The sequence below is a fragment of the Halichoerus grypus genome, chromosome X, assembly GCF_964656455.1.
Source record: "Halichoerus grypus chromosome X, mHalGry1.hap1.1, whole genome shotgun sequence".
Classification (NCBI taxonomy): Eukaryota; Metazoa; Chordata; class Mammalia; order Carnivora; family Phocidae; genus Halichoerus; species Halichoerus grypus.
The window spans coordinates 57,121,390-57,698,105 of record NC_135727.1 but is presented as its reverse complement, the minus strand read 5'-3'; the positions used below and the strand labels follow the sequence as shown (position 1 = coordinate 57,698,105).

Genomic DNA, 576,716 nt, shown 5'->3' with positions numbered 1-576,716 from the left:
TTCTTAAAGACAACTTTGCTGGGTAAATTATTCTTGGTTCATTGCCCTCCCACCTTTGGTCACTTTGAATATATCTTTTTTGGCCTGCAAGTTTTATGCTGAGAAATTTGCTGATAGACTTATTTTGACTCCCTTGTACATAATGTCTTTTTTCTCTCACTGCTTTCAAAATGTTCTCTTTGCCTTTCATTTTTGAGATTTATTATAAGTATATTGTTGAAGATTTCTTTGGGTTGAACCTGTTTAGGGATCTTTAAGCTTCTTGTACCTGGATGTCCATATCTTCCTCAGATTTGGAAAGTTTATTTAAGTAGGTTTTCTGCCCCTTTCTCTCATTCTTCTTTTGAGACTCATAATACCAGTGTTAGTTTTTAAAGATTTTATTTATTTATTCGAGGGGGAGAGCATGAGCAGGGGGAGGGGAAGAGGGAGAGAGGAAAGCAGACTCCCCACTGAGCAGGGAGCCTGATGTGGGGCTCAGTCCCAGGACTCTGAGATCATTACCTGAGCTGAAGGCAGTCGCTTAACCAACTGAGCCACCCAGGCACCCCAATGCTAATGTTATTTTACTTATCATGTCCCATAATTCAGGTAAGCTTTATTCATGCTTTTTCATTTTTATTTGTTCTTCTTTTCTGATTGGATAATATCTGTTGATATTATCTGTCTTCAAGCACACAAGATTCTATTTTCTGCTTGGTTAAGCTTGCTTTTGAAGCTCTTTAATTCATTTTTCATTTCATTCACTGTATTCTGCAACTCGAGAATATCTGTTTCATTTGTTTTTATGATTTGTATCTCTTTGTTGAACTTCTCATTTTGTTTATGCATTCTTTTCCTGAATTAAATTGTCCATCTTTTTTTATTTTTTAATCTTTATTTAGTTTTTATTGAAATATAATTAACATAAAATGTTATATTAGTTTAAGGTATACAACATATCAATTCAGTAATTTTATACCTTACTCAATGCTAACTATGATAAATGAAGTCACCATCTGTCACCATATGTTATTACAATATTATTGACTATATTCCTTATGTTGTACTTTTTATCTGTGACTAATTTATTTTATAACTGGAAGTTTGTGCCTCTTAATGCTCTTTATCTATTTCACCCATTTCCCCACCACTTCCCCTCTGGCAGCCACCAATTTATTCCATGAGATTAAGAGTCTTTTGTTTGTTTGTTTGTTTTTGGTTTTCAGATTCCATATATAAATGAAATCATATGGTATTTATCTTTCTCTGTCTGATGTATTTCACTTAGCATAGTACCCTCTAGGTCCATCCATGTTGTCATGAATGGCAAGCTCTTATTTTTTATGGTTGAGTAATATTCCATTGTATTTATATACCACATTTTATTTTTATGCAGTCATCTATTGATGGACACTTGGGTTGCTTCCATATCTTGGCTATTTTTAAAAAAATTTTTTTATTTATCTATTTAGGGAGAGAGAGTGTATGTGTGCACATGAGTGGGGGGAGGGGCAGAAGGAGAGGGAGAGAGAGAGGATCTCAAGCAGAGTCAGCACTGAGCACAGAACCTGACACAGGGCTCAATCCTACCACCCCAAGATCATGACCTAACCTGAAATAAAGAGTCAGATGCATAACCAACAGAGCCACCCAAGTGTTCCCATATCTTGGCTATTATAAATAATGCTGCAATAAACATTAAGGTGTATATATCTTTTCAAATTAGTGTTTTCATTTTCTTTGGATAAATGTCCAGTAAAGAAATTATTGGGTCATATGGTATTTCTACCTTTAATTTTTTCACAGCTACATGGAAAATAATAAAATTGGGCCACTTTCATACACCATACAATGCACAAGAATTAAAATGGATTAAAGTCCTAAATGTGTGACCTGAAACCATAAAACTCCTAGAAGAAAACATAGGCAGTAATCTATTTGAAATCAGCCTTAACATTTTTCTAGACATGTCTCCTCAGGCAGGGGAAACAAAAGAAAAAATAAGCTATTGGAGTTCACCAAAATATAAAGTTTTTTCACAGTGAAGGAAACCATCATCAAAGTGAAAAGGCAGCCTACAAATTGGGAGAAGATACTTACAAATGATATATCTGATAAAGGATTAATATCCAAAATATATAAAAAATGTATACATCTTAACACCAAAAAAAAAAGCACACAGATAACCTAATTAAAATGGGCAGAGGACCTGAATAGACATTTTTCCAAAAATGACATAGAAATGGCCAAAGACATATGAAAAGATGCTTAACATGATTAATCATCAGGGAAATGCAAATCAAAACCACAATGAGATATCACCTCACACCTGTCAGAATGGCTAGAATCTAAAAGACAAGAAACAACAAGTGTTGGCAAGGATGTGAAGAAGGAACCCTAGTGCACTGTTGGTAGGAATGTAAATTGGTGCAGCCATTGTGAAAAACTATGGATTTTCCTCTATCTGTGTTCTATTGCATCTCACTGAACTTCCTTAAAATAATTATTTTAAATTCTTTTTCATGTAACTCTCAGATTTCCATTTCTTTGGGGTCAGTTACTGAGAAATTATTGTGTCCCTTTGGTGGTGTCACATTTCCTTGCTTTTTCATGTTTCTAATGGCTTTGAATTGATGTCTGAACATTTGAATGAGCAGATACTTCTTTCAGCCCCTCAAACTGGTTTTGGTGGGCAAAGACCTCCACTTGAACATGGGTGCAGGACACTGGCTGTGTAATGCAGTCTCTGGTTCCTGGGAGGGCATGGTGCTGTAGTCTCTGTGAATCTCCATCAGCTGAGGTCAACTCAATGAAGACTGCAGAGATCCTGCTTGTGGCAATGGTGGCTAGGCTTACTGGGTCCTCAGAAGCAAAGGCTACTGGGGTCTTCCTGTTTTCCTTTTTAGCCTGTGGGAGGAAGTTCTAGCTGAGGAGATACCTCTTGGCACCAGATCTTGTGTGCTTGCATTCTAAGTGACTACAGACTTGCAGTTTGGGAATCAGATACACATGGAACTACCACAACCCCTTGGTCCTGGAGCACTTGTCCACTTGCTATAACAATGGTACCAGTGTCTGAGGTGCAAACATGTACAGATCTCCCATGGAACTGGTGCCTGGGTCTCTGGGTCTCACCAAAGTAACTCAGCCTGGGGGGTGGGGTGGTGAGAATGCAGCAGTGACAAAGACTATGTGATGACAAGGTGGAAGGGTGACTTGGGCTCAGGGTGCAATAGAAGTACACCCTGGGGATGGTGGGTCAAAGTCTGACTCTGACCCCAAGGGGCAGCCATAGAACAGCAGCAGCTTGGCCCTGGTGATGATAGGTCAAAGCTGGGACTTATAACCCTCGGGACAGGGCATAGAGTTGCAGTAGAGCAGTCTAGTGATGGTAGGTCAAAGCTATGATTTAGGACCCAGGGGGCAGTCACAGAACAATGGTAATTTGGCCCAATGATGACTCATTAAAGTTGCATGTTGACAGCACACTGGGGATGGGATGAAAAGCAATAGCTGTGTGGCTCCAGTAATAGCAGGTCATACCCCTGACTTAATACCTGGGGTTGGGATGCAATGCAGCAGCAGTACAGCCTTGTTACAGTGGATCAAAGCTACAATTTGGAACCCAGAGACAGAGTGCAGAGCTGTGGCAGCTCTAGTCCTGTAGATGGCAAGGCACTGTAGTGTCCTTATCCCAGAGAGCTGATCACAACAGCAGCTCAGGCTCCCAGAAGTAGGCTTCACCACAGCTACAGCTACAGCCCCAGGGAGAAGATAAAGCAACAGGGATTCCTGTCAACTCCATCATCTGTGTTCAGCATTGATGAAGACATTAAGAGTCCTCAGTTGTGAAGGCTTCAAACATCCATGATAATGAGGCTTGTTGGGGCTCTATTGCTTGCCTTTTCCCAATGGGGTGAAATTTTTCCAAGGGGATCCTCCCTGATGCCAAGTTTCTCTGGACTGGGGGCTGGGATGATACAAGTCAAGTGTTTCCTATACTTTTTTATGCTGTTATCTTCAGTTTTTAAGTTCCACAGTCTATCTGCTGCTTCCTCGTTGTAGTCCAGAGCTTCCTACAATTGTTTTTGTCATTCTGTAGTTTATTTTTTTGTAGTTTTTGTGGGAGAGACAAGCATTGGGACTTCCTAGCCCTCCATCTTGATGATGTCATCTCTCTATTTTTATATTTAAAATTTTGTGGGGCACCTGGGTGGCTCAGTCGTTAAGTGTCTGCCTTCAGCTCAGGTCATGATCCCGGGGTCCTGGGATTGAGCCCCGCATTGGGCGCCCTGATCAGCAGGGAGCCTGCTTCTCCTTCTCCCTCTGCTGCTCCCCCTGCTTGTGCTCTCTCGCTGTCTGTCAAATAAATAAAGAAAATCTTAAAAAAATAAATAAAATTTTGTTAGATTTTTATTATTATTATGTATCTTATTTTGTTCTTTCTCATTTTATTTTATTTACCAAGTCACTTAACCTCTCTAAGCCTCAATTCCCAACCTGGAAAATAGGAAACAATTGTACTTACCTCAAAAGTATTATTTTGAGGATAAGGCATGTAAGTTAATACTGTATCAGAGCATTTTAAATTTTCTTATTTATATTTGGCTATGTTTAGAGACCCTACTTACACTTTGCAAACTGGTATTTGTCCATGTTATACAATTCTTCAAATTTATTTGAATCAATTATTTTCTTTTCTTTGCTTCTCTAATTGTACAGCAGTGTCCTCTTTATATGTTTCCTCAGCTGGGAAATTGGGATGATTTAATTGGACTGTCTCACAGAGCACACTGAGATAGGCATTTGTTCCTACAGTTGTTGGAAATTAAGTCCAATGTTTCTTGGTCCCCATCTGGTGCTTACTGAACATGGTAAGAAAAGCATAGAGTAAGTGCTCAATTTCTAACCTAGAAAATAGGAACAATTGTACTTAACTCAAAAGCATTATTTTGAGAATTATATGAAATAAATCATGTAAAGTGCCTGGAACATGTTTAATCAATGTTAGTTATCATATTGAAAGACACCACTCCAACCTCAAAAGACCTGTCTTTTCCCAGAGATCAATGCCTCTCTTTTACTTCAAAACTCGAAACAAAACCATTCTTCTAGAGACTGGGACAAATCTCTCAAAGTAATTGTTGCATCAACCTATCCTGCTAAGTAAAACAAAAGTCCATTAAAAAAATCCCATATTTAAGGCAATGAGGGTAGGGAGAGTAGTCCATTTCTTTGACTAAGAAGGTAAAGTAGGTCTTCAGTGAATATTTTTTAAATGAACAACCAAATTTATTTTTTTAAGTGGGGAAAGGAGACAAGGGCTTGACAATGTGCATCTCTGTGGAAAAAGATATGCAAATCTTATAGAAAAACATTCATAAATTTTGTAGCAAAACCCAGAATCTGAGATGGGAAGTGGATTTGAATAGCTGAATTTCTTTCTTTAAAAATATGATTACTATTCTATTGTATGCATAATCCATGCTCATTATTGAAATACAGAAAATACAAATAAGCAAAAGAAATCCCCAATAGTTACTTAACCAAGAGATTACCTGTATCAGCAATTTGGTATATGTACTTCCAGATGTTTTGTGTGTGTGTGTGTGTGTGTGTGTGTGCATGCGTGTATATGCTGCACAAATAAATAGACATTTTTGAATAAAATGGGATTATATTATTCATGGTTCTCTGGGTTTTTTTTCCCACTTATATCTTAAATATCTTTCCATGATAAAAGTTCTAAGCATCTTTAAAGTTTATTTTTATAGAGTTGCTTTCCAATGCAATTTTTTTTCATGCAATGTTTCAGTCTTGGAGGAGTCCTTTCACCATGCCTGCTGGAAACTTCATTCTTGTGTCAGCTGCAATATCTGCAATCAACCAATTATGATACTAAACTAGGGGGCCACTGTAGAACTGATTTTGGTCAAATGAGAAATCTAAGTATTGAGGAAATATGAGCTTCCCAAGTGCAAGTGGTCTTTTTGCTGCCTTCAGCAGTTCTGAAATAATTTTCAAAAGTAAGCATAAAGAAATAGAATTTACTTCACCCCTTCAGAGGGAATGACTTAGTTAGGAAACTTCACTCTTATCAGTAATTATGTTGGAGGTGCTCATCATAATTTTCTGCTCTGTAATAAAACTTCACTTAGGAATAGCTGGAAGGATTTCTACTTCTGTGGAGATGGGGATGGGGAACAGGCAGAACATTTGAAATGGTAGAAGTGCTGAGTGACATCCCAAAGAGGACCTAGTCTCTTATGAAGCGCTCAATTACCTGTACTGACATTTTTGGGGGGTTCTGGGCATACCAGCTGTGATTTGCTGAGGCTTTGCTAGAGAAACATTTTCCAAATCCTGGCCTGTCATTCTTCATATGAAATACTACACATGTATTTTCATTCAAAAGAACTCTGGAGAAGACCTGAGGCTTCTGGAATCTGTTATTGACTTCCACAGTCTGTAAATTTGTGGTGCTTTCATGGTTGCTAAACTTCAAAGAATCTAAATGCATATGATTAATTCATATTATTTTTGGAGATGTTTCATGCTCTGCCAAATTAGGAAAAAGCACATTCCTACTTCTTCCCAGTGGTATGGAGCTGTGCTATTGAAAACAGAAAAAGTCTGGAAAATTTTTCAGTGGCAGACCTTAATTTTATGGTTTTTGGATGATTTTTAAATTTGGGGTTTCTAATTACCATGACAAAAAGAGACTATTATTTTTCTTCTGCTAGTTTCCCTAAAATCTACAAAATGTTCACACTGCCTTTTTGGGGTCTCTGTATCTTACTATTTTTACAGATAGTATTTATTTTGCTTTGTGAACACTAGAGTATTAGTGACTCTACAAAGGATTAGGTTTGATATTAATCCACTCATAACTTTTTTTATATTAATGTTTTATTGGAAAAAGTACATGAAAACCACCTATGTACACAACCCCAGGTGAACATAACACGCAAACTGCCGCACACCTTTTGTCTTATAAAAGCTTGACTTCTTTGGAATAATGGCTTGCCCATTCCAGCAACAGTGTCCCAGTTAACTTGGCTCCTTTTCTTCCAGGCTCAAAATAAAATCAAACTCCTCTGGAGTCAGGGGCTGAATTGAGAATCTCTGGCGAGTGAAGATAGCCATATTTTTTAAGGGGCCTCCAGTGGTTTTGTGAGTTTGGTAATGGGTTTTGAGCTCAGCCAGGGTAATGTAACGCTTCATCATCCGAACAAACTGTACATCCACCATGGACCATTTGGGGTTGTCTTCTTTGCTGGATGGGTCATAATGGGGATTGTTTTTCTCAAACTGTGTGGTCTGGTTAAGCCTCCTTCACAATCTTCACAAGTCCTGCGATGCCTGGCTCTTTGCAGTTGCTATGGTAGAAGAACGCTTCTTGCTCCAGCTGCATGGCTCGAAGGAAGTTCCGGGACTGGTAGTTGCGAACACCATCCCAGCATGCTGTCTGCTTGGGCTGTGCTTTAAGATCCTCAATGTTGAACTTCACATCTACACCTTTATCTAGTCGGCTTTCTGGCTCGGACTTCATCAGCCAGTAACTGCTTAGATTCTTCCCACAGTTTTTAGAGGCTGAAGTCTTCTCAGGGGTAGAATTACCCATTGTAGCTGATGCCCCTACTGGGTTCTTAGTCTTGGTACGTTTTCCTGCTGGCCGCTTATTGTCTGGCCCAGCCGGCCCAGCAGGCCCAGCAGCCCCGGCGAGCCTCTTCCGGGGTTTCAGCATGGTTTCCCTGCAGGGACTGCGCTAAAGTCTCCTCGGTTCTCTCCCTGATCCTTCTCTCATTCATTCACCATTCTCCCGAGCCACTGATTTCACGACTCCACAGACAGAACCCCACCCAGGCGCCGGACAATCCACTCATAACTTATTGAAAACTTTGTTTTATTTCAACTCTTAGACACCCCCACCTATCCTTTTTAGTACTGATAAGAGGAAGGGGAAAATAAACCATTATTTTCTGGATGATTATTAAACATTAGACACTATACTGGGCAATTTACATATGCTACCCAGATGTCAGCTGATATTACCCTGTGCTTTGAGATTTCCTTAATTTTGGCACAAGTCCTCTAGCACTCATTTTGAAGAAGTCCAGTGCTCCTCCTGTAATTTCCATGAATCTGCTGGGAATTATGGTCTCATAATCACAACTGTTTCTGAGTTCCTGCTTTCACTAATCTAACAGTTTTTCTCTTTTTTTTCTGTTTGACACCCAGCCACTCAGGGAACTCTGATTATTTCTTTTGACTTTCTCCCAAAGTTATCATATGAGCAATGTATAGCAAAGAAATCCTTTATTAGCAATTTGGAACAAAAGAGAGATTTTAGACTGGTGCAAAATGAACAACTTGGAACTGAATTTTAGACATGCCTCCTGCTCTTGCTGCCATAACAAATACCACAGCTTGGATAGCTTAAACAACAGAAACTTATTTTCTCATAGTTCTGGAGGCTGGAAGTCCAGGATCAAGGTATCAGCAGGGTTGGTCTCTCTCCTTGGCTTGCAGATGGCTACCTTCTTTTTGTGTCCTCACATGGCCTTCTCTCTGTGTTCACATGCTCCTGGTATCTCTTCCTTCTCTTATAAGGACAGTAGTCCTATTGTATTATGGGCCCAACCTTATGACCTAGTTTACCTTAATTACTTCATTAAAAACCCTATCTCCACATACAGTTACATTAGGAGTTAGAGCTTCAGCATATGAATTTGGGTAGACCACAATTCATTTTATAACATTTATAATACCTACTATCTTGTATCCCAAGACACATTAACAGAATCTGCAAAGGGGAGGTCTACACATGCTGGGGGCTCACCCTCCCGAAGCACCTACAGATCAGTAGATGTTCTGAGCTTTCAACCTTCTGTCTCTCTCTCTCTCTCAATCTCTCTCTCTAATCCAGAAATAGATGATGTAGTAGACTGAATAATAGACACCCAAAAGTACCAGGTCTTAATCCCTGGAACTTGTAAATGTTACCTTACTTAGAAAAATGCACTTTGCAGACTTGGTTCAGTTTATGATTTTGAGATGATGAAATTATCCTGGTGGGCCTTAAATGCAATTGCATGTATCCTTAAAGAGGGAGTCAGAATGAGAGTTGATACACATAGAGAAAAAAAGTGATATGAAGATGGAGCAGAGAGAGATTTGAATACTAGAGTGATATAACGACAAAGCAAAGAATACCAGCAACTATCAGAAAATTAAAGGGACAGGAAATTGAAAATAAAGACAAATTTTCTTATTGGTGGAAATTAATGCCACCACCAAATTCCTTCTCCCACCACATACACCTTTGAAGGCAAAAGAAGCTATATTTAGGGTGAGGTTTAAATATTTTTTTTTACCCTGATACACATACATTATCTCATTCATTTTTACAAAAATCATTTGAGGTAGGGATTATGATTCCAAACAGATTTGAATAGCTTAAGTAATTTGCCATAAGGCACACAACCAATAGGTGGTAGAACCAGGACTTAAATTTAGGGGAAGAAAAAATTAAATAAATAAATTTAGAGGAATAAAACTCAAGGTATTAAATCAATGTGCAAGGACATATGAAGGTAACACCATGAAGTAGAAACTGAAATAAGAAATTTCCTAAAGCTTAAAAAAAAACTGGCCTTTTATTTAGTGGTATGATGAGAAGATCGTAAGACATTGCTACTAATACAGAAGACATAGTAGTGAATCTTCCAAACTGAAAACTTGCACCAGGTATTTTTTTTAATGTAAGCTTTAAGAATCACTTAGAAATTAGGCTTTCATGGAAGCATGTTCAGAAATGAAAAAATTTAATTCCACAACAATGATAATGACACAGATTGGAACTCAAGCCACACATATTCTAGTGTATTGTAGGGTGGTGGGGTGTGTAATTAACGTAACTTTACAGTAATGCAAAGCAGCTTATATGATATATGATATAATATTATAATCCAAGTGACAGATTTCTCTATTCTCTTCCCATCTGTATTAGCTTCCTGTGACTGTTATAACAAATTATCACAAACATGATGACTTAAAACAATACACATTTATTCTCTTACAATTCTGAATATCTATAGTCCAAAATTAGTATCACTGGGCTGAAATCAAGGGGCCAGCAGGGCCTTGCTCCCTGAGGAAGCTCTAGAAGAGAATCAATTTCCTGTCCCCTTTAATTTTCTGATAGCAGCTGCTATTCTTTGTTTTGTGGCCATATCACTCTAATCTTCAAATCCATGTGATATATAGCTTTTATATCTCTCAGAATTTGTCTTTATATATCTTCTGTGTGTGTGGTAGGGAAAGGCATAGGGTTATAAGTATGTTTTCTCCTAATATATTTAATGTAGATCATTTCTGACCCCTTAAAATGAATCTCCCCCAAGCCCCATATGGCTTATATGACAAATTTGAATGTTTTAAACACACCTTATGTGAACTGTTAACTCTGACTTTATTATACTAAGAGATATTTGTCCTACACCTTGCTCTGTAATTGACTGTGAGGGATCAAATTGTCTTCCTCAAATCCCTCATTTTCCTCCAAGATTACAGAAAAAAACAAAGACAGTCCCATTTCACTTCATCATAAAATGTGAAATGAGGGGTGGGATTCTTAGAAGAGTCTAAGAAGAAGTTGAATTTCAACTGGATCTTGAATAATAACATTAATAAGTGGAGAAAGGGAAATAGTTTAGACAGAGGGAATAGTATGAGAAAAGACATGCATGTGAGACATTGCTGAGAAAACATAATTTTCCCTGTGTTTAGAAATAGAAGAGAGGGATGGATTGGAAGTGGAGTGTGGAAGGGAATGGAGGCTCTAGGAAAGGTGATCAATTTAGAGGTCAGTTTAGCCTTATTTCCTTTTTTGATAAGGTCACTTGACAGAATAGATGATAGGAATGCTATAGACTTTTTTTTTTTTAATCTGGATTTTGGCAAGGTATTTGATAAGGTCCTGGGAGAACTTGATCTGGGTAATAGCATTGTCCAGGAGGTTAATAACTAGGATATGTTTAATCAAAGATTGGTGATAAATGGATTGATGTTAAACATAGAACGAGGTCTCTTGTAATGACAAACTACTAAAAGGTATGTAGATCAGAGTCAGAGGTTATACAAAATTGGGAAGGAAGCTAAAATGCAGTATGAAAGAATTAGGATTCATAAAGCTCTTTACAGGGTAAAAGCTGAATGAGATTAATCAAAGCATGCTTTCCTTAATTCATTCCTGTTGTCAAATATTTATTCAGTACCTACTATGTATTAGGCACTAAGGTAAGTGGGTGGGGATACAAAGACAAACAAGACATAGTTCCTCAAGGAATTCACAGTCTCACTTGGAAAGACAGATAAATTAATTTTATCAATACAGTATGATAAATAATATGGTAGAGGTAATCTCAGAGTGCCATGGGAAGACAGAAAAGGTATTTAAATAAGAAAAGTATTCATGAGGATGTGATGTTTGGGTTGAATTTTAAAGAAGTTAAGCAGGATCTGAAGAAACAAGGATGATATTTTAGGTAGAGAAAAGCAAAGAACTTTGAAGCAGTAAGACATATTTCAGGAATCCTAAGTAGCAAGGTATGACTTATAGGTAATGGTAGTTATTAAAGAGTGATAGAGAAATAAAATTGGATAGACTGTAAGCTCATGGAAACTGAAATCAGGATGCAACTACTTTGGTGTTACCGGTAAATAACATGGAGTTCAGAATAAAATAGGCCCCCAGGAAATATTTTTTTGAAGGAACAAATGAATGAACAACATGAGTCATATCTTGAAGGGCCTTAGATGTTAAACTTGAGAATTTGACTTTATCTTATTGATGATTAGGAGGGGGCACTGAGGTCTTTTAAATAGAGTGATGTACTCACATTTGTGTTTTAGAAGGCCCACTCTGGAAGGAGCTGGATAAATGTATTATAGAGGAGACAGTCTAAAGGCAGGTGGACTAGTGTTATAATACAGATAATAAATTAGAGTGAACTAAATCATTAAAGAGATGACAGTGGGGTTGTACTGGTAGAACCAACAATATTTGGTAACTGATTACTTGTGCAGACTCAGTAAAGTGAGGAGTATGGATTGGGGAGGTTGAGAAAAGAAGTAAAATTTTGTAATGGGAGTAAAAACCGTTTAGGATGTGTAGAAAAGATGCCTTGACGTATTTGGGGTCCAGCTAAAGTTGAAGACCATGAATATCTGGTGGTATCAATCAGCATAACTGTGTGGTTTTTTTTCTACCAGGTCCAGCAGCTCAGGTATAGAAACAGTGTTTGAATAGTTTTGATTATTCTAAGATTTTAGTTTATGGGTGGGTGTCAATGGAAAGGACTGTAAGTAGAAAGGAATTATCTCATTTCTCTGCTCCCTTTTACAACAAAAATCCTTGAATAAATTTTCTATACTCACTATCTTCATTTCCTCTCCTTCATTTCTCTCTTAAAACCTCTCCAATAAGGCTTTGTCATACTTACCCATTAAAACTGCTCTTGTCAAAGTCACCATATTGTTAAACCCAAATCAATTTTCAGTCTTCATTTTACCTAAAAATTGGCAGCATTTGATATATTTGTCTGCTCTGTCCTCCTGGAAATGGTTTTTTCACTTGGCTTCCAGGTTTATACAATCTCCTGCTTTTCCTCTGATTTCTCCACCCAGTTATTTATGACCCTGGCCTCTAAATATTGCACAGTACCAGTTATTGGATGCCTTTTCATTCCCTTGAAGAGTGCATCCAGTTAGTTGCATGGTTTTACATATCATCTAAATCCTTATGATTCTCAAATTTATACCTGTAGTGTAGACCTCTTACTTGAACTCCGACTTAAAAATCCAGCTTACTACTAAACATTTCCACTTGGATATATTATAGGCATCTTAAACTTAACATGTCTTAAAACAGCCCCAGATCCCCCCAATACTTTACTTTTACCTTCCCTCAAATTCCTGCTGCTTTTAAGCAGTCTTTCTCATCTCAGCTAATGGCAATTCTATTCTTCCAATTGCAGAACAAAACCTCAGTATCATTTTTGACTACTTTCTCTCACTCTCCAATTTCAAATTTATCCTCATTCTCTCTCTCTCTCCCTCTCCCTCTCACAATCAGAGAGTATAATGACAGTTGCCAGGAGCTGGAGGTCTGGAAAGATGGGGAGATGTTGTTCAGAGTACAAACTTTTAGTTATAAAATGAATAAGTTCTGAGAATCCAATGTACAACATACTGACTATAGTTAATAATAATGTATTATAAACTTGAAATTTGCTAAGAGAGTAAATATTAAGTGTACCTACCACACACACCTAAAAAGGTAACCAAGAGAAGTGATAAATGTGTTAATTAACTTGATTGTGGTAATCATTTCACATTGTACACATATATTAAATCATCATATCACACACCTTAAAAAATCATGTTGTACTATTTAAATATATACAATTTTTCTTTGTCAAACATACCTCAATAAAGCTGGAAAAATGCTATTTATTTAAATTTATTTTAAGAATGTTATCTTTGAAAGAGTAAATATTTGTGACATTATCTTTCAAGTTTTCAAGTGACTTATATTGGGCATTTTTGAGTTAATATTACTTCTTTTTAATATTTTCTGTTATCAATCATCTGTATCAGGTAGAGATAATTTTTACATATAATTGAAATATATAATCTTTTTGTGATATACTGTATCATGATAATAAACAATGTATGTATTATTATATTGGATTTTATTTTACAGGTATCAGAGAAAAATGATTTACTGTTTATTATTATGAAAAATCATAATTAATAAGAAACATGCAAGTAAATGTTATGAAAAATACTTAGTATCTTATGATTTCCTTTTTTTTTTGCTAAATGCTTCACTTTATTTATTTATTTATTTTTTATTATGTTATGTTAATCACCATACATTACATCATTTGTTTTTGGTGTAGTGTTCCATGATTCATTGTTTGCGTATAACACCCAGTGCTCCATGCAGTATGTGCCCTCTTTAATACCCGTCACCAGGCTAACCCATCCTACTCACCCCCCTCCATCTAGAACCCGCAGTTTGTTTCTCAGAGTCCATAGTCTCTCATGGTTCGTCTCCCCCTCTGATTTCCCCCCCTTCATTCTTCCCTTCCTGCTATCATCTTCTTTTTTTTTTTTTAACATATAATGTATTATTTGTTTCAGAGGTACAGGTCTGTGATTCAACAGTCTTACACAATTCACAGCGCTCACCACAGCACATACACTCCCCAATGCCCATCACCCAGCCACCCCATCCCTCCCACCCCCTACCACTCCAGCCACACTCAGTTTATTTCCTGAGATTAAGAATTCCTCATATCAGTGAGGTCATATGATAGATGTCTTTCTCTGATTGATTTATTTTGCTCAGCATAATACCCTCCATTTCCATCCATGTCATTGCAAATGGCAAGATTTCATTCCTTTTGATGGATGCATAATATTCCATTGTATATATACATATCACATCTTCTTTATCCATTCATCTGTCAATGGACATCTTGGTTCTTTCCATAGGTTGGCTAATGTGGACATTGCTGCTATAAACATTGGGGTGCACGTACCCCTTCGGATTCCTACATTTCTATCTTTAGGGTAAATACCCAGTAATGCAATTGCTGGGTCATATGGTAGCTCTATTTTCAACTTCTTGAGGAACCTCCATACTGTTTTCCAGAGTGGCTGCACCAGCTTGCATTCCCACCAACAGTGTAGGAGGGTTCCCCTTTCTCTGCATCCCCACCAACATCTGTCGTTTCCTGACTTGTTAATTTTAGCCACTCTGACTGGTGTGAGGTGCTATCTCACTGAGGTTTTGATTTGGATTTCCCTGATGCCAAGCGATGTTGAGCACTTTTTCATGTGTCTGTTGGCCATTTGGATGTCTTGTTTGGAAAAATGTCTGTTCATGTTTCTGCCCATTTCTTGATTGGATTATATGTTCTTTGGGTGTTGAGTTTAATAAGTTCTTTATAGATTTTGGATACTAGCCCTTTATCTGATATGTCATTTGCAAATATCTTCTCCCATTCTGCGGTTGTCTTTTGGTTTTGTGGACTGTTTCTTTTGCTGTGCAAAAGCTTTTTATCTTGATGAAGTCCCAATAGTTCATTTTTGCCCTTGCTTCCCTTGCCTTTGGTGATGTTTCTAGGAAGAAGTTGCTGTGGCTGAGGTCGAAGAGGTTGCTGCCTGTGTTCTCCTTTAGGATTTTGATGGACTCCTCTCTCACATTTAGGTCTTTCAACCATTTTGAGTCTATATTTGTGTGTGTGGCATAGGGAAATGGTCCAGTTTCATTCTTCTGCATGTGGCTGTCCAATATTCCCAACACCATTTGTTGAAGAGATGATCTTTTTCCATTGGACATTCTTTCCTGCTTTGTCGAAGATTAGTTGACCATAAAGTTGAGGGTCCATTTCTGGGCTCTCTCTTCTGTTCCATTGATCTATGTGTCTGTTTTTGTGCCAGTACCATACTGTCTTGATGATGACAGATTTGTAATAGAGCTTGAAGTCTGGAATTGTGATGCCACCAGCTTAGTTTTTCTTTTTCAACATTCCTCTGGCTATTCGGCGTCTTTTCTGGTTCCATACAAATTTTAAGATTATTTGCTCCATTTCTTTGAAAAAAGTGGATGGTATTTTGATAGGGATTGCATTGAATGTGTAGATTGCTCTAGGTAGCATTGACATCTTCACAATATTTTTTCTTCCAATCCATGAGCATGGAACGTTTTTCCATTTCTTTGTGTCTTCCTCAATTTCTTTCATGAGTATTTTATAGTTTTCTGAGTACAGACTCTTTGCCTCTTTGGTTAGATTTATTCCTAGGTATGTTATGGTTTTGGGTGCAATTGTAAATGGGATCGACTCCTTAATTTCTCTTTCTTCTGTCTTGTTGTTGGTGTATAGGAATGCCAATGATTTCTGTGCATTGATTTTATATCCTGCCACTTTACTGAATTCCTGCATGAGTTCTAGCAGTTTTGTGGTGGAGTCTTTTGGGTTTTCCACATAAAGTATCCTATCATCTGCCAAGAGTGAGAGTTTGACTTCTTCTTTGCCGATTTGGATGCCTTTGATTTCTTTTTGTTGTCTGATTGCTGTGGCTAAGACTTCTAATACTATGTTGAATAGCAGTGGTGATAGTGGACATCCCTGCTGTGTTCCTGACCTTAGGGGGAAAGCTCTCAGTTTTTCCCCATTGAGAATGATATTCACTGTGGGTTTTTCATAGATGGCTTTTATGATATTGAGATATGTACCCTCTATCCCAATACTCTGAAGAGCTTTGATCAAGAAAGGATGCTGTACTTTGTCAAATGCTTTTTCTGCATCTATTTTTTTTTAAAGATTTTATTTATTTATTTCACAGAGAAAGACACAGTGAGAGAGGGAACACAAGCAAGGGGGAATGGGAGAGGGAGAAGCAGGCCTCCCGTGGAGCAGAGAGAGCCCGATATGGGACTCGATGCCAGGACCCTGGGACCATGACCTGAGCCGAAGGCAGTTGCTCAACAACTGAGCCACCCAGGCGCCCTTTTTCTGCATCTATTGAGAGGATCATATGGTTCTTGTTCTTTCTTTTATTAATGTATTGTGTCACATTGATTGATTTGCAGATGTTGAACCAACCTTACAGCCCAGGGATAAATCCCACCTGACTGTGGTGAATAATCCTTGTAATGTACTGTTGGATCTTATTGACTAGTATTTTGGTGAGAATTTTTGCATCCATGTTCATCAAGGATATTGGTCTGTAATTCTCCTTTTTGATGGGGTCTTTGGTTTGGGGATCAAGGTAATAGTGGCCTCATAAAACGAGTTTGGAAGTTTTCCTTCCATTTCTATTTCTTGGAACAGTTTCAGAAGAACAGGTATTAATTCTTCTTTAAATGTTTGGTAAATTCCCCTGGGAAGTCATCTGGCCCTGGGCTCTTGTTTTTTGGGAGATTTTTGATGACTGCTTCAATTTCCTTCATGGTTATAGGTCTGTTCAGGTTTTCTATTTCTTCCTGGTTCAGTTTTGGTAGTTTATACATCTCTAGAAATGCATCCATTTCTTCAGGATTATCTAATTTGCTGGCATATAGTTGCTCATAATATGTTTTTATAAGTGTTTGTATTTCTTTGGTGTTGGTTGTGATCCCTCCCCTTTCATTCATGATTTTATTTATTTGGGTCCTTTCTCTTTTCTTTTTGATAAGTCTGGCCAGGGGTTTATCAATCTTGTTAATTCTTTCAAAGAACAAGCTCCTAGTTTTGTTGATCTGTTCTACTGTTCTTTTGGTTTCTATTTCATTGATTTCTGCTCTGATCTCTATTATTTCTCTTCTCCTGCTGGGTTTAGGCTTTATTTGCTGTTCTTTCTCCAGCTCCTTTAGGTGTAGGCTTAAGTGGTGTATGTGAAGACCTTGTTTCTTGAGAAAGGCTTGTATTGCTATATACTTTCCTCTTAGGACTGCCTTTGCCGTACCCCAAAGATTTTGAACAGTTGTGTTTTCATTTTCATTGGTTTCCATGAATTTTTTAAATTCTTCTTTAATTTCCTGCTTGATCCATGCATTCTTTAGTAGGATGTGCTTTAGCCTCCATGTATTTGAGTTCTTTCTGACTTTCCTCTTGTGATTGAGTTCTAGTTTCAAAGCACTGTGGTCTGAAAATATGCAGGGAATGATCCCAATCTTTTGGTACCTGTTGAGACCTGATTTGTGACCTAGGATGTAATCTATTCTGGAGAATGTTCCATGGGCACTAGAGAAGAATGTGTATTCTGTTACTTTGGGATGGAATGTTCTGAATATATCTGTGAAGTCCATTTGGTCCAGTGTGTCATTTAAAGTCTTTATTTCCTTGTTGATCTTTTGCTTAGATGATCTGTCCATTTCAGTGAGGGGGTTGTTAAAGTCCGCCACTATTATTATATTGTTCTCGATGTGTTTCTTTGCTTTTGTTATTAATTGGCTTATATAACTGGCTGCTCCTATGTTAGGGACATAGATATTTACAATTGTTAGATCTTGTTGGATAGACCCTTTAAGTAGGATATAGTGTCCTTCCTCATTTCCTATTATAGTCTTTGGTTTAAAGTCTAATTTGTCTGATATAAGGATTGCCAGCCCAGCTTTCTTTTGGTGTCCATTAGCATGGTAAATCGTTTTCCACCCCCTCACTTTCAATCTGGGGGTGTCTTTGGGTCTAAAATGAGTCTCTTGCAGACAGAATATCAATGGGTCTTGTTTTTTTATCCAATCTGATAGCCTGTGTCTTTTGATTGGGGCATTTAGCCCATTTACAGTCAGGGTAACTATGGAAAGATATGAACTTAGTGCCATTGTATTGCCTGTAAGGTGACTGTCACTGTATATTGTCTTTGTTCCTTTCTGGTCTATGTTACTTTTAGGCTCTCTCTTTGCTTAGAGGACCCCTTTCAATATTTCTTGTAGGGCTGGTTCTGTGTTTGCAAATTCCTTTAGTTTTTGTTTGTCCTGGAAGGTTTTTCTCTCTCCTTCTATTTTCAATGAGAGCCTAGCTGGATATAGTATTCTTGGCTGCATATTTTTCTCATTTAGTGCTCTGAAGATATCATGCCAGTCCTTTTTGGCCTGCCAGGTCTCTGTGGATAGGTCTGTTGCCAATCTAATGTTTCTACCATTGTAGGTTACAAATCTCTTCTCACGAGCTGCTCTCAGGATTTTCCTTTTGTCTCTGACACTCGTAAGTTTGACTATTAGATGTCGGAGTGTTCATCTATTTTTATTGATTTTGAGGGGAGGTTCTCTGTGCCTCCTGGATTTTGATGCTTGTTTCCTTCCCCAAATTAGGTAAGTTCTCTGCTATAATTTGCGCCAATATGCCTTCTGCCCCTCTCTCTCTTTCTTCTTCTTCTGGGATCCCAGTTATTCTAATATGGCTTCATCTTATGGTATCATTTATCTCTCCAATTCTGCCCTCGTGATCCAGTAGTTTATCTCTCTTTTTCTCAGCTTCTCTATTTTCCATCATTTGGTCTTCTATATCACTAATTCTCTCTTCTGCCTCATTTATCCTAGCAGTTAGAGTCTCCATTTTTGATTGTACCTCATTAATAGCCTTTTTGATTTCGACTTGGTTAGATTTTAGTTCTTTTATTTCTCCAGAAAGTGTTTCTTTAATATCTTCCATGCTTTTTTCAAGTCCAGGTAGTATCTTTAAAATCATCATTCTGAACTCTAGTTCTGACATCTTACTAATGTCCATATTGATTAGGTCCCTGGCAGTCGGTACTGCCCCTTGTCTTTTTTTTGAGGTGGTTTTTTCTGTCTTGTCATTTTGTCCAGAGGAGAATAGATGAATGAGACAACAAAATGCTAACAGGGTAACAACGTCCCCAGAAAAATATACACTAAACAAATCAGAAGAGACCTGAAACTGGGGGAAAAGAAAGGGAGAAAAAGAAAAAAGAAAAAAAGGAAAAAAAAAGAAAATGATAAAAACAAACAAAAAAAGCAGAATATGATCAAATATGATCAGGCTCGTGCATAGATCAGTGCCACACACTAGATTTGGGGCATATTTTGGTCTGTTAGAAGAAAGTGCCTCCCAAAATTTTAAAGAAAGAAAAACTTATGTATGTACAAAACTAAGGGTTAATACAATGAAGGGATGGAATATGATTGTAAAGATGAAAATTATAAAAGATTTTATAAAAGGAATTGATAAGAAGTTGGTTGGAAAAAGAAAGAAGAGGATAAAAAAAAGGGAGAGAATGTGATCTGGCAGCAGACTAGAACAAAGCCACACACTAGAGATTTAGGGTATATTTTGGTCTGTTAGAAGAAACTGTATCCCAAAATTTTAAAGAGAGAACAACTTATATATATACACCAAAAATAAGGTTAACTACTATGAAGGGATAAAATATGACTCTAAAAATGAAAAATAAAAAAAGATTTTTTAAAAAAGGGATTAATAAGATGTTGGTTGGAAACGGGAAAAAGGAAAATTCAAAAAAAAAGAAAAAGAAATTAAAAAAAAATAACTTTGAAAGACTAAAGAATCATGGTAAAAAAGCCATGAATTCTATGTGCAGTATTCCCCTAGTGCTGGAGTTCTGCTGTTCTCATTGATCGGTAAACTTGGTCTTGGCTGGCTGTTCTTGCTGATCTTCTGGGGGAGGGACCTGTTGCCGTGGTTCCCAAATGTTTTTGCTCGAGGTGGAATTGCCCTGCCTTTGCTGGGTTTGGGCAAAATAATCTGCTCGGGTTTGCTCTCGGGAGCTTTTGTTCCCTGCAAGCTTTCGGTACAGCTTTGGAGGATGAGAGTGAAATGGCGGCTTCCCAATCTCTGCCCAGAGGAGCCGAGAACTCAGGGCCCCACTCCTCAGTGAGCCCGCAGAGAAAAGCAGTCAATCACTCCCGTCTCCCCAGTCTCCGGCCGCACTCCGTGCTTACTCAGCCAGTGACCGAGCATTTCTATCTCTGGCACACAACCCCATTTGGAGTCTCCAAACCCAGCAGATCCCTATGGTGCACACCCACACTGCTCCTCCCAGGGGAGGAAAGGGAATCTCCCCGGATCTGCGGCTTGTTGGGTCCCTGCTCAAAGAGCAGAGGCCAACTGTGCCGATGATCACAGTTTATGGCAACCCCAAGCTGAGATCCCACTTCTCCACTCAGTCTTTACAGCTGGTTTCCTGTCTCCAATACCTGGGAGCTCTGCCACACTCAGGCACCCCTGGTCTTTCTGTGACCACAAGGGTCTTGAGACCACACTGTCCCAGCGACAGTTCCACCCCCCGCTTAGCCACTGGAGCGACGTCCCTCAGCAGAGCCAACTTCTAAAAGTTCCGATTTTGTGCTCTGCTGCTCTATCACTTGCTAGTACTGGCTGATGGAGGCCCCTCCCCCCCGTCTGTCTTCCTGAATATCACCTCGGATTCACTTCTCCGCATGTCGTACCTTCCAGAAAGTGGTCGCTTTTCTGTTCAGAGTTGCTCCTATTCTTTTCTTCAATCTCCTGTTGAGTTTGTAGGTGTTCAGAATGGTTTGATCCCTATCTAGCTGAATTCCTGGGACCAGACGAAATTTAGGTCTCCTACTCCTCCACCATCTTGCTCCTCCCCCAGTATCTTATGATTTCAGAAATTTCTGAGAATTCACAGGAGTTTCAATTTATTGACCCTGGATTACAAAGACTAATATCTGTCAGGAATTTCGAACCACTACTCCCTCATTTCTTTTAATTCATCCTCAAATGTTACCTTACCACATTCCATATTAACCATCTCTGTTTGATTTTATCCATAGCACTTATTTCCTGATTTAATAGATTATCATTTTGTTGTTGTTGTTTCCTTTCTCTCACTAGGATGCAAGCTCTACAAGGCTGTGGATTTTTACTGCTATATCCAAAGTTCTTAGAAAAGAGCTTACCAAACAGTAGGCACCTTTAAAATGTTTGTTTAATGAATTAATAAATGACAGATTATGGGATTTAGACCGGATAGAGATGGAAGTGTCTCTGGAAGTGAGCTCATTAGTGGGGGCCCAAGTCCTGGGAAAGGAAGGTCAAGTGGAAGCTTAGATGAGGTATTAATAAAGGAATGAGATGACTGGAAGAATAAAAGATTGTGGTCAGAATATGAGGTACTAGAGTTTAAATTTTCAGAGATGAAGCAATATCAGGTTACAAGATTTAAGTTATAGTTATGGAAATGAGTGAATGAAGAGTGGTGATGAAAGTCTTTGGTGTTGAATTGACCAAGGCTAGGAGTAAGGCTAAAAAGCTGATTGGAATAATCCTACATAGGTATTGACTTGCCCTAGATGACACCAAGAAAAGGTATGGAGAGAAAATTGATGTCCTCAATGAATGTTGGGATTGGCCTAGAAATCTGAGGATGACAGTATCAAGAACTCCCATGTTCATTGCAGGGAATGTACACAAAATATTCACAAAAGCCAAGAGAGGGAAGCAAACTAAATGTCTATCAATGGATGAATGGATAATGAAATGTGGTAGAGAAGGGGAGCTAAGGGAAGGAGCCCAGAAAGGAGTGAGAAAGGAGCACACAGGGGTACACACAAGCAGAACACGTGCCCAAAGCCATTGACTAGGAAAATAAAAGGGCCTGATTTTCATGAGTATTTGCAACCAGTGGGGCTTGTAGACTGGAGTTTTAAAGGTCTGCAGGCTTGGCTGAGGTAGAGCCCTAGGGCACACCCTTACTCCTGCAGAGAAGGCAGGCAAATAACCTAGGGGCATATGGCATGGAGGCACAGATCTGAAGAACATCTGGAGCACACAGTGGGAAGATTGTTCACTCTTCTTGGAGTTCACAGAACCACCTCTCTTGGGACAAAGGGGCTGCTGAGTGCTATTCCCCTCACCTGCCCTTCAGCATAAGTTCAGAGCCACCTGGGAAGAGCAATTCACCTGACACTGGCTGTCTAGCTTACTTGCTTCAGGTCCCACATCCATGCACTCTGCAGTGGCTGTCCTTCTTGGTCAAACTTCTCTCAGTCCCAGCATGGTGAGACCTTCACCAGGAAGACCAGCCCAGGCCCCTGACCACACCATGTACCTAAAGCCTGGAATTTTAAAAGTGTGCAGGCTTGGCTGAGATAGAGCCTGGAGGGTATGGTGCTGCTCCTGAAGTGAAGGTGGGCAGGCAACTTGGAGGCAGACAGTGTGGAAATGGTGATCTGAAAAACACCTGGAACACCTGGAAAAGAATGTATATTTTGCTACTTTAGGATGCAATATTGTGAATATATCTGTTAAGTCCATATGGTCCAGTGTGTTATTCAAAGCCATTGTTTCCTTGTTGACTTTCTGCCTAGATGATCTGTCCATTGATGTAAATAGGGTGTTAAAGTCCCCTAGTATTATTGTATTATTATCAATGAGTTCCTTTATATTTGTGATTAATTGTTTTATGTATTTGGAGTTCCCATGTTGGGTGCATAAATATTTACAATTGTTAGATCTCTGGGGACAAAGGAGCTGACTGACACCACTTCTTTCCCCTGCACCTCAGCACAAGCACAGAGCCACCTACCTACAGAAAACAGAACAATGCCAAAACTGGCTGCTTAACCTACTTACATCAGATCCCACACCTCTGTGCTCTGCTGATTCTGCTCTTCCTGGTTAAGTTTGTCTCAGTCCCAGCATGCCAGGCCCCCTCCCAGAAGACCAGCAGAAACCACTGCCCACATCACATCACCTGACCAGAGAGCCTGCAAAACTTCAGTTCTTTTTTTTTAAAGATTTTATTTATTTATTTGAGAGAGAGAGAATGAGAGATAGAGAGCATGAGAGAGAAGAGGGTCAGAGGGAGAAGCAGACTCCCCACTGAGCAGGGACCCCGATGTGGGACTCGATCCCTGGACTTGAGGATCATGACCTGAGCTGAAGGCAGTTGCTTAACCAACTGAGCCACCCAGGTGTCCCCAAACCTTCAGTTCTAGATGAAGTAGTATCAGGTCTCATTTAACAAGCAGAATCACATCACACCTAGTTAAAACTTGCCACACGTTGGCCAAGGACCAAACATTGCCCACTGCAAGCACTGAGAACTTCTGCAGATGACTGACCTAAGAGATAAAGCAGCCAAAACACAGCAGCAGAGTGAAAACCAGCACACACCAGAGATACTCCCTGAAGTGCCAGGCCCTGGGCAATATGTGACCTCTTCTCCAAAAAGCCATTACTCTCAGGAGCAAGAACATAACAGGCTTTTCTAACATACAGAAGAAAACAGAGGTAGACAAAATGCCAAAGCAGAGGAATTCATCCTAAATGAAACAACAATGTAAAGTCACAGCCAGAGATCTAAGCAAAACAGATATAAGTAATGGCTGATGGAGAACTTAAAGAAACAATCATAAGGATACATGCTGGGCTTGAGAAAAGAATGGAAGACTTCAGGGAGTCCCTTACCACAGAAATAGGAGTTAAAAAACAATCAGTGAGAAATGAAAAATGCAATAATGAAGAGTTGAAACACAGCAATGAACACAAGAATGGAAGGAGCGGAGGAATGGATAAGTGATAGAGAAGATAAACTAGTGGAAAATAATGAAACTGAAAAAAGAGAGAAAGAAGAATTATGCAACATGAGAATAGACTTAGGTAACTCAGGCACTCCATCAAACATAATAATATTTGTATTATACAAGTCCCCAAAGAAGAAGAAGAGAGAGAAAAGGGGTAGAAAATTTATTTGAGGGAATAATAGCTGAAAATTTCCCTAAACTGGGGAAGGAAACAGACATTCAAGTCCAAGAAGCACAGAGAACTCCCATCAAAATCAACAAAAGCAGTACAACACCAAGACATACTGTAATCAAACTTGCAAAATATAGCAATAGAAATAAAATCCTAAGAGCAGTAAAACAAAAGAAGTCCCTAATGTACAAAGGAAGACCAGTAGGGTTGGCAGCAGATCTCTTCACAGACTGTTGGCAAACAAGAAGCGAGTGGCATATATTCAGTATGCTGAATGGGAAAAATCTGCAGCCAGGAATATTCTATCCAGCAAAGCTATTATTCAGAATAGGAGAGATAAAGAGTTTCACAGAAAAACAAAAACTAAAGCAACCCTGCAAGAAATATTAAAGGGGACTCTTTGAAGAGAAAGGAAAGATGAAAAGTGACAAAGACAAAAAAGGAACAGAAAAAATCTCCAGAAACAACAACAAAACAAGTAATAAAATGGCAATAAGTACATATCTATCAATAATTAATCTCAATATCAAGGGACTAAATGTTCCAATCAAAAGACATAGGGTGACAGAATAAGTAAAAAAAAAAAAAAAAAAGGCCCATATGTATGCTGCCTACAAGAGACTCATTTTAGACCTAAAGACACCTGCTACCTGAAAGTGAAGGGATGGAGAAATATTTATCACGTTAATGGACAGCAAAAGAAAGCTAAAGAAGCAATACTTATATCAGATGAACTGGATTTTAAACCAAAAACTGTAACAAGAAATGAAGAAAGGCACTATATCATAATAAAGGGGACTATCCAACAAGAAGATCTAACAATTGTAAATATTTATGCACCCAACATGGGAACTCCAAATACATAAAACAATCACAAATATAAAGGAACTCATAGATAATAATACAATAATAGTAGGGGACTTTAACACCCCATTTACATCAATGGACAGATCATCTAGGCAGAAAGTCAACAAGGAAACAATGGCTTTGAATAACACATTGGACCATATGGACTTAACAGATATATTCACAATATTGCATCTTAAAGTAGCAAAACATACATTCTTTTCAAGTGTACATAGGGCATTCTCCAGAATAGGTTACATACTAGGCACAAAACAGGCCTCAACAAAAGGATTGATATCATACCATACATCTTTTCAGACTACAGTGCTATGAAACTTGAATTCAACCACAAGAAAAAATTTGGAAAGTACACAAATACATGGCAGTTAAACAACATGCTACTAAGCAATGAATGGGCCAATGATAAAATTAAAAAAGAAATTTAAAAATACATGGAAACAAATGAAAATGTAAACACAATGATCCAAAACCTTTGGGATGCAGCAAAAGCAGTCCTGAGAGGGAAGTGTATAGCAATACAAGCCTACCTCAAGAAGCAAGAAAAATGTCAAATAAAAAACATAACTTTACACGGAAAAGAGTTAGAAAAATAACAACAAATGAAGCCTAAAGCTACCAGAAGGAAGGAAATAATAAAGATTAGAGCAGAAATAAATGATAGAGAAACAAACAAACAACAACAACAGAAACAGTAGAACAGATCAATGAAACCAGGAGCTGGTTCTTTGAAAAAATTGATAAACCCCAGCCAGATTTAGCAAAAGGAAAAGAGAAAGGACCCAAATACATAAAATCACGAATGAAAGAGGAGAAATTAAAGCCAACAGTACAGAAATACAAACAATTATAAGAGAATATTATGAAAAAACTATATGCCGAAAATTGGACAATCTGGAAGAAATGGGTAAATTCCTAGAAACATATAAATTACCAAAAGTGAAGCAGGAAGAAACAAAAAACTTGAACAGACCCAGAACAGCAAAGAAGCTGAATCAGTAATCAAAAATCTCCCAACAAACAAAAGTCCAGGGCCAGATGGCTTCTTAGGGGAATTCTACCAAACATTGAAGGAAGAGTTAATACCTATTCTTCTCAAACTATTCCAAAAAAAAAAAGGAAAGAAAACTTCCAAATTCATTCTATGAAGCCAGAATTACCCTTATTCCAAACCACACAAAGACTCTATTAAAAAAGAGTACTACAGGCCAATATCATAATGAACATGTATGCAAAAATTCTCAACAAAATACTAGCAAATTGAATCCAACAGTACATTAAAGGAATCATTCCCTATGATCAAGTAGAATTTATTCCTGGGCTGCAAGTGTGGTTCAATATTTGCAAATCAATCGATGTGGTACACCACATTAATAAAAGATAAGAACCATATGATTATTTCAATAGATGCAGAAAAGCATTTGACAAAGTACAACATTCGTTCATGATAAAAAAACTCTCAACAAAGTAGGCTTAGAGGGAACATACTTAAACACAATAAAGTTCATATATGAAAAACCTACAGCAAATATCCTCAATGAGGAAAAATTGAGAACTTTTCTTCTACAGTCAGGAACAAGACAGGGATGTCCACTCTCACCACTGTTATTTAACATAGTACTGGAAGTCCTAGGCACCGCAATCAGAAAACACAAAGAAATAAAAGTCATCCAAATTGGTAAGGAATAAGTCAGACTTTCACTATTTGCAGATGACATGATACACTATATAGAAAACCCAAAAGACTCCACCAAAAAATTTCTAGAACTGATACACAAATTCAGTCAAGTTGCAGGATACAAAATCAATGTACAGAAATCTGCATTTCTATACACCAATAATGAAGCAGCAGAAAGAGAAATCGATGAATCAATTCCAGTTACAACTGCACCAAAAACCATAAGATACTTGGGAATAAACATAACCAAAGTGGTAAAAGATCTATACTCTAAAAACTATAAAACACTAATGAAAGAAACTGAAAAGGACACAAAGAAATGGAAAAACATTCCATGCTCATGGATTGGAGGAACAAATCCTGTTAAAATATCTATATTACCCAAAGCAATCCACTCATTTGATGCAATCCCTATCAAAATACCAACAGCATTTTTCACAGAGCTAGAACAAACAATTCTAAAATTTCCACAGAACCACAAAAGACCCCAAAAAGCCAAAGCAATCTCTAAAAAGCAAAGCAAAGCTGGAAGCACCACAATTCCAGGCTTCAAATTATATTACAAATTTGTATTGATGAAGACACTAAGGTACTGGCACAGAAATAGACACATAGATCAATGGAACAGAGTAGAAAACCCAGAAATGAGCCCACAGCGATATGGTCAGTTAATCTTCAACAAAGCAGGAATGAATATCCAATGGAAAAAAGACAGTCTCTTTGACAAATGGTGTTGGCAAAACTGGACAGAAACATGCAAAGGAATGAAATTGGACCACTTTCTTACACCATGTACAAAAATAAATTCAAAATGGCCAAAAGACCTAAATGTGAGACAGAAAACTATTAAAATCCTGGAGGAGAACACAGATCATAACAACTTCTTACCAGATGTGTCTCCTGAGGCAAGAGAAACAAAAGCAAAAATAAACTACTGTAACTTCATGAAAATAAAAACTTCCGCACAGCAAAGGAAACAATCAATAAAACTAGAAGGCAACCTATGGAATGAGAGATGATATTTGCAAATGACATATCTGATAAAGGGTTAGTATCCAAAATATATAAAGAATTTATAAAACTCAGCACCCAAAAAAGCAAATAACCCAGTTTTAAAAATGGGAAGAAAATATGAATAGACATTTTTTCCAAGAAGGCATACAGATAGCCAACCGACACATGAAAAGATGCTCAACATCACTCATTATCAAGACAATACAAATCAAAACTACAATGAGATATCACCTCACATCTGTCAAAATAGCTAAAATTAACAACACAGGAAACAATTGGTGTTGTCAAAGATGTGGAGAAAGGGGAACCCTCTTGCACTTTTGGTGGGAATGCAAGGTGGTGCAGCCACTGTGGAAAATAGTATGGACATTCCTCAAAAAGTTAAAAATAGACTTATCCTAAGATCCAGCATTTATACTACTAGGTATTTATTTAAAGGATGCAAAAATACTCCTTCAAAGGGATACATGCACCCTGATGTTTTTAGCAGCATTATCAATAATAGCCAAATTATGGAAAGAGCCCAAATGTCCATCAACTGATGAATGTAAATATATATATATGGAAAATATATATAATGGAATATTACTCAGCCATCAAAAGGAATGATTCTTGCCATTTGCAAGGATGTGGATGGAGCTAGAGTGTATTATGCTAGGTGAAATAAGTCAGCGAAAGACACATACCATATGATTTCACTCATGCGGAGTTTAAGAAACAAAACAAAACATAGGGTGGAAAAAAGAGAACAAAACCAAGAAACAGACTCTTAACTATAGAGAATATACTGATGGTTACCAGAGGGGAGGTGGGTGTGAGGATAGAGTTAAATAGATGATGATTATTAAGGAGGGCACTTGTGATGAGGTAGTGATATACAGACAATTCTTGTCAATGCATTTTTTCTGTTATTAGAGACATTAGCTGTTTTTTCATCAGGAGATGATATGTAAGGAATATTTCTAATGTACCAGCTTGTTACACTGTATTTTGGCATAGGTCCATTGGTAATGAGTGGACATTATGTTTACTTGGATTTTAGAAACTTGAACAGTGCCCCGCAGAAGTAGAGTACAAATTGGAAATGGTGCTCAGATATTAAGTAGGTGGCAATGGTATTAACCAGTAGGATAGTGCTGGCTAATGTAGACCAGAAGTCACTGTAAGGAATGAAGTCTGTCATTTGGGTAAGTTTATCCATGAGCCTTAGAGGAGGGTTTTAGGGAAGGTATGCATGTGTGTGTGTAAAGGGGATGGATGATGAGGGGAGTGAGCAAAGTCAGAGATGAAATATAGACCCAGAATATGTCCTAAGAACACTGAAAGTCTGGGTGATGAAGAAGCCAACCTTCTGGTATATCAAATCAAGTTGTATACCTTATGATGGGGATTAAGGAGTATACTTGTGATGAGCACTAGGCATTTTATGGAAGTGTTGAATGACTATATTGTACATCTGAAACTAATATTACACTATATGTTAACTAGCTGGAATTTCAATAAAAACTTTTAAAAAATCAAGTTGTACACCTTAAATACATTTTCTTTTTTTAAAGATTTTATTTATTTATTTGACAGAGTGAGACACAGCGAGAGAGGGAACACAAGCGGGGGAGTGGGAGAGGGAGAAGCAGGCTCCCTGCTGAGCAGGGAGCCCCATACAGGGCTCGATCCCAGGACCCTGGGATCATGACCTGAGCAGAAGGCAGATGCTTAATGACTGAGCCACCCAGGCACCCCAATACATACATTTCTAATTGTCAATTATACCTCAGTAAAGCTGGGAGGGGGGAGAAGAAGCCAAGCTTCTGTTGCAAATGGTCTCTTATTGGAGGTGACTTGTTTGATGTAGGGTATTACAGGTTCATTTGCATCCCCCCAAAGGATATGTTGAAGTCCTAACCCTTAGTACCTCAGAATATGATCTTAATTCGAAAATAAAATTATTGCAGATGTAATTAGTTAAGATGGGGTCATACTGGAATATGGTTTACCTTTAATCCAATATAACTGACATCCTTGTAAGAAGAGAAGAAGACACAGTGAAAGACAGAGACATGGGGAGAATATCATGTGATGACAAAAGTAGAGATTGGAGTAATGCAGCTGCAAGCCAAGAAACACAAAGGATGATGCCACTGCCAAAATCTAGGAAGAGGCAAGAAAGGATTCTACCGAGAGTCTCAGAGGAAAGATGGTTCTGCTGACACATTAATTTTAGATGTCTAGCCTCTTGAAATGAGAAAATAAATTTTTATTGCTTTAAGCCATCAAGTTTGTGGTACTTAGTTATGGTAGACCTAGGAAGCTAATAAATTCCATCAAAAGTCCCTGTGAAATGAATTCAATTTTTTGAATGAGGTGCAGTGTCCAACAAGAGACCTGTGCATTAGTGGATGCACTCAGCTGCAAATCTGGCTTGGACACAGAAGCCCCTTAATATGAAGCACACATCTTCTCAGTGCTGGTCCCTGGTGGCTCTGGATCTCAGCTAGTTAGTCTTACATAGATTTATTGGTCTCCTGCTCTCTCCAGAGCTGTCAGAGGGAGCCAGAGAACTTCTCCTGAGTTGGTGATGTGTCAGTGGTGGTCCAATATGCAGAAGTGAGTGAGTGGTGAAAAGCAGCAGAGCTGATGGGTCATGAGGATGTAAGTGCGTTTGAAGACTTTCACACCCTTACTCCAGGGGTGCATCTTGCTTGGGTCATCATTGATATTTTGGACTCTGCTCATTCACTCAACCATCCCTCGACAGAATGACTAGGAGGAAAAATTCTCAACAAAGAAAAGAAACACATACAATGTCATCTGCCACAGAACTGATGGATATGGATATAAGCAAAATGTCAGAGATAGAATTCAGGATAGCAATCATGAAGTCAATAGCTAGGCTTGAAAAAAGCATTACTGACAATATAGAATCTCTAAGAACAGAAATGAGATCTAATCAGGCCAAAATAAAAAGTGCTATAAATGAAATGTGGTCTAAATTGGATACTCTAACAGTCAGGGTAAATGAGGCAGAAGAGAGAATTAGTGATCTGAAAGACAAGCTGATGGAAAAGAAGGAAGTGGAGGAAAACAGAGATAGGCTGCTAGTAGCACATGAAGAAAGGATTGCAGAGATTAATGATGCCATGAAATGTTTCAATGTCAGAATTATTAGGATGCCCGAGGAGGTGGAGAAAGAGAGAGGGCTAGAAGGTATATTTGAGCAAATCATAGCTGAGAACTTCCCTAATTTGGGGTAGGAAACAAGCATTCGTGTCCAAGAGGCAGACAGGACGCCTCCCAAAATCAATAAAAATAGATCAACACTCCAACATATAATAATGAAGCTTATAAATTATACAGCCAAGGAAACAATCCTGAGAATAGCCAAGGAGAGGAGGTTCTTTATATATGGAGGGAGGAAAATCAGAATAACATCAGACCTGTCCACAGAAACCTGGCAAGCCAGAAAGGGCTGGCAAGACATAGTCAGGGTACCAAATGAAAAGAACATGCAGCCAAGAATACTCAATCCAACAAGGCTGCCATTCAGAATGGATGGAGAGATAAAGAGCTTTCAGGACAGGCAGAAACTGAAAGAATATGTAACCACAAAGCCAGCCCTGAAATATTAAGGGGGATTCTGTAAATGAAGAGAGACCCCAGGAGTCACATAGACCAGAAAGAAACAAAATCTATAGAAACGGACTTTACAGGCAATACAATGACACTAAACTCATATCTTTCAATAGTTACTCTGAATATAAATGGGCTGAATGCTCCCATCAAAAGAAACAGGGTTTCAGATTGATTAAAAGGCAGGACCCATCCATATGCTGTCTAAAAGAGACTCATTTTAAACTTAAAGACACCTCCAGTATGAAAATGAAGGGATAGAAACCATCTACCATGCTAATGGACCTCAAAAGAAAGCTGGGGTAGCAATCCTCATATCAGACAAATTAGATTTTAAACCAAAGACTATAATAAGAGACATAAAGGGACACTATATTATACTTAAAGGGTCTATCCAACAAGAAGATCTAACAATTGTAAATATCTATGCCCTGAACATGGGAGCAGCCAATTATATAAACCAATTAATAATCAAAATAAAGAAACATATTGATAATAATACACTAATAGTAGGAGACATCAACACTCCACTCACAGCAATGGACAGATCATCTAAAAAGAAGATCAACAAAGAAACAAGAGCTTTGAGGGACACATTGGACCAGATGGACTTCATAGATATATACAGAACATTCCATCCTAAAACCACATAATACTCATTCTTCTCTAGAGCACATGGAACTTTCTCCAGAATAGACCACATACTGGGTCACAAATCAGGTCTCAACTGATACCAAAAGACTGAGATTATTCCCTGGCACATTATCAGACTACAATGCTTTGAAACTGGAACTCAATCACAAGAAAAAATTTGTAAGGAATTCAAACACTTGGAAGTTAAAGAGCATCCTGCTAAAGAATGATTGGGTCAACCAGGAAATTAAAGAATAACTTAAACAATTCATGGAAACTGATGAAAATGAAAACATCAGTCCAAAACCTATGGGATACTGCAAAGGCAGTTCTAAGGGGAAAATACATTGCCATCCAAGCCTCTCTCAAAAAAGTAGAAAAATTCCAAATGCACAAGCTAACCTTACATCTAAAGGACCAGGAGAAAGAACAGCAAATAAAGCCTAAACCAAGCAGGAGAAGAGAAATAATAAAGATTTGAGCAGATATCAATGACATAGAAACCAGAAAAACAGTAGAACAGACCAACAAAACTAGAAGCTGGTTCTTTGAAAGAATTAATAAGATTGACAAACCTCTGGACAGATTTATCCAAAAGAAAAGGGAAAGGACCCAAATCAATAAAATCATGAATGAAAGGGAAGAGATCACGACCAACACCAAGGAAATAGAAACAATTATTAGAAATTATTAGCAGCAACTATATGCCAAGCAATTAAGCAACCTGGAAGAAATGGATGCCTTCCTGGAAACTTATAAACTACCAAAACTGAAACAGGAAGAAATAGACAATCTGAATAGACCAATAACCAGTAACGAAATTTAAGCCGTAATCAAAACCCTCCCAAAAAACAAGAGTCCAGGGTCAGATGGCTTCCCAGGGGAATTCTACCAAACATTGAAAGAAGAAATCATACCTACTCTACTGAAGCTGTTTCAAAAAATAGAAACAGAAGGAAAACTTCCAAACTCGTTCTTTGATGTGAGCATTACCCTGATCCCAAAACTAGGCAAGGAGACCATCAAAAAAGAGAATTACAGACCAATATCCCTGATGAATATGGATGCCAAAATTCTCAACAAGATCCTAGCCAATAGGATCCAACAGTACATTAAAAGGATTATCCATCAGGACCAGGTGTGATTTATTCCTGGGCTGCAAGGGTGGTTCAACATTCACAAATCAATCAACGTGATAGAGCACATTAATAAAAGAAAAGACAAGAACCATATGATCCTCTCAATCGATGCAGAAAAAGCATTTGACAAAATACAGCATTCTTTGCTGATTAAAACTCTTAAAAGTGTAGGGATATGGGCGCCTGGGTGGCTCAGTTGTTAAGCAACTGCCTTCGGCTCAGGTCATGGTCCCAGGGTCCTGGGATCGAGTCCCATATCGGGCTCTCTGCTCCGCGGGAAGCCTGCTTCTCCCTCTCCCACTCCCCCTTGCTTGTGTTCCCTCTCTCACTGTGTCTCTCTCTGTCAAATAAATAAATAAAATCTTTAAAAAAAAAAAGTGTAGGGATAGAAGGAACATACTTTAATATCATTAAGGCCATCTATGAACCCACAGCTGAGGAAAAGCTGGGAGATTTTCCCTTAAGGTCAGGAACATGGCAGGATGTCCACTACCACCACTGCTGTTCAACATAGTACTAGAAGTCCTAGCCTCAGTAATCAGACACAAAAAGAAATAAAAGTCATTCAAATTGGCAAAGAAAAAGTCAAACTCTCACTCTTCACAGATGACATGATAATTTATGTGGAAAACCCAAAAGGTTCCACCCCCAAATTACTAGAAATTGCACAGAAATTCAGTAATGTGGCAGGATAAAAAATCAATGCACAGAAATCTGTTGCATTTATTTACAGTAACAGTGTAACTGAAGAAAGAGAAATTAAGGAATCTATTCCATTTACAGTAGCACCAAAAACTGTGAGATACTTAGGAATAAACCTAGCCAAAGAGGTAAAGGATCTATACTCTAGAAACTACAGAACACTTATGAGAGTAATTGAGGAGACACAAAGAGATGGAAAAATATTTCATGCCCATGTATTGGAAGAATAAATATTATTAAAATATGTATGCTGCCCAGAGCAATCCACACTTTCAATACTATCCCGATCAAAATACCACTGGCAGTTTTCACAGAGTGGAACAAACAATCCTAAACTTTCTTTGGAACCAGAAAAGACCCTGAATCACCAGGGGAATGTTGAAAACTAAAGCTGGGGGCATAATGATGCCTGACTTCAAGCTATATTACAAAGCTGTGATCATCAAGACAGAATGATACTGTCACAAAAACAGACACATAGACCATTGGAACAGAATAGAGACTCCAGAAATGGACCCTCAACTCTATGGTCAACTAATCTTCAACAAAGCAGGAAAAAAATATCCAGTGGAAAAAAGACAGTCTCTTCAGTAAATGGTACTGGGAAAACTGGACAGCCAAATGCAGAAAAATGAAACTGGACCATTCTCTTACACCATACACAAAGCTAAGTTCAAAATGGATGAAAAACCTCAATGTGAGACAGGAACCCATCAAAATCCTAGAGGACAACATAGGCAGTAACCTCTTCAACATTGGCCACAGCAACTTCTTTCAAGACACGTCTCCAAAGGCAAGGGAAACAAAAGCAAAAATGAACTGTTGGCACTTTTAAGATAAAAGCTTCTGCACAGCAAAGGAAACAGTCAACAAAACTAAGAGGCAACCCTCAGAACAGGAGAAGATATTTGCAAATGACACTACAGACAAAGGGCTGATATCCAAGATCTATAAAGAACTTCTCAAACTCAACACCCAAAAAACAAATAATCCAGTCAAAAAGTGGGCAGAAGACATGAACAGACACTTCTCCAAAGAAGACATACAAATGGCTAACAGACACATGAAAAAATGTTCAACATCACCAGCCATCAGGGAAATACAAATCAAATCCACAATGAGATACCACCTTACACCAGCTAGAATGGTAAAAATTAACAAGGCAAGAAACAACAAATGTTGGCGAGGATGTGGAGAAAGGGGAACCCTCTTACACTGTTGGTAGAGGTACCCTATGACCCAGCAATTGCACTCTTGGGTATTTATCCCAAAGATACAGATGTAGTGAAAAGAAGGGGCACGTGCACCCCAATGTTCATAGCAGCAATGTTCACAATAGCCAAACTGTGAAAGGAACCAAGATGCCCTTCAACAGATGAATGGTTAAGGAAGATGTAGTTCATATATGCAATGGAATATTACTCAACCACTAGAAAGGATGAATACCCATCATTTGCTTCAACATGGATGAACTGGAGAGGATTATGCTAAGTGAAATAAGTCAAGCAGAGAAAGACAATTATCATATGGTTTTACTCATATGTGGAACATAAGGAATAGCATGGAGGACCATAGGGGAAGGGAGGGAAACCTGAAGGGGAAGAAATCAGAGAGGGAGACAAACCATGAGAGACTCTGGCCTCTGGGAAACAAACTGAGGGTTACAGAACGGAGGGAGGTGGGGGGATGGGGTAGCTGGGTAATGGGTATTAAGGAGGGCGCGTGTTGTGATGAGTACTGGGTGTTTATGCAACTAATGAATGTTGAACACTACATCAAAAACTAATGATGTACTATATGTTGGCTAACAGAACATAATAATAATAAAAAAAGATTTATTGGTCTCCTGCCCATGTTATATAGTACAGTTGGATAGTTGTAAAGGTTTTAGGGCATGATCACTTTAAAAAACAGGGCATTATCCATTATTCCTAGCATTCTGGTATCTTTTTCCCTTCACATCCATGCTTCATTAAATGATAATTGTTTGTACTCACAACCTTGACTCCTCTAACCTCTGCGACTAGCTCATTATGGTCATCTCCCTCTCCAACACCCCATGTCAGTGTACTTTGAACCAGTCTTGTCCTGCTGACTCTCGGACCTCACAGCCCAATGTCCCAATTCCATTAGAACCCTGCTTTTTTAAGGAAATGATAAATAATCTCAAATTAAGGCTTTGGTTAATGATAAAGTTTTCATGTCCATGTTAGCAAGCATGTTTTATCAGCATCCAGTAGTGTTTCAACCCACAGGTTTCTTAGATCTGTGACCCCCATATTTTGCCTCCTACTTGGCTATTAACATATAAACTGACCTGTATTTAGGTAGTAGCACTGGGGCTTCTGATACTAGAATGCAACAAAAAAGGTACTAGCATCTAAAAAGAATCTGAACACTTGTATTTGACATAAGACATAATCACAGTCAAATTTCATACATACAGCCATTATTATCAATATCTTTTCTTTCAATAGCAGTTATGGACAAACCTACATGTGTCACTTCCCCCACCTCAGTAAGACTCTGCTGCAACACTACTTCCATAACTCAATAGCCAGACTGTGAAAGGAGCCAAGGTGCCCTTCAACAGATGAATGGTTAAGGAAGATGTAGTTCATATATACAATGGAATATTACTCAGCCATCAGAAAGGATGAATACCCACCATTTGCATCGACATAGAAGGAACTGGATATGATTTTTTTTTTTTTAAAGATTTTATTTATTTATTTGAGACAGAGAGAATGAGAGAGAGAGAGAGCACATGAGAGGGGGGAGGGTCAGAGGGAGAAGCAGGCTCCCTGCCGAGCAGGGAGCCCGATGTGGGACTCGATCCAGGGACTCCAGGATCATGACCTGAGCCGAAGGCAGTCGCTTAACCAACTGAGCCACCCAGGCGCCCAGGAACTGGATATGATTAATCACAATGTCATCCTTGACCTTTCATAAAATTACAGAATGTGAGATCCTGTAATGAACTTAAAGATGACCTAGTTCCACTCTTATTTTATAATTTGTAGAAACTGTGGCCCAGAAAGAGGACTTGGCTTGTACAGGACTATACAGCTATTAAGATAAGACCTAGAATTGCAGTCTCCTGACTCCTAGTCTTGACATTCTTCTACTTTGTCACACTGCTAAGAATCATCATCTGAAAACAAGTCCCAATAGTATGAATATTTAGTATCCTGTTTTCAATAAGAGTTTTTTCCCCCTAATGATCCTCAAAGGAAATTATATACCAGAGATTTTAGCTGCATCAGGTTTGATAATATGTAAAATTACATTTATCTTACTAGGCTTATAACCAGCTGAAATTGCTATAGAAAAAAAAAAAAAAAAGCTTAATCTTTATTGGCCATTTTCATTTGTAATGCCCGTGTTGATTTCACTGCCCAAGGATGAAATCATGAGGCACTCTAGAAAATCTGCATGTTTATTGCCCAGTGTTTGCTCAGAGTGTAATCTAAAAGAAGAGACATTGGGGAGATCAAAACCAACATGTAGACCCTGATATCTGATAACAAGCCACCAGCCAGCAAAATATTATTATATAAATTGAGAAGTTGTTCAAGACCAGATACATCCAGGAGATGGCAGTATAAGGCAGGTCTGGATTCAAAGGAAATTGAAAATTGGTAAAAGAAAAAAAGGTTAGTTTTCATTGCCTAAGAATAGTTTTAAGATGGGATCATGCCACCAAATAAAACCTGTGTACAAGGAAAATGCACTGATGTTACAAAGTCATGTAGGTCACCAGTGTGAGATCTACCAGGCAATGGCCACAGAGCATTTTAAAGGAAATACTGGGAATAAATACATCCCAAAACTTTGTTCTAAATACTCCTAAGACCTCAACACTGTGTGGGGTTAGCAGGAAGGTTACTTACATTTTCAAAGGATGGTTCTAATCATATTATGTGTAAAAAGGCTTGCACAGAGTTGAAATATTCACCTTTTATTGATTATCTGACATATATCAAGCACTGTGTGCTTGTTATTATTACAAATTATTTCATTTAATCTCCATCCTGGGAAGTTACTATAATTATCCAAATTTTACATATGAGGAAACGGGTTTGAGAGTTTAAGTAACTTGCCCAGTAGATAATATTTATGCATAAGACACAAAATCCCATATAATATTTTTTAAATATTTTTTTTACCTTTTCCCTTGGTACTTTTGTCCTTCATTCTTGATTACTTGAAAGTATGTTTACTTAAGAAAATGTAATAGAGACAGCATAAAGCTTTGCAGAATTGCAAAGAGAAAGATGTCCTTTTCATTCTCAGATGAAAGGAAAAACAATTCTGAGCTACCCAACTCACCAATTAACAATGCTGCTTTTTTTTCTGAGTTTCAATCCAATTGTGATTTACCTTTCTCTGACCTGGGCTCCTGGCCTTTCAATTTGATTGGGGGCCTCATCAGCAGATGTTCAAAAGCAAACACAAACTACATGTATAAATATACTGGATTTACTTTTTGTCCAACACACATAAATGGCTCTAAATGCAGTATTTCTAATGTTAATCTGTGCCAAACAATTTGCTCTATTGAAGTGAAGCCTGGGTTTCTCCTCATTTTGTGTACAGCCTGGCGAGCAGGATCACTGCATGCAATTGGTTCCACACATAGAAAGCATCACTTGTATCTCTTTCATTCAGTTTGCCTTTTTTCCCTGTTTCCAGCAAAAGAAAATTATGTCAGGCCTTACCAGAAGTCTTTTGGCTGCCTAGAAACCTCAGTGGATAGCATTTTGTATTGATAGTTATCACAGTATAGGGTCTGGCAATCTGCCTTTCAAGACCAAATGTTCAATTGTGTCTATATTTCTTTTTTTAAAAACTTTTTATTTTTATTTATTTATTTTTAATTTAAATTCAGTTTAATTAACATATAGTGGATTGGTTTCAGAAGTAGAATTTAGTGATTCATCCTGTTTGTATTTCTAAAGGTGGTTAGTCTCCAAAGAGCTGACTTAAACTCACCAACTTCTCCAAAGACTGGCATCTAAACCATGGCTCATCATTTAAAATGATAGTTATATTTGTCAAAGAGATCAAATTACTCATCCTCTGATCAGCATATTCTTTCCCAGTAGCTTATATAGGAAATCAAAACATAATAAGAGGCTTATTTATTGAGCACAGATATAGAACAAATACAGTGAGCTACATGATTTGACTGGTTAATGACATCAATACCTGTCTCTTCTACTTCCTAGCTATGGGACTTTGGGTAAATTACTTAACATCTCAGTACTTCAGTTCTCTCCTCTGTAAAATGGGGATAACAAATAATGCTTACTACCTTGTGGGATTACAGTTAGAATAAATAAATGCAAAGTGCTCAGAACAATGCCTGGCATATATTAAGTGCTCAAAAATGCTAACTATTGTTATTTTTATTATTTAATGTACCATTTACAAAACAGAAATACCTTGAATTCACTCCATTGGACCTCTCTGAACGATCATTTGTAGACTCTTGTGCATCTCTTTACCTTAACACTTCCCTGGTTTTAAATAGCATCTGTGTGTGGATGTTACCAAATCTATATCTCCATCATTGATAGCTCTTCTGAGTTTCATATTTATGTATTCAACAGCCAACTGGGCACCATCCCCTAAACTGGTGCTTCCCAAATTTTCTTATGGTATGATACACATAGAAAACAGAAATAATTATACAACACATTGGGGTTAATGCATGAGGTAGTGCACAACCTGAGGTGTGCAGCCTGACCACTGGGGACTCTAGCTGCTCTAGAAAAAGCCCAACCATGCTGAAGGCTGAAAGGATCAATGTTTCCATATCTTGTAACTTATGTGGGTCAGACAGAGCTTCAACCTAGAAGTCTCACCAGGCACCTCACACTCAATATGTCCAATATAAAGTGATTATCTTTTCCTTAAAACCAGATCACCCACATATCTACCCGGGTACCCTATCTACCCAGATATTCAAGGCAGAAACTGGAGTATTTTCTAGATTCTCCCTCTTCTTATCCTCCAATATTCATCATTAAATTTTGCCAATTTTACCTATAAAATCTTTCTGGTCTCTGTACCATCAGGTCCATTCACCATGACTCTAGTTTAACCCCTTATCTCCACCGTTGTAATAGCCTTCTAAGCTATTGTCTTACCCTGCTCTCCCATCCGTGGCCAAATCTATCCTTCACACAACTGCCATGGTAATCTAAAACACAGGTCTCACCTTGCCAGTCCTTTGCATAAAATCCTTCAATGGCTGCCCATATTTTAGAATTGTGGTTCCAAAACTTTTCCTCTGAAATATCATGCAAGAAAGAAAACCCTTTACGCAAACCCTAAAAGAGAGTAAGGGTGGAGGGTAATGACAAGGACCACAAGTTTGAAAATTCTTTGAAGTCTTGTGTTTTATCTTTAACTTGTTCACTGGCAATTTTGAACTTCAAATGATAATATGTTTATTTTAATATAGAAATAATGTTTTAAATTATATACCAAAAATAAAATGGATGCCTTATAAAAACACACCATATTTGTCCTGTGCCTTGGCACATGTGTTAACTTGTCTTGAAAACCCCCAGTGTAAGAAATTGCCAAAGGATAAGATCCAAGCTTCATAACCCAGCCTCTAAGGTCTTCATGATCTAGCCTCTGCTTATCTCTCCTTATCCCTCTTTTTGCTCCAGTGGAACTGACCCCAGTGAGCTTCTATGCCTATACCATACTATTTCTGAACTTTTTTACCTACCAAGAAACCTGCCATCTACTCCTATCATCACACTTTCCATTTAATTCCTGGACAGTGCTAACTCTTCCTTTGAGATCCAGTGCACATGTCTGATCTCTCAAATCCATCAAGATATCTCCCATGCTATGTCCCAGGCTAGTTTAGGTGCTGTGCCTCTGTACTCCCCTAGTGCTGTGGGCTTATATTAATCAAAACATTTAACCCACTGCATTGACATTCTTTTTTTTAACTTTACATTTTTTGATTCCTCACTAAAATATAAGCTCCTCAAGAAGAGATTCTGTATGTAAATCATCTCCTAGGTGCTCAGTAAAATTGTTTGTTTACTGGGCGCCTGGGTGGCTCAGTTGGTAAAGCGACTGCCTTCGGCTCAGGTCATGATCCTGGAGTCCCTGGATCGAGTCCCACATCGGGCTCCCTGCTCGGCAGGGAGTCTGCTTCTCCCTCTGACCCTCCCCCCTCTCATGTGTTCTCTCTCATTCTCTCTCTCTTAAATAAATAAATAAAATCTTTAAAAAAAATTGTTTCTTTACTTATTGAAGTATCATTGACATAAAATGTTATATTAGTTTCAGGTTTTTAAAAATGTAACTGAATACTTTTTTTTTATGTTATGTTAATCACCATACATTACATCATTAGTTTTTGGTGTAGTGTTCCATGATTCATTGTTTGCATATAACACCCAGTGCTCCATGCAGTACGTGCCCTCTTTAATACCCATCACCAGGCTAAGCCATCCCCCCACCCCCTCCCCTCTAGAACCCTCAGTTTGTTTCTCAGAGTCCATAGTCTCTCATGGTTTATCTCCCCCTCTGATTTCCCCCCCTTCATTTTTCCCTTCCTGCTATCTTCTTCTTCTTTTTTCTTTTTTAACATATAATGTATTATTTGTTTCAGGGGTACAAGTCTGTGATACTTCAGTCTTACACAATTCACAGCCCTCACCATAGCACATACCCTCCCCAATGCCTACCACCCAGCCACCCCATTCTTCCCACCCCCCACCACTCCAGCAACCCTCAGTTTGTTTCCTGAGGTTAAGAATTCCTCATATCAGTGAGGTCATATGATACATGTCTTTCCCTGATTGACTTATTTCGCTCAGCATAATAACCTCCAGTTTCATCCACATCATTGCAAATGGCAAGATTTCATTCCTTTTGATGGCTGCATAACATTCCATTGTATATATATACCACTTCTTCTTTATCCATTCATCTGTCGATGGACATCTTGGCTCTTTCCATGATTTGGCTATTGTGGACATTGCTGCTATAAACATACGTACCCCTTTGGAACCCTACATTTCTATCTTTGGGGTAAATACCCAGTAATGCAATTGCTGGGTCATATGGTAGCTCTATTTTCAACTTCTTGAGGAACCTCCATACTGTTTTCCAGAGTGGCTGCACCAGCTTGCATTCCCACCAACAGTGTAGGAGGGTTCCCCTTTCTCTGCATCCCCGCCAACATCTGTTGTTTCCTGACTTGTTAATTTTAGCCATTCTGACTGGTGTGAGGTGGTATCTCATTGAGGTTTTGATTTGAATTTCCCCGATGCCGAGCGATGTTGAACACTTTTTCATGTGTCTGTTGGCCACTTGGATATCTTCTTTGGAAAAATGTCTGTTCATGTCTTCTACCCATTTCTTGATTGAATCATTTGTTCTTTGGGTGTTGAGTTTAATAAGTTCTTTATAGATTTTGGATACTAACCCTTTATCTGATATGTCATTTGTAAATATCTTCTCTCATTCTGTCGGTTGTCTTTTGGTTTTGTTCACTGTTTCTTTTGTTGTGCAAAAGCTTTTTATCTTGATGAAGTCCCAATAGTTCATTTTTGCCCTTGCTTCCATTGTCCCAACAAGAAAGGTCTCAAATACACAACCTAACCCTACACCTAAAGGAGCTGGAGACAGAACAGCAAATAAAGTCTAAATCCAGCAGGAGAAGAGAAATAATAAAGATCAGAGCAGAAATCAATGAAATAGAAACCAAAAGAACAGTAGAGCAGATCAATGAAACTAGGAGCTGGTTCTTTGAAAGAATTAATAAGATTGATAAACCCCTAGCCAGACTTATCAAAAAGAAAAGAGAAAGGACCCAAATAAATAAAATCATGAATGAAAGAGGAGAGATCACAACCAACATCAAAGAAATGCAAACAGTTATAAGAACATATTATGAGCAACTATATGCCAACAAATTAGATAATCTGGAAGAAATGGATGCATTTCTTGAGATGTATAAACTACCAAAACTGAACCAGGAAGAAATAAAAAACCTGAACAGACCTATAACCATAAGGAAATTGAAGCAGTAATCAAAAATCTCCCAAGAAGGGACGCCTCAGTGGCTCAGATGGTTAAGCGTCTGCCTTCGGCTCAGGTCACGATCCCAGGGTCCTGGGATCAAGTCCCACATCGGGCCCCCTGCTAGGCAGGGAGCCTGCTTCTCCTTCTGCCGCTGCTTCTCTCTATCTCTCTCTCTGACTCTCATGAATAAAAAAAAAAAAAAAACTCCAAACAAACAATAGCCCAGGGCCAGATGGCTTCCCAGGGGAATTCTACCAAACATTTAAAGAAGAATTAATACCTATTCTTCTGAAACTGTTCCAAAAAATAGAAATGGAAGGAAAACTTCCAAACTCATTTTATGAGGCCACCATTACCTTGATCCCAAAACCAGACAAAGACCCCATCAAAAAAGAGAATTACAGACCAATATCCTTGATGAACATGGATGCAAAAATTCTCACCAAAATACTAGCCAATAGGATCCAACAGTACCTTAAAAGGATTATTCACCACGACCAGGTGGGATTTACCCTGGGCTGCAAGGTTGGTTCAACATCTGCAAATCAATCAATGTGACACAATACATTAATAAAAGAAAGAACAAGAACCATATGATCCTCTCAATAGATGCAGAAAAAGCATTTGACAAAGTACAGCATCCTTTCTTGATCAAAACTCTTCAGTTATAGGCATAGAGGGTACATACCTCAATATCATAAAAACCATCTATGAAAAACCCACAGTGAATATCATTCTCAATGGGGAAAAACTGAGAGCTTTCCCCCTAAGGTCAGGAACACGGCAGGAATGTCCACTATCACCACTGTTATTCAACATAGTACTAGAAGTCCTAGCCACAGCAATCAGACAACAAAAAGAAATAAAAGGCATCCAAATCGGCAAAGAAGAAGTCAAACTCTCACTCTTCGCAGATGATATGATACTGTATGTGGGAAACCCAAAACTCCACCCCAAAACTGCTAGAACTCATACAGGAATTCAGTCAAGTGGCAGGATATAAAATCAGTGCACAGAAATCAGTTGCATTTCTATGCATGGAGCACTGGGTGTTATGCACAAACAATGAATCATGGAAGACTACATCAAAAACTAATGATGTAATGTATGGTGGTTAACATAACAATAAAAAAATTTTAAAAAAGAAATCAGTTGCATTTCTATACATCAACAACAAGACGGAAGAAAGAGAAATTAAGGAGTCAATCCCATTTACAATTGCACCCAAAACCATAAGATACCTAGGAATAAATCTAACCAAAGAGGCAAAGAATCTGTACTCAGAAAACTATAGAATACTCATGAAAGAAATTGAGGAAAACACAAAGAAATGGAAAAACGTTCCATGCTCATGGATTGGAAGAACAAATATTATGAAAATGTCTATGCTACCTAGAGCAATCTACACATTTAATGCAATCCCTATCAAAATACCATCCACTTTTTTCAAAGAAATGGAACAAATAATCCTAAAATTTGTATGGAACGAGAAAAGACCCCAAAGAGCCAGAAGAATGTTGAAAAAGAAACGCAAGCCAGTGGCATCACAATTCCAGACTTCCAGCTCTATTACAAAGCTGTCGTCATCAAGACAGTATGGTACTGGCACAAAAACAGACACATAGATCAATGGAACAGAATAGAGAGCCCAGTAATGGACCCTCAACTCTATGATCAACTAATCTTCGACAAAGCAAGAATGTCCAATGGAAAAAAGACAGTCTCTTCAACAAATGGTGTTGGGAAAATTGGACAGCTACATGCAGAAGAATGAAACTGGACCATTTCCTTACACCACACACAAAAATAAACTCAAAGTTGTTGAAAGACCTAAATGTGAGACAGGAGTCCATCAAAATCCTAAAGGAAAACACAGGCAGCAACCTCTTCGACCTCAGCCACAGCAACTTCTTCCTAGAAAAATGTAACTGAATTCTGATAATTTTAGGCTTCCATTGTGGACCAATTCCCTCTTTGACTGATGAATTCCTTCCTTAGAATTGTGATATCATCATTACTTTATAACCAAGACTAACTTTAAAACTCAGTTGCATCTCTCTGATCCATTATGTATTTCATTCTGTACTTCTTGGAGAAAAACCCCTGAATTATTTGGAGACACTTGGTATAGCCCACAAATATCATCCCCTTTTTGTTATATTTTGATTTTTTTAAGTCAAAGCCACTTATTGATGATCTGGGTAGAAATGGAAAGAAATAGAAATATCACAAACAACTAAGAGAAATACTAAATAAATACATATCAGACAATGGCAGAGGAGAAAAGTAAAGCTAGAAATATAAGAAAATCAGATTAAAACTGGTTCTATCACTGAATGGGCTCACTGCTTATACACCACACATCATCTACTGGTGATCTATCTTATTTGAAAATCATTTCAGAAAGAAATGCTTCTATACACATGTCATACTGTATGAAGATTTATATACAAACAATAGATTATTTTATTTGGCCACCTATTATAGTGTTAAGACTGGATTCATCTAAGCTCAATATGTAAATAAAGAATGATGGGAATGATGTTTATACATCAGGAATTCTAGAGCTGTCGGTTTCTTTGTATTTTTATTTTTTTATTTTATTTTTTATTTATTTTTATTTATTTATTTGAGAGAGAGAGAGAGTGCACATGAGTGGGGGGAAGGGCAGAGGGAGAGAGAGAATCTCAAACAGACTCCACACTGAGCATAGAGCCTGGTGAGGAGCTCCATCAAAGATTGTGACTTGAGCCGAAATCAAGAGTAGGACCCTTAACTGACTGAGCCACCCAGGCACCTCTCTGTAATTTTAAATTTCTCTCTGATATATATCTGTTTTATTTCATCCTTTAAATGTTTGACATTTTTGTGCTATAGAATGGATTAAAACCATAGGATCTCCAGTCTTTTATATCTTTGAAACCTAATGTCACTCAAATGTAATTTATATGAAAGATACTTTGAAAATAAATCTCCATTGTGGTCTATAATGGACTATTAATCTGTTATTTTAGGCCATTTAAATCTAGAATTTTATCTAGAGAAGCAGGATTTTTTTTCCATTGGTAGTGGCATATTGCAGAATGCCATTACATTTATTTTCCTGCCCTTGTAGGTAATAGTTGGGAGAAATGTTCCCAGCTCAGCAGGGCTATTCAATTTTTGAGGTATGTTACAAGCTACATTCTCTTTTTTTTTTTTTTTTTTGAATAATATATTTTATGCTCAGAGAAACTCTGTTGTAATAAAAGTTTGCCTGTACATGAATTTCACATAGTTTGATGTATCTACATTGAGAATATAATATAGCTGAAGCTGTACAAGCCACATTTTCAAAGCTGACTGGGTAATAAGATTGCTGGCATATTTGTTGAATTGTAAGTACAAATCTGTTAACCATGTAATTAACATGTTCCTGAAACAATAAATTATCTCTGTGAGTTGAAAATGCAAACATTAGGTAAATCATAGGTATTTTTATTTGTGAAAGCATTTGGAGGGTATTTTGAGGGTTCCATTTTGCAAGAAATACCATACAATTGCAAGTGTTTTTATTGTTTAAAAACATAGTCCATACTTCTCTTATTTCATATGGACCTGTTCATGTTTTCAAATGAAACAGACTAACATAATGCCTTTCCAAATTTACTCAGAAAATTTATAACAAATATCCACAGACATTCTGCAGGAACTCCAGACCATCATTTTCTCCCCAGATACTCTGAATTTCCTGCACAGGAGGAGGGGTGGGGAAAGTGGGTGATCTATCACATACTCCACAAATTAGAACTTTTGACCACTCAGTGGCAGCTGCCATTAGCCTCTATATTAATTAAAAATATGTTCAAATGAAAGTTGCAAACTAACCAATTGGGGCTTAAGCAAATAAATGGCTATTTTTTCACATAAGAACAAGTCTATACACAACTAATGAATTGTTGAACACTACATCAAAAACTAATGATGAACTATATATTGGCTAACTGAACATAATAATAAAAAAAATTAAAAAAAAAACAAGTCTAGATTGGGGCACCTGGGTGGCTCAGTTGGTTAAGCGTCCAACTCCTGCTTTCAGCTTAGGTTGTGATCTCAGTGTCATGAGATTAAGCCCCACATTGGGCTCCATACTCAACGTGGAGTCTGCTTGAGATTCTCTCTCCCTCTCCCTTTGCCCCTTGCCCCTCATGTTCTCTCTCTTTCTAAAATAAATAAATAAATCTTAAAACAAAAAACAACAAACAAAACCAAAAAAATAAGTCCAGATAGAGGTCCTTGCTGGTGTTCCTTAGTTGTTCAACAATGCCATTTGAACCCAAGGAAGTTCTTTTTTTTTTTTCTGACCCACTATTCATACATGTAGACTTTCATCTTCATGCTTGTTGTCCTATTGTCATAAGATGGCTGCTGAAGCTCCAGATAGCATGTTAACATTCAAGACAGAAATAGGGAACAAAGGGCGCCTGGGTGGCTCAGTCATTAAGTGTCTGCCTTCGGCTCAGGTCATGATCCCAGGGTCCTGGGATCGAGTCCCACATCGGGCTCCCTGCTCAGCGGGAAGCCTGCTTCTCCCCTCCCACTCCCCCTGCTTGTGTTCCTGCTCTTGCTATCTCTCTCTCTGTCAAATAAATAAATAAAATCTTTAAAAAATAAAAAGAAATAGGGAACAAAAAAGAGTCAGTGACAGCAGACTTCTGCTTGATGTCTCACTGTTAGAACTGAGTCATATTGTCACTCCTATTTGTGACTGTGGGAAATTGACGTTTTTGTTTTCTAGTTTCTATAATGGAAAGTAGCAAGGGAAAAGGGGGTTAGAAGTGGATTAAGGATAGCTAATTAATAAGATGCCTCTCCTTCTTCAGCCTGATATGGTAATGTCCCTTGTCACCACCAATGACAGTGCTATTAGTCTAATGAAGTAGATTGGGGCCCACTAGTGCTTGCACTGAGAGTAGTCCCCTCAACCAGGGATTCAGGAGGAATCTAAGGTTACTGGTTCAGAGGGTATTTGGAGTGACAGTCAATATGGTATTCCAAGCCAGTGTCTTCCTCTGATTTTACTTCATTGCCTTTGGTTGACTAAATCTTATTTTTTTCAGGTTTTTATTTAAATTCTAGTTAGTTGACATATATAGCAAAATTGGTTTCAGGTGTAGAATTTAATCATTCATCACTAACATATAACACCCAGTCCTCATCACAAGTGCCCTCCTTAATACCTATCACCCATTTAGCCCATCCCCCACCCACTTCTCCCCATCACCCCTGTTTGTTCTCTATAGTTAAGAGTCTCTTATGGTTTGCTTCCCTCTCTCTCTCTCTCTCTCTTTTTTTCCTTTCCCCTATGTTCATCTGTTTTGTTTCTTAAATTCCACATATGAGTGAAGTCATATGGTATGACTTCTTTCTCTGACAGACTTATTTAGCATAGCATAGTACCCTCTAGCTCCACCCACATCATTGCAAATGGCAAGATTTCTTTCTTTTTGATGGCTGAGTAGTATTTCATATATATATCATATCTTCTTTATCCATTCATCATTTGGTGGACTTTTGGGATCTTTCCATGGTTTGGCTATTGTTGATAATGTTGCTATAAACATCAGGGTGCATGTGCCCCCTTGAATCAGTATTTTTGCATCCTTTGGGTAATATCTAATAGTGCAAATGCTGTGTCATAGGGTAGTTTTATTGTGAACTTTTTGAGGAACCTCCATACTGTTTTCCAGAGTGGCTGCACCAGTTCGCATTCCCACCAACAGTGTAAAAGTGTTCCCCTTTCTCTGTATCCTCAGGACTTAGTAAACCTTAAAGGTCTCTCCTCTTAGGATCAATTCTCATGTAAATACCATAAATAATCAGTTCTAAGACACACTGTTTGGCATATTTTCTCTGTGACAAATCTCTGAAATTAGGACTTACTTCCAACAAATTATATATCTCTGACATTATGATTTACTTACAATTGTGTCTTATAATTAATGGTGGCCAGGTAGCTATTGTGATGTTGTTGTACATGGGAAACCTGGTCATAGCTGTTCATGATATAAGCACTTCAGGTGAGTTATATGCATTGTTGGTATTACATGTGTTAATTGCCATTTAAAATGTCTTCAAAAATATCACACTGCAATTAAGCATCAGAACAAAATGTTATTGTATAAACAGAAAGGTATGAAATTGGAACAGTGGGGTGTAATTTGATGGTAGAGAAACAAATATAAATCATTGGAGGAGTAAATGCCAGCATTAAGACTTGAAGAATAAGTGTTAGTGGGTTGGAAGAAAACCTCAGAGACAACAATGGACCTCCTCACCTTGTTTTTGTTGTTTGTTGTTGTTGTTGTTGTTAGATGACTCTTCATCAATGCTCTTAATGATATAAAGAATGATTCTGTGTGAAAATACATGGACATCAATAATTTTGAGTCAAAATACGATTGAAAAAAAAGCTAGACTGTGAATGTGAAGTTTTAGGAATCCTCACTTATGTGTTTTGCTTGTATTTTCATTCCTATGTATTTATAAGAGTGATATATAATAAAAAGCTACCTAAATGGTTCTAAAAGAGTTCTTTAAAAAGTATAAAATGAAACTTCTAATGGATAACAAAAAGCGTTGTATCACAGATTAATTGGCAGCATTTTTTTCTTTCTTAGTGGCACCTAAAATAATGGTGTGCCTCACAGTCAGTGACATATTAAACTGATGAAGTATGGCTTTTACCTAAAAACAAAACAAAACAACAACAACAACAACAACAAAAACAAAATAGCTTTGCCATTATTCTAGACTTGCCAAATTATAGGAAGGTGAAAGCTTAGGAAATCATAAGCTGGAAACTGCTACATGATAGTAAAGAAGACTATTATTAACTAAATTTTTTTAAAAGGTAAAAAAAAATTAGGAGGAAAATGGACATAATTGATTCATTTCCATTAAGATGATTGTGAAATAATATTTCAGTATTGTAAATGGGAGGTGTTGACAGCACGAGAGTTTATTGGATAACCAAGTTCTCTCTGGTGATATTTCTCTGACCTGGTAAGTACTCATCCCTAACCACCCACACTGCATTCATTTCAACTCTTTTGGGGGTGACAAAACAATTCCTCTCAAACTTTTGGTTTGGCTGCTGAGGAAAATCTACAGACTGATGGCTTAAGTCACAGTCTCATCATTCCTCTGACACCAAATGGGTCTCAGATTATACTTGTCATGAGTCTTGAATTTAGCTAACCCAAAATACCTCTAAGCACTCATATTGACCGCTGATCCAGATGAAAATCTTCTGAAGGCATTTCTATTCTACCTATTCTCTTTTCTTGCTCTTCTCCTCTGACTCATCTTCTCACTGCCTCCCTCCATCCCTATACTTCTATAGTGCTCTGGAATCGTCTTTCATTATAATCAAATTTCCCTGTGTTCTCTTCCTCTTTTCAAAACTCCCTCTCTGCCTCCTGATCATTTTTTATTTTTTTTATTTAAATTCAATTAGTGGGCGCCTGGATGGCTCAGTCATTAAGCATCCTGGGATTGAGCCCCACATCGGGCTCCCTGCTCAGTGGGAAGCCTGCTTCTTCCTCTCCCTCTCTCCCTGCTTGTGTTCCCTCTCTTGCTGTGTCTTCCTCTGTCAAATAAATAAATAAAATCTTTAAAAAAATAAATTCAATTTAGTTATCATATAGTGTATTATTAGTTTCAGAGGTAGAATTTAGTGATTCATTAGTTACATGTAACACCCAGTGCTCATTACAACAGGAGCCCTCCTTAATGCCCATCACCCAGTTACCCCATCCCCCCATCCACTTCCCCTCCAGCAACCCTCAGTTTGTTTCCTATACCTGAGTCTCCTATGGTTTACCTTCCTCTCTGTTTTTATCTGCCTCCTGATCTTGACTGAAACTTGGCTATTCCCAGGGACATCACTCTCACTGCAACTCTCTTCTACTAATGCTGCTTATTCTCTTATAGTACACATGATCACATGGCTGCAGACTGTGTTAGCATTCTCCTTGTTGCCACTTCTGCATGACTTTTCTTCCACATTCTGCAAAAGCCTTTCTTTCAACTTTTATAGCTATAGTATCCTGCCTCACTTTGTTTCTGTTCCTTTATCAACACCCTGATCACTTTCTCACATTCAGTGGGGACTGGTACCTAGTTCACAGTCTTTCTCTCTGCTCTCATTATTGTGATCATCATGTACACATTGAAGGTAACTTATCCAATAATTTAACTAAGAGATTTTTTTACTGCACGACTCAAACCACCTGCACCTTCACTTAATTTTAATAACTCATTACCATGGCCACACCCTGAAATTTATTGCATAGAACTATGTTAATCTAATCCTAAATCCCACACTTTAACCACAGTGACCTTTTGAAATTCTGAACTGGAAAAGCTAGAGGTACTACTATATCAGCTACTGATCCCAAACATCCAAGGTTGTGATGGGTTTCATTAATTCATTCAGTAAATGGTTATTAATCACCTACTATGTTCTAGGCACTGTGCATGGCACTGTGGATACATCAATAAGCTAAATACACATTGTTTCCGATCTCATGGAATTACCATTCACTGGGAGAAACAATTACTTAAGAAAATAATTACATGAATGTAAAATTGGAAACAAATACATGTTATGTTGTAAAAAATACAAATACTATGAAACCATAAAATAGGAGACATATGATCCCTTCTGGGAAGGAGTGTCAGCAAAGACCCCCTAAGGTAGTGACCTTTAAGCTGAGATTTGAAAGGTAAGTAGTTTGTCTAGGGGAAGTAGCTAGAGGGAAGAGCATCCAAAGTAAAGAGAACAGCATGAACAAAAGTTGTGAGGCAAAAGAATCCATAGCATGGTTGAATAACTTAAAGACAGAATGGCTTCAGTGCCAAAAGCAAGATGAAAAGAGGAGCAGAAGAGTTTAGAAAGGAGGTGATATCAAGGCAATGTAGGGTCTTTGACACCATGATGCCGAGGACACTGAGGGGTGTAAGCAAGTGGGTGAAGTTAATATGTGTTTCAGAAAATTCTTTGGCTGTAGTTTGAAGGAAGCAAGAGTACATACAGAAGGATGGGAGTGACTGCTAGTTGCCTATCTGCCTATCCCATCATTTCTTCTTCCCTTTTGTCTTAGCAATAAAGCCATATTATTTTAGATGGGCACACCACCTCCCTGAAGAGAAGATATCTTGCAGGCTCCTTACATTTCTGAGTAGTTATGTAACTAAATTCCGGCCAATGAGACAAAGGAAAATGTATAGGTTTTCCAGGAAGCCTCCTTAAATGGGAGAAGATTGATACTTCTTGCCTTTTTCACTTTCTTGTTGTCTAAAATGCAGACATAGAATACATGCCATCTGGAGATGTGGAATGAAATCGCCCTGTTGGGAAGAATGGACTTGGTGCTGTTATTTGGAACCATTCATGCAGCATATTGTAGCATGTAGAAATGTACTATGGATGGCAAAGCAAAACGGTAAAAAGAAGAAAAAAAAAAAACCTGGGTCTTTGATGATCATGGGACAAACATACCAGCATCAGAGGGCTTACCTCTGTACTTTCATGAAATAAAAAATAAATAAATTTCATGTGAAGCCATTCCATAGTTCATTGTTATGAAGTATGATGGCCCCAAACTGCTCTCTGATAACCCATCAACTCAGAAAATATAATGGAAGAAAACATTCAACTTATAAAGCAACCAAAAAGATAAAATACCAAGAAGTAACTAAACAAGTAATGTGGATGAACCATATAAGAAAACATTACAACCCTATTAACACAGAAAATAAAATTTTACTAGTTGAAAAAAGGGGCACAGTGTTCATGGCTAACACTAAAGGTGGTAATCGTTTTGCAATATATAAGTGTATCAAATTAAAACATTATGCATCTTAAACTTACACAATGTCATGTGTCAAATATATCTCAAAAAGCTGGACAAAAGTAATAAATCCACCCCAAATTTACTCACCTAAATTAAACTCTAATATTAAGTATAATCCAAACTAAAATATCAACAAGATCATTTTTTATTTTTATTTTTTATTAAGTTTTTAATTTTAATCTCAACATAGTTAACATACAGCGTTATATTAGTTTCTGGTGTACAATACTGTGATTCAGCAATTCTATACATTACTCAGTGCCCATCATGATAAGTATACTCTTTCATTCCCATCACCTATTTCATTCATCTCCCCCACTTCCACTCCACTAACCGACATTTTGTTCTCTGTAGTGGAGATAGTTTCTTGATTTGTCTCTCTCTTTTCTTTGCTCATTTGTTTTGTTTCTTAAATTCCATATATGAGTGAAATCATATATTTGTTATTCTCTGACTTATTCCATTTAGCATTATACTCTATAGCTCAGTCCATATTGTTGCAAATGGCAAGATTTCATTATTTTTATGGCTGAGTAATATTTGGTTGTGTATATACACCACATCTTCTTTATCCATTCATCAGTTGATGGACATTTGGGCTGCTTCCATATCTTGACTATTGTACATAATACTGCAATAAGGGTGCATGTATCCTCTTGAATTAGTGTTTTTGTAGTTGTTTTTTTTTTTTTTTTGTAAATTCACAGTTTGATTCCTGCATCAAAGCGTCGTTTTATTTATATCTTTTTGAGGTACCTCCATACTGTTTTCCAGAGTGGCTGCACCAATTTACACTCGCACCAACATTGCAAGAAGGATCCTTTTTCTCCACATCCTTGCCAACACCTGTTTTACATGCTTTTGATTTTAGCCATTCTGAAGTGTGTGAGGTTATAGTTTTGATTTGCATTTTCCTGATGATGAGTGATGTTGAGCATCTTTTCATGTGTCTATTGGCCCTCTGTAAGTCTTCTTTGAAAAAATGTCTATTCATATCTTCTGCTCATTTTTGAATTGGATTTTTCATTTTTGGAGTGTTGAGTTTTATAACTTCTTTATATAATTTGTATCCTAACCCTTTATCAGATATGTCATTTGTAAATATCATCTCCCATTCCATAGGTTGTCTTTTAGTTTTGTTTATTGTCTCCTTTGCTTTGCAGAAGCTTTTTATTGATGTAGTCCCACCGTTTGAATTATGTTTTTAAATTCCTTACTTCAGGAGGCAGATCTAGAAAAATGTTGCTATAGCCAAAATCAGAGAAATTACTGTGTGTGCTCTCTTGTAGGATTTCTATGGTTTCAGGTCTCATGTTTAGATTTTTAACCCATTTTGAGTTTATTTTTGTGTGCGGTGAAAGAAAATGGTCCAGTTTCATTCTTTTGCATGTTGCTGTCTAGTATTTTCAACACCATTTTTTGAGGAGACTACTTCCCATTGGAGATTCATTCTTCCTTTGTCAAAGATTAATTGAACATATAACTGTAGGTTTATTTCTGGGTTCTCTATTCTGTTCTATTGATCTATGTGTCTATTTTTATGTCAGTTCTGGAATTGTAATACCTCTAATTTTGTTTTTCTTTTTCAAGATTCCTTTGGCTATTCAGGGTCTTTTGTGGTTCCATACAAATTTTAGGATACTTTCTTCTAGTTCTGTGAAAAATGCTGTTGGTATTTTGATAGAGATTGCATTGAATGTGCAAATTGCTTTGGATAGTAGAGACATTTTAACAATATTTTTCTTAATTTCCCCTTTGCTCCTTCACTATTAGTATATAAGAATGCAACAGACTTCTGGACTTGATCGAGAATGAATTTTTTAATGTTTTTTGGATTCAGTTTGCTAGTACTTTGTTGGTCATTTTTGCATCTGTTTTCATCAGAGATATTGGCCTGTAATTCTCTTTTTTTGTTGTGTTTATTTGATTTTGATATCAATGTAATACTGGCCTGATAGAATGAATTTGGAAGTTTTCCTTCCTCTTCTATTTTTTGGAATAGTTTGAGAAGAATAGAAATAACTCTTCTTTATTTTTAAGTAATCTCTGCACCCAAGGTGGGACTTGAATGCACAACCTGGAGATCAAGAGTCACGTGCTCTACCAACTGAGCCAGCCAGGCGTCTAATTCTTGTTTAAATATTTGCAGAATTCACCTGTGAATCCACTTTGTCCTGGACTTTTGTTTGTTGGGAGTTTTTTCACTTAGCATAATGTTCTCTAGCTCTGTCCACATCACTGCATATTGCAAGGTCTCATTTCTGTGGCTGCATAATATTCCATTGTATGTATATATGCCATTCATCAGTCTTTATCCATTCATCAGTCATTGGACATTTAGGCTCTTTCCATAATTTGGCTATTGTTGATAATGCTATAAACATCAGGGTGCATGTAATCCTTCAAATCAGTATTTTTGTATCCTTTGGGTAAATACCAAGTTTTTTGAATATGGATTCATTTTCTTTGCTGCTAATCAGTCTGTGGAAATTTCCTATTTCTTTATGCTTCAGTTTTGCTAGGTCACATGTTTCTAGGAATTTATCTATTTCTTCTAGGTTTTCTAATTTGTTGTCATATAGATTTTCATAATATCCTCTTACAATTATTTGTATTTTTGTGTTGTTGGTGGTTTTTTCCCCTCTTTCATTTATTAGTTTATTTGGGTCCTCTCTTTTTTGTTTCATGAAAGTCTGGCTAGAGGTTTATCAATTTTGTTGATCTTTTCAAAGAACAAGCTCCTGGTTTTACTGATCTGTTCTATTATTCTTTTTACTCTCTACAACATTTACATTTGCTCTAATCTTTATTATTCCTTCCTTCTGTTGTGTTTGGGTTTTGTTTGTTGTTCTTTTTCAAGCTCCTTTAGGTGAAAGGTTAGGTACATTATTTGAGATATTTCTTGCTTCTTGAAGTAGGCCTGTATTGCTATAAATTTCCCACTTAGAACTGTTTTTGCTACATCCCAAAGATTTTGGACCTTTGTGTTTTCATTTTCATTTGTTTCTATGTAATTTTTTATTCCTTCTTTGATCTCTAGGTGGACTTATTCATTATCTAGTAGCATGTTATTTAACTTCCATGTATTTGTGCTATTTCCAGATTTTTTCTTGTGGTTAATTTCTATTTTCATAGTGTTATGGTCAGAAAAGTGGCACAGTATGACTTCGATGTTTTTTAATTTCTTGAGGCTTGTTTTGTGGGCTAATATGTGATCTATTCTGAATAATATATCATGTGCACTTGAAAAAAATGGATATTTTGCTGTTTTAGAAGGCTGTGTTCCAAATATATTTGTTAAATCCATCTGGTCCAGTCTGTCATTCAAAGCCACTGTTTCTTTATTTTACAATTTTCCTTAATTTACAATTTTAGATCTTGTTGGATTGTCCCTCTTATTATTATATAGTACCCTTCCTCATCCCTTGTTACAGACTCTGTTTTAAAGTCTAGTTTGTCTAATATAAGTATTGCTACTTTGGCATACTTTTGAAGTTCGTTTGCATGATAAATGTTTCTCCATCCCCTCACTTTCAATCTGCAGGTGTCTTTAGGTCTAAAATGAGTCTCCTGTAGGCAGCATATACATAGGTTGGGGTTTTTTTTGTCCATTCTGACAACCTATGTCTTAATTAGAGCATTTAATCCATTTACATTCAGAGTAATTATTAATAGATATGTATTTATTGTCATTTTATTACCTGTTTTGTCATTGTTTCTGGAAGTTTTCTCTGATCCTGTCTTGTCTTTGTCTCTTTTGGTCTTTCCTTCCCATTAAAGAGTTCCCTTTAATATTTCTTTCAGGGCTGGTTTAGCAATCACAAACTCATTTAGTTTTTGTTTGTCTGGGAAACTCTTCATCTCTCCTATTCTGGATGATAGCCTTGCTGGATAAAATATTGTAGGCTGCAGATTTTCCCCATTCAGCACTTTGAATATATCATGCCACTCCCTTGTGGCTTGCCACATTTCTGTTTGGAAATCTGAAGCTGGCCTTATGGGTCTTCCCTTATAAATTAAGGACTTCTTTTCTCTTATTGCTTTTAAGGATTTTTTTTTTCTCCTTTATCACTTTATTTTGCATATTTACCACAATGTCTTGGTGTTGGCCTGCTTTTATTGATTTTGATGGGAGTTCCCTCTGCTTCTTGCATTTGGATATCTGTTTCCTTCCCCAGGTTAGGGGAATTTTTCAGCTATAATTTCCTCAAATAAACCTTCTGCCCCTTTTTTCTCTCCTCTTTTTCTGGGACTCCTATAATACAGATGTTATTACTTTTGATGGAGTCACTGAGTTCTGTAAGTCTATTCATGTGTTCCATAATTCTTCCTTCTCTCTTTTGTTCATCTTCATTATTTTCCATTATCTTGTCTTCTATATCACTATTTCTTTCCTATGCTTCTTTCAGCCTGCTGTTCATTGCATGAAGCCAGCACCCAATCCCAGTTATTGCATTCTTCATTTCTGACTGATTCTTTTTTAACCTTTTATCTCTTTTGTATCTCCCTGATGTCTCTCATTTTTTTCTCAAGCCCAGTGAGTATCTTTATAATTGTTGTTTTCTCTATCTGGCATGTTACTTATATCTGTTTCACTTAGATCTCTGGCTGTGGCCTTATTTTGTTGTTTCATTTGGGATGAATTCCTCTGTCTTGGCATTCTAAGTGTCTGCTTTCTTCTCTGTTAGAAAGGCCAGTTGTTTCCTGCTCCTGACAGTAATGGCATTATGAGGAAGCATTCATGTAATGCCCAGGCCCTGCTGCTTCAGGGAGCGTCTCTGGTGTGTGCTGCATGCACTCTGCTGTTGTGTTCTGGGTACTCTATCTTTCAGGCGAGTCATCTGTAGAAACTCTCTGTCCCTTCAATGAGAAGTGTCTGGTCCTTGGCCAGACTGTGGCCAGTTTTAACTAGGTGTGCTCTGCTAGTTAAATGAGACCTGATACTACTTCTACTAGAACTGAAACCCTGCAGAACTCTTTGGTTGGTAGATGTGCTGTGGGCAGGGGTTTCTTCTGGTCTTCTATGGAAGGGGCCCACCACATTAGGATTGAGGCAAGTATAACTGAGAAGGGCAGTCCCACCAGAGAACAGGGGTTTGGGACCTGGTGTAAGCAAGCCAGTCAGCCAGTGTCAGCACTGCAGTGCTTCCTACAGGTTGCTCTGTGTTTATGCTGAGGAACCAAGGAGGGAGATGGTGCTGGCCAGCTCTTTTGTCCCCAGATAGGCATCTCCATGAATGCTGACTCTCAAGGACATGTTCCAAGGAGAACGAATAATGTCTCCTCTGTGTGTCCCAGATGTTCTTCAAATTGCTGTCACCATCATCTTTCCCCTGCATTGTTTGCCTGCCTTCTCTCCAGGAACAGGACCATGCCCTCAGGGTTCTATCCCAGCTAAGCCTGCTGACCTTGAAAACCATCCTTATAGATTGGAAGAGAAAATACTGTTAAAATGTCTATACTACCAAAAGCAATGTATACATTTAATGCAATTCATATCAAAATACCAGCAACACTTTTCACAGAGCTAGAACAAACAATCCTAAAATTTGTATGGAACAACAAAAGACCCTGAATAGCCAAAGCAATCCTGAGAAAGAAAAGCAAAGTTGGAGGCATCACAATTCTGAACTTCAAGCTATATTACAAAGTTGTCATCATCAAGACAACATGGTACTGACACAAAAACAGACACATAGATCAATGGAATGGAATAGAAAACCCAGAAATGGACCCACAACTATATGCTCAAGTAACCTTTGACAAAGGAGGAAAGAATAGCCAATGGAAAAAAAGACAGCCTTTTCAACAAATGGTGTTGGGAAACCTGGACAGCAACATGCAGAAGAATGAAACCGGACCACTTTCTTACACCATAAACAAAAATAAATTCAAAATGGATTAAAAATTTAAATGTGAGACAGGAAACCATCAAAATCATAGAGGAGAACATAGACAGCAACCTCTTTGGCCTCATAGCAACTTCTTACTAGACATGTCACCAGAGTCACGAGAAATAAAAGCAAAAATTAACTACTGGGAATTTATCAAGATAAAAAGCTGCATAGCAAAGGAAACAACAACAAAGCTGAAAATTAGCCTATGGCATGGGAGAAGATATTTGTAAATGACATATCTGATAAAGGGTTAGTATCCAAAATCTATAAAGAACTTATCAAACTCAACACCCAAAAAATAAATAATCCAGTTAAGAAATGGGCAGAAGACATGAAAAAACATTTTTCCAAAAAAGACATCCAGCTCACTAACAGACACATGAAAAGATGCTCAACATCACTCATCATCAGGTAAACCCAAATCAAAACTACAATGAGATATTACCTCACACCAGTCAGAATAGCTAAAATTAACAATTCAGGAAACAACAGATGTTGCCGAGGATGCAGAGAAAGGGGAACCCTCTTACACTGTTGGTGGGAATGCAAACTGATGCAGCCACTCTGGAAAACAGTATGGAGTTTCCTCAAAAAGACAAAAATAAAACTACACTATAATCCAGCAATTGCAGTAGTAAGTATTTACCCAAAGGATACAAATTACAGATTTGATTGGGTACATTCACTCCAATGTTTATAGCAGCATTATCAACAAAAGCAAAACTATATAAAGATCCCAAGTGTTGACTGACTAATCAATGGATAAAGAAGAAGTGGTATATATATACAATGGAATATTACTCAGCCATCAAAAAAGGAAAACTTTCCATTTGCAATGACATGAGTGAACTAGAGTGTATTATGCTAAGTGAAATAAGTCAGTCAGAGAAAGACAAATACCATATGATTTCATTCATATGTGGAATTTAGGAAACAAAACAGATGAACATATGGGAAGAGAAAAAAGAGAGAGAGATGGAAGCAAAGCATATGAGACTCAAGGATGGATGACAAAATGAGTGTTGATGGAGTGAGGTAGGTGGGGGATTGGCTAAAATGGTGTTGGGTATTGAAGAGGGCACTTGTGATAATGAGCATTGTGTGTCATGTATAGGTGATCAATCACTAAATTCTACGCTTGTTACAATACTACACTATATGTTAACTAACTAGAATTTAAATAAAAATTTGGAAAAAAAGAAATTGTACTATTCCAGATTTTTTTGATAACCATTTGCATGATGGATAATTCTCCATCTCCTCACTTTGAATCTGTAGGTGTTGTTAGGTCTAAAATGAGTCTCTTGTAGGCAGCATATAGTCTGGTCTTATCTTTTTTATCCATTCTGACACCCTATGTCTTCTTTTTTAAGATTTATTTATTTATTATATAAAGAGAGAGAGCGGGGGAAGGGCAGAGGGAGATGAGAGAGAATCTCAAGCAGACTCCCCACTGAGTGCAGAGCTGGATGTGGGGCTCCCTCTCAGGACCCTGAGATCATGACCTGAGTTGAAATCAAAAGCTGGATGCTTAACCGTCTGAGACACCCAGGTGCCCCTGATGCCCTATGTCTTTTGTTTGGAGCATTATTCCATTTACATTCAGTGTAATTATTGATGGATATGTATTTTTGCCATTTTATTACTTGTTTTGTGGTTGTTTCTGGAGATATTCTCTGATCCTTTCTTGTCTTTCTCTCTTTCATGTTTTGCTGACTTTCTTTAGTGATATATTCGTATTTTTATCTCCTTATTCTTTGCCTGTTTATTAGAGGTTTTTGATGTATGGTTACCATTAGGTTTGTATATAACCTCTTCTGCATATAGTGGTCCATATTAAGTTGAGGGTTGCTGAAGTTTTAACCCATTCTTTACTCTTCTCCCCCTCCCACATTTTAGGTATGTGTTATTATATTTTGTATCATTTTATTTTGTTATTTTCTTGACTGATTTTTTTACTAAAATATTCATTTTTACTACTTTTGTGTTTCCTACCTTCATACTGTCAATTTTGTTCTGTCCTTTTCACTCAAGTTGTCCTCTTTAATATTTCTTGCAGGGCTGGTTTAGTGTTTATAAATTCCTTTAATTTTTCTTTAGGAAATCTTTATTTCTCCTTCTATTCTGAATGATAGCCTTGCTGGATAGGGTATTCTTGGGTGCAGATTTTTCCCATTTAGCCCTTTGAATATATCATGCCACTCCTTCTGGCTAGCAAAGTTTCAGTTGAAAAATCTGCCAGCTTTGTGGGTTTTTCATTGTAAATTACTGACTTCTTTTTTCTTGCTGCTTTTAAGGTTTTTTTTTTCTTTATCACCATATTTTTGGAATTTTAATTACAATATGTCTTGTGGATCTGTTTCTGTTGATTTTCATGGGAGTTCCCTGTGCCTCCTGGATCTGGATATCTGTTTCCTTCTCCAGATTAGGGAAATTTTCAGCTATTATTTCTTCAAATAAATTTTCTGCCTCCCTTTTTTCTCTCTTATTCTTCTAGGACTCCGATAATATGAATGTTATTATGTTTGATAAAGTCACTGCTTTCTCTATGTATATTCTCGTTTTATATAATTCTTTTTTTTTCTCTCTTTTGTTCAGCTTGATTGCTTTCCATTACTCTCTCATCTAAGTCACTAATTCATTCCTCTGCTTCTTCTAGCCTGCTGTTCATTGCCTCAAGCATGTTTCTCATTTCATATAATGAGCTCTTATCGCTGCTATGTTATTCTTCATCTCTGGGCTCATGGTCTCACTGTCTTTCACTCTTTTCTCAAGTCCAGTGAGTATCCTTATGATCATTACTTTAAATACTCTATCAGGCATGTTATTTATATCTGTTTCACTTAGATCTCTGGCTGTGGTCTTGTCCTGTTCTTTCATTTGTGATCAATTTCTCTGTCTCCTCATTTTGTCTGCCTCTCTGTGTCTATTCCTCTGTGTTAAGAAAGTCACCTATATCTTATGTTATTGAAAATAGTGACTTTATGAAGAGTATGTCCTGGACTGATCTACAGAGCTCTGTCTCCTGTTCACCAGAACCTGGCAATTCAGGAGTATTCCATATGAGTTGCTTATGCCCTGCTGTAGTGTGTGAGTCACATTTCCTTTCATTGCATTCGTCTGCACTGACACTCTGCCTTTTGTGATCTGTGCTGGTTCTCTGTGGTGTTAGTGAGATCCAGGCAGGCCAGCTCAGGAGAGAGAGTTCCCACAGGGAACTTGGGAGTGGGTCAGTGGTGTTAGCAAAATTTGCACTCTGCCAGTAGTACTATGCTGGATCCCCCAAAGTGCTGCTGCAGCTGGGGTTGCACACAGGGGTGGCTGGGGACAAGAGGCTGAGTGTGGCATAGGACAGTGGCTGAGAGCATGCAGTTGGGCACTGTGCTGTGGCTGGGTGGGGCAAACAGCAGCAGCTGTGCACCTGGTGAACAAACAAAATTCGCTCTGAACCTTGGACCAAGGCTATAAGTGACTGTGTGCCCTGCTTCCCACAGGTGGTTCTGTGTTTATGTTGGAACAGCTCCCTCATTTTCAAAGTCTCCCAACATGCTCTGAAATCAGTATGAACAGATCTGCCTCCCATTTGCCCCCACTGTTGTATAAACTGACATTTTTATGTTGCCATTCCATGCAGGCTGGAGTCTCTTTAAGGGCAGCAACTCACTATCTCCTGTCTTCTTTGGTGAAGTGTCCGTTCATGTCTTCTGCTCACTTCTTAACTGGTATTTTTGTTTTTTGGGTGTTGAGTTTGATAAGTTCTTTATAGATCTTGGATACTAGCCCTTTATTTGATATGTCATTTGCAAATATCTTCTCCCATTCTGTCGGTTGTCTTTTGATTTTGTTGACTGTTTCCTTTGCTGTGCAAAAGCTTTTTATATTGATGAAGTCCCAATAGTTCATTATTTGTTTTTCTTTCCCTTGCTTTTAGAGACATGTCTAGCAAGATTTGCTGCAGGCAAGGTCAAAGAAGTTGCTGCCTGTGTTCTCCTCTAGGATTTTGATGGATTCTTGTTTCACATTTAGGTATTACCTCCATTTGGAGTTTATCTTTGTGTATGGTGTAAGAAAATAGTCCAGTTTCATTCTTCTACATGTGGCTGTCCAATTTTCCCAACACCATTTGTAGAAAAGACTGTCTATTTCCATTGGATATTCTTTCCTGCTTTGTTGAAGATTAGTTGACTCTAGAATTGACAGTCTAGATGTGCTTGGGTGGCTCAGTCAGTTAAGCATCTGCCTTTGGCTCAGGTCATAATCTTGGGGTCTTAGGATCAAGCCCCACATTGGGCTCCCAGCTCAGCGGGGAGTGAGGGTCCATTGCTGGGTCCTCTATTCTATTCCATTTATCTAAGTGTCTGTTTTTGTGCCATTACCATAATGTCATGATGATTACAGCTTTGTAACATAGCTTGAAGTCTGGCATTGTGATGCCACAAGCTTTGATTTTCTTTTTCAACATTTCCCTGGTTATCCGGGGTCTTTTCTTGTTCCATACAAATTTTAGGATTATTTTTTCCAGCTCTGTGAAAAATATGATGCTATTTTGATAGAGATTGCACTGAATGTGTAGATTGTTCTGGGTAGCACAGACATTTTAACAATATTTAGTCTTCCAATCCATGAGCATGGAATGTTTTTCCATCTCTTTGTGTCTTCCTCATTTTATTTCATAATTGTTCTGTAGTTTTTAGAGTACAGATCCTTTACCTCTTTGATTATGTTTATTCCTAAGTATCTTATGGTTTGGGTGCAATTGTAAATGGTGCAAATGTAAATTCTTTAATTTCTCTTTCTTCTGTCTCATTGATAGTGTATAGAAATGCAACTGATTTCTGTGCATTGATTTTGTATCCAGCCATGTTGCTGAATTGCTGTATGAGTTCTAGTAATTTATGGGCAGAGTCTTTTGGGTTTTCCACATAAACTATCATATCATCTGTGAAGAGTGAGGGTTTGACTTCTTTGCCAATTTGAATGACTTTTATTTCTTTTTGTTATGTGATTGCTAAGGCTAGGGCTTGAGTACTATGTTGAACAACAGTGGTGAGAGTGGGCATCCCTGTCCTGTTCCTGACCTTAGGGAAAAGCTCTCACTGTTTTCCCATTGAGAATAATATTCACTGTGGGATTATCATAGATGGCTTTTATGATATTGAGATATGTTCCCTCTATCCCTACACTGTGGAGTGTTTTAATCAAGAAAGGATGCTGTATTTTGCCAATGATTTTTCTGCACCAACTGAGTGGATCATATGCTTCTTGTCATTTCTTTTATTAATTTGATGTATCTTATTATTGATTTGTGGATGTTGAAACACCTTTGTAGCCCAGGAATAAGTCCCACTTGGTCGTGGTGATTGATTCTTTTAATGTATTGTTGGATCCTATTGGCTAGTATCTTGATAAGAATTTTGGTATTCATGTTCATCAGGGATGTTGGTCTGTAATACTCCTTTTTGGTGGCATCTTTGTCTGGTTTGGGGATCAGGGTAATAATGGCCTCATAGAATGAATTTGGAAGTTTTCCTTCCATTTCTATTTTTTTGAAACAGTTTCACAAGAATAGGTATTATTTCTTCTTTAAATGTTTGGTAGAACTTCCCTGGGAACCCATCTGGCCCTGGACTCTTGTTTTTTGTAGATTTTTGATTACTTCTTCAATTTCCTTGCTGGTTTTAGGTCTGTTTGGTTTTTCTATTTCTTCCTGTTTCTGTTTTAGTAGTTTATAAATTTCTGGGAATGCATCGATTTCTTCCAGATTGCCTAAATTGTTGGCATGTAGTTGCTCATAATATGTTCTTAAAATTGTCTGTATTTCTTTGGTGTTGGTTGTGATCTCTCCTCTTTCATTCATGATTTTATTTATTTGGGTCTTTTCTCTTTTCTTTTTGATAAGTCTGGCTATGGGTTTATAGATCTTATTAATTCTTTCAAAGAACCAGCTTCTAGTTTCATTGATGTCTTCTACTGTTCTTTTGGTTTCTGTTTCATTGATTTCTGCTCTAATCTTTATTAGTTCTCTTCTCCTGCTTGGTTTAAGCTTATTTGCTGTTCTTTCTCCAGCTCCTTTAGGTGTAGGGTTAACTTGTGTCTCTGAGACTTTTCTAATTTCATAGGAAAGGCTTGTATTGCTATGTACTTCCCTCTTAGGACCACCTTTGCTACATCCCACAGGTTTTTTTGAACAGTTGTGTTTTCATTTTCATTTGTTTCCATGACATTTTTTTAATTCCTCTTTAATTTCCTAGTGGACCCATTCATTCTTTAGTTGGATGATCTTTAACCTCCAAGTATTTGAATTTCTTCCAAATTTCCTCTTGTGATTGAGGACAAGATTCCCTGAAAATATGCAGGGAATAATCCCAATCTTTTGGTACTGGTGGAGACCTGATTTCTGACCCAGCATGTGATCTCTTCTGGAGAATGTTCCATGTGCACTCGAGAAAGATGTGTGTTCTGTTCCTTTAGGATGGAATGCTCTGAATGTCTGTGAAGTCCATCTGGTCCAGTGTGTCATTCAAAGCCTTGTTTCCTTGTTGATCTCAGATGATCTCTCCCTTGCTATGAGTGGGTTGTTAAAGTCCACTACTATTATTGTATTATCAATGTGTTTATTCAATTTTGTTATTAATTAATTGATATAATTAGCTGCTCTCAAGGTAGGGGCATAAATACTTTTAATTGTTAGATCTTCTTATTGGATAAACACTTTAAGTATGATATAGTGTCCTCTTCATCTCTTACTACAGTCTTTGGTTTAAAATCTAATTTGTACGGATAGAGGAACATTCCTCAATTTCATAAAAACCATCTATGAAAAGCCCACAGTGAATATCGTTCTCAATGGGGAAAACCTGAGAGCCTTTCCCTTAAGATCAGGAACATGACAAGGATGCCCACTCTCACCACTATTGTTCAACATAGTACTAGAAGTCCTAGCAACAGCAATCAGACAACAAAAAGAAATAAATTGTATTCAAATTGGCAAAGAAGAAGTCGAACTCTCTCTCTTTGCAGGTGATATGATACTTTATGTGGAAAACCCAAAAGACTCCACCCCCAAATTACTAGAACTCATACAGCAATTCAGTAATGTGGCAGGATACAAAAGCAATGCACAGAAATCAGTTGCTTTCCTATACACTAACAATATAACTGTAGAAAGAGAAATTAGAGAATTGATTCCATTTACAATAGCACCAAAAACCATAAGATACCTTGGAATAAACCTAACCATAGAGCTAAAGGATCTGTACTCTAAAAACTATAAAACACTTATGAAAGAAATTGAAGAAGACACAAAAAGATGGAAAAATATTCCATGCTCATGGATCAGAAGAATAAATATTGTTAAAATGTCTATGCTGCCCAGAGCAATCTATACTTTCAATGCCATCCCAATCATAATTTGTCTGATATAAGGATTGTTACCCCAGCTTTCTTTTGATGTCCATTAGCATGATAGATGGTTCTCCACCCCCTCTCTTTCAGTCTGGAGGTGACTTTGGGTCTAAAATGAGTCTTTTGTAGACAGCATGTGGATGGGTCTTGCTTTTTTATCCAATCTGATACTCTGTGTCTTTTGATTAGAGCATTTAACCCATTTACATTCAGAGTAACTATTGAAAGATATTAATTTAGTGCCATTATATTACCTGTAAAATCACTCTTTCTGTGTATTGTCTCTGTTCCTTTCTGGTCTATGTTACTTTTGGGTTCTCTCTTCGCCTACAGGATCCCCTTTAATATTTCTTGCAGTGCTGTTTTAGTGATCACAAATTCTTTTAGTTTTTGTTCGTCCTGGAAGCTCTTTATCTCTCCTTCATTCTGAATGACAGTCTTGCTGGATAAAGTATTCTTGGCTGCATGATTTTCTCATTTGGTACCCTGAATATATCATGCCAGCCCTTTCTGACCTGCCAGGTCCCTGTGGATAGGTCTGCTGCCAGTCAAATGTTCCTGTTTTTGTAGGTCAAGGACCTTTTGTCTCGAGTTGCTTTCAGGATTTTCTCTTTATTTCTGAAATTTGCAGGATCCACTATTATATGTCAGAGTGTTGATCTATTTTTGTTGATTTTGATGGGGGTTCTCTGTGCTTCCTGGACTTGAATGCCTATTTCCTTCCCCAGATTAGGGAAGTTCTCAGCTATAATTTGCTCAAATATACCTTTTGCCCCTCTCTCTCTTTCTTCTTCCTCTGCAACCCCAATAATTCTAATATGGTTTTGCTTTTTGGTATTGCTGATCTCTCAAATCATCCTCTCATGGTCCAATAATTGCTTATCTCTCTTTTGCTCACTTCTTTATTCTCCATAGTTTTATCTTTTATATCACTTATTCTCTCTTCTGCATCATTTATCCTAGCAGTAAGAACTTCCATTGTTGATTGCATCTCAGCAATACCCTTTTTGATTTTAAACTGATTAGATCTTAGTTCTTTTATTTCTCAAGAAAGTGATTCTCTAGTGTCTTCTATGCTTTTTTTGAACCCAGCTAGTGTCTTTATAATTGTTTTTCTGAATCCTAGCTCTGACATTTCACCAATATCCATATTTATTAAGTCTCTGGCAGTGATTACTGTCTGTTGTCCTTTTTTCTGGGAATTTTTCTTTCTGGTTTTGTCCAGAGAAGAATAGATGAACAAGAGAACAAAAAGAAATAAAAAATAAAAATATCAACCATGACCCCAGCAAAATGTATACTAGGCAAATCAGAAGAGATCAAAAACCAAAAAAGAAAAAAAAGGGGGGGGAAGGGAGACTATAATGAAAGAGGTAGACAGAACAGGGTGATACACTTGGTCCTGGGTGTATTTTGGTCTGTTTGTTAGAAGACACTTGATCCCAAAAGTGTAAATAAAGAAAAACTTATATATATACAAAATAAAATTGAATACAGTGAAAGGAAGCCAAAAATAAAGAATATATTTATAAATGTAAATATAAAAATGAAAATTCAAAAAAGATTTTAAAAAAGAGTTGATAAAATAAGAAATTAGTCAAAAAGGAAAAAAGAAAAAGAAAATTTTAAACTAGAAGACTAAAGAATCATGAGAAAAAAAACAAATTCTGTATACTATTTTCCGGTAGTGCAGAAATTTTTCAGTTCTGTGTGATCAATAGACTTGGTATCAGCCCGATGTTACTGTTAGTCTTCTTGGGGAGGAGCCTGTTGCACGGATTCTCAGGTGTCTTTGCCTAGGTGGAGTTGCATCACCCCTTCCCAGGGGGCCAGGCTCAGTGTAAGCTGATTGGGGTTGCTCTATGTGGCTTTTGTTCCCTGAAGGCTTTTTGTGTTGCTTTAGAAGATGAAAAAAAAAAAAAAAATGGATGTGCCCCGATCTCCAGCCCTGGAGCCAACTGATCACAGCCTGCACTCTTCAGTGCACCCTCAGGGAAAAGCTGTCAAGCACCTTTGTGTGCACCAAACTCTGTAGACTCCTGCAGTGCACACCACACCAATCTTCCCAGGGGAGGGACGGGTGTCTCAACATGGTCAGCTGCTTCCTGGGTCCCTGCTCTGGGACTAGTTGCCTGATCCTGCATGAAACTGACCTGCTCTTCCCAGGGGAGGGAGGGGATCTCACAGAGGGGGTCTCACAGAGGTTTTGCTGCTTGCTGGGCCCCTGTTTGGAGAGCTGTGGCCTGTTCCTCCTGTGGTTTGCAGTTTATGGCAACACCTAGCTTAAAGCCCACTCCTGGGCTCACTGATTGCAGCAGGCTTTCCCACTCTGATGCTTGGGAACTCTGTTGCACTCAGTCACTCCTGTTCTTTCTGTGACCCTGAGGATCCTGAGACCACCCTGTCCCACCTAGAATTCTGCCCCAATTTGCCACCTGAGCATCCTTCAGGCAGGGACATCCCTCACAGGAGCAGACTTCTAAAAGTTCCAATTTTGCACTCCACTGCTATATGATTTTCCAGTAGCCAGCTTCCAAAGGCTCCCTCCCCTCATGGTTTATCTTCTGATATATCCCTTCAGATTCACTTCTTCACACCTCCTACCTTGCAAAAAGTGGTCGATTTTCTTTTTTTTTTTTAATATTTTATTTATTTATTTGACAGAGAGAGACACAGCGAGAGAGGGAAGACAAGCAGGGAGAGTGGGAGAGGGAGAAGCAGGCTTCCCGCTGAGCAGGGAGCCTGATGCAGGGCTTGATCCCAGGACCCTGGGATCATGACGCAAGCCGAAGGCAGATGCTTAACGACTGAGCCACCCAGGTGCCCCAGTCGATTTTCTATTTGTAGAATTACAACAATTCTTTTCTTAGATCTCATGTTGAATTCACAGGTGTTCAGAATGATTTGATAGATATCTAGCTCAATTCAAGGAACCAGATGATATGAGGGTCCCCTACTCTTCCACCATCTTCCCTCCTTCCCCACCACTATTGCTTTAAATATGCTTTCTGTCCCTTTCTCTGTCTTTCTTCTTATGGAAGTCCCATAATGCAAATATTGCTTCTTTTCAGTGTGCTCTGTAAGTCTCATAGGCTTTCTTCACTCTTTTTTCATTCTTTTTTCTTTTTGGTCTTCTGGTCAGGTAATGTCTAATGCCCTATTTTCCAGGTCACTGATTCTTATTTCTGCATGGTCCAAATATACTTTTGAACCTTTTTTTTTTTCTTCAATTCAGTTATTGTATGTTTTCAATTCTAGGATTTGTTTGTTTTTGATGGTTTCTATTGTATTGTTGAACTAATTTTGTTCATGCAGTTTTCCTAATTTCATTTAGTTGTCTATGTTCTTGTAGTTCCCTAAAATTCTTCAAGAGGATTCTGAATTCTTTGTGTCAGTTCATATATCTTCATTTCTTTAAGATCAGTTATTAAAGCTTTATTATTTTCCTTTGGTGCTGTTATATTTACTTGGTTCTTTATGACCCTTCACTCCATGTTGTAGTCTGTGCATTTGAGTAATTGAACTCCTCTTATGGACTTTACAGGCTTGCTTTGGCAGAGAGAGATTTTCATCAGTCAGCTCAACTTGGATTTCTTGGTATGTCTGCTGGTAATGTACTTGTGCACATGGGGCCTGCTATTAGGGTCTATTTTTGGGTGAGGTCACTGTTTAAACTCTGAGGTCAGGGATGGGGGCATGTGCCACTGGCTGAGAATAGTTAAATAAGATGCTGGCTGGGTTCCCAACCCAAGTGAGTCTGTAGGATTGTCTCCATGGTTGCCTGGATTTTCTGCTCAGGCTTACTGGATGGTCAGAACTGGATACTATATTCACTAGTAAATGGGACTATGAATTCCCTGCCAAGGGAAGCCAGGGCTTGTATGGCTTATTGTTTTGGGACCTGGATCTGGCAAGAGTGTGCACTGGACTCCCTGGTCAAGTGACCCCAACACTTGTGCTCAGCAGATGGGGAAAGACTTGGTCCACACTCTCTGATCAAGTGCTACTGTAAGAATACTGTTGGATGGGCTGTGTAGCTTCTCATGCTTAAGTTCCCTGGTTGAAGAGCCTGCAGGCTGCGTTCAGCAATAAGTGGGGCTATGAATTAGTTTCTTTGCTTGAGTGTAGTGGGAGAAACAGCTCTAAAGCTGGTAAATCTTTTTTTTTTTTTTTTTTGCCTTAATACAAGCTGACTCATTTCCCAAGTTTCCCAACCAGACAGGTCCACTGGCTTTCTATGCAAGCTCTCAGCTCTGCTTGCTCTTCTCTTGGCTTGATTGCCACTTGGCCACACAGTTTCCAAGTGTTCTTTCCAGCCCTTCTGGTCAGATGGGACTGGGAGCCACTGCCAGTGGGATTATGTCTCAACTCTCTTGTTTGGGCAGGAAAGAGAGGGGTCATTCTAGGTAACTCTCAATTAACCAAAAAGCATCTGTTGGGAGGGGCCAGGAGCTACCTTCAGCTCTGGTTATGAATTAATTCCCCTTCCCCTGCATAGCAGGGGAAACTTCCATGCCCAGTACTGGCTTTGCTCTGGAGGTGATAAGCTCTCTCTACCCACGTCTTGACCTCAGCATTGCTGGTTTACACATTTTTCATGTATTCTACCAGCCCCTTTGTTTAGATGTGTCTGAGAGACACTCTTTACAACAGGTGGGGCTGTGGATGAGCCCCTTGCCTGGGCTTGGGCAAACCAGGCTCTAGGGTCAGCAAAGCTCCTCATTTGAAGATCCAAATCAGGCAGATCTGCACCCTGCCAGGTTCCCTGATCACAGTGCACCACTGACAGGCACTGCAGGTATGAACTTTGTCTGCCAAGATCCATATGATGGTTGTTGCAAGCCCCTGTCCTGCTTCTCCATCACAGTCAGATTCCTAGTGGTTGAGCCTTGCAGATACTCTTGCAATCCCTGTGGGGCATGATCAGAGTAGGGACTCCCACAAAGCAACCTAAACTGCTGGGGAGCACCAGTTGTCCACCCCCCAGGTACTTTTTTTTTTTAATAAAAGAACCAGAGGTTCAGGGGAGACCTGTCTGCATGGTGTTGTGCTCACATGGAAGAAGGATATTGCAGTCAACATGTAGCTGTTTCTCTTACCCCCTAATGCAGTCTGTTTTGGTCTCAATGCTGCAGGGGGAGAGCTTTAGCCTCACTCCTGTGTTCTAGGATTCTCTCAATGGTTTATTGTTCTTGAATAGCTGTTAGTTCTTGTGGGGAGGGGGTAAAATCAGGAACAACCATTATCACCATCTTGGTGACATTACTCCCCTTAAATTAGTATGTCTTGTTCTGTGAAGTCATAAGGACTCCATTTATTTTTATTTTCATGTTCCATCATCTTTAGGATGCTCTCCTCATCCACATAGTACAAAATGACCCACCATACATCTGCATTCAATCTAGTACCTGCTTGAAAGGGATAAAGGAAGGGAAAGTCATACCTTTTCTCTTTAAAGACACAACTTGGAATTTGTGTGCATCACTTCTGTTCACATTTCGGTCAGAACAGTCATGTGGCCATACCTTGTTGCTTTATTCTAAGTACCCATGTATCAAGTTAAAATCATGGGTTCTACTACTGTAGAAAAGGGACAGTGGTTATTGGGGGAACACCAGCACCCTCTGCCACACTAATTTCAAGTTGTGGATGATGCTTACCATTCACTTTTACTTCTTAGGCACAGGGCTTTGGTGAAAAAGTTGCTAAACCATGATGATTATGTGATTTGACCTCAGCTAGGTTTTTGCTGCTGGTTACCAGTCCCTTTAAGTATCTTTAATAAGGGGCACCTGGGTGGCTCAGCCAGTTAAGCGGCTGCCTTCAGCTCAGGTCATGATCCCAGGGTCCTGGGATCAAGCCCCGCATCTGGCTCCCTGCTCGGCGGGAAGCATGCTTCTCCCTCTGCCTGCCACTTCCCCTGCTTGTGCTCTCTCTCTCTCTGTCAAATAAATAAATAAAATATTTAATAAAAAAAGAACGTATCTTTAATAACTCTTTATGGTCTTCTCCATTGTAATTGTTCCAAACTTTCTTAATTTTCTTCAAAATGTTCAACCCTAGCCTTATTCTTTTCTTGGCTCTTTATTTTTGAAAATAAATATTTCCAATATGAAATCTCTCTCAATATTCATTCTATCCATCTTAAAAATTATTTTGCATCCCTGATTTGTTTATTCTGTCTTTAATAAGGTGTACTTTCTTTGCCAGAGCTACAACTCTACTCATCCATCCCTACCTTCATCCCCTATACTTTATTCCAACAATGAGTTATTGATTCTGAAATTTGACCTTCAATCTTTGTTTTTTTTAAATTCTTTGCAATCATTCTCAGATTTCTCCCTATCCCAAAACATACTTCCTGGACCAACGAATTCTATCAAGTTACTATCATCCTCTATCCTTTACTTAATGTCAGTTTTTAAAAGCACTATTTTTTGCCTGCACATTTAGCCATTTTATTTATCTAAAAACTTCCTTTTCTCTTCACATAGAGAATTCTTTCTTTCTTATTTCTTTTATTTGAGTACAGTTGACACATAATGTTCCATTACTTTCAGGGGTACAATGTAGTGATTCAACAAGTTTACGCATTATGCTAAGTTCACCACAAGTGTAGCTACCATCTCTCCCCACACATTGCTATGACAATATCATCGACTATATTCCTTATGCTGTGACTTTTATTCCTGTGACTTATTCATTCCATAAGAAGTCTGTATCTCCCACTCTCCTTCACCCATTTTGTCCACCCCTCCACTCACCTTCCCTCTGGCAATCATCAGTTTGTTCTATTTATAGTTCTGATTCTGTGTTTTGTTTCTTTATTCATTTGTTTTTATTTTAGATTCCACATATGAGTGAGATAATATGGTATTTCTCTTTCTCAGTCTGAATTATTTCATTTAGCGTTATACCCTCTAGGTCCAACCATGTTGTCTCAAATGGCACAATTTCATCTTTTTTATGCCTGCATAATATTCCATTGCCTATATACTCCACATCTTTCTTATCCTCTTGTATATTGATGAATACAGGTTGTTTTCATATCTTGACAATGGCAAGTAATGTTGCAATAAACATAGGGGTGCATATTTCTTTTCAAAATGGTGTTTTTTTTTTCCTTTGGGTAAATACCCAATAGTGGAGTTATTGGATCATATGGTATTTCTATTTTTAATTTTTGCAGGAATATTGTATTGTTTTCCCCATTGCCTATACCAGTTTACATTCCCACCAACAGTGTACAAGTGTTCCTTTTTCTCCACACCCTCACGAACACTTGTTGTTTCTCCTGCTTTTGATTTTGATTTTAGCCATTTACAGGTATAAAGTGAACATCTCTTTCTGGTTTTGATTTGTTTTTCCCTGATGATGAGTGACATTGAGCATCTTTTCATGTGTCTGTTGGCCGTCACTATGTCTTCTTTGGAAAGACATCTATTCAGGTCTTCTGCCCATTTTTAATCACATTATTTGGGTTTTGTTGTTATTGTTGTTGAGTTGTGTCAGTTCTTTATATATTTTGGATATTAACCTCTTATGAGATACATCATTTGCAAATATCTTCTCCCATTCAGTAGGTTGCTTTTTTTGTTTTGTTGATGGTTTCCTTTGCTGTAAAAAGCTTTTAAGTTTGATGTAGTCCCAATAGTTTATTTTTGCTTTTATTTCCTTTGCCTTATCTACAAAAATATCAGAACCACAAATATCAGAGAAATTACTGCCTGCGTTCTCTTGTAACATTGTTATGGCTTCAGGTCTCACATTTAGGTCTTTAATCCATTCTGAGTTTATTTTTGTGTATGGTGTTAAAAAGTGGTGCAGTTTCATTCTTATACAGGTAGCTGTACAATTTTCCAGTACCATTTACAGAAGACTGCCTTTTCCCCATTGTATAGTCTTGCCTCCTTTGTCATAGGTTAATTGGCCATGTAATTGTCAGTTTATTTTTAGGTTCTCTATCTGTTCTATTGATCTATGTGTCTATTTTTGCACCAGTACCATACTGTTTTGACAATTACAGCTGTGTAGTAATAAATTTTGAAATTTGGAATTGTGATACCTCCAACATTGTTTTCATTTCTCAAGATTGTTTTGGCTCTTCAAGGTCTTTTGTGACTCTCTACAAATTTTAGTATTATTTGTTCTAGTTTTGTAAAATATTCTGCTGGTATTTTTTTTTAATTTTTTTATTGTTATGTTAATCCCCATACATTACATCATTAGTTTTAGATATAGTGTTCCATGATTCATTGTTTGTGCATAACACCCAGTGCTCCATGCAGAACGTGCCCTCCTCAATACCCATCACCAGGCTAACCCATCCTCCCACCCCCCTCCCCTCTAGAACCCTCAGTTTGTTTTTCAGAGTCCATCGTCTCTCATGGTTCTTCTCCCCCTCCGATTTCCCCCCCTTCATTCTTCCCGTCCTGCTACATTCTTCTTCTTCTTTTTTTCTTTCTTAACATATATTGCATTATTTGTTTCAGAGGTACAGATCTGAGATTCAACAGTATTGCACAATTCACAGCGCTTACCAGAACACATACCCTCCCCAGTGTCCATCACCCAGTCACCCCATCCCTCCCACCCCACCCCCTACTCCAGCAACCCTCAGTTTGTTTCCTGAGATTAAGAATTCCTCATATCAGTGAGGTCATATGATACATGTCTTTCTCTGTTTGACTTATTTCGCTCAGCATAATACCCTCCAGTTCCATCCACGTCGTTGCAAATGGCAAGATCTCATTCCTTTTGATGGCTGCATAATATTCCATTGTATATATATACCACCTCTTCTTTATCCATTCATCTGTTGATGGACATCTTGGCTCTTTCCACACTTTGGCTATTGTGGACATTGCTGCTATAAACATCGGGGTGCATGTACCCTTTCGGGTCCCTACTTTTGTATCTTTGGGGTAAATACCCAGGAGTGCAATTGCTGGATCATATGGTAGCTCTATTTTCAACTTTTTGAGGAACCTCCATACTGTTTTCCAGAGTGGCTGCACCAGCTTGCATTCCCACCAACAGTGTAGGAGGGTTCCCCTTTCTCCGCATCCCCGCCAACATCTGTCATTTCCTGACTTGTTAATTTTAGCCATTCTGACTGGTGTGAGGTGGTATCTCCTTGAGGTTTTGATTTGGATTTCCCTGATGCCGAGCAATATTGAACACTTTTTCATGTGTCTGTTGGCCATTTGGATGTCTTGTTTGGAAAAATGTCTGTTCATGTCTTCTGCCCATTTCTTGATTGGATTCTTTGTTCTTTGGGTGTTGAGTTTGATGAGTTCTTTATAGATTTTGGATACTAGCCCTTTATCTGATATGTCATTTGCAAATATCTTCTCCCATTCTGTCAGTTGTCTTTTGGTTTTGTTGACTGTTTCCTTTGCTTTGCAAAAGCTTTTTATCTTGATGAAGTCCCAATAGTTCATTTTTGCCCTTGCTTCCCTTGCCTTTGGCGATGTTTCTAGGAAGAAGTTGCTGCGGCTGAGGTCGAAGAGGTTGCTGCCTGTGTTCTCCTTTAGGATTTTGATGGACTCCTGTCTCACATTGAGGTCTTTCAACCATTTGGAGTCTATTTTTGTGTGTGGTGTAAGGAAATGGTCCAGTTTCATTCTTCTGCATGTGGCTGTCCAATTTTCCCAACACCATTTGTTGAAGAGACTGTCTTTTTGCCATTGGACATTCTTTCCTGCTTTGTCAAAGATTAGTTGACCATAGAGTTGAGGGTCCATTTCTGGGCTCTCTATTCTGTTCCATTGATCTATGTGTCTGTTTTTGTGCCAGTACCATACTGTCTTGATGATGACAGCTTTGTAGTAGAGCTGGAAGTCCGGAATTGTGATGCCGCCAGCTTTGCTTTTCTTTTTCAACATTCCTCTGGCTATGCGGGGTCTTTTCTGGTTCCATACAAATTTTAGGATTATTTGTTCCATTTCTTTGAAGAAAGTGGATGGTATTTTGATGGGGATTGCATTGAATGTGTAGATTGCTCTAGGTAGCATTGACATCTTCACAATATTTGTTCTTCCAATCCATGAGCATGGAACGTTTTTCCATTTCTTTCTGTCTTCCTCAATTTCTTTCATGAGTATTTTATAGTTTTCTGAGTACAGATCCTTTGCCTCTTTGGTTAGATTTATTCCTAGGTATCTTATGGTTTGGGGTGCAATTGTAAATGGTATCGACTCTTTAATTTCTCTTTCTTCTGACTTGTTGTTGGTGTATAGGAATGCCACTGACTTCTGTGCATTGATTTTATATCCTGCCACTTTACTGAATTCCTGTATGAGTTCTAGCAGTTTTGGGGTGGAGTCTTTTGGGTTTTCCACATAAAGTATCATATCATCTGCAAAGAGTGAGAGTTTGACTTCTTCTTTGCCAATTTGGATGCCTTTGATTTCTTTTTGTTGTCTGATTGCTGTGGCTAGGACTTCCAATACTATGTTGAATAGCAGTGGTGATAGTGGACATCCCTGCCGTGTTCCTGACCTTAAGGGGAAAGCTCTCAGTTTTTCCCCACTGAGAATGATATTCGCTGTAGGTTTTTCATAGATGGCTTTTATGATATTGAGGTATGTACCCTCTATCCCTATACTCTGAAGAGTTTTGATCAAGAAAGGATGCTGTACTTTGTCAAATGCGTTTTCTGCATCTATTGAGAGCATCATATGATTCTTGTTCTTTCTTTTGTTAATGTATTGTATCACGTTGATTGATTTGTGGATGTTGAACCAACCTTGCAGCCCAGGGATAAATCCGACTTGGTCGTGGTGAATAATCCTTTTAATGTACTGTTGGATCCTATTGGCTACTATTTTGGTGAGAATTTTTGCATCCATGTTCATCAGGGATATTGGTCTGTAATTCTCTTTTTTGATGGGGTCTTTGTCTGGTTTTGGGATCAAGGTAATGCTGGCCTCATAAAATGAGTTTGGAAGTTTTCCTTCCATTTCTATTTTTTGGAACAGTTTCAGAAGGATAGGTATTAATTCTTCTTGAAATGTTTGGTAGAATTCCCCTGGGAAGCCATCTGGCCCTGGGCTTTTGTGTTTTGGGAGATTTTTGATGACTGCTTCTATTTCCTTAGTGGTTATAGGTCTGTTCAGGTTTTCTATTTCTTCCTGGTTCAGTTTTGGTAGTTGATACATCTCTAGGAATGCATCCATTACTTCCAGGTTATCTAATTTGCTGGCATAAAGTTGCTCATAATATGTTCTTATAATTGTTTGTATTTCTTTGGTGTTGGTTGTGATTTCTCCTCTTTCATTCATGATTTTGTTGATTTGGGTCATTTCTCTTTTCTTTTTGATAAGTCTGGCCAGGGGCTTATCAATCTTGTTAATTCTTTCAAAGAATCAGCTCCTAGTTTCATTGATCTCTTCTACTGTTCTTTTGGTTTCTATTTCATTGATTTCTGCTCTGATCTTTATTATTTCTCTTCTCCTGCTGGGTTTAGGCTTTATTTGCTGTTCTTTCTCCAGCTCCTTTAGGTGTAGGCTTAGGTTGTGTACTTGAGACCTTTCTTGTTTCTTGAGAAAGGCTTGTATTGCTATATACTTTCCTCTTAGGACTGCCTTTGCTGTGTCCCAAAGATTTTGAATAGTTGTGTTTTCATTTTCATTGGTTTCCATGAATTTTTTTAATTCTTCTTTAATTTCCTGGTTGACCCATTCATTCTTCAGTAGGATGCTCTTTAGCCTCCATGTATTTGAGTTCTTTCCGACTTTCCTCTTGTGATTGAGTTCTAGTTTCAAAGCATTGTGGTCTGAAAATATGCAGGGGATGATCCCAATCTTCTGGTACCGGTTGAGACCTGATTTATGACCTAGGATGTGATCTATTCTGGAGAATGTTCCATGGGCACTAGAGAAAAATGTGTATTCCGTTGCTTTGGGATGGAATGTTCTGAATATGTCTGTGAAGTCCATCTGGTCCAGTGTGTCATTTAAAGTCTTTATTTCCTTGTTGATCTTTTGCTTAGATGATCTGTCCATTTCAGTGAGGGGGGTGTTAAAGTCCCCCACTATTATTGTATTGTTGTCAATGTGTTTCTTTGCTTTTGTTATTAATTGCCTTATATAATTGGCTGCTCCCATGTTAGGGGCATAGATATTTACAATTGTTAGATCTTCTTGTTGGATAGACCCTTTAAGCATGATATAGTGTCCTTCCTCATCTCTTATTACAGCCTTTGGTTTAAAATCTAATTTGTCTGATATAAGGATTGCCACCCCAGCTTTCTTTTGGTGTCCATTAGCATGGTAAATGGTTTTCCACCCCCTCACTTTCAATCTGGGGGTGTCTTTGGGTCTAAAATGAGTCTCTTGCAGACAGCATATCGATGGGTTTTGTTTTTTAATCCAATCTGATAGGCTGTGTCTTTTGATTGGGGCATTTAGCCCATTTACAGTCAGGGTAACTATGGAAAGATAGGAATTTAGTGCCATTGTATTGCCTGTAAAGTGACTGTTACTGTATATTGTTTGTGTTCCTTTCTGGTCTATGTTGCTTTTAGGCTCTCTCTTTGCTTAGAGGACCCCTTTCAATATTTCTTGTAGGGCTGGTTTCGTGTTTGCAAATTCCTTATTTTTTGTTTGTCCTGGAAGCTTTTTATCTCTCCTTCAATTTTCAATGACAGCCTAGCTGGATATAGTATTCTTGGCTGCATATTTTTCTCATTTAGTGCTCTGAGTATGTCCTGCCAGTCCTTTCTGGCCTGCCAGGTCTCTGTGGATAAGTCTGTTGCCAATCTAATGTTTCTACCATTGTAGGTTACATATCTCTTCTCCCGAGCTGCTTTCAGGATTTTCTCTTTGTCTCTGAGACTCGTAAGTTTTACTATTAGATGTCTGGGTGTTGACCTATTTTTATTGATTTTGAGAGGGGTTCTCTGTGTTTCCTGGATTTTGATGCCTGTTTCCCTCCCCAAATTAGGGAAGTTCTCTGCTATAATTTGCTCCATTATACCTTCTGCCCCTCTCTCTCTTTCTTCTTCTTCTGGGATCCCAATTATTCTAATGTTGTTTCGTCTTATGGTATCGTTTCTCTCTCGAATTCTGCCATCGTGATCCAGTAGTTGTTTATCTCTCTTTTTCTCAGCTTCTTTATTTTCCATCATTTGGTCTTCTATCTCACTGATTCTTTCTTCTGCCTCATTTATCCTAGCAGTTAGTGCCCCCATATTTGATTGCACCTCATTAATAACCTTTTTGATTTCTACTTGGTTAGATTTTAGTTCTTTTACTTCTCCAGAAAGCGTTTCTCTAATAACTTCCATGCTTTTCTCAAGCCCAGCTAGTATCTTTAAAGTGATGATTCTGAACTCTAGATCTGACATCGTACTAATGTCCGTATTGAGTAGGTCCCTGGCAGTCGGTACTACCTCTTGTTCTTTTTGTTGAGGTGATTTTTTCCTTCTTGTCATTTTGTGCAGAGGAGAATAGATGAATGAGAGAACAAAATGCTAGCAGGGTAACAACGTCCCCAGAAAATATACTCTAAACAAATCAGAAAAGACCTGAAGCAGTGGGAAAAGAAAGCGAAAGAGAGAAAAAAGAAAAAGAAAGAAAAAAAGAAAAAAGAAAAAGAAAAAGATAAAGATAAAAACAAACAAAAGCAGAACAAAACAAAACAAAACAAAAACAGGATGTGATCAAATATGATCAGGCTGGTTTATAGATCAGTGCCACACACTAGATTTTGGGTGTATTTTGGTCTGTTAAAAGAAAGTCCCTCCCAAAATTTTAAAGAAAGAAAAACTTATATATGTACAAAAATAAGGGTTGATATGATGAAGGGATGGGATATGACTGTAAAGATGGAAATTATAAAAAATTTTAAAAAAGGATTTGATAAGTTGTTTGAAAAAAGAAAGAAGAGGATTAAAAAAAAAAGAAAAGAAAAGAAAAGAAAGAAAAAAGGGAGAGAATATGATCAGGCAAGGGAGTAGAAAAAAACCATACACTAGAGATTTAGAGTATATTTTGATCTGTTAGAAGAAACTATCTCAAGATTTTAAAGAGAGAACAACTTATATATATATATGCCAAAAATACAGGTAACTACTATGAAGGGATAGAATATGACTTTAAAAATGAAAAATAAAAATGTTTTTTTTTTTTAAAAAAGGGATTGATAAGATGTTGGTTGAAAAAGGGAAAAAGAAAAATTCAAAAAAAAAGAAAAAAAGGAAAAAGAAAAAAAGACAGTTAAAAAAAATAACTTTGAAAGACTAAAGAATCATGGTAAAAAAGCCATGAATTCTATGTGCAGTATTCCCCTAGCGCTGGAGTTCTGCCATTCTCATTGATCGGTAAACCTGGTCTTGGCTGGCTGTTCTCGCTGATCTTCTTGGGGAGGGGCCTGTTGCCGTGGTTCCCAAATGTCTTTGCCGGAGGCAAAATTGCCCCGCCCTTGCCGGGTCCGGGCTAAGTAATCTGCTCGGGTTTGCTCTCGGAGCTTTTGTTCCCTGCAAGCTTTCCGTACAGCTTTGGAGGCGGAGAGTGAAAATGGCGGCCTCCCAGTCTCCGCCCCGGAGGAACCGAGAACTCGGGGTCCCACTCCTCAGCGAGCCCCCAGAGAAAAGCAGTCAGTCACTCCCGTCTCCCCGGTCTCCGGCCACACTCCGCGCTCACCTGGCCTGTGACCGCGCCTTTCTATCTGGCACCCGACCCCGGGTGGAGTCTCCAAACCCAGCAGATCCCCGCGGTGCGCTCCCACACCTCTCCTCCCGGGGGAAGAAGGTGAGTCTCCCCGGATCTGCCGCTTGTTGGGTCCCTGCTGGAGGAGCAGTGGCCCGACTGTGCCGCGGATCACGGTTTATAGCAACCCCGAGCTGAGAGCCCGCGCCTGGGCTCCGTCTCTGCAGCCGGCTTCCCCGCTCCGATACCTGGGAGCTCTGCCACACTCAGGCACCCCCGGTCTTTCTGTGACCCCAAGGGTCCTGAGACCACACTGTCCCGCGAGGGTTCCACCCCCCACTCCGCCACCAGAGTGACGTCCCTCAGCAGAGCCGACTTCTAAATGTTCCGATTTTGTGCTCCGTGGCTCTATCACTTGCCAGGAGCGGCCAACGGAGGCCCCTCCCCCGCCGTCTATCCTCCCGGATAACGCCTCGGATTCACTTTTCCGCATGCCCTACCTTCCAGAAAGTGGTCGCTTTTCTGTTCAGAGAGTTGTTGCTATTCTTTTCTTCGATCTCCTGTTGAGTTTGTAGGTGTTCAGAATGGTTTGATCCCTATCCAGCTGAATTCCTGAGAGGAGACGAAATCCAGGTCTCCTACTCCTCCGCCATCTTGCTCCACCCCCCTCTGCTGGTATTTTAATAAGGATTGCATTGAATCTGTAGATTGTTTTGGTTAACGTGGACATTTAAAAAAATATTAATTCTTCCAATCCGTGAGCATGGAATATCTTTCCATTTGTTTGTGTCATCTTCAGTCTATTTCATCAGTGTTTTATAGTTTTCATAGTACAGGTCTTTCACCCCTTTTCTTAGTTAAAACACATTTCTTGCAATTAACTTTCCTAAACACATCCTGTGTTTGTCATTTCCTTGCCCATTACGCCACATTCACTTGTGGAAATCTCACCCTTTCTTCTGATCTTCTCAAATGCTACCTTTCTTATCTCTGCAACTAAATAAAATTATTTCTCATCTAGGTCAAGATATAAAGATATAATGCATTCCTTTTACTAGAAAAACAAAAATCTGTACTTTGTATACACCATGATGTATTCTTCTATTGATGATTATTCAGATCACTTCCAATTTTTGACTATTAGAAGTCATGCTGCATATAACATCTTGATATATGCATCCTTATGTAGTAGTACTCTTTCTCTATACTAACAAGTCAGTAATTTTCAAGTTAATTGAGTTCCAATCATAATCCAAATGTGAATGTCCTTAGGACTGAACTAAATGAGTTTTAAAATTCATATGGAAGAGAAGGTATCTGGGTATAACCGCAGTTTCCTTATCTGTAAACTGAGTGTAATAAGGATAAATGATATTCTGACCTCATAAGGCTATCAGGAAAATTAAATATTGTACTAATGTGGTCACATTTACTGATCACTTGCTTTTTTACTATAATAAAATATATTAAATAGTCCCTTCCTTTTAAGGATTTTCAACAAACTCATTATATTTCTTACCTTATCATGGTTCTTTGCTTGCTTTCTCTTCATATCCTTCTCCATGCTGCTCTAAAGTATAGCTATTTTGGAAGAGTATTACTAGTAAGAAAATGGAACTTTATAGAAGATTATTACCTAAAAAGATGATAGAGCCCTGGAAGCAAGAAGAAATAAGATTAGTTTATTTGGAATTGAGAGAAAGAGATACAGAAAACATTCTATATATATTCAAAAATTGCTATTAAATTACATTAATTTGGGATAACAAGTTTAGTCAAGTGGCAAAGTGCCTAAATAATATATAATTTATTTAATTTTTAAAATTTGTTGGTATATAGTCAACTTTTTGTTGGTGTGATAATGTCCTGAATTTTTTTTATGTTTCTGAATTTATTCATGCCCTGAAGAATCTCACTTCACAATAATCTTTAAATGGTATGTTCAGCCCAGTTTGCATCGAAATGATGTATTTGTTCTTGCTAAAAAAAAGTGTCCAAATTAAAGATACAGTTGACACAGTTTTACAGAAATCATATATGGCATAAAATTAATCATTCTTGAATAAGTTTTGTGTCCAAAGTAATCAAATACATAAATTTTCTCATGCATGTCATGACAATTAAAATTTCTACTTGGAAATCAAAAGAAGGACGAATTTACTACAAATACCTACACTTTCATATATTTACAGTGGAGGCTAATTTGGGCATTTTTAACAGCTATCTTGTTAAGTTTGAGAGAGTTATCTCCTGATCTGTTAAAACTAATACCCATATATGAATATCAATTACAGTGATGGTTTCTAAGGAGATGGTCTTTCCAAAGCTGCCAAATAAAGAATGAAACTTTTTATGGATTTCAGTATGGATTTAAATAGAAATAGAGAGTGTGGTTTTTTCTGTGTGAGCTGTGAAATGAACACATGTTCCTGCCATTATCTAGCTACTTAAAATAGTGCCTGTCTTTTGAAAGGACACAGCACAGCAGTTAGACTAAATTGAATGAAAGTGAAGTCCTAAACCCAACTTTTTGACTGGTTCCTAGTATGCTACCCTGGGGAGACTGAGTGATATGGACTCCTAATGCTGAAAATAAATATGATTCATTCTGAGACACCAAACCCACTGGTATATTATTTGTGTGCTGCCAAGTGATTCACTGAGGGAGCTAAAAAATTGCACTTTTCAGGATTAATTTCATTTCCAGGGCTGGAGATGAGGGACCTAATTTTTCATGGTTAGCATAGGATTTTATTCTTTCCTGCTACAATGACATAGTAAAGAAAAAGTAAATTATTTCTGATCCTCCTGGGGTGTGCAAACATTGGAACTTATAAATCCTTGCTACCAAACACCATGAGGTTAACGGACATCCTCTAAAACCTGGCGATTCTCACACCAATGTCTTTTCAGTCCACATTGCTAGAATCCAAAATGATTCATAGCCTCCAAAACCACCCAAGACCATTTGAACCCTGAACAATTGGGATCTGGGAGACTAACTCTAAGAAAGCCCTTCAGGAACCAGTCAGAGATCCTGAAGAAATGCCAAATGTCTGCTCAGTTTTTTTTCTAAACACTTGAAACCCCAGTACTCTCATTTTATAATGAACTACATGATCTCTATCCCTTCCAGTGCCAATGAAACCATAGCTATATGACCTTACACTCATAATATCTATAATAACTAATAGTTACATAACACACTCATCATTTCTAACAAAAGGGGATATCAAAACACAAGGCCTCTTTGAGGCAATTATTAACCTTGCTGGGAGACTTTTCGCCTCAGAACATTCAGGCCGCTGCTAGAAATCTTCACCAAACTTAATGACAAACAGCCTAATTGTACAATTTTTAATCATAAAAGCATATATAGAAATATCACAAATTACTTAAATATTTTTATCGATTTTTTATTTACATTCTAGTAAGTAAACATATAGTGTAATATTGGTTTCAGGAGTGGAGTTTAGTGATTCTTCACTAAATATTTAATATATAGTATATATACTCATCACTAAATATATAATACATTATATATTATATTAATATATTAATATATCTTAATACATCATATGTTAATATAATATGTAATTCATCAGTAAATATGTAATAAATATAATTTTACATATTATATATAATGTCCAGTGCTCTTCACAAGTTTCCTCCTTAATACCCATCACCCATTAACTCATCTCCCTTCTATCAAACTTCTGTTTGTTCTCTATACTTAGAGTGTATTATGGTTTGCTTCCCTCTATTTTTTTCAATCCCTTATGTTCAGCTGTTTTGTTTCTTAAATTCTACATATGAGTGAAATCATATGGTATTTGTCTTTCTCTGACTGACTTATTTTGCTTAGCATAAGACACTCTAGTTCCATCCATGCTGTTGCAAATGGCAAGATTAAATTCTTTTTGATGGCTAATACTCCATTGTTTATATATACTACTTCTTCTTCATCCATTCATCAGTCCATGGACATTTGGGCTCTTTCCACAATTAGGTTACTATTGATAATGCTGCTATAAATCAGGGTGCATGTGCCTTTTTGAATCAGTATGTTTGTATCCTTTGGGTAAATACCTAGTAGTGCAAACTGGATCATAGGGTAGTTCTATTTTTAGCTTTTTGAGGAACTTACATACTGTTTCCCAGAGTGGTGGCACCAATTTACATTCCCACCAACAGTGTAAGAGGGTTTCCCTTTCTCTGAATCCTGGCCAATGCCTGTGATTTCCTGCATTGTTCATTTTAGCCATTCTGACTGGTATGAGTTGATATCTCATCCTGGTTCTGATTTGTATTCTCCTAATAATGAGTGATGTTGAGCATCTTTTCATGTGTCTGTTAGCCATCCATATGTCTTCTTTGAAAAAAATCTTTATTCATGTCTTCTGCCCATTTCTTAACTGAATTATTTGTTTCGGGGTGTTGCGTTTGATAAGTATTTTATAGATTTTGGATACTAACCCTGTATCAGATACATCACTGCAAATATCTTCTCCCATTCTGAAGGTTGCCTTTTAGCTTTATTGTTTCCTTCACTATACAGAAGCTTTTTATCTTGATGAAGTCCCAATAGTTTATTTTTGCTTTTGTTTCCCTTGCCCCCAGAGATGTGCCTAGTAAGAAGTTGCTACGGCTGATTTCAAAGAGGTTGCTGCCGTATGTGTTTTCTTCTACAATTTTGATGGTTTCCTGCCTCACATTTAGATTTTCCATTCATTTTGAATCTATTTCTGTGTATGGTGTAAGAATATGGTCCAGTACCATTATTTTTCATGTTGCTGTCCAGTTTTCCCAACATCATTTGTTGAAGAGATTGTCTTTTTTTATATCGGATATTCTTTCCTGCTTTGTCAGAGATTATTTGACCATATGGTTGTAGGTCCATTTTTGGGTTTTCTATTCTAGTCCATTGATCTTTTTGTCTGTTTTTGTGCCAATACCATACTGTCTTCATGACTACAGTTTTTCAGTATAGCTTGAAGTCCAGATATGTGATGCCTCCAGCTTTGCTTTTCTGTTTTAAGATTGTTTTGGCAGTTCGGGGTCTTTTTTGGTTCCATACAAATTTCAGGATTGTTTGTTAGAGTTCTGTCAAAAATGCTGGTGGTATTTTGATAGAGATTGCCTTATATGTGTGGATTGCTTTGGGTAGTAATGACATTTTAACAATATTTGTTCTTCCAATCCATGAGCATGGACTGTTTTTCCATTTATTTGTGTCATCACCAGTTTCTTTCATGGATTCTATAGTTTTAAGAGTACAGATATTTTACCTCTTTGGTTAGGTTTATTCCTAGGTATCTTTTGGTTTTGGGTGCAATTGTAAATGGGATTGATTCCTTGATTTCTTTTTCTGCTTCTTCATTATTGCTGTATAGAAATGCAAACATTTCTGTACATTGATTATACATCCTGCAACTTTGTTGAATTTGTGTATCAGTTCTAGCTATTTTCTGGTGGAGTCTTTCAGGTTTTCTACACAAAGTATCATGGTGTCTGTGAATAGTGAAAGTTTGACTTCTTCCTTGCCTATTTGGAAGCATTTTATTTCTTTTTGTTGTCTGATTATTGAGGCTAAGACTTCCAGTACTATGTTAAAAAACATTGGTGAGAGTGGACATCCTTGTCTTGTTCCTGACCTTAGAGGAAAATCTTTCACTGTTTCCCCATTGAGGATGATATTAGCTGTGGGTTTTTTGTATATGGCCTTTATGATGTTTAGGGATGTTTCCTCAATCCCTACTTTGTTGAGGATTTTTTTTATTAAGAATGGATGTTGTACTCTGTCAAATGATTTTTCTGCATCTACTGAAAGGATCATATGGTTCTTATCCTTTCTTTTATTAATGTGGTGTATCACATTGATTGATTTGTGAGTATTGAACCACTCTTTCAGGAATAAATCCTACTTGATCTTGAATAATTTTTTTAATGTACTGTTAGGTTTGATTTTCTAGTATCTTCTTGAGAATTTTTTGCATCCATGTTCATCAGGGAAATTGGCATCTAATTCTCTTTTTTAGGGGGTCTTTGTCTGGTTTTGGAATCAAGGTAATGCTGGCCTCGTAGAATTAGTTTGGACGTTTTCCTTCCATTTCTATTCTTTTGGAACAGTTTGAGAAGAATAAGTATTAACTCTTCTTCAAATGTTTGGTAGAATTCCCTTGGAAAACCAACTGGCCCTGAACTTTTGTTTGTTGGGAAATCTTTGATTACCAATTCAATTTCATAGCTGGTTATCAGTCTATTCAAATTTTCTATTCTTCTTTCAGTTTTGGTAGTTTATATGTTTCTAAGAATTTATCAGTTTCTTCCAGGTTGCCCAACTTGTTGGCATACAATTTGTCATAATATTCTCTTATAATTGTAATTATGTTGGTTGGTTTGTATTTCTGTGGTGTTGCATTTCTGTGGTGTATGTCTCCTCTTTCATTCATGATTTTATTTGTTTGGGCCCTTTCTCTTTTGTTTTTGATAAGTCTGGCTAGGGTGTTATCAATTTTATTAATTATTACAGAGAACCACCTCCTAGTTTCACTGATCTGTTCTTCTGGGTTTTTATTTCTTGTTTCTATATCATTTATTTCTGCTCTAATCTTTATTATTTCCCTTCTTCTGCTGGCTATAGGCTTTATTTACTCTTCCTTTTCTAGATCCCCTGAGTGTAAAGTTAGGTTGTATATCTGAGACTTTTCTTGCTTCTTGAGGTAGGCATGTATTGCTTCATACTTCCCTCTTATGAGCACTTTTTCTGCATCCCAAAGGTTTTGGACTGTCTTTTTTTTTTTTTTTTTTTCATTTTCATTTGCATCCATGTATTTTTTAAATTTATTCCTAATTTCCTGGTTCCTTAGTAGGATGTCCTTTAAATTCCAAGTATTTGTGGTCTTTCCACATTTTTTTTTGTGGCTGACTTCAAGGTTTGTAAGGTTGTGGTCTGAAAATATGCATGGTATGATCTCAATCTTTTTCTACTTGTTAAGGCCTGATTTGTGTCCAAAGCAGATATGGAAAGAAAACATCCAAACTAATTCTACAAGGCCAGTATTACCTTGATTCCAAAACCAGACAAAGACCCCCTAAAAAAGAGAATTAGAGGCCAATTTCCCTGATGAACATGGATGCAAAAAATTCTCAAGAAGATACTAGAAAATCAAACCCAACAGTACATAAAAACTGGTCTGGATAATGTGCCATGTGTACTAAAAAAATATATATATTCATCTGCTTTAGAATGAAATATTCTGAATATATCTGTTAAGTCCATCTGGTCCAGTTGTCATTCAAAGCCATTGTTTCCTTGTTGATTTTCTGCTTAGATGATCCATTGCTGTAAGTGGAGAGTTAAAGTCCCCTGATATTATTGTATTATTATCAATGACTTTATTTATGTTTGTTATTAATTGTTTTATATATTTGGGTGCTCCTGAGTTGGCAGCATGAATATTTACAATTGTTTGATCTTCTTGTTAGATAGACCCCTTTATTATTATATAGTGCCTTTCCTCACCTCTTGTTACAGTCTTTGGTTTAAAACTTAGTTTGTCTGATATAAGTATGGCTACTCTGGCTTTCTTTTGGTGTCCATTAGCATGGTTCTCCATCCCCTCATTTTCAATCAGCAGATGTCTTTAGGTCTAAAATGAGTCTCTTGTAGGAAGCATACACATGGGTCTTGTTTTTTTTGTTTGTTTGTTTGTTTTGTTTATCCATTCTGATACCCTATGTCTTTTCATTGGAGTATTTAGTCCATTTACACCCAGAGTGATTTTTGATAGATATGTATTTAGTGTCATTGTATTACCTGTAAAATCAGTATTTCTGGAGTTTTTCTCTGTTCCTTTCTAGTCTTTGTTGCTTTGGGTTTTTCTTTCCCACTCAAAGAGCCTTCTTTAATATTTTTTTGCAGGGCTGGTTTAGTGGTCATGACCTCCTTTAGTTTTTGTTTGTCTGGGAAACTCTTTACTTTTCCTTCTATTCTGAATGACAGCCTTGTTGGATAGAGTATTCTTGGCTGCATATTTTTCCCATTGCACATGTTGAATATATCATACCATTGTCTTTTGGCCTGTCACGTTTCTGTTGACAGATCTCCTGCTAACCTTTTTTGTGTTTTCTTGTAAGTTTAAGGATTTCTTTTCCATAGATGCTTCCAGGATTCTTTCCTTATCTCTGTATTTTGCAAATTATTCTGTGATGTATCTTGGTGTTGGCCTGCTTTTGTTGATTTTGATGGGAGTTCTCCATCCTTCTTGTATTTGTATGTCTGTTTCCTTCCCAAGATTAGGGATGTTTTCAGTTATAATTTGCTCAAATAATCCTTCTACCTTTTTATCCCTCTCTTCTTCTTCTGGGAGTCTTGTGATATGAATGTTACTGTGTTTAATGGAGTCACTGAGTTCACTAAGTCTACATTTGTGGTCCAATCTTTTTCTTTCCGCCTTCTTTTCAGTTTCATTATTTTCCATAACTTATCTTCTATATCACTTATTTGATCCTCTGTTTATTCCATCCTTGTGGTCACTACATCCAGTCCATTTGCATCTCAGTTATAGCATTTTTTTTTTTATTTTGGACTGACTAGTTCTAAGTCTTTTATCTCTGTGGTAAAGGACTCCCTGGTGTTTTCTATGCTTTTTTTCTCAAGCTCAGCTAGTATCCTTATGATTGTCATTTGAAAATCTGGTTCAGGCATATTACTTATATCTTTTTTAATTAGATTCCTGGCCATGACCTCTTCTTATTCTTTCTTTCAGGATGAATTTCTCCATCTTGGAATTTTGTCTATGCATCTTCCTTCTGCCTGTTAGAAAAGCCTGTTATATTTCCTGTTCCTGAGAGTAATGCCAGGATTAAGAAGAGGTTCTATACTGTCCAAGGCCTGCCACTTCATGACATGTTTCTGGTGTATGCTGTGTGCACTCTGCTGTTTTGTTTTGGCTGGTCTTTCCCTTAGGTCAGTCCTCTGCAGAGTTTCACATTAACTGCAGTGGGGATTGTTTGGAATTTGTCTTCTGTGTGGCAAGTTTTAACTAGGTGCATTTTGGTCCGCTTGTTAAAAGATGCTAGATCCTATTTCCCCTAGACCTGAAGCTTTGAAGCATTCTATGGTCAGTAGACTTGGTGCAAATGGGGGTTTGTACTGGTCTTCTGGGGGGGTGGGCCTGCTGTTGCTCTGACTCTCAGGCACACTTGTCCTACTTTAAAAGCACCTACAGAGCACAAGTGGGGTGGGGCTGGTGTAAGCAGCTCAAGCCTCCATTGTGAGCACTGCACTGCTCACTGAAGTCCATCAGTGCTGATGGGCAGGGGTAAAAATGCCATCAGCTGGCTTTCTTGGCCCCAGAGAGGGGAGTTTTTGCCTGCTGCTATTCAGGAAGCCCTCACATAAGAGGAAACAATCTGCCCTCCTTTTCCCCAAGAATCCCTCAGATTCCTGCTTTCATCCTGTCTGTGACCACTCACCAGGACAGTGCTCCTGTGTTTTATTTCAGGAACACTGTCTGGGTTAAAACTCCAAGTTTTAGGGACTGGGAACAGCACAGACCACACTGAACCTCTGGGAGAGGGTCTCACTGCACTGTGGCTAGTGCTGTTTGTCCCAGAAGGGCAGTCATATGAACACGCAGGAGCTTAGAGTTTTGGGTAAAGTGCAGCAAAAAGCCAGCATCCAGGGTAGCTGCTCTGAGCAGGCATCTCTGCTTGTTTGCTAATGAATGGGGCAGCTCAATGGCGCCTGCCTGCTCTTGGGTCCCTGGAGAGGCAGTGCCACCTCTCCCAAGTGTCAAAGAAGGGGAAATGTTTCTCGCAGTGTCACCCAGGGGATCCTCAGCCTGCACTGTTTGCTCCTGGGCCTCTGCCCTCCTTCTCCACAGGAGAACCTCTATGCCCACCAGGCTCCACCTGGTTATGGTGTGGACTTCTAAAACTTCAGACTTTGAGCTCCACTCCTTGTAAAACTTGCAACAATCAACCCCTCTTTTTTTTTCCCCATCAGTGGTTTTGGGGAAGTGTTTTTCTTGTACAATGCCCTGCACTCTGTTCTCTCTCTCTCTCTCTCTCTCTCTGTCCCTGATTAGAGCTCCCTTCCCTCTGCAGCACCAGTGATTCTTTTCTTCCCCAGATCACATCTCCACACATCCTACCTTCCATGATGAACTCTCTTTTCTCCCTCTAATTCTGAAGTTTGTTCTCTCAGTCCTCAGAAAGATTTCCTGGGTGTTCTGAATGATTTGATATTTATTTAGCTGTGTTCAAGGGACAAGGCAAGCATAGGGTCCTCCTACTACTCCACCATCTTAACTCCTCCCCATCATTCATCAATGTTTTATAGTTTTCAGAATACAGGTCTTTCACCTCTTTGGTTAAGTTTATTCCTAGTTATTTTATGGTTTTTCATGCAATTGTAAATGGGATTGATTCCTTAATTTATTTTTCTAATGCATCATTATTAGTGTTAGAAAAGCAACAGATTTCTGTACGTTGATTTTGTATCCTGCAACTTTACTGAATTCATGTATCAGTTCTAGCAAATTTTTGGTGGCGTCTCTCAGGTGTTCTATAGAGAGTATCATGTCATCTGTAAATGGTGAAAGTTTGACTTTTTTCTCGCTGATTTGGATTCCTTCTATTTCTTTTTGTTGTCTGATTATTGTAGCTAGAACTTCCAGTACTATGTTAAATAAGAGTAGTGACAGTGCACATCCCTGTCTTGCTCTTGGGGCTAGAGAAAAAGCTCTCAGTTTTTCCTCTTTGACGATATTAGCTGTCTTTTTTTTCTATATGCCCTTTATATCCCTGGTGGTCTAGTGGTTAGGATTCAGTGCTCTCTATATGCCCTTTTGATGTTGAGGTATATTCCCCTCAGACCTTAATTTGTTGGGGATTTTTATCGTAAATGGATGTTATACTTTGTCATATGCTTTTTCTTCATCTATTGGAAAGATCATATGGCTCTTATCCTTTCTGTTATTAATGTGGTGTATCATGTTGATTGATTTGCAAATATTGAGCCACCTTGGAGCCCAGGAATAAATCCCACTTGATTGTGCAGAATGATTCTTTTAACGTACTGTTGGTTTTGGTTTGCTAGAATCTCTTTGAGAATTTTTGCATCCATGTTTATAAGGGATATTGTCCTGTAGTTTTCTTTTTTAGTGGAGTCTTTATCTGATTTTTGGTATCAGGGTATTTCTGACCTCATAGAATGAGTTCAGAAGTTTTCTTTCCTTTTCTATTTTTTGGAATAGTTTGAGAATAGGTACTAACTCTTCTTTAAATGTTTGCTAGAAATCACCTCTGAAGCCATTTGGTCCTGGACTTTTGTTTGTTGGGAGATTTTTTATTACCAATTCAATTTCTTTACTGGTTATAAGTTTGTTAAAGTTTTCTATTTCTCCCTTTTTTGAGTTTTGCTGTTTATATGTTTCTAAGAATTTATTCATTTCTTCCAGGCTGTCCAATTGGTTGGCATATAATTTTTCATAATATTCTCTCATAATTGTGTTTCTGTGGTATTGGTTGTTATTTCTGCATTCTCATTTTTTTAAATTTTATTTACTTTGGTCCTCTCTCTTTTCTTTTTGATAAGTCTGACTGAGGATTTATCAACTTTATTAATTTATCAATGAACCAGCTCCTGGTTTTGTTGATCTGTTCTATTGTTTTTAAAGTTTCTGTATCATTTATTTCTGCTCTAATCTTTATTTCCTTCCTTCTGCTGGCTTTAGGCTTCATTTGTTGTTCTTTCCTATCTCCTTTTGGTGTAAGGTTAGGTTATTTGTTTGAGATTTTTCTTGCTTCTTAAGGTAGACCTGTAATGTTATATATTTCCCTCTTTGGGCCACTTTTGCTGCATCCCAAAGGTTTTAGATCACTGTGTTTTCATTTTCATTTGTTTCCATGTATTTTTTTTTTATTTCTTCTTTGAATTCCTGGTTGATCCATTCATTGCTTAGTAGCATGTTGCTTAACCTCAATCTATTTGTGTTCTTTCCAGATTTTTTTCTTGTGGTTGACATCTAGTTTCACAATGTTGTGGTCAGAAAAGGTGCATGGTATGACTTCAGTCTTTTTCTATTTTTTGAGGCCTGATTTGTGACCCAGTATGTGATCTACTCTGGAGAATGTACCATGTGCTCTCAAATAAAAATGTATATTCAGCTGCTTTAGGATGAAGTGTTCTGAATGTATCTGTTAAGTCTATCTAGTCCAGTGTGTCATTCAAAGCTATTGTTTCCTTGTTGATTTTCTGTTTAGATGATCAGTCCATTGAGGTAAGTGTGGTGTTAAAGTCCTCTACTATTATTGTATTGCTATCAATTAATTCCTTTATCTTTGCCATTAACTTCTCTATGTTTTGGGTGTTCACATGCTGGGTGCATAAATATTTACAATTGTTAGATCTCCTTATTGGATTGTCCCCTTTATTATTATATAATGCCCTTCTATGTCCCTTGTTACAGTCTTTGTTTTAAAGTTTAGCTTGTCCGATATATGTATTGCCACTCAGCTTTCTTTTGACGTTCATTTGCTTGATAAACATTTCTCTATCCCCTCACTTTCAATCCACAGTTTTCCTTACTTCCAAAATGTGTCTCTTGTAGACAGCATAAAGATGGGTCTTGTTTTTCTTTTCATAGATTTTATTTTTTTATTTATTTGAGTGTGTATGTTGGGGGAGGTGCAGAGGGAGAGGGAGAGACAGAATCTCAAGCAGACTCTGTGCTGAGTGTGGAGCCCAACACAGGGATTGATTCTATGACTCCGAGATCATGAACTGAGCCAAAATCAGGAGTTGGATGCATAACCAACCGAGCCACCCAGGTGCCCCAGGTCTTGTTTTTTTATCCATTATGATACCGTATATCTTTTTATTGATGTGTCTAGTGCATTTACATTCATAGTAATTATTGATAGATAGAAATTTATTGCCAAGTCATTACTTGTTTTGTTGTTCTTTCTGGAGATTTTCTCTGGTATTTTCTTGTCTTTGTAACTTTTAGTCTGCCCCTTCCACTCAAAGTGTACCCTTCAATATTTCTTGCAGGGCTGGATTAGTGGTCATGGAATCCTTTCATTTCTGTTTATCTGGGAAATTCTATTTCTCCTTCTATTCTGAACAATACCCTGTCTGAATAGAGTAACCTTGGATGCAAATTTTTCTCATTCAGCACATTGAATATATCATACCACTCACTTGTGGTTTGCCAAATTTCACTTGTGATGAGCACTGGGTGTTATATGTTGTACTGATCAATCACTAAATTCTACTCCTGAACCTAATATTACACTATATGTTAACTAACTGGAAATTAAATAAAAACTTAAAACTAAAAAGAATTAATTAATTAATTAATTAAATTTTTCTCTATTTAAAAAAAGAAAGAAAGAAAAATCTTCACCTAACCTTATGGGTTTTCCCTTGTAATTTAAAGACATCTTCCAAAGTGGCTGTACTAACTTGCATTCCCACCAACAGTGTAAGAAGGTTCCCCTTTCTCCACAACCTCTCCAACATTTGTTGTTTCTTGCCTTGTCAATTTTTGCCATTCTAACTGGTGTAAGGTGATATCTCAATGTGGTTTTGATTTGAATTTCCCTGATAGAAAACAGTCTGGAGGTTCCTCAAAAAATAAAAAATAGAGCTACCCTATGACCCAGCAATTGCACTGCTGGGTATTTACCCCAAAGACACAGATGTAGTGAAAAGAAGGGCCATATGCACCCCAATGTTCATAGCAGCAATGTCCACAATAGCCAAACTGTGGAAAGAGCTGAGATGCCCTTCAACAGATGAATGGATAAAGAAGATATGGTCCATATATACAATGAAATATTACTCAGCCATCAGAAAGAATGAATACCCACCATTTGCATTGACATGGGAGGGACTGGAGAAGATTATGCTAAGTGAAATAAGTAAAGCAGAGAAAGTCAATTATCATATCCTTTCACTTATTTGTGGGACATAAGGAGTAGCATGGAGGACATTAGGAGAAGGAAGGGAAAAATGAAGGGAGGGGGAGTTGGAAGGGGAGATGAACCATGAGAAACTATGGACTCCGAGAAACAAACTGAGGGTTTTAGAGGGGAGAAGGGTGGGGGAATGGGTGAGCCTGGTGATGGGTATTAAGGAGGGCATGTATTGCATGGAGCACTGGGTGTTATACACAAACAATGAATCATGGAACACTACATCAAAAACTAATGGTGTACTTATGGTGACTAACATAACATAATAAGAAAAAAAATTGAGGACATCTTTTGTGTTGCTGCATTTGAGATTTTTTCTTTATCACTCTATTTTGCAAATTTAATTTGGTATTGGTATTGGCCTGTTTTTTTTCATTTTGATGAGATTTCTTTAAGCCTCCTGCATCTGGAGTCTCTGTTTCTTTCCCCAAATCAAGGAAGTTTTGAGCTATTATTTCTTCAAATAAATTTTTGCCCCCTTTTCCCTCTTCTTCTTCTGGAACTCCTATAATATGGATGCTATTACATTTGATGGAGTCACTGAGTTTCCTGCATCTATTCCTGTGTTCTATAATTCTTTCTCTCTTTAGTTCAGCTTTATTAATTTCAATTACTTTGTCTTCTAGGTCACTAATTCATTCCTCTGTTTTTCCAGCCTGCTGTTTATTGCATCAAACCTCTTTCAAATCTCATTTATTGCAATCATTATCTCTGACTGCATCTTTTTAAACTCTTTTATCTCTGTGGTGAGAGTCTCACTGATGTCTTCTATTCTTTTCTCAAAGCCAGTGAAAATCTTTATGATTGTTACTTCAACTTCTCAATCAGGCATGTTACTTGTATCCATTTCACTTAGACCTCTGGCCATGGCTTTATCCCATTCTTTCACTTGGGATGAATTACTCTGTCATTGCATTTTCTCTATGTCCCTGCCTTCTTCTCTGTGTTAGAAAAGCCAGTTATGTCTCCTGCTCCTGAAGGTAATCGCCATCTGAAGAGGTCATATAATGCCCAGGGCTTTGTGATTCAGGAAGTGTCTCCAGTGTATGCTGCATGTGCTCTGCTATTGTGTTTTGGCTGCTTGGTCCTTCAGGCCCATTATCTCAGAGGTTCTACTTGCCTGCTGTGGGCAGTGTTTGGTCCCTGGCCTTAATGTGGTGATTTTCAAGTAGGTGTCCTCTGATCTGCTTGTGAAATGATATCTGTCACCACTGCCACCAGAACTGAGGCCCTGCAGAACTCTCTGGTTAGGAAATGTGCTATAGGCAAGGGTTTGTGCTGGTCTTCTGCAGGAGTAGCCCACTTTGCTGGGACTGCATCATTTATGACTGAGAAAGGTAGATCCACTGTAGCACAGGGTGGTGGGACTTGGTGTAACCTAGGAAGTGAGTGTTGGCACTGCACTGCTTCCAGCAGGTGGCTCTGTTTTTATGCCGAGAGGCAGGGGACTGAAAATGGTGTTGCCAGCTCCTTTGTTCCCAGAGAGGTGTCTCCACTAATGCTTGCCTCTGGGGTATGCACTCCAAAAGAACAAATAATCTCTCCACTGTTTTTTCCAGGCACTCTTCAGGTGGCTGTTTCCACACTGTCTGCCTCCGGGTTGTTTGCCTACCATCTCTCCAGGAGCAACACAGTGCCCTCCAGGCCTTATCCTAGCCAAGCCCACTGACCTTTAAAGCCCCAGGCTTTAAGCCCTATTGATTGGTTGCAAGAACTCTTGTTTTCCAATTCATAAGTTTTGGGTAGATGTTCTCCTTTTGTGCTCCCCTGTGTGCTCCCGTCTCTCTTTCTCTTCTCTGAGTCAATGCCTTCCTCCCCTCTGCAGCACCCATGATCCATTTCTCCCCTAAACCCTGTTTCTTCACTTCCTACCTCTTCAGTGTGGTCTCTTCTCTCCCTTTAGTTGTGGAGTTTGTTCTATCAGTTTTCAGGTCTCTTTCTGGGGTGTTTAGAATGATCTGATCATTATCTAGTTTTGTTTGTGTAGTGAGGCCAGTCTAGGGTCCTCCTGCTCCACTGCCATCTTCCTCTACTACCTCATAGGCTAATTCTAAAAAATATTTAACTAAGAGTTAATATCTATTCTTCTCAAACCATTCCAAAAGAAGGAAAAATTCCCAATTCATTCTATGAGGCTAGCATTACCCTGATACCAAAACCAGATAAAGACATCCCCAAAAAGAGAACTACTGGCCAATATCCATGATGAACATAGTTTCAAAAATACTCAAAAAAATACTAACAAACTGAATTCAACAATACATTAAAAAAATTATTTCCCACAATCAAGTGGGATTTATTCCTGGGTTGCAAGTGTGGTTCAATATTTACAAATCAATCAGTGTGATACATCACATCAATAAGAAAAAGGATAAGAACCATACGATCCCTTCAATAGATAAAGAAAAAGCATTTGCCAAAGTATATGTCCATAAAATGAACATCCATTAATTTTAATACCCTCAACAAAGTAGATTTAGGGGAACATACCTCAACATAATAAATGATATATGAAAAACCCACAGCTAATACCATCTTCAATGGGGGGAAAAGAGCCTTTTCCCTAAGGTCAGGAACATGACAGGCATGCCCATCTTACCACTTTTATTCAACATAGTTCTGGAATTCCTAGCCAAAGAAATCAGACAACAAAAAGAAATAAAATGCATCCAAATTGGTAAGGTAGAAGTAAAATTTTCACTATTTGTATATGACATGACATTACAGATAGAAAACCCAAAAGATTCCACCAAAAATCTGCTAAGATTGATAAACAAATTCATAAATTTGCAGGATACAAAATAATTGTATAGAAATCTACAGCATTTCTCTATACCAATAATGGTGCAGTAGAAAAAAAGAAATTAAGAAAACAATCCCATTTACAACTGCATCCCAAATAATAAGATACCTAGGAATATAGGTAACCAAAGATGTGAATACTTGTGTTCCAAAAACTATAAAACACTGATGAAAGATATTCAAGATTGTGCAAAGAAATGGGAAGACATTCCATGCTCATGGATTACAATAAAAAATATTGTTGAAATATTTATACTACCCAAAGCAATCTACACAATTAATGCAATCCCAATCAAAATACCAACATTTTTTTCAGAGCTGGAACTAACAATCCTAAAATTTGTATGGAACCATAAAAGACCTCAAATAGCCAAAGCAATGTTGAAAAAGAAGAACAGAACTGTAGGGACGCCTGAGTGGTTCAGTTAGTTAAGCATCTGCCTTCAGCCCAGGTCATGATCCCAGGGTCATGGGAGCCTGCTCTCCTCAGCAGGAAGCCTGCTTCTCCCTCTGCCTACTTCTCCTTCTGCTTGTGCTCTCTCTCTCTGACAAACAAATATATAAAATATTTTTAAAAAAGAACAAAACTGTAGATATCACAATTCCAGATTTTAAGTTATATTGCAAAGTGGTAGTAATTAAAACAGTATGGTATTGGCATAAAAATAGACACATAAATCAATAGAATAGAACAGGAAACCCAGAAAGAAGCCCACAATTATATGGTCAGTTCATCTTCAACAAAGCAGGAAAGAATATCCAATGGGAAAAAGACAGTCTCTTCAACAAATGGTGTTGAGAAAACTCGACAGTCATATGCAAAAGAATGAAGCTGGACCACTTTCTTTCACCATACACAAAAATAAACTCAAAATGGATTAAAGACATAAATGTGAGACATGAAGCCATAAAAATCCTTGAAGAGAACACAGGCAGTAATCTTTCTGATCAGCCATAGCAACATTTTTCTAGATGTCTCCTGAGGCAAGGGAAATAAAAGTAAAAATAAACTATTGGGACTATATCAAAATAAAAAGTTTCTGCACAGCAAAGGAAACAATCAACAAAATTAAAAGGAAACCTACAGAATAGGAGAAGACATTTGCAAATGAAATATCCAACTTATATCCAAAATATATAAAGACTTGATACAACTCAATATCCCAAAACCAAATAACCCAATTAAAAATAGGCAGAAGATGTGAAGGGATATTTCTCCAAGGAAGACCCACAGATGACCAACAGAAACATAAAAGGATGTTGAACATCACTGATCATCAGGGAAATGCAGATCAAAACTACAATTAGATATGTACCTCACACCTATCAGAATGGCTAAAATCAACAACACAAGAAACGACAGGTGTCGGTGAGGATGTGGAGAAAAAGGAACACTCTTGCACAGCTGGGAATGCAAACTGGTGTAGCCACTCCGGAAAACAGTACGGAGGTTTCTCAAAAGTTAAAGAAAGAACTACCCTATGATCCAGCAATTTCAATACTGGGTATTTACCTAAATAATACAAAAACACTAAATTAAAGGGATACATGCATCCTTATATTTATAGTAATATTATTACAATAGCCAAGATATGGAAGCAGCCCAAGTGTCCATGAACTGATGAATGGGTAAAGAAGATATGGTATATATATTCAATGGAATATTATCCAGCCATATAAAAGAATGAAATCTTGCCATTTGCAAAGACATGGATAGAGCTTGAGAGTGTAATGCAAAGTGAAATAAGTCAGTCAGTGAAAGCCAAATACCATATGATTTCACTCATATGGTATATATATTCAATGGAATATTATCCAGCCATATAAAAGAATGAAATCTTGCCATTTGCAAAAACATGGATAGAGCTTGAGAGTGTAATGCAAACTGAAATAAGTCAGTCAGTGAAAGACAAATACCATATGATTTCACTCATATGTGATACTTAAGGAACAAAAGAGATGAGCAAAGGGATAAAAAGTGAGAGAGAGAAACAAAAAAGAACTATAAAGAACAAATTGAGAAACAAAAAAGAACTATAAAGAACAAATTGATGGTTACCAGAAGGGAGTTGTGTAGGGGATGGGTGAAATAGGTGATGAGGATTATGGAGTATATTACTGGGTGATTAAAATAAAACTTAAAAAATCATTTCATATATACATCAATTATATATTATCCATGAAGAGCAAAACTAAAATTAAAGCTCCACCAAGATTACAGGTTTACCATCCCTACCTATTCTAATGTCACCTTTCCCTAATATAACTTGTAGAGTCTGCAAATTAGGCCTGGGCTTTGTGGGGAGGGGAGGTTGTCAAAATTTCCTGTACCTCCATAGTGACTTCATGGAATAATAAATTTTTTTTTTTAATTTTCATTTAAATTGGGGTAAAAATAGAACATAAAATTTACTATCCTAACCATTTTTAAGTGCATAATTCAGTAATGTTAAGTATATTCACATTGTTTTGAAACAAATCTCCATATTTTTTCTATCTCACAAAACTGAAAGTTTGTACCCATTAAAAAAGAACTCCCCATTTCCCACTCCCCACAGCCTCTGGAAAAAACCAGGGACTTTTGTTTACTTATTTCTGTGAATTTGACTACTTTAGATGTCTCACATAAGTGATATCATACAGTATTCGTCTTTTCATGACTGGATTATTGCACTTAGCATAACGTCTTCAAGGTTCATCCATATTGTACATATGACAAGATTTCTGATTTCTTAAAAGATTGAATGATATTCCATTGCATATATATAATATATTTTTCTTATATATTCATCTGCCAGTGGACTTTTGGGAGGCTTCCACCTCTTAGCTATAACACTGCAATGATCATGGATGTCCAAATACCTCTTTGAGATCCTGCTTTCAATTATTTTGGTTAAATACCCAAACATGTGATTGATGTATCATGTGGCAGTTTTACTTTTATTTTTATTACATATTTTATTAATTTTTAATTTTGTTGGATTATATGGCAGTTTTATTTTTTTTAAGATTTTATTTATTTATTTGAGAGAGAGAGAACAAACAGGAGGAAGGGCAGAGGGAAAGGGAGAAGCAGGATCCCCAATGAGCAGGGAGACTGATGCAGGGCTTGATCCCAGAACCCTGAGATTTTGACCTGAGCTAAAGGCAGATGCTTAAACAACTGAAGCACCCAGGTGTCCCTGCAGTTTTAATTTTAATTTATTTTTGAATAGCAGCTGCACCGTTTTACATTCCCATCAATAGTCCACAGAGTTTCCAATTTCTCTACGTCCTTGCCAACACTTGTTATTTTTTTATTTGTTTGTTTGGTTTTGTTAGTGACCATTCTAATGAGATGATATCTCATTGTGGTTTTAATTTGTATTTTCTATGATTAGTGATGTTGAACATTTTTTCATATGTTTATTGGACATATGAATATCTTTAGAAAAATGTGTATTTTAAATGGATTGTTTGTTGTTGAGTCACAGGTGTTCTGCATAGTACTAACTAGTACTATTCTAGATACTAACCATTTATCAGATATATGATTTACAAATATGTTCTTCCATTCCACAGTTTGCCTTTTCACTCTGTTATTTCCTTTAATAAGCACTTTTTAAGTTTGATGTAGTCCCATTTGTCTATTTTTTCTTTTGTTTCTCATGCTTTTGGTGTCACATATAAGAAATAACTCCCATATACATCACGAAGTATACCCCTATGTTTTCTTATAGGAGTTTTATATTTTTAGGTCTTGTGCTTAGTTTTTTAAACAATTTTGAGTTATATTTTTTGTGTATAATGCAAGATAAGTGTTCAACTTCATTCTTTTGCATGTGCATATCCAGTTTCCCAACACCATTTGTTGAAAATATTGTACTTTACCCATTGTATCTTGACACCCTTGTCAAAGACTATTTTTTTTATTAACATATACTGTATTATTTGTTTCAGGGGTACAAGTCTGTGATACTTCAGTCTTACACAATTCACAGCACTCACCATAGCACATACCCTCCCCAATGTCCATCACCCAGCCACCCCATCCCTCCCACCCCACACCATTCCAGCAAATTTTAGTTTGTTTCCTGAGATTAAGAGTCTCTTATGATTTGTCTCCCTCTCTGGTTTCATCTTGTTTCATTTTTCCTCCCTTCCCTTATGATCCTCTGCCATGTTTCTCAAATTCCTCATATCGGTGATTATCTTTCTCTGATTGACTTATTTTACTTAGCATAATACCCTCTAGCTCCATCCACGTTGTTGCAAATAGCAAGATTTCATTTTTTGATGGCTGCATAATATTCTATTGTGTATACATGCCGCATTTTCTTTATCCACTCATCTGTTGATAGACATCTAGATTCTTTCCATAGTTTGGCTATTGTGGACATTGCTGCTATAAATATTGGCGGGCACATGCCCCTTCAGATCACTACATCTGTATCTTTTGGGTAAATACCCAGTAGTGCAATTGCTGGGTCATAGGGTAGCTCTGTTTTCAACTTTTTGAGAAACTTCCATACTGTTTTCCAGAGTGGCTGCACCAGCTTGCACTCCCAAAAACAGTGTAGGAGGGTTCCCCTTTCTCTGCATCCCCACCAACATCTGTCATTTCCTGACTTGTTAATTTTAGCCATTCTGACTGGTTAATTTTAGCCATTCTGACATCATTGAGGTTTGATTTGTATTTCCCTGATGCCAAGTGATGTTGAGCCCATTTTCAGGTTTCTGTTGGCCATTTGGATGTTTTCTTTTTTTTTTTTTTTTAAGATTTTTTATTTATTTGACAGAGAGAGAGCTAGAGAGGGAAAACAAGCAGAGGGAGTGGGAGAGGGAGAAGCAGGCTCCCAGATGAGCAAGGAGCCCAATGTGGGGCTCAATCCCAGGACCCTGGGATCATGACCTGGGCTGAAGGGAGATGCTTAACGACTGAGCCACTCAGACACCCCCATTTGGATGTCTTCTTTGCAGAAAGGTCTGTTCATGTCTTCTGTCCATTTCTTGATTGGATTATTTGTTCTTTGGGTGTTGAGTTTGATAAGTTCTTTATAGATTTTGGATACTAGCCCTTTATCTGATATGTCATTTGCAAATATCTTCTCCCATTCTGTCAGTTGTCTTTTGGTTTTCTTGACTGTTTATCTTGATGAAGTCCCAATAGTTCATTTTTGCCCTTGCTTCCATTGCCTTTGACGATGATTCTAGGAAGAACTTGCCATGGCTGAGGTGGAAGAGATTGCTGCTTCTGTTCTCCTCAAGGATTTTGATGGATTCTTGTCTCACCTTTAGGTCTTTCATCCATTTTGAGTCTATTTTTGTGTGTGGTGTAAGGAAATGGTCCAGTTTCATTCTTCTGCATGTGGCTGTCCAATTTTCCCAACACCATTTGTTGAAGAGACTGTCTTTTTTCCATTGGACATTCTTTCCTGCTTTGTCGAAGATTAGTTGACCATAGAGTTGAGGATCCATTTCTGGGCTCTCTATTCTCTTCCACTGATCTATGTGTCTGTTTTTGTGCTAGTACCATACTGTCTTGATGATTACAACTTTATAATACAGCTCGAAGTCCAAAATTGTGTGTGATGCCACCAGCTTTTCTTTTCTTTTTCAACATTCCTCTGGCTATTCGTGGTCTTTCCTGGCTCCCTACAAATTTTAGGATTATTTGTTCCATTTCTTTGAAAAAAGTAGATGGTATTTTGATAGGGATTGCATTAAATGTGTAGATAGCTCTAGGTGGCATAGATGTTTTCACAATAATTGTTCTTCCAATCCATGAGCATGGAACATTTTTCCATTTCTTTCTGTCTTCCTCCATTTCTTTCCTGAGTATTCTATAGTTTTCTGAGTACAGATCCTTTGCCTCTTTTGTTAGATTTATTCCTAGGTATCTTATAGTTTTGGGTGCAATAGTAAATGGGATCGACTCCTTAATTTCTCTTTCTTCTGTCTTGGTGGTGTATAGAAATGCCACTGATTTCTGTGCATTGATTTTATATCCTGCCACTTTACTGAATTCCTGTATAAGTTCTAGCAGTTTTGGGGTGGAGTCTTTTTGGTTTTCTACATAAAGTATCACGTCATCTGTGAAGAAAGAGAATCCGACTTCTTTGCCAATTTGAATAACTTTTATTTCTTTTTGTTTTCTGATTGCTGAGGCTAGGATTTCTAGTACTATGTTGAATAACAGTGGTGATAGTGGACATCCCTACTGTGTTCCTGACCTTAGGGGAAAAGCTCTCAGTTTTTCCCCATGAAGAATGATATTCTCTGTGGGTTTTTCATAATTGGCTTTTATGGTATTGTGGTATGTACCCTCTATCCCTACATTCTGAATAGTTTTAATCAAGAAAGGATGCTGTACTTTGTCAAATGCTTTTTCTGTACCTATTGAGAGTATCATATGGTTTTTATGCTTTCTTTTATTAATGTATTGTATCACAGTGATTGATTTGTAGGTGTTGAACCAAACCTGAAACCCAGGAATAAATCCCACTTGGTCGTGCTGAATAATCCTTTTAATGTACTGTTGGATCCTATTGGCTAGTATTTTGGTGAGAATTTTTGCATCCATGTTCATCAGTGATATTGGTCTCTAATTCTACTTTTTGATGGGGTCTTGGTGTGGTTTTAAAATCAAGGTAATGCTGGCCTCATAAAATTAGTTTGGAAGTTTTCATTCCATTACTATTTTTTGGAACAGTTTCAGAAGAAAGGTATTAATTCTTCTTTAAATGTTTGGTAGAATTCCCCTGGGAAGCCATATGGCTTGGGCTCTTGTTTTTGGGAGATTTTTGATTACTGCTTCAATTTCCTTCCTGGTTATGGGTCTGTTCATATTTTCTATTTCTTCCTAGTTCTGTTTTGGTAGTTGATACATCTCTAGGAATGCATCCCTTTCTTCCAGATTATCTAATTTGCTGGCATATAGTTGCTCATCATATGTTCTTATAATTGTTTGTATTTCTTTGGTGTTGGTTGTGATCTCTCCTCTTTCATTCATGATTTTATTTGTTTGGGTCCCTCCTCTTTTCTTTTTGGTAAGTCTGGCCAGGGGTTTATCAATCTTATTAATTCTTTCTAAGAACCAGCTCCTAGTTTCATTGATCTGTTCTACTGTTCTTTTGGTTTCTATTTCATTGATTTCTGTTCTAATCTTTATTATTTCTCTTCTCCTGCTGAGCTTAGGCTTTATTTGCTCTTCTTTCTCCAGCTCCTTTAGTTGTAGGGTTTGGTTGTGTATTTGAGACCTTTCTTGTTTCTTGAGAAAAGCTTGTATTGCTATATCCTCTTAGGACTGTCTTTGCTGCATCCCAAAGATTTTGAACAGTTGTTTCATTTTCATTTGTTTCCATGAATTTTTGAAATTGTTCTTTAATTTCTTGGTTGACTCATTCATTCTTTAGTAGGATGTTCTTTAACCTCCATGTGTTTGAGTCCTTTCCAACTTTCCTCTTATGATTGAGTTCTAGTTTCAAAGCACTGTGGTCCAAAAATATGCAGGGAATGATCCCAATCTTTTGGTACCGGTTGAGACCTGATTTGTCACCCAGGATGTGATCTATTCTGGAGAATCTTCCACTAGAGAAGAATGGGTATTCTGTTACTTTGGGAAGGAATGTTCTGAATATATCTATGAGGTCCATCTGGTTCAGTTTGTCATTTAAAGCCTTTATTTCCTTGTTGATCATTTGCTTAGATGATCTGTCCATTTCAGTGAGGGGGGTGTTAAAGTCCCCTACTATTATTGTATTATTGTCAATGTGTTTTTTTTATTTTGTTATTAATTGGCTTATATAATTGGCTGCTCCCATGTTAGGGGCACAGATATTTAAAATTGTTAGATCTTCTTGTTGGATACTTTAAGTATGATATAGTGTCCTTCCTCATCTCTTATTATAGTCTTTGGTTTAAAATCTAATTTGTCTGACATAAGGATTGCCACCGAGGTTTCTTTTGATGTCCATTAGCATGGTAAATGGTTTTCCAACCCCTCATTTTAAATCTGGATGTGTCTTTGGGTCTCAAATGAGTCTATTGCAGACAGCATATTGGTAGGTCTTCCTTTTTTTTTTTTTTTTTTTTAATCCAATCTGATAGCCTGTGTCTTTTGATTGGGGCATTTAGACCATTTACATTCAGGGTAACTATTGCAAGATATGAATTCAGTGCCATTGTATTGCCTGTAAGGTGACTGTTACTGTATTTTGCCACTGTTCCTTTCTGGTCTATGTTACTTTGAGGCTCTTTCTTTGCTTAGAGGACCCCTTTCAATATTTCTTGTTGGGCTGGTTTGGTGTTCACAAATTCTTTTAGTTTTTGTTTGTCCTGGAAGTTTTTATCTCTCCTTTTATTTTCAGTGACAGCCTAGCTGGATATAGTATTCTTGGCTGCATATTTTTCTCGTTTGGTGCTCTGAATATATCATGCCCATCCTTTCTGGCCTGCCAGGTCTCAGTGGATGGGTCTGCTGCCAATCTAATATTTCTACCATTGTAGGTTACAGACCTCTTTTCCCTAGCTGCTTTCAGGATTTGGTCTTTCTCTCTGAGACTTGTAAATTTTACTATTAGATGTCAGAGTTTTGACCTATTTTTATTGATTTTGAGGAGGGTTCTCTGTGCCTCCTGGATTTTGATGCCTGTTTCCTTCCTCAAATTAGGGACGTTCTCTGCTATAATTTGCTCCAATATATCTTCTGTCACTGTCTCTCTTTCCTCTTCTTCTGGGATCCCAATTATTCTAATATGGTTTCATCTTATGGTACAACTTATCTCTTGAATTCTCCTCTTGTGATCCAGTAGTTGCTTATCTCTCTTTTTCTCAGCTTCTTTATTCTCCATAATTTGGTCTTCTCTATCACTAATTCTCTCTTCTGCCTCATTTATCCTAGCAGTTAGAGCCTCCAGTTTTTATTGCACTTCACTAATAGCCTTTTTGATTTCAACTTGGTTAGATTTTAATTCTTTTATTTTTCCAGAAAGGGGTTCTCTAGTATCTTCTAGGCTTTTTTCAATCCCAGTTTGATCTTTATAATCGTCATTCTGAACTCTAGTTCTGACATCTTACTAATGTCCATATTGATTGGTCCCTGGCAGTCCGTACTGCCTCTTGTGCTTTTTTTTTGAGGTGAGATTTTCTCTTTTGTCATTTTACCCATAGAATAGATTAATGGGAGAACAAAATGCTAAAAGGGTAACAATGACCCCAGAAAAATATACACTAAACAAATCAGAAGAGACCCAATACCACTGGGAAAAGAAAGGAAAAAAAAATGATTCTGATAAGGCTAGTGAATAGAACAGAACCACACACTAGATTTTGGGTGTATTTTGGTCTGTTAGCAGAAACAGCATCCCAAAATTTAAAAAAAAGAAAAACTTATATATATATACAAAAATAAGGGTAGGGGCTCCTGGGTGGCTCAGTCGTTAAGCATCTGCCTTCGGCTCAGGTCATGATCCTAGGGTCCTGGGATCGAGCCCCGCATTGGGCTCCCTGCTCAGCGGGAAGCCTGCTTCTCCCTCTCCCACTCCCCCTGCTTGTGTTCCCTCTCTCGCTGTGTCTCTCTCTGTCAAACAAATAAAATCTTAAAAAAAAAAAGTTTAAAGATAAGGGTAAATATGATGAAGAGATGGAATATGACTCTAAAGAATAAAATTTAAAAAGATTTTAAAATAGGAATTGGTAAGAAGTTGGTTGAAAAAAGAAAGAAGAAAAATTAAAAAAAATAAAGGAGAGAACATGATCAGGCAGGAGACTAGAACAAAGTCATACACTAGATTTATGGTATATTTTGGTCTGTTAGAAGAAACTGTATCAAAAAAAATTTTTTTTAATTTTTTTTATTATGTTATGTTAGTCACCATACAATACATCATTAAATTTGATGGATTTATTGTTTTGTTTAACTCGCAGTGCTCCATGCAGTATGTGCCCTCCTTAATACCTATAACTGGGCTAACCCATCCCCCCACACTCCTCCCCTCTAAAACCGTCAGTTTGTTTCTCCGACTCCATAGTCTCTCATGGTTCATCTCTCCCTCCGATTTCCCCCCCGTCATTTTTCCCTTCCTTCTCCTAATATCCTCCATGCTATTCCTTATGTTCCACAAATAAGTGAAACCATATGATAATTGACTTTCTCTGCTTGACTTATTTCACTTAGCATAATCTTCTCCAGTCCAACCCATGTCAGTGCAAATGGTGGGTATTCATTCTTCCTGATGGCTGAGTAATATTCCATTGTATATATGGACCACATCTTCTTTATCCATTCATCTGTTGAAGGGCATCTCAGCTCTTTCCAAATTTGGCTACTGTGGATATTGCTGCTATGAACACTGGGGTACATATGACCTTCTTCTCACTACATCTGTGTCATTGGGGTACATACCCAGTAGTGGAATTGCTGGGTCATAAGGTAGTTTTATTTTTAATTTTCTGAGGCACCTCCACACTGTTTTCCAAAGTGCCTGTACCAACTAGCATTCTCACCAACAGTGTAAGAGTGTTGCCTTTCTCCACAACCTCTCCAACATTTGTTGTTTCTTGCCTTGTCTATTTTTGCCATTCTAACTGGTGGAAGGTGGTATCTCAATGTGGTTTTGATTTGAATTTCCCTGATGGCTAATGATGATGAACATTATTTCATGTGTCTGTTAGCCATTTGTATGTCTTCTTCAGAGAAGTGCCCTTTCATATCTTCTGCCCATTTTTTGACTTGATTATTTGTTTTTTGGGTGTTGATTTTGAGAAGTTCTTTATAGATTTTGGGTACTAACCCTTTATCTGTAATGTCCTTTGCAAATATCTTCTCCCATTCTGTGGGTTGCCTCCTTGTTTGTTGACTGTTTCCTTTGTTGTGCAGAAGCTTTTTATCTGATGAAGTCACAAAGTTCATTTTTGCTTTTGTTTCACTAGCCTTTGGAGATGTATCTTGAAAGAAATTGCTGTGGCCGATGTCAAAGAGGTTACTGCCTATATTCTTCTCTAGGATTTTGATGGATTCCTGTCTCACATTGAGGTCTTTCATCCATTTTGAGTTTTTGTTTGTGTATGGTGTTAGAGAATGGTTGTGTTTCATTCTTCTGTATATAGCTGACCAATTTACCCAGCATCATTTATTGAAGAGACTGTCTTTTTCCCATTGCATATTTTTTTTCCTGCTTTGTTGAAGATTATTTGACCATAGTGTTGAGGGTCCATACTGGGCTCTCTATTCTGTTTCATTGGTTTATATGTCAGTTCTTGTGCCAATACCATGCTCTCTTGGTGATCACTGCTTTGTAATAAAGCTTGAAATCGGGCAACGTGATGCCCCCAGCTTTGTTTTTCTTTTTCAACATTTCCTTGGTGATTTGCGGTCTTTTCTGATTCCATACAAATTTTAAGATTGTTTGTTCCAGCACTTTGAAAAATGATATTGGAATTTTGATCGGGATGGCATTGAAAGTATAGATTGCTCTGGGTAACATAGACATTTTAACAATGTTTATTCTTCCTATCCATGAGCGTGGAATGTTTTTCTATCTTTTTGGGCCTTCTTCAATTTCTTTCATGAGTGTTCTGTACTTCCTAGAGTATAGATCCTTTACCTCTTTGGTTAGGTTTAGTCCAAGGTATATTATGGTTTTGGTGCTATTGTAAATGGAATCGTTTCTCTAATTTCTCTTTCTACAGTTGTGTTGTTAGTGTATAAGAAAGCAACTGATTTCTGTGCATTGATTTTTTTATCCTGCCACATTACTGAATTGCAGTATGAGTTCTAGTAATTTGGGGGTGGAGTCTTTTGGGTTTTCCACAGAAAGTGTCATGTCACCCATGAAAAGAGAGGGTTTGACTTCTTCTCTGCCAATTTGAATACCTTTTATTTCTTTTTGTTGTCTGAGTGCTGTTGCTAGGACTTCTAGTACTATGTTGAACAATAGTGGCGAAAGTGGGAATCCTTGATGTGTTCCTTATGGGAAAGGCTCTTAGCTTTTCCCCATTGAGGATGATATTAGCTGTGGGGTTTTCATAGATGGATTTCATGAGCTTGAGGAATGTTCCCTCTATCCCTATACTCTGAAGAATTTTCATCAGGAAAGGATGTTGTATTTTGTCAAATGCTTTTTCTGCATCAGTTGAGGGGACCATATGGTTCTTCTCCCTCCTTTTATTAACGTGTTCTGTCACATTCATTGATTTGCAAATGTTGACCCACCCTTGCATCCCAGGGATAAGTCCCACTTGGTCGTGGAGGATGATCCTTTTAATGTATTGTTGGTTCCTCTTAGCTAGGATTTTGTTGAGGATTTTGGAATCCATATTCATCAGCGATATCAGTCTGAAATCCTCCTTTTTAATGTGGCTTTGCCTGGTTTGGGGATTGAGGTAATGCTGGCCTCATAGAATGAGTCTAGAAGATTTCCTTCTTTTTCTATTTTTTGAAACAGCTTCAGGAGAATAGATATTATTTCTTCTTTGAATGTTGGTAGAATTCGCCAGGGAATCCATCAGGCCCTGGACTCTTGTTTTTTGGGAGGTTCTTGATCACTGTTTTAATCTTGATACTGCTTATTGGCCTATTCAGGTTGTCAATTTCTTCCTGTTTCAGTCTTGGCAGTTTATACGTTGCCAGGAAGGCATCCATTTCTTCCAGGTTGCTCAATTTACTGGCATATAGTTGCTGATAATGATTTCTCATAATTGTTCCCATTTCCTTGGTGTTAGTCATGATCTCTCCCCTTTCATAAATAATTAGGTTAATTAATATTAATTTAGGTCCTTTCTCTTCTGCTTCACTTACCCTAGCTTTTAGATTTTCTAGATTAGATTGGATCTCATTGATAGCAATTTTAAGTTCTGCCAATTCAGCTTTCATTTCTGCCCTTAGGGACTCTATGTTGCCATTAATTGATTTCTCCATTCTAGCGATTGTCTTCACAATTGCTCACCTGAATTCCATCTCTGACATCTTTTTTTTTTTTTAATTTTATTATGTTATGTTACTCACCATACAATATATCATTAGTTTTTGGTGTAGTGATCCATGATCCATTGTTTTTCGTATAACACCCAGTGCTCCATGCAGTACGTGCCCACCTTAATACCCATCACCGGGCTAACCAATCCCCTCTCCTCCCTCCCCTCTAAAACCCTGTTTGTTTCTCAGGTCCATAGTCTCTCATGGTTCATCTCTCCCTCCAATTCCCCCGCCCATTTTTCTTTCATTCTCCTAATGTCCTCCATGTTATTCCTTATGTTCCACAAATAAGTGAAACCATATGATAACTGACTTTCTCTGCTTGACTTATTTCACTTAGCATAATCTCCTCCAGTCCCATCCATGTTGATGTAAAGGTTGGGTATTCATCTTTTCTGATGGCTGAGTAATATTCCATTGTATATATGGACCACATCTTCTTTATCCATTCATCTGTTGAAGGGCATCTCGGCTCTTTCCACAGTTTGGCTATTGTGGACAGTGCTGCTAGGAACATTGGGGTGTATATGGCCCTTCTTTTCACTACATCTGTGTCTCTGGGGTAAATAACCAGGAGTGCAATTGCTGGGTCATAGGGGAGCTCTATTTTTAAATTTTTGAGGAACCTCCACACTGTTTTCCAAAGTGGCTGTACCAACTTGCATTCCCACCAACAGTGTAAGACGGTTCACCTTTCTCCACAACCTCTCCAACATTTGTTGTTTCTTTCCCTGTCCATTTTTGCCATTCTAACTGGTGTAAGGTGGTATCTCAGTGTGGTTTTGATTTGAATTTCCCTGATGGCTAATGGTGATGAACATTTTTTCATGTGTCTGTTAGCCATTTGTATGTCTTCTTCAGAGAAGTGTCTTTCATGTCTTCTACCCACTTTTTGACTTGATTATTTGTTTTTTGGGTGTTGAGTTTGAGAAGTTCTTTATAGATTTTGGATACCAGCCCTTTATCTGTAGTGTCATTTGCCAATATCTTCTCCCATTCTGTGGGTTGCCTCTTTGTTTTGTTGACTGTTTCCTTTGCTGTGTGGAAGTTTTTTATGTTGATGAAGTCCCAAAAGTTCATTTTTGCTTTTGTTTCACTAGCTTTTGGAGATGTATCTTGAAAGAAGTTGCTGTGGCCGATGTCAAAGAGGTTACTGCCTATGTTCTCCTCTAGGATTTTGATGGATTCCTGTCTCATATTGAGGTCTCTCATCCACTTTGAGTTTACCTTTGTGAATGGTGTTAGAGAATGGTCGAGTTTCATTCTTCTGCATGTGGCTGTCCAATTTTCCCAGCACCATTTGTTGAAGAGACTGTCTTTTTTCCATTGCATGTTTTTTCCTTCTTTGTCGAAGATTATTTGACCATAGAGTTGAGGGTCCATTTCTGGGTTCTCTATTCTATTTCATTGGTCTGTATGTCTGTTTTTGTGCCAGTACCATGCTGTCTTGGTGATCACTGATTTGTAATATAGCTTGAAATCAGGCAACGTGATGCCCCCAGCTTTGGTTTTCTTTTTCAACATCTCCCTGGCCATTCGGGGTCTTTTCTGATTCCATACAAATTTTAGGATTGTTTGTTCCAGCACTTTGAAAAATGTCATTGGAATTTTGATCGGGATGGCATTGAAGGTATAGATTGCTCTGGGTAGCATAGACGTTTTAACAATGTTTATTCTTCCGATCCATGAGCATGGATTATTTTTCCATCTTTCTGTGTCTTCTTCAATTTCTTTCATGAGTGTTTTGTAGTTCCTAGAGTATAGATCCTTTACCTCTTTGATTAGGTTTATTCCGAGGTATCTTACGGTTTTTGGTGCTATTGTAAATGGAATCGTTTCTTTAATTTCTCTTTCTACAGTTGCCTTGTTAGTGTGTAAGAAAGCAACTGATTTCTGTGCATTGATTTTGTATCCTGCCACATTACTGAATTGCTGGATGAGTTCTAGTAATTTGGGGTTGGAGTCTTTTGGGTTTTCCACATAAAGAATCCTGTCGTCTGCGAAAAGAGAGAGTTTGACTTCTTCTTTGCCAATCTGAATACCTTTCATTTCTTTTTGTTGTCTGATTGCTGTTGCTAGGACTTCTAGTACTATGTTGAACAACAGTGGTGAGAGTGGGCACCCTTGACGTGTTCCTGATCTTAAGGGAGGGACTCTCAGCTTTTCCCCATTGAGGATGATATTCACTGTGGGTTTTTAATAGATGGATTTTATGAGCCTGAGGAATGTTCCCTCTATCCCTATACTCTGGAGAGTTTTAATCAGGAAAGGATGTTGTATTTTGTCAAATGCTTTTTCTGCATCAATTGAGAGGACCATATGGTTCTTCTCCCTCCTCTTATTAATGTGTTCTATCACATTGATTGATTTGTGAATGTTGAACCACCCTTGCATCCTGGGGATAAATCCCACTTGGTCGTGGTGGACAATCCTTTTAATGTATTGTTGGATCCTATGAGCTAGGATTTTGTTGAGGATTTCGGAATCCATATTCATCAGGGATATTGGTCTGAAATTCTCCTTTTCGATGGGGTCTTTGCCTGGTTTGGGGATTAAGGTAATGCTGGCCTCATAGAATGAGTTGGGAAGTTTTCCTTCTGTTTCCATTTTTTGAAACAGCATCAGTAGAATAGGGTATTATAGGAATTATTTCTTCTTTGAATGTTTGGTAGAATTCGCCAGGAAATCCATTAGGCCCTGGACTCTTGTTTTTTGGGAGGTTTTTGATCACTGCTTCAATCTCGTTACTGGTTATTGGCCTATTCAGGTTGTCAATTTCTTCCTGTTTCAGTCTTGGCAGGTTATAAGTTTCCAGGAAGGCCTCCATTTCATCCAGATTGCTCAGTTTATTGGCATATAGTTGTTGATAATAATTTCTAATAATTGTTTCTCTTTCCTTGGTGTTAGTTGTGATCTCTCCCCTTTCATTCATAATTTTATTGATTTGAGTCCTTTCTCTTTTCTTTTGGATAAGTCTGGCCAGTGGTTTATCAATCTTATTAATTCTTTCAAAGAACCAACTTCTAGTTTCGTTGATCTGATCTACTGTGTTTCTGGTTTCTAATTCATTGTTTTCTGCTCTAATTTTAATTATTTCTCTTCTAATGCATGGCTTAGGTGTCATTTGTTGCTTTTTCTCTAGTTCTTTAAGGTGTAGAATTAGTTGGTGAATTTGGGATTTTTCTATTTTTTTGAGTGAGGCTTGGATGGCTATGTATTTCCCCCTTAGAACCGCCTTTGCAGTGTCCCATAGGTTTTGGACCAATGTGTTTTTGTTCTCATTGATTTCCATGAATTGTTTAAGTTCTTCTTTGATTTCTTGGTTGACCCAAACATTCTTGAACAGAGTGGTCTTTAGCTTCCAAGTGTTTGAATTTCTGCCAAATTTTTTCTTGTGATTGAGTTCCAGTTTTAGAGCATTGTGGTCTGAGAATATGCAGGGAATAATCTCAGTCTTTTGGTATCAGTTGAGACCTGATTTGTGACCCAGTATATGGTCTATTCTGTAGAAAGTTCCATGTGCGTTCGAGAAGAATGAGTATTCTGTTGTTTTAGGGGGGAATGTTCTGTAAATATCTATGAGGTCCATCTGGTCCAGTGTATCATTCAAAGCTCTTGTTTCCTTGTTGATTTTCTGCTTAGATGAACTGTCCATTGCTGAGAGTGGAGTATTGAGGTCTCCTACAATGAACGTATTGTTATCAATATGACTCTTTATTTTAGTTAACGGTTGGCTTATATAGATGGCTGCTCCCATGTTGGGGGCATAGATATTTACAATTGTTAGATCTTCTTGTTGGATAGACCCTTTAAGAATGATATAGTGTCCTTCTGTGTCTCTTATTACAGACTTCAGTTTAAAATCTAATATTTCTGATATAAGAATTGCTACCCCAGCTTTCTTTTGAGGTCCGCTGGCATGGAAGATAGATCTCCATCCCTTCACTTTCAGTGTGGATGTATCTTTAGGTTCAAAATGAGTCTCTTGTAGACAGCATATGGATGGGTCCTGTCTTTTTATCCAATCTGCAACCCTGTGCCATTTTATGGGAGCGTTTAGGCCATTCACGTTGAGAGTGATTATTGAAAGATATGAATTAATTGTCATCATGTTGCCTGTGAAGACGTTGTTTTTATAGATTGTCCCTGTAAATTTCTGTTGTAGATCAGTCTTGGGGTCTTTCTCCTTTTATAGAACCCCCCTTAATATTTCTTGCAGGGCCAGCTTAGTCGTCACATATTCTTTCAACTTCTGCCAGTCGTGGAAGCTCTGCACCTCTCCATCCATTCTAAATGACAGCCTTGCCAGATAAAGTATTCTTGGCTGCCTGTTCTTCTCATTTAGTACCCTGAATATGTCTTGCCAGGCCTTTCTGGCTTGCCAGGTCTCTGTGGATAGGTCTGACGTTATTCTGATGTTCCTCCCTCTGTACATAAGGAATCTCTTCCCCCTAACTGCCCTTAAATGGTTTCCTTGGTTCTAAGATTTGCAAGTTTTAGTATTACATGCCGGGGTGTTGGCCTGTTTTCCTTGATCTTAGGAGGGGTCTTCTCTGCCTCTAGGACTTGAATGTTTCTTTCATTCCCCAGATTAGGGAAGTTCTCAGCTACAATTTGCTTAAATACATCTTCTAGTCCTCTCTCTCTCTCCACTCCCTCCGGGATTCCAATTATTCTGACATTGGAACGCCTCATGGTGTCACTTATTTCTCTGATTCTATTTTCATGGATTCTGAGTTGTTTTTCCCTGGCCTCCTCTTTTCCCTTTTTATCTGTTATACTGTCTTCCAGATCGCTTATTCTCTCTTCTGTCTCAGTTACCCTAGCTGTTAGATTATCTAGATTGGATTGGATCTCATTGATAGCATTTTTAAGTTCTGCCAATTCACCTTTTATTTCTGCCCTTAGAGACTCTATGTTGCCATTAATTGATTTCTCCATTCTAGCCATTGTCTTCACAATTGCTAGCCTGAATTCCATCTCCGACATCTTGGTTATATCTGCATCCATTTGTAAATCTGCAGCATAAGTCATAATCTCTGAGTCTTTTCTATTTTGGGGGTTCCTCCTCCTAGTCATTCTGTTGATGGGTGGTTGAGGGCATGTATAGAGTCCAAATTATTGACCAGAACCCAAGCAAGATGCACCTGTTTTCTTGGGACCTTAGGGTTGCTGGCCTCTTGTTTTCCCAGCCTGTCTTCTGTGGGAGGGGCCTGCCGCGCTGTTACTCAGGCAACCCTGTTTGGGCGGAGTTGCTCTGCGCCCCTTTGGTGGGGGATGGGCTCAGTGGGAATCAGTTTTTGGGGCTTTTGTTCTCTGGTGGCTTTCCCTGGTGGCTTTCCACGTCTCTTCTGCGAGTCAGAGCAGAAGACACCATTTCCAACCCTCTGCCTCAGAGCAGAGGGATTGCAGTCTGTTCTCCAGTGAGCTCTCCAGGCCACACCATCTCCGTTTCTGTCCGTGCTGCTATATACTGTAGCGTCCTGGGTTGTGCGCCCCTCCGCAGCACTCCCAGTCCTGCCTCCAGGTCGGGGCACGTCTCTGCCCTTTGTGCTTCTAAAACCGCCAGCCCCTCCCAGTTCGCGCGCGTGCGACTCCGCCGCTGGGGTTTTCCACCCCGGGGGTTGCAGTTCACCGGCACGACCCCGGCGCACCAGGTTTCCGTCTTGGAGGCTGCAGTTCCCGTGCTCGACTGTCGCTCCAGGTTTCTGTCCGGGGGGGGCTGAGTTTCGCGTGCGCAGGACCCCGCCGGTCTGGTTTTCCACCCCGGGGGCTGCCCTAAAGTCCTTTCCCGACGCTACCGGTCTGCGAGTCTGTGCCCCGTCCGCAGCGCACGAGGCTGTCACTCACCGGCGTTGTAGGATCCCCACGTCCAGGCACCCTCCTGTTGCCATTTATCCTCCGATATCTGCCCGCAGAATCACGGCTCTCCACTTCATACCTCAAAACCAACTGCCTGCGATATTCTGTTTGTAGAGATCCAGATCTTCTTACATCTCAGGCTTGTTTCGTGGGTGCTCAGAGTGGTCTGGTAGATATCTAGCTCAATTCTGGGGACCAGTTGAAATAGGGTCCCCTACTCCTCCGCCATCTTTCCCCCCTCCCCATCTTTGACATCTTAGTTATATCTGAATCCATTTGTCAATCTGTGGCAGAAGTCATAGTCTCTGAGTCTTTCTTATTTTGGGGGTTCCTCCACCTAGTCATTCTTTCAAGGGGTGGCTGAGGGGATATATAGATTCCAAATTCTTGACCACAACCCAAGCAAGATGCACCTGTTTTCTAGGGAGCTTAAGGTTGCTGGCCTCTTGTTCTCCCAGCCTGTCTTCTGTGGGGAGGGGCCTGCTGCACTGTTAGTCAGGCAACCCTGTTTGGGCAGAGTTGCCCCGACCCCTGTTGGGAGGTAGGCTCAGTAAAAACCAGATTTTGGGGACTTTTGTTCTCTGGTGGCTTTCCCTGGCAGCTTTCTGCATCTCTTCTGAGAGTCAGAGCCAAAAACATCGTTTCCAACCCTCTGCCTCAGAGCAGAGAGATCGCAGTCTGTTCTTCAGTGAGCTCCCCAGGCCACACTATCTCTGTTTCTATCTGTGCTGCTATAAACTGTAGTGTCCTGGGTTGTGCGCCCTTCAGCAGTGCTCCCAGTCCTCACCTCCAGGTCGGGCACATCTTTGCCCTTTGTGCTTCTACAACCACCAGCCGCCCCCAGTTCACACGTGTGGCTCTGCTGCTCAAGGTTTCCGTCTGGGGGGCTGTCCTAAAGTCCTTTCTCCGCCACTACAGGTCTATGAGTCTGTGCCCCGTCCCCAGCCCGGGATGCTCTCACTCACCAGCGGTGTAGGATCCCGACGGCTGGCTCCTTCTGCCTTCCATTTATCCTCCGATATCTGCCTGTGAAATCACGGCTCCCCGCCTTGTACCTCGAAACCAACTGCCTGCGATATTCTCTTTGTAGAGATCCAGATCTATCTTCTTACATCTCAGGCTGATTTCATGGGTGTTAAAATGGTCTGGTAGATATCCAGCTCAATAACAGAGACCAGTTGGACTAGGGCCCCCTACTCTTCTGCAATCTTTCCCCCCCCTCCTGTTTCCCAAAATTTTAAAGAAAGAAAGAAAGAAAAAAAAAAAAAATATATATATATATATATATATATATATATATATATATAAAATAAGGTTAAATACAATGAAGGGATAAAATATGACTGTAAAAGTTAAAAATAAAAAGGATTTTTAAAAAAGGAATTGATAAAATAATATGTTGGTTGAAAAAGGAAAGAAGAAAAATTTAAAAAAAATAGGAAATGAAAAAATAAAGAAAATTTTAAAAATTCACTTTGAAAGGCTAAAGAATCATGGGAAAAAAGCCATGAATTTTATGTGCTATATTCCCCTAGCGCTGGGGTTTTGCAGGTCTCATTGATCAGTAAACTTGGTCTTGGTTGGCTGTTCTTGCTGATCTTCTGGGGGAGGGGCCTGTTGCTGTGATTCTCAAATGTCTTTGCCCAAGGTGGAATTGCACTGCCCTTACCAGGGGCCAGGCTGTGTTCTGCTCGGGTTTGCTCTCCGTAGCTTTTCTTCCCTGATAGCTTTCCATACAGCTTTAGAGGATGAAAATGAAAATGGCAGCCTCCCAATCTTTAGCCCCAGAGGAGTAAAGAACTCAGGGCCCCACTCCTCAGTGTGCCTTCAAAGAAAAACAGTCAATCACTCCTATCCCCCTGGTCTCCGGCTGACTCCGTGCTCACCCAGCTTATGAACAAGTGTTTCTATCTCTGGCACACAACCCCGTTTGGAGTTTCCAAACCCAGCAGATTCCTGCAGTGTACTCCCGTGCCAGTCCTCCCCAGGGAAGGAGGGGAGTCTCCCCAGATCTGCCACTTATTGGATCCCTGCCCAAAGAGTAGCAGCCTGACTGTGCCGCAGATCACGGTTTATGGCAACCCCAAGCTGAGAGCCCACTTCTCGGCTCCGTCTTTGCAGCTGGCTTCCCCGCTGTGATACCTGGGAGCTCTGCCACACTTGGTCATCCCGGTTTTTCTGTGACCCTGAGGGTCCTGAAATCATACTGTCCCAGGGAGGGTTCCACCCCCCGCTTAGCTACTGGAGCAACATCCCTCAGCAGAGCAGACTTTTAAAAGTTCTGATTTTGTGCTCCACTGCTCTATCACTTGCTGGTAGCTGGCTGACAGAGGCTCCCTTCCCCCAAGGTCTATCTTCCCGAACATTGCCTTGGATTCACTTCTCCACACGTTCTACCTTCCATAAATTGGTCGCTTTTCTGTTCATAGGATTGCTGCTATTCATTTTTTCGATCTCCTGTTGAGTTTGTAGGTGTTCAGAGTGGTTTGATAACTATCTAGTTGAATTCCTGGGACCGGACAAAATTTAGGTTTCCTACTCCTCTGCCATCTTGCTCCTCCCACCCAAAGACCATTTGATCATGTACATGAAAATTTATTTCTAAGCTCTTAGCTCTCTATTCTGTTTCACTGGTGTGTATGTCTGTCTCTGTGCCAATAGAACACTGTTTTGATTACTGTAGTTTTGTAGTATGTTTTGAAATCAAGAATTGTGAGTCCTCCAACTTCCTTCTTTTTTCAAATTGTTTGGCCATCTTGGATCCATTAAGATTCCATCTGTATTTTAGGAGTTTTTCTATATTTGCATAAAATGTTGTTAAGATTTTGGTAAGGATGGTATTAAATTTATAGATTTATTTGGGTAGTGTGATGGTTATTATTACTTTTCAGCTTGACTGGGCCTCAGGTGCTCAGATATTTGATTTTTACCCATTATTCTGGGTGCATCTGTGAAGTTGTTTGTGGATGATATTAACATTTGAATTGGTAGACTGAGTAGAGCAGATTGCCGTCCCTAATGTGGAAGCGCCTCACCCAATCAGTTGAAGACCTGAATAGAACAAGAAGCCTGAGTAAGAAAGAACTCCTCCTCCCTGAATCCCTTTGAGCTAAGGCTTTTTTTTTTTCCCTCTGCCTTCAGACTTGAACTAAAGTTTTGGTTCTTTTTGGGTCTAGATCCTGTTGGACTCAGGTTTCCAGCTTGTTGACTATAAATCTTGGGACTTGTCAGTCTCTACAATCACATAAGCCAATTTCTTATAATGATTCTCTTAAGTATCTACTATCTATTTATCTATCATCTATATCTATCTACATCTATACAGATAGGTAAATATAGAGATGAAAATGATAGATAGATACAGATATATATCTTATTGGTTCTGCTTTCCTGGAAAACCCTGACTAATATAGGTAGTATGGACATTTCAACAATATGAAGTCTTCCAATACATGAACACAAGATATCTTTCCATTTATTTACTTAATCTTATTTACTTTTTTATTTACTTTTTTTCTTATTTACTTTTTTCCAGCAATGTTTTTTAGTTTTTAGCACACAAGTGTTATGCCTCCTTGGTTAATTTTATTTCTAAATATTTTATTTTTTTTTATGCTGTTATAAATGGGATTTTTTTAAATGTCTTTTTTGAATGTTCGTTGTTAGTGAATAGAAATGCAACTGATTTTTATGTGTCAATTTTGTATACTGTAACTTTGCTGAATTCACTTATTATTTCAAACAGGGGTTTTTTGTGGAATCTTTAGGGTTATCTACAGATAAGTTTCTTTTGAACTTATATTACCTACTAATTCTGGGATAAGTGGAGCTGCTCTTGGTGCTCATACCATCCAACAACAAAGTAGAATTATTAAAGCCGATGAAGAAATGTCCAAATCCTTTATTAAAATCATTCAATAAATGAAAGAAAAATTAAAGTAGTCAACAATATTTACTAGGATATTTAAACAAATGTCGTGGTCTCCACTGAGTTATTTTCTTGGTTATCTCATTTAACCTGAGGTGATTTGACTAGAAATTGATTTCAAGTTTTATTCATATTAATTATAATATGATATTTAGTTATCAGGCTCTTATAATGCCTAATCAATTAAATCCAATTAAATAAAACTTGGAACATTTCAGTCATTGGTTAACAATCACAGATGAATTTTGACAAATCAGAAGACTGCAACTTAGATATTTGACCAATGACAGCTTTCAAGTCCCCATCCCTCCCTTTTCCATTTTGCCCCACATCTAGGCAGTCCGATAAGCCTGCCCACACTCTCTGTCCCTTAGCACTGGTGGAAATTTCAAACCTGGTCCCTCTGCAGTCTCACTCCCTAACCACAATAAAAACCCAAAGACACCTGTTTCACTCCTTGCTTTTGTTTCATTCCACATTGAACCTCAACCCGTCTTTGGAGAATCTTTTTGCTTTTACTATGTGAGTAATAACCATTTCATATTCATAGGTGGCTATGTGTCACTTGTCCTGCCATACAAAATTCCTGGACAGGGGATGCCCAGAATCCAGCAGTGGATGGTAGACACCAAAATATAACGACAAATTCAGACTTCCTGTGTGGTAATAAAGCCTCCTTAGAGTCCTCTGAAAGAGTAGATTTACATCTCTTCAGATTCTTCAGACATCCTTAGAGCAAAACATTCTCTCTCTAATATTGATCATGTCTCAAACTTAATTTTTTGTGCAAGTTTAATACACTAATTCTTTACTTATTGATGAAGATGGGGAATAGCTAAATGAATGGAGGAAACAGGATCTTATTCTGACACACCAAGAAGACCATCCTGTGAATCTCTTGTGAAATAGTTTTGCTGGTCTTTCTTCCCAGAGGCAATACCTTAATATCACCATGTAACATAGAGAGCATGATCTATATTTCTGTGGGGACTTTTTTGGGGGGGAATTTCATAATATTTTATCATCCTCTGAGTTTTGTGGGGTGTAAAGGGAGTGGGTATCAACTTAAGAGCATGGGGCACAGGAGTAGGTGAGTATGAAATTTATATTTGGGAGAGGCATTTATTCACAGATAAAGTGGTAATACCTGAGCCAATTTGATGACAATGGGGACTAAAAGCATGAGTTGAGTTCTTAAGACTCTATAAAGGAAGAATCCCCAGAATGTGTATCTGAGTTTGTGGTTTAAAGAAGAGTCAAAGATGACACTGAGATGTTGACGCTCATAAACCCAGGAGTAGTTCAGAAGAATAAGTACACTTTAGTAGGAAGATGAGTCCATTTTTGGACTTACTGAGTATGAGGTATCTGAGGAACATCCAAATGGAGACACTCAGCAGGTAGGTGGAAATGCTGTGGGGCCTGAAAACACAGTCTGTGGTTATGAAATGTTAGTTCACAAAATAGGTGTCCATAAATCCCACCATGTAAGACTTGCTTTCTTTTATGCCAATTCCTAAGGCAGATCTTAACTAAGATATGGTTGCTTAATTAATGCTCCAAGGAAGAAAATGATGAGGGTAAAGATTTGTTGTCCTGAACAAAAAGATTTATTATGGAAATTAACATAGAATATAGCTTTCATATGAAGCTGCACAGAGCCAGCTACTAGATTTCCATGATTATTCAGGACCTATGTAGTAGGTGCTATGTCACAGTCTGATATCCTAACTAATGCTGAGGTTATCCTTTAGATTTGGTTTGCACATGGTGTAACTTCTTAGATTTGAAGTTGCTCTAAGAGATATTGCTGTCTCTCATAGGTCAAAGGCAGATGCTGGTACCAGAAGAAATAACACTATCAAATGTTGCAGGATTTTTTTCTATGAATTTCATCTAGCATTGTTTTACACAAGAAGTCCTGAGCCAAAAAAAGGGAAATTAATAGTGAAAATATTCTCAGCTAGATGGCAATAGTCTTTTTTGATTGAATCAAGAACTCTACTATATAGCTAAATTTATCCCTTGAAATTTTCATTTTCTGTGAATGACACTGCACTCCTCCCCAAGATTAGAGAGGGCTGGCTGCAGCTAGAGCATACATCAGTGTGCATGCAACTTTCAAACATTCCCTTTTTCATTGCTTTCTGAATAGCCTGGCTGTTCTCTTCCAAGACAGAGAAAAATGATTCCCTAGAAATGGAACCTCCTCATCTCTATGTGGCAAAGAGCTCATATTCATCTTCTCAGCTTCTTATAGCTTCAGAAAAGATAGTTATTGTTAGCATGGACTATTCTTGGAACCAAAAATGCTATGGTTGGGGCATTTCATCAACCAAATCACAGTTGTTCTGCCTTCCCATAAGTGATGCACTGTCATCCTCACCTTCTATTAGATTGCCCCAGGAAAAAAGCGTTTGCTATAACTAAATGGTTTCATATAGAATCTTTACTTGTCTAGGGCTTTGGCTTGTAACAAGTCTTTCTCTTCCAGTATGGTGATGCACAGTACACCTGAAGCCCCAAGCAGTACCACAAAACATCCAGGTTATGTATGTATGTATGTATGTATGTATGTATGTAAGAGTTGCACACTAATTTTTTTTTAAACGTTGAAAATTACACTCTTCCTGCAATCACGTGGATGGAGGTAGAAAGTATAATGCTAAGTGAAATAAGTAAGTCAGAGAAAGACAAATACATGATTTCTCTCATATGTGGAATTTAAAAAAAACAAATGAGCAAAGAAAGAGAGGGAAGACAAGAAACAGACTCTTAACTATTGAGAACAAAAATGATGGTTACAAGAGGGAAGGGGATGGGTGGATGGGTTAAATAGGTGATGGGAATTAAGGAATGCACTTGTGATAAGCACTAACTGATGTATGGAACTGTTGAATCATTATATTGTACAACTGAAACTAGTATAACACTGTATGTTAATTATACTGGAATTGAAAAAAAAAAAAAAACTGATGAGTTCAGTCTCCTGCTCCTACAGAGTTGTTTTTGTTTTTTTTTTTTCAAGTGACACATAGTCCACTGTTCTATATTGTCTCCTTTAAATGATCAAGGGCATAAATTTGATACTTCTAATGAGTTTAATAAACCTCCTGTCTGGGACATTCTTCTTAATAGCTAGCCTAAATGTATCAAACAAAAAAAAATAAAAATAAAAAATAAAGACATAGTAAGTTTGAATAAGTGTAGCTATTTCTTTGTTAGTCATAGTAAATTTTATTTTTAAAAATTTATAATAGTAAGTCTTTCTAGCAGTGGTTAAGAGTTGTACATAGTCAAGCAGGTCTTGGTTAAAATTTCATTCTGCCACTTACCAGTTCTGAAACCTTGGACAAATCTTTAACTACACCTAAGCTTCATTTTGCTCAATTATAAGTAGGAACAACTGCCACAATAACAAAACATCACATCTTTTAAAGAGGTTCATTTTGAGAATTAAATGAGAAAATAAAATAAGTACCAGTACAGCACCTGGCATAAACACTAAATAAATGGTATTTTTGTGGCAGCGTAAAATTTTGTGATAACTAAAGTTTTCCTTTCCTGCATTTTTCTGCTTCTGTGAGACCCTCCACCTACTGAATTGCTGGCTTTCAAAAAATCTGTAGACATTTTTCACCCAAAGGAATGAGGACACAAAGGAGTCCCACCAAAATAGTCATTTGAGTGTCTAAATAATTTTTTAAAGATTTTATTTAGTTAGTTATTAGAGAGAGAGAGAGAGAGAGAGAGAGAGCACACGATAGATAGAGATAGAGAGCAGGAGCAGGGGAGGAGGGAGAAGCAAACTCCCTGCTGAGCAGATGTGGGGCCCGATCCCAGGACCCTGGGATCATGCCCTGAGCCAAAGGCAGATGCTTAACTGACAGAACCACACAGGTGCTCTTGAGTTTCTAAATAATTTTTTAAAAACTTAGCAGAGGGGCACCTGGCTGGCTCAGTAAGAAGAGTGTGCAACTCATGATCTCAGGGTCATGAGTTCGAGCCCCATGTTGGGTGAAGATATTACTTAAATAAATAAAATTTAAAAAAATAAAAACTCCTAGCAGAGATTATAGCTTTGAAAATCAAGGCACTTTTGAATTGCAAAAGCTAAGCTTTCTGATGAACAAGAGTTTCCTTATTTTGTTTGTTTTACTCTCAAAAGCTTGATTTTTCAATCAAGAGTCTGGCAGAAGACATGAACAGACACTTTTCCAAAAAGGACATACACATGGCTAACAGACACATGAAAAATGCTCAACATCACTAACCATCAGGGAAATACAAATCAAAACCACAATGAGATACCACCTTACACCAGTTATAACGGTAAAAATTAACAAAACAGGAAACAACAAATGTTGGAGAGGATGTGGAGAAAGGGGAACCCTCTTACACTGTTGGTGGGAATGCAAGTTGATACAGCCACTCTGGAAAACAGTATGGAGGTTCCTCAAGACATTAAGAATAGAGTTACTCTATGACCCAGTAATTGCACTACTAGGTATTTACCTCAAAGATACAGATGCAGTGAAAAGAAAGCACATGCACCCCAATGTTCATAGCAGCAATGTCCACAATAGCCAAACTGTGGAAGAAGCTGAGGTGTCCTTCAACAGATGAATGGATAAAGAAGATGTGGTCCATATACACAGTGGAATATTATTCAGCCATCAGAAAGGATGAATACCCACCATTTGCATTGACATGGATGGAACTGGAGGGGATTATGTTGAATTAAGTCAAACAGAGAAAGACAATTATCATATGGTTTTACTCATATGTGGAATATAAGGAATAGCACGGAGGACCATAGGGGAAGGGAGGGAAATCCTAAAGGGGAGAAATCAAAGAGGGAGATGAACCATGAGAGACTATGGACCCCGAGAAACAATCTGGGGGTTTGAGTGGGAAGGGAGGTGGGGGTAGGGGATAGCAGGGTGATGGGTATTGAGGAGTGCACGTGCTGTGATGAGCACTGGGTGTTATACTTAACTAATTAATCATTGAACACTGCATCAAGGACTAATTATGTACTATACAGTGGCTAACTGACCATAATAAAAAAAAAAAAGAGGCTAGGGACTTTTGAAGTCTAAAGGACTATTAAAGTTTATCCTAAAGTGTAAGTGTTTATACAATAATATATTGTAGTTTACACCCATGGTTCTGAGAGTGCCCTGGACCAGCAGTACCAACATCACTTCGGGGCTTGTTATAAGTATAAAACCTTGGGCCCCATTGCAGACCTACTGAATCAGAAATTCTGGAGTGCAAACAAGCACTGTGTTTTAAGAAGCCCTCCAAGTAATTCTGATTCATGCTCAAGTTTGAGAAGCTGGCATATAGTATTCGTATAGATTAGAGAAGCTTACATGATGAAGTTAGAAGTAGGTTTCCCACGTAAAATAAGCCAAAACCAATGGTCAAGGAACAAAAAGAGAATTGGGTTGCCATAACAAAATATCACGGACTGTGTGGCTTACCCAACAGAAAGTTATTTTCTCACAGTTCTAGAGGCTGGAAAGTCTAAGATAAGGTTCCAGCAGGGTTTGGTTTCTGGTGAGGACTCTTCCTGGATATTAGAAAGAATTCCCCAGCCAGGAGATCTATTGAAACCTTGTTCATTCATGCCCTTGATCATTTAAAGTGAACAATATAGAACACTGGATTATGTGTCACTTGAAAAAAAAAAAGAAAATCCATATGTGTAGGAAATTGAACTCATCATTTTTTTTTAAATTCCAGTATAATTAACATACAATGTTATATTAGTTCCAGGTGTACAATATGATTTATAGATTACTCAGTGCTCATCACAATAACTGTACTCTTAATCCCCTTCACCTGTTTCACCCATCTACCAACCCACCTCCCCTCTGGCAACCATTAGTTTGTTATCTATGTTAAGAGTCTGGTTTTTGTGTGCCTCTTTGTTCATTTGTTTTGTTTCTCAAATTCCACATATGAGTTAAATCATATATTTATCTTTCTCTAAATGACTTAGTTCAGTTAGTATTATACCCTGTAGATCCATCTATGTTGTTACAAATGGCAAAATATCATTCTCTTTCATGCCTGAGTAATGCATTATATACATATATACCACATCTTCATAATCCATTCATCTATCAATAAACAATTGGTTTGCTTCCACATCTTGGCTATTATAAATAATGCTATAATAAATATAGGGGTGCATATATGTTTTTGAATTAGAGTTTTTTTTTTCCTTCGGATAAATACCCAGTAGTAGAATTACTAGATCATATGGCAATTCCAATCTTAATTATTTTTTCAATTTTATTTTAATTCCAGTATAGTTAACATACAGTGCTATATCAGTTTCAGGTATACAATATAGTGATTCAACAATTCAATATATTACACAGTACTCATCAAGATAGGTGTACTCTTAATTTTTTTCACCTATTTCACCCCTTCTCCCCCCCCACCTCCCTTCTGGTTACCATCTGTTTGGTCTCTATAGTTAAGTCTATTTTTTGGTTTGTCTTTTTTTTCCTTTGTTCATTTATTTCTTAAATTCCACATATAAGTGAAATCATAAAGCATTTGTCTTTCTCTGACTTATTTAGCTTAGCATTATAGTCCATTCATGTTGCTGCAAATAGCAAGATTTCATTCTTTTTTATGCCTGAATAATATTTCATTATTCATTATATATATATATATATATACCATATATTCTTCATCCATTCATCTATCAAAGGACATTTGGGCTGCTTCCATAATTGGTTATTGTAAATAATGCTGCAATAAGCATAAGGGTACATATATCCTTTAAAATTTGTGTCCTTATATTCTATGGGTAAATACCCAGTAGTGCAATTACTGGATCATATATGGCAGTTCTATCTTTAATTGTTTGAGGATACTCCATACTGTGGCTGCACCACCTTGCATTCCCACCAGAAGTGCATGAGGGTTCATCTTTCTCCACATGCTCACTAACACTTGTTATTTCTTGTCTTTTTGATTTTAGACATTCTGACAGGTGAGAGGTGATATGTCAATGTGGGTTTGACTTGAATTTCCTTGATGATTAGAGATGTTGAGCATCTTTTCATGTGTGTTCTGGCCATCTGTATGTCTTTGGAAAAATGTCTATTCAGGTCCTCTGCCCATTTTTAATTGGATTTTTTAATTGGTGTTGAATTGTATAAGTTCTTTATATATTTTGGGTATTAACTCCTTGTCAGATATATCAATTGCAAATATCTTCTACCATTCAGTACACTGTCTTTTTGATTTGTTGATGATTTCCGTTTCTGGGAAAAGCTTTTTATTTTGGTGTGGTCCCAATAGTTTAATTTTGTTTTTGTTTCCATTGAGAAAGGAGACATATCTTAAAAAATGTTTTCATGGCTGATGTCAAGGAGATTACTTCTTATAATTTTTAAAGGAATTTTATGGATTCAGGTCTCACATTTAGGTCTTTAATCCATTTTGAGTTTATTTTTGTGTATAGTGTAAGAAAATGGTCCATTCTGGGTGCCTGGGTGGCTCAGTTGGTTAAGCGACTGCCTTCGGCTCAGGTCATGATCCTGGAGTCCTGGGATCGAGTCCCGTGTCGGGCTCCCTGCTCAGTGGGGAGCCTGCCTCTCCCTCTGACCCTCTCCCCTCTCATGCTGTTTCTCTCTCTCTCTCTCTCAAATAAATAAATAAATAAAATCTTTAAAAAAAAAAGTTAAAAAATAAAAAAATAAAATAAAACCCAAAACTTAAAAAAAAAAAAGAGAGAAAATGGTCCATTCTTTTGCATGAAGCTGTCCAGTTTTCCCAACACCATTTGTTGAAAAGATTGTCTTTCCCCATTGCATATTCTTGCTTCCTTTGTCATAGATTAATTGATCATAAAAGCATAGGTTTATTTCAGGTGTCCTTATTTTGCTTTATTGATGTATGTGTCTATTTTTGTGCCAGTACCATGCTGTTTGGATTATTATAGCTTTGCAGTTTATTTTGGAATCTGGGGCTGTGATACCTCCAGATTTGTTCTTCTTTCTCAAGATTGCTTTGGCTGTTCAGGGTCTTTTATGGTTACATACAAATTTTAGGTTATTTGCTCTAGTTCTGTCAAAAATGCTATTGGTGTTTTGATAGGGATTGTATTAAATCTATAGATTTCTTTGGGTAATATGGACATTTTAACAATATTGGCTTTCCCAATCCATGAGCATAGATAACTTTCTATTTGTGTCATCTTCAATTTCTTTCATCAGTGTTTTATATTTTTCAGAGTACAGGTCTTTCACCTCTTTGGTTAAATTTATTCTTAAGTATTTTACTCTTTTTGGTGCAATTGTAAATGGGATTGTTTTTGTAATTCATTTTATGCCACTTTATTATTAGTGTATAAAATGCAACAGATTTATATACATTAATTTTGTATCCTATGACTTTGCTGAATTCATTTATCATTTCTACTAGGTTTTTTGTGGAGTTATTAGGGGTTTCTATATATGGTAACATGTCATCTGCAAATAGTAACAGTTTTACTTCTTCCTTACCAATTTAGATGCCTTTTATTTTTTTCTTGCTTGATTGCTGTGGCTAAGTCTATCAATAGTAAGTGGAAACAAAGTAGTGAGAGTGGATATCCTTGTCTTGTTCCTGATCATAGAGGGAAAGCTGTCATTTTTCACCATTTAGTATGATGTTAGTTGTGGGTTTTTCATATATAGCCTTTATTATGTTGAGTTATTTCCTCTAAACCTACTTTGTTGGGAGTTTATATTATGAACGGATGTTGTATTTTGTAAAGTGCTATTTTGTGCATCTATTGAGATGATCATATGTTTTGTATACTTTCTCCTATTAATGTGATATATCAAGTGATTGATTTGCAAATATTTAACCACACTATATCTCTGGAACAAGTCCCATGTGATTGTTGTGAATTTTTTTTAATTTTTTATTTAAATTCAATTTAATTAACATATACTGTATTATTAGTTTCAGGGGTAGAATTCAGTGAATCATCAGTTGCATATGACACCCAGTGCTCATTACTTCAAATGCCCTCCCTAATACCCATCACCCAGTTATCCCATCCCCCCATGTGAATGACTTTTTAAATGTATTATTGGATTTGGCTTGTTAATATTTTGTTGAGGATTTTTGCATCTATGTTCATCAGAGATATTGGCCTGTAGTTTTCTTTCTTTCTTTCTTTTTTTTTTTTGGTCATGTCTTTATCTGTTTTTGGTGTCAGGGTGATATTGGCCTTGCAGAATGAATTTGGAAGCTTTCCTTTATCTTCTGCTTTTTGGAATAGTTTGAGAAGAATAAATATTGACTCTTCTTTATTCACTTGTGAAGCCAGATGGTCCTGGACTTTTGTTCACTGGGAGTTTTTTGATTACTGATTCAATTTCCTTGCTAGTAATCAGTCTGTTCAGATCTTCTATTTCTTCCTGGTTAACTTTTGGCAGGTTATGCATTCCTAGAAATGTATTCTTTTCCTTGAGGTTGCCCAGTTAGTTGGCATATAATTTTTCACAACATTTTCTTACCATCTTTTGTATTTCTGTGGTGTCAGTTGTTATCTTTCCTCTTTCATTTCTGATTTTATTTATTTTAGTCCTCACTCCTTTTTTTATCAGTCCAGTTAAAGGTTTATCAATTTTGTTGATATTTTCAAAGAACTAGCTCCTGGTTTTATTGATTTGTTCTATTGTTATTTTAGTCTATTTCATATATTTCTGTTCTTTTTTTAGAGAGAGGGAGGGGCAAAGGGAGAGAGAGAATCTTAAGCAGGCTCCATGCTGAGCATGGAGGTCTCAACTGAGGGCTCAATCTCAATCTCATGACCTTGAGGTCATGATCTGAGCCCAAACCAAAAGTCAGACACTTAACTAACTGCACCACCCAGGAACCTTTCATATATTTCTTTTCTAATCCTTATTTCCTTCTTTCCACTGACTTTCAGTTTTGTTTTCTCCTTTTTTTTTTCAAATTCCTTTAAGTTGTTTACTTGAGATTATTCTAGTGTTTTTTTTGTGTGTGTGTGTGTGTATGTATGTGTGTGTGTTTGAGGTAGGCCTGTATTGCTATAAACTCTTCTCGTAGAACAGCTTTTACTGCATCCCCCAAATTTTGGATCATTATGTTTTCATGTCCTTATGTCTCCATCTGTTTTTTTTAATTTCCTCTTTGATTTTTGGTTGACTTGTTTATTTTTTAGTAGCATGTTATTTAATTGCCATATATTTTTGTACTTTCCAGATTTTTTTCTTGTAATTGATTTCTAGTTTTATGCCATCATGGTCAGAAAAGATGCATGATTCAATTTCAATCTTTTTGAATTTTTTCAGACTTGTTTTGTGGCCTAATATGTGATTTATTCTGGAGAATGTTCCATGTGCACTTGAAAAGAATGTATATTCTGATGTTTGGGGATGGAATGTTCTGTATATATCTGTTAGGTCTATCTGATCTAATGTTTTGTTCAAAACCAGTGTTTCCTTGTTAACCTTCTGTCTGGATGATTTATCCATTGATGTAAGTGGGGTGTTAAAGTCCCCTACTATTATTGTATTACTATAAATTTCTTTCTTTATGTCTGTTAATAGTTGCTTTATGCGTTTGGGTACTCCCATGTTGGGCGCATAAATATTTACAATTATTGCAGCTACTTGTTGGATTGTTCCCTTTATCATTATATAATGTCCTTCTTTGTCTCTTGTTACATTCTTGGCTTTAAAGACTTTTTTGTCCAGTATAAGTATTACTACACCGGGTGTCTTTTCACTTCTATTTGCATGATACATATTTTCCCATCCCTTCACTTTCAATCCGCCTGTGTCTTTAGGTCTAAAATGAGCCTCTTGTTGGGAACATAAAATTAGTCTTTCATTTTTATCCAATCACCCTATGTATTTTGATTGGAGCATTTAGTTCTTTCAATGTAATTATTGATAGGTATGTATATACTGCTATTTATTGATAGGTATGTATATACGGCCATTTGCCAGTATGTATATACTGCCAAAACATGCTTGTTTTACCATTGTTTTTGCCATTCTTCTCTGTTCCTTTCCTCATTTGCTCTCTTCCCTTGTGGTTTGATGGCTTTCTTTTGTGATGTTTGGATTCCTTTCTCTTTATTTTTGCATATCTATTATAGTGTTTTGATTTGTGGTTTCCATTATGTTTATATATAACATCCTATGCATGTAGCAAATTATATTAACACCTACAGCAGTTGACGGTTTCTTAAGTTTGAACCCATTGTAAAAGCATTAAATTTTTACTTCACCCCCCACATTTTATGTGCATAATGTCATACTTTATATCCTTTTATTTTTGGAATACCTTGACTAATTTTTATAGGTATAATTAATTTTACTGCTTTTGTGTTTTAACCTCCATACTTGTTTTATAAGTGATTAATTTACTATTTTATTATGTTTATATTTACCTGTGAATTTTTCCCTTTCCTAATTGTCTTATTTCTGATTATAGCCTTCTCTTTCCATTCAAAGAATTGTCTTCAACTTTTATTTTTTCATGGCTAGTTTAGTTGTGATGAACTCCTTTAACTTTAGTTTGATAGGAAACTCTATCACCATCTATTCTAAATGTCAGCCTTGTTTGGTAGAGTGTTGTTGGTTGCAGGTTTTTTCCTTTCAGCCTTTTGAATATATCATGCCACTCCCTTTCCACCTGTATGTTGTTTTTTAAATATTTTTTTTAATTTTAATTGCAGTTAGTAAACATAGTGTTGTATTAGTTTCAGATATACAATATAGTAATTCAATACTTCCATACATCATCCTGTCCTCATATGACAAGCTGCACTGCTTCTGCTGAAAAAAAAATCAGCCGATAGCCTTATGGGGTTTCTCTTGTATGCAACTCTTTTCTCTTGCTGTTTTTAAAATTCTCTTTATTACAACTTTTTGCCATTTTCATTATGTATCTTGGTTTGGACCACCTTGGGTCAATTTTGTTGGAGACTCTCTCTGTGCCTCCTGGATGTTGGTTTCCTTTCCCAGATTAGAGAAGATTTCAGCTATTATTTCTTTAAAAACATTTTCTGCCCCTTCTCTCTCTGTTCTCTTTCTGAGATCCCTATAATTTGAATATTACTACACTTGAAAATGTCACTGAATTCCCTTAACCTGTTCTCATTTCTTTTTTTTTTTTTTTTTTTTTTTTCTTTTTCCCGTTCAAGCTTGGTTGATTGTCATTACTCTGTCTTCCAGCTCACTGGTCCATTCTTCTGCTTCCTCTAGTCCACTACTTATTCTCATGTATATAATTTTAGTTATTGAGTTCTTCATCTCTGATTGCTTCTTTTTTATATTTTCTCTTTGTTGAATGTCTCACTGAAATCCTCCACTCTTTCCTCAAGTCCAATAGGTATCTTTATGACTGCTACTTTGAATTCTTTATCAGACATATTACTTATCTCCATTTCGTTTGACTCTTTTGCTGTGATTTTGTTTCATTCTTTGATTTGAGACATATTCCTCTCTCTCTCTCCTCATTTTACCTAACTCTCTGTGTTGGTATCTATGTTAAAAAAGTGAGGTACATCTCCTTATCTTGAAAGTAGTGGCCTTATGAAGAAGAGGTCCTGTAATGAATGCCCTGTCACACAATGTCCCCTATTCACCAGAACCAGGTACTTCAGGGGTATCTCCTCTGTGTTGTGTATGCCCTACACATGTGGTTGAGCCATGTTTGCCTTCAGTCTAGTTAGCTGCAATAGTTCTCTTTGCCTGTTGTGTACAGGATTTGGTTCCTGGCCAAGTCTGGAGCAACCGGGTCAGATTAGATGCCTCTCCTCAGCCCATTTGTTGAGACTATGACAGCACTGAAATGCAGGACACTGTCTCTGCATTGTCCCTTGAGAGGCTTTCTTTGCAGGTTGGGCCTGCAGTCAGACCAGATTTTGGACCCCAGTCTGTCTGTTATGGTTGCAGTGAGCCAGACCTACAAGGCTCTTTTTTTGTGCCACTCCCTGTGAAATTTTTGTTGGTGGGTGGAGCCATCAGTCAGATCAGATGTCTGCCCCCAGCCCATTACCTGGGCTGCAATTGAACTGTGTGTGTGGTTTTCTTTGCCTCTCTCCAGAGCAAGAATCACTTTGGAATAGTGCTGGTCATTTTTGGGACTGCTTGCCGAATGAGATGTGTGAGATACTGCTTTGGAAGGACTCCTGCTGGGTGGGGGAGTGTGGATGGGGTAGTCCACAGAAGAATGTAGGAATGGGGTGCAGGGTTCTTGCAGGTGTCTGGGTATCTGGGCTGAGAGTGGAAGGGAAATGGCACCTACCAGCTCTTTTGTTCTTGGAGAAGTCTCCTAAAGATGCCAGCCCAGCTGGTGCAAGTTCTGAGGTTAGTAAATAAATCTCTTTCATGTACACCCCAGACGTTTTTCAAACTCCTGCTCTATGCTGTATCTTGCTGGGGTTGTTATGCTGGGTCTTTAAAGGCAGTGATTCAGTTTCTTGTTGTCTTCCAGTTCTCCCAGAGCCAAGCACATACTAATTTTTAAAGTTCCTGGTATTAAGCCCTGCTGATTTTACAAACTCCCAAAGTTAAGCCAATCTGGTTCTCAAAGCTAAACGTCCTGGGGACTCATCTTCCCACTGCAGGTCTCCTGTGTCTGGAGTGTCTTGGTGTGGGGTTTATTCCTCTCCATTGTTCATGGTCATGGTGTCCCTCCCATTTGTGGTTAGACTCACTAGTTATTTTGGTTCTGGACTGAGTCTCTGCCCTTCCTACCATTTTCAGTGTGTCCTCCTCTTTACATTTAACTGCAGAGTCTGGTCTGCTAGTCTTCAGGTCATCTTCTGAGTTAGTTGCACTAATGTGGCTTTTATCTAGGTGTATCTGTGGGTCAAGATGAACTTAGGATCTTTCTATTCTGCCATCTTCACAGGCTCCCTCTGAATTCATCGGGTTTTTAAGTTTTTAAATTTTTTAATAATATACCTTGAAATCTAGTCCTCATGTTTTTTAATCAAGTTACTCATTTATTTGGTCACTGCACAGGATTTTTTGAAAGGGGGAAAAGATGCTTACTTCAGTCTGACCCATCATTCATGGGCGATTCATACTCGTAAATGGGGTTATCTGAGCCCCACCCAGATGCCAATATTATGTAGCTGTGTATCTTTCTCATTCTCCTTGATGAACACGATGCATACAACATAGCCATCTTCCAGTGGGGATAGAAACAGTGTAAAAACGAGATATGCATGTGTAAATTAAATATTGATGAATGAAACTCTGAGAGCTGAGATAAAAGTGAAGCAGAACAGGTAAATCATTCTGATACTTGTGTTAGTGCTGAAATTATGTTCTTCACTTTCTATTTTTTTTCTGCTGACAGCAGTGCAGGTGACAAAAAATACTTTCAATTTTGCTGCTGACACAGTTCTGAAGCACAAGAAGCAGTTTCTATTTTCCTGCTGAGAAAGCAAACTGCCTTCCACAGAAAGAGGAAGATATAATGTTATTGGTCTATTTATGGTGTAATATCTAATTTATGCACAAACTAGAGTAAGGTGCTGTGGAAAACAACTGGATAGAAATGCAATTAGTAAAATGTGGGTACTGTGAATTTTATTCCATTCTTTTGTTGAATTTTCTATCCCTTTACATTGATTTTGATCTCTAAATTGAGTGTAAAGATGGGAGAAGAATATGCTTGAACTTCTTGTTACTAACCTTCATTAATATATATATATATATAGCTAATAACTATTGAGTTATTTACCACATACCAAGCACTGTGCTGTTTTCTGATTATTCTCATAACCATCCTATGAAACAGATACCAGTATTGTCTCCACTTTTACATATAAAGACACAGGCTCAGGGAAGTTTAGTGACTTACCTCAGGTCACACAGCCAGTACATTGTGAAACTAGAATTCAAGCAGGTAATCTTATTCCAGAACCTGTACATTTTTATAAGTATCACTTTTTCCAGCTTTATTGAAGTATAATTGAAAATGTTTAATTGTACCTATTTAATATGTACAGCTTGATGATTTGATATATGTATACATATATCAAATATATGTATTGATCAAGCCAATTAACATATCCATCACCTCACATAGTTACCATTTACTATTGTGTGTGTGTGTGATGAGAACTCTTAAGATCTACTCTCTTAGAAAATTTTAAATATACAAAATGGTATTGCTAACTATAGTCACAATGTTGTATGTTAGATCTCTAGAATTTATTTATCTTGAAGAAGTGAAATTTTGTACTTCTTGACCAACATCTCCCAATTTCCTCCACCCCTAGTCCCTGGAAACCACCATTCTATTCTCTGTTTCTATGATTTGGACTATTTTAGATTCCACATATAAGTGAGATCATACAATATTTCTCTTTTTGCATCTGGCTTATTTCACTAAACATACTGTCCCCTAGTTTCATCCATGTTGTCACAAATGGCAGAATTTCTTTCTTTTTTAAGGCTGAATAATATAATATTCCATTTTATATATATGTATATATTATGCATGTTATGATGGATGGATAAAGATTTTACATATATACTGCATATTATATATAACATGTATATTATATATATATATATAATACATATATACTGCATATTATATATATAATATGTATATATGTAAAGTCTTTATCTATCCATCCATTGATGAGCAATTATATTGTTTCCTTATCCTGGCTACTATGAATAATTTTGCAATGAATATAAGTGAACAGATATCTCTTTGAAAGAACACTGGTTTAGACAATCATCTTCCCATGAGAGAGCCTTTATGGAAGCCCAAGAATCCAGCAGAGGAGTTACAGAACATCATAGGTATAAAAGAATGTGATATAAGGTGCTTTGGAAAGGATAAGAAAAACAGTTTGACTTTACCTATATCACCCCTCCCCCAAGGCAACACAGAACACAGCTCAGTACCAAGAGAGTCATTCTCAACCTGTGACTTCTCCCACAGGAAAATATGACAACATGCAAGTGAAGTGAGGGCCTGGCTTCTCCAACTGTGTGGAATCCTGTCAAAGGGGTCCATTTCTCTTCTGCCATATCCAGAATACAAAGTTATGAGCTGCAAGAATACAGGATTTCTAGTAGTTGGGAGAACAGCAGCCAGGGCTCAGAATGGAACATATCAAAGGGACACCAACTTTAACTAACCATATAACAGACTCTATCAGAAAGCCCCCACAATACATCAAGGATGCTTTGCCTATGGATCCTGCCAACTAGCTCACGGGCACCCCCAGTGTTACATGTGCCTCACTCACACACTCACAAACCCATAGCCAGCTCTGCACATGGTTCCAACAGTAAAAGTGAGCTTTGGAAGACAGGCAATGAGTACACACAAAAATCCAGCCCAAATCTATGAGCAAAAGAGAAGCTGTTAGCACTTGATTTGGTTTTGCAGGATAGACAGAAAACACACAAGCTCAAGAATCCTCTTGCAAGAGGGAGCAAAAAGTATAGAGCAGGTATATCCATAGAAAAGGTCTGAGAAAGCCTCAGAATTCCTAGCAGGACTAATGGAAGGTATTTCTGTCCCAAAGTTAGTCAGTAAAGACTGGAGGAGGTGACCCTATATCAAATGCAAACACATAAAGGCAAGATTTCAAGGAACAAGAAAAATCAAGTAAACATGACACCACCAAAAGAACACAATAATTTTCTATTAACTGAACCCAAAGATACGAAGATGTGTGATTTACCCAATGAAAAATTCAGAACTGATGTTCTAAGGAAGTTTAATGAGCTATAAGAAACAAAGAAAGACAAATCAACAAATCAGAAAAACTATACACAAGCAAAATGAAGTTTAACATAGAGATAGAAATCATTAAAAAAAAAAAAAAAAAGCCAAACTGAAATTCTGGAGATGAGGAATACAATGAATGAAATGAAAAATGCAATAGAGACTTTCAGTAGTAGGATGGATCAGGTGGAAGAAAGAATATATGAAGCAGAAGACAGGACCTTTGAAATTATCTGGTCAGGGGAAAACAAAGAGAAGAGACTTTTAAAAAGTAAAGAAAGTCTATGTGAATTATAGGATCTCATTTAAAAAATCTACAAACATTGGAGTCCCAGAAAAAGAGAGGGTAAAAAAGGCAGAAAGCTTATTTAAAGAAATGTCTGAGAACTATCCGAATATGGGGATATTTGGGCATTCAAATTCATGAAGATAACAAGTCACACCAAAATTTCAAATGAAAGAGATTTTATCCAAGACACATAATAAAACTGTCTAAAATCAGATGAAAACTTTTACAAGCAGAAAGAGGAAAAAGATGAATCACAGCTTTCAGCAGATTTCTTAGCAGAAGTCTTGTGGGCCAGGAGAAAGTGGGATGATAGATTGAAAGTGCCAAAAAGAAAAAAGTGTCAACCAAGAATACTATATTGGGCAAAGGTGTCCATCAGAAATCAAGGCAAGATAAAGACTTACCCACACAAATAAAAACAGAGAATTCGGGGCACCTGGGTGGCTCAGTCATTACACATCTGCCTTCAGCTCAGGTCATGATTCTGGGGTCCTGGGATTGAGCTCCGCATCAGGCTCCCTGCTCGGTGGGAAGCCTGCTTCTCCCTCTCCCACTCCCCCTGCTTGTGTTATCTCTCTCGCTGTGTCTCTCGCTGCCAAATAAATAAATTAAAAAAAAAAAAAAAACCGGGAGAATTCATCACCACTAGACCTACTTTGCAAGGAATGTTGAAAGGAACTTTTCAAGTTGAAACAAAAGTTTACTAGTTAATAACATGAAGGCATGTTAAAATAACCACACTGGTGAAAGTAAGTAAAGTAAGTATACAGTCAAATTCAGAACACTTTAATATGGAATATAGTGGTGTGTTAAACACAACACTAATGCAATGATTAAAGAACAAAAATATTAAAAATAACTATAGCTACAATAATTTGTTAATGAGTACACAATATAAAAAGAGGCATATTGTGACATCAAAAACATAAAAGGAAAGGGGAGTAAAATGGTAAAGAGTTATATGTGATAGAAGTGAAATTGTAATCAGTGTAAAATCGTTACATCTAAAAGATGCTTTATATAAGCTGCTTGATAAAGAGCAAAAACCTGTGGTAGATACACATAAGATAAAGAGAAGGAAATTAAAGCATACTGCTATGAAAAATTATCATTCACAGAGGAAGCCAGAAAAAGAAGAAGGATAAGGGAACAAAAGAGCCAGATAATAATAAGATGGCATTAGTAACACCTTTCCAATCAATAATTACTTTAAATATAAATGGGTTGAAATCTCCAATAAAAAGACATAGAGTGCCTAGATGGATTTTTAAAAACAGGACCCAACTATTTGCTGCCTCCAAGAGACTCACTTCAACATTAAATACACATAAAAACTCAAATTGAAGGGATATAAAAAGGTATTCCAAGGTGCGTGGGTGGCTCAGTCATTAAGTGGCTGCCTTTGGCTCAGGTCATGGTCCCAGAGTCTTGGGATCGAGCCCTGCATCAGGCTCCCTGCTCAGCAAGGAGCCTGCTTCTCCCTCTCCCTCTGCCTGCTGCTTCCCTTACTTGCGCTCCCTCTTTCTGTGTCAAATAAATAAATGAAATCTTAAAAAATAAATAAAAATAAAAAGGTATTCCATTCAAGTGGAAACCAGAAGAGAACAGGATTAAATATATCAGACAAAATAGACTTTAAGCCAAAAATCACAATAAGAGACAAAGAAGGTCTTTATATAATAATAAAAGGGTAAATACTTCAAAAAATATAACAACTGTAAGTATATATACACCCAACATTAAAGAAGCTAAATATATTAATCAAATACTAAGAGATCTGAAGGGAGAAACAGACAGCAATACAAGAATAATAAGGGACTTCAAAACCCATTTTCAGCAATGGATAGATCATCCAAACAGAAAATTAATTAAGAAACACTGGACTTGAGCTATACCTTAGACTGAATGGACCTAACAAACACACACCGAAATTCCATCCAACAGTTGCATCATACACATTCATCTCAAAAGCATGGAATATTCGCCAGGATAGATATTACTTATTAAGTCACAAAAAAAAAAAAACTTAACAAATTGAAGAGAATTGAAATGATATCAAATATCTTTTCTGACCACAAAGATAGTAAACTAGAAATAAATAATAGGAGGAAAGCTGGAAAATTCACAAAAATGTGAAAAGTAAGCAACATACTTCCGAACAACCAATGGGCCAAAGAAGAAATTAAAAAGCAAACCAAAAATATCTTGAGTCAAACGAAAATGAAAACATAACATACCAAAACTTATGGAATGCAGCAAAAAGTTTTAAGAGAGGGATGTTAATAAATATGAATGCCTACACTTAAAAAAAGACATCCCTCTAATGAACAATTTAACTTTACACCTCACAGAATTAGAGGAAAGAAAACAAACTAAACCCAAAGTTAGCAGAAGGGGAGAAATAACTAAGATCAGAGCAGAAAAAAATAACCTAGAGACCAGGAAATCTATAGGACAGATCAGTGAAACCAAAAGCGGATTTTTTGAAAAGATAAATAAAATTGACAAATCTTTAGATAGACTAATTAGGGAAAAAGAGAAAAGAGTCAAGTAAATTAAATCAAAATGAAAAAGGAGACATTACAACTACTACTGAAGAAATACAAAATATCATAAGATTGCCATGATCTACCAATACACTAGCAATTTGGATAATTTAGTAGAAATGAGCAAATACCTCAAAACACACAACCTACCAAGACTGAAGAATGAATGTTGGAGAGGTTGTGGAGAAAGGGGAACCCTTTTACACTGTTGGTGGGAATGCAAGTTGGTACAGCCACTTTGGAAAACAGTGTGAAGGTTCCTCAAAAAGTTAAAAATAGAGCTACCGTAGGACCCAGCAATTGCACTATTGGGTATTTACTCCAAAGATAGAGATGTAGTGAAAAGAAGGGCCACATGCACCCCAATGTTCATAGCAGCAATGTCCCCAATAGCCAAACTGTGGAAAAGCCGAGATGCCTTTCAACAGATGAAGGGATAAAAAAGATGTGGTCCATATATACAATGGAATATTACTCAGCCATCAGAAAAGATGAATACCCAACTTTTGCATCAACACAGATAAACTGGAGGAGAGATTATGCTAAGTGAAATAAGTCAAGCAGAGAAAGTCAATTATCATATGGTTTCACTTATTTGTGGAACATAAGGAATAACATGCAGGACATTAGGAGAAGGAAGGGAAAAATGAAGGGGGGAAATCAGAGGGGGAGATGAACCATGAGAGACTATGGACTTTGAGAAACAAACTGAGGGTTTTAGAGTGGAGGAGGGAGGGGAAATGGGTTAGCCCAGTGATGGGTATTAAGGAGGGCACGTATTGCATGGAACACTGGGTGTTATACACAAACAATGAATCATGGAACCCTACATCAAAAACTAATGATGTACTGTATGGTGACTAACATAACATAAAAAAAAGACTGAAGAGTGAAGAAACAAAAAATCTAAATAGACCAATAATGAGTAAGACGATTTCATCATTTATCAAAACTCCCAACACAGAAAAGCCTAGAACAAGATGTTTTAATTGGTGGATTCTACCAAACATTTAAGAATTAATGCCAATCCTCTTCAAACTCTTCCAAAAAATTAAAGAGGAAGGAATACTCCCAAACTCATTAACAAAACCCTGATACTAAAACCAAATAAGAACACTACAAGAAAATAAAACTACAGGCCAATATCCCTAATAAATACAGATGCAAAATTTTTCAACATTAATACTTAAACTGAACTCAACAGTACAGTGAAATGATCATACACAATTGTCAAGTAGGATTTATTCCTAGGATGCAAGAATGGTTCAACACATGCGAATCAATAAATGTGATAAACCACATTAATAGAATGAAACATTAAAAAATATGATTATCTAAATAGACGCTGAAAAAGCATTTGACAAAATACAAGTCTTTCATGATAAAATTGTGTATTGAAGAAATCTACCTGAATATAATAAAGACCATATGATAAAGCCATAGCTAACATCATACTCAATACTCAAAAATTGAAAGATTTTCCTCTAAAATTAGGAACAAGATAAGTATGCCCATTCTCACCACTCCTATTCAACATAGTACTGGACTTTATAGCCAGAGTAATTAAGCAAGACAAGGAAATAAAAGGCATCCAAATCAGAAAAGGAAAAGGGGGTACCTGGGTGCCATAATCAGTTGAGCATCTGACTCTTTGTTTCAGCTCAGCTCATGATCTCAGTGCCTTGATCTCAGGGTCTGGGGTTGAGCCTCATGTTGGGCTGCATGCTTGGTGTGGAATCTGCTTTGGATTGTTTCTACCTCTCCCTCTACCCTTCCTTATCTCTCTCTCAAAAAAATAAAATAAAATAATAAATAAAATTTTAAAAAGGAAAAATTAAAATTGTCTGTTTCCAGATGATGTGATCATTCACATATATAAAAAATCCAAAAGCCCACATCAAAAAGTTGTTGGAACTAATTAATGAATTCAGTTACATTGCAGGATACAAAATTAACATGCAGAAATTAGCTGCGTATCTATATACTAATAATTAAATACCTGAAAAAGAGATATAGAAAACTATCTTATTCACAATAGTATCAAAAGCAATGAAATATGTAGTAATAAATTTAACCAAGTGAAAGATCTGTACAATAGAAACTATAGATTTTTATGAAAGAAAATTGAAAAAAACATAAATAAATGGAAATATCCAATGTTCATGGATTGGATGAATTAATATTGTTAAAATTTCCATATTACCCAAAGCCGTCTATAGATTCAAAGAAACTACAACAAAAGAAACAATCAACAAAAAGAAAAGGCAGCATATAGAATGGTAGAAAATACATGCAAGCCATCTATTATAAGGACCAATATCTAAAATATAAAAGGAACTCATATAACTTATTAACAAAAGAAATATTCTGATTTTCAAAAAAAAAAAATGGACAGAGGAACTGAGCAGGCATTTCTCCAAGGAAGACATACGAATCACCAAAAGGCACATGACAAGATGCTCAAAATTACTAATCATCAGGGAAATAGTTATAGAAACGTGAGCTATCACCTCATACATGTTAAATTGGCTGTTATAACAAGTCACAAAATAAGTTTTGGTAAGAATGTGGAGAAAAAAGAACCCACTGCCTTTTTGGTGGGAATGTAAATTAGTGCAGCCACTGTGAAAAACAGTATGAAGGTCCCTCTAAGAAAAAAAAATTGAACTACCATATCATCTAGCATTCCCACATCTCGATATATATATATATAGCCAAAGGAAATAAAATCAGGATTTTTAAGAGTTGCCTGCACTCGCATGTTTATTGCAACATAAACACATATTCACAATAGCCAAGATACAAACACCACCTAAGTGTCCATCTATGAATGAACAAAGAAGATTAATTATATATGTACAATGAAATATTATTCATGGATGAGAAAGAGGAAAATCTTGCCATTTGTGACAACAAGGATGGAACTTGAAGGCATTATGCTAATTGAAATCAGTAAGACAGAACAAAACCAAACACTGTATAATCTCACTCATAGAGGGAATCTTAAAAAACCCAATTCATAGAAATAGAGTAGAATGATGGTTGCCAGATTTTGTGGGATTGGGGAAATGGGAAGGTGTAGGTCAAAGGTTACAGACTTCCATCCAGAGTAGTAATACTTATATCAGACACACTAAACATTACAACAAAGACTGAAACAAGAATAAAGAAAGGCAAATATAAAAATAAATGGAACAATCCAACAAGAAGATGAAATAATTGTAAATATTTATGCACCCAACATGAGAGCACACAAATGTATATAAAACAATTAATAAGAAATATAAAGGAACAAATGTATAATAATACAGTAACAGTATTGGACTTTAACACCACTTACACCAATGAACAGATCATCCAAACAGATAGATTTAACAGATATATTCAGAACATTCCATCCTAAAACAGCAGAATACACATTCTTTTCAAGTGTACATGGAATATCCTCCTGATTAGATTACATATTAGGTCACAAAACAGAGCTCAACAAATACAAAAAGATTGAAATCATACCACGCATCCTTTCTGACAACAACACTATAAAACTAGAAGTGAACCACAAGAAAAAGTTTTAAAAGAACACAAATAAATGGAGGTTGAAAAACATGCTACTAAATAATAAATGGGTCAACCAAGAAATCAAAGAAGAAATAAAAAAATACATGCAAACGAATGAAAACACAATGGTCCAAAACACTTGAGATACAGCAAAAGCTGTTCTAAAAGGAAAGTGTATGGCAATACATGCCTACCTTAAGAAGCAAAAAAAAAAAAAAAAAAAAAAAACCTCAAATAAACAAGCTAAACCTACACCTAAAGGAGCTACAAAAAGAACAACAAACAAAATTCTAAACCAGCAGAAGGAAAAATAAAAAAAAAAGAGGGCAGAAAGGAAGGATACAGAAACTAAAAAAGAACAATAGAGCAAATCAGTGAAACAAGGAGTGGGTTCTTTGAAAAGATCCAAATAAACAATAAACTTGCAGCCAGGCTCATCAAAAAAAAGGGGGGGGGACAGACAGAACCCAAATAAATAAAATCACAAGTGAGAGAGAAGAAATAACAACTAACACCACAGAAATACAAAAAAATTATAGAGAATATTTTGAAAAAGTATACGCCCACAAATTAGATAACCTGGAAGAAATGGATAAATTCCTAGAGACACATTAACTACCAAAACTAAGACAGGAAGAAATCGAAAACTTGAATAGACAAATAATCAGCAAAGAAATTTAATCAGGAATTAAAAAACACCCAACAAATGAAACCCTGGGCCAGATGCATTCACAGGTGGATTCTACCAAACATTTAAAGAAGAAAAATGCAATTCATTCTATGAGGCCAGCATTACCCTGATACCAAAACCAAATAAAGTCTCTACTAAAAAAAAAAAAGAGAGAGAGAGAAATACACGCCAGGAGATGCCTGGGTGGATCAGTTGGTTAAGTGTCTGACTCTCGATTTCAGCTCAGGTCATGATCTCAGGGTCTGAGATTGAGCTCCACATTGGGCTCTGTGCTCAGCGGGGAGTCTGCTTGAGCATTTTTCTCTCTCCCACTGCTCCCTGCCCCCACAGTCTCTCTGTCTCTCAAATAAAAAAATAAAGACAGGAGAGAACTGCAGGCCAATACCCCTGATGAAATGGAAAAAAAATTCTCAATAAAATACTAGTAAATGGAATATATTTAAAAAATCATTCACCACGATCAAGTGAGGTTTATTCCTAACTTGCTAGGGCAGTTAAATATTTACAACTCAATCAATGTGATATACCACATTAAAAGAATCATATGATCATTTGAATAGATGCAGAAAAAGCATTTGACAAAGTACAACATCCATTCATAATAAAAAACCTTCAATAAAGTAGGTTTAGAGGGAACATACCTCAACATATTAAAGGCCATATAAATAACATACAGCTAATATCATCCTCAATGGGAAAAAATTGAGAGCTTTTCCTCTAGTTCAGGAATAAGACAGGAATGTCGACTCTCATCACTGTTATTTCACATAGTACTGGAAGACCTAGCCACAGCAATCACACAACACAAAGACATAAAAGGCATCCATATCATCAAGGAATAAGTAAAACTTGCACTATTTACAGATGACATGATACTCTATAAAGAAAATGCAAAAGACTACACCAAAAAATTGCTAGAACTGAAACACAAATTCAGTAATGTTGCAGGATACAGAATCAACAAAAAAATTTTTATTGCTGGGCGCCTGGGTGGCTCAGTCGTTAAGCGTCTGCCTTCGGCTCAGGTCATGATCCCAGGGTCCTGGGATCGAGTCCCACGTCGGGCTCCCTCCTCGGCGGGAAGCCTGCTCTCCCTCTCCCACTCCCGCTGCTTGTGTTCCTGCTCTCGCTATCTCTGTCTCTGTCAAATAAATAAAATCTTAAAAAAAAAAAAAAATTTTATTGCTGTTCTATACACCAGTGAAGCAGCAGAAAGAGCAATTAAGGAATCAGTCACATTTCTATTTGCACCAAAAACAATAAGATACCTAGGAATAAACCTAACCAAAGAGGTGAAAGACCTGTACTCTGAAAATTAAAACAAACAAACAAAGATGAAAGAAATTGAAGATGAAACACAAAAGAATGGAAAGACGTTCCATGCTCATGGATGAGAAGAATAAATATTGTTAAAATGTCTATACTACACATTGATCTACACATTTAATGCAATCCCTATCAAAATACCAATAGCACTTTTCACAGAGGTAGAACAAACAATCCTAAAATGTGTATGGAACCACAAAAGACCCTGAATACCCAAAGAAACCTTGAAAGAAAAAAGCAAAGCTGGAGGCATCACATTTCCAGACTTCAAGTAATATTACAAAGCCATAGTTATCAAAAAAGCATGGTGTTGGCACAGAAACAGACACATAGATCAATAGAACAGAATAGAAAACCCAGAAATAAACCCACAACTATATAATCAATTAATATTTGAGAAAGTAGGAAAAAAAAATATCCAATGGGAAAAAAGTCTCTTCAACAAATGTTGGGACAACTGGACAGCAACATGCAAAAGAATGATACTGAACCAGAAGGCCTGGGTGGCTCAATCGGTTAAGCATCTGCCTTCAGCTCAGGTCATGATCCCAGGGTCCTGGGATTAAGTCCTGCATCAGGCTACTTGCTCAGCAGGGAGCCTGCTTCTCCCTCTCCCTGCCGCTCCCCCTGCTTGTGCTCTCATTCTTTCTCTCTCTGACAAATAAATAAGTAAAATATTTTTTAAAAATGAATGATACTGGACCACTGGAAAATAAATTCAAAATGGATGAAAAGACCTAAATGTGAAATAGGAAACCATCAAAATCCAAGAAGCGAACACCGGCAGTAACCTCTCTGATATCAGCCACAGCAACTTCTTTCTAGATATATCTCCTAAAGAAAGGGAAACAAAGCAAAAATAAATTATTGGGACTTTATCAAAAAAAGCTGTCTGCAAAGTGAAGGAAACAATGCAGAAAATTAAAAGCAACCTTCACAATGGAAGATGTTTGCAAATAGCATATCTGATAAAGGGTTAGTATCCAAAATATATAAATAACATGTAAAACTAAACACTCAAAAAATGAATAATCCAATTTAAAAATGGGAAGAAGACATGAACAGACATTTTTCCAAAGAAGACATACAGATGGCCAACAGACACATCAGAAAGTGGCTCAACATCATTCATAATCAAGGAAAAACTAGTCAAAGCTACAATGAGATATCACCTCACACATGTCACAATGACTAAAATCAATATCACAAGAAACACAGGTGTTGTCGAGGGTGTGGAGAAAGGGGAACCTTCTTGCAATGTTGGTGGGAATGTAAATTGTTGCAGCCACTCTGGAAAAGAGTTTGAAGGTCCCTCAAATAGTTAAAAATAGAACTACCTACGATCCAGCAATTGCACTACAAGGTATTTACCCAAAGAATTAAAAAAAAAATGCTAATTCAAAGGAATACATGCACCCTGGTGTTTATTGCAGCATTATCTACAGTAGCCAAACTATGGAAACAGCCCAAGTGTCCATTGACTAATGAATGGATAAAGATTTGGGGTGTGTGTGTGTGTGTGTGTGTGTGTGTGTGTGTGTGTGTGTGTGTGTGTATAATGGAATATTAACCATAAAAAAGAATGAAATAGTGTTATTTGCAATGACATGGATGGAGCTAGAGAATATTATGCAAAGTGAAATAAGTCAGTCAGAGAAAAACAAATACCATATAATTTCACTCATATGTGGAATTTAGAAATAAAACAAACAACAGAGAAAAAGAGAGAGAGAGGTCAACCATGAAATACATTCTTAACTATAGAGAGCAAGATGATGGCTACCAGAGTGGAGACGATGGGTGGATGGGTTAAATAAGTGATGGGGATTAAGGAGTGCACTTGTGATGAGCACTGGGTATGAAAGGTTGGAATCACTATCATACATCTAAAACTAATATATTACACTGGATGTTAACAAACTGGAGTTTACATAAAAACTTAAAACAATAAAAGCATATGTGAATACTAAATAAAATATCATATGATCATCTGAATAGGTGCATAAAAAAATCTGAGAAAGGGCGCCTGGGTGGCTCAGTTGGTTAAGCGACTGCCTTCAGCTCAGGTCATGATCCTAGAGTCCCTGGATCGAGTCCCGCATCAGGCTCCCTGCTCGGCGGGGAGCCTGCTTCTCCCTCTGACCCTCCCCCCTCTCATGTGCTCTCTCTCTCTCATTCTCTCTGTCTCAAATAAATAAATAAAATCTTTAAAAAAAAAAAAAAAATCTGAGAAAGTACAATATCTATTCATGATAAAAACTAAACAAAATAGGCTTAAAGGGAATATACCTCAAGATAATAAAGGCCTTATGTGAAAACCTCACAACTAACATCATACTCAAAGGTGAACACCTAAGAGCATTTCCTCTAAGGTTAGGAAAAAGAGAAGGGAGTCCACTATCACCACTGTTATTCAACATAAAACTGGAAGTCCTAGTCACAGCAATCAGAAAATAAAAAGAAATAAGAGGCACTTATATTGGTAAAGAAGTTAAACTCTCACTAATTGTAGATGAAATGATACTCTACATAGAAAATCCTAAATACTCCAGCAAAAAGTTACTAGAATTAATAAATAAATATCATACTCAACTGGGGGAAAATTGAGAGCTTTTCCCCTAAGGTCAGGAACATGGCAGGGAAGTTCACTATCACCACTGCTATTCAACATAGTACTAGAAGTCCTAGCCTCAGCAATCAGACAACAAAAAAAAATAAAAGGCATCTGAATCAGCAAAGAAGAAGTCAAACTCTCATTCTTTGCAGATGATAGGATACTTTATGTGGAAAACCCAAAAGACTCCACCCCAAAACTGCTAGAACTCATACAGGAATTCCGTAAAGTGGCAGGATATAAAATCAATGCACAGAAATCTGTTGCATTTCTATATGTCAACAACAAGACAGAAGAAGGAGAAATTAAGGAGTTGATCTCATTTACAATTGCACCCAAAACTATAAGATACCTAGAAATAAATCTAACCAAAGAGGCAAAGAATCTGTACTCAGAAAACTATAAAATACTCATTAAAGAAATTGAGGAAGACACAAAGAAATGGAAAAACGTTCCATGTTCATGGATTGGAAGAACAAATATTGTGAAAATATCTATGGCACCTAGAGCAATCTACACATTTAATGCAATCCCTATCAAAATACCATCAACTTTTTTCACAGAAATGGAACAAATAATCCTAAAATTTGTATGGAACAACCAGAAAAGACCCCAAATAGCCAGAGGAATGTTGAAAAAGAAAAACAAAGCTGGTGACATCACACACAATTTTGGACTTCAAGCTCTATTATAAAGTTGTCATCATCAAGACAGTATGGTACTGGCACAAAAACAGACACATAGATCAGTGGAAGAGAATAGAGAGCCCAGAAATGGATCCTCAACTCTATGGTCAACTAATTTTCAACAAAGCAGGAAAGAATGTTCCATGGAAAAAAGACAGTCTCTTCAACAAATGGTGTTGGGAAAATTGGACAGCCACATGCAGAAGAATGAAACTGGACTGTTTCCTTACACCACACACCAAAAAAGACACAAAATGGATGAAAGACCTAAATGTGAGATAGGAATCCATCAAAATCCTAGAGGAGAACACACGCAGCAATCTCTTCGACCTCAGCCACAGCAACTTCATCCTAGAAACATCGCCAAAGGCAATGGAAGCAAGGGCAAAAATGAACTATTGGGACCTCATCAAGATTAAAAGCTTTTGCACAGCAAAAGAAACAGTCAACAAAACCAAAAGACAACTGACAGAATGGGAGAAGATATTTGCAAATGACATATCAGATAAAGGGCTAGTATCCAAAATCTATAATGAACTCATCAAACTCAGCACCCAAAGAACAAATAATCCAGTCAAGAAATGGGCAGAAGACATGAATAGACATACCTACAAAGAAGACATCCAAATGGCCAACAGATACATGAAAAAGTGTTTAACATCACTTGGCATCAGGGAAATCCAAATCAAAACCTCAATGAGATACCATCTCACACCAGTCAGAATGGCTAAAATTAACAAGTCAGGAAATGACAGATGTTGGCAAGGCTGCAGAGAAAGGAGAACCCTCCTACACTGTTGGTGGGAATGCAGCTGGTGCAGCCACTCTGGAAAACAGTATGGAGGTTCCTCAAAAAGTTGAAAATAGAGCTACTGTAGGACCCAGCAATTGCACTACTGGGTATTTACCCCAAAGATACAAATGTAGTGATCTGAAGGGGCAGGTGCACCCCAATGTTTATAGCAGCAATGTCCACAATAGCCAAACTATGGAAAGAGCCTAGATGTCCATCAACAGATGAATCGATAAAGAAGATGTGGTATATATATAAAATGGAATATTACGCAGCTCTCAAAAAATGAAATCTTGCCATTTGCAATGACGCGGATGGAACTAGAGGGTATTATGCTAAGTGAAATAATTCAATCAGAGAAATATAAGTATCATATGATCTCACTGATCTGGGGAATTTGAGAAACAAGACAGAGGATCATAGGGGAAGGGAGGGAAATAATGAAACAAGATGAAACCAAAGAGCTAGACAAACCATAAGAGACTCTTAATCTCAGGAAACAAACTGAGGGTTGCTAGAGTGAAGGGGGGTGGGAAGGATGGGTGGCTGGGTGGTGGACATTAGGGAGGTTATGTGCTATAGTGAGCGCTGTGAATTGTGTAAGACTGATGAATCGCATACCTATACCCCTGAAACAAATAATACATTATATGTTAATAAAAAAAAGAAAGAAAGAAAAATAAATAAATAAATATGATGTGAAAACTAAGATAGCATATAAATCAGGAGATGCCATTAGGAATATATAGTCTGATTCTTTCATGACTATATGTCAGTGTGCTAAATCTCAAGTCACTGCAAGTATAGACATGATAAGGCTGCTCTTATGAATCAAAAGTAGTAAGCAAATCAGCTAAAATACAAAAGCCACTTCTGGCAACATATTTTTGTTTTGTTTTGTTTATATTTATTTGGCTGACGTCATCTCTATAAAAACAGTTGAGAGGATTCCAAACAATGTAATTAATGGGGAAAGTTGAAACTTAACTAAGGAAGATGTAAAGTGTAAATGCAGAATATAATGAAATAAAGTTCTGTGATCTCCCCCCCCAAAAAAAAAGATTCAGTAAAATGATGGGATACAAAATGAATACTCAGAAATAGGTAGTATTTGTACGCTAAGAACAAATTCACAGAAAAAGAAACTTTAAGAAAACATGATTTACAATTGCATGAAGAAGAATAAAACCTTAATGAAAGAGGTGAAACACTTGTACTCTGAAAACTGTAAAACATCGATAAAGAATTTGAAGATGACATTATCAAGTGGAAAGATATTCCATGCTCTTGGATTGGCAGAAGTAATATTGTCAAAATGTCCATACTACCCAAAACAATCTACACGTTCAATGCAATCCTTATCAAAATAAAAACAGCTTTTTTTTCACAAAACTAGATTAAATAATACCAAAATTTGAATGCAACCTCAGAAGACCCCAAGTAGCTAACGCATTCCTGAGAAAGAAGAACAAAGCTGAAGTTACCACAATTCCAGATTTCAAGATATATTACAAAGCTATAATAATCAAAACAGTATGGTATGGTACATAAACAGATGCATAGATCAATGGAACAGAATAGAGGCCCCAGAAATAAATGCACAAGTATATGATCAATTAATCTATGACAAAGCAGGCAAGAATATACAATAGGGAAAAAAATAGTCTTTTAAATAAATGGTTCTGGAAGTACTAGACTGCTACATGTAAAAGAATGAAACTGGACTACATTAAGCACCATACACAAAGTACACTCAAAATAAATTAAAGACCTAACTATGAAACCTGTAACCATAAAAATCCTAGAAAAGAACACAGGCAGTAATTTTTCTGGCATGGGTCATGAAAGCATTTTTCTAGATCTGTCCTTAAGGCAAGGGAAACAAAAGGAAAAATAAACTATTGGGAACTTTTATCAAAATAAAAAGCTTCTGGTTTCGCTGGAAGATGGCAGAAGTGTAGGGAACCCTCACTTCATCTGGTCCCTTGAATTCAGCTAGATACCTATCAAATCATTCTGAACACCTGTGAATTCAACCTAAGATCTAAGAAAAGAATTGCTGCAATTTTACAAATAGAAAAACAACAACTTTTTGCAAGTAGGAGGTGTGGAGAAGTGAATCTGAGGGGATATATTGGAAAATAAACCACGGAGGGAGGGAACCTCTGTAAGCCAGCTACCAGAGAGTGATATAGCAGCAGAGTGCAAAATCGGAACTTTTAGAAGTCTGCTCCTGTGAGGGATGTCCCTGCTTGAAATATGCTAATGTGAAGCGGGGCAGAAGCATAGGTGGGAGTGTGGTCTCAGGATCCCTAAGGTCACAGAAAGAATGGGGGTGCCTGAGTGCAGCAGAGATCCCAAGCATTGGAGCGGGGAAGCTGGCTACAATTAGTGAGCCCTGGAGTGGCCTCTCAGCTAGGTGTTGCCATAAACTGTGAAATGCAGCATGATCCAGCAACCACTCGCAGAGCAGGGGCCCAACAAGCGGCAGAACCACAGTAACCCTCCTCCAACCCTGGGAATATTGCCAGGGGTGTGCACCACAAAAGTCTAAGGAGTTTGGCACACACAAATGTGATTGACTACTTTTCTCTAAGGATGCACTGAAGAGTGGTGGCTGCCATCAATCAGCTCCGGGGCTGGAGATCAAGGCACCACCATTTTTGTTTTATTTGTTCCATCCTCTCAAGCAGCACAGAAAGCCTTCAAGGAACAAAAGCCACATAGAGTAAACTGAAGCAGCTTACACTGAGCCTGGCCCCCTGGCAAGGGGCAATGTAACTCCACCCAGGCAAAGACACCTGAGAATAAGTACATCAGGACCCTCCTCCAGAAGGCCAGCAGGAACAACAGGCTAATACCAAATTTATGGATCACACAGAACTGAAAACCTCCTGCACTAGGGGAAAATAGCATATAGAATTTGAGGTTTTTTGATTATGAGTCTGTAATCTTTCAATTTAAAATTTTCTTTTTCTGGGGCCCCAGGGTGGCTCAGTCAGTTAAGTGTCTGCCTTTGACTCAGGTCATGATTCCAGGGTCCTGGAATCAAGCCCTGCATCAGGCTCCCTGCTCGGTGGGGAGCCTTCTTCTCCCTCTCCACGCTGCTTGTGCTTTTTCTCCCTCAAATAAATAAATAAAATCTTTAAAAATTTTACTTTTTCTTTTTTCCCTTTACAACTAGTTTTTTATTTTATCAACTCTTTGCTTTTAAGTATTTTTTAATTTCATTTTTACATTTACATTTTATAGATATAGTCTTCATTTTTGGATTCCTTTCACTTTATTCAATTTTATAGATAGGTGATAGATAGATAGATAGATGATAGATAGATAGATGTTTTTTCTTGTTACAATTTTGGGATTTAGTGTTGTCTAACAAACAGACCAAAATACACACAGGACCAAGTGGATCATCCTGTTTTGTTCACTTGTGAGATTATATTCTCTCTCTTTTCCTTTCTTTCTTTCTTTCTTTTTTTTTTTTTTTTTTTGGTTTCAGATCTCTTTGGATTTGTCTAGTGTGCATTTTGCTGGGATCATGGTTGATATTTTTTTATTTTGTTCTCATATTTATCTATTCTTCTCTGGACAAAATGACTGGTAGGAGAAATTCACAACAAAAGGAAGAACCAGAGGTAATACTCTCTGCCATAGATTAAATTGATATGGATATAAGTAAAATGTCAGACCTAGAATTCAGGATAATGATTATAAAGATACAAGCGAGGGTTAAAAAAAGCATAAGAGACATTAGAGAATCCCTTAGTGCAGAAATAAAAGAACAAATCTAATCAGGCCTAACTTAAAAATGCTTTAACTGAGATGCAGTCTAAAATGCACACTCTGTCAGCTAGGGTAAATGAAGCAGATGAGAGAGTCAGTGACATAGAAGACAAAATGATGGAAAGTAAAGAAGCTGAGGAAAAGAGAGAAAAACAGCTAATGGATCATGAGGGTAGGTTTTGAGAAATCAGTGATACTATAAAGTGAAACAATATCAGAATTATTGGGGTTCCAGAGGAATAAGAAAGAGGGGGACAGAAGGTATATTTGAACAAATTATAGCTGAGAACTTCCCTAATCTGGGGAAGGAAATAGGCATTCAAGTCCAGAAGGCAAAGAGAAGCACCATCAAAATCAATAAAAATAAACCAACACTGCAACATATAATAGTGAAGTTTGCAAATCTTACAGATAAAGAGCAAATCCTGAAAGTAGTTTGAGACAAGAGGTCCTTAACCTACAAGTGCATGAACATTAGACTGGCAGAAGACCTATCCACAGAGACCTGGCAGACCAGAATTGGCTGGCATGATATATTCAGGGTACCAAATGAGAAAAACAGGCAGCCAGGAATAGTTTATCCAGCAAGGCTGTCTTTTGGAATGGAAGGAGAGATAAAGAGCTTCTAGGACAAACAGACACTAAAGGAATTTGTGATCACTAAACCAACCCTGCAAGAAATATTAAAGGGGATGCTATAAGCAAAGAGAGACCCCAAATGTAACATAGACCAGAAAGGAAAAGAGACAATATACAAAAACAGTAACTTTATATGTAATACAATGAAACTAAATTCATATCTTTCAAACATTATTCTGAATGTAAATGGGCTAAATGCTCCAAATAAAAAGATATAGGGTATCAAAATGGATAAAAAAACACAACCCATCCATATGCAGTCCACAACTCATTTTAGACCCAAAGACAACTCCAGATTTAAAGTGACGGGGTGGAGAACCATCTATCACGCTAATGGATACCAAAAGAAAGCTGGTGTAGCAATCCTTACATCAGCCAAATTAGACAATAAACCAATGACTGTAATAAGGGATGTAGATGGACACTATATCATACCTAAAGTGCCTATCCAACAAGAAGACCTAACAGTTATAAATTTTATGCTCCTAACTTGAGAACAGCCAATTATATAAACCAATTAATAACAAAATTAAAGAAATACATATTTAATAATACAATAAGAGTTGGGACTTTAACACCCCACTCACAACAATGGACAAATCATCTAAACAGAAGATCAACAAGGGCTTTGAATGACACATGGGGCCAGATGGACTTCACAGATATATATAGAGCATTCCATCCTAAAGCAAAAGAATACACATTCTTCTCAAGTGAACATGGAATATTCTCAAGAGGAGATCACATACTGGGTCACGAATCAGGTCTCCACCAGTACCAAAAGACTGGGATTGTTCCCTGAATATTTTCAGGCCACAATTCTTTGAAACTTGAACTCAATCACAAGAGAGAATTTGGAAGGAACTCAAATACTTGGAGACTAACTAGCATCCTTCTCAAAAATGAATGGGTCAACCAGGAAATCAAAGAAGAGTTAAAAAAAATTCATGGAAACAAATGAAAATGAAAACACAACTGTTCAAAACCTTTGGGATACAGCAAAAGTGGTCCTAAGAGGGAAGTACAGAGCAATACAAGCCTTTCTCAAAAAATTAGAAAAGTCTCACATACACAAACTAACCTTACAACTAAAGGAGCTGAAGAAAGAACAGCAAATAGAGCCTAAACCAAACAGGAGATGAGAAATAATAAAGATTAGAACAGAAATCAAAGAATTAGAAACCAAGAGAACAGTAGAACAGATCAACGAAGCTGGAAGCTGGCTCTTTGAAAGAATTAATAAGATCGATAAATCCCTAGCCAGACTTATCTAAAAGAAAGAGAAAGGACCCAAATAAATAAAATCATGAATGAAAGAGGAGAGATCATGACCAACACCAATGAAATACAAACTATTTTAAGAACATATTGTGAACAACTATATGCCAAAAAATTGGGCAATCTGGAAGAAATAGATGCATTCCTAGAAACTTTTAAACTACCAAACTGAAACAGGAAGAAAAGGAAAACCTGAATAGACCCATAACCAGCAAGGACATTGAAGCAGTAATCAAAAATCTCCCAACAAACAAGAGGCCAGGGCCAGATGGCTTCCCAGGGGAATTCTACTAAATATTTAAAGAAGAATTAATACCTATTCTTCTGAAGCTGTTCCAAAAAAATAGAAATGGAAGGAAAACTTCCAAACTCCTTTTATGACACCAGCATTACCTTGATCTCAAAAACCAAACAAAGACCCTACCAAAATGGAGAATTACAGATGAATATCCCTGATGAACATGGATGCTAAAATTCTAAGATACTAACCAATAGGATCTAACAGTACATTAAAAGGATTATTCACTTAAACCAGGTGGGATTATTTCCTGGGCTGCAAGAAACATATGTAAATCAATCCATGTGGTACATCACATTAATAAAAGAAAGGAGAAGAACCATATGATCCTCTCAATTGGTGCAGAAAAAGCATTTGACAAAAAGAGCATCCTTTCTTGATTAAAACTCTCCACAGTGTAGGGATAGAGGGAACATACCTCAAAATCATAAAAGCCATCTATGAAAAGCCCACAGCAAATATCATTCTCAGTGGGGAAAAACTGAGAGCTTTTCCCATAAGGGCTGGAACACAACATGGATATCCATCCACTCTAACGATTGTTATTTAACAAAGTATTGGAAATCCTTCTCTCAACAATCACACAACAAAAAGAAATAAAAGGCATTCAAATTGGCAAAGGAGTCAAACTTTCACTATTCACAGACAATGATACTTTGTGTGGAAAACCCAAAAGATTCCACCCCTAAATTGCTAGAACCCATACAGCAATTCAGCAACATAGCAGGATACAAAATCATTGCACAGAAATTAGTTGCATTTCTATACACTAACACAATGAGACAGAAGAAAGAGAAATTAAGGAATCGATCCCATTTGAAATTGCACCAAAAACCATAAGATACCTAGAAAGAAACCTAACCAAAGAGGTAAAGGATCTGTATTCTAAAAACTACAGAACTCCTATGAAAAAATTTGAGGAAGACAGAAAGAAATGGAACATTCCATATTCATGAATTGTAAGAATAAATATTCTTTTTTTTTTTTTTTTAAAGATTTTATTTATTCATTTATTTGAGAGAGTGAGAGAGAGAGAGAGCACATGAGAGGGGGGAAGGTCAGAGGGAGAAGCAGACTCCCTGCCGAGCAGGGAGCCCGATGCGGGACTCGATCCAGGGACTCCAGGATCATGACCTGAGCCGAAGGCAGTCGCTTAACCAACTGAGCCACCCAGGCGCCCAAGAATAAATATTCTTAAGATGTCTATGCTACCCAGAGCAATCTACATATTTAATGCAACCCCATCACAATACCATTGACATTTTTCACAAAGCTAGAACAAATAATCCTAAAACGTATATGGAACCAAAAAAGACCCCCCTAATAGCCAGAGGAATGTTGAAAAAGAAAACCAAAGCTTGTGGCATCACAATGCCAGACTTCAAGCTATATACAAAGCTGTAATCATCAAAACAGTATGGTACTGGCACAGAAACAGACACATAGATCAGAATATAGAACCCAAAAAAGGACCCTCAGCTCTATGGTTAATAACCTTTGACAAAGCAGGAAAGAATAGCCAATGAAAAAAGGATAGGCTCTTCAACAAACGGTGCTGGGAAAAGTGGACAGTCACATGTAGAAGAATGAAACTGTATCATTTTCTTACACCATACACAAAGATAAATTCAAAATGGATGAAAGAGCTAAATGTGAGACAGGAATCCATCAAGATCCTAGAGGAGAACCCAGGCATCAACCTCGTTGACCTCACCTGCAGCAAGTTCTTGCTAAACACATCTCCAATGGCAAAGGAAACAAATGCAAAACTTAACCATTGGGACTTCATCAAGATAAAAAAGCTTCTGCCCAGCAAAGAAAACAGTCAACAAAACTAAAAGGTAACCTACAGAATTGGAGAAAATATTTTCAAATGACATATCAGATAAAGGACTAGTATCCAATATCTATAAGGAACATATCAAACTCAACACCCAAAAAACAAATAATCCAGTCAAGAAATGAACAGATATTTCTCCAAGGAAGACATACTAATGGCCAAGAGACACATGAAAAAAAGCTCCAGATCCCTTGGCATCAGGGAAATACAAATCAAAACCACAATGAGATACCACCTCACACCAGTCAGAATGGCTAAAATTAACAAGAGAGCAAACATCAAATGTTGGTGAGGATGTGGAGAAAGGGGAACCCTCTTAAATTGTTGGTGGGAATGCAAGCTGGTATAGCCACTCTGGAAAACAACATGGAGGTTCCTTAAGAAGTTCAAAATAGAGCTACCCTATGACCCAGCAATTGCACTACTGGGTATTTACCCCAAATATATAAATGTAGTGATCTGAAGGGGGAGATGCACCCCAATGTTTATAACAGTAATGTCCACAATAGCCAAACTATGGAAAGAGCTGATATGTCCATTAACAGATGAATGGATAAAGAAGATGTGAGATATATATATATATATATATATATATATATATATATATATATATTATATGTGTAAATAATGTAGTATTACTCAGCCATCAGAAAGGATGAATCCTTACCACTTACATCGACTTGGATAGAACTGGAGGGTATTATGCTGAGCAAAATAAGTCAATCAGAGAAAGACAATTATCATATGGTTTCACTCATATGTGGAATATAAGACGCAGTGCAGAGGATCATAGGGGAAGGGAGGGAAAACTGAATGGGAAGTAATCAGAGAGGGAGACAAATCATGAGAGACTCAACTATAGGAAAAAACTGAGGGTTGCTGGAGGGAAGGTGGGTGGGGGAATGGGGTAATTGGGTGATGGGAATTAAGGATGACACGTGATGTGATGAGCACTGGCTGTTAAATGCAACTGTTGAATTATTGAACTCTACATCTTAAACTAATGATGTACTATATGCAGGCTAATTGAATCTAAATTAAAAAAATAAAAATAAATAAATATATGCTTATGTACAATGAAGAAACCATCAACAAACAAAAAGACAACCTGCTGAATGGGAGAAGATATTTGCAAATGATATATCCAATAAGGGGTTAATATCCAAAATATATAAAGAACTTGTACAACTCGACATTAATAAAACTATCCCATTAAGAAATGGACAGAGGACCTGAATAGATATTTCTCCAAAGACATATAGATGGCTAAGTGACACATGAAAAATGCTTAACATCATTAATCATCAGTGAAGTGCCCATCAAAACCACAATGATGTGTCACCTCACACCTGTCAGATTGTCTAAAATCAAGAAGACAAAAAACAAGTGTTGGTGAGGATGTGGAGGAAAAGGAACATCCATGTCCTGTTAGTAGGAATGCAAACTGGTACACTCACTGTGGGAAACATTATGGAGTTTCCTGAATAAGTTAAAATAGAACTACTCTATGATCTAGTAATCGCATTATTGGGTATTTGAACCCAAAAAATGACCATGGGGATATATTCTTTGGAGAAATGTCTGTTCAAGTCTTCTGCCCAATTTTAATTGGATTATTTGTGTTTTCATTGTTGAGTTGTATAAGTTCGTTATACATTGTGGATACTGATTATTGGATAAGTCATTTGCAAATATCCTCTCCCATTCAGTAGATTGCCTTTGAGATACGTTGATTATTTCCTTTGTTGTGCAGGTTGGTTTTTTATTTATTTATTTGTTTAGTTAGTTAGTTAGTTAGTTAGTTAGATAGTTAGATAGTTTTAAGAAGTTTTTTTTTTATTTTGTTGTAGTCCCAATAGTGTATTTTTGCTTTTGTTTGCCTTACATCAGGAGACATAACTAGAAAGATGATACTATCGCTAATATCAGAGAGATAACTGCCTATGCTCTCTTCTAGGACATTTATGGTTTCAGGTCTGAAATTTAGGTCTTTAATCCATTTTAAATTTGTTTTTGAGTATAATTTAAGAAAGTGGTCCAGTTTCATTCTTCTGAATGCAGCTGTCCAGTTTTCCCAACATAATCTGTTGAAGACACTGTCTTTTTCCCATTGGATATTCTTTCTACTTTTGTCAATGATTAATTGACCATATAATTGTGGGTTTATTTATGAGTATTCTATTCTGTTCCATTGATCTATGTGTCTATTTTTGTGCCAGTACCATACTGGTTTTTCTTTCAAATTTTTATTTAAATTTTAGTTTTTTAACATATAGTGTAATATTGTTTTCAGCAGTAGAATTTATGGATTCATCACTTACGTATAACACCCACTTCTCAATACAACAAATACTCCTTAAAACCCATCACCCAGGCGTATCTAGGTGGCTCAGTCATTTAATTATCTGCCTTTGGCTCAGATCCCAGGGTCCTGGGATAAAGCCCCATATGGGGCTCCTTAGGCTCCCTGCTGAGAAGGGAGCCTGCTTCTTCCTCTCCCCCACCACCCTCCTTGTGCTGTCTCTTGCTTTCTCTCTCAAATAAATAAATAAAATCTTTTTTAAAAATCCCATCAGCCATTTACCCATCCACCACCCACCTCCTGTCCAGCAACCCTCATTTTGCTCTCTGTAGTTAAGAGTCTCTTATGGTCGGGACGCCTGGGTGGCTCAGTTGGTTGAGCGGCTGCCTTCGGCTCGGGTCATGATCCCAGGGTCCTGGGATTGAGTCCCACATCGGGCTCCTTGCTCGGCGGGGAGCCTGCTTCTCCCTCTGCCTGCCTCTCCCCCTGCTTGTGTTCTGTCTCTCTCTCTGACAAATAAATAAATAACATCTTAAAAAAAAAAAAAGAGTCTCTTACGGTGGGGCGCCTGGGTGGCTCAGTCAATTAAGTGTCTGCCTTTGGCTCAGGTCATGATCCCAGGGTCCTGGGATGCAGCACCACGTCGGGCTCCCTGCTCAGCGAGGAGACTGCCTCTCCCTCTGCCTGCTTCTCCCCTTGTTTGTGCTCTCTCTGTCTCAAATAAATAAAATCTTAAAAAATATATATTTTTTAAAAGGTCTCTTATGATTTGTTTCCCTCTCTTTTTTTCCCCTTTCCCTATGTTCATCTTGTTTTGTTTCTTATATTCCACATATGAGTGGTATTTGTCTTTGACCGACTTATTTCACTCAGGATAATACTCTCTAGCTCTATGCATGTCCTTGCAAATGCCAAGATTTCATTCTTTTTGATGGCTAATATTCCATTATATATCATATATTCCATTATATAATTAACATATTATCAATTAATAATAAATAATATACTAATTAATTTATATTATAATGTTGATATATAAGATTTTTTAAATACCATATATGTATATAAATATATGTATATATATCTTTAACCGTTCATTAGTTAGTGGACATTTGGGCTCTTTCCATAATTTGGCTATTGTTGATAATGCTACTATAAACAGTAGGGGGCATGTGCCCCCTTCAAATCTGTATTTTTATATCCTTTGGGTAAATACCAGTACTGCAATTACTCAGTCATAGGGTACTTCTATTTTTAACTATTTGAGGAAACTGAACTGTTTTCCAGAGTGGCTGCAACAGTTTGCATTCCCACCAACAGTGAAAGAAGATTCCCCTTTCTCCACACCCTCACCAACACCTGTGTTTCTTGTGTTGTTGATTTTAGTCATTCTGACACATGTGAGGTGAAATTTCATCATGGTTTTGATTTGTTTTTCCTGATGATGAGTGATATTGAGCAACTTTTCGTAAGTCTGTTAGCCATCTGGATGTCATTGGAAAAATGTCTATTCATATGTCCTGCCCATTTCTTAACTGCATTATTTGTGTTTTGGGTGTTGAGTTTGAAAAGTTCTTCATAGATTTTGGATATTAACCCTTTATCAGATATGCCATTTGCAAATATCTTCTCCAATTCAGTAGGTTGCTTTTTATTTTATTTATTTTTTTAAAAGATTTTTATTTATTTTTTGACAGAGAGAGAGAGACAGCGAGAGAGGGAACACAAGCAGGGGGAGTGGGAGAGGGAGAAGCAGGCTTCCCTGCTGAGCAAGGAACCCGATGTGGGGCTCGATCCCAGGACCCTGGGATCATTACCTGAGCTGAAGGCAGACGCTAAACGGCTGAGCCACCCAGGCGCCCCTAGTAGGTTGCCTTTTAGTTTGTTGATTGTTTCCTATTCTGAGGAAGGTTTTTAACTTGATGAAGTCCCAATAGTTCATTTTTGCTTTTGTTTCCCTTGCCTCCGGTGACATGTCTAATAAGAACTTGATACGGCTGAGGTCAAAAAGGATTCTTCCTGTGTTTTCCTCTAGGATTTTGATGGTTTCCTGTCTCACATTTAAGTATTTCATCCATTTTGAGTTTTTCTTTGTGTATGGTGGGAGAGAATGGTTCATTCTTGATGGTCCTCTGCATGTGGCTGTCCAATTTTCCCAACACCATTTGTTGAAGACATTGTCTTTTTTCCATTGGATATTCTTTCCTGCTTTGTTGAAGATTAGCTGACCATATAGTTGTGTGTGCATTTCTGGGTTTTTTATTCTGTTCCATTGATCGATGTATCTATTTTTCTGCCAGTACCATACTGCCTTGATGGCCACAGATTTGCAATATAGCTTGAAGTCTGGACATGTAATGCCTCAAGCTTTGCTTTTCTTTTTCAAAGTTCCTTTGGCTATTCAGGGTCTTTTGTGGTTCCTAGAAATTTTAGGCTTGTTTGTTCTTCCTCTGTGAAAAACGCTGGTGGTGTTTTGATAAGGATTGCATTAAATATGTTGATTGCTTTGGGTAGTATAGACATTTTAACAATATTTGGTCTTCCAATTCATGAGCATGGAATGTTTTTCCATTTCTTTGTGTCTTCTCCAATTTTTTCTTAAATGCTGTATACATTTCAGAGTACAGAATTTTTATCTCTTTGGTTAAGTTTATTCCTAGTTATGTTATGGTTTTTGTGCAATTGTAAGTGGGATCAATTCCTCAATTTCTCTTTCTACTTCTTCATTATTCGTGTATAGAAATGCAACAGATTTCTGTGTGTTGATTTTACCTCGTGTGACTTTGCTGAATTTGTGAATCAATTTTAGAATTTTTTGGTGGCATCTTTTGGGTTTTCTACATAAAGTATCATGTCATCTGTGAATAATGGACATTAGACTTCTTCCTTGCTGAATTGGATGCTTTTTATTTCTTTTTGTTGTCTGACTGCTGAGAGAAGGACTTCCAATACTTTGTTAAATTACAATGGTGAGAGTGGACATCCCTGTCTTGTTCCTGACTTAGAGGAAAAGCTCTCAGTTTTTCCCCATTGAGGATGATATTAGCTGTGGATCTTTTGTATATGGCCTTTATGAAGTTGAGGTATGTTCTATCTTAACTTTGCTGAGGGTTTTTTATCAAGAATGGATGCAGTGTTTTGTCAAATGCTTTTTTTGCATCTATTGAAAAGATTATATGGTTCTCATTCATTTATCAATGAGATGTATCATGTTGATTGATTTGTAAATACTGAACCACTCCTGCAGCCCAGGAAGTAATCCCACTTGATTGTGGTGAATAGTTCTTTAATGTACTGCTGCATTTGATTTCCTAGTATTTTGTTGAGAATTTTTGCATACATGATCATCAGGGATATTGGCCTGTAATTCTCCTTTTTAGTGGGGTCTTTGGTTTTATAATCAAGGTAATGCTGGCCTTGTGGACTGAGTTTGTAAGTTTTTCTTCCATTTCCTTTTTTTTTTTTGGAATATTTTGAGAAGAATTATTAACTTTTCTTCAAATGTCTGGTAGAATTCCCCTGGGATGCCATCTGGCCCTGGACTTCTGTTTGTTGGGAGATTTTTCTATTACTTATTCAATTTCTTTGCTGGCTATAGGACTCTTCAAATTTTCTACTTCTTTTTATTTCAGTTTTGGTAGTTTGTATGTTTCTAAGAATTTGTCCATTTTTTTCCAGATTGCCCGCTTTGTTGACATATAATTTTTCGTAATATTCTCTTACATATACTTTGTATTTCTGTGATGTTGGTTGTGATCTCTCCTCTTTTATTTATGATGTTATTTATTTGGATCCTCCTTCTTTTCTTTTTGATAAGTCTAGTTAGGGGTTTATCAATTTTATTAATTCTTTCAAAGAACCAGCTCTTACTTTCCTTGATCTATTCTTGTTTTCTGGGGTTTTTTTCTGTTTCAATATCATTTATTTCTGCTCTAATCTTTATTATTTCCCTTCTTCTACTGACTTTAAGCTTTATTTGGTGTTCCCTTTCTAGCTCCTTTAGGTGTAATACTAGGTTGTGTATTTGAGACTGTTCTTGCTTCTTGAGGTAGGCCAGTATTACAGTACTTCCCTCTTACTATCAGCTTTGCTGGATCCCAAAGGTTTTGGACTGTTATGTTTTCATTTTCATTTGCTTCCATGTATTTTTTTGTTTTTCCTCTTTTCTTAAGAGGGGGAGGCAGAGGGAGAGGGATAGAGAATCTCAAACAAGCTCCATGTGCATGAAGCCTGATGTGGGACTTGAACTCACAACCCTGAGATCATGATCTGCAATGAAATCAATAGTCATACCGTTTAAATGACTGAGCCACCCAGGTGCCCCTAGTTTTCCTCTTTAATTTCCTGGTTAATCCATTCATTCTTTAGTAGGATGTTCTTTAACCTCCATATATTTGTGGTTTTTCCAAATTTTTTCTTGTGGTTGACTTCAAGTTTCATAGCTTTGTGGTCTGAAAATATACATGGTATGATCTCAATTGTTTTCTATTTGTTGAGGCCTGATTTATGACCCAGTGTGTGATTTATTCTGGAGAGTGTTCCATGTGCACTCAAAAAGAATGTGTATTCTGCTGTTTCAGGCTGAAATGTTCTGAATATATCTATTAAGACCATCTGGTCCAGTGTGTCATTCAAAGTCATTGTTTCCTTATTGATTTTCTGATTAGATGATGTGTCCATTGCTGTAAGTGGGTTGTTAATGTCCCCTGCTATTACTGTATTATTATCAATGAGTTTCTCTATGTTTGCTATTAATTGATTTATATATTTGGGTGCTCTTGAGTTGGGGACATAAATATTTACAATCGTTCAATTTTCGTGATAGAGAGACCCTTAATTATGATATAGTGCCCTTCTTCATCTCTTGTTACAGTCTTTGGGTTAAAACCTAGTTTGTCTGATATAAGTATGGCTACTCTGGCTTTCCTTTGCTGTCTCCATCCCCTCATTTTCAGTCGGCTGTTAGTTCTAAAATTAGTCTCTTTTAGGCAGCATATGCATGGGTTTTGTTTTTTTTCATCCATTCTGATACCCTATATCTTTTGATTAGAGCATTTATCCCAATTATATTCAGAGTGATTATTGAGAGATATGAATTTAGTGGCATTGTGTTACTCGTAAAGTTGCTGTTTTTTGGTTATGTTGTCTGTTCCTTTCTAGTCTTTGTTGCTTTTGGTTTCTTCCCCACTTAAATACTATTTCTTAATATTTCTTGCAGGGCTGGTTTAGTGGTCATGATCTCCTTTAGTTTTTCTTTGTCTGGGAAACTATCTCTCCTTGTATTCTGAATGACAGCCTTGCTGGATAAAATATCTTGGCTGCATATTTTTCCCATTCAGCAAGTTGAATAGATCATGCCACTGTGTTCTGGCCTGCAAAATTTCTGTGCACATATTGACCTAACCTGATTCATCTTCCCTTGTAGGTTAGAGATTTCTTTTCCCTTGTTGCTTTCAGAATTTTTTCCTTTTCTATTTTATTTCATCATAGCACTTTTCACCACTTGATACTTTGTTGTTTATTTTTACATATGATACTTTGTTGTTTATTTTTACATATGTTTATTTCCAATGTAAGTTTCACAAGAGTAGGGACCTTGTCTATTTTTTAACACTTTTTCTCAACACATGAAACTATTTAGCACATATAATATACTTAGGTTTTTTTTTATTTTTGTTGATGAAAGGACTGACTGACTACCATGTAAATGTATGAATGAATACTTCACACACAAAAAAATAGTTTTTGCAGAGTAACCTTACTCCTACCAATTGCAGTTTTCCTGAGCTACATACTTTTGAGTGTACTTCCAAATTATGGAAAATATTCACTTAACATATAGTAGAAATCTTCTAGAAAAGATTCATATGTCTTATATTGGGTTGGCTTATATTAGAGTGTTTGGGGAAGAGACAACAAAAAGTACCTCTTCCCTTTCCCACAGGTTTCTAAATCTATTGAGGCATAAGTCAGAAGACAGGAATCTAAAATATTGCCTGCACCACTGATAAGCTGATCCCAAAGCATGTGACTATGTATCTATGGACAAGTTGGCTTCTTAATACTCACCCTAGAAAGAAAATTAGCAGTCTATTCACTAACAACAAGCATGAGGAAGACTTCCTCTAATAGAGGAAACTGTAAATTTTAGAGAATGAATTTGCAGGGCAGGACACATTGGTTCTCAAAGTGTACCTTCCTACCCCTTCACATGAGCAAAAGAATCATCAGCAACACTTGAGAATCTGTTACAAATGCTAATTCTCAGACCTCACCCCAAAATTAATCAATCAGAAACTCTGGGGCTGGGGTCCAGCAATCTGTTTCTTTTTTTTTTTTTTTTTAAAGATTTTATTTATTTATTTGACAGAGAGAGGCACAGCGAGAGAGGGAACACAAGCAGGGGGAGTGGGAGAGGGAGAAGCAGGCTCCCCGCGGAGCAGGGAGCCCGATGCGGGGCTCGATCCCAGGACCCGGGATCATGACCTGAGCCGAAGGCAGACGCTTAACGACTGAGCCACCCAGGCGCCACCCAGCAATCTGTTTCAACAATCCCTCCAGTGATTCTGATGCACACATAAGTTGAGAATCACTGGCCTAGGACTGAGGGGAAAGGAATGTTTCCTTTCTCTTAGAGCTAAGCTTACCTCATGGTCAATGCCAGGGCCAATACTAAGATGAAGCAATCATGGTGCCTGGTGCACAAAATTTTAAAAAGCAGTTATTCTCGTGGTGTTCAAATACTCCAATATTTTTGCTTGTTGAATGAGTAAACTATATTGTTTTATTTAGCAAAGTGATAGTTAATTTCAATTGAATTAATTGCAAATACATTGATAATATAGAACTTTTGATGTATTTTTTTTTTTAAGATTTTATTTATTTATTCATGAGAGAGAGAGAGAGGCAGAGGGAGAAGCAGGCTCCCAAGGAGCAGGGAACCCGATGCGGGACTCGATCCCAGGACCCTGAGATCACGACCTGAGCCGAAGGCAGACGCTTAACCATCTGAGCCACCCAGGCGCCCGAACTTTTGATGTATTTTAAATGTGGTTTTATTGAAATATGTTTAAATTGGCACAAAATTGGCAAAAATCAAACAACTAAGATTGTGATTGGCTTAATCTTTTATGTTAAAATCTTGTTTACAGATGTGGTATCTCTACGACGGAATTAGGAATCAAGACAAAGTTAGAACTGGATGGTACGTTAGAGATCATCTAATCAACAGCCAGCCTTTGAAGGTAAAGAGTTACCAATAAACAGAATAAGAGTTTGTCTAATGAATTTAAAATATGCTGAAAACATGACCCTTAGGGTACTTGTATCTATCTCACATTGCTTGATTTATTTACATTAATTTGTCATTTAAATCCCTGGAGATTCATCTCTGAACTTTTAAAGTCTTCTTTTAAATGCAATTCATTTAGAGGATTAAAAGATGATGTATCATTGATCATTTACACATTAGTGTGATTTGGTTAATCAGATTGTTTTCCTTCTGAAACATAGTAACTAATACAAGCAATTTGAAATAAACCAGTATTTATGGAGCACATTGTAATAGATGCTATATTATAAGTGGTAATTGTGAAATCAGGAGGAAACAGATGTTCCTATCAATCATGGATCAATTAAGGGAAGGAAATGAAGGATTTAGAGCATCCAGAGAGCAGCAGGAAGGCATTGAATACCTTAGGGTCCAAGAAGACAGAAGCAGAAAAGTAAAGTCTCAATGGTACAGTATGACTTCTTTGAATGAAGCTTAGCTATTTATCATTAAAGGGACGGGTTAAATAAATTGTGCTAGATCCATACAATGAAATATCATGCAACCATCAAAAAATTGAAGCAGCTCTCTACCAATATTGAACAATCCTCATGGTAGTTTAAGGTAAACAAGTGAGGTATTATATTATCTTGTAATTTGTATGAAAAAAATATATATAGAACATGTAGGGAAATATATTAAAGAGAGGAGGAGTTAAAATGGTAGAGGAGTAGTGGGACCTTATGCTTGCCTCATCCCTTGAACACAGCTAGATAATTATCAAATAATTATAAATATCCAGGAAATTGATCTGAGGACTGAGAGAACAAACTGCACAACTAGAAGGAGACAAGAGCCCACATCATGGAAGGTAAGAAGTGCAGAGACATGATTTGGGAGAGAAAAGAATTGCAGGTGCTGCACAGGGGAGGAGCCCTGATCACAGAGAGAGAGAGAGAGAGAGAGAGAGAGAGAGAGAGAGAGAGAGAGAGAGAGAAAGAGAGAGATAAAGCAGCATGCAGGGGATTGTATAAGAAAAAAAAAGAAAAACACTTCCCTAAAACCATTGACTGGGAAAATGAGAGGGGCTTATTATGGCAAGTTTTTAGAAGCAGCAAAGCTGAAAGTCTGAAGGTTTAGAAGTCTGTGCCATCATCTAGGTAGAGCATGGTGGGCGTACCAGTGCTCCTGTGGAGAAGGAGGGCAGAGGCCTGGGAACAGACAGCATGTTCTGGGTATCTCCCGGGTCATGCTGGGAGAGATAGTTCCCCTTCTTGGAGTACATTTGGGAGAGGTGGCACTGCCTCCCAGGGGACAAAAGAGCCAGGAGGTTCCATTGAGTTGCCTTGTTCATTAGCATAGGAGCAGAGATGCCTGCTGAGGGCAGCTAACATGGATGCCAGCCTTTTGCTATGATTTACCATAAACTCAAAGCCTTGCATGTTCATGTGACTGCTTTTCTGGGACAAACCAGTACCAGTCACAGTACAGTGAGACCCTCCTCCAGAGGATCAGTGTGGGTCTGTGCCATACTCGGTATCTAAAATTTGGAGTTTTGAACCCAGCTGTGCACCTGAGATAAAACACAGGAGCTCTGCACTGTCAGGTGGGTGGACAGGTTGGACACAGACAGGGTGAAGGCAGGGATCTGATGGAAGACTGAGACACAAAAGGGGAGATTGTTCGCTCTTTTATGAGGGCTTCCTGAACAGCAGTGGCATAAACTCCCCTCTCTGGGGAAGAGAGCAGGGTGGTGCCACTTTTTACCCCCCCCATCAGCACAGACCAACTTCAGCCAGTGGCACAACACCCCACAGTGGAGGCTTGAGCTGCTTACACAAAGCCCTGTTCCCCAGCACTTTGCAGGTGTCCTTTTTTTTTTTCATCAGGACAAGTGTGATTGAAAGCCAGAGCAGCAGCAGGCTCCTCCTCCAGAAGACCAGCACAAACACCCCACATGCACCAGGTATCCTGATATAAAGTGCTGCAAAGCTTCAGCTCTAGTGGAAATAGGACCAGGCATAGGTTTTCCTAACACACAAAAGACACAATCCTAGATAAAATGCCAAATTGGTGGAATTCATCCCAAAAGAAAGAACAAGAAGAGGTCATGGCCAAGGAGATAATCAAAATAGATATAAATAATATGCCTGAATGAGAATTTAAAACAACAATCATAAGGATACAAGCTGGGTTTGAGGAAAGCCTAGAAGGTACCAGAGAGTCCCTAAGCACAGAGATAAATGACCTATAAATGAGTCAGGTTGAAATAAAAAATGCTATAACTGAAATGCAAAACTGATTGGTGTAATGAACACAAGGATGGAAAAAGCAGAGTAACAAATAAGTGATAGAAGATAAAATTATGGGGAAAAAATGAAGTTGAAAAGAAGAGGGAAAGAAAAATACTGGATCACGAATGTAGACTTAAGCAACTCACCAACCCCATAAAGTGTAATAACATTTGTATCATAGGAATCCAAGAAGAAGGAGAGGAAAAAAGGTACAGAAGGTCTATTTGAGCAATTTATAGCTGAAAACTTCCTTAAACTGGGGAAGGAAACACATATCCAGATCCAGGAGGCACAGAGAACTCCCATCAAAATCAACAAAAGCAAGCCAACACCAAGACATATTGCAGTAAAATTTTCAAAATACAGAAATAAGGAAAGAATCCTGAAAGCAGCCAGGGAAAAGAAATCCAAGACATACAAGGGAAGATGAATCAGGTTAGCAGCAGAAACTTGGCAGGCCAGAAGAAAAGGGCATGATCTATTCAACATGCTGAACAGGAAAAATATGCAGCCAAGAATACTTTATCCAGCAAGGTTGTCATTCAGAATAGGAGAGATAGTTTCCCAGACAAGGAAAAACTAAAGGAGTTCATGACCACTAAACCAGTCCTGCAAGAAATATTAAGGGGACTATTTGAGTGGGGAAAAAAAGACCAAAATCACCAAAGACTAGATGGAAACAGAGAAAACCTCCAGAAACAATGACTTTATAGGTAATAGAATGCCACTAAATTCATATCTATCAATAATCACCTGAAAGAGCCCAAATGTCCATTGACTGATGAATGGATAAAGAAGCTGTGGTATATAAATGGTATGTAATGGAATATTACTTAATCATCAAAAAGAATGAAATCTTGCCATTTGCAGTGATGTCAATGGAGCTACAGTGTATTATGCTAAGTGAAACCAAGTCAGTCAGAGAAAGACAAATGCCATATGATTTCACTCATATGTGGAATTCAAAAAACAAAACAGATGAACATGAGGAAGGGGGGGAAAAAGAGGGAAGCAAACCATAAAAGACTCTTAACTATAGAGAACAAACTAAGGGTTGATAGAGGGGAGGTGGGCAGAAGATGGGCTAAATGGGTGATGGGTATTAAGGAGGGCACTTGTGATGAGCACTGGGTATAAGTGATGAATCACTGAATTCTACTCCTGAAACCAATATTACACTATATGTTAACTAGAATTTAAATAAAAACTTGAAAACAAAAAACAAAAACAAAAACAAAAATCTATGGTATAGCCATGTGGTCTCAACCCAAATTGAGGAATGTTTACTTTTTTCCATTTGGTTTGCAGGCCATGACATGCATTTTCTTTTTTTAATCATGAGGTAATTAAAAGCTCAGCTTCTTAGTCTCAAGTCATGGACTCAGCTCTCTAGGTTTTCTTCTTTCAGCTCTTATACCAATAATTTTTCACTGATTTAGATAAAATAAATTTTGTCAATATTTGAAACATGAATGAAAGGTTATTGCTTTTTTAAAACTTTTGAACCAAACTTTAACAAATATTCTTATAATTTTCAATAACTTTACTGAGATAGAATTACAGTAACACAAAAGTTACCCTTTCAAAGTATACAATTCAATGTGTTTTTTTGTTTTGTTTTTCAGAAACTTAATTTTCACTGTACACCCATTTGTTTATTTTGGATTTTGTACTATGTATACATTTTACCTATTTCAAATAAACTAATGGAATTTAGTTTTTTAAAATGTATCCTATTTGGGGGGCACCTGGGTGGCTCAGTTGAGTATCCAACTCTTGGTTTGTACTCAGATCATGATCTCAGGGCCTTGGGATCAAGCCCCAGGTTGGGATCCACACTCAGTGGGGAGTCTGCTTGAGGACTCTCCCTCTCCCACTGCCCCTCCCCCTGCCCACCCTCTCTCTCTCACAAATAAATAAATAGATCTTTTTTTAAAAAAAGTATCTTAGTTAATAATTCTATACTGTATACATGAAATTTGTTAAGAAAATAGATCTCAAGCATTTTCATTTTAAAAAAGTAACTATGTGAGGTGATGGATGGATTATTAACTTAATTGTAAGAATTCTTTCACAATGTACACATATATCAAATAATCAGATTGTATACTTTAAATATATTGCAAATTTATTTGTCATTTATACCTCAATAAAGTTGGAAAACAATGTATCCCAGGCTAGGCCCTGTTGTTTTGAGTAGAAGGAAGATATTATTGACTTCTGTGAGTGGGTCTTCATCTGAACTATTTTTTTTTTTCCATTAATGAAGTTGTACTTGAATAGAGAGATGAGCTTTTTGTCACATTTGTCATCCCATTGATCAGTAGGATAAATCTAGCAAACCCATTTCCCTCAGCCTTTTCTTCTCCCAAAGTTGCTTTCAGTCAAAGAGGATGATTTTTCCAGAGAGGAGAACCATCAAAGGTATCAAAATCATTGATCTAGCTTCTGGCTAGAACTTTCAAATAAGTCCACATGGAGAAGTTGACATTTATTATCTTTATCTCAATAGAAAGGCAGTTAGAGAATGTGCAATCAATAAGAGATCAAAATAAAATATAAGTGAGGACAGAAAATATGGTATAGGATGTATAAATTATCAGGGTGTTATACAAAGGTCACCAAAGCCATCATGTATTGTATGAAAAACATGAATGCTTTTAGGAATCCAGGGCAATATTGGAGCTCAATGAAGAATATTTTCCACAATTCTTGGCTGTGCTACACCCAGCCTCTCAGACACTATTCAATAACACTTTCCAGGATGCCAGAGCCTTTATTTGGAAAGATTCTGGAATTATAGGCCTAACAAGAAAGTTTTATTACAACAGAACCAGAGGTTAAAAAAAAAAAAAAAAAAAAAAAAAAGAGGCAATCATTGGCTTTTATGTTGTAAGTTGGACTTTTGAAACTCAGGGCAGATACAAACAACTTGATATAAAAAAGGTTTGGGGGATTTGAAAGCCTAGAAATCAGGGCATAGGATTTATGTCATCATACACAATAATTTCAGAAGACTGCATGATAAGTTAGAGTTATTTGTCCTATTTTAGAGGACTTATGGAGTCCCTTGGCTGGGAAAAAAGAAGATTCAGAAAGGAGAAGAAGGGAGTTAGAAATGGGTAGGTCTTTGAGAAGGAGCCCTGTGTTCTGAACCCTGGTCCAAGTCTTGAGGAGTAGGGATAATAAGATATCCACATAAGTCTGGGTGATTTAAGCCCTGTGCCATTTTTCCAAGAGAGTATTTCCTCATTCTCTGGCATTGCATAGGAAGCATAGAGCAGAACTAATTACCTACAGGATTTTTGCAGAGATGAGACTATCCTAATAGAGTTATTCTGCACCTAGCATGGTACAGAAGCAGTAGAGTGGAAATGGTTTGTGATGTGATTTGGCAAAGAGGCCCAGCAAGAGTCTCACAGCACAGCCTGTACGCTACCATGACACAGAAGCAGAAAAAAATTCTGGTGCATCCCAGAGAGCTGCAAAATTACCTGAAGGAAAGCCAGGCCTAAAGAGACTGTGTTATATGAAGCAAGGGGAAAAGCAGCATGACCTGTGGGGATTGACAACTAAGAATGAGAGAAAATAATAAACATCTCGCTGGATAGAGCATGAATAGATGATAATGACTCAAGCCATATTTCCCTCCACTCTGCCTTGGACTGCCATGATTTAGAAATAACTTTGGGAAAGGGGGAGGGAAAGGATGCCAGTACTAATATATAACTTGAATTTACTCTGGTCCCGAGTCCAGCTTTCAAGTTCAGAAACTAAGTATTCAAAGATAACTAGGATCTTGAGGAATATTTCACATTTCCCAAATTCATACACATACAAAAGAAAAAGAAAAAAAAAAACAAATCTGAGATACAAAGCAAATACTGATTTACCAATTTACTTTTAAAATATAACTGTTACACGGGCTAGAATACTTAGATTCAATCATTGCATTTTTTTCTCAATAGGAAAGTTTATATGGGATTATAAACAGAGGTGATTAAATAAGTCTGAGAATAGAGCAAGGGGAATGAGCTGGATGGTTTTCATGCTATTGTCATCTACCTGGAGGAGTAATGCATGCATCTTCACAGAAGGAGTAGAGCTACTGAGCAAACATTTATGTCACTTCACTGGCACCATTTCCCCTGGATTGTGCCTCTATATTACCCTTTCCTGATACTGTTCTTTCAAAATTGACCACTTTCCTTCTGTTATCAGAATCTTTAGCCTTCTCAATACCATTGATTAGGCTGCAGTCTAGTACACTCTTTCACCTTTTGGCCCAGAAAACCCTCTCTTTCTGATATTTGCGTATATCTAAACTCATCCATTGTGTGTTGCCTTTATTAGTGTAACTCAGAATTGTGAAGCAGTCTCACTGACGTTTCTAAGACCACCTGCATTATAGTATCTGTGGTGGTTTATACCTAAAAATGCATACATTTTAAATATATTAATTTATATTTCAATAAGGACTTGCTGTATGCCTGGCACTGTGCTGAGCACTTCATATGTATTATGTCACACCAAACTATGTGGCATTTATCATAGATGAAGAAACAGAAGCACAGCAAGTTAAGAAACTTCCTCAAGTTTGCACACAGGTAAATTTAGGTGTTAGAACTCCAACTGATGCCTTTCTGACTCTAAACACTGCAATATCATTCCTCTTTTCATTCTTACATATATGTATATCCCTTAACACATTACACAGCCTTTGATACAAAGTCTTTCTTTACCAGTTTTTCTAAAGGAAATGATACAAGATGGATTGAATGATTTACTTAGGAGACTATTCACCACAGTGTTGATTTTGATAGCAAAAAATAAAAATCAACTAAACATACAACAATGAGGTTAAATTATGGTACGTTCATACAATAGAGTATTATTATACTTTAAAAGTAATAATGTAACCATGTATCTATTGACTCGGGGATATATTCAAAATTTTGTGTTAAGTGAAAAATTCAATTTTATTTATTTATAAGTATTTATTTATTTATTTATTTATTTATTTTAATTCCATTATAATTAACATACAGTGTTATATTAGTTTCGGGTGTACAATATAATGATTCAACAATTCTATACATTACTCAGTGCTCATCACAATAAGTGTAGTCTTAATCCCCTTCACATATTTCTCCCATCTACCCACTCACCCATCTCCCCTCTGGCAACCACTAGTTTGGTTTCTATATTTAAGAGTTTGTCTTTTTGTTTCCCTCTTTTTCCTTTGTTCATTTGTTTTGTTTCTCAAATTCAAGATATGAGTGAAATCATATGGTATTTATATTTCTCTGCCTTATTTCACTTACCATTATACCCTCTAGGTCCATCCATGTTGATGGAAATGACAAGATTTCATTCTTTGTATAGCTGAATAATGTCCCATTGTGCGTGTGTGTGTGTATATATATATATATATACACATTCCATTGTGTGTGTGTATATATATGTATATATATACACACCATATCTTCTTTATCCATTTATCTACCAATAAACAATTGGGTCGCTTCCATATCTTGGCTATTGTAAATAATGCTGCAATAAATTTGGGGATGCATATATTTTTCGAATTAGATTTTTGTTTTCTTTGGGTAAGTGTCCAGTAATAAAATTACTGGATCACATGGTAATTTTATTTTTAATTTTTTTAGGAACCTCCATACTGTGTTCCATGGTGACTGCACCAGCTTGCATTCCTACCAAGAGGGCATAATGATTCTACTTTCTCCACATGCTCAACAAGACTTGTTATTTCTTCTTTTTTTGATTTTAGCCATTCTGACAGGTGTGAGGTAATATCTCATTCTGGTTCTGATTTGCATTTCCCTGATGATTAGTGATGTTGAGCATCTTTTCATGTGTCTATTGCTCATCTGTATGTTTTCTTGGGAAAAATGTCTATTCAGGTCCTCTGCCCATTTTATAATCAAATTGTTTGGGCTTTTTTGGTGTTGAGTTGTGTAAGTTTTTTATATATTTTGGATATTAACATTTTATCAGATATATCATTTGCAGAGGAGTTAAGATGTTGGAGTAGTAGGGGGACCCTGAACTTGCCTGGTCCTTTTGATGTGGGAAACAAAGGCAGAAGAAAAATTATTAAATTTCCTTACTACCTACAGCCCATTGACAAGTCCCTGAAACAGGCCGAGTGACATTCCTCAAGGGACTCAACTGCCTTGATGTTAATACTTTGCTAAGGGCAAAAGGTAATCCTAGCCCGAATCTCCACCCCCACCCCACCCACCCCAGGATCCTGTAAATCTATTTTAACATATAAAAATTCCTTTGGAAACTTCCTTTATCTCTAAACCCCCTAAGATATGTGTTGGCAATCATCCCCCAAGCATATGGCCCACTGATATACATCTGAAGGGTCTCATGACTAAGGTTTTATTAGACGGTAATAAATGACCTTTTCCCAACAATAGCTATCTCCCTTAAGGTCCTGGAAACCTTGCTTCCAAAATTCCTTAGAGACTTACACTATCCCTAACCCCCTCTCAACTTGAAAGTATATAACAGGCCACTCCTCATGACCCCATTGCAGCTCTTTCTGCTCCCGGGTCCTGTCCCCATGCTTTAATAAAACCACCTTTTTGCACTAAAGACATTTCAAGTATTCTTTCTTAGCCATCAGCTTCGAACCCTAACGTCTTTCCTACATCACTTTGAATACAGCTAGATCAACAGTCAACTATTTTGAACAACTGGGAAGATGATCTGAGGATTAAGGAAAAAATCTGCACAGTTGGAGGGAGAGAACCTGGCAGATTCAAGGTTCAGAGCCATGAGTTGGGGGAGAGGAAAGCCACGTGGTGGCAAAGGATAGGGAACCCTTTCACAGAGCAAAGTCAGGAAAAAGGAGAAAGTGGAAAAGAGTCCAGTGGGTAAGGACCACACAATAAGCTGCAGTGAGGAGATTCCCTGGGTCACACAGAGAGATTGCTCCCCTTCCTGGAGGGCATTTGGAAGAGTGTATTTTGCCTCTCGAAGGCCAGTCATTGAGTGGTGCTCATCAGCAGGGTCAGAGGTGTGCGCCTAGGGCAGAAAACCTCTTAACAACTTTGCACGGTGAGCCACAATAGGCTTAAACCTCTGTGTGTGCACTGAGCAGCTGCTTTTTTGTGGCAAAACTAAGCAGAAAGCAGACACTGGAGCAGTTTGCAGATAAACTGGCCGCCACTTTTCACTGTCTGCCACAATAGATTCAAACCTCTGTGATGGCTTTTCTGGGATAGAAGGGAGTAGGGGACAGATCTAAGTGCAGACAGCTGATAATCTGGTTCCAACTTTTTGCTGAACATTACAATAAATTCTTACTTCAGCGTGCTCACTGTGCAATGGCTTTTTGGGGACAGGTTGGTGCTGGACATGCCCTGAACCTCTCCTCCAGGGGATGGGAGTGGGCCAGCAACTTACCAGGCCCTTTAAAACTTTTGAATCCCAGCCACTGGCCAGAGATAAAATACAGGAGATCTATGGCTCTAGGCATGCCAATGGCCTGGGCACAGACAGGTTAAGGGCAGGGAACTGAAGAAAGCCTGGACATGAGATTGTTTGCTTTTTTTTTTTTTTTTTTCCAGTGGTAGTACTCTTCACCTCAATTTACTTTTTTTAAATAAAGTTTAATTACCCAACATAAAGTACATCATTAGTTTTCAATGTAGGATTGTCCAATTTTTAAGAGGAACTCTTGAATAGTGGTGGCTGGGAGTTCCGCTTCCCAGGGACAAGTGGGCAGGAAGATGCCATATTCTACCTCCTCCACCACACCTCCTTCCTCGTGCTCACCAGCACAGTCAGACTTCAGAGAGAAACGCAATGCATTCAGTAGAGGCTGGAGTTCCCTACACTAAACCGCGCTCCACCACACCTGGCAGGAGGATCTTTACAAGGGCAAATCAGCTTGTAAACCAGCCCAGCAGGCCTCCCCTCAGAAGACCAACACAGGAATCTGCATCTGCCAAGTCTACTGATTAAAGAAAGCCCCAGGGGTGCCTGGGTGGCTCAGTCGTTAAGCGTCTGCCTTCGGCTTAGGTCATGATCCCAGGGTCCTGGGATTGAGCCCCGCATCGGGCTCCCTGCTCAGTGGGGAGCCTGCTTCTCCCTCTCCCACTCCCCCCTGCTTGTGTTCCATCTCTTGCTGTGTCTCTCTCTGTCAAATAAGTAAATAAAATCTTTAAAAATAAATAAAGAAAATAAAGAAAGCTCCAAAACATTAGCTCCAGTGGAAATAGAACGAGGCTTCCTTCCTTTTTTTTCTCTTTTCTTACTTTCTTAATTTTTTTATTTTTCTATTTATTTTTTATTCTTTATCCTTTATTTTATATATATATCTTTTTCTTTTTTTCTCTTTATCTTTTTTTGTATTGGGCTTATTATAATCTTCTGTTAATTTGTTGGTTTGTTTGTTTCCTTCTCTTATTTTTTGGATCAGGCTTCTTATTTTTTATTCTCTGTTTTCTTCTTTCCCTACACTTTTTTCTTCTTTCTTATTTTTTTAGAATCAAGATTATAGTTTATTATTTGTTTGTTTGCATTTTTGTTCCATTTCATTTTCTCTTGTCTTGGATCAGGCTTTGTTTTTGTTTTTTTGTTTTTCTTTTTTTTATTTATTCTTTTCTTTTCTCTTATACAGGCTTATCATGACAAAGAAATCAAAGCACACCTAATTAAAGGTCAAAACACTTGGGTGTCTGGGTGGCTCAGTCGTTAAGTGTCTGCCTTCGGCTCAGGTCATGATCCCAGCATCCTGTGATCGAGTCCTGCATCAGGCTCCCTGCTCTATGGGGAGCCTGCTTCTCCCTCTCCTCCCCACTTGTGCTCTCTCTCTCACTATCTCTGTCTCTCTCTCTCAAATAAATAAAATCTAAAAAAAAAACGTCAAAACACTTGCCACTACAACAAGGAGGAACTTCATAGAGGAAGGACCACTGGAAAAGGGAAGCCAAAACACAACAGCAGAGTGTATGCAGCATAGACCAGAAACACTTCCTGAAGTTTTTGTTTTTGTGTTGTTGCTGTTGTTATCCCTGTATTTGCTGAGGTTTTTTTCTTTTTTTTTCCTTTCCTCTTTTCTTTTCAATAACTAGATGGAGACACCCACCCCAAAAGAAAGAACAGGAGGTAATACTCACTGCCATCAATTTAATCAACACGGATATAAATAAAATGTCTGAACTAGAATTTAAAACAGTGGTTATAAAGATACTAACTGGGCTTGAAAAAAACATAGAAGACACTAGAGAATCCCTTCCTGTAGCAATAAAAGAACCAAAATCTAATCAGGGCCAAATTAAAAATGCTATTACTAAGATAAAGTAAAAAATGGGGGCTTTAATAGTGAGCATAAATGAGGCAGAAGAGAGATCCACTGAAAAAGAAGACAAAATGGTGGAGAATAAGGAAGCTCAGGAGAAGAGAGAAATACAACTACTGGATGATGAAGGGAGACTTCGAGAAATCAGCAATTCCATAAAGCAAAACAATATCCAGATAATACGTGTCCCAGAAGATGAAGAGCAGGAGAGAAGGACGAAAGGTTTATTTAAACAAATTATAGTGAAGAACTTCCATAATCTGGGGAAGGAACCAGGCATTCAAGTCCAGGAGACAGAGAAAACCACCCTCGAAATCAATAAAAATAGATAACACCTCTACATATAATAGTAACACTTATACATACTTATATTCAATATGCTAAATGGGAAAAATATGCAGGCACGAATACTTTATTCAGCAATGCTGTCATTCAGAATACAAAGAGAGATAAAGCATTTCTAGGACAAACAAAAACTAAAGGAATTTGTAAACACTAAAACAGCCCTGCAAGAAATATTAAAGGGGATCCTTTGAGTGAGGAGAGAGAGCCAAAAGTAACAAAGACCACAAAGGAACAGAGACAATCTACAGGAACAGTGACTTTATAAGTAATATACAAAGGCACTAACTTCATATCCATCAATAATTATTCTGAATGTAAACAGACTGAATGCTCCCATTGAAAGCCATAGAGTATCAGATTAGATTAAAAAACAAGACTCATCAATATGCTCCTTACAGGAGATTAGTTTTAGACCCAAAGATATATCCAGATTGAAAGTGAGGGATGGAAAACATTTTATAATGCCAATGGATATCAAAAGAAAGCCACAGTAGCCATCCTTATATCAGACAAGCTAGATTTTAAACCAAAGACTATAATAAGAGATGAAGAAGGACACTATATCATAATAGAAGGGTCTATCCAAGAAGAAGATCTAATAATTGTAAATATCTATGTCACTAAATTAGAAGCAGCCAAATATGTAAACCAGTTAATAACAAAATTAAAGAAAAACATTGATAATAATACATTAATGATAGAATTTAACCCCCCCGCCCCACTCACAGCAATAGATAGAACATCTAAGCAGAAGATAAACAAGGAAACAAGGGCTTAGAATGACACACTGGACCAGGTGAATTTCACAGATATATTCAGAGCACTTCACCTAAAGCAGCAGAATACACATTCTTCTCAAGTGCATACAGAACATTCTCCAGAATAAATCACATAGAGGGTCACAAATCAGATCTCAACTGGTAAAAAAAAAAAAAAAAAAAAAAAAAGATTGAGATATTCCATCCATATTTTTATTTTATTTTACTATGTTATATTAATCACCATACCTTACATCATTAGTTTTTGATGTAGTGTTCCATGATTCATTGTTTGCGTATAACACCCAGTGCTCCATTCAAAATGTGCCTTCTTTAATACCCACCAGGCTAACCCATCCCTCTATCCCCCGCCCCTCTAGAACCCTCAGTTCGTTTCTCACAGTCCATAGTCTCTCATGGTTAGTCTCCCCCTCCAACTTTCCCCCCTTCATTTTTCCCTTCCTACTATCTTCTTTTTTATTTAACAAATAATGTATTATTTGTTTCAGAGGTACAGGTCTGTGATTCATCTTACACAATTCACAGCACTCTCCATAGAACATAGCCTCCCCAATGTCTATCACCCAGTCACCCCATCCCTCCCACCCCCCACCACTCCAGCAACCCTCAGTTTGTTCCCTGAGATTTAAGAATTCCTCATATCAGTGAGATCATATGATACATGTCTTTCTCTGTTTGACTTATTTCGCTTAGCATAATACCCTCTAGTTCCATCCACATCATTGCAAATGGCAAGATTTTGGGTTCTTTGATGGCTGCATAATATTCCATTGTATATATATATATACCACATCTTCTTTATCCATTCATCTGTTGATGGATATCTTGGCTCTTTCCATAGTTTGGCTATTGTGGACATTGCTGCTATAAACATAGGGGAGCACGTGCCCCTTCAGATCACTACATTTGTATCTTTGGGGTAAATACTCAGTAGTACAATTGCTGGGTCATATGGTAGCTCTATTTTCAACTTTTTGAGGAACCTCCATACTGCTTTGGAGAGTGGCTGCACCAACTTGCATTCCCAACAACAGTGTAGGAGGGTTCTCCTTTCTCCACATCCTCGCCAACATCTGTCATTTACTGACTTGTTAATTTTAGCCATCTGACTGGTGTGAGGTGGTATCTCATTGAGGTTTTGATTTGGATTTCCTGATGCCGAGTGATGTTGAGCACTTTTTCATGTGTCTGTTGGCCATTTGGCTGTCTTCTTTGCAGAAATGTCTGTTCATGTCTTCTGCCCATTTCTTGATTGGATTATTTGTTCTTTGGGTGCTGAGTTTCATAAGTTCTTTATAGATTTTGGATACTAGCCTTTTATCTGATATGTCATTTGCAAATATCTTTTCCCTTTCTTTCAGCTGTCTTTTGGTTTTGTTGACTGTTTCCTTTGCTGTGCAAAAGCTTTTTATCTTGATGAAGTCCCAATGGTTTATTTTTGCCCTTGCTTCGGTTGCCATTAGTGATGTGTCTAGGAAGAAGCTGCTGCAGCTGAGGTCGAAGAGGTTGCTGCCTGTGTTCTCCTCTAGGATTTTGATGGACTCCTGTCTCACATTAAGACTTTCATATATTTTGAGTCTATTTTTGTGTGTGGTGTAAGGAAATGGTCCAGTTTCATTCTTCTGCATGTGGCTGTCCAATTTTCCCAACACCATTTGTTGAAGAGACTGTCTTTTTTCCATTGGACATTCTTTCCTGCTTTGTCAAAGATTAGTTGACCATAGAGTTGAGGGTCCATTTCTGGGTTCTCTATTCTGTTGCATTGATCTATGTGTATATTTTTTGCCAGTACCATACTGTCTTTATGATTACAGCTTTGTAATAGAGCTTGAGACCTGGAATTGTGATGCCACCAGCTTTGCTTTTCTTTTTCAACATTCCTCTGGCTATTTGGGGTCTTTTCTGGTTCCATACAAATTTTAGGATTATTTGTTCCATTTCTGTGAAAAAAGTGGATGGTATTTTGATAAGGAGTGCATTAAATGTGTACATTGCTCTAGGTAGCATTGGCATCTTCACAATATTTGTTCTTCCAATCCATGAGCATGGAACATTTTTCCATTTCTTTGTGTCTTCCTCAATTTCTTTCATGAGTATTTTATAGTTTTCTGAGTACAGATTCTTTGCCTCTTTGGTTAGATTTATTCCTAGGTTTCTTATGGTTTGGGGTGCAATTGTAAATAAGATCGACTCCTTAAATGCTTTTTCTTCTGTCTTTTTGCTGGTGTATAGAAATGCAACTGATTTCTGTGCATTGATTTTATATCCTGCCACTCTACTGAATTCCTGTATGAGTTCCAGCAGTTTTGGGTTGGAGTCTTTTGGGTTTTCACATAAAGTATCCTATCATCTGCGAAGAATGAGTTTCACTTCTTCTTTGCTGATTCGGGTGTCTTTTATTTCTTTTTGTTGTCTGATTGCTGTGGCTAGGACTTCTAGTACTATGTTGAATAGCAGTGGTGGTAGTGGCATCCCTGCCATGTTCCTGACCTTAGGGGGAAAGCTGTCAGTATGTCCCCATTAGGAATATTTGCTGTGGGTTTTTCATAGATGGCTTTTATGATATTGAGGTATGTACCCTCTATCCCTACACTCTGAATAGTTTTAATCAAGAAAGGATGCTGTGCATTGTCAAATGCTTTTTCTTCATCTATTGAGAGGATCATATGGTTCTTGTTCTTTCTTTTATTAATGTATTGTGTCACGTTGATTGATTTGAGGATGTTGAACCAACCGTGTACCCCAGGAATAAATCCCACTTGGTCGTGGTGAATAATCCTTTTAATGTGCTGTTGGATCCTATTAGCTAGTATTTTGGTGAGAATTTTTGCATCCATGTTCATCAAAGATATTGGTCTATAATTCTCCTTTTTGATGGGGTCTTTGTCTGATTTTGGGATCAAGGCAATGTTGGCCTCATAAAATGAGTTTGGAAGCTTTCCTTCCATTTCTATTTTTTAAAACAGTTTCAGAAGAATAGGTATTAATTCTTCTTGAAATGTTTGGTAGAATTCCCCTGGGAAGCCATCTGGCCCTGGGCTCTTGTCTGTTGTGAGACTTTTGATTACTGCTTCAATTTCCTTAGTGGTTATGGGTCTGTTCAGGTTTTCTGTTTATTCCTGGTTCAGTTTTGACAGTTTATACATCAATAGGAATGCACCAATTTCTTTCAGATTGTATAATTTGCTGGCATATAGTTCCTCATTATATGTTTTTATAGTTGTTTGTATTTCTTTGGTATTGGTTGTGATCTCTCCTCTTTCATTCATAATTTTATTTGTGTGTGTCATTTCTCCTTTCTTTTTGATAAGTCTGGCCAGGGGTTTATCAATCTTACTAATTCTTTCAAAGAACCAGCTCCTAGTTTCGTTGACCTCTTCTACTGTTCCTTTGGTTTCTATTTCATTGATTTCTGCTCTGATTCTTATTATTTCTCTTCTCCTGCTGGGTTTAGGCTTTATTTGCTGTTCTTTCTCCAGCTCCTTTAGGTGTAGGGTTTGGTTCTGTATTTGAGACCTCTCTTGTTTCTTGAGAAAGGCTTGTATTGCTATATACTTTCCTCTTAAGACCGCCTTTGCTGCATCCCAAGGATTTTGAACAGTTCTGTTTTCATTTTCATTTGTTTCCATGATTTTTTAAAATTATTCTTTAATTTCCTGGTTGACCCATTCATTCTTTAGTAGGATGCTTTTTAGCCCCCATGTATTTGAGTTCTTTCCAAATTTCCTCTTGTGATTGAGTTCTAATTTCAAAATTGTAGTCCAAAAATATGCAGGGAATGATCCCAAACTTTTGGTACTGGTTGAGACCTGATTTGTGACCTAGGAAGTGATGTATTCTGGAGAATGTTCCATGGGCACTAGAGAAGAACGTGTTTTCTCTTGCTTTAGGATGGAATGTTCTGAATATATCTGTGAAGTCCATTTGGTCCAGTGTGCCATTTAAAGTCTTTATTTCCTTGTTGATCTTTTGCTTAGATGATCTGTCCATTTCAGTGAGGGAGATGTTAAAGTCACATACAATTATTGCATTGCTGTCAATGTTTCTTTGCTTTTGTTATTAATTGGCTTATATAATTGGCTGCTCCCATGTTAGGGGCATAGATATTTACAATTGTTAAATCTTCTTGTTGGATAGACCCTTTAAGTATGATATAGTGTCCTTCCTCATCTCTTATTATACTCTTTGGTTTAAAATCTAATTTGTCTGATATAAGGATTGCCACCCTAGCTTTCTTCTGATGTCCATTAGCATGGTAAATAGTTTGCCACCCCCTCCCTTTCAATCTGGAGTTGTCTTTGGGTCTAAAATGAGTCTCTTGCAGACAGCATATCGATGGGTCTTGGTTTTTTATCCAATCTGATAGCCCGTGTCTTTTGATTGGGGCATTTAGCCCATTTACATTCAGGGTAACTATTGAAAGATATGAATTTAGTGCCATTGTATTGCCTGTAAGGTGACTGTTACTGTATATTGTCTGTGTTCCTTTCTGGTCTATGTTGCTTTTAGGCTCTCTCTTTGCTTAGAGAACCCCTTTCAATATTTCTTGTAGTGCTGGTTTCATGTTTGCAAATTCTTTTAGTTTTTGTTTGTCCTAGAAGCCTTTTATCTCTCCTTCTATTTTCAATGACAGCCCACCTGGATATAGTATTCTTGGCTGCATATTTTTCTCATTTGGTGCTCTGAAGATATCATGCTAGTCCTTTCTGGCCTGCCAGGTCTCCGTGGATAGATCTCTTGCCAATCTAATGTTTCTACCATTGTAGGTTAAAGACCTCTTGTCCCCAGCTGCTTTCAGGATTTTCTTTGTCTCTGAGACTCATAAGTTTTACTATTAGATGTCTGGGTGTTGACCTATTTTTATTGATTTTATGCCTCCTGGATTTTTCTGGCTGTTTCCTTCCCCAAATTAGGGAAGTTCTCTGCTATAATTTGCTCCAATATACCTTCTGCCCCCTCTCTCTTTCTTCTTCTTCTGGGATCCCAATTATTCTAATATTATTTCATCTTATGGTATCACTTATCTCTCCAATTCTGCCCTTGTGATCCAGTAGCTGTTTATCTCTCTTTTTTCTCAGCTTCTTTATTTTCCATCATTTGGTCTTCTATATCACCAATTCTTTCTTCTGCCTCAATTATCCTAGCAGTTAGAACCTCCATTTTTTATTGCACCTCATTAATATCCTTTTTGATTTCAACTTGGTTAGATTTTAGTTCTTTTATTTCTCCAGAAAGGATTTCTCTAGTATCTTCCATGCTTTTTTCAAGCCCAGCTAGTATCTTTAAAATCGTCATTCTGCACTCTAGTTCTGACATCTTACTAATGTCAGTATTGATTAGGTCCCTGGCAGTAGGTACTGCCTCTTGTTCTTTTTATTGAGGTTCCTTTTTTCTGTCTTGTCATTTTGTCCAGAGGAGAATAGATGAATGAGAGAACAAAATTCTAACTGGATGACAATGACCACAGAAAAAATATACTCTAAACAAATCAAAAGAGATCGTAACCAGGGGAAAAGAAAGTGAAAGAAAGAAAAAAGAAAAAGAAAGGAAAAAGAAAAAGAAAAAAGAAAAATATGATCAAATATGATCAGGTTGGTGAATAGATCAGTTGCACACACTAGATTTTGGGTGTATTTTGGTCTGTTAGAAGAAACTGCCTCCCAAAATTTTAAAGAAAGAAAACTGTACAAAAATAAGGGTAAATACTATGAAAGAATGGAATATGAGTGTAAAGATGAAAATTATAAAAGATTTTATAAAAGGAATTGATAAGAAGTTGGTTGAAAAAAGAAAGAAGAGAAATTTAAAAAAAAAGAAAAAAGGGAGAGAATTTGATCAGGCAGGAGACTAGAACAAAGCCATACAGTTGAGATTTAGGGTATATTTTGGTCTGTTAGAAGAAACTGTATCCCAAAATTTTAAAGAGAGAACAACTTATATATATATACCAAAAATAAGGTTAACTACTATGAAGGGATAGAATATGACTCTAAAAATGAAAAATAAAAAAGATTTTTAAAAAAGGGATTGATAAGATGGTCATTAAAAAAGAGAAATTGAGAAAAAAATAGAAAAAGGAAAAAAAAATTTTAAAAATTAACTTTGAAATACTAAAGAATCATGGGCAAAAAAGCCATGAATTCTATGTGCTGTATTCCCCTAGTGCAGGTGTTCTGCCATTTTTATTGATCAGTAAACTTGGTCTTGGCTGGCTGTTCTTGCTGATCTTCTGGGGGAGGAGCCTGGTGCAGTGCTTCTCACGTATCTTTGCCTGAGGGGGAATTGCCCTGCCTCTGCAGGCGACCGGGCTAAGTAATCTGCTCGGGTTTGCTCTCGGGAACTTTTGTTCCCTGAAAGCTTTCCATACAGGTTTAGAGGACAAGAGAGAAAATGGTGGCCTCCCAATCTCCACCCCAGATGAGCCAGGAACTCTGGGCCCCACTCCTCAGTGAGCCCCCAGAGAAAAGGAATAAATCACTCCTGTCTCCCTGGTCTCTGGCTACACACTGTGCTTACCCAGCCTGTGACCAAGTGTTTCTATCTCTGGCACCCAACCCCGTTTGGAGTCTCCAAACCCAGCAGATTCCTGTGGTGAGCTCCCTCGCCACTCCGCCCGGGGGAGGAAGGGGAGTCTCCCCGGATCTGCCATTTGTTGTGTCCCTCCTGGAAGAGTAGTAGCCTGACTGTGCCTCGGATCATGGTCTAGACCAACCCTGAGCTGAGAGCCCACTCCCTGGCTCCGTCTTTGCAGCCCGCTTCCCTGCTCTGATACTTGGTAGCTCTGCCACACTCAGGCACCCCTAGTCTTTCTGTGACCCTGAGGGTCCTAAGACCACACTGTCCCAGCCAGGGTTCCACCCACCAGTTAGCCACTGGAACGACATCCCTCAGTGGAGCAGACTTCTAAAAGTTCTGATTTTGTGCTCCGCTGCTCTATCACTTGCCGGTAGCTGCCTGACAGAGGCTCCCTCCCTGCAAGGTCTATCTTCCCAAATCTGCAAGGTTCACTATTATATGTTTGATTGTTTATCTGTTTTTATTGAGTTTGATGGGGCTTCTCTTTGCTTCCTGGACTTGAATGCCTATTTCCTCCCCTGGATTAGGGAAGTTCTCAGCTATAATTTTCTCCAAGACTCCTTCTGCCATTCTCTCACTTTCCTTTTCTTCTGGGATCCCAATTATTCTAATATTGTATAGCTTTATGGTATTACTAATCTCTCAAACCCTCCCCTCATGATCCAGTAAGTGTTTATCTCTCTTTTTCTGAACTTCTTTATTCTCAATAATTTTTTCTTCTATATCACTAATTCTCTCTTCTGCCTCATTTATCCTAGCAGTTAGAGCCTCCATTTTTATTACATCTCATGAATAGCCTTTCTGATTTCATCTTGATTAGATTTTAGCTCTTTCATTTCTCCAGAAAGCGATACTCTAGTGTCTTCTCTTTTTTCAAGTCCAGCTAGTATCTTTATAATCGTTATTCTGAGCTCTACTTGGACACCTTATTTATGTCCATACTGATTAGGTCCCTAGAAGTGAGTACTGCCTCTTTTTCTCTTTTTTCAGGTGAGATAGTCCCTCTTTTTTATTTCTGCAGAAGGTGGTTGCTTTTCTTATTTTTCTTGGTCTAAATTCAATTAGCCAATATATACTACATATTTAGTTTATAATGTTGTGTTCAATGATTCATTAGTTGTGTATAACACACAGTGTTCATTACATTATGTGCCTTCTTTAATGCACATCACACAGTTAACCCAACCACCTACCCACCTCCCTTTTGGAAACCCTCTGTTTTCCTGAGTCAAGAGTCTCTCATGGTTTGTCTCCCTCTCTGATTTCTTCCATTCAGTTTTCCCGCATTTCCCCTATCATCCTCTGCTCTATTCCTTATTTTCCACATATGAGTGAAACCATATGATAATTGTCTTCTATGATTAACTTATTTCACTCAGCATAATACCCTCCAAATCCATCCATGTCAATGTAAAGGGTAGATATTCATCCTTTCTGATGGCTGAGGAATATTCCATTGTGTGTATGAACCACATCTTCTTTATCCATTCATCAGCTCTTTCCAAAGTTTGGCTATTATGGACATTGCTGCTATAATATTTGGGGTATATGTACCCCTTCCTTTCACTACATCTATATCTTTGGGGTAAATACCCAGTAGTGCAATTGTTGGGTCATAAGGTAGATCTATTTTTAACATCTTGAGGAACCTCCATGCTGTTTTTCAGAGTGGCTGTACCAGTTTGCATTCTCACCAACAGTGTAAGAGGGTTCCCCTTTCTCTGCATCCTCGCCAACATTTGTTGTTTCCTGTCTGGTTAATTTTAGGCATTCTGACTGGTGTGAAGTGGTATCTCGTTGTTTTGATTTGTATTTCCCTGATGGCTAGTGATGTTGGAGATTTTTTTCATGTATCTGTTAGCCATTTTTATGTCTTCTTTGGAGAAGTGTCTGTTCATGTCTTCTGCACATTTCTTGACAGGATTATTTGTTTTTTGGGTGTTGAGTTTGAGAACTTTTTTAATTTTCTTTTTTTGTTGTTGTTTTTGTGTTTTTTTAATGAGAAAATACTTTTTATTAGATGGTGTGAAAGAAGTTCTTTATAGATCTTAGATACCAGCCCTTTATCTGAAATGTCATTTGTAAATAACTTCTCCCATTCTGTGGACTGTCTCTTAGTTTTCTTGACTGTTTCCTTTGCTGTGGTGAAGCTTTCTATCTTGATGAAGTTTCAAAAGTTCATGTTTGCTTTTGTGTCACTAGACTTTGGGGATGTGTCTTGAAAGATGTTGCTGTGGCCAATGTTGAAGAGGTTACTGCCTATGTTCTCCTCTAAGAGTTTGATGGATTCCTGTATCACATTGAGGTCTTTCATCCATTTTGAGTTTAGCTTTGTGTATGGTGTAAGAGAAGGGTCTAGTTTTATTCTTCTGCATGTAGTTGTCCAGTTTTCCCAGCACCATTTCCTGAAGACACTGTCTTTTTTCCACTGGATGTTCATTGCTGCTTTTTTGAAGATTAGTTGACCACAGAGTTAAGGGTCCACTTGTGGGATCTCTATTCTCTTCTATTGATAACTATGTGTCTGTTTTTGTGCTAATACCATACTGTCTTGATGATCACAGCTTTGTAATATAGCTTGAAGTCAGGCATTGTGATGCTCCCAGCTTTGGTTTTCTTTTTCAACATTCCCCTGGCAATTCGGGTTCTTTTCTGGTTCCATACAAATTTTAGGATTGTGTGTTCCAGCTTTGTGAAAAATGTTGATGGTATTTTGATAGGGATTGCATTGAAAGTGTAAACTGCTCTGGGTAGTATAGACATTTTCACTCTGTTTATTCTTCCAATCCATGAACATGGAATATTTTTCCATCTCTTTGTGTCTTCCTCAATATCTTTCATAAGCGTTCTGTAGTTTCTAGACTATAGATGCTTTACTTCTTTGGTTAGGTTTATTCCTAAGTATGTTACGGTTTTTGGTGCTCTTGTAAATGGGACTGATTCTTTAATTTCTCTTTCTTCAGTTACATTGTTAGTGTATAGAAATGCAACTGATTTCTGTACATTGATTTTATATCCTGCCATGAAGCTTAAATGCTGTATGAATTCTAATAACTTGGGAGTGGAGTCTTTTGGGTTTTCCACATAAAGTATCATGTCATCTGTGAAGAGAGAGAGTTTGACTTCTTCTTTGCCAATTTGAATTCCTTTTATTTCTTTTTGTTGCCTGACTGCTGAGACTAGGACTTCTAGTACTATGTTGAACAATAATGGTGAGAGTAGGCAACCCTGTCGTGTTCGTGCCCTTAGGGGAATATCTCTGTTTTTCCCCGTTGAGAATGATATTCACTGTGGGCTCTTCCTATATGGCTTTTATGATATTGAGGAATGTTCCCTCTATCCCTACACTTAGAAGAGTTTTAATCTAGAAAGGATTCTGTACTTTGTTGAATGCTTTCTCTGCATCAATAGAGAGGATCATATGGCTCTTATCTTTTCCTTTATTAATGTGCTCTATTATGTTAATTGATTTGTGAATGTTGAGCCACCCTTGAATCCCAGGAATACACCCACCTGGTTGTGGTGGATAATCCTTTTAGTGTACTGTTGGATCCTATTGGCTAGGATTTTGTGTATTTTGGCATCTATATTCATCTCGGATATTGGTTTGTAATTCTCCTTTTTGGTGGGGTCTTTGTCTGGTTTGGGGATCAAGGTAATGTTGACTTCATAGAACGAGCTTGGAAATTCTCCTTCCCTTTCTATTTTTTGAAACAGCTTCAGAAGAATAAGTATTATTTCTTGTGTAAATATTTGGTAGAATTCCCCTGAGAAGCCATCTGACCCTGGACTCTTGTTTTTTGGGAGATTTTTGTTTACTGCTTCAATTCCCTTACTGGTTATGGGTCTGTTTGTGACCCAGTATGTGGTTTATTCTGGAGAAAGTTCCATGTGCACGAGAGAAGAATGAGTATTCTGTTGTTTTAGGATCGAATATTCTGAATATATGTACGAAGTCCATCTGGTCCAATGTGTCCTTCAAAGCTCTTGTTTCTTTGTTGATCTTCTGCTTTGATGATCTGTCTATTGCTGAGAGCCGAGTGTTGAGGTCTCCTACTATTAATATATTATTATGTATATGTTTCTCTACTTTGTTTATTAGTTGGTTTATATAATTGGCTGCTCCCATTTTGGGGGCATAGATATTTACAATTGTTAGATCTTCTTGTTGGATCTTAAGTATGAATTAGTGTCCTTCTACATCTCTTACTACGGTCTTTAGTTTAAAAGCTAATTTGTCTCATATGAGGATTGCTGCCCCAACTTTCTTTTCAGGTCCATTGGCATGGTAAATTGTTCTCCATCCCCTTACCTTCAATCTGGACATGGCTTTAGGTTCAAAGTGAGTCTCTTGTAGACAGCATATGGATGAGTCCTGCTTTTTTTTTTTTTTTTAAAGATTTTATTTATTCATTTTGAGAGAGAGAGAGAAAGACAGAGAGAGCACAAGCAGAGGGAGAAGGAGAAGCAGACTCTCCGCTGAGCAGGGAGCCCGATGCAGGGCTTGATCCCAGGACCCTGAGATCATGACCTGAGCCGAAGGCAGACACTTAGCCATCTGAGCCACACAGGCACCCCAAGTCCTGCTTTTTTATCCAATCTGAAACCCTGTGTCTCTTGATGGGAGCAATCATCCCATTCACATTGAGAGTAACTATTGAAAGATATGAATGTAGTGTCATTGTATTGTCTGTAAGATCCCTTTTCCTGTAGGTTTTCTGTTTCTTTCTGGTCTATTTGACTCTTGGGATTGAATAGAGTGAAAAAAGGACTAAAATGAAGCATATATCTATAAAATGCAGATGTAAAAAATGAAAGTTAAAGAGTGACTTAAAAATGTAAGTTGGTAAAATAAGAATCTAGTAGAAATGGGAAAAAGTTAAAAAAATGAAATGGAAAATTTAGACTGAAAGATAAACAAGTCATGAGAAAACACATGAAGCTCAATATACTATTTTCTCCTGGAACTGGAGTTTTACATTCTTGTGGGATTCATTAAATTTTAGTCCACCTGTTCTTCCAGTCTGTCTTCTGGGGGAGGGGCCTGCTGTGCTGCTTATCATGTGTCTTTTCCTAGGTGGAGTTGCCATACCCCTTGTAAGGGGGCTGGGCTCAGTGCAAACTGTAGTCCTCTGTGTGGCTTTTGTTCCCTGGATGCTTTCTGCACCTCCTCAGAGGATCAGAGCACAGATGGCTGTGCCCAGATCTCCGGCCCAGAGCTGAACCATCTCAGTGACCCCTATTCAGTAAACCCTCTGAGACAAACAGTTTTCACTTTTCTGTGTGTCAGTTTCTGCAGACTCTTGTGGTGTGCGCCCACTGCAATCCTCCTGGGGGGAGTCCCAGGGACCCATAAGCACCACTGCCCTTTGTGTCCTTGGGCATGCACCCTGCTCCGCTGCTCCTGGGCCATGGCTGGATGCCACCCTACTGTCCTTTTCAGGGCTGCCACCACCCTGAGAGTTGTTGCCAGTCATGGGTGCAGCTGTTTCACCCCTCCCAGGGGATGGTAAAGGACCTGCATGTTCTAGCCCTTTTAAGTTTGCTCAGGCAAAGAGCAATCACCCGATCCATCCAACTCGTGTTTTATGGCAACCTGAGCTGAAAGTCCCTCCTGGGCTCACTGACTGTAACCAGTTTTCCTGGTCCCCTGTTTTACAATCTACTCGTTCATGCACGCCCATTTGTTCTGTGTCTCCTGGGATCCTGAGACCACAATGACCCACCTAGAATTCTGCTCTTTTCATACCCTGAGTCCCTTTCAGAAAGGGATGTTTCTCTCTGGAGCAGATTTCTAAAGGTTCTGACTTTGTGCTCCGGTGTTATATCACTTCCTAGTAGTCAGCTTATGGAAGTTCCCTCCCCTCTCCATTTATCTTCCAATATCTCCCTGCAGATTCATGATTCTGCACTTCCTACCTTGCAAAAAGCAGTCACTCTTCTACTTGTAGACTTCCTGATATATTTTCTTACATCTCAGGCTGAATTCATGGGTATTCAGAATGGTTTGATAGATATCCAGCTAAATTCAAGGGACCAGATAAAATAAGATCCCCTACTCTTCCACCATCTTGCTTCTTTTCCTCGCTTCTCTATTTGTAGAGTTGCAGCTATTTTTTCTTAGATATCCGGTTGAGTTTGTACATGTTCAGAATGGTGGTATTTGCAAACATCTTATCACATAAAGGACTAGTATCCAAAATCTATAAAGAACTTATCAAACTCAATACCCAAATAGCAAATAATCCAATCAAGAAGTGGGCAGAAGACATGAACAGACATTTCTCCAAAGAAGACATACCAATGGCCAACACACACATTAAAAAATGCTCAACATCACTCAGCATCAGGGTAAGGCAAATCAAAACCACAAGGAGATACCACCTCTCACCATTCAAAATGGCTAAAATTAACAAGTCAGGAAATGACAGATGTTGGTGGCAATGCAAGCTGTTGCAGCCACCCTGGAAAACAGTATGGAGGTTCCTCTAAAACTTAAAACTAGGGCTACCCTATGACTCAGCAATTGTACTACTAGGTATTTATCCAAAGGATACAAACATAGTGACTCAAAGGAGCACATGGATCCCAATGTTTATGGTGGCGATGTCCACAATAGCCAAACTATGGAAAGAACACAGATCAACAGATGAATAAAGAAGATATATATATAATATATATATGTAATACATATGAGATATTTTATATATCATTATATGATATATATAAAGAAGATATCATATATATGATATATTATATATCATGATATATAGGAATATTATCTATTATATATGTAATCAATATAATATAGATATACAATGGAATATTACCCAGTCATCAAAAAGAATGAAATCTTGCCATTTGCAATGATGTTTATGGAACTAGAGGGTATTATGCTAAGTGAAATAAGTCATTCAGAGAAAGACAAATATATGATTTCACTCATATATGGAATTTAAGAAACAAAACTGATGAACATAGGGTAAGGAGAGGAAAAATAAACAAGAGGAAAACAAGAGTGGGAGGCAAACCTTAAGAGATTCTTAACTCTAGGGAACAAACTAAGGGTTGCTGGAGGGGAGGTGGGTGAGGGCTGGGGTAACTGGGTGATGAACATTAAGATGGGCACATGAATTAATGAGTACTCGGTGTTGTATGGAACTGATGAATCACTGAATTCTACCTCTGAAACTAATAACACAGTATATGTTAATTAAATTGAATTTAAATACAAAAAAACTAAAAAGAATCTATTAAAAAACATACATCATTTTTAAATATTATCTCCCATTCACTAGGTTGCCTTTTAATTTTTTTTGATGGTTTTCTTCATTGTGCAGAAGTCTTTTTTTCAGTGTAGTCCCAATAGTTTAATTTTGCTTTTATTTCCTTTGCCTGAGAAGACATATCCAGAAAAATGTTGCTAATGCTGATGTCAAAGAGAGTACTGCCTATGTTTTCTTCTAGGAGTTTTATGGTTGCAGGTCTCACATTTAGGTCTTTAGTCCAATTTGAGTTTATTTTTGTGTATGGTGTCAGAAAGTGGTCCAGTTTCATTCTTTTGCATGTAGCTGTCTAGTTTTCCCAGCACCATTTGTTGAAGAGACTCTCTTTTTCCCATTGGATATCCTTTCTTGCTTTGTTGAAGATTATTTCACCATATTAGTGTGGGTTTTTTTCTAGGTTCTCCATTCTGTTCCTGTGATCTATGTGTTTATATCTGTGCCAGTACCATACTGTTTTGATTACCACAGCTTTATAGTATATCTTGAATTCTAGAATTGTGATACCTCCAACTTTGTTCTTCCTCAATATTGCCTTGGCAATTTTTGTTCTTTTGTGGTTCCATACAAATTTTAGGATTATTTGCTCTGGTCTTTAAAAAATGTTGTTAGGGGTGCCTGGGTGGCTCAGTCCATTAAGCGACTGCCTTTGGCTCAGGTCATGATCCCAGGGTCCTGGGATTGAGTCCCACATTGGGCTCCCTGCTCCATGGGGAGCCTGCTTCTCCCTCTCCCACTCCCCCTGCTTGTGTTCCCTCTCTCGCTGTGTCTCTCTCTGTCAAATAAATAAATAAAATCTTTAAAAATAAATAAATAAAAAATGTTGTTGGTTTTTGTTTTTTTTTTTAAGATCTTATTTATTTATTTATTTCAGAGAGAGAGTGAGTGAAAGAAAGAGAGAGAGCACACAAGCAGGGGCAGAGGGAGAGGGAGAAGCAGACTCCCCTGCTGAGCAGGGAGCCAGATGTGGGGCTTGATCCCAGGACCATGGGATCATGACCTGAGCTGAAAGCAGTTGCTTAACTGACTGAGCCACCCAGGTGCCCTGTTGGTGTTTTGATAGGGATTGCATTGAATCTATAGATTTCTTTGGGTATTATCAACATTTTTTTTTTAATTTTTAAAAATGTAGGTTTTGTTTTTTTTTTTTCTGTAGCATTAAATTTATTAAATAAAACATATTTGAAAAAGTAACCCAAATAAGGAAACCAAGTACATTTTGAAATTATTTGGTAAATAAAATGTTACAGGTACAGACGTTTTAACAATATTTGTTCTCCCAATCCATAAGCATGGAGCATCTTTCCATTTGTTTGTGTCGTCTTCAATTTCTTTCAACAAGTTTTCAGAGTACAGGTCTTTCACCTCCTTGGTTAATTTATTCTTAGGTTTTTTATTATTTTTGTTGCAATTGTAAATGGATTGTTTTCTTAATTTCTCTTTCTGCTAATTCATTATTAGTGTATAGAAATGCAACAGATTTCTGTGTATCAATTTTGTGTCCTGCAACTTTACAGAATTCATTTGTCAATTCTAATAGTTTTTTTGTGGAGTCTTCAGGGTGTTCTATACATACTATCATGTTATCTGTAAATGGTGACAGTTTTGCTTCTTCCTTATCAATTTGGATGCTTTTATTTCTTTTCTGTTGTCTTATTGCTGTGCCTAGGACTTCCAGTGTCATGTTGAATAAAAGTGATGATAGTGGATATCCTTGTCTTGTTCCTGATCTTAGAGGAAAAGTTCTCAGTTTTTCACCACTGAGTATAATGTTAGCTGTGGGTGTTTTATACATGTCCTTAATTATGTTGAGGTATGTTTCCTCTAAACTCACTTTATTGAGATTTTTTATCATAAATGAATATTGTACTCTATCAAATGTTTTTCCTGCATCTATTGAGATGAACATATGGTTTTTATCCTTTCTTTTGTTAATGTGATGTATGATGTTGATTTATTTGCAAATATTGAACTACCCTTGCATCCCTGGACTAATTCTTATTTGGCTGGTGAATGACTTTTTAAATACAATGTTGAATTTTTTGCTAATATTTTGTAGGTGTTGTTTGCATCTATGTTCCTCAGAGATATTGGCCTGTAGCTTTTGTGGGGTTTTTTATATGTCTTTGTCTGTTTTTGATATCAGAATAATTCTGGCCTCATAAAATGAATTTAGAAAGTTTTTTTTTTCTCTTCTATGTTTTGGAATAGTTTAGGAAGAATAGGTATTAACTCTTCTTTATATATTTGGTACAATTCACCTGTGGAAGCATCTGCTCCTGGACTTTTGTTTTTTGTTTTTTAATTACTGATTCAATTATACTACTAATAATTGGTCTCTTCAAATTTTCTATTTCTTCCTGAGTCAGTTTTGGAAGATTGTATGTTTCTAGAAACTTTTCCATTTCTTCTAGGTTGTCCAATTTTTTGCCATATAGTTTTTTATATTTTCTTATAATCCTTTGTATTTCTGTGGTGTCAGTTGTTATTTCTCCTCCTCCATTTGTCATTTTATTAACTTAAGTCTTCTCTATCTTTTTCTTGATGAGTCTTACTATAGGTTTATCAATTTTGTTTATCTCTTCAAAGAACTTGCTCCTGGTTTCATCAATTTTTTTCTCTCTTTTTTTAACCCTTTATTTCACTTATTTCTGCTTTAATCTTTATTAGTTTCTTCCTTCTGCTAGCTTTGGGCTTTGTTTATTCTTCCTTTTCTAGCTCTTTTAAGTATAAGGTTAGGTAGTTTATTTGAGCTTTTTATTATTTCTTAAGGTAGGCCTGTATTGCTATAAACTTTTCTCTTAGAGCTTTTTTAGCAGATTCTGGCCTGTTGTGTTTCCATCTTCATTTGGCTTCATGTGTTTTTATTTCCTCCTTGATTTCTTGGTTGACCCTTTGGTTGTTTAGTAGCATGTTGTTTATCCTCCATATATTTATGTTCTGTCCTGATTTTTTATTGTGATTGATTTCTATTTTCATAATGTTGTTTTCAGAAAAAAATACTTAATATGATTTTATTCTTCTCAAATTATTGAGACTTCTTTTGTGGCCTAACATGTAATCTATCCTGAAGAATGTTCCATGTGCACTTGTAAAGAATGTGTATTCTGATGCTTTTGTATGGAATGTTCTCTACCTATCTGTAAGGTCCATCTGGTCCAATGTGTCATACAAAGCCACTGTTTCCTTGTTGATTTTCTGTCTACACAATCTATCCATTGATGTAAGTGGGGTGCTAAAGTCCCCTACTATTATTTTATCACTGTCAGTGTCTCCCTTTATTTCTTTTAATAATTGATTTAATATTTGGGTCCTCCCACGTTGGATGCATAGATATTTATAATTGTTATATCCTCTTGTTGGCTTGCTTCCCTTTATCATTATTCAGTGACTTCTTTGTCTCTTGTTACAGTCTTTGTTTTAAAGTCTGTTTTGTTTGATATAAGTATTGCTACACTGTATTTTTTTTTTTTACTTCCATTGCATAGTATATGTTTTTCTAGCCCTTCACTTTCAGTCTTACATGTCTTTAGGTGTGAAATCAGTCTTTTGTACACAACATATAAATGGGTCTCTTTTTTATCCATATAATCACCTTATGTCTTTTGATTGAAGAATTTAGTCCATTTATAATTAAAGTAATTATTGATAGATATGTACTTAATGCCATTTTGCTAATTGTTTTCTGGTTGTTTTGTAGTTCTTCTCTGTTCCTTTCTCTTGCTCTCTTCTCTTGTGATTGATGGCTTTCCTTAGTGCTATGCTTGGATTCCTTTCTCTCTCTCTCTCTCTCTCTCTCTTTTTTTTTTTTTTTTTTGTATATCTATTATAGGTTTTTGATTTGTGGTTACCATGGGGTACATACATAGTATCTTATGTGTATAGTGGTGTATATTAAGTTGATGGTCACTTAAGTTTGAACACATTCTAAAAGCACTACATTTTTACCTCCCCCTCCATGTTTTATGTACATGATATCCTATTTTACATATTTTATTTTGCATACCCCTTGACTAATTTTGTAGATATAATTGATTTTTACACTTTTGTGTTTTAACTTCCATACTGGCTTTATAAGTGATTAATCTATTTACCACCTTTCCTATATGTTGCTTTTACCAGTATAATTTTTTTCATAATTTTCTTTCTTTTAGTTTTTTTTCTTTCCACTTAAATTCCTTTTAACATTTCTTATAAGGCACATATAGTAATGGTGAACTCTTTTAAGTTTTGTTTGTCTAGGAAATTCTTGATCTCTTTTTCAATTTTGAATGATAAACTTGCTGGGTAGTGTTTTTGGTTGAAGATTTTGTCCTTTCATCACTTTGACTATATCATGCCATTCCTTCTGGCCTGTAAAATTTTTGTGGATAAATCAACTAATAGCCTTATGGGTTTTCCCTTGTATTTATTCACTTGCTTTTCTCTTGCTGTTTTTTAAGACTATCTTTGGAGCACCTGGGTGGCTCAGTTGGTTAAGTGTCTGTCTCTTGATTTTGGCTCAGGTCATGATCTCAGGGTCATGAGATTGAGCCCTGCATCAGGCTCCATTCTGGGCCTAGAGCCTACTTAATATTCTTTCTCTTCCTCTTTTTCTGCCTCCCCCCTTCTCTTAAAGAAAAAAAACAACTCTCTTTATCTTTGCTTTTTGCCATTTTAATTATTTTGTGTTAGTGTAGACCTGCTTGGGTTCACATTTTGAGGACTTTCTGTTCTTCCTGGATCTAGTTCTTGTTCCTTCCAGGCTCAGTTGGGTGGGACAAAAGAGAAACACCAGGATGGGGTATGCAATGCTAGCAAGGTAGATGCAGAGTGTTAGAACTGGCTCCTGCAAGCATCTGGCTATCTAGCTGGGAGAAGGCAAGAAAAATCACCAGAACTTTTGTTCTCAGAAAAATCTTCTGCAGATTGCTCCCTCTCCAACACATGTCCTAAAATTAGTCAATAAATCTCCTTCACATATAATGAAGGCACTTTTCAAACTATTGCTACTGTGCTGTGTCTTAGGTCAAGTTATTTAGTATCTGGCTCTTTAAGGATAGGAACTCAGTTTCCTTTAGCCCACCAGTTCTCCTGGAGGTAAAGCCTACTGACTTTCAAAGCCAGATGTTATTGGTACTGATCTTCCAACGGAAGATCCCCATGACTGAGGGTGCCCAGTGTGGGGTCTGATCCTCTTGTTCTTCTGTGCTTTTGACATCCTTCCCATTTGTGGTGGTTTGCATTGACGGATTGGTTCCCAAACTTCCCTGAACCCATTTTCAATGTGGCCTTCTCTCTACAACTAGCTGTGGAAGGTCTGTTCTGCCAGTCTTTAGGTTCTCTTATAACAAGGAAAAACTTAGCATATCTGACTCCATGTTGCTTCTATTCCTTTGCTGCTGTGATGTACAGGTTGGAAACTTCTGCTTAGCTCGGCATATAGGCATATTAATCATCAAAGGAATTGTGCTTACAGCTGAGATTTGCAAAAACTGCTCTTTACCCAAAACATAACTCACCCAAGGAGATAAAGACGTAGCCAGAGTGGTCATTATCTCAAGTCCTTCAAGACTGAATTATTGGGGCACCTGGGTGGCTCAGTCGTTAAACGTTTGCCTTTGGCTCAAGTCATGGTCCCAGAGTCCTGGGATCGAGCCCCACATCGGGCTCCCTGCTCAGCGGGAAGTCTGTTTCTCCCTCTCCCACTCCCCTTGCTTGTGTTCCTTCTCTCACTATGTCTCTATCTGTCAAATAAATAAAATCTTTAAAAAAAAAAAAAAAGACTGAATTACCATAACTCAGGGTGGATTGAAACTGTGCCCCATAGGGTTAATGAGGTTGAAACCAGCAGAAAATTTAAAGCTTATTTTTCAGAGAACTGTTTTTCCCTAATCAGCTGTTGTGCCTTTTCAGACACCACTAATAGATCCACTAGCTGCCTCTGCAGAAGCTTGTACTGAAGGTCAGTTGATGTTTCCAACCCTTGAACTAGCAAAGCTCTGCACTCCTTACCTGAGATAATGAGCCCAAGACCCCATCCACTTTACACCTGCTCTTGGAGCATGCTCATAGCCCTTTTTCTTTGTCCTAAGATAACCTCCTAAAGTCAGGGGTTGAATTTTGCCTCATTCTGATGTCAAGTCTCCAGGCCAAAGTGAACACAAGATGTTTGTTACATATATGTTTGCTCCATGCACATGCTCCCTCTTTCCTCAGGGATAGTCAGTCATAAGTTCCCCTGCCTTTTTCACCAATATGTATGGAATTTCAACCCCAATAATTATGAAAAAAAATTTGTTGTCTCCCTCTTTGGGGAAGCAGATTTGAGTCTTGCCTTCCTGTCTCTTCTTTCAGCTGCCTCTTGAATAAACCCTTTCTTTGCTGCATACCTAATGTCTTAGTGATTGGCTTTGCTGGGCATCAGGCAAAAGGACATGGGTTTGGTTATAGTTTTCTGAGCTAGTTGCAATACATGTGGTTGTTGACTTGGTGTGTCTATGGGAAAAAAATGAGCTCAGGATCCTCCTGCTTCATCATCTTCCCCATTATCCAGTCCCAATATGTTTTTTTAAATTTCTCTTTTTAACATTCCTTTTTCTTTTTCTCTAATTGAAATCTAGATGTCCAATGAAGATACTACTCTCTTTGCAATCCTCTCAAGTAATGAATATTTTCAGTTTCACACTCCTCTAATCTAGAGCCAGGACATAAAATATACATCTTCCATACTCCATGATGCTACTTCCAAACCATTTCTCCTCCCCATCTCTTCAAATCCCAAGATCCTATGAAGTTTATGCCAATAGCCATGTCATCTCTACACTTTCTTGTTATTGTTAACTACTAAAATTCTGTTCATTTTTCCTCATTCATTTCAACCCTTAGCACCTGACTCATTGTCTTACCCTCTCTCCATTATGAATACTATCAGTATTACTGCTGACTACAACATTTATTCAGATAATCCATACAAAACCCCTGCTTTTCAATACTGCTGTATTATCTTTAAAATTTCCTCCCTCTCTTCCACTTCATCCACTCATTCCTATGGTTATGCTCTACTTATCAGCAATCATTGTATTACCTCCAAAATCTTGGATTCAAGGATCTTACTCTAACCCAATATTTTTCTCTTTCCAACTCAATTATTCAAGTACCCTCACACTATTAATTCTTCAAAATCATTGAGTCCTCTAGTCTATGTACCTTACCATTTTTACTATCATCACTCCCTATGTTTATTGTTTCTAAGCACCCCTTTTACATTCACTGAAAAATCTATAGTCTTTTACTTATAAATATTTTTGACCCCCATGTAATACCTGGATAAAATAGGAAAGATACCATTCAGGCTACCCATAAAGCATATACTGAGTTTGCTCATGCTGTCAGTAACAAAGCAACTGGTTTTATCTGAAACAAATAGCATTGGCAGTTTTATTAATCTGTTTTTTATGTTTTCTTTTGTTGCCTTGAGGCTTGGTTTATAAAGATCACATAAAAATTCATCTAAGATACAGAAAAGAAAGAATAAATTTTAAAAATAAGAGAGGAAATCTTAAAAATTCTCTTTTTTTGGGTAAGAGGAAAAGAGAGTGGCAGGGATGTCAAGGCAATATAGTAAATGATGTAGAAGAATTTCTCCCCTAAAAAATCTGCTGGTGAAATGAGAGAGCAGAGGGACTTTTTTCTTTAACCTTGCTCAGTTTTGCTAATACATTTCTGTAATCTGCAAAAGGTGGGGAAGTTTGGCTTTTGTTCCCTTTCCCTTGATTCCTTCAGTTATTATTGCCTCATTATATAGTCATTTGTACAATATTTAGGCAGACATTTACTGTTGCATAAATCAAAGTCATGGAATTTCATTTTGCCTATTGGTCTTTATGAAAATACCAGCAGCATCTTTATTTGAATGTCAACATTTGTCAACCATTAAATTGATTGATTTTTCATTATACAATTCAATACAAGAGGCAATCTTCAGTTTGTATGCAACATTGCTCTGAAAAAAAGACTCATCGTTGGAAAATCCTGCTTATACTTTAAAAATAATATTTCTTTCACAGGAAACTCATGTTTTAAAGCTATGTTTATATGTGAATTGCTCCATTAACATGACTGGTACAGGTATAGCATGATAATTCACCTTAATGAAGATAAACAGCTTTTTATTTTGTCGTAGTGACACTAGTCTTTTAATTTTATTTTATTTTCAACTCTCTCAGAATGAACCTATTGTTCATGCAATGTAGATTACGGTCCTCAAGAAAATGATCAAATTAACTATCTTGGAAAGATAAGAGACTTTACACAGAACTAACAGGTGTCAGCAGCTGTGTTGTGTTTCCTACACAAATCCTTTAAAATGAATCATGAACTTCTTTTGTAGGCACGCCTGTTGTGAAAATAGTCTAGACTAAATTGTAGGTTCATTTACTTTATGGCTATGCCCCTAAAAATATCAACAAAGATGCCAATCCATGCCAACTGCTGCTGGAGCAGCTGTTGGTTAGTTAGGAATGGGAGAGCAACCTTTATATTGGCTTATTTATTTGGAGCAAACAAAGAAAAAATGTAGATTTCCAAAGTCACATCCTTGCTTCACTAAGACAGATGTGTACCTGTTGTTTGTATGTCATATAATCCCAAAACAGTACTAGGAATGAAAATTGTCCTTTGTTTAAAAACCTCCTCACAAATGTCAAAATGAGAAAATTGTCCAGCAGTATGAAACTTCATAAGGTGATTAAAAAAAAACTTTTCCTAAATATTCCAGATATACAACTTCTAAGAAGTCAAAGAAGAAGTCAATGAAAAAAAAAAAAAAAGTACTTTTAATGAAAAGTTAACCTTGAAAAAAATGTTAAAAACTCAGCTTGTAGAATCAATATCTTAAGGTGAGAAATCACAAATGGAAGAAAGTAAGAAATTGAGGCCAAACCTTGCTAGTTTAGTAGCCTTGAATGTCTAAAAAACATCTAAAAGAGAGCTCAAACATTGAATTACTTGTATATCTTGAAAAATCAATCAAGATGATAGACATGGTAACTTTCAGATAGTGTGGATTGAAGTTCAATGGCAAATTCTAAAGTTAAGACTATGAACTTGCACTGAACGGAACTTTCTGAAATGACCATCCTAAAAAGTGAAAAGGCTGGCTAAAGATGTTCTTGTATGCTTTCAAAGAATACTGGGGGAAATTACAAATGACAGAGACAAATTTTGGATCATTAAAATAAGATCAACAATCACATAACTAATATGTAAAGAAGGATTGTAATAAAAATTACCATCATTTCAGCTGTCATGTAGAATAAACCAAATCACAAAACTCTAGGTGGTATTCATTTTGACCTGCTTCTCCAAGTTTACACTATGACAAGGTGTTCCCAAGATATAAAATTAAATGCCAATAAATACTAATATTTATAAAAAAGAAAATATAATTTTATTTTTTTGTTTTTTTATTTAATTTAATTTTATTATGTTATGTTAGTCACCATACAATATATCATTAGTTTTTGATGTAGTGATCCACGATTCATTGTTTTCATATAACACCCAGTGCTTCATGCAGTACATACCCTCTTTAATACCTATCACTGGACTAAACCCTCTCCCCTTTCCCACTCCCCTCTAAAACCCTCAGTTTGTTTCTCAGAGTCCATTGTCTCTCATGGTTCATCTCTCCTTCCGATTCCTCCCCTTCATTTTCCCTTCCTTCTCATAATGTCCTCCATGCTATTCCTTATGTTCCACAAATAAGTGAAACCATATGATAATTGATTTCTCTGCTTGACTTATTTCACTTAGCATAATCTCCTCCAGTCCCATCCGTGTTGAGGGAGAAGTTGGGTATTCACCCTTTCTGATGGCTGAATAATATTCCATTGTATATATGGACCACATCTTCTTTATCCATTCATCTGTTGAAGGGCATCTCAGCTCTTTCCACAGTTTGGCTATTGCGGACATTGCTGCTATGAACATTGGGGTGCATATGGCCTTTCTTTTCACTACATCTGTGTCTTTGGGGTAAATATCCAGGAGTACAATTGCTGGGTCATAGGGTAGCTCTATTTTTAATTTTCTGAGGCACCTCCACACTGTTTTCCAAAATGGCTGTACCAACTTGCATTCCCACCAACAGTGTAAGAGGGTTCCCCTTTCTCCACAACCTCTCCAACATTTGTTGTTTCTTGTCTTGTCAATTTTTGCCATTCTAACTGGTGTAAGGTGGCATCTCAACGTGGTTTTGATTTGAATTTGCCTGATGGCTAATGATGATGAACATTTTTTCACGTGTCTGTTAGCCATTTGTATGTCTTCTTCAGAGAAGTGTCTTTCATATCTTCTGCCCATTTTTTGACTTGATTATTTGTTTTTTGGGTGTTGGGTTTGAGAAGTTCTTTATAAATCTTGGATACAAGCCCTTTATCTGTAGTGTCATTTGCAAATATCTTCTCCCATTCTGTGGGTTGCCTCTTTGTTTTGTTGACTGTTTCCTTTGCTGTGCTTTTTATCTTGATGAAATCCCAAAAGTTCATTTTTGTTTTTGTTTCACTAGCCTTTGGAGATGTATCTTGAAAGAAGTTGCTGTGGGCGATGTCAAAGAGGTTACTGCCTATGTTCTCCTCTAGGATTTGGATGGATTCCTGTCTCACATGGAGGTCTTTCATCCATTTTCAGTTTATCTTTGTGTATGGTGTTAAAGAATGGTCGAGTTTCATTCTTCTGCATGTGGTTGTCCAATTTTCCCAGCACCATTTATTGAAGAGACTGTCTTTTTTCCATTGCATATTTTTTCCTGCTTTATCGAAGATTATTTGACCATAGAGTTGAGGGTCCATTTCTGGGCTCTATATTCTGTTCCATTGGTCTATATGTCCTTTTTTTGTGCCAGTACCATGCTGTCTTGGTGATCACTGCTTTGTAATATAGCTTGAAATCAGGCAACATGATGCCCCCAACTTTGTTTTCCTTTTTCAACCTTTCCTTGGAGATTCAGGGTCTTTTCTGATTCCATACAAATTTTAAGACTGTTTGTTCCAGCACTTTGAAAAATGTCGTGGGAATTTTGATTGGGATGGCGTTGAAGGTGTAGATTGCTTTGGGTAGCATAGACATTTTAACAATGTTTATTCTTCCGATCCAAGAGCATGGAATGTTTCTCCATCTTTTTGTGTCTTCTTCAATTTCTTTCATGAGTGTTCTGTAGTTCCTAGAGTATACATCCTTTACGTCTTTGGTTAGGTTTATTCCGAGGTATCTTATGGTTTTTGGTGCTATTGTAAATGGAATCGTTTCTCTAATTTCTCTTTCTACAGTTGCATTGTTAGTGTATAAGAAAGCAACTGATTTCTGTGCATTGATTTTGTATCCTGCCACATTACTGAATTGCTGTGTGAGTTCCAGTAATTTGGGGGTGGAGTCTTTTGGATTTTCCACATAAGGTATCATGTCATTTGTGAAGAGAGAGAGTTTGACTACTTCTTTGCCAATATGAATACCTTTTATTTCTTTTTGTTGTCTGATTGCTGTTGCTAGGACTTCTAGTACTATGTTGAACAATAGTGGCGAAAGTGGGCATCCTTGACGTGTTCCTGATCTTAAGGGAAAACTCTCAGCTTTTCCCCATAGAGGATGATATTTGCTGTGGGTTTTTCATATGGATTTTATGAACTTGAGGAATGTTCCCTCTATCCCTATATTCTGAAGAGTTATTTTAAACAGGAAAGATGTGGTATTTTGTCAAATCCTTTTTCAGCATCAATGAAAAGACCATATAGTTCTCTCTCTTATTAATGTGTTCTATCACATTGATTGCTTTGTGAATGTTGAACCACCCTTGCATCCAGGGGATAAATCCCACTTGGTTGTGGTGGATGATTCCTTTAATGTATTGTTGGATCCTATTACCTAGGATTTTGTTGAGAATTTTGGAATCCATATTCATCAGGGATATCGGTCTGAAATTCTCCTTTTTGATGTGGTCTTTGCCTGGTTTGGGGATTAAGGTAATGATGGCCTCATAGAATGAGATTGGAAGTTTCCCTTGTTTCTATTTTTTGAAACAGCTTCAGGAGAATAGGTATTATTTCTTCTTTGAATGTTTGGTAGAATTCCCCAGGGAATCCATCAGGCCCTGGACTCTTGTTTTTTGGGAGGTTTTTGATCACTGCTTCAATCTCATTACTGGTTATTGGCCTATTTAGGTTGTCAATTTCTTCCTGTTTCAGTCTTGGCAGGTTATAGGTTTCCAGGAAACCTTCGATTTCTTCCAGGTTGCTCAATTTACTGGCATATAGTTGCTGATAAAAATTTCTAATAATTGTTCCCATTTCTTTGGTGTTAGTCATGATCTCTCCCCTTTCACTCATAATTTTATTAATTGGGTCCTTTCTCTTTTCTTTTGGATAAGTCTGGCCAGTGGTTTATCGATCTTATTAATTCTTTCAAAGAACTAGCTTCTAGTTTCATTGATAGGATCTACTGTGTTTCTAGTTTCTAATTCATTGATCTCTGCTCTAATCTTAGTTATTTCTCTTCTAATGCATAGCTTAGGCATCGTTTGTTGCTTTTTCTCTAGCTCTTTAAGGTGTAGAATTAGTTGGTGAATTTGGGATTTTTCTGTTTTTTTGAGTGAGACTTGGATGGCTATGTATTTCCCCCTTAGGACTTCCTTTGCAGTATCTCATAGGTTTTGGACCAATGTGTTTTTGTTCTCATTGGTTTCTATGAATTGTTTAAGTTCTTCTTTGATTTCCTGGTTGACCCAAACATTCTTGAGCAGAGTGGTATTTAGCTTCCGAGTGTTTGAATTTCTGCCAAATTTTTTCTTGTGTTTGAGTTCCAGTTTTAAAGCATTATGGTCTGAGAATATGCAGGGAATAATCTCAATCTTTTGGTATCGGTTGAGACCTGATTTGTGACCCAGTATGTGGTCTATTCTGGAGAAAGTTCCATGTGTGCTTGAGAAGAATGAGTATTCTGTCGTTTTAGGGTGGAATATTCTGTATATATCTATGAGGTCCATCTGGTCCAGTGTGTCATTCAAAGCTCTTGTTTCTTTGTTGATTTTCTGCTTAGATGATCTGTCCATTGCTGAGAGTGGAGTATTGAGGTCTACTACAATTAACGTATTGTTATCAATATGACTCTTTATTTTGGTTAACAGTTGGCTTACGTAGATGGCTGCTCCCATGTTGGGGGTGTAGATATTTACAATTGTTAGATCTTCTTGTTGGATAAACCCTTTAAGAATGATATAGTGTCGGGGCGCCTGGGTGGCTCAGTCATTAAGTGTCTGCCTTCGGCTCGGGTCATGATTCCAGGTCCTGGGATCGAGCCCCGCATCGGGCTCCCTGCCCCGCGGGAAGCCTGCTTCTCCCTCTCCCACTCCCCCTGCTTGTGTTCCCTCTCTCGCTGTGTCTCTCTCTCTGTCAAATAAATAAATAAAATCTTTAAAAAAAAAAAAAAAGAATGATATAGTGTCTTTCCATGTCTCTAACTACAGTTTTCACCTTAAAATCTAATTTGTCTGATATAAGAATTGCTGTCCCAGCTTTCTTTTGATTTCCATTGGCATGGAAGATGGACCTCCATCCCTTCACTTTCAATCTGGATGTATCTTTAGGTTCAAAATGAGTCTCTTGTAGACAGCATATGGATGGGTCCTGTCTTTTTATCCAATCTGCAACCCCATGCCATTTTATGGGAGCATTTAGGCCATTCACGTTGAGAGTGATTATTGAAAGATATGAATTTGTTGTCATCATGTTGCCTGTGAAGACGTTGTTTTTATAGGTTGTCTCTGTAAATTTCTGTTCTATATCACTCTTGGAGTCTTTCTCTCTTTATAGAACCCCCCTTAATAGTTCTTGAAGAGCTGGCTTAGTGGTCACATATTCCTTCCGTTTCTGCTGGTCTTGAAGCTCTTTTTCTCTCCATCCATTCTAAATGACAGCCTTGCTGGATTATGTATTCTTGCCTGCATGCTCTTCTCGTTTAGTACCGTGAATATGTCTTGCCAGGCCTTTCTGCCTTACCAGGTCTCTGTGGATAGGTCTGACATTATTCTGTTGTTCCTCCCTCTGTATGTAAGGAATCTCTTCCCCCTAACTGCCCTTAAGATGGTTTTCTTGGTTCTAAGATTTGCAAGTTTTACTATTACATGCCGAGGTGTTGGCCTGTTTTCCTTGATCTTGGGAGGGGTCCTCTCTGCCTCTAGGACACAAATGTTTGTTTCATTCCCCAGATTAGGGAAGTTCTCAGCTACAATTTGCTCAAATATATCTTCTAGTCCTCTCTCTCTCTCCACCCCCTCAGGGATCCCAATAATTCTGACATTGGACCGTTTCATGGTGTCACTTATGTCTCTGATTCTATTTTCATGGATTCTGAGTTGTTTTTCCCTGGCCTCCTCTTTTTCCTTCTTGTCTATTAATTGGTCTTCTAGATCACTCTTTCTTTCTTCTGCCTCACTTACCCTAGCTGTTAGATTATCTAGATTAGATTGGATCTCATTGATAGCATTTTTAAGTTCTGCCAGTTCAGCTTTCCTTTCTGCCCTTAGAGACTCTATGTTGCCATTAATTAATTTCTCCATTCTAGTGATTGTCTTCACAACTACTACCCTGAATTTTATCTCCAACATCTTGGATATATCTGTATCCATTTGTAAATCTGTGGCAGAAGTCATAGTCTCTGAGTCTTTCTTATTTTGGGGGTTTCTCCTAGTCATTTTGTTGAGTGGTGGTTGAGAAAATGTACAGAGTCCAAATTATTGACCACAACCCAAGCAAGATGCACCTGTTTTCTAGGGACCTTAGGGTTGCTGGCTTCTTGTTCTCCCAGCATATCTTCTGGGGGAGGGGCCTGCCCTGCTGTTACTCAGGCAACCGTGTTTGGGCAGAGTTACCCTGCCCCCTGTTGTGGGGGATGGGCTCGGTGGGAATCAGTTTATTGGGGCTTTTTTTCTCTGGCGGCTTTCCCTGGTGGCTTTCTGCATCTCTTCTGAGAGTCAGGTCAGAAGAGATCGTTTCCCACCCTCTGCCTCAGAGCAGAGGGATCGCAGTTTGTTCTTCAATGAACTCTCCAGGCCACACTATCTCTGTTTCTCTCTGTGCTGCTATAAACTGAAGCGTCCTGGGTTTCACGCCCCTCAGGAGGGCTCCCAGTCCTTGCCTCCAGGTCAGCATGTCTCTGCCCTTTGTGTTTCTAAAACCACCAGCTGCTCCCAGTTCACCTGCACAGCCCTGCTGCTCCGGGTTTCAGTCCAAGGGGCTGCCCTAAAGTCCTTTCCCCATCACTACCAGTCTGCCAGTTTGTGCCCTGTCCCCAGGGTGGGAGGCTATCGCTCACTGGTAGTGTAGGATCCCCTCAGCTCCCTCCCCCTTCCATTTATCTTTGGATATGTGCCCGCGGAATCTCGGCTCCCTGCTTCATACCTTGGAACCAACCGCCTATGATATTCTGTTTGTAGAGATCCAGATCTATCTTCTTACATCTCAAGCTGATTTCATGGGTGTTCAGAGTGTTCTGGTAGATATCCAGCTCAATTCCAGGGACCCGTTGTAATAGGGTCCCCTACTCCTCTGCCATCTTTTCTTCTCTCTCGAAAATATAATTTTAAATATACTAAATGTATTTTATGATAAAGAGGAATGCATCTTTATAATACAGTATTTTTCAATTCAATAAAAAAGCCAAGTAATGCACCTGTGAAGAATCAGCTGGACAAACAAGTCCCTTCCCATTAGGGAAAATAGTATGAGAGCAACATAATAAATTATATAATAGAGATTATGACATCCATGCAGTGATGTATCAAACATGTACATAAACTGCTAAAGGAAGGGACAGCTGGGTGGCTCAGTTGGTTAAGCATCTGCCTTAGGTTCAGGTCATGATCCTAGGGTCCTGGGATCAAGTCCTACATCAGGCTTCTTGCTCAGTGGCGAGCCTACTTCTCCCTCTGCCTGCTGCTTCACCTGCTTGTGCTCTCTCTCTCTGACAAATAAATAAATAAGATCTTTTTTTATTATGTTAAGTTAGCCACCATAGAGTACATCAATAAATAAGATCTTTAAAAGTAATTGCTAAAAGAATTGATTGAATTTCCAAGTTCCTTGTTTGGTTATTATTCAGATTTCTGGCATTCTGAGTCATTTCCTATGAAGAAAAGAGGAAAATTCTATTCTTCAGGAATGTAAATTATTAAATGCTTATTCAAAAATATAAAAGGTGTTCAAAACAATGTTTCTAAGAATTACATATAAAATACATACTAAATGTTATTTTAGCTATAAAGCTCATATTGATTTGAAAAATTAGTAGAGAATAGACATTTCAGATTGTTTAATAGAAAAGCTATTCATGACAAAAATAGAATTGAGTTATTTCTTCCTCAAATCTACCTTCTACCTTTCCACCCTCACCAATAAGCAGCTCACTACATTGAGCTTCATTACATCTTAGGATTAAATATTATTAAATTATAAGATTATCACTAAATTTATAGAAAAACCAACAAGAGGTGGGTATAACATAAAATTTCTTCTTTAAACTATATCTGGGGGCTAATGGATAGCACAGTCGGTTGAGCATCTGACTCTTAGTTTCAGCTCAGATCATGATCTCAGGGTCGTGAGATCAAGCTCCACATTAGGCTTCAAGCTCAACCCAGAATCTGCTTAAGACTCTCCCTTTCCTTCTGCCCCTCCCCCAGGATCTCTCTAAAATAAACAAATTTTTTAAAAATTAAAAAAGTAAAATATATCTGATAAAAATCTAACCAAACTTCTTTAAAAAAATCTATATACAGATATTTACACTCAGATAAGCAATTTTGACATAAGATGGAAAGAAAATGTGTCACGATTTTGGCTGAAATTGGATAGTAATTTTTATGCCTACTCAACTGACTTGATATTTATGCTTTTTGAGCTCTAAGTTAAAGATAATTGTGTTCTGATATATAAGGAGCTGTTATATAGAGATAGCACCATGGAGGCCCATAAACTACCTCTGGCCCATAGATGTGTTTTGTTTGGCCAACATAGTGTTTTTATTATTTTACACTACATCAAAAAAAATCAATTTAATTAATATATAGTGTATTATTAATTTCAGAGGTTCAGAGGTAGTTTAGTGATTCATCAGGTGCATATAACACCCACTGCTCATTACATCAAGTGCCCTCTTTAATGCCCATCACCCAGTTACCCCATCCCCCCCACCCACCTCCCCTCCAGCAACCTTCCATTTTTTTCTTATAGTTAAGAGTCTCTTATGGCTTGTCTACCTCTTTGACTTCATCTTATTTTATTTTTCCTTTCCTTCCCCTGTGTTCATTTGTTTTGTTTCTTAAATTCCACATGAGTGAAATCATATATTTGTCTTTCTCTGAATGATTTATTTCACATAGCATCATACCCTCTAGTTCCATACACATCGTTGCAAAAGACAAGATATCATTGGTTTTGATGGCTGAATAGTATTCTACTTTATATATATACCACTTGTTCTTTATCCATTCATCTGTCAGTGGACATCTGGGCTCTTTCCATAGTTTGACTAATGTGGACACTGCTGCTATAAACATTAGGGTGCATGTGCTCCTTCGAGTCACTATGCTTGTATCCTTTGGCTAAATACCTAGTAGTACAATTGCTGGGTCATAGGGTAGCTCTAGTTTTAAGTTTTTGAGAAACCTCCATATTGTTTTCCAGGGTGGCTGAACCAGCTTGCTTTCCTACCAACAGTGTAAGAGGGTTCCCCTTTCTCCACATCCTCACCAACATCTGTTGTTTCCTGAGTTGTTGATTTTAACCATTCTGACTCATGAGAGGTGGTATTTCCTTGTGGTTTTGATTTTCCTTTCCTTGATGCTGAGTGATGTTGAGCATTTTTTAATGTGTGTTTTGGCCATTTGTATGTCTTCTTTGGAGAAATGTCTGTTCACAACACAGTGTTTTTAAACTGAATTAGTTGCCAAAAGTTAATCAGGAGTTTTTATATTACAATTTGTATGTCTAAGTACTCTTCAAAGTCAGAGGGTCTGTCATCTGTGGGTCCACATCCTTGCATGGGAAAAACCACATTGCCACAAGTGGCAGTTGTGGAATAGACAATGCTTAGTTTAAACAAGGCCTGTATTCTCCAGTTGGCCAAAGTCCACACCAGACCCTATTTATTCATTTAGATCACCTGTTTGTCCCCTATAAGTTTTGGGATCTTAGTCTTGGTTTGTTGGTAACTATATTGTATCTCACTGCCATAAAGATTACAGTTGGCTTTGAGTTAAATACATTTGGATACTTGAATAACTCATATTATTTTGCCAATATAATAAATAGAAGCACATTATAACTCTGTTGGAGTGGCAATGGCAAGCTGGACATTAATTATGCACACTAATCATTTCCACATGTTTTTGTGCAATGATAACAAATAAATTGACTGTGTGACACATAACAATGCTATAAAATAGGCACTCATTCCTATTTTCTAGTTGAAGAAACTGGGGCAACAGGTTAATTACATAACTTGCTAGTAGATGGTGGATCTAGGATGCTAAGGATGCTAAGCCAGATCTGTCTGACTCCACGGTTCGATGTACTTAATACATAACTATACAATAGCTTAGTGAGTTGTATGGCCCTAGATACATAATAAAGTCAATTTCACTTATATTATGTCCCATTCTTTGATAACATGAGACCTTAAAATAAGAAAGATTAGTACTTGGAATATAAGGGTGTGAATATTGTATTCTATAAAGTTCAAACGCACCAAGAAAGATTTCGGAATCCAGTTAAAGGATTATTAGCAGAACTTGGCTAGGTGTAAACTAAACAAGAAGCCAAAAATTAAGCTTTCTATGAAAGTGTTCAATGTCTTTTGATAATTTTTTACCATAGTAAAAATATTTTAATTATGATCTCAATATTCCTAAAAGGTATAAATATTTATGTTTTCTTGTCAAAACAGAAAAAGATTATTCCCACTTCCCTTTTTTTCACACATGTAGGACTAAATACTCCATAACTCTCTTAAAGTCTTGATTGTAACAAAGAGTCTTAGGCTTTTATCTCAGTTAAAATGAAAAACACTAATATAACTCTATTGGAAAGTTATATGGAAGTTAGGTTTGGGGATGATATAAGTGAACTGTAGCTTCATCTAAATAACAGAAAGTTAATAAACAAAACACAGTATATAGGTATAAGCAATAACTTAGAGTTATAGAGATAAATACTAAAAAACTAAAAAAAAAAATATTGGTTAAAAGTGTTGGCAACTGGGGAGCAAGAGGAGAGGGAGAGGCCTATCTGGAGGCTCTTGATTTTCACTGTACACTTTTCTATACTATTTGTTTATTTGACTATGTGCTTATATTACTTATTAAAAATATTAAAATGTTCTCAGAGCAGTGGTAGAAATGACACTTCATCTTTAGCTAGTTTGACAGAGAGGAATAACTTTCAAAATTGGCATACAAAATGTCAGCTTTGATATTCTATTCACTGACAAGGTTGATTAAATGTATTTTTAAATAATGCTGTGTTTCTGATAAACTTGTAAATATTAGCAAAAGGTTGCTTCAGGTATAATATATATAATGTTTCAACAATCATGATGTGTACTCTTAATCTCCTTCACCTATTTTATGCAACCCCCACCCACCTCCCTTCTGGCAACCACCACTTTGCTCTCTATATTTGAGTCTATTTTTTGTCTCTTTTTCTCTTTGTTCATTTGTTTTGTTTCTTAAATTCCACAAGCGTGAAACAATATGGTATTTGTCTTTCTCTGACTAACTTATATTGTACACCTGAAACTAATATAACAATGTATTGTTAATTACACTTGAATTTTTTAAAGATTTTATTTATTTATTTGACAGAGAGAGACACAGTGAGAGAGGGAACACAAGCAGGGAGAGTGGGAGAGGGAGAAGCAGGCTTCCCGCCGAGCAGGGAGTCTGATGCGGGGCTCGATCCCAGGATCCTAGGACCATGACTTGAGCCGAAGGTTGATGCTTAATGACTGAGCCACCCAGGTGCCCCTACACTTGAATTTTTAAAAATAAACAAATAGATAAAAATTTTAAAGAGAAGACAAACAATTTAAAAATTCAAGAATAAAAGCTGCTTCAGGCAAGGCCTGACTTTTATTTTGAGCATTCTTAGGACTGATGAGAGGGGGGAAGCAGAATATGACAGGAAAAGCAATATTTTATGAAAATAATGTCCCAGGAACTACTGGGGATAAGCACTTATGGATAGTTATAATATTTGATAAGTGCTAGGAAATTTAAAAAAGCAATAACATATTTACTTCAATGGAAATAAACAAAATTTTACATTAATAGAGAATTCAGTAAATATATAGATAAGCAAATCAATAGACAAATAAATGTAATGTGATTGAGCAATTCCTAAAGACAATGTTTAAAAATATAGGCTCTACACCTAATAATAAAATATTTCCCTTTCTTTTATTCACTTTAAAGAAGAAAAGGACCTAAATGTAAAAGCTATAACTGTAAAACTCTTAGAAGAAAACATAGTTGGAAATATTCATGGCATTGGATTTGGTAATGATTTTCTTGAATAAGACATCAAAAAGTATGGACAACAAAAGAAAAAATAAATTAGACATCATCAGAATGAAATCATGAAATGGGAGAAAATGGTTTCAAATAATACATCTGATAAGGGATTAATATCCAGAAAGTAAAAAGAAAACCAACAAACAACAACAACAACAACAAAAAATCTTACAACTCAACAATAACAAAAATCAAATAACTGAATTCAGAAATAGGCAAAGAACTTGAATAGACATAACTACAAGGAAGATATAGAAATGGCCAATAAGCCCATGAACAAATGCAAATTAAAACCACAAAAAGGTATCACTTCAAAACTGCAATGGACATACTATTTATGTCCTCCCCAAAACTGTAAGTTGAAATGTTAACCCCCAATGTGATGGTATTTGGTAAGTGATTAGGTCATGAGGTGGAGCCTTCATGAATGGGATTAGTGCCCTTATAAAAGAGGCCTGCCACTCTTTTAAAAAAGCATTCTTTCACCCTTCCACCATGTGAGATTACAGTGAAAAGAGTTCCATCTATGAATCAGGAAGTGGGCTCTGACCAAACATTGAATGTGCTGGCACCTTCATCTTGTATTTCTCAGCCAGCAGAACTATGAGAAATGAACTTCTGTTGTTTAGAAACCACACAATTAATGGTACTTTGGTTTTCTTTCCAGTTTTATTGAGGTATACTTGACGTATAACATTGTGAAAGTTTAAAGTGTGCAGTGGGATGATGTAATACAAGCATTAAAAAAAGAAAAAAGAAATGATTACAATAGGGTTAGTTAACACTTCCATCACTTCACATAATTATTTTATTTTTTGAAAACTTATAATTGCAAGTTTGTACCCTTTGAACAACATCTCCCTGTTTAATTTTTTGAGGAAATTCCATACTGTTTTCCATGGTGGCTGAACCATTTTACATTCACAACAAAAGTACACAAAGGCTCCTTCTCCTTCACAGCCTTGGCAACACTTATCTCTGTCTTTTTGATAATAGTCATTCTAACAGAGAGGGAGGCAAAATGGTGGAAGAGTAGGGGACCTCGTTTCATCTGGTCCCTTCAATTTAGCTAGATATCCATCAAATCTTTCTGAACACCTGTGAATTCAACCTGAGATGTAAGAAAAGAATTACTGGAATTCTACAAATAGAAAATTGACCACTTTTCGCAAGGTAAGAGGTGCAGAGAAATTAATCTGAGGGGATATATCAGAAGATAAACTGTGGGGGGAGGGAGTCTCCATAAGCTGGCTACCAGAAAGTGATAGCCTCAGAGCACAAAATCAGAACATTTAGAAGTCTGCTCCAGTGAGAGACATCCCTGCCTGAAAGGCGCTCAGGTGGCAAAACGGTGCAGAATCCTAGGTGGGACAGTGTGGTCTCAGGATCCCTGGGGTCACAGAAAGAATGGGGGTGCTCTGAGCCAGCAGAGTCCCCAAGCATTGGAGCAGGGAAACCAGCTACAGTCAGCAAGCCTCTCAGCTCAGTTTGCCATAAACCACAAACCACAGCACAGTTGGGTAACTCCTTTTTATGTGGGGGCCCCACAAAGGGCAGAAAGGCAGCGACTCTTTGCCTTCCCCTGGGAGGGGCAGCACAGGTGCACACCGCAAGAGTCTACAGAGTTTGGTGCACACAAAAGTGAAGACTGCTTTTCCCTGAGAGTTTGCTGAAGAGACGGGCTGCAATCTTTCGGCTCTGGGGCTGGAGATTGGGGCACTACCATTTTTATTTTCATCCTCTGAAGCGTCACAGAAAGCCTTCAGGGAACAAAAGCCACATAAAGCAACCCGAAGCAGCTTACACTGAGCCCAGCCCCCTGGCAAAGGGTGGTGCAACTCCACCCAGGCAAAGACACCTGAGAGTCAGTGAAACAGGCCCTTTCCCCAGAAGACCAACAGGAACATCTGGCTAATACCAAGTCTATGGATCACACAGAACTGAAAACTCCTGTGCTAGGGGAAAATAGTATACAGAATTTGAGGGGTTTTTTTCATGATCTTTTTTCCTTTCAGTGTAAAATTTTCCTTTTCTTTTTTTTAAGATTTTATTTATTTATTTGACTGAGAGAGACACAGTGAGAGAGGGAACACAAGTAGGGGGAGTGGGAGAGGGAGAAACAGGCTTCCCACAAAGCAGGGAGCCTGATACGAGGCTCAATCCCAGGACCCTGGGATCATGACCTGAGCCGAAGGCAGATGTTTAATGACTGAGCCACCCAGGCATCCCTAAAATTTTCCTTTTCTTTTTTTCCTTTTCAACTAGTTTCTTATTTTATCAACATTTTGTTCTTTTTTTTTAAAGATTTTATTAATTTATTTGACAGAGAGAGAGAGCACAAGCAGGGGGAGGGCAGGGGGAGAGAGAGAAGCAGGCTCCCTGTTGAGCAGGAAGCCTGATACAGGGCTTGATCCTAGGACCCCCAGATCATGACTTGAGCCAAAGGCAGATGCTTTACCAACTGAGCCTCTCAGGTGCCCCTCAACTCTTTGTTCTTAAGTCTTTTCTTAATTTGCACTTTTACATTTTATAGATATATTCTTCATTTTTGGTTTCCTTTCACTGTATTCAATTTTATTTTTGTATACATTTTTCTTTCTTTACAACTGTGGGATCAATTGTCTTTTAACAAACAGACCAAAATACACCCAGGACCAAGTGTATCACCCTGTTTTAGCTACGTGTTTGATTATATTCTCTCTTCCCCCACCTCCTTTTTTTTTTTTTTTTTTTTTCTGGTTTCTGATCTCTTCTGATTTGTCTAGTGTATATTTCGCTGGGGTCATTTTTGATATTTTTATTTTCATTTTTTAATTTTTTATTTCTTTTTTGTTCTCTCATTTATCCATTCTTCTCTGGACAAAATGACTAGAAGGAGGAAGTGACCACAAAAGAAAGAACCAGAGGTAATACTCTGATACACTTTTGTTCCCTGAAGGCTTTCTGTGATGCTTCAGAGGATGAAAATAATCAATATGGATATAACTAAAATGTCAGAATTGGAGATAGTCCAAGATGGCAGAGGAGTAGGCGACCTTAGTTTCATCTGGTTCCAGGAATTCAGATAGATAGTTATCAAATCATTCTGAACACCTGCGAACTCAACCAGAGATCTAAGAAAAGGATAGCTGCAACTTTACGAATAGAAAATCCACCACTTTCTGCAAAGTAGGAGGTGTGGAGAAGTGAATCCGAGGTGATATATGGGAAGATAAACCTTGGGGGGTTGGAGCTTCCATCAGCCAGCACTGGGAAGTGATATAGCAGTGGAGCACAAAATCAAAACTTTTAAAAGTCTGCTCCATTGAGGGACGTCCCTGCCTGAGAGGTGCTCAGGTGGTAAAACAGGGTGGAATCCTAGGTAGACAGTGTGGTCTCAGGATCCCCAGGGTCACAACAAGACCAAGGACGCCTGAGTGTGGCAGAGTTCCCAGGCATTGGAGCGGGGAAGCCAGCTGCAATCAGCAAGCCCAGGAGTGGGTTCTCAGCTCAGGGTTGCCATATACCATGAACTGCAGCACAATCCAGAAACCGCTCCCAGAGCAGGGGCCCAGCAAGCAGCAGAACCACTGGGAAACCCCCCTCCCAGGAGGAATGGCACAGGTGCACACCAAGGAATCTACAGAGTTTGGAGACTCAAAATGGAAATGGGTGCCTGAAATAGAAATGCTCAGTCACAGGCTGGATGAGCACAGAGTGTGGATGGAGACTAGGGAGACAGGAGTGATTGACTGCTTTTCCCTGAGAACACACTTAGGAGTGGGGCCCTGAGCTTTCAGCTCCAGGGTTGGAGACTGGGAGGCTGCTATTTTCATTCTCATCCTCTAAAGGGTTATGGAAAGCCTTTAGGGAACAAAAGCCACATAGAGCAACCCAGAGCCACTTACTAAGCTTGGCCCTTTGGCAAGGGAAGTGCATTTCCACCCAGGGCAAAGACACTTGAGAATCGAAGCAAGAGGCCCCTCCCTCAGAAGATCAGCAAGAACATCTGGCTAAGACCAAGTTTACTGATTATAGAGAACTGCAAAATTCTAGTGCTAAGGGAAAATAGTGAGTAAGGAAAGGGTTAAGGTATAGGAAGGGAGAAATAGGGGGCCCCTGACTAGGCTCTGAAACTATTCCTAGAAAGCAAAACTCTAAGCCAAAGTGAACAATAGATAAGGAAATAGACCAGACCACCTGGCCCTGGATGTTAGGAAGTATTTTTCTTTGGTGGCTACAGCATAATCATAGAAAATTATCAAACCTTGAAGAATTAAGTCATTAAGGGTATTATCAATAGTCCTTGCTCAAACCAAGATGACACAAGAATCTCAAGGCCCCAAGGTTTCCAGTCAGTTCTCAATAAAAGACTGCCACTAAAAGCCCTCAGTGGCAGCCCATTTGGGACCCCTCTGACTCTAGAGAGTTTCGCTTTCCTTTCTGCTCTCATCTTCACTTAATAAACTTTGACCTTGATCCCCAAAACAGACAAAGATCCCACTAAAAAGGAGAATTAGAGACCAATATCCCTGATGAACATGGATGCCAAATTTTTCATCAAGATATTTGACAATAGGATCCAACAGTGCATTCAAAGGATTATTCACCACAACCAGGTGGGATTTATTCCTGGGATGCAAAGGTGGTTCAACATCCACAAATCAATCAACGTGATACATCACATTGACAAAAGAAAGGACAAGAACCATATGACCCTCTCCATTGATGCAGAGAAAGCATTTGACAAAATACAGCATCCTTTCTTGATTAAAACTTGCCACAGTGTAGGAATAGAGGGAACATAGCTCAAAATCATAAAAGCCATCTATGAGAAGCACACAGTGACTATCATTCTTAATGGGGAAACAGTGAGAATTTTCCCCTTAAAGTCAGGAACATGACAAAGGTGTCCAGTCTCACTATTCTTCAACATAGTTTGGAAGTCCTAGCCTCAGCAATCAGAAAACAAAAAGAAATAAAAGGTATCCAAATTGGTAAGGAAGAAGTCAAAGTTTCACTCTTTGCGGACGATATGATACTATATGTAGAAAACCCAAAAGAGTCCACAAACAAATTGCTAGAACTGAAACAGGAATTCAGCAAAGTTGCAGGATAGAAAATCAACACATAAAAGTCTGTTGCATTTCTATACATGAATAATGAAGCAGCAGAAAGAGAAATTAAGGAACCAATCCCATTTATAATTTCACCAAAACCTATAATATACCTAGGAATAAACCTAACCAAAGAGTGAAAGGATCTGTACTCAGAAAACTATAGATCACTCAATGAAAGAAATTGAGGAAGACACAAAAGAATGGAAAAACATCCACGCTCATGTATTGGAAGAACAAATATTGTTAAAATGTCTTTGCTACCCAAGGCAATCTACACATTCAATGCAATCAAAATACCACCAGTATTTTTCACAGAGCTGGAACAAACAATTCTAAAATTTGTATGGAACCAGAAAAGACCCCAAATAGCCAAAGGAATGTTGAAAAAGAAAACCAAAGCTGGAGGCATCACGATTCTGGACTTCAAGCAGTATTACAAAACGGTAATCATCAAGACTGTATGGTACTGGCACAAAAGCAGTCACATTGATCAATGGAATGGAATAGAGAGCCCAGCAATGGACCTTCAACTCTACGGTCAACTAATCTTTGACAAAGCTAGAAAGAATATCCAGTGGAAAAAAGACATTCTCTTTCACAGTGGTGTTGGGAAAATTGGAAAGCCACATGTAGAAGAATGAAACTGGACCACTTTCATACACCATCACAAAAATAAATTCAAAATGGATAAAAGATCTACATATGAGACAGGAATCCAACAAAATCCTGGAGGAGAACACAGGCACCAACCTCTTTGACCTCAGCCATAGCAACTTCTTGTTAGACATACCTGGAGGCAAGGAAAACAAAAGCAAGAATGAACTATTGAGACTTCATCAAGATAAAAAGCCTCTGCACAGCAAAGGAAACAATCAAGAAAACTAAAATGCAACCTACGGAATGGGAAAAGCTATTTGCAAATGTCTTATCAGATGAAGGACTGGTATCCAAAATCTATAAAGAACTTATCAAACTCAACTCCCAATAAACAAAAAATCCAGTCAAGAAATGGGCAGAAGACATGAACAGATATTTCTCCAAAGAAGACATACATACAAGTGGCTAACAGACACATGAAATAAAGCTCCACATCACTCAGCATCAGGGAAAGGCAAATCAAAACCACAATGAGATACCACCTCACACCAGTCAGAATGGCTAAAATGAACAACTCAGGAAACAACAGATGTTGGCAAGGATGTGGAGAAAGGGGAACCCATTTACACTGTTGGTGGGAATGTAAACTGGTGCAGCCACTCTGGAAAACAGTATGGGGGTTCCTCAAGATGTTAAAACTAGAGTTACCCTACGGACCCAGCACTACTAGTTATTTATCCAAAGGATACAAAAATAAGTGATTCGAAGGAACACATGCACCCAATGTTTATATCAGCAATGTCCACAATATCCAAAACATGGAAAGAGCCCAAATTTCCATCAACTGATGAATGGATAAGGAAAATATGATAGATACACACACACACACACACACACACACACACACACACACACACACACACACACTGGAATATTACTCAGCCATCAAAAAGAATGAAACTTTGTCATTTGCAATGACGTGGATAGAACTAGAGGGTATTGTGCTAAGTGAAATAAGTTATTCAGAGAAAGATAAATATCATATGATTTCATTCATATGTGGAATTTAAGAAACAAAACAGGTGATCATAGGGGAAGGCAAGGAAAAATAAAACAAGACAAAAACAGAGAGGGAGGCAAACCATAAGAGACTATTAAGTATGGAGAACAAACAGGATTGCTGGAGGGGAGGTGGTGGTGGGGTGGGGTAAATGGGTAATGGACAGGAAGGAGGGCAGTTGTTGCAATGAGCATTGGCTATTATATGCAAGTGTTGAATCACAATAAATTCTACCCTTGAAACTAATACTACACTATATGTTAACTAACTTAAATTTAAATAAAATATTGAAAGAAACAGAAAGTTTGAACCTGTTTTAAAAGCAAATTTTTACTCCCCCCAGTATTTTATGTATATGATATCATACTTTAAATCCTTTTATATTGTGACTCCCCTGGGTGATTATTGTATATATAATTGATTTTATTGCTTTTGTACTTTAACTGCTATACTGGTTGTATAAATGATTAATCTACTACATTTATTATGTATGTATTTATGAATTGTAATTTATGAATTATTCCCTTTCCTAATTCTGTTACTCTAGATTATGGCCTTTCCTTTCTATTGAAAGAATTAACATTTCTTGAAAACACTGTTTTAGTAGTGGTAAACACCTTTAAGTTTTGTTTAGGAAACTCTTTCACTATGCTTTCATGCTATGATAGCCTTGCTTGGTAGAGTATTCTTGGTTACAGATTTTTTCCTTTCAGCACTTTGAATATATCACCACACTCTTCTGGCTTGCAAATTTTCTGCTGAAAAACCAGAGGATAGCCTTAAGCAATTTCCCTTGTATGGAACTGCTTTCTTTTGCTGCATTTAAAAGTCTTTATCACTAATTTTTTAAAGTTTTTATATTAATTCTATGTAGTTAACATACAGTATTATATTAGGTTCAGGTGTACAATATAGTAATTCTACACTTCCATACATCACCCTGTGCTCATCAGGGTAAGTGGACTTCTTAATCCCCATCACCTATTTAACCTGTTCCACACCCCCTCCACTCTGATAACCATCAGATTGTTTTCTATAGTTAAAGTCTGTTTCTTGCTTTCTCTCTCTCTCTCTTGCTTTATCCATTTGCTTCTTTGTTTTGTCTCTCAAATTCTACATATGAGTAAAATCATATGGTATTTGTCTTTCTCTGACTGATTTATTTCACTTAGCATTATACTCTCTAGCTCCATCCATGTGGGCCCCTGGGACTACCTCTGAGAGAATTGCTGTGGGTTCACACCAAGGGAGGCTGTGGTTTTCAGCAGTGCATACAGTAGTGGAGACTGTTTGTCCTGGAGGGTTTATTAAAGGGCAGACTGTGAATTTTCTGTTCTGGGCCAGAGGTTTGGCTGCAGCCACTTTTGCTCTGATCATCTGAAGAGAACAGGAAACCCCCCAAGGAAAAAAAGCTACACAGAAGACTGGTTTCCACTGGGCCCATACCCCTGACAGGGGGTGGAAAAACTCCGCCCAGGCAGGGTTACTCGAGAAACAGTGGGGCAGGCCCCTCTCCCAGAAGACAGGGTGGAAGAACAGGTGGATAACAATTCTATGGATCCCATAAGACTGTAAAATCCCAATGCTAGGGGAAAATTATATATTGAGCTCCAGGTGTGGCCTCGTGAATTCTTTATTTTTCAGATAAGATTCTCCTTTCCTTTTTCTTTTTTCTTTTTCTTATGCTTTATCACTGTTTTTTTTTTCTCTTTTTACCTTCTTATCTCAACTAGATGTTTATTATATCAACTTATATTTCATAGTCACTTTTTAAATTGTATTTTTTCACACCTGTATTTTTTATAGATATATGCTTTATTTTAGTCCTTTTTACACTATTCAAATTTACCTTTATATATATACAAGTTTTACTTTCTGTATAATTTTGGGACATAATGTCCTCTAACACACAGACGAAAATACACCCAGGAACAACTGAAATACACCATTTTGTCCACACTGAGAGATTATAACCCCCCATTCCTCCCCCCTTTTTATTTTTTTAATTTATAAATTTTATCCTTGTGTTTTATTTTGGCTTTGTTTTCTCAATGGTGGCTTTCAGACCACTCCAGATTTTGCTACAGTGCATGTTGCTTGGGTCATGGTTGATATTTTGGACTATGCTTATTCACTCAATCATCCCTCAACAGGATGACTAGCAGGAGGAACTCTTAACAAAGAAAAGAAAGAGAGACAATGTCCTCTGCCACAGAACTAATGTATATGGATATAAGCAAGATGTCAGAGATAGATTTCAGGATAGAAATCATAAAGTCAATAGGTAGGCTTGAAAAAAGCATTAGTGACAATATAGAATCTCTAAGAGCAGAAATGAGATCTAATCAAGCCGAACTAAAAAATGCTATGAATGAGATCCAGTCTAAACTGAATACTCTAACAGCCAAGGTAAATGAGGCAGAAGATAAAACTAGTGATCTAGAAGATAAGCTGATGGAAAGAAAGGAAGCTGAGGAAAACAGAGATAGGCTGCTAGTAGCACAAGAGAAAAGGCTTGGAGAGATTAATGATACCATGAAATGTTAAAATATCAGACTTATTGGGATTCTAGAGCAGGTGCGGGGGGCATAGAAGGTATATTTGAGCAAATCATAGCTGAGAACTTCCTTAATCTGGGGAAGGAAACAAGCCTTTGAGTCCAAGAGACAGAGAGGACCACGCCAAAATCAAAAAAAATAGATCAACACCCTAACATATATTAGTGAAGCTTGCAAATTTTACAGCCAAGGAAACAATCCTGAGAATAACCAAGGAGAGGAGGTTCCTTATATATGGAGGGATGAAGATCAGAATAACATCAGACCTGTCCGCAGAAGCCTGGCAAGCCAGAAAGGGCTGGCAAGACATATTCAGGGTACTAAATAAAAAGAATATGCAGCCAAGAATACTTTATCCAGCAAGGCTGTCATTCAGAATGGATGGAGAGATAAAGAGCTTTCAGGACAGGCAGAAACTGAAAGAATATGGGACCAGCAAGCCAGCACTGCAAGAAATATTAAGGGGGAATCTGTAAGCGAAGAGAGAACTAAAGAATTCTAGACCAGAAACAAACAGAGAAAATCTATAGAAACAGGGACTTTACAGGCTATACAATGGCACTAAATTCATATCTTTCAATAGTTACTCTGAATGTAAATGGGCTGAATGCTCCCATCAAAAGAAATAGGGTTTCAGATTGATTAAAAAGCAGGACCCATCCATATGCTGTCTAAAAGAGACTCATTTGGAACCTAAAGACACCTTCAGATTGAAACTAAGGAGATGGTTACAGCTTCTTAATATAGCTTGAAATCGGGCAACGTGATCCCCCAGCCTTGTTTTTCTTTTACAACATTTCCTTGGTGATTCAGGGTCTTTTCTGATTCCATTCAAATTTTAGGATTGTTTGTTCCAGCACTTTGAAAAATGTCATTGGAATTTTGATCAGGATGGCATTGAAGGTATAGATTGTTCTGGGTAGCATAGACATTTTAACAATGTTTGTTCTTCCGATCCATGAGCATGGAATATTTTTCCATCTTTTTGTGTCTTCTTCAATTTCTTTCATGAGTGTTCTGTAGTTCTTAGAGTATAGATCCTTTACCCCTTTGGTTAGGTTTATTCCGAGGTATCTTATGGCTTTTGGTGCTATTGTAAATGGAATCGTTTCTCTAATTTCTCTTTCTACAGTTGCATTGTTAGTGTATAAGAAAGCAACTGATTTCTGTGCATTGCTTTTGTATCCTCCCACATTACTGAATTGCTGTATGAGTTCTAGTAATTTGGGGGTGGAGTCTTTTGGGTTTTCCACATAAAGTATCATGTCATCTGCGAAAAGAGAGAGTTTGACTTCTTTGCCAATTGTTTGAATACTTTTTATATCTTTTTGTTGTCTGATTGCTGTTGCTAGGACTTCTAGTACTATGTTGAACAATAGTGGTGAGAGTGGGCATCCTTGATGTGTTCCTGATCTTAGGGAAAGGCTCTCACCTTTTCCCCATTGAGGATGATATTCGCTGTGGGTTTTTCATAGATGGATTTTATGAACTTGAAGAATGTACCCTCTATCCCTATACTCTGAAAAGTTTTAATCAGGAAAGGATGCTCTATTTTGTTAAATGCCTTTTCTGCATCAATCGAGAGGACCATATGGTTCTTCTATCTCCTCTTATTAATGTGTTCTATCACATTGATTGATTTGCAAATGTTGAACCACACTTGCATCCCAAGACAGCATGGTATTGGCACAAAAACAGACATATAGCCCAATGGAACAGAATAGAGAACCCAGATATGGACCCTCAACTCTATGGTCAAATAATCTTCGACAAAGCAAGAAAAAACATGCAATGGAAAAAAGACAGTCTCTTCAATAAATGGTGCTGGGAAAATTGGACAGCCACATGCAGAAGAATGAAACTCAATCATTCTCTAACACCATACACAAAAATAAACTCAGAATGGATGAAAGACCTCAATGTGAGACAGGAATCCATCAAAATCCTAGAGGAGGACATCGGCAGTAACCTCTTTGACATCGCCCACAGCAACTTCTTTCAAGATACATCTCCAAAAGCTAGTGAAACAAAAGCAAAAATGGGACTTCAACAAGATAAAAATCTTCTGCACAGCAAAGGAAACAGTCAACAAAACAAAGAGGCAACCCACACAATGGGAGAAGATATTTGCAAATGACACTACAGATAAAGGGCTGGTATCCAAGATCTATGAAGAACTTCTCAAACTCAACACCCAAAAAACAAATAATCAAGTCAAAAAATGGGCAGAAGACCTGAAAAGACACTTCTCTGAAGAAGACATACAAATGGCTAACAGACACATGAACAAATGTTCATCATCATTAGCCATCAGGGAAATTTAAATCAAAACCACATTGAGATACCACCTTACACCAGTTAGAATGGCAAAAATTGACAAGGCAAGAAACAACAAATGTTGGAGAGGTTGTGGAGAAAGGTGAACCGTCTTACACTGTTGGTGGGAATGCAAGTTGGTAGAGCCACTTTGGAAAACAGTGTGGAGGTTCCTCAAAAATTTAAAAATAGAGCTACCCTATGACCCAGCAATTGCACTGCTGAGTACTTACCCCAAAGACACAGATGTAGTGAAAAGAAGGGCCACATGCACCCCAATGTTCATAGCAGCAATGTCCCCAATAGCCAAACTGTGGAAAGAGCCGAGATGCCCTTCAACAGATGAATGGATAAAGAAGATGTGGTCCATATATACAATGGAATATTACTCAGCCATCAGAAAGGATGAATACCCAACTTTTACATCAGCATGGATGGGACTGGAGGAGATTATGCTATGTGAAAAAAGTCAAGCAGAGAAAGTCAATTATCATATGGTTTCACTTATTTGTGGAACATAAGGAATAGCATGGAGGACATTAGGAGAAGGAAGGGAAAAATGAAGGGGGGGGGAGATCGAAGGGTGAGATGAACCATGAGAGACTATGGACTCTGAGAAACAAACAGGGTTTTAGAGGGGAGGGGGGAGGGGGGATGAGTTAGCCTGGTGATGGGTATTAAGGAGAACACGTACTGCATGGAGCACTAGGTGTTATACGAAAGCAAGGGATCCTGGATCACCACATCAAAAACTAATGATGTATTGTAGGGTGACTAACATAACATAATAAAATTTAAAAAGTTAAAAAAAAAGAAATTAAGGAGATGGAGAACCATTTACCACACTAATGGACCTCAAAAGAAAGCTGGGGTAGCAATCTTCATATCATACAAATTAGATTTTTAACCAAAGACCATAGTAATAGATGTAGAAAGACACTATATCATACTTAAAGTGTCTATCCAAGAAGAAGATCTAACAATTGTAAATATTTATGCCCCAACTTAGGAGCAGCCAATTTTATAAACCAATTAATAACCAAAATAAACATATTGATAATAATATATTAATAGTAGGAGACCTCCACACTCCACTCACAGCAATAGACAGATAATCTAAGCAGATTAACAGAAAAAGAAGAGCTTTGAATGACACATTGGACAGATGGACTTCACAGATATATACAGAACACTGTACCCTAAAACAACAGAATATTCATTCTTCTCAAGTGCACATGAAACTTTCTCCAGAATATATCACATACTGGGTCACAAATCAGGTCTCAACCACTAGCAAAAGACTGAGATTATTACCTGCATATTTTCAGACCACAATGTTGTTAAACTGGAACTCAACCACAAGAAGAAACTTGGAAGGAACTCAAACACTTGGAAGTTAATGGGCACCCAGCTAAAAAATGATTGGGTCAACCAGGAAATTAAAAAAGAACTTAATTCATTGAAACTAATGAGAATGAAAACACATTGGTACAAAATCCATGGGATACTACAAAGGCAGTCTTAAGAGGGAAATACATAGCCATTCAAGCCTCTCTCAAAAAATTAGAAAAATCCCAAATGCACAACCTAAACTTACACCTAAAGGACCTGTAGAAAGAACAACAATTAAGGCCTAAATCAAGCAGGAGAAGAGAAATAATAAAGATTAGAGCAGAAATCAATGAACTAAAAACCAGAAAAACAGTAGAACAGAAAAAAAAAAAATAGAAGCTAGTTCTTTGAAAGACTTAATAAGATTGATAAACCACTTGTCAGATTTATCCAAAAGAAAAGGGAAAGGACCCAAATCAACAAAGTTATGAATGAAAGGAGAGCGATCACGACCAACACCAAGGAAATAGAAACAATTCTTAGAAATTATTACCAGCAACTATATGCGAATAAATGAAGCAATCTGGAGAAATAGATGCATTCCTGGAAACTTATAAATTACCAAGACTGAAACAGTAAGAAATAGACAATCTGAATAGACCAATAACAAGTAAGGAAATTGAGAAGTAATCAAACTTCCCCAAAAACAAGAGTCCAGGGCTTTCCAGGGGAATTCTACCAAACATTTAAAAAAGAAATAATACCTATTCTACTGGAGCTGTTTCAAAAAAAAGAGAAATACAAGGAAAACTTCCAAACTTGTCCTATGAGGCCAGCATTACCCTGATCCCAAAACCAGAAAAAGACCCTGACAAAAAGGAGAATTACAGACCAATATCTCTGATGAACACAGATGCCAAAATACTCAAGATCTTAGCCAATAGGATCCAACAGTATATTAAAAGGATTATCCACCATGACCAGGTGGGATTTATTCCTGGGAAGCAAGGATGGTTCAACATTCACAAATCAATCAATGTCATAGAGTACATTAATAAAAGAAAAGACAAGAACCCTATGATCCTCTCCATTGGTGCAGAAAAAGTGTTTGACAAAATATAGCATCCTTTCCTGATTAAAACTCTTCAAATTATAGGGATAGAGGGTACATTCCTCAATATCATAAAAGCCATCTATGAAAAGCCCACTCAAATATCATTCTCAATGCAGAAAAAGTGAGAGCTTTTCCCTTAAGGGCAGGAACATGACAGGAATGCCCACTCTCACCACTATTGTTCAACATAGTACTAGAAGTCCTAGCTTCAGCAATCAGACCACAAAAAGAAATAAAAGGCATTCAAATTAGCAAAGAAGAAATCAAACTCTCACTCTTCACAGATGACATGATACTTTATGTAGAAATCCCAAAACTCCACCCCCAAATTAATAGAACTCATACAGAAATTCAGCCAAGTGGCATGATACAAACTCAATGCACAGAAATTAGTTGCATTTCTATACACTAACAATGTAACTGAAGAAAAAGAAATTAAGGAATTGATTCCATTTACAATAGCATCAAAAACCATAAGACACCTAGGAATACACCTAATCAAAGAAGTAAAGGATCTATACTCTATAAAGTACAGAACACTTATGAAAGAAATGGAGGAAGTCACAAAGAGTTGGAAAAACATTCCATGCTTGTGGACTGGAAAAGCAAACATTGTTAAAATATCTATGCTGCCCAGAGCAATTTACACTTTCATTGCAATCCCTATCAAAATACCATTGACATTTTTCATAGAGCTAGAACAAACAATTCTAAAATTTGTGTGGAACCAGAAAAGACCCCGAATCACCAGGGGAATGTTGAAAAGGAAAACCAAAGCTGGGGACATCGCAATGCCTGACTACGAGCTATATTACAAACCTGTAATCATCAAGACAGCATGGTACTGGCACAAAAACAGACACATAGATGAATGGAACAGAATAGAGAGCCCAGAAATGGACCCTTAACTCTATGATCAACTAATCTTTGACAAAGCAGGAAATAATAACCAATGGAAAAAAGACAGTCTCTTCAGTAAATGGTTCTGGGAAAATTGGACAACCTTATGCAGAAAAATGAAACTGGATCATTCTCTTACACCATACACAAAGCTAAACTCAAAATGATCTCAATATGAGACAGGAATCCATCAAAATCCTAGAGGAGAACATAGGCAGTAACCTTTTTGACATCGGCCTCAGCAACTTCTTTCAAGAGCCATCTCTAAACACAAGGGAAATAAAAGCAAAAATGATCTTTTGGGAATTCAAGTTAAAAAGCTTCTGCACAGCAAAGGAAACAGTCAACAAAATTAAGAGGCAAGCCAGGGAATGGGAAATTATGTTCACAAATGATATTTCAGATAAAGGGCTGGTATCTAAGATCTATAAAGAACTTCTCAAACTCAACACCCAAAAAACAAATAATCTAGTCAAGAAATGGGCAGAAGACATGAACAGACACTTCTTCAAAGAAGATATACGAATGGCCAACAGACACATGAAAAAATGTTCAACGTCACTAGCCATCAGGGAAATACAAATCAAAACCACAATGAGATACTACCTTACACCAGTTAGAATGGTAAAAATTAACAAGACAGGAAACAACAAATGTTGATGAAGATGTGGAGAAAGGGGGACTCTCGACACTGTTGGTGGGAATGCAAACTTGTACAGCCACTCTGGAAAACAGTATGGAGGTTCCTCAAGACGTTAAAAATAGAACTACCCTATGACCTAGCAATTGCACTCTTGGGTATTTACCCCATGACACAGATGTAGTGAAAAGAAGAGGCACATGCACCCCAATTTTCATAGCAATAATATCCACAATAGCCAAACTGTGGAAGGAGCCGAGATGCCCTTCAACAGATGAATGGATAAAGATGCGGTTCGTATATACAATGGAATATTACTCAGCCATGAGAAAGGATGAATACCTTCCATTTCCATTGACATGGAACTGGAGGGGATTATGGTAAGTGAAATAAGTCAAGCAGAGAAGGACAATTATCATATGGTTTCACTCAGATGAGGGACATAAGGAATAGCGCAGAGGACCATAGGGGAAGGGAGGTAAAACTGAATGGAAGAAATCAGAGAGGGGGACAAACCATGCGAGACTCTGGACTCTGGGAAACAAACTGATGGTAACAGAAGGGAGGTGGTGGGGGGATGAGGTAGCTGGGTGATAGGTATTAAAGAGGGCATGAGTTGAGGTGTGCACTGGGTGTTATATATAATTAATGAATGTTGAACCCTACATCAAAAACTCATGATGTGGGGCGCCTGGGTGGCTCAGTCATAATGTCTGCCTTCGGCTCAGGTCATGATCCCATGGTCCTGGGATCAAGCCCCTCATCAGGCTCCCTGCTCAGTCGGAAAGCCCGCTTCTCCCTCTCCCACTCCCCCTGCTTGTATTCCCTCTCTTGCTGTCTCTCTCTCTGTCAAATAAATAAATAAATAAATAAATAAATAAATAAATAAATAAAATCTTAAAAAACACTAATGATGTACTGTATGTTGGCTAACTGAACATAATAATAAAAAAAATGTTTGGAAGAAGTCACCTGTAAATCCATCTTGCCCTGGACTTTTGCTTTTTGGGAATTTTTGATTACTGACACAATTTCTTTGCTTGTTATCAGTCTGTTCAATATTTCTATTTTTTCCTGTTTCAGTTTTGGTAGTTCATATTTCTAGGAATTTATCCGTTTATTCTATGTTGTCCAATTTGTTGGCATATAGTTTTTCATAATATTCTTTTGTTATCACTTGTATTTTTGTGGTATTGGTTGTTATTTTTTCTCATTCATTTGGGGTTTTATTTATTTGAGTCCTTTCTCTATTTTTCCTGGTAAGTCTGGCTAGAGGTTTATAAATTTTATTGGTATTTTTCAAAGAACAAACTCCTAGTTTCATTGATCTGTTCTTTTTTTTTTTTTTTTTAGTCTCTATATCATATATTTCTGCTCTAATCTATTATTTCCTTCTTTCTGCCGGTTTTAAATTTTGTTTGTTGTTTTTTTTTTTTCTTTTAAAAATATGTATTTACTTGAAGGGGGGAAATCGGAGGAGGAAACAAACCATGAGAGACTATGGACTTTGAGAAACAAACTGAAGGTTCTAGAGGGGAGGGGGGTGGGGGGATGGGCTAGCTTGGTGATAGGTATTAAAGAGAGCACGTACTGAATGGAGCACTGGGTATTATATGCAAACAATGAATCATGGAACACTACATCAAAAGCTAATGATGTAATGTATGGTGATTAACATAACATAATAAAATAAAATTTAAAAAATATATATGTATTTACTTATTTTAGGGAGAGACAGTATGAGTGGGAGGAGTGGGAGAGGCAGAGGGATAGGAGGAGAGAAACACAAGCAGACTCTGAGCTGAGTCCAGCGTGTGATGTGGGGCTCTATCTCACGACCTGAGCTGAAGCCTAGAGTTGGATGCATAACTGACTGTGCCACCCAGGTGCACCTATTGTTGTTTTTCTAGTTCCTTTAGGTGTAAAGTTAGGTTGTTTATTTGAGATTTTTCTTGCTTCTTGAAGTAGGTCTGTATTGCTAGAAACTTCCCTCTCAGAATCGCTTTTGCAGCACCTCAAATATATGGAGTGTCATGTTTTCATATTCATTTGCTTCCATATACTTTTTTATATATATTCTTATTTCTTGGTTGCCACATTCATTGTTTAGTAGCATGTTATTTAACTTCCATGTATTTTTTGTTTTTCCATATTTTTTCCTTGTGGTTGACTTCTAGTTCCATAGAAGAATGGAGAGAGGCTGTTCCCTCTTCATGAAGTGCGTCTGTGAGAGGTGGCATTGCCTCTTCAGGGACAAAATTCACCATTTCCGTCTCCCACTGGTCAGCATACATGCAGAGAAAACCTGCTAGGGCAGCTCAACTGGACACTGGCTGTTTAGACTGCTTTGCTCCAAATGCCATGCCCCTGCACTCTGGCATCACTGCCCTTCTGGGTCAAAACTGCATCAGTCCCAGTACAGTGGAATGCTCTCCCAGAAGACCAGTGCATGTGCCTGCCACACCAGGTCCCTAAAGTTTGGAGTTTTAAAAGTCAGGTGGCTTGGCTTGGAAAGAGCCCAAAGTGCACTGAATTGCTCCAGGCAGGTAGGCAACCTGGAGACAGACAGTGTGGTAACAGTGATCTGAAAAATGCCTAAGACACACAAGGGGAAATTGTTAGCTCTTCTGGGAGGTCTTCCTGAGAGCAGAAATCATTGGAATCCCTTCTCCTGGGACAAAAGAGCTGAATGGAACCACTTTCTGGCCCCCTTTCTCTCTCTCTTTCTTCTGGATTCCTATGATATGAATATTATTACATTTGCTGGAGTCACTGAGTTCCCTAAGATAGAGTTTCCCAGACAAACAAAAACTAAAGGAGTTAGTGACCACTAAGCCAGCTCTGCAAGAAATATTAAAGGGGACTCTGAGTGGGAAGGAAAGACCAAAAGTGACAAAGACTAGAAAGGAAGAGAGAAAACCTCCAGAAACAATAACAAAACAAGTAAAAAATGACAATAAATACATATCTATCAATAATTGCTTTGAATGTAAATGGACTAACTACTCCAATCAAAAAACATAAGGTGCCAGAATGGATAAAAAAAACAAGGCCTATCTATATGCTCCCTAAAGACAACCATGTTAGACCTAAAGACATCTGCAGATTGAAAGTAAGAGGATGGAGAAACATTTATCATGCAAATGGATGTCAAAAGAAAGCACAAGCATGGGGAGTGGCAGGCAGAGGGAAAGGAAGAAACAGGCTCCCTGCTGAGCAGAGAGCCCAATGTGGGGCTCGATCCCAGGATTCTGGGATCATGACCTGAGCCAAAGGCAGATGCTTAATCCACTGAACCACCCAGGTGCCCCAAATAAATAAAATCTTAAAAAAAATAAGTCAGTCAGAGAAAGACAAATACCATATGATTTCACTCATATGTGGAATTTAAGAAACAAAACAGATGAACATAGGGGAAGGGAAGGAAAAATAAAATAAGCTAAAACAGAGGGAGGCAAACCGTAAGAGACTCTTAACCCCCAGTATGGCTGTCTGCTAGGTCCAGCCATGACTGCTACAGGCTTGCTGGTGAGTGGGTCTGGCCCTCAGCCCATCTAGCTGAAAAGCTTAACCACAACTACTGTGGGTATGCTGATTTATGGGGTTGAACCCCAACATGGCTGGCTGCCAGGCCTGGCCATGACAGCTATGGGTGCACTGGTGGGCAAAGCAGGCCTCCTGTGTGGCTTGCTGTGAAGTAGGTATTCTAGTGTGGAGGGCTGGTCCCTTGGGACAGGAGCCCTTGGGATGGGCTCCAGTGCCAGTTGAGGATGTCCACAAGGAGTTTCAGGGCTGTGAGCTGCTTGAGATGGCCTCTGCTGCTGGCCAAGCCTGTCCACCAGGATTGGCAAGGCAGTGAGATGCTGGGGAGGGGCTCTGGCCCAGTGGGTGGTTTGGGCAAGGTGAATTCTCAGAAGAAAGTCAGGATGGGGCAAGCAGTGCTTGTACAGTAGATGGAGAATGTTAGAAACGGGGCTCACCAGCACTGGGCCAGCTAGGTAGAAGGGAGGTGCTAAAAAAGGAAAAGGTACCTGCCAGTGCTTCTGTCCCCAGAGAATGTTCCAGTAGAGCCCTGCCTCTCTGCACCCACCCTAGAATTAGTCAGTGGATCCTCATGTGTAACCCAGGTATTTTTCAAACTATTGCCTTTGTGCTGGGACTCAGAATGAGTGATAGTGTGTGCACACCTTTTAAAAGCAGAGTTGCAGTTTCCTAGTGCCCTCCAGTTCTCCTGAACATAAGCTTTGTTGGTTTTCAAAGCCACACACTATGGGGGCTCATCTTTCTCATGCAGGTCCCCCAGGCTGTGGATCCTGGTGTGGGGTTCAAACCCCCCATTCCTCAAGGAGGACTTCTGCAATTGTGATACCCCTCCTGCTTGTGGGTTGCTGTGCTGGGGGTGTGGGTCTTGAACAAATCACATCTCCATCTCTCCTACCATCTCCAGGTGATTTTTTTTCTTTATATCTTTAGTTGTGTATGATCTGTTCTGCTAGTCTTCAGTTCATTCTCACAGATAGTGGTTCTATATGTAGTTGTAGATTTTGGTGTAGATTTTGACAGGAGAAGATTAGCTCAGGGTCTTCGTACTCCACCATCTTGATCCTACCCTTGAATCTTGTTTCTTTTCACATCTTGTCATTTTATTTTTAAAAACTCAACATTTTATGTGATATATTGTAGGAGCTCTGGATTCTTATTTTTTTTTTCCTGAAGCTGGTTGTTGTTGCTAGTTTTATTTCATTTATTTGTAGATTTTTGGTGGAATCTGTCTCCCCCATGCTTTGTGGTCTCTGGTGCTCGGGCTTATTTTTTTAATCATTTTGTTCCTTTTAAAGCTGGCTTCCTAGGAGTCATCTCTGTGTTTTCATAATTTAATTGTCAGCTAAAAATTGGTCAAGGTTGTGCTCAAATAACTTGTGTCAGTAGGCATCCACCCACTGCTGATGGATTTGTGTGTGACTTTATGTATATGTACAAATTCAGGTCATTTTCAAGTACTGCCCAGACATTAATTTCCACCAAATCCTTTCAGATCTCCCTTTGTATTGTAACCTCCTGGACAGCCTAGGAGAGCTCCACCAGGGTTCTCTCATATCCAAAATTTTTCAGTTAAGTTTCAGCTGATTGTTCGGTCTGCCACTGACTCCGACCAGGCCTTCACCCTGAGATTACCATTGCTGTTAGCTTTTCCTCCTCACCTTCTACTGAGGTAGCTGCTTTTATTGACAGTGCCATTTGACATAGGTTTTTCATTCTCTACTCCAAATCAAGTCAGCCCCTTGTACCAGTGATGCTGCTGATTTTCATTGCCAGCTCCACTGTGATAGAAATACCTTACACTGATATGGTGATGGGATGGGAGAAGTCCCAGACAAGAATGCCACAGACTTTCATTGTTCATTCCTGAAATTCAGTTTTACATGAATAAATGTTTCTCGATTTGTTGGTTGCTTCTGTTCTCTTCCAGATCCCTGAAATGGTGATTTTTAAAAAAAAAAACAATACTGTAAAGTTTTAGAGTTGTTTGAGAGCAGAGAATTTTTGCTGTCCTCATTACTACACCATAGCCAGAAGTCCCCACATTAAAAAAATTACCTATGATTTTGAATTCTCATTAGTTCTTAGGGCTTCTACTTAACTATTCTGAACTAATAAGAAACAATTATTCAATGCATCGAATATATGTTGAGCACTAAAAATGGGCTTACGTGGGGTACCTGGGTGACTCAGTCATTAAGCTTCTGCCTTCGGCTCAGGTCATGATCCCAGAGTCCTGGGATCGAGCCCCACATTGGGCTCCCTGCTCTGCGGGAAGCCTGCTTCTCCTTCTCCCACTCCCCTGCTTGTGTTCCCTCTCTCACTGTGTTTCTCTCTGTCAAATAAACAAATAAAATCTTTAAAAAAATAAAATAAAAATGGGCTTACTTGGTTTACATCCTATATCACAAAGCCAAACACAATAGCTTCTCTCAGTATTACAATTCAGTGTGTCTAAATAACATAAAAGCATGGCTCTGGAGCTTTAGGATCCATAAAATTCACCCAGGGTACCTGCTAAAACTGTAGATTTCTGGCCAAGAGGAATTTATTTGTAGATTCTGATTCAACAGATTTAAGGTAGAACCCAGGAAACTATTTTTAATAAGATTCTTCAATAATTCTGGTGCAATTGGTCCAAAGAATGTACTGGAGAAATACTAATTAAGAATGAAAGCTGTTGGGGGGTGGAGCAAGATGGCAGAGGAGTAAGAGACCTGGATTTCGTCTGGTCTCAGGAATTCAGCTGGATAGGGATCAAACCATTCTGAACACCTACAAACTCAACAGGAGATTGAAGAGAAGAATAGCAACAACTCTCTGAACAGAAAAGTAGCCACTTTCTGGAAGGTAGGATGTGCGGAGAAGTGAATCCAAGGCGATATTCGGGAGGATAGACAGCGGGGGAGGGGGCCTCCTTCGGCCGCTTCTGGCAAGTGATAGAGCCGCGGAGCACAAAACTGGAAATTTTAGAAGTCGGCTCCGCTGAGGTACGTCGCTCCAGTGGCTAAACGGGGGGTGGAACCCTCGCGGGACAGTGTGGTCTCAGGACCCTCAGGGTCACAGAAAGACCGGAGGTGCCTGAGTGTGGCAGAGCTCCCAGGTACCAGAGCAGGGAAGCCTGATGCAGAGACGGAGCCATGGAGTGGGCTCTCAGCTTGGGGTTGCCATAAACTGTGATCCGTGGCCCAGTCGGGCTACTGCTCCTCCAGCAGGGATGCAACAAGTGGCAGATCCGGGGAGACTCCCTTTCCTCCCCCAGGAGGAGTGGCACGGGAGTGCACTGCAGGGATCTGCTGGGTTTGGAGACTCCACACAGGGTCGGGTGCCAGAGATAGAAACGCTCGGTCACAGGCCGAGCGAGCACGGAGTGCGGCCGGAGACCGGGGAGACGGGAGTGACTGACTGCTTTTCTCTGGGGGCGCACTGAGGCTTGGGGCCCCAAGTTCTCAGCTCCTCTGGGGCGGAGATTGGGAGGCTGCCATTTTCACTCTCATCCTCCAAAGCTGTACTGAAAGCTTGCAGCGAACAAAAGCTCCGGAGAGCAAACCCGAGTAGATTACTTAGCCCCGACTGGGCAAGGGCGGGGCAATTCCACCGCCGGCAAAGACATTTGGGAACCACGGCAACAGGCCCCTCCCCCAGAAGATCAGCAAGAACAGCCAGCCAAGACCAAGTTTACCGATCAATGAGAACGACAGAACTCCAGACCTAGGGGAATACTGCATATAAAATCCATGGTTTTTTTACCATGATTCTTTAGTCTTTCAAAGTTAATTTTTTTTTGAATGTCCTTTTTTTTAAATTTTTCTTTTTCCCTTTTTCAACCAACATCTTATCAAACCCTTTTTTAAAAACATAGTTTTCATTTTTACAGTCATATTCTATCCCTTCCTACTAATTACCCTTATTTTTGGCATATATATATAAGTTGTTCTCTCTTTAAAATTTTGAGATACAGTTTCTTCTAACAGATAAAAATATACCCTAAATCTCTAGTGTATGGCTTTGTTCTAGTCTCCTGCCTGATCACATTCTCTCCCTTTTTTTTTCTTTTTTTTAAAACCTCTTCTTTCTTTTTTTCAAACACCTTCTTAACTTATGAATTCCTTTTATAAAATTTTTTATAATTTTCATCTTTACATTCATATTCCATTGCTTCATCATATCAACCCTTATTTTTGTACATATATAAGTTTTTCTTTCTTTAAAATTTTGGGAGGCGTATTTTCTAACAGACAAAATACACCCAAAATCTAGTGTATGACACTGATCTATGCACCAGCCTGATCATATTTGATCATATTCTGTTTTTTTTTGTTTTGTTCTGTTTTTGTTTGTTTTTATCTTTATCTTTTTCTTTTTTTCCTCTTTTTCTTTTTTCTTACTTTACCTTTCTTTTCCCCTGGTTTCAGGTCTTTTCTGATTTGGTTAGAGTATATTTTCTGGGGACATTGTTACCCTGTTAATATTTTGTTCTCTCATTCATCTATTCTCCTCTGGACAAAATGACAAGATGGAAAAAAATCACCTCAACAAAAAGAACAAGAAGTAGTACCAACTGCCAGGGACCTACTCAATATGGACATTAGTACGATGTTGGACCTAGAGTTCAGAATGATGATTTTAAAGATACTAGCTGGGCTTGAAAAAAGCATGGAAGTTATTAGAGAAACCCTTTCTGGAGAAATAAAAGAACTAAAACTAACCAAGTTGAAATCAAAAATGCTATTAATGAGGTACAATCAAAAATGGGGGCGCTAACTGCTAGGATAAATGAGGCGGAAGAGAGAATCAGTGATATAGAAGACCAAATGATGGAAAATAAAGAAGCTGAGAAAAAGAGAGATAAACAACTACTGGATCACGAGGGCAGAATTTGAGAGATAAGCAATACCATAAGATGAAACAACATTAGGATAATTGGGATCCCAGAAAAAGAAGAAAGAGAGAGGGGGGCAGAAGGCATATTGGAGCAAATTATAGCAGAGAATGTCCCTAATTTGGGGAAGGAAACAGAAATCAAAATCCAGAAGGCACAGAGAACCCCTCTCAAATCAATAAAAATAGGTCAACACCCCGACATCTAATAGTAAAACTTACGAGTCTCAGAGACAAAGAGAAAATCCTGAAAGCAGCTCGGGAGAAGAGATATGTAAACTACAATGGTAGAAATATTAGGTTGGCAAGAGACCTATCCACAGAGACCTGGCAGGCCAGAAAGGATGGGCATGATATAGTCAGAGCACTAAACGAGAAAAATATGCAGTCAAGAATACTATAACCAGCTAGGCTGTCACTGAAAATAGAAGGAGAGATAATACGCTTCCAGGACAAACAAAACCTAAAGGAATTTGCAAACATGAAACAAGCCCTAAAAGAAATATCGAAAGGGGTCCTCTAAGCAAAGAGAGAGAAACAAGAAAGTTCTCAAATACACAACCTAACCCTACACCTAAAGGAGCTGGAGAAAGAACAGCAAATAAAGCCTAAACCCAGAAGGAGAAGAGAAATAATAAAGATCAGAGCAGAAATCAATGAAACAGAAACCAAAAGACCAGTAGAACGGATCAACAAAAGTAGGAGCTGGTTCTTTGAAAGAATTAACAAGATTGATAAACCCCTGGCCAGACTTATCAAAAAGAAAAGAGAAATGACCCAAATCAACAAAATCATGAATGAAAGAGGAGAGATCACAACCAACACCAAAGAAATACAAACAATTATAAGAACATATTATGAGCAACTCTATGCCAGCACATTAGATAATCTGGAAGAAATGGATGCATTCCTAGAGATGTATAAACTACCAAAACTGAACCAGGAAGAAATAGAAAACCTGAACAAACATATAACCACTAAGGAATTTGAAGCAGTCATCAAAAATCTCCCAACAAACAAAAGCTCAGGGCCAGATGGCTTCGCAGGGGAATTCTACCAAACATTTAAAGAAGAATTAATACCTATTCTTCTGAAACTGTTCCAAAAAATAGAAATGGAAAGAAAACTTCCAAACTCGTTTTATGAGGCCACCATTACCTTGATCCCAAAATCAGACAAAGACCCCATCAAAAAGGAGAATTACAGACCAATATCCTTGATGAACATGGATGCAAAAATTCTCCCCAAAATGCTAGCCAGTAGGATCCAACAGTACATTACAAGGATTATTCACCATGACCAGGTGGGATTTATCCCTGGGCTGCAAGGTTGGTTCAACATCCGCAAATCAATCAATGTGATACAATACATTAACAAAAGAAAGAACAAGAATCATATGATCCTATCAATAGATGCAGAAAAAGCATTTGACAAAGTATAGCATCCTTTCTTCATCAAAACTCTTCAGAGTATAGGGATAGAGGTACATACCTCAATATCATATAAGCCATCTATGAAAAACCTACAGCAAATATCATTCTCAATGGGGAAAAACTGAGAGCTTTCCCCCTAAGGTCAGGAACATGGCAGGGATGTCCACTATCACCACTGCTATTCAACATAGTATTAGAAGTTCTAGCCACAGCAATCAGACAACAAAAAGAAATAAAAGGCATCCAAATTGGCAAAGAAGAAGTCAAACTCTCACTGTTTGCAGATGATAGGATACTTTATGTGGAAAACCCAAAAGACTCCACCCCAAAACTGCTAGAACTCATACAGGAATTCAGTAAAGTGGCAGGATATAAAATCAATGCACAGAAATCAGTGGCATTCCTATACACCAACAACAAGACAGAAGAAAGAGAAATTAAGGAGTCGATCCTATTTATAATTGCACCCAAAACCATAAGATACCTAGGAATAAATCTAACCAAAGAGACAAAGAACCTGTACTCAGAAAACTATAAAATACTCATTAAAGAAATTGAGGAAGACACAAAGAAATGGAAAAACGTTCCATGCTCATGGATTGGAAGAACAATATTGTGAAGATGTCAATGCTACCTAGAGCAATCTACACATTCACTGCAATCACCATCAAAATACCATCTACTTTTTTCAAATAAATGGAACAAATAGTCCTAAAATTTGTATGGAACCAGAAAAGATGCCGAATAGGCAGAGGAATGCTGAAAAACAAAAGCAAAGCTGGCGGCATCACAATTCCGGACTTCCAGCTCTATTAGAAAGCTGTCATCATCAAGACAGCATGGTACTGGCACAAAAAAAGACATATAGACCAATGGAACAGAATAGAGAACCCAGTTATGGATCCTCAACTCTATGGTCAAATAATCTTTCACAAAGCAGGAAAAAACATGCAATGGAAAAAAGACAGTCTCTTCAATAAATGGTGCTGGGAAAATTGGACAGCCACATGCAGAATAATGAAACTCAACCATTCTCTAACACCATGCACAAAGATAAAATCAAAATGGATGAAAGACCTCAATGTGGGAGAAGAATCCATCAAAATCCTAGAGGAGAACATAAGCAGTAACCTCTTTGACATCGCCCACAGCAACTTCTTTCAATACATCTCCAAAAGCTAGTGAAACAAAAGCAAAAATGAACTTTGGGGACTTCATCAAGATAAAAACCTTCTACACAGCAAATGAAACAGTCAACAAAACAAGGAGGCAACCCACAGAATGGGAGAAGGTATTTGCAAATGACACTACAGATAAAGGGCTGGTATCCAAGATCTATAAAGAACTTCTCAAACTCAACACCCAAAAGACAAATAATCAAGTCAAAAAGTGGGCAGAAGATATGAAAAGACACTTCTCTGAAGAAGACATACAAATGGCTAACAGACACATGAACAAATGTTCATCATCATTAGCCACCAGGGAAATTCAAATCAAAACCACATTGAGATACCACCTTACACCAGTTAGAATGGCAAAAATGGACAGGGAAAGAAACAACAAATGTTGGAGAGGTTGTGGAGAAAGGGGAGCCCTCTTACAGTGTTGGTGGGAATGCAAGTTGGTACAGCCACTTTGGAAAACAGTGTGGAAGTTCCTCAAAAATTTAAAAATAGAGCTACCCTATGATCCAGCAATTGTACTCCTGGGTATTTACCCCAAAGACACAGATGTAGTGAAAAGAAGGGCCACATGCACCCCAATGTTCATAGCAGCAATGTCCGCAATAGCCAAACTGTGGAAAGAGCCGAGATGCCCTTCAACAGATGAATGGATAAAGAAGATGTGGTCCATATATACAATGGAATATTACTCAGCCAACAGAAAGGATGAATACCCAACTTTTACATCAACATGGATGGGACTGGAGGAGATTATGCTAATGAAATAAGTCAAGCAGAGAAAGTCAATTATCATATGGTTTCACTTACTTGTGGAACATAAGGAATAGCATGGAGGACACTAGGAGAAGGAAGGGAAAAATGGGGGGGAGGAATTGGAGGGCGAGATGAACCATGAGAGACTATGGACTCTGAGAAACAAACAGGGTTTTAGAGGGGAGGGGGGAGGGGGGATTGGTTAGCCCAGTGATGGGTATTAAGGAGGGCACGTACTGCATGGAGCACTGGGTGTTATATGAAAACAATGGATCGTGGCTCACTACATGAAAAACTAATAACGTATTTTATGGTGACTAACATAACATAATAAAATTTAAAAAAAAAAGGGAAAAAGACAGTCTCTTCAACAAATGGTGTTGGGAAAATTGGACAGCCATATGCAGAAGAGTGAAACTGGACCATTTCCTTACACCACACATAAAAATAGACTCCAAATGGTTGAAAGACCTAAATGCGAGACAGGAGTCCATCAAAATCCTAAAGGAGAACACAGGCAGCAACCTCTTCAACCTCAGCTGCAGCAACTTCTTCCTAGAAACATCGCCAAAGGCAAGGGAAGCAAGGGCAAAAATGAACTATTGGGACTTCATCAAGATAAAAAGCTTTTGCACAGCAAAAGAAACAGTCCACAAAACCAAAAGACAACTGACAGAATGGGAGAAGATATTTGCAAATGACATATCAGATAAAGGGCTAGTATCCAAAATCTATAAAGAACTTATCAAACTCAGCACCCAAAGAACAAATAATCTAATCAAGAAATGGGCAGAAGACATGAACAGACATTTCTGCAAAGAAGACATCCAAATGGCCAACAGACACATGAAAAAGTGCTCAACATTGCTTGGCATCAGGGAAATCCAAATCAAAACCTCAATGAGATACCACCTCAACCATTCAGAATGGCTAAAATTAACAAGTCAGGAAACAGATGTTGGCGGGGATGCGGAGAAAGGGGAACCCTCCTACAGTGTCGGTGCGAATGCAAGCTGGTGCAACCACTCTGGAGAACAGTATGGAGGTTCCTCAAAAAGTTGAAAATAGAGCTACCATATGACCCAGCAATTGCACTACTGGGTATTTACCCCAAAGATACAAATGTAGGGATGCGAAGGGGTATGTGCGCCCCGATGTTTACAGCAGCATTGTCCACAATAGCCAAACTATGGAAAGAGCCAAGATGTCCATCGACAGATGAATGGATTAAGAAGATGTGGTATATATATACAATGGAATATTATGCAGCCATCAAAAGGAATGAAATCTTGCCATTTGCAACGGCATGGATGGAACTGGAGGGTATCATGCTGAGCAAAATAAGTCAGTCAGAGAAAGACATGTATCATACGACCTCATTGATATGAGGAATTCTTAATCTCAGGAAACAAACTGAGGGTTGCTGGAGTGGTGGGGGTGGGAGGGATGGGGGGGTGATAGACATTGGGGAGGGTATGTGCTATGGTGAGCGCTGTGAATTGTGTAAGACTGTTGAATCACAGACCTGTACCTCTGAAACAAATAATATATTATATGTTAAAAAAATAAAAAGAAGATAGTAGGAAGGGAAAAATGAAGGGGTGGAATCGGAGGGGGAGACGAACCATGAGAGACTATGGACTCTGAGAAACAAACTGAGGGTTCTAGAGGGGAAGGGGGGGCTGTGGGATGGATTGGCCTGGTGATGGGTATTAAGGAGGACACATACTGAATGGAGCACTGGGTGTTATACACAAACAATGAATCATGGAACACTACAACAGAAACTAATGATGTAATGTATGGTGATTAACATAACAATAAAAAATTAAAAACAAAAAAGAATGAAAGCTGTTGTGCTAGTTCGGTGACACAAATACTAAAATTGGAATTATACAGAGAAGATTAGCATGGCCTCTGCACCAGGATAACACACAAAATCGTGGACCATTCCATTAAAAAAATGAAGGCTATGACCTGAAAAAAATGGGCATGTGTTCCACTTATACTTTTATATAGAACATCCAGATAATTGAGATTGAAGTATTTTACTTGGTTTTTGCTATACTTATATTATACTTGCCCTTCTCACATCATCAGTTTGGACATATTGCTGGTAGTCTATTGTGTTAGCTACAGTTTTGTCTGCTTAACGTGATTTTCTTCCACCTCATTCTTTCTCTACTTTTTCTTGTTAGCTTGACTTCTCTGACTGACCAGAGAAGTTTTAAGATAATAGGCATTTTCGATAAGAATATCCCGTCTCCTTGGCAAAATGATTAGTTCAGGAATGGGCAAGTGATCTAAGCCAGTCTGTGGGGGAAATTGCTAGAACTCTTGCTGGAACTTGAGTAAGAAATTCTATCTCTGTAATTAAAAGATATAAAGATGGTGTAAATCTATATTTGTTAATACAATGGAGGGAATTTTCCAAAAGATAAAGCACACACAGAGAACATCAGAGTCAAGGAGGAAAAGTGAGAACTATCCTTTGAGTGATTGGAACCAGCTTTGCTTGAAGCTCTGGACTTTCCAATAGATTTCTCTCTTATTTACACCAGTTTGAGTTGGGTTATCCTTCACTTGAAACTGAAATTGTCATAATATACCTTGCCTTTGAATAATATTTCCCTCTGCTCCACTCACACCATTAGTCCCCTGCTCCTGGTCTCTCTCTCTCTTTCACACACACACACACACACACACACACACACACACTCCCTCTTTGTCAATAGTTCTGAGTATAGCTTCCATATTAAAAAGACATATTGAGGGGCGCCTGGGTGGCTCAGTTGTTAAGCGTCTGCCTTCGGCTCAGGTCATGATCCCAGGGTCCTGGGATCGAGCCCCGCATCGGGCTCCCTGCTCCACGGGAGGCCTGCTTCTCCCTCTCCCACTCCCCCTGCTTGTGTTCCCTCTCTCGCTGTCTCTCTCTCTCTGTCAAATAAATAAATAAAATCTTTAAAAAAAAAAAAGTATATGAATTTAAAAAAAAGACATATTGAATCTCTTTCTTAGATCTTAATATGAATTTATCACAATATATTTTTATAAAAAGTAAGATCTAACATGTAACATCCATAGATGAATTACAAAGGATTTAAATTCTCCAATTTTGCCTAAACTCTACTCTTTTGAATTCTTATTATTTTACCCTAAATAACTAAAAAGTTAAGGAATACGCTTGTTTCATCTTCCCCACCATCCTATGCTGTCTTTAGTGCTCCAAACTTTCTCACTTTTCATAATGTTTTAGTTTTTCCCACGTGTTTCAAAATTCAAGGATATCTTTCTGGATTCTGGCACATCTTCATATATATTCTGAGTTCCTTAGATTATTCCACACTATTCTGCTCACAGTATCCTAACTTTGGAAGAGTAAAAAGAACCAAGTTGCAATTTCTTTCTTTCTGCATTACTTCCTCTTAAAAAGGGCATGACTCCTCCTTAGTACGAGTAACCTGGGAAAGCTTTCCCAATCCATCCATAAATCACTAGCTATCAGGTAAATACAAATCAACACCACAATGAGATACCACCTTACACCAGTTAGAATGGCAAAAATTAACAAGGCAGGAAACAACAAATGTTGGCCAGGATGTAGAGAAAGGGGAACCCTCTGACACTGTTGGTGGGAATGTAAGCTGGTACAGCCACTCTGAAAAACAGTATGGAGATTCCTCAAGATGTTAAAAATAGAGCTAGCCTATGACCCAGAAACTGCACTACTAGGTATTTACCCGAAAGATACAGATGTAGTGAAAAGAAGGGGCACATGCACTCCAATGTTCATAACAGCAATGTCCACGATAGCCAAACTGTGGAAGGAGCCAAGATGCCCTTCAACAGATGACTGGATAAAGAAGGTGTGGTACATATATACAATGGAGTATAACTCAGCCATCAAAAAGGATGAATACCCACCATTTGCATTGACACAGATGGAACTGGAGGGGACTATGTTAAGTGAAGTAAGTCAAGCAGAGAAAGACAATTATCACATGGTTTCACTCATATGTGGAACATAAGCAATAGCATGGAGGACCATAGGGAAAGGGAGGGAAATCTGAAGGGGGAGAAATCAGAGAGGGAGATGAACCCTGAGAGACCATGGACCCCGGGAAACAAGGTTTCAGAGAGGAGAGGGGTGAGGGATGAAGTAACAGGGTGATGGGTACTAAGGAGGGCACGTTTTGTGATGAGCACTGGGTGTTATATGCAACTAATGAATCATTGAACACTACATCAAAAACTAATGATGTACTATACAGTGGCTAACTGAACATAATGAAAGAAAAAGAAAAAAGAGCCCCCCTCAATAGTAACTTGTGGATTACAGTACCAGCATCCCTTATCCACCACTCCTAACCCTTTGCAGTACCTTCTGCTAGCAAATCATGCACAGAAGTAAAATAAAATGTCATTTTGTGTTACACTTTAATTACCTCTGTTTTTATTAAACCCCAAACAAAGCAGAGTTTCTGTGGGTCAATGAAAGTGGCTTAAAAAAATAAGAAAAGCATTAGTGATGGAAGTGATACTTGTTCTGGGAAACATCTGCTCTTCTATCCCATATCATTACAGCTATATTTGATTTTCTACACAGAAAATTGTTTGCACCTGTCCTCAGCATTTTTTTTCCAGCACACATTTACAGCATATCATTAACATTCACTCTTTCTTCTGCTAAACAACACTTCACACTATTGAATCAGTGTTGCTATTCATGTCAGAAGAAGGTGATCTAGTCATTTATCACTGTTCTGGCAACATTTATGTACCTGGACTCAGGTAATCTCTTCAGAAGGCATTAGAATGGATTGCTTGCACTGAGTGTTGTCAATCAGGCTGCATAATTAAATCAGGCAGAATAAATAGTTTGAGTTGCATACCAAGATTATGCATTTTTGAAGATATACTGGCACTTTTGATTGCATTCTATTGCCACATTGTATCAGATTAAAGTTTAGAGCCTTTGGAAAATATGATCTTTATATGCTTCTTTTGACACACCAATTAACCTTGAATAGTGCCACTTAGCTCAAATTTCAATCTTTTGCTCACTTCCCAGAATCTTTTAAGAATTGAACAGGGCCATATCTCTTGCATTAGGTGAGAAAGGATGTGATCTGTCTCTCATTTCCAGGATATAATCCAGACTCTTTAGCAAACAACCTGGGCCTGATTGATCCAGTTTACCTGTCAGGGCCCAATTTTCATGGGCAAGATGGCCCACTTAAGATGGGACTCATTTAATTTTGTTGAAATATTTGACTAGGTATTCATTTACCTGATGGTGTAGCATACTCTGCACTGCTCTGTGATAGTGAAAACTGCACCTATAAACCTTTTTCTCATCAACCTACATTATTAGACTAGAAGATTCTAAATATGAAATGTTACTTTCTTTTAATGGAAGTCAAATAAGAAAACTCTGCCTCAGTGAGGTTATAGATGGTTATCATAACATTTCTACTCTCAAGTTGTTGGTTAAAAAATTCTGCAGAAATTGAACAACTAAAATTGTCCAATATGTGCTTTAAATAAATGAGAGAGATTTGCATCATAATCAAGCATTTGACAGCTGCTCTCTCTTTTTAGTTTAACCCCCTAAATGAAGGAGACAATGAAAAGGTAGTGGAGGAAAGGGGGCAGGAAGTGTGGGTACTATGTATTTAGATTTATTTATTACTTTTATAAAATTCAAATACCAAGCCACCATAGGTTTTAATTGTCCTGGCTTTGGAACCAGATTGCTTGGGTTCAAGCCCTGGTTTGCCTCTTGGCTGTGTGATTTCGGCCAAGTTATTTAACCTCTTTATGCTGTAGTTTCTTCATCCGTAAAAATGGGGATAATAATAGAGCCTCCTTCACTGATTTGAATTATGTATATAAAACACCTGAAAAATGCCTGTTACGGGTATTGCTATGTGTTAGTTACTAGCTAATTATTAATCTTAGTAAATCATAAAATTGAGTTAATAAAAGTTAAACCTGACTTTCAAAAAAACACATTTCTCATTCTAAAGAGAAGATTGCTTTGCTTGTTGTATTTTTTCTATTGACCTCATTTGTTTAATTGTTAGATATTTTGTCTGACCTCTCCCCTGCTTTCAGATTTAAATTGTCTAGAAATCAAAACTCCTATTTCATCAGGCATATCATACCTGACACTCAGCATGTTCAAGTTGAATGAAAGCCGGATTTGCAACATACAAACTTCAGCTTATTGACCCAATTTAACTTGGATCCATGCTGAAAGCTCCGATTGAAATTTTGAAATCCTTTTGCTGATGATCAGTTTTAGGAAGTTCCCATCTCCTGAAAGCCTACCAGTCTAAACTATATGGCAGATACATGAAGCAGAATAAGTAAACATTTCTTTGCTGGACAAATGAGTAGGAAGAAGATAGAATCCTGTATTTTTACAAGTTACAAGTGTACACAGTAATTTATTTTTTGCCATCATACCAATGCTAAGATGGTTCCTTATCTAAAAGGTATCTTTTTAGCTCTAAAATTCCATGATTTCCCAATCAGAAACTGTTATGTTACAAAATGCTTTCGACCAAACCCTATATAGCCTAAATAAACTTTATTTCGAATCCTATCATTTTAATTTAGCAAAATTTTCTTTATTTTATTATAAGTACCCATTTTAAAACTGAACTGAATTCAGAATGTACAACTTATTTAAATTAGTATCAAGTGTGTTGTATACTTGAAAGAAAACGCTGGAGAATTTTGACCTGCTTTAGGCAAAGCAAAAAGACAAAACTGAGAAACTCTCAAGGCTTTCTCTGCTAGTATCAGTCCATTGTCCTTAAAGGAGCATCTTTATTCTGTCACAGGATCATTTATCAAGATACTAATTCAGGTTTGTTCCCACATTTTGTAGACATTTTTCTCTTCCTCATTCCAAGAAAGAAGACACACTCTGTATTCTGAGTTCTGAGCAATTTGTTTCAGAGTATGGTCGGGTTTTTTTAAAGATTTTATTTATTTATTTGACAGAAAGTGAGAGAGTACAAGCAGGGGGAGAGGCAGAGGGAGGAGGAGAGGCAGAGGGAGAAGGAGAAGCAGGCTTCCCGCCAAGCAGGGAGCCCGACATGGGGTTTGATCCCCAGGACCCTGGGATCATGACCTAAGCCAAAGGCAGACACTTAACCAACCGAGCCACCCAGGTGCCCCAGAGTGTGGTAGTTTTTTTAACTGATTTAGTGTTGCCATAGAAGAGTTGTAGGATGCAAGATTCAGAGAAAGCCTAGACCTGTCTTTGCTGAGAACAGTTATATAATTCTAAAATACACAAAACCAAGACTTAAGAAAACATACTTCAGAAACCTTGAGATGACTTCAACACAGTTTCTGCTCTCAAGGAGCTCTCCAGTCTACTGAACAGACAGACCCGTAAAAAACAGGCAATGGCAATGCTAGGCAATAAAATGAGGTATAGGGAATATACTTTAACTTGGCACTTAACCTGGACTGGTGGTAACAGGGAAAGCTTCTGGGCAAGGTGATGCCTAAGAGTCTTAATGTAAAAGATATCCAGGCAGAGAAAAGCATTCAAGAAAGTAAGAATGTCATGAACAAATGCACAAGCAAGAGAGCATGGCACCTTCAATGAACTGCAAATAATTCTGAATGGTTGGAGCTTAGACTGTGAAGTGGTAAAGATAGGGGTTAGAAAAACATTGAAAGATTTCAAGCAGAGGAATGATGTGGTCATATTTGCATTTTAGAAAGACTGTACTGGTAGCACTGTGTTAAAAAGATTGTAGGGGATCACAAGTGGTGGCAAGATCAGTTCAGTTAGCAGGCTAGTGCAGAGGTCCAGCTGAGAGGTGATAATATTTTAGACAACAGCAGAGACAGTTGGGATAGAAAAGAAAAGACATATTAAAGACAAATTTTGAAGTAGACTCATAACGATTTGGTGACAAGAATTAGCATGGAGTAGTGAAAAAGACAAAAGAGGACAAGATGATTCTTAGGTTTCAGGTTATGGTTAACAGGCTGGTTTCATATGAGTGCCATTTCTTTTATTTTTTAAAAAAAATTTTATTTAAATACCAGTTACCTAATATACAGTGTAATATTAGCTTCAGGTGTACAATATAGTGATTCAACACTTCCATACAATGCCCAGTGCTCATCACAGGAAGTGCACTCCTTAAGCCCCATCACTTATTTTACCCACCACCCCACCTCCCCTCTGCTAACCATCAGTGTCCTGTAGTTAAGCGTCTGTTTCTTGGTTTGCCTCCCTCTCTCTTTTTCTCCTTTACTTCTTTGTTTTGTTTCTTCAGTACCACATAGGAGTGAAATCATATGGTATTTGTCTTTGTCTTAGCATAATACATTCTAGTTCCATCCACTTTGCTGCGTATGGCAAGATATCATTCTCTTTAATGGCTGAATAATATTCCATTATATATATATATATATATATATATATATATATATATATATATCCTTTTCTTTATCCATTCATCAGTCAATGAAGGTTGGGTTCTTCCCATACTTTGGGATTGTTGATAATGCTGCTATAAACATTAGGGGGATGTGCCCATTTGAAACAGTATTTTTGGATTCTTTCGGTAAATACCATAGTACTGCTATTGCTGGGTTGTAGGGTAGTTCTATTATGAACTGTTTGAGTAACCTTCATACTGTCTCCAGAGTGGCTGCACCAGTTTGCATTCCCACCAAGAGTGTAGGAGGTTTCCCCATGCTCCACATCCTCACCAACATCTGTTGTTTCCTGTGTTATTAATTTTAGCCATTCTGACAAAAGCAAGGTGATATCTCATCATAGCTTTGATTTGTATTTCTTTGATGATGAGTGGTGTTGAGCATCACTTCATATGTCTGTTGCCCATCTGTATGTCTTCTTTGGAAAAATATCTATTCATGTCTTTTGCCCATTTCTTAACTAGATTATTTCTTTTTTGGGTGTTGAGTTTGATAAGTTCTTTATAGATTTTATATACTAATCCTTTATCAGATAAGTTATTTGTAAATATCTTCTTCTTTCCATAGGCTTCCTTTTAGTTTTGGTGATTGTTTCCTTCACTGTGCAGAAGTCTGATATCTTGAAGTCCCAGTAGATCATTTTTGCTTTTGTTTCCCTTGCTCCCAGAAATGTGCCTAGTAAGAAATTGCTATGGCAAGGGGCGCCTGGGTGGCTCAGTCATTAAGTGTCTACCTTCAGCTCAGGTCATGATCACAGGGTCCTGGGATAGAGCCCCGCATCGGGCTCCCTTCTCCACAGGAGGCCTGCTTCTCCCTCTCCCATGCCTCTTGCTTGTGTTCCCTCTCTCAGTGTGTCTCTCTCTTTCAAATAAATAAATAAAATCTTTTAAAAAAAAAGAAAAAAAAAAGAAATTGCTGTGGCCAATGTCAAAGAGGTTGTTGCCTGTGTTCTCCTCTAGGATTTTGATGGTTTCCTGACTCACATTTAGGTCTTTCATCCATTTTGAATTTATTTTTGTGTATGGTGTAAGAAGGTGGTCCAGTTCATTCTTCTTCATGTTGCTGTCCAGTTTTCCCAACACCATTTGTTGAAGAGACTGCCATATTTCCAATGGATATTCTTTCCTGCTTTGTCAAAGATTAGCTAACCATTCAGCTGTGGGGCTATTTCTGGGTTTTCCATTCTGTTCCATTAATCTGTGTGTCTGGTTTTGTGCCAGTACCGTACTGTCTTCATCACTACAACTTGGTTATATAGCTTGAAGTCTGGAATTGTGATGTCTCCAGCTTTGTTTTTCTTTTTCAAGATTGCTTTGGATTCCAACTGATGCCCAGAATTGAGCTGGATATCTACCAGACCACTCTGAGCACCCACAAAATCAGCCTGAGATGTAAGAAGATAGATCTGGATCTCTACAAACAGAATATCGCAGGCAGTTGGTTTGAGGTATGAATTGGGGAGCCATGATTCCCCGGGCAGATATCAGAGGATAAATGGCAGCAGAAGGGAGCCTGGCCATGGGGATCCTACACCACCGGTGAGCGACAGCCTTACGCGCTGGGGACGGGGCACAGACTCACAGACCAGTAGCGGCGGGGAAAGGACTTTAGGGCAGCTTCCCAGATGGAAACCAGAGAAGAGTGGGGTCACATGTGTGACCTGGGAGTGGCTGGCAATTTTAGCACACAACCCAAGACGCTGCAGTTTATAGCATCACAGACAGAAACGGAGACAGTGTGGCCTGGAGAGCTCACTGAAGAACAGACTGCAATCTCTCTGCTCTGAGGCAGAGGATTGGAAACGGTCTCTTCTGCTCTCTCAGAAGAGTCGCAGAAAGCTGCCAGGGAAAGATGCCAGAGACCAAAAGCCGGAAAAAAAAAGTTCCCACTGAGCCCATCCCCCACCACAGGGGGGCAGGGTAACTCCGCCTATACAGGGTTGCCTGAGTAACAGGCAACCTTCCCTCAGAAGAAAGTCTGGGAGAACAAGAGGCCAGCAACCCTAAGGTCCCTAGAAAACAGGTGCATCTTGCTTGGGTTCTGGTCAATAATTTGACTCTATACATTCCCTCAACCACCCATCAACAAAATGACTAGGAGGAGGAACCCCCAAAATAGGAAAGACTCAGAGATTATGACTTATGCTGCAGATTTACAAATGGATGCAGATATAACTAAGATGTCGGAGATGGAATTCAGCCTAGCAATTGTGAAAGACTATAGCTAGAATGGCGAAATCAATTAATGACAACATAGAGTCTCTAAGGGCAGAAATTAAAGCTGAATTGGCAGAATTTAAAATGCTATCAATGAGATCCCATCTAATCTAGATAATCTAACAGCTAGGGTAAGTAAGGCAGAAGAATGAATTACTGACCTGGAAGACAATTTAATATATCAAAAGGGAAAAGAGGAGGCCAGGAAAAACAACTCAGAATCCATGAAAAGAGAATCAGAGAAATAAGTGACACCATGAAGTGTTCCAATGTCAGAATTATTGGAATCCCGGAGGGCGTGGAGAGAGAGAGAGGACTAGAAGATGAATTTGAGCAAATTGTAGCTGAGAACTTCCCTAATCTGGGGAATGAAACAAACATTCGCATCCTAGAGGCAGAGAGGACCCCTCCCAAGATCAAGGAAAACAGGCCAACAACCCAGCATGTAATAGTAAAACTTGCAAATCTTAGAACCAAGGAAACCATCTTAAGGGCAGTTAGGGGGAAGAGATTCCTTACGTACAGAGGGAGGAACAACAGAATAACGTCAGACTTATCCACAGAGACCTGGCAAGCCAGAAAGGCCTGGCAAGACATATTCAGGGTAATAAACGAGACAAACATGCAGCCAAGAATACTTTATCCAGCAAGGCTGTCATTTAGAATGGATGGAGAGATGCAGAGCTTCCAAGACCGGCAGAAACTGAAAGAATATGTGACCACTAAGCTAGCCCTGCAAGAAATATTAAGGGGGTTCCTATAAAAGGAGAAAGACCCCAAGAGTGATATACAGCAGAAATTTGCAAAGACAATCTATAAAAACAAGGTCTTCACAGGCAACATGATGACAATTAATTCATATCTTTCAATAATCACTCTCAATGTGAATGGCTTAAATGCTCCCATAAAACAGCACAGGGTTGCAGATTGGATAAAAAGACAGGACCCATCCATATGCTGTCTACAAGAGACTCATTTTGAACCTAAAGATACATCCACACTGAAAGTGAAGGGATGGAGATCCATCTTCCATGCCAGCAGACCTCAAAAGAAAGCTGGGGTAGCAATTCTTATATCAGACAAATTAGATTTTAAACTAAAGTCTGTAGTTAGAGACACAGAAGGACACTATATCATTCTTTTTTTTTTTTTTTTTTTTTTTAAAGATTTGATTTTATTTATTTATTCATGAGAGACAGAGAGAGAGAGAGAGGCAGAGGGAGAAGCAGGCTCCCCGCTGAGCAGGGAGCCCGATGCGGGACTCGATCCCAGGACCCTGGGATCATGACCTGAGCCGAAGGCAGACGTTTAACCATCTGAGCCACCCAGGCGCCCGGACACTATATCATTCTTAAAGGGTCTATCCAACAAGAAGATCTAACAATTGTAAATATCTATGCCCCCAACATGGGAGCAGCCATCTACATAAGCCAACTGTTAACCAAAATAAAGAGTCATATTGATAACAATACGTTAATTGTAGGAGACCTCAATACTCCACTCTCAGCGATGGACAGATCATCTAAGCAGAAAATCAACAAGGAAACAAGAGCTTTGAATGATACATTGGACCAGATGGACCTCATAGATATTTACAGAACATTCCACCCTAAAACAAAAGAATACTCATTCTTCTAGAGCACACATGGAACTTTCTCCAGAATAGACCACATACTGGGTCACAAATCAGGTCTCAAACGATACCAAAAGATTATTCCCTGCATATTCTCAGACCATAATGCTTTAAAACTGGAACTCAATCACTAGAAAAAAATTGGCAGAAATTCAAACACTCGGAAGCTAAAGACCACTCTGCTGAAGAATGTTTGGGTCAACCAGGAAATCAAAGAAGAAAAAAAATTCGTGGAAACCAATGAGAATGAAAACACATCCGTCCAAAACCTATGGGATACTGCAAAGGAAGCCCTAAGGGGGAAATACATAGCCATCCAAGCCTCACTCAAAAAAATAGAAAAATCCCGAATTCACCAACTGACTCTACACCTTAAAGAACTAGAGAAAAAGCAACAAACGATGACTAACCCATGCATTAGAAGGGAAATAATTAACATTAGAGCAGAAATCAATGAATTAGAAACCAGAAACACAGTAGATCAGATCAATGAAACTAGAAGTTGGCTCTTTGAAAGAATTAATAAGATCAATAAACCACTGGCCAGAATTACCCAAAAGAAAAGAGAAAGGACCCAAATTAATAAAAGTATGAATGAAAGGGGAGAGATCACGACTAACACCAAGGAAATAGAAACAATTATTAGAAATTATTATCAACAACTGTATGCCAATATACTGAGCAATCTGGATGAAATGAAGGCCTTCCTGTAAAACCATAAGCTGCCAAGACTGAAACAGGAAGGAACTGACAACCTGAATAGGCCAATAACCAGTAATGAGATTGAAGCAGTGATCAAAAACCTCCCAAAAAACAAGAGTCCAGGGCCTGATGGATTCCCTGGCGAATTCTACCAAACATTCAAAGAAGAAATAATACCTATTCTACTGATGCTGTTTCAAAAAACAGAAATAGAAGGAAAACTCCCAAACTCATTCTACGAGGCCAGCATTACCTTAATCCCCAAACCAGGTAAAGACCCCATCAAAAAGGAGAATTTCGGACCCATATCCCTGATGAATATGGATTCCAAAATTCTCAACAAAATCCTAGTTAATAGGATCCAACAATACATTAAAATGATCATCCACCATGACCAAGTGGGATTTATCCCCAGGATGCAAGGGTGGTTCAACATTCGAAAATCAATCACTGTGATAGAACACATTAATAAGAGGAGGGAGAAGAACCGTATGGTCCTCTCAATTGATGCAGAAAAAGCATTTGACAAAATACAACATCCTTTCCTGATGAAAACTCTTCAGAGTATAGGGATAGAGGGAACATTCCTCAAGTTCATAAAATCCATCTATGAAAAATCCACAGTGAATATCATCCTCAATAGGGAAAAGCGGAGAGCCTTTCCCTTAAGATCAGGAACACGTCAAGGATACCCACTCTCGCCACTATTGTTCAACATAGTACTAGAAGTCCTAGCAACAGCAATCAGACAACAAAAAGAAATGAAAGGTATTCAGATTGGCAAAGAAGAAGTCAAACTCTCTCTTTTTACAGGTGACATGATACTTTATGTGGAAAACCCAAAAGACTCCACCCCCAAATTACTGGAACTCACACAGCAATTCAGTAATGTGGCAGGATACAAAATCAATGCACAGAAATCAGTTGCTTTCTTATACACTACCAATGCAGCTGTAGAAAGAGAAATTAGAGAAACGATTCCATTTACAATAGCACCAAAAACCGTAGGATACCTCGGAATAAACCTCACCAAAGCCGTCAAGGATCTATACTCTAAGAACTACAGAACACTCATGAAAGAAATTGAAGAAAACACAAAAAGATGGAAAAACATTCCATGCTCTAGAATCAGAAGAATAAATATTGTTAAAATGTCTATGCTACCCAGAGCAATCTATACCTTCAATGCCATCCCAATCAAAATTCCAATGACATTTTCCAAAGTGCTGGAACAAACAATCCTAAAATTTGTACGGAATCAGAAAAGACCCCAAATCGCCAAGGAAATGTTGAAAAAGAAAAACAAGGCTGGGGGCATCATGTTGCCTGATTTCAAGCTATAGTACAAAGCTGTGATCACCAAGACAGCATGGTACTGGCACAAAAAGGACATATAGACCAATGGAACAGAATGGAGAACCCAGATATGGACCTTCAACTCTATGGTCAAATAATCTTCAACAAAGCAGGAAAAAATATGCCATGGAAAAAAGACAGTCTCTTCAATAAATGGTGCTGGGAAAATTGGACAGCCACATGCAGAAGAATGAAACTCAACCATTCTCTAACACCATACACAAAGAAAAACTCAAAATGGATGAAAGACCTCCATGTGAGACAGGAATCCATCAAAATCCTAGAGGAGAACATCGGCAGTAACCTCTTTGACATCGCCCACAGCAACTTCTTTCAAGATACATCTCCAAAAGCTAGTGAAACAAAAGCAAAAATGAACTTTTGGGACTTCATCAAGACAAAAAGCTTCTGTGCAGCAAATGAAACAGTCAACAAAACAAAGAGGCAACCCACAAAATGGGAGAAGATATTTGCAAATGACACTACAGATAAAGGGCTTGTATCCAAGATCTATAAAGAACTTCTCAAACTCAACGCCCAAAAAACAAATAATCAAGTCAAAAAATGGGCAGAAGAAATGAAAGACACTTCTCTGAAGAAGACATACAAATGGCTAACAGACACATGAACAAATGTTCATCATCATTAGCCACCAGGGAAATTCAAATCAAAACCACATTGAGATACCACCTTACACCAGTTAGAATGGCAAAAATGGACAGGGAAAGAAACAACAAATGTTGGAGAGGCTGTGGAGAAAGGGGAACCCTCTTACAGTGTTGGTGGGAATGCAAGTTGGTACAGCCACTTTGGAAAACAGTGTGGAGGTGCCTCAAAAAATTAAAAATAGAGCTACCTTATGCCCCAGCAATTGCACTACTGGGTATTTACCCCAAAGACACAGATGTAGTGAAAAGAAGGGCCATATGCACCCCAATGTTCATAGCAGCAATGTCCGCAATAGCCAAACTGTGGAAAGAGCCTAGATGTCCTTCAACAGATGAATGGATAAAGAAGATGTGGTCTATATATACAATGGAATATTACTCAGCCATCAGAAAGGATGAATACCCAACTTTTACATCAACATGGATGGGATTGGAGGAGATTACGCTAAGTGAAATAAGTCAAGCAGAGAAAGTCAATTATCATATGGTTTCACTTATTTGTGGAACATAAGAAATAGCATGGAGGACATTAGGAGAAGGAAGGGAACAATGAAGGGGGGGAAATTGGAGGGGGAGATGAACCATGAGAGACTATGGACTCTGAGAAACAAACAGGGTTTTGGAGGGGAAGGGGGAGGGGGGATTGGTTAGCCCAGTGATGGGTATTAAGGAGGGCACGTACTGCATGGAGCACTGGGTGTTATACAAAACAATGGATCGTGGATCACCACATCAAAAACTAATGATGTGTTGTATGGTGACTAACATAACATAATAAAATTTAAAAAATTAAAAAAAAATAAGATTGCTTTGGCAATTTGGGTTCTTTTGTGGTTCCATACAAATTTTAGGGTTGTTTGTTCTAGCTCTGTGGAAAATGTCTGTGGTATTTTGATAGGGATTGCATTCAATGTATAGATTGCTTTGGGTAGTATAGACATTTTAACAACATTTGTTCTTCTAATCTAGGAGCATGGAATGTTTTTCATTTCTTTGTGTCATCCTCAGTATAGTCTTCAGAGTATAGATCTTTTACCTCTTTGGCTGGGTTTATTCCTTGGTATCTTATGGGTTTTGGTGCAATTGTAAATGGGATGGATCCCTTGATTTCTCTTTCTGCTACATAATTATTGGTGTATAGAAAATCAGTAGATATTTGTATGTTGATTTTGAATCCTCTGATATTGCTGAATTCGTGTGTGAGTTCTAGCAAATTTTTGGTGGAGTCTTTTGGGTTTTCTATATAGAGTTATCATGTCATCTGGGGATGGAGAAAGTTTGACTTCTTCCTTGCCAATTTGGATGCCTTTATTTCTTTGTTTTGTCTGATTGCTGTGGTTAGGACTTCCAGTACTATGTTAAGTAACAATGGTGAGAGTGGACATTCCTGTCTTGTTCCTGACTGTAGAGGAAAAGCTCTCAGTTTTTCCCCATTGAGGATGATATTAGCTGTGGGACTTTTGTATATAGCCTTTATGATGTTATGTTCCCTCTATCCCTACTTTGTAGAGAGATTTTATCAAGAATGAATGCTGTACTTCCTATCCTTTCCTTTATTAATGTGGTGTATCACACTGATTGGTTTATGAATATTGAACCACCCTTGCTGGTCATGAATAAATTCTACTTGATTGAGGTGAATAATTCTTGTAAGGTACTGTTGGATTTTATTTGCTAATATCATATTGAGAATTTTTGCATCCATGTTCTTCAGGGATATTGGCTGGTAATTCTCCTTTTTAGTGGGGTTTTTGGTTTTAGAATCAAGGTAATGCTGGCTTTGTAGAATGAGTTTGGAAGTTTTCCTTCCATTTCTATTTTTTTGGAACAGTTTGAGAAGAATAGGTATCAACTCTTCTTTAAATGTTTCGTAGAATTTGCCTTTATAGCCATTTGGCACAGGACTTTTGTTTGTTGGGATATTTTTGAATACTGATTCAATTTCTTTGCTGGTATGGTCTATTCACATTTTCTATTTCTTCCTGTTTCAGTTTTCATAGTTTATATGTTTCTAGAAATTTATCCATTTTTTTCCAGATTGTGCAGTTTGTTGGCATATAATTTTTCATAAGAATCTCATAATTCTTTGTACTTCTGTGGTGTTTGTTATAATTTCTCCTCTCTAATTCATGTTTTTATTTATTTGGGTCCTTTCTCTTTTCTTTTTGATAAGTCTGGCTAAGCGTTTATCAATTTCAATAATTCTTTCAAGGATCCAGCTCTTAGTTTCACTGATCTGTTTTACTGCATTTGTTTGTTTGTTTCTATATCATTTATTTCTACTCTAATCATTATTACTTCCTTTCTTCTCTTGGCTTTAGGCTTTATTTGCTATTCTTCCTCTGGCTCCTTTAGGTGTAAGGTTAGATATTTGAGACTTTTCTTGCTTATTGAGGTAGACTGTATTGCTATATACTTCCCTCTTATGACTGCTTTTGCTGCATACCAAAAGTTTTGGGCTGTTGAGTTCTCATTTTCATTTGTTTCCATGTATTTTTTTTTTATTTCTTCTTGCATTTCCTGGTTAACCCACTCATTCTCTAGTAAGATGTTCTTTTCCTCCATGTATTTGTGGTCTTTCCAATTTTTTTTTCTTGTGGTTGTCTTCAAGTTTCATAGCATTGTGGTCAGAAAATATGCATGGTATGATTTCGATCTTTTTTTTTTAATTTGTTGAGGCTTGATTTATGACCCAGTTTTTGATCTATTCTGGAGAATGACCCATGTGCACTCAAGAAGAATGTGTATTCTGCTGTTTTAGGATGAAATGTTCTGAATATATCTATTAAGTACATCTGGTCCAGTGCGTCATTCAAAGCCATCGTTTCCTTGTTGATTTTCTGCTTTGATGATCTGTCCATTGCTGTAAGTGGGTTGTTAGTGTCCCCTACTATTATTGTATTCTTATCAATGAGTTCTTTTATGTTTTATTAATTATTTTATATATTTGGGTGTTCCCAATTTGTTGGCATAAATATTTACAGTTGTTAGATCTTCTTATGGAATAGAACCCTTAATTATGATATAGTGCCCTTCTTCATCTCTTGTTACAGGCTTCGTTTTAAAGTCTAGTTTTTCTGATATAAGTATGGCTACTCTGGTTTTCATCCATTTGCATAATAGATGTTTCCCCATCATACCGCTTTCAATCTGCAGATGTCTTTAGGTCTGAAATGAGTCTCTTGTAGGCATCATATAGATGGGTCTTGTATTTTTATCCATTCTGATACCCTATATCTTTCCATTGGAGCATTTGGTCCATTTACATTCAGAGTGACTATGGATAGATACGAGTTTAGTTCCATTATATTATTTGTCAAGTTGTTGTTTCTGGAGATTTTTTCTGTATTTTTCTAGTCTTTGTTTCTTTTAATCCTTCTTTCACACTCAAAGAGTCCCCTTTCATATTTCTTGCAGGGCTGATTTAGTGGTCATAAACTCCTTTAGTTTTGTTTGTCTGGGAAGCTCTTTCTCTCTCCTTCTGAATGACAGCTTTGCTGGATGAAGTATTCTTGGCTGCATATTTTTCCCATCCAGCACGTTGACTATATCATGCCACTCTTCTCTGGCCTGCTAAATTTCTGTTGATAAGTCTGCTGCTAATCTGATATAGGGATTTCTTTCCCCTTGCTGCTATCCAGAGGTTTCCCTTATCTCTGTATTTTGCAAATTTTACTGATATATCTTTGTGTTGACCTCCTTTTGTTGATTTCATGGGAGTTCTCTGTGCCTCCTGGATTTGAATATTTGTTTCCTTTGCAGATTAGGGAAGTTTTCAGTTAAAATTTACTCAAATAAAACTTCTGCCCCCTTTTCCCTCTCATTTTTTTCTGAGAATCCTATGATACAAATGTTATTATGCTTTATGGAGTCACTGAGTTCCCTAAGTCTACATTTGTGACCCAATATTTTTCTTTCCCTCTTCTTTTTAGCGTCATTATTTTCCATAATTTTATCTTCTATATCACTTATTCATTACTCCATTTCATTCATCCTTGTGCTCATTACATCCAGTGAGCTTTGCATCTCAGTTATAGTGGCTTTTATTTTGGCCTGACTAGTTTTTAAGTCTTTTATCTCTGTACTAAGGGACTGGTGTCTTCTATGCTTTTCTCAAGCCCAGCTAGTACCCTTATGATTATTGTTTTAAATTCTGTCTCAGGCATATTACTTATATCTGTTTTGATTAGCTCCCTAGCCATGACCTCTTGTTCTTTCTTTTGGGGTGAATCCCTCCATCTTGCCATTTTGTCTAGGTTTCTGTCTTCTCTGTGTTGGGAAATCCCATTATGTTTTCTGCTCCTGAAAGTAATGGCTATATTAAGAAAATGTCATATACTGACCAGGGCATGGTTCTTCTGGAAGTGTTTCTGGTGTATGCTGTTTGCAGTCTGTTATTGTGTTTGAGCTGCACTTTCCCTCAGGTCAGTCCTCTGTAGTGTTTCACCTTGTCTGCAGTGGGGAGTGTTTGGACCTTGTCCAATGTGTGGCAAGTTTTAACTACATGGGTTTTGGTCTCCTTGTTAAGAGTCCAGATCCTATTTCCAGTACAGCTGAATTTTTACAGCACTTTATGATCAGTAGACTTGATGAATGTGTGTGGGGGGGATTGTGCTTGTCTTCTGGGGGAGTGACATGCTGCTTGTCTGCCTCTCAGGCACACTTGCACTAGTTCAGACTCACCTGCAGAACACAGGGGGTTAGGATTGATATAAGCGGCTCAAGCCTCCACTGTGGGCACTGTGCTGCTTACTGAAGTTCCTCCAAGCTGATGCAATGAGGGAAAAATTGTGTCAGCCAGCTTTCTTGGCCCTCAAAAGGAGAGTTTGGGCCCCCTGCTTTTCAGGAAGCCCTCACAGAATAGCACATAATCTTCCCTCATTTGTCCCAAGCTTCCCTCAGATCCCTGCTTTTATGTCTGTGGCATCTGCCTATATGACGGTACATTGTTCCTGTTTTATCTCAGGTGTGCTGACTGGTTTTCAAAACTCCAAATTTTAGAGACTCGGCATGGCCTGGACCTGTGCTGATACCCTCAGACAGGGTCTCACTGTGCTGTGGTTGGTGCCGGTTTTTTTCTGTAAGGGCAGTCCCATGGACTTCCTGGGGCTTGGAGTTTATGGTAAAGTGCAGCAAAAAGCTGGTGTCCAGGTCCAGGTTAGCTGCCCTCAACAGGTGTCTCTGCTCATATGCTAATGAATGGGGCAGCTCAAATGCTGGCTCTTTTGTCCTCAGAGATGCAGTGCTGCCTCTCCCAAATACCCTCCAAGATGCGGAACTCTCTCTCCCAGCAGGACCCAGGGGTTCCTCAGACCACACTCTCCACTACTGGGCCTCTGCCCTCCTTCACAGGAGCACCTCTACACCCACCAGCTTCCACCTGGTAATGGTGCTGACTTCTAAAACTTTATTCTTTGATCTCTGCTGCTTGTGAAAACTTGCAATAATCAGCCCCTCTCGTTTTCCCCATCAATGATTTTGGGGAAGTGTTTTCCTTGTGCAATGCCCTGTGCTCTGTTTCTCTCTCTCTCTTTCTCTCCTCTCCCCCTGATCAGGGCTCCCTACCTTCTGTAGCACCACTGATTCTTTTTCCCCCAAATCACGTCTCTACATCTCCTGTGTTGCATAATGTGGCCTCTTTTCTCCCTCTAGTTGTACAGTTTGTTATCTCAGTTCTCAGATTAATTTCCTATGTGCTCAGAATGATTTGATATTTATCCAGCTGTGTCTGAAGGACAAGACAAGCATAGGGTTCTACTACTGCGCCATCTTAACTCCTCCCTCATGATTTATTTCTCCTGTAATCATATCTCCATGCCCACTACCTTCCATGATGTGGCCTCTTTTCTCCCTCTAGCTGTTCAGTTTGTTCTCTCAGTCCTCAGATTTCTTGGGTGTTTGGAATGATTTGATATATATCTAGCTGTGTTTCAGGGATGAGGCAAGCAGAGCATCCCCCTACTATTCTGCCATTTTCTCTCCTCTCCAGTGTTTAATCCATTTTTAGCTTACCTCTGTGTGTGGTGGAAAAAAGTGGCCCAGTTTCATTCTTTTGCATGTAGCTGCCTAGTTTTCCCAACACCATTTATTGAAAAGGCTGTCTTTTCTCCATTGTATGTTCTTGCCTCCTTTGTCATAGATTAACTTACCATAAAAGTGTGGGTTTATTTCTGAACTATTTTCTTTCATTGATTTATGTGTCTATTTTTTGTCAGTATCATACTGTTGCAATTACTGCAGCTTTGTGTTATATCTTGAATTCTGGCATTGTGATACCTCCAGTTTTGTTCTTCTTTCTTAAGATTGTTTTGGCTATTCGGGGTCTCTTTGGGTTCCATACAAATTTTAGGATTGTTTGTTCTAGTTCTGTGAAAAATGCTGATGGTATTTTAATAGGGATTGCATTGAATCTGTAGATTGCTTTGGGTAGTATGGGCATTTTAACAATAATTGTCCTTTAATCCATGAGCATGGAATATCTTTCCATTTGTGCCATTTTCAATTTCTTTCATCAGTGCTTTATAGTTTTCAGAGTACAGGTCTTCCACCTCTCCATTTAAGTTTATTCTTAGGTATTTTATTCTTTTTGGTGCAATTGTAAATGGGATTGTTTTCTTAATTTCTCTATTGTTACTTCATTATTAGTGTATAGAAATGCAACAGATTTCTGCGTGCTAATTTTGTATCCTGCAAATTCACTGAATCCTTTTATTACTTCTAATAGGTTTTTTGGTGGAGTCTTTCAGGATCTCAATATGTAGCATTGTGTCTTCAGCAACATATAAAACTTTTACTTCCTTACCAATTTGAATGCCTTTTATTTATTTTTGTCTGATTGCTGCATCTTTTTTATTCTGATTTTTTTCATTTAACATTAAAGAGTGTTCATTGACATATGTTGATTGTTTCTCCTTAACTTGTTTCTAGGGAGTGTTTTGGAAAACAGTGTTTTGGACTGTAGATAATACTGTTTCCAGGGAAAAATAAGACAAGGGCTGTGTGCATGTTAAACTGAATCTAAAATAATTTCACCTATCACCAAAGGAAGTTACAACTGGGAACAAAGAAGACTCTGCAAAGGATACTTTTACACTATAAAAAGTAAAACACAGAAAAGTTTATATGACTCATATAACAAAAAGTTCATAAGTAAGTAGACCAATCTGTTGCAGGTCCCAATGATGCCCTCAAGGATCTAGGCTCTATCTTTCTACTCTGCCATTCCTTTTTTTTTTTTTAATTCCAGTATAACATACTGTATTATATTGATTTCGGGTATACAATATAGAGATTCAACAATTGTATACATTATTCAGTAGTCATCAAGATAAGTGTACTCTTAATCCCCTTCACTTATTTCACCCATCTCCCTTCCGGTAAATATATGTTTATTCTCCCTCGTTAAAAATCTGTTTATTGGTTAGCCTCTTTATTTTTCCTTTGCTCATTTGTTTTGTTTCTTAAATTCAACATATAGTATTTGTTTTTCTCTGACTTATTTCACTTAGCATTATACTCTCTAGATCCATCCATGTTGCTACAAAAGGCAAGATTTCATTCTTTCTTATGGCCAAATAATATCCCATTGTATGTATGTATGCGTATATATACCACTTTCTTTATCTGTTCATCAATCAATGGAAATGGGCTGCTTCCATAATTGGCTATTGTAAATAATGCTGCAATAAACATAGGATGCATATATCATTTGGAATTAGTGTTTTCATATTCTTTGAGTAAATACCAAGTAGTGCTTGCAATAGCAACAAACTGGAAACACCTAAATATTCATTAATAACAATGGTTAGAGACTTCCAGGAAGATGGTGGAGTAGGAGGACCCTAAACCCATCTTGTCTCGTGGATACAACTAGATAACACTCACATCACTGCAAATAATCCAGAAAATGACCCAAACACTGGCAAAATAAACTCCACAACTAAATGTAGAGAAGAGGCCACATCAAAGAGGATAGGAAGGGCAGAAATTTGGCGAGAAGCTAAATCTGACAGGTCTGGGCATAAGACAGAGGGAGCTGTGGGTGCAGAGAGGAGAAAGAAACAGACTATCAAACTGGGGGCCCTGCACAGGGAAGACGAATCCCCATAGCATTTGATTTTGAAAATCAGAGAGGCCAAATTTCATGAGGCACAAGTCTCCGCCAATAAAACCAACCCAAGGAGGTCCACATCATGACACATAGTAATTAAAATGGCAAAAAGTAGTGATAAAGAAAAAATTTAAAAGCAGTAAGAGAAAAGAAGACAGTTACATACAAGGGAAACGTCATAAGGTTATTAGCAGGTTTTACAGCAGAAATGTTGCAGGCTAGAAGAAAGTGGCATGATATATTCAAAATGCTGAAAGGGAAAATTCTGCAGCCTAGAATATTCAATCCAGCAAGGTTATCATTCAGAATAGAAGGAGAGGTAAAGAATTTTCCAGACAAACAAAAACTAAAGGAGTTCATGACCACTAAATCAGCCCTGCAGGAAATATTAAAGGAGACTCTTTGAATGGAAATATCAGTAATGGAACTCACAAAATAAAAGGATGTAAAACATGACACCATATACCTAAAACATGAGGGGAGAGGAGTAAAAAGTGGGTTCAAACTTAAGCAAACATAACTTAAAATTAACTGTTATATGTAGATGTTATATACAAACTTAGTGGTAATGACAAGTCCAAGACCAGTAATAAATATGCAAACAATAAAAACAAAGGAATCCAAATATATCAGTAAAAAAAAAGAAAAGCCAAAAATCCGTGAAGGAGAGCAACAGAAGGAAGGATCAGAGAAAACTACAAAATCCACCATAAAACAAGTAACAAAATGGCAATAAATGCATATCTATCAATGATTACTCTGAATGTAAATGGACTAAATGCTCCAGTCAGAAGACATAGGGTGACAGAATGGATAAAAAACAAGACCCACTGGGACACCTGGGTGACTTAGGTAGTTAAGCATCTGACTCTTGATTTCAGTTCAGGTTATGATCTCAGGGTTGTGATTGAGTCCCGTGTTGGGCTTTGTGCTGAGTGTGGAGCCTGCTTAAGATTTTCCCTCTCCTTCTTCCTCTGTCCCTCCCTCCTGCTCACGTATTCACTCTCTCACTCTCTAAAACAAAACAATACAAGACCCATTTATATGCTTCATATGACAGACTCATTTCAGAACTAGACACCAGCAGATTGAAAGTGAGGGGATGAAGAAACACTTGTCATGGAAATGCATATCGACAGAAAGCTGTGGTAGCAAAACTTATATATATCAGACAAAATAGACTTTAAAAAAAAGACTGTAACAAGAGACAAAGAAAGACACTATATAATAATAAAGGGGACAGGGCACCTGAGTGGCTCAGTCAGTTGAGCATCTGCCTTTGGCTCAGGTCATGATCCCGGGGTCCTGGGATTGAGCCCCACATCAGGCTCCCTGCTCAGTGGGGAGCCTGCTTCTCCCTCTCCCCCCACCTCATGCTCTTTCTCACTATCTCTCTCCCTCTCTCAAATAAACTCTTGAAGAAAAAAATAATAATAAAGGGGACAGTCCAACAAGAAGACATAACAATTCTAAATATTTATGCACCCAACATGTGAGCACCCAAATACATAAAGCTGTTACTAACAAACATAAAAGAACAAATCAGTAGTAATACAATAATAGTAGAGGCCTTTAACACCCCACTTACACCAAAGAACAGATCATCTAAACAGAAAAATCAATAAGGAAACAATGGCTTTGAATGACACACTGGACCAGATGGACTTAACAGATATATTCAGAACATTCCATCTTAAAACAGCAGAATATGCATTCTTTTCAAGGGGGCATGGAACATTCTCCAGAATAGATAACATATTAGACCACAAAGCAAGCTTTAACAAATTAAAATAGATCAAAGTCATACCATGCATCTTTTCCAACCAAAACACTGTAAAACTAGAAGTCAACCACAAGAAAAAATATGGAAAGACCACAAATACATGGAAGTTAAATAATAGGCTATAAGCAATGAATGAGTTATCCAGGAAATCAAAGAAGAAATAAAAAAAATTACATGGAAATAAATGAAGATGAAAATGCAGTGTTCCAAAATCTTTGGGATGCAACAAAAGCAGTCCTAAGAGGGATGTTTATAGCAATACAGGTCTAACTCAAGAAACAAGAAAAATCTCAAATAAACAACCTAACCTTATACCTAAAGGAGTTAGAAAAAGAATAAACAAAACCCAAAACCAGCAGAAGGAAGGAAATAATAAACACTAGAGCAGAAATAAATTATGTAGAAACTAAACAAAAACAAAACAAACAAACAAAAAGAATAGAACAGATCAATGAAGATCTGGTTCTTTGAAAAGATCAACAAAATTAATAAACCTCTAGCCAGATTCATCAGAAAAAAAGAGGATTCAAACAAAATCACTAATTAAAGAGGAGAAATAACAACCAACACCACAGAAATAGAAACAATTGTAAGGGAATATTATGAAAAATTACATGCCAAAAATTTGAACAACTTAGAAGTGGATAAATTCCTAGAAACATATAAACTACCAAAACTGATACAGAAAGAAATAGAAAATTTAAACAGACTGATAACCAGCAAAGAACTTGAATCAATAACAAAAAAACTCCCAGTAAACAAAAGTCCAAGCCTAGATGGCTTCACAGGTGAATTCTACCAAATATTTAAAGAAGAGTTACTACCTAATCTTCTCAAACCATTCCAAAAAATAGAAGAAGAAGGAATACTTCTAAATTCATTCTATGAGGCCAGCATTATTATGATACTAAAACCAGATAAAGTTACAAAAAAAAAAAAAAGAGAGAGAGAGAGAACTACAGGCCAATATTTCTGAGGAACATAGATACAGAAATCCTCAACAAAATATTAGGAAACTGAATCCAACAATATATTTTAAAAAATCACTTGACCTGAGATCAAGAGTCAGATGTTCAACAATAGCCAAACTATGTAGAGAGCCTAAATCTCCATCAACTGATGAATGGATAAAGATGTGGTGTGTGTGTATATATATATATATATATATATATATATATATATATATATAAAATAAAAATAATTGTATATATATATAAAATAAAAATAATTATACACACACACACACACACACACACACACACACACACAATGGGATATTACTCAGCCATCAAAATAATGAAATCTTGCCATTTGCAAAGACATGAATGGAGCCAGAGTGTATTATGCTAAGTGAAATAAGTCTGTCAGAGAAAGAGAATCACCATATGATCTCACTCATATGTGGAATTTAGAAAGAAAAAAGGTGAACATATGGGAAGGAGGAAAAGAAAAAAAGAAGAGAGGGAAACAAACCATAAGAGACTCTTAATGATAGAGAACAAACTAAGGGTTGATGGAGGGAGGTGGATGGGGGATGGGCTAGATGGGTGATGGGTATGAAAGAGATGACTTGTCTCCAATGTTTATAGCAGCAATGTCCACAGTAGCCAAATTATGGAAAGAGCCTAGATGTCCATCAACAGATGAATGGATAAAGATGTGGTATATATATACAATGGAATATTGTGCAGCCATCAGAAAGTGAAATCTTGCCATTTGCAATGATGTGGATGGAACTAGAGGGTATTATGCTAAGCGAAGTAAGTCAATCAGAGAAAGACAAGTATCATATGATCTCACTGAAATGAGGAATTTGAGAAACAAGACAGAGGATCACAGGGGAAGGGAGAGAAAAATGAAACAAGATGAAACCAGAGAGGGAGACAAACCATAAAAGACTCTTAATCTCAGGAAACAAACTGAGGCTTGCTGGAGTGGAAGGAGCTGGGAGGAATAGGGTGGCTGGGTGATGGACATTGGGGAGGGTATGTGCTATGGTGAGCACTGTGAATTGTGTAAGACTAATGAATCATAGACCTGTACCCCTGAAACAAATAATACATTATATGTTAATACAAATATCTATATATATATAAAAGAGGGCACTTGTTATGATGAGCACTGGGTGTTGTATGTAAGTGATGAATCACTGAATTCTACTCCAGAACTCAATATTACACTGTATGTTCACTAAAATTTAAATAAAAAAATCATTCATTATGATCAAGTGGGATTTATTCCTTGAATGCAAGGGAGTTTAAATATTCACAAATCAATCAATGTGAAACATCACATCAATAAGAGAGGATAAAAATCATATGATCATTCAATAGATGTAGAAAAAGCATTTGACAAAATACAACATCCATTCACGATAAGCCCAACAACAAAGTAAGTTTAGAAGGAACATACCTCAACAGAATAGAGGCCATGCATGAAAATCCCATACCACACATCATATTCAATTGGGAAAAACCAAGAGCTTTTCCCCTAAGGTCAGGAACAAGACAAGGATGTGGACTCTCAGCACTTTTATTATTCAACATAGTTGGAAGTCCAAGCCAGAGCAATCAGACAACAAAAAGAAATAAAAGGCATCCAAATTGGTAAGTAAGAAATAAAACTTTTACTATTTGCAGATGACATAATATTATATATACAAAACCTGAAAGACTCCACCAAATAACTACAAGCACTGATAAATAAATTCAGTAAAGTAACAGGATACAAAATCAATGTAGCATTTTTATACATCAATAATGAAGCAGCAGAAAGACATCTTAAGAAAATAATCCTATTTACAATTGCACCAAAAAGAATAATATACCTAGGAATAAACTTAAAGAGGTGAAAGACTTGTATTCTGAAAACTATAAAACATTCATGAAAGAAGTTGAAGACAGCACAATCAAATGGAAAGATTTCCCATTCTCATGGATTGGAACAACAAATATTGTTAAAACATCTGTACTACGCAAAGCAATCTACAGATTTAATACAATTCCTATCAAAATACCAACAGCATTTTTCACAGAACTAGAACAAACAATCCTAAAATTTGTACAGAACCACAAAAGACCCCAAATAGCCAAGGCAGTCCTGAAAATGAAAAGCAAAACTGTAGGTATCACAATTTCAGACTTCAAGTTATATTATAAAGCTGTAGTGATCAAAACAGTATGGTACTGACACGAAAGAAAAGACACATAGATCAATAGAACAGAATAGAAAACCCAGAAATAAACCCACAAATATATCATTGACAAATCAGGAAAGAATGTGCAATGGGAAAGTCTCTTCAACAAATGGTGTTGGGAAAACTGGACATCTACATGCAAAACAATGAAACAGGACCCCTTTCTTAAACCATATACAAAAAATAAAATCAATATGGATTAAACACCTAAATGTGAGACCTACAACAATAAATATCCTAGAAGAGCACAGGCAGTAATTTTTCTGACATTGGCCACAGCAACATTTTTCTAGTTATGTCTCTCGAGGCAAGGGGAACAGAAGGAAAAATAATTGTGACTACATCAAAATAAAAACCTGCACAGCAAAGGAAATAATCAATAAACCTGAAAGGAAACCTACAGAATGGGAGAAAATATTTCCAAATGACATATCCAAAAAACAGTATCCAAACTATATAAAGACCTTGTACAACTCAACACCACACCAAAAACAAATAATCCGACTTAAAAATGGGCAGAAGACTAAGAAACAAAACTAAGGAATATGAGGGAAGGGGAGAAAAAAAATAAAATAAGATATAAACAGAGAGCGAGGCAAACTATAAGAGACTCATAACTATAGGGAGCAAACTGAGGGTTGCTGGAGGGGTTGTGTGTGGAGAGATGGAGTAATTGGGTGATGGGCATTGGGGAGGGCTGTTGATGTAATGAGCACTGGGTGTTATATGCAACTGATGAATCACTAAATTCTACCTCTGAAACTAATAATAAATTATATGTTAACTAACTTAAATATAAATAAAATATAAAAATAGTCAAAAAAAAAATGGGCAGAAGACATGAAAAGACATTTCTCCATAGAAGACATACAGATGGCCAACAGACACATGAAAAGATGCTAATCATCACTTATCATCAGGGATATGCAAATCAAAACTACAAGAGATATCACCTCACACCTATCAGAATGGCTAAAATCAATAATACAAGAAACAGCAGGTGTTGAAAAAAGCAACCCTTGTGCACTGTTTGTAGGAATTCAAACTGGTGCAATCACTCTGCAAAACAGTACAGAACTTTCTCAAAAAAGTTAAAAATAGAACTACCCTACAATCTGATAATCATGCTACTGGGTATTTACCCCTGAAATACAAAACTATGATATGAACCAATTTATGTTTTTAAAAAGTGGAAGAAATGGATGCATTCCTGGAAATTTATAAACTACCAAGACTGAAACAGGAAGAGGTAGAACATCTGAACAGACCAATAACCAGCAAGGAAAGTGAAGCAGTCATCAAAAACCTCCCAAAAAGTCTTCCCAGGGGAATTCTACCAAACATTTAAAGAAGAAATAATACCTATTCTACTGAAGCTGTTTCAAAAAAAGAAAGAAAAAGAAAGAAAAGAAATACAAGGAAAACTTCCAAACTCGTTCTATGAGGCCAGCATTACCTTGATCCCAAAACCAGGCAAAGACCCCATCAAAAAGGAGAATTACAGACCAATATCCCTGATGAAGATGGATGCCAAAATACTCACCAAGATATTAGCAAATAGGATCCAAGAGTACACTAAAAGGATTATTCACCAAGACCAAATGGGATTTATTTCTGGGATGCAAGGGTGGTTCAACATTTACAAATCAATCAACGTGATAGAGCACATTAATAAAAGAAAAGACAAGAACCATATGATCCTCTCCATTGATGCAGAGAAAGCATTTGACAAAATACAGCATCCTTTCCTGATTAAAACTCTTCAAATTATAGGGATAGAGGGAACATACCTCAATATCATAAAAGCCATCTATGAAGAGCCCACAGCGAATATCATTCTCAATGGGGAAAAGCCGCGAGCATTTCCCTTAAGGGCAGGAACATGACAGGGATGCCCACTCTCACCACTATTGTTCAACATAGTACTAGAAATCCTAGCTTCAGCAATCAGACAACAAAAAGAAATAAAAGGCATTCAAATTGGCAAAGAAGTCAAACTCTCTCTCTTTGCAGATGACATGATACTTTATGTGGAAAACCCAAAAGACTCCACCCCAAAATTGCTAGAACTCATACACAGATTCAGCAACATGGCAGGGTACAAAATCAATGCACAGTTGCATTTCCATACACTAACAATGTGTCTGAAGAAAGAGAAATAAAGGAATCAGTCCCATTTACAATTGCACCAAAAACCACAAGATACCTAGGAAGAAATTTAACCAAAGAGGTAGAAGAACTATACTCTACAGTATAGAAACTACAGAACACTTATGAAAGAAATGGAGGAAGACACAAAGATGGAAAAGTATTCCATGCTCATGGATTGGAAGAATAAACATAGTGAAAATGTCTATGCTGCCCAGAGCAATCTACACATTCAACGCAATCCCTATCAAAATACCATCAACATTTTTCACAGAGCTGGAAGAAACAATCCTAAAATCTGTATGGAACCAGGAAAGACCCTGAATCACCAGGGGAATGTTGAAAAAGAAAACCAAAGCTGAGGGCATAATGATGCCTGACTTCAAGCTCTATTACAAAGCTGTAATCACCAAGACAGCATGATACTGGCACAAAAACAGACACATCGATCAATGGAACAGAATAGAGAGCCCATAAATGGACCCTCAACTCGATGGTCAACTAATCTTTGACAAAGCAGGAAATAACATCCAATGGACAAAAGACAGTCAGTTCAATAAGTGGTGCTGGGAAAATTGGACAGCCACATGCAGAAGGATGAAACTGGACCATTCTCTCACACCATACACAAAGAAAAACTCAAAATGGATGAAAGACCTAACTGTGAGACAGGAATCCATCAAAATCTGAGAGGAGAACACAGGCAGTAACCTCTTTGAACTTGGCCACAGCAACTTCTTCCAAGATACGACTCCTGAGGCAAGGAAAACAAAACAAAACAAAATGAACTTTTGGGACTTCATAAGATAAAACACTTCTGCACAGGAAAAGAAACAGTCAACAAAACTAAAAGGCAACTTATGGAATGGGAGAAGATATTTGCAAGTGACATTACAGATAAAGGGCTGGTATCCAAGATCTATAAAGAACTTCTCAAACTCAACACCCAAAAAACAAATAATCCAGTCAAAAAGTGAGCAGAAGACATGAACAGACACTTCTCCAAAGAAGACATAAATATGGCTAACAGACATATGAAAAAATGCTCCACATCACTTGCCATCACGGAAGTGCAACTCAAAACCACAATGAGATATCACCTTACACCAGTTAGAATGGCCAACATTAAGAAGACAGGAACCAACAAATGTTGGAGAGGATGTGGAGAAAGGGGAACCCTCTTACACTGTTTGTGGGAATGCAAGCTGGTACAGCCACTCTGGAACACAGTATGGAGGTTCCTCAAGATGTTAAAAATAGAGCTACCCTATGACACAGTAGTGCAATTGCTGGGTATTTAACTCAAAGATAGATGTAGTGAAAAGAAGGGCCAGATGCACCCCAATGTTCATAGCAGCAATATCCGCAATAGCCAAACTGTGGAAAGAGCTGAGATGCCCTTCAACAGATGAATGGATAAAGAAGATGTGGTCCATATATACAATGGAATATTACTCAGCCATCAGAAAGGATGAATACCTACCATTTGCATTAACATGGTTGGAACTGGAGGGGATTATGCTAAATGAAATTAGTTAAGTATTTAAAAAATATACCCATTGTGTCTGTATGTTCATGTGTGTGTACAGTTTCACATCTCAAGAGGAGTGATATTAGAAGTGGTGAATGAATATCTCAAAAAATGTAGACAATTCAAAAAATATAAGGAAAAAAGATTATTCATAAAATCACACTATTCAAAAAAACTATTACCATTTTGTGTGCACTCATCTGGACTTTGCACATAAATACACATATGCATATAAACTTTCTTTTTTTAATTTTTATTGTTATGTTAATCACCATACATCATTAGTTTTTGATGTAGTGTTCCATGATTCATTGTTTGTGTATAACACCCAGTGCTCCATGCAGAAAGTGCTCTCTTTAATACCCATCACCAGGCTAACCCATCCTCCCACTCCCTCCCCTCTAGAACCCTCAGTTTGTTTTTCTGAGTTCATCATCTCTCATGGTTCGTCTCCCCCTCTGATTCCCCCCATTCATTCTTCCCCTCCTGCTATCTTCTTCTTTTCTTTTTTTAACATATATTGTATTATTTGTTTCAGAGGTACAGATCTGTGATTCAACAGTCTTGTACAATTCACAGCATTCACCATAGCACATACCCTCCCCAATGTCTATCACCCAGCCACCCCATCCCTCCCAGCCCCCACCACTCGAGGAACCCTCAGTTTGTTTCCTGAGATTAAGAATTCCTCATATCAGTGAGGTCATATGATACATGGCTTTCTCTGATTGACTTATTTTGGTCAGCATAACACCCTCCAGTTCCATCCATGTCGTTGCAAATGGCAAGATCTCATTCCATTTGATGGCTGCATAATATTCTATTGTATATATATACCACTTCTTCTTTATCCATTCACCTGTCAATGGACATCTTGGCTCTTTCCATGGTTTGGCTATTGTGGACATTGCTGCTATAAACATCGGGGTGCACATACCCCTTCGGATCCCTACATTTGTAACTTTGGGTTAAATACCCAGTAGTGCAATTGCTGGGTCATATGGTAGCTCTATTTTCAACTTTCTGAGGAACCTCCAAACTGTTTTCCAGAGTGGCTGCACCAGCTTGCATTCCCACAAACAGTGTAGGAGGGTTCCCCTTTCTCCGCATCCCCGCCAACATCTGTCGTTTCCTGACTTGTTAATTTTAGCCATTCTGACTAGTGAGAGGTGGTATCTCATTGAGGTTTTGATTTGGATTTCCTTGATGCCGAGCAATGTTGAACACTTTTTCATGTATCTGTTGGCCATTTGGATGTCTTCTTTGGAAAAATGTCTGTTCCTGTCTTCTGGCCATTTCTTGATTGGATCATTTGTTCTTTGGGTGTTGAGTTTCATAAGTTCTTTATAGATTTTGGATACTAGCCCTTTATCTGATATGTCATTTGCAAATATCTTCTCCCATTCTGTCGGTTGTCTTTTGGTTTTGTGGACTGTTTCTTTTGCTGTGCAAAACTTTTCATCTTGATGAAGTCCGAATAGTTCATTTTTGCCCTTGCTTCCCTTGCCTATGGCGAAGTTTCTAGGAAGAAGTTGCTCTGGCTGAGGTTGAAGAGGTTGCTGCCTGTGTTCTCCTTTAGGATTTTGATGGACTCCTGTCTCACATTTAGGTCTTTCAACCATTTGGAGTCTATTTTTGTGTTTGGTGTAAGGAAATGGTCCAGTTTCATTCTTCTGCATGTGGCTGTCCAATTTTCCCAACACCATTTGTTGAAGAGACTGTCTTTTTTCCATTGGACATTCTTTCCTGCTTTGTCAAAGATTAGTTGACCATAGAGTTGAGCGTCCATTTCTGGGCTCTCTCTTCTGTTCCATTGATCTATGTGTCTATTTTTGTGCCAGTACCATACTGTCTTGATGATGACAGCTTTGTAATAGAGCTGGAAGTCCGGAATTGTGATGCCACCAGCTTTTCTTTTCTTTTTCAGCATTCCTCTAGCTATTCGGCATCTTTTCTGGTTCCATACAAATTTTAGGATTATTTGCTCCATTTCTTTGAAAAAAGTAGATAGTATTTTGATGGGGATTGCATTGAATGTGTAGATTGCTCTAGGTAGCATTGACATCTTCACAATATTGTTCTTCCAATCCATGAGCATGGAACGTTTTTCCATTTCTTTGTGTTTTCCTCAATTTCTTTAATGAGTATTTTATAGTTTTCTGAGTACAGATTCTTTGCCTCTTTGGTTAGATTTATTCCTAGCTATTTTATGGTTTTGGGTGCAATTGTAAATGGGATCGACTCCTTAATTTCTCTTTCTTCAGTCTTGTTGTTGCTGTATAGGAATGCCACTGATTTCTGTGCATTGATTTTATATCCTGCCACTTTACTGAATTCCTGTATGAGTTCCAGCAGTTTTGGGGTGGAGTCTTTTGGGTTTTCCACATAAAGTTTCCTATCATCTGCAAACAGTGAGAGTTTGACTACTTCTTTGCTGATTTGGATGCCTTTTATTTCTTTTTGTTGTCTGATTGCTGTGGCTAGGACTTCTAATACTATGTTGAATAGCAGTGGTGATAGTGGACATCCCTGCCGCAGTCCTGACCTTAGGGGGAACGCTCTCAGTTTTTCCCCATTGAGAATGATATTTGCTGTAGGTTTTTCATAGATGGCTTTTATGATATTGAGGTATGTATCCTCTATCCCTATACTCTGAAGAGTTTTGATCAAGAAAGGATGCTATACTTTGTCAAATGCTTTTTCTGCATCTATCGATAGGATCATATGATTCTTGTTCTTTCTTTTGTTAATGTATTGTATCATGTTGATTGATTTGCAGATGTTGAACCAACCTTGCAGCCCAGGGATAAATCCCACCTGTCGTGGTGAATAATCCTTGTAATGTACTGTTGGATCCTACTGGCTAGCATTTTGGTGAGGATTTTTGCATCCATGTTCAACAACAACATTGGTCTGTAATTCTTCTTTTTGATGGGGTCTTTGTCTGATTTTGGGATCAAGGTAATGGTGGCCTCATAAAACGCGTTTGGAAGTTTTCTTTCCATTTCTATTTTTTGGAACAGTTTCAGAAGAATAGGTATTAATTCTTCTTTAAATGTTTGGTAGAATTCCCCTGCGAAGCCATCTGGCCCTGGGCTTTTGTTTGTTGGGAGATTTTTGATGACTGCTTCAATTTCCTTAGTGGTTATAGGTCTGTTCAGGTTTTCTATTTCTTCCTGGTTCAGTTTTGGTAGTTTATACATCTCTAGGAATGCATCCATTTCTTCCAGATTATCTAATGTGCTGGCATAGAGTTGCTCATAATATGTTCTATAATTGTTTGTATTTCTTTGGTGTTGGTTGTGATCTCTCCTCTTTCATTCATGATTTTAATTATTTGGGTCATTTCTCTTTTCTTTTTGATAAGTCTGGCCAGGGGTTCCTCAATCTTGTTAATTCTTTCAAAGAACCAGCTCCTAGTTTCATTGATCTGTTCTACTGTTCTTTTGGTTTCTATTTCATTGATTTCTGCTCTCATCTTTATTATTTCTCTTCTCCTGCTGGGTTTAGGCTTTATTTGCTGTTCTTTCTCCAGCTCCTTTAGGTGTATGGTTAGGTTGTGTATTTGAGACCTTTCTTGTTTCTTGAGAAAGTCTGTCTTGGATTGCTATATACTTTCCTCTTAGGACTGCCTTTGCTGCATCCCAAAGATTTTGAACAGTTGTGTTTTCATTTTCATTTGTTTCCATGAATTTTTTTAATTCTTCTTTAATTTGCTGGTTGACCCATTCATTCTTTAGTAGGATGCTCTTTAGCCTCCATGTATTTGAGTTCTTTCCAACTTTCCTCTTGTGATTGAGTTCTAGTTTCAAAGCACCATGGTCCGAAAATATGCAGGGAATGATCCCAATCTTTGGTACCAGTTGAGACCTGATTTGTGATCTAGGATGTGATCTATTCTGGAGAATGTTCCTTGGGTACTTGAGAAGAATGTGTATTCTAGTTGCTTTAGGATGGAATGTTCTGAATATATCTGTGAAGTCCATTTGTTCCAGTGTTTCATTTAAAGTCTTTATTTCCTTGTTGATCTTTTGCTTAGATGATCTGTCCATTTCAGTGAGGGGGGTGTTAAAATCCCCCACTATTATTGTATTGCTGTCAATGTGTTTCTTTGCTTTTGTTATTAATTGGCTTATATAATTGGCTGCTCCCATGTTAGGGGCATAGATATTTACAATTGTTAGATCTTCTTGTTGGATAGATCCTTTAAGTAGGATATAGTGTCCTTCCTCATCTCTTATTACACTCTTTGGTTTAAAATCTAATTTGTCTGATATAAGGATTGCCAGCCCAGCTTTCTTTTGGTGTCCATTAGCATGGTAAATGGTTTTCCACCCCCTCACTTTCAATCTCGAGGTGTCTTTGGGTCTAAAATCAGTCTCTTGCAGACAGTATATCGGTGGGTCTTGTTTTTTTGTCCAATCTGATACCCTGTGTCTTTGATTCATGCATTTAGCCTATTTACATTCAGGGTAACTTTTGAAAGATATGAATTTGGTGCCATTGTATTGCCTCTAAGGTGACTGTTACTGTATATTGCCTGTGTTCCTTTCTGGTCTATGTTGCTTTTAGGCTCTCTCTTTGCTTAGAGGACCCCTTTCAATATTTCTTGTAGGGCGGGTTCCATCTTTGCAAATTCCTTTAGTTTTTGTTTGTCCTGGAAGGTTTTTATCTCTCCTTCTACTTTCAATGACAGCCTAGCTAGATATAGTATTCTTGGCTGCATATTTTTCTCATTTAGTGCTCTGACTATATCATGCTAGTCCTTTCTGGCCTGCCAGGTCTCTGTGGATAGGTCTGTTGCCAATCTAATGTTTCTACCATTGTAGGTTACAGATCTCTTCTCCTGAGCTGCTTTCAGGATTTTCTCTTTTTCTCTGAGATTCGTAAGTTTTACTATTAGATGTCGGGGTGTTGACCTATTTTTATTGATTTTGAGGGGGGTTCTCTGTGCCTCCTGGATTTTGATGCCTGTTTCCTTCCCCAAATTAGGGAAGTTCTCTGCTATAATTTGCTCCAATATACCTCCTGCCCCTCTCTCTCTTTTTTCTTCTTCTGGGATCCCAATTATTCTGATATGGTTTCGTCTTATGGTATCACTTATCTCTCGCATTCTGCCCTCATGATCCAGTAGTTGTTTATCTCTCTTTTTCTCGGCTTCTTTATTTTCCATCATTTGGTCTTCTATATCGCTAATTCTCTCTTCTGCCTCATTTATTCTAGCAGTTAGAGCCTCCATTTTTCATTGTACCTCATTAATAGCCTTTTTGATTTCAACTTGGTTAGATTTTAGTTCTTTTATTTCTCCAGAAAGTGTTTCTCTAATATCTTCCATGGTTTTTCAAGCCCAGCTTGTATCTTTATAATAGTCATTCTGAACTCTAGTTCTGGCATCTTACTAATGTCCGTATTGATTAGGTCCCTGGCAGTCGGTACTGCCTCTTGTTCTTTTTTTTGAGATGATTTTTTCCATCTTGTCATTTTGTCCAGAGGAGAATAGATGAATGAGAGAACAAAATGCTAACAGGGTAACAACGACCCCAGAAAAATATTCACTAAACAAATCAGAAGAGACCTGAAACCAGGGGAAAAGAAAGGAAAAAAAAAAAAAAGAAAAAGAAAAAGATAAAAAAAAATAAGTGCCCTCCTTAATAGCCATCACCCTTTTAACCCATCCACCTGCACACCTACCCTCCAACAACCCTCAGTTTGTCCTCCATAGTTAAGAGTGTGTTCTATAGTTTTCCTCTCTCTTTTTTTTTAACTCCTACATTCACATGTTTGGTTTCTTAAATTCCACATATGAGTGAAATCATATGGTATTTGCCTTTCTCTGACTGACTTATTTCACTTATCATAATACTTCCTAGCTCCATCCATGTTGTTGCAAATGGCAAGATTTCATTCTTTTGGATGACTGAGTAATATTCCATTTTATATAATAGAATATATATATATATATATATATATATATATATATATATACAGACACACACCATTCTTCTTTTTCCATTCAGCAGTTGATGGACATTTGGGCTCTTTCCATAGTTTGGCTCTTGTTGATAATGCTGCTCTAAGCATCGGGTGCATGATTCCCTTTGAATCAGTATTTTAGTATCTTTCCGGTAAATACCTCGTAGTGCAACTTCTGGGTCATAGGGTAGTTTTACTTTAACTTTTTGAAGAATCTCGATACTGTCTTCCACAGTGGCTGCACCAGAGTTTGCATTCCCACCAACAGTGTAAGAGGGTTTCCCTTTATCCACATCCTTAGCATCATCTGTTGTTTCCTGTGTTATTAATTTTAGCCATTCTGACAGCTGTGATATCTCACTGTAATTTTCCTTTGTATTTCCCTGATGATAAGTGACATTGGACATCTGTTCATGTGTCTGTTACCTATCTGTATGTCCTCTTTGGAAAAATATCTATTCATGCCTTCTGGCCCCTTTCTTAACTAGATTATTTGGTTTTTTGGGTGTTGACTTGATAAGTTCTTTATAGATTTTGGATACTAACATTTCATCAAATATGTCATTTACAAACATCTACCATTCTGAAAGTTGCCTTTTACTTTTGTTGATATTTCCTTCACTGTGCAGAAGCTTTTTATCTTGATGAAGTCCCATCATTTCATTTTTGTGTATTTCCCTTGCCTCTTGAGATATGTCTAGTAAGAACTGGCTACAGCTGACGTCAAAGAGGATGCTGCCTGTTTTCTCTTAGTATTTTGTTAGTTTCCTATCTCACATTTAGGTCTTTCATGCATTTTGAATTTATTTTTGTGTGTGGTCTAAGAAAGTGGTCCAGTTTCATTCTTCTGCTTTTTCCAACACCATTTGTTGAAGAGACTGTCTAATTTCCAGTGGATATTCTTTCATGCTTTGTCAAGGATTAGTTAACCATTCAGTTGTGGGTCCACTTCTGGGTTTTCTATTCTGTTGATCTGTGTGTTGGTTTTTGTGCCAGTACCATACTGTCTTGATCACCACAGCTTTGTAATATAACTTGAAGTCCAGAATTGTGATGCTTCTAGCTTTGCTTTTCTTTTTCAAAATTACTTTGGCTATTTGGGTTCTTTTGTGGTTCAATACAAATTTTAGGATTATTTGTTCTAGCTCTGTGCAAAATGTTGATAGTATTTTGATATGAATTGCATTAAATGTGTATATTGCTTTGGATAGTATAGACATTTTAACAGTATTTGTTCTTCCTATCCATGAGTATGGAATGCTTTTCATTTCTTTGTGTCATCCTCAATTTCTTTCATAAGTATTCTATAGTTTTCAGAGTACAGATCTCTCTTTGGTTAGGTTTATTCCTAGATATCTTACAGTTTTTGGTGTAACTGTAAATGGGATCGATTCCTTGATTTCACTTTCTGCTGCTTCATTATTGGTGTATAGAAATGCAACAGATTTCAGTACATTGATTTTATATCCTGTGACTTTACTGAATTCGTGTATCAGTTCTAGCAATTTGTTGGTGGAGTCTTTTGGGATTTCTACATAGGGTATCATGTTGTCTGTGAAAAGTGAAGGCTTGACTTTTTCCTTGCTGATTTGTTGCCTTTTATTTCTTACTGTTCTCTGATTGCTGAGGCTAAGACTTCCAGTATTATGTTAAATATAAATGGTGACAGTGGACATCCCTGTCTTGTTCCTGACTGTAAAGGAAAAGCTCTCAGTTTTTCCCCATTGAGGATGATATTAGCTGTGAACCTTTTGTATATGGCCTTTATGATACTGAGTTATGTTCCCTCTATCTTTACTTTTTTGAGGGTTTTTATCAAAAATGAATGCTGTACTTTGTCAAATGCTTCTTCTGCATCTATTGAGAGGATCCTATGGTTCTTATCTTTTCTTTTATTAATGTGGTGTATCATGTTGAATGATTTGCAAATATTGAGCCTCCCTTGGAGCCCAGAAATAAATCCCACTTGATCATGGTGAATGATTCTTTTAATGTGCTGTTGGATTAAATTTGCTACCTTCTTGTTGAGAAGTTTTGCATTCATTTTTCATCAGGGATATTGGCCTGTAATTCTCCTTCTTAGTGGACTTTGGTTTTAGAATCAAGGTAATGTTGGCCTCAGAAAATGAGTTTGGAAGTTTTCCTTCCATTTCTTTCTTTTTCTTTTCTTTCTTTCTTTCTTTCTTTCTTTCTTTCTTTCTTTCTTTCTTTCTTTCTTTCTTTCTTTCTTTTTCTTTCTTTCTCTCTCTCTCCTTCCTTCCTTCCTTCCTTCCTTTCTCTCTCTCTCTCTCTTTCTTTCTGGAACTGTTTGAGAAGAATAGGTATTAACTCTTCTTTGAATGCTTGGTAGATTTCTCCTGGGAAGCCATCTGGTCCTGGAATTTTGTTTGTTGGGAGATTTTTTATTATTGATTCAATTTCTTGCTGGTTATGGGTCTGTTCAAGTTTTCTATTTCTTCTTATTTCAGTTTTGGTTGTTTACATGTTTCTAAGAATTTATCCATTTATTCCAGATTTCTCGATTTGTTGGTATATAATTTTTCATAATATTCTCTTTTAACGGTTTGTATTTCTGTGGTGTTGGTTGAGATCTCTCCTCTTTTGTCTGTGATTTTATTTATTTGGGTTCTTTCTCTTTTCCTTTTGGTATGTTTGGCTAGGGTTTTATCAATTTTATTAATTCTTTCAAAAACCTGTTCCTACTTTCATTGATCTGTTCTTCTGGGTTTTTGTTATTGTTGTTGTTGTTTTTATATCATTTATTTGTGCTCTAATCTTTGTTTCCCTTCTGCGGGTTTCAGGCTTCATTTGCTGTTCTTCCGTTGCTCTTTTAGGTGTAAGGTTAGGTTGTGTATTTATTTTCTTTTTGAGGTGTTGTTATATGCTTTCTTCTTATGCCTGTTTTTGCTGCATTCTAAAGGTTTTGGGCTATCATGTTTTCATTTTCATTTGTTTCCATGTATTTTTTTTAATTTCTTCTTTCATTTCCTGGTTAACCCACTCATTCTTTAGTAAGATGTTCTTTAACCTCCATGTTTTTGTGGTCTTTCCAAAAATTTTTTTCTTGTGGTTTTCCTCAAGTTTCATAGCATTGTGGTCAGAAAATATGCATGGTATAATCTCAATCTTTTTTTTTTTTTTATTTGTTGAGTCCTGATTTGTGACCCAGTATGTGATCTATTGTGGAGAATATCCCATTTGCACTCGAAAATATTCTGTATTCTGCTGCTTTAGGATGAAATATTCTGAATATATCTGTGAAGTCCATCTGGTCCAGTGTGCCATTCAAAGCCATTGTTTCCTTGTTGATTTTCTGCTTAGATGATCTGTTCATTGCTGTAAGTGGGATGTTAAAGTCTCCTACTATTAATGTATTAATATCAATGAGTTATTTTGTGTTTGTTATTGTTCTATATATTTGGGTGTTCCCAAGTTGGTGGCATGAATATTTACAATTGTTAGATCTTCTTGTTGGATAGACCCCTTAGTTATGATATAGTGCCCTTCTTCATCTCTCATTATAGTCTTTGGTTTAAAATCTAGTTTTTCTGATATAATTATGACTACTCTGGCTTTCTTTCAACATCCATTAGCATGATAAATGGTACTCCATCCCCTCACTTTCAATCTGCACGTGTCCTTAGGTCTAAAATGAGTCTCTTATAGGCAGCATATAGATGGGTCTTATTGTTGTTGTTTTTAAAGATGTATTTATTCATTCTAGAGAGAGAAGTGAGTGGGGGGAGAGGGAGGAGAGAGGGAGAGAAAGAATCTCAAGCAGAATCTGCACTGAGCACAGAGCCCCATGCAGGGCTTGATGTCATGACCCTGAAATCATGGCCTGAGCTGAAACCAAGAGTTGGGCACCTAACTGACTGCGCCATTCTGGCGCCCCTTTTTGTTGTTATTGTTGTTTTTATCCATTCTGATACCCTATGTCTTTTGATTGGCACATTTTGTCTATTTACATTCAGAGTGATTATTGATAGATATGAATTTAATTCCATTGTATTGCCTATTAAGTCATTGTTTCTGGAGATTTTTTTCTGTTCCTTTCTCGTCTTTGTCCCTTTTGGTCTTTTTTTCACACTCAAAGACTCCCTTTAATATTCTTGCAGGGCTGGTTTAGTGGTCACAAACTCCTTTTGTTTTTGTTTGGGAAACACTTTATCTTCTATTCTGAATGACAGCCTTGTTGGATCAAGTATTCTTGGCTGCATATTTTTCCCCTTCAGCACGTTGGCACTTTCTTCTGGTCTGCCAAGTATTTGTGGACCGATCTGCTGCTAACCTGATTTGTCTTCCCTTGTAGGTTAGGGTTTTCTTTTCCCTTTCTGCTTTCAGGATTCTTTCCTTATCTCTGTATTTTGCAAATTTAACTGTGATATGTCTTGGTGTTGGCCTGCTTTTGTGGTTTTGATGGGAGTGCTCACTGTCTCCTAGATTTGGATGTCTGTTTTGTTCCCCAGATCAGGGAAGTTTTCAGCTAAAATTTCCTCAAGTAGACCTTTTGCCCCTTTTTTGCTCTCTTCTCTGCTATGATATGAATGTTATTACACTTTATGGATATGCTGAGTTCCCTAAATCTACATTTGTGATCCAATTTTTTCTTTTCCTCTTCTTTTCAGCTTCATTATTTTCCATAATTTTGTCCTCAGTATCACTGAAGTATCACCTCTGCCTCTTCTATCCTTGTGGTCATTACATCCTGTCAGTTCTGCATCTTGGTTGTAGCAGTTTTTATTTCTGCCTGGCTAGTTTTTTGGTCCTTTATCTCTGTGGTAAGGGACTCCCTGGTGTCTCCTATGCTTTTCTCAAACCCAGCTAGTATCCTTATGATTGTGCTTTATCTTCTCGATCAGGTATATTATTTATATGTTTCAATTAGATATCTGGCCATGACCTTTTCTTGTTCTTTTTTTGGGATGTATTCCTCCATCTTGGCATTTTACCTAGGTCTCTGTCTTCTCTGTGTTAGGAAAGCCTTTATGTTTCGTGCTCCTGAGAGTAATGGCTTTATTAAGAAGAGGTCATATACTGTCCAGGATCTGGTGCTTCATGAAGTGTTTCTGGTATATGCTGTGTGTACTCTGGTGCTGTGCTTTGGCTGTTCTTTCCCTCAGTTGTGTCCTCTGCAGTTTCTCCTTGTCTTTAGGTCAGTACTCTGCAGAGTTTCTCCTTGCCTGCAGGAGGGAATGTTTGGACTTTGGCAACAGTGTGGTGAGCTTTAACGAGGTGTGCTCTGTCTGCTTAAAAGAGATCTGATCCTATTTCCATGAGAGCTGAAGTTTTGCAGAACTCTATGGTCAGGATACGTGGCACGTGAGGGGGTTTTGTGCTGGTCTTTTGGAGGAGGGGCCCACTGCTCTGGTTCTCAGGCATGCTTGCCCTAGAAAAGCAGCACCTGCAGAGTGCAGGGGGGCAGGGCTTTTTGTAAGCGATTGAGGCTATTACCAGTGGCACTGTGCCGCTTACTGAAGTTAGTTTATGCTGAGGGGTTGGGGAGATAAATGGCACCAGCCCCCTCCATTGTCACTGAGAAGGGAGTTCCTGTCCATCCCTATCTGGGAAGTCCTCCCAAAAGAGCAACAATCTCACCTCATGTGTCCTAAGCATCCCTCAGATCCCTGCCTTCACCCTGTGTCCAGGCTGTCTGCCCACCCAGCAGCCCCACTTGTGTTCTATCCCATGCAGTCTGGCTGAGTTTTAAAACTCCAACTTTAGGGACCTGGTGTGGCAGGGACCTGCACTTATCCTCTGGGGTAGGGTCTCAGCATGCTGGGACCGATGCATTTTTGTCTCAGAAGGACAGCTGCACCAAAGCACAAGGGAGTGGACTTTGGAGTAAAGTGCAGTGAAGAGCCAGTATCCGGGTTAGCTGCCCTCAGCAGGTTTCTCTGCACCTATGTTGGGGGAATGAGGGAGGGTAATGGTGCCCACAGGCTCTTTTGTCCCTGGAGAGGCAATGTCACCTCTCCCAGATGCTCTCCAAAGAGAGGGAACCGTGTCTCCAGTGTGTCCCAAGGGATCTTCATATCAGGCCATCCACTACTAGCCTATCTGTCCTCCTTCTCCATGGGAGCACTGCAGCCCCCACCAGCCTCCAAACCAGCCATGGCATGGACCTCTAAAACTCCAGTCTTTGGGCCTTGCTGGTTGTAAAAACTCATGTAAATCAGCCCCTCCCATTTTCCCAATGTCTTTGTGGAAGTGTTTTCCTTGTGCAATCCCCTGTGTGCTCCTCTCTCTCCCTCTTGCCTCTCTCATTTCCATGACGAGGGCTCTCTCCCCTCTGCAGCACCTACAATCCTTTCTCCTCCAAATCACATCTCTGCACCTCCTACCTTCCACAATGTGGCCTCTTCTCTCCCTCTAGCTGTGAACTTTGTTCTGTCAGTCCTCAGATTTCTTGGGTATTCAGGATGATTTGATATTTATGTAGCTGTGTTTGAGGGATGAGGCAAGCCTAGGGTCCTCCTACTACTCCATCATCTTCCCAGACATGTTTATTTAGTTAAAAATTGGTGTTTGCAAGTATCAAATCAATACACGTTTCTTGAACATCAAAGGAAATCTTATTATGAGGAGTCAGGAGTGTCTCAAAAAACTGAAGAGCAGCAATGATACTGGGTCTCCAAGAGGACTGATCTTGGAATTAGAAACTTCACAGAAACCAACGCTAGGTTCACCTGGCAATTCAGTGTCTCATCAGTGCTTCTTTCTCTGCAAACTGACTTTGCTCCCCTGGCCACCTGGTAGAAGATATAGCTGCTTATAGCTAAAGATAATTTTGCATTATGGGCCAGCCACTCAGAACGTCAAACTCTTGATGAGTCGCAATTCCAAAGTGCTTCAGGGCCCTGTTTCCACCCTAGATTGAAACTAGTATGGCCAGAGGAGCAGGGTTATGCAGGACATGCATGGTCATGAGCCAAGGGTTGTTTAGGTACTGGAGATACATGGATGAATAGCAGGGTCCCTACCTTCAAGTTGTTCACTATCTAGGAGACAGGAATAAAATCAGGGAACTTGGAATTCAGTGAGATAAAGGCTTTATGAGCAGTACTGCAGGGAGCACAGAGGGAAAAGTAACTTTGCCAAGTGAGGTTACCAAGTGTTGGCAGTTGAAATAATATTAAATATGGGTTTTAAAGGCAGAATAGAAAGTTTATTAGAAGGGGTATAGTAGTAGCAGAGAGAGGTCAGGGCATTCCAGAAAGGATATATGCGAAGGGCCAAAGAGTTTGAAGATCCTGAGGAGTTCACTGTGACTGAAGAGTAAAGTGTGAGGAGAGGTAGAATGATAGGAGATGAAGGCAAACAGAAATATGTTTTTTGGGGGAGTGTGGTCTCTATGCAATGCTAAAGAAGTCAGATTGTAATTAGTATGGAAAAGTTTTTGGGAGAGAGTGACATGATCAGGGCTATTATTTGTATTTAAGTGAAACTCTGCCACTAGAAGGGCAGCTAGATATAGCTCATTATGATGAGAAAGTATAATCTTGTTACTAGATCACAACCATGTTTCAGTGCACAAAGAATTTAGAGGAGCAATCCAAATCTTTCTGTGTGACCTTGGACAAATCATTTTATCTCTCTGTCCTTCAGTTTCATCATCAAGATCCTCATCTGTAAAAGACAGAATGATTAATACCTACACGTTGTTTTGAGGTTAAAAGTGTTAATAGAATAGTGCCTGGTACATAGTAGGCACTGCAAGTGTCACCCTTCATCTCCTTTTCTTCTCTCTACCTGGACCTCAGAGTCCCAAGCTACACCCTGTCACAGCCATATTTGGTGCAGGCTAAGGATGCACACTCAAGAGCTTCACTCTTACTTAACTTTGGTGTGTTATTACGCTAAATAACTCCAACTCACCATGTGTAAGCCTGAGAAGGAATCCATGCAGTGGTTTCTGGAACCACCACCGGAATAGAATGGGGAACTTTGTGTCAAGAAGACCAACCGTAGGGGCGCCTGGGTGGCTCAGTCGTTAAGTGTCTGCCTTTGGCTCAGGTCATGATCCCAGGGTCCTGGGATCGAGCCTCACATCGGGCTCCCTGCTCGGCGGGAAGCCTGCTTCTCCCTCTCCCACACCCCTGCTTGTGTTCCCTCTCTCGCTGTCTCTGTCAAATAAATAAAAAATCTTAAAAAAAAAAAAAACCAACCGTAATAATTAATCTGAAAGAAAATGAGAACAGTGAGTTGTGGAAATAGAGGAAGCTGTGATCAGGAAGATATTCCTGAGATAAAAACAGTAAGATTATGTGTCCAGCTGGATGAATGTGGGGATTGAAGAGTTGTAATTCTACATGTATGTGAGCAAGATAGACCTTTTTATACTACTGTATCAACTACTTCAATTAAAAAAATTGTCTACATTTCAGATGGTAGCTACACTTGTGGTGAGCATAGCATAACCTATAGATGTTGAATCACTATGTTGTACCCCTGAAATTAATGTTAATATTAACTATACTCAAATTTAAAAAAATTAAAATAAAAAATCTATTCACATTTCAATTGACTTATTAACTTGTTCCACTGGTAGCTCTAATTGGATAAAAATAACTGAAGTGATCTCCACTCAGTAGAAGTCCTTTAAGAAGAATGGGGGATCTACTACCCCATCAGCAACAATTGTTGAGAGCAACAGTTGCTAACAGTTGAACTATATTGTTAATATAGGAAATAAGATTGAATTTTTGATGTGGATAATTGGGGCATGTTATATTTTACAACATGTATATATTCAGTTTAGTTTCTAAAAAAATATGATTATATTCAACAGATTCCCATAGATAGCAGTCACAAGCCCAAATGTGTACAGGTATCAGAGAGGTTTCATGTTGGAAATTAGTAGCAGTCTCCATGTTGCAACATCTGAAAACATGCAGATAGAAACACTGTAGAGGTTAAAAAGCATTAAAATTTTATCACTGATCTTTAATCAAGAAAGTACAAAGTACAGGTTATGTAAGTTGCAAGAATATAAATTTCCCCACTCCATGTGACTCAGTAATACCATTTTCATTTTCAATTTGAGATAGAGACTCTGTAAACATGCTTATTTTTCCCAAATTTGCCCTTGTACCAAGGTTGCTCAGCAAAATTCTTTCTCTCTCTGACCCTAGAAGCCATTGACCTAAGTTAATAAATTCAAATACGTTATTTTTATAGCCCATGGTTTCAAAACATTATAAAACAAAATTTACAGAATTTTCCTTCAACAACTATTTGAATACCCTGAAATAGTAATAGGAGTTACCTTGAACATATAAGTCCTCCTTTTCAGAAATAGAAAAGTAGTTGTGTTGTAAAGTAAGATACTACCTATAGGTTATTATATTAATCAATAGACTTTTATTTACCATTTAAAAATTTTGCTATGTAAAGTTTTAAATACAAAAATACAAAATAGAAAAAAACGCCAAACCCATATAGCATAACCTAGATTTAATCATTAACATTTTATATGTATTTGCTTCACCTATTTTTAAAAAATCTCTAACAGATAATGCTTTTTAAAATTTTAACATTACCACACCCAGTAGTTAAAATTAATTCCTTGATGTCAACTAACACCCAGGCAATGTTCAATCCTTACAATTGTCTCAAATGGTTTTTTTGTTTTTTTCTAACAAAAGTTTCATTTATTCAAAGCAAGGTCCAAAGTCAGCATGTTGCACTTGGCTGATACATCTCTAAAGTCTCCTTTAATCTGTAACAGTGCTCCCTTCATTTTTTTTCTGTGCAAGTTATTTATTGATAAAGTCAGGTTATGTCCTTTAGAATTTTATACATTGTATCTTCATGGTGTCATTTAATAAGCTCTTCTATCCCCCTAATATTTATAAATTGGTAGTTAGATCTAGAGGCTTGATTATATTCAGATTGAGTTTTTAATTTCTATTTTGGCAAGAATTCTTCCCAGTTAGTGCTGTGTACTTCCTATTACAACACATCAGGAGGCTTATAACATCTTATTTTCTCCTTGTAGTGATTTTTAAGATTGATCACTAGGTTCAGGTGCTGTCTGCACCAAACTTTCAACTTAAGGTTTTAGTAACCATTGATAATCACTGCCTAGGTCCATTACTACACTGGGTTTACAAAATGGTGATTTTTCTATCATTCTTCATGTAATTATTAATGGTGATTCTTCTATAAGAATTTTCCTTCAACAACTATTTGAATACCCTGAAATAGTTTTCACAGGAAAGACAGTAATAATTGCTTCTTTCATATTAGTTTCTAGAATAAAAGGTTGGTGCCATAGCAACAAAAGCAAAGCAAGATGAAAAAGCATCTAATAGATATTAATATATATTAATAGAAATGGGAAGAGAAAATTAAGAGGTAGTATTTTATCTTTTCAAGCTCTACAAACAAATCCTCTCCCAATTTAGGTACAGTCTATTTTTTTTCCACACATGAAAATCCTGAATAGAACAATTCATTAACAATTCATTAATGCTTCTAGATCAGCAACTGTCCAACTCTAAAGAATATTTCTTTTAGGGGTCAACTGTCTCATTGAGAGGAAGAGGATTTACACATGCACGTCCCATTAACATTAATAGGAGTTACCAGCATAAATCCCCCTGCAGTGATAGGTGAAAAGACTTACAGGCTACTAGGATTCAAGTTCTAATGATTATCTGTCAAATAGCCCTAAGAATCATCATCACCAGAAAAAGCAAACACAGCAACTTGTATGGGAAGAGCATCTCATTGCAGCCCCACAGACAAACTATATTAATGGAAAGAAAACTGGCCTTAAAAAATGTGATTGGGGGGGGAATCTGGGTGGCTCAGTCGTTAATCAGCAGTCTTGATTTTGGTTCAGATCATGATCTCAGGGTCATGGGATCGTGCCCAGCATCAGGCTCTGTGCTCAGCATGGAGGAATCTGTTCCTCTCCTTCTGCTCCTCCCCTTGTCCTATCTCTAATATAATCTTTTTTTAAAAATGTGACATGGGATGCTAAGGGTTAAACCATTTAACATTTTATTTTTTAATTTTTTTAATGATTTAATTTATTTATTTGACAGAGAGAGAGCACAAGCAGGGGGAGCGGCAGAGGGAGAGGGAGAAGCAGGCTTCTCCGCTGAGCAGGGAGCCTGATGTGGAGCTCGACTTCAGGACTCTGGGATCATGACCTGAGCTGAAGGCAGATGCTTAACCGAGCCCCCCAGGGGCCCCTAACTAACATTTTTAAAAAGCCACCATACGGTACATCATTAGTTTTTGATGTAGTGTTCCATGATTCATTGTTTACGTATGGTGACTAACATAATAAAATTAAATTAAAAAAAGAACTAAAGCATAAACAGATGCTAGTAAAATATAAAAAAAAATAAATAAAAAAAAGCCATCATTAAAGAGAATTCAAACATCAAATCACTGTTTAAAAAAAAAAAAAGTGTGAATACTGTATGAACTCCAAGGTATTTGAAGGATAATACAGCTACTTGTTTAAAAATTCAATTAACCTTATTTTCCCAAATTTGATTTTTGAATAATCTCACAGATAAATTGTCAGTTTTGAAGGAGTCCTGTTATCTTTTGAATGCATTCTGAGAAGCTTTAGGAAACTACCTGGAATTGACAGAAAATGTCACTCTGCTTTAATTATTTGATCCAAGAGCAAATCAGAGTTCAATGAATGATTTCTGCATACGAGGAACACCAGCAGTCTCTTATGTATTTCAAGTAAATTGTTGTGGACTCAACCACCAAAGAGAAAAACATTTCAGGTTCTCATTCAACAATATGAAAAACATTTCATATTCTCATATACTAAGTGAGATGTGAAAACAGTTTGTAGGCAATGTACTATAAAGCCATAGCCCATGCCTCAAGCACCAATTTCAAACAGAATGAGATCTGATGCTGGCATCTAGAACAATTTGCTAAGTAAATCAACCCAGGTATCATTTGATTTTGCCTTTCTCACAAACCTGACAGAGTTGACAAATACTTAGAAACAAAACCAAATATACAGCTGGACAATTGTTTAAATAATAGACTGATATCAACAAATAAATCAGTTCTAAGACAATCTTTAATTTCTTGGTATATATGCAAAGTTTTTTTTTTTTTTTTAAAGATTTTTTATTTATTTATTTGACAGAGAGAGAGATAGCGAGAGCAGGAACACAAGCAGGGGGAGTAGGAGAGAGAGAAGCAGACCTCCCGCAGGGCAGGGAGCCTGATGCAGGGCTCAATCCCAGGACCCTGGGATCATGACTCGAGCCAAAGGCAGACGCTTAACGACTGAGCCACCCAGGCGCCCCTATATGCAAAGTTTTAATAGTAAAAAAACAGGAAACCACACCTGAAAGGCATCAAAACACTTTTATTTCTTCTGAAAACTTACTGCTACAGTGTGAAAATTATGAATAATCATATTTATGCCTTTGAAGTGCATATAAGAAAATTAACGTAGAGATAAATTATTCAATATCAACAGCAGTAAATGACTTATAAATATAAGAAAATTGTTTAATTCCTGCTTTAAAGGATCAATACTACTTAGCGATCAAATTTCAACATTTTTTGAGGTCTTTAGGACTTTAGACAAAGGGCTGCCTTCTTGGGAACTATAGCTATGACAGAAGTTATAATCATTAGCATGGTCATTATTTTAGATAAAAGGCTGCTAATCTCAGAAACTACCATTCTAGAAGTTAACCATTAACATGGCCATTTCACTATGGGTAACTAAATATCATCAGAGATGGGGAAAATTTTAACTCAGTTTTCCTATAGAAAAATACCTACATTTATAATATCTACCTACCTACCTATTTGCTTTTCTGGGCAGGCATGCCAACTAGATAAAGACACAGTAGCAACACAGGGTAACTGGTTTTCATGTAGATCACTAAGCTGAATGGTATTATCATTTTTGGTTAATAAGAAGCATGTATAACTAAACATTTTAAACACATGAATCAAAATTCTTTGATGACAATATTCAAAATTTTAAATTAGCTACTGAGATTTCTGTATCACATACAACATATTAACTTTATTCATATAACTTCAGGCTTATGGTTTTACAACAAAACCAAAAGGTTTTTCCTTTTTTGGCTTAAAACTATGAAAAAAAAGATTTATTTGCAGTAATTAAGATAGCTGAAAAGAAAGCTCTTAGAATAATTTCTATTACATTCTGAGGCAACAAGAAATATCTAAAGTTCTCTACCATAATGTTTTTAACAGTTGTGTAATATTTTAATCACCATTAATCATATTCAGGAGCTTTTAAACACTTAAATAGTATTTAATAAATAACCCGGAAGAGAGATTATGATGCTGGCTAATAGATAAAATAGGGTACAATATGGGTTGGGCCATGAGACCACAGGGCATCTCCTTCCTTGTCTACATATAGATAGCTGCAGTAAAGCTATCGTAGTCTTTCTAGTTATTATTCTGGCCTACCCTGATTGGTTGCTTACATAAATGTGTATGCTGCATTCAAGAAGCCTTAACTCTTAGACTATAACAAAGTACAGTATCTTAATTGGTGCAACTTACTGCAATTGTATTCAGACTCAATACTTTCATATAGTGGAACCTTTTATATTGCTTGTATTGAGGGGCAGGGAAAATACCTGGTGCTTCAAGGTAGGTATTGTGCATTTAGCACATGGCATAGTTGGGTTTCAGGAAACATGATTTGACTTAAGAAAGATCTGAGTCTATATAGCAAAATGGATTATAATGTGATTCTACTATCCCTAATTTGTAGGACATTATAAAAGGGGAAGAGAGGGAGCAGGCCAAAGAGATAGGAGATGGGGTGTACAATGGGCAGAGGAGTTAGGAGCAGCCTGAGAGGCTGGGAAGGTTTTCCTTCCATCTGGATTCAGCTATATCCACAGGGGATTGGAAAGGTGAGGCAAGAGCTACATTCCTTGGTTCTTTCCATTTTCTATGAATCTGTGACCTGAAAGAACTAGCCTCCTTTAAGATCTCTGAAATCTGGAGAGGTCATAGCCTCACTGCAACTGTGTGCTTTCTACTGTAGCAATGGCTCTCTCATTGGTAATGTAGGCCAGAATGCACAATAAACTTTTTATACATTTAATTATTGAAATAAATCCAAAGTATTGCTCAAATAGAACAAACCATCAGAACTTGGCATGTGGAAAAATTTTAACAGTCACTGTCATTGTAACTAGATTTGCTGGCTACATAGAGCCCCAACATTTTTATGTTAAGTGTATATTAGGGTTTACCAACGGTCATACTGTATTCAGAGTCCTTAGTGGTTCAGGTTTACCTAGCAGAAAAGGAATATGAAGAATTTAGAGTGCTTTCCCTACTAAGATTCAAAACCACAATTCCATGTTTCTATGCTTACTGGTCTACAAGACTATAAAATACTCATATAGGAAACAGATTTTTTTTTTTTTTTTTGCTTAGTTGCAATAAAAACACTGTGATCTATTGTGTTGGGGGGAGTTGACAGCAAACAATTATTTGCTGCATGAGATTTTTGATATACACCTCCAAGTCAAGGGGAAAACAACTTTTTTCCCCCCCAGAACTACCATTCTATGGATTGAACTGCATTTATCTTCAAAATTATTCTCCTACAGTAGGCAACGTGTTACTATTTCCACCTTACATATGGAGAAAATGAGGCCTATTAAGTTAAACAATTTGTCTAATATCATCAGTAGTATAGCTAGAACTAAATTGGGTCCATACACAATTAGGCTTTAGTTACCTGACCAGACAGAATTTCCACATACTGATGAGCATATCCAAATCTTTCCTTCCATTTCTTCAGTCCTATAAGCTTTCCTAGTGTGTAAATGATTCACATACAAATATCACTACTCACAAAAAATGTTGAGTAATGGACTCATGGTTTATTTGTAAAAATGTGTACTTTAATATTGGCATTTTCAAGAGTTCTCAAGATAGAAAACAAATCAAACCTCTATTCCAAACATAGGCTCCTGCCTAGATCATGATACTTTAGCTTTCCTCAACTACATTTACATGTGCTTTTATCATTGGTGTCATCATGCCCATACCCATGAAGAAAATAGAATTAAAATAATCAAAGGAAATATGTGACCTGATTCTGAAGATGTGGCTTTCAAACAAAGATCCAAAGTGGTGAGCAAAAGCTTTCTGAATATGACAGAATTATTAACAATGCATAGGTACACTTTCATATCCATAGCTACTATACTCCTGGGAACCCATCCATTTATATTTATCTGCTAATTCTACAGGTTTGGTAACTTAAAGCAGGCAAGCCAATGTGCTTTATAAGTGTTTTGTGTTCTTACAATGTCCTCTTTAAGGAAAATCCCCTTTTGGATTTCTATGACCTGCTTCTTTTGGTAATTATGTATGTCAACTGGCTGCTGTTTTCTAACATTTTTCAAATAGTTCTTCCATGAAGAAGACTCTGAGGCCAGGAGGGATTTCCAAAGTGGGGTATTCAGTTTGGCATATATCCATTACCGAGAGGCCTCCTCTGGGTTTCCCAGGCTTGTGCTTTCCTTGGGAGTCTCTGAGTTAGCTTCTGGTAGGACACTGAATTCAGAAGCCTCTGATTGTAAACTGTCCCCATCAATGATAATGTCTTCAGGATTTGGTGGGGGTGGACAGAAGTCTTCATTGGGGCAGATTAGCTGGAAAAGTGTTTCAGCCTGGCAAGGGAAGAAAGGACAAAATAGTTTTTGGATATCAGCTTAAAATGTATATGCCTTTCTGAAATTATTTAAAAAATGAAGTATCACCCTTGAAAATTTAAGTTATAGACCTTTATCAAGTATACATGACCTTCTAAAAATCTGCTTTCAGAATTCCATGACTTCTCTCCAATTCGATGCATGCATTCAGGCCCACCATTAAGTATACCAGTACTTGATCAGATTATCAAGGGTTAGATAGCTGAGACTTTAAGGACATTCATTCTACACATCAGTAGATATACAATTTCCTTTAATATTCTTTATGTAAATTCCCAATAGAATCTATTTGTGATAGCTGTACAATTAAACTTGGCATATAATAATTTTAACAAGTCATTAAAATCAAGAAAATTCTTATTTGTTCAACTATTTGCTTTTCTGGTATAATTTAACTCCCCCCGGGCTTTAAGGAGTATAACATGGTGTTCAAGATCATGGACTCTGAATAGATGGCCATGTGTAAATGCTGGCTCTGCCAATTAGTAGCAATGCAATTTGGGGGAATGCTTAATCAACTTTTGAGCCTTGCTTTCCTTGTTTATGAAATGGCAGACTAAGCCTCTATATATGGTAGCTGTTATCTCTGTTATTAATAATAACATAAGTTAAAAGGTCAAGATTTTATTTTTAAAGATTTTATTTGAGAGAGACAGAGAGAGAGAGAGAGAGAGAGACTGCGCACACGTGTGAGTGCAAGCGGGGGGCGGGGGGAGGAGCAGGGGCCAGGAGAGGGAGAGAATCTCCAGCAGACTCTGCCAACATTGACCGATGCGGGCCTATGTGGGGGCTTGATTTCGTGGACCTGAGCTGAAACCAAGTCAAACGCTTAACCAACTGAGCCACCCAGGAGCCCCAGAATGTCAAGATCTAAGCTGAGCTTAGTCTGGCAGGATAAGAGAGTAAGAAACTGAATGTGATTTTAATGAACACACACGCATGCACGCACACACACACATACACACACGCAAGCAAATGTTAACAAGAAACATTGCTATTCTATTCTAAATATACCCTTACTTTTATTTAGATGAATACAGCTCATTGTTAGATAAGGGTCTTTGCCATACTAGGGAGCTTGCACTCTATCCTACTGGTAAACAAAAGTCATTAAACCGTTTTAAGGTATATGCTTGTTTTAAAGGCAACGTCTTTCTGTACCACTTTAATCCTTCTTCCTGACATGCACACAAAGTCATCCGTTAGGCCAGGTGTTGACAACTATGGTCCACAGGCCAAATCCAGCCTGCTATTCTTGTAAATAAGGTTTTATTGGAACACAGCCACTCTCATTCATTTATCTATTTTCTGTGGCTGCTTTTCCACTAAAATGGCAGGGTTGAGTAGCTGCAGAAGAGACGACAGGAGCTGCAAAATCTAACTATTTACTATCTGGCCATCTAGTGTTGGTAGACTCAGGTGGTTGGTCCATCGGGGAATTTAAAGTGACATTCCTTGGGAGTGGGTGGAAGGATACTAAACAGAAACTTTTGAGCTTTGATGTGAAGTTGAAAGAAGGGACAGAGAAAAATACTTTCCCTCTTCAGTATATAGGGTATATTTTTTGGACATGCCATTTTACTGTGACTATTTTGAAACTAAGTATTTGACATGCCTACTTTACTCTCCACCCCAGGAACTCACCACAGGTCTTTGCTGGAGAAACTTAGCTCTTAGAAGCAGGAGGACTGAGGTCAGAGCCTCTATCTCATCCTTTAGTTCCTCTTTTTGTCTTTTATCTCAACCTTGTCTGCCTATAGAAGTTCTCCCTCCCCCTTACTTCCTTTCACTCTCTGCATGCAATCAATGGCCAAATCCTGACAATCTTATCTTAGTTCTTGACTCCATTTTTTTTCCTTCCCTAGAGATACTATAGGCATACATCATCTTTCCCTTAGGTAACTGCAACATCTCTGAACTGGTCACCTTGCCTCTAGGGTTCCCCCATGTAATCCATTTCCATGCTGCCTTCAGAAGGGGTCTATGGAAATGAAATTCTGGTTATGCCACTTTCTGGCTTAAAACTCTTCAATGACTCCCCATTTCTTAAAAGGATAAAAATCCAAGATCTTTGCTATGGCATACAAAACCCTACAGGCCTATTTCTCTGGTCTTATCATTTATTCCATCCCATCTTCATCTTTCAGACTTTTTGCTTCACTAATACCTACTTATGTGCACTTTCTTAAACATGTCATGTTTCTATCATGGATTGGTGCAGATGCTGGAATGTTTCAATTATCTTCCATTTGTATGGGGAATTGCTACTCATCTTTTATATTCCTCTCTGCAAAGTTCTTTGACTCCTAAATAGAGCTCATGGCTCCTCTGTATTATTTTTGAACTTTGTATATTATTCTATTATTGCATATACTGTACTGCACTGTCATTTGTTCACATGTTCTTCTCCTTTACTAGCCAGTGATTCCTTCAGGGATGACAAGGACTGAAGGAATCAACTCTGGATCCTTATTCCTGGTGTGGAGTAGTAGTCCAATATACATTTTTTAAAAAATGAACTAAAGAACTTTTAAAACTGTGTATTGTAGAAATGTTGAACATAAATATAATAATTATTATTACTACTTTACTTCTATTCCAGTTCCTCTGTGTCTCACACCTTCTCTCCCTTTTGTTACCTACCTGTAGGATACATTTTCCTCTGGACCTCAGTCCCTGTGGCTGATTCCACACTCTGTTTCCATATATCCTTGTCATAATCTGTCTCCTAGGACTGCTAACCAATTGCAGGCTGCTGCACCACCCTTATTTGTTTTCTACCTGCTTGTGGAACTCTCACCATCAGCCCATCTGCCATTGGCCCTCACTGATGCCAATTTCCTACAGCCAGCCTCCAAAACCCTTCCCATCTCCTCTCTCTTACTGCTGGAACCTTTTAGGGTCAACTGCCATGCTCTGGAAGGTCTATCTAATACTTCTTGGTCTGCTGTATTTCATTTGTCAACTAAGCCTCAATTGTGAGAGCTGTCATAAGTAGAGGTTAGTTTAGAGGCGTTATTAACTTTTAATCCTTTTTGCCCCCCCCCCACCTTTTTTAGAGAGAGAGAAAACATGAGTGGGGAGGGGTAGAGTGAGAGGGAGAGAATCATAAGCAGGCTTCATGCTCAGCATGGAGCATGATTCTGAGCTCATGACCTGAGCTAAAATCAAGAGTCAGATGCTCAACCGAATGAACCACCCAGGCACCCCAATCCTTCTTGCCCTTTTAAGCCAAAATCTAGCTTAAAGAGTAGAGAGTTTCATGTAGTTAAAAAAGTTAAAAAGGCATAATTATATTGTGACTTGGTTTCTTTATATTGGGAAGTATAGAGAGGACACACTGAGTTACTGAAGACATTCCCATGTTTATTTAACATACATCTAGACAAAACAAAAAAAAAATATTTTGTCAATCTAGCAGTTTAATATATTTAGGATGTATCCACATTAACAAGATGAAAGTAGCACAGCACAGTAGATGAATTTACAAGCACTGGGGTCCAACAGACCTGAGTTAAAGTTCTGGCTCACAAATTTACCAGATCTGTGATCTTTGGACAAGTTATTTAGCCCCTTTGGGTCTTAGTTTCCTCATCTGTAAAATGGGCATGTCACAGATACTTACTTCATAGGGTTCTGAGGACCAAATGAAATAATATACATGTGATGCTTAGGATATTGTCTGGTACACAGAAAATGCTCAGTGAATGGTAGCTTTAGAAAATGTGACACCTAAAATTTCCCTCTCCCTCAATGGCATGAGAAAGTGAACGATACTGCAATATGTGAGCAACTTGATAGGTCATATGATCTATAAAACTAGTCTTCAATTTACAAATTCTGTACCAAAAGTCATAAACAAATTGCTAATATGCCATAAAGACAACATTCTAAATGGTGGTTAGGCTGCCCACATCAGCCAATTTAAACCATTTTACACCTGAACTATAATACAAAGAGTACATTACTATATAATTATTCTTGTTCTCGTGATAGTGGCACCTCCTAGGAGATGGGGGCTCCTGAAGGAGGAGTGAGCTATCAATGATCTTGGGAGTAGAGAACTATAGACCAGTCTGTTCATCAGTATGTGTGGGTAAGTGAGACACTACCTGTATTAAGAAAAGAGATATCATATGTCAGTTTCAGAAAAAAAAGAAAAAACTGAAGTAACAAACTATAAATACCAGCAAGTCACAGAATCACAATTTTCACTTAGGCTACTTATGCTAGTATCACTGTGGTGATAATAATGTCTTGGTGTGGGGCGCCTGGGTGGCTCAGTTGGTTAGGCGACTGCCTTCGGCTCAGGTCATGATCCTGGAGTCCCGGGATCGAGTCCCGCATCGGGCTCCCTGCTCCGCGGGGAGTCTGCTCCTCCCTCTGACCCTCCCCCCTCTCATGTGCTCTCTCTCTCAAATAAATAAATAAAATCTTTAAAAAAAAAAAAAAAAAAAAATTTCTTTAAAAAAAAAAAAAAAAAAAAATAATGTCTTGGTGTGCTCCTCCTGCACACAACTTTAACTTGTATTAAACACAGACCACTTTATATTTTTTAGTATGTTTTCAAATCCTAAATAGTTCCATATGAACACAAGGGAGACAGGTCTATGCTATGCGACATCTATACATTTACAAATAGGAAAAGCAGCTGCAAACTTGCTAACTGGTAAAATAAAGCATTTGTGAAAAAAAAAAAGAAGTCTGCAGGTGCTTATGTTTACTACATAGACAAAGCCTAGGTGATGCTCTAAGAGCTTTTATAGACAATTTGGAAAACAGAAGTTATCAATTAGTGACTAGGCTGAACACAGGATGAAATACTGGAATTAGAACACAAGTTTATTTAAATACACTGGCTATTTGTAAATATTATTACTGATGCCCTTCAAAATAGGTATTATTTCTCCCCAAACTGATGTGAGGTTTAAAGCTATATAACAATTTAAAACTACTCACATTTACTAGTATATAATTAGTACCAAAAGTAGCATTATTATTGTTTTATACTAGGATAACACTGAAATCTACCTTCTTGGGAAGCAAATTACCTCATAACAAAATTATCCTTTAATTATAATCTTCTAGCTGGTTGTTAAGATCACATTAGCATTTGTATAATAAGCCCTTATGTAAAAAGCCTTCCCATTTTGGTTAAAAAACATTACAGTCCACTCAGGAATAAAAATGACCTAAGCTAGGGGCACCTGGGTGGCTCAGTCAGTTAAGCATCCTACTCTTGATTTCAGCTCAGGTCATGATCTCAGAGTCAGGAGATGGAGCCCTGCATCAGGCTCTGTGCTCAGTGGGGAGTCTGCTTCTCTCCCTCTCTCTCTGCCCCTCTGCACACACGCTCTCTAAAATTAATAAATAAATCTTTTTTAAAAAATGACCTAAGCTATCTGCCTGAAAACATGTTGGCGATTCTGCTTGGAAAAAAATGGAACATCAAAGCAAAAATGCCTTGGTCATTTTAAACCATAAATGTGGAACTTGAACCATCTCAGTTTCCTATTAAACTAATAGAATGAATGATGGATGACTTCCCACTTTTGATATCACTGATTGAATAGGATTATCAAGGATCACCACTAGACTCTGAAGAAAGAAACAAAGAATGAGGCAAAAAAACTATAGATACATGGGGTCATGGCCTTGTTACTATGATTAAAAATTAAAGGGTCAATGAGGCCATTTGCTCCTATGAGATCCCTGCCACTAGTTGGATTGAAACTTCCATCTGTGGTCTTAATGTTAAATTATTCACTTACTGATTCAATAGACAGATATGCCAACTGTATCTGTGAAAAGTTTAGACTTGTGCCTCAAAAAAATATATTTTATGTTCTTCTCTTCCTGTCAGGTACAAAGAAGTGTATTTATATATACAAATGGATCTTCATCTGAATGGAATCATAGTTCACTTTTGCCAGCTTGTGTTGGCTTGTGCTGTACCAGTTCATAGCCCTGCCCAGAAGTGCTGTCACAAAATTCCACCTTGATTTAACATATTCCTCAGCAGCTATGACAGTAACTTTTGGGACACCAGCTTGTGTCAAAACATTAAAGGAATCATGTTAACTCTGAAAAACTGTAAATCACATGTTCTTTTCCAAAATAAAATGTTTTAAGATCATTTAAAAATTATATTTTGTATGTGATTAGTTACTTAGTTACACTCCTTTTAAAATGACTCAGAGGTTAACAAAGAAAAATGGTTAGTGTATTTCAAAATAATAAAACAATAGGCCTACAGTTTAAATTAGAAGGAGGGCATGTACTGCATGGAGCACTGGGTGTTATACGGAAACAAACTGTGGATCACTACATCAAAAACTAATGATGTACTGTATGGTGACTAACATAATAAAATAAAATAAAATTAAAAAGAAGCAATATTTCTTTAGAAAACTGGCCTAACTTTAATTTTTCAGAATATGTATTTCTAACGTCTTCCATCCTTATTCCCACAATGGAACTCATAAATGCTCTCTTGCAAATTCATCATTATAGTCCAGAATGTGAAAATACTGGATACTATATTTAAAGTATATTTAAAGAAGTTTGGTCATTTATAGGAAAAAGTTTGGGGGCAAGTTACAGAGATGGTGTTAAATGACAGAGACACTTTTCTAGTCTTTTTTCCCACATCCCAGAGGAAAAAAACAATTCACTTTCCCAACCATACCAACTTTTTAACACAAAATGAGAAACACAAACAGCTTACCTGTTTGACTGCATTATCATTTCCTAAACCACAGTCTGGGCCAGAGCAGACATAAACGTTGGACGGTAAATCATTATAAGAGTTCCTGCTGACATCTGAAGAATCTCTCATATTGAAGTAAAGAGCCCATAGAAGTCTTGGTTTTTCAACTTCTTCATTTTCTAAATGTAGACATACATTTTACTTACATCTATAGCACAATAAGCCTGTCAATTAATACAATATGTAGCCAATTACTAACAAAGCCATGATTATATAGTGTAGTAAATCAGAGCTTTGTATGTAAAAAATAGTAAATCTTTATCCACACACTCTAATACATGTATATATTTCAAGCAATGATGGCTTTTCAACCTAAGACAAGTTAGATTTTTTTTTTTTTTAAAGGTTTTATTTATTTGACAGAGAGAAAGACAGCCAGAGAGGGAACACAAGCAGGGGGAGTGGGAGAGGGAGAAGCAGGCTTCCCGCGGAGCAGGGAGCCTGATGTGGGGCTCGATCCCAGGACTCTGGGATCATGACCTGAGCCGAAGGCAGACGCTTAACGACTGAGCCACCCAGGCGCCCCAAGACAAGTTAGATTTTAAAAATTATTTTGATTACTAGTAAGTTACTTAGATGTAACTCCAATTGTGTTCTCTTGAATTTCTATTATTTCTCCACCGTAGTATCAAAGCATTTCTGAACACATTCATCCTTAAATTATGCCACTGAAGAAGATAACAAATTTTTTTATGTTTCACATAAACAAACTAACTTGAAAAAATTATTAAGTCAATGATCTATACAGGATTATGAGATGTCCAGAAGAAATCTATAGAGACAGGAAGTAGATTAGTGGTTACTTAGGGCTGGGGGAATTGGGGTAAGTGAGGGATGACTGCTAACAGGCGTGGGGTTTCTATTTTGGGTGATGGAAATATTCTAGAATTGACTGTGGTGATGTTTGAACCATCTGGTGAATATATTAAAAAACATTGAATTTTACACTTTAGGTGGGTGAACTGTATAGTACCGTGGATTATATCTCAATAAAGCAGTTATTAAAAATAGTATATAAAGGATTAACACATTGATACCATAACTCACTAACACTTTGTCCTACTAGATTATAAAAGTAATGGCAACCAACAACAAAAATAAGGTTGTGAGACTTAAAGTTGTTTTAGCACATACTCTCTCATTTAACAGTGAGCATCTATTATGTGTGTTAGGCTTGGGCTAGGAGACAGAGATGCACAGATAAAGCAGAGTTAGTCCTTAGTCTCCTGATTTTTCATGTTCCCTAATACAGAGGGCCTAGCACACAACAGACATTCAATGAAAAATTTCTATATTGATTTTCATCCTGTTTTCAGGTATAATCAAAGTATGATGTGCTTATTAAAAGGTTCTACTTTATTAATACCTAAAACCTATTCTTTGCTATCTTAATAATTATTTCCTTGCCACTCTTCCTCAGAAATGTTATAAATTTTCTTTGCTTGAAAACACAAAATATTGCTGTTAATATATTTACTCACTACAGAATTTTCTTTAGCCTGAATCTGAACAAAAATTCAAATTCTGTACAGTGATAACAATAGATGTATATTAAGATTACCCAAGACCATGGGGTACCTTGTGAATCATAAAGAAAATACAAAAGTTATAATTATCTAATTAATTAGCTCTTATTGTTAAATTGGTAATTAATGTAGCGAAATTCACAGCTAATTGCAGTATTCAATTAATAAGAATACCCAATTCCCCAATTCAGGATAAACAGGATTTTGTTATATTTAAAATATCTCCGGGTGCCTGGGTGGCTCAGTTGGTTAAGCAACTGCTTTCGGCTCGGGTCATGATCCCGGAGTCCTGGGATCGAGTCCCACATCGGGCTCCCGGCTCAGCGGGGAGCCTGCTTCTCCCTCTGACCCTCTCCCCTCTCATGCTGTTTCTCTCTCACTCGCTCTCTAATAAATAAATAAATAAAATCTTTAAAAAAAATAAAATAAAATAAAATATCTCCACTACAAGAATACCAAATATGTTATTTTTCTAGTTCATTTTGAATAATCCATAATTATTAGTGTGACAGGATGAAGAAACTCTGAATGGAAGAAGTGATTCCTTATGATGTCCCTTCCTAATGCTAAAATCTATTGAGTCTAAGGTATCACTAACTTCATGTAAACACATGACAGATGGTGAAACCTATTTACTGACAAAATAAAGGAACTTAAGGAACTCATATTTCACAGCTAAAACCATATGGCTCTTAGTAAATTTATTGATTTTCAGTTTAGTTTCACTAAATTTTATGGGAAGACAATTAAACATACCGCCTGTGATTTGCAACACCAGACTCCAGGAGCACTGCAGAAAGAAAAGTGGGCTAAGGTCTGGAATTCCTTTAATATTGTCCAGTCCATTTCTAAGCATACATTAAGAGAGTTTATCTTGTATTTCATGAAAGTTCCAGCTCAAAGGAGGGCTTTCACTCAAAAGAAGTTGGGGAAAATGAATAATCCAATAGATTATAGGAAAGAAATTTCATAGAGGTTGAAGCATTGAGAAGGAACCATGAGAGAGATGAAAAGTTGACATAGGCTGAAGATAAATGCTCTAGATAGAAGGGAGTTATCAGGCTTTGACCTTAAAACCCTCAAAAAGACATATAATTGCTTCATCTTTCTTTGAGGTCAGCTGGAAGGCAGAGAGATAGGTTGAAAAAATAACATGCAGTTGTGAACTACACAGTTGTCAAAAAAAATATTAAAGCTGCTGAGGTTTGGCTAGGAATACATCACCTAACCAGGAGTAGAACTGGTTTTCTGTAATAGCTCATTTCATCAGTTAGATAATGTAAAGGACTGAACAAGTAAAAGGTAATTTAGAATAAGAACTTAGGCAAATTAAACTGAGATAAGTACAAAATAAGGTAGGCAGAAAAAAAAATCAACAATGTCATACCAAATACAAGCAATAAATGGTCTACAGTTACATGCCACATTTAGGAAGAGACTATTTTAGCAACATAGCAGAGCAGTGTGAGGACAAGAGTGTAAGAGACTGTCACAGCTGTGACCTACTCTGGATACAACAAATACAAAAAGGAATTAAGATAAGGCATTTGACTTCTGAGCCCAACAATTACCTAACATCCTTATCAGCCATGGACCTCAAAATAACACCTGTAAAGGTAATTTTTGTTTTTAGGTAGTTTTGTATTTTGAGATAGGACATGAGTGAGATAGGATGAGATAATTCCACAGGCCATGCACAATCAAGGGAAAAAGAGAACATGGTGCAGTAATGATACTACACTGTAGACATTTCAATATATAGTACTAATGAAATTCTTGTTTCAATTCATATAGAAAATCTCAACTTCCTGGGTAAAATAAGAAACCATTTAGGATAGTTATACCATTGCTCACTCAGTCCTTTGAAGCATATTCTGAAGTCTGGAAGAACTAATCCAGACTGGTATGAATGGTGAGCAATCACCTAATTTTCTTACCTATGCAATCAGGTTCATTAGACATAATAACACCTGAAATTTCTTTGGACAAGGAAATAGGGAAGGGTTTAGAGATCTCTGGTGTTCTTAAAGGAGGCTGGGGGTTTAGAGATCTTTGATGTTCTTAAAGGAGGCTGGGAGGTAGGGCTCTTGGAAGTATTGGTACAACTGCATCTTAAGACAGCGTATGTCAAGAGCTCCAGCTGATACCTTAAATGTGAAAAAGTAAGTAGAAGGAATAGAGGGAATACCATTCACAAACCTACTGAAATTTCTTAGATACACCAGCAAAGAAGTACTGTATTTGAGAAGAGAACATGATCTTTTACAATAAATAAACTTCCTTGCAAGGTAACTAGGCTGACTTTCACAAAGGCTTATGAAGTGCAGCACTAAACAGAATGTAGAACTCTAAAAGAAAAAATAAGCTCAAGTAATGTTATTCCTTTGGCACACATTTTAAAACAAACATTAGGAGAAGGAAGGGAAAAATGAAGGGGGGGAATCGGAGGGGGAGATGAACCATGAGAGACTATGGACTCCGAGAAACAAACTGAGGGTTTTAGAGGGGAGGGGGGTGGGGGAATGGGTTAGCCTGGTGATGGGTATTAAGGAGGGCACATATTGAATGGAGCACTGGGTGTTATATGAAAACAATGAATCATGATCACTACATCAAAAACTAATGATGTATGGTGACTAACATAATAAAATAAAATTAAAAAAATAAAAAATAAAACTATTTACAATGCTCTAAAGCATAAGATTTCTTATCACTATTAAGTAATTAAAACATAATAATAAAAGCCACTAATCTGTGAAAATAGGTGCTTTTGCTACAGAGAAGAATGTGTTTTAATGCACTAAAAGTTGATATTGCTCATAAAGTTCTTTCTCATTTAGGCAGGAAAATGAATTGAGCTCTCTTCTCCAGGTGACTTTGCCTCTTTGACCTGCCATGGCCCAGTGCTCACTTTATCTGGTGATTCATTTTCAATAACTCCAACAGTATTTGTTCTGACATTTTAATTAAAATATGACCACTACCTCATCCTGATGATAAAAAGGTCTATGTGTCAGTGAAAACTAGCTTTTTAGTGCCTCAGTGCACCTGAGGACCCCTCTGAGCACATAGTTCTTACTAAAGAATTTCACTCAGGTTCTAAACAATACATCATTTCAAAATGGGATCACTTTAACCATTAAGATTAATGTTTAAAAATCTAAAATGACTAGAGGATGCTAAATAATGAATATGTAATTTCCTCAGCTTGTTTTTTTTTTAAAAGAAAATTAAATGCATTTAAAACGTGAAGAGCAATGATATGATTCAAATTTAGTGTATTATTGGGACTATCACAAAATGAAATTAAAACAAAAAATTATGAAAAATTTCAGAAACAAGGAAAAAATTCAGTTTTGAAAAGCAAGGTAATCAAAGCCAAGGATAAAACCATGATTCCATATTAGGTTTAAGAATATTATCAGGTATCAAAACTTCGCAATCAAATTTTTAACAATAATTCAAACACTTATATATGAGACTTTCCAATGAATAAAATGTAAATATGAAACAAACTAAATTCCAAACTAAAGTGAAATAAAGTTTCAGATTTCAGGATTTTGTTCACATAGCTGAAAAAGAAACTAATTATACTGATATTAGTTCTTAAAACAGAGTTTTCTTATGTAAATATAAATGCCCCATGACATACTATCTCTGCATTAAGAAAACAAATAAGACACATAGGAAATGAACTAAAAGAAAATACAACAGGTAAGAGTAAATAAATGGTTGCCTGAACAAACATAACATCCAAAGGAAATAAAGATATATGACTCAGTGAGGAAACTGGTCATGATTCAAGTGGACATGCAAACCCTAAAATGAAAATCACCCTCGCTTCATATAAATGAATAATATCCATTAGGCTACTTTTTGATCACTTACACCCTAAATACACTACAATTTGCTCCATTCATAGCTACAAGAGCTCCCCTATGATACGAGGAGAAAAATTTAAAACTTCGTGGTTGAAAAACATTTTTCCACTATGAATAAGTAGCACAGTGGCACATATATTTTGAGAGCTAAATATTTATCACATCACTAGCAAGCTATACATTAAAGGACAATTATTAGAGGAGGGATTCCTACATTTGTCAGTTAATATTGTAATATTATCTCAGCTTTCTTTTAAATGAAGATAACTTTTTCTGATAAAGGTATACTCTTTGTGTAATATCTGTAAAATGAAGAAAATTAAAAGGAAAAAAATAAAAGTCCATAATTCCACCAAAACTGAGAGATTTACAGGCAGTCTTTTTTCTACACATGTGAGTATATATGCATATAAAAGTATATTTTTTGCACCTAATTATACATGTTGTGTGTAAAACATATTTTTTCCTTTACCATTACAGAGTGAACATTTTCCCATTTTTAGGAAGAGAATGTGCTCCTTCATGCTACTAAAACGTGTAATACATCACATTTCAGTCCAGGTTGCAGAAACCTTCACGAGATATCTAAGAGGAGTAAAGTTGTTATATTACCTTTTCATCATGAATTGCTGATTATTATTCTTACCTATCTCCGTTTCAGTATATGGAGTAAACAATTTCTGCACAACTGGTTCTAAATCTTCTCTTGCTGTTTTAGAAGATGTACAAGTCAAATGAACCAAATCTGTTTAAAAAAAAAAAATATCTTGAGTTCCTATTACACACATTTGGCACTAAACTGGTGCCAGGGGAAACAGAGAGCTAAGCAAGTCATGGCTCCTGCCTTTAAGGAATTTATAATCTAGTGATGGGAACATGTAGAAACCATAACAATATGCTATATGTGTTAATAGCTAAAATATGTGTTAACTAATAAAGAGCACACTAAAACCCAAGAGGAAGTAGCAGTTGGTGGTTCATTTTGTAAAACTAGCAGAGTAGAAAAGCTCAGCAAACCATTTATTCATAGAAAGAGCTTAACTTATCCTTATAACATTCCCAAAGAGGCTGGATAAAGGACTGCTAAGCAAAGTAGAAGTATGTAAAAAAGACTGAAATGGAGTATTTACCTAGAGAACACACTTCATATTCTTCAGATGGAAGAATCCATTTATATAAACTTTACTGATAAGTTAACATATCTATTCATTATAGGGTTTTCTAAGAAACCTTTTCGGGGAACACTGCTGTCTAGGTTTGGGTGATACATATACTTGAAAGTCCATAAAATGGCACAAGTTAAAGCAGTATATAGTATTTTCAGAAATCCCAAATCACTTCCTTTTTCCATTTACAGATTCATGGGGCCTGGCCTTGGAGAATGTTTGCATTAGAGAATATCATGAACAAAAAAGGCCCTTCATAGGAGTAAAGTACGGTAGCCTAATACACTTAGCATTGCTAAACCCCAACACACAAATATAAAGGAAGGACAAAAAGTTGTGTACTGAAAGAAAGGACTAAGGGGATCCCTAAATGGGAGAAATTCTTATGGTCCAGGAAAGGGCTTGGGGCAGGATAAAATAATAGCAGAAAGAATATATTAGAGAACAGTATAAGTACTGAGAAATTCTTTACCCTAAAAAACCAGTAGAAAAGTATACTCACTTCTTTTCTGAAAGTTTAGACCAGTAGACTTTTTTTTTAAACCCCAGGAAGACAGTTCAAAGCTTATCATGGAAGTTGATGTCAGAAGTGGATGCTCATTATTAAAATTCCATTCTAAGCATAAATTGAGGACTCTTAATAACCATCTGAGCTAAAAATCAAATTTTGTAGTATTTTTTTTTTTCAGGTCCACCAAAAAAAAGTGAAATTCTAAGAAGGTTTCTATTTTATTTGAGTATAGTTTTTACATGATTGTAACAATGATTCCTATTGATTCTGGGATATAGTAGGACATATGGTACTAATCATTTCAAAAGGTGTAATAACCTTCACAACAAAATTATTCCTAATTAACTAAAATTTTTCAAATGCCATATAACTTTGCTGGGAAGTTTAAACTCCCTAGGTAGTTGCTGAATTAAATGGGGTATATAACTACAAAGGCAGAAATTCCTGATAAAACTTCAGAGAAACTGTCCTGTCTCATAAAATACCAATACCCAGGCCAAAGTTCTCAATTTTTCAGTTCTTCCTATTCAATTAATGTGTACTAGAGAAAAAGCAGATGAACATGAATATAAATAAAAGTATATTTTTAATATCTTAAGGGTAGACTACTGGTTCCATTTAACAGGATATATAAAAGAAATATATACTGGAGTAATTACATCCTTATGTTTTGTAGCAATATTATCATAGTTTGGTTCAGGGAGTGCCACCAAAAATTTCTAGTAGTCAAGTCAGATTATCACCTTACACTTAATGAATTTTATAACAATTCTTAGAAAGAGGAGTGCCTGGGTGGCTCAGCTGGTTAAGCATCTGCCTTCGGCTCAGGTCATGATCCTGGGGTCCTGGGATCAAGCCCCTTGTCCAGCTCCCTGCTCAGTGGGAAGTCTGCTTCTCCCTCTTCCTTTGCCCCTCCCCCCAATCATGCTCTCTCTCTCTCAAATAATAAAATCTTTTATTTACAAAATAAAAATAAAAAATAATATAAAAAAGCAAAAAACAATTCTTAGAAAGAAATACTAAAACATTCATAACATGAATTGTAATGTCTGAACATGGATTCTGATTAGATGCTACATTATTAATTGACCTAAAAATTTAAGGTATAAACAACTATTTTTTTTTTCTCCCTACACTTCCTGCTTTTCCTGTTATGATCAAAGTAATATAGACTACTACTTATTTAGGAAGTTATATATGAACCACATGGTAACCACAAACCCAAAAACTATAATAGATACACCAAAAATTAGGAGAAAGAAAGCCAAACATAACATTAAAGAAACTCATCAATCACGAAGAAAGTAAGAAAGCAAGAGAGGGAAAAGAACTACAAAACAACCACAAAACAATGAACAAAATGGCAATAGAGATACCTAGCAATAATTACTTTAAATGTATTATGTGACTTTAATTCTTCTCCACAAAATTAACTTGCTCAATAAATGCTAAAAATGACTACAAACTACATCAGATGGGGCAGGTGCTTTCCTAAAAGCATTACACTTATTAATACAAATCAAAAACTATTACTAAGATTGCAGAAGATACATCAGAAGTGAAAATATTACCCATTGGCATCATGTGATATTATAACTGACTCAAAATTTTTTAAACCTTGGCTCTAACTTTTATAAACTATGCTCCTTTTACTTCATTTAGCAACTGCTTAAAGTCTTAATGGTCTTAAAGATGATGAAATGTATTCTCTATCACAATTTCTCTGCTGCCAATGATACTTAGATTTGATTGGCATTAAAGAAGCCTTAGTGCAGGGCGCCTGGGTGGCTCAGTTGGTTAATCGGCTGCCTTCGGCTCAGGTCATGATCCCGGGGTCCTGGGATCGAGTCCCACATCGGGCTCCCTGCTCTGCGGGGAGCCTGGTTCTCCCTCTCCCTCTGCCTGCCTCTCTGCCTACTTGTGCTGTCTGTCAAAAAAATAAATAAAATCTTTAAAAAAAAAAAAAAAAAAAAAGAAGCCTTAGTGCAATATAACCTTTAATTCATAGAATAAAACAGTAACACTTGAAGAAGTCTGGGGAACAGAGTGCTAGTCACAATCAGTACCACTGAAACAAAGATATCTGAAATTCACAAGTCTGACATCACTCAGCACGAAACTAGAAATACCGCCATGCTTTCATTTTAGTTCTCTAAAACTGCTTGTTCAAAACTGCATCTGTCCCAATGCAGTGAGACCCTCCCACAAAAGACCAGTGCAGGCCCCCGCCACAGCACTTCCCTAAAGTTTGGAGTTTTAAAAGTTAGCAGGCTTGGGGTAAATACCCAGTAGTGCAATTGCTGGGTCCTACGGTAGCTCTATTTTCAACTTTTTGAAGAACCTCCATACTGTTTTCCAGAGTGGCTGCACCACCTTGCATTCCCACCAACAGTGTAGGAGGGTTCCCCTTTCTCCGCACCCTCGCCAACATCTGTTGTTTCATGACTTGTTAATTTTAGCCATTCTGACTGGTGTGAGGTGGTATCTCATTGAAGTTTTGATTCGGATTTCCCTGATGCCGAGCGATGCTGAGCACTTTTTCAAGTGTCTGTTCACCATTTGGATGTCTTTGGAAAAATGTCTGCTCATGTCTTCTGCCCATTTCTTGATTGGATTATTTGTTCTTTGGGTGTGGAGTTTAAGTTCTTTATAGATTTTGGACAGCGCTCACCATAGCACATACTCTCCCCAATGTCTATCACCCAGCAACGCCATCCCTACCACTCCCCACCACTCCAGCAACCCTTAGTTTGTTTCCTGAGATTAAGAATTCCTCATATCAGTGAGATCATATGATACATGTCTTTCTCTGACTGACTTATTTCGCTTAACATAATACCCTCTAGTTCCATCTATGTCGTTGCAAATGGCAAGATTTTGGTTTATTTGATGGCTGCGTAATATTCCATTGTATATATAGACCACATCTTCTTTATCCATTCATCTGTTGATGGACATCTTGGCTCTTTCCATAGTTTGGCTATTGAGGACATTGCTGCTATAAACATTGGGGTGCACATACCCCTTCGGATCACTACATTTGGGGGGTGGGAGGGATGGGGTGGCTGGGTGATAGACAATGGGGAGGGTATGTGCTATGCTGAGCGCTGGGAATTCTGTAAGACTGACGAGTCATACACCTGTACTCTGAAACAAATAATACATTATATATTAAAAAGAAAAAAAGTAGGAAGGGAAAAATGAAGGGGGGGAATCGGAGGGGGAGACGAACCATGAGAGACTATGGATGCTGAGAAACAAACTGAGGGTTCTATAGGGGAGGGAGGTGGGGGCATGGGTTAGCCTGGTGATGGGTATTAAAGAGGGCACATATTGAATGGAGCATTGGGTGTTATATGCAAACAATGAATCATGGAATACTACATCAAAAACTAATGATGTACTGTATGGTGATTAACATAACATAGTAAAATAAAATAAAATAAAAATAAAAATAAAGCGCCCGTCCTGCACCATTTAAAAAAAAAAAGTTAGCAGGCTTGGCTGGGATAGAGCCCAAAGTGCACTGCACTGCTCCAGGCAGGCAAGCAATGCAGAGGCAGCATGAAAACATGTATCTGAAAAACGCTTGCAACACACAAGAAGAAATTATTCCCTCTTCTGGGAGTGCTTCCCTGAGAACAGCAGCACAGAGACCACTCTCCACGGACAAAGGATGGCTGGCTGGTGCCATTTCCCTCCTCCACCAAGTCCTACCCACCCTGCACTCTGCAGGAACTACTTTTCTCCTGCAACTGTGCATAAGTCCCAGTGCAACAGGCCCCTGCCCCAGAAAAACAATAGAAACCCCCCCACACACAACGTATACTGACCAGAGAGTTCAGCAAGGCTTCAGTTCTAGTGGAAGTAGCACCAGGTCTCATTTAACAAGTAGACCAGAGTATGCCTAGTTAAAACTCCCTACACACTGGCCAAGGTCCAAACAATCCCCACTGCAGGCAAAGAGAGCCTGTGCAGAGGCTTGCTTGAAGGAGAGAACAGTGGAAACACAGCAGCAGCGTGCACACAGCACAGACCAGATACACTTGCCAGGCCCTGGACACTATATGACACCTTCATAAAGCCATTACTCTCTGGAGAAGGAAACATAACAGACTTTCCTAAAACAGAGAAGAAGACAGAGACTTACATAAAACGCCAAGACGGAAGAATTCATCTCAAAAGAAAGAACAAGAAAAGTTCACAGCCAGGAATGTAATTTAAACAGATGTAAGTGGGGAGCCTGATTCTCCCTCTGCCGCTACTCCCCATGCTTGTGCTGTCTCTCTGATAAATAAATAAAATCTTTAAAAAAAAGATTTCCGGGGTTGTGTCACAAGGACACAGGAGCACTGGCCAAAGGTTCGAGAGGCGGGGAAAAGATGGTGGAGGAGTAGGGGTCCCTATTCCAACTGGCCCCCAGAATCGAGCTGGATATCCACCAGAACACTGTGAACACACAAGAAATCAGCTTGAGATATAAGAAGATAGATCTGGAACTCTACAAACAGAATATTGCAGGTGGCTGGTTTCGAGGTAGGAAGAGGGGAGCCATGATTCTGCGGGCAGATATCCGAAGATAAACGGAAGAGGAAGGGAGCCAAGCCCTCGGGATCCTACACCACGAGTGAGCGACAGCATCCTGGGCTGCGGACGGGGCACAGACTTGCAGACCGGTAGCAACAGGGAAAGGACTTTAGGGCGACGCAGGGACTGAAGCTGGAGTGGAGGGGCTGCGCGTGTGAACTGGGGGCAGCTGGTGGATTTAGAAGCACAAAGGGCAGAGACGTGCCCCGACCTGGAGGTGAGGACTGGGAACACTGCGGAGGGGCGCACAACCCAAGACGCTGCAGTTTATAGCAGCACAGACAGAAACGGAGATAGCGTGGCCTGGAGAGCTCACTGAAGAACAGACTGTGATCTCTCTGCTCTGAGGCAGAGGGCTGGAAACGGTCTCTTCTGCTCTGACTCTCCAGAGAACAAAAGCCCCCCAAAATTGGTTTGCACTGAGCCCATCCCCCACCACAGGGGGGCAGGGCAACTCTGCCCAAACAGGGTTGCCTGAGTAACAGTGCGGCAGGCCCCTCTCCCAAAGACAGGCTGGGAAAACAAGAGGCCAGCAACCCTAAGGTCCCTAGAAAACAGGTGCATTTTGCTTGGGTTCTCGTCAATAATTTGGACTCTATACATTCCCTCAACCACCTCTGAACAGAATGCCTAGGAGGAGGAACCCCCAAAATAGGAAAGACTCAGAGACTATGACTTATGCTGCAGATTTACAAATGGATGCAGATATAACCAAGATGTCGGAGACGGAATTCAGGCTAGCAGTTGTAAAGACAATTGCTGGAATGGAGAAATCAATTAATGGCAACAGAGAGTCTCTAAGGGCAGAAATGACAGCTGAACTGGTAGAACTTAAAAATGCTATCAGTGAGATCCAATCTAATCTAAATAATCTAAAAGCTAGGGTAAGTGAGGCAGAAGAGTGAATTCGTGACCTAGAAGACCAACTAATAGACAAAAAAGGGAAAAGAGGAGGCCAGGGAAAAACAACTCAGAATCCATGAAAAGAGAATCAGAGAAATAAGTGACACCATGAAAGGTTCCAATGTCAGAATCACTGGGATCCCTGAGGGGGTGGAGACAGAGAGAGGACTAGAAGATATATTTGAGCAAATTGTAGCTAAGAACTTCCCTAATCTGGGGAATGAAACAAACATTTGTGTCCTAGAGGCAGAGAGGACCCCTCCCAAGATCAAGGAAAACAAGCCAACACCCCGGCTTAATGTAATAATAAAACTTGCAAATCACAGAACCAAGGAAACCATCTTAAGGGCAGTTAGGGGGAAGAGATTCCTTATGTACAGAGGGAGGAACATCAGAATAACGTCAGAACTATCCACAGAGACCTGGCAAGCCAGAAAGGCCTGGCAAGACATATTCAGGGTACTAAGCGAGAAGAACATGCAGCCAAGAACACTTTATCCGGCAAGGTTGTCATTTAGAATGGATGGAGAGATGCAGAGCTTCCAAGACCGGGAGAAACTGAAAGAATATGTGACCACTCTGATGCCCTTGCAAGAAATATTAAGGGGGGTTCTATAAAAGGAGAAAGACCCGAAGAATGATACAGAAAAGAAACTGGGGCACCTGGGTGGCTCAGTCATTAAGCATCTGCCTTCAGCTCAGGTCATGGTCCCAGGGTCCTGGGTTTGAGCCCACATGGGGCTCCCTGCTACGCAGGAAGCCTGCTTCTCCCTCTCCCACTCCCCCTGCTTCTGTTCCCTCTTTCGCTGTGTCTCTCTCTGTCAAATAAATAAAATATTTATAAAAAAAAGAAATTTACAGGGACAATCTATAAAAACAAGGTCTTCACAGGCAACATGATGACAATTAATTCATATCTTCCAATAATCACTCTCACCGTGAATGGCCTAAATGCTCCCATAAAACGGCACAGGGTTGCAGATTGGATAAAAAGACAGGACCCATCCATATGCTGTCTATAAGAGAATCATTTTGAACCTAAAGATACATCCAGACTGAAAGTGAAGGGATGGAGATCCATCTTCCATGCCAACGGACCTCAAAAGAAAGCTGGGGTAGCAATTCTTATATCAGACAAATTAGATTTCAAACTAAAGTCTGTAATAAGAGACCCAGAAGGACACTATATCATTCTTAAAGGGTCTATCCAACAAGATCTAACAACTGTAAATATCTACACCCCCAACATAGGAGCAGCCATCTACATAAGCCAACTGTAAACCAAAATAAAGAGTCATATTAATAACAATACTTTAATTGTAGGAGACCTCAATACGCCACTCTCAGCAATGGAAAGATCATCTAAGCAGAAAATCAACAAAGAAACAAGAGCTTTGAATGACACACTGGACCAGATGGACCTCACAGATATATGCAGAACATTCCACCCTAAAATAACAGAATACTCACTCTTATCGAGCACACATTGAAGTTTCTCCACAAAAGACCACATACTGGGTCACAAATCAGGTCTCAAATGATACCAAAAGATCGAGATTATTCCCTGCATATTCTCAGACCATAATGCTTTAAAACGAACTCAATCACAAGAAAAAATTTGGAAGAAATTCAAACATTTGGAAGTTTAGACCACTCTGCTCAAGAAATGTTTGGGTCAACCAGGAAATCAAAGAACTTAAACAATTCATGGAAACCAATGAGAATGAAAACACATCGGTTCAAAACCTATGGGATACTGCAAAGGAAGCCCTAAGGGGGAAATACATAGCCATCCAAGCCTCACTCAAAAAAATAGAAAAATACCAAATTCACCAACTAACTCTACACCTTAAAGAACTAGAGAAAAAGCAACAAACGATGCCTAAGCCATGCATTAGAAGAGAAATAACTGAGATTACAGCAGAGATCAATGAATTAGAAAGCAGAAACACAGTAGACCAGATCAACGAAAGTAGTAGTTGGTTCTTTGAAAGAATTAATAAGATCGATAAACCACTGGCCAGACTTATCCAAAAGAAAAGAGAAAGGAACCAAATTAATAAAATTATGAATGAAAGGGAAGAGAGATCACGACTAACACCAAGGAAATAGAAACAATTAGAAATTATTATCAACAACTAAATGCCAATAAACTGAGCAATCTGGATGAAATGGATGCCTTCTTGGAAACCTATAAACTCTGAAGCCCGAAACAGGAAGAAATTGACAAACTGAAGAGGCCAATAATCAGTAAGGAGATTGAAGCAGTGATCAAAAACCTCCCCAAAAACAAGAGTCCAGGGCCTGATGGATTCCCCGGGGAATTCTACCATACATTCAAAGAAGAAATAATACCTATTCTCCTGATGCTGTTTTTAAAAAAAACAGAAACGGAAGGAAATCTTCCAGACTCAGTCTATGATGCCAGCATTACCTTAATCCCCAAACCAGGCAAAGACCCCATCAAAAAGGAGAATTTCAGACTGATATCCCTGATGAATATGGATTCCAAAATCCTCAACAAAATCCTAGCTAATAGGATCCAACAATACATTAAAAGGAACATCCACCACGACCAAGTGGGATTTATCCCCGGCATGCAAGCGTGGTTCAACATTTGCAAATCAATGAATGTGACAGAACACATTAATAAGAGAAGAGAGAAGAACCATATGGTCCTCTCAACTGATGCAGAAAAAGCATTTGACAAAATACAACATCCTTTCCTGATGAAAACTCTTCAGAGTATAGGGATAGAGGGAACATTCCTCAAGTTCATAAAATCCATCTATGAAAAACTCACAGCGAATATCATCCTCAATGGGGAAAAGCAGAGAGCCTTTCCCTTAAGATCAGGAACACATCAAGGATGCCCACTCTCGCCACTATTCTTCAACATAGTACTAGAAGTCCTAGCAACAGCAATGAGACAACAAAAAGAAATAAAAGGTATTCAAATTGGCAAAGAAGAAGTCAAACTCTCTTTTCAAAGATGACATGATACTTTATGTGGAACACCCAAAAGACTCCACCCCCAAATTACTAGAACTCATACAGCAATTCAGTAATGTGGCAGGATACAAAATCAATGCACAGAAATCAGTTGCTTTCTTACACACCAGCAAAGCAACTGTAGAAAGAGAGATTAGAGAAATGATTCCATTTACAATAGCACCAAAAACCGTAACCTACCTCGGAATATACCGAACCAAAGCCGTAAAGGATCTATACTCTAGGAACTACAGAATACTCATGAAAGAAATTGAAGACACAAAAAGATCAGAAAACATTCCATGCTCATGGATTGGAAGAATAATCATTGTTAAAATGTCTATGCTACCCAGAGCAATCTATACCTTCAAAGCCATCCCGATCAAAATTCCAATGACATTTTTCAACATGCTGGAAGAAACAGTGCTAAAATTTGTATGGAATCAGAAAAGACCCAGAATCACCAAGGAAATGTTGAAAAAGAAAAACAAAGCTGGGGGCATCACACTGCCCCATTTCAAGCTGTATTACAAAGCAGTGATCACCAAGACTGCATGGTACTGGCAGAAAAAGAGACATATAGACCAATGGAACAGAATAGAGAACCCAGATATGGACCCTCAACTCTATGGTCAAATAATCTTTGACAAAGCAGGAAAAAACATGCAATGGAAAAAAGACAGTCTCTTCAATAAATGGTGCTGGGAAAATTGGACAGCCACATGCAGAAGAATGAAATTCGACCATTCTCTAACACCATACACAAAGATAAACTGAAAATGGATGAAAGACCTCCATGTGAGACAGGAATCCATCAAAATCCTAGAGCAGAACACAGGCAGTAACCTCTTTGACATCGGCCACAGCAACTTCTTTCATGATACATCTCCAAAGGCTAGTGAAACAAAAGCAAAAATGAACTTTTGGGACTTCATCAAGATAAAAAGCTTCTGCACAGCAAAGGAAACAGTCAACAAAACAAAGAGGCAACCCACAGAATGGGAGAAGATATTTGCAAATGACACTACAGATAAAGGGCTGGTATCCAAGATCTATAAAGAATTATCAAACTCAACACCCAAAAAACAAATAATCAAGTCAAAAAATGGGCAGGAGACATGAACAAAAACTTCTCCAAAGATGACATACAAATGGCTAACAGACACATGAACAAATGTTCATCATCATTAGCCATCAGGGAAATTCAAATCAAAACCACAATGAGATACCACCTTACACCAGTTAGAATGGCAAAAATTGACAAGGCAAGAAACAAGAAATGTTGAAGAGGTTGTGGAGAAAGGAGATACACTCTATCCCTATTCACCCTCTTACACTGTTGGTGGGAATGCAAGTTGGTACAGCCACTTTGGAAAACAGTGTGGAGGTTCCTCAGAAAATTAACAATAGAGCTACCCTATGACCCAGCAATTGCACTCCTGGGTATTTACCCCAGAGACACAGATGTAGTGAAAAGAAGAGCCACATGCACCCCAATGTTCATAGCAGCAATGTCCACAATAGCCAAACTGTGGAAAGAGCCGAGATGCCCTTCAACAGATGAATGGATAAAGAAGATGTGGTCCACATATACAATGGAATATTACTCAGCCATCAGAAAAGATGAATACCCAACTTTTACATCAACATGGATGGGACTGGAGGAGATTATGCTAAGTGAAATAAGTCAAGCAGGGAAAGTCAATTATCATACGTTTTCACTTATTTGTGGAGCATAAGGAATAGCACGGAGGGCATCGGGAGAAGGAAGGGAAAAATGAAGGTGGGGAAATCAGAGGGGTAGATGAACCATGAGAGACAATGGACTCCGAGAAACAAACTGAGGGTTTTAGAGGGGAGGGGGGTGGGGGGATGGGCTAGCCCGATTATGGGTATTAATGAGGGCACATACTGCATGGAGCACTGGGTGTTATATGAAACAATGAATCGTGGATCACTACATCAAAAACTAATGATGTATTGTATGGTGACATAACACTATAAAATAAAATTAAAAAAAATAGATATAAGTAAAATGCCTGGAGATTTTAAAGCAATAATCATAATGATACCCACCAGGCTTGAGAAAAGAATAGAAGACTTCAGGGAGGCCCTTACCACAGAGATAAAGGCATTAATAAAAAGTCAGAAATGAAAAATGCAGTAAGTAAGATTTTTTTTTTTTAAAACTGAGATTCTAAAAAGACTGGATGTAATGACAACAAGGATAGAGGAAGCAGAGGAATGAATGAGTGATATAGAAAACAGAATAATGGCAAAAAATGAAGGTGAACAAAACAGAGAAAGAAGAATTATTGAGCACGAGAACAGACAGGGAACTCAGTGATTCCATCAAATGTAGTGACATTCGTATAGTAAGAATCCAACAAAAAAAGAGAGAAAAGGGGGCAGAAGGTTTATTTGAGGAAATAATAGATAAAAACTTCCCTAATCTAGGGAACGAAACAGACATCCAAATCCAGGAGGCACACAGAACTCTCACTAAAATCAACAAAAGCAGGCCAACACTAAGACATATTGTAGTAAAATTTGCAAAATATAGTATTAAAGAAAAAATCCTAAAAACAGTAAGACAGGTCCCTAACTTACAAGGGAAGACCTAAAAGGCTAGCTGCAGATCATTCCACAAAATTGGCAAGCCAGAAAGGAGTGGCATAATATATTCAACTTCCTGAATGGGAAAAATCTGCAGCAAAAAATACTCTATCCAGCAAAGCTATCATTCAGAATAGGAGAGATAAAGAGCTTCTCAGACAAACAAAAACTAAAGGAGTTTGTGACCACTAAACCAGTCCAGAAAAAAATATTAAAGGGGACTCTTTGGGAAGGAAAAAGTGACAAAGACTAAAAAGGAACAGAGAAAATCTCCAGAAAATGACAAAACAAGTAATAAAATAGCAGTAATAAAATTCATATCTATCAATAATTACTCTGAATGAAAATGGACTAAACACTCCAATCAAAAGACATAGGGTATAAGAATGGATTAAAAAAACAATACCCATCTATATGCTGCCTATAAGAGACTCATTTTAGACCTAAAAATACCTGCAGATTGAAAGTGAGGGGACGGAGAAATATTTCTCATGCAAATGAAAGTCAAAAGAAAGATGGAGTAACAATACTTGTATCAGACAAACTAGATTTTAAACCAAATGCCTTAAGAAGAGATGAAGAAGGGCACTATATCATAATAAAGGGGACTATCCAAGAAGATCAAACAATTAAACTTACGCCCCCAACATGGGAACACCCAAATATTATAGAACAATTAATAACAAACTAAAAGGCAGTAAATGATAATAATACAATAGTAGGCGACTTAAACATCCCACTTATAGCAATGGACAGATCACTTAAGCAGAAAATCAACAAGGAAACAATGGCTTTAAATGACACACTGGATCAGATGGACTTAACAGATATCCAACTTAAAGCAGCAGAATGCACATTCTTTTCAAGTGCACAGGGGACATTCTCCAGAATAGATCACACATTATATAAAAAAAAAAAATCAAGCCTCAACAAGTACAAAAAGACAGATCATACCTATTCTATGAAAACTGAAGTCAACCACAAGAAAAATTTGGAAAGACCACAAATACATGGATTTTAAACAACATGCTACTAACAAATGGGCCACCAGGGAAATCAAAGAAGAAGAAAAAACCATGGAAACAAATGAAAATGAAAACACAATGGTTCAAAACCTTTGGGATGCAGCAAAAGTGCTCATAAGAGGGAAGTATACAGCAATACAGGCCTACCTCAAGAAACAAGAAAAATCTCAAATACACAACCTAATCTTACACCTAAAGCAGCTAGAATAAGAACCATGAACGAAGCCAAAAGCTAGCAGAAGAAAGGAAATAATAAAGATTAAAGCAGAAATAAATGATACAGAAATTAAAATAACCGGTAAAACAGATTAATGGAACCAGCAGCTGGTTCTTTGAAAGAATTAATAAAATTGATAAACCCCAGCCAGACTTATCAAAAAGAAAAGAGAAAGGAACCAAATAAATGACAAATGAGAGAGGAGAAATCACAACTGACACCACAGAAATATAATTATAAGAGAATATTATGAAAAACTATATGCCAACAAATTGGACAACCTGGAAGAAGTGGGTAAATTCCTAGAAACAGAAACTACAAAAACTGAAACAGGAAGAAATATAAAATTTGAACAGACCATAACCAGCAAATAATTCAATCAGTAATCAAAAATCTGCCAACAAACAAAACTGCAGGTCCAGATGGCTTCCCAGGGGACTTTTACCAAACATTTAAAGAAGGGTTAATAACTACCTATTCTTCTCAAAATATTCCAAAACACAGCAATGGAAGGAAAATATCCAAACTCATTCCATGAGGACAGCACTTTCCAAAATAAAATCTAGTTTGTCTGATTCCAAAACAAGACAAAGACTCCACTAAAAAATAGAACTACAGGCTAATATCCTTCATGAACATGGATGCAAAAATTCTCAACAAGATACTAGCAAATTGAACCCAACAGTACATTAAAAGCAACATTCACCACAATCAAGTGGGATTTATTCCTGGGCTGCAAGGGTGGTTCAATATTTGTAAATCAATTAATGTGGCAAACCACATTAATAAAAGATAAGAACCATACGATCTTTTCAATAGATGCAGAAAAAACATTTGACAATGTACAACATCCATTCTTGATAAAAACCCTTAACAAAATATGGATAGAGGGAACATACCTCAACATAATAAAGTCCATATATAAAAAAAACACAGCTAATATCATCCTCAATGGGGAAAAACTGAGATTTTCCTCTAAGGTCAGGAACAAGATGGGGATGTCCACTCTAACCACCATTATTTAACACAGTAATGGAAGTCCTAGACACAGCAATCAGACAACAAAAAGAAGTAGAAGGCATCCAAATTGGTAAGGAAGAAGTCAAACTTTCACTATTTGCAGATGACACGATACTCTATATAGAAAACCCGGAAGACTCCACCAAAAAATTGCTAGAACTGATACACAAATTCAAGCAATTCACAGGATATAAAACCAATGTTGAGAAACCTGTTGCGTTTCTATACACCAATAATGAAGCAGAAAGAGAAATCAAGGAATCAGTCCCATTTATAATTGCACCCAAACCCATAAAATACCTAGGAATAAACATAAAAGATCTGTACTCTGAAAACTATAAAACACTGAAGAAAGAACCTGAAGATGACACAAAGAAATGGAAAAACATTCCATACTCATAGGAAGAATAAATATTGTTAAAATGTCCATGCTACCCAAAGCAATCTACATATTTAATGCAAGTCATATCAAAATACCTACAGCATTTTTCACAGAGCTAGAACAAATAATCCTCAAATTCGTATGGAACCACAAAAGACCCCTAATAGCCAAAGCAATCCTGGAAAAGAAAAGCAAAGCTAGAGGCATCACAATTCTGCACTTCAAGCTATGTTACAAACCTGTAGTCATCAAAACAATACGGAACTGGCACAAAAACAGAGACCCAGATCAATGGAACAGAAGAGAGAACCCAGAAATGGACCCAACTAATCTTCAACAAAGCAGGAAATGCAATGGGAAAAAGAGAGTCTTTTCAGCAAATGGTGTTGGGAGAATTGGACAACCACATGAAAAAGAATGAAACTGGACCACTTTCTTACACAAGAATAAACTCAAAAACGGATGAAAGACCTAAATATGAGACAGGAAACCATTAAAATCTTAGAGGAGAACACATGCAGAATCCTCTTTCTCCTCAGCCATAGCAACTTCTTACTAGACACATCTCTGGAGGCAAGGGAAACAAAAGCAAAAATGAACTATTGGGACTAATAGACATGAAAAGATGCTCAACATCACTCATCATCAGGGAAATACAAATCAAAACCAGGATGAGATAACATCTTATACCTACCAGAATGGCTAAAACTAACAACAGAGGAATTAACAGATGTTGGCAATGATGCAGAGAAAGGGGAACTCTTACATTGTTAGTGGGAATGCAAACTTGTGCAGCCACTCTGGAAAACAGTATGGAGGTTCCTCAAAAGTTAAAAATAGAACTACCCTAATGACCCAGCAATTGCACTACTAGGTATTTGCCCAAAGGATACAAAAATACTGATTTAAAGGAGGACATGCACCCAATGTTTATAGCAGCATTACCAACAATAGCCAAACTATGGGAAGAGCACAAATGTCCATCAACTGATGAATGGATAAAGAAGATGGTGTGTGTGGAATACTACCCACCCAATCAAAAAGAATAAAATGAATAAAATCTTACCATTTGCAATGCCGTTGATGGAGCTAGAGTGTATTATGGTAGAGAAAAAAGTCAGAGAAACAAATAGCATATGATTTCACTCATAGATGGAATTTAAGAAACAAACAGATGAACATAGGAGAAGGGGACAAAAAATAAAAGAGGGGGAGGCAAACCATAAGAGACTCTTAACTCTAGAGAACAAACTGAGGGTTGATGGAGAGGAGGTGGGCAGGTGATGGGCTAAATGGGTGATGGATATTAAGGACTGCACCTGTTGTGATGAGCGCAGGGTATTATTTTTAAGTGATGAATCACTAAAATTCTACTCCTGACACTAATGTTACACTATACCTTAACTAACTAGAATTTACATAAAAACTTGAAACAAACACAAAAAAGGAAAAAAAAATTGTATCATGAATTTTATTAATATATACTACATACTATATATTTAGTTATATATTAGTATTTGGTAATAAATTACTAATATCTTTAGTAAATTACACATATTATAATTATATAATACATGTTTTATATGTTTATATATAATGAAATATTACACAGCCATAAAATGGATGAGATTTTGCTATTTGCAACAACATGGACTGACCTATAAAATGTTATTCTAATTGAAATAAATCAGACTGAGAAAGACAAATACCATATGATTTCACTCTTATCTGGAGTCTAATGAAAAAAAAACGAATGAATAAACAAGGAAAAAACAGAATCAGACTTATAAATAGAGATCAAACTAATGGTTGTCAGTGGTAAGGGGAGTAAGGTGATGTGATGGACAAAATGGATGAAGGGAAGTGGGAGATACAGGCTTCCAGTTATGGAATAAACAAGTCATGGGAATAAAAGGTATAGCATAGCGAATATGGTCAGTGATGTTGTAGCAGCACTGTATGGGAAGAGAGGGTAGCTACATTTGTGGGGAGCACAGCATAATGTATATGGAAGTTGAACTGCTTTGTTGTACACCTGAAACTAATGTAACATTGTGTGTCACCTATATTCAAAAAAATTTTTTAAGTGAAAACATATTTCTTGAGTTTTATAAGTGCCATACACTGTTCACATGAATCTGATCCTTATAACAGTCCTGAGGTATAAATACTATCATTATCCCTATTTTATAGATGGGGAAGCTGAGGTACAGAGAGATTAAGCAACTTAAGGTCATTCAGCTATTATGTAAAAGAGTTAGTATTTGAACCCAGCCTATGTTCTCAACTACCATATAACAGTGTATTGTTAGAATGCATCTTCCTGGTTAAGTGAACTGTTTGGCTGCCTTGGAAGTACCTTTCGTATATACTATTTCTATACTATATGAAAGTAAACTTCAGTTGTACACTTACAGTTTTACAAATTCAAAATCAAGTCAAAGATAAGGCAATATGATATCCATGAAAAGTCATTAAATTAAAGAGACTAAAAGGTGAAAGTAAACTTAACGTATTTTAATGTCTTAAGCACATTTTTGGTCATATACTTAAAACTACAGTGCATTTGCATAGCATAGGATAAAGAATAAAAAGTCTAAAATATGTGATCTGTAAAAAGAAAAATTAAAATTGCTTAACAATTGATCACGTCCTTTGTTAATGTCTAAAGATTAAATTGATTTTAGTATTACACTTGAATACATGATTTTTATATTTTCTACTCTGAATAAGAAATTTGTATTTATTTGGTATATTTTTGTCAAACAAATTTGTTTTTATGAATTAAAATTCTGACTAATCATAATACAAAAAAATTGCTGAAAAATTAAAAATATTTTGAGAATTATATTATCTTATTAAACAATGCCTACAATCTCCTAAACAGGGTATTTTCTTTAACAAAAACTACAAAATGAATTTTATGTATTATACTTTACTGAATGCAACACAGTAACTGAATAGTATTTAACGTAAAGTACCATAGTATTTGTCAACCTTGAATTACACCATAAAAAGTTACAAAATTCTACCTGTTCTTAATGGAAAGAAAGTAGAAGTTGGTGCTGATTCAAGAATAGGTGAATTTGATCAGTTGATACTGAAAAGAGATAAAGATAAACTGAGTATGAGGATTAGTCAAGAAGTGAGAATATTCTCAGAAAGAATAACATAAAACCTTCATTAGCTAAAAGAGTACCTGAGCAAGTTTAAATTCTTTTATCTTCCCAGTTACTTAACTGGGAAAAATACCTTTGAAATCAGTAACATCCTTAAAAGGAAAATAAATCTTTACATATTGATTACTATGGCTAATGAAGAATGGAGTACACTAGATTTAGACATTAATTAAACCCAGTATTTAAAAGTAAAAAAGACTTAAATTTTACTAAAGAATTCCCATCTTTTCTCTAAAGCCATAATTTTGTAGTATGTCTTACAAACAAGCTAATTTGCTCATGAATATCTTTAAAATGCATTTCTTTGTTAAAAAAACTAAATAAATCACAATACTTCACATCATTTACTTTCTATAAATTTCATTTTATTACCTTTGAGGAATGAGTGTAACCCACAAAGTCTCACTGGTATGTATTTTGATTATGTTTGATTTACTCAGGTGCAACTGCATTAGTAACAGTGCTTACCAACATTTGTCTTCCAGTGATTCTTCCAATAAGAAGAGCAATGAGTTTAGTTCATAATTTTGTCATTACAGTCTCAAATTTTAAGCCAAGTGAAGGCATTTGGTTCCACTCAGCTGGACATACTAATTATATGCCTGTCATTTATATAATGAGACCAGTCTAGATGTATTTGTCTACTTAAGTAATTGTTTTAAGGGAAAACTGATAACAATGAAACCTGCTTAATAATTAAATAACAAATTTATACAGTATTTAGAATTTACTCTTCCTAAATACTATTTTACTTTTTGATTTCTACAATCAGCACATAGATGATCATTAACAGCTCAACACTATTAGTATAAATATGAGAAATCTATAACATAGCTAAGCTAACCCAGATACATGAGCATTCAGACAGAATAGTAAAAAATGTTCTCTCAGGAATCCTAATTGAGACTAATTCTTCTGAAGATGCTTTTTTTTTTTAAAGTAGGAATGCTGTCAAATTCCATACTATCCTCCCTTAATAGGTGGAATTCTTATACCATTTGAAAGTATTCATCATTTTCAGTTTTTGGTGTTTGACCTGGGAAATAATGAAATTTTTCTGTGAAGAAACAATTCTGTAAATTCTTAAAACCTGTTCTATTGTGTTCAAGATAAATTTTATTCAAAAGGTTCAGGAAAAAAGACAAAACTCTTAAAAGAGATTTAGAAGTAAAAGTTGTGTAAGGGAAGAGAATTATTATGTAACATTGTAAGCTAAAAATATTTGCTTATAACCAGGGAGCTTTGAAAGAGGAAAATAAATGAGCCGGGAAAAGGTTTGGATACTTAAATACATGGCATATACTCCTTTTTTTTTCTGACTTGAAAATTTAAAAAAATTAAGAGAAAGGGAAAGGGTGGTTTAAAGCCTTCTGTGATATTAGACTAGTTCTGTTTCAGGAGACAGACAAGCTAATTACCAAGAGCAGAACAACTTGCCACCAGTTCTGATACCATGACTCTCAATTAGGGCAAAAGCAGGAAAATACCCTATTAAAGACTTTTAATGTCCAAGTTACAAATTATTCCTGAAAGTCTATGAACAGGCCCAAAACATAAGACAAAAAGGAGGAAAAAAGAAGCCAAACTTTAAGTAAGAAAGTGAAAAAACCAAACAAACATGAACTTCCCTTTTTTTTCTGGAACAGGACTAAGTATAAATAATAAATTCAAGCTTTTCTCTTTCAGTTAAACTTCCTGATGTAAGCCTCAGTACTGAGACTAAAAAAACCAAAGCCAGTGTATTTGTCTATATTGCTGGCTTTGCATTTATAAATTGATTAAGACATATTAAAGATTAGCAAAATAATTTTATCACAGAAAAAAGTGAGAAAGCTGAAGTTGGAGAGAGCTTTAAAGAAAAATCCAGTTTGCTTAAACTGTCATATGTTTTATCAACATGTACACAGGACAGGTGTTTTTCTACATACATGCAAAATCTGGACCATTGAGGGTGTTCAACTTGTATGGGATCTTTTCTAAACTCTTTAGACTACCCCCCCCCCATTTTCTAATAGAAACCAAGACCTAACAAATTATGAAACTTGTTCAAGGTCAAAGAATTAATTGCAAGGAATTCTGTAGACTCTTGGGCCAATACTTTTTCCTCTATAACAGTATTCTTCCTAAATTTACTATAAAGTCAAGCTGGAAATTGATTCTTATAACATTAAATACAAGAACTGAAAACTAAATAAAAAACTTGTTAAAATTTTTTTTTTCTTTTCAGTATCATGACACCTTAAGATATAGTGCTTTAAAACCTTTTATTTTTCATTTACTAGTGGGTAAAATGTTTTTGAGAAAGTTTGTTTTTTTAAGTTAGAAAATGTGACTGTAGAAACAAAACTGGATGTAGGGTTTTTTAAATTTTTATTTATTATATTTAATTTATTTTTATTTATTATTTACTCAGTACTGCTAAGCATAATGTACATATATGTGAGTTCTAGGAAGAGAAATGGTAAGCCATGATTCAGTTCCTCATATCGGACAAGAAATGTTAAAGTTATTCAGGCTATAATTAACCCTAAGAAGCAGCAGAGGGCAGAGTTAAGATGGTAGAGGAATAAGGGACCCTAATTTCGTCTGATCCCTGGAATTCAGATAGTTATCAGATCATTCTGAACACCTGCAAAATTAACCAGAGATCTGAGAAAAGAATTGCTGCAATTCTATGAATAGAAAAGCGACCACTTTTTGCAAGATAGGAGGTGTGGAGACGGGAATCCAAGGCGATATATCAGAAGATAAACCGCAGGGGGAGGGAGCCTCCATAAGCCTGCTACTTAAAAGCGCTATAAGCAGTGGAGCGCAAAATTGGAACTTTCAGAAGACTGATCCGAAGGTGCTCAGGAGGTAAAGTGGGGCAGAATATATGTGGGACAGTGTGGTCTTAGGATCCCTGGTGTCACAAAAAGAACAGAGGTGCCTGAGGGTAGGTAAGTTCCCATGCATTGGAGCAGGGAAGCTGGCTGCAAACAGCAAGTCTAGGCACCAGCTTTCTGCTCCCTGTTGCCATAAACTGTGAACAGCTGCACGGTCTGGCGACTGCTCTCCAAGCAGGGGACCAAGAAAAGGCAGAAGCGCTCGGAGAACCCCCTCCCTAACCTGGGTAGAACAGCATGGGTCCGCTGCAGGAGTCTGTCAAGTTTAGACACTGAAAAAATGGGGTCACAGCCCTGAGATAAAAATGCTAGTTCACAGTCTGGGTGAACACAGAGTTCAGATGGAAACCAGGGAGACAAGAGTGATTGACTGCTTTTCTGTGAGGCTCAATGAAGAGTAGGGGGGGCACGAACTTTTAGCTCCAGGGTTAGAGATCAGGGCACTGCCATTTTCATCCACCCCCATTGGTGCTGAAAGCCTTCAGGGAGCAAAACAGTGACGCACAGTGCAATCCAGAGCCGCTTACACTGAGCATGGCCCCTTGGCAAGGGGAGTGCAATTCCACCAGGGGAAAGACACCTGAGAATCAGCACAACAGGCCCCTCCCCCAGAAGACCAGCAGAAATATTCAGCTAATACCAAGTTTACTGATAATAGAGAACTGCAAAACTTCAGCTCCTAAGGAAAACCGTTTATACCATTCATGTTTTTTTCTTATTTTTCTTATTATTCTTTAGGCTTTCAGTTTTACATTTTTTTTCCTTTTCAGTTATTTTCTTATTTTATCAATTCTTAAAGTTTTTAAATTTTTATTTTCACATTTATGCTTTATATATATATTTCATTTTTGTATTTTCACTGTATTCAATTTTATTTTTGTATATATATCAGTTTTTTTTTTCCTTCCTATTTTGGGATCTTGTTTCTTCTAACAAAAGGACCAAAATAAAACCAGGATCTAGTTTATTGTTGTGTTCTGTTCTACTTCTTATTTGAATTTTTTCTCTCTCTTTTTCTGTTTTCTTCTGATTTGTTTAGTGTGTTTTTTTCTGGTGCTGTTGTTGCTATTTTTGTATTTTCTCTCTTTCACCTATTCTTTTCTGACATAACAACAAGATGGAATAACTCACCCCAAAAGAAAGAACGGGGGCAATACGGCCAGCAATTTAATCAATACGGGTATAAGTAAAATGTCAGAACTAGAATTCAAAACAATGATAATAAAGATACTGGCTAGGCTTGAGAAAAGCATAGAAGACATTACAGAATCCCTTACTGGAGAAATAAAAGAACTAAAACCTAATCAGGACAAAATAAAAAAGGCTATTACTCAGATGCAATAAAAAATGGAGGATCTAACTGCTAGGATAAATGAGGCAGAAGAGTCAGTGATACAGAAGACAAAATGATGGAGAATTAGGAAGCTGAGAAAAAGAGAGATAAACAGCTATTGGATCACAAAGGGTGGATTCAAGAGATCAGATATACCATAAAGCAAAACAGAATTAGAATAACTGGGGTCCCAGAGTAAGAGGAAAGAGAGAGGTGGACAAAAGGTTTATTTAAACAAATTATAGCTGAGAACTTCCCTAATCTGGGGAAGGAAACAGGCATTCAAATCCGGGAGGCCCACAGAATCCCCTCCAAAATCAATAAAAATAGGTCAACACCTTGATACATAATAGTGAAGCTAGCAAATTTCGGAGGTAAAGAGAAAATCCTGAAAGGAGCTCCAGGCAAGAGGTCCTTAACCAACAAGGGTAGTAACATAAGGATGGCAACAGTCCTGTCCACAGAGACCTGGCAGGCCAGAAAGGACTGGCATGATATATTCAAGGTGCTAAATGAGAAAAATACGCATGTAAGAACACTTTATCTAGCAAGGCTGTCATTCCGAATAGAAGGACAGATAAAGAGCTTCCAGGACAAACAGAAACTAAAAGAATTTGTGATGACTAAACCAGCCCTGCAAGAAATATTAAAGGGGATTGATTCTGTAAGCGAAAAGAGAGCCCAAAAGTAACACAGACCCTAAAAGAATGGAGACAATCTATAGAAACTGACTTTACAGGTAATACAATGGCACTAAATATGTATCTTCCAATAATTCTTTTGAATGTAAATGGAGTAAATGCTCCTATCAAAAGACACAGGGTAGCAAATTGGATAAAAAAAGAAGACCCATCCATATGCTGTCTACAAGACTCATTTTAGACCCAAAGACACCTCCAGATTGAAAGTGAGGGGGTTAAGAACCATTTATCATGCTAATGGACAACAAAAGAAAGCTGGAGTAGCCACCCTAATATCAGACAAACTAGATTTTAAACCAAACACTGTAGTAAGAGATGAAAAAGGACACTATATCATAATAAAAGTCTACCCAACAAGAAGATACAACAATTGTAAATATTTATGCCCCTAACTTGGGAGCAGCCAATTATGTAAGCCAATTAATAACAAAATTAAAGAAACGCATTGATAATAATAATAGTAGGGGACTTTAACACTGCACTCACAGCAATGGACAGATCATCTAAGATCAACAATGACACACTGGACCAGATGGACTTCACAGATATATTCAGAGCATTCCATCTTTTTTATTATTATTATTATGTTATGTTAATCACCATACATTACATCATTAGTTTTTGATGTAGTGTTCCACGATTCACCGCTTGCGTACAACACCCAGTGCTCCATGCAGAATGTGCCCTCCCCAATACCCATCACCAGGCCAACCCATCCCCCCACTCCCTCCCCTCTAGAACCCTCAGTTTGTTTTTCAAAGTCCACAGTCTCCCATGGTTCATCTCCCCCTCCGATTTCCCCCCCTTCATCCTTCCCCTCCTATCTTCTTCTTCTTCTTTTTTTTAACGTATAATATATTATTTGTTTCAGAGGTACAGGTCTGTGATTCAACAGTCTTACACAATTCACAGTGCTCACCATAGCACATACCCTCCCCAATGTCTATCACCCAGCCACCCCATCCCTCCTACCCCCACCACTCCAGCAACCCTCAGTTTGTTTCCTGAGATTAAGAATTCCTCATATCAGTGAGGTCATATGATACATGTCTTTCTCTGAATGAATTATTTCCATCTTAAAGCAACAGAATACACATTCTTCTCGAGTACACATGGAACATTCTCCAGAATAGATCACATAGTGGGGTCTCAACCAATACCAAGAGATTGGGATTATTCCCTGCATATTTTCAGACCATAATGCTTTAAAACTTGAATATAATCTCAAGTGAAAATTTGGAAGGAACACAAATACATGGAGGTTAAAGAACATCCTACTGAAGAATGAATGGGTCAACCAGAAAATTAAAGAAGAATTTAAAAAATTCATGGAAACAAATAAAAATGAAAACACAACTGTTCAGAACCTTTGGGATGCAGCAAAGGTGGTCCTAATGGGAAGTACATAGCAATACAGGCCGTTCTAAAAAACAGGAAAAGTCTCAAATACACAACCTAACCTTACAACTAAAGGCGCTGGAGAAAGACTGCAAATAAAGCCTAAATCCAGCAGGAGAAAAGAAATAATAAAGATTAGAGCAGAGATCAGTGAAACAGAAATCAAAAGAACAGCAGAACAGATAAATGAAACTAGGAGCTGGTTCTTTGAAAGAATTAACAAGATCGATAAACACCCCATCAGATTTATCAAAAAGAAAAAAGAAAGAACTGAAATAAATAACATCATAAATAAAGAGGAGATCGTAACCAACACTGAAGAAATACAATTATAAGAGCATATTATGAGCAAGTATATGCCAACAAATTAGGCAATCTGGAAGAAATGGATGCATTCCTAGAAACATATAAATTATCTGCACTGAAACAGGAAGAGATAGAAAACCGGAACAGAGCCATAACCAGCAAAGAAATTGAATCAGTAATCAAAAATTTCCCAACAAACAAGAGTCCAGGACCAGATGGCCTCCCAGCGAAATTCTACTAAACATTTAAAGAAAAATTAATACCTATTCTTCTGAAGGTGTTTCAAAAAACAGAAATGGAAGGAAAACTTCCAAACTGCTTCTATGAGGCCAGCATTACCTTGATCTCCAAACCAAAGACCCCATCAAAAAGGAGAATTACAGAACCATATCCCTGATGAACACAGATGCAAAAAATTCTCACCAAGATACTAGCTAATAGGATCCAACAGTACATTAAAAGGATTATTGGGGTGCCTGGGTGGCTCAGTGGATTAAGCGTCTGCCTTTGTCTCAGCTCATGATCTCAGGGTTCTGGAATCAAGCCCTGCATTAGGCTCCCTGCTCAGTGGGGAGTTTGCTTCTCTCTCTCCCTCTGCCCCTTCCCCCTGGCTTATGCTCTCCCTCTCTCTCAGATAAATAAATGAAATCTTTAAAAAAAAAAAAAAAAGATTATTCATCACAACCAAGTGGGATTTATTCCTGGGCTGCAAGGGTGGTTCAACAACCTCAAATCAATATCATACACCACATTAATAAAAGGACAAGAACCATATGATCCTCTCAATAGATGCAGAAAAAGCATTTGACAAAATATAGCATCCTTTCTTGATTAAAACTCTCCACAGTGTAGGGATAGAGGGAACATACCTCAAAATCATAAAAGCCATCTATGAGAAGCCCACAATGAACATCATTTTTAATGGGGAAACAGTGAGAGCTTTTCCCTTAAGGTCAGGAACATGACAGGGATGTCCAATCTCACCATTCTTTAACAGTTTGGAAGTACTAGCCTCAGCAATCAGACAACAAAAAGAAAAAAAAAAAAGGCATCCAAATTGGCAAGAAACAAGTCAAAGTTTCACTCTTTGCAGACAATATGATACTATATGTAGAAAACCCAAAAGACTCCATAAACAAATTGCTAGAACTGATACATGAATTCAGCAAAGTTGCAGGATAGAAAATCAACACACAGAATCAGTTGCATTTCTATACACTAACAATGAGACAGAAGAAAGAGAAATTAAGGACTCAATCCCATTTACAATTGCACTGCCAATATCCTCTAGTACTTTGTCATTAGCTCACCCCAGGCCTTAAAAACCCTCCCACCCTTTACCTCAGGGGAGTTGGAATTCAGACTGAGTTGTTCTGCCCTCTCTCTTTTTTGCAATACTCTTCAATAAGGTTTTCCTTGTCTTTTAAACTTTGATGCAATCTTTGCTTTGACACCCACCACCTTTTCACCCTAAAAAGGCATCTCATTCCTTTGTAGCAGTGGCTTTCAAACTTTCATGTATTTCTGAATCACCTACAGGGCTTCTCAGAACACGGTTTCTGAAGTAGTAGGCCAGGGTTCAGTTTTCATATATTTCCAACAAGTCTCCAGATAAGCCATGGCTGGTCCAGAGACCATATTTTGGCCTAAATTTTCCACAAACTGTCCTAACCTTCTGAAGCCCCTGGAGGCTCGAGCACATTTGCTGTAATGAGGTCATTTCTGGAGCTGATGGAGATGTGTTCTTCCTCACAATCTTCTCACTCTCCCCTTTTAAAAATTTTTTTATGTTAATTCCAGTACAGTTAACATACACTGTCATTTTTGTTCCAAGTGAACGAGATAGTGATTCAACAATTCTGTACATCACTCAGTGCTCATCATGGTAAGTGTACTCCTTAATCTTCATCAAATATTTCAGCCATCTCTCTACCTACCTCCCCTCTGATAACCATCATTCTTTTTAAAAGATTTTATTTATTTGAGAGAGAGAGAGAGAGAGAAACAGCATGAGAGGGGAGAGGGTCAGAGGGAGAAGCAGGCTCCCCACTGAGCCGGAAGCCTGATGTGGGACTCCATCCCAGGACTCCAGGATCATGACCTGAGCCGAAGGCAGTCACCCAACCAACTGAGCCACCCAGGCGCCCCTGATAACCATCATTTGTTCTCTATAGTGAAGAGTCTGTTTCTTGGCTTGTCTCTCTTTTATTTTTCCTTTGATCATGTTTTGTTTCTTCAATTCCACATGAGTGAAATCAGATGGTATTTGCCGTTTTCTGACTTATTTCGCTTAGCATTATAATTTCTAGCTGCATCCATGGTGTTGCAAATGGGAAGATTTCATTCTTTTTATGGCTGAATAATATTCCACTGCATATATAAACCACATCTTCTTTATCCATTCATCTATTGATGGTCACATGGGTTGCTTCCATAAATTGGCTAGTGTAAATAACGCTGCAATAAATAGAGGGGTGCATGTATTCCTTCAAATTAGTGTTTTGTACTTCTTGGTAAAATGCCATTACTGGATTGTAAAGTACTTCTATTTTTAACTTTCTGAGGAACCTCTATATTGTTTTCCACAGTGGCCACACCAGTTTACATTGGCACCAACAATGCACAAGTGCTCCTTTTTTTCTACAGCCTCACCAACACCTGTTGTTTCTGGAGTTGATTTTAACTATTCTGACAGGTGTGAGGTGACAGCTCATTGTAGTTTTGATTTGCATTTCCCTGATTTTAAGTGATACTGAGAATCTTTTCATGAGTCCATTGGCCATCTGTATGTCTTCTTTGGAGAAATATCTGTTCATGTCATCTGTCCATTTTTAAATTGGATTGTTTGTTTTTCGGGTGTTGAGTTGTAGAAGTTCTTTATATATTTTAGATAGGAGCCCTTTATAGAATGTCATATGCAAATATCTTCACACATTCCATAGGTTGCCTTTTAGTTTTGTTCACTGTTTCCTTCACTATGCAAAAGCTTTTTATTTTGATGTAGTCCCAGTGTTTTATTTTTGCTTTTGTTTCCCTTGTCTCAGGAGACATATAATGTAGCAGATGTCAGAAAAATTACCACTTGTGCCCTCTAGGATTTTTATGGATTTGGCTCTCACATTTAGGTCTTTAATCCATTCTGGATTTATGTTAGTCTATTGTGAAACAAAGAGGTCCAGTTTCATTATTTTGCATGCTGCTGTTAGGCTTTCCCAACTCCATTTGCTAAAGAGACTATCTTTTTCCCACTGTATACTCATTCCTCCTTTGTTAAAAATTAATTTATCATGTAACTGTGGGTTTATTTCTGGGCTTTCTATTTGTTCCATTGATCTGTGTGTCTTTTTTTGGGTCAGTACCATACTGTTTTGATTACTATAGCTTATAATATAAATTGAAGCCTGGAATTATTTCTTTTTCAAGAATGCTTTGGATTAGGGAAATGTAAATCAAAACTACAATGACATATCACCTCGCACCTGTAAGAATGTCTAAAATAAAAAAAAAGAAACAACAGATGTTGGCAAGGATGTGGAGAAAAAGGAACACTTGTGCACTGTTTGTGGGAATGCAAACTGGTGCAGCCACTGTGGAAAAGTTAAAAATAGAACTACCTCAAAAAAGTTAAAAATAGAACTACCATATGATCCATTAATGACACTACTGGCAATTTACCCCAAAAATACAAGAACACTAATTCGAATGGATACATTCACCCCTATGTTTATCGCAGCATTTACACTAGCCAAATTATGGAAGCAACCCAAGCATTCAGTGATAGATGAATGGATAAAGAAGATGTGGGGTGTATGTAGAATTTTATTCAGTAGTAAAGAAGAATGAAATCTTGCCATTTGCAACAACATGGATTGAGCTTGAAAGTACAATGCTAAGAGAAGTCAGTCAGGGAAAGATAAATACCAAATGATTTCACTCATGTGTGGAATTTAAGAAAGGAAACAACTGAGCAAAAATAAAAAAGAGAGCGAGAGAGAGACATGGAGACAAACCAAGAAACATACTCTTAACTACTGAGAACTGATGGTTTACCAGAGGGTAAGAATGTGAGGCAATGGATGAATAGGTGATGGGGATTGAGTGTACTTGTCATGATGAACACTGGGTGATGTATGAAATTGTTGAATCACTATATTGTACACCTGAAACTAATACAACACTGTATGTTACCTACACTGAAATAAAATAATTGAAAACTACTGTGTAGGTCTTTTTAGGCCTGCCTAGAGGAACCACAGAGATGGCAAGATCATTTGTCCAAGGTCATATGGTGATATTTATCTTTGAAATATAATATTAATAATAATAATAACAACAACAGTTATCATCACGTATTTGCTGGGAGTAATGGGGTACGTACTCCCATTAGTTATTTCATGTATTTCTTAAGATAACCCTATGAAATAGGTACCATTAGTTCCATTTTATAGATTGGGAAACTAAGGCTAATGGAGTTTAATTAGATTACCTAAAACCACATATTTCAGTAAGTGGCAGAGCAGGGGTTCAGACATAATTTTTTCTGATTCAGGACCCATATAGCATATCACTGTGCTGATGCTGAAAATTAAAAAAAAAAAAAATGCTGCCCTCATATACTTTTCTTTCTCTAGTCATAAATCATCATCATATTGTGCCAGCCTTAGAACTATGGGCTTTTTCCTATCTTAAAATAAACAAAATAGTGCCCTGACATTCAATGATGATAGAATAAAAAGACTGTTTTCACTGTTCAGGGTCTTTTGTGATAACATACAAATTTTAGGATTGTTTCTTGTAGATCTGTGAAAATACTGTTGGAATTTTGATAGGGATTGCATTAAATATGTATATTACTTTGCACAGTAGACATTTTAACAATATTTGTTCTTCCAACCCATGAACATGGAATGTCCTTCCATTTCTTTACGCCATCTTGAATTCCTTTTATCATTGTTTCATAGTTTTCAGAGTATAAATCTTTCATATCTTTGGTTTATTCTTAGATATTTCATTGTTTTTGGTGCAACTGTAAATGGAACTGTCTTCTCTTTTGGCTGCTTCATTATTGGTGTATAGAAATGCAACATATTTCTGTACATTGATTTTGTATCCTGCAACTTTCTTGAATTCATTTATCAGTTCTAGTAGTTTTGGGTACAGTCTTTCGGGTTTTCCATATATAGTATCATGTCATCTGCAAATAGTGAAAGTTTTACTTCTTCCTTACTGATTTGGATGCCCTTTTTCTTTTTGTTGTCTGATTTCTGTGGCTAGGACTTCTAGTACTATGTTGAATGTAGTGGTGAGAGTGGACATCCTTGTGTTATTCCTGATCTTTGGGGAAAAACTCAGTTTTTCACCATTGAGTATGATGTTCGCTGTGGGTTTTTCATATAAGGACTTTATTATGTTGAGGTATGTCTCCTCTAGACCTACTTTGTTGAGGGTTTTATCATGAATAGATGTTTAACTTCGTCAAATGCTTTTTCTGTGTCTACTGAAATGATCATATGATTTGTATCCTTTCTTTCACTGATGTGATGCATCACATTGATTGATTTACATATAGTGAACCACCCTTGGATCCAGAAAATAAATTCCATTTGATCGTGATGAATGATTTTTTTTAAGGTATTGTAGGAGTTGGTTTGCTAGTATTTTGTTGGGGATTTTTGCATCTATGTTCATCAGAGATACTGGCCTCTGGTTTTGTTTTATTGTGGTGACTTTATCTAGTTTTGTTATCTGGGTGATGAAGCCCTCAAAGAATGAATTTGGAAGTTTTGCTTCCTGTTCTATTTTTATAATATTTTTAGAAGAAAAGGAATAAACTTTTCTTTAAATGTTTCTTAGAAATCACCTGTGAAGCCCTCTGGTCCTGGAGTTTTATGATTATTGATTCAATTTCATTGCTGGTAATCAGTCTGTTCAAATTTTCAATTTCTTCCTGCTTCAGTTTTGGTAGGTTATGTGTTTCTAGGAATTTATCCATTTTTCCTAGGTTGTCCAATTTGTTGGCATATAATTTTTTGGGAATATTCTCTTACAACTGTATTTCTGTGGTGTTTTAGTTGTGATTTTGTTTGAGTCCTCTCTTTTTTTGATAAGTCTGGCTAGAGATTTATCAATTTTATTTATTTTTTCAAAGAACCAGGTCCTGGTTTCATTGATCTGTTCATGTTTCTGTATCATATATTTCTGCTTTAATCTTTATTTCCTTCCTTTTGCCAGTTTTGGGTTTTGTTTGTTCTTTTGGAGGCTCCTTTAGGTGTAGGTTAGGTTCTTTATATGAGATTTTATTTTGCTGCTTGAGGTAGGCATGTATTGTAATAAAGTTTCCTCTTACAACCACTTTTGCTTCATCCTAAATGTTTTGAACCATTGTGTGTTCATTTTCATTTGTTACCATGTATTCTTTCATTTCTTCCTTGAATTCTTCATTAACCCATTTATTGTTTAGCAGCACATTATTTAACCTCCATGTATTTGTGCTCTTTCCAGATTTCTTCTTGTGGTTGATTTTCAGTTTCACAAAATTGTGGTCAGAAAAGATGCATGGTGTGGGACGATGGCAATGGAGTAGGAGCACTTTGTCCCACCAATACAAGTAGCTAACTACCAAATCACCCTAAATACTCCAGAAATCGCCCTGCAGACTTACAGAACAAACTGCACAACTAAAGGTAGAAAAAAGGCCACACAAAAGAAGGTTGGAAGTGCAGAGACATGTTTTGAGAGAGAAAAGGATTGTGGATGCTATGGTGGGGAGGGAGTAACAGGTGCAGAAGGTTGAGAGATGGACTAACACACAGGGGAGCCCATGGGGAAAACAAATCCCCATAGCAATTGGCTTAGAGTGAGAAGAGTCGAATTATGTCAGTCCTTGCAACCAGCAGGGCATAATTCTACAGTTTTAAAGGTAAGTAGGCTTGGCTGGGGGAGAACTGGAGGGCATTGTGCTGCTGTTGGAGAAGGCAGTACAAACAGTCCACGGACATACAGCATGGAAACAGTGATCTGAAGAGCCCCTGAGCAACAGAATGGGCAGGTTATCTGCTCATCTTGGAGCATATCCTAGAGAGGCAGTGTTCATAGACTCCCCTCTGGGAACAAAGAACTAGCAGGTGCCATTTCCCTCCCCAATCCCTCAGCAGAAGCACAGAGCCACCTGCTGGAAGTGGCACAGTGCTGACACTGGAGACCTAACTTGCTTACATCAAGCCCTGCCCTCCACCCCCCAGTGCTCCAGCGGAACCAACCTTCCAAGTCACTAGCATCAGTCCCAGAGAGGGACGGCCCCTACCCCAGAAGACCAGCCCAAATCCCTGCCCACACCACAACTCCACACCCAGAAGTTCTGAAGGGGCTTGGTTCCAGCAGCACCGCTGAAAGGTCTCATTTCACACAGACCAGAGCACATCTAACTGAAACTCGCCATATTCAGGACAAGGACCAAACATTATCCACAACAGGCAAAGTGAGCCTCCACTGGCGAAGGCATGAAGGATAAAGCAAACACAAGAGCACAGCACACAAAGCAGACACTGGAGACATTCCCTGAAGCACCAGGCCCTGGGTAACAGCAGAAACTGCACTAAGGGCACCGCAGGACTTCTTCTTCATAAGGCCATTACCCTGAAGAACAGGAGACACAGTTGACTATCCTAACACATACAAGCAGACACAGACACACAAAATGCGAAAACAGAGGAATTTGTGACAAATGAAAGAAAAGGACAAGACTATGGCCAGAGAGCACTGCAAAGCACTCCAGGACCTCTTCCTCATAAAGCCACTATTTTCAAAAGCAGAAGATATACCTCACTTTCTTAACACAAAGAAATAGACACAGAGAGGTAGACAAAATGAAGAAACAAAGAAATTCATCCCAAATGAAAGAACAGGACAAGGCCACAGGCCAAGATATAAGCAAAACAGATATAAGTAACATGCCTGATAAAGAATTTAAAGTAATGATCATAAAGATATTCACTGGACTTGAGAAAAGAATAGAAGACATGAGTGAGACTGGTAAAACAGATAAGAAATAACACAGCGGAGACGAAGAACTCAATAAACAAAATGATAACAGGCTTGATGGAATGAACAGCAGGCTGGAAGAAGCAGAGCAACAAATTAATGAACTAGAAAACAGAGTAATGGAAAGTAATCAAGATGAAAAAGAGACAAAAAAATTATGGAAAACGAGAATAGACTTAAGGAACTCTGGGACTCCATCAAACATAATAACATTTGCTTTACAAGAGTCACAGAAGAGAGAAAAAAGGGGGTAGAAAATTTATTTGAAAAATAATAGCTAAAAAAAAATAATAGCTAAAAACTTCTCTAATATGGGGTAGGAAACAAATATCCAGATGAAGGAGGCACAGACACCCCCACCAAAATCAACAAAAGCAGATGTATACCAGACATAATGTAATTAAACTGGCAAAATACAGATATTAAAAAAAGTATTTAAAGCATCAAGAAAAAGAAAACACTTAAATACAAGGGAAAACCCATAAAGCTATCTGAGGATTGTTCAGCAGAAACTTTGCAGGCCATTAGAAAGTTGCATGATATATTCGAAGTGCTAAATGGGAAAAATTTGGAGCCAAGAATACTCTATCCAGGAAGGTTATCATTCAGAATAGAAGGAGAGACAGTTTCCAAGACAAACAAAAAACTAAAGGAGTTCATGACCACTAAACCAGCCCTACAAGAAATTTTAGAGGGGACTCTTTGAGTGGAAAGGAAAGATCAATATTGACAGTATGAAGGTAGAAAAAACAAAAGTAGTAAAAATGACTATTTCTGTAAAAAGTCAGTCAAGGATGTAAAAAATGACACCACATACCTAAAACATAGGGAGGAGAGGAGTAAAGAATGGGTTCAAACTAAAATGACCCTCAGCTTAATACAGACTGCTACATGGAGAAGATGTTATATACAAAGCTAATGGTAACTACCAATCAAAAACAAGTGCAAAGAATAAGGAGAAAGAAATCCAAATATATCACTAAATAAAACCATCAAACCATGAAGGAGAGAAAGACAAGAAAGGACCAGAGAAAATATCCAGAAACAACCACAAAAGCAGTAATAAAATGGTAATAAACACATATCTATCAATAATTACCTTGAATGCAAAAGGACTAAACACTCCAGTTAAAGGACATAGGGTGACAGAATGGATAAAAAGACAAGACCCATCTATATGCTGCCTACGACAGACCTATTTTACACCTAAAGACACCTTCAGATCGAAAGTAAGGGGATGGAGAAAAAGTCATCATGCAAATGGATGTCAAAAGAAAGCCAGATTAGTGATACTTATAAGAGACACACTAGGCTGTAATACAAAGACTGTAATAAGAGACAAAGAAGGACACTATACAATAATAAAGGGTACAATCCAACAAGATGATAAAACAATTGTAAATATTCATGAACCCAAATACATAAAAGTTAATAACAGACAAAATAATTAATAATAATACAATAATAGCAGAGGAATTTAACCCCCCACTTACATAAATGGATAGATCATCTAAACAGAAAATCAACAAGGAAACAGTGCCTTTGAATGACACACTGGAGCAGATGGACTTAACATATACGAATATATATGATATATTCAGAACATTCCATCCTAAAGCAGAATATACATTCTTTTCAAGTACACACAGAACATTCTCCAGAATAGATCACATATCAGACCACAAAACAAGCCTCAACAAATTTGAAAAGATGAAGTTATACCAAGCATCTCTTCTAAACACAACATCATAAAACTCTAAGTCAACCACAGGGGAAAAAAATCTGGAAAGACCACAACTACAGGGAGGTTAAATAACATGCTACTAAACAATGAATGGATCAACCAGGAAATAAAAGAAAAAAATAGAAAAGTACATGGAAACAAATGTAAATGAAAAGACAGCGGCTCAAAACCTTTGGGATGCAGCAAAAGCTATTCTAAGAGGGCAATTTAAACCAATGCAGGCCTACTTCAAGAATAAAGAAAAATCTCAAAGGAACAATCTAACCTCATTTATAACTAAACAAGCTAGGAAAAGAACAAACAAAATATAAAACCAGCAGACGGAAAGAAATAATAAAGATTAGAGCAGAAATAAATGATGTAGAAAAAAAAACAATAGAACAGATTAACAAAATGAGCTGTTTCTTTGAAAAATTAATAAAATTATTAGCCACTAGCCAGACATATCAAGAAAAAAAGAGAAAGGACTGGAATAAATAAAATCACAAATGAGAGAAGAGAAATACCTACCAATACCACAGAAACACAATTACAACAGAATATTATGAAAAACTATATGCCAACAAATTAGATGACCTAAAAGAAATGGATAAATTCTTGGAAACATATAACCTGCCAAAACTGAAATAGGAATAAATAGAAAATTTGAACAGAGTGATTACCAGCAACTAAAATTTAATCAGTAATCAAAAAAGTCCCGACAAACAGAAGTGTGGGACCAGATGGCTTCACAGGTGATTTCTACCAAACATTTAATGAAGAGTTAATGTCTATTCTTCTCACACTATTTCAAAAAATAGAAAAGGAAAACTTCCAGTTCATGCTATGAGGCCAGTATCACCCTGAGACTAAAATCAGATAAAGATAACACAAAAAAAGAAAACTACAGGCCAATATCTCTGATGAACACAGATGCAAAAATCCCCAACAAAATACTAGCAAACCGAATCTAATAACATATTTAAAAAAATCATTCACCACGATCAAATGGGATTTATTTGTGGGATGCAAGGGTGGTTCAATATCTGCAAATCAATCAAACTGATAACATTACATCAATAAGAGAAAGAATACAAACCATATAATCATTTCAATATACACAGAAAAAGCATTTGATGAAGTACAACATCCATTCATGATAAAAAACCTCAACAAAGTAGGTCTAAAGGAGACATACCTCAACTTAATAAAGTCCTTATATGAAAAACCCACAGCAAACATCATACTCAATGGTGAAAAACTGAGAGTTTTTCCCCAAAGATCAGGAATAACACAAGGATGTCCACTCTCACCACTTACATTCAACATAGTACTAGAAGTCCTAGCCACAGAAATCAGACAACAAAAAGAAATAAAGGGCATCCAAATCAGTAAGGAAGAAATAAAACTTTCACTATTTGCAGATAACATGATACTATACATGGAAAACCCGAAAGACTGTACCCAAAACTACTAGAACTGATAAATGAATTCAAGAAAATTGCAGGATACAAAATCAATGTACAGAAATCTGCTGCATTTCTATACACCAATAATGAAGCAGCCAAAAGAGAAATAAAATAGTCCCATTTACAATCACACCAAAAACAATAAAATATCTAGGAATAAACTTAACCAAAGGTGTGAAGGATTTATACTCTGAAAACTATAAAACATTGATGAAAGAAAATGAAGACGACACAAACAAATGGTAAGACATTCCATGTTCATGGGTTGGAAAAACAAATATTGTTAAAATGTCTATACTATCCAAAGCATTCTACAGTTTCAATGTAATCCCAATCAAAATGCCAACAATATTTTTCACAGAAATAAGAACAAATAATCCTAAAATTTGCACAGAACCACAAAAGATCCCAAATAGCCAAAGCAATCCTGAGAAAGAGAAATAAAACTGGAGGTATCACAATTCCAGTTTTTAAGTTATACTACAACGCTGTAGTAATCAAAACAGTACAGTACTGGCACAAAAATAGACGCACAGATCAATGGAACAGAATAGCAAACCCAGAAATAAACCTACAATTATATGGTGAATTAATCTTCAACAAAGCAGAGGAATATCCAATGGGAAAAAGAGTCTTTTCAATAAATGGGGTTGGGAGTAGTGCATGGTAACATGCAAAATAATGAAACTGGACCACTTTCTTATACCATACACAAAATAAATGCAAAATGGATTAAAGACCTAAATGTGAGTCCTGAAACCATAAACATTCTAGACGAGAACACAGGCAGTGACTTCTCTGACATTTGTGGTAACATTTTTCTAGATATGTCTCCTGAGGCAAAGGAAACAAAAACAAAAGTGAACTATCAAAATAAAAAGCTACTGCACAGTGAAGGGAACAATCAACAAAACTAAAAGGCAGCCTATGGATTGGGAGAGGATATTTGCAAATGACATATCCGATATAGGGTTAGTATCCAAAATATGTAAAAAACTTACTAAACTCAAGACCCTAAAAACAAATAATCCAGTTAAGAAACAGGCAGAAGCCATGAATATACTTTTCCAAAGAAGACAGAGATGGCCAATAGGCACATGAAAAGATGCTCAACATCACTCACCATCAGGGAAATGCAAATCAAAACCACAATGAGATACCACCTCATGCCTGTCAGAATGGCTAAAATCAACAACACAAGAAACAAAAAGTGTTGGCAAGAATGTGGAGAAAAAGGAACCCTCTTGAACTGTTGGTGGTAATGCCTATTGGTGCAGCCACTGTAGAAAACAGTATGGTAGGTTCCTCAAAAAGTTAAAATTAGAACTTCCATAGGACCCAGCAATTGCACTACTGGGTATTTACCCAAAGAATACAAAAACACTAATTCAAAGGAATACATGCACCACAATGTTTATAGCACCATTATTTTCAATAGCTAAGATATGGAAGCAGCACAAGTGTACATCAATTGTAAATAGATAAAGAAGATGTGGTATGTATGTATACACACAATGGAATATTATTCAGCCAGTAAAAGAAATGAAATAATGACAATTGCATGACAACTGCAATGACATGGATGGAATTAGAGACTATAATGCTAAGTGAAATAAGTCAGAGAAAGACAAATACCATATGATTTTACGCATATATGGAATTTATGAAACAGAAGAGACAAACAAAGGGAAAGAAAGAGACAAGGTAAGAAACAGACTGTTAACTAAAGAGAACAAACTGATGGTTACCAGAAGGGAGGTGGGGGGGGATGGGTAAAATATGTGATGGGGATTAAGGAGTGCAATTGTTGTGATGAGCACTAGATGATGTATGGAATTGACAAATCATAATACTGTACACCTGAAACAAATAGAACACTGTATGTTAACTATCAGGAATTAAAAAATAAGAAGAAAAGATGAATGGTGTGACTTAGATCTTGTTTAATTTGTTGAGACTTCTTTTGTGACCTGATATTTGATCTGTAGTGGAGAGTATTCCATGTACACTTGAAAAGAATATATATTCTGCTGTTTTAGGATGGAATGTTCTGAATATACCTGTTAAATTCACCTGGTCCAGTGTGTCATTGTTTCCATGCTGATTTTCTGTTTGGATGATCTGTCCATTGATGTAAGTAGGGTGTTTAAGTTCTCTGCTATTATCATATTACTACCGATTAATTCCTTTATGTTTGTTATTAACTGTTTAATGTATTTGGGTGCTCCCATGTTGGGTGCATAAATACTTACAACTGCTATATCTTCTTGTTGGATTGTCCCCTTTATTATTATATAATGTCCTTGTCTCTTGTTACAGTCTAGTTTGTCTAAGTACTGCTAGTCTGGCTTTCTTTTGACATCCCTTTGCTGGATAAATGTTTCTCTATCCCCTCACTTTTAACTGCAGTTTCAGTAAAGACCATGACAGCACCCTGGATTTTGACCCCTCCCCAGCAGTAATGAGACACTGAGGTGGTGTCAGCAGAGGCCTAATGGAGATTCAGGACTCCCGCCACTGCCCTCATGAGTAATGAAACCATTCTCCTCTCCCATCCTGTCAATGAAGACCATGTGAGGAGCAGTAACAAGGCACTCCTGTGCTCTTCCTAGCCAGGGTGGAAATCAGTGGAGGCCTACTAGACAGCCTACACTATAATCACTCTGCAGTAATGAAGAAGTTCTCCAACCTCCAGGTGCCATGATTCATTGTTTGCATACAAATAATACTTTTGAATTAAAAAAAGGAACAGAGCTTCAGAGACATGTGGAACTATAATGAAAGTTCTAATATTCATGTCACATGAATCCCAGAAGGAAAAAGAGGATAAGGCTGAAAAATACTCAGAGAAAAAAAGGATGAACATTTTCTGAATTTGGCAAAAGATAAACCTGCAAATTCAAGAGGCTACATAAATGTCAAATAGAATAATTCCAAAGAAATCTATGTCAAGACACATCATATTAAAACTTCAAAATTAAAGACTAAGAAAAATCTTGAAAGCAGCCTGGGGTGGGGGGAGCACAGTACCTACAGGGGAAAAACAACTCAAATAACAGAAGATTTCTCATTAGAAACCATGGAGGCCAGAAGGAAGTACAGCTTATCATGGACTACTACTCAGCAATAAACAGGAATGTACTATTGATACATGCAACAAGTTGGGTGAACCTTAATTATACTGAGAAAAAAAACAACAAAAACTCAAAAGATTACCTATTGTTTTAAATAAAAAAAGAAAAAAATTAAAAAAGAAAAAAAAGGTTACCTATTATATGATTCATTCTATATGACATTGTCAAAATGACAAAATTACTGAGATAGAAAACAGATTAGTGGCTGCCAGGGATTAGGTAACTAGTGTGGGGAGGGAGGGATATAGCTATGGCTATAAATGGGCAATACAAGGGATCCTTGTGGTGATGGTCGCTTAAGAATCTACACATGTGATAAAATCACATATGCACATTAGAACAATGTCAAACTCCTGGTTTTGACATTGTACTATAATTTGGTAAAATATAACTATTGGAAGAAACTGGGTGAAGGGTACATGGGACTTCTCTGTATTATCTCTGCAAATATCTACGAATCTATAACTGCAAAACAAACAAACAAAAAACTATGTGCAATAACTAACTCAATAATTCCACTCAGTTTTTAAAAAACAACGGAATTTCACAAATATTTGTTTATTAGGCTGTTTTTTATAGGACTATGAAGTAAAAATTTTCAAAACTCTTTATCTCAACAGCATGGGATTAAATAAAAATGGTATACCCACAATCACTGAAAATATCATCAACATGCAAAAAGATTTTTGTTGTATTAAGTCTTTTTAAAAAGCAGATTATAAAACAATATATAAAATAGTATTGCATATTTATGGAAATATATATGTATACACATATAAAAAGCAAGATAAAGAAATACACACCAAGTGTTTATCATCTATGGGTAGAAGGATTATAGTAATTTTACTTTTTTTATATCTTTCAAACCGTCAATAGTATGTATCATTAGACTGGGCATACAAAAATATTTCACACAGAAAAATAAAATAAAATAAATTTATAAAAAAGTTTACAAAAACATTCACTAACATAAAATAAATGTAATATAGAAAACCAAAGATGAGTGTAGTTTTACTTTATATCTAAGATACTAACACAGATAAAAAGACATGAAAAAAAACGGTTAAGGTAATAGGGAAAAATAATGGTAACTGTCATGGTAAAAATTTACTTAATTCACAAATCACTATATAAGGTAGAAAACCATCAGTGAGCTACTTTTCAAACTGAAATTTAGGATTACAGCAATAAGGGACAAGTTTTCTTCACTCTTCCTGCTGGCAACAAGCTCCCAATTCTCTGTTTAACTACATTTCTGACATCTTTTAGTAAGTAGTAGTTCTACATTTGAAGACATAGTCATGTTTTCATTGACTGTGCCAAACCAGATTAGTCTTCTGCTTCTCATAATTCATGTAACAGCTTGAATAAAACAATATAAATTTACAGAATTTAAAAAAAAATCTAGCTAATGACATTGTTGCTTCCCTCCTATGAATCTCTACAGTCCACTGTTTTTTGGTACCAATCTGGTGGTACTTTCATATTCTGCCTCTTACAGCTACTTTTGTGTTTGTCTTATCTGTCCCAGTAGATTGAGTCCCCTAAGGTCAGGCCTATGTCATACTGATCTTTACCTATCCTGAAATGTCTAGCAGAATACACTGCACACAGTTAATACTGTCTTGTTCTATTAGGTGTGCAATAAGATTATGAACATTTCAAATCAGGCATGCCACCCTCTGCTTTTTGTAATCCCTACAGTACATAGTTTAGGTCTAGGCATAATGATATCCAATGTATCCTTGCTGATTTCTACTTAGTGAAACATCTTTAAGAAATACATTCTACAAGCATGGTATCTGACAGTGTTAGAGACAGAAATTTTGATACATATTGGTAAAAGAACATAAAGTAGTACCTAACTTTAGACTCATAAAAAAATAGAGGATTTACATATGGTAGAAGTTCATAAACTGGATTAAGAATTCTAAGGAAAAGCAAAGAAGAAAACTAACAGTAGAGAAAATAAATTTTGTGAAAGTATATTCCTAATAAGCTTAAGTAAAATTACAGAAAGAACTGGAAAGTCACAGCAATTCTTTCCCTGGAGGGTTTATAAATTGTGTCTATGAAGATGTAGCCACAAACATGATTAGAGGCAAGGGGAAGGTATAAAATGACTTACTGTATGAACATAAAGTGTGTGAACAAATAGTGTGAATAAAAAAATATATGGCAAGACTATAAACAGAACCCAGACAACTTTATCAATGGCTGCCCCCCTTTACTTCCTCAACAAGCACACAAGACGACTAAATTCTACTGTGCTTACATGTGCCTTTCATGCATGTCATTGTTGAAGGACACAACTCAATGACTCGAACAGCAAAAGTTCCTGGTTCCTCTCCTGGCACTGTCAAAATGGAAATCTAAAAAGTGGAAACAAAATATTAGACATAGCTGGTAGATCTCATTTTCATTATTCTATCATTAAAGTGCAGTTTACTTTCAAACTGAGTGTCTTTTCTCAAACTCCACTGATGTTTGAAAAAATTTAACTTGTAAGGGTTTAATTTAGAACAGAATTTGAAACATGTAACATGAACATGTGTCCGAACATCAAATTTCTGCATTATTTATATACTTATATATCATATACATTGCATTCATATAATTCATAGACAATGAATATTTCAAATATCTTTAATATTTAATTCTTCACTTATTTTCAAAGGATTCAATTATGACTTATTTCTGAATTGTATACACTTCAGTATTTGAAAACATCATATTAAATCAATTTTGATTATTCATAATGGCTAAAAGCAGATATAGGGTACTAAAATTTAAAAATGTTATAAATCCCAAAGATATTGAAATAAGCAAAGTAATTGGTCAACATATACCAAAGTACAGCTGAACATATACCAAAATGTTTCAAAATGAAGGTCTTCAAATTAATTTAAGGACTCCATTAATAAAATTAGAAACCCAGAATTTAGAGTAAAGTGGAAAATTATTTTTAAGTAATGTTTATTGATATGCAGTATGCTGATATGCTATAGGCACTACTAATATATTACATGGCTTTATACTTACAACTTTAAATGACCATCAGGTCAATGTTTCTCTATAAAACCAAAAGTTTCAATATGAATTCTCAATAATCATCAATCTGAGGAAACTATATCCTCTCATATATAAAATACTTGCCAAAAGGTAAAGCCCTATTTATACTTTTATCTGTGAGCACTAAATGCCTAGATTTTGACTGGTGATGTCACATTGATAGCCCACACAGGAAATGCCTACAAGTTTTCAAAACAGAAATTCTTTTAATAACCCTGACTATTCTACTATCATATTCCTCGTAAGTCCATTTTGGGGTTTAATATGTCTCAAAAACTGTGTTCTCCATATTCCTCTTAACTCCCTTTTGCTACTGGCTGTCCATGATACAAAATGTTGTACCTTAAAGAGAGAGGAACCACTAAAACATGAATCTAATGTTGTACATTATCAAATGATTATGACTAAAAACATGTGCATAACCAGAAAGGTATCTTAGGGACTGCACCAACATGGAAGTTCAGGCATACCACATTTTATTGCACTTCACTCTATTGCACTTTGCAAATACTACATTTTTTTTTTTTTTTTTTAACAATTGAAGGTTTGTGGCAACCTTGCATTGAGCAAGTCTATTGGTTTTTTCCAACAGCATTTTGCTTACTTCATGTCTCTGTCACATTTCGGTAATTCTCACAATATTTCAAACTTTTTCATTATTATATTTGTTATGGTGATCTGGGATCAGTGATCTTTGATGTTACTATTGTAATTGTTTAGGGGCTCCATGAACTGTGCCCATATAGAATAGCAAATTTAACTGATAAATGTTTTGTGTGCTCTGACTGTTCCACCAACCAACCATTCCCCAGTCTCTACCCTCTCCTTGGGCCTCCCTATTCCCTGAGACACAATGATATTGAAATTAGGCAAATTAATAACCCTATAATGACCTCTAAGTGTTCAAATGAAAGGAAGAGTCACACATCTCTCATTCTAAGTCAAAAGCTAGAAATAATTAAGCTTAGTGAGAAAGGCGCATTGAAAGCCGAGATAGGCCAAAAGCCAGGCATCTTGTGCCAAACAGCTAGCCAAGTTGTAAATGCAGAGGAAAACTTCTTGAAGGAAATTAAAAGTGCTACTCCAGTGAACATGAGAATGATAAGAAAGGGAAACAGCCATATTGCTGATACGGAGAAAGTTTCAGTGGTCTGGATCAAACCAGCTAAAACATTTCCTAAGCCAAAACCAAATATAGAGCAAGGCCCTAACTCTTTTTAATTCTATGAAGGCTGAGAGAGGTGAGAAAGTTACAGAAAAGTTTGAAGCTTAGCCAAAGTTGGTTCACGAGCTTTAAGGAAAGAAGCCATCTCCATAAAGAAGTGCAAGGTGAAATAGCAAATACTGATATAGAAGCTGCAACAAGTTATCCAGAAAATGTAGCTAAGATAATTCATGAAGGTGGCTACGCTAAAGTACAAATTTTCCAGGTAGATCAGTCTTCTATTGGAAGAAGATGTCATCTAGGGCTTTCATAGCAAGAGAGAAGTCAAGACCTGGCTTCAAAGTTTCAAAGGACAGGCTGACTTTAAAGGCTAATGTAGCTGGTGACTTTAAGTTGAAGCCAATGCTCATTTACCATTACAATAATTCTAGGGCCTTTAAGAATTATGTTAAATCTACTCTCCCTGTGCTCTGTAAATGGAACAACAAAGCCTGGATGACACAACATGGTTTACTGAGTATTTTAAGCCCACTGCTGAGACCTACTGCTCAGAAAAGATTGCTTTTAAAATATGAATGCTCATTGACAGTGAACCTGGTCACCCGAGAGTTCTGATGAAGATGTACAAGATTAATGTTGTTCTCATGCCTGATAACACAACATATTTTCTGCAGTTTATGGATCTAGGAGTAATTTTGACTTTGCCATAGATTGTGATTCCTCTGATGGATCTGAGCAAAGTAATTTGAAAACCTTCTGCACAGAATGCACCATTCTAGATGCCCTTGAGAACACTCATGATTAATGGGAAGAGGTCAAAATATCAAAATTAATAGGGGTTTGGAGGAAGTTGGTTCCAACCCTCAGGAATGACTTTGAGGGGTTCAAGACTTCAGTGGAGGAAGTAACCGCAGATGTGGGGAAACAGCAAGACAACTAGAATTAGAAGTGAAGCTTGAAGAAAGGATTATATGGCTACAATCTCATGATAAAACTTGAATAAATGAGGAGTTGCTTCTCATGGATGAGCAAAGAAAGTGATTCTTGAGATGGAATCTACTTCTGACAATGATGTTGTGAAGATTGTTGAAATGACAACAAAGGATTTAGATATGATATAAACTTAGTTGATAAAACAAAACAGATTTTGCTGGGACTGACTCCCAATTTTCAAGGAATTTCTCCTGTGGGTAAAATGCCATCAAAAAGCATTGTATGCCAGAGAAACCATTCATGAAAGAAGAGTTAAATGATGCAGAAAAGATTATTGTCTTATTTTAAGAAATTGTCATAGTCACCCAAACCTTTAATAACCACCACCCTGATCAGTCAGCAGCCATCAACATCAAGGCAAGACCCTCCACCAGCAAAAAAGATTAGAATTCACTGAAAGCTCAGAAGATGGTTAGCAGTGTTTAGAAATAAAGCATTTAATTAAGGTAAGTACATTTTTTAGACATAATGCTATATTGCACACTTAATAAACTACAGTGTAGTGTAAACATAACTTTTATATGCACTGAGAAACCAAAAAAATCATCTGACTTGCTTTATTGTGACATTTGCTTTACTGCGGTGTTCTGGAACTACTCACAATATCTCTGAGGTATGCCTGTATTTCTTCTGTTTCCTACAACCATCATGTCTAAATACAGTCAGTAATCCCCTACCCCAGTACCTTCTGTGTCCTGAACTGAGAAGGTACTGTCTTAAATCTCATAGAGATTAATAAAAGCCATCAAAAGGGAATTCCCTCAATCCTCTAATACCACTTTCATAAAATTTATCTAAACTTACACCTATTCTTTCCTCTCTTTAAGTCTCATTATATATGCTTCAAAAATTTAAAGAGGAAAAAACCCAAGTAGGAAACAAAGAAAAGCATACCAAATGTATATTTTAGACTGATCACTCTGATAGCTCTGTGGAGGATGGATCTGAAGGAGACAAGATGAAAGGCAGAACAAAAAGTTAGAAGGCAGAAATAATGAGGTCCAAAACCAGAGCAGTGAGAATAAGGACTGAGAGGAAAAGCAGATTGTAGCAACTTCTAAAAAGTACAATGAGAGGACCTGGAGGCTCAGGAGATACCAGAGATGGGAGGAAGTTGTTGTTAGTTGGAAGGATGTCAATGCTTTTCATTAAGGTAGGGAGCACTGGATGAGTAGTTTTGAGAGGGAAGATGGTGAGTTCAGCTCGGAGTATGTTCAGTTTGAGGGGCTTTTGAGACAGATGTCCAGCAGGAAGTTTGGCCAACATTCCTGGGAGATACAGAAATGGCTGTCACCAACATTTATGCAGAGTTAGAACCATGAGAGTATATGGAGTCAAGCAGCAAGTGTGCACAGAGCAAGAGATAATGTGGGCTGAAACAAGAACCCTGAGGAGCCCCAACATTTAAGAGGAGGACAGAGCCCACAAAAGAAGCAGAGAGGGAATATTCAGAGAGTTATGAGGAGAACCAGGAAAGCAGTGTCATGGAAGTCAAAAAAGGGAATAATCAACATTGCTAAATGTACCAAAAAAGACAAAAACCAAAAAAATGTCCTGTGGTCCTGACCATTATAAAGTTATTAATAAACTTAGCAAGAAAAATTGTGGTAGAAATGTGGAGATAGAAGCTGGGTCTAGAAATGAATGAGAGGTAAGGAGCTGGAGGCAGCAAGTATAGATACTGTCTTTTTTTTTTAAAGATTTTATTTATTTATTTGACAGAGATAGAGAGCACAAGTAGGCAGAGAGGCAGGCAGAGGGAGAGGGAGAAGCAGGCTCCCCACTGAGGAAGGAGCCCGATGCGGGGCTCGATCCCAGGACTCTGGGATCGTGACCTGAGCCGAAGGCAGCCGTTTAACCGACTGAGCCACCCAGGCGCCCCAGCAAGTATAGATACTGTCTTAAAAATGCTGACAAGAACAGGTGAGAGATTGGATACAATTAGAGATGGGGGCAAAGTCAAAGGAGAATTTTTTTTGTTTCTTGTTTTTGTCTTTTTAATTTTTAGTTTTGGAACAGAAAATGCTAGTACATGTGTATAGGTTTGAGGGGAAGGTGCCAATAGCAGGGAAAGCCTGAAGACACAGGAGAGAGAGCAAGCATACAGGGTGGTGTGTGTGTGTGTGTGTGTGTGTACGTACGTACACGCGTGAGAGCCAACAGCATTTGTGAAAGGGGCTGCTGGCCTTGGACAAGGAGGGGAGCCCCCTCATTAGTCTCTGTACTTGTGCATTAGTTGTGGGTGCTGGGGTAGGAGCTCCAGGGTCACTGTGCTTAATAGGTGGCCTTGCTTTTCTTAGTGAAGCAGGGGGTGAGGTGAAAGAGCTAAAAGAGAGAAGGGTGGGTAAAATTACGTAAAGATTTGGATGAGGCAATGAGGGGAAAGGGAGAGGGAGCTATCTGAGGCCAGTGGAAAAACTAACTGGTAGTAGGCAGAGGGTCCAGATGAATGAGGTTGGCAACCCGAACTCTGTGGCTGTGCCAGTCTGTCTGGTTGTGTGGTTTTCTCAAGTATCCCTCTGTAATCCAGATGTAGATTATAGCCTCATCCAGGGACAGGATTTTCCTCTGTGGGTGCAGTAGAACATGGCTACATGGGAATTGAAGGTATTGGGGGAAGGGCAGTTCAGAAGATTAACCATGGGGTCTAGGACATGGAAAAGGAAGAGGGCAGAAGGAAGCTGGTAAACTGGGAGGAAAAAGAGGGGACAAGGAATTGTAAGTCTCTTAACAGGTCAACGAGCAGACTGGGTGAGGGTAAGAGAATGGAAGAGCTGAAAGGATAGGGGCAGATTAATGCCACTGTATACCCATAACCTCCAGACTCAACTGGGCCATCGATGCTGTGCAGCCATCTGACCATGAGATAGGTCACTCTCCAACTCCTCACAGTTATTACTGTATACCCTTCTTTGAGCTTTGGCCTGTTAAGCACTCTTATACCCTCATTCTCAGGAGATGACCTCACTTTGTAATTTAAAGAGTAAATGGAGGGGCTCCAGGGTGGCTCAGTCAGTTAAGTGCTTGCCTTTGGCTCGGGTCCTGATCCCAGGGTCTTGGGACGGAGCCCTGAGTCGGGCTTCCTGCTCAGCAGGTAGTCTGCTTCTCCCTCTCCCTCTGCCCCTCCCCTGCTCGTGCTCTCTCTCTTGCTCACTCTCAAATAAATAAATAAATAAAATCCTAAAAAAAAAAAAAAAAAAAAAAGTAAATGATCCTATCAGATGGGAACTCCCAGACCTACAAACAGTCCTGCATTCACCCTCTTATTTCAAGATGCCTCACATCCCATCTCAGGGCAATGCTTTTTACCTGTTCTCTGAATCCCATCCTCCCCAGCCTTTACCTGGACTTTGCTGCATTGTCTTCCTTTTCTCCTGGGTATCTTCAACCTTTCCTTCCCTCTCTACTAGCTCCAGCATCAGCTGAAATATACACAAATCTTTTAAAGAAAAGAAAAGCCTTCTTCACTTCCACATCTCTCTTCAGGAATCACTTCCTCTTTCCTACTCTTCACAGCTCAGCTTCTACAGAATTGTCTATTTTCTCTCTTCACTTTAATGCCTCCCTGTCATTCTTCAACACACTCACAAAGCTTATAGTTTACTGGAAGATACAGACAAGTTAACTGGTAATTATAGGACAGTGTGATGAGCACTACAATAGCTGCTGTACCAGTCCTTGCTCACGCTTGTCATGCTTAACTTAAATAGCTACTATTTATCTGTCTGTATCTATATCTTCCAGACTGCAAACTATAAGGGCAGAGATGCTATCATGGTTAGCACTGTCTTCAGATCTCAGCACACTGGATGGCATGTAAAAGACACTCATTGTTTACTGAATAATCATTCAGTATTTATTAATTAAAGTATTTATGCTCATATGCATAGCAAACATTTGTTTTATATATCAGAAAGCTTCTAACTTAAGGAATGTTTGGAACCTATTTTTAGCAGTAGCATATAGAAAAGGTCTGAGAGTCATACTAAGTAAGCTGATTTTATCAGTCACTGTGTAATCAGAAGAAGGGGCATACTTCTTGGAATTTAAGAGTTCAGACTGAGGAAAAACCAAAGGCATAAAGACATTCCTATAGAATTGGCAGTGAGGAGAAAGAAGAGGGTACTGAAAGGAACAATGGTGATGAGGAAACATTAGAACCAGAAATGTGTGCGGTACTCATTCACACCAGGCCTAATGGTAAGCTTACCACCACTGTTCTAGGGTTGGTTACCATAAAGCCTTTTCCTCCAAGGGTTTTAAATGTATTCTCTGGGGATTCTCTTTTTCTCCCCATAACAATATATTTTCAATTTCATAGAATAACTGTCAAAAACTAGGATTTAGTCCAATTTCCATAGAATAAAAATATTATATAAGATGTAATTATTTATCCTGCTGGAAGGAAATCTTTAAGAAACCAATATTATTACAGAATTGACATTATGTATTTTTTAAAAAATGCATTATATACATTAGCACATATGGCTTAATACATTTTATTTCACCAATATTAATTTATACATAATACCATGTAGATTAGGTTAGCAACATTTATTAAAAAGTACAGGACTAAAATTACCTGTTGATCTGAATCCATTTTTAGTACAGATCTGTCTGTAATCAGGACTGACCTGGAGATCTGCCTGTAATGCACAAAACAGTTAATCAGTGATTCAGATTCCACAAATAAGTTTTATTTATAGTTATATAACTACCATATTTCAAAGATTTAAGTCATGATAAAAGTGTTGCCTCCTCAAGCCAAGTCAAACTCTAATCTTTTCTTGGCTCATCGAAGGGAGAATATTGTGGGGGCATCTGGGTGGCTCAGGTGGTTAAGAGTCTGCCTTCAGCTCAGGTCATGATCTTGCATGGGGCTCCCTACTCAGCAGGGAGTCTGTTTCTCCGTCCCCCTCTGCCCCCACCCCACTCGTGCTCTCTCAAATAAATAAATAAAATCTTAATAAAAAAAAAAAGGAAAGGAGGATATGTGACCTGCAGACCAACCCCAGCTGATACAAAGGAGTCAAAATTAGACTGGACTCCCCTACAACCAGACTCAGTGGATATATTGGATATATCTTTGGTTTGGTACACATTTGTATCTAACTTGAAGAACACAGTCATACAGAAGTGTCAATATAATCACACAGATAAATTTTCCAGTGTTTCACCTTCCCTTAGACAGTGGGTGGAGGGGTGCCTTACCGGTATTGTACATGTGAGCATGTGTTCTCAGAAAAGTAACTGTCCTCCACAAGGAAATGCTTAGAGATTATTCTCTGACCAAACTGATCTATGATTGCTTTACATCTACAAAGAAGATAAACATAGCAAAAAAGTTCTCATTAATGATTACACAATTGAAAAATAAACATAATCAGCTACAATTTTGAATCTGAAACCAATTTCTTAGAAGACAATTTAAAACAGTATACAATTTCACATTTTGACATAAAACTGACACTAAATTACAGAATATATATTCTTGTTGCTTCTTTGAAATCTTTAAACTATAAACATAGAATAGAATTTAAGTATTTATTTTGAATACCATTAATAAGAATAATGTTAGTGTAAGTATTACAGTATAAGCATAAGCTTTCTAATGTTTAGGAATATAGAAGCTTTTCTTTTGTTTAGAAAAGGCTTTTTTCCCCTTAATAGATCTAAGAAAAGGAGAGAAAAGTTGATTAAATATCTTGTTATATCATTCACAGTCTGTAAAAGTCACTAAAGCCTTTTTATTTTTGTTAAGTGTTGCTTTCTCTTTTGTTCAAGAATAGCTATCTGGTCACACATGTGATAACGCTTTAAACAAACAAAAAAAGAGGGATAAAGCTTCTTTTAGTATGTTTCTACTTTACTTCAAAGGATGATCAAAAAAGATTTCTTTCAAGTGCTATTTCTAAATAAGGAAAACACTTATGCATGGACATTATCAGGTCTCTGTCACGTGATATGTGTTGGGACAATGAATCATATAGAACCCTCCACTGACCTTCTTTCAATGTGTCTAGATAAAAGGATGAAAATTAGAATCCATCTCCTTGCAGTGCCACAAGTTATAAATGTACTTTATAGGGCTCATTATCCAAACTAATGGACTAAGGGCAACATCCTTGAAATGGACTTACCAGTACTGACAAAGCCAGTATGTAATATCTCAGGAATGATATGCAAATGGCTGCATGGCTTTTTATTATGAAAATATCACAATTTACTTTTGTCACAGCTTCTCCTTTTGGGATCAGAATTATTTTATTAGAAATACATTTGTATGTTACTCCTCATAAAATGCAAGTAAATAATTTCAAACTTATACCATATTTTAAATATACTGATATAAATTAAAATATGCTATATCACTCTAAAAATAAGCCAATTAAGAGAGATTTACCAGGCACAAAACAAAATGATGAACACCCAAGACTGACAGTAAGAGAAATTTAATGTGTATTTCCTAAAGGCAGATTATGATATGTTTATTCTTGAATAAATGACATGCCACTGTTGTCAGGACAGACTGTGATACTTCATAATGTTAGATATACATAATACATATTTTAACCAATTAGCCACATATTAATACATGCTATATTACATTATTATTTGATTTTTTTCCCATCTCACCTCCAATTCCTTTCTCTTCCCCAGTTGTTTCTATGCATATGTCCTCACATTTCATTAAACTAGAGCTTTTGCGTTATAAAATACTTAACTGAACAGATATAAGGTATTTATACCTAGATATAGTATTTTCCAAAATAATTATTTAAAAACTGAAAAGATAAGTTACTTACTCAGTATCCTGTTTTAATACATTCACATACAATTTAAAACACAAGGTACTTTAGGCAATGGAGAAGAGAAATCTGCTGATCCATCATTAAACACTGATCCCTATTTGTCCTGGAAGCACTGACAAGCCTTTTTCTTACCTTTAAGTCAGAAACTATAGAAGTCAAGAGGGAATAATCTGGGCAGAAAAAAAGAGGGTGTTATAATCTATATCTTGATAGGGATTTGGGTTATTCAGATTTGTCATTTATCAAAACTCAGCTACTGAGCACTTAAGATTTGGGCACTTCACTGTATGTAAATTTTACTTCAAAAGGAAAGGCTATAAATAAATATTAAACTCTTAATGATAGGCATGCCAAGGTATTTAGGGGAAATTGTATTGATATCTGGAATTTACTTAGTGAAATTCTTAAGAAAGGTGAACAGATGGATAGAGGAATAAATATTTGGGTAGAAACATGATTAAGCAAGTAATATATTAAGATGTTAATTATAGAATCTGGGTTGTGGATATACAAATATTCATCCTGGAATTCTTTCAACATTGGTGTAGATTTGAAAATTTTCATCATAAAATGTTGGAATAAAATTGGTGGGGGGGGAAGGTTGGTGTTAGTATAAATCCTGGACTCTTAGTCTAAGTCTTCGCAAAGGACTCCCATTTAAATAAACCACACCATTAAATCTGGCCCTCAAGCTACTGGAGATCTTGTTTTGTAGGCTTCCAAACACTAACAGCGCTGCTTTGGTGGTGGCTACACCCTTGGTGACAGGTAGAAACTGGTTTCAGAAGTTATAGTATTATAAAGAACTACTAGTACCACTCAAAAGGGAGGTAAGGGTGTAGGAGGATTAGGGAGTATATAGGTCAATATACCAATAAATGTGCCTACTTATGCTGAAGCTTTCTAGATGAAACAGTGATTCTCAGAAGAGGAGGAGGAGGAGAAGGAGGAGGAAGAGGGAGCAAATCAGAATCACACCTGGGGGACTTTTTCAAATTATAAGTACCCCTGGAGATTCTGATAAACTCCCAAATCCCGGGGAAAAATCACTGTCGAGCATGCCACTGTTACTGTTGTAGTTTTAGGCTGTGCTAGGTAGAGAAAAGTCAAGAGCTATTGCTACAAAAAAAAAAAAAAAAAAAAAAAGGTGATTTCTGCAGAAATTGATGTGATGGTCACATATGCCCAATGTGGTAGATGATGGTAACAACTCACCTGATAGTCTCACTCTGAAGTACTAAGGCTCTAGGCCTGAGCAAGGCTGTTCAAACCAAAGCATGTTTAAGTAAGGAATAAGGTTTGTTTTCCCCCCAGATACTTGACTTACTATCATATATTAGGCCTAATTAGGAGAAAAATGAAGAAAGGAATATTAATTTGGGACCGAGACTTAGACTTTGTATTATAAAGATTAATATAAAAAATTAGGTGACACTTAAGTAATGGAAAATAGCACAATGAAACAGTACTGCCAGAGACATTAAAACACCCTTCCACATAAACCTGAGGAAGCCATTAAAGATTAACAGTATTCTGGATTTAGTTGAGGGCCTTGCTGAGCTTCAGAAATAGTAAACTGAGGAGGAACACGATAGGAGTTCTCAATTACAGAGACACAAGGACCAAGCGGATCGTAAGAATCACTGAGTCCAGACAGAACATTTCTAGAGGTGAGTTTTCCAAATCAAAAATCACAACAGTTATTCAATTCTTGGTTCAATGATATGAGGACATATACAGCAAAATGATAAGGAAGAAAATGCTCAGCAAGATGAAAACTCTTTATCTGAAATTTGGCCCAGAAGAGAAATATAACATTATAACAAGTATCCAATGTCTATGATTTTCAGAATATCCCAACTAACTGTATGATAAGAAATGCAGCAATCACATGAAATAATAAAAAATACATAATTAAGAAAAACTGAAGATCCCCAATCATTGAAGGAAACAAAATAATTCTCTCTATTCACTATGCCCTTCCATGCTTTCTAAAACACGTTAGTTCAAATGTCACCTCTTCAATAAAACGATTCCAAAATGCTTATCATTCATTTTTCTTGGGTAAAAATCCACTCCAATAGTTTCAAATACATTAACAGATAGATAACTCCAAATCTATGATTCTGTGTTCTGACCAATCCCAAGCTCTGTATCCATATTTTTAACTGTGTCTTATCTATTTCTTTCTGTGTTTCTCAATGTGTTTCTGGATAGACTCCAAACCCTTTTTAAACCTAGCATACCCCTGGGGCACCTGGGTGGCTCAGATGGTTAAGTGTCTGCCTTTGGCTCAGGTCATGATCTCCAGGTCCTGGGATCAAGCCCCACATCTGGCTTCTGGCTCAGCGGGTAGTCTGCTTCTCCCTCTCCCTCTGCCTCTCTGCCTGCTCATGCCCTATCTGTCTCAAATGAATAAATAAAATCTTTTTATAAAATAAATAAACCTAGCATACCCCAAAATGAGTTCATCATGACTCCTTACCTGTTTCCCCCCTTGGAATACCTATCTCATGTAATGACATGACCAGCAGTCAGGTTCCCTAGCTTAGAAACTTTCTTCCCATATCTAATCTGCTACTCAATTTTGATTCTACCTTATAAAGATTTCTTGAAACTAGCTTCTTTTCTTCATCTCTACTATACTGCCTTAGACTTGTGTTTAGTCTAATAAGATAATGGACTGCTAGCAAGTCAGTAGCTCATTTGTTTGATGTAAATGACGGCATAACAATCATGTGCCAAGCACTGTTCTAAGATATAAGAATAAAAATATCTTATCCTTAAGGAGCTCCCAATATAATGAAGATGCAGACACAGGCAATTGTAAGATAATACCCAAGTCCAGGGTTAAGAAATGAGGACAGGACATCATGAGAGTCCTAAGGGAAGATATCTAACTAAACTTAGGGGGTAAAGGTGGAGTATCAGGGAATGCTCCTCAGAGAAAGTGGTAACATTAGCTGCTTTTAAAGGATGAAAACTAGTTAAGCAAGCAAATAAGAAGAACATTTCAGGTAGAAGGGCAGCATTTGCAGGGGTAGAGAGGCAAATGAGAAAAGTACAGGGATCCACATACAGTTCAGTGTTAAATGACAATAAAATGGAAGCAGGGAGGGAAGAGAGATGAGCAGAGGCCAGATCCCAGAGCCTCACATGTCATGTAAAAGGGTCTTACACTTTATTCAGAAGTGATATAAAGCCACTGAAGCTTTTTACACAGGGAGGGACAGAGCTAGATCTGCATAATGAAAAGATCTCAATGTGTAATTATCTCATTAATTTATTTTTCTTTAATGTCCCCCAGTAGACTCTAAGCTCCATGCAAACAAAGACCATGATTGTCTTGTTCTCGGCTATATTCCTAGTGCATGAGACAAAGAAAACAACTAATACTTGTTGCATGGATGGGTAATGGATGGATAGGCAATGGAAGTATTCCGTGCATGTGAACAGTGTGGAGACAAAACCAAAGATTCAGAATCTCTGATTTAGGAGGTAAAAGAATCTCTTATCATCAAAGTGTTTCTTCCAAATCACTGCCAGAATTGATAACTTAAACTGCAAATCTAATCGTGTTATATACCCACTTAAAACCACCACTGATAACAGTCCAAAGTCCTTAGCTTCGGCACAGAAGGATCTTCAGGATATACCTCCTCCATGGGATTCCAAAGTATCCAATTACATTAACAATTGCAACTAGCTAACATGTACTGAGCTCTTACTATGTGTAACAAATGGTTCTACCTGCTTTATTTGTTAATAATCATAATAACCAAATAAGGTAGTTACTTTATACAGAAACTGGAGCACAGGGAGGTTAAACAACTTTTAAAGTCCATTCAGTTAGTAAGTGGGGAAGCCGGGATATAGATCCAGGTCTATCTGACTTTATAGACTTCTCTGTTTATTGCTCTCTTTGTACACGAAGGCAAGGTACATGCTTTATTCATCCCGTTATTCCCATAGCAACTAGCATGGAGGTTGGAGGTTGCTAGAGGTTAAATGTATAGAATATTATCACTACCATTTTGCAAATGAGACATGCTAAAATCAGAAATTCAGCAATTTTCCTACAATGACTAATGGTAGTAAGATCAGTCACCCCACATGCTCTAACATACTATTCATTACTAACATCCAAGTATCTGGAAAAGGTATAGTTATTCCTGACATCAGAAAAAAAAGATATCTCTAAGAAATACTCACAGCAGGAATTCTAGCAAGTGAGACAGCTGAAGTACAAAAGAACAAAAGAACAGCAGCTGAAGTAATTAGATTCAGACTACTGGTTACAGACATATCTAGTCCAAGGTCATCCATACCCTACCCCAGTATCAAATACTATACTGCTAAATGGACAGATCTGCTTTATAGGAGTTTTACACAGTCAACACAGCTGCAAAGAAAAAGAAAGCTGCTCAATAAGAGCATTCAGTGTTTCTAGAAACAGTCAACAGAGGGGTCCAGTATTAGAATTTAGTGACAGGATATAGAAAAGAATTGTTGATATCTGTCCTCTGAAAACTGAAAAGCAGAGCCAATGGATAATATAGCAAAGAGAGCACAGTCAATGTGGCTCTCAGGAAAAGCAAACTAAACAAAAATGAAAAATAAGACCTATCTGAAAGTAAGTATGGTTAATATTCTATATTTCTTCTTTCAAAGTTTGTACAATACATTGATGTGTAATCACCACACTGAATTCAATGCTATGATCGTTTATGCTTCTACAGCTTTACTCAATGGATGGTGAAAAGAAATCACCAGAAGATTATCATCAGATTTTTAAGATTCATTCATTCATTTAACACACAGCTACCGAGTATAATGGGTGATATGAAGCTGCTTTGCTTCTGGACATATAGTCATGAGATCCTGACTTTTCTTACATGGAATTTACAATCATACAAGGGGATCTGGCTCAGGGGGCCAGCAGAGGGTTCTGATCTAGCCTGTGGAATCAGGAAATAAACTTTGACCTTAGAACTCAAGCATGAATAGTTCTTCACTACACCAAAGGGAATGCCAAGTGTTCCACACAGAAAAACAGGAAAAGAGAGCAATCTAAGACCATAAGGAGACAAATGCAAATCATTGCTGATTTCTTTATTAATATTCTAATTACACTTAAAATAAACAATTTAAAGTTTAAGTCAACTTGGGTTCCTTAAAAAGAAATGTATGTTGGATATGTCTAAATATTAAGTTCAAGATTTTTTCCCTCAAAAAATTATCCCTCACTTTATAGTCAAGTCCTGACAAATTAACTCCTATTAATGTGGGAAACAAAGGCAAAAGAAATGTAACTTAAATTAAAATCTCCTTACAGCAGCCCACTGATAGGTACCTGAAACATTCAGAGCGTGATCTTCCTCAACGAACTCATGGCTGCCTTAGTGCCTTCATGTTTCAAAGTAACCTTATCTTGGCAGCAGCTGGCCCCTCAAGGTCCTGATAGCCTTGCTTCCGGATTCCCTGGAGACTTGTGCTATCCCTAGCCCCCACTAATTAAAAAATATACAGTCACTCCTCACAATTCCAGTATAGCTCTTTCTGCCCACAGGTCCTGTCTCATAAATAGGGAAGGGGTTAAGGTATAGGCAGGAGAGATAGGAGGCCCCTGACTCCCCTGACTAGGCTCTAAAACTATTCCCGGCAGGTGGAGATGCTGAGAAGAAGCTGAACAAGAGATAAGGGAACAAACCAAGATGGCACAAGAATCTCAAGGAAACAAGCTTCCCAGTCAGTTCTCAATAAAAGACTGCCACTAAAAGCCCTCAGTGGCAATCCATTCAGGCCCCCTCACACTCTAGAAGAGTTTTCTTTCCTTTCTGCTCTCACCTTCACTTAATAAACTTTCACTTCACTTCAACCGTTTGCGTCCACGAGATTCATTCTTCAACTCCATGAGACAAGAACCCTGTAATCCTGCAACACTATTACTGGTAGCTCTCTTAAGTATTTGATTTTGAACATGAAAGCAGTGTTTGGGAAAGATAAATTAGCCCGAGTCAACTTTAATCAATGCTAGCTTTAGATATTTATAGAGACTGTTTGACTTCACAAAATGGGATTCTTATTAAAAAGGCAAAAAATTATAAATTTGGTAATTATTAGTGAAGGGATGAATTTAAAATTTTTAAGTACTGGTGGTCTCTTAAAACTTTTAAAGATCACTTAAGCAACACACTATCATGAGACTACTGGAGATATCATGAATACTATGAATGCAGGTCAAATTTAAAAACTGTTCTATTCTTAAGGAAGTAAATAATTGTGGCTTGGAATAAATGTTCAAGTAAGAGAATCACAAGCAGAATCCAAAATGGCTGTATCTTAAACAACCAAGATGGGCAATAAAAAAAAAATTCATTGGAAAATGGGAGGTCTAATAAAATAATATGATGGTCTAAGTAGACATTTTGCTATTTCATTTATATCCATAGAAGTTTTTTTTTATTTCTCACTGGGACTGAAGATTACCTAGTACGTAAGAATGGTCTATATTTAAGCTTATAAATCATGTTGGGATAATTTATTTATAAATGTTAAGGAAAAACTAAGTACTTTCTAAGTACTTTTATTAACACAGTCAAAGCACGTTATATATGGGAGTAAACTCAATGATTACTGGAGAGTTCATCTAACTCATCTTACAGATAAAGGAACTGGCCCAGAGAAAAGTGACTTGCTCACTGTCATTCACAGCAGTGATGGAGTTCCAGGTTTTCTCTCATTCAAGGGCTACCTGACCATGATTGCCTTAGGAGTTATTGGGCAATAATTGTTATGTTTGAGGTCTTTCCATGAAGACATAAAACAAAATGTTAAGTAAGTAGCAGTATGTCTGCTATTTAAAATTCAGGAGAGGAGCTTGTTTGTGACTTAGCAGAAGGAACCTAGGCTTCTCTCTTCCCTCAAACATAACTAGGTAACTATCAAATCATTCTGAATGCGCAAGAAATTGACCTGAGGACTGAAAGAATAAACTCCACAACTACAGGGAGAGAAGAGGCCACATCCAGGAAGGTAGGAAGTCCAGAGACGTGGTTTGGGGGAGAAATGGATCACAGGTGCTGTGGAAGGGAGGAAGCCCTGGTTGCACAGAAAGGTAAGAGAAAGAAAGGAGCACAGAGAGAAACTCACAAGGAGAACACTTCCCCAAAGCCACTGGCTGGGAAAATGAGAGGGGTTGATTTTTGTGAGTTTTTGCAACCAACTGGGCTCAAAGACTGCAGTTTTAGAGGACTTCTGGATTGGCTGTGATAGAGCCCTGAGGGCACTGCCCTACTCCTGGAGAGATGACAGGTAACCTGAGGGCAGACAGCTCATCTGAGGATCACCTAAGGCCCAAGGGGAGACCGTTCTCTCTTCTTGGAGCACCTATGTGAGAGGCGGCATTCACAGAGACACCTCTCCTCCTCTCCCGGCGGGGGTGGGGTGGGGTGGTGAACCAGCAGTAGTCACCATTTCCCTCCACCACCCCCCACCATAGGCAGAGACACCTTCTAAGGGCTTCTTGCCCCCAACTGGCTTAGTTTAGCCTACTTGCTCCAAATCCCATTCCTCTGTGCTCTGTGCAACTGCCCTTCTCAGTCAAACGTGCAGGCCTCCCAACACTGCGAGACCCTCCTCCAAAGACCAGAACAGGCTCCCACCACAGCACTTCCCTAAAGTTTGGACTTTTAAGTGTCTACATGCTTAATGTCCACAATAGCCAAAATACGGAAAGAACCCAGATGTCCACTGACAGATGAATGGATAGAGAACAGGTGGAATATACAGTGGAATATTACTCAGCCATCAAAAAGAATGAAATCTTGCCATTTGCAATGATGTGGATGGACCTAGAGGGTACTACGCTAAGTGAAATAAGTCAGTCAGAGAAAGACAAATATATGATTTCACTCATATGTGGAATTTAAGAAACAAAACAGATGAACATAGGGGAAGGGAAGGAAGAATAAAATAAGATGAAATCAGAGAGGGAGACAAACCATAAGAGACTCTTAACTATAGGAAACAAACAGAGGGTTGCTGAAGGGAACGTGGGTTGGGGGGATGGGGTAACTGGGTGATGAGCATTAAGGAGGGCACGTGATGTAATGAAAACTGGGTGTTATATGCAACTGATGAATCACTAAACTCTACCTCTGAAACTAATAATATACTATATGTTAATTAATTGATTTTATAAATAATAAAATAAAAGTCTGCGGGGGCACCTGTGTGGCTCAGTCGTTAAGCGGCTGCCTTCGGCTCAGGTCATGGTCCCAGGGTCCTGGGATCGAGCCCCACATTGGGCTCCCTGCTCAGCGGGAAGCCTGCTTCTCCCTCTCCCACTCCCCCTGCTTGTGTCCCTCTCTCGCTGTGTCTCTGTCAAATAAATAAATAAAAATCTTAAAAAAATAAAAAAATAAAAGTCTGCATGTTTGGCTGGGATAGAGCCCAAAGTGCAGGGCATTGCTCCAGGCAAGCAAGCAACCCAGAGACAGTATGAAAACAGTGATCTGAAAAATGCTTGGGACACATGCTCTTCTGAAAGTGGTTCTCTGAGAGCAATAAGCACTGAGATCCCTCTCTGGGGATAAAGGAGCTGGCTGGCACCATTTCCCTCCCCAGCCACTCAGCATAAACAAGCTTTAGTCAACAGCACAGTGCCAACACTGTCAGACTAACCTGTTTATACCAAGTCCCACCCCCTTGAACTCTGCCTGTACCACTTTCTCAGGCAAGTGTCCCTAAGTCCCAACACAGCAGGCCCCTTCCCCAGAAGACCAGCAGAAAACCTTGAAAACACCACATTTCCCAGAGAGTTCTGCAAGGCTTCAGTTCTAGAGGAAGTAGCATCAGGTCTCATTTAACAAGCAGACCAGAGCACTACCCTAGTTAAAACTTGCCACACTCTGCCCAAGGACCAAACAATCCCCACTGCAGGCAAGGAGATCCTCTGCAGAAAAGCCAAAACACAGCAGCAGAGTGAAACCCAGCACACACCAGAGATACTCCCTGAAGCACCAGGTCCTGGACACTGTATGACCTCTTCTTCATAAAGCCATTACTCTCAGGAGCAGGACACATAATGGGCTTTTCTAACACAAAGAAGAAGACAGAGACTTAGACAAAAGGCCAAGATGGAGGAATTCATCCCAAACGAAACAAGAAGAGGTCACAGCCAGAGATCTATTTGAAACACATAAAGTAATATGCCTGCATGGAGAATTTAAAGCAATAATCATAAGGATACTGACTGGGCTCAAGAAAAGAATGGAGACTTCAGGGAGGCCCTTACGACAGACATAAAAGACAATCACTTAGAATAAAAAATGCAATAACTGAGATTGTAAACAGACAGGATATTATGACCACAAGCATGGAAGCAGCACAGGAACGAAAAAGTGATAATGGAAGACAGAATAATGGAAAATAATGAAACTGAACAAAAGAGAGAAAAAAGAATTATGTATCATGGGAATAGACTTAGGGAACTCAGTGGCTCCATTAAACATAATGCATTTGTAGCATAGGAGTCCCAGAAGAGAAGAGTGAGCAAAGGGGACAGAAGGTTTATTTGAGGAAATAATAGCTGAAAACCTGCCCAATCTGGGTAAGGAAACAGACATCCAGATCCAGGAGACAGCGAGCACTCCCATCAAAATCAACAAAAGCAGGCCAACACCAAGATATATTATAGGTAAATTTGCAAAATATGGTGATAAAGAAAAAATCCTAAAAGCAGTAAGACAAAAGAAATCCCTAACAAACAAAGGAAGACCCATAAGGCTAGCTGTAGATCTCTCCACAGAAACGTGACAAGCTAGAAGAGAGGGACATGATAAATTAAAACTGCGGAATGGGAAAAATCTGCAGCCAAGAATACTCTATCCGGCAAGGCTATCATTCAGAATAGGAGAGATAAAGAGTTTCCCAAACAAAAACTAAAGGAGTTCATGACCACTAAACCAGCCCTGCAAAAATATTAAAGGGAACTCTCTGAGTGGGAAGGAAAGACCAAAAATGAAAAGACTATACAGGAACAGAGAAAATCTCCAGAAACAATGACAAAACAAATAATAAGATGGCACTAAATTCATATCTACCAATAATTACTCTGAATGTAAATGGACTAAATGATCCAATCAAAAGACAAAGGGTGTCAGGATGGATTACCTAAGACGCATCTATATGCTACCTATAAGAGACTCATTTTATACCTAAAGACACCTGCAGATTGAAAGTGAGGGGATGGAGAAACATTTCTCATGCAAATGGAAAAAGAAAGCCAGAGTAGCAATACTTCTATCAGACAAATGAGACTTTAATCCAAAGATTTTAATAAGAGATGAAAAAGGGCACTATATCATAATAAAGGGCAATATCCAACAAGAAGATCTAACAACTGTAAATATTTACATCCCCAACTTGGGAGCACTCAAATATATAAAACAACTAATAACAAACATAAAGGAACTCACTGATAATAATACAATAATAGTAGAGGACTTTAACACCCCACTTAGAGCAATGGATAGATTATCTAAGCAGAAAATTAAGAAGGGAACAGTGGCTCTGAATGACACACTGGACCAGATGGACTTAATAGATATATTCAGAATTTTTCATCCTAAAGCAGGGGAATACACATTCTTTTCGAGTGCACATGGGACAGTCTCCAGAACAGATCACATACCAGGTAACATACCATGCATAATTATGGTAACAACACTACGAAACTTGAAGTCAACCATAAGAAAAAATTTGGAAAGACCACATATACATGGAGGCTAAAGGGTACTAAAGAATGAATGGGTCAAACAGGAAATTAAAGAAGAAGTTTAAAAAAATACATGGAAACAAATGAAAATGAAAACATAATGGTCCAAACCTTTGGGATGCAGCAAAAGCAGTCACAAGAGGGAAATATACAGCAATACAGACCTACCTCAAGAAGCAAGAAAAATCTCAAATAACCTAACCTTACACTTAATAGAGCTAGATAAAGAACAACAAATGAAGCCTAAAGTCATCAGAAGAAGAGAAATACTAAAGATTAGAGCAGAAATAAATGATACAGAAACTAAAAAAAACAATAGAACAGATAAATGAAACCAGGAGCTGGTTCTTTGAAAAAATTTTAAAAATTGATAAACCCCAGACTTATCAAAGAGAAAGCACCCTAATAAATAAAATCACAAATGAGAGAGGAAAAATAGCAACTGACACCAGAGAAATATAAACAATTATAAGAGAATATTATGAAAAACTATACGTCCACAAATTGGACAACCTGGAAGAAACAGATAAATTCCTAGAAACATATAAACTACCAAAACTGAAGAGAGAAAAATAGAAAACTTGAACAGTCCAATAACCAGCAAAGAAACTGAGTCAGGGCCAAAAAATCAAAAATCTCCCAATAAGCAAAAGTCCAGGGCCAGATGGCTTTCCAGTGGAATTCTACCAAACACTTAAAAAATAGTTAATATTTATTCTTCTCAAACCACTCCAAGAACTAGAAATGGAAGGAAAACTTCCAAATTCATTCTGTGAGGCCAGCACTACACTGATTCCAATACCAGACTAAGACTCCACTAATTAAGAAAACTATAGGCCAATATCCCTCATGAACATAGATAAAAAAAAATTCTCAACAAAATACTAGCAAATCGAATCCAACAGTACATTAAAAGAATCATTCACTACGATCAAGTGGAATTTATTCCTGTGCTCCAAGGGCAGTTCAATATTTGCTAATCAATCAACATGATACACCACATTAATAAAAGAAAGGGTAAGAATCCTTTCAATAGATGCAGAAAAAGCATTTGACAAAGTACAACATGATAAAAACCCTCAACAAAATAGGATAGAGGGAACATACTTCAACATAATAAAGGCCATATACGAAAAACCCACAGCTAATATCTTCCTCAATGGGGAAAAACAGAGCTTTTCTTCTATGGTCAGGGACAAGACAGGGATGTCCACTCTCACCACTGCTACTCAACATAGTACTGGAAGTCCTAGTTTCGGCAGACAGCAAAAAGAAATAAAAGCCATCCAAATCAGCAAGGAGGAAGTCAAACTTTCACTATTTGCAGATGACATGATACTATATATATAGAAAACCCAAAAGATTCCACCAAAAAATTGCTAGAAATGGTACATGAATTCAGTAAAGTCATAGGATAGAAAATCAACAAAAAGAAATCTGTTGCACTTCTATACACCAATAATGAAGCAGCAGAAAGAGAAATCAAGGAATCGATCCCATTTACAATATCACCAAAAACCATAAGATATCTAGGAATAAACATAAAGAGGTAAAAGCTCTGTACTCTGAAAACTATGCAACATTTATGAAAGCAACTGAAGATGACACAAAGAAATGGAAAAACATTCCACGCTCATGGATTGGAAGAACAAATATTGTTAAAATATCTATATTATCCAAAGCAACCTACACATTTAATGCAATCCCTATCAAAATACCAACAGCATTTTTCAGAGTTACAACAAAGAATCTTCAAATTTGTATGGAACCACAAAAGACCCCAAATAGCCAAAGCAATCTTGAAAAAGAAAAGCAAGCTGGAGCATTACAACTGCAGTATTCAAGTTATATTACAAAGCTGTAGTGATCAAGACAACATGGAAATGGCACAAAAACAGACACATAAATCAATAGAACATAATAGAAAACCCAGAAATGAACCCACAACTATATGGTCAAGTAATCTTCAACAAAGCAGGCAAGAATATCCAATGGAAAAAAGACAGTATCTTTAACAAATGGTACTGGGGAAACTGGATAGCAGTATGCAAAAGAATGAAGCTGGACCACTTTCTTACAACATACAGAAAAATAAATTCAAAATGGATTAAAGACCTAACTGTGAGACAGGAAACCATTAAAATCCTAGAGGAGAACAGAGGCAGTAACCTCCTTGACACTGGCTGTAGATATGTCTCCTGAAGCAAGGGAAACAAAAGCAAAAATAAACTACTGAGACTTCCTCAAAATAAAAAGCTTCTGCATGGCGAAGGAGACAATCAATAAAACTAAAAGGCAACCTTCGGAGTGGGAGAAGATATTTGCAAATGACTTATCTGAGGAAGGATTAGTATTCAAAATATTTAAAGAACTTATCAAACTCAACACCCCAAAAAACAAATAATCCTGTTAAAAAATGGGCAGAAGACACAAACAGACATTTTTCCAAAGAAGACACACAGATGGCCAAGAGACATAAAAAGATACTCAACATCACTCACCACCAGGGAAATACAAATCAAAACTACAATGAGATATTACCTCACACCTGTGAGAATGACTAAAATTAACAATACAGGAAACAAGAGCTGTTGGTGAGGATGTAGAGAAAGGGGAACCCTCTTACACTGTTGGTGGGAATGCAAACTGGTGCAGCCACCCTGCAAAACAGTGTAGAGGTTCCTCACCAAGTTAAAAATAGAACTACCCTAAGACACAGCAATTACACTACTATGTATTTACCCAAAGGAAAGAAAAATACTGATTCAAAGGGCTATATGCACCCGATGTTTATAGCAGCATTATCAACAATAGCCAATTTATGGAAAGAGCCCAAATGTCCATCAATTGATGAATGGATAAAGATGTGGTATATATATATACACAATGGAATATTAACCATCAAAAAGAATGAAATCTTGCCATTGGCAATGACATGGATGGAGCTAGAGACTATTACGATAAGCGAAATAAGTCAGTCAGATAAAGACAAACACCATATGATTTCATTCATATGTGGAATTTAGGAAACAAGATAAATGAACATAGGCGGGAATAAAAGAGAGACAAACCAAGAAACAGACCAACTATAGAGAACTGATGGTTATTAGAGGGGAGGTGGGATGGGTTAAACGGGTGATAGCTATAAGGAGGGCACTTGTGATGAGCATCGGGTACTGTATGTGATGAATCACTAAATTCTACACCTGAAATTAATACTGCACTTTATGTTAACTAGATGGAATTTAAATAAAAACTTGGGGGAAAAAAACACATTTATAGCTTAAAGAAAATAACAAAAAACAAAAAAATAAATAAGATTCATATTTGACTCCAATAGATCTGGAAGAATCATTTTCATAAGGGCCTAGAATGAATTAAGATCTAAAGCTCCCACTCTATCCTAGAATACTGGCTAGATCCTGAACTTTACTTTACAGATCAGTGTTTCTTAGTGTCATCTATGGAAAACCTACATTAGATTCATTTGGGGTGTTCCTCAAAACTGCAAGTTCCTGACTCCATTCTAACCACATTATCCAATTTCACTCTCTGAGGGTGAGGCACAGAAATCTCCCTTAAAACAAAAACAAGAACAGAACAAGTTTACCTGGTGATTCTTAGGCACATTAAAATTTGAAAACTACCAATGTTTGGTCTTTAGACCCTTGGCCCCCAGCTATTTGTTGCAAGGAAGAATTCCTCTCTTCAGAGTTTATAATAAAAACTACATCAAAGTTAAGGTAAATGTAACCTTTAATTGAACAAATGTTATTACTGTACTTAATGTAGCCATTTTCTAAAAAAAGAAACATGAGCCATGTAAATTCTTCTTGTCACTAAGAGTAACAAGTAGAACTGGAATTGGGCCCAAAAAAGGTAAAAGGATGTAAGTAAATAAACACCAAATAAAAATAAACAATTCACTATCTGGCTTTCCATCATGGGAACACATTCGTGCTTCAAAATGACTATATAAGGAAAAATGACTCTAAGAGGCTTAAAAACAACAATTCCTTCATGAACCTCCACAGAGTTATTCATGACCCAGTATATGAATATCCTGGGCCTTCAAAGATTTTTCACTATACATTATCATTTTTCATTTATGTGGTACCTTTGCATTAAGGTGCTAAAAGTACTTTACATACAAGCCTTTAAACTGTGTGTTTATATTATCTTATACTAGAGAATTACTTTCTAAGTCAAATTCACTGCCTAAATGTTACATGTTCTAGACTTGAATTTTTCTCCACCATATCTCAAAATACCAGCTTTTGGTGTTATAATTAGTCTATAAGAAATTATGCCGCTTAGACTATACAAAATTACTGTAAAATAAAACAGCTTAAATTTTCTATTTTTAAGCTTCCAGTTCATGATATTAAAGTATTTCATGGTCTGAACAATACCATTTCTTTATATACCCCTAAAAATAGTCATATTAGAGATATAGGTTAGATGCTTAACAACACGTAACTAGAAAGAAAAATACATAGTAATTTAAACAGCTCCTAAAACTTAATCCAGTTTTAATTTAAACACAGAAATCAAAGACTACTACTTAGTGTAATTCAGACAAGGGTGTATCTTAGTAACTAAATAATAAATCCTAGAAAAATATAATTGAAACATAAAAACATAGACATAAATAGATAGTGCTTGGCATTTTCTAAAAGCAGGTACATTCTTATTTCAAACCTAAACCAGTCTGCAGGCCTAGTATGATTGTATCAGAATTTATCCTCAGATAACAGGGTAGCATAGTTTATGACAACAATCTACCTAAAAAGTCATTAAAGTGTTTTTTCTCTTGGGAGTGACATGCATTATCAGCAGAGATTAATCTCATGAGTCTTTAGGTGAGCTCCATTTTTAAAAATGCAATAACAGAGGGCTTTGTTGTCATCTGATAAAAATCAATTAGAGGAGGTAAGGCCACAAGGAAAACTAACATCACTCACTACCCACCCCCGGCAGCTGAAATGATTTGTCTTCCAAGCTTGGATGATCAGGAGCTATAGTTATATTGCAGGGAAATTAATTTAGTTTCTATATTCTGAACTCACTTTCTTTCTTCTGGAGGATCTAAATACAAATTACTTTTAATCAAGGTTGATATGATATTAATACCAAGGAGGATCTTTGAAGAATCATTTTTTTTTAAATTGACTTTAGCATCTTTCACCTGTGCTTGGGGTGCAACTATAGGAACGTAACTTATATCATCCTTACTTTCTGGATTCTTTGTCCACAACAAGGCACTGTACTGAATGGCGAAGACAATAGATTCCACCAAACACTGCACACATCCTAGGAAGAGAATAGAAAGCGTGAATTAGGATTCTTGAGTTGAAAATTAAGGTAGCATTATTTTCTTTGAAATATATTCCATTTAATAAGTGATCTTACAGAAAAAGAATTTTGATAACTTATTATTTTCTCTGTCATGGTATTAAGAACCCCTCAGAAGTAAGATTAGTAATATTTTGATGCAAGAGGTACCAGTACTAATAATACAATGTGCAAGCCTAGAATTATGATCAAGCCAAAAGTATCCCTAAAGCTCAGCTATTCCCCCAAACCACCTACTAACTACAAATAGCCTCAAGAGGTAATGTCTGAGACCCCCAACAGAAATGACCCCAGAGGGGCACCTGGGTGGCTTAGTTGGTTAAGCATTTGACTCTTGATTTTGGCTCACATCATGATCTCATGGTTGGGGACTGAACGGAGTCAGGCTCTGTGCTCAGCAGGGAGTATGCCTGAGATTCTCTCTCCTCTCCCTCTGCCCCTCCCCCCACTCATGCAAGCTCGCTCTCTCTCTCTCTCTCTCTGTAAAATTAAAAAAAAAAAAAAAAAGTGGCCACAGAGAAGTCTTAAGGAGGAAACAAGCAGGGAAGACTCTGGGAAACCCCTGGATATTTTGCTTACCTTAAAAGTAAGCAAAAACTACACTGGGAATTGAAAACTAGAGCAGTAAGCACATGAGTTAATGCTGCAGAAGTTCTAAGGAGTTTGCCTATCTCATGAAACTAAGGGCTTGGGTTTTAATGCTTATGTAGGGACAGGAGAGGCCTTAAGATCCAAGTAAGGCAGGGAGTAGAAAATGAGATATTCTCTCATAATGTCTGGATCCTTAAAGGACTACACTTCAGTGAAAACCCACTTAACCATGAAAGGGAGAAAAGAAAAATGGTTTTATCCAAAGCCCTGGGTGGAGAAGATTATACCTCTGTATTTATAACCAGTGGTCTGTCCTCACACAGGTCGGGGGTTTGAAATTATACTACATGATCCAAGAAACCCTTAACCAATAAAACACCATGAAAGAAAAGTGGCTCTGGGTCAGTAGTACCTCTGGAGACTTGGTGGAAGCAATTGCTAAAACTTTCTGGAGCTACACAAAGCCACATGAAAGAGCCACAGACAGAATCCCCTTATGATATGTTTATAATCTAAAATTATACATGAAGAAACATACCTTAGCCTGAGTGAGGATTAACAGACACAACAAATGGGGTTGGGTAGCTGAAGTATGGACAGTCTTACGGGGACTGCATCCTCTAACTGCACAGTTGGCTTAACCTCTCACATTGTATAATGGAATACTATAAGCAATTTAAATGAATGAACTACATTCCCATCTATCAACATGGATAAATGGCAAAAACATAAAAATTGAGTGATAATAGCAAATTGGGGAAGAATATATTCAGAGTGATGTCATTTATAAAAAGTTTCAAAACTTCATATGCAAATATGTAGTAAAAGTGCAGAAACATTTAAAGGAATTATAAACACCAAATTCAGGATAGTAGTTATCTCTGGGAAGAGAGGGAGTAAAAGTTACAATGGAAGTTTCAATTGTTCAGTTTCTTAAAAAAATATATTGAGAACAAATATGGCAAAATGTTAAGATTTGACAAAACTGTGAATGGCTACATGGTGACCTTTATATTATTCTATGTACTTCCTGGAGCATTCTTGAAATATTTCATAACCAGATTATAATGAAAAATATAAATAGTAGAGATAAGTGACATTCACCAAGTATGGCATAATACTCCTATTATCTTTCTAAGTTTGATTCATTTTACTGAACATGACCAAGCTAGTTAGGATAGGTGAGGTTAGGTAATAATTCATTCTGGTACAGGATGGCATAGATCAGGGGTTTTTTTCCATTGAGAAATTTAGAATATAAGAAATGTCACATTAGAGCATGCAAGCAAAATTTCACGTGCTTAAAAACCCTTAGATTCCAAGTTTTACCCAGGGCACCTGCTACAAGATATTCTCCCTTCTTGCTAATCTTGTTCACCAGTCACATACCAAGTTACAGAATGATATTTATTAATTGTCTGGTATACCTGGTACTATTTGAGACACTGCACTCGACAGATCCCACAGAGGATTAGAAAAAAATCATCTATTAGACTGTTTAGATACATTTCCCAAGTGGTATTCTAACCCCTGTTGTTGGTAGGGGAATACCAATTTAGTGAAATTGATGTGACTGAGATAATCAGTCCAACCTTCACCATCAATTTCCTGTTGATACTGAAAGAGGCCACATTCACATGAAATATTACTGGCCCACTAAAAATAGGCTAAATTAGGTTAAGGCCCAAAATGGACCATCAAGTTAAAAATGTGAATCACACAATCAGCATTCTCATTTGCCTGGGGATCTCTGTTACCTGAGTAGCAGCATCAGTGTTTCCAACTTCCTTGTAAGCAGCTATAGATGAGCGATAACCAACTGACTGACCTACAGAGTTTTTCATTTCAGTCATACTGGTCCATGTTTTTACACACACACACACACACACACACACACACACACCCCAACCCCCCCCACTCAGGAAAAAACAATTTTTAAATATCTTCCCACATTCCAAGAAAAGCAAGGGGATCAAGTTCAGAATCAGAAGCTGTATAAAGTTAAAAAAATCATAAAATATCATGCCATAGACTATTATGGTATTAACAAAAGCCTGAGAAATCCACTTAACTAAAATTAAATGCATTTTTTTTACGAAGACCTCCTTTCATTATATATTACACTATTTATGAAATACATTGCTACTTTAGTATATATTAAGTATCCCTTTGTTTGAAAATTAATTTCTATTAAGTTTTAGGGTAAATGAGGCCTCTGAAAAATATATTTAAATATAAGATGCAATAGAGGCATCTTTAACTGTTTATTTTAGTAAGCCATCAACAAATTACCTGGTTTTCAACACGATTTAACAGTAGTGGACATATACTACATAGAAGGAACACAAGAATGTAAAGAATGTTTAGGATTGGTTTGTGTGGATGTTATTTTTTTTAACTTCAATGTTTTAGTATCATGAAATACAAATACAAAACATTGTACGAGTCTATGTTGTACTACATGGAGATGGAATAATATATTTGTGTTTTTATCAGAATCTGTATCACCCAATGCTAGCCACTGTACCAAAGGCTTTCCACAGGAATTTTTCTACTCTATGAGGTTTTATCATGAATAAAAAAGCTCACAAATCTTTTCAACCACTGCAGATTTATATTTATCTTAATATTCTTGTTCAGCTGCTTTGGACAACTGCTAAGAAATACAAAATTGCCTTAGCCAAGAGTTTTGAGTGGCTAAAGAATTTTGTTATTTCATGTTGGCCAAGATCTCCCTTATGTTGGCATTGCAAAGACACTGTGCACTTCTATGGGGTAAGAAAAAGGGATCTCGATAGCCCTCTTAGTGTTTAGGGAGGCAAATTACCATTTCTTGAAAAGCACAGAATATTATAATCGTTATTGGCTAAACAGTAATTAATGAAAATCCATTTATATAAGACAAACAACAGCAACAGAGAGCCATAAAGCCTCATATGTACTAAAGAAAAGTTTGGAAATATTTCAACTGTTTTTCCTACCTCTACATTGGTTTAACCAAATCAAGTGAGAGTAACATCAGCCAATAAAGAAAAGTGTCCAGAATTCAGCTTCCATAGCATACCTCAGCTATTTTAGCTAAGACTTTTTTTATGAAAAACCAAAAGAGATGAAAGTAGATTTACTTTGTTGGAAATAAAAAAAATGAAAATACTGCTAATTTCATAAAATATTTGAAACTAATTTTGTTTTTATAATAAAGTGTTTATCTTTTTTTTTTTAAGTTTTAATTGTCGTTCCTGCTGTTAAAAAAAAAAAAAATCAGTCAAAGTCATGTCAACATTTAGGGATAAACTTTGGGGTATTTAAAATAACATGTTTGGAAAACTGAACCACATATTTATTTGACAGAGAGAGCGCGAGAGCAGGAACACAAGCAGGGGGAGTGGGAGAGGGAGAAGCAGGCTTCCCGCGGAGCAGGGAGTCCGATGTGGGGCTCGATCCCAGGACTCTGGGATCATGACCTGAGCCGAAGGCAGACGCTTAACCAACTGAGCTACCCAGGCGCCTGAACCACATTTTTAATTGCCAGCATTATCCTTTGTTCTTGGTAGAATCATCTTCGTTTCTTCTTTTTACATCCCAATTGTAAACCCTGGCCATACTGACTTCTGTGGTAATCAAGATTCTCCGTGGCAGTCAACAAATTCTTTCCCAGCAATGCCTGAGCTTCATCAATACCATATTCAAGCATTACATTAGTCTCCAACCACAGACACACTTTATCAGTAGGAGAAATTGAAGCTTTGCAATACAGGTTACCGCCAGTAAGAATCTGGTCTCCAGTGAACTCGTGGACTCTTTTTTCTTCTGCATGTATTTTAGAATTTCTAAAGTCTGCTTAATTTCAGGAATCTGGCCTTTTAGCTTCCTTTTCTTTTGAGCAAGGTTTGAGTTCCATACACTTTTATTTCTGGTACTGTTCATACAGCTTCTTTAGTACTGTAGCTGCAGTCTCATTCCCATGCTGTTTCATGAAGGAATCTACATCTTCCACAAACACGACCTCAGTAATCCCTAGGTGGAGCCGCCACCCATTCCCGGTGGCCACTTCTAAGCCATAACCATCCTTCGGGGCCGCCATCTTGGGGAAGCGAGCACACGACTTGTGTGGATGTCATAAAGGAAGAAGTCCAATGATTGGACACTGTCAGAATCCAACAAATTTCCTCTTCATTTTAAACGAGAACAGGGTGTGTTTTGTGCTCTTGGAAAGAATTACTTGATATCTACCATAAATCTACACAACTGCAAAAGTGTACACCTGCATATGTATATATGTTTTTTATACTCCTTCTCAGTGGCTTTTTTTTTTTTTTTCATTCCAGTCATGCCTGTTAGGGAAAATATGTGTTGCTCACAATGGTGGCATTTGTTCTCTCAGTGGTTTTGTTACCAGCTAGATCCTAAGAGCTGACCTTTACTGCCCACCTGCTTGTACTCACCAACCTTTGTCTCACATTTTTCCTTAAGCTCTTCTTGCCAGCTTATCTCATAACTCAGGCAAACAGAAATCAAAACTACCCCTCAAGCCATAGCCACTGCCCTGACAAGACCTCCAGCCAGTCCAGATCAGTTTGAGTGCAAACCCGGACCCTGACTTGCGTCTGCGCAGAAACCATGGACTATATCTTTTTTTAACTTTAAAAAATGTTAATTCCAGTATAGCTACCATACAATGTTATATTAGTTTCAGGTGTACAATACAGCAATTCACCAATTCTATACATTACTCAAGGCTCATCATATTAAATGTACTCTTAATCCCCTTCACCTATTTCATGTACCTCCCCACCTACCTCACCTCTGGTAAACACCAGTTTCTTCTCTATGAGTCTTTTTTGTTTTTATTTTATTTATTTTATTTTCTTAAATTCCATGAGTGAAATCATATGGTATTTGTCTTTCTCTGCCTGACTTATTTCACTTAGCATTATACTTTCTAGATCCATCCATGTTGGGTGTGTGTGTGTACGTACACAGTGTGTACGTACACACACCATATCTTATTCATCTATCGATGGACATTTGGGCTGCTTCCATAATTTGGCTAGTGTAAATAATGCTGAATAAACATAAGGGTGCTGTATCTTTTTTTTTTTTTTAAAGATTTTATTTATTTGACAGAGAGAGACACAGCGAGAGAGGGAACACAAGCAGGGGGAGTGGGAGAGGGGGAAGCAGGCTCCCCGCGCAGGGAGCCCGATGTGGGGCTCGATCCCAGGACCCCGGGATCATGACCCGAGCCGAAGGCAGACGCTTAACGACTGAGCCACCCAGGCGGCCCCATGCTGTATCTTTTTTTTTTTTTTTTTAAGATTTTTATTTATTTGCGAGAGAGAGAATGAGAGACAGAGAGCATGAGAGGGAGGAGGGTCAGAGGGAGAAGCAGACTCCCTGCTGAGCAGGGAGCCCGATGTGGGACTCGATCCCGGGACTCCAGGATCATGACCTGAGCCGAAGGCAGTCGCTTAACCAACTGAGCCACCCAGGCGCCCCCATGCTGTATCTTTTTGAATTAATGTTTTCACAGTGTTTGGGTAAATACCTAGTAGTGGAATTACTAGATCAGATTTATATTTTTTTAAAAGATGAGCTTGGCTGCTGTGTAGAGAATTGTCAATGGGGCAAGAGTGGAAAAGAGGAGGCCAGTTATGTTTGCAGTAGACCAAGTTAGAGATGATGGCAACTTGAAGCAGGGTAGTGGCAATGGAGATGAAATGGAGACACTGGAGACAATTTGAGACATAAAGCTGACAAGAATTGCTGATGGACTGGATGTAGCAGGGAGATGTCCTCCTGAAGACAAGTTTAAGGTAATTCAGATATTCATGAGAGCAGTCTCCCCTCTGAAATGTTTAACAATCAAATTTAACTGTTCAAGCCTGATACAATCTCCCTGTACAGGTAGAGCTTTGAAGGATTCTGCAGAAACACTTCTCTTCCACCTAGGGTGTGATTATTAGAGCCAGCTAATTGTTACCAACCTCAACAACCACTGTATCTATCCTGGCCATTCATTACTTAATACTCTGGGTACAAATATCTAGATAGGAGGGTACCAGGAACAGATTAGTTTCAGGCCTTCAAAAAGTTACCATGCACCTGTAAGGACAGAGCACTGTTGCTAATTCAAGAAATTATATGTCACAAGTATCTAAGTCCAATGGGGCTTTTGATGCAAATTTCACACTCATGAAAAAGTTGTGAACAGATGGATTGCCCTTTAGGCATTGCCGTCATTCTTGAAAGGCATAATCATCATGCTCAACTTAGAAAAAGCTGCCAAAAGGAATACATAGCCTTCAGAAAACTCACCCAGAAACTGCCTCTATTTTATAGCTCTTAGCCATATATCTAGCTTCCTCTGTTCTTGGTGACATTCTGTAGACGATGTATTCATTTTTTTTCAGCTTTCCCAGCTGTCCTTAAATTAACCTTCTACAGAAAAAGTCACAATAAAACTATGTATTATATGACAGAAACAGCTCTGTATTAATAATTGCACCAGGGACCCAGAATATAAATTATAGAATACAAGTCATCATTCAGTCTTTTTTTCCACTAGTTCTCTTTTCTTTGGGGGGACGGGTGAAATAAGTGAAGGGGATTAAGAATATACTTACCATGATGAACACTGAGTAATGTGTAGAATTGGTGAATCACTACACTGTACACTTCAAACTAATATTACACTGTATGTTAATTATACTGGAATTTTAAAAAATTAAAAATTCATCATTCAATATTAAAAAAAAAATTAAGCCTTCCAAAAATACTGGAGGTCAATTTACATGCTTGGGTCACAACCTAGGCTCTGTATCTACACATCATGTGCAGAATAGCTCCCTGGTTTGTATGCAAACCAGAAACACCATGTCAACTCAACGATTCTCCAATACAGCCTATTGCAATGACATCAATGGAGCTTTTGATGGGAAAGCACTAATGTTTCCTAACTACTCTTTAAACATAATTTAAACTAAGCTTTTTTTTTTTTTTTTTAAAGATTTTATTTATTTGACAGAGAGAGACACAGCGAGAGAGGGAACACAAGCAGAGGGAGTGGGAGAGGGAGAAGCAGGCTCCCCACGGAGCAGGGGGCTCGATCCCAGGACCCCGAGGATCATGACCTGAGCCGAAGGCAGACGTTTAATGACTGAGCCACCCAGGCGCCCCTAAACTAAGCTTTTAATAAAACTGAAATTTTTAGTCTGAATACACAGACTAGCAGCTTCATTTTCTTTTTAATCTGCCACATATCTACTTAAGCAAATTCATTTAAAAAGACATCTTTCAAATTCAAAAGGAAGCCCTTGGTTCAAACTTTTAAGATGTAGCAAAGAAGTCTATAGTAGTGGAGCGCCTGGGTGGCTCAGTCGTTAAGCGTCTGCCTTCGGCTCAGATCATGATCCCAGGGTCCTGGGATCGAGCCCCGTATCAGGCTCCCTGCTCGGTGGGAAGCCTGCTTCTCCCTCTCCCACTCCTCCTCTGCTTGTGTTCCCTCTCTCGCTGTCTCTCTCTCTGTCAAATAAATAAATAAAATCTTTAAAAAAAAAAAAAGGTCTATAGTAGTAAATCTACTTAGGCTCTGGATTTCTTTGGGCTAACATCCTTTCTCTGCCTCTTTCTCTGCTTTGACATTCTGTACATGATATAATCATTTCTTATATTAATAATTCTTATTTAAATCATTGACCCATTTTGCTACCTAGTCTTCAAAACTCAAATTGTACAAATAACACAGGTAAATAAGCATCAATTTTAAATCAAGACAGTAATATACTTTTATTTGTAATGCTCTTCATGACTATGTCCTATATAGTGTGGGTTTTTCTTAATGCAGACACAAGAATACCCAAAGCTAATGTTTTCTGAGATCCCTACATAACAACTCCTAGAACTTTTCATGGGTTGAAAAATATGGGCGGATCCATCTAGAGTTACAGTCACTTATGCCATTTTCCTGCCTTCTCACATAACCTTATGAAACAATCCTTCAGCGAATACTCTTTAGTTCGATATTTTACTATCTACAATAGCCCTCAGTGTCAATTACAAATTGGGAAGCAGCTGAGAGTTACTATGCTGACTGTCCACAATCATTTATAAAAATGTTAAAAAAAAAAAAACAAAAGGAAGCCTACTGTAAAAATCTCCCCATGCAGGGAGGAGTTCATTGAATCCACCCATTCCTTTTTTTCTGTGTTTAAACTAGATTTCTATGCATGACTAAACATTATCCCCAACCCCATGGTAGGAGGACATTTTTAAAGCAGTGTTTGGTATAAAATCTATTAAAGGCTTTTTGAAAATCTAAATGTTCACTGACTCCTCCTTGTTCCCACCTTATTTACCCCTCTCAAAGAACCTTGTCAGATGGCTGATGTATAATTACCTCACAAAAACCATATTCTTTCTTCCTGTGGATTACATGTCCAATAATTTTCTCCTTTGGCTATTTATTAAAAAATTGACTGTCAGGTCAAATAGCCTTATTCCTCTGCGATTCCTGGGCTCCTTCTTTAAACTATATACCCTCTATACCTTCTCCATACCCCCAAACCAAATCCCTGCTCAGGACTGACTATCTTATTTTAAACTGAATTGGTTCACACAAAGAAGTGCCCCAGGTCCCTTCAGTCACCAATACATTCACTTTTTCCCCATTGGATGGTATGTATCAATTCATACAGTAAAGTAAAACAAAGGACAGTCATTCGTGTTAGGCAAATCCTAGGAAAGACCTGCAAGCTTTCTCAATTCAAAGGCTAATGGTACTAACCTGGAACATGAGTCACCTAGGGCTACGTATAAAACTGAAATTGCTCAAATCAACCAACTAGCCACTGGTACTATGCTAGTTTCACAGTAGATGCACAGACTTAGCCCTCTGTTAGATAAATGAGAAAAATTATAGTATTAAGTGTAACAACTGAAAAAAAAATAAAGAATTTATTTTGTGGTAGACTAGAAGTATTATAAGGGAATTGAAAGAAGAGGTCAACATGTGTTGGAAGAAGAGTTACAGAATGTCAAAAGTAGAGGAAACCTTTAAAACAGCTGGACCAATTTCAGAGAAGGTAAACCACTTGCCTAAAAGCATATAGCTTCTAGCAGTCAGGTGTAGTGAAAGAAGATCTGATGGCTAGGCCTGTGTCAATCCTTGAAGAGGAACAGGCCAGACTGCTGGGGGTGGGAACAGATCCTAAAAGGTAGAAAAGTAATGAGAAAATGCAGAAAGGTGAGAGTGTGCATAGACACTGGAGTAATTAAATGGATGTACAAACTGGGGCACCTGGTGGCTCAGTTGGTTAAGCGTCTGCTTTCGGCTCAGGTCATGATCTCAGGGTCCTGGGATCGAGCCTCACATTGGACTCTCTGCTCAGCGGCGAGTCTGCTTCTCCCTCTCCCTCTGTGATCTCTCTCGCTTTCACTCTCTCTCAAATAAATAAATAAAATCTTTATAAATAAATAAATAAAATGGATGCACAAACTGGGGAATGACAGGAAGGAGCTGAAGGATAAAATTACTACAAAATGGGGCTAAAAGGTAACTAGAAGTGTTTGCATTTGATGTGACAGACAAGAGAATGCCACTGGAATTGCCATGTTGGTTTGATGAAGGAGGCAGATAGTGGGAGCAGGAGAGCAGCTAGCAATTATAGTCCTGACCATGGCAGAAGAGTAGAAACTGAGGAAAGCATAACTCTAAGAAACTGAGAAGCGGGGTGCCTGGGTGGCTCACTTGGTTGAGCAGCTGCCTTTGGCTCAGGTCACGATCGCAGGGTCCTGGGATCAAGCCCCATATCAGGCTCCCTGCTCAGCAGGGAGTCTGCTTCTCCCTCTCCCTCTGCCCTTGCTTGTTTGCTTGCTCACTCTCCCTTTCCCTCTCAAATAAATAAAAACAGAAGAAATAACATAGTAGTTAGACAGAATCAAAGGTTAATCCCAGAATTACTAGGCTATTGATTTGTGAGAAGAAAAATGCCACTGGAATGCTTGTGGTTTCCTTAAAGGATGCTCAATTTATAGAGTAACTCAAAATCCAAATCTAGACTTCTGAGGTTATATGGATATGGCATAAATTCACTACATACCATAGTTGCTAACTATGAGTGATATAATGAAGGGCATTTTCAAATGGCTATAATACATTTTTTTAAAACCTCAATTTGGTGAAAGATATCATCCTCTGACATGTACAAATAAAAATTGTCATTTACCTATAGCAAGGAGTTCCCAACTAGACGTCCATGAGATAAATCTGCTTGTAGATAAATTTTGTATGACCTCAGTTTAAAAGAAAAAAGTTACTTTGGCATAAACAATCTGGATCTCTGTCTTCTTTTAAAGAGAAAATCTGGCAACACTAGGCCTACAATCAAGACTTATGGTCACATAGCAACTTCTCTTTTTAGATGTATCCTGTGCTCAACAGCTTACCATGGTTTCTACTGCTCCAACCATCTTCTTCCAGCCCACTTCACTTCCTATGACCTGCCTCATCCCTGTAGATATTTGGCATTGCAATCCCTATGTCTCAGTTGTTCCGTAAGTTTTCTTTTGATATTTTTATTTGCCTTGTCATGAGTGTTATATGTTAAACAACTATTATTCGGGATGTTATACATTAAAATTTTAAATATGAATCTTCTAAAAGAAATCAAAGACAGCAAAATGCAAATGTTAATAGAACTGGTACAATTTTAAGAGTGTCCACTCATTTTATTAGCTATAGAACATGTGGAAAAAGGGAAAGGTATTTGCTACTCTGAGGTGGTCACAATTTATTTTTCTGAAAACAAGTAGGGTTGTAACAAGTAACAGTGGTATATTGCGAAAGCCTATGAATCTAGATTTATCCCAGTTTTTTTTTTTAAAGATTAAAAAAAATACCTATGAAATGAAAGCCAGTGATAAATCAAAATTTAAACCTAACATTGAATTCCTCTTACTTAAAATGCTAACAGAGTTATACTTCAGTTATTAACCATTTATACATACTCTTCATACTTTTCAGACATTTGATAGAGTTAAGAAATTAACACAATGAAAATATAAATTTGAAAAATAAGCAATTGTCATTAATGTGAAATTAATATATGGGTCTGCCAAATAAGAGTAAAGACAAATTTCCTCACTTGTGAATATGTCTTTCTTTTGTAAAATTAGAGGGGAAAAAAATTTCACTTTCAAATATATGAAATAATTATACTGCACATTAATTTAAAAAAAAAAAAACTTGCTTTCTAACTTCACAAAGTCTTAGATTTTTTCCAAAATTCACTTTCTTTTAATAGGCTCTGACAAAGTGTAATGCTTGACTACACAAAGCTATGGTTAGACCGTGTTTTTAAATATCATCAACTATCTGACATGAATGGTGGAGACCTACTATTCCCAAACATACAACTATGAAAAATACAAAGCTTAGCAGCAAGGAAATTTCCCATTGTCCCATGGTAATTAAAGTTAAAAACAACATGGGAATCCATGTAAATTCTTCCTCAGAAATATGAAGCACTGAGTCTATAATGAGATATGCCGTTTTCTGTAAGTTTCAAATATTAAACTGCCACTTCAATTATTTGTTTATAACAAGCTCAAGGAAAATTCACAAAAGCAAATATCCAACACATTATTTAGATAACTGTGTATATTTGGAGTATAATCTAACTCTGATGCCATTAACCCCAAACAACATTCAAACAAACAGAATTTTAATTAATCGAGTACTGCTTCCAATTAGTCAGATTTTACTGAAAGAGAGCAAACCAACATTGTAGTCAATTTCAACTTTGCCCTGGTACATCAAATTGTATTACAGATAAATTAAGAGTGTGAAAATTTTTGGCTGGTAGCCCTATCCTACATAGCCTTTTAAAAAGCAATTTCAGTGCCTATCAAGGTAGAAATCAGCAGTTGTAATTTTTTTAATACAGGTGCAAAACAATGGGACCCATTAATAGCTGAACTTTTCACAACACTATTCATGATGATTTATGAGTTAGTATATAATTTGATTATTCTATTAATTCTGATTACTGCTTTGGCTAATAAAGTGAAGGTCACTTCCAAAATAAATCTTCATTACATTTCATAGAAAGTAATTGCCTTCAACTAGTTGTTTTCTTTAATTAAAAACTAATGTAACAAGAAAGAAAACAGACTTCAGGGTTACCATGTCTGCTGCTATTAAGAGAAATATACTGTGTGGATGTAATGTTCTCAAGACAAATCCAACAAACAGAAAGTGTCTCTTCATCTAATCTCTGTATTTTCAAAATGGAAGAACTATTTTATATGTATTTAGAGTAATTTTGAAATTACAAGAATAAAAACTGAACTGTATTAATGCTTTAGAAACTGAAAACAAAGAATCTTTGAAAATATTCCCCAAATTCATGAATGTAAAATGTAAGGCAATATTTTTCTTTTTTTTTAAGATTTTTTATTTATTTGACAGAGAGAGACACAGCGAGAGAGGGAACACAAGCAGGGGGAGTGGGAAAGGGAGAAGCAGGCTTCCCGCGGAGCAGGGAGCCTGATACTGGACTCGATCCAAGGACCCTGAGATCATGACCTGAGCCGAAGGCAGACGCTTAATGACCCAGGCACCCCAAGGCAATATTTTAATTTCTAAAATTATGTATGTGGGATTCAGTATATGAAAAATTAACAGTAGGTCTCTCTCTTAACTCAAGTTTCTCCTAAGGGTGGCAAGAAACCTTCTCTGCCTCTTAAGATAAATACTAGGCACAGGGTCCTGACAGCTTTGGAGGGAGATTACAGGAAAAATTAAAAAGGCTCACTTTAATATATTATTCTCATTTAACCTATTTTTACACACAGAATATTCTGTGTCCTAGATTTAACATTTCGTTTTATTTTTTATAAAGTCCTCTAGACCTTCAGCTGAGGTCCTATTATCAAAGCTGCTGAATCATACAACCATATAAAATGAATAAAGGAAATTAAAGATGACACGTATTTTCCCACAGAAGTAAAATACTAATCCTCAAACAGGAAATCATATTTCAAAAGCTAGAAAGCCTGAATGTAAGAAATTATTGGGGCATAACAATGAAGCAGGTGGCAATAATTTGTATGCTCACCAATGGTCTCAATTGATATATTGTCACAAACCCCATTCCTGATTAACTTGCTCACTCTGTCCTGGTCATATTAATCTTTCTGTTATCTCAAAAGACCCCAACTTAGACCTCTGCCACAGTTCCTGCTGCCTAGAAAGCTCTTCCCTCAAATCTCCAAAAGCTTATGCCTTACCATCATATTTTGGTGTCACTACACTCAAATACTACCCTCCTATATGGCCTTCCCTGATCACCATAGCATCTAAAAGGACACCTCCCTACTGCTTATAGTCACTTCCTGCCATACTACCCTATCTTCTTTTCTTCACAAGACATATTACTCTCTTAAGTTTTATCTTATTCTACTCTCTGTCCAACACTCTTCAACAACCCCTCCCAACCAGAGACTTTCTCTGTTTTCAACAATGTATGTCTGGCACCTACAAAAGAGCTAGTATAAAACCTTTTATGTGTCTCTCTACATATTTTTTAACGAATTCTAATTTATATTCTAAATTTGCATATGATAAAACAGAAAGCCCAAGTTTACAGCCAATGCTCCCTTAATATTTTATGTAAGAAAATAGTATTAGTTTTAAGTCTTTGGTAAAAAATTCAGTAACTGTTACCAATACCTAACATGCCCTGAGTGAGCATGTGTGTATGAATGCATGTGTGCTTAGACAAAATACATATGGCTATCAAAGAATGTACAAAAGTTGCAAATGTACTGGTGGTAACAACCACAATGAACACTCTTACTAGGTCCTCTTGTGATTGTGATCAAGAGTACATATTTGCAAGACAGGTTTAGGGGCTCATTAGCCAGGGAAGATATCTGTTTCAAAAGGAACATATTTAGTGCATTGGAAAATGTGAGATCAGAACCACTGTAAGTCCCCAACATCTCAGAAACTTTTTGTATTTTTATACCTTTTTTAAAAATCTCTAATGTAGAAAAGATTGATTTCAGTTTAACTTCTAGTTTCCAATTAAAAATCATAATAACTAGTGTTCTTTACTCTTGTAAAAAGTAGTACTCAAACATATAAACACTGAACTGTTCTCGATGCTATTCCTACATCTGGGAAAAAAATTCTTTAACTTTGATGGCTTGACCTCTGAAATATACTCTCTTTACAGTCCTCACAGAAACCTTGTGATAATACTTTAAAATTTTAAAAATAAAAACAAATAAATGTTATCCTTTCCTATAACTTAATTTCCCCGATGTATGAGTTATATATAAGAGTGTGTTAACTCTTATTACTCTTCCTCTCATGGGAAATTCAAGCATCGTGATATCAAGACCCGTGTGGGCTCCACACACTGCTTGGATTTCTCTCTTCCTCCGCCCCTGCCCCCTGCACTCACTCTTTCTCAAATAAATAAATCTTTAAAAATAAAAAAGACTTCCTTTTTCCTTAAGTCACAAAGAAACACATAATAAGCCAACTCCCAGTTAAGAAGACTGATAAAAGCCATCACTCCTAGATGAATTCCACATCTAGTATGAATTTCATGCTTAGTTTAATAACATAGTGGTTCTCAACCTTGGTGTTCTGTGAGATAGTGCTCCCTAAGTCTGTGGGAGGAAAAGAAAAAAAAAAAAGGCTGTGTTACAGTGGGTCCTATGCAGAGCCTGCAGCCTCTCTTATCTATGCCAAAGCCTCTAAGAATGCTGGGTATATCCCTGGGAATGGGTCAAACATGCAAATACATCCATCATGTATGCTGACACAGAAAAGGGCTGTGAACTGCTGATAGTCTAAATATGCTGTTCCTGGGGCGCCTGGGTGGCTCAGTCGTTAAATGTCTGCCTTAGGCTCAGGTCATGGTCCCAGGGTCCTGGGATCGAGCCCCGCATCGGGCTCCCTGCTCGGCGGGAAGCCTGCTTCTCCCTCTCCCACTCCCCCTGCTTGTGTTCTCTCTCTCGCTGTGTCTCTGTCAAATAAATAAATAAAATCTTTAAAAAAAATAAATATGCTGTTCCTAACAAAAAACAAGAGAGTATCCTGTAACACAGAGAACCTCACAGCTGTTCAACTACCTTCCACTATGCTTTTGTGCTTTGGTCCTCCGTCTTGCTACCTTGCTTTTATTTTCCATAGATAAGTAGGGTGTTTTTCTCATACCATTGCAACATTTAACTACAGACTCCAAACAGACATAAGGAATTAAACTCACATAAGTTTGCAAACTTAGCTTTGTATCCCTAGAGAAAACATGAGAGATTTTATCCATGGTTTAACATCTTTCAGGAGGAAAAAAGTGCAGAGAAGCTCAAATTTAATCTGCAAGGCTGACAGGCTAATTTTCTTAATCTCACTAATTATAGATCACATATGAGGGTAATTTTAAAAACCGTTCTGAATTGGTCAGGACAATTTTATTAGTATATTTCTGTGGCTAAGACCATTTCCACAGGAATGACTAACAGTAGAAACATTTAGTCTGTTCAACTGACTGAACATCAATAACCATCAGTGTGTTTGTTGGGGTCTTAAAAATTACCAGTTCCAAAGTTTACATTCTAAAGAGAATTATTTTCTCCCCAGCAACTATTCAGAAATAAAGCAGTATTTCTTTTCTCATGTAAGTTTTGACACTGCTAGATATCTAAGATGAAACAAACTGCATTGGAGATAAGTAAAACCGTCTCATAAGGCCAGAGTATTTAAGCTAAAATGTAGAAACAGATAACCAAGTTCTTCTGATTCATACTTGATTTATCTGTACCATACAGACAGTGCCTTAGTTTGCTGTTCTTAAGAGTCCATTTCAAGCATTAAAATATTCATAGCCTAGAAAGACCCTCCATAGTGGTTTTTATTTCTACTTTAGGAGTACAATGAAAAATAATGCTTGTTTTCATCTGCATTTGCTTGTTGAAAGAAATACATCTAACCCCACAAAACAAGGGACAAACAAGAAAGCTAATTCCAGGGAAGGGAATAGGTATACTGCACTAGATTTCAGATAGTAGCAGCTCTAATCTTGGTATATCCACCTCTGTGAGAAGACTACAGGCTGACAGTAAAGTTCTGATTTCAAAAACATCATGGAAGGTGGAAACACTACAGTCAGAAGTTTGGCTCTCAATTCATTAGGCATTTGGGACCACTCCACTATATCGAAGAATGTGAATTCATATATGCACAGGAAAATTAACGTGGTTTGGAAATTATTTCACTTTATATAACAAAGGCCCATGCTGTGCCTATTTGTGCCAGGTACTGTTCTAAGAGCTTAGCAAATAATTTCCTTAAAACTCCTAACAACCCTAAGAGGTAGATACTATTGTTATTCCCTTTTTATAAGGGAGGAAACTGAAAAAAACAGGATTTAACCAGTAGGTAAGTGGCAGAGAAGGATTCAAACAGAAAGTCTGTTTAAGGGTCTCTACTCTTAACAACTACACTGTTGTACCTCTCAGGATACATTAAAACATAAAACTAGAATCAAGATTAATTGTTCATTCAATAAATATGTATTATTCAAAAGCTTATTTTAGAGTTAATTCCTTCTATTTTTAAATGTACCTGAAGAATATGGGTCTGTGCATACAGGACCATGATTAAAGACTGTAGATTCAAGAATGAGTATTTTCAAAATCTAATATAGTCAAAAGAAAAATAGCCACACTGTGAATCCCATTTTTCTTTTAACAAACTCAGATGTTTGTTAAAAAACATCTCATCTTTGTTTTCCCCCCATATTGGGGGGAAAACAAAGGAGAGAGGGAAACAAACCACAAGAGACTCTTAACAATAGAGAACTGACGGTTGATGAAGGCAGGTGGGTGGGGGATGGGCTAGATGGGTGAAGGATATTAAGGAGGGCACTTGTGATGAGCACTGGGCGTTGTATGTAAGTGATGAATCACTGAATTCTACTCGTAAAACCAATATTGCACTGTATGTTAACTAAAATTTAAATAAAAATAAAAAACCCTCTGGTCGGAAAGCAAAAAGTTGAAAGATATGGCTGTTTACAAATACATGTGCATTTGTATGAAATAATGTAGGGATACCAGTGTAAGTGCAAATTATAAATGACAGGTTTATGACTTTCAAGTGTGCATGAATTAAAGACTACAGGAGTCATTTACAAACAGCTGAAATTAGTTTGGTTTCTTGAGTAGGCTACATATACTTTCCTGTTTATGCTATTCATTTGTTTAGCAAACTGTTTACAGACTACAAAGTAAAAACATTCAAATTATTATGAATCCTGACTTGGTGAGATTAAAATCGGTGAAGTTTTACCACAGGGATATGGCACTTTTTGGTGCCACTATTTCACTATATTGGGCAAGTAAGAGTCTACTGCCTAATTTGCGGAAAGGGGAGAAGAAAGAGAGGTTGAGGCATGAAGGGATAGAGAAATAAGGAAGAGGAATGGCTAAAAGCTATATTAATTATTTCAGCACCAACACAGAGTTCTTTTTTATAAATCATTTCTCTAGTACATGAAAAAAAATAGTTTGTCCTACAATATTTAATTTCTATGGTAAATTCTAATCCGATTTTTTAAATAAATAATTTATTAAGCACCTACTATATGCCAGCCGAAGTTCCAAGCAGTTCTATTGAAGCAGTTAACTACATATGAGTAAAATACACCAAATTCAATAGTAAGGCAAAAATTATGGCATACCCATTTTGTAAAAGGCTATGTACTAGAAACTACAGGAGACATAAAGAGGACTACATTTTATACAGCAAATATACCTATCAATAGACATACTATAAGGTAATTTAATTACATAATTAAATTCTAAATACCATATCTTGTTTGTATAAAGTGAATGAAGAGTCTATAATATATGTTTCAGTAATTACAAAAACACTAATTCCAAATACCAAGACCATGAAGTCATACAACTTTTATAATACCCTACTTGATGTTGGACAATCTTCAATGCACTTTCCCTAACATCATCACATTTGAGTTTCAGAGTAGCCCAGGGCAGGAGTTAGGATGAGATTTAATTACCATTTCCATTATATAGGTGAAACAATGGAGGCTCTGAGAATTTAAATGACATGTTCAAGTTCATGCAAATAATATGACAGAGCTAGAATCAGAATCCAATTCTGAGACTGATAGTTTTGTAACATGGAAAACCTTGTAACTTTCATGAAACAAGACAAGGAATTTTACAAAAACAGTTTTTTGAGCATTCCCTACCAAAGTAGAAAGCAAATTGATGAAAAAGTTGGAAATGAAGAGCTTCATTAAAATTTTATGCAATCACACTAATTGGATCACTTTGGAACAAAAAACAACTTAAACAGGGGAATAGTAGAGAACACATGGAAATTCAGCTATCTAACATAGACTTACACTTGCCAACAAGTAAAGCCTTAGATCTTTGTAATTTGGTAGCCTTCAGGGTTGTTTTTTGAATTGGCTTGAAAATAGACACACTTCACATACTATTTCTATTACACTTGCACAAAAGTACACTGGTTCCAAAGAGATAGTTCAAGAATTGTTTCGAATGATCCTTAAAAAGACTATGCAATAACACAGTGTTACCTTTCAATTTAATCAAACTAAAATCTCAGCTCCAAACAATGGGCTTAAATTCAATTGTCATTCTGGCCCTATATGAAGTCAGCCACCTTTCACTCTACTACAAGGTATTAGAATTATTTTAAGATTTGGAGTAGTACGCATTACGTAACCAGGGGAGAAAACAACTGGGCTGAGTTTTTGTATCTATGTGTGAGGATAATCTAGTATCTGAATTTTTAGCATTGAAGGAGGCTATTACTAAAATAAAAACTGAAACGACGTAATTTGGGGAACAAATATAATTCTAATATGTTCATGAGTCACAATAAATGCTCTAGCACCACACACTTATATATTTCAATAAGAAGTTATTCCCAAATTAAAAGTCTTTTCCTGTCACAACCTGAGGAATAATGCCGTCAAGGACACAAAAACATTCCATTGCTTTATTAACAACAATGCTCAATGATCTGTGAATAACCTGGAAAAAAAAATGAAGATTATTGAATTATTTTACCAATCTATCCATCCATCACCAGAGAACAGGTTTCAAAATGATGGATTATCTCACCACCCTGCTGTTTATCCCACACAATACTCTCTCCTCAAGGGAAAAACAAACAAATGATCATACAAACATAATCATGCCTACCCTCTATACCTTATGTATCATTTCTATGCCAATATTATTAACTAGAGGGCTAAATGTCTTTAAAATTGTATGCAAAAGATTCAGAAAATGAGGTATGTTGCTCTCTTTTTTTACCCTCCAGGATTCTACAATTTATAAAAATTCTATTCAAACAACAGCCCTCCAACTTTTGGGAGACAACCTTTTGGTTAAGCTATTCAACATTGCTCTTCAAATTTAATAAGGGCAGTTCTCAATTGAGATAGTGCATCTCAGTGGTTCTTAACCTTCTTGGGAGGTGACAGACTCCCTTGATAAAATGATAAAACTATGAATGCCCTTCCTAGAAAAATGCAGCCATGTATATCACACACACAAAATTTGGCATGCAATTTCAGAGTATTCTCCCCAAAACCCAGATGATTATTCCAGGTATTGGAATGCCAGGTTAAGGACTCTGAATTTGAAGAACTCCCCTTACTATACCCAGCCTTCCAATGCTATTTTAGGCTGTCAGATACAAGTTTCTAAAATGATGGCTGTAAGTTTGCTTATACTATAACTGAAGATGGCCAAATAAAAAAATTTCTACATATGAAGTTATATTTCTTATATAATAAAGACATAATTTTAATTTTAGCATGGTAATACCAACATTCAATGGTATTCAATTCAACTCAATTTTAGCATGGTAATACCAACATTCAAATGGTTGAATGAACTATGGTATATACATCCATATACCGGAGAACTACTCAACCATTAAAATTTTTTTAAGTATGCATGTATATACACATTTATAAATAGATGCCCATATAAGCGTGGAAAAGATGGGAAAATATGCAACTGAACAATGTTAACTCAAGGGGTGGAATTTGTGGGTGGGGAACAGGGCTTGTATTTCTTTATAAAAGTGAGTGTGTTTGTTTCCTATTTTTTTCAGTATTTTTATTTTTTCTCTAACTACTAAGATTGTATGTTACCAAGAATTTGCTTTATAATGGCTATTTAGTATCTTCAATATGTCAGGAAATTTGCCAAATTACCTAAGTTGTTCCACTGATTCAAATGTCAAGATCTTTTACAATGTTCTGGTCCTTAAAGAATTTTTACATAGCTCCAGATTATAGAACCAAAAATTGAGTAGTAAGACTTTAAGAAAGAACGGCAAGAATATTTTATTCTCCCTGCCTCTCAACATTTTGGCTAGAGTCGACTATACCAATTCAATATATACTGAATTGGACTAACCCATTATTTCTCAAACAGGGAGTAGTTTGTCCTTAGAGGATATTTGTCAATGTCTGGAGACATTTTGTCTGTCACAAGTAGGTAGGTGGGTGAAGGTAGTGACATCTAGTGCGTAGAGGCCAGGGATGCTGCTAAACATCCTACTATGTACAGGACAGCCCATCCCCCAACACAGCCAAGAATTATCCTGCTAAAAATGTCAAGTATCCTGTCAAAAATGAGATTAAGAAATTCTGGCCTAAACCAAAAGCCTCAAAACAATTATGTATCTCACATAATCAGGCCATGTTCAATGATAGGTGGGATCATACCACTCACTGATGGTACTTGGCTCAGAGTAGAACCCAATCTTGCTCTTTTCTGGAAATGGATAGGTTAACTGAACAATCTGAGATTCCTGTAACTCTATCAAAGTATCATCTTGTGTGCCTTGATTAATTTCATGCAAAATCTCTTTAGACTCTTTCTGATCATTTCTGAGTACTGATGTCATTCATACCTACATTACACACTCTGGAACCTGATGAAATATACTTTCTTATTCTGTAATTGATCCATAAGTGTACATTTTCTTTCCTCAACTAAACACTCTTGACATTAACATCAAAGTCTACATCATATTCTTTTTCATATATATCTATTATACCTAGGCAGAGAATGGATGCTTTAAAAAATAGCTGTTGAATTAAATGGGAAGAAATGAAAATAACCAAATTTACAATAAAGGACATAGATGCTTCTTCACAACTTTTCTGTCACTCTAAATCCTTTTCTTCTTGTTGATCAGAATTGGGCCCAGAGAGCAATTACCCTGGTTACTTACTCTTCAGCTGTGTTCCCTAGACAACAGCAACACTTGGAAACTTATTAGAAATGCAAATTTTCAGGCTTCACACCAGATCTAAAAGTCAGAAACTCCAGGAATGGGGCCCAGTAATGGTGTTAAATTCTGACACAGGTGAAGGCTTGAAAACACTGCTCTACCACTTCTTTGACACACAATTTTTTGCAGCAATTCATAAATACCTATTCATTAATTTACCCATCAAATACTTAATGACTAATGTACACTAGGCAGTGCACTGAGGCAATCTTGTAATATCCCCTAATATCAGGGTTTTTAAAAAGTATTATTACTATATTTGGTAGATAAAAGACTATTGAACTGATTAAACTGGGGTCAGAAAACCCGCCACCTATTTTGTAAAGAAAGTTTCTGGAACACAGCCATGTCCATCCTTTTACATATTGTCTATGACTGCAAATAGTTTCAAGGGAGACCACATGTCTTACAAAGCCAAAACTATTTACTATCTGACCCTTTACAGAAAAAAATTTGTTGACCCACTATATTAGAATACTAAATCTGGCTCAGTCCCTAATTCAGACAACAGCAGCAGCAGCAATAATTATAATAATCATACTAAGAGTAATAACAGCTAATACTTATGTAGTACACTAAGGCAATCAATGTTTTAACCACTTTCTGGATATTAATTCATTTTCATCCTTACAACCTATGAGGTAGATGCTATTATCATCCCCATGAAAAAATGAGGAAACTGGAGCACAGAGAGGTTAAATAACTGGCCCAAGAATACACAGCTAGTAAATGGCAGAACCAGGATTTAACCCCCATGGGTCTGGCTCTAAAATGTACCCTCTTGTTCATTATACTATACTTAACTACTTCTCCTTCACAACACTAGAGCATAAATATCTGGTTGCATCTATCCCAAGAGGTGCCTGAAAATTACAGTTCCAATAGCAACATTTTCCAAGTTTTCCCATCTCTCTTCTGTCTTTATACTCCAGAAGCACCTTTATTATAAACTCTTTAGGACCTCTTCTTTTCATAAGCTCTTAAGGAATGATTATCTGAGTAAAAAATGTTTTCTTTTATGGAAAATTCATAACAATAGTTCTCAATCCTTGTTTTTAGGTCATGGATGACCATGAAAATCTGATGAAACTATGAGTTCCTCTCATAAAGACACACATATAACATTTTGTATATAAATTCCAAGGACCCAAGGACCCTAGATTAAGAACCTTTGGCATAGCATATCTCAGTGCAGCTCTCTACTCAGCTGCAGTGCTGCAAAACAATAATGTGTAGTGATCCACAATGAAAATATTTCTTACTTAACTATAGGACTTTTGCACTCAATGTTCATTTAATTAATGTTTCTGTTGAATTCACTTTGGCAATTTTTTAACCTTTAATTTCAAATATTTAAGGTTCAATTCAATAATCAAGCTTTACACATACAAACAATTTGGACTGGTCAAATCTACCAATTAGATATAGGTCGTTTCCACACCTACATTTTTAGGTGTATCATGGAGTTCTACCTATGACACTGAGGTGGGGTGGGGGCAGGGAACCAATGGGGTTGGGAGCATGAAACACAGGAATGGTAACTAGCCTCCAAAACGTATAAAATCTAACTGCTACTGGGCTCATCTGCATTAGTGTTCATCAAATGCAAACATAAAAATTATAGGGCTGAAGGGGAAATCTGTTTGCTCGTAATGTTTTTCCTTTTACCTTTATCTATTAGGTAAAATGTGGGAAGTTGAAAGAATTCCTTTATTCATCTAAAGTAGTATTTCCTACTGGGCACAGAATTGGAAGATGTTTCTAAGAATACTGTAAGAATGGCCCTTAGTCTCACCTGCTTTTTTTTTACAAAGTGACTATGTATTGACAGTAAGAAATCCTAACAAATTACAAGTTGTTAAAAGCTGACAAATACCACAAATATTTTTTTAAATCCCCCAAAATAACAATATTTTTATTAACTATCTCCTTTTAGTTTTTTCAGAAAATGTTTAAAAATTGTGGGACACCTGGGTGGCTCAGTCGGTTAAGCGTCTGACTTGATTTCAGCTCAGGTCATGATCTCAGGATCGTGGGATTGAGTCCTGCATTGGGCTCTGTGTTCAGTGTGGAGTCTGCTTGTCCTTCTTCCTCTGCTCCTCCCCCCTGCTTGTTCTCTCTTTCTCAAATAAAGAAATAAAATCTTTAAAAAAATTGTATAAGATTGTGTAAGAGGTAAGTCATGAAGAATGCATACCAGGAAATCTGCTTTCTAGCCTCAGCCTCTTTTTATCTTTCCTCATTTATAAAATTAGACCATCAAAACAACATGAAAGCATTCTTTCAATTCCAATTTTTTTTTTGTTATATTACTACCAGAATAGTAGGGAGAATTTTACAAGAAAAGAGATTAAAGAGAATGCTGTTAAAGGGAAATAATAATGTACTGTTAAAGTATCTAGATCTATAATCTAAGCCATGCTTATGTGGGTGGAAGGGCAAGAACATTGGGGGCAGACTTTAAGAAGCCATCTCAATTTTGCTCTGACTTTACATGCAACTGAATATATAAACTCATAAAACTTTCCATTGGTATAATCTTTGGCCAATTTTAACATTTCTCTTGGTTTTCCAATAGGTTCATCCAGGTTAACAAATGTCTTTTAGATTTCTGAAAATTCCCTAAATAAAAAGTGTTGGTTATTAGAGAATAAAATAGGCAGGTTACTTTGGTCTGAGAGATGTTTTCTACAGAGTTCTCCAAATATAACAATAAAGCAGAGGAAAAAGATAAAACAATAGAAAATACTTTACAATTTATATTAAAAATAAATTCCATGATTATAACAAAATCAGAGTACCATCTATGTGGTCCCTTGTAGGCATCATTATTCAAGGCATTGCTGAATGAATTTATCAAGTGGGAGAGTCCCTTTCCTATCTTTCCATGCTATTCCTATAATCTTGAGCAAGTTACTTACATATTTTGGACTTTTGGTGTTCTCTCATTCTCTCTTTTTTTTTTTTAAAGATTTTATTTATTTATTTGAGAAAGAGAGAATGAAAGACAGAGAGCACGAGAGGGAAGAGGGTCAGAGAGAGAAGCAGACTCCCTGCTGAGCAGGGAGCCCGATGTGGGACTCGATCCCGGGACTCCAGGATCATGGCCTGAGCTGAAGGCAGTCGCTCAACCAACTGAGCCACCCAGGCGCCCCTCATTCTCTCTTTTTAAAAGCTATAAGTTAGAGATCAACTTGTGTTCCAAAATTTCCTGAGGCAGATCTCGCATTTGTTCAATTTTCCACAGTCAATACTCAAAAAAATGTCACGAGTACAAACACCTAGTAAAAAGTATTTGGTGGTGATTCTACATGTGTGTGCATGCACAATATTTATATTACATGTTAAAAATAAAAAAAACACATCTTTTATGTTTTAAGAATCCTACTACATTAAAGGAAAAAAGGAAATAAAATTTAGGCCACTGAAGAATGGAAGACTGAATTACCCAGTAAATTATCAGTTGAATAAACTCTTCTTATAAAAATCAAGTAACAATCCCTGGGCAGTCTAAGTCTACTTATAAAAAAGTGTAAAGTTTGTTTGATCCCACTGGTACTGCTCCAATTCACAGGTTATGACACACTATGTGAAACCTACTCTGAACTAGAAAGTTCTAAAAGCTACCATGTTACCAACCACACAGATAACAGAAATAAATTAGTCAGGGCTTAAAAAGGACTTCTGTTTAGAAGATATATTGAGAGAGTCTAAAAACCTATATACTGCACACATATCCTGTCCAGTGTGTCAGAAAAAATACTAACCAATATACGGCGGTAGGGAAAATTCTGTGGCTTGCTAGACTAGAAAAATACAGTTTTCAATGACTTTTCTTCCCAAAAGGTCCAATTTATGACATATTAGTGGGTAGTATTACAATAAGTAAGCTTCACATTTTTTACTTAAAAATAAATCTACCAGGGATCCTGGGTGGTTTCAGTCGGTTAAGTGTCTGACTCTTGATTTCGGCTCCAGTCATGATCTCAGGGTCCTGGGATGGAGCCCAGTGTCGGGATGCCCACTGAGTGAAGAGTCTGCTTGTCTCTCTCTCCCTCTGCCCCTCTCCTGTTTGCTCACTTGCTCTCTCTCTCTTAAATAAATAAACCTTTTAAAAAATCTACCTATTTAAATGTATAAAAACCTCAAAGGGTGTTTATTAATGAAAGTTATCTCTAGTAGTTAAAATGTTATACTGTTTATGCAGAATTCATTTAGAATGCAAGGATATGACTTACAAATGTCTTTGAATCCTCACATAAATATGCATGCATGCCATTTATATCAGTAGCCTTGATGAGTACCCACTGTAACTGGCTGAGAAATGCTTAGGCTTATAATAAAACAGAATATAGAATAGTGGTTAGAAATCACAGAACAGGTGACACCTAATTCTGATAAACTGGTGATAAAAAGTGTAGGCTATGATGTATAGATGGTAGTAGTGTTACTACTTTAGGATATAAACAAAACAACATTTATATGAAATTATAAACTGTGATGCAGGGAATCAAATATAAAGTTAATATCCCTAGGCTAATGCATTTTTATTATAATTCACATACATATATGTGTGTGTGTAAGTGTGTATATATTTTATACACCTCAGAGACCTTAGATTTACTTTAATTACCAAAAAAACACCCAAAAGTTTAATATACTACTTCCAAAAAAATGGAGAAAGTTTTTGGTTTATTTTGTTTTTAATCAACTACCTATATGTATATACATTTAATTATATAATTCCCTGAAAGTATCAGTTCAAATTGCAGAGAGTGAGGTATAATTTTTATAATAAACATTAAATCTATATCATACACAAAATTCTGAGATACACTCTATAGAGGATAAAAAGATGTAGAAGGCTGATAAAAACTCAGCCTTAAAGAGAGTACAGAGGTGCTGGGGTGGCTCAGTCGGTTGAGCTTTCGACTCTTGATTTTGGCTCAGGTCATAATCTCAGGGCTGTGAGATCAAGCCCCAGCTATGGGCTCAAGGTGGAATCTGCTTCTTTCCCCCTCTCCTTCTCCCTTGGCTCCACCCCCTGCTCATGTGCACGTGAGCACACATGCACTCCCACTCTCGTGCTCTCTCTAAAATAAATAAATAAATCTTAAAAAAAAGAGGGTACAATCATTTTTGGGGAAAAATGTCTTCTTTATCTAGGATTCAACACATATAAGGTCTCATTTTGAAATTTTATATCAGTATAGGACAAACAAAACTTTTCAGTGTTTTTTCCCTTAAAAACAACAAACAAACAAACACCAAACAGTATTTACTAGATGTAAATATGATCTGAATTAGGAAAGGAAATACAGGGATTTAGTGGAAAAACAGGAATGTTTTCAAAAAATGGTAAGGAAAACCAGTGAGCTTCTGTTCACTCCCCAGTGTTCATTCTGTCCCTATTCCTTACCTAAAAGCTCTGTAGGAGTGAGTAGCAAGTGGCAACACAAGAAAAAATAGTGTGGCTCCTTTTACATCAGGCAATGCCACAGGAAGAGGAAAAGAATGATTAAGAAAACCAGAAAACCTCCCTCTTAGTTTAAATTGATAGGAGGACCTCTGGTCCTGTGGGAAATGACATTCCCTATTCATGCCTACTTTGACAAGTAACTGGAGAAGGAAGAGTTTGTCTGGAAATACATAGATCTATCATATTCAGAATTAAATTACTTTCAAATTTATAACATTCTCACCTCTGCATGATTAAGAAATGTGGACGGGAGAATATCTACTTCCAGCAGTATATTGGACTGGATACTGTGAAGGGACCTCTTGTTTCTACCAAAAAAAAATGACTTTTTACATTAAGCATAACTTTTATTGCACTGCTGAGATTGAAAGAAATAAATGTCTACAAGAAACTCCCCAAACCCAAATACACACACACAGTACAAACAAACCTTGAGCTAAATTCAAAGCTTCAAGAAAAAAAAAAACAACACTGCAATTAAATAAAAGCAAGTCTTGGGGCGCCTGGGTGGCTCATTCGGTTAAGCGTCTGCCTTCGGCTCAGGTCATGATCCCAGGGTCCTGGGATCGAGCCCCATGTCGGGCTCTCTGCTCAGTGGGAGCCTGCTTCTCCCTCTCCCTGTTGCTCCCCCTGCTTGTACTCTCTCTCTCTGTCAAATCAATCAGTCAATAAAATCTTAGTTAAAAAAAAAGCAAGTCTTCATTCTAGCCATAAGTAATACTCTTCCCAAGATACATGAACCATGTTTTTAAACAGTCATGTCACTACGAGATGCATTTTTTAAGTTTTTATTTAAATTCCAGTTAGTTAACATACAATGTAACTTTATATTTCAGGTGTACAATATAGTGATTCAACACTTCCATAAAATACTTGGTGCTCATCACAAGTGCACTCCTTAAACCCAATCACTTATTTAACCCATTCCCCCACCCATCTCCAGTCTAGTAACTATCTGTTTATTCTAAGAGATGCATTTCTAATACAGTTTTACTTTTATGTTAAAAAAAAGTCTTGTTGCTCATATTAATCAGTGTGGCAACTGTACCTGGGGTTCCTTTAATAAGAAAGGATCCTCCTTTAATAAGAAAGGATCCCCTTATTATATGCAACTGATGAATTATTGAACACTACATCTGAAACTAATGATGTACTGTATGTTGGCTAATTGAATTTAAATTAAAAAAAAAAAAAGAGGGCGCCTGGGTGGCTCAGATGGTTAAGCGTCTTAAGCGTCTGCCTTCGGCTCAGGTCATGATCCCAGGGTCCTGGGATCGAGCCCCACATCGGGCTCCCTGCTTGGCGGGGAGCCTGCTTCTCCCTCTCCCTCTACTGTTCCCCCTGCTTGTGCTCTCTCGCTCTATCAAAAAAAAAAAAAAAAAAAAAATCTTAAAAAAAAAAAGAAAGGATCCCCTGAAAGGAACTGAAATGGTCCCAAATCTTAGTGCTTTCTGGCTGAAGCAAACACAAATAATCCTTGAAGGAAAGCATCCTTAATTTGGGTCCCCAGATTTCCAAAGATTAAAACCAATCAAATATAAACTCTCAAAGATAAACATGGCACAAGAAACTAAACCAATAACATGAATCAACAGAAACAATACATGGCAGAATGTAAGATATATGGACAAAATGAACAAGCAAAAGAAAATATCAAACAACAAGAAAGATTTGGGGATAGGAGGAGCAGAGCTTCTACAAATGAAAGATTACAATATTGAAGTAAAAAAATGAGAGGATTAAACTACAGATCAGAGACAAATAGAGAGAATTAATAAACTGGAAAAGAGATCTTAATAAAGTACCCAGAATATAGCCAGAATGACAAGGAGATAGAAAGTATGAAAAAGAGATTAAGAAATAGGGATGAGAGAATGCAAAATTCTAAAACATTTCTAGTTAGGGTTCCAAAAAAGTAAGGAGAGAGACAATGGAGGAAAACCAGTATTTGCAAAGATACTGGCTGACAATTTTCCAAAATGATAAATGACAATTCAGATAGAGGAAATACACTGAAGTTGTTTGAACCATATGAAATTGTAGGTCAAAATGGTTTAATATTATTAATTACACATGGTTTAACTGATACCAAGCTAGATAAAGAAACACCTAAATTCACTGTAGTGAAAATGCAGAACACCAAAAACGAACTATCTTAAAAACAACCTGAGAGAAAAGAAATATGATTTATAAACAAATGACAATTAGGCTGACATCAATTTTTCAACAGCAAAAGAAGGAATCCAAATGACAGTGGAATAAAATTTTAAAGTACTGAGAAAAAGAATTGCCAACCTAGAAATGTTTTCCTCACAAATCTTCCCTCAAAACAAAAAGGCAAAAAAAAGTTATGTTCATATACAAACTAGGCATTTACTGCCAACAGATGTAAACCAGAGGAACTTTTAAAATTGGATACTTCAAAAGGAAGGAACAGACTCCTATTAACAAGATTCATCATGCTTGGTAAAAGACAGAGATTGTCAAATGGGATTAAAAATATGCATTAATTTGCTATTTAGAGCCCCAAATACAGACTCAGAAGACTCAGAGATGGAGAAAGATAAAACAGGCAAATACTAATAAGTTGTAGTAGCTATTATAATATCAGACAAAGTAGACTTTAAGGAAAAAAAATGCATTATTAGGGATGGAGAAAGCAAATAATGTAAAATATTACATTCATCAGGAAGATTAAACAGTTATAAATTTAAATGATCTTAACAAATTGCCTCAAAATAAATATAAGGTAAAAACTGACAGAATTATAGGGAGAAATTGAGAAATCAAACATCATAATGGGAGATTTTAAAATACTTTATTAATGGTAGATCAAAGGAAAAAACTCAATAAAATTTGCAAATTACAAAAAAAAAAATTTGCAAATTACAACTCAAAGCCTGCCTTATTAGACTCCAAGACCAATAATTAGAGAACCCTGTGCCCAAGAACTAAACGCATTCTTCTTGAACATAAATGGAAAAATTACAAAAATTGATGACATACTAAGTCATAACATAAAGCTCGAAGTATTAATACCATAAAAACATGTTTTCCGGGCGCCTGGGTGGCTCAGTTGGTTAAGCGACTGCCTTCGGCTCAGGTCGTGATCCTGGAGTCCCAGGATCGAGTCCCGCATCAGGCTCCCTGCTCGGCAGGGAGTCTGCTTCTCCCTCTGACCCTCCTCCCTCTCATGCTCTCATTCTCTCTCTCTCAAATAAATAAATAAAATCTTTAAAAAAACAAAAAAAAACATGTTTTCCATAGCAGCAATGTCCACAATAGCCAAATTGTGGAAGGAGCCAAGATGCCCTTCAACAGATGAATGGATAAAGATGCAGTTCGTATATACAATGGAATATTACTCAGCCATAAGAAAGGATGAATACCTACCATTTACATCGACATGGATGGAACTGGAGGGTATTATGCTAAGTGAAATATGTCAATAAGATAAAGACAATTATCATATGGTTTCACTCATATGTGGAATATAAGAAATAGGGCAGAGGACAATAGGGGAAGGGAGGAAAAACTGAATGGGAAGAAATCTGAGAGGGAGACAAACCATGAGAGACTCTTGACTCTGGGAAACAAACTGACGGTTGTGGATAAGGAGGAGGGTGGGGGGATGGGGTAACCGAGTGATGGGCATTAAAGGAGGGCACGTGATGTGATGAGCACTGGGTGTTATACACAACTAATGAATCACTGAACATTATATCAAAAACTAATGATGTACACTATGTTGGTTAATTGAATTTAAATAAAAAAACATATTTTCCAGACGTAAATTAATTTTCTACAATGAAATTAGACGGTAAGAGCAAAAGAATCAACCAAATCAGCTATTTTAAAACCTCTCATAATGGGGCGCCTGGGTGGCTCAGTGGGTTACACGCCTGCCTTTAGCTCAGTTCATGATCCCGGACTCCCAGGATCGAGCCCCGCATCAGGCTCCCTGCTCAGTGGGGATTCTGCTTCTCCCTCTCCCACCCCCCCTGCTTGCGCACTCTGTCAAATAAGTAAATCTTTAAAAAAATAAATAAATAAAACCCCTCAACAATCCATGGGTCAATGTAGGAATCATAATGGAAATTAAGATATTTAAGACTAAAAGATAATGAAAATAATACGTAATAACTGTGAAGAGTCAAAAGAGGAGTTGGCACTTTATCATCTTAAATGCTTATATTAGAAAATAAAAAAGATACATATTTAACATTGGGTTTCCTCCTAAGAATTGGCAGGGACAGAAAAGGGGAGGGATGAGCTGAACAAAACCCAAAGAAAGCAAAATAAAGGAGATAATAAAGAATGGAAATTAATGAACTAGGAACACAAAGCTGGAATAGAAAGAATCAAAAAGCCAAAAAGTTGATTCTTATAGACTGTAAAACTTGCTCAAGGTTACATGGCCAATGAATGGAGAAGCCAGGACTTAAATCTTGGTAGTCTGTCTCCATAGTCCAGGTTTTTAACTACCATGCTCCACTACCCTAAAAGTGCTAAGTATAAAAAAAAAAAAGATTGTTATGTTTGACTACATTAATCTTAATAACCTCCATTCATAATGAATACCATAAAGCAAGATATACGCAACACATACAACTAAGAAAAGATTAGTATTCAGAAGAAAAACTCCTACAAATCAATAAGGAAAATACAATAACACAAGAGACAAATGGAAAAACACAGGAACATGCATTTCACGAAAGAGAAAACATGAATATCCAATAACCATATGAGAAGATGCTCCACCTCATAAGTAGTCTATGAAATGCAAAATGAAAGTATAATGTGAGGCTATTTTATGTGAGTCAGATTGACAAAAACTTAGAAACCAAATAACAAATGTTGGCAAAGATGTAGACCTATGGAAATTCTTATATACTGCTGTGGGATGTAAACTGGTACAGTGCTCTGGAGAAAAATTTGGGTACTATCTTGTATGAACATTCATATACCCCATGACTTGGAAATTCCACTCCTAGGTATGTATCCTAGAGGAATTCTTGAACATACATATCCTGAAACATACACAAGGATGTTAATAACAGCAAAAAACAAAACAAAAAAACAAAAACAAACAAACAAAAAACCCCTGGAAACATCTTGTGTCTACCAAAAGAAAAATGGAAAAATAAATTGTGGTATATTCACAATGGAATACTACATAGCAATGAAAGTAACTATAATTATGCAAAACAAGGATGGTGTTTTGAAACATAATATTGAGTGAAATAAGGAATTTACAGTGGGGTTCTATTTTATGAAGTTCAAACACAGGCCAAACTGAATATCAGACAGGTAGGTAGGCAAATACATAGATTTATAAAAGAGCAGAACAACAGAGTATGCTTGCATATACTAAATCTTGAATAAATCTCATTTTTGTCTTTTTAATTTTCATCTGTTATTTATTACCTTAAGAAGAAACAAGAGAACCAATGCCAGTCTTACCTGCAGAAACATTGAGGAAGTTCTCCTTGGCCATATAAAGGAAACAAAAATGGAGTGTTGCCATACCGCCCAAGACAGCGAAGAAAGTTTTTGGTAGCTTTGAGACCATCTATGGTATTGCAGGCTGTCTCTGATGTCATTGCAATTGAATGCAGGACAAAGTACCGGAGGTTGGGGGTTAATTTTTGAGTTTTTAAATACTCAGAAAATGTAATCTCCTCATAGGCTATGTAAAGATAAAAATTTATCAAGTTAAAATCAGAACAAAACTTCCAATTTAAAAAACACTGCACAAAAGAGATCAAGCCTGTTCAAAACACTTGGCAAAGGACCCAGGTGGCAAATATTACATTTTAGACAGAAACCACAGATTTTAGGGGAAAAAAAGAAACTAGAAACAATCTCACTATCTTAACTGAATTAATGGCACAATTTTTAAGCTTTAAATGATGAATCTTTAGTAGTTTACAGACTTAAAAAATTAGAAAAATATTAATTCATTAACCATCACAATAGGTTTCCATAATTGGCAATAATTAACTTTATTACCATTAAAACTGCAGAATAATGTCAATAATTACACTTTGAAATATTAAATATGACAAATGGCAATTTTTTGGTGACAACAATGATAGAGCGATACTTAATTTTTTTGAAATGTATATTTCTTACTAAAACTAAGAACAATAAACTATGACTAAAAAGTAAGGAAGTTAATTTCTGTGTGGCTAATGGAATCAGTCTTACTGCCTTATATCACACCTCAAAACAAGGGACCCCTAAAAACTACTCATTTAAAGAACAGAAAAAAATGTAACTGGACTGTTAGTGGTAGGAAATACAACTCCATGATGAAAGAAAAAAATATATAAAAATTATAAAAATTTACTGAGAGAACATAAGTTTACACCACTGTGAAGAACGATTTGGCAGTATCTAATGGACATGAAGCTTTAAGAGCAAGAGCCTGACTTTTAATATTCCATCAAGTAAAAAAAAAAAAAAAAATACTGCTCTATTTCTCATTGTAACCTTATAAATGAAACATCAATAGAATATTCCTATTTTGGATAATGTTTCCAGCCCAAAGCACTTAAAAAGTATAAAGCTCTGATACTAAACAGAGATGTTCAATTTTCAACAAACTCTGAAGTAACTGTATGATTTGGGTCAAAGCCAAGACTAGAAACCATGTCCTCTAATACACTCCCCATACCATCTAGCCTCTTTTTCTTAATCAGTCAAAATGAATAATTCAATATACCAAGCAAAAGTAATCCTGGGAAAATGAAAAAATATACAGATTTTTTTAACTGCTGAAAAAAATTAATGGAACAATGAAAAGAATGTATCGTCTATGAAGAACCAGTTGACAGCAGTATTTACTTAACAAGAATAAAAACTAACACCCAGCATAGCACTTCCACAATGATGAAAACATTCTATAGCTGTACTGTAGCCATAGTAGCTAATAACCACACGTGGCTACTGAGCACTTCAAATATGGCTAGTCCAACTGAGGAACTGAATTTTAAATTTAATTTTAATTAATGTTAATTTAAATAGCTACATGTTATTCATGGCTAACCTACTGGATAGTGCAGAGTAAGAATGTACTTTAACAGAGAAATGAGTGGCTTACTACATCAGAGCAAGCATATTAAAATAAGAAAGCTCAAATAACTAGAGAACACAATTTAATAGAAAACAATACCTTTATATTCATCAGGATGTTTTTCATACTCCATACAAAATGTAAAAAACTTCATTAGCATTCGCTTTTCTACCATAGTAAGTTGTTTGCTATTAAAGACATCTGCTCTAGAACAAGGAACCTGAAAAACATGATTTTAAGTTAAGAAACTGCTTCCTAGTGATGCAAGTATTCCAAATTACGTTTCTTTTCCTTTTAACTATAACAAGATCATTATTTCCATGCTAGCCATTCATGTTACCTTCCATCAGTTCTAATGGCATCTCTGTTGGCTTCAGAGCTAATTAACTTGTGAGCTCTCTTACTTAATTCTGCCAAGTTGCTCCTTATGCCATTAAAAGGCCAATGGCACGTCACCCCTAACTGGGTACAAATGACAGCTCAAATCTAGCAATACTGCCTGATATTAACCTTTTCTCAACACCAACATCAGGCTGCAGAATAACTCATGAAAAAATTAACACTAGAAATTTTGACTGAGTAATCTCTTACTATTTACTTTTACCATGCAGGATTGGAATTTGCTGCTTTGCCAGGAAAATGACAATCCTATTTGCTTATCCTTCCAAAATATATCATAATAACTTAAGCTCATACCCAGTTACAATACTTCAGTAGCAAAGTACCTGTTCCACTCTTCCTTCTCGAAATGCAAGAATCCTGGTAATATTTTTGAACTCTGCATATCGACTTACATTAGATTTGATTAAAAGATCAATTAGCAATCCTCGAGAATACAGCAGCTGTACAAAGAAAATATTTTACAGGATGAAATAAAAGGTAAAATTGTGGAAAAACTGATAAATGCTAAATAAAGATATATATAATTCCACATTTTTAAATATTTGTAAAAAGCATTATAGCTATTAATACTGTCATACATAACACACTTTACGACAGGTTTACAATTGATTATCTGAAATTCAAAACCCAAAAAACTCTGGAATCCAAAGTTTTTCCATAATTAGTTTGGCAACAAAATGACCCAAACTGATATAAGGCTCTTCCGTCTTTGCCCCACTTACTGTGAATATTCATACATTTGACTGCAGAAATATTAATAGGTTTAATTACAGAGTGCCTCCTCAGACTCTGCTAAGACTGTTGTTACGTCATCTATAGCATATCAGCATATGTACTGTATTAGTTTCTAAAATAATTTTTTAAATCTAAATAACAGAACACACCAGGCCCAAGGGTTCTGAATAAGAGACTGTAGCCTTATAAAATGACAGGTGGTCATTAAGAAGACACCAGCTCGCTGGACTTCCTCACCAAACAAAAAAGAAAAAGATTGGTTATACATTTCCACCACAAGAGTTGAATTTTAAGGTCCCTCTATAATCCTAGCAGGCTAGATTTAAATGATATGTCTTTTTCAAGAAGTGAGGATGATGGGTATCGCCAGCATGCATGTGAGGAATTGATTTAATCATTCACATCACTCATAACCAATATCAGAGACAAAAACAACTTCAACAGTATTATCTAGCATGTTCTAAATTTAACCATATGGTTAAATGCAACAGATTTGGCTATGTCCTATAATGATATACCTTTAAGTGTCTATAAATAAATATTAAAAATGTAAATGTTACATCTGTAATACAGGAGGGAAAGAAAACAATTAGCTTTACTACAAAGAAAAAGGGAATTTCAAAAATCAATCCAAACTGGTTAGTCTGAGTATCCAAGAGGTCAGTAAAGACTTTGAAAATCAGTATCAGTTAGGTGAATTTTTATAAAGTCCAGCATTGTACAGAACAAAGCTGGCACTGCTTCTTTTTCTGAAACTAATCCAATTACCCTGACTAAATATAGCATGTTATTTCATTATCTTCAGCCTAATACCCTACACAACTGATATAGCCCCTGTTTTTAAGAATATATTGCCAAGTATTCTGTAATTATAATAAAAAATAGGTACTTCAAATACCTAATTTGTTTCAACAAATACTTGAAATTCAATGATCCCTCAGTAGTCATAATAATTTCACAAATATTAACACAAACATAAGATGTATTTTCACTTAATAAGATCTTAGTAAAGCTTAAGATTTAATGCCAGCTTAAAATAATGCATTAAGATAACACTGAGAACACATTTCAATTAAAACTAAACTTTTGTCTGAAGCTTAGTAATAACAAGTAAAGTATTTAAACCTAAGCCTCTTTTTCACCACTCTCTAAGTGATGTAACAGAAATTTCAGTGATGAGAGGCTAAAGAATACCAAGTATCCTTCAACAGAAAAATGGATAAAGTTGTGTATATATATATACACAATGGAATTACTTGGTGATAAAAAAGAATGAAATCTTGCCATTTGCAACAACATGGATGGACCTAGAGGGCAGTATACTAAGTGAAATAAGTCAGAGAAAGACAAATACCATATGATTTCACTTATATGTGGAATCTAAAAAAACAAAACAAATGAACAAAGAAACAAAAAACCAGACTCTTAACTACAGAGAACAAACTGGGTAGTTGCCAGAGAGGAGATGGGTGGCTGTGGTTGGGTGAATGAAATAGATAAAGGGAATTAAGAGATACAAACTTACAGTTATAAAATAAGTAAGTCATGGAGATGAGAAGTACAGCACAGGGAATATAGTCAGTAATATTATACCAATGTTGTACGGTGACAGATGGTAATAGTGGTGAGCAATTAGTAAATGTATAGAACTGTCCAATCAATATGTTGTACAACTGAAACTAATATAATATTGTATGTTAATTATACTTCAATAAAAATAAAAAGAATACTTCAATTTCATTAAAATATTGACAATTAGGGGCGCCTGGGTGGCTCAGTCGTTAAGTGTCTGCCTTCGGCTCGGATCGTGATCTCAGGGTCCTGGGATCGAGCCCTGCACTGGGCTCCCTGCTCCGCGGGAAGCCTGCTTCTCTCTCCCACTCCCCCTGCTTGTGTTCCCTCTCTCGCTGTGTCTCTCTCTGTCAAATAAATAAATAAAATCTTTAAGAAAAAATAAAATAAAATATTGACAATTAGATTTAATAATTAATTAATCATTTTTGCTTCACTTGGCCATGTTGGTTCCATAATTATTAAGGGTATGGACTTTCTTAGAAAAGAGTTTTAATTGTTTAAGACCTTCAACTTTGATTTTCTCTATTACTCTAAGCAGTATAATATTATACTATAATAATAATATATATACTACATAAAAATGTTAAGTATTTTATTTAACCTACCCTGAGTAGTATAAGACTACTTTTTAAAAGGCTATATTTATGTGGGTAAAGCACCACAGTAATGTGTGTGTCAGTTTTACCATGATGACTTTGAGATGGAATGCATGTAGAAATGTCAAGTAGTTTGGAGACATCAAACTGGACTTTAGGAAAGAGGTAGGGCTTGAAACAGATATTTGGCAATCATCCTAAATTTAGATGCAATAATTGAAACTAGAACAGACAGAATTTCCAAGGAGTAACTGATTGCCCCAATATCATGGAATGTCCTGCTTTCTACACCATAGGTACTCAGTAAATATTCACTAAATGACTAACATTAAAAAATGATAATAAACCTCTTATATTGCAATGGTTCTGCATTCTTTAGCTACTGCTGCTTTTGTAGGATGAATTTATTATTATTTTTTAAATATATAAAACCATGAAGGGGCGCCTGGGTGGCTCAGTCGTTAAGCGTCTGCCTTCAGCTCAGGTCATGGTCCCAGGGTCCTGGGATCGAGCCCCGCATCAGGCTCCCCGCTCAGCAGGAAGCCTGCTTCTCCCTCTCCCACTCCCCCTCCTTGTGTTCCCTCTCTGGCTGTCTTTCTCTCTAGCAAATAAATAAAATCTTTAAAAAAAATAAAAATAAAAATAAAACCATGAAAACTACTATGCAGGACAAAGTAAACTGCCTTGACCTCTCTAGACACATCTGTTTTTAATTTACCCTAAAAGACAAACTATTGTGACCCACTGAAACTCATGAAAATACCCAGAAATCTTAAAAGTCTCCTCAAACATCTTAGCATCTAATTAAACTATCTCCCCCTCCACTACAATCAGCGTTCACTTTCTTTCATACAAGTGAATAATTTTCTACACTAATTCCAAAAATTGATACACCACCATCTTCTACCATTTCCCTTTGCAATATTTATACTGTATTTCAGCTACCATAAGGGTTAGAGACTATTATAAACTGTTGATTCTTTTTTTTAATTTGAGAGAGAGAGAGAAGAGGAGACAGTGAGAGAGGAGTATAAGCGGGGAGGAGGGGGAGAAGTGGGCTCCCTGCAGAGCAAGGAGCCCGATGCGGGGTTCGATCCCAGGACCCTGGAATCATGACCTGAACCAAAGGCAGACGCTTAACCGACTGAGCCACCCAGGCGCCGCACTAGTGTTGATTCTTAACCAACATTTATATCATCATTTAAATTAGGCATTCCATATTCCAAGTAACTAAAAATGAAAATTTCAGAACAAAGCCCATTTGTAACTTGACTACTTCAGTTTTCTTATTTTATTTTTTGGTTTTGTAAAACTTATTTTCTGTTCATGAGAAGAGGAAGACCATTAATAAACTATGATTAAACTTCCACCCAGAAATCAATAGCCAAGGTAACATGGAAAAAATGCTAGATTTCAAAGCACGGCAGGGTCACAGTAGCTGAAGGTGGAATAGATGGCACAGAAATATGAAGTAGGACCAAAGTAGCAGTCAACTCAAGAGCAGAAAAGAACCAGACACAGAAAGCTATGTGATGGAAAGAAACAAAGGTTTTTTTTACTAAAAAATATACTCATATTTTTAGGCATCAGGTTCAAAGAGAGCAGCAGTGTGAGCATATGGGATTGTATCAGCAAAATGTGAGGAATATGCAATTAGTCTCTCTTTACTCTGTAACTTGGAACTTCAAGAGAGCACATTAACTTGAAAAGCTTAGTTTTGAGGCAAGTCTAATATTATTTACTACACTCTCCTACTTCTTTTTAATTTCTTATTGTTTGCCCTCAATTTATGGGATTTAGTCTGTTTTTTTCTACTTTCTCCCAGCCCTGTATCTTTTTTTTTTTTAAGATTTGTATTTATTTACTTGAGAGAGAGAGAGAAAGAGAGAGAGCATGCACAGGAGCTGGGGGGGGAGGGGCAGAGGGAGAAGCAGATTCCCCACTGAGCAGGGAGCCGGATGTGGGGCTCTATCCATCGGCCCTGGGATCAAGACCTGAGGTAAAGGCATACATTTAACCGACTGAGCTATCCAGGCGCACCCTATATCTAACCTTTTAAGACCATCCTTACTGGTTTTCTGTTCTTTTTGCACTACATTAACCTTGCTTCCTATAAACCCAATACAACATTGTACTCTCCAAAGACTCAGGGACCTCCTCTGAAGTTACACTGACCTAACATCAGAGTTAGGGGCTGAAATATAACCAAAGAATAGCATTGTTTCCAGTCTCCCTCCCCCACCAACCATTAAATTATCCTCTAAAGCCCTCATACCTGAACAGGTGATTTTCAAAAATGCACTGGTTTATTCAGAATGTTCATCATCATACAGATTTTTTTTTAAAGGTTTATTTATTTGACAGAGAGAGACACAGTGAGAGAGGGAACACAAGCAAGGGGAGTGAGAGAGGGAGAAACAGGCTTCTCGCAGAGCAGGGAGCCTGATGCGGGGCTCGATCCCGGGACCCTGAGATCGAAGGCAGACGTTTAACAACTGAGCCATCCAGGCGCCCCCATACAGATGTTAAAATAGTTATAGAAGGGCTAAAAAAAAAGTTCATTTAATTAACTATAAATCTAATATAAATTTATAATTAGGCTCATTAGAATTTTTCTCTTGATAGAATTCTTGGTGTCCATGCAGTAGGAGAATATTAGAGTGGACTCTGCTCCAGTACAAAACTATTCTTGTGCTACAGTACTGAGCATTTTTAATGCATTTTTAAACCTATATTTAAAGAATATTTTAACTGAATTATAAATTTCTGGCTACTATCTCTTTATAAAACAAATGTTCCACACTTCAAAAAATAAAATTATGATAACTGGGTTTATGGTCCCAGATGCTATTTTCAATCAATTAAAAATTAGTATTATTCTGGGGCGCCTGGGTGGCTCAGTCGTTGGGCGTCTGCCTTCGGCTCGGGTCATGATCTCAGGGTCCTGGGATCGAGCCCCACATCGGGCTCCCTGCTCGGCGGGAAGCCTGCTTCTCCCTCTCCCACTCCCCCTGCTTGTGTTCCCTCTCTCGCTGTGCCTCTCTCTGTCAAATAAATAAATAAATAAAATCTTTAAAAAAAATAAAAATAAAAATTAGTATTATTCTAATGATAAGATGAAGAAAATTAGTACTTACTTTTGATACCAAATCAATATTAAATCTCCTGCCTTCTTTAATAATTTGTGAGTAAGTAATCCTATTTTTCTTTGGTGGCAATGCAGTGTCTTCTGCTGTAGGCACATTTTCACTTGTTTCTTCTTCTGAAGCTGACTTCACACAAGTTTTATCGTCATAATGTTTTTCTTTTTCCCCTGTTACTCCCACATCGTTTATTTCTAGGGCAGTCTCTAGATCACTGCTTGGAGTTTGTTCTGTGGGCATTTCACAGCTCCCAGTGCATAATGACTCATCTTCTGAAGGCAGATAGGCAGAATGTGCAGTTTCTGTGGGGCTTCCAGATATCACAGAAGCATGATTTTTCTGCAGTGCACCAGCTTCTTCAACATCTTCATGTAAATCCTGACTAATGAGAAATCATAATAACAACACACTTTTGAATATTGTACCGGCTACATTTTTCTATTATTTTAATGGAGATTTTTATTTCTTTACCCCATTTATATTATCAAGTTCAGTATACATTTTGCCTTATATGAACCACACACTAAACATTCATCTGTTAAAGTTCCAATACAATATAAAACATAATTAATATTTGAAAAATACACATAAAGATTTCAGAGTTTAGTAGGGTCTGTCATATGTACACTTTTGAGAATTTAATGTCATCAAGGGAATTGTATTTTAGAAACAAATCAAAAGTGCTTATGAGCACAGGCTTCAGAATAAACAGGACAATGTTCAAATCCTGACCCTGTAATTAGGTAACTCTGTGAACTTACACAAGTTATTTATCCTCTCTGATCTAAATTATCCATCTATAACATATGGATAATAGCATCTACCTCACAAGGTTGTTTTGAAGATTAGTAGTTTAGTCTTCATGGTGTCATGTGCAAAGAACCTATCACAGTGCCTAGCACACAGTAAATGTTCAACAATGGTAGTTATGAAAGATTATTATTTTTGATGATGGGACAGAGCTAGAAAAAGTTGCCATAAAGTTTAAGTTGGCTTATCACAATGTGGTATCTAAGAGGATCTTTTTTTTTTCTTTCCTGCTTTATTTTGTTTTAGTGTCTATTACTCTACTGGAAGTCCCAATTCCAAAGTTACTACTGATAAAACAGGCTCCTGTTCAATCTACCCACATTATGCATTTCACTTTCATGGTTTATCCTCCACAGAACCTACATTTCATTGAGTTGTCCTACTGTGCAACACTAAAAATGCCAATGATAGGCCTTGGGAAGTAAACACCTGCTAACTGATTGCTCAAGAACTTATAGCAGCTCTTCCTTGTATGGTCTCTAAGCCCTACCCCATAAAATCTTCTTCCTGCCTCTAACCCCTATCACCTTCTTTATCAACTATTTTCTGGTCTTACTGCTCTTGTTTTCAGACATAGCATCTCTCTGAATCTATCAACTCCAATCTCCATGTTTTGGACCATATCATTTGTGTTTCCTGGGTTATTCATCCCACTCCCCATAATATCGTAATTCTCTTATTCTCAAAAATAAGCACATACTTTAACAATCTATCCACTGTAAGAAAAATTTTAAATATTTCCCCAAAAAACTTCCTTAAACCAACCATACATATCATTCTATTACTTCATGTCCCCAAAATACACACATGCAGTTTACCTTGCATTTATTTATCAGTTCCTTTTAATAGTCCTTTGGTTGTCCAGGATATACTTTATCTTCTGAAGTAGACTTTAATTCCCTTGAGGGAAGACCAGAACATCTCTACTTATGTGTCCCTCACAGCACCTACTGCACTGCTCTACAGACGTGCTAATAAATTATTGAAGAATAAATGGTTTCTACATGCCAAGGGTGTGTGTGTGTGTGTGTGTGTGTGTGTGTGTGTGTGTAAACATGAAACAAACTGAATCTGTAGAAAACACAAGATAGGAGGCCAGGAAAAAGCAATAAATTATAAGTAAGTCTGAGTACACTTTTAAGTGTATTTTTAAAATGTCTTATTACAATTAATACAATAAACACTATAATAAAAGAGGTACAATGAAAGAGTAACATAACTTAAATGTCAAAAAAAAAAAAAAAGTGCTGGGGAGAAGAGCTAAGATGGTGGAATAGAAGGATCCTAAGCTCTTCTCCCTTGAAAACAACTGGATAACTATCAGATCATTCTGAATACCCAAGAAATCAACCTGAGGACTGACAGAACAAACTACACAACTAGAGGGAGAGAAGAGGTCACATGGAGGAAGGTAGGAAGTGCAGAGACATGCTTTGGGGGAAAAACAGATCTCTCATGCTGTGGAGGGGAGGGAGCCCTGGTCTGGGAGAAAGGCAAGGGAGAGAGAAGCATACAGGGGAACACATTCCATTGGCTGGGAAAACAAAAGAGGCAGATTTTTGTGAGTTTTTGCAACCAGCAGGGATTGAAGACTAGAGTTTTAGAGATCCACAGCATGGCTGGGATAGAGCCTGGAGAGCAAACTGCACTGATCCTGGAGAGAAGGCAGGCAAACCACCTGGGGGCAGACAGTCATCTAAAGAACACCTGGGACACACAGGGGGGAGATAATTCCCTCTTCTCAAACTGAGTTCCTGAGAACAACAAGCACTGAGAACCCTCTCCAGGGACAATGGAACTGCCTGGCTCTATTTCCCTCCCCCACCCCTCAGCATAAAAAAAGAACCAACTGCTATAAACACCAGAGCACCTACACTGGCTGCCTAACTGGCTTATACCAGGTCCAACACCCCTGCACTCTACCCCTACTGAACTTCTTTGTCAAGTTTGACTCAGTCCTAGCTTGACAGGACCCTTCCCCAGAAAACCAGCCACAACATCTCCTGACCAGAGAGTTATGCAAAGATTCAGGTCTAGTGGAAGTAGTATTGGGTCTCATTTAACAAGTAGACTGGAGTACACCTAGTTAAATTCACTGCACTCTGCCCAAGGACCAAACACTGCCCAAAGAAGGCAAGGGTAGACTCTGCAGATAACTGGCCTGAAGGACACAGCAGCCAAAACAAGCAGCAGAATGCATGAGCATGCACCAGACACATGCCCTGAAGCACCAGGCCCTGGGCACTATATGACCTCTTCTTCATAAAGCCAATACACTCAAAAGCAGGAAACGGAACAAGATTTTCTAACAAAGGCAGACACTTAGGCAAAATGCCAAGACGGAGGAATTCATCCCAAATGAAACAACAAGATAAGGTCACAGCCAGAGATCTAACTGAAACAGATATAAATAATATGCCTGAATGGAGAACTGAAAGCAACAATCATAAGGATAATGACTGGACTTGAGAAAAGAATGGAAGACTTCAGGGAGGCCCTTACCACAGAGATAAAAGAGTTAAAAAAAAAAAAAAAACACACAAAACAGAAATGTAAACTGCTATAGAAAAGATCTGAAACAGACTGGATACAACGAACACAAGGATGAAAGAAGCAGAGGAACAGATAAGTGATATAGAAGGTAAAATAACAGACAAATACAAAGCTGCAAAAGAGAGAAAGAAGAATTATGGATCAGGAGAATAGATTCAGGGAACTCAGTGACTCCATCAAATGAAAGAACATTCGTACTATACAAGTCCGAGAACAGGAAGAGAGAGAAAAGGGGGCAGAAAATTTATTTGAGGAAATAATAGCTGAAAGATTCCCTAATCTGGGGAAGGAAACAGACATCCAGATCCTGAGGCACAAAGGACTCCCATCAAAATCCACAGAAGTGGGCCAATACCAAGATTTATTATAATTAAATTTGCAAAATATAGCTATAAAGAAAAAAATCCTAAAAGCAGCAAGACAAAAGAAGTACTGAGCTTACAAAGGAAGACCTATAAGACTAGCTGCAGATCTATCCACAGAAACTTAGTAAGTCAGAACAGTGTCATGATATAATCAAAGTGCTGAATGGGAAAAATCAGCAGCCAGGAATCTCTATCCACCAAGGCTATCATACAGAAGAGAAGGAGAGATGAAGAGTTTCCCAGAGAAAACAAAACTAAAGGAGTTTGTGACCACTAAACCAGCCCTGCAAGAAATACTAAAGGCGACTATTTGAGTGGAAAGAAAAGAACAAAAGTGACAAAGAGAAGAAAGGAACAGAGAAAATCTCCAGACACGACAAACCAAGTAATAAAATGGCAATAAATACATAGCTATCAACAGTTCTGAATGCAAATGGACTAAATGCTCCAATCAAAAGACACAGGATGGCAATATGGATAACAAAACAAGACCCATCTAAATGCTGCCTACAAGAGACTCATTTTAGACCTAATGACACCTGCACACTGAACATGAGGGGATGGATAAACATTTATCATGCAAACAGACATCAAAAGGAAGCCAGAGTAGCAATACTTATATTAAACAAACTAGATTTTAAACCAAAGACTATAATAAGAGATGAAGAAGGGTACTATATCATAATAAAGGGGACTATCCAACAGGAAGATCTAACAACTGTAAATATTTATACCCCCAATACGGGGGGGGGGGCACCCAAATGTACAAAACAATTAATAAAAAACATGAAGAAACTCATTGATATTAATACAGTAATACTACAGGACTTTAACACCCCACTTACATCAATGGACATATCATCTAGGCAGGAAATCAACGAGGAAACAATGGCTTTGAATGCCATACTGGACCAGATGGACTTCACAGATATATTCAGAACACTTCATCCTAAAGCAGCAGAATACCCATTCTTCTTGAGTGCACATGTGACATTCTCAAGAACAGATCACATACTAGGTCACAACTCAGACTTCAACAACTACAAAAAGACTATGATCATACCATGCATCTTTTCTGACCATTTGCTATGAAACTTGAAGTCAAGCACAAGAAAAAATTTGGTAAGACCACAAATACATATAGGCAAAACAATATGCTACTAAAATATGAATGGATCTAGGGTGCCTACGTGGCACAGTCAGTGAAGCGTGTGACTCTTGGTTTTAGCTCAGATCATGATCTCAGGGTAGTGAGACTGAGCCCTGTGTTGGGCTCTGTGCTGAGTCTGCTTGAGATCTTCTCTTCATCTCCCTCTGCCCCTCCTGCTCATGCTCTCCTTCTCTCTCTCTCTAAAGTGAATAAATAAATCAAAAAAAAAAAAAAAAAGAATGAATGGGTCAACCAGGAAATTAAAGAATAAAAAAAATACATGGCAACAAATTAAAATGAAAACATGACAATCCAAGAGAGAAAAATCTCAAATAAACAACCTAACCTTACACCTGAAAGAGCTAGACAAAGAAATATAAATGAAGCCTAAAGCCAGCAGAGGAAAGGAAATAATAAAAATTAGAGCAGGAATAAATGATATAGAAACTAAAAAAAAAAAAAAAAAATAGAACAGATCAATGAAACTAGGAGTTGGTTCCTTGAAAGAATTATTAAAAGTGATAAACCCCTAGCCAGACTTATGAAAAAGAAAAGAGAAAGGATCCAAATAAATAAAATCAGAAATGAGAGAGAAGAAATAACAACCAACACCACAGAAATACAATTATGAGATAATATTATGAAAGTATCAGAAGGTATTATTAAAAATTATATGCCAACAAATTGGACAACTTGGAAGCAATGGATAAATTCCTAGAAACATACATCCTACCAAAACTGAAGCTGGAAGAAACAGAGAACTTGGGCAGACCCAGAACCACCAAAGAAGCTGAAACAGTAATCAAAAATCTCCCAACAAAGAAAAGTCCAAGGCCAGATGGCCTCTCAGGGGAGTTCAACCAAACATTTAAAGAAGAGTTAACACCTTTTCTTCTGAAAGTATTCTAAAAACACAGAAGAGGAAGGAAAACTTCCAAATTCATTCTATGAAGCCAGCATTACCTTGATTCCAGGACCAAAGACTCCACTAAAAAAGACAACTACAGGCAGATATCCCTGATGAACATGGATGCAAAATTTCTCAACAGGATACGAGCAAATTGAATCCAATAGTACATTAAAAGAATCATTCACCATGATCAAGTGGGATTTATTCCTGGGCCACAAGGATGGCTCAAAATTTGGAAGTCAATCAACATGATTTACCACATTAATTAAAAAAAAGGATAAGAACCATATGATCCTTTGAAAAGATACAGAAAAAGCATCTGACAGAGTACAACATACATTCATTATAAAAAAAAAAAAAAAAAAAAAAAACCCTCAACAAAGTAGGGTTAGAGGGAACATACCTCAACATAATAAAGGTCTTATATGAAAAATCCACACCTAATATCATTCTCAATGGGGAAAAACTAAGAGGTTTTTCCTTTATGGTCATGGACAAGATAGGGATGTCCACTCTTACCACAATTATTTCACATAGTACTGGAAGTCCTAGCCACAGCAATCAGACAATACAAAGAAATAAAAGGCATCCAAATTGGCAAAGAAGAAGTTAAACTTTCACTATTTGCAGATGACATGATACTCTATACAGAAACCCCAAAGACTGCACCAAAAAATTGCAAGGACTGATACATGAATTCAGTAAAGTCACAGGATACAAAACCAACATACAGAAATGTGGTGCATACCTATACACCAATAATGAAGCAGCAGAAAGAGAAATCAAGGAATCAATCCCATTGCTCCAAAAATTGTAAGATACCTAGGAATAAACCTATCCAAAGAGGTAAAAGATCTATACTCTGAACTAGAACACTTATGAAAGAAACTGAAGATGACACAAAGAAATGGAAATACATTGCAAGCTCATGGATTGGAAGAAAAATATTGTTCAAATGTCTATATTGCCCAAAGCAACCTACAGTCTTCATGCAATCTTTATCAGAATAACAGCAGCATTTTTCACAGAACTAGAACAAAGAATTCTAAAATTTGTATAGAACCACAAAATACCCCAAATAGCAAAAAGCAATCTTCAAAAAGAAAAGCAAAGCTGGAAACATCACAATTCAAGACCTTAAGTTATATCATTACAAAGCTATAGTGATCAAGACAGTATAATACTGTCACAAAAATAGATACATAGATCAACAGAACAGAAAACCCAGAAATGTACCCACCACTATATGGTCAATTAATCTTCAACAAAGCAGGAAAGTATATCCAATGGGTAAAAGACAGTCTCTTCAACAAATGTTGTTGGGAAAACCGGAGAGCAACATGCAAAAAATGAAACTGGACCACTTACTTATACTATACACAAAAACAGACACAGAATGGGGCGCCTGGGTGGCTCAGTTGGTTAAGCGACTGCCTTCGGCTCAGGTCGTGATCCTGGAGTCCCGGGTTCGAGTCCCACATCAGGCTCCCTGCTCAGCAGGGAGTCTGCTTCTCCCTCTGACCCTCCTCCCTCTCATGCTCTCTGTCTCTCATTGTCTCTCTCGCAAATAAATAAAATCTTAAAAAAAAAAAAAAAATTAAAAAAAAAAACAACAGACAAAGAATGATGAAAAGAGCTAAATGTGACACAGGAAACCCTCAAAATCCTAGAGGAGAACACAGGCAGCAACCTCTTTGACATCGGCTGTAGCAACTTCTTACTAGATATGTCTCCTGAGGCAAGGGAAATTACAGCAAAAATAAACTATTGGGACTTCATCAAAATAAAAAGTTTCTGCACAGTGAAGGAAATAATCAACAAAACTAAAAGGCAACCTACAAAATTGGAGAAGACATCCTCAAATGATGTATCTGATGAAGGGTTAGTATCCAAAATCTATAAAGAACTTGTCAAACTCCACACCCAAAAAACAAATAATCCAGTTAAAAAACGGGCAAAAGACATGAACAGACATCAGCAGACACATGAAAAGATGCTCAACATCACCGATCATCAGGGAAATACAAATCAAAACTACAATGAGATATTACCTCACACCAGTCAGAATGGATAAAATTAACAACACAGGAAACAAAAGGTCTTGGCAAGGATGTGGAGAAAGGGGAACCCTCTTACACTGTTAAGGGGAATGCAAACTAGTGCAGCCACTCTGGAAAACAGTATAGAGGTTCCTCAAAACATTAAAAATAGCACTGTACAATCCAGCAATTGCACCACAGGGTATTTACCCAAAGAATACAAAAATATTATCTCAAAGGGATATATGCACCCTGATGTTTATAGCAGCACTATCAACAATAGCCAAATTATGGAAAGAGCCCCAATGTCCATTGACTGATAAATCGAAAAAGATGTGAGATATATATATGATATAGGAATACTACTCAGCCATAAAAAAGAATGAAATCTTGCCATTTGCAACATGGATGAAGCTCATTACTATTACACTAAGCGAAATAAGACAGAAAAAGACAAACACCACATGATTTCACTCATATGTGGAATGTAAGAAATAAAAGACACAAACATAGAGGGGGGAAGAAAAAGAAGAAAACCAAGAAACAGACTCCCAACTATAGATGACAAGCTGATAGTTACCAGAGGGGAGGTGGGTGGGGATGGGGGGTGAGGGAGGGTTGGGGGGGGCACTTAAATAGGTGACTGGGATTAAGGAGGGCATTTGTGATGAGCACCAGGTGTTATATATAAGTGCTGAATCACTAAATTCTACATCTGAAACTAATGTGTATGTTGACCGGAGTTTAAATAAAAACTTGGAAAAAATAATATTTACAGTCCCAAAAAAAGAAATAAAATGGCAAGATCTTTACTGTTATAATCCAATAATTTTAATTTAATAAAATGAAAATAAAACTTAATATCATTAATGATCTAATCCTACCTTTTAGATCTAGGAAAGTAAAGCGGGAAAAGTTCTAGACCTAGATGCATTAATTAGCAGGTCACTTAATCTCTCAGATTCATCTATAAAATGGGAATCAGTCCACTTTCCTTACTTTTCATGAGGCTGTTGTACCATAAATGAGCTAATGTATATGCAAGGTATTTTATAAACTCCAAAAGACTAATCAAACATGAGATACTAATCAAACATAAGATACCGCTAAACTTCACAAAGGTCAACAAACAACTCAAAATACACGTACCCAGGTTTTTTTTTTTTTTTAAAGATTTTATTTATTTATTTGAGAGAGAGAGAATGAGAGAGCGAGCACATGAGAGGGGGGAGGGTCAGAGGGAGAAGCAGACTCCCTGCCGAGCAGAGAGCCCGATGCGGGACTCGATCCAGGGACTCCAGGATCATGACCTGAACCGAAGGCGGTCGCTTAACCAACTGAGCCACCCAGGCGCCCCACGTACCCAGGTTTTTTGAGATCACACATTGAAAGCTCTTTGGCCACATTACCCCACGATACCATTGTCATTAGCAACATTAAAAATAAGGAGCAATAATATGACATGTGATTTGTATATTTTCTACAGAATTATTCATGCTCTACACTTTCATTATTTTAAAAAGCAAATAAACCGAAGTGTGCTCCATGAGGGATCTAAGGTGACAACTTTCAGAAGTCCCACAACTACAAATTAAGGAATGACATGATAATCAACTGCATTTTACAGATAAGACAAAATATGGCAACTTATTACAGACCTTGATAATGACACCATGGAAACTGAACACAGAAACTGATCTAGTCAGTGGCTCTCTATTACATTCTGAGAAAAGGGGCTTTCTACAGTGAATGAAATGTATTAATGCTGAACAGTCTGGAAAACATGACAAAATAATTAAACTATAAGTAAGTATAAGAAAAGAAATTATTCTTTGTGTATCTGTCCTACAACCATAAATTAATAAGTCTTACTCTTCTCAACATCATTTTGTGAAATCCCTAGCACTATGGAAAACATGCAATAAAAACACAAGATTGTCCTTAGTTTCTATTTTTTTTTTTAAAGATTTTATTTATTTGAGAGAGAGAATGAGATAGAGAGAGAGAGCATGAGATGGGGGAGGGTCAGAGGGAGAAGCAGACTCCCCGCCGAGCAGGGAGCCCGACGCGGGACTCGATCCCGGGACTCCAGGATCATGACCTGAGCCGAAGGCAGTCGTCTAACCAACTGAGCCACCCAGGCGCCCTGTCGTTAGTTTCTATTAACAACATTTTTGGACTTTGGCTAAGGTTAAATTTAATACTTAACTAGAAGCTATAAAGACACCAGAAAATTCCCAAAACTCCATTTAACGCACTAGTAAGCAAAATTCTCTTCATCAAAATGAACTTATCTTTCCTCAAATTTAAAACTTCATATTGTGGTAAAAGAATTTCTTAAAATAGATAATTTAACCTTTTGAAGAAAAATTCAGAATAAATTAAAAACTCAAATTTATAAATTTTAAAGTATTTGAAAAATATAAAAACACATTTGCAAGTTGTTAATGAATATGGCTGATTATAAGCTCTCAATGGAAACTATGAGTTCAACAATGCTATTATGATTTTAACATATAAAGAAAAAATCTGCCTCATTAGTTCTCATAAAACTTTTCGATATCAAAGAAGATTTCACAAATGAAACGTAATATCATTTATAGTGCCAATTTGAATTTCAAAGACATTTACAATACAGTATAACAATATTGAGATAATTTTACCTACCTGCAACTGATGAATACTACTTTGTCTAATGCTTTTTATACTAACTGCCAAGATATATATATATAATCTTAAGAATCTGGGGGTATAAATTCAGGTATTATCTAGTATTGCTTATCAATAAATTATATTAACAAAGTAATACCTCAAAGTGAATGCATCTTATTTATTCACAGTTTGAGATGAGTCAAATAAAAAATTGCCAACTGGTTAATTTATTCAACACAGGTTTTAACATATTCATTTTTCAACCATTTGCATCTTTTTCACCACACTATAGGTTGTTGCAAAAATTGTATTTTTACTTAGTTGTATGTGCTTTGTTCTAAGGCCAAGCATTTCTGATTTGCACAGTATATGTTAAACTGCTACCCAGCTGTTTATTCCTGCAAATAAATGTTTAATGGATACCCATAACAGTTACAAAAATCAGACTATCCAAAAGTTATTGTTCCAGAAACTAGCAATATAAAAAAACACTGTATTCAATTTTGAATTGCTACAATAAAATATATTGATATATCTTTTTCTCTACTCTTACCAACTTCAAATATTAACACACATTATGGAATATAGCTGAAATACTAACCTCTTGTCACATTTTTCCAGGAACAAAATTTCGTAAGATGATGTACTGCAAGTACTGCTGGTTGTCTACACAGCAACCATTAGTCTCTTCCTCCCTGACACAAGAAATGCAATTCCAGAACTAGGGAGAGGATCATGGCTGATTAAAGCCAATTATAGCAATTTACATCCCTTTGCTGCTGACTTGATTTAGGAGTGAGCTAGTTATCCAGTTTTAGCCAATGAGACAAGGGAGAGTGTGCTGGGAGCTCCTGATGAAGACTCTGTAGTATAATAATAAAAAAAAGGGGATACATATGGGGCACCTGGTGGCTCAGTTAAGCATCTGCCTTCAGCTAAGGTCATGATCTCAGGGTCCTGGGATGGAGTCCCACATGGGGCTCGCTGCTCAACGGGGAGTCTGCTTCACCCTCTACCCCTGTGCTCTCTTTCTCTTTCTCTCTCACTTTCTCTCAAGTAAATAAATTAAATCTTTAAAAAAGATAAAAGGGACACATATGTTAGGAAAACTCTCCTCCTTCCTATCATGTTTGGAGGTCTTTGCTGCATGAAAATCTGTTTAGAATTTTGGCAACCACTTTAAAACTCTAGACAGCAAACTAAGAGAAGTGCAGAACAGCTGCCCCAAAGCTCTAATGTGATTAAGATGCTCAATTAATGAGAAAAAATACAAAAACAACCACAAAACAAGTAACAAAATGGCAATAAATACATATCAATAATTACTTTGGATGTAAATGAACTAAAAGCTCCAATCAAGACATATGGTGACAGAGTACATAAAAAAAAACAAGACCCATCTATATGCTACCTACAAAAGACTCATTTACCTGCACATTAAAAGAGAGGGGATGGAGAAACACTTATTATGCAAATGAATGTCAAAAGAAAGCCAGGATAGCAACACTTATGTTGGACAAAATAGACTTTAAAACAAAGACTGTAACAAAAGACAAAGGATACTATATAATTAAAAAAGAGACAATCCAACAAGAGGATATAAGAATTGTAAATGTTTATGCGCCCAAATAGACAAAAGAGTTAATAACAAACATAAAGAAACTGATAATAATACGATAATAGTAGGGGACTTAAAACACCCCACTTACATCGATGGGATTCATCATCTAAACAGACAATCAACAAGGAAACAATGGCTTTGAATGACATGCTACACCAGATGGATTTAACAGATATATTCACATCATTCCATCCTAAAACAGAATCACATTCTTTTCAAGCACCATGGAACATTCTCCATAACAGATCACATATTAGGCCATAACACAAGTCTTAAATACAAAAACACTGAAGTCCTATCATGCGCCTTTTCTGAACACAAAGCTATGAAACTAGAAATTAAGCGCAAGACAAAAATCTGGAACGACCACAAATACATGGAGTTAAACAACATGGTCCTAAACAATGAATGGGTCAACTAGGAAATCAAAGAAGAAATTAAAAAATACATGGAAACAGGGGTACCTGGGTGGCTTAGTCCGTTGGGCGTCTACCTTCAGCTTGGGTCATGATCCCGGGGTCCTGGGATCGAGCCCTGCATCAGTCTCCCGCTCAGTGGTGAGCCTGTTTCTCCCTCTACCTCTGCCCTTACCCCCCTACTCGTGCTTGCTCTCCCATGCTATCTCTCTCTCGAATAAATAAATCTTTAAAAAATACACATGGAAACATATGAAAATGAAACCACAACAGTCCAAAGTCTTTTGGGTGCAGCAAAAGCAATTCTAAGAGGGAAGTATATAGCAATACAGGCCTACCTCAAGAAGCAAGAAAAGTCTCAAATGAACAACCCAGCCTTACATCTAAAGGAGCTAGGGAAAAAAAAAAAAAAAAACAATGAAACCTAAAGCCAGCATAAGGAAGAAAATAATAAAGATTAGAGCAGCAATAAATGATATAGGAACTAAAAAAGGCAATACAACATATCAATGAAACCAGGAGTAGGTTCTTTGAAAAATTTAATACAACTGATAAACCTTTAGCCTGATTTATCAAAAAGAAAAGAGAAAGGACCCAAATAAATAAAATCACAAATGACAGAGGAGAAATAACCAACATCACAGAAATACAAACAACTGTAAGAGAATATTCTAAAACATTATATGCCAACAAATTGAAAAACCTAGAAGAAATGGGTAATTCTAACAAACATAAACTACCAAAACTGAAGCAGGAAGAAATAAAAAATTTAACCAGATTACCACCAATGAAATTCAAATAGTAATCAAAAAACTACCAACAAACAAAAGTCCAAGGCCAGATGGCTTCACGGGTGAATTCTACCAAATGTTTAAAGAAAAGTTAATACCTTTTCTTCTGAAAGTATTCTAAAAAAACAGAAGAGGAAGGAAAACTTCCAAATTCAGTCTCTGAGGACAGTATCACCCTAACACCAAAACCAGATAAAGACACCACAAAAAAAAGAGAACTTCAGGCCAATATCTCTGATGAACACAGATACAAAAATCCTCAATAACATACTAGCAAACCAAATCCAACAATACATTAAAAAAAATCATACACTACAATAAAGTGGGATTTATTCCTGAGATGTAAGGGTGGTACAATATTCACAAACCAATCAATGTGATACATCATCACATCAATAACAGGAAGAATAAAAACCATATGATCATGTCAAGAGATGCGGAAAAAGCACTTGACAAAGTACAACATCCATTCATGATAAAAACCCTAAACAAAGTGGTCCAGAGGGAACATACCTCAACAGAATAAAGGCCTTATATGAAAACACCACAGCTGCTGGAGTGGTGGGGGGTGGGAGGGATGGGGTGGCTGGGTGATAGACATTGGGGAGGGTATGTGCTATGGTGAGCGCTGTGAATTGTGTAAGACTGCTGAATTACAGACCTGTACCTCTGAAACAAACAATACATTATATGTTAAAAAAAAAAAAAAAAAAAAAGAAGATAACAGGATGGGAAAAATGAAGGGGGGTAAATCGGAGGGGGAGACAAACCATGAGAGACTATGGACTCTGAGAAACAACCTGAGGGTTCTAGAGGGGAGAGGGGTGGGGGGATGGGTTAGCCTGGTGATGGGTATTAAAGAGGGCACGTACTGAATGGTGTTATACGCAAACAATGAATCATGGAACACTACATCAAAAACTAATGATGTAATGTATGGTGATTAACATAACATAATAAAATAATAAAAAAGAAAACCCCACAGCTAAGATCATACCCAATGGTGAAAAATTGAGAGGTATTCCTGTAAGATCAGGAACAAGACAAGGATGTCCACTCTCACCACTTTTATTGAATATAGTACTGGAAGCCCTAGCCACAGCAGACAATAAAAAGAAATAAAAGGCATTGAAATTGGTAAGAAAGAAGTAAAACTTCCACTATTTGCAGATGACATGATGGTATACAAATAAAATACTAAAGACTCCATCAAAATACTGATACTATACTAGAACTGATAAATGAATAAAGTTGCAGGATACAAAATCAATGTACAGAAATCTGCATTCCTTTACAGTAGTAATGAAGCAAAATAATAACGATGAAGCATCAGAAAGTGAAATTAAGAAAACAATCCCACTTACAATTGTACCAAAAACAATAAAATATGTAGGAATAAACTTAATAAAGTGAAAGACCTATACTCTGAAAACTATAAAACACTGATGAAAGGAATTCAATAGGACACAAAGAAACAGAAAGACATTCCATGCTCATGGAATGAAAGAACAAATATTGTTAAAAATTCTGTTAAAATGTCTATGCTGCTCAGGGCAATGTATACTTTCAATGCCATCCCAATCAAAATACCAATGGCATTTTTCAAAGTGCTGGAACAAACAATCCTAAAATTTGTATGAAACCAGAAAAGACCCCAAATCGCCAAGGAAATGTTGAAAAAGAGAAACAAAGCTGGGGGCATCACATTGCTTGATTTCAAGCTATATTACAAAGCTGTGATCACCAAGACAGCATGGTACTGGCACAAAAACAGACACATTGATCAATGGAACAGAATTCAAATCAAAGCCACATTGATATACCACTTTACACCAGTTAGAATGGCAAAAATTGACAAGGCAAGAAACAACAAATGTTGGAGAAGTTGTAGAGAAAGGGGAACCCTCTTACACTGTTGGTGGGAATGCAAGTTGGTACAGCCACTTTGGAAAACAGTGTGGAGACGCCTCAAAAAGTTAAAAATAGAGCTACCCTATCACCCAGCAATTGTACTACTCGACATTTATCCCAAAGACACAGATGTAGTGAAAAGAAGGGCCACATGCACTCCAATGTTCACAGCAGCAATGTCCACAATAGCCAAACTGTGGAAGGAGCCAAGATGCCCTTCAACAGATGAATGGATAAAGAAGATGTGGTCCATATATACAATGGAATATTACTCAGCCATCAGAAAGGATGAATACCCACCATTTGCACTGACATGGATGGAACTGGAGGAGATTATGCTAAGTGAAATAAGTCAAGCAGAGAAAGTCAATTATCATATGGTTTCACTTATTTGTGGGACATAAGGAACAGCATGGAGGACATTAGGAGAAGAAGGGAAAAATGAAGGGGGGGGAATCAGAGGGGGAGACGAACCATGAGACTATGGACTCCCAGAAACAAATTGAGGGTTTTAGAGGGGAGGAGGGTACAGGGATGGGTTAGGCTGGTGATGGGTATTAAGGAGGGTACGTGTTTCATGGAGCACTGGGTGTTATACGCAAACAATGAATCATGGAACACTACATCAAGAACTAATGATGTACTGTATGCTGACTAACATAATAAAAAATAAATTCTATATTACCCAAATCAATCTACAGATTTAATGCAATCCATGTCTAAAGAGAAACAGCATTTTTCACAGAACTAGAACAAACAATCCTAAAATTTGTATGGAACCACAAAGAAAGCCCAAATAGCCAAAGCAATCTTGAAAAAGAAAAATAAAACTAGTAGTATCACAATCCCAGACTTCAAGTTATATTACAATGCTGTAGTATTCAAAAACAGTATGGTATCAGCACAAAAATAGACACTTAGATCAAAAGAACAGAATAGAAAATCCAGAAATAAACAATTACATGATCGATTAATCTTTGACAAAGGAGGAATGAATATCCAATGGAAAAAAGACCGTCTCTTCAACAAATGGTGCTGGGAAAACTTGATAGCAAGATGAAAAAAAATGAAACTGGACCACTTTTTTCACCATACATGAAAATAAATTCAAAATGTAATAAAGACCTAATGCGAATCTTGAAACCATAAAAATCTAGAAGAGAGCACAGAAAGTAATTTCCCTGATAATGGCTACAGCAACATTTTTCTAGATATGTCTCCTGAGGCATGGGAAACAAAAGCAAAAATAGACTATTGGACTACAGCAAAATAAAAACCTTCTACACAGCGAAGTAAACAATCAATGAGACTAAAAGACAACCTACAGAGTGGGAGAAGATATTTGCAAATGACATATCCAATAAACAGTCAGTATCCAAAATATACAAAGAACTTAGAAAACTCAACACCTCCCCCCAAAAAATAATCCAATTAAAAATGGGTAGAAGACATGAAGAGACATTTCTCCAAAGAAGTCATACAGATGGCTAACAGACACATGAAAAGATGCTCATCATCAGTCATCATCAGGGAAATGCAAATCAAAACTACGATATACCACCTCACACCTGTCAGAATGACTAAAATCAAAAACACAAGAAGCAACAAGTGTTGGTGAGAATGTGCAGAAAAAGGAACACTCTTGCCTTGTTGGTGGGAATGCAACTGGTGTGCCCACTGTGGATACCAGTATGGAGACTCCTCAAAATGTTAAAAATAGAATTACCCTACAATCCAAGAATGGCCCTACTGTGTATTTACCCAAAAATACAAAAACACTAATTCAAAAGGATACAGGCACCCCTATGTTTATAGGAGCATTATTTACAATAGCGAAATTATGGAAGCAGCCCAAGTGTCCACTGGCTGATGAATGGATAAACAAGATGTAGTATAGATATACAATGGAATATTATTCGGCCTTAAAAAAAGAATGAAATCTTGCCATCTGCAACAACATGGATGGAGATAGAGAGTAAAATGCTAAGCAAAATAAGTCAGTCAGAGAAAGACAAATACCATATGATTTCACTCATGTGGAATTTAAGAAACAAAATAATGAGCAAGTGAAAAGAAAAAAGAAAGACAAACCAATAAAGAGTGTCTTAACTATAGAGAACAAACTGATGGATACCAGATGGGAGGTGGATAGGAGGATGGGTCAAATAGGTGATGGGGATTAAAGAGAACACTTATCATGATAGCGTTGTAATGTATAGAATTGTTGAATCACTATATTGTACACCTGAAGCCAATATTACACTGTATGTCAACTGGAAATTTTTTTAAGTTTTTATTTAAATTCCAGTTAGTTAACATACAGTGTAATACTAGTTTCAGGTGTACAATATAGCACTTCAACACTTCCATACACCACCTGGTGCTCACCACAAATGCACTCCTTAATCCCCATCACCTATTTAACCAATCCCCCCCACCACCTACCTTCCCTCTGGGAACCATCTGTTTGTTTTCTATAGTTAAGTAACTGGAATTTAAACAAAAACTTTTTTAAAAGTGTTCATTAACAAATTCTTCAATGATCAACCTACTGACCTACCTACCTCCTCACCTTCCCACCTCCCATCTACCTATCCTTGTACTTGCTTAAACCACTTTTAGTTGGGCCTATGTCACTTGTAGCCTAAATCAAACTTATTTGTACACAGTGATAAAAAATAGCTTCCTCTAAATTGTAATGATTACATTTTTAAAATTTATTCCTTTTTCTTACTGATATTACTCCATTTTTGTCCAGGAAGTTCAGGTTACTTTGTAATTTTTGAGTTAAAATATTAGAATCCAAAATTAAAAAGTAGAATTTTGGATTACTATTAAAGTGATATCTTTATTTTATTAATCGACTAGAGAGTTGGTTCATTTGCAAATCTAAGAGGGAAGTTTTCATCCTGCTTTAATATTCTCATGCCAGAAAAGGGAAAACAATGTTCAATATTTGCAAAAACAAAAAACAAAAACACCGGGGCAGAAAAATACAAGTTATTGCCAATACTTCAGAAAGATAAAATCTCTTCTTGCTAAAGGAACTACATGGCATTATGCAAGTAACAGGCAACAATCTTTTACCTAAGAATTTTCTGGATTTGTGTGACTAAAGTGGGAATTAGTGTATTGTACCTTTTCATCGTCTACTGAATAAAATAAGAAATAGTAGCTGTTTTTATTCCCTCATATAAACTACAAAAGCATCCTGTGGTGTATAAACTACAGTCACCACAACTAAAGGATATAGGATTGATTCATCCCTTACCTTCCTAACTCTGGGAGTTAGGCACTTTTCATTCCTCATTATAGATATGACTACTTTACAATACTAAATAGTATTCTAGTAAATTAAGGAAGTAAATGCACCTCATTAGGTGCTAGTCTGTACAAAAGAAATACTTTATTCACCTGATGGAATGGTTCTCTTGATGTGTGTGAAATACAACATGAAAAAAAATGGAAACACCACCAGCTTTTGAGTTAGACAGACACAGGTTCAAATCTTGACTCTGCTATCTCTAGCTCTCCCTGAGCTCCAGTTTATTCAGCAGCAATATACACCAATAGCTCATGCACATGGCTATAGTACAAACTGAATGCAATTAAATAAACTGTGTAAAGCACCAGGTTATAGAAGCTGTCACACAGACATATATGTACTGTGGGGAGCCTGCTTCTCCCTCTGCCTGTCGCTCCCCCTGCTTGTGCTCTCTCTCTCCCTCCCTCCCTCTCTCTGACATATAAATAAAATCTTAAAAACAAAACAATCTATGTATAGAAGTATTTTTGGCTCAAACTGGAAATTTTCCTACTTATTTCAAGCAGCATTCAGGATCAAAGCTCTGATATAACAAAACAATCTGGATTGTTCCTGATGGGAGTTTATGATATGTGGACTTATGCTATGATAGTAGACATATCACCATTTCTATTTTAGTATTTAGACCAATTTTGGAATAACCAAAAGTACTAAATTTAATGTTCAAAAGATCAATAAAGCCTTTAGGTTGAATACTTCAGAATTACTTTTGAAAACAAGTAAAGTCAACAACAATAAAAAAAATAATACACTATCCTATATGTTTATATTAGAGTATGGTGTTACCGACTTTCCAAGTACTTTGAGGTATTTTCCAAGCAATGGTGATGAGTCTGCACTGATTTATTTGCATCGTTGCCCTGGCCTCCTTGTAATCAAAAATTAAAAACCAAGAGGCTGCTGGTTATGGCTACAATATTGTTTATGGCCAAAAGATACGTATTTTATTCTCCCTTGATGAAATAGTAAGTAGCATATGTGAGAATCTAATTGTAGATTTTGGCCTAATAAACATCAACTCTATAAATAAGCTAACACATCTGGTCTAAAAGGAGAAAACAAGTCATATGTCAGTATTCATATTATTATAAAGCTGTCTTTACCTGATATTTTGGGTTTACCAAAATATTAAAACCAGTATTCTATATATGTAGTGTATCAAGGACTAAAGTTTGACTTCTATTTGTTTGATACAACTAGCTACAATAAACATGAATGACCATTAAAGTGACCATCACTTTTGGTAATGACCATTACTTTTGGTAATCTGTCATTTGATCAGATTGTGGATTTGATAGGCACATGCTAAAAGAGTAGTGTACAAAAACATGATAATTAGCAAGGGAGAGACCCTAAATGATTGGCCTTCATTAGGGTATAATTACAGAGTCATCAGAAAGTGGTAACAACTTTCTTTCTGGAAAAAAAAAAAAATGCTCATTAAGTGAGGCTAAGGTTAAGTAGAAAACAACTCATGGTGTGTGGCTATGGACAGAAAACACATGACTCTCAATAGGAAACAGACGCTTTAAAAAAAGCAAACGAAGAGGAATACATAAAACTGTTCCTCTTTGTATAAGACATTACTGTCTATGTAAAAATCCCAAGGAACCTATAAAAAAAATCCCCAGAATAAGTGAGTTCAGCAAGATGCCAGGATACAACTCAATGCATAAAAAACAACTGCATTTCTAGATACCCATAATGAACATATGAAAGCCAACATTAAAAAGACAATGCCACTTATAAGTGCCCCAAAGAGAAGTAACAACTTAGGTATACAATTAACAAAACATGCACAGGATTGGGATGCTGAAAATTCACAATTCTGTAGAAAGAAATCGAAGTCAACCTACATAAATGGAGAGTCATACATTGGGAGTGAATTGGAAGACTCAAAATAATAAAGGTATCAATTCCCCCCAACTTGATTTATAGCATTAATGCAATTCCTAAATTCTAGCAACATTTTCTCGACATAGAAAAGCTTATTAGAATATTTATATGAAAAGGCACAAACTCTGGAATAAATAAAACAATTTTGACAAAAAAGAATCAATTTGGAGGAATTATTCTACCTGATTTTAAGTCCTAATATATAGCTGCAGTAATAAAGACAGTGTGGTATTGGTGTGGGAAAAGACATACACATCAATGGAACAGAATATAAAATCCACAAATAGACCCATCGAAGTACAGCCAACTGATTTTTGACAAATATGCAAATTAATTCAGTGGAGAAAAAACAGTCTTTATAACAAACTGTGCCAAACCAATCGGATAACCTTATGTTAAAAAAATTAACACTGACCTAAACCTCACACCTTATACAAAAATTACAGTAGATCATGGGATTAAACATAAAACATACTATAATTTTTTTTGAAAAATAGGAGAAAATATTCTGGATCTATACCCAAGAAAAAAGTGATAAATTGGACCTCATCAAAATTTAAAACATTTCACCTGCAAAATATCCTGCTTAAAGAGGATGCCAGACAAGCCACAGACTTGGGGGAAATATTTGCAAACTACATACTTAACAAAGGACACATATATAAAACATATAAAGAACTCTCAAAAATCCACAGGAAAAAGCCAATCCAATTAAAAAATGAGCAAAAGATATGAACAGATTTTCAACAAAAAGGATGTAAGAATGGCAAACAAACACATGAAAAGATGTTCAAAATCAGCCATAAGAGAAATGCAAATTATAACTCCAATGAGATATCACTACACAACTATCAGAATGGCTAAAAGAGTGAAAACATCAAATGTTGGGGAGCATGTGGGGAAACTGAATCATGAAATTCTGATGGAAATGTAAAATGGTACAGCCCCCCTGGAAAACAGTTTTTCAGTTTAAAACTAAACATGTAATTACCATATGACCCATCAATTATACACTTGAGCATTTATCCCAGACAAATGAAAACTTATATTCACAGAGAATTCTATAATAAATATTCATAGCAGCTTTATTTGTAACAGACAAAAGTGAAAAAAGCCCAGATGTTCTTCAACAGGTGAATAAGTGAACTTTGGTATGTCCATAGCATGGAATACTATTCAGCAATAACAAGGAACCAACTACTAATGCATGCAACCACCTGGATGAATCTGCAGGTTAACTACAATGAGTGAAAAGAGCCAATGGCAAAAGGTTACATACTATACAGTTCTATTTACATAACATTCTCAAAATGACAAAATAATGGAGCTGGAAGAGAGATTAGTGGTTACCAAGAGTTAGAAATTGGGGGAAATGGTAGGAAGGAGATGAGCTATGGTTATAAAATGGAAACAGGAAAGATCCTTGGGCTGATGTAACTGCTCACTTCTGTAAGTTGACTGTGGTGATGGATACATGACCTGACATATATGTTAAAATTATACAAAACTAAACACATACTCATGCCCTACCTCCACAAAATGTAACATTAACATCATTGATAATGCATATATAAAAAAGCAACAACAACAAGCCAAGAATCTGTACCATTTTTTCATTATTTACAAAAGGGAAATCAAAAAGATTTTTTGATGTAGCCAACAAGAATGTCAAGGATCTATTACACGGTGATACTCTCTTACTCACATCAATAAAAGAAAATAAAAACCATATGGTTCAATATCTGCAAATCAATGTGATACATCATATCAATATCAGAAAGAGTAAACAGATGCAGAAAAAGCACTTGACAAAGTACAACATCCATTCATGATAAAAACTCTCAACAAAGTAGAGATAGAGGGAACATTCCTCAACAAAATAAAGGCCATATATGAAAAACCCACACCTAATATCATCCTCAATGGAGAAAAAGTGAAAGCTTTTCCTCTATAGTCAGGAACAAGACAGGGATGTCCACTCTCACCACTGTTGTTCAACACAGTACTAGAAGTCCCAGCATCAGCAATCAGACAACACAAAGAAATAAAAGGCATCCAAATCAGCAAAGAGGAAGTCAAACTTTCACTATTTGCAGATGGCATGATTCTCTATACAGAAAACACGAAAGACTGCACTAAAAAATTGCTAGAACTGATATACAAATTCAGTAAAGTCGCAGTATACAAAAATCAACGTACAGAAATCTGTTGCATTTCTGTACAACAATGACACGGCAGAAAGAGCTATCAGGAATCAATCCCATTTACAAATGCTCCAAAAACAATAAGATAACTAGGAATAAACCTAACCGAAGAGGCAAAAGATCCGAACTCTGAAAACTATAAAACACTGATGAAAGAAAATGAAGATGACACAAAGAAATGGAAAAACATTCCATGCTCATGGACTGGAAGAACAAATGTTGTTAAAATGTCTATATTACCCAAAGCAATCTACACAGTTCATGCAATCCTTATCAAAATAATAACAGCATTTTTCACAGAATGAGAACAAACAATCCTAAAATTTGTATGGAACACAAAAGACCCCAAATAGCAAAAAACAATCTTGAAAAAGAAAAGCAACACTGGAGGCATCACAATTCCAGACCTCAAGTTATATTACAAAGTTGTAGTGATCAAGACAGTATAATACTGGCACAAAAATAGACACATAATTCAATAGAACAGAATAGAAAACTGAGAAATGGACCCACAACTATATGGTCAATTAATCCTCGACAAAGCAGTAAAGAACAGCCAATGGAAAAAAGTCTCTTCAACAAATGGTGTTGGGAAAACTGGACAGCAATATTCAAAAGAATGAAACTGGACCACTTTATTATACCATACATAAAAATAAACTCAAAATGGACTAAAGACCTAAATGTGAGACCTAAACTATAAAAATCCTAGAAGAGACCACAGGCATTAACTTCTCTGACATCTGCCATAGCAACTTTTTTCTAGATAGGTCCCCTGAGGCAAGGCAACAAAAGAAAAAATAAACTATTGAGGCTACATCAAAATAAAAAGCTTCTGCACAGTGAAGGAAGCAATCAACAAAACTTAAAAAGGCAACCAGAATGGGAGAAGATATTTGCAAATGATATATATGATAAAGGGTTAGTAACCCAAGCATATAAAGAAGTTGTAAAACTCAACACCCCCCCCCCCAAAAAATAATCCAATTAAAAACTGGGTAGAAGACATGAATAGACATTTCTCCAAAGAAGATAGCCACATGGCCAACAGACACATGAGAAGATGCTCATTATCACTTATCATCAGGGAAATGCAAATCAAAACTACAATGAGATTATCACCTCACATTTGTCAAAATGGCTAAAATCAACAACACAAGAAACAACAGGTGTTAGTGAGGATGTGGAGAAAAAGGAACCCTGTTGCAGTGTTGATGAGAATGCAAACTGGTGCAGCCACTGTGGAAAACAGTATGGCAGTTCCTCTAAAAATTAAAAATAGAACTCCCCTAGGATCCAGCAATCCCACTACAGGTCGTTTACCCAAAGAATACAAAAACAGTAATTAAAAGACCATGCACCCCTATGCTTATAGTAGCATTATTTACAACAGTCAATATATGGAAGCAGCCCATGTGTCCATCAATTGATGAATGGCTAAAGAAGATGTGGTATATATACACAAGGAATATTATTCAGCCATAAAAAAGAATGAAATCTTGCCATTTTCAATGACATGGATGGAGCTAAAGAGTAAAATGCTTAGCAAATTAAGTCAGTGAGAAAAAGAAAAATACCATATGATTTCATTCATGTGGAATTTAAGAAACAAATGAGCAAAGGGAAAAAATAGAGAAGCAAACCAAGAAACAAACTGTTACCACAGGAGAGGTGGGTGGGGGAATGGGTAGAATAGGTCATAGGGATTAAGGAGTGCACCTGTGATGAGCACCTGGTGACCTATGTATGGAATTGTTCAATCACTATAATGTATACCCAAAACTAATATAATAGTGTATGTTAACTGGAAAACAAAAACTTAAAAAAAATGAATTTTCTCACTTAGAGACACTTAAAATATTACTTCCCAATATTCTCTCCTGATTTCAAAAATATGTCCCCAAATATTATGACCAATTGTTTTTATTTCAAACTTATAATTTTCCATTTTGCTACACTGAATATTATCTAAGAAGAGTTAAAAGAACACTGGAGCAGAATTAAATAATCCTGAGTTTTGATCTTGGGCTCTACCACTATCTAGGCTACATGTGGTTTGGACATTTTTCAAGCCATTTTTCCCTTCAACAAATTAATCTCTATATAATGAGGATTCTATAAAAACTGCAACTAGTACTACCTCCTCTATCCTAGTACAGGATGGTTGTAAGAATCAAGTCATTAATGTGGCATGTTATTATCACCATTATCATCTAAGCAGAAAAAACTGAAAGTTATATTTTTAAAAAGGCAAACCATCTTATCAATTGACGTTTAGCAACCAATGTTATATGTTGGCTTCTTTTGAATAGATGTGAATAAGAAGTCATTAACTCGGTTTATCCTAAATAAATACTTTTCATACCTGGCATAACAAAACACTTCCACATGTTGAATGGTTTTGTCCTTCCTGCTAAGAGCAATGGCTTCTTCATTTTCAAGAATCTGCTCTTGCCATGCTGGGCTTTCATTCACAACATCACTATTTTCCTAAACAAAATACAGATGAGAAACGTTAATTAAATTGCGCAATCTGAACCTCTACTTTTTTGTGAAAATGTATACCTTTCTCAATTAATACTTTGCCTCTGATCCCATCAAAATTCTGAAGTGACTCTAGTACAGTGTGCCATCTTCAAAGAGAAGAAAATTGTATAAAAACCTATCCTATCAAATGTTACCTCTGGTTCACAGTTTTCTATCAGGATATCTGACATTCTGATGCAGTCATTGGATGTGCCTGTTTTGACATTACTTAAGAACTAGGATAACTAACCCTCTATCTGCTGAAAATCAAGTGTGTCTGGTATACATATTACTTGTTATTAAAAAAGTTTTTGCATTTTGTTGTCCAAAAGCAGGCCCACGATTACTTCATTCTACTTACCTTTAGGTCATTGAAGGTTAGTCACTAGCCATGTCAAATTCTGATTTTATGTAAAAGTATTTTTGAAAAGTATTCAGCCTACTATAACTAAGGACTGTATAATAATCAACCTCTAAATATTTTATATTCAGAAAGACAATAAAAACAATAATGTATGATAATGTATGTAAACTTATAAGGGTTGAAAGTGGCCCTTCAAAATTTTTAATAATTCCTAATTATATTTTATGGAAATAAGTTATATGCATAGCAATATCTGAATACAGGGGATTTTTGGAAATGTCAAGATATGCTTTTTCCAAATGTCAAGGATCAATTTTTAATTCGTTTAAAATTTTAAACTAGTTGGTACATATTTCTCAGAGAAAAAAATTTTTGAATATATATTCTCAAAGAACTAGTAGGGAAATATAACTACAATATTCTTCGTTTTAAGTAAATTCACCTCAAGAAATTTCTAAACTTGCAGATTTCATAAAATAGGACAATAATTATTTTCAAAGGCTTTTTTTCTCAGGGCCCCTGGGTGGCCCAGTCAGTTAAGCATTGAACTCTTGGTTTTGGCTCAGGTCATTATCTCAGGGTCCTGGGATGAAGCTCCAGGTCAGGCTCTGTGCTCAGCAGGGAGTCTGCTTCCCTCCTCTCTCTCCCTCTGCCCCTCCCTCAGCTCATACACTCTCTCTCTTTTAATTAAATCTTTAAAAAGGCCTTTTTCAGGGCACCTGGGTGGCTCAGATGGTTAAGCGTCTGCCTTTGGCTCAGGTCATGATCCCAGGGTTCTGGGATCGAGCCCCACATCAGGCTCCCAGCTCAGCGGGAAGCCTGCTTCTCCCGCTCCCTCTGCCTGCTGCTTCCCCTGCTTGTACCTGTCTCTCTCTCTCTGTCAAAAATGGGTAGAATCTTTAAAAATAAACAAATAAATAAAAAGGCCTTTTCCTCCTGAATTTAACATTTTAAACTGAAGAAAAGTAGGGCAGACATTGTTATTATTAAGTGTAATTATTAGATAGTGTTAAACATCCCAACATAGGTAGAAAAGGAGGTGAAATACAGGAACTCTGAATGTGTAGACATGGGGTTACCAACCTGAAGAAAAGACTGTGGATCAGCACACAAAGAGTGAAGGGCGAAAGGATATGGTAGAAAGAGGATGCTGGAGTAGAAGCAGCACTAAAATAAAAGAAACATCTACAAAAATATTTTTATTTTAATAAATCTAACCTAGTATCAAAATTTATTTTATAAAATTATCCTCACTCACCAGAATTTTCCATTCAGACAAATGAGGTATTTTTGTTGTCTTTTTGTGAGCATCTAGACTAAATTTTCTCATGGAAGTACTAAATATGCTAAATATACAAAATAAGATAACCCTTACACATACTTCCTAAGAATAATGATCAACACAAATATACGAATATTTAAGGCACATACATAAAATAGTTAAATGTCTACTAGTAACATTCACTTTCTTGCAATATTATTTTCCAAATATTACTTGTTTCTCCACACTCTCATTTCATGCAACAGTATTATTCAAACTGAATCTTCACTGCATCTTCAACATCAATGTCTTTGTCATCCTTAGAAGCACTTTTTTAAGTGCATAAATTAATCAGTACAACTACAATGCTTATTGTGGTGTTTGGCACACAGTAAGTGCTTAATAAGTCTTAGCTATATTATTTTTAGCTAACTGAATACAATTTTATAGAATATATCATACTCCTTTCCCAACTGTCTAAACGCTTTTGAGATATAGCAGTTTCTGATTCCACGTATGATGCTCTCAGTAGGAAGTTCATTTCAAGCCACATATACCATTCACATAAAATTAGGACAGTTTTTTTTCATCTGTCATAAAAATGAGTAAAATCCAGGACATAACCAACTCTCCATATTACTATGTTGTACATGTCCTCTAAAAAACTTCTTTACAATGATATCCAATATTTGTAGTAGTGAGATTCTAACTTAGAAAAAAACTTACTAAATTTATATTAAATTTTTCCTTGTTTTTTGTTTTTACTAATTCTGTCAGATGACTTTTAAACTACCAATGACTCAGACCATTTCAAATTAATGTACTCCCCCATCCCGAATAGCTGGGTTTTTTTTCCTCAAAATATACTACTGAAAGAGCAACTAGTAATATGTGAGATTTTATGAGGACTGAAATTTTTTTTCTGAAAGACTACTTTGGAGAAAAAAATCTTGCCTTGTATTTGGGAATGTAATGAGAAAATGGTATCAAGTATATATGATGTACTCTTCAGCCAACATGTCTACGTATATTTAAAAAGCGATATCTATATTTTGAAAGCATCAGAAGAACATTAACTTAAAAAATGACTGCATAATTTTTGTTAAATAAATAAAAATGAGGAATCAATTCTATATTACAGAAGCTTAGGGTTTTCTTTAACGTAGGGTTATTATGTGATACAAAATACAACCTAGTAGATTAAAGATCAACTAAGAAGTTTACCTGGTATTCCTTTAGCCAGGACAGTATTCCTGAAAAGCTAAAACTGGCCCAGTTTCCACCATAGTAGCTTCTTCTGTAACAATAAAAAATAAGAGTAAAGAAAAGGGAAAAAAATTAAGTCACTGATCTCCATCAACAAACCACCCTGGACCCTTCAAATCATCTCAATATTGCTACCTCAGAGTTCAAAACAACTGGGATACTGGAAATACTAGGCTGAAATAAAAGTTGGCCTCTCAGATCCCAAAGGTAACTTTCCATTGTACAAGGAGTTAAAAAAATCTCTTTGGCCTCCTCAGAGCTTTCTCCACTGATCAAATGCCACTGATCATGTGATTGTGAACAACTTGATATGGGCATTGAGCAGGAAATATGAACAAAATTTGACTCCTGGTTAAAAAAAAAATGGCTGGAGAGAAAACCTTGGTAGAACTCAAGTAAAGCCAATGAAAAAACTGCTAAGTTTTCTATAAACATATTTAATTATTAATAGACAATTATATGTATAGACTATATATATACCCATACAATTAGATAGACACTGTCACCACCACCACCAAAGCCCCAAACCCATAACCCATGCCAACATACACACCCACACACAAATGGCTACTCTATTCACTTAATTTTGATAAGTAAAGGAAGGACAATATTCCTGCTGATAACTAGGTGAACTATTATTCTTCATTGCATAGTCCTGTGAAGATTATCATTCTGTTTTAGAGAACCCAGAGGTCTCCTAATTAGGATCAGGTAAACCTTGTAGACATTGGACTTCTGATTAACTTCCTTAAGTAGGAGATGTGTGGCAAACCAGAATTCTCTAATTCTGTACTATATATCTGTACTGGGGCTTCCCATTTCTTACAAAACTCTTCACGTTTATTTATTCTTTGTATGATGAACCCCAAAGTATACTCAGTCACACCTACAGCATCCATTCTGGTTCTGGGGTGGGACAGATTCTTGGTTTGTTTTTTGTTTTCATTTTTGCTTCTCTGTATTTTTCTCTAATGAAATAAAAATCTATAAAAGCTCTTTTTAAAATGAGATGAAAACTAAAACCTTTAATATAATATCCAAAATTGGGGGGGGGATAGATGGCAGAGGAGTAGGGGACCCTATTTCAACTGGTCCCCAGAACTGAGCTGGTATCTACCAAACCACTCTGAGCACCCACGAAACCGGCCTGAGATGTAAGAAGATCTGGACCTTTACAAACAGAGTATTGCAGGCGGTTGGTTTTGAGGTACGAGGCGGGGAGCCGTGATTCCACAGGCAGATATCAGAGGATAAACGGCAGAGGGAGGGTGCCTGGCCGTCGGTTTCCTACAACTCCGGTGAGCGACAGCCTCGCGCTCTGGGGATGGGGCACAGACTCGCAGACCGGTAGCGGCAGGGAAAGGACTTCAGGGCAGCACCTGGGGCGGAAACCCAGAGTGGCGGAGTCACATGTGCGAACTGGGAGCGGCTGGCGGTTTTAGAAGCACAAAGGGCAGGGACGTGCCCCGACCTGGAGGCAGGACTGGGAGCGCTGCGGAGGGGCGAACAAACCAGGACGCTGCAGTTTATAGCAGCACGGACAGAAACGGAGACGATGTGGCCTGGAGAGCTCACTGACGAACAGACTGCAATCTCTCTGCTCTGAGGCAGAGGGTTGGAAACGGTCTCTTCTGCTCTGACTCGCCGAAGAGACGCAGAAAGCCGCCAGGGAAAGCCTCCAGAGAACAAAAGCCCTAAAAACTGATTCCCGCTGAGCCCTTCCCACGCCACAGGGGGGCAGGGCAACTCCGCCCAAACAGGGTTGCCTGAGTAACAGCGCAGCAGGCCCCTCCCCCAGAAGACAGGCTGGGAAAACAAGAGGCCAGCAACCCTAAGGTCCCTAGAAAACAGGTGCATCTTCCTTGGGTTCTGGTCAATAATTTGGACTCTATACATTCCCTCAAGCTCCCATCAACAGAATGACTAGGAGGAGGAGCCCCCAAAAGAGAAAAGACTCAGAGATTATGACTTATGATGCAGATTTACAAATGGATGCAGATATAACCAAGATGTCAGAGATGGAATTCAGGCTAGCAATTGTGAAGACAATGGCTAGAATGGAGAAATCAATTAATGGCAACATTGAGACTCGAAGGGCAGAAATAAAAGCTGAACTGGCAGAACTTAAAAATGCTATCAATGAGATCCAATCCAATCTAGATACTCTAACAGCGGGTAACTGAGGCAGAAGAACGAATAAGCGACCTGGAAGACAATATAATAGATAAAAAGGGAAAAGAGGAGGCCAGGGAAAAACAACTCAGGATCCATGAAAATAGAATCAGAGAAATGAAGTGACACCATGAAATGTTCCAATGTCAGAATAATTGGAATCCCGGAGGGAGTGGAGAGAGAGAGGACTAGATGTATTTGAGCAAATCGTAGCTGAGAACTTCGCTAATCTGGGGAATGAAACAAACATTCACGTCCTAGAGGCAGAGAGGAATCCTCCTAAGATCAAGGAAAACAGGACAACACCCTGGCATGTAATAATAAAACTTGCAAATCTTAGAACCAAGGAAACCATCTTAAGGGCAGTTAGGGGGAAGAGATTCCTTATGTACAGAGGGAAGAACATCAGAATAACGTCAACCTATCCACAGAGACCTGGCAAGCCAGAAAGGCCTGGCAGGACATATTCAGGGTACTAAATGAGAAGAACATGCAGCCAAGAATACTTTATCCGGCAAGGCTGTCATTTAGAATGGATGGAGAGATGCAGAGCTTCCAAGACCAGCAGAAACTGAAAGAATATGTGATCACTAAGCCAGCCCTGCAAGAAATATTAAGGGGGTTCTATAAAAGAAGAAAGACCCCAAGAGTGATATACAACAGAAATTTACAGGGACAATCTATAAAAACAACGTCTTCACAAGCAACATGATGACAATTAATTCATATCTTTCAATAATCAATCTCAACGTGAATGGCCTAAATGCTCCCATAAAATGGCACAGGGGTGCAGACTGGATAAAAAGACAGGAACATATGCTGCCTACAAGAGACTCATTTTGAACCTAAAGATACATCCAGACTGAAAGTGAAGGGACGGAGATCCATCTTCCATGCCAGCGGACCTCAAAAGAAAGCTGGAGTAGCAAGTCTTATATAAGACAACTAAGAATTTAAACTAAAGTCTGTAGTAAGAGATGCAGAAGGACACTATATCATTCTTAAAGGGTCTATCCAACAAGAAGATCTAACAATTGTAAATATCTATGCCCCCAACATGGGAGCAGCTATCTACATAAGCCAACTGTTAACCAAAATAAAGAGTCATATTGATAACAATATGTTAATTGTAGGAGACCTCAATACTCCACTCTCAGCAATGGACAGATCATCTAAGCAGAAAATCAACAAGGAAACAAGAGGTTTGAATGACACACTGGACCAGATGGACCTCACAGATATATACAGAACGTTCCATCCTAAAATAACAGAATACTCATTCTTCTCGAGTGCACATGGAACTTTCTCCAGAATAGTCCACATACTGGGTCACAAATTAGGTCTCAACCGATACCGAAAGACTGAGATTATTCCCCGCATATTCTCAGACCACAATGCTCTAAAACTGGAACTCAATCAGAAGAAAAAATTTGGCAGAAATTCAAACACTTGGAAGCTAAAGACCACTCAGCTCAAGAATGTTTGGGTCAACCAGGAAATCAAAGAACTTAAACAATTCATGGAAATCAATGAGAATGAAAACACATCGGTCCAAAACCTATGGGATACTGCAAAGGCGGTCCTAAGGGGGAAATACATAGCCATCCAAGCCTCACTCAAAAAAAAATAGAAAAATCCCGAATTCACCAACTAACTCTACACCTTAAAGAACTAGAGAAAAAGCAACAAACGATGCCTAAGCCATGCATTAGAAGAGAAATAATTAAGATTAGAGCAGAGATCAATGAATTAGAAACCAGAAACACAGTAGATCAGATCAACAAAACTAGAAGTTGGTTCTTTGAAAGAATTAATAAGATCGATAAACCACTGGCCAGACTTATCCAAAAGAAAAGAGAAAGGACCCAAATTAATAAAATTTTGAATGAAGGGGAGAGATCACGACTAACACCAAGGAAATAGAAACAATTATTAGAAATTAATATCAACAACTATATGCCAATAAACTGAGCAATCTGGATGAAATGCATGACTTCTTGTAAACCTATAAGCTGCCAAGACTGAAACAGGAAGAAATTGACAACCTGAATAGGCCAATAACCAGTAACGAGATTGAAGCAGTGATCCAAAACCTCCCAAAAAACAAGAGTCCAGGGCCCGATGGATTCCCTGGCGAATTCTACCAAACATTCAAAGAAGAAATAATACCTACTCTACTGAAGCTGTTTTAAAAAATGGAAACAGAAGGAAAACTTCCAAACTCATTCTATGAGGCCAGCATTACCTTAATCCCCAAACCAGGCAAAGACCCCATCAAAAAGGACAATTTCAGACCTGATGAATATGGATTCCAAAATCCTCAACAAAATCCTAGCTAATAGGATCCAACAATACATTAAAAGGATCATCCTCCACGACCAAGTGGGATTGATCCCAGGGATGCAAGAGTGGTTCAACATTCTGAAATCAATCAATGTCAAAGAACACATTAATAAGAGGAGGGGAGAAGAAACATATGGTCCTCTCAATTGATGCAGAAAAAGCATTTGACAAAATACAACATCCTTTCCTGATGAAAACTCTTCAGAGTATAGGGATAGAGGGAACATTCCTCAAGTTCAAAAAATCCATCTATGAAAAACCCACAGCAAATATCATCCTCAATGGAGAAAAGCTGAAAGCCTTTCCCTTAAGATCTGGAGCACGTCAAGGATGCCCACTCTCGCCACTATTGTTCAACATAGTACTAGAAGTTCTAGCAACAGCAATCAGAAAACAAAAAGAAGTAAAAGGTATTCAGATTGGCAAAGAAGAAGTCAAAACTCTCTCTTTTCGCAGACGACATGATACTTTATGTGGAAACCCCAAAAGAATCCACCTCCAAATTACTAGAACTCATACAGTAATTCAGTAATGTGGCAGGATACAAAATCAATGCACAGAAATCAGTTGCTTTCTTATACACTAACAACGCAACTGTAGAAAGAGAAATTAGAGGAACGATTCCATTTACAATAGCACCAAAAACCATAAGATACCTTGGAATAAACCTAACCAAACAGGTAAAGGATCTATATTCTAGGAACTACAGAATACTCAGGAAAGAAATTGAAGAAGACACAAAAAGATGGTAAAACATTCCATGCTCATGGATCGGAAGAATAAACATTGTTAAAATGTCTATGCTACCTATAGCAATCTATACCTTCAATGCCATCCCGATGAAAATTCAAATGACATTTTTCAAAGTGCTGGAACAAACAATCCTAAAACTTGTATGGAATCAAAAAAGACCCCAAATCGCCAAGGAAATGTTGAAAATGAAAAACAAAGCTGGGGGCATCACGTTGCCCGATTTCAAGCTATATTACAAAGCTGTGATCACCAAGACAGCATGGTACCGGCAGAAAAACAGACATATAGACCAATGGAACAGAATAGAGAACCCAGATATGGATCCTCAACTCTACGGTCAAATAATCTTCGACAAAGCAGGAAAGAACATACAATGTAAAAAAGACAGTCTCTTCAATAAATGGTGCTGGGAAAATTGGACAGCCACATGCAGAAGAATGAAACTCAAGCATTCTCTAACACCATTCAAAAAGATAAACTCAAAAGGGATGAAAGACCTCAATGTGAGACAGGAATCCATCAAAATCCAAGAGGAAAACATAGGCAATCACCTCTCTGACATCGGCCACAGCAACTTCTTTGAAGATAACTCTCCAAAGGCTAGTGAAACCAAAGCAAAAATGAACTTTTGGGACTTCATCAAGATAAAAAGCTTCTGCACAGCAAAGGAAACAGTCAACAAAACAAGGAGGCAACCCACAGAATGGGAGAAGATATTTGCAAATGACACTACAGAGAAAGGGCTGGTTTCCAAGATCTATAAAGAACTTCTCAAACTTAACACCCAAAAAATAAATAATCAAGTCAAAATATGGGCAGAAGGCATGAGCAGACACTTCTCTGAAGAAGACATACAAATGGCTAACAGACACATGAAAAAATGTTCAACATCACTAGTCATCAGGGAAATACAAATCAAAACCACACTGAGATACCATCTTACACCAGTTAGAATGGCAAAAATGGACAGGGAAAGAAACAACAAATGTTGGAGAGGTTGTGGAGAAAGAGGAACCCTCTTACACTGTTGGTGGGAATGCAAGTTGGTACAACCACTTTGGAAAACAGTGTGGAGGTTCCTCAAAATTTAAAAATAGAGCTACCCTATGACCCAGGAATTGCACTCCTGGGTATTTACCCCAAAGACACAGATGTAGTGAAAAGAAGGGCCATATGCACCCCAATGTTCATAGTAGCAGTGTCCACAATAGCCAAACTGTGGAAAGAGCTGAGATGCCCTTCAACAGATGAATGGATAAAGAAGATGTGGTCCATATATACAATGGACTATTATTACTCAGCCATCAGAAAGGATGAATACCCAACTTTTACATCAACATGGATGGGACTGGAGGAGATTATGCTAAGTAAAATAAGTCAAGCAGAGAAAGTCAATTATCATATGGTTTCACTTATTTGTGGAACATAAGGAATAGCATGGAGGACATTAGGAGAAGGAAGGGAACAATGAAGGTGGGGGGAATCGGAGGGAGAGATGAACCATGAGAGACTATGGACTCTGAGAAAGAAACAGGGTTTTAGAGGGGAGGCGGGAGAGCGGATTGGTTAGGTCGGCGATGGGTATTAAGGAGGGCATGTCCTGCATGGAGCACTGGGTGTTATACTAAAACAATGGAACGTGGATCACATCAATACTAATGATGTATTGTATGATGACTAATATAACATAATAAAATTTAAAAGAAAAAAAAGAACTGCAGTTAAAACTCAGTTCTCCTAAACCCTAATCTAGCCATTGGAACATAATCCCAAAAAACTCAGCTGGCTAGCATTATTTAGTCCATAGGATATTATAATGTAGCTATGGTTCAATGAAGCCAAATACTTAGATAACAAATACTTGTGGTAAACATAGTGTAATATATAAATTGCCAAATCACTAAGTTGTGTACCTGAAACTAATTTAACGTTGTGTCAACTATACTTAAATAAAAAAAAAAAAATGGCACCTCGACCTGATTACTAAGTTCACCTTTTCCAAAGTGTATCCCATTAATAGCATGGACTATTAATAGATATTCCAAGAAGAAAAAGGTACAATGACAAAATAAATTTGGAAAATGCTAGGTTTTTAAAAGTTAAAACACCAAATAATGGTTTATGACAGAGCTTCTCAGGACCATTATGAGCTGTATGACAAGACTATTAAACCTATTAATTAGGGCCTTTTTATTAAATCCTTAGTGTTCATGTCTGTTCTCACCAAGAGGAAAAAATTTAGTTGACCAATGAGCACTTTTTTTAAAAAAGCATTTGAAGGGACTGGGGTTACAGAAGACATATTTTGAGAAATGCTGCCTTAATTCATACTAAGGGGAAGGAGAACAATAGGATAATATATATTACAGAGCTTGCCATTTTCCATTCACTACCACTTAATGTTCACAAGAATCCCGGGAGATTGGTGCTAAAATTATCCCCATTTTACAATTAGGAAAAAAAAAAAAATAGAAGTTGAGTATCTTGTTTATATAACTCACTCAGCTAGGAAATGGTCTGGCCCCAAAGTCTAGTCTTTCCACTCTAAAGACTGCCTTCTATCAACTTTTTTCAAAGAAATGGAACAAATAATCCTAAAATTTGTATGGAACCAGAAAAGACCACGAATAGCCAGAGGAATGTTGAGAAAGAAAAACAAAGCTGGTGGCATCAGAATTCCGGACTTCAAGCTCTATTACAAAGCTGTAGTCATCAATACAGTATGGTACTGGCACAAAAACAGACACATAGATCAATGGAACAGAATAGAGAGCCCAGAAATGGACCCTCAACTCTATGGTCAACTAATCTTTGACAAAGCAGGAAAGAATGTCCAATGGAAAAAAGACAGTCTCTTCAACAAATGGGGTTGGGAAAATTGGACAGCCACATGCAGAAGAATGAAACTGGACCATTTCCTTACACCACACACAAAAACAGACTCCAATGGTTGAAAGACCTAAATGTGAGACAGGAGTCCATCAAAATCCTAAAGGAGAACACAGGCAGCAACCTCTTCGACCTCAGCCACAACAACTTCTTCCTAGAAACATCGCCAAAGGCAAGGGAAGCAAGGGCAAAAATGAACTATTGGGACTTCATCAGGATAAAAAGCTTTTGCACAGCAAAAGAAACAGTCATCAAAACCAAGAGACAACCGACAGAATGGGAGAAGATATTTGCAAATGACATATCAGATAAAGGGCTAGTACCCAAAATCTATAAAGAACTTATCAAACTCAACACCCAAAGAACAAATGATCCAATCAAGAAATGGGCAGAAGACATGAACAGACATTTTTCCAAAGAAGACATCCAAATGGCCAACAGACACATGAAAAAGTGGTCAACATCACTCGGCATCAGGGAAATCCAAATCAAAACCTCAATGAGATACCACCTCACACCAGTCACAATGGCTAAAATTAACAAGTCAGGAAATGACAGATGTTGGCGGGGATGTGGAGAAAGGGGAACCCTCCTACACTCTTGGTGGGAATGCAAGCTGGTGCAGCCACTCCAGAAAACAGTATGGAGGTTCCTCAAAAAGTTGAAAGTAGAGCTATCATATGCCCCAGCAATTTGAACTACTGGGTATTTACTCCAAAGATACAAATGTAGGGATCCGAAGGGGTACGTGCAATGTCCACAATAGCCAAACTATGGAAAGAGCCAAGATGTCCATCGACAGATGAATGGATAAAGAAGATGTGGGGTATATATATACAATGGAATATTATGCAGCCATCAAAAACAATGAAATCTTGCCATTTGCAATGAAGTGGATGGAACTGGAGGATATTATGCTGAGTGAAATAAGCCAATCAGAGAAAGACATGTATCATATGACCTCAATGATATGAGGAATTCTTAATCTCAGGAAACAAACAGAGGGTTGCTGGAGTGGTGGGGGGTGGGAGGGATGGGGTGGCTGGGTGATAGACACTGGGGAGGGTATGTGCTATGGTGAGCACTGTGAATTGTGTAAGACTGTTGAATCACAGACCTGTACCTCTGAAACAAATAATACATTATATGTTTAAAAAAAAAAAAAGAAGAAGATAGCAGGAAGGGAAGAATGAAGAGGGGGAAATCGGAGGGGGAGACGAACCATGAGAGTGTGTGGACTCTGAGAAACAAACTGAGGGTTCTAGAGGGGAGGGGTGTGGGGGGATGGGTTAGCCTGGTGATGGGTATTAAAGAGGGCACGTACTGCATGGAACACTGGGTGTTATATGCAAACAATGAATCATGGAACACTACATCAAAAACTAATGATGTAATGTATGGTGATTAACATAACATAATAATAAAAAAAAAAAATCCCAGAAAAAAAAAAAAACTTCTAGAAATGTCTCACTGGCCCTACTATAGTTTAATGAGTAGCTTCTTTTATATAATAAATCTCATGAAAGTGTAGAGTATTAAAAAAAAAAAGACTGTCTTCCATAATCTACAAGATTGTAATATTTAAAATTATAAACATAAGCATATAATACAAATCCCAGAATCTAACTTACTATAAGTAAAGGCAATGGAATCTGTTTACAGACATTAGACAGAATGAAGTCTAATTTTTGTTTTCCTTCTCCAGTTCATCTGGATAATGAAAATGGGAAAATAATTTCATGACTACATCTACTTTAATGCCAGAGCTGAAGGGACTACTCCTTTCCAGGACCTAAAATACAAACAATTTTATTGCATTTCTCAACTTTAATGTGTGCAAATATCTTTCTGTATATGATAAAAGTAGGAAAATAACAGTGTGGTATGTCTACTACTACTGATTTGCTAGCTATGAAAGAGTACAAATATACCATGCACATTAAGAGAATTTATTCCACTTAAATTTGATTGGAATATTATAAAGAATCATGACATGTTTCTACCTTCCTGGTTGACAAATAACAGAACAGACTAGGGAATATACTGGATTTACTCCCTACACAAATTTTCCTTTACTAAAACCTCCACATAACATACACAAGAAAGCCAAGCTCCTTTCACCATCCACTCATTCTAAGATCAAGGCAGGTGGGCTTCCTTGGTAGAGTATGCAGATGCAATTCTAATGTTAGAAAGGAAAACCAGGCCCTTACTTGGTTTTAAAAGCATCCCATGAAGCTACATTAAGTTGCTTTGGCAGTCAGATCAGTCTCCCAGAATGAAATACTCCCAGGCTGAGTCCCCAGTAATTAGGGCTGGACAGAGACCCTCCTACGTTGACAGTTATTAGTCACTGATACTAGGCCACCCACTCAAATCCATTTTCAGACAACCAAACCAGGTAGATGAGTAAGTAATATACACAGACTGCCCTCAATTCTTGTTTTTCTCTGTGATCTCATCTATTCTTACTGGCTCAATTATCACTTCTCTGCTGATGACTTACAAATTGTTATCTCCAATCTGAGCACCTCTGGTAAGCTCCAGACTCACAGCTATTTTGAGGCTGAAAATACAGATGAGTCATCAGCTTGCTGGACAACTCCGTTTATTAAATATTCCTGATTAACTTTAACCTCTACATGATGAACAGATAAATTTATTATCTTTTACCCACCCCCATGTATCCTACTGGGCTCTTGCAGTGACTCTTCAAGGTAAGTCATACACTAGCCACATTTTAGACTTGAGGAAAACAACTTAAATCACATAACTAATCACTGACAGAGTCACAACTTGAATCAGGTCTCTTGACCATCAAGTCCAGTATTTGTGTCTGTTTTCCAACCCTACAACTTATCTCAGAGAAAGAGCACAGGCTTTGCTGTCAAAAGGACCTGAGTTTAAATCCTCATTCTTCCCCTAATAGATGTGTGACATTTGACAAGTTATTTCAATTCTCTTAATTTGTTTCCTCATCTGCAAAAAGGGAAAAATTATACTTCTTTACAAAAATGTAGTAAGAATTAAATAACTTAATATTTGTAAACTACCTAACACAGTACTGAGCAAATATTCCATATATGGGAACTATTTTTATTATATCACGTCATCTCTAATAGCAAACATGTTGAATGCCAGATTAGGTTAAGCAAATTAAAAATACTTTCACTCATAAATTAGTGCCTCAAACATCGTATCTTTTTAAAATGGGAGAATATGGAAAGGAGAAAACTAGGGCAACACCTGATTTTTTAATATTTCATAAACATTTTTCTCACCCCTATAGGAGACCACAGTTTTCTTTATCTGTAATAGAAGGTAGAGGACTTCTGCAAGATGGTAACATAGGAAGATCCTCAATTCACCTCTTCCCACGGACATATCAAACCTACAACTACATATGGATGATTTCCCTCTGAAATATATTTGAAGACTAGATGAGATGCTTCTCCACAACAAAGAATAAAAAAACCACAACCAGATGGTAGGAGAGATAGAGACACAATCTTGCCAAAATCCTACCCAGATGCTGGGGCACGCAAAAGAAAGGGGTCTCACAAGTCCAGTGCTTCTAGATAAGTACATACTAGTAAGCAATAACTACTTACTAATCAATAATTACTTTAAAGGAAAATGGACTAAATTCTCCTAACAAAAGACATAGAGTAGCTGAATGGATAAAAACACAAGACCATCTAGGGGCGCCTGGGTGGTTCAGTCAGTTAAGCATCTGCCTTTGGCTCAGGTCATGATCTCAGGGTCCTGGGATCGAGACCTACATCAGGCTCCCTGCTCAGCAGGGAGTCAGCTTCTCCCTCTCCCTCTGCACCTCTCATGCTCTCTCTGTTGTCTCAAATAAATGAATATAATTTTTAAAAAAAACAAACAAAAAAAACCCCACAAGACCATCTATATGCTGCCTACAAGAAACTCACTTCTTGTAGGACAAAGACTGAAAGTGAATTGATAGAGTATATTCCATGCAAATGGAAACAAAAAGCTGCTATAGCTATACTTATATCACACAAAATAGACTTTAAAACAAAGAATGTAATAAAAGACCAAGAGGGACACTACATAATGATAAAGGTGTCAATCTAGCAAGAAGATATAACATTTATAATTATATATGCACCCAATATAGGAGCACCAAAATATATAAAGCAAATATTAGCAGAACTAAAGGAAAAAATGGCAACAATACAATAATAGTGAGGGACTAATACCCAACATACATCAATGGATAGATCCACACAGAAAATCAATAAGGAAACACTGGCCTTGACTGACACATTAAACCAGGTGGACTTAACTAATATACAGAACATTCATTTATTCCCAAAGCAGCATAATACACATTCTTCTCAAGTGCATGTGGAATGTTCTCCAAAAGAGATCACATGTTAAGCGACAAAACAAGTCTCAATAAATTTAAGACGACTGAAATTATATCAAACATCTTTTGCAGCCACAATGATATGAAACTAGAAATCAATTACAAGAAGAAACCTGGAAAAAAAAATCACGAATATGTGGAGATTAAACAACATACTACTGAACAACCAATGGGTCAATGAGAAAGTCAAAAAATACACTGAGACATGGGGCACCTGGCTGGCTCAGTCGGTGAAGCATGCAACTATTAATCACAGGGCTGTGGGTTTGAACCCCATGTCAGGTGTAGAGATTACTTAAAAAAAAAAAAAAAAAAAAAAAAAGATCTTTAAAAAGGAATACATTGAGAGGCAGAAAAAAGAGAAATCAAGGAATCAATCCCATTTATAACTGCACCAAAAATGTTAAAGATACCTAGGAATACACCTAACCAAAGAGGTAAAGGATCTGTACTCTAAAAACTATAGAACACTTATGAAAGAAATTGAGGAAGACACAAAGAAATGGAAAAACATTCCATGCTCATGGATTGAAGAACAAATATTGTTAAAATGTCTATGCTACCCAAAGCAATCTACACATTCAATGCCATCCCTATCAAAATACCATCAACATTTTTCACAGAGCTGGAACAACCCTAAAATTTACATGGAACCAGAAAAGACCCCAAATAGCCAAAGAAATGTTGAAAAAGAAAACCAATGCTGGTGACATCACAATTCTGGATTTCAAGCAGTGTTACAAAGCTGTAATCCTCAAGACAGTATGGTACTGGCACAAAAACAGACACGTAGATCAATGGAATAGAACAGAGAACCCAGAAATGGACCCGCAACTCTATGATCAAGTAATCTTCAACAAAGCAGGAAAGAATATCCAACAGAGAAAAGACAGTCTCTTCAACCAATGGTGTTGGGAAAACTGGACAGCCATGTGCAGAAGAAAGAAACTGGACAACTTTCTTACACCATACACAAAAACAAACACAAAATGGATGAAAGAGCTAAACATGAGACAGGAAACCATTAAAATCCTAAAGGAGAACACAGGCAGCAACCTCTTTGACCTCGGCCGCAGTAACTTCTTGCCAGACAGGTCTTCAAAGGCAAGGGAAACAATAGTAAAAATGAACTATTGGTACTTCGAGATAAAAAGCTTTTGCACAGCAAAGGAAACAGTCAACAAAACTAAAAGGCAACCTACAGAATGGGAGAAGATATTTGCAAATGTCTTATCAGATAAAGGGCTAGTATCCAAAATTGATAAAGAACTTCTCAAATTCAACACCCAAAAAAACAAATAATCATGTCAAGAAATGGGCAGAAGACATGACAGACATTCTCCAAAGAAGACATACAAATGGTCGACAGACACATGAAAAAATGCTCAACATCACTCAGCATCAGGGAAATACAAATCAAAACCACAATGAGATAACTACCTTATACCAGTAAGAATGGCTAAAATTAACAAGACAGGAAACAACAAATGTTGGAGAGGATGTGGAGAAAGGGGAATCCTCTTACACTGTTGGTGGGAATAGAAGCTGGTACAGCCACTCTGTAAAGACAGTATGGAGGTTCCTCAGAAAGTAAAAACTAGAGCTACCCTACAACCTAGCAATTGCACTATTACATATTTATCCGAAGGATACAAACACAGTGATTCGAAGGGGCACATGCACCCCAATATTTATAGCAGCAATGTCCACAATAGCTAAAATATGGAAAGAGACCAGATGTCCACTGACAGATGAATGGATAAAGAACAGGTGATTTCCATTGTGTATATATACAAGGGAAATATTACTCAGCCATCAAAAAGAACGAAATCTTGCCATTTTTAATAATGTGGATAAAACTAGAGGGTATTATGCTAAGCAGAATAAGTCAGAGAAAGACAAATATCATATGATTTCACTCAAATGTGGAATTTAAGAAACAAAACAGAAGAACACAGGGGAAGGGAAGGAAAAATAAGACAAAAACGGAGAGGGAGACAAGACATAAGAGACTCTTAACTATAGGAAACAAACTGAGGGTTGCTGGAGGGGAGGTGGGTAGGGGACATTAAGGAGGGCACTTGATGGAATGAGCACTGGGTATTATATGCAACTGATAAATCACTAAATTCTACCTCTGAAACTAATAATATACTACATGTTAATTAAACTGAATTTAAATTTAAAAAATAATAAAAAAAGAATACATTGAGACAAATGAAAATGGAAATATAACATACCAAAATCTATGGGATACACAGAAAGCTGTTCTAAGAAAAAACTTATAGAGATACAGGGCTACCTAAAGGAACAAGAAAAATCTCGAATTAACAATCTAACATTGCAACTAAAGGAACTAGGAAAAAAAGAACAAAGAAAGCCTGAAGTTAGTAGAAGGATGAAAATAATAAAGATCAGAGCAGAAATAAATGAAATAGAGACTATTAACAGTATGAAGTATAAAGGTATCATCTCAAAAGATGTAGAAAAATTATTTGGTGAAATTCAACCTCCACTTATGATTACAAAACTCCCAACAAACTGGATATATACTGAATGTACCTCAAAACAACAAAGGCCTTATTAAGCCCACATCAGAAATCATACTCAATGGTGAAAACCTAAACGCTTTTCCTTTAACATCAAGAACAAGACAAGGATGTTCACTATTGCCACTTTTATTCAACACAGTATTGAAGTCCCAGCCAGAGGAATTAGGCATGAAAAAAAGGGCATACAAATTGGAAAAGAAGAAGAAAAATGGTCACTATTTGCACATGACATGATATTATATATAGAAAACCCTAAAGACTCCACCAAAAAACTTTTAACCCTAATAAGTCAGTAAAGGTGCAGAATACAAAATCAATATACAAAAATATGTTGCATTTTTATACCCTAACAACAAACTATCAGAAAGAAATCAAGAAAACAATCCCATTGACAATCACAACATAACAGAATACCTAGGAATAAATTAAATGAAGGAGGTGAAAAATCTGTAAACGGAAAACCAGAAGACACTGATTAAAAAAATTGAAGAAGAGACAAATACAAAGATATTCCATTCTCACAGACTGGAAAAATTAATATTGTTAAATGTTCATAACACTCAAAGCCATCTACAAATTCAGTGAAATCTCTATCAAAATTCAAATGGAATTTTCACAGAAATAGGACAATCCTAAAATTTGTATGGAACCTCAAAAGACCCCGAATAGCCAAAGCAAACTTGAGGGGGGAAAAAAAAAAAAAAGCTGGAGGGATCATTCTCCCTAATTTCAAACTACATTACAAAGCTACTGTAATCAAAACAGTATAATACTGGCATAAAAACAGACACACAGATCAAGGGAACAGAAAAAAAAGCCCAGAAATAAACCAATGAATGCATACATGGTCAATTCACTTACAATAAATGAGGCAAGAATACAGAATGAGGAAAGGACAGTCTCTTCAATAAATGGTGCTGGGAAAACTGGACAGCCACATGAAAAAGAATAAAACCAGACCACTACCTTACACCATACACAAAAATTAACTCAAAGTGGATTAAAGACTTGAATGTAAAGCCATAAAACATAAAACTAGAAGAAAATATAGACAGTAATTTGACTTCAGTCTTGACAATATGTTTTTTAGATCTGATTCCAAAGGTAATAGCAACAAAAGCAAATAAACAAATGGATCCACATTAAACGGAAAAGCTTATGCACGGTGAAATAAATCATCAACAAAATAAAAAGGTAATCTATTGAAAGCGAAGACATTTACAAAAGTATATCCAATAAGGGGATAATATCCAAAATATACAAAAAATTCATACAAATCAACACAAAAATAACAACCCAATTAAAAAATGGGCAGAATATGTGAACAGACATTTTTCCAAAGACATACAGATGGCTAACAGGCACATACAAAGAAGCTCAATATCAGTAATCATTAGGGAAATGCAAATCAGAACCACTATGAGATACTACCTCATACCCATCAGAATGCCTATTAACAAAAATTCAAGGGGCGCCTGGGTGGCTCAGACGGTTAAGCGTCTGCCTTCGGCTCAGGTCGTGATCCCAGCGTCCTGGGATCGAGTCCCGCATCAGGCTCCCTGCCCCTTGGGGAGCCTGCTTCTCCCTCTGCCTCCCTCTCTCTCTCTCTGTCTCTCATGAATAAATAAATAGAATCTTTTTTTTTTTTTAAGATTTTATTTATTTATTTGATAGAGCGAGAGGGAACAGTAGAGAGAGAGGGAGAAGCAGGTTCCCTGCCAAGCAGGGAGCCCGATGTGGGGCTCGATCCCAGGACCCTGGGATCATGACCTGAGCCGAAGGTAGACGCTTAACCATCTGAGCCACCCAGGCGCCCCAATAAATAGAATCTTAAAAAAAATTCAAGAGGCACTTCTGGGGAAAATAGCAAAGAAGATCCTAAGCTCACCTCATCCCACAGATAACACCCATATCAGTATAAATAACCTAGAAAATGACCTGAAGACTGGGCAGAACAGACACTCTTCAGATAAATGTAGAGAAGGGGCCATACTGAAGAGGGTAGGCAGGGCAGAGAAGTGGTCCAGAACTAAAGGAACCTGGGGGAGGGGGCTGTCCAAGGGAGGAGAGAGGGTGTGGGCACAGAAAGGGAAAGAAACAGACCCTCACACCAGGACACCCCAGGCAAAGGGAAACCTCACGGGGAAGATGAATCCCTGAAACATTTGGCTTTGAAAAACCAGAGGGACATAATTCTGCAAGTTCTTACAATTAACAGGGCTTCACACCAGGAACTTTAAAAATCAGCAGGCTGGGTTCTGGGAGAGCAATGAGGGCTATTAGAAACTAGATCCCTACCCTTAAAGAGACTGCACAACAAACAGCCCTGTGAAAATACAGTACAGAAGCAGCAGTTTGAAAAAGGCCTGGGGTATATGAGAAGATTTATTTACTAATTTCAGAGCCTGTGCTGGCCGGGCAAGGATCACTGGGAGACTTCTCCAGATACAAGCTGGCAGGCACCATTTCCCTCCCCTGACCCCAGCCTAGATATGTGAACAATTGCAGGAACAAGCACAGTGCCAACATCCACTACCTAACAAGCAAACAGCAAGCCCCACCCCTGTATCCTCCTCAGATACACCAGGGCCCATCCAAAGCAGTGCCACAAGTCTGGCAAGGTGTAAGTAGCCCCAACAGGGACCAGCACAACTTCAAAGTGACTTCTACCTTGGGCAGAGGGGAAGATAATGATACACAACACTCCGACTACAGCCCCAGCAGTGAGCTGTGGGCAAAAAGCTGCTCTCACTGCAGGCCCCAACCACCAGTGAAAGCTTCTCAGGGGACAACACAGCGCAACTACCCAGCAGTTTGGTGCTACTGGATCTTTGGCAAACACATGGTCTGACTCAACTCAAGCCCAAAGGAGCCCAAGACTGGCCCACCAACAACACAGGGACCAAATCCTGCTCATAATAGGCAGACAGAGCCATCAGAGATGGATGATATCTTTTCTCAAGGGACATTACACTGCAGAGCACTGAAGAATCTCTTCTAGATTAAGCCACTACTTTTAAGAGAAGGAGATGTAGCTGACTTTCCTAACACACAGAAATAGACACAAAGAATTAATACAAAATGAGAAGACAGAGGAAAATGCCCAAAGGAAAGAAGAGGACAATCACAGCAAAGAGAGCTAAATGAAACAGATATAAATAAAATGCATGATAAAGGATTTAACATAATGGTCATAAAGATATGCACTAGACATGAGAAGAGTGGAGGACCTCTGTGAAACCCTTAACAATGGGATAGAAAATGGGGCATCTGGGTGGCTGTCAGTTAAGCGTCTGACACTTGATTTCAGCTCAGATCATGATCACAGGTTTATGGGATCGAGCCCCACATCGGGCTCAAAAACATAGAAAAGAGCCAATCAGAAATGAAGAACTCAATAACTGAAAGTAAAAATACACTACAGGGAATAAATAGACTAGAAAAAGCAGAAAAATCAGCTACCTGGAGAACAGAGTAATGGAAAGTATTCAAACTGAACAGGAGAGACAAAAAAAAAATGAAAACACATTTTGGAATTCAGTAACATCATCAAGCGTAATAACATTTGCATTATAGGGATCTGAGGAGAAGAGAGAAAAGAGGACAGAAAATTTATTTGAAAAAAATAATAGCTAAAACTTTCTGAATCTGGAGAAATGGAAAGCCAGATCAAGAAGGCATAAAGGTTCCCCCCCCAAAGTCAACAAAAGAGGTCCACACCAAGACATGTAGTAATGAAAATGGCAAAAAGCAGTGGTGATAAAGAGAATTTTAAAAGCAGCAAAAGAAAACAGCTGAACATAAGGGAAACTCCATAAGACTATCAGCTGATTTTCTTCAGCAGAAACTTGACAAGCCTTACAAGAATGGCATGATATATTCAAGATACTGAAAGAGAAAAAACCTGGAGCCAAGAAGACTCTATCCAGCAAGGCTATCATTCGGAACAGAAGGAGCTTTCAGTTTTGCAGACAAGCAAAAGTTACGGGAATTCATGACTGCTAAACCAGCCCTACAAGAAATGTTACAAGGGACTCTGAGTGGAAAAGAAAGACCATAAGCAGGAGTAAGAAAAATAGGAAGAATAAAAGCAATAAAGTTAAGTATCCCTATAAAAATCAGTCAAGAGATGCATAAAGTAGAAGGATAAAAATCAGTCAAGAGATGCACAAAGTAAAAGGATGTAAAGTATGATAACATATACCTAAAACATTAGGGGGTAAACGAGTAAATATTGAATTCAACCTTACACCATCATCAACTTACAGACTGACATATGTATAAGATGGTCTATACAAACAGAATGGTAACCACAAATCAAAAATCAGTGATATACAAAAAATAAAAAGAAAGGATTCCAAATATATTACTAAAGAAAGCCAACTAACCATGACAGAAGAGAGCAAAGAAAGGAACAGAGAAGAACTACAAAAACAACCATAAAATGAATAACAAAATGGCAATAAACACATCCCTATCAATAATTATCTTGAATGTAAAAGGACTAAATGCTCCAGTCAAAAGTCATAGGGTGACAAAATGGATTTAAAAAATCTTTTTGCTCCCAACAAGAAACTCATTTCCTACCCAGTGACACATTCAGATTGAAAGTGAAGGGATGGAGAAGCATTCATCATGCAAACAGATGTGAAAAAAAGCTGGGCTAGCAACACTTCTGACAAAATAGACTTTAAAACAAAGACTAACAAGAGACAAGAACACTATATAATCATAAAGGAAACATTCCAACAAGAAAATATAATAATTGTAAGTAAATATTCATGGACCCAACATGTAAGGACCCAAATACATAAAGCAGCTACTAACAAACTTAAAGGAATTAATCAATCAATCAATTAATTAATAATAGAGGGGACTTACCATCCCACTTACAACAATGGACAGATAATTCAAACAAAATCAAAAGGGAAATAGTGGCTTTGAATGACACAATGCAGGAGATGGATTTAACAGATATACTCAGAACAATCCTAAAAAAACTAGAACACATTCTTTACAAGTACACATGGTACATTCTCCAGAACAGATCACATATTAGGCCACAAAACAAATCTCAACAAATTGAGAAAAAAATGGAAGTCATACCATGCATCTTTTCTGACCACAACATTGTGAAACTAGAAATCAGCCACAAGAAAAAATCTGGAAAGAGCACAAATACATGGAGAATAAACAATGCTATGACACAATGAATGGGTCAACCAAGAAATCAAAAAATAAATGGAGACAAATGAAAGTGAAAACACAACAATATAACCTCTTTGGGAGGCAGCAAAAGCTATTCTAAGAGGTAAGTTTGTAGTAGTACAAGCCTTCCTCAGGAAGCAAGAAAAATCTCAAACAACTTAACCTTACACCTAAAGGAGCTAGAAAAAGAACAACAAACAAAACCCAAAACCAGAAGAAGGAAGGAAATAATAAACATTAGAGCAGAAATAAAACAGAAACTAAAAACAGAATAAAACACATCAATGAAAGCGGAAACTGGTTCTCTGAAAAGATCAACAAAACTGATATTTAGCTAGATTCATCAAAAAGAGAGGACTCAAATGAAGAAAATCAGAAATGAAAGAACAGAAATAACCAACACCAGAGAAATACAAAGAATTATGAGAACATTATGAAAAATTATATGCCAACAAATTGGACAACCTAGAAGAAATTGATAAATACAAAGAAACATATAATCTCCCAAAACTGAATCAGGAAGAAATAGAAAATTTGAACAGATTACCAGCAAAGAAATTGAATCAGTAATCAAAGAACTCCTCCAACAAACAGAAGTCCAGGCTTACATGGCTTCACCGGTGAATTCTACCAACACTTAAAGATTAATACCTGTTCTTCTCAACTTTTCCAAAAATTTAAGAGGAAGGAAAGCTTCCAAATTCATTCTATGAGGCCAGCATCACCCTGAACCCAAAACAAGATAAAGACACCACGAAAAAGAGAAATACAGGCTAATAACTTTGATGAATATAGATGGAAAAATTCTCAATATTATTAAACCGAATCCAACAATACATTAAAAAAACATTCATCACAATCAAATGGGATTGGTTCCAAAGATATAAGGATGGTACAATATTTACAAATCAATCAACATGATATAACACATCAACAAGAGTAATGATAAAAACCATATGATCATTTCAACGGATGCAGAAAAAGCATCTGACAAAGTACAACTTACATTCACAATGAAAAGCCTCAAAAAAGTAGGTTTAGAGGGAACATACTTCAACACATTAAAGGCCAGATATGAAAAACCCACAGTTAACATCATCCTGATGAAGATGAAAGTTTTTCCCCTAAGGTTAGGAATGAGACAAGGATGTCCACTCACACCACATTTATTTAACATAGTACTGGAAGTCCTAGCCACAGCAATCCCACAACAAAAAGAAATAAAAGGCATCCAAATCGAGAAGTAAATCTTTCACTCTTTGCAGATGACATAATACTACATACAGAAAACCCTAAAGGCTCCACCAAAAAACTACTAGAACTGATAAATGAATTCAGTTAAGATTGTAGGATACAAAGTTGATATACAGAAACCCATTGCATTCTGTACACTAATAATGAAGTAGAAGAAAGAGAAATTAAGAAAACAATCCCATCTACACTTTCACCAAAAATAGTAAAATACCTAGGAATAGACTTAGTCAAGGAGGTGAAGACCTGTAGTCTAAAAACTGTAAAACACTGATGAAAGAAACTGAAGACAATACAAACAAATGGAAAGATATTCCATGCTCACAGAAGAACAAATATCATTAAAATGTTCATACTACCCAAAGGAATCTACACATTTAATGCAATCCCTATCAAAATACCAACATTTTTCACAGAACTAGAACAAACAAACCTAAAATTTATATGGAACCACAAAAGACACCGAATAGCGAAAGCAATCTTCAAAAAGAATAAAACTGGAGGTATTACAATCACAGTTTCAAGATATACTACAAAGCTGTACTAATCAAAATAGTACAGTACTGGCATAATAATAGACACATAGGATCAATGGAACAGAATATAAAATCCAGAAATAAACCCATGATTATATTGTCAACCTTCGACAAAGCAGGTAAGAATACTGAATGGGGAAAAGACAGTCTTCTTTAACAAATGGTGTTGGGAAAACCGAACAACTACATGAAAAAGAATGAAACTGGACCATTTTCTTACACCATATATAAAAATAAACTCAAAATGGATTAAAGACATAAATGTGAGACCTGAAACCATAAAAATTCTAGAAGAGGGCTCAGGCAGTAATTTCTCTGACATCAGCTGTAGCAGCATCTTTGTAGATAGGTCTCCTCCAGCAAGGGAAACAAAAGCAAAAATAAACCATTGGGACTACATCAAACTAAAAACAGTTCCGTGGAGCAAAGTAAACAAAAGCACTAAAAGGCAACCTACAAAATGGGAGAAGATATTTGCAAATGACTTATCTGTTAAAGGGTTAGTATCCAAAATATATAAAGAACTTATACAATTTAACTTAAAAAAAAAAACAATTAACCCAATTAAAAAATGGTCAGAAGACATGAACAGACATTTCTCCAAAGAAGACATCTAAATCGGCCAACACATGAAAAGATGCTCAACATCACTCATCATCAGGGAAATGCAAATCAAAACTACAATGAGAGATCACCTCACACCTGTCAAAATCACTAAAATCAAAAACACAAGAAACAAGTGGTCATAAGGATATGAAGAAAAAGGAACCCTCATGCACTGTTGGTGGGAATGCAAACTGGTTCAGCCACTGTGGTAAATAGCATGAAAGTTCCACAAAAAATTGAAAGAGAATTACCATATAATCCGGGAATTCCACTACTGGATATTTGCCCAAAGAATACAAAAACACTAATCTGAAAAGATATATGCACCCCTATGTTTACTGCAGCATTATTTACAATAGCCACATTATGTAAGCAGCCAAAGTGCCCATATACATATGAATGGATCAAGAAGGTATAGTGTGTGTGTATTATGAAATATTAGCTATAAAAAAGAATAAAATCTTGCTATTTGCAACAACATGGATGGATCTAGAGAGTATAATGCTGTGTGAAATCAAAGACAAATACCATATGATTTTACTCATATGTGGAATTTAAGAAACAAAACAAATGAACAAAGAAAAAGAGAGACAAATAGAAAAAACAGACTCAACTACAGAGAATAAACAGATGGCTACCAGAGGGGAGATAGTGGAGTGATGGGTGAAATAGGTGAAGGGGATGAAGAGTACACTTATCTTGATGAGCACTGAGTAATATACAGTATTTTTGAATCACTGTATTGTACATTTGAACCTAGTAACTCTGTTAGCTATACTGGAATTAAAGTTTTAGTAACAGTAAAATAAAAAAAAATTAAATCAAGAAATAACAAGTGTTGGTGAGGATAAGTAACAGGGAACCCTCATGCACTGCTGGTGGGAATGTTAACTGGTGCAGCCTCTAGGGGAAACAGTATGGAGTTTCCTCCAAATATTAAAAATAGAACCAGCATATGATCTAGCAATTCCACTTCTAGGTATTTATCTAAATAATACACTAATTCAAAAAATCTATATGTACTCCTATGTTAACTGCAGCATTATTTACAAAAGCCAGGATATGGAGAAAACCTAAGTACACACTGATAGATGAATGGATATTTATACACATACATATACATACATACACACACACACACACACACACACACACACACAGGAATACTACTCAGCCATAAAAAAGAATGAAATCTTGCCATTTGAGACCACACGGATGAACTTGAGGGTATTATGCTAAATGAAATAAGTCATAGGAAAGGGAGGCAAGATGGAAGAAGAGTAGGGGACCTCGGTTCATCTGCCCTTGAATTGAGCTGGGTATCATCAAATCATTCTGAACACCTGTGAATTCAACCTGAGATCGAAGAAAAGAATTGCTGGAATTCTACAAATAGAAAAGCAACCACTTTTTGCAAGGTAGGAGATGAGGAGAAGTGAATCTGAGGGGGATATATCAGAAGATAAAAGGCAGGGGAGGGAACCTCTGTAAGCCAGCTACCAGAAAGTAATATAGCCCTGAAGCACAAAATCGAACCTTTAGAAGTCAGCTCCAGTGAGAGATGTCCCTACCTGAAAGGTGCTCAGGTGGCAAAGCAGGGCAGAATCCTAGATGGAACAGTGGGGTCTCAGGATTCCCAGATTACAGAAAGAATGGGGGTTCCTGAGCCAGCAGAGTTCCCAAGCACTGAATTGGGGAAACTGGTTATGGTCAAGAAGACCGGGAGGAGGCTCTCAGCTCAGTTTGCCATAAACCACTAATGGCGGCACGATGGTGGCACCACTCTTGTGTGAGGCCCTTCAAAGGGCAGAAACGCAGTGACCCTCCACCTTCCCCCAAGAGGGGCGGCACCGGTGTAGGCACCATTGGGGACCACTCTCCATGCAGGGACCCTGCAAAGAGCAGAAAGGCAATGACCCTCCGCCCTTCCGTTGAGGATCTATGCCAGCGTGCACCGCAGCAGTCTGCAGAGTTTGGCACACACAAAAGAGAAGACTGCTTAATACCCGAGGGTTTACTGAAGAGTGGGGGCTGTGACCCTTCAGTTCCAGGGCTGGAGATCAGGACGTGACCATTTTTATTTTTATCCTCTACAAGGGCACAGAAAGCCTTCAGGGAACAAAAGCCACATAGAGCAACCCCAAGCAGCTTACACTGGGCAGCCTCCACCCCCAGCAAGGGGTGTTAAAACTCAACCCAGGCAAAGACACCTGAGAAGAAGAGCAGCAGGACCCTCCACCAGGAGATCAGCTGGAACAAGTGGCAAACGCCAAGTTTAAGGAGCACGCAGGACTGCAGAACTCCAGTGCTAGAGGAAAAGAGTGTACAGAATTCAAGGGTTTTTTCTCATGATTCGTTTATATTTCAGTATAAAATTTTCCTTTTATTTCTTTTTTTCCTTTTCAATGACTTTCTTATTTTAACTCTTTGTTTTTAAGTCTTTCTTTAACTTTCATTTTCTACATTTACATTTTATAGATACATTCTTTTTTTTTTTTTTTGGCTTCCATTCACTGTATTAAATTCTATTTTTGTGTGTATATATATAACTTTAGGTTTCTTTTCAATTTGGGGATTTAGTGTCTTCAAAGAGACCAAAATACACCCAGGACCAAGTAGATCACGCTGTTTTGACATAGCTGGGAGGTTACCAATCCTCATAGAAGACAAATTTGCTTGTAAACCAAAGACTGTAGTAAGGGATAAAGGACACTATATCATACTTAAAAGGTCTACCCAAAAGAAGATCTAACATTTATAAATGTTTATGCTCCTAACTTGGGAGCAGCCAATTATATCAACCAATTAATAACCACATTAAAGAAACACATTGGTAATAACACAATACTAGTAGGGGAATTCAATACCACACTCACAGCAGTGGACAGATCACCTAAGCAGAAGATTAACCAGGAAAAAAGGACATTGAATGACACAGAGGACCAGATGGACTTCACAGATATATACAGAGCATTTCATCCTAAAGCAAAAGAATACACATTCTTCTTGAGTGCACATGGAACATTCTCCAGAATAGATCACATATTGGGTCACAAATCAGGTCTCAACTGGTACCAAAAGAATGGGGATTATTCCCTGCATATTTTGAAACTACAGTGCTTTGAAACTTGAACTCAATCACAAGAGGAAATTTGGAAGGAACTCAAACACTTGGAGGTTAAGGAGCATCCTACTAAAGAATGAATGGGTCAACCAGTAAATTAAAGAAGAATTAAAAAAAATTCACAGAAACAAATGAAAATGAAAACACAACTGTTCAAAACCTTTGGGATACAGTAAAGGTGGTCCTAAGAGGTAAGTGCATAGCAATACAAGACTTTCTCAAAAAATTAGAGAAGTCTCAAATACACAAGCTCACCTTAAACCTAAAGAAGCTGAAGAAAGAATAGCAAATAAAGCCTAAACCAAGCAGAAGACAAATAATAAAGATTAGAGCAGAAATCAGTGAAATAGAAACCAAAAGAACAGATGAACAAAACTAGAAGCTAGTTCTTTGAAAGAATAAGATCAATAAACCCCTACCCAGAATTATCAAAAAGAAAAAAGACCCAAATTAAATAAATCATGAATGAAAGAGAAGAGATCACGACCAACACCAAGGAAATGCAAACAATTTTAAGAACATGTTATGAGTAATTCTACACCAACAAATTAGGCAATCTGGAAGAAATGGATGCATTCCTGGAAACATAAACTACCAAAATTGAAATTTATAAACTACAAAAACTAAAAACAGAAAGAAAAGGAAAACCTGAACAGACCCATAACCAGCAAGGAAACTGAAGCAGTAATTAAAAATCGCCCAACAAACAAGAGTCCTGGGCCAGATGGCTTCCCAGGGGAATTCTACAAACATTTCAAGAAGAAATAAAACCTATTCTTCTGAAGCTGTTTCAAAAAAACAAATAGAAGGAAAACTTCCAAACTCGTTCTATGAGGCCAGCATTACCTTGATCCCAAAACCAGACAAAGACCCCATCAAAAAGGAGAATTACAGACCAATATCCCTGATGAACATGGCCAAAATTCTCACCAAGATACTAACCAATAGGATCCAACAGTACATTAAAAGGATTATTCACCACCACCAAGTGAAATTTATTCCTGGGCTGCAAGAGTGGTTCAACATTCCCAAATCAACATGATATATCACATTAAGAAAGGACAAGACCATATGTGATCCTCTCAACTGATGCAGAAAAAACATCTGACAAAATACAGCATCCTTTCTTGATTAAAACTCTCCACAGTGTAGGGAGAGAGGGAACACACCTCAGTATCTTAAAAGCCATCTATGAAAAGCTCACAGCCAATATCATTCTCAATGGGGAAAACCTGAGAGCTTTTCCCCTAAGGTCAGGAACATGTCAGGGAGGCCCACTCTCACCGCTATTGTTCAACATAGTACTAGAAGTCCTAGCAACAGCAATCAGACAACAGAAAGAAATAAAAGGCATTCAAATTGGCAAAGAAGTCAAACTCATGTCATAAATGACATGATACTTTATGTGGAAAACCCAAAAGACTCCACCCCCAAATTGCTAGAATTCATACAGGAATTCAGCAACATGGCAGGATATAAAATCAACGCACAGAAATCAGTTGCATTTCTCTATGCTAACTATGAGACAGAAGAAAGAGAAATTAAGGAATCGATCCCACGTATAACTACACCAAAAACCATAAGATACCTAGAAATAAAAACCTAATCAAAAAGGTAAAGGTTCTATACTCTGAAAAACTACAGAAAACTTATGAAAGTATTTGAGGAAGACACAAAAAAATGGAAAAATATTCCATTCGCGGGGATTGGAAGAATAAATATTGTTAAAATGTCTATACTACCCAGAGCAATCTACACATTCATTGCAATCCCTATCAAAATACCATCGACATTTTTTCAGAGCTGGAACAAATAATCCTAAAATTTGTATGGAACCAGAAAAGACCCAGAATAGCCAGAGGAATGTTGAAAAAGAAAACCAAAGCTGGTGGCATCACAATGCCAGACTTCAAGCTATATTACAAAGCTGTAATCATCAAGACAGTATGGTACTGGGGTGCCTGGTTGGCTCAGTTGGTTAAGCGTCTGCCTTCGGCTCAGATCATGATCCCAGGGTCCTGGGATCGAGCCCCGCATCGGGCTCCCTGTTCCACGGGAAGCCTGCTTCTCCCTCTCCCACTCCCCCTGCTTGTGTTCCCTCTCTCGCTATGTCTCTCTCTGTCAAATAAATAAATAAAATCTTAAAAAAAAAAAAGGACAGCATGGTACTGGCACAAAAACAGACACACAGATCAATGGAACAGAACAGAGACTCCAGAAATGGACCCTCAATTCTATTTTTTAAAAATATTTTATTTATTTGTTTGAGAGAAAGAATGAGAGAGAGAGAGCATGAGCAGGGAGGAGGGACAGAGGGAAGAGGGAGAAGGAGGCTCCTGATGTGGGGCTCAATCCCAGGATCCCAAAATCATGACCTGAGCCTAAGGCAGATGCTTAAGTGACTGAAGCCCCCAGGCCCCCCTGAACCCTCAATTCTATGGTCAATTAATCTTTGACAAAGCAGGAAAGATTATGCAATGGAAAAAGGACAGCCCTTTCAAGAAATAGTGCTGGGATAGTTGGACAGCCACATGTAGAAGAATGAAACTGGATCATTTTCTTATACCATACACAAAGATAAACTCAAAATGGATGAAAGACATAAATGTGAGACAGGAATACATCAAAATCCTAGAGAACACAGTCAGCAACCTCTTTGACCTCAGCCGTAGTAACTTCCTGCTAAACACGTCTCCAAAGGCAAGGGAAACAAAAGCACAAATGAACTATTGGGACTTCATCAAGATAAAAAGCTTCTACACAGCAAAGGAAACAGTCAACAAAACTAAGACGCAACCCACGGAATGGGAGAAGATATTTGAAAATGACATATTAGAGAAAGGGCTAGTACCCAAGATCTATAAAGAACTTCTCAAACTCAACCCCCCAAAAACAAATAATCCAGTCAAAAATGGGCAGAAGACATAAACAGACACTTCTCCAAAGGAGACATACAAATGGCCAACAGACACATGAAAAATTGCTCAACATCACTCGGCATCAAGGAAATACGAATCAAAACCACAATGAGATAACACCTCACACCAGTCCAAAGGCTAAAATTAACAAGACAGGGAAAAACAAATGTTGGCAAGGATGTAGAGAAAGGGGAACCCTCTTACGCTGTTGTCATTTTCAAATATCTTCTCCCATTCCGTGGGTTGCGTCTTAGTTTTGTTGACTGTTTCCTTTGCTGTGTAGAAGCTTTTTATCTTGATGAAGTCCCAATAGTTCATTTGTGCTTTTGTTTCCCTTGCCTTTGGAGACGTGTTTAGCAGGAAGTTACTACGGCTGAGGTCAAAGAGGTTGCTGACTGTGTTCTCTAGGATTTTGATGTATTCCTGTCTCACATTTATGTCTTTCATCCATTTTGAGTTTATCTTTGTGTATGGTATAAGAAAATGATCCAGTTTCATTCTTCTACATGTGGCTGTCCAACTATCCCAGCACTATTTCTTGAAAGGGCTGTCCTTTTTCCATTGCATAATCTTTCCTGCTTTGTCAAAGATTAATTGACCATAGAATTGAGGGTTCAGGGGGGCCTGGGGGCTTCAGTCACTTAAGCATCTGCCTTAGGCTCAGGTCATGATTTTGGGATCCTGGGATTGAGCCCCACATCAGGAGCCTCCTGTTGGTGGGAATGCAAGCTGGTACAACCACTCTGGAAAATGGAGGTTCCTCAAGACATTAAAAATAGAGCGACCCTATGACCCAGCAATTGCACTACTAGGTATTTACCCAAAATACACAAATGTAGTGATCCGAAGGGGCACCTGCACCCCAATGTTCACAGCAGTAATGTCCACATTAGCCAAACTGTGAAAAGAGACCAGATGTCCATCAACAGATGAATGGATAAAGAAGATGTGGTATATATATACACAAAGGAATATTGCTCAGCCACCAGAAAGGATGAATACTTATCATTTACATTGTTGTGGATGGAACTGGAGGGCATTATGTTAAGTGAAATAAGTCAATCAGAGAAAGACAATTATCATATGGTTTCACTCATATGTGGAATATAAGAAACAGCCCAGAGGATCATAGGGGAAGGGAGGGAAAACTGAATGGGAAGTCATCAGAGAGAGAGACAAATCATGAGAGACTCTTAACTGCAGGAAACAAACTGAGGATTGCTGGAGGGGCGGTGGGTGGGGGGATGGGGCAATTGGGTGATGGGCATTAAGGAGGGCACATGATGTGATGAGCACTGGATGTTATATGCAACTGATAAACTATTGAACACTACATCTGAAACTAATTATGTACTATACATTGGCTAATTGAATTTAAACAAAAATAAATAAATGAATGAAATAATCAGAGAAAGGTAAAATACCTTATGAGTTCACTTAAATGTAGAATCTATAAAAGAAACGAAACAAAACAAAACCAATCTCATAGATACAAAGAACAGATTATTGGTTGCCAAGGGGTGGAGGTTTGGGAGGTGTGTAACATAAGTTAAGGGGATCAAGAGGCTCAAATTTCCAATTATGAAGTAAGTCATGGGGATGTAATATACAGCACGGTGACTACAGTCAGTAATGTTGTACTGCAAATTTGAAAGACTAAGAAAGTAAATCTTAAACGTTCCCATCATAAGAAAATACAAATGTTTTAATTTTGGTGACAGACAGTAACTAGACTTATTGTGGTGATATTTCCCACTGTATTTAAGTGTCCCATCATTATGTCATACACCTGAAACTAAGATAATATCGTATGTCAAATATACTTAAAAAGAAAGAAAATGTGAAGCCCAAAATACAATAGTACACACAGGTTGCATACACTCTCACAGTTATGTAAGAAAAAAAGCAAGTGTGAGGTTTCCAAGTTTTTTACATAATCATTTATCACTTAAAAAACAAAATCACTCATGAGAAAAAATTATGCTACATTTGGTTAATTCTCAAAGAAAAAGATCACTATTTCACAGACTAGAATTCTAAAACTTCTATTTTATATGTTTCACATATTTTGGTGAAAATTAAACAATTCCAATCATTTTTCTAACTTAGCTTATACATGACATATATAGACACATATATACACACATGCGTGTGTATTTAAATTGAAATTCTGCACAGAGATATTTAGGAAGTATTAAATGTTACCATTGATAAACTTACGAATCAACATGCAGAACCCTCTGGCCACTTCTTGAACATGCAGCTGCAATGATGGATTCAGGCAAACCTATAAAAACACACACCTATATCACTCAGAATGTAGAAAAATATATATATATAGAAATATTACACAAATAGTTCATGCATGCCATCACTGCATATAAAAGTTTATCAAAGGAGGCTCATCCTTGTATTCAAACTTCTAACATTTATACTATATCATTGGATATTTGTTAAATGTACACTACTTATCCTAAAATTTTATTATGTGGAGATTTTTTTTTAAATCAAGCACGTAAAATCTTTTTATAGGCAAATTTCCATAAATGAGCAACTTTCAAAATATTATTCATATAGCACTTTGTTATTTAGTAGCTATGTTCACATACTAGCTCATCTCATTTTCCAAACTGCACTGACAGTGAAGCATCATCAGCACAGAAATGAAATACTGAGGGGCAAATATGTTAATTTGTTGCCCAATGCTTTAACATTTTTTCCTATTGTTGAAATTTGAATCCAAATCTAACTCCAAAGCCATCCAGTGCCTATGAGGGGGAATGGCATACATTTTTCAGTTTAAGCAATAGGTTAGGTAGTTCAAAAAGAGGCCATTTATTGAGACCTGAAACCATAAAACGCCTAGAAGAGAACAGAGGCAGTAATTCAATGGACTATCACACAGCCATAAAAAAAGGATGAGATCATGCCATATGCAACAACATTGATGAGCCTAGAGGGCATTATGTTAAGTGAAATCAGTGAGACAGAGAAAGAGAAATACCGTATGAATACACTTATATGTAGAATCTAAAAAACAAATGAATAACAAACAAAAAGCAGAATCAGACCTACAAATACAGAGAACAAACTGATGATTGCCAGAGGGGAGGGGAGTGGGGCACGGGCAAAAGGTGTGAAAGGGAATGGAAGATACAGGCTTCCAGTTATGAAGTAAGTCACAGGAATAAAAGGTACAGCATAAGGAATATAATCAATGATATTTTAATAGCACTGTATGATGACAGATGGTAGCTATACTTTTGGTGACCATGGCATAATGTAGAGAGAAGTTGAATCACTATGTTGTACAACTGAAAAATAATGTAACTGTTGTCTAAATGAATGAATGAAATGAATGAATGAACGAACGAAGAAGAAAATACTATTTTAAAAAAGAGGCCACTTACAAGACACATTATCTCACTTTCTGGTTAATACAGCAGTTTGAAAAGAACATTAGTGTTCTGGAATCAAATCGAGCCACACCATAAAGTGGGTTATCATAAAGGAAATATACAAGTACTAACAAAAAAAAATCACAAATTACCAAAGAATGATTTCATAACATAAAAATTTCAGATGTTCACCAGTTAATACACTATATTATACATTTAAGACTGTTCCATACTTTTTATTGTAAAATCTACCATTTCAGTAGAAACTATTAAGAATCACTTATATGTAGAAACTATTAAGAATCACTTATATTAGTCAGACAAAGCATGTTTTAAAAGTTTAGTGCAATTCTGTAGTACTACCACCGACTCTTTCACTATAATGAAGCACCTTGATCCTCTTGGATTTTTATGTAGTAGAAAAGAAACGGCACATTTTTTTTTTTTTTTTTGTCAAGGATTTAAACTACACACTAAGCATCAAGGATTTCAAGAAAAGAGAAGAGTTATCTTCCTTATGTAAAAAGCAACAGGCAGGGGCGCCTGGGTGGCTCAGTCGTTAAGCGTCTGCCTTCGGCTCGGGTCATGGTCCCGGGGTCCTGGGATCGAGTCCCACATCGGGCTCCCTGCTCTGCGGGTCGCCTGCTTCTCCCTCTCCCACTCCCCCTGCTTGTGTTCCTGCTCTCGCTGTGTCTCTCTCTGTCAAATAAATAAAAATCTTTAAAAAAAAAAAAAAAAAAAAGCAACAGGCATATGGAAGCAATTGACACAATCTAGCTAAAAACCACATTAAACACAAGCTCCAGCTGCATTCACAGAAGAACTAGAGTTTTCCAGTGGTGACTACTGTGGGTGTATAGTGTTTGGTTCAAAAACAAAGTTCTGACTCGACGTACTCAAGACAGCCATTAAATATCAATTATTGGAAATAATCCATCATAAACTTTCAACTTTAACTTCAGATAATTCAAAGAGAAAACATAGTAAGAATTTGTGGTGTAGAAGGAACTAGGAGAAAGAAAGTTTTATTTTTTTTGAAAGTTTTAAATAGTTAAGCATACTTAGTTCTTCGAACAGTCAAAACTGTATTGTTCTAATGTCTTTTATCTTAAGACTATCTGAACTTTTTACACCTAAAGAAATAACTTTTCTCATTAATGAAACGCAGTCACTATGGTACTTTAAAAGCTGCCAAACATCACAGTTAAAAAGGACAACAGGAAAGAAATATTTGGGAAGTAGAATTAGTATGTTAAAGCATGTAATAATGACAGCATTAATAATATACCACCAAACATTAGTATAGGGCTTTATGGTTCACAGTATCTTTTCATATACATCACCTCATTTATTCCTCATTATAATCCTGGGAGGCAGGCATTATTATCCATGTGAGAAAATGCGATGAGAAAGATTAAATAACTTGCCAAAGATCAAGTAATTCATTAATTTGATATCTCAAATTCAATTACCATGGTAAATTCACTCTCTTCAACTTGGACATGAGTCTGAGAATGAGGATTCAAGGGAAGGACAGCAGCATAAGGAAATGAGTATGGTCTCAATCAGACAGACCTAGGCTTGAATCTTAATTTTGCTGCTTAACTAGCTATGTGACCTCACACAAGTCACTTGCCATCTCTGAGCTTTTGTTTCTTCATCCATCAATGGGAATACCGCCATTTACCTCATAGGACCATTAAGTTGCTGGAGAGTACTTGCTCTATAAAAACTACCTACTTTTATTATTGTTCAGCAAGATACTTTAGAAGCAATACATTTTCATCTAAATACTACTCCAAACATACATCTACTTTTACTAGATGCCAACTCCAATGGCAAGCAACAACAAAATTACTCTTCTATTTGGCTCTATTAGCTCTGACTCTGGATAGGCAAATATGCATGTGGTTATTTCCATGGCTGCAATCAACAGTCAGAGGTCATGTCTCTGGCTGACAAAGCAAAGCCAAGGACAGATTTCAATACTGAACATGGTTTGAGTCCAAATACACAACACCAAAATAACTATCATTTGTGTTTTCCCTTAATGCTTCTATCCAGACACTCCCCATTAGTTTGTGAAATTGATAGGCTGTTTCTACATTAAATGGCAAGGGCCTATTATCTTCATGCTTAGAATGATTAACAGACTAATAATACAGTTAGTAATGTCTTCCCACATCTCATATTTCTTCCCACCCATTTAATAAACACTGAGTTAGTTCCTTGAACAGAGGAAGCATGTAGTAGATTTTCCATAAATATTTGTTGAAGGAAAGAAAAAAAGAGAAAATGGGGAAAGGGAAGATAGAGAAGAATGAAGCAGACTTTGACAGGTGGTGAGAAAAAATAAGATAAGGTTAAGACAATTACTAGCCTAAAAGAGCTGAGTCTAACAAATAAAAATTTAAAGGGATTGGGACACCTGGGTGGCTCAGTCAGTTAAGCATCTGCCTTCAGCTCAGGTCATGATCCCAGGGTCCTAGGATCCAGTCCGCATCAGGCTCCTTGCTCAGCGGGAGCCTGCTTCTCCCTCTGCCTGCTCTGCCTGCTGTTCCCCCTGCTTGTGCGCATTCTCTCTCTCTCTCTCTGACAAATAAATAAAATCTTTAAAAAAAGAATTTAAAGGGATTAAAATAATAATTGAAACTATTATAGGAACACAATGGAAAGATGCATTCCCTCTGTGGGGCAGTCATTGAAAGCTTCAAAGAGCAGAGGACACTACTGCGTCTTTCAAGATCTGTAATTAACACAACTGAAGAGTACAGAAGGAAAAGGTGAAAGAAAAAAAAAGGAAAGTGGAAGGGAGTATTCCCAGCAAAGGGTGAAGGGAGAACCAAAAGGTGATGTTCAAAAAAGAGTATCTGGAACCAAACTGGAGTCTGAACTTGGAACCTGTAAGCAACAGGGAATCTTGAAAGGATTTTAGCCAGAACAGCATGGTGAAATCAATATTTCAGAAAAAAAAACAATTCTAGTAACAGCATGAAGGATGAACTTGTATAAAATTGGAGCTTTAAGTTTCAGGGTTTTTTTCTTAATTATTGTATAGGAAAAGTTAACATATTTAAACTTGTTGGTCTTATCGATAATTTAGCAAAGTAAAATAATTGCTTGTTTTGTTTAAATTCATATTTATATGCTCAATTTTAATAGCATTTAAACCCTTGACTGATTTAAAAATGAAACCTTTTTTTTTTTTTTTTAAAGATTTTTTTTATTTGACAGAGAGAGACACAGTGAGAGAGGGAACACAAGCAGGGGGAGTGGGAGAGGGAGAAGCAGGCTCCCCGCTGAGCAGGGAGCCCGATGCGGGGCTCGATCCCAGGACCCTGGGATCATGACCTGAGCCGAAGGCAGACGCTTAATGACTGAGCCACCCAGGCGCCCAAAAATGAAACCTTTTTTTAACATTTGGCACCATAAAATGTGAACTACTTCTGAATCATTACTCAAATTCACACAATGTCCTGTGAGGCCTTTATACAAAACATATATAAGCTTACAATGAATTACATAGTCTCTCCCACAAGGAAAAGCCAGACATGAGTTAGAAACAGATAACCTAAATCAGGGTCAAATCACAAAGCATTACACTGGAAACACACTGTAAAATATGTGAGTACAAATATACAAGCACAATGTTTTCAACTACAATATGGGACTAATAATATATCTCACAGGAATGTAGGGAGGAATAGGTACAAAGTAATATAAAACATCTTACACAGGGCCTCCTAGCATGTCACTGACATTCAATAAATACTGGTTCTGTTCCCTTCTCTTCTAACCCCTTCAATAAGATTAGTTATTTGAAGAGGAAAAAATAAAAATCACTTGTTTACTTATCTTCAAAGATGTAAAAACTTAAAAAGTTTTTGAAAAGAAGTCCATTAGCCTTTTCTATATGTATATTACAGGCTCTTTCTATATGTTCACTAAAGAATTTCACCCAACACTTAGTATTATTTAAACATTCCATATTATTAAGTATGGTTATTAAATTCATTTGTGAGGCCATATCAAATAACTCTGCCAAAAGATTGTAGGAAAAATATCTAATTCTGATTCAAGACAAACACCTTTTACCGGCAAGTCATTTTTATCAAACCACACAAATTTTAAGTATTAAATTAGCATTTCATGAGTTTGTAATGGGGGAAATTAAGGTTTGTTACTTCATGTCTTTTTCAGTTGAGATTCCGTATAAAGTTGACAGCTAGAAAAAATACATTAAAGGCTTATGGAATATTATATGATCATATACACAAACATGTATAGTCCCAGATTTCAGCAATTTTCTAAAACCTGTCTAGATAAGATATAGAAGTTTCATTCTCAAATGAAGGAGCTAGGCTAAAATCAGAACCAAACGTATGAAATTTGTATTTTCAAGAATCTTATCTAGGGCACCTGGGTGGCTCAGTTGGTTGGGCGACTGCCTTCGGCTCAGGTCATGATCCTGGAGTCCCGGGATCGAGTCCCGCATCGGGCTCCCCGCTCAGCGGGGAGTCTGCTTCTCCCTCTCCCACTCCCCCCTCTTGTGCTTTCTCTCTCAAATAAATAAATAAAATCTTTAAAAAAAAAAAAAAAAAAGAATCTTATCTAAAATATTTTATAGGAATGAAACCATTATTCATTCATTTTTCAAAATCCCCCTTTAATCCAAGTCCTTAATGTTGAACTTCATCTTTTACAACTATAAAATTTAAGTTAGTTCTCTATGATCTATTCTTAAAACTGTATTAGTGTCTAGAATTGATTTTTCCTGATGCTATACTTACATAAGATAAACATAAAATAAAATACTTACACCACTCCCAACATATTGAACAATAAATAATAGATTCTCCTGACAGAACTTTGATGACCTGGCAAGGCCCAAGTGCTTTCAGCCCAAATCATATGAAACCATAAATCACTCTTTATTTTATAGAACATTTCAAAATGGATCCCTGCTTTCTACCTTGAAAGTCATTTCATGTGTTATTTATAACCAGTGAAGACCAGAATGGAAAGAAAATTACATAGAACTAGAAAATTTACTGTAACTATTTTTTATAAAGAATAACTTTTTTTAGGAAAAAATATAGAACTACTGTACTGGCAAGGAAAAATTTGTGGGCATGACAAGCTTTTAGAGAGCCACATTCCTTACTACATAACCCTATGTACAGACCTTCTGCACCGTCATAAAAAAGCACAAACAACATTAGGTACAGAACTGACTAAACTGAGCAATGCTAAAGTAAAACCACATGCTTAACTCACATAGCAGCCACTCAAATAAATGACATCACATAATTAAACGGAAATTGAATTTCAACCCAGGTTCAAGTAGTTTTGTTCATTCCTATTAAATCCTAATTAAAAGTTTATATCTTTTATTTACTTTTTAGCAGTTACCTGAAAAAGAGAAAAAAGTGCCAGTGAAGCAGCCCAAGGAACTACCAAGAAGTACAGATAAAAATAGTTCTTAAATTGACAACTATTTTAATTCACTATGACTCATACGAAATACTGAACATATTAGTAAGTACTAATGGAGTATCTATGGATTTCTTCCTCATGGGAGAATATAGTTATTAATATCTATGTAATTTTTAGAACTTTACAAAAGTATATTATCCATTAAATGTTAACTTACAAAATTTATGTTAATTTTTTTTTAAAATTCAATATAGTATGAGCTCTGAGTGTTAAACAAGAACACTGTTCCAATATTCAGAGTACTGAACTGAACATCCAGAAAACTGGATTCTTGTTTTCAGATTTATACTAAATAGTTGGAAATCATTTAACCTCTTTGGAATTCAGCTTCCTTATAAATATTCTTATAGATAAAATGAAGGGCTTGAAATAAATGGCCCATAAGGTTTGTGACAAGATCTCAAAGGTGAATCCTAAAGGTGATCAACAACTTGGCCTCTGTTCTTGGGCAAATGACTTGAAATTTAAAAAATAAAAACAGAACTCTGGGAAGATGATATTAGCAGCAAAGTTGTTAAATCTCCCCCAAGATTCCCATACAGACAGACCGTGTAACCAAAATACCAAAACCAAACACCTGGGGGCAACATCTACAACAAAGATAGGTGACAAAATATGAAGAACTCCAAAATACAAGTGGATCATTACAAATCATCAATAGCTATAAGATCCACACGTTATCAGAAAGAATCCATAAGAAAATAAGGGAAGACAAATTTGTGACAGCCCTGAAAGCCAAAGAAACCCAAAATTGCTATTAAGCATTCACTGGAAACTTAGCAGGCCATTTGAGAACAGTAGCAGCAACTGGGAGGAATTTTTCAGGCTCCAACCTATGGATGAGTGCAAAGGAACCTCTGGGAGTGCTAGAGTGGTGGGGGGTGTGGGAGGTGGAGTTGGGCCCTATAAACTTAGGAAACTAATGAAGCAAACTCTCCATATAGATAAATCCCTGAACTGAGGAGTAACTTGGGAATCTAATCCAAAGTCAGCAGAACAGGAAAAATAGGGGCAAAGGAAAGAGAAGCTCCATACAAAACTAGGAGAGGGTAACACAGCCAGAAGATCTCAGGCTACATTTTTTTTATTACTTTGTGAAAACAAAAAAAGAGAGATCTAGAACAGTGACGTTAGAAAAGCTATCCTGACCCACACTCCCCATTTAAAAGCACACAGAAAAATTTCACTTAAAAATGAGCAACATAAAAGGATCTTAGTTGAATCCTATGCAATGTACAGGTAAAAAAAATACAGGAAAAAGGAGTGAAATAATAACCCAAGAGACAATGAAATAAAGCATGCCAGAAAGACATGCTCACAAATTAGATAAAAACTATAACCTAGGGGCACCTAGGTGGTTCAGTGATTAGGCATCTGCCTTCAGCTCAGGTCATGATCCCAGGGTCCTAGGATTGAGTCCAGCATCAGGCTCCCTGCTCGGCAGGAAGTCTGCTTCTCCCTCTGCCTGCCACTCCACCCCCTCCCCGCTTGTGCTCTCTCTCTGACAAACAAATAAAATCTTAAAAAAAAAAAACAAAACTATAACCTAACTATGGTAATAGAAGCTAAAAAAAGAAAGAAATATAAGAAAATAGAAGCTCTGCAAGAACAACATAAATCAAAATTAGAAAAACTCCGAAGTGTGATTAGAGAATAGTAACATTTGAAAAGAGCGAAATAACTCAAGAAGAAATTAAAGAAAAAATCATTTCAGAAATAAAAATTAAGCTAGAAAGACCACTAGAGCAAAGAAACACAATGGATACATGCCTTAGGAAAAACTGAAGATGCAAACAAGGGCATAAATGTACTGAAATTATGTTTAAAAAAGAGAGGCCTTATCTTTTACATATATATTGAAATATTTACACATAGAATATGATATCCTGAATTTATTTAAAAATAATTTAGGGCTGGATAGTGAAATGAGAAGATGGGGGGTACAGAGAACACAAGATGGTCCATAAATGGATAACTGTTGAAACTGGGAGATTGGTACATGGGGGTTATTTTAGTCTACTTTTTTATGTTTGAAATTTTCCATAATAAAAAGTTTTAAAAATAAAGCTTAATACCAAATTTTGGACAGCTAATGAAAGCTGGGGACTCTACCAAATAAATAATCTCTTGGAAAGCAGAGATTTAGTATTCTGTTTTTACCTACATAGAGAAAAATGTATCAACTCAAATTCTCTTAATGAAAGTTTTACTAAGTAATGTAAATATTTGCTGAAGACTTATCCCATGCCAGGAAATGAAATAAGCAGATTCCATTACAATTAATTTTAACTTACTTTTCATTACACTAATATTTCCGTTTTATCAATTTAAGTGACTAAAATGATCTTTTCACAGCAAAGACTATCCCAGGTGAGCTCCCTTCAGACATAATAATATTTAACTTGTGATGAAAAAATAGTTTCTTTGTTCAGCACATATCTTATTTCTGTGCCACAGAAGTGAAATTTATATTACCTATAAAGCTATGAGACTAAACAGATGAAAGAGACTGTATACTCATTCCAAGAATGTTATAATCATGAAACAACCTCCTTCCCTTATTTAAAATCTTATCATGAAATCCACTTTTAAAAAAAATATATTTTAATATTAATACTTTTAATAACATTTAATACTTTTTATTAATATTTTTAATAGTATTTTTTAAAAAGTATTATACCAACAAATTGGACAACATGGAAGAAAGGAATAAATTTCTAGAAACATATAAACTACCAAAACTGAAACAGGAATAGAAAATTTGAAAAAACCAATAACCAGCAAAGAAATTGAGTTAATTGTCAAACAAAAGTCCAGGACCAGATGGCTTCAAAGGCAAATTCTACTAAACATTTAAAGAAGAGTTAATACCCATTCTTCTTAAACTATTCCAAAAAATAGAAAAGGAAAGAAAACTCCCAAATTCATTCTACGAGGCCAACATTACCCTGATAACAAAACCAGATAAAGACAACAACAAATACAGGCCAATATCTCTGATAAACATAGATGCAAAAATCTTCAACATAATATTACTAAACCAAATTCAACAATATATTAAAAAAATCATTAATCAAAGATCAAGTGAGATTTATTCCTGGGGTGCCAGTGTGGTTCAATATCTGCAATCAATGTGATACATCACATCAATAAGAGAAAGAATAAAAACCATATGATTATTTCAATAGATGCAGAAAAAGCACTTGACAAAGTACAACATCCATTCATGATAAAAACCCTCAACAAAGTAGGTCTAGAAGCAACATACCTCAACATAATAAAGGTCATATATGAAAAACTCACAGCTAACATCAGCCTTAATGGGGAAAAACTAAGAGCTTTTCCGTTAAGGTCAGGAAGAAGACAAAGATGTCCACTCTCACCACTTGTATTCAACACAGAACTGGAAGTCCTAGCCACAGCACTCAGACAACAAAAAGAAATAAAAAGGCATCTAAATAGGTAAGAAAAAAGTAAATTCTCACTATCTGCAGATATATATAGTTTCATGTATATATATATATATGTATATATATATGTATATACACACACACACATATATATGTATATATATAACCCTAAGGACTCCACCAAAAATCTGCTAGAACTGATAAATTCAGTAAAGTCACAAGATATAAAATCAATGTACAAAAATCTGCTACATTTCTACACACGAATAATGAAGAGAAAGAGAAATTAAGAAAACAATTCCATTTACAATTGCTCCCAAATCAAAGATACCTAGAAATAAATTTAACCAAAGAAGTGAAGACCTATTGAAAACTATAAAACACTTATGAAAGAAATTCAAGACAACACAAAGAAATGAAGACATTCCATGCACATGGACTGGAAGAACAAATACTATTAAAATGTCTATACTACCCAAAGCAATCTACACATTTAATGCAATCCCTTCAAAATACCACCAGCATTTTTCAGAGCTAGAACAAAGCTAAAATTTGTATGGATACACAAAAGACTCCAAATAGCCAAAGCAACCTTGAAAAAGAAAAGCAACTCTGGAGGCATCACAATTCTGGACTTCAAGTTCTATAACAAAGCTATAGTAGTCAAAACAGCATGGTACTGGCACAAATATCACACAAAGACACACAGATCAATGGAACAGAATAGAGAACCCAGAAATGAACCCTAACTATATGGTCAACTAATCTTTGACAAAGCAGGAAAGAATATCCAGTGGGAAAAAGACAGTCTCTTCAACAAATGGTGTTGGTTAAACTGGACAACAACATGCAAAAGAATGAAACTGGACCACTTTTTTCACCATACACACAAGTAAATTCAAAATGGATGAAAGACCTAAATGTGAGACCTGAAACCATGAAAATCCTAGAGGAGAATGCAGGCAGTAACTTCTTTGACATCGGCTGTAGCAAGTTTTTTCTAGATAGGTCTCCCAAGGCAAGGGAAACAAAAGCAAAAATAAACTATTGAGAGTACATCAAAATAAAAAGCTTCTGCACAGCAAAGGAAACAATCAACAAAACTAAAAGGCAACATATGGAATGGGAGAAGATATTTGCAAATGACATATCCAATAAAGGGTTAGTATCCAAACTATATAAAGAACTTAGAAAACGCAACACTCAAAAAACCCAAATAATCTATATAGAAAATGGGCAGAAAACATACACAGACATTTCTTCGAAGAAGATATACAGATGGCCAACAGACACAAGAAAAGATGCTCAGCACCACTTATTATCAGGAAAATGCAAATCAAAAGTACAAAAGTACAATGTGCTATCACCTCACACCAGTCAGAATGGCTAAAATCAACAAGACAAGAAACAGGTGTTGGCGAGGATATAGAGAAAGGGAAACCCTCCTGCATTGTTGGTGGGAATGCAAACTGGTGCAGCCACTCTGGAAAACAGTACGGAGGTTCCTCAAAAAGTTAAATATACAATTACCCTATGATCCAGCAATTGCTCTACTGGGTATTTACCAAAAAAATACAAATACACCAATTCAAAGGGATACATGCATCCCTATGTTTATTGCAGCATTATTTACAAGAGCCAAGATACGGAAGCAGCCAAGTGTCCCTCAACTGATGAATGGATAAAGAGGTCGTACACACATTATACACACACACACACACACACGTATACACACACAATGGAATATTACTCAACCATAAATAAGAATGAAATATTGCCATTTGCAAAGACACAGATGAAGCAAGAGTATAATGCAAGGTAGAAAAGTCAGGGAAAGAGAAATACCACATGATTTCATTCATTTGTGAAATTTAAGAAACAAAAATGAGCAAAGAGAAAATAAAAGACAGAGACAAACCAGGAGACAAACTCTTAACTATAGAGAACAAAGGGATAGGTTACCAGAGGGGAGCTCATGTGTGCACTCTCACTCTCTCCCTCCCCCCCTTCTTCTTCCCCTCACCACGCCCCCAAAATAAATAAATTTTAAAAAAACTTTAAAATGTTTTTAATTGAAAAAAAATAACAGTAATAAAAATGCCTAAAATGCAGCAAGACAGCTCCTTTTTCATTTTCTCTTACTCTGTAAATATGGTATAATGCTAAAGAAAATATTTTAATCATATATAGCCTGACCCCTAACAATTTTTTTTTCATTTTTCCCTTACTTTCCAGTCTTTGTCCACATGTATACATAAGGCAGAAAATGAAACACAAAGGGGTTAAGTAATTTGTCCAAAGTCATTTACCCAGTAAATGGTGAGTTAATACTGGAATCTAGCCACTGTGGCTCAAGTCTGTGCTCTTAAGTATTATACTTTTTCATGACATCTAAATCTCCTTGTCCATCCCCACCAAGCAACCTTACAATTAACTCCATTTTCTGAATTACTTGATTCTCAGAAATGAGTACTTTAACTGGTAGATACCAATAATGCTAGAAAGGTATGTTCCCTTTTGTGAATTAACTGGCATTAATTAACTGGCAGCTACTAAGTGTAGAAGAAATCAAAGAACTAAGAATCAGAGAAAAAAACATCATTTTTTGCAACTCCTAATGAGAATACTAATTTCTACAAGAATTACCTACTGATGTTAAAACAGTTATGTGAACAGTTGGTATCAAACTGAGTATTTGTACAGTGCCAAATTAGCAATACACAGATTATCTTCAATACACAGGGGAAACATGTCCATACAACAGAAGCATCAGATTGTCATCATTCTTTTTTTTTTTTTTTTTTAGATTGTCATCATTCTAATCTAGGGTTAATCTTAGCAACACTCACGGTGGATCAACCGGATATGATGTGTGTTCTGGCATAATCCAACATGGCATCCAATCACTAAAGATAAATTCTAGCCAAAAATTTTAACCTTGAATCCGTCAAGCCTTTAGATATAAACTCTCAGTTTATAGGAAAAACATAGGCTAGAGTAATAAAGTAACTGATACCACAAGGAAGAAAGCAGCCAAATCCAAAAGGCAGAACATTCTGTAGGACCAGTCTCAACATTTCAGTCATCATTTAAAAAAAAGGAACTATACTAGGATAAAACAGACTTACAGGACATTAACAACCAGCACTGCATAATACTGAATTGGACATAAATTTGTACATATCAGCTATAAAGAGTATTTTGGGGTGGGTGTTTGTAGAAAATTAAATATGGTCTGTGTACTGGAGATAAAAATGACCTGGAATGGATAGAAAGGTATTACTGACTGAAAAAGTTGTAGAATGGTATGTACAGATGACCTTATTTTGTCATGAATGTATTTATGACATTACAAATTTCCTGGGGTGGGGGAGAGGCTTGAAAAGCTGTAAACCAAAGGGCATATAAATACAATTACCTTGGTAAATAGGCATAACCTACTGAAGCTGAAGATTTGAAAACCTAGTATACAACACAATAGCAGTGTGTGTGTGTACATGTGAGTGTGCAGGGAGGGGGGGATTACATCTGTATGCATCTGTACAGACAATCTCACAAGCACAAAACTGGTCAACAAAAGCAAGACACAAAAAGAATACATACAATAGAATTCCAGAAGTTAGACAACGGTCAAAAACAGTTAAAACAATGTATTTTTTAGAGATGCATACACATGTAATAAAGACACTTTAAAAAATATAAGGGGACAATACAATTTACCATAATCATTACATCTATGGGAAAGGAAGGGAAGACAGATGATAGTGATGCACACAAGGAGCTTCTAAAGTTCTGGTAATGCTCTTTTTCTCTAACTGGGTCCTACATACACACCATTCACTTTATTATTGTTCACTGAAATAAATGTACACATACATAATACACATATTTCACTTGTACGTATGTTATTTTATAATATAAATGAAATCTGTGGACCAGATCCCAGGCCACATTGTAAGACTGCCTACTCCACCAGTTAACTGGCCTCCTGTGTGCTTTCAGAGCACTTTAATATATATTTATATTAATTTCAAATTTAACTATGATAAGCAGCTTTAAAATAGATGTCACTCTGGTAGCTTTTAAATATACTGATTTTCTCAAAATAAATTCTCAGATCCGGAGTTACAGAGTTTAAGAGAATAAACATATTTAAAATTCTTAGTACAAACTGTCAAATTACTTTGCTCAAGTGTTATCTCAATTTATAATATCATATTAATTGACTACAACTTCATCAAAAAAATAGTTCTTACTCTTTTAATGTTTTTAATTAGGTTATTTTACATTCAACTTATTAAGAAAAAATATTTCCCCAGCAGTCTGTTGATCATTTCTATCTTCTCTTTACATTCTCTGCCCATTTGTCTAAAGAGATCTTGGTATTTTTCACATAAATTTGGAGGTACTCATTTTCTGTAATTAGTCCTGTTATGAGTTGCAAATATTTCTTTTGGTTTTCTATTTTTCAGAGTAGATGCTATAATTTTTATATACTCAAATTCCACCTTTTGTTTTTTGAGATTTCAAAGAAGTTATTTCTCTATAGATCAGATGACCCAATCTATACCAATTTTATAGTTCCCACTTTGAAAGAGACTACAGGGACACTCAGATTATTGTCAGAAAGTCCAAAAATTGATCATATAGTAAAAAAAAAATAATTTCGACTCAATGAAGAACAGATTATTAGTTCAATGGTGTTAGAATAACTGGATGGTGATTTAAATGGAAAAAAAACCCTCATACATTACATCAAATTTCAAGTGAATTAAAATTTAAATGTAAAAAATAAAATATTAAAAAATAAACTAAGAGTTAATATTTACTTAATCTTGGAAGGGAAAGCTATCTATGTATATCCAAAGGCTGTTAACAAAAGTAACACAAGTATATGTAAAACTGGTGAAATCTGAATAAGGTCATTGGGTAAGGTCAATTTCCTGGTTATGCTACAGTTATCTAGGATGTTACTTGCCATTGGGGAAACTGGGTGAAGTGTATACACTTCCCATATTATTTCTTACAACTGCATGTGAGTCTACAATTATCTCCAAATAAAAACTTTTTAGGAAGGACACTGGAAAGAATATTTGGTTGACATGGAATGATGTTCATGACATACTGTGAGGTGAAAAATAGGTTTCAAAACAGCATCTATGATAAACTTGTATAAACACAGAAAAGTAGACATATAGCTATATACACACAGTGAGAAAACATCTGGAAGTACATACATAAAAGTGTTATTAGGTTAATAACACAGCCCTTGAAGGAAAAAGATATTACCAGATTCATTCTGTCAATTAAGATGCATCCATTGTAAGTGCTGACAAATACTGAAAATTGTAGGAACCAAAAGAATAGTCAACCAAAAAAAGACAAGCTTCATAAACAGGACAAGGAGTCCAATACTTGATCTTGAAAATTTAATTTGCAAGTGAAGAAAACAAAAAAACAAAAACAAACAAAAAAACCTAAAATGGCAAACTCCAGCACATGCACAAGCAGCCTATATGTTATTTTTAGCAATGATTTTATTTCAGTGGGAAACTATGTATCTTGAAGTATCTTGAAATCAATGAATAATTAATTCCTGGGAAAAACAGATTATCTCCTGAAATATGACTGTATTCTCTGATCCCATTTTTCACCATTACTTTAGTGGCTGTGATTTTTACTTTCACTTTTAAGTGATAAACACAACCAGGTCATGTAGTTCACCTTCATCAGAAGGTTTGCAAGCTAACACAGATGTAATGATGTTGTAAATGATGAGTTAACACTACAAGACTTGTTGGCATCTGGATTTTAATGTCAACAGTGGTGACTCCCAAAAATGAAGCAATTGCCAACCAACAGCTAGGACACATTAATATAATATTGACAGTATAAGACATTTTTTCACTTGGAAGAATCCCACGAGCTCATTCTAATAACTCAGTTTTAGCTAGAACAACTCTAGTCTTAATAGTTTGACCTAGGTCAAACTTAACTAAGCCTTAGGTTATATATTTGTAAAATGGAGTTAACTAATCTACCACAGATAGGGTTATTGTGAGAATCAGATTAAATAATGCATTTTAAGACCTTACAACAGTACTCACATATAGTAAATATTTCTCATGTATTTAACAGTGTGTTGTAGGTACTAAAACTAATTCTCTGTTATCTATTTGGCTTATATAGCTCATCCCAAAGTAACACAGTTCATAGAAAAATAAGGATTAGAACTCACAACTCAGTAAGTCATGGGAATGAAAGGCAGAGCTAACAAATACAGTCAACGATATTGTAATAGCAATGTAATGGGACAGATAGTAGCTACACTTGTGAACATAATATAATGTATAAACTTGTCAAATCACGAAGTTGTGCATCTGAAACTAATGTAACTGTGTCAACTATACTCAAATAAAATTTTTTATTTGAAAAAGAAGTCACAACTCAGCATCTTCCTAATATGCCTTTTATCTGTATGTAAAACCTATTTCTCTACACTTCAGCTTGTGTAAATTTTTCCATAATAATTATTTTTTTTTAATTTATTTATTTGAGAGAGAGAGACATAGTGACAGAGATAGCAAGAGAGCACAAGCCAGGAGGAGAGGGAGAAGCAGGCTCCACACTGAGCAGGGAGCCCGGCGTGGGGCTCAATCCCAGGACCCTGGTATCATGACCTGAGCCGAAGGCAGATGCTTTACCGACTAAGCCACCCAGGCACCCCCATAATAATTATTTTAAACTCATATATAGAAAAGTAGTTTAACAAATGTGCAAATTTGGATCACAGATATATGATCCAAACATTTCAAAGCAATATACAATGATTAAAACTCCATTAATTAATCGCCATTGTAACTCAATGTGAACACAAGGCTGGACAAAAAAGATATGTTAGACTACTACTCAGGGGAAAAAAAGTAGATGTTGGTACTATTCTAAATGTGATATAAACCAAATCAGTCAAGTAGTATGACTTAAACTCTTGGTAAAATCCAATATGAGATGAAATACTTACACTAAGCACCACACTGGCCTGGCTGCCCCTTGGTCTGTCTCTGTCTCTCTTTTACCCCTGTGTCTCTTATTTGCAAACTTTTTTTTAAATAGCCTTAATATGATAACATGAAACATCATAGTCATGCTTTGGAAAATAACTACCTGTGATAAATCATCATCTCCTTTTACACTGCCCTTTACTAAGATTATTAGAAAAGCAAAAAGACAATAAATCAATCTTTCAAAGTATCCCTATTTTGTTGGCTACAACTGAATATCCTCAAAATGTTTCCAATCTCTCTAGCATTTCATATATATATAAATACAAACTGACGGAGACTTTTAGTCTTTTTTACTTTTTAAAACCATTTATATACATATCAGGCAGGACCTAACATTTCAGTTAAAAGACTGCACTGAAACTGAATAGCAGGTGACTTAGCATGAGTAACAGGTCAATTATATGGAATTATAATTATTTCTGTGCATTGGGATTTTATGTTAAACATGAGAATGTGATGATGAGCAGCCATATTTGATTTTAATTGCTGTAGCTTGAGTTATCCAAAACATCATGAGATCACTAGAGAAAATGAGAAAATGCCATGAGGCATGGGAAATGAAAATGCTGCTGCAGAGGGAACTCTGGTAACAGATGTAGCTCCGAGGAATTGGCTCAAACTTATGATTTACAGGGAAGGGTAAGTCTCTCCCAAAGAGTCTTCTCCAGAGTTGGCTAACTCCCTTTACTTTCCTAGCTCCTGAGAGCAAAAAAGACATACTTTTCCACCAATAAATGCCTGAAGAATTGCAAAGCATTTTTCAGAACAGGAAAATATGTGGGCTTTCTTTAGCTCCTTCAGCATTCTTATACTGACGAAGAGTTTCATACTATGCCCCAAATAAGATAAATCTGTTCAAAATCTTTAGACAAAACAAAATGACAAATAATTCAAGCTGATGAAAGAGAAAAAAAGAAAAAATAGAAAACTTGTAAACCCACAAGATAAGAAATCTGTTAGAAATAGTGGTAATAGACATACAAAGGTCTTTCCTACCAACCAGCCAATGGGAAGAGGAGGAAGATGACTCAGACACCTGAATCTTTCTATTGCTTTCCATGGAAAGCCCTTCCTGGGAAGCATTCAAGCAGCAACAGTGATGATAAAAGCACCTGGGAATAGCATTATGGGGCATAAAAATCAACTACATTTTCTGAGCACTTACTAAGTATCTTACAGGAATTATTTCACTGACTTCTCAACATAGTTCTGTGAGATTTATTCTCATATAGAAATGAGAAAATTGAAACTTAGACATTAAGGGACATGTGTAAGGTGGTACAAGAGACACAGCTGATTCAAAACCCAATCTGTCTCATTTCAGAACCACATTGTCAATCACTACATTATCACTACACTGCTCAAATGAGATACATACATGTCAAAGTAAATAAAATATATGAATGGTATAGCATTTGTAAAACTAGAGTTTTGAAATACCATATTCATTATTATTCATTGTTATTCAGTTAATATTCTCTAGACTTTAAGACTTTTTGCCCCTGACAACCCCCCCAAATATCTACATATATAGATATATTTTACACAGTGATTATACACACATGAAATATTTGTTTCATAAAATTATATTCATCCTTACTACATGTAATATATTCTGATATATTCTACTCTACCTCTTTTTTTAATGCTGGAATTGATTTCATGACCCACAAGTAGGTGGCATCTTGTCACAGAAAAAAATCATAACTCAACTTTGGACAATAGGTATATGTATGTTTGGAAATACAGACAGAGGAAGTATGGGCATCCTGTCATGTTAGAAACATACACAGACATCCTGGGAGAAGAGTAAGTAAGATATATATGTAGGAAATCACATATAAGGTATTTGGTAAATATGTTTTCACAAAACCTCCTGCAGTACTACTATTCCCCAACGTTTAGAGAAGCGAAGTTATACCACCACCATCGTAAGCATTATAGTCAATGAGCTTCCAGCCAAAGCTGACATTATGATTCTCAACCAACATCAAAGAATGGAAGCATGCTACCTCCGTGACCTTCCTGATAAAGGCAGCTTACTGTTTGCAAGAAAATTTTTCTGAGCCATTTTGATACCCAAATTTCTAAAGTATATTAAACACTGACCTGACTCCTTAAAAGGACTATACAGAATTTAGCCTTTTCAAGGACCCAGGGTCATACTTACGCAGACACAATGGTCAGCTGGTAGATAGGTCACCTAATTCAAATCTCCCACCTTACAGATGAACAACGTGGTGTCCCAAGAGGTGATGCAATTTGCCCAAAGTCACCCAGTAGAAAGGTCAAGTGATTCCCATTACACCATTCTGCCACATCTATTACTGTACTATGTCGAGCACTATCTAGGAAAGTAGTCACAATTTAGGAGCAATACTCTTTGTAACTTCTCCCATGTTTGTTATTTTGGTTACCTCATTTCTTTCTCCATAATCTTTAGCAATAAAACTCTTTAATCAAAAAGGATCTATGTGTTTATCCTCTGCAGGAAAAATTTTAAGCTAGCCCACTCCAAAGCCCATCTTAGGGAAAGAACTCCCAAAATATAATTGTGTGGTGTACTTCAGAAAGGAAAGGAATGCAGACTGAATCCCTACGTGGTCTTCAGAAAGCAAGAAGGATGCAACGAAAAGCCCACGTTGGCTTAAGAACAGTTCTGTGGATGTGACTATCAGGAACCCCAGTCTCTGAAAACAGGCAATACAGTAAACTTCACAAAGGCAGGGACTAGGTTCTCAGTAAATGTGGGTTGAATACTCTGAAAAATTTGTCACTATACAAACTGGCCCCAGGCCATTTTACTGTTTGACGTAGGCTTGCACTTTAGGGTGTTTGCCTCTTCCCTTTCCCATTAGGATATCAACTATCACTTATATCTAATGACATCCCCAAACACAGCTTTTACAGAAGTTAAGGATGTTTCTAATATGCTCTGAGCATGCTGGAATTATTTCTAAAATAAGAATATGCTCTAAGTGAGGACCTGAAAGATTCCACTATGTAAGAAGCATGCCGATGTTATCACAGCTCTCCTAACTTCCATCTTGCCTGCTCTTCTGTTGAACTGCTGTCTCTGATGCAGACTGCAGATTACACAGATGTCACTTCCAATGAGGTGTTATGTTATTGAGACTATTTTTATCCTGAAACCAATGATACTTCTCTACAACCCATCATTCCAATGTCTTTTTAAATGGCAAAATATCTTGAAAATGACAACTGTGTACCCAAACTGAAAGCCACTTCCTAGAACATCACTTACATCCAGTTTTGTCCTCTCCTTTAAGACTCCAGATGGCCCCCCTTCCTTATTCCATTTTCTTCTATATTTTTCACAGCTCAAATACTTGATTTTATCCCTCTGCCTTTGGGTGTTTGACAGATATTTCCTGTATTTTGTAATCAGAAAGAAACAGACATAACTAAGAAAAAACATACAAAACTTTATCTTCCCATAATCTCTTCAAAACATGACCCTAAGGAAAATCTTGTGATATGAAAAGTAAAAAAAAAAAAAAAAAAAATACTAATTAATCAAGGACAAAGGAATTTAAATATTATCTACAGATGTTTTTACTTGAAGCAATTGTCTCTTGACATAGAGCTAAATCTACTAAAAGAAAAATTACATTTCATAGCCTATTTCTTCATGTTTGTGATACATGCATGATTAATTCTGCTTTTGTCAGTAAAACTGAATATAAGAAATGCTGCTTTTCCTAAGATTTACTCAAGCCAGTATTTAGTAATGCGAACATATATATACATATATTTTTAAGTAGGCTCCATGCCCAATGTGGAGCCCAACTGTGGGGCTTGAACTCAACGACCCTGAGATCAAGACCTGAGCTGAGATCAAGAGTTAGACGCTTAACCGACTGAGCCATCCAGGTGCCCCTAATGCAAACATTTTTAAGACTACTTTCAGTAAACTATTTCAGAAGAAAAATATTCCAAACACATTAACAATAATTCCAATTAAGTAATGACTGGAATTATTAGAATCATTTGGGAAATGACTTATCCAATTTTTCCGTTTTAACATACCTAAAAACAAAGCTTCATAACATAAATTTATGCAACGTGCTTGATAAACTCAGAGTATGTTCACCATTAAGTGATATGAAAAACATAACTTACAATTAACTTCAAATAAGTTCTTCCCATACTTTGAGAAATAATACTACCCGCACTGGAATAAGTCTAAAATGAATCTTTTTCTAAATACACCAGATGCCACCTAATGCAATTTTCTGTATCACTCACAGTATCTTCCTACCTCTACCATAACGGACTCTAACAGGATGAATATAGTCCATACTATGAACTGAACCAGAAAGCAACTATTTAAGAATTAACGGCATTTAGTAATAGGAATTAGCACTCTTATCAATTAAAATTTGAATCCAGGTAAGAAAAATCTTATAATAATTCAAAAAATTAAAAAAAAAACACCCCAAGTTCCTAGGTAACAAAAAAGAAAGGCAATAATATAGAATCCAAGTATGGTATAACAACTATTCAAAAATGGATGTTGTTCTCCGTTTTAGGATAGACTGGAGAGAACATCCAACATCTGTTCACAGCAGCTAGAGCCAAGTTATCTGCAGCCCTGCAGTTTTCAGAATGGGAATAAACATGTCTTTGTTGTCCTGAGACCAATTACCCACATGCAACTAGAATAAGAGAATTTTTGGTTAGACAATACCTGAAAGACTAGTTTACCCTTTCTGTGTTTAAAAACAAGACTGAGGCTCAGAGAGATTAAGTGCCCTAGCAATTCAAACAGCTATTTGAAGGCCAAGCAAGGTCTAGAAACAACCTTTCTCAATTATTTCTACTAATATGGGTTAACTCTGAAGGTCTGAAGCACTGATTCTCCTTCTGAGATGGAATGGGCCTTTGGAAATTTACCAGCTGTGTGATCTTGAGTACACAGCAATCTTTCTTTTTTTTTTTTTTAAAGATTTTATTTATTTATTTGAGAGAGAGAGAATGAGAGAGACAGCAAATGAGAGGGGGGAGGGTCAGAGGGAGAAGCAGACTCCCTGCCGAGCAGGGAGCCCGATGCGGGACTCGATCCAGGGACTCCAGGATCATGACCTGAGCCGAAGGCAGTCGCTTAACCAACTGAGCCACCCAGGCGCCCCACAGCAATCTTTCTAAGGCCCCTTTTCCTCGTCTGCAAAGTGTAGAGAATACCTACTCTAAGGAGGTTGTTGTGAGGATTACAAACAGCTTCTAAAGTGCTTAGCACATCAATTAGCAAATAATAAGCATTCAAAACCAGGTAGCTATTATTTTTACTCCCGCCCTGGAAACATGGCTGCCCCCACTGTTTGAGAAGACAACAAACTCCATTCGTTAACACAATGGACAGGTTCTCATCCACCAGAGCTTCTCCGACCTACCACATTCTGCAAACAGGAGAAAAGCCCTCTCAACAACCTACTTCACGCCATCTAAAATCCGCCCTTTACACTATTAAAAACAAAATACCAACTGCTGCCAAATGTCTTCTGCCACGTGTTGTACGTTGAATTTGTCAACTAGAAATTGCAGGGGATTTTTCTGACTCCACCCAAAACACGGAGAATAAATGATGGGTAAACGAGGGGAAGATAAGGTCCCACACCTGAAATGGAATTCACAGAAGCTTCTCAGCTCATTTAGTTGTGAGTTGATAGGTGGGTGATAGAAAGCAAAACGCTATCTTTCAGCATCATAAAGCAGGAATGGCTAACTCAACAAAACACAATTCCCTAGGTTTGTCAACACAATAGAAAAGAATCCGTGTCCTTGTCCTAGTAAATTAATACGCACACGGGCAACAACTGAGCACCTTTCTCGAAAACCTGAGGACTAAACTGTATCCGAGCTGCACTACACCCTAGGACTACATAAATATATGAAAAATTCCTAAGAAAGGGCGAGACAATGATGGGGAATATCACCTTGAAATCAACAAGGAGGGAATCATGTCATGCCAAAGGCGTTTCCTTCGATAAAATCCCGACCCTCCGTTCTCATGACACTACAAACCCACCTCCCTCTAAGGAAATTACAGAATCACCCGCAGCAACCAACCTCAGCGATCGGCATCGACCAGATCGACCCCTACTCAAATGGCGCTAAGTACCGTGGGTCCAAGCCCCTCCCTGGAACTGCCAAGTCCCGCGCTGACTCCACACTACCTCACTTCCTTCCCGTCCTCCCTCCCATCCTCAACCCCCGGCATTTCTCGCCAACCCTCACCACTGACAGAGAAGGTAGGAACGAGATAGATTTCCTACACTTTGTTCGGGGAGTACCAGAGCCACACATACCCGTCCCTATTACGATCACATCAAACTCCGAAGGGAGATTATCCGCCATCTTGAAAGGAAACGTGTCATGTGACTATTGTTTGTGGAAATGAGATCTAGTCAGGCGTTGCCCTGGTAGAAGGTGGAAGGAAAAACAGTGCATTCTGGATATTGTAGTTCTTGGTGGCCGGTCCAGGTAGGCGGCTACAGCATTTTATTTTAAATGTTTACGCGAATGTTAAAAGCTCAGTTTATTTTCCAGGCTGAGTGCAGTAGCGCGTTTAGCCTGGAGGTTTGGGGTAGTAATGAGTTGGAGATTTTTGCTCTGCTAGCTAGGATGAATGGGAAAACCTGGGTGCCCCTTGACAATGATGAAGCAAGAATTGTTGGGATAGATGAAGGGCGGAATGAAACTGAAAGGGGATTGGTCTGTGAACAAAGGAAATTTTCATTCCAGCCTGGTAACTTGTTTCCCCCTGTGTGTGTGCACTTTCGTTTTGGCCCCCCGAGGCATAATTTTTCGCACCAATTCTTTCAAACTATATCCCGTATCTTTTTCGTCTCCATATCTCCCCAATGAAAACCCATGAAAAACCTCTCGCCTTAGTTTCGCCACAACGAAACCTAAATTGCGTCTGTATTTGTTCTAGTTAGTCCACGCAGCCACCCGGCAGTATATTTTTACAAAATTGGCTTTGCTTTACAGGAGGGAAAAAAGATATAAAAGCATAGTAGTTGCTTGATAAGCGTTTATTGGTTCTGAATCTGGTTTTTTATACGTATACAAGGAGTCCATACAAGATTCTTCTGATAAACTGCTGCAGAAATGATCAAGGTAAAATGGCCTTTATATTAAAGTGATTGTATTTGATGAGGGGCTTTAGGGTTCATTGTAGTTATTTTCGTTATTTTACAAGAGTTTCAAAATAATTGAGGAGAGAAATAATTCCAAAAGAGAAAGTGCCAGTAGTTGACCTTCCCTTACACCACCTGTCCGCTGAACTGTTTGTGGTTTTCCAGTCACACTGTTTTTCCTTTAGCATGGAATGATATTCCCATACTCCAGCTAACATATCCTTAATATTCAGTTCAGGTTCTACCACCTCCTCCTTTTATCTCCTCCCTATATTGGGTTAAATTTCCCTATGTAGTGCTAACACCCTGTCATAGCCTCCCATATTGCACTGCAATTATTTGCATTATGTTGGTTCCTATACAGTTAACACAGCCCCACACATACAAAAATATACACCCAGATATATAACAACCTAAATTTTAAGTCCCTCTATGACAGGGACCGGGCCTTACTTATCTTTTTACCCCCTGCATCTAATATGAGCCTGTAGCTTAATAGGAATGCCAGTCAGTGTTTGCTGAACTGAGTTTAGTTCTGACTCCCCTAATAGATGGTAAGTACTATGAATACAGGGACTAAGTCTTCATCTTTATATCTGCCCACAACTATCATGTGTCTTATATATTGAAGATGCTCAATACATGTTTGTTACTTTGCTAAGGTTCCATGAAAATTCTTTAAAATTGTATTTTACTGGGTTTGGGTTTTGTTTTGTTTTGCTGCATTTTGCCATAATCTTTAGCAATATTTTACATGTTTCATTAATTTCTTTTATGGACTATCTGGATGTATTGAACAATTCTCTTGTGATATGGTCCTCTGATGAATATTTTGTGTAAGATACTCCTCTGAGAAATGTAATGTATTGTTCAGTAAATCACTCTGCCATTTGCCTTGATATGAAAAGAAAGTTTTGAGTACTATCAGAAGTGAAATAGATCTTATCTATGAGACTCTTAATACCACCAGTGGAAATGAAAATTAATAGGTTTCCCAAAGTAAACACAGGGAACTTCAAAATCTCCTCTAACAGAAGCTATGGATGGGTGGTTAAAAACATGATAAATTAAGGTATCTCCATCTTACTTTGGCGATATGTGTATATGTGTGTGTATATATATATATCTTTTTCAGTATGAGTATATCTAACTTTCTATGGACTCAGAAATTTTCTAACAAATAGACACAATGTGAAGACACAACTTATTATTTCATTCAATTTTCCTTAAATATTTATTGAATACCTACCATGTGCAAGGCACTGATTTAGATGCTGGAATTACAGCAATGAGTAAAACAGACAAAAACCCCTGACTTCATGAAGTTTACATCTAGTGGGGTATAAAACGAAATAAACAAGTAATATTACTCTGTCGTGCTAATTTTCCAATATGTTTTGCCCCAAATAGGAAATCCCTTTTATTCTGAAGCTAGAAAGCAGGACCCTCAGAAAGATAAAATTGCCACCCTGTGTTTTAGCTGTCCTCTATCACACCCTCTCTGAGCATGAAAAATATGATTACGTTAGAAAAAATTAAAGCCTCTGCATGGAGAAAATGCTCAAAATACCTTTTCTGTCACATGTATTTGTATAGATCTTCTGCAAAGTAAAGATGAATATAGGGGTTGATAATGTCATTAAAATAGCATGAAGCAAAGCAGCTTAATTGCTGTCTATTCTATTATTCTAAGGACATCTGTTTTTGAGAACTGAAATATTTTATTTGGATAAGTCACAGTACAATGAGATGAGCGATACAAATTGACTTACCCTGTTAAATCACTGAGATCCTAATTTTGTACTTAATGGTTTCCTGAGTTGAAAAACCATGATTCCCTGAACATTTACCTTGTATTCAGAAGCTTACTTAACTGTGGGATCTGATGTGTCATCTTTTTTTACAAACCAGTTATTTAATGGTCTCTATCCCTGGGCTTTCCTTTGAGCTCCAGATCCAGATATCCAAGCCCTTACTCAACATCTCTTCTGAACATGTCCAGTACCAAACTCCTGAACATTTCAGCCCCATTCCCAAACCTCTTCATCCAGTGTTCCCTACCTTAGAAACGGTACCACCTTCTAATCAGTTACTCAAGTCAAAAACCTTAAGAATCATCCTTGATATATCATTCTCTTTCACTCTTAACCCAATTTCATCAGCAAATCTTGCCAGATCTATCTCAAAGTTATATTGGAAACATATCCACCTCACAATCTGGACTGCCCTCATTATCTCTTACCTGGACTACTACAATAGGTCCCAGCTGGACCCCTCATTTATGCTTGCTTCCCTTCAGTCCACTGTCTACACTGCAGGTAAACTTTTAAAAATTCAAATATAGGGGTGCCTGGCTGGCTCAGTTGGTGGAGCATGTGACTCCTGGTCTCAGGGTTGTGAGTTCAAGCCTTGCATTGAATGTAGAGATTACTTAAGAATAAAATCTTTTTAAAAATTTCAAATCTAATTATGTCCTCCCCTCCCTAAAACTTGCATGATTTCCCATTGCTCTGAAAATACACTCCAAAATTTTAAACATGGTCTAAAAGTCCCGGCTGAACTTTCTAGGCTCATATACCTCTCACCCTTGTCTTTCTAAGCTCCAGCCATATTGTCTCTCCATTTTGTCTGATACCCCATGCTCCTTCCTGCTTCAGGGCCTTCATTCATGTTCTTCCATGTGCCTGATGTGCACTTTTGTCCTTCTCCCTTTCTTCTACTTTAATCCTACTCATTTTGCAGTTCATTCAAAACATCACTTTCTCTGGCGAGTCTTCATCTAGTCCTCAGTCTGCCTTAAGTCTCCTATACTCCTCCTTTGTTGAACTTTTCATGATTGGAAATATCAAATTGCTTATGCAATTTCTTATTTCATATCTGTTATCCTCCTAGGATGTAAGTTACACAAAGGCAAGGACTATGCCTATATTGTTCACCATTATATTTCTAATACATCATTCAGTGCCTAGCACATAATAGGCACTCAAAAATATCTGCTGAAATCCCACTTCTGTGTATATATCCAAAGCAAATAAAATACTATCTCAAAGAGATATCTGCACTCCCATGTTCATTGCAACATTATTCACAGTAGCCAAGATATGGGAACAACTTAAGTGTTCATCAACAGATGAATGATATATATATCCATATATATATATTCCTTATATAAAGGAATACTATTCAGCCCTTAAAAAGAAAGAAATTCTGCCACATGTAATGACATGGATGAATCTAGAGAACATTATGCTGAAGTGAAATAAGCCAGACACAGAAAGACAAATACCGCATGATCTCATTTATATGTGGAATCTGAAAAATATGTATTTTTAAGTCAAACTCATAGTAACAGAGAGTAGAATGATGGTTACCAGAGAGAGACTGGGGGTAGAGGAAAAGGGAACATATTGATCAAAGGGTACAAAATTTCTGTTGTAACATGAATAAGTTCTGGAGACTTATGTACAGCATGGTGACTATAGTCAAAAATGTATACTTGAAATTTATTAAGATTATAGATTTCAAGTGTTCTTACCACAAAAAAAGGTAACTATGGGAGGTGATGGATATGTTAATCAGTTTGATTGTGCTAATCATTTCATATCATATATATCAAAACATTACATTGTACACCTTAAATATATACAATTTTTATTTGTCAAAAATAAATGATTTTTTAAATCTATTGAATGAATGGGTAAATAATAAGGTACAGGAAGTCTTCAGGAAACCACACATGAGTACTATTTTAAATGAGAATAAAATGAGTTGATTGCCCAGTAAACTTATTTGATCAGCTGGTTTTGTGTTTATAATTGAACAATACACATGTGGTTAATAAACAATCCAACTAGCAAAAGATCATACAAAGACTCGTAAGACTAAGAAGTCTCCATACCCTCCTAGCCCCGCCCCCAGGTTGTCCTCCCCAGAGATATTATCCATTTCTTGTGAATCCTGCTAGAGATTGTGTATGTATATGCATGTGTGTGTGTGTGTATGTGTGTGTGTGTGTGTGTAAGGGAAGCAGTAATCCCTTTGTTTCTTTTTTGACACAAATGGTAGCATGCTATAAACATTATTCCTCACCTTACACCTGTATTTTTTTACTTATTATATTTAGGAGATCTTGTGTTCTTAGAACGTATAGAGACACCTCATTTTTAATACTTTCCTATAATTCCATTATATGAATAGACCATGATTTATTTAGTATTCCTCTATTGATGGATATTTAGTTCTTTTCTAGTCTTTTGCTACTACAAATGGTACTGCAATGAACATCCTTTACTTATGCACTATAGGATAATGGTTATGAGTTTAGATTCTTGGCCAGACTTCCTAGATTGGAGTCCCACTTGCATCACTTACCAATTGAATGGCCTCAGATAAGTTACTTAACCTCTCTGAATCTGTTTCCTCATAGGTAAAGTGACAATAATATTACTTACCCTCCATGGTGGTTATGAGGGGTAAATAAAGTACTTAACACTATATTTGACTGGTAGTAAGCACTCGAATATTAGTAGTAGTAAGTAGGAGTAGCAGCAGCAGCAGTCATTGGGAGCATATGGGAGATAAACAACTTTCACCCATCAGATTGGCAAAATGAAATTATTTTTCATTGGTAAAGTATTGGTAAAGTTCTGGGGGAGCAGTCTCACTCATACACTGCTAATGGAAGTGGAAATGGATACAATTTCTTTCTTTAAAAAAAAAAAAAAAGACTTTATTTTTAAGTAATCTCTACACCCAACGCAGGGCTCAAATCACAACCCCCAAGATCAAGAGTCACATACTCTACTGACTGAGCCAGCCAAGTGCCTCCTGATATAATTTCTTTGAATGGCAATTTGGCAGTATCTGTCAACATTTTAAATGCATATATTTGGTTATTTAGCATTTTTTCATTTGAAATTTATCCTGTAGACTAGTGAATTTTTTTATTCTTCGTTGAAATGATTGATACCATATTGATCATTTCAATATTTTTTTCTGACTTTTGGGTTTTAAATTCATGTGACCAAAAAATAATTTTTCATGTTAATAGTTATTTTGTCATGCAGTATTATAGAATACATAATTTATTCTTAAATAATATATAAATTATCTCCCTCCATAATGGCTTAGGAATTGAATATACAAACATATTTAAGAAAGGCTTATCTAGGGCGCCTGGGTGGCTCAGTCAGTTAAGTGGCTGCCTTCGGCTCAGGTCATGATCCTGGGGTCCTGGGATCGAGCCCCACGTCTGGCTCCCTGCTCAGCAGAGAGCCTGCTTCTCCCTCTCCCTCTGCCTGCCACTCTGCCTACTTGTGCTCTCTCTTTCTCTGTCAAATAAATAAATAAAAATCTTTAAAAAAAAAAAAAAGGCTTATCTAAATTCAAGGATTGTAAAAGTTAGTAGTATAAGGGTAGGGGTCTTTGTTCACTGACTCCTAAGCATCTAGAAGAATGCCTATAATTGAGGAAGAGCGTAATAAATATTTCTTGAATGCTGAAGGAGTGGAGATCTGTCACAATCCCCTATGAAACCCTTTTCAGTTCCATGGTCAGCCTTTTTCCTAAAGTGGGTTCTTGGGAAAAGTAATTCTGTAGGATGTTAATACAGGTTTCATGATCAAATACATTTAGTGAGCAGTTAAAGTCAAATGGTTTCTTTACTGGAGGACTCTTCAGATCTTTTATAATAAATATGTGAACTATCAGGATTTCATAATAAACTTTTAAAAATGTTTTTTATTTGAGTATAGTTGACACAATAACTTTTTAAAGTGGCATATTTATTTATTTATTTGAGAGAGAGAGAGAGAGCACGCACACAAGCAGGGAGGGGCAGAGGGAGAAAGAATCTGAAGCAGACTCCGCACTGAGCAGGGAGCCGGACTCGGGGCTCTATCTCATGACCATGAGATCATGACCTGAGCTGAAATCAAGATTTAGAAGTTTAACCGACTGAGCCACCCAGGTGCCCCAACACAATAACTTTTAAAGCACAGAACATAGTCTGGGAAACACTAGCCTGGACTATTGGCCTGACTCAGAATGAAATTTCTTGTGTTTTCATAGATGATGTTTTTGCTCCATCATCATTAGGACACAGCAAAAAATTTTCTAGGAGTGGTAATGGGGTCAGATGGAGCAGAACTATTACATAGTCTTTCCAGATGTCACTGTTACTAGTATAGATTATGATCCAGGAGACACATAATTTTATACACATATGCATGCATGCGCACGCACACGTGCACACACGCACACACACGCACACACACAAATTGAATTCGCTACCATGGAATCTCATTCTTACCATACTGTAAACAACCAAACGTACCAGACACTGATCTTCTTGTATAAAGTAAGAGTGCCAGATAAGCCATCAATACCTTGAGTTCTGTAGGTTTAAAAGAGCTTCTTAGAAAATAGTTATGTCTATATGAATGTATATCTCTTAACACCATGAAAAACAAGCAATAACAGTTAAAAAGTAAATTACTAACTCCTTAATACAAGTTCCAGACTTACAAAAGAAAAATTTTTTTAAATACAGAACTAATGTTTGAGCTTACTTTGTTTTTTTTAATAGTTTCACAATTTCTAAATGTTCTTTCTTTTTTTTTAAATTTTATTATGTTATATTAGTCACCATACATCATTACTTTTTGATGTGGTGATCCACGATCCATTGTTTTCATATAACACCCAGTGCTCCATGCAGTACGTGCCCTCCTTAATACCCATCCCCGGGCTAACCAATCCCCACCCTCCTCTAAAACCCTGTTTGTTTCTCAGAGTCCATAGTCTCTCATGGTTCATCTCTCCCTCTGACTCCCCCCCTTCATTTTTCCCTTCCTTCTCCTAATGTCCTCCATGCTAATCCTTATGTTCCACAAATAAGTGATATGATAATTGACTTTCTCTGCTTGACTTATTTCACTTAGCATAATCTCCTCCAGATGGCTGAGTAATAGTCCATTGTATATATGGACCACATCTTCTTTATCCATTCATCTGTTGAAGGGCATCTTGGCTCTTTCCACAGTTTGGCTATTGCAGACATTGCTGCTATGAACATTGGGGTGCATGTGGCCCTTCTTTTCACTACATCTGTGTCTTTGGGGTAAATACCCAGTAGTGCAATTGCTGGGGCATAAGGTAGCTCTATTTTTAATTTTTTGAGGCACCTCCACACTGTTTTCCAAAGTGGCCGTACCAACTTGCATTCCCACCAACGTGTAAGAGGGTTCCCCTTTCTCCATAACCTCTCCAACATTTGTTGTTTCTTTCCCTTTCCATTTTTGCTATTCTAACTGGTGTAAGGTGGTACCTCAATGTGGTTTTGATTTGAATTTGCCTGATGGCTAATGAATATGAACATTTTTTCATGTGTCTGTTAGCCATTTGTATGTCTTCTTCAGAGAAGTGTCTTTTCATATCTTCTGCCCATTTTTTGACTTGATTATTTGTTTTTTGGGTGTTGAGTTTGAAGAGTTCTTTATAGATCTTGGATACCAGCCCTTTATCTGTAGTGTCATTTGCAAATATCTTCTCCCATTCTGTGGGTTGCCTCTTTGTTTTGTTGACTGTTTCCTTTGCTGTGCAGAAGCTTTTTATCTTGATGAAGTCCCAAAAGTTCATTTTTGCTTTTGTTTCACTAGCTTTTGGAGATGTATCTTGAAAGAAGTTGCCATGGCCGATGTCAAAGAGGTTACTGCCTGTGTTCTCCTCTAGGATTTTGATGGATTCCTGTCTCACATTGAGGTCTTTCATCCATTTTGAGTTTATCTTTGTGTATGGTGTTAGAGAATGCTTGAGTTTCATTCTTCTGCATGTGGCTGTCCAATTTTCCCAGCACCATTTAATGAAGAGACTGTCTTTTTTCCATTGCATGTTTTTTCCTGCTTTGTCAAAGATTATTTGACTGTAGAGTTGAGGGTCCATATCTGGGTTCTCTATTCTGTTCCATTGGTCTATATGTCTGTTTCTCTGCTAGTACCATGCTGTCTTGGTGATCACAGCTTTGTAATATAGCTTGAAATCGGGCAACGTGATGCCCCCAGCTTTGTTTTTCTTTTTCAACATTTCCTTGGCAATTCTGGGTCTTTTCTGATTCCATACAAGTTTTAGGATTGTTTGTTCCAGCACTTTGAAAAATGTCATTGGAATTTTGATCAGGATGGCATTGAAGGTATAGATTGCTCTGGGTAGCATAGACATTTTAACAATGTTTATTCTTCCGATCCATGAGCATGGAATGTTTTTCCATCTTTTTTGTCTTCTTCAATTTCTTTCATGAGTGTTCTATAGTTCCTAGAGTATAGATCCTTTACCTCTTTGGTTAGGTTTATTCCAAGGTATCTTATGGTTTTTGGTGCTATTGTAAATGGAATCATTTCTCTAATTTCTCTTTCTACAGTTGAGTTGTTAGTGTATAAGAAAGCAACTGACTTCTGTGCATTGATTTTGTATCCTGCCACATTACTGAATTGCTGCATGAGTTCTAGTAATTTGGGGGTGGAGCTTACTTTGAATTAAAATTTTTCTGTCTCTAAAGCTGTGGTGGTAGTGGTAATAAAAAGTCATGAGCACAAGTATTCTGAACGGTAAAACATAGCTGGAAATGGAGAAAATCGAGTTTACTGGAGAATAACCTGAAACTACCCAAAGTAGCACTTTTGTGAACATGCATACTCTTTAAGGAGTTTTACAGTATACCCACTTGAAGTCAACTTGGACTTTTCCATTTCAAATATATACAAATATTATCCCATCATACCATTTTCTGTTATATAAAATTCAGGTTGAATTCATGTTCATTTTTACCTTTAAAATATAATCAATGTCATGACAACAATTATTTCCACTATATTAGAAATATGTTTTAAGTACTAGTTTTAGTAACGAAATAATGATTTGTACTAACTATTGTGTCTGTCAGCTTAGTCAATACAGAAATATTCAGAACACATTTGTATTTTTTCATAGTCCTTGCAAAACAAAACAAAAATCTATGAATAATTTTGTGGGAATTTCATGAATGTTTATAGATAGTCTTGCTGTTCTTTTAGCTGTTTAATTGTAATGTCATAGTAATAGAAAGCAGCATACCGAATTTTGCATGGATGGATAAGCACATTCAATAGAGAAGATTAAACAGAGTAAATCAAATACTGTATTAAACATTTTCTGCATAACAGACCACAAAATGGGCATTTATCTTACCAATGGATCCTTGGCATTAGAAGCAAATAGAAGTGCATACCAATATAATTTAACTGAATATTCAATGGCCTGATTGCAAAGTTTCCCTATATTTTATTATACTAACATCCAGTTAATTAGAATTGTCTAACCATATTCAAGTACACATATTGAAAAGATTAAGTGTAAACACTATTCATTTGCATTTCATCATCCAATAAATTAATTTGTTTTATTATCCCCAAAGTTTGAGCATAGTAAATTTTCTGTATGGTTGCACAAAGTAAAAAATTCAGACAACCACATGGAAATCTGCAATATGGGATGATTTCACATTTTAATTATATTTGATTTTTTCATTTTTGATAAGAAAAAAGTTCTTAATGTAAAGATATATTTAGGGGCACCTGGGTGGTTCAGTTAGTTAAGTATCTGACTCTTGATCTCAGCTCAGGTCGTGATTTCAGGGTCGTGAGTTCAAGCCCCATTTTGGGCTCCACATTGGGTATGGAGGCTACTTAAAAAAATAAAATAAAGATATATTTAATCTCAGAGGGTGCACTATTCCCCCCAAATTTGCTGACAAAACCTCACATCAAAAAATTTTTTTAAGATTTTATTTATTTATTCAAGAGAGACAGAGAGAGAGAGGGGCGGAGGCAGAGGGAGAAGCAGGCTTTCCACGGAGGAGGGAGCCTGATGCGGGACTTGATCCCAGGACCCTGGGATCATGACCTGAGCCGAAGGCAGATGCTTAACTGACTGAGCCACCCAGGCACCCTCACATCAGAATTTTTAACATGGCTATTCATAGTAAAATTTTCAAATATCCTATAATTTATACTTATAGCCTCTCCTATTATTTGTATTTTATTAGTACAGTTCTTACTATAATGCATTCATGTTGTATTTCAATGCAAAAGCATTTTCAATTAATTAGTCTTTATCAGGAAATGGTTGAATAACCTAAGGTTCAGAGCTTTTATTTATTCAAATCCTCAAGGATAATGTTTTATTAAGTCAATGTATGACTCAAAACATTAGGAATTGAAAGTCATTTCATGTTTGGACTAACTTTATGACAAGATTGACTATAATGAGGTCATTTGAACTATATTTTGTATTCTATAAAGGTACAAAATGGAGGTGTGGCGAGGAATGCCTACTAAAAAGCAGGAATTGTCTCTGTATTTTTGTAGTACTAATGTCTACCACTGCAACTGTACTTTCTCATGGAGGCTCCCCCTCCTACACACCTGCCAAAAGGCAGCAGTCATGTTTTAAATGCCACATGACTTCAAGCCTCCAGCCATAGTTGATTGGAGGACAAAGAATAAAGCTGACCCAAGAGAAACCATGGCTTGCAAATATTTATGCCTAAAATATTTAGGCCGGTGTTAAAAAGGTAACCTGAGCCAATCAGATTCCCTTTTCAGAAAATTCTAAATAAATGACACAGAAGATGCAGTATAACAAAATCTGAAACAAAATACTGATTTGTCTTGATGTAAAGTGGGTTGAAGCAGCCATTATGTGAGGCACCCGTCTTTTGTATGGACATAGTCAAGATAAGTACCAGAGGAAGTCAACTGGTAGAGAGAAAGGAGAGTAGAGGAGATCTAGAGAGAGGAGTACAGGCACCATTAGAGCAAGAGCAAGTTCCTGCTCTTGTGAGAAGAGTTGTGATCTCTGTCCCATGAAGATCAGTTGTGTTTTGTTTTTTATCCTTCAATTCCTGTAAACTCCAGTGTACAGTGTAAGGAGTGTATCCTTACAATAATACCCCGTTTTCTTTAGGTAGCCTGGATTAATGTTGAGACCAAAAAGTTTGATTTGATTTTTTTTTTGTTATTATGTTATGTTAATCACCATACATTACATCATTAGTTTTTGATGTAGTGTTCCATGATTCATTGTTTGTGTATAACACCCAGTGCTCCATGCAGAACGTGCCCTCTTTAATACCCATCACCAGGCTTACCCATCCCCCCACCCCCGTCCCCTTTAGAACCCTCAGTTTTTTTTTCAGTCCGTAGTCTCTCATGGTTCGTCTCCCCCTCCGATTTCCCCCCCTTCATTTTTCCCCTCCTACTATCTTCTTCTTCTTCTTTTTTTTTTAACATATAATGTATCATATGACCTCACTGATATGAGGAATTCTTAATCTCAGGAAACAAACTGAGGGTTGCTGGGGTGGTGGGGAGTGGAAGGGATGGGGTAGCTGGGTGATAGACATTGGGGAGGGTATGTGCTATGGTGAGCACTGTGAATTGTGTAAGACTGTTGAATCACAGACCTGTACCTCTGAAACAAATAATACATTATATGTTAAAAAAAAAGTTTGATTTTAAATATTTAAATATTTTAAAATGTCCATGTAGCCAAGAGCATATTAGCACACAGGCCCTACAAAATAAGAAGCAATTACAGACAATTTTTTGTAAACTATTTCTCCACCTGAAAATTACAGCTGAAAGAGGTTTTTATTAGCACTATTCAAATACTAGAAATACTAATTCAAATCCAAATAGTGATTGAGAAATCATACGATGAAAACAGATTTTAAGAAATGATCTGTCTATCCTTTGCCTTCAGCCCAGTTCATAGCCAAAACGTCCCAGGCAACTGGAAAAAGCTATTCTATTTTGAATACCTCTGGGGAAGCATATTTCAATTCTTTTTTGCCCATTTATTCATGGTTAGGAATCTCTATGACTGCAATATTGGTTTCTGTATTTTTTAATATTAAATTTAGAGTTCTAAGTGATGTATTAACATATTAATATGACATCATGAAATGGTTGAAAATATATTAACATATTAATATGACATCATGAAATGGTTGAAAATAAAACAAATCAGCCCAGCATTCAAAACCTCCATATAGTGGTCCCAATATAAGCATAGTATCATATGGAGTCTGAGAAATTTTATATAACTATCAAAACACATGAAATTAACTGCATTAATGGTGAAACCTCAGTTTCAGTCCTAATTACCCTGCAGTAATATACAAATTACAAGTTTTCATCAAGATAGGAAAATCAAAACTTTGGCAGCCAGCCAGCCTCTAAAAGGGTATCAGTAGGCCTCACATCCTGGCAGTCATGCCCTTGTGCAGTCCCTCTGTAAAATCAGCTGACCTGTGTACAATTAGGATTTTGTGGAAATGATGGAGTGTGACTTTAGAAGACAGGTCATTTAAGACGTTGCAATTTCCACCTTAATCTATCTAGAATTACTCACTCTGGGAAAAGCCAGTTGTCAGTTCATGAGGAATTCCAACAACTCTTTGGAGAGGTGTATGTGGTAATAGCTTTTGCACACATGCGGCAAGGAACCAAGACCTCTTGCCAGCAGCCATGTGAGTGACTGAGCCATCTTGGAAGTGGATCTTCCATCTCCAGTTAAGCCTCAGATGACTATAGCCTCAGCTACCATCCTGACTGCAACCTTATGAGAGACTCCAAAACAGAACCACTCAGCCAAGCTGCTTATGAATTCCTGAATCTTAGAAACTGTGAGATAATAAAAGTCGGTATTTCCATCATGCTGTCTCATGGAGAGAACTGATACTGCTACATCCAAGAAACCTATGCCCCACCCCATCCCAAATGTTTTAGTCAAATCAAGCCCTAATCTAATTTTCCTAGCATTATCTACCACTACCTCTACACTACCTATATTCTGGTTCAGCAAAACTGGTCAATTCACTCTTCCCTGGGCATTTTATATCTCCATGTCCTTCTTAAAATTGTTACCTCTCACTGAAAAGCATTTGTTTTTCCTATCTTTGCTGTAAAATCACACATTTCCTTCAGAATCCCTCTAAGCTGCCATCTGCTTCATGCAAACTTTACAGATCTCTGAAATTGGAAGATATATCTTCTTCGTTTTAAGCCCTGTGTTATTGGAGACTATTTTAATTGCAAGTGAGTGACAGAATTGCAACTCAGACTAGCTCAAGCAAAAAGAGCATTTGTTAGAGGGGAAGATAACAGTGGAATAGGAGGACACTAGGCTCATGTCGTCCCATAAATACAACTAGACAACTATCAAATCATCCTAAATACCCCAGAAATTGACCTGAAGACTAACAGGAAAAACTCCATAACTAAAGGTAGAGAAAGTCCACATCAAAGAAGGTAGGAAGTGCACAGATGTAGTTTGAGAGAGAAACTGATCATGGCCACTGTAGTGGAGAGGGAGCCAGAGTTGAGAAGGGCTGGAGAAAGACTAGCACACAGGGGAGTGCATGGAGAAAATGAATTCCCATACCAATTTTCTTGGAAAGCAAGAGGGGCTGAATTTTATGAGTTCTTGCAACCAGTGAGGCTTAAAACCTGAAGTTCTAAAAGTCAGCAGGTTTGGCTCAGATACAGCCTGGAGGGCATTGGGGCTACTCTTGGAGAGAAGGCAGGGCAAACAGCCCATGGATGTACAGTATGGAAACAGCAATCAAAAGGGTACCTGGGTCACACAGTAGAGAGGTTAGTTGCTCATCTCAGATCATGTCCCAGAGAGGCAGCATTCATGGAGAGACCCCTCTGGGAACAAAGGAACTGGCAAGTGTCATTTGCCTCCCCTGCCTCTTGGCATAAGCAGAGGACCACCTGTGGGAACCATCACAGAGCAGACCCTTACCACCTAACTTGCTTACACCAAGCCCTACCTCCCACACTCTAGTGGAACTCCCCTTCTCAGTCACCCTTGCCTCAGTCCCAGCATGGCAGGCCTCCTTCCCCAGAAAACAAACCCAAACATCTGCCCACATGTCATCTCCTGACTCAGGAGATTTGCAGGGCCTTGGTTCCAGCAGCAGTGACAACTGCTCTCATTTCATAAGCAGACCATAGCACACCTAGTTAAAATTTACCATATTTAGGCCAGAGATCCAACACTGCCCATAATAATCAAAGAGAGCCTCTGCAGATGACTAGCCTGAAGGATAAATCAGCCAGCAGTGTGCATGCAGCACACAATGGAGATACTCCTGGTGCAGCAGGACCTGGGGAAGAGGGGACACTACACAGCAGGGCACTATAGGACCTCTTCTCCATAAGGCCATTACCCTCAAGAACAGGAGACATAGCTGACTTTCCTAACACAGAGAAGCAGGCACAGAGACTTAGACAAAATGAGAAGACCAAGGAATTTGTCCCAAATGAAAGAACAGGACAAGTGCACAACCAGAGACCTAAGTGAAACAGATATAAGTAACATGCCAGAGAGACAATTTAAAATAATGATCATAGATACTAACTGAATATGAGAAAAAAGTGGAAAGCATCAGTGAGGCCTTTAACACAGTGATAAAGAATAACATAGCAGAGATAAAGGGCTCAATAAATGAAATAAGAAGTATACTTGATGGAATGAATAAACAGTCTGGAAGAAGAAGAGGAATGTATTAATGACCTAGAAGACAGAGTAATGGAAAGTAATCAAGCTGAACAAAAGAGAGAAAAAAGAATTATGTAAAATGAGAATAGACTTAGGGAACTGAGTGACTCCATCAAACATAATAATATTCATGTTATAGGAGTCTCAAAAGAAAAAGAGAGAGAAAAGGGGACATTAAATTTATTTGAAGCAATAATAGGTAAAAACTTCCCTAATCTGGTGAATGAAACAGATATTCCAGATCCAGGAAGCACAGAGAACCTACAACAAATTCAACAAAAGCAGATCCACACCAAGATATATTGTAATTAAATTGACAAAATATACTCATAAAGAAAAAAAATTAAAGATTTTATTTATTTATTTGAGAGAGAGAGTGAGCAAGAGAGAGAGAGCAAGCATGAACTTGGGGAGGGGCAGAGGCAGAGGGAGAGGGAGAAGCAGGCTCCCAGCTGAGCAGGGAGCCTGACATGGGGCTCAATCCCAGGATCCTGGGATCATGACCTGAGCCAAAGGCAGACGTTTAACCAACTGAGCCACCCAGGCGCACCAAAGAAAAAATTTTAAAAGGAGTAAGACAGAGGAAGATAATAACATACAGGGAAACCTCATAAGGCTATCAGTGGATTTTTCAGCAGAAACTTTCCAAGCCAGGAGGGAGTGGAATGATTTATTCAAAGTACTAAATGGGAAAAATCTGCACTCAATACACTATCCAGCAAGGCTATCATTCAGAATATAATGAGAAATAAAGAGTTTCTCAGACAAACAAAAAATGAGTTCATGACAGTAAACCAGCCCTGCAGAAATAGTAGGGGGACACTTTGAATGGAAAGGAAAGACCAAAAGTGACAGTACAAAGGTAGAAAACATAAAAGCCATAAAAATGAATATTTCTATAAAAAGTCAGTCAAGGAACTCACAAAGAAAAGGTTGTAAAATATGACACCATATACCTAAACTGTGGGGAAGTGAGGAGTAAGAATGGGTTCAAACTTAAATGACCATCAAATGAATATAGACTGCTATATGCAGAAGATGTCATATACAAACCTAATGGTCACCACAAATCAAAAATAACTAATAAATATGCAAATAATAAAGAGAAAGAAATCCAAATATATCACTAAAGAAGACCAGCAAACCATGAAAGAGAGAAAGAGAAGAAAGGATCAAAGAAAATCTTCAGAAACACCCACAAAAGAAGTGATAAAATGGCAATAAATACACATCAATCAATAATTACTTTGAACGTAAATGGACTGAACACTCAAATCAAAAGACATAGGGTGACAGAATGGATGAAAAAATAAAACCCATCTATATGCTGCCTACAAAAGACTCATTTTAGACCTAAAGAGACCTGCATTTTGAAACGGAGGAGATGGAGAAACATATATACTCAATGAATGTCAAAACAAATCTGGAGTGGGAACACTTATATTGGACAAAATAGACTTCAAAACAGAGATTACAACAAGAAGCAAACAAGGACATTATATAATAATAAAGGAGACAATCCAACAAGAAGATATAATAATTGTAAATATTTATGCACCCAACATGTAAGCACTCAAATATATAAAAAGTTAATAACAAATGTATTGGATATAATGACTAATAATGCAGTAATAGTAGGGGACTTCAACACCCCACTTACATCAATGGACAAATCACCTAAACAGAAAATCAACAAGAATAATGGCTTTGAATGACACAGTAGACCAGATAGATTTAACAAATATATTCAGAACCTTCCATCCTAAAACAAAATACATATTCATTTCAAGTACACACAGAACATTCTCTACAATAGATCACATATTAGCCCATAAAACAAGCCTCAGTGGGAGTGCCTGGATAGCTCAATTGGTTGAGCATGCAACTCCTGATCTCAGGGTTCTAAGTTCAAGCCCCACATGGGGTGTAGTGATTACTTAAAAATAAAATTTAAAAAGCCTAAACAAATTCAAGAAGACCAAAGTCATACCATGCACCTTTTCTTACCACAATCCTATGAAACAATAAATCAACCACAAGAAAAAATCTGGAAAGACCACAAATACATGATGGTTAAATAACACACTACTGAACAATGAATGGATCAATGAGGAAATAAAAGAATTAAAAAATCCATGAAAACCAATGAAAATGAAAACATAATGGTCTAAAACCTTTAGGATGCAACAAAAGTGTTCTAAGAGGGATGTTTTTAGTAATATAGACATGCCTCAAGAAGCAAGAAAAATCTCAAATAAACAACCTAACCTTATGTGTAAAGAAGCTAGAAAAAAAAAAAAAAGAAGCTAGAAAAAGAACAACAAAACCTAAAACCAGCAGAATAAAGGAAATCATAAAGATTAGAGCAAAATAAATGATATAAACACTAAAATACATTAGAACAGATCAATGAACCAGGAACTGGTTCTTTGAAAAAGGCAATAAAATTGAGAAACATCTAGCCAGACTTATCAAGAAAAAAAAGGGAAAGGACTCAAATACATAAAATCACAAATGAGAGAGGAGAAATAGCAACCAAGACCACAGAAATAGAAACAATTATAAGAGAATTTTATGAAAAACCCTATGCCAACAAGTTGGACAACCTAAAAGAAATGGGTGAATTCCTAGAAACATATAAACTACCAAAACTACAACAGGAAAAAATAGAAAATATGAACAGACCTATACTCAGCAAAGAAATTGAATCAGTGCCCCCCCCCAAAAAAAAACTCCTAACAAACAGAAGTCCAGGACTAGATGGCCTCACAGGTGAATTCTACCAAACATTTAAAAAAGATTTAATACTTATCCTTCTCAAACTATTCCAAAAAATAGAAAAGGAAGGAAAACTTCCTACTTCATTCTATGAGGCCAGCATTACCCTGATTCCAAAACCAGATAAAGATACCACAAAAAAAAAAAAAAAAAAAAGAGAACTACAGGCCAATATCTCTGATAAACATAGATGCAAACATCCTCAACAAAATACTAGCAAACCAAATCCAACAGTACATTAAAAGTCATTCATCACAATCCAGTGGGATTGACTCTTGGGTAGCAAGGGTGATTCAATATCTGCAAATCAATCAACATGATGCATCACACCAATAAGGGAAAGGATAAGAACCATATGATCCTGTCAATGGATGCAGAAAAAGCATTTGACAAAGTACAACATTCATTCATGGTAAAAATCCTCAACAAATTATGTTTAGAGGGAACATACTTCAATATAATAAAGGCCATATATGAAAAACCCACAGCCCAACATCAACCTTAATGGAGAAAAACTCACTGAGATCTTCCCCTAAGGTCAGGAATGAGACAAGGATGTCCCCTCTTACCACCTTTATTCAACACAGTACGGGCAGTACTAGCCACAGCAATCAGAAAACAAAATTAAATAAAAGGCATCCAAATTCGTAAGGAAGAAGTAAAACTTCCACTATTTGCAGATAACATGATACTATATATAGAAAACCCAAAAGACTCCACCAAAAAAACTGCTAGAACTGATAAATGAATTCAGTAATGTTGCCAGATACAAAATCAATGTACAGAAATATGTTGCATTTCTATTCACCAATAATGAAGCAGCAGAAAGAGAAATTAAGAAAATAATCCCAATTACAATTGCACCCCAAATAATAAGATATCTAGGAATAAACCTAACCAAAGAGGTGAAAGACCTGTACTCTGAAAACTACACAACACTGATGAAAGAACTTGAAGATGACATAAAGAAATGGAAAGACATTCCATGCTCCTGGATTGGAAGAACAAATATTGTTTAAATGTCTATATACCCAAAGCAGTCTACACATTTAATGCAACCCTATCAAAATCCCAACAGCATATTTCACAGAACTAGAACAAACAATTCTAAAATTTGTATGGAACCACAAAAAACCCTGAATGGCCAGAGCAACCTTAAAAAGAAAAGCAAAGCTGGAGACATCACAATTCTGGACTTCAAGTTATATTAGAAAGCTGTAGTGAACAAGACAGTATAGTACTGGCCCAAAAATAGACACATAGATCAATGGAGCAGAATAGAAAACCCAGAAATAAACCCATAATTATACGGTTGACTTATCTTTGACAAAGCAGGAAAGAATATCTAATGGGAAAAAGTCTCTTTAGAAGACGGTTTTGGGGTGCCTGGGTGGCTCAGTCGGTTAAGTGTCCAATTCTTGATTTCAACTCAGGTCATGATCTCAGCGTTTTGAGGTCAAGCCCCACATCAGGTTCCACACTGGGCATGGAGCCTGCTTAAGATTCTCCCTATCCCTCTCCCCCTGTCCCTCCCCCACCTCTAAAATAAAAGAAAGAAAATGGTGTTGAGAAAACTGGACAGCAACATGCAAAAGAACAAGTTTTTTCTAGCCATAACAAGTTTGTCTCCTCAGTCAAGGGAAACAAAAGCAAAAATAAACCATTGGGATTACATGAGAACAAAAAGCTTCTTCACAGCAAAGGAAACAACAAAATTAAAAGGCAGCCTACAGAATGGGAGAAGATATTAGCAAATGAATATTTGATAAAGGGTTAGTATCCAAAATATATGAAGAACTTATAACACTCAACATCCCAAAAACAAATAATCAAATTAAAAAATGAGCAGAAGACATGAACAGACGTTTTTCCAAAGAAATCATCCATATGGCTAACAGACACATGAAAAGATGTTCATCACTTACCATCAGGGAAATGCAAATGAGAACTACAGTGAGATATCGTCTCACACCTGACATAATGGCTAAAATCAACAACACAAGAAACAACAGATGTTGGTGAAAATGTGGAGAAAAAGGAATCCTCCTGCACTGCTGGTGGGAATGCACACTGGTGCAGCCAATGTAGAAAACAGCATGGAGGTTCCTCAAAAAGTTAAAAACAGAAGTACGCTATGATCCGGCAATCACTCTACTGGGTAGTTACCCAAAAATACAGAAAAATAATTCAAAGGGATACATGTGCTCCAATGCTTATAGCAGCACTATTATTGTTATACCAGCCAAGACATAGAAGCAGCCCAAATGCCCATCAATTGATGAATGGCTAAAGAAGTTGTGGTATATATATGCAATGGAATATTATTCAGCCATAAAAAGGAATGAAATCTTGCCATTTACTATGTCATGGATGGAGCCAGAGAGTATAATGCTAAGTGAAATAATTCAGAGAAAGAAAAATACCATATGATTTCACTCATATGTGGAATTTAAGAAAGGAAACAATTGAGCAAAGGGAAAACAGAGAGAGAGAGAGAAAGAGAGAAAGAAATAGACTCTTGGGGCGCCTGGGTGACTCAGTCGGCTTAAGTGTCCGACTCTTGATTTCAGCTCAGTTCATGATCTCAGGGTCCTGAGATCAAGCCTCACATAGGGCTCAGTGCTCAGCATGGAGTCTGCTTGGGATTCTCTCCCTCTCCCCCTGCTCACACTCTCTCTCTCCCCCTCCTTCTTTCTCTCTCTCTCTAAAATAAATAAATAAAATCTTTAAAAAAAGAAATAGACTCAACTATAGAGACCAAAGGGGTGTTTACCAGAGGAGAAGTGGTTGGGGTATGGTTTAAACAGGTGATGGGGTTAAGGAGTGCACTTTTTGTGATGAGCACTGGGTGATGTATGGAAGTGTTGAATCACTATATTTTAAACATGAAACTAATGCCATACATTGCTAGCTAACTGGAATTAAAATAAAAACTTAAAAGGCATTTACTGATTCACATAACAAGGTATGGAGTTGGCTTAACTATGGATCCTGAGACTCAAACAATGTCATTAATTCTATCTGTCTCTGTCTCTCCATTTCTTGGTCCTGCTTCCCTGATTACCTGTGAAGATTTCCTTAATTCTATAGGCAGTCTGCTTGTTGGGGAAAATAGCTGTTAGAAAGATACATCTTAAATCCCTACATCAAAAACTAATGATGTAATGTATGGTGATTAACATAACATAATAAAATAAAATAAATGTAAAATAAAAAAAAAATCCTTATAGTTTATTATTCCAAAGTAGAGAGTCTCTCCATCTCTCCCCAGGTCCATATATAAGAACAGTCCCTGATCCTGTCATCAGGGTCCCAACAGAAATCGAGGGCACACTCAACCTAGGTAGTTTGTTGTCAGAATTTGGGGAAACCTACAAAGAATCTTGCAGCAGTTACAACAGAGGAGAGCTGTTATCTCTGGACCAGAAGAGGTAAGAGGCAAGAAGAGTTAGCTGTGCTCAGAGAGGGTAGCTGTATGGAGAAGGCCACCTGGCAAGTGTTGTGAATTAAGTAGATGATTGTAGCCAATTCACAGCAACTTTGAGAGAAATAGAGACTAGACCTTTGTGGTTATAGTATGGATCATGGGGAATTGCTTAAAAATGAGATTTGCAAAGTAGGTTATGATGAGATCATGAGGGACTTTGAATGAAAGACTAATTGTGGACTTTATATGTAACTGGAAACACTGAGCCTTTTGTATGGGGAAAGGCATAATTATATCTTCAGAAGAAAATTCTGCCCCTGGTATGAAGGCTATAATAGAACAGGAGATAGAAAGACCAGTTAGGAGGCTATTGTAATATTTTAGGAACGGAAAATGTGTGATGAAACTAGAGCAGTGGCAGTGAGAAGGGCATAAAAATGAATTTGGGAGACTTACCAGTAGAAATGACAAACCAGTCAATATATTGTGGAGTGGATGTGATGATAAGTGAAGAGAAGTCAAACTTAGCCCTAGATAATTAGAGAATGGCAATGAAACCAAAGAAGATTTTATCAATTCTACCATATTGCTCCATTTTAGGAGGCACCATTCACATTGTGATCTATGTAAATGACATCCTCTGCAGTAGTGTTGCACATAGACTGCAGTCTGCCCAGATATAAACAGGGATCCTGGCTTCTGTTTCCTTCCTGTATTAAGAAAGTACCATTTTCTATTATTGACCAATGGAAATTTTAATGGCACTGATTGCTGAGATGACAATTAACTTACATAGTAAAGGGGGAAAATGTGAGAGAATTAAATTTAGGAACAGCAAGTAAACAAAGTTGAATAACAAGTGAAGTTGAATCCAGTGAAGTGATTAGGGCTGTGTGTTTAAATATTATTTATGGGGATGCCTGGGTGGCTCAGTCAGTTAAGGGTCTGCCTTTGGCTCAGGTCATGATCCCAAAGTCCTGGGATCGCATCCCGCGTCCGGCTCCTTCCTCAGCGGGGGGCCTGCTTCTTCCTCTGCCTGCCACTCCCCCTGCTTGTGCTCACTTTCTCTTTCTCTCTGATAAGTGAATAAATAAAATCTTTAAAGAAAAGATTTTATTTATTTATGAGAGAGAGAGAATGAGAGAGAGAGAGCACATGAGAGGGAGGAGGGTCAGAGGGAGAAGCAGACTCCCTGCCGAGCAGGGATCCCGATGCGGGACTCGATCCAGGGACTCCAGGATCATGACCTGAGCTGAAGGCAGTCGCTTAACAAACTGAGCGACCCAGGCGCCCTGAATAAATAAAATCTTAAAAAAATAAATATTATTTATGTATTAGTTTACCATGTTGTTTCATTTGCATTGTTACAAGAAGCAGTTGTTTGGGAAAAACAGGCTTTCAAACTAGTGTTTCCAGGGTTTAGGATAAAGCAGAGTTTAACAACTTTATTGAGAAATAATTCATATACAAGTCATCCATTTAAAGTGTACAATTCGGTGGGTTTTTAGTTTATTCACAGAGTTGGGCAGCCATCAACACAGTCAATTTCATCACCCCCTAAAGAAAACAACTACCCTTTAGCTTTACCCCCTTACCCTTTTTGGCACCACCCCCAACCTACTTCCCAGCCTCTATAAACCACTAATCTACTTTTTTTAAAAATGTTTTTATTTATTTATTTATTTGACACACAGAGAGAGAGAGAGGGATTACAAGTAGGCAGAGTAGCAGGCAGAGAAAGAGGGAGAAGCAGGCTCCCTGTTGAGCAGAGAACCTGATGCGGGGCTCAATCCCAGGACCTTGGGATCATGACCTGAGCCAAAGGCAGATGCTTAACTGACTGAGCCACCCAGGTGCCCCACTACTAATCTACTTTTTATCTCTATAGAGTTCCCTGTGCTGGGAATTTCATATGAATGGAATCATACAGTATGTGATATTTTGTGACTGATTTCTTTCACTCAATATAATGTTTTCAAGGTTCACCCATGTCATATCATGTGTCAGTACTTTATTCCTTTGTGGCTGAATAATTTTCCAGTGTATGGATATACAACAGTTTTTTTATCCACTCATCAGTTGAAGGACATTTGGATTGTTTCTGTCCATTGGCTATTATGAATAATGCTACCATAAATATTCATATACAAGTTTCTGAATGGACATATGTTTTCATTTCTTTTAGGTATATATCTAGGAATGGAATTGATGGGTCATGTGGTAACTCCATGATTAATGGCTTGAGGAACTACCAGACTGTTTTCCAAAGTGACTGAACCATTTTACATCCCCACCAGCATTGTATCAGGATTCTGACTTCTCCACGTTTTGCTAATACTTGTTTTTATCTGACTTTTATGCTAGCCATCTTAGTAGATGTGAAATAGCATCTTATTATGATTTTTGTTTACATTTCTCTGTGTGTGGGTCTAACAGCAGAACTTCAAACTAATATCCTCACATTTTACCTAAAGCAAAGGTTATTTAAAGATCTTGAGACCAGTTTATTTAAGATATGTTTACATCATTTCTTTGAGTATATATATTAGAATGAATCAAAAATTGTTAAAGTTTAAAGATATATAGAGTAGACCTACTAGGTTCAAGAAACTAGCAGAGTGTATAAAGAGACACATAAATGACTTATAATACCAGCAATTAGATGATAAATGCCATTATAAAGGAATAAACAAAATGTCATGGACATGCAAAGGAAAGAACTCTTCCTTCTGCTCAGAGGGCTGGTAGAAATATTCAGTGAGATTAAAGCATAAAAGTCAGGATATGGTTGAAGAACAGGGAAGAGGTCTGTGTGGCTATAGCTAAATAAAACTGTCTATACTTATTTCATCATGTAAAGATTTTTAAAGTAATAAAACATATTCTATATATCTTTATAATTGTTATGTGATAAAGCCAAGTTTTTTCCCTTTTTAAATTGTTTTAATTTTTAAATTTTCTATGTACTTTTAAAAATTTCAGTGATACTTTAATTGATAAACATGTCATGTTTATTGCCGCACATAGTTGAGCTTTCTTTTGGTTTTAGCTGGGGTGGAGAAATGGGGGAGGGGCATGGGATGTGACCTGATTACAAAATACCTTCCACAGTCGTTTATTTTTTTATTTTTCTATTGAAGTATAGTTCATACAATATTGTATCAGTTTCAGGTGAACAACATAGTGATTCAACATTTATATACATTATGTAATGATCACCATAGTAAGTGTAGTTACCATCTGTCACCAAACATAGTTATTATGATAGTATTGACTATATTCCCTATGCTGTGTATTACATCCCTGTGATATTTATTTTATAATTGGAAGTTTGTACAGTTTAATCCCCTTTACCTATTTTGTCCATCCCCCCACCCATATCCCCTCTGGCAACCACCAGTTTGCTCTTTGTATTTATGAATCTGTTTCTGTTTTGTTTTGTATATTCATTTTGTTTTTTACATTCCACAAATAAGTTAAATCAAACAGTATTTGTCTTTCTCTGACTTATTTCACTTAGCATAATACCCACTGGGTCTATCCATATTGTGACAAATGGCAAGATTTCATTCTTTTTTATGGCTGAGTAACATTCCATTGTGTGTATACACACACATACACACACACGTATATGTATATATATACACCATATTTTTTTCATACACACACACACATATATGTATACACCATATTTTTTTATCCATTCATCTATCAGTGAACACAGGTTGTTTCCATATCTTGGCTACCGTACATAATGCTGCAGTGAGCACAGGGGTGCTTATACCTTTTTCAATTAGTGTTTTCATTTTCTTCAAATATCCAGAAGTGGAATTTCTAGATTGCATGGCATTTCTATTTTTAATCTTTTGAGGAATCTTCGTACTGTTTTCCATTGTGGCAGCCTCAATTTACATTGTCATAAATAATGCACGAGGGTTCTCTTCGCGCCACGTCCTTACCAACACTTGTTATTTCTTGTACTTTTGATACTAGTCATTCTGACAGGTGTGAGCTGATGGTTTTTCCCCTTGATTTCATCAATATATGAATTTTTATGTGATTCATCAAAAATCTCAGCTGATTAAAGACATTGACAAAGGTAGATTGAAACAAGTTCTTTTACATCAAAGGAGGTAAAACTAGTTTTTATATTTTTATTTTTTAAATTTTTTTTTAATTTTTTTACTTTCATTAGGTTATGTTAGTCACAGTATAATACATCATTAGTTTTTGATGTGGTGATCCAGGATCCCTTCTTTTCATATAACACCCAGTGCTCCATGAAGTACGTGACCTCCTTAATACCCATCACCAGGCTAACCCATCTCCCCTCCCCCTCCCCTCTAAAACACTGTTTGTTTCTCAGGGTCCATAGTCTCCCCCTCTGATTTCCCCCACTTCATTTTTCCCTTCCTTCTCCTAATGTCCTCCATGCTATTCCTTATGTTCCACAAATAAGTGAAACCATATGATAATTGACTTTCTCTGCTTGACTTATTTCACTTAGCATAATCTCCTCCAGTCCCATCCATGTTAATGTAAAAGTTCGGTATTCATCCTTTCTGATGGCTGAGTCATATTCCATTGTATATATGGACCACATCTTCTTTATCCATTCATCTGTTGAAGGACATCTAGGCTCTTTCCACAGTTTGGCTATTGTGGACATTGCTGCTATGAACATTGGGGTACATATGGCCCTTATTTTCACTACATCTGTGCTTTGAGATAAATACCCAGGAGTGCAATTGCTGGGTCATAGGGTAGCTCTATTTTTAAATTTTTGAGGAACCTCCACACTGTTTTCCAAAGTGGCTGTACCAACTTGCATTCCCACCAACAGTGTAAGAGGGTTCCCATTTCTCCACACCCTCTCCATCATTTGTTGTTTCTTGCCTTGTCAATTTTTGCCATTCTAACTGGTGTAAGGTGGTATCTCAATGTGGTTTTGATTTGAATTTCCCTGATGGCTAATGAATATGAACATTTTTTCATGTGTCTGTTAGCCGTTTGTATGTCTTTTTCAGAGAAGTGCCTTTTCATGTCTTCTGCCCATTTTTTGACTTGATTATTTGTTTTTTGGGTGTTGACTTTTGAGAAGTTCTTTATAGATCTTGGATACCAGCCCTTTATCTGTAGTGTCATTTGCAAATATCTTCTCCCATTCTGTGGCTTGCCTTTCTTTTGTTGACAGTTTCCTTTGCTGTGCAGAAGCTTTTTATCTTGATGAAGTCCCAAAAAAGTTCATTTTTGCTTTTGTTTCACTAGCTTTTGGAGATGTATCTTGAAAGAAGTTGCTGTGACCGATGTCAAAGAGGTTACTGCCTGTGTTCTCCTCTAGGATTTGGATGGATTCCTGTCTCACATTGAGGTCTTTCATCCATTTTGAGTTTATCTTTGTGTATGGTGTTAGAGAATGGTTGAGTTTCATTCTTCTGTATGCGGCTGTCCAATTTTCCCAGCACAATTTATTGAAGAGACTGTCTTTTTCCTATTGCATATTTTTTCCTGCTTTGTCAGGGATTATTTGACCATAGAGTTGAGGGTCCATATCTAGGCTCTCTGTTCTGTTCCATTGGTCTATATGTCTGTTTTTCTGCCAGTACCATGCTGTCTTGGTCATCACAGCTTTGTAATATAGCTTGAAATCGGGCAACGTGATGCCCCCAGCTTTGTTTTTCTTTTTCAACATTTCCTTGGCAATTCGGGGTCTTTTCTGATTCCATACAAATTTTAGGATTGTTTGTTCCAGGACTTTGAAAAATGTCATTGGAATTTTGATCGGGATGGCATTGAAGGTATATTTTGCTCTGGGTAGCACAGACATTTTAACAATGTTTATTCTTCCGATCCATGAGCATGGAATGTTTTTCCATCTTTTTGTGTCTTCTTCAATTTCTTTCATGAGTGTTCTGTAGTTCCTAGAGTATAGATCCTTTACCTGTTTGGTTAGGTTTATTCCGAGGTATCTTATGGTTTTTGGTGCTATTGTAAATGGAATCGTTTCTCTAATTTCTCTTTCTACAGTTGCATTGTTAGTGTATAAGAAAGCAACTGATTTCTGTGCTTTGATTTTGTATCCTGCCACATTACTGAATTGCTGTATGAGTTCTAGTAATTTGGGGGTGGAGTCTTTTGGGTTTTCCACATAAAGTATCATGTCATCTGCGAAAAGAGAGAGTTTGACTTATTCTTTGCCAAATTGTTTTCTTTTTTTTTTTAAGATTTTATTTATTTTTTTGTCAGAGAGAGAGAACACAAGCAGGGAGAGCGGCAGGCAGAGCAGGTAGAGGGAGAAACAGGCTCTCCGCCAAGCAAGGAGCCCGATGCAGGACTCCATCCCAGGACCCTGGGATCATGATCCGAGCCAAAGGCAGACCTCAACCAACAGAGCCACCCAGGCATCCCTCTTCTTTGCCAATTTGAATACCTGTTATTTCTTTTTGTTGTCTGATTGCTGTTGCCAGAACTTCTAGTACTATGTTGAACATAGTGGCGAGAGTGGGCATCCTTGACGTGTTCCTGATCTGAAGGGAAAGGCTCTCAGCTTTTCCCCATTGAGGATGACATTCACTGTGGGTTTTTCATAGATAGATTTTATGAACTTGAGGAATGTTCCTTCTATCCCTATACTCTGAAGAGTTTTCATCAGGAAAGGATGTTGTATTTTGTCAAATGCTTTTTCTGCATCAATTGAGAGGACCATATGGTTCTTCTCCCTCCTCTTCTTAATGTGTTCTATCACATTGATTGATTTGTGAATGTTGAACCACTCTTGCATCCCAGGGATAAATCCCACTTGGTCGTGGTGGATGATCCTTTTAATGTATTGTTGGATCCTATTAGCTAAGATTTTGTTGAGGATTTTGGAATCCATATTCATCAGGGATATCGGTCTGAAATTCTCCTTTTTCATGGGGTCTTTGCCTGGTTTGGGGATTAAGGTAATGCTGGCCTCATAGAATGAGTTTGGAAGTTTTCCTTCTGTTTCTATTTTTTGAAACAGCTTCAGTAGAATAGGTATTATTTCTTCTATGAATGTTTGGTAGAATTCCTCAGGGAATCCATCAGGCCCTGGACTCTTATTTTTTGGGAGGTTTTTGACCACTCCTTCAATCTCGTTAGTGGTTATTGGCCTATTCAGATTGTCAATTTCTTCCTGTTTCAGTCTTGGCAGCTTATAGGTTTACAGGAAGTCATGCATTTCATCCAGATTGCTCAGTTTATTGGCATTCAGTTGTTGATAATAATTTCTAATAATTGTTTCTATTTCCTTGGTGTTAGTCATGATCTCTCCCCTTTCATTCACAATTTTATTAATTTGGGTCCTTTCTCTCTTTTTTGGATAAGTCTGGCCAGTGGTTTATCGATCTTATTAATTCTTTCAAAGAACCAACTTCTAGTTTCGTTGATCTGATCTGCTGTGTTTCTGGGTTCTAATTCATTGATCTCTGCTCTAATCTTAATATTTCCCTTCCAATGCATGGCTTAGGCACCATTTGTTGCTTTTTCTCTAGTTCTTTAAGGTGTAGAGTTAGTTGGTGAATTCGGGATTTTTCTATTTTTTGGAGTGAGGCTTGGATGGCCATGTATTTCTCCCTTAGGACCACCTTTGCAGTATCCCATAGGTTTTGGACCGAAGAGTTTTCGTTCTCATTGTTTTCCATGAATTGTTTAAGTTCTTCTTTGATTTCCTGGTTGACCCAAACATTCTTGAGCAGAGTGCTCTTTAGCTTCCAAGTGTTTGAATTTCTGCCAAATTTTTTCTTGTGATTGAGTTCCAGTTTTAGAGCATTGTAGTCTGAGAATATGCAGGGAATAGTCTCAATCTTTTGGTATCGGTTGAGACCTGATTTGTGACCCAGTATGTGGTCTATTCTGGAGAAAGTTCCATGTCCGCTTGAGAAGAATGGGTATTTTGTTGTTTTAGGGTGGAATGTTCTGTATATATCTATGAGGTCCTTCTGGTCCAGTGTGTCATTCAAAGCTCTTGTTTCTTTGTTGATTTTCTGCTTAGATGATCTGTCTATTGCTGAGAGTGGAGTATTGAGGTCTCCTACAATTAACATATTGTTATCAATATGAGTCTTTATTTTGGTTAACAGTTGGCTTATGTAGATGGCTGCTCCCATGTTGGGGGCATAGATATTTACAATTGTTAGATCTTCTTGTTGGATAGACCCTTTAAGAATGATATAGTGTCCTTCTGTGTCTCTAGGTACAGACTTTAGTTTAAAATCTAATTTGTTTGATATAAGAATTGCTACCCCAGCTTTCTTTTGAGGTCCATTGGCATGGAAGATGGATCTCCATCCCTTCACTTTCAGTGTGGATGTATCTTTAGGTTCAAAATGAGTCTCTTGTAGACAGCATATGGATGGGTCCTGTCTTTTTATCCAGTCTGCAACCCTGTGCCGTTTTATGGGAGCATTTAGGCCATTCACGTTGAGAGTGATTATTGAAAGGTATGAATTAATTGTCATCATGTTGCCTGTGAAGACGTTGTTTTTATAGATTGTCCCTGTAAATGTCTGTTGTATATCACTCTTGGGGTCTTTTTCCTTTTATAGAACCCCCCTTAATATTTCTTGCAGGGCCAGCTTAGTGGTTGTATATTCTTTCAGTTTCTGCTTGTCTTGGAAGCTCTGCATCTCTCCATCCATTCTAAATCAAAGCCTTGCCGGATAAAATATTCTTGGCTGCATATTCTTCTCGTTTAGTACCCTGAATATGTCTTGCCAGGCCTTTCTGGCTTGTCAGGTCTCTGTGGATAGGTCTGACATTTTTCTGATGTTCCTCACTCTGTACGTAGGGAATCTCTTCCCCCTAACTGCCCTTAAGATGGTTTCCTTGGTTCTAAGATTTGAGAGTTTTACTATTACATGCCGGGTTGTTGGCCTGTTTTCCTTGATCTTGGGAGGGGTCCTCTCTGCCTCTAGGACATGAATGTTTGTTTCATTCCCCAGATTAGGGAAGTTCTCAGCTATGATTTGCTCAAATATATCTTCTAGTCCTCTCTCTCCACTCCCTCTGGGATTCCAATAATTCTGACATTGGAACACTTCATGGTGTCACTTATTTCTCTGATTCTATTTTCATGGATTCTGAGTTGTTTTTCCCTGGCCTCCTCTTTTCCCTTTTGATATATTAAATTGTCTTCCAGGTCACTAATTCGTTCTTCTGCCTCACTTACCCTAGCTGTTAAATTTTCTCGATTAGATGGGATCTCGTTGATAGCATTTTTAAGTTCTGCCAATTCAGCTTTCATTTCTGCCCTTAGAGACTCTATGTTGCCATTAATTGATTTCTCTATTCTAGCTATCGTCTTCACAATTGCTAGGCTGAATTCCATCTCTGACATCTTGGTTATATCTGCATCCATTTGTAAATCTTCTGCATAAGTCATACTCTGAGTCTTTCCTATTTTGGGGGTTCCTCCTCCCAGTCGTTCTGTTGAGGGGTGGTTGAGGGAATGTCTAGAATCCAAATTATTGACTGGAACCCAAGCAAGATGCACCTGTTTTCTAGGGACCTTAGGGTTGTTGGCCTCTTGTTTTCCCAGCCTGTCTTCTGCGGGAGGGGCCTGCTGCACTGTTACTCAGGCAACCCTGTATGGGCAGAGTTGCCCTGCCCCCTGTGGCGGAGGATGGGCTCTGTGGGAACCAGTTTTTGGGGCTTTTGTTCTCTAGCGTCTTTCCCTGTTGGCTTTCCACGTCTCTTCCGAGATTCAGAGCAGAAAAGACCATTTCCAACCCTCTGCCTCAGAGCAGAGAGATCGCAGTCTGTTCTTCAGTGATCTCTCTAGGCCACACTATCTCCGTTTCTGTCCGTGCTGCTATGAACTGCAGCGTCCTGGGTTGTGCGCTCCTCCTCAGTGCTCCCACTCCTGCCTCCAGGTCCGTGTACGTCTCTGCCCTTTGTGCTTCTAAAACTGCCAGCTGCTCGCAGTTCGCACGTGCGACCCCGCTGCTCTGGGTTTCCATCCCCGGGGTGCCCTAAATTCCTTTCCCCACCGCTACTGCTCTTCGAGTCTGTGCCCTGTCCCCAGTGGGGGAGGCTGTCGCTCACTGGCGGTGTAGGATCCCCGCGGCCCTCCCGCTGCTGTTTATCCTCTGATATCTGCCCGCGGAATCACGGCTCTCCACTTCGTACCTCAAAACCAACCACCTGAGGTATTCTGTTTGTACAGATCCAGATCTTCTTTCATCTCAGCCTGATTTCATGGGTGTTCACCATGGTCTGGTAGATATCCAGCTTAATTCTGGGGACCAGTTGGAATAGGGTACCCTACTCCCCCACCATCTTTTCCCCCCTTTCCAAAACTAGTTTTAAAATAGCAGAATAAAGTCTTATTTTGAATAATGTATAATGATTTTAACAATTAAATGCAATGAGGTTTAATAATAACAATTGCCTTTTTTTTTTTTTTTTTTTTGCTTTCAAGATTTTATTTAAATTCTAGTTAGTTAACCTACAGTGTAGTATTAGTTTATGGGTACAATTTAGTGATTCATCACTTGAATATTACACCCACTGCTCATCATATCAAGTGCCCTCCTTAATGCCCATTGGCCATTTATCCCATGCTACAACCCACCATCCCTCTTGCAACCCTCAGTTTGTTGCATATTGTTAAGAGTCTCTTATGATTTGCCTCCCTCTCTGTTTTTATCTTATTTTACTTTTCCTTCCCTTCCCTATGTTCATCTGTTTTGTTTCTTAAATTTCACATATGAGTGAAATCATACGGTATATGTCTTTCTCTGACTTACTTCACTTAGCATAATACACTCTAGAGTATCCATATCATTGTAAATAGCAAGATTTCATTCTTTTAGATGTCTGAATTATATACCATTATATATATACATACCATCTGTTCTTTATCCATTCTTCTATTGATGGACATTTGGGCTCTTTCAATATTTTGCTTATTATAGATAATGCTGCTATAAATATTGGGGTGCATGTGCCCCCTCAAATCACTATTTTTGTATCCTCTGGATAAATACCTTGTAATTAAATTCCTGGGTCATAGGGGAGTTCTATTTTTAACTTTTTGAGGAACCTCCATACTGGTTTCCAGAGTGGCTGCACTAGTTTGCATTCCCACTAACAGTGTAAGGGGGTTCCCTTTCTCCACATCCTCACCAACATCTGTTGTTTCCTGAATTTTTAATTTTAGCCATTCTGACTGCCTTGAGGTGGTATCTCATTGTGGTTTTCATTTGTATTAGCCTGATGATGAGTGATGTTGAGCATTTTTTCATATGTTTGCTAGCCATTGGTATGTCTTCTTGGAGAAATGTCTTCAGCCTATTTCTTAACTGGATTTTCTATTTTGGGGGTGTTGAGTTTGATAAGTTCTTTATAGATTTTGGATACTAGCCCTTTATCCAATATCTTATTTGCAAATATCTTCTCCCATCCCATTGGTTGCCTTTTAGTTTTATTCATTGTTTCCTTTTCTGTGCAGAAGATTTTTGTCTTGATGGAGTCCCAGTAGTTCATTTATGCCTTTATTTCCCTTGCCTCTGGACAAGTGTCTAGCAAGAAGTTGCTGTGGCCAAGGTCAAAGAGGTTGTTACCTGTGTGCTCCTCAAGGATTTTGATGTTTTCCTGTCTCATATTTAGGTCTTTCATCTATTTTGAATTTATCTTTTTGTATGGTATAAGAAAGTGGTCCAGTTTCTTTCTTCTGCATGTGGCTGTCCAATTTTCCCAGCACCATTTGTTGAAGAGACTATCTTTTTTCCATTGGATATTCTTTCCTGCTTTGTTGACGATTGCTGACCATAGAATTGAAGGTCCATTTCTGGGTTCTCTATTCTGTTCCATTGATCTATGTGTCTATTTTTGTGCCAGTACCATTCTCTCTTGATGATCACAGTTTTGTAGCATGGCTTGAAGATTGGAATTGTGATGCCTCCAGCTAATATTTAGAGAAGCATTGATGTCTATTCTTCTCAAACTATTACAAAAAGTAGAAATGGATGGAAAGCTTTGAAAGTCATTCTATGAGGCCAGTATTACCCTGATTCCAAAACCAGACAAAGATCCCACTAAAAAAGAGAACTACAGGCCAATATCCTTGATGATCATGGATGCAAAAATTCTCAACAAAATACTAGCAAACTGAATCCAGCAGTACATTAAAAGAATCATTCACCATGATCAAGTGGGAGATATTCCTGGGTTGCAAGGGTGGTTCAATATTTGCAAATCTATCAACATGATACACTACATTAATAAAAGAAAGGACAAGACCATGTGATCCTCTTAATAGATGCAGAATAAGTATTTGACAAAGTATAACACCCATTCATGTTAAAAACACTCAACAAGTAGGGTTAGAGGGAACATACCTCAACATAATAAGACCATATACAAAAAACCCACAGCTAATATCATCCTTCATGGGGAAAAACTGAGAGTTTTACTTCTATTGTCAGGAACAAGACAGAGATGTCCACTCTCACCAGTTATTAATGTAGTACTGGAAGTGCAAGCCACAGCAATCAGATAACAAAAAGAAATAAAAGACATCCAAATCAGCAAGGAAGAAGTCAAACTTTCACTATTTGCAAATTACAGGATAATCTATGTAGAAAACCTGAAGGACTCCACCAAAAAATTGCTAGAACCGATACATGAATTCAGTAAAGTCACAGGATAGAAAAGCAATGTATAGAAATCTGTTGCATTTCTATACATCAATAATGAAGCAGCAGAAAGAGAAATTAAAGAATCAATTCCATTTACAATTGCACCAAAAACAATAAGATATCTAGGAATAAATCTAACCAGAGGTGTAAAAAACCTGCACTCTGAAAAGTAAAAAAACAAACAAACAAACAAAAACAAAACAAAACAAAAACCCAAACTGATAAAAGAAATTGAAGATGACACAAAGAAATGGAAAAGCATTCCATACTCATGGATTGTAAGAACAAATATTGTTAAAATGTCTATATTATCAAAAGCAATATACATATTTAATGCAATCCCTATCAAAATACCAACAGAATTTTTCACATAGTTAGAACAATCCATCCTCAAATTTATAAGGAACCACAAAAGACCCCCGATAGCAAAAGCAAACTTGAAAAAGAAGAGAAAAGCTGGAGGCATCACAATTCTGGACTTCAAGTTATATTACAAAGCTGTAGTGATCAAGACAGTATGGTACTGGCACAAAAAAACAGACATATAGATCAGTGGAACAGAATAGAAACTCCAGAAATGAGCTCACAACTATGTGGTCAATTAATCAATTAACAAAGTAGAAAAGAATGTCTAATGGGAAAAAGATAGTCCTTCAACAAATGGTGTTAGAAAAACTGGATAGTAACATGTAAAACATGGACCACTTTCTTACCATACACAAAATTAAATTCAATAAGCCCTGGGTGTTATACACAACTAATGAATCTTTGAACACTACATCAAAAATTAATGATGTACTGTATGGTGACTAACATAACATAATAAATAAAAACCTAGAGATGTACTATATGTTGGCTAACTGAACATAATAAAAACTTTTTTTTTAGAAGAAAGACCTAATGTGAGACAAGAAACCATTAAAATCCTAGAGGGGAACACATCTTTGACATTCGCCATAACAACTTCTTACTAGGTATGTCTCCTGAGGCAAGAGAAACAAAAGCAAAATAAATTTTGTAGCTTCATCAAAATAAAAAGCTGGTGCATAGCAATGAAACAATAAAATAAAAAGCAATCTATGAAATGGGAGATGATATTTGCAAATGACATATCTGATAAAGGGTTAGTATCCAAAATATATGAAGAACTTATAAAACTCAACACCCAAAAAACAAAGAATTCAGTTAAAAAATGGGCAGAAGAAATGAATAGACATTTTTTCCAAAGAAGATATACAGATTCCAACAAACACATGAAAAGTTTCTCAGCATCACTTACCATCAGGGAAATGCATGTCAAAACTACAATGAGATATCAATTCATACATGTTAGAATGGCTAAAATTAACAACACAGGAAACAAGAGATATTGGTGAGGATGTGGAGAAAGAGGAACTCTCTTGCACTGTGGGTGGGAATGCAAACTGGTGCAGCCACCCTAGAAAACTGCATGGAGACTCCCTAAAAAGTTATAAATAGAACTACACTACAATCCAGCATTTGCACTAATTGGCATTTTCGCATAGAATACAAAAATACTAATTTGAAGCAATACATGCACCCTGATATTTATAGCAGCATTATCAACAATAGCCAAATTATGGAAAGAACCCAAATGTCCATTGACTGATGAATGGATAAAGAATATGTTGCATACACACACACACACACACACACATGCACGCACACAGTGGAATATTATTCATCCATAAAAAAGAATGAAATCTTGCCATTTGTAACAATGTGGATGCATCTAGGGTATTATGATAAGAGAAATCAGCCAGAGAAAGACAAATGCCAGGTGATTTCACTCATATGTGGAATTTAAGAAACAAAAGAAATGAGCATGGGCAGGGGTGGGGAAGAGAGGAAAACCAAGAAACAGACTCTTCACTATAGAAGACAAATTGATGTTTACCAGAGGGGCGGCTGGTGGGGTGGGGGGTAGGGTTAAATAGGTGATGGGTATTAAGGAGGGCACTTGTGATGAGCACCAGGTATTGTATGTAAGTATTGAATCAGTAAATTCTACACCTGAAACTAATACTATACTGTGTTAACTAGCTGGAATTAAATAAAAACATTAAAAAAAGGAGAAACGTATCATCAAAAAGTCTGTGAGGAGCAGTAATTTGTGAGCTTACATCTACCCCACCCACCATAATGTTCTGAAGGTAGAATCCAGAAAACTTCAAGAAAATTTAGTAAAGTATATAGTATCAAAGTATAAAGTATCAAAATAAGATGCCTCTACAGAACAAGCTGAACAAATAAACTGATGGATTTAGGAGCTGGAAGAAACTGGGGGCAGGTGAAAAATGACTCTTCTGAGGAAAATTGGGGGTAATGAGTAGACATCCTGTTTTTCTTGAAGACTTCAGAAAACTAAGCCACTTGGGAAGGAATCAAATGATTAAAATGTCCTATTGGTAAATAATGAAGAATGTTTTTGTGGATTTTTAAAACCTTAGATGGGAATCTTATTTTTACTTTTCTGAAATCAGTTTTATACCTAAAATTTTGAAAAATTATAGGTCAGAAAATGAATAAAATATATATTTCCTGATGGACTATTCATTTCATTCTGTCAAACAGTAGATAGATATCTCAAAATAAAGTGACATATAGATCAATGGAACAGACTGTGTTTGTATGTGCATGCACATGTATGTGTGTGAAATGAATTAATAACTTTAAGAAGGGATTACAAACATATCTATGGAAATCAGGCAGGTAATATAAATAAAGTGAGCTATTTAAGACAAAGGATCAGTAGGAACTGTGGTGAACTGGAAAGCAAATATGCTACTCAATTCAGTTTCCCTGTGGGACTATGGATCTATTGCCATATTCCCTGCGTTTTCAAGAAAGTCTCAAAACCTATATTTTTACATAAATACTCCAATTTTTAAATATTGGCAAATATTCTCTTATTGTTTTCAATACTGTGCATGCCGAACGAAATAATATCCAGGTTATTAGCCATCAATTTAAATTCTAGCATTCATTCATGCAGGAAATACTGAGGTTCTAATATTAATCGCCATATACTAATCACCAAGGATAAAAACAGTGAAGAAAATGGACAACATATCTTCCGACATGGGACTTATCATACTAGGAGCAGAGTAACCAACACAATTTATAGCAATGCTTCTCATGTTCCTTGTTCATAAAAGTTGACAAAAACAGAAGAGTTTCAGTGGAACACATAAGGAAATACACATGCATTTCCATGTGTCATTTTTTTCTTCCTCTTCTTCAGTAAATAATTATTAATTCAAGTTGTGTATAATATTATTGTTAATATAACAATAATAATTATATTTTTTTAATTTTCGACTGTTTTCTAGGGAGTGTAGCTACTGATAAATTAAGGGACATTTATTTGTTGAGCTTCTCCGTGTGTGTATGTATAATATCCTTATCTAATATTCTGAGATGTTTAATTTCCACTGCCTCTATTCCTTGTATACATTATTCTTTCCCACTAATCTGGCAACAGAGATAGCTTTCTATATGTCTTGCCCTTGCTTGAAGGATGGACCTGTCTTAGAATAAATATGTTAATTAAGCTGCTGATTGGATTTTGAAACTTGCAGCCCACATGATAATTTAAAAGCCAATGCATTTTGATTTATAAGAGCCAAGTATGATTAATAAAAATATTCCTGGAATTCTAAAATTTATTTATGGAATCAAAACTGAGAACATGGACTTTATGTCATCAACCACTAAGTGAGATTTCTTTTGTTTTTGTTTTTTGGAGGGTGGGACCCATACTACCAGAGACCATTGTCTAGCTTCCCAAAATGTAGTATTCTAAAAGGTACAAGTCTCATAGGGATGTACCTTGGCAACAGACTAGCAATGGCAGTAAGAGGTGTTCAGGAAGATAGACTTCAAGGCAGCCTGCATATATCATGTATACCTCAACATGGTGCATGGAAAGCAACTATGTGCTCCAGAGCCCACAAGAAGAGATCAAGACAGTGCTGATAGAACCAGCTGTGAAGACACATACAATAAGAAGCAGGACATGATAAATTCACAATCTGCGCTGACCAAAGTTAAAACTAGACGTGACTGAAATACATTAAATTGACAGGTTTAGGTTCTTCTGCCAGTTGTGAAAATGAGATTCATGAGCTGATTTGAATTACAGTAAAGTAAAAGTTCTGAGGCTTCATATCTGACTTTTGAAACAGTGCAATTTATATCTGCTACATGAGTTTGGAAGAGCTGAGGCAAACTTCAACAGTACCACTTAAGAAAGGAGCAAGATTTGGGGGCGCCTGGGTGGCTCAGTTGTTAAGAAAGGAGCAAGATTTAAAGGTCCAGGGGGAAAGATCTTGGATCCAAAAACATCCAGGTCAGCAAAACTAGACAGTAAGGAGAAAGACTGAAAGTGGAAAGGAAGGAGGGGATGGAAGAATCACTGTCCCCTACCCAACACACACACAGATATGCACAAATATTAATGCAACTAGGGAAACTTGGAAGGAGACATATGTCCACTGACAATTTTTACCATTAAATTCTATACAATGTGCAATGTGATTCTTTCTGTGTTCCCACAAATGTTCAGTAAAACTCAATACAAAAAAGCAAACAAAAACAAAGAACAACAACATGTTCAATAAGATTAGAATTTCTTGTGAAAGCCAGTGAAAAGGTCACGTTTTCTGTCAAGGTTTGTGGGAAGCCAAATTATGGTCACACTATGCAAATGGGGTATGTAGCCAACGGGTGAGCTTTAAAAAGTTAGTTATTTGTGAGAGATTCAATATAGGTATTATGTCTCAAATGTCTTTGTACTTCTCTGAACCTCAGCTATCTACTCTGCAAAATGAATATGAAGATATCTACCTTTTAAAATTACTCAAAGGATTAGAGATAATGTATTTTAAATGCCTAAAATGAAAAAAAAATAAAATACCTAAGATAGTGTCTGGCACAACAACTTTATAAGAAATAATGGCAATTACAGGGAGGAGTTAGATGGCAGAGAAGTAGAAGGACTCTGGGCATTCTTGTCCCTTGAACACAGCTGTATTGAGCTCAGATCACTTGGAACATCCAGGAAATTGATCTGAGGACTGGAAGAAGGCTCTCCATGGTTGGAGGGAGACAGCTTGGCAGGTGTGAGGTGCATGGAAGTGAATTGGAGTAGAGAAAAACGGTGATTCTGCAGAGGGGAGGGAACCCTTTCCACAGAGAGAGAAAACGGAGAGAAAGAGAGAGGGATTGAGAGAGTGCAATGTTGGGTTCACACAAGATGAAAACCTCTCTAGACCATGGACTGGGGAGCAAAGGGTACAGAGTATCACAGGTTTTTTGCAAACAGCATGTAGCTCAAACTCAGGTTTTGGAAGTGTGGGACTTTCACCAGAGCTGTTGCCTGCTCTCCTGGGGAGAAGGAGGGTGCTTGCTGGGGAGCACACAAAGTGGTGTAGGGATCTCCTGGGTCACACTGGGAAATGTTCCCCTTCCTGGAGTACATTTGGAGGAGGGTAGAGTGCCTCTCCAGGGACAAAAGACCTTGCAGGTGCCAGCAAACAGCCTTTTATGGGAAGAGGACAGAAGTACATGCAGAGGGTGGATAACTGCGTTGCTGCTTTTCACAGTCCCACACCATAGATTTCATCCACTGAGCAGATGTTGTACTATTGTTCTGGGACAAAAGACACCAAAAACAATGTAGCAAGGCTCTTCTCTGTAGAAGAGGAGCAGGTCCATTCCATCCGGGTTCCTTTAAGATTTGGAGTTTTGAATCCCAGCCATGTGCCAAAGATAAAACACAGGAGAGCTGTGGAGCCGGGTGTGCTGATGTCCTTCACTTTTCTATGAGGGCTTCCTAAACAGCAGGGGGTGTGAGATCTCCTGTCCAGGGATGAAAGAGGGGGGTGGCACCCTTTTCCCCCTCACTGACAACATTGTGGGACTTCAGTGAGCAACACAGCAGCCCCCAGTGGAGACTGGTGCCACTTACACCAAACTCTGCCCCCCTGTGCCAGGGAAATGCATAGTTACTGGGATAGATCTGACTCTGAGCCAGGGCAGCAGGCCTCTCCCCCAGAAGAATAGAATAGGCAGCACCATGTGTACACCAAGTCTAATGATCATAGAGTGCTTCAAAGAGTCACCTGCAGTTGTGGTGGAAATAGGACCAGGCTTTACTTCTTTGTTTTTTCTTTTATTTTCTTTGGAATCAGGCTTATAGTTTCTTTCTTTATTTCTATTTTGTTTTTTCATTTCCTTTTCTCTTTCTCTTTTGGATCAGGCTTCTTTCTTTTCTTTTTCTTCTTCTTTTTTTTTTTTTTTTTGCTTTTCCTTTCTTCTTCTTTGGAATCAGGCTTGTAGTGTTTTGATTGTCTGTTTGGTTTTTTTCATTCCCTTTCCGTTTCTATTTTTTTTTCTTTTTTCCAGGCTTATTTTAACAAACAAATCAAAGCATATCTAGTTAAAGTTCTAAACACTCCCCACTGCAAGTGGGGAGGAGCTGTGCAGATGACTGACCAGTGGGAAAGAGCACCCAAAATGCAACAGCAGCATGCACACAACATACACCAGAAACACTTCCTTGAGTGCCAAGCTCTGGACAGTGTATGCCTCCTTTTTAATATAGCATTACTCTCAGGTGCTCTCAGGAAACGTAACAAGCTTTTAAAGCACACAAATGACAGAAACTTAGCCAAAATGACAACACAGAGGAATTCTCCCCAAAAGAAAGGTCAAGAAGAAATCACAGCCAGTGACTTGCTCAAAACAGACATAAGCAATATATCTGAACAAGAATTTAGAACAACAGTCATAAGATTATTAGCTGGGCTTGAAAAAGCATAAAAGGTACCAGAGAGGGGCGCCTGCATGGTTCAGTAGGTTAAGCATCTGCCTTCAGCTCAGGTCATGATCCCAGGGTTCTGGGATAGAGCCCCGCATCAGGCTCCCTGCTCAGCAGGGAGTTTGCTTCTCCCTCTGCTCATGCTCTCTCTCACTCATTTTCTCTCTCTCAAATAAATAAAATATTTTTTAAAAAACTATAAAAAAAGAAGACACCTGAGAAATCCTTGCTATAGAGATAAAAGACCTAAAAACTAGTCAGGCTGAAATAAAAAATACTATAACTGAGGTGCAAAACCGACTGGATATAATCACAACAAGGATTGAAGAATCAGAGGAGAGAATAGGTGATACAGGAAAAAATTATAGAGAATAATGATGCTGAAAAGAAGAGGGAAAGAAACTATTAGATCATGAAGGTAGACTTAGGGAAATCAGCGAGTCCATAAAATGAAAAAATATCTGTATTATAGAAGTCTCAGAAGAAGAGCCAGAAAAGGGGGCAGAAGATTTATTTAAACAAATTATAGCTGAGAACTTCCCGAATCTGGGGAAGGAAACAGGCATTCAAGTTCAAGAGGCACAGAGACTCCTCTTGAAATCAACAAAAACACATCAACACCATGACATATATTAGTGAAACTTGCAAAATACAAAGAAAAAGAGAGAATTTTGAAAGTGGCTAGGAACAAAAGGTCCTTAACCTACAAAGGTAGACACATAAGATTAGAGGCAGACCTGTCCACTGAAACTTTGCAGTCCAGAAGACATGGCAGGAAATATTCAAAGGGCTAAATGGGAAAAATATGCAGCCAATAATAATTTATCCAGCTAGGCTCTCATTTGGAATAGGAGATCTAGAGTTTCCAAGACAAGCAAAAACTAAAGGAGTTCATGAACACTAAACCATCTCTGCAAGACATATTAAAGGGAAAATGTGACCAAAAGCAACAAAGAATAGAAAGAAACAGAGACAATCTATAGGAATAGTAACTTTACAAGTAGTACAATGGCACTAAATTCATCTCTATCAATTATTACTCTGAATGTAAATGGACAAATGCTCCAATCAAAAAGCATAGGTTATCAGAATGGATAAAAAACAAGATCCATCAATATGCTGCTTACAAGAAACTCATTTTAGACCCAAAGACACCTCCAGATTGAAAGTGAGAGGGTAGAGAACCATTTATCATGGTAAGGGACATTGAAAAAAAAGGTGGAGTAGCCATACTTACATCAGACAAACTAAATTTTAAACCAAAGACTGTAATAAGATGAAGAAGGGCACTATATTATAATAAAGGGGTCCATCCAATAAGAAGATCTAACAATTGCAAATATTTATGCCCCTAAATTGGGAGCACCCAAATATATAAATCAATTAATAACAAACTTAAACTCATTGATAATAATACATTAAGGTAGAGGACTTTAACATCCCACTCCCAGCAATGGACAAATCACTGAAACATGCTTAGAAGATCAACAAGGAACCAAGGGCTATGAATGACACACTGGAACAGATGGACTTCACCAATATATTGAGAGTATTTCATCCTAAAAAGAACAGTGCTATGAAACTTGAAGTAAATCAAAACAAAAAAATTTGGAAAGACCACAAATACATGGAGGTTAAAGAACATCCTACTAAGGAATGAATGGGTTAACCAGGAAGTTAAAGAAGAGATAAAAAAAAAAAAGTACATGGAAGCAAATGAAAATGAAAATACAATAGTCCAAAGCCTTTGGGATGCAGCAAAGACAGTCCTAAGAGGGAAGTATATAGTAATGCAAGTCTTCCTCCAGAAGCAAGAAAAATCTCAAATACACAATGAAACCTACACCTAAAGGAGCTGGGAAAAGAACAGCAAATAAAGCCTTATCTAGCAGGAGAAGGGAAATAATAAAGATTAGAGCAGAAATCAATGATATAGAAATGAAAAAATCAGTAGAACAGATCAATAAAATTAGGAGCTGGATCTTTGAAAGAATTAACAAACTTGATGAACCCCTAGCCAGATGTACCAAATAGAAAAGAGAAAGGACGCAAATACGTAAAACCATGAATGAAAGAGGAGAGATCACAACAACACTACAGATATGCAATTATAAGAGAATATTATGAGCAATTATATACCAACAAATTAGGCATTATGGAAGAAATGGATAAATTCCTAGGAACATACAAACTACCAAAATTGAATCAGGAAGAAATAGAAAATCTGAACAGACCCATAACCAGCAATGAAATGGAATCCGTCATCAAAAATCTCCCAACAAACAACAGTTCAGGGATGGATGTCTTCCCAGTGGAATTCTACCAAACATTTAAAGAATTAATACTTATTCTTCTGAAGCTGTTTCAAAAAATAGAAATGAAAGGAAAACTTCCAAACTCCTCCTATGAAGCCAATATTACCTTGATTCCAAAACCAAAGACCCCACTAAAAAAGAGAATTACAGACCAATATCCCTGATGACTATGGATGCAAAAATTCTCAAGATGCTACTAGCTAATTGAATCCAACAGTACATTAGAAGGATTATTCACCATGATCAAGTGGGATTTATTCCTGGGCTGCAGGGTGGTTTAATATTCACAAATCAATCAACATGATACACCACATTGATAAAAAAAAGGATAAGAACCATATGATCCTGTCAATAGATGCAGAAAAGGCATTTGACAAAATTGAGCATCCTTTATTGAAAAACCCTCAAGAAAGTAGGGATAGAAGAAGCATACCTCAACATCATAAAGGCCATATATGAAAGACCCACAGCTAATATCATTCTCAATGGGAAAAAACTGAGAGCTTTCCTCCTAAGGTCGGGAACCCGACAGGGCTGTCCACTCTCACCACTATTATTTCACATAGTACTGGAAGTCCTAGCCTCAGCAATCAGACAAAAAAAAAAAAAAAAAAAAGAAATAAAAGACATCCAAATAAGCAAGGAAGAAGTAAAACTTCCACTATTTACTCTATGTAGAAAACCCAAGGGGGCACCTGGGTGGCTCAGTTGATTAAGCATCTAATTCTCGGTTTGGGCTCAGGTCATCACCTCAGGGTCGTGAGATCGAGGCCTACGTCAGGTTCCATGTTCAGCGTAGTCCACTTGAGAATTTCTCTCTCCCTCTGTCCCTTCCCCTCCACTCTAACTCTCTCTTTCTAAAAATAAATAAAATCTTTTAAAAAAGAAAACCCAAAAGACTCCACAAATAATTGCTAGAACTGATTCATGAATTCAGCAAAGTTGCAGGATATAAAATCAATGCACAGAAGTCTATTGCATGTCTATACACCAATAGTGACGCAGCAGAAAGAGAAATGAAGGAATCAGTCCCATTTACAATTGCGCCAAAAAACATAAGATGCCTAGGAATAAACCTAACCAAAGAGGTAAAAGATCTATACTTTAAAAACTATAGAACACTTATGAAGGAAATTGAGGAAGACAGAAAAAGATGGAAAAACATTCCATGTTTATGGATTGGAAGAACAAATATTGTAAAAATGTCTATACTACCCAAAACAAGCTATACATTCAATGCAATCCATATCAAAATAACACCAGCTTTTCTCATAGAGTTAGAACAACTCTAATATTTGTATGGAAACAGAAAAGACCCAGAATAGCCAACACAATCTTGGAAAAGCAAAACTGGCAGCATCACAATTCTGGACTTCAAACTGTATTATAAAGCTGTATGACAGTATGGTACTGGCACAAAAATAGACACATAGATCAATGGAACAGAATAGAGAACCCAGAAATGGACCTTCAGTTCTATGGTCAGCAATCTTCAACAAAGCAGGAAAGAATATCCAATGGAAAAAAGACAGTCTCTTCAACAAATGGCGCTGGGAAAATTGGACAGCCACATGCAGAAGAAAGAAACTGGACCACTTTCTTATACCATACAAAAAGATAAATTCAAAATTGATGAAAGACCTAAATATGAGACAGGAAAACATCAAAATCCTTGAGGAGCACACAGGTAACAACCTCTTTGACCTTGGCCACACAACTTCTTGCTAGACATTTGTCCAGAGGCAAGGGAAATAAAGGCATAAATGAAGTATTGGGACTTCATCAAGACAAAAATCTTCTGCACAGAAAAGGAAACAATGAATAAAACTAAAAGGCAACCAATGGGATGGGAGAAGATATTTGCAAATAAGATATTGGATAAAGGGCTAGTATCCAAAATCTATAAAGAACTTATCAAACTCAACACCCCCAAAATAAAAAGTCCAGTTAAGAAATAGGCTGAAGATATTTCTCCAAGAAGACATACCAATGGCTAGCAAACATATGAAAAAATGCTCAACATCACTCATCATCAGGCTAATACAAATGAAAACCACAATGAGATACCACCTCACAGCAGTCAGAATGGCTAAAATTAAAAATTCAGGAAACAACAGATGTTGGTGAGGATGTGGAGAAAGGGAACCCCCTTACACTGTTAGTGGAATGCAAACTAGTGCAGCCACTCTGGAAACCAGTATGGAGGTTCCTCAAAAAGTTAAAAATAGAACTTCCCTACGACCCAGGAATTTAACTACAAGGTATTTATCCAGAGGATACAAAAATAGTGATTTGAGGGGGCACATGCACCCCAATATTTATAGCAGCACTATCTATAATAAGCAAAATATTGAAAGAGCCCAAATGTCCATCAATAGAAGAATGGATAAAGAACAGATGGTATATATATATATATATATATAATGGTATATAATTCAGACATCTAAAAGAATGAAATCTTGCTATTTGCAATGATATGGATGGAACTAGAGTGTATTATGCTAAGTGAAATAAGTCAGAGAAAGACAAATACCATATGATTTCACTCATATGTGAAATTTAAGAAACAAAACAGATGAACATAGAGAAGGGAAGGGAAAGTAAAATAAGATAAAAACAGAGAGGGAGGCAAATCATAAGAGACGCTTAACAATATGCAACAAACTGCAGGTTGCTAGAGGGATGGTGGGTGGTGGCATGGGATAAATGGCCAATGGGCATTAAGGAGGGCACTTGATATGATGAGCACTGGGTGTTATATGGAACTGATGAATCACTAAATTGTACCCATAAACTAATAATACACTGTATGTTAACTAAATTGGATTTAAATAAAGAAAGAACTACAAAATAAAATAAAAATGTAAATATTTTGTAGAATTTGCCTTTGAAGCCATCTGGCCCTGGACTTTTGTTTGTTAGGAGATTTTTGATTAATGATTCAATTTCTTTGCTGGTTATTAGTCTGTTCAAGTTTCTATTTCTTCCTGTTCCACTTTTGGTAGTTGATATGTTTCTAGGCATTTATCCATTTCTTCCATGTTGGCCAATTTGTTTGCATAGAGTTTTTCATAATATTGTCTTATCCTTGTTTGTATTTCTGTGTTCTTGTTATTTCTCCTCTCATTTGTGATTTTATTTATTTGGGTCCTTTCTCTTTTCCTTTTCATAAGTCTGGCTAGGGGTTTATCAATTATATCAAGTTTTTCAAAGAAAAACCTCCTGGTTTCATTGATCTGTTCTACTGTTGTTTTTTGTTTTGTTTTGTTTTAGTTTCTATATCATTTATTTCTGCTCCAGTGTTTATTATTTCCATTCTTCTGCTGGTTTTAGGCTTCACTTGTTATTCTTTGTCTAGCTTCTTTAGGTGTAAGGTTATGTAGTTTATTTGAGATTTTTCTTGCTCCTTGAGGTAGGCCTGTATTGCTATATACTTCCCTCTTAGGACCACTTTTGCTGCATCCCAAAGGTTTTGGAGTATCATGTTTTCATTTTCAATTCTTCCATGTATTTTTAAATTTCTTCTTTAATTTCCTGGTTGACCTATTCATTCTTTAGTAGCATGTTCTTTAACCTCCATGTATTTGTGGTCTTTCCAAATTTTTTGTTATAATTGACCTCAAGTTTCCTAGTGTTTGGTCAGAAAATATGCATCAGGGTTGCCTGGGTTGCTCAGTTGGTTGAGCATCTGCCTTCAGCTCAGGTCATGATCCTAGGGTCCTGTGATTAAGAGGAGTCTGAGTCGGGCTCCTCTTCTCCTCTCCCTGCTTATGCCTTCTCTCTCTCTCTCTCATGAATAAATAAAATCTTAAAAAAAAGAAAATATGCATCTTATGATCAATCTTTTTGTACTTATTGAGGTCTGATTTGTGACCCAGTATGTGATCTCTTCAGGAGCAGTCTCAAGTGCACTTGAAAAAATGTGTATTCTGCTGTTTTAGGATGAAGTATTCTGAATATATCTGTTAAGTCCATCTGGTCCGGTGTCATTCAAAGCCATTGCTTCCTTGTTGAGTTTCTGCTTAGATGGTTTGTCCATTTATGTAACTGGGTGTTAAAGTCCCCTACAATTATTGTATTATTATCAAGGAGTTCCTTTATGTTTGTTATTAATTGTTTTACATATTTGTATTTTCTAAGTTGGGGGCATCAATGTTTACAATTGTTGTTAGATTTTCTTGTTGGATACTCCCCTTTATTATGATATAGTGCCCTTCATGTCTTGTTACAGTCTTTGGTTTAAAATTTAGTTTGTCTGATATAAGTATTGCTGCTCTGGCTTTCTTTTGACATCCATTTGCATGATAAATATTTCTGTATCACCTCACTTTCAATCTGCAGGTGTCTTTGGGTCTAAAATGAATCTCCTGTACGCAGCATATAGATAGGTCTTGTTTTCTTATCCATCCTGACACCCTCTGTCTTTGATTGGAGCATTTAATCTGTTTACATTCAGAGTAATTATTAATAGATATGTATTTTGTGCCATTTTATTAATTGTTTTGTCATTGTTTCTGGAGATTTTCTATGTTCCTTTTTAGTCTTTTTTGCTTTTAGTCTTTCTTTCCCACCCAAGGAGTCCCCTTTAATATTTCCTGCAGGACTGGTTTAGTGGTAAAGAACTCCCTTAATGGGCGCCTGGGTGGCTCAGTTGGTTAAGCGACTGCCTTAGGCTCGGGTCATGATCCTGGAGTCCCTGGATCGAGTCCCGCATCGGGCTCCCTGCTCAGCAGGCAAGGCAGTCTGCTTCTCCCTCTGACCCTCCTCCCTCTCATGTGCTCTCTCTCATTCTCTCTCTCAAATAAATAAAATCTTAAAAAAAAAAAAAAAAGAACTCCCTTAATTTTCATTTGTCTGGGAAACTCTTTATCTCTCCTATTCTGAATGATAGCCTGCTGGATAGAGTATTCTTGGCTGCATATTTTTCCTGCTCAGCATGTTGAATATATCATGCCACTTCTTTCTGGCTTGCCATGTTTCTGTAGAGAGATTTGCTGCTAGCCTTATGTGTCTTCCCTTGTGAGTTAGGGACTTCTTTTGTCTTGGTGATTTTAGGAGTTTTCTTTTCACTATAGTTTGCAAATTTAACTACAATATGTCTTGGTGTTGACCTGATTTTGTTGATTTTGATGGGATTTCTCTGTGCCCCCTGGATTTGGATGTATGTTTCATTCTCCAGATTAGGGAAGTTATCAGCCATAGTTTCCTCAAATAAACCTTCTTCCTCTTTTCTCTCTCTTCTTGTCCTGGGACTCCTATGATACAAATGTTGTCACATTTGATGGAATCACTGAGTTTCCTAAGTGTAGTCTCATGATCCAATATTTTCTTTTCTCTCTTTTGTTCAGCTTCATTATTTTCCATAATTGTTTATTGTATATCACTTATCTGTTCTTCTACTTCTTCCTTCCCTGTGGTCTTTACATCCAGTTGGTTTTGAATCTTAGTTATTGCATTTTTCATTTCAGCCTGATTTTCTTTTTTAGCTCTTTTATATCTGCAGTGAGAGTCTCCCTGATGTCTTCCATGCTTTTCTCAAGCCCACTAGTATCCTTATGATTGTTGCTTTAAATTCTGGATCAGGCATATTACTAATATCTGTTTTGATTATATCCCTGGTCATGACCTTTTCTTCTTTCTTTTGGGATGAATTCCTCAGTCTTGGCATTTTGTCTAGGTCTGTGTCTTTTTCTGTAAGTTAGAAATGCCTGTTATGTTTCCTGATCCTGAGAGTTATGGCTTTATTAAAAAGAGATCATATAGTGTCCAGGGCCTGGCTCTTCAGGGAGTGTCTCTGGTGGGTCCCGTGTGCACTCTCCTACTCTGTTTTGGCTGCTGTATCCCTCAGGTCAGTCGTCTTTAGAGGTTCTCATTGCCTGCATTTGGAAGTGTTTGGACCATGGCCAGAGTGTGGTGATTTTTTAGGTGTGTTCTGGTCTGCTCATTAAAGGAGACTTTATGTTATTTCCACTAGAACTGAAGCTTTGCAGAATTCTGTGGTCAGTAGACATGGTACATGCAGGGGTTTTTTCTGGTCTCTGGGAAAAGGGCCCACTGCATGGGTTTTTAGTCACACTTGCCCAAGAAAAGCAGTACCAGCAGAACACAGAATGGTGGGACTTGGTGTAAGCAAGTTAGGCAGCAGTGTTGGTGGTGTGCTGTTTACTAAGTTGGTTTATGCTGAGGTGTGGATGAGGGAAATGGTTCCAGCCAGCTCCTTTGTTCCCAGGGAGGGGAGTCTGTTTGTTTTTTTTTTTTTTTTCCAAGTTTCAGATATTTATTATTCAGTGAAAGCCCCAACACAATACACCAACATGATTTCGTGCATTTAGAGGGGAAATATTTCCTGGTAAGTGGAAAATTGCACAGATGGCTTCTGGAAGACCTTCATTCTAAGCACCTTTATAGTGAAACGTTTTATTTAGAAGTCTGGACCTTTCTTCAGTTTGCTGTAATCTACATTTACTGAGTAGAACCTGTATTGATCATTGGGACCCAGTTTGTTCCAGGGTTCTGGGTTATTCTTCCTATCCCAACTGACATCTGGATTGAACAATGCCAGGCGCAAGACATACAGTGCTGCTCCAGTACCTCTTGCCCCGATAAATACGAGGAGGGGGATCAAGCTCGGATGCTTCTTGGCCTGACCGATGATCTGGTGTAACATGGTTGTGGCAGAGGCCTCCTGTCCAGGAGAAGAAAAAACCAAACGTGGAACTCCTGGGCCGGGGAGTCTGTTTTTAAAGCTCTCAGGGAACCACTTTTAGAGGAGCAAATAACTTCCCCTTGTGCATCCCAGGCATTTTTAGGATCGCTGTTTTCACATTGTCTCTGGGTTGCTTGCCTGCCCGGAGCAGCACAGTGCACCTTGGGCTCTATCTTAGCCACTCATTCTGATTTTTAAAATTCCAAACATCAGGGATCTGGTGTGGCAGGGACCTGCACTGGTCCTCTGGGAAGGGTTTCACTGCCCTGGGACTGATGCAGGTTTGATCCAGTCACCCCAGAGCACAGGAGCAGGGGATTTGGAACATAGCAGGCTAAACAGCCTGTGTCCCATTTAGATGCCTTCAGCAGGTGTCTCTGCACCTATGCTGAGGGGCGGGGGAGGGAAATGACACCCGACTGTTCTTTTGTCCCTAGATAGGCAATGTCACCTCTCACATAGGTGCTCCAAAAAGTATGAATAGTCTCTCCCTGTGCATCTTAGGCAATCTTCAGATTGTGCAGTCTGCCCTGTGGTGCTTGCCTGCCGCCTCTCCAGGAGTAGGGCAGTGTCCTCTGATCTCTATCCCAGGCAAACCCAGGGACCTCTAAAACTCCAGTCTTTGTGCCCTGCTGGTTGTAAAAATTCTCGAAAATCAGCCCTTCTCATTTTCCCAGACAATAGCTTTGGGGAAGTGTTCTTCTTGTGTGTGTCCATGTGCACTCCACTCTCTCTCACTTTTCTCCATGTCCAGGGCTCCCTCCCCTCCACAGCACCGGTGGTCAGTTTTTCCCCCAAACCACATCTCTGCACCTCCTACCTTCCTCAATATGACCTCTTCTCTCCAATTGTGCAGTTTGTTCTATCAATTCTCAGGTCGATTTCTTGGGTATTCAGAATGATTTGATAGCTATCTAGAGTGTTCAAGGGACCAGGCAAACCTAGGGTCCTCCTACAGTACTGCCATCTTAGCTCTTCTCTCCCAGCTTTTACTGATTTTGATGGGAGTTCTCTGAGCCTCAGGATCTGGATGCCTGTTTCCTTCCCCAGATTAGGGAAGTTTCCAGCTATTATTTCCTCAAATAGATTTGCTGCCCCATTTTCTCTTCTTATTCTGGGACTCCTATAATATGAATATTATTACATTTGATGGAGTCACTGAGTTCCCTAAGTCTATTCTTGTGTTCCATACTTCTTTCTCTCTTTTCTTCAGTTTCATTGTTTTCCATTGTTTTGTCTTCTGTATCACTTACTTATTCCTCTGTGTCTTGCAGCCTTGTGTTCATTGCATCAAGTATGTTTCCAATTTCAGTTATTGCAGTTTTCATTTCAGACTCATTGTTTTTTAGTTCTTTTATCTCTGGGGTAAGGGCCTCCCTGAAGTCTTCCATTCTTTTCTCAAGCCCAGTCGGCATCTTTATGATTGTTGCTTTAAATTTTCCATCAGGCATGTTACTTATATCTGTTTCACTTAGATTTCTGGCCATGGTCTTTTCTTGTTCTTTCATTTGGGATGAATTCCTTGATCTTGGCATTTTGTCTAAGTCTCTGCCTTTTTCTGTGAACAGCCTTTTCCTGTGTGTTAGATTTCTTTATGAAGAAGAGGTCATATAATGTCCAGAGCTTGGTGCTTCTGGGAGTGTCTCTGGTGTGTATTGTGTGCACTCTGCTGCTGTGTTTTGGCTGCTCTATTTTTCACACCACTCATCTACAAAGGCTCTTTTTACCTGCAGTGGGCAGTGTTTGGTCCTTTGCCAGAATGTGGTGATTTTAACTAGGTGTGCTCTGGTCTGCTTGTTAAATGAGACCTGATACTATTTCCACTAGAACTGAAGCCCTGTAGAACTCTCTGGTCAGGAGATGTGGTGTCAGCAGGGATTACTGCTGGTCTTCTGGGAAAGGGACCCACCGCACTGGAACTGAGGCTAGCTTGACCGAGAAGGATGTACCACCAGAGCACAGGGTTGTGGGACTTGATGTAAGCGGGTTAGGCAACCAATGTAGGAGCCATGCTGCTTACTCCAGGTTTATGCTAAGGGGTGAGGGAGGGAAATGGTGCCAGCAAGCTCCTTTGTAGGAGAGGAGAGGCATCTGGAGAGACATCTCTGTGCACGCTGCCTCTCAAGGAAGCACTCTGAGAAGAGGGAGTAATTTTCTGCACTGTGTGTCACAGGCATCTTTCAGATTGCTGTTTCAATACTGTCTGCCTCCAGTTGTTTGCCTGCCTTCTCTCCAGGAGCAGCATAGTGCCCCCTGGGCTCTAACCCAACCAAGCCTGTAGCCTTCTGAAACTCCAGGCTTTAGGGACATGGTGTGGGCAGGGGCCTATGCTGGTCTTCTGGGGAGGGTCCCACCATGCTGGGACTGAGACAAGCTTGACCAAAATGGGCTGTCATGCCAGAGCACAGGGGTGTGGGACTTGGTGTAAGCAAGTCAGGCAGTCAGTGTTGGAGATGAGCTGTGTTTATGCTGAGGGGTGGTTAAAGAAATGTCCCCACAGCAGTGTCTCCCTGAACTCTGCCTCTCAGGGACAAGCTCCAAGAAGAGCAAAAAAATCTCCCCATTTTGTGCCCCAAGCATTCTTCAAATTGTTGTTTCCAGGCCTTCTGCCCTTGGGTTGTTTGCCTGCCTTCTCTCCAGGAGTAGGGCAGCACCTACAGAGCTCTATCCTAGCTAAGCCTGCTGATCTTTAAAACTCCAGTCTTTAAGCCCTGCTGGTTGCAAGAACTCACAAAAATCAGCCCCTCTTGTTTTCCCAGCCATTGGCTTTGGGGAAATGCTCTCCTTGTGCACTTCCCTCTGTGCTCCTGTCTTTCTCACCCTTCTCTGTGACCATGGCTCCTGTACCTCCTCAGCACCTGCAATCTCTCCTTTAAACCATGTCTCCACACTTCTTACTTTCTTCTATGTGTCTTCTTCTCTCCCTTTAGATGTGGAGTTTGCTCTGTCAGTCTTCAGGTTGATTTCTGGGGTATTTAGAATGATTTGATAGTTATCTAGTTGTGTTTGAAGGACGAGATGAGCCTAGAGTCCTCCATCTTAGATCCTTTACTGACATTTTTAAACTTACATTAAAATTCAGTTTCTTTTAATATACCCTTCCTCTTTAAGGGTATATTTCTTTCACATCTCAGAACTGAACGCTTTTACTAATTTATGTTATTGTTTGTGGATTCTGGTGATTTAAAATATATCTTTGTCTTATTTTAAATATCTTATTTTCTCTTTTTTTAGTGCTTTGTATTTATACATCCTGTTAGCATATATCCTATATATCTATGGTAGACCTGGACAGGATAAAGAAGAAGCTCCTGAGAAGTGCCTTTTCTAGGAAGATGTCCCAGGATTTAGTGCTTGAATAGTATGACAACTAATAAAATCATCATTGGAGACACAGCTTCATTATATTTTAATCTTTCTACAGCTGCTTTAGGGAATCCTTTTTAAGCCTACATTTTGTTTTAGAGGCTCTCAAAAATAAAATCATACCTAAATTACCTGTTTAGAGGATTTGTGAGAAAAAGTAGGCAACAGAAAAAAATACTATCATGTTTGTCTAAGTTTTCCAGACATTTCAACCTAGAGCCAAAATCTGTGGAGTGTAGAATAGAAGTTTACTGGAAGGATACAGGAGAAGGAGTTGCAACTGGGCTAAGAAGACTAACATTGTTGTCCTTGGTATAGGTAACTGTTTCCATTTCTGCTGGCATCTGTATCTAATTCTCAAGTGTTTTATTTGTGGTTCAGGCAAAAACACTAATCCTTTCAGATAAGTGGACTAAAGTTCATTGAAAGGGGCAGAAATTAAGTCAAAGTGACTGAAATTACATGTGGGTATAGGTGAGAAAGATTGCACCTGGTTGAAAATGCAGGTGCATGAGGAGCTTGTTTCCGGCCTGACTATTGGATTAGGACAGTTGTTCTCAAACTTGAATATCAGAATCACCTAGAGGGTTTAAAAAATGGATTTCACTAATCCCCAGAGTTCCTGATTAGATAAATAGGCCTAGGGTGGGGACTAATAATTTGCCTTGGAATTTTGTTGAAAGTTCCCATATAATACTGATGCTGCTGGTCTTGGGACTTTACTTTGAAAACTACTAGAATATAGCAACAATACTAATTACAGACTCCCATCTTCTAGTGGAAATAGAACTCCTGGTAAAATGCCAGGCTCGCTCAGGATTGTTTTGGGAGGAGATAATATTAAATCTACAATTTGGAGGTTTCAATATCCAAAGCTTGATAGGGCAGAGTAAGTGGGGATTAACATCTCCTGGGCAGTGATATGCTGGAGCCAGTACTTACTGGCTCCTGAGAGACAACAAGCACATCTATTCCCAGCTCCATGTTCAGAAATATCAGGTTGGTAGCTTGAAACCAACCTTGGTGGGAGATTTACACCACACATATTTACCAGCATTCCACGGCCTAAAAGTGATAGTTGGTGCTCATATGTGCATAAGGTTAGATACACTAGAGACCCTAAAAACCACAGACCCTGCTTTTAAGAAGTCACATTCTAAATACAAACAATTATAGCTATCCCATTAAAATTGTGTGGTATTATTCATTTAACAAGCATTTATTGAACCCTTGCCATGTGTCAAGAACTGTAACATGCTGGAGATACAACAATGAACCAGGAAAACCACAGTCCTTACCTTTTTGGAGCTTACACAATTTTTTTTTAAGATTTTATTTATTTATTTGACAGAGAGAGACAGCCAGAGAGGGAACACAAGCAGGGGAGTGGGAGAGGGAGAAGCAGGCTTCCCACCAAGGAGGGAGCCTGATGCAGGGCTTGATCCCAGGACCCTGGGATCATGACCTGAGCTGAAGGCAGACACCTAATGACTGAGCCACCCAGGCACCCCAGAGCTTACACAATTTTAAAGAAAAGATATAACTGTAATGTGAGTGGTTTAACTTAATTCTTTGTTCAAAAACGATTGCAAGTACATTAGCGGCAAAGAGCATAAAATCTTTAAAACTCAAAATAATGAAGAAAATTCCTAATAATTATCTTTACAAACACAGTGGTGTTTAAAAAACAAAATTCAGCCAATTAAGTTTGATGATCTAATTGGCTTTATTAAGTGATTCATGAATAGGGCAGCATCCCATTTAGCATATAGAGAGATGCTCTGAGGAGTTGTACAAAATGGAAGGTTTTTATGAAAAGGAGGCTGGGGCAAGAAGTTATTAGCAAAAGAAAAGAAAGGATCTTTCTTTCTGGCAAGGTCACCTTCCCTTAGGGGGAAGAGCAGGGATCTTATCATGCAGATTACCTCATCTTTCTTGGGGGAGGTAGGGGATAGAGCGGGCCCAGGTGGTAGATTAGCTCTTAGGTACTGACCTGTTGACACTACATTTCTGGGGGAAGTTGAAACTGCAATTAAGTTAAGTATTAAGCCCTTGTTTGGTGACTTGGCCTAACATAAGTGACTCCATCTTGGGCCTATGGTTTTCTTTTTAACAGTGGAATATTGTGATTTTGAAAATTATATTTATCTATTGACATTTATTACATGTTTAATATATTTACTGAAAGTATTTAGTTTAGATACACTTACTGTCTACTTGGATCTAATACTAAATGTATTCAAATTTAGAAACAGTGTGGGTACTTTCTGCTTCTTAGGTAAATGTTCCCTCATTTCCAGTTGCAGAATTCATTGGCTTCATTCTCTATATATTTTTAGAACAGAAAACTTGTGTGCCATATGGTAGAAAACAGAGTTAAAGGAAGGAGACTTAAGGATATTAAAAATATTTACATTTTTGCCAAAGAGTAAACACATATTAATTTCAAGAAGAATGTTTTTAACATGGCTTATTAGTTTTGTCAGTTCTTCTAGTTTCTTTTATTTAGTGACAAATTTTTAAAAGGTAATTATTCAAGGTGGGTTCAGTATAGTAGGGCAATTTATGAGGTAGGTAATGGAGAAGAGGACAGAAGTGGGATTTTAAGGAAGCCCTCCCAAGAACATCAATGCTGCCTCTGGGTTATACCCACAGCACCTCTCTCCACTCCATTGCCAGCTAGAACTTGCCAGGTTCCAAAAGGGGTGTGGAATGGGCAAGAGCCTACACTTTTTGGTTGGTGGGTGAATGAAGACATAAAAAAATATAGCCTTTACTCCCAACTCAGGGACTCAGTACTAATTTTTCAATTGCATAATTAACATTACATCCTTTAAGGGCTTCTCATTATATTCTTTTTGTTTGTTTCAGTTTTTATTTAAATTCAAGTAAGTTGGGGCGCCTGGGTGGCTCAGTCGTTAAGCATCTGCCTTCGGCTCAGGTCATGATCCCAGAGTCCTGGGATCGAGCCCCGCATCGGGCTTGCTGATCCACGGGGAAGCCTGCTTCTCCCTCTCCCACTCCCCCTGCTTGTGTTCCCTCTCTGGCTGTGTCTCTCTCTGTCAAATAAATAAATAAAATCTTAAAATAAATAAATAAATAAATTCAAGTAAGTTGATATATAGTATAATATTAGTTTCAGGAGTAGAATTTAGTGATTCATCACTTACATATAACCTCCAGTGCTCATCACAAGTGCCCTCCTCAATACTCCTCACCCATTTAACCCATCCCCCTGCCCACTTCCCCTCCAACAACCCTCAGTTTTTTCTCTATAGTTAAGAGTCTGTTTTTTGGTTTGCCTCTCTCTTTTTCTCCCCTATGTTCCTCTGTTTTGTTTTTTAAATTCCACATATGAGTGAAATTATATGGTATTTTTCTTTCTCTGACTGACTTATTTCACTTAGCATAATATACTCTAGCTCCACCCACATTGTTGTAAATGGCAAGATTTCATTGTTTTTATGCGTGAGTAATATTCCAGTGTATATATATAACACATCTTCTTTATCCATTCATTACTTGATGAACATGTGGACTCTTTCCATAATTTGGCTACTAGTGATAATGGTGCTCTAAACATCGGGGAGCGTGTATTCCTTTGAATCGGTATTTTTGTATCCCTTGGATAAATACCTAGTAGTGCAATTGCTGGATCATAGGATAATTCCAATTTTAACTTTTTGAAGAAACTCCATACTGTTTTCCAGAGTGGCTGTACCAGTTTGCCTTCCCATCAACAGTGTAAGAGGGTTCTCCTTTCACTGCAATTTCATCAACATCTGTTGTTCCCTGTGTTCAGTTTAGCCATCCTCACAGGTGTGAGATGATATCTCATTGTAATTTTGATTTGTATTTCTCTGATGATGAGTGATGTTGAGAATCTTTTCATGTGTCTGTTAACCATCTGTATGTCTTCTTTGGAAAAATGTCTATTCTTGTGTTCTGCCCATTTCTTAACTGGAGTATTTGTTTTTTGGGTGTTGAGTTTGATAAGTTCCTTATATATTTTGGATACTAACACTTTATCAGATAGGTTATTTGCAAATATCTTCTCACATTGTGAAGGTTGTCTTTTAGTTTTGTTTGTTTGCTTCACTGTGTGGAAGCTTTTTTATCTTGATGAAGTCCTAGGAGTTCATTTTTGCTTTTGTTTCCCTTGCCTCCAGAGACATGTCTAGAAAGTAGTTGCTATGACCAGTGTCAAAGAAGTTGTTGTCTGTGTTCTGCTCTAGGATTTTCATGGTTTCCCTATTTCACATTTAGGTCTTTCATCCATTTTGAATTTATTTTTGTGTATGGTGTAAGAAAGTGGTCCAGTTTCTTTCTTCTGCATGTGGCAGTTCTGTTATCCCAGCACCATTTATTGAAGAGACTGTCTTTTTTCCATGGGATATTCTTTCCTGCTTTGTTGAAGATTAGTTGACCATATGGTTGTGGGTCCATTTCTGGGTTCTCTATTCTGTTCAATTGACCTATGTGTCAGTTTTTGTGCCAGTACCATATTATCTTGATCATTACAGCTTTGTAATTGAGTTTGAAGTCTGGAATTATGATACCTCCAGCTTTGCTTTTCTTTTTGAAGATTGCTTTGGCTACTCAGGGTCCTTTGTGGTTTCATATAAATTTGAGGATTATTTGAATGAATGGAGCACTGGGTGTTATACGCAAACAATGAATCACGGAACACTACATCAAAAACTAATGATGTAATGTATGGTGATTAACATAACATAATAAAATAAAAAAAAGATTTTTGTCATCCAAAAAAAAATAAATTTGAGGATTATTTGTGCTCATTATGAGAAATGCAGGTGGTATTTTGATAGGGATTGCATTAAATGTGTAGATTGCTTTGGGTAGCATAGACATTTTAACAATATTTGTTCTTCCAATCCATGAGCATGCAATGTGTTTCCATTTCTTTGTGTCACCTTCAATTTCTTTCATAAATGTTCTAGTTTTCGGAGTATATATCTTTTACCTCTTTAGTTAGGTTTATTCCTAGGTATCTTATGTTTTTTGGTGCAATTGTAAATGGGATCAATTCCTTGATTTCTGTTTCTTCTGTTTCATTACTAGTATATAGAAATGCAACAGATTTCTGTATATTTGATTCTGTATCCTACAACTTGACTGAATTCGTGAATCAGTTCTAGCAATTTTTTGGTGGAGTCTTTTGGGTTTTCTACATGGAGTATCATGTCATCTGCAAATAGTGAAAATTTGACTTCTTCCTTGCCTATTTGGATGTTGTTTATTTCTTATTGTTGCCTGATTGTTGAGGCTAGGACTTCCAGTACTATGTTAAATAACAGTGGTGAGAGTGGACATCCCTGTCTTGTTCCTGACCTTAGAGGAAAAGCTCTCAGTTTTTCCCCATTGAAGATGATATTAGCTGTGGGTCCTTCGTATATGACCTTTATGATGTTGAGATATGTTCCTTCTGTCCCTACTTTGTTGAGGTTTTTAATCAAGAATGGATGCTTTGTACTTTGGCAAATACTTTTTCTGCATCTATTAAGAGGACCATATGCTTCTTATCCTTTCTTTTATTAATGTCATGTATCACATTGATTGATTTATGAATATTAAACCATACTCACAGCCCAGGAATAAATTCCACTTGGTCGTGGTGAATGATTCTTTTAATGTACTGTTGGATTCGATTTGCTAGTATCTTGTTGAGAATTTTTGCACCCATATTCATCAGGGATATTGGCCTGTAATTCTTTTCTTTAGTGGAATCTTTGTCTGATTTTGGAATCAAGATAATGCTGGCCTCATAGAATGAATTGGAAGTTTTCTTCAATTTCTGGTTTTTGAAACAGTTTGAGAATAGGTATTAACGCTTCTTTAAATGCTTGGTAGAAGTCCCGTGGGCAGCCATCTGGCCCTGGGCTTTTGTTTGTTGGGAAATTTTTGATTACTGATTCAATTTCTTTGCTAGTTATCAGTCTGTTTAAGTTTTCTATTTCTTCCTATTTCAGTTTTGATAGTTTGAATGTTTCTAGAAATTTATGTATTTCTTCCAGATTGCCAAATTTGTTGGCATATATTTTTTCATAACATTCTTTTATAATTGTTTCTATTTCTGTGGTGTTGGTTGTGATTTCTCCTCTCTCATTGGTGATTTTATTTATTTGGGTCCTTTCTCTTTTCTTTTTGTTAAGTCTGGCTAGGGGTTTATCAATTTTATTAATCTTTCAAAGAACCAACTCCTGGTTTCATTGATCTGTTCTACTGGGTTCTTTTGTTTGTTTTTTCTATGTCATTTATTTCTGCTCTAATCTTTATTATTATTTCTCTTCTTGTGCTGCCCCTAGGCTTAATTTGTTGTTCATCACTTTCTATATTACACTATATATCAACTTACTTGAATTTATTTATTTATTTATTTATTTATTTTCTATTTTGAATGTTGAATTGTGGAGATTTTGGATTCTGTTACTTTTCCATCATGAATGTTGTTTCCTTTGTTTTAGCAGGTGATTTTTTTTTTAAGTGAGGGTTAGGCTTGAACTTCAAACTTCAAAGTCAGTTCAGATTGGATTTAAATGTGTCTGCGTGTAGGGATTACCCATGAGTTGTCAGTTTGCAATCTCTTGTCTAGAGTGAAGATGGTCTTTAGCTGAGATGGTTTTAGGCTCTCCCATACATGCCTAATTCTGAGGTCAGTCAGAAATGTGGGTGGACAGAGCTTGGGGATCTGCTATATGATTCTTTTCCTTGTAGGATCCCTCCATCCTCTTCAGCACTCACATTTTCCTGGGTTCAGTTTTCATGTTTTATAGGCCAAAGAGAGATTGCTTGTTTTTTGTTTTTTTGTTTTTGTTTTGTTTTGTTTTGGTTTGGTTTGGTTTGATTTTTTCTGGATGAATTCCAGCCAGTTGTAGACTGCACTTAGCCTCAGGCTAAAAACCTCAGCTTAGGTATTTAGTTGTCACCCCTCCTCCAAGTGAACTTGTACTGCAAACCCAGCAGACACTTATCTTCACTCTCCAGTACATTCATGTTCTTTGTTGTATACCCAGGTTTTATAATTATTTTATGCAGTGGGGTGGAGGTGGAGAGTTGTTAGGTAGGATCTTAATTTATCAGACCTGAAAGTGGAACTTTCTGTAGTTTTAAATTTTTAAATGTCAAATTTCAAATAAAAAAATAGAAAATAGTACAATGGATCCTCATATGCCCATCACCAGACTCTATTATTATCAAGATTTGCCTCACTTGTTTCATCTACCTCTTTTTTGCTTTTCTCATTTTTCCTAAATATTTAAAGCAAATCCCAGACATCTCATTATTTCACCTCTACATTCTTCTGTATGCATCTCTAAATACCACAGATACTCTTATATAACCACAATGCCATTATTATATCTAAAAAATTTAACAATATTTTTTGGTATTATCTAATATTTAGTCCATAAATAAATGTTCCTGATCATTTAAAAATGCATGTTTGCATTAGAATAAAAATAAGATTCACAATTGCATTGGATTGATACTTGTGTGGTCTCTTTGAATCTAGAGCAGTATATTCTCATCACCTTCATTTTCCCTGCCATTGGCTTGTTGGAGTAACCACCTTAGTTGTTTGTATGGAATATTCCACATTGTAGATTTGTCTTTTTCCTTGAGGGGTCATTTTACTTGTTCCTCTATGCTTTATATTTCTATAAATGGAAGTTAACTCTAGAGATTTAATTAGGTTCAAGGTCAACTTCTTGGCAGAGTACTTTGCAGATGGTACTGTGTGCCTGATATCACAGTGTCTGGATAGCCTAACAATTTTCATATTTCACTCTAAACCAGAAATCACATACTAGTAATGCATAACCAAATCTTGCACATTAACACATTTGAATATAATTATTAGTTGCTACTTCTTGTTTTGTTTGCATTGTTATTTTTCCTAAAGTAATTCAAAGGAAAACAAACATAAAAGCTGTAGTTGTATCTTAATCAAAAGTGGTAAAATGGAAGAACACAATTGCTTCCTGTTTCAGTATAATTTATTTTTACACTAGACATCTCCATTCATTTTTATTACCTGCCAGACCCCTGTAAACACATGAGTTTGTGACTGCTGCTATATATATTCTCCAACCCATCATAGCAAGTACACCAAAACTCTGATCACAAGTATTGAATCCACACTTAGTAGTCAACTAACATTTGCCTAAACCATATACAGTTAGTTTTGGTGTACTGAAAGCACTGTATCACTCACAGCTGAGCTCCAATTTGCAGTTTACATTGTCTGCTTTTTAAGAAATGAGAAAATTAGGGAAATTTTAAAAATATATTTAACCTTCCTATAATCCTGAAAAATAAAATTATCCAGGACCAAAAATAATCTTCATTATCCTTGAAGTTTTGAAACTGGTTAAATTCTTTAAAAATTTTTTCCATGCATTTCATCACAAAATTAAAAGAATTTAAGGTGGTTCATAAAGCTAAAGCACTGATGTCTTCCATATGAAATATCTTCACTTGGACTTTTTAAGGACAAACCATAAACAAAAGGCCATAAAGACATCATATGAAATGAGTTCTTGCAAACTCGGATTTGTTGAAGAAGACAATTATTTTAAACTCACAAAGGATATAAACAAATATGAAACTTTAGAACCCCGGGACATGCAAACCAGAATGTTGAAAACATAAGTTTCAAGTTGGACATCATGTTTCCAGTTCTTTCAGGAAAAATATATTTATCTAGTGTCTAAATTGGGACACAGGAAGTCAGAGCAGGGAATTACCAAAATAGTGTATTATAAGTGTTCTCCTTGAGATTGTTTTTGAATGCCTTTAAAAACTGGGTGTGTAAGTTAAAACTGCTTTTAGCACTTCCTCGACAGCTTACCTTAGATTTTGCTAAACTTGGCAGCATTATAAGGGTCATATTTTCACACAGATGCACTCTTCCTGAACAGAATGTATTTGACAGAAACAAGTTTTTCTTTCATGCCAGGCATTTATGTGTCTGCTTTCCATAACAAACAGCAAGACAAAGCTTACCATTCTGGACTCTCTCCCAATATTTCCAATTTAGCTATGAAAACAAGATTTTTTATTTCATGGTTTGGCGGAGTGCCCTTTAAAAGTTAACTCTTTAAGAGAACATAACGTTTTCCCTCAATAATCATCTTATGTCCTATGATTTGAATTTTGTTTGCATTTCTTCAGATGTCCCAAAGTCTATCCTTATATCACCTGAGTTGGAGACATTTTCATAAGTTATCCTTTTTTTCCCCTCTCACATAATTTAGCACTTTATTATAGCTCTTATTTGCATTATTTTCTGTTTCAGATACTAAGTCTAATCAAATTGAAGCCAGCATTTGTTTTGTTTTTAGGTCTTTGACAGAGTCTTGGAAGAGTCTCTAGCTGCCAGAGTTTTGTCTGAAATGGACTCATTTTCAAGAGTTCAGCTGTTTTCATACTCTATTCTTTCATAATGAATGGTGTCTATCCAAATAAAAGGGCAAATTATTATGGTAGGTTAGGACCTGGTAAAGTACGGAAAAAATCTTTCCAGGATATATCTAAAACCAAAATTGAAATACACCATAAGCCTAACTCCAGCAGTTCCAAGGATAACCATGCCATGCATCCAGCATTCTCAGTCTTTCAGAGAAGTCAAAGCATCCAATGCAAACTTTGATACTGAAAGAATGACTATTCAGTTTTTCATTCTGAAGCAGGTTATTAGAAGGAGACTGACAAGAAGACCCATTTTTAAAATTATTTTTTTCTATTTGTAAAATAAATTGGATGAATTAAAATTGAATATAATTTTGCCGTCATAACCATCATCATTACCTTTATGAACCTAAATGAATGATTTGGAATAGAATGTTAGTATACTTCACATGTCACCTTAATTCCTTTTTTTCTTAAGAAAATTACTTATTTATAAGTAATCTCTACACCCAACATGGGGCTTGAAGTCACAACCCCAAGATCAAGAGTCACATGCTGGGGTGCCTGGGTGGCTTAGCTGGTTAAGCATTTAATTTCGGCTCAGGTCATGATCTACAGGTCCTGGGATGGAGCCCGGCATCAGGCTCCCTGCTCAGCAGGGAGTCTGCTTGTTCCTCTCCCTCTTCCTCTGCCCCTCCTCCTGCTCTTGCTCTCTCTCAAACAAATAAATAAAATCTTCAATAAAAGAGAGTTATATGCTCTACTGACTGAGCCAGCAAGAAGCTCCTGTCAACTTAATTCTTTACTGTCATGCTTTCCTTTTTAAAATTTGTCTTCTTTAAGACCTAAATGTAAGATGCGAAACCATAAAAATCCTAGAAGAGAGCACAGGCTGTAATTTCTCTGACATTGGCTGTAGCAACATTTTTCTAGATATGTCTCCTGAGGCAAGGAAAGCAAAAGCAAAAATAAACAATTGGGACTACATCAAAATAAAACACCTCTGGGGTGCCTGGGTGGCTCAGTCAGTAGAGTGTCCAACTCTTGATTTCAGCTCAGGTCATGATCTCAGGGTGGTGAGATTGAGCACTGCGTTGGGCTCCACACTCAGCGTGGAGTCTGCTTGTCCCTCTTCCTCTGCTCCTCCCCCGATCCCTCTCTCTCTCTCAAATAAATAAATAAACAAAATCTAAAAAAATAATAATAAAATAAAAAAATAAAAATAAAAAGCTTCTGCACAGCAAAGGAAACAACAAAAAAACTAAAAGACAGCCTACAGAATGGGAGAAGATATTTGCAAAGGACATATCCAATAAAGAGTTACTATACAAAATATATAAAGAACTTATACATCTCAACACAAAAAAACCCCAAATAATCCAATTAAAAAATGGTCAGAGACATGAACAGACATTTCTCCAAAGAAGACAGAGATGGCCAACAGACATATGAAAAGATGCTCAACGTCACTCATCATCAGGGAAATGCAAACCAAAACCACAAAGAAATATCACTTCACACCTGTCAGAATTGCTAAAATCAATGACACAAGAAACAACAAATGTTGGCAAGGATGTGGAGAAAAAGGAACCCTCTTGCACTGTTGGTGGGAATGCAAACTGGTGCAGCCACTGTGAAAAACAGTATGGAGGTTCCTCAAAACATTAAAAGTAGAATTGCCATATGATCCAGCAATTGCTCTACTGGGTAGTTACCCAAAGAATACAAAAACACTAATTCAAAGGGATACATGTACTCCAATGTTTATAGCAGCATTATTTACAATAGCCAAGATATGGAAGTAACCTAAATGCCTATCAATAGATGGATGGATAAAGAAGATGTGATATAGATAGGTAGATAGATAGATAAAATAGAATATTACTCAGCCATAAAAAGGATGAGATAGTGCCATATGTGACAACATAGATGGGCCTCGAGGGCATTATGCTAAGTGAAATCAGTGAGACAGAGAAAGACAAATACAAAATTATTTCACTCCTATGTGGAATTTAAGAAAAAAAATGAACAAAGAAAAAATAAAAAAAAAACAGACTCTTAACTCTACAGAAAAAACAGATGGTTATGGGGGTGGGGGGGTGAAATGGGTGAGGGGGATTAAAGAGTACATTTATCTTGATGAGCACTGAGTAATGCAGAGCATTGTTGAATCACTATATTGTACACCTGAAACTAATGTAATGCTGTATGTTGGCTATAATGGAATTTAAAAAATAAATGAAATGAAAGTTGTGTTCTTTCACCTCTGAACTATTCAAAGATGCTGTTATTCTTTTCAGCTCTTAGGCCTACATTATTCATTCCTTGGATACAATAAAAAGCTAGAACAACTCTTTTGTGCTGAAATATATTTTGCCATTTTTGCTTGGAGAAAAAATACCAACCTTCTTATAGACAGAAAACTGACATATAGAGATACTAGTTGATTCTTTAGTACATAGGAGTGCTACTTGTACACAAAATAAGATATTAAAAATGTTAATGCATATATTATTCAGTATGACTTCAGATCTCATCACTAAGACTATTTTGAATAGTGGCCGAATTAGATACAAATCAGATGCTGAAATCAAGAGGAGGATAAATGAACTATTACACAGAGATTGGCAAAAGAACCATAAAAAATAATTTTATATCACTGGAACATTAGTTGAAATTTATTTTTAGTCTCTTTTTCTCAGGGTTCAATATAGTAATTATAAAGCAAGGGTTACACTTCACAAACTGGGCCTTCTCAGCATCTACATATGTGTGTGGAGCTTTCAATTTTTAGTTTGAATAAGAAAACTGAGCTTTGCAGCACATGTGTAAAATCTCTGAATTTTCTAGGCCATTCCAGCCTGAGGATAAAAGTCATATCATCAGAAGAGCAATAAAACTAAATTTTTCTGATATTTCCCCTGTAACTATTACAGGACTTCCCTATGTAGTTCAAGGAGTTCGAGAAGAATGAGTAGGGGTGGTATATCTTAAATAGGAATGTTCTTCCTCTCTATTTTTATCTAGCTAACTCCTATTCATGCATCAGTGCCTAATTCAAGAAACACCTCCTTTGGAAAGCTTTTCCTGACCCATTCTGATTAGATGGCCTGCCTCTATACATCCATAAAACCTTATGCCTAACATTGTCCAAATTTTCATAGTGCTGATTATGGAATTATAATCATTGATTTGCATATTTACTGCCCTATGCCCTTTTCATCATCTCATTTTTCTCATCTCATCATCTCCTTCCTCCTCTCCTATTTTCCCACTTCCAAATGACCACACATACACAAGACTATTAGTTCCTCACCAGTAGAGACTATATTTTGTTGGGCTTTGAATTTCCAGCACTTAGAATAATGTCTGGTATATAGTAATGACCAACTAATATTTATTGAATGAATATAATATGAATGAATGAATGCTTAGGAACTGGTCATATCAGCTATCACCATTTTCTTCTTTTCCTCTGTCTTGCTAGCATGACGTATCCTGTTGCTGCCAATGCCCAGTGAATTAGTAATGTCTATAACAAAATACCACAGACTAGGTGGCTTAAACAACAGAAGATTATTTTCTCATAATTCTGGGGGCTTTGAAGTCTGACATCAAGGCATCAGTGAGGTTGGCTCCTTCTGAGGGCTGTGAAGGAAAGATTTATTCATGGCTTTTCTCCTTGGCTTGTAGGTCTTCTCCCTGTGTCTTTACATGTCTTCCCTTTACCTGTGTCTGTGTCCAAATTTCTTCTTCTTATAAGGATACCAGTCATATTGAATTAGGATCCACCCAAATGACCTCATTTTAAGTTAATTCTTTAAAGACACTTTCTCCAAATACAATCAGATTCTGATGTGAATTTGGCCCTAACACTCACTGATTTTGCTGTTACTAGTAATAATTGTGTTATTAAACAACCATTTTCTGAGCATGTATTTTGTGTCAGAAACTGTGCTAAGTGCTTTATATGCACATCTGTGACACATAAGGTTATCTCAATGCCTACCACAGGCACCCATACCCACTAAAGCTCACCAGAAGCACCAATATTTTGCCCATCCTGTGGTTTGGCAGTTAACCCCACTGGAGAAAGTACCCTCTACTTCCATTGGTGTGAGATCCTACTAAGTAGGGTACAGAGAAGCGCTGTTCAGCACTCTTAAGGATTTACAGAAGCAGCTCTTTTATTCTTTTATTGCACTCTCCATATATGAAAACTTGGCCGTGGGTCCACAAGGAATTGAGCCAGGGGACCATGCTGAGACAATCTTGGGGCTATGTTTAGAATTGTACCTCCCCATCCATTCCTTTGTACTGTCTTTTTTTTTTTTTTTTGTAATTTCTTTTATTTGACAGAGAGAGAGACAGCGAGAGAGGGAACACAAGCAGGGGGAGTGGGAGAGGGAGAAGCAGGCTTCCTGTCGAGCAGGGAGCCCGACGCGGGGCTCGATCCCAGGACCCTGGGATCATGACCTGAGCCGAAGGCAGACGCTTTACGACTGAGCCACCCAGGCACCCCTCCTTTGTACTGTCTTTGTGTGCTTTGATTCTTTCTTCTTTTGGTTTGAACTTTTCCCCAAGACTTACATGTAATAGATCCATAGCCAACTCACTTCCATCATATCTCCAGACATGCCTAATTTCTAGAAAACACATAACCTAAATTCTCAATGGAGACTCCAACTAAATCTAGCTGTAAATTTAGTCTTTGCTATGATTTTCTAAAAAAAACTTTAATGATGCAATTGTTTTTCCATTTTAAATATATTGCAAGAGGTGGTGGAGTAACTTTCTTAAATCTTTAAGCATTAGTTTAGTATGAGGACTGAGGAAATTTTTGACTGAGCTGAAAATTAAGGGAACTTGGGTATTTGGGAGGAAAAGGAGACTGTAGTGTAAAGAGGAGTAAACTTGTGAGTTCATGTAATTTACCTTTTTTGACCTAGGTTATATAAATGCCTATATTATAGCATTTAGGAGCATAACTAATTCCTATTTATCTTTCTCATGGGAAAAGGGGGTTTATACAGAGATAGGAGAAAAAGAAAGGAGTTGATGCATGAATGACAAAAAATCTATCTCGTGATGTCTTTTAGAGGTGTTGAGAATAGCTACAACTGTGGCTGCTCCAAGGCTAAGCGAGGCCCTGTAGGTGAATATGTTCTACCTCAGCCTTTCATCGGCTGACGACATTATCTTGCATTCAGGGCCATGCAAAGGTTGACTTATTCAATCCTTCACCATGTGAGTAGAGAGAATTGTACAGAGATTTTATCCATCTATCTAGATCCCTAATCTTTTAAAGATGATTTTGGAAATCCAATTACTCTAGAGTTTTAAAGATTTTATTATTTATTTATTTATTTATTCGAGAGAGAGAGAGAGAGAGAGAGAGAGTGAGCACGAGCAGGGGGAGGAGCAGAGGAAGAGGGAGAGGGACAAGCAGACTCCCCACTGAGCAAGGTGCCTGACGTGGGGCTCCATCCCAGGACCTGGGATCATGACCTGAGCCAAAGGCAGACGCTTAACCGACTGAACCACCCAGGTGCCCAAAAATTACTCTAGAGTTTTAAAAAATGAATCCCAAGTATACTCTACAAGCTTTATTTTAAAAATCTGAGATCAGTAGGGGAAGAAGAGAGTTCAAAATTGTTTCTCAGTCTACAAGTGCTCCTCCACATGATTCAATTAGCACCTTTGTATTTATCACAGTTTTAAATTTAATTGACAACATATTTTATTATGCTTTAATATTATGACAACATTGCGGTACATTAATGGTATCAAAATTTTTCAAGCCAGATTACCAAAATAGTGGTGATTTTTATTGCTAGGATGTGATGGAGGGATTGTTTCCTCCAATCTTCAATTCTTTCCCTCTATATTAGTTTACCAAAGCCTCTTATAATTGCTGTTCTTGTAATGTCAGGAAGAATTTCACATCTCTTTGCAGATTAAACTTATTGAGTTAGTGTTTCATATGCCCAACCTATAAATTTTTTTCTTATCCTTGGGGAATGCCTATTCACATTAGTGGGAGCTGAGTAAACATATCAAGCAGGTAGGAGCCCTCCCTTCACTTGAGAACCAGGTAACAAGGGTACAGTTATCAGTGTTAGTAATATTACATCTCCAGTAGAATGTAAAGGATCACTTTTAATTACAGGGAGATAACTAAACTTAATAGGGTATTACATAGCTGAACTATTTATAAAATTACAAATTCCTTCACAGAAGTTTTTGGAAAACTGACCTTTACATGTTAGCATTATCATAAAAATATATTTTTTAAATGTATACAATTAAAATTTTTGCCAATAATGTTAAAAACTTGAAGTCACTGTGGAGAGCAAAATGGCCCTTAGTATATATTCCTTATGAGAAGGCAACACAGCACTTTTTTCCCCTGGAATTCTAATTTGCAGATCCAATATCTCTCTCCAATCAAATGCAATTTAGTATAACTTGTACCAGTATGTAACATGCCAGTTAGGTGCTCCAAATAAGGCCAAGATTCATCTCAGTGACCCATAAGTAGGGCTGAAGGACTGACAGGATTTCTTTACAGTTTTAGGCTTGACGCTGTTGGCACTTCTCATAGACTGAAAACGTTTCATTAGGTCTTATGTTCCTAACAGTATTATATGATATCTATAGGTAAATCTTCATGTTTCCCAGGCAACAAAGAAAGGGAGGGGCATTATTAAAGAGAAAACATCATTAAATTTTCTGTTTTAAATTGATACCATTTTTTGGGGGGCGCCTGGGTGGCTCAGTCGGTAAGCATCTGCCTTTGGCTCAGGTCATGATCCCGGGATCCTGGGATTGAGCCCCGCATCAGGCTCCCTGCTCTGCAGAAAGCCTGCTTCTCCCTCTCCACTCTCCCTGCTTGTGTTCTCTCTCTCTCTGTCTCTCTCTCTGTCAAATAAATAAATAAAATCTTAAAAAAAAAAAAAATTGATACCATTTTTTTTATATAATACCTATTTCACAGTCTTAATTATTTTTCCTGAACAATAAGCCAGACCAAATATATATAGCAGGTATAAAACACGATTTGGACGTTACACCTGTCGGTGCTTTTCCACATCATTATTGGAAACATCACACTCCTGGCTATAGAACAAATGACTAAAACTCAAGAAGGGTTACACTATGAGAGTATACTTAAAGGTTCTGATGGGGGTGGAAGTGACATGTAAAACCACATGTAAATAAAATAATCCTGTAATATTCTAATAGATGCTCCTTTGAGAAAACTTATGTTTAAAAGCTTTGTATAGAGATCTGTTTTTCCATGTATTGTCTGCCTGAATGGCCTTTCATGCTCCCACAAGGAAACAATAGATGGTCCTTTCTCTTAAGCATGCTTTATACACTTGCTTCTGTTGTACTGAAAGTGCACTGAGGAACAGTTACAACTGATGAGTTAAACTTAAAGGTCTGCCAACTAGTGAGGTCCTACTTTGACCATGTGATGAATACACATGAGGCAATTGAAAGAATCATCAATCTTGAAATAAGGGTGTTGTGCCTGCTTTCTTTCACCCCAACCTGATTTTTCTTAGGTTGAAAATAGGGACATTTAAAGCTGCAAATCCTTGTTTTTGTAGTGAACTGAATTTCTGCATCATTGACCTTGACATATTTATTTTTAGTATTTCTTATGTTATTTAATAAGGTATGATAAATCCATTAAGTAGTCTAAAACATGTTTTCATTTATCAACTTTCTGTAATGAAAAGAACTAAAATTTAAAAATCCTGAAATGTTTAAAGGCAAATATCAAAAATAAACATTAGTAAGCTTTCTTATTAAGGTTTAAAGAAAATTACCAATCCACATTTGACTTGGAATTCAACAAATTCATTCTTCTTAGCAAGTGTAGAGAAAATAGTAATAGTAATAGAAATGTAGTCAAATTTCTAATTGGAAGTGTAAAATTGATGACAATTATCAGTTCCCCTTATCTTCTCTATTTTTATCCAAATGGTTTTTTAAGGAATGTAGATGACTTTGGTTGACAAGGGCACTGAACACTGACCAACAATCCAATGTATTTTTTTTTATTATGTTAGATTACAAACTCAGCAATTTCTATTTTTATGGGTTTTCTGGTAAAATAGAAATTGCTGAGTTTGTAATCTATGTTCTCATCCAAGTCATTCCTACCCATTCCTACCCAAGCTAGTGCTCTGTGTTTCAATATAGAGCCATTACTTGTGGTTGATACTGATCCACTAATTAGTATTCACCCAATTTTCCAGCTAATATTTCTTTATTTTACTATAAAAATGTAACTAAATATAAAAATGTGAATATTTTCTAATTCATTTGGTTTATGAAAGTTCAGAGAAGCTATGCCTTTAGGATTCCTTTCCCCACTGCTTGGTAGTTTCTTGTGTATCCATCCAGAGCTATACTGTGCAAATAAAGTGTATATGTATATGTAAGTTTGTATTCCTTCTTTTTATACAAATAATAGCATACTGCATAAATGATAGCATACTCTGAAACTGTTTTGCATATTGCTTTTTGCACATAATATATCTTGGACATTATTCCAATAAATGGCTACACTGTATTATAACTGTAGTCAGTTCCCTTTGATAGACATTTAGGTTGTCACCAATCTTTTGCTACTGCAAATAATCTTCAGTAACTATCCTTGAACATAGTTCTTGGTACACACTACATACTACATTACAATAATACCTATTGAAAAAAAATCCTAAAAGTAGAATTGTTGAGTGAAAGAGTAGGTTAGGGGTGCCTGGGTGGCTCAGTTGGTTAAGTGGCTGACTCTTGGTTTCGGTTCAGGTCATGATCTCATGGGTTATAAGATCAAGCCCCACATCTGGTTCCTCACTCAGCTGGGAGTCTGCTTGAAGATTCTCTCCCTCTGTCCATCTTCCCACTCATGCTCCCTCTCTCTCTCTCTCTCAAACAAATAAATACATCTTTTTTTAAAAAAAGAGTACTTTAAATTCTAATAGATTTTGTCAAAATGCTTTCCAACCAAAATTTTATTTTATTTTATTTTATTTTTTTTTAAAGATTTTATTTATTTATTTGAGAGAGAGAGAATGAGAGACAGAGAGCATGAGAGTGGCTAGGGTCAGAGGGAGAAGCAGACCCCCTGCCGAGCAGGGAGCCCGATGCGGGACTCGATCCAGGGACTCCAGGATCATGACCTGAGCCGAAGGCAGTCGCTTAACCAACTGAGCCACCCAGGCGCCCTCCAACCAAAATTTTATGAGAGTGCTTGAGTCCATGTATTTTTAGCTCTTCTATTTTTGTGTGTCTCTACTTGTTAAAAGTTTTTTCTTATATTGAGCTGCAATCTATTTTTCTATAATTTCCTCCATCAGTTCTAGTACTGACTTCTGGATTCATACATAACATAGGCAGTCTCTCTCCCATATAACTATCCTTTAAAAAGTTAAAGAGCATTTTCATGTTCTGCCCAAGTCTTTTTTTCTCCAGATTTCACACTCTGCATTACACATTTGCCTGTGGGGCTGTCATATTCATCCTTTGCCCTTTTTTTGTTCTGCTCTGAATCACAAGGGGGCTACCTTGTGAAGTTGTTTTCCCCAGACTCATATGTTGTCTGACTTCTGACTGTTCACCATTATGAGACAGGAGTTTGGAAGGAGGAAGGATCTTGTAATCTTGGTATCCATTTCAAGAAATTAGAGAAAGAACAGCAAATTAAACTCAATGGAAGTATGTGAAAAATAATAAAAGCAGAATTTAATTAAGTAGAAAGACATATAGTAAATTCAAAAAGTCAGTTACTTCTTTGCAAAGACTAGTAAAATCAATAAACTTTTTGCAAAAGTGCCCAAGACAAAGGGGCATCTGCTTGCTCATTTGGTAGAACATATGACTCTTGATCTTGGGGTTGTGAATTCAAGACCCACATTGGGGGTATAGTTTACTAAAAAAAAAAAAAAAAAAAAACTGCTCAGAACCAAAAACAAGTAGGTAAGACACAGATCACCAGTATCAAAGGTTAGAAAAGGAACACCGCTAAGGAATTTACAGATATTAAAAAGATAAGAGGTTATTTTAACCTTATGACAATAAATTTCAATTTTAGATAAAATAAAAAATTTCCTTGAAAAACACAATTTACCAAAATCGACACAAGAAATAACACATTTGAATAGTATTATATCTATTAAAGAAATTGAATTTGTGGGGTGCCTGGGTGGCTCAGTTGGTTAAGCGTCTGCCTTCGGCTCAGATCATGATCCCAGGGTCCTGGGATCAACCCCCGCATCAGGCTCTCTGCTCAGCGGGAAGCCTGCTTCTCCCTCTCCCACTCCCCCTGCTTGTGTTCCCTCTCTCTCTGTCAAATAAATAAATAAAATCTTAAAAAAAAGGAAATTGAATTTGCAATTAAAAACCTATCCACAAAGAAATCTCCAGCCCCAAATGACAGTAAATTTTCAATACATGTAAGGAAGAAATAGCACTAATGTCACACAAACTCTTCCAGAGAATAGAAAATGAGGGAATGTTTCTTAATTCACTCTATGAGATCAGAATAGCATTAACAAAACCTGACAAGGACATTATAAGAAAGAAAAATTATAGGCCAATTTCTCTGATACACAGAAATGGAAAATTATTTATTTATTTATTTATTTATTTATTTATTTATTTATTATGTTCAGTTAGCCAACATACACTACATCAAAAACTAATGATGTATTATATGTTGGCTAAATGAAAAATTCTTTTAAAGTATTATAAAATTGAATCCAGTGATATATAAAATTGGTAATCATCATGGCCAATTTGGGTTTATTTCAAGAATTCAGAGGTGAAATGATATTCAAAAAATTACTCAATATATCAAAGTTTTGATAGCTCTAGTTTTAAGAGTACTATCTTTTCCTATGGTGCATTTAATATTTTTTTCAAAGTACTTTAACATGAGCTTATTGAATATTGAATCCATGTTAATGATAAAAATTAACTTTTTGTAAAGAAACATCATTTAAGGGATGCCTGGGTTGCTCAGTCGACTGCCTTCAGCTCAGGTCATGATCCCAGGGTCCTGGGATTGAGTCCCACATCGGGCTCCTTGCTCAGTGAGGAGCCTGCTTCTCCCTCTGCCTGCCGCTCCCCCTGCTTGTACTCTCTCCCTCTCTCTCTGACAAATAAATAAATAAAATCTTAAAAAAAGAAAAACCATTCAATTTATTACTATAAATTAATTGAATTGATAAAAATTAATTAGGGAGAAATGAGAAAAGAAAGAGAAATTAAAAGAAACCTGTGATAATCTCAATAGATGGATTAGAGTTAAAATTCTACATCTATTTGTAATAAAGAACCCACAAACTTTTAGCAAGCCAGGAATAGAATAGCACTTCCTTAATCTGATAAATAGTATAAAACCTTACAGGAATGATCATGCTTGGTGGTAAAATATTGAAAGATTTCCTCCTGAGAGTGGCAATAAGACAAGAATACCTGCTCTCATCTCTTAACATTCAACATTGTACTGGACATCCTAATCTGTGCAATAAAGCAAGAAAAATAAGTAAAAGGTAAAAGAGTTAGAAATGAAAAAAAAAAATAAGGGCATTATTATTTGTACATGACACTCTTCCATATGGAGAAAATCCCAGAATACCTGCACATACATGTTAGAAGTAGTAAGTGAATTTAATAAGTTCTCTGGGTACAAGGTCAATATACAAAACTCAGTGTTATAATATGGGGAAAATGGTATCTTTTATAATAGCATCGAATGCCTAAGAAGAAATCTAACAAAGGATTGTTACACAGAAAGCTATAAAATATTATTGAAAAAAATTAAGGAAGACCAAAATTAATGGTGGGATATGCATGTTCATGAATTGAAAGACTCAAAATTGTAAAGGTGCCAATTCATTGCAAATTGATATATGTGACCTTCATGAAAACCCCAGCAAGTTTTATGTAGAAACTGACAAATTGATTCTCAAAATTATATTGGAAGTGCAAAAGCTAAACAATAGCCAAGAATAGACAAGAAAAGCAACCTGAAAGAGGATTAATACAACAAAACTGCCAAATATTAAGACCTACCATTAGTATATATATATTGACTAGGGTAGTATGGTATTGGTGCATGTATAGACAAATAGAGTAAGGAATGGAATAGAGAATCTAGAAACAGACCCATACATATCTGCTCACATGATTTATGACAATGTTGAAGTGCAATGGGTAAAGAATGTTAAATAAATAGATCATTTTGATAGCCACATAAAAAAGACCCTTTTTTCACACCATAAGAAAAAATCAATTCTCAGAGGATTGAAAATAAAAATATGTGTGAAAGGTAAAACAATAAAACTTGTAGAATATAACATAGGAAAATATTTTCGTGACCTCCTGGAGTAGGCACAGATTTCTTAAAAAGAACACAAAAGGCACAAACCATAAAGGAAAAGATTAATAAATTAGACTTCATCAAAATTAAAATGTCTATTTTTCAAGAACTCTAAATACTGACATTTTAGGGATCTGCTTGTCTTACTGCTCAATCAGCTAACCTTGAAGCTTATGCATCTACAAACTCTACGCATGGACATAAAGAACAGAGAAGAGGTGTTAACAAGCTTTTGGAGGAAGCTGAAATGACTGCTCAGAAATAGTCCCGTGAAAAGTGAGCCTGTGTACGTCATTTTCTGCCATAGGCTAAGTCGTTTACCACACCTCTATCTACTTTACATCTTCCTTTATCTCTCTGAGGATAGTAATTATAATTTTTGTAGTTTTCTTCTGTTCCTAGCCTTGTCTTTATTTTTCTTCTATTTCCCTTCTGTGTTTTTGTCCCTGTCACAATTAAGGTTTAAAATTTTTTTTTCACTATTATTTTAACGGGATTTGGGGAGGGAAGAATGGATAAACTGTCTTTGTGCATTCCACCATGTTCAACCTACAGTCTCCAGGTGATTTTCAGGTATACCTTGAGAACACTAGGCTATATCCAATAATGTAATATTAACCAACCAGAGAGGGCTGATTCTCTTTTTGTCATATTTTAAATTTCCAAGATCTAAGTCTTGTGTGCTGATAACTATTTTTATAGTTATTTTGTTCTTGTTTCATAGCTGCAACATCTCTCACCTGTCTGAGCATATTACTTACATATTTTAAGTTTTATTTTGTTCCTAGCCTTGGCTTTCATTTTTTTCTTTTTAAAGATTTTATTTATTTGACAGAGAGAGAGACAGCGAGAGAGGGAACACAAGCAGGGGGAGTGGGAGAGGGAGAAGCAGGCTTCCCACGGAGCAGGGAGCCCAACGAGGGACTCAATCCCAGAACCCTGGGACCATGACCTGAGCCGAAGGCAGACACTTAACCAACTGAGCCATCCAGGTGCCCCACTCTCATTTTTTTTTCTTTCTCCAAGTTTTCATTGTTTATTTTGGCCTCTATTTTTTACAGTAAGGGTATTCCTTAAATATCTAGTAATACTTGGCTTACCATTCATGTTAAAAATGAGACACGGTGAAGCTGATTGTTAGCTATAAGGATATTTTCAGACATGACAGGACTCAAAAAGTACCTTCTGTGTAGCACTCAAAAAGCAACTAGAGGATATGGCCTACCAAAAGAAAGGAGTAAATAGGTGAAGATTAAAGGAACAGGGGATCCAACACAGGATAATGGCAAAGGGAATTCCTGGAATGATAGACATGCAACACTGTAGAGAAACTAACCCAAAGCAGAGCATAAAGGTAAAGGGCTCCAAGAGGGAAGACTTCTGGGAAAATAGGAATTGAGGAATTATCTGATGTGTTTGCTTATGTGGAAAATAGTATTGAGGCAATTTTGGAATGTTTGGGTAGAATTAGCAATCATTACATAAAATCCAAGCATATATGAGACAATTACTAATATTTGCAAAACAAGAAACTGTTAGAGAAAGGAGTGTAATCACAGTATACTAACTGGCTCAACTACAAATAAGATATATATGATCATGCCAATGTAAACACTGAATATTGTTTTTCCCCAAATTGTGATGTAACTATACAGAGAGTGTGGGGGAGGAGGAAGTATATAGGTGGAAGTGTAAGAGACCTGAATCTTTATCTACTATAAGAAGAAGTCAAAGATAATATTTAAAAGTGATTAATCAAGAAATCGCAATATAGCATATTACTTAGAAATGTGGAGGTAGGGGCGCCTGGGTGGCTCAGTCATTAAGCATCTGCCTTCCACTCAGGTCATGATCCCAGGGAGCCCGTTGGGCTCCCTGCTCCGCAGGAAGCCTGCTTCTCCCTCTCCCACTCTCCCTGCTTGTGTTCCCACTCTCCCTGCTTGTGTTCCCTCTCTCGCTGTCTCTCTCTTCTGTCAAATAAATAAATAAAATCTTAAAAAAAAAATAAAGTCAAGTAATGCTAAAAGACATGCAGTAAATAATAGTTTCCTTAGCCAATCCTTTCTCAAACCCTCAAAATTCCTCCTCAAAGGTAACAACTTTCAAATGTTTTGGTTATCTCTACTGGCATTTACCTCCACATTTTTTTTTTTTCCAGGAGAGGGAGAAGCAGGCTTCCCGCTGAGCAGAGAGCCCGATGCGGGGCTCGATCCCAGGACCCTGGGATCATGACCTGAGCCGAAAGCAGATGCTTAACAACTGACCCAGGCACACCGCATTACTTGACTTTAAAAACAATATTCACTTTCTGCTTTGAAAAAATTAAACAAATTTACCTGGGGATTAAATTAAATTAATTAAAATGGGCCCATTCCTGGAAATTTGGGTCCTGGGTCCATTCCTGGAAATTTGGGTCCTGGGTCCATTCCTGGAAATTTGGAATCTGCATTTTAAATAAACATCCCAAATCTGAGAAACATATTGGTGTAGCCCTTTTTTGTTTTTTGTTCTTACTCCAAAAAGAACTTTTTAAAAGACACTTCTGGTGGTTTTAAGTTTTTCTTCTAATTTATAATTCTCATCCCTTCCTTGGCTTCAGCCTTCCAGATAATGTTTAAATAGGCGTATATGTGCCATCTAAAAATATTTGTCGAGTATATTTATTTTTCCATTTTTTGTGTGCCTCCTTTTATAATTGGAGCTCATCTGAAAGCTCCCTATAAGGTCACAT

The 576,716-nt window shown here is 37.2% G+C and overlaps 1 protein-coding gene, 1 long non-coding RNA gene, 1 other non-coding gene and 3 pseudogenes across 5 annotated transcripts; 2 read left to right on the top strand and 4 right to left on the bottom strand.

The window, feature by feature from the left end:
* Nucleotides 1-7,001: 7,001 nt before the first annotated feature.
* Nucleotides 7,002-7,834, bottom strand: LOC118523904 (thymocyte nuclear protein 1 pseudogene; annotated as a pseudogene).
* A 235,686-nt stretch (nucleotides 7,835-243,520) lies between these two features.
* LOC144380645 (U6 spliceosomal RNA) lies at nucleotides 243,521-243,626 on the top strand. Its single transcript, XR_013444869.1, has one exon. It is a non-coding gene; the product is annotated as a U6 spliceosomal RNA (small nuclear RNA).
* Nucleotides 243,627-291,803: 48,177 nt separating this feature from the next.
* CHM (CHM Rab escort protein) lies at nucleotides 291,804-498,737 on the bottom strand. 3 transcript variants are annotated; one of them, XM_078064860.1, is made up of 15 exons: nucleotides 498,618-498,737; nucleotides 475,141-475,207; nucleotides 444,128-444,200; nucleotides 441,118-441,242; nucleotides 416,104-416,491; nucleotides 410,384-410,500; nucleotides 409,758-409,878; nucleotides 408,044-408,269; nucleotides 375,006-375,083; nucleotides 357,390-357,494; nucleotides 356,761-356,824; nucleotides 349,224-349,320; nucleotides 308,009-308,107; nucleotides 301,914-302,074; nucleotides 291,804-295,144 (listed from the first exon to the last, which is right to left on the bottom strand). In XM_078064860.1, the coding sequence occupies exons 1-15, from the start codon at nucleotides 498,664-498,666 to the stop codon at nucleotides 294,953-294,955; spliced, it is 1,962 nt and encodes a 653-aa protein (XP_077920986.1). In that variant the 5' UTR covers nucleotides 498,667-498,737; the 3' UTR covers nucleotides 291,804-294,952. The 3 variants fall into 3 exon arrangements, with proteins under 3 accessions (XP_077920986.1, XP_077920987.1, XP_077920988.1); XM_078064861.1 differs by lacking the exon at nucleotides 291,804-295,144 and adding an exon at nucleotides 298,561-299,298; XM_078064862.1 differs by lacking the exons at nucleotides 291,804-295,144; nucleotides 301,914-302,074; nucleotides 308,009-308,107 and adding an exon at nucleotides 325,813-325,880.
* On the bottom strand, nucleotides 379,251-380,580 carry LOC118535711 (prefoldin subunit 3 pseudogene; annotated as a pseudogene).
* LOC118531652 (uncharacterized) lies at nucleotides 498,665-576,455 on the top strand. Its single transcript, XR_004915311.2, has 4 exons — nucleotides 498,665-498,792; nucleotides 499,303-499,431; nucleotides 574,116-574,271; nucleotides 576,144-576,455. It is a non-coding gene; the product is annotated as an uncharacterized LOC118531652 (long non-coding RNA).
* Nucleotides 548,491-548,751, bottom strand: LOC118531651 (cytochrome c oxidase subunit NDUFA4 pseudogene; annotated as a pseudogene).
* Nucleotides 576,456-576,716: the final 261 nt, after the last annotated feature.

Coding starts and splice junctions, on each gene's coding strand:
- CHM (XM_078064860.1), bottom strand. CDS start 498,666: ATGGCGGATAATCTCCCTTCGGAGTTTGATGTGATCGTAATAGGGACG. Junction 375,084..408,043: donor CTTCCTCAATGTTTCTGCAG/GTAAGACTGGCA, acceptor TTCTCTTCCTAG/GATGTGTGCAGTGTTTGGTG. Junction 349,321..356,760: donor AAATGGATTCAGATCAACAG/GTAATTTTAGTC, acceptor TCCACTTTTTAG/ATTTCCATTTTGACAGTGCC.